General features: G+C 37.5%; 4 protein-coding genes and 1 non-coding gene across 11 annotated transcripts; 3 read left to right on the top strand and 2 right to left on the bottom strand.

Moving 5' to 3' along the window:
• The first annotated feature begins 37,016 nt into the window (after positions 1 to 37,016).
• dpp6a (dipeptidyl-peptidase 6a) lies at positions 37,017 to 472,395 on the top strand. Of its 5 annotated transcripts, XM_051882657.1 has the most exons (27): positions 37,017 to 37,340; positions 37,720 to 37,785; positions 348,342 to 348,456; positions 360,421 to 360,519; positions 389,907 to 390,001; positions 393,777 to 393,851; positions 400,763 to 400,815; positions 401,446 to 401,527; positions 418,817 to 418,937; positions 438,135 to 438,289; positions 438,369 to 438,466; positions 440,136 to 440,259; positions 440,648 to 440,686; positions 441,249 to 441,356; positions 444,636 to 444,727; positions 446,634 to 446,681; positions 446,789 to 446,907; positions 449,959 to 450,006; positions 454,074 to 454,172; positions 454,270 to 454,339; positions 458,595 to 458,789; positions 459,020 to 459,074; positions 460,944 to 461,043; positions 464,434 to 464,492; positions 464,576 to 464,648; positions 464,732 to 464,805; positions 470,091 to 472,395. In XM_051882657.1, the coding sequence occupies exons 2-27, from the start codon at positions 37,729 to 37,731 to the stop codon at positions 470,238 to 470,240; spliced, it is 2,403 nt and encodes an 800-aa protein (XP_051738617.1). In that variant the 5' UTR covers positions 37,017 to 37,340; positions 37,720 to 37,728; the 3' UTR covers positions 470,241 to 472,395. The 5 variants fall into 5 exon arrangements, with proteins under 5 accessions (XP_051738617.1, XP_051738619.1, XP_051738618.1 ...); XM_051882659.1 differs by lacking the exons at positions 37,017 to 37,340; positions 37,720 to 37,785 and adding an exon at positions 75,307 to 75,733; XM_051882658.1 differs by lacking the exons at positions 37,017 to 37,340; positions 37,720 to 37,785 and adding an exon at positions 145,052 to 145,250.
• Positions 265,951 to 266,023, bottom strand: trnaf-gaa (transfer RNA phenylalanine (anticodon GAA)). Its single transcript has one exon. It is a non-coding gene; the product is annotated as a tRNA-Phe (tRNA).
• A 1,062-nt stretch (positions 472,396 to 473,457) lies between the features above and the next one.
• LOC127506304 (threonine synthase-like 1) lies at positions 473,458 to 478,457 on the bottom strand. 2 transcript variants are annotated; one of them, XM_051882661.1, is made up of 2 exons: positions 478,335 to 478,457; positions 473,458 to 476,014 (listed from the first exon to the last, which is right to left on the bottom strand). In XM_051882661.1, the coding sequence occupies exon 2, from the start codon at positions 475,988 to 475,990 to the stop codon at positions 473,801 to 473,803; it is 2,190 nt and encodes a 729-aa protein (XP_051738621.1). In that variant the 5' UTR covers positions 475,991 to 476,014; positions 478,335 to 478,457; the 3' UTR covers positions 473,458 to 473,800. The 2 variants fall into 2 exon arrangements, with proteins under 2 accessions (XP_051738621.1, XP_051738622.1); XM_051882662.1 differs by lacking the exon at positions 478,335 to 478,457 and adding an exon at positions 478,165 to 478,317.
• A 203-nt stretch (positions 478,458 to 478,660) lies between these two features.
• Positions 478,661 to 480,957, top strand: enkur (enkurin, TRPC channel interacting protein). The gene is made up of 5 exons (XM_051882664.1): positions 478,661 to 478,880; positions 479,366 to 479,511; positions 479,673 to 479,905; positions 480,022 to 480,168; positions 480,604 to 480,957. Exons 1-5 carry the CDS (start codon positions 478,801 to 478,803, stop codon positions 480,775 to 480,777), a joined length of 780 nt encoding a protein of 259 aa, XP_051738624.1. The 5' UTR covers positions 478,661 to 478,800; the 3' UTR covers positions 480,778 to 480,957.
• Positions 480,958 to 488,516: 7,559 nt separating this feature from the next.
• prtfdc1a (phosphoribosyl transferase domain containing 1a) lies at positions 488,517 to 505,099 on the top strand. Of its 2 annotated transcripts, XM_051882665.1 has the most exons (9): positions 488,517 to 488,630; positions 488,800 to 488,906; positions 489,874 to 490,057; positions 493,673 to 493,738; positions 499,068 to 499,085; positions 500,522 to 500,604; positions 501,450 to 501,496; positions 501,634 to 501,710; positions 502,710 to 505,099. In XM_051882665.1, the coding sequence occupies exons 1-9, from the start codon at positions 488,583 to 488,585 to the stop codon at positions 502,755 to 502,757; spliced, it is 678 nt and encodes a 225-aa protein (XP_051738625.1). In that variant the 5' UTR covers positions 488,517 to 488,582; the 3' UTR covers positions 502,758 to 505,099. The 2 variants fall into 2 exon arrangements, with proteins under 2 accessions (XP_051738625.1, XP_051738626.1); XM_051882666.1 differs by lacking the exon at positions 499,068 to 499,085.
• Positions 505,100 to 511,303: the final 6,204 nt, after the last annotated feature.

Here is a 511,303-nt window from a genome sequence, read left to right on the forward strand (position 1 = left end):
AATTTAGAGCATACACAATGCAAGGTTAATGATTTTCTTAATTAGCAAAGCCTTTAAGCACTGTCTCAATCATGCTGTCCCATCCACCTAAATTATATTTGGGTGGATGGGACAAATAAAAACAAATTGAAAATAGAAACATGATATTAACAAATGTTTTACTGATTTTGTTGCAGTATGCATCATATTCATGTTTCCATCAAAGATTTGTGCAATATATTAGATATGATAGTTTTATGACCTTATTATGAAAACTAGCTTAAGCTAATGTTGTTTTCCTCACCTCATGCATAGAGTGCAGCAGTCATGACGTCAGTACCTGGAAGACTAATTCGCCAGTGATTCCCTCGAGATTTTCCCATGGGGTTTTATAATGGGGTTTTCAATTTATGAGTAAAGTAAGGTCTGTGCTAAACATAAGTTGGCGATAATTGGATTTTTGTTCTACAGCGTAAATTACACACCCATATCGAAAATGTGAGTTTTGAAGCTGTTATATTTATTTTATTTTCATTTTAGTATATTGGAGTATATTGACTGGAAAGTGACAGAGCAGGCAAGTGCACACCTCTTCATCGAGTATGGTGACTAGACTGACAGCAGACAGGTGAGTAGGATCCTTCAGACCAGGGATAGGCAACATTGGTCCTGGAGTGCCACTGTTCTGCAGAGTTTAGATCCAACCATAATCAAACACACCTGAACAAGCTAATCAATGTCTTCAGGATTACTTCACAATGGTAAGCTTGTAATAATGATTTTTAATTTGTGTGGTTCTGGTAGTTTTCCACGGAAAATACGAGTTTGCCTTTGCGTCATTATATCACGTCTGTATACATAAAGGAGAAGTCCCAGATGCTGCAGGTGGCGATCATTTGTAACCTCTTTTAACAGCAGCTGGAATAATTAAACTTGTCATTTTGATGGTGGATTGTAATCAATAAAGGTAAAAACAACCATCATCATTGACAACTGGTGAATCACCAGTAGTAAAAAGCAAAAGACTTCAGACTGCAGAGTGGCTACAGCAAAAAAGGGAATGTGAACGGGCCCGTGCAAAAACAAAAATAAATATCGGCAGGGCTTTTGAAAGGTGGCATCGAACGGGTTTAAAACCGACGCAGAGATTGCTTTTTTCTGCTGGACAGGTAAGACATTTTAATGGTTCATTGGAAAGATAATGCTAATTAAATAACGCTAATACACACTAAATACATGTAGTCACACAATGTTGATGTTGTTAACTTTAACAATGAGAACAAACTATAACAACAATAATAATTTGCATAGTTTGACATGATATGAGCTAACTTTGCGATCGTTAGATTTAATCACCATTGGCAGATTTATTGTAAAACTCTTCTTTTTTTTTCAGTTGGTCAGAACAAAAGTGGCAGACATGTTACTTACTTGTTCTGATGACATTTTCTGGTGAAACTTATTATTTTGGACATACTTCCAAAACGTAGTATCTGTAATTCCGAAGTACAGTGAATATCCACACTGGTGCCGTGACTCACAGCCTACACATACTCCTCAAAACATTAGGTTCATCCGTGCAGAGGAGCCGTGACGATGCACAGCCCATGTAAAGTTGATAATTCCGCAAATAACTGCTATTGCAGGTTTCAAACAGAGATGGTGACAAAGATGCAAAACTAACGGACTGTAGCTTTAACCTTAAGTTCTTTCTGTTCAGTGTCCGGTATCATCTACATTAACGTGGTTGTATTATTTATTCTCCTGCTATCGCCTGAGTGTTCCTTGTTTATTGCTTTGGTTCCTTGCTTGGAGGACCACACAAGGGACTTTTTAGATCTGGCATGCCTCACTCACTATCCAAGGCACATCTTCCAGTGAACAGTCCCAAAGAGGATTTTGCCACATTTGTGGAGTGGGTGCACCCAGCAAAGGACATCACCAGCCCCACTCTGGACCCAGAGTCCAGCCAGCAATCACCCCGCTGCACGGACATGACACCAGAGCCCACCGCAGATGGAGAGCTAGAGCCTGCCATGATGACAGAGTAATTGTGTAATATGAGGGCATGGAAATCCCTGCCCACTTTCCCACCATTGAGGGTGTGTTGCAGCTGGCTTTTGCTAATTTTTTATGATGATTTGAAAGAGGATATTTCTCTGATTCTCCTGTCCCTGCTGGTTCTGCCTAGCTCAAAGTCTCCTGTGTCCCCGCTGGTTCTGCCCAGCTCGAAGTCTCCTGTGTCTCCAGAGTTTCGACCCAGCCTCTGGTCCACTCCAGTCTGTTCCTATGAGAGAAATTCCTGAGTCTGTTGGCATGAGGGAAATTCATGAGTCTGTTCCTGTGAGAGAAATTCCTGAGTCTGTTCCTGTGAGAGAAGTTCTCCAGTCCGTTCATATCTGCCCTGGTGGGATCGAAGAGGTGGTCCTTACCCTTTATGTGGCTGCTGCTATGTGTGTGTAGGCTACACACACATCCGCTCCAGCCCCTGAGCCCAGTCCAGTGAAGGCTGCAGCCCCTGACCAGAGTCCAGTGATGGCTCCAGCCCCTGACCAGGGTCCAGAGAGGACACTAGCCCCTGACCAGAGTCCAGAGAGGACTCCAGCCCCTGACCAGAGCCCATTCAAGAGTCTGCTCCAGCCCAAGAGCCAGCTCCAGTCCATAGCCCCATAGCTCCTCCCAAGAATATTTTGGGGGAGGTCAAGTCAAGTCACCTTCATTTATATAGTGCATTTTGCAATGCAGATTGTGTCAAAGCAGCTTTACAGTGATAACTGGTAAATAATTTTGGCTGCACAGCAGCTCTTTAAGAAAATGATGTCATTGTCCAGCTTAAGTAAATTCAGTATTGATTCATTCCGTTGTAAGAATCAATAGTTATTAATTGAGTTAATTTATCTATGTCAGCACTGGAGTAAACAGTGATGTCATCATCCAGCTCAGTTCAGTTCGCATACAAGGGTGTCGATGCAGGCAGATCAAAAAATTGTTGAATATCAAATGTCAAGTGTCCCCAACTAAGCAAGCCAAAGGCGACGGCGGCAAGGAACCTAAACTCCAACAGGTGACATCAGGTGGCAAACAGGTGTTAAAATGGAGAAAAAAACCTTGGGACAAACCAGGCTCAGTCAGGGAGGCAGTTCTCCTCTGGCCAACAGCGAACAGTGCATGATTATGATTCAGGCAGCTTTCATAAGTCCGATTTGGATTGCAACAGTCAAAGTATTTATTCCAGTTCCATCTAGTTGAGGATTGTATTCATCACGCTGGTATTGGACGGTTTGTTGAGGATCTGTGCCACTGGCTGTCGTGTCGATGAGGCCTTCAAAGGGGATGATCTAGTTGACACAATCTCCCCTGACACTTCAGGGCTGCGTTGTCGTTGTGTCTAGGTGCAGGTCCTCGATCTCGCCTGGATACGGCCCAGATCCGGCTGACTACGGTAAACCTCGGGATAAACAGAGAGACTAATATTAGCGTAGATGCCATTCTTCTTCTGATGTAACGAGTACATCTGGTGTTATAGGAAGTGTTATCAACTGGCCTGAATTCTGAGATCGCAATAGACGTGAAGGACTATAATGCGTTAAGAGCTCGCTCAGGTACTGGGGGGGCTAAACCATATAGTGCTTTGTAAGTAATTAGCAAGATTTTAAAATCTATATGATGTTTAACAGGGAGCCAATGTAGTGTTGACAGAACTGGGCTAATATGGTCATACTTCCTGGTTCTAGTACGAACTCTAGCTGCTGCATTTTGTACGAGCTGTAGTTTGCTTATCAGGCGAGCAGGGCAACCACCTAGTAGAGTGTTACAGTAATCTAGCCTTGAGGTCATGAACGCATGAACTAACTGTTCTGCATTTGTCATTGAGAGCATATGTCGTAGTTTAGATATATATTTAAGATGGAAGAATGTGATTTTACAAATGCTAGAAATGTGGCTTTCAAATGAAAGATTGGTATCAAAGAGCACACCCAGGTTCCTAACTGACGATGAAGATTTAACAGAGCAGCCATCAAGTGTTAGACAGTATTCTAGGTTATTATGTGCTGAAGTTTTTGGTTCAATAATTAGAATCTCTGTTTTTTCTGAATTTAGTAGTAGGAAATTACTGGCCATCCAATTTTTTATATCAGCTATGCATACCGTTAATTTTGTGAATTGGTAAGTTTCGTCAGGGCGCGAAGAAATATAGAGCTGAGTATCATCAGCGTAACAGTGAAAACTAACGCCATGCTTCCTAATGATATCTCCCAAGGGTAGCATGTACAGAGTGAAAAGCAACAGTCCTAGTACTGACCCTTGCGGCACTCCATATTGAACTTGTGATCGATATGACATCTCTTCGTGCTATATGGTGCTATATGTCCATGGCCATCACCATGGTGGATTTGACTCTACGCTCGGCCATGGAGGCCAATCCGCCATGGTCCCCTGAGCTACCTGCACTGCCATTGGCCCCTGAACTGCCTGCACCGCCATGGCTTCCTGAACTTTCGCCGCCACTGCCCTGGAAGCTTTCTGTTCTGCTAAGCCACATCCTCGTCAGCCTCCAAGGCACCCACCCCTGTGAATGTAATACGGCGCGAGGGGTACTGTCACGTTTTGAGTCTGTTTCTAGGTTGGTTTTATTGTTCTGTTAATTAGTTCTGTCCCCTATCAGTTCCCCCTGGCTGTTTGTCACCATAGTTACACACTGATTTGAGTTTCAGTTCAGGTGTGTCTAGTTAATTATCTTATTAGATCCTTTGTTTGCTCTGTGTATTTAGCCCTGTGTTTTGTTCTGTTCAGTGTCTGTTATCATCATGTTAGGTTTGGTTGTTCTGTTCACGTTTTTTTGGTTTCCGAGTTATGATTAAATATATACTAAAACTGCTTGCGTTTAGATCCTGCATTCATCCTTCATTGCAACCAACCATGACAGATATTGAGTATGTGATTTTTATTAAATGTATTTTGTCTTCTTTACTATTATTCTAAAATGTGGAAAATAATAATAAATAATGATTAGGTGCCTCCAAATGTTTGATTTATAGTGTATGTGTAATTTGAGTACATAAATGATTAGCGGTACACATGCAGTGTGAGATGTTTGGCTTAAACAGAGGAGTTTTCATTTCTTCTGTCATCAGCATGTGTTTCTGCTTAAGCAGAGAAACTGCAGTGATGAGGACTATGGTCATCCATCATCTACTGGTTGTTGTATAATTTAACCCCTCCTCCACTGCATTCCCACGGTCATCCATCAGCGTTACAGTAGTGATGACACTCTGATGTGATTTCTCATCAATATCACATCCAAAAACTGCTGAACCTTTAAAACGGCTAGATAAGAGGAAGAGGATGAAAGGAAAGAAAGATGGAGGAAAGACTGGCCTAGGGGATCTTCATTGTCTGCTGTAGATCTTCCTGATGTATTCACTCTAGTGCTGTTTTACTTGCATAGGAATTATTTGTTGACTTGCATTTTTAGAGGAACAAAAAGTCAAAGTTCCATCAGAGAAATGAGATGCATGAAATACGATATGCTCTTTTTGATTAAACGAGTGACAGAGGGTGAAATTAGTTTCTCAGCACACATAGACTCACTTTCTCTCACTTTCTGTCGGTTTTAGCAGTGTTTCTCCATCGTCTTCATATTTATTTTATTACCATACACACAAACACAAATTAAAATGGTTATACTGTTAACCTGATTTTTATATCATAAAATAGCAAAATATTTCGTTAATTATGGTAGTCATATCGAAGTCATATGTTGATTTGAGTCTTTCTGAACGATTCATTAAATTGCCCCTATTATGCTATTTCAAAGGTTGCTAATTTTGTTTTGGAGGTCTCCTACAATAGGTTTACATGCATCCAAGGTCAAAAAACACTAAAATTTTCTCATAATATACATTGCACATCACCTCATTTCTCATTGAGTCTGAAAATGGTTCATTTACCATATCTGAATTTCAGCTCTGAAGGCTTCCTCAGTCCTGATCCTTTGGAAGTGCATGCAAAGTGGATTCACAGAGCCAGCATCTTCTCAATATGTCGACAACACAAACCAAACTCTACCAGGCCTCAGCTACAACAGTGTTTGAGGGCGGGTCAAACTAGATGTAGTTTGTGGGCAGCCATTTAAGACCACAGGATTGCATTATGCAAATCTGTTACACTGTTACGTACTACGTAGATATGCAACAGGAAGTGAGACTAGTATTGCTGACAACTCGTTTCAGCAATTCAGAATCGATTATTTCGGTCCCACTTTATACAACCCGAATTCCGGAAATGTTGGGACATTTTTTAAATTTGAATAAAATAAAAACTAAATGGCTTTCAAATCACATGAGCCAATATTTTATTCACAATAGAACATAGATAACATAAATGTTTAAATTGAGAAATTTTACAATTTTATGCACAAAATGAGCTCATTTCAAATTTGATGCCTGCTACAGGTCTCAAAATAGTTGGGACGGGTGTTTACCCTGGTGTAGCATCTCCTCTTCTTTTCAAAACAGTGTGAAGATGTCTGGGCATCGAGGTAATGAGTTTCTGGAGTTTTGGTGCTGATATTTGGTCCCATTCTTGCCTGATATAGGTTTCCAGCTGCTGAAAAGTCGTCTTTGACATATTTTTCTTTATAGGTGAAAGATCTGAACTGCAGGAAGGCCAATTCAGCACCCAGATTAACTTTAACTTCTCCCAGCTGAATCTTTTCAAAATTTCTTGCTTTTTCAGCCATTTGTTGTCCCTGTGCCACCTGTAGCAGGCATCAAATTTAAAATGAGCTCATTTAGTGGATAAAAGTGTAAAATTTCTCCGTTTAAACATTTGTTATGTTATCTATGTTCTATTGTTAATAGAATTTTGGCTCATGTGATTTGAAAGTATTTTAGTTTTCATTTTATACAAATTTAAAAAATGTCCCAACATTTCCAGAATTCTAGTTTTATTAGGTGTCTTCAATTTGTTTATATTAGGTGTCTTTGTACTAACATTTAAATGAATAATTTGATACAATGCACTTATATACATACATGTTTTTACATTGTACTTATATTATTATAATTATGTACATGTAATTACAGCTATAATTACACTGTTGACCCTTTTCTTCCCTTTTAATCCGCCCTTAAACCTACCCATACCATTAACCTGTCCCTAACCTTACCTGTATCCCACCTCAGTAGTAGCAAAAGTGTTTTGTAATACAACATCAACAAAATAAGTACATAGTAGTTGAAGACACCTAACAAAGTGTGACTATTCTTTCTTTTAGGACACAATAACTTTATTTGTCATGCACTTTAATCCTTAAAACTTTGCAGACCTTATAAATTCACAAACAGCTATATTACACAAAGCATGAAAGGTAATATTCGAAAAATAGGGGCACTTTAAGAGATGCAGGTCAAACAAGTAATCTGTTTTTGAATCGGTCAGCACCGATTGTGCAGGTTTTTTGGCGGTGTACAGGAAATTTTTAAATAAATAATGTAAATGTAAAGTACATGAATTAAGCTCAAAAAGCCATGAAAATTGTTTTCTTATTTTTTTTTAAAGTTCTGTCAACACCTCATTTTTGACAATTATGTTTAACAATCACAAGCAAGCATAGAAATAATGTGTTGTGTGTTTAAATATGTTTATGTAAAAAAAAATAAAAAAAAAATAAAAAATACATATCACAAGGGGCATTTCAAAGAGCAGTCTAATAAGATAACAATGTTGGGCTTGTGGTTCTGGAAAAATCTTTTAGAATATCTCAGCTATTTTTAAATGTAATTTATGCAAGTGGGCTGAAATGCTATGGCTCATCACAGAGAAGGAAGTTTTCAAATAAGCTCTTCTGTCACAGAGTGCCATTTCCAGCGCTTATGAAGTGTGCAGCGCTCTCTGATTTATTTTTAGGACATGCAGGGACTATGAAGGAAGGACTTAGTTTCGGGTACTTTTCAAAATATAATAATAATGAATCTCAATGCATCTCAATATTGCAAAAGCAACTAAAACTGAGGGAAGGAAATGCCAGAGGGTTAATATAATGCTTTCATAAGGGCCTGGTGAATCATCAGAATACTTATTTTGTACTTTATGCTTCTGATGAAGAAGAAAAAATGTCTTCAATATCAACTTATGAAGACAAGTTTAAAAAAGTTTGAAGGTTATTTAGGCCTCATGTTGAATATTCATTCAGGTGAGGTGAGGTGATGTTGGCTTTGCTAGGAGGTTGCTTTGGTGTGGTTGCTAGGCAGTTGCTAAACTGTTCTGTGTGGTTGCTAGGTTGGTTAACACTTTATTTTGATAGTCCACTTTAGACACTAACTATAAGTAACTTTGCATCTACATATTAACTACCAGTCAGAGTATTAGTAGACTGTCTGCTTAATATCTGCTAACAGATTTATTATGATGGTCCACCAACAGACATTCTACTGACTATTAGTAACTTTGCAAGTTCAACTTATTTGACTATAACTCCAACCCTCTACTAATACTCTTGAGAGTTAGTTGACATGTAGTTGCAAAGTTACTTATAGTTAGTAGTATAGTTAGTCAAAGTTGACTATCGAAATAGAGTGTAACCTTGGGTTGTTATTATCGTTAATGAAAATCGATCAATTATTAATCTGTTGTGTGTTCATTTAGGTAGTACTAAAAACTACAACTAAAATAAAAACAAAATAAACTGAAACTAGAAAGCTCTGAAAAATTGGTATTATAGTCATAAGACAGTGAAGGACTTCTGAAGTTGGTAGATGCTTGTTAAGCTATTGATAATAGTCACAGTCATCCATTTTTCATATTAAAAAGTTCATAAAGCAAAACACATATTGCATATATATATATATATATATATATATATATATATATATATATATGTAAAGTGTAAAAAGTATGTTTTCAACACTAGTCTCCACTTTAAGTTATTGGATGTGGAGGATATTGCAATAACAGTTCCAAGGTTTCATGAATTAAAGTTAATTTTCCTTGTGCTTCTGAAGCACAGACATGTCATTTACACTGATGCAACTTTAATATCCTCCCTGAAAGTTAATGCTGAATCAGTATGGAAATATCTCGGCCTTGCTGGACAGAACATAGTAGATCTGAATGAATCTTTCGTCTTAGAGTCTCATCCCTGAGTAATGGAGTGTGAAAAAAACTGATTGTGACGCAGGTTGGAAGTAATGCAATATTAACTGTTTAATATTGGTAAGCGATTGGGATCACTATATCCATCTGGCCCCTGGGAAAGAAATGTTGGGGAGTCCAACGGTCATGTGAATTTCACCCTGACAGTGTACTAATCTAAAATGATATCAACTACCGCAGATACCCTCCACCACAGCGCCGATTTCTATGCATTTCAAATGACTTTCCATTGTCAGACATCAGTAGCCGTTTAAGGATTTGTGTGCAAGTTGGAAAACTGTTGGCTCCTCCAACCAATCCATTAATGTTGTAAATTAATTCTTTCGTTTTTTTTAATTTGGTCATGTTTCCCTTGGTTTACTTCCACTCTGTCTCTGCACTGTAAATCTTCTTCATGTAAATGAATGAGAAAAATAAATATATATCCATGCTATAGTCCAATCACAAAGTTCTTTGGCGTAGGCACCATCCTTAGTCCAGGTCTTGACGTATGCTGGTAGGTCCTGCCTTGAAGATGAATGAACATATATAAGCAATAGGCTTTTTTAGAAAGGAAAATTTAAAAGATAAAATTAGGAAGAATTTTAAAAGTGAGAAGAATTAGGGAGAATATGTGAATTATGAATAATCAACTTCTATTTTGTGAATATTACGTAAACATGTACTCAATAAAAAAAGTAACTAGTCTAATTATGAGTATTTTAAAATGTAATATAACTTTAACTTTAACTTTAGGAATCTAATTACATATAATATATGTAATATATGTAATAATGAGAAACAGGTGCAAATATTAAGTAACCATAGAAATAAATGAGGACATAATCCTAAGAAGCCCAAGATGGAGCCGCTGGCTCGTGGGACCAAGACGAAGACGGGGGCTCAGCAGACCGGGGCGACAATGGAGGGAGTGAGGAAGGTGGGGAAGCTGGAGGGGTGGGAGGGAAGGAGGAGCCCGGTGGAAGTGGTGGCCCGAAGGGGTGTAAGGTCGAGGCACAGCCAGAGACCCGGAAGTCCATGGCGGAGGCAGAGCGACGACTGAATGAGGCTGAGCCGGAGGGATGAGGGAGTCTGGAAGAGTCCTAGGGCTGACGGAACACAGTGAAGCCGAGGGAGAGCAGAGCTGGGGCAGATCTTATGGGCTGACAAGCCGAGGTGAATCTGTAACACTGTGCTGGGGGTCAGGAAGCCAGAGGCGGAGCTGGAGAGTTGCATAGAGTTAGCAGCGGGGACAGAGCTGGATGACATCAGCGGAAGAGATGGAACCAGGCAGTCGGGTGGGAACATTGGAGGAGGAAGGTCTCTCTGGACGGGACCGGTGGAGAAGGTGTAGATTCGAGGATGGGGACTCAGAAGGGAACTGGATCCGTGGACCACAGGTCTTCAGTGTGGCATAATGTATCCATGTGGCAGGCTCTCGCTCTGGGTCTGTAGCATACGCGGATCTGACGGCCTCGCAGACAGTGAAAGGGGAACCGCTGTTTAGGAGTACCCACTAGAGGTCTGCATTCCCGCGGGACCCGATAAAATTTCTTGCTGCGCGGGATTACATTTTGAATGAAAGGCGGATTGCGGTCGCTAACTATAGTGTACATTAGGTGGGAGCGGGCGGTCTGACAATAACCGGTCGCTCCAGAGATGCTTTGACATCAGCGCATCTGTGCTTGAACTTGAAGTGAACAAAACTTTCTGCAATGGTGGCGTTCACACAGTCCCCAGTTCCCTGTCCTGAGAAAACTGGCAAGATATGTTCTTTGCATTAGAGGTCTGCGCGAGTGCACCTTCAGAGAACATTCAACCTTTGTGATCGGATTTTGGAGGAGAGACATGGTCGTCAGTCAGCGTCATTCTGTTCTTGCATGGATGTTAAAAAATATTTCATTTTGCTGTATAGCTAGTAAGCCAACAGTTTTCATTTATATGTATTTTTGGCTTAGCCTATAGTTTTGAGGGACATGTTGTAGGCTATTTAATTTAGCCTATTTTTCTCTGTGATATTTAGCCTATTATTCTTTGTGACATTTTTTAGGTTGTTGACAGCATCATAAGAAAAAATAAAAATCTTGTATATGCTTTGCAACATTTTATATTTGTTATCCCCAATCACTCTCTTTCTTTAGGGGAAGTTTAAATGCGAGATTCTGGAAACAATCTAAATTTAGCGGGACCTGTTGGGTCGGGAAGAAAATCACTATATGCGGATAGCTGGTGAACACAGAGTGAATTTTAGGCGGGAGCGGGTGCGTGCGGAATAGAACCTTGCGGGAGCGGGGCGAAGTAGTAGTGGGTAGTACCCACCCCAAACATTCCACCAAACACCCTTGCTCGAAAGTCCATATTTTGTTGGTTGGATCTTCTGTAACAGTAGTCCGCACGTACAAAGATGAAGAAGATACAAATAGACAGTCTTTATTAATGATACGAAATACTCAGGGATCACAGGAACAACATATGATAAACACTAACATAAATCATAAATGAGAAACAACAAGGGACTGAACATAACAGGGAGTATAAATACAAGGCAAGCATAATGAAAGACAGGTGCAAATATTAAGTAACCATAGAAACAATTGAGGGTATAATAAGTAACCCAGGAAACTGAAACTAAACAGAGCAGAGAAACTAAAGGAACTAAAGGAAACAAAACAGAGTATCAAAATAAGAGTCCATAACCATGACAATAGGCAGTATTATGCTGATTTCTTCCACACCAGTGGACATCAGTAATTTTTACCTGATTTGACCCTTAAAAATTACTTTCATTGACGTAAAAATATAGTAAGACTATTTCAGTAGTCAGCATTAAATGTTCACAACACATTTTACTTCCGCAGTGTTTTTCCAGGCGAAATGAGATATGCAGCGATAAAAAATTGTATGCAAATACCTTTTGTATGCAAAACTGAAGTAGAATAGTAAAGCAAAGCATGTTTCATGTTCTTAACTTCTCCTTATTTCACTGAAAAATCTTTTTCAGGTCTTCAGAGTCAGCCCAGGTCTGCTCGCACAGCAGGAAGTCCAGAGTGAACGCTAACAGTGGTGGATGCTGGAAAAAGCCAATCCAGTCTGGGAGCCTCTGTGTCAGCGTGAACTCTGCTTTTCCCTGTTCCTTAGTGATGGAGGCAGCCGTGATCGTACTCTCTATGGAGAATTCTGATTAATGCTCCGTTTGTGTTTGTATGCCACGAGCAGCCAGTGGGGAGGGATGGGAGTCTTTCAACGAATGCAAATGGAGGTCTATTCTTGAAAATGCACTGCCCACCAGAGAGTTGTGTTTTGGTTATGGGCATGATTTGATGTTTTTGCCCATATGCATTAATGCATTAAATGAGATTAAAATTCACAACGGAACAGTTACATAATCATGCATGACTATATTTTAGTGTAGTGTTCCTTGCATTAAAGAAATATTAATAAATTGCAACTGCCTTCATTAAAGGATAAAAGGATTAAAAGATTTCAGGTTAAATAAAATATGTGTAATATTGAAGTGTTGTGGTTATACTTGCAAAACAAATCACCCCATAGACTCTCATTGTAAGTGTGTTACTGTACATGTGATTTTATTTTATGAAATTAGTCTTCTGCTGTAATTCGACAACATTTGTGCCAGTTTAACAGAGGTGAAGTTGTATTTAACCTGGAATATTTTTTTTAAAGACCTTCTGTGTAACCTTAAGATCTGTAAACAGAGGAGCATTGCGATCAGTAATATGACATCGAAGTTTGTGTCTTAAAGTCGACAATTAATCATGTTCACAATCCTGTATATTTCCACAATCTGATGAATCAGGGTATGATATCATGATTTTATTTTATCTATCGGGAAAATTCCCCCAGAATTACATCCACCTATGAATTGTTCATAATAAGACAAGGAATGTGATGGATGGATGGATGGATAGGCTATGTTCAAAATGGCATACTATCATACTACTCCTACTATTTCTGCAGTATCCAATGTGTATAATGTGCGTAGTATGCAGTGAGTAGTATACCTACTATATGACCTACTATATTTGCCAGCATCTGCTAAATACAACTCAAGAACACCAAAATCAGTTTGGAAGCTGTGTTCATGAATGGCATACCATACAATTCCTACTTTCAGTATGCAATGTGTATGCTGTGAATAGTATTTAAATTTTCGGTAACACTTTAGAATACTGATCCTACACAGCAACAAATGAGTAACACATTATTAACACTCTAGTAACTACTATTAACTAACAAGAAACTCTGATTAATGAATTAGTAAGTAATAGTGCTCAGTTGAAGGTAGTAGTTCACTATTAGCTAATCAGTAACTACTGTTTTTTCATACCTCCCAGAGAACTACTAAGAACTACTATATACAGGTTCATAATTAACATTAATGATGCATAATGTATAATTAATTCTAAAGTAAAGGTCATGGTAACACACTAGTAATGACTTAGTATTACCAAATCCTTCAGAAGGAATTACTAATTATTCGAATCAGTATTCTAAAGTAAAAAGTACAAAAACCTCAAAAGTTTACAACGACTCCAGTTTTACTAGAGAGTTATCATGTTTCACACTTTAGAATACTGATCCAAATAATTAGTAATTCCTTCTGAAGGATTTGGTAATACTTCAGTCATTACTAGTGGGTTACCATGACCTTTGCTTTAGAATTAATTATACAGTATGCATTATTCACATTAATTATTAACCTGTATATAGTAGTTCTTAGTAGTTCTCTGGGAGGTATGAATAAACAGTAGTTACTGATTAGTTAATAGTGAACTACCATCTTCAACTGAGCACTATTACTTACTAATTCATTAATCAGAGTTTCTTGTTAGTTAATAGTAGTTACTAGAGTGTTAATAATGCATTACTCATTTGTTCCTGTGTATTTATTCATTAATGAAGGATCAGTATTCTAAAGTGTTACCAAGTTTTCTGTATGCATGGAATTCCCGGATTACCTACATTTGCTGAAATCTAATGTATGTATCTGAGGACACTGCAAGGCATACTGTTTTCCGCAACACGCTTCACGTGACGCTTTATCTTCGTGAAGAGTGCGGCATGAGTGAACTGGAGGTGGGGAATAATTATAAATGTAACACTTTTATAAGTACACATATACATGTTACTGTAAAGTACAAACTAGATGTGTTTCCGAAAAAAAAAAAAAAAAAAAAAATCATTGATGCAAACAGAGTTCAATGTTTCAATGGAGCTCTAAAAAGAAAATAGTGTCATTGTTCAGTTGAAGTCCGTTTAGTGTTGATTCAGATCCGTTCAGTAACTGTAAAGTACATCTGTTATGAAATGAGTTCAATTCAGCTATAAAGCATTGTTGTTTAGAAGTATGATCAATTGAACCCTTTGTAAATTAACAAGAGCCTTAGACTACTAAGAACATTTAGACCATTATGTTCAATATAAACAAATCTTTCTCATTTTTGCGTTCTCGCATTTTTGCGAGTTAACCAGAGACAATAGTGTCCCAAAATAAGCAATAGTTATTTACCAAGTGTATCCATAGTGTAATGATGGGTCGGCAGAGCGGAGATCCATTTGCAAGCTTTATTAAGAACAGTATTTACACAGGTAGACAGGGGCAAAGGCAGGAACATAAACAAGGACAGGCAATGGTCGAGGCAGGCGGCAGACAAACAGTATCGGGTCACAGGCAGAGATCAGGGCAGGCGGCAAACAAACACAGTCCAGTACACAGGCAAGGTTCAGGGCAGGCAGCAGAGAATCACAAAGAAAAAACAATCCAAACGGAAACCAGGAAACAGTCCACAAGAAAACGCTTAGAAATGATCACCACGGCAAATCAAGACTTCGCAAAGGGTGTGTGTGTGTGTGTGTCTTAAATAGTCCAGGTAATGATCTGCAGGTGTGTGTGGCAATTGGTGATTGGTGCATGTGATTGGAAGGGAGGATTATGGGAAGTGGAGTCCAGGAACTGACAGGAACAGACAGTGATCGTGACACATAGTAATTCATTTGCAGCGTGATGTGCTCATGGCCATAAGTTTAGGAGCGCAGATATTGGCTTGAAACAGACCCATATTAGCATATCAAAAACTTTTTATGCTGACAAAATATAGCCTATTTACCTAATGTGTGGGGCATAATCTACCATAAATCCTAAGATAATTATTTGTGATGTTTTGGGAAACCCAGCTATAATTAGTTATTTGGTAACACTTTATTTTACAGTGCCATAGTTACACGTTACTACTGTACATGTACTTACTATAGTAATAACAGTAAATTATGCATAATTACAAGTAACTAACCCTAAACCAAACCCTAACCCTAACTGTAACTCTATAGTAAGTAGTTAATTAATAGTACTCAGTACTTATTTGAGTAATTATAATGTAACTACGGCACTGTAAAATAAAGTGTAAGCAGTTATTTTTACCTGTGCGTAACTGAAGTATTTTCTAAAAAGTGGTTCTTGTAAGGAGCTATATTGTTACCTGAAGCCTCTAACCTAATGTAGTGATTCAAACATGTTACCACATTAAGGACATTTTTATGTTGACATTTTTTCAGTGTACTTTTTTTTCTTTTCTTTTTTTTTGCCAAGCAAAATAAAATCTAATCAACTGATTTTATGTGAAAAACATTATTTAATTTCACTGAATCAACTTGACTTTACACCAACAAACAGAATTTTTACGGGTTAGATCAAGATTGTTGGTGAGGACAGTCAAAAAGTAGGACATTTTAACTCAGGTTTGCACATAAAAAAAGAATGGTTAGCGCATTTATTTATACGGTAACAACCTGGACAGGTGTGCTAAAATTAATGTTTAATGTTTGTCATGTGACAACACTGTAGCATACTACTCTGAAACATTATTTGTTGCATATTGTATACTATTTCACACACTATTCTTAAAAAAATAATAAAATAAAAAATAAAAATAGTAGGCAGTATGCACTGATGCACTGTATACTGGGCAGTAAGTAAGTGTGCAATTCCAAACACATCCATAGATAGAAAAGTCTTCAATGCTGAAAAAGTGTCTGGATCCAGGAGAACTTAAAGAGCAAAATGGTCCTGCAGAGCTCCTCTGTGGTTCAAGAGAGAGCTGTTCCATTGCAGCAGCAGGTCTCAACAGCCATTGCAATGAGTAAAGTGCAGGGCAGGCTTTCTACAATACATCAAAGCCTTTAAAAGAGACTGATTGATTAAAAGAGAGAGTGGGTGGCACTCCTCTCCAGAGCTTTCTGAAAATGGGCTTTCAGCTGAGATGTACTCCATAGCACCACAGATAAATATTTGTCTTTATGAAGGTATTGGAGGAAATGCACATTTCATTGGCTTGTCTTCTTATAATAAGGGTTTTATGACAAGACTCTCTGGAATACTTGATCCCAAGCATTCTGTGGTTAATGACAGCTCAGCTGTATAACTGACCGTTATCCTGGACATGTGATATCCCTTATAACTTTTTTTGTATGTTTTCCATATCACTCCAAATTCTCTTTCTTGAGACAAAATAATCTTAACTCATATCAGAATTTAATTGGATGGATGGATGGATGGATGGATGGATGGAAGGTGATACCCCTTATAACTATTTTTATATGTTTTCCATATCACTCCAAAGTCTCTTTCTTGAGACAAAATAATCTTAACTCATATCAGAATTGGATGGATGGATGGATGGATGGATTGATGGATTGATTGATTGATTGATTGATTGATTGATTGTACAGCCATTGGGGTCCTGGTCACCCTGATTAAATTTGCAAAAATTACCATATAGATATAACTCACATACAGATCAAAATAGAGATATCAAGCAAATTACAACAGCAAAACTAGATAGAAAGTGACTTTGAATGTGGCATGGTTGTTGGTGCCAAATGAGCTGGTCTGAGTATTTCAGAAACAGCTGATAAACAGGGGTTTTCATGCACAGCCATCTCTAGGGTTTAGAGAGAATGGTCTGAAAAAGAGAAAATATCCAGTGAGGCTACAATTCGCACAAGCTCACAAAATTGGACAATAGAAGATTGAAAAACATTGCCTTGTCTGATGAGTCTCAATTTCTGTTGCGGCATTCAGATGGTAGGATCAGAATTTGGCTTAAACAACATGAAAGCTTCAATCCATCCTGCCTTGTATCAACGATTCAGGCTGCTGGAGGCAGTGTAATGGTGTGGGAGATATTTTCTTGGCACACTTTGATCCCCTTAGTACCAATTGAGCATCATTTAAGTGTGAGTATTGTTGCTGACCATGTCCATTACTTTATGACCACAGTGTACCCATCTTCTAACTTCCAGCTGGATGTCACAAAGCTCATATCATCTCAAACTGGTTTCTTGAACATGACAATAAGTTCACTATACTCTAATGGCCTCAGCAGTCACCAGATCTCAATCCAATAGAGCACCTTTGGGATGTGGTGGATACTGGGTTGGATGTGCAGCCGACAAATCTGCAGCAACTGCGTGATGCTATCATGTCAATATGGACCAAAATTCATCACCAGCACCATTTTGAATCTATGCAACAAAGAATTAAGGCGATTCTGAAGGAAACAGGGGGTCCAGCCAAGTACTAGCAATGTGTACAGTACCTAACACACATACCTGTATATACTCACCGGACACACATACCTATAGTACTCACTGGTGTTAGGTACACCTCGCTAGTACCGGGTTCAGGTTGGACCCCCTTTTGTCACCAGAACTGCCTACATTTTTTTCTTGTACAAATGTATTAAAACTCTTTTAATATTTTTTTTTTATATATATATAAAAGAATCCAGTGGTGTATTTTTAGCCTTCAGAAGTTTTCATTATGTAGCGATCACAAGTGTGCTTTGAAATGCAATTATATTGAATTTCTTTTTGTTATTAAAATGAGCTACAAATGGAATTGTGCGTTCCTATGTCATGCTGAACTTTTATTGTCTGTGACTGAGCTGTGACGCGGCCACTGACGCGATCACAATGAGTCTGACTCATTTGCACATGCTCTCGTTTGTCGTCTGAAGGCTCCAATTCCACATCAAATCTTTTTCTACTGCACAGAAAAATAGGAGAAAAACTATTTCCCCTCTGCCCCCCACCCCGCCCCCATTTCTAATTTATGCCTGATTCACATTTGGATAATATTTCACCCTGCTGTGAGGACATGACAGGGGAGATATGAGATCCTTTGGTTTATATTATCAGAACAATTTCCATAAAATGAAAATTCACCCACCCCCCATAGCAAACATTATTTCCTAAGTTAAGAAGAATTTGAAGTTTGCACATAAAATGTAGAGATTCTTTCACATTACAGAAAGCAAGCAAACACATGCATTACAGAGTTTCTCATGAGGAAAGCATGTTTCTGCATCTCTCAACATGTTATGAGGAAACAGAGAGAAATACTGATTTATCAAACTGCAGTCATGTGCTTTAGATAGTAATAATTCACACAGAAATGTGCACCTGTACTATCCTGACCTGAAATTCCCCTTTGACAATCATAAATATGACAGTTGTTGCTTTGCAATCTTTGAGTTATCGGATGCCCTGTAAAACTCAATAAGTTCAGAACACTCAAAACATGTGAGGAAACCTATTATCTCAAAACATTCAAGTAAACTAACTCATTTTTTTTAAGATAGTAGAACTTACATTTTTTGTGACAAGTGGGGTGGGGCCGAGAGCCATGGAAGCGGAGCAAGGTCAGTGTGGTGCACAGTGTCTCTGATTAACAATCACGTCACCGACATCCCTTCACTCCCACAGTTCTCAGCCTCGCCCAACTCATCATAATGTTAATTACATACAGTTCATTTACATAAACATCACATTCAGATCTTAGTTAAATGTTATATAGCAAATAACACATGCTATTATAACTATCAAAGAGACTGTCATTGTATATAATCAAACAACTTACAGTATATATGGTCTTAAAAGTTTTGCAGCCCATCCTCAACCTAACCATTCTACTGTTCACCACAATGGTAACTCTACAAAACTAGCATAGCACAACATTAAACACTAACTTGTGTATCCCTATGTTAATCTTGTGCAAAAACACACAAAATAACACTTAAGGTCCCCATGAAATGAAGTTTCCCCATGAAGTTTTTTTGGCTTTTAGTATGAATATGTTAGCCTTACTCTTATCTATAAGCTAGTGTGCTAGCTTAAACAATGGCAAAATTCATATTTAGAAGATATAAACATTCAAAACTTACAGTCTCTCACTTCCGCCAATATGGATCAACAATTTTGATGACATCACACTGCACTTCAGCTTCTCATCAGATTTTCTGTCAAATCAAATGCTCTCTAGAATCTAAAGCGTCCCGCCCCCAACATTATAAGTAGAGCGGATCATATCCACGAGTTGCCGCAGACCACAAAACATATCGAACCCACTTGAATTATGCATAGAATGCTATATTTTAAAACGATATGGAGGAGATTAGGAGGAGAAACAGTTAGAGATTAGAAGAAAACTGAGGGGTCCCACTTTATATTAAGTGGCCTTTACTACTATGTACTTAAATTTAAATTAATCATTTGATACAATGCACTTATTGTGAACATACATGTTTTTACATTGTACTTATATTTTAAAAACACCTGCATGTAATTACATCTGTAATTAATTTCTGTAATTACATTTATAATTACACTGTTGACCTCTCCCTTACACCTTACCCCTACCCTTAAACCTACCCATACCACCAAAGCTTTCCCTAACCTTACCCGTATCCCACCTCAATAGCAGCAAAAGTGTTTTGCAATTCAGTATGAACCCAATAAGTACATTGTACTTATTTTTTGATGTAAGTACATAGTAGTTAAGGTCACTTAATATAAAGTGGAACCAACTGAGGTTTTAACGAGCTTAACGGCTCTGGCTGTGGTGTAATATAAACAAAACGCTATTGGCTGTTTTAAAAAAGGGGAGGAGCTGCTCAATCTGACCCTGTCTTCCTGTTTCAGTTGAAATTACGTCAACACATTGAATAATGCTTGCACGTTCCAAGGCACTTAAGTGGGCCTTTAATTTTAACATTTATTTTCCAGTCTAACACAAAGCATGCTGGGAATTAGAATTCTGCTGCAACTTAATAATATTGAGTTCAGCTTACTACAATCAAATTTTGAGTTCACACAACTTTTTTTCTGTTTAATACAATGAACTTTCATTATTATTTGAGTGAAATGAACCATTTTTTTTAATTAATTTCACTGTCCAGTTTTACAGTGTGTTATCTGTTACAACATGGATATATGTATGCAATAAGGTACTAGAGGCTATGCTGTATCATTAATAAAATAATAATAAAAAATAATAAAATAGATAATAAAATAACAATAAAAAGAAAAATAAAATCAACGCTTCTCGTCGTGCCTAACAACGCCCTTCAGCCGTGACTTATTCACAATACAGCACTAGCCTCGAGTACCTTATTGCTTTTATAAAACGGTTACCACACAATATAAATATTAAAGCCAAAAATATGTATTAATGCAACTTTCATGAAGTAAATTTTCACTAAAAGCCTTCCTTCTGCCGGAAAAAAATGAGTCCCTGAATGTGAACAGCAACAGAAGTTAAATTATAACGCCATTAGATGGCAGCAAAGACTGTCTTTATGAGTGTGTCAGTCAGTAGTGAAGACTTTTACATTGAAAAGACTGAACCGTTGTGAACACGGAACAAGACGCAACTGACAAATACTTTGACTAGCACTGTCAGTCATGGGAAAACCCCTTAACTGTTAAAGGACAAGATAATACATCAGACATTTAAACAGATTTTTTATTATGAACATAGGACTGACCTCAATCTCTTTCTCATAATAATCTTCTACATAATACAGTAAGCTTCAATGAACAATATCAATTGAAAACAAACAGTTTACGCTGCTAAGAGTGGTTGCTAAGGGTGTTGTGTAGTGATACACAGATCCGTTGGGTGAAGCGGTCATAGCTGTGTTTTATCGTGAATAAAACACAGCTATTGACCGATCAGAATCAAGCACAGGAACTAACCATTTTATAATAAGTATTTAATCTCAGATGTTGCGTTTTTCTCAATAAAAACCACAACATCTGAGATTTAAGTCTCAGTTTGCTCTCCATTTAATGGTAATGCTTTCAGGAGAAACATTTGAGATAAAAGAGAGATATTCTTTACTATGAGTGTTCGTCTTTTGTATTTTTTCTGATGGATTGTTAAATCCTCTTGTGTTTACCTGTCAAATTGTCAAAATGTTGAACTATCATTGTTATTGTCAGGTTTGTGTAACCGTGAAGCCATTAAAATCTCTCTATTTCTTTTCTCACTCTTGCTTTGTGTGTATTTGCCACACATACAGTACCTAGCGCACACAAACACACACTTTGACATGTGCCGTGGGACTAGAGGTTTCCCAGGTCTCAGCCTTACAAATGGCTGAAGATTAATTGGCATTTTAAAGGTTGCTGTGGTTTGAGACGTGCCCACACAACAGCTTGCTCAAGGAATTATCCAACATCTGTTCTTGAATCAATGAGTAAGCTCCTTATTAAGAGATGCAGGTTGAGGAGATCACCGCCCATCTGTTTGGAAGCAAGCATCTCTTTTGCACACACAGAGCCTGACTGCTTTACTTATACATATGTTACACAGCTCACTGCAAGTTCTCTCTCTCTCAAGAGTGTGTGAAACACATGATGTCTCACACAGTACTGACATGTCTGCTGAAAGCACATGGGTCTGGACTATGATCAAGTAGGCTGGGAAGCCCTCAGGCAGAAACTGTCACCAGCAACTATATCAAAGTCTCGCACAAACATGATGTACTGTATTTTTATTTGACCTTAAAGTCACCATGAAATCAAAATGGATGATTCTTGGTTTTTTTTGTTTGTTTTTTTAATAGAATATTGCAGTATTTATTATAAAATATTTATCTGTGCACATTATATATATATATATATATATTTTTTTTTTTTTTTTTCAATTCGGGCCCTTGTAAACTTTAATCAAAATAACTTTCACTGCCTCTTGCAACATCTCTTCTCTGATTCTTCTCTGATGACGCATTTTTCTGTACTATAGGGTGGGACAACTTGTCACTCATATGAGATCACAGAAATAGAGTGCAAGATTCAGGTTCAGGAAGTAAAAACTCTTCATTTTCTCCATCGGGAAACTGATTTTCACAGATAACTATGTGGTTATTAATCAATGGTATTTACTTCTGTTGAAGCCGCCATCCCATATGTGTATATACAGTACAGTATATACATACATTACATTATATATATATTTATAAAATGGTTAGTCCCTGTCTTTGATTCTGATTGGTCAATAGCTGTGTTTTATTCACGATAAAACACAGCTTTGACCGCTTCACCCAAAGGTGCTGTGTATCACTACACAACACCCTTAGCAACCATTCTTATCAACGTAAACTGTTTGTTCTCAATTGATATCATTCATTGAAGCTTATTGTATTATGTAGTAGAGTATTGCGAGAAAGAGATTGAGTGAGCGAGTTTTTTGCCTGCATGAAGATTTAGCATTTTCCTTCAGGCCAGTCCTATGTTCATAATAAAAAATCTGTTTAAATGTCCGATGTATTATCTTGTCCTTTTAACAGTCAAGGGGTTTTCCCGTGACTGACAGCGCTAGTCAAAGCATTTGTCAGTTGCGTCTTGTTCCGTGTTCACAACAATTCAGTCTTTTCAATGTAAAGACTTCGCTACTGACTGACACAATCATAAAGACAGTCTTTGCCGCAATCTAATGGCATAATAATATAACTTCTGTTGCTGTTCACCGTCAGGGACTATTTTTTGTCTAGCAGAAAGGAGGCTTTTAGTGAAAGTTTACTTCATGAAAGTTGCATTAATTTGCGTCGTGCCTAACATCGCCCTTCAGCCGTGACTTATTCACAATACAGCACAGCCTGTCGTACATTATTGCTTACATATATATATATATATAATCAACATTTTCAAATGAGTAGTTTTTTTTATTATTATTATAACTGCTCATTTAATATAAAACCAGGGCACTTGTGCTATATGTTTCTTTGCTTTGTTCAACATTATGAGCAATGTTTATGAAAAATGTAGTGCAACCACAAATCATTAAAGTTTAATTGTGTGGTATACTTGTTCATGGGGAAGAATGGGATATTGAAATAGCACTCAAATGTATGCTGCCAAAGGCATAATACCGTAACTATACCAACACTGGAACTAAGAACAATAGCTTCATATTTTTTAAATGGACTTTTCATTGACATCAGTTTTTACAGTCAGTTCTCTGAATCTGAGCATAATTGAGCCAAAGCTATCTGTTACAGGATAGATCTAAGACATCTGATTTTAGTCAGAATCAATTTAAACAAGAGTCTATACTGTGCCTTTGACTGGCGTGACTGAAACGTTGAAATCTCACTCCAAGACAGTGATCTTTGTCATTGTTTGTGCATTAATGGGTTTCAAATTAGATAATGTATTAAATCTTTGAATAAGTATTAAATCTGAGACATTTATGTTGGTGTTTTTGTTTTAGTTTACTTGTTTCTTTTATTAATAAAGTTATGTAGAACATTCTTCCCTGAACTTTAAACATTGCTAGGGTATGTTTCAATCAGCTCTCTAGTTCACAAGCTCATGAATCAGAACATCGTGTGCACAAATCTGGGCACTGGTAAGCACCCCTGGCTCACTAAACATTGGGACAGTGATTACTCAATTTCCGAAATGATTAAGGCCTTTATTAACCCCCCGGATCCGTGTGGAATACGTTTATGATGGATGGATGCACTTTCTAGAGCTTCATACTCGTTGGTCCCGTTTACTGCCATAATAAAGCTTGAATGTGTCAGGATATTTATTAATCAGATTATTAATTATTCATCAGAAAGAAGAAAGTCATATACACCTAGGATGGCTTGAGGGTGAGTAAAGCTTGGGGTAATTTTCATTTTAAAGTGAACTAATCCTTTAAAGATGTGTTCACTGCCTGTCTAGCGATGTGTTTATGCTGACATATAATTTAAAAAAAAAAAGTTTTCAAATCTTCTATCGCGTCTCATTAGATTTATTATATTTATCCTGCGTTTTATGTTTTGAGCTTCAGAAAAATGACAATTTCCGGTAAGGGACCATAGTGAGCATCAATGTAGAGACTTGCACTCCTCGGGATCCGCGGGACCCAACAGGTTGCGGGAGAATCAAATGATTTGCGGGACTCCCGCAAAATAGAAATATCTAAACATAAAAAATCTAAAAACGAATAAATTGTTATTCATATATTGCAAAAAAAAAAAAAAAAACTAATAAAAAATAAAAACGATTTACAGTCGCAAGCATATGCGAGATTCTATTTATAACTTGTGTTTGCAGTGTTGAGCAATGTAGCCAATCACAGACATATCTGTTGATTTCTGAGACGCAATGGAGACACAACACAATCAGGTGTTTATGTTAGAATCCTCTCACCACTCAAAACGCCAGGAGTTTTTATGCAGTGCTGAAATTTGCGCGCTCACAAATCCTTATAACACACGAAGTGTAAACATTATGCAAGATTCATTGTTCATATATTCATTGTGTTATAACAGAGCTTTGTGAGATCGCGATGAACTGAGATGTCAGCCTTTTAGTCATTATAAAGGGAGCGCTCTTTGCGCGCATTCTGCCATACCAACCATGCATGCATGCAGCTTACTTTTCGGTTAAAAACTGTGGTTTGTGAATGTTGATGCTTTAATAACAAATATTTTATCGGAAGCGTTTATGCTGGGATGTTGTGGTGACACATAACTTAACATTTCATGGATGTACGGACAAAAATCTATATAAGCTACTTTTATGCGGGATTTTGCGGGCGGGAGCGTGACAAAACATGAATCTCGCGGGTGGGAGTGGGACAATATAATACAGGTGCTGGTCATATAATTAGAATATCATCAAAAAGTTGATTTATTTCACTAATTCCATTCAAAAAGTGAAACTTGTATATTATATTTATTCATTACACACAGACTGATATATTTCAAATGTTTATTTCTTTTAATTTTGATGATTATAACTGACAACTAAGGAAAATCCCAAATTCAGTATCTCAGAAAATTAGAATATTACTTAAGACCAATACAAAGAAAGGATTTTTAGAAATCTTGGCCAACTGAAAAGTATGAACATGAAAAGTATGAGCATGTACAGCACTCAATACTTAGTTGGGGCTCCTTTTGCCTGAACTACTGCAGCAATGCGGCGTGGCATGGAGTCCATCAGTCTGTGGCACTGCTCAGGTATTATAAGAGCCCAGGTTGCTCTGATAGTGGCCTTCAGCTCTTCTGCATTGTTGGGTCTGGCATATCGCATCTTCCTCTTCACAATACCCCATAGATTTTCTATGGGGTTAAGGTCAGGCGAGTTTGCTGGCCAATTAAGAACAGGGATACCATGGTCCTTAAACCAGGTACTGGTAGCTTTGGCACTGTGTGCAGGTGCCAAGTCCTGTTGGAAAATGAAATCTGCATCTCCATAAAGTTGGTCAGCAGCAGGAAGCATGAAGTGCTCTAAAACTTCCTGGTATATGGCTGCATTGACCTTGGACCTCAGAAAACACAGTGGACCAACACCAGCAGATGACATGGCACCCCAAACCATCACTGACTGTGGAAACTTTACACTGGACCTCAAGCAACGTGGATTGTGTGCCTCTCCCAATCCCATGTCTTGCATACGTCTGTGCGTAGTGGTTCTTGAAGCACTGACTCCAGCTGCAGTCCACTCTTTGTGAATCTCCCCCACATTTTTGAATGGGTTTTTTTTCACAATCCTCTCCAGGGTGCGGTTATCCCTATTGCTTGTACACTTTTTTCTACCACATCTTTTCCATCCCTTTGCCTCTCTATTAATGTGCTTGGACACAGAGCTCTGTGAACAGCCAGCCTCTGTTGCAATGACCTTTTGTGTCTTGCCCTCCTTGTGCAAGGTGTCAATGGTCGTCTTTTGGACAACTGTCAAGTCAGCAGTCTTCCCCATGATTGTGTAGCCTACAGAACTAGTCTGTGTGTAATGAATGAATATAATATGCAAGTTTCACTTTTTGAATGGAATTAGTGAAATAAATCAACTTTTTGATGATATTCTAATTATATGACCAGCACCTGTATATTTTTCTGCGGGAGCGGGACTGAAAAATCCGTTCCGTGCAGGTCTCTACATCAATGCTCCCTGGTTTTTGTGGTGCATTGTGAGATTTGTAAGGGAGCGAAGTCAGCGAAAGTTCCACTTTACTGAAACAGCCATTATAATGGCCGACTCCCTGATCAGTTCCCTGGCTACTGAACTAGGGAGCTGATTAAGATGCACCCCTAGTCTTTCATTAGTTGCCATGGTCCCTAATTAGTCCTCACCTGTTCCCTGTTCTGTTGATTATCATCCTCCTGTGTATTTATGTCCTCAGTTCTCCTCAGTTCATTGTTTTGTGTTAACGTCATGTTCCCTTGTGTAGAATTCCTGTTCTGTATGTTGATTAAAGTTATATTATAGTTCTTTCTGTGTCACATCATCTTTGGATTTTACTGTCAAGCAACCCCTGACATCATTATTCACAACCATATTTTCCTAAATACGATTCACATCAATATTGTAATTTCTTTCACAACTTTGAACCAATAGCAGCCTAAAACTGTGTTATTAATTTTTCAACAGGCTGAGAAGTTTTATATGATATTATGATATTTTGAAGCAGTGTGACAAAATTTCAGCCACAGATGGAAAATGGTTCTTTGAAATGGTTGATCAGGGCAAGATCTGAAAACATTTCGATGAAAGAAGTTTAAAGTCCATATAAAACTGTGTTCACAAACACATTTTACTGTAAAATGATATTTGAGTGAAACAGGAAATTCAGTTTATCAAACAGACTTGATTGGATGTAAAAAGGGGAATAACTTTCACCAATTAGTTGTTAACAATAATTAAATAATACAATGGTTTTGAAGTCATGATGACTTTAAGGTGACCCTCTTATGTTAAACACCTGCTAAAATGGATGAAACAGATGGTCAAAGACAGAAATGGCTATTTACTGGTGCATTCCTGCAAGCTTACAGGAAGATTCAGACTAACAGATGAGAGAGACTGATAGGAATATTTGATTTTATAAATCGAATGCTCTTGATGTGGACATTGCAGCACACACTGCATTTATTGGATTTGGGAATGAGCCGCAAAAAGAACCAGGAGACCTTATAAATTAGATTATACACAATGACTATTATAATGCACAAGTATATTATCTTGTCATTGCCATGATGCAACCCAGACTCACATTTACATTCTCAATATAGGAAAGTAGTGTACAGACAAAACTCTCAGAGGACCTGCTTAACTAAAGGTTAGCAAATCAACAAACTCTCAGGGTTACTGATTCAGCACTTTCGGGAAAACTCTCACAATTTATATTCACCAGCTTAATTCTACACATGAATGCCAAAAAGTCCATTGAGTGGGATTTGTTTTGCGTTCCCCTGTAAATCTTTCATAAGCTACTCTGCATCGTTTCATTCTGGTGGTAATATTTAGCATCGGGTGTTGTTGGGAGTAAGTGTGTAGGGTTGAGTAATAGAAAAGCAAATGGTGTTCAACTGAAATGAATTGTTTAATCAAAAGAACCAGCAAAGCATGTGAAGTATCTTACATGAGAGTTTCTTAACCAATGAGACTTGTGCATGTGCTCAAAAACTGGTTCCAAACAATGAGGCTGTGGGAAAAATTAGATGTTAGATTATGATATACACTATAATCTGTTGTACTGTACTAATTGAACTAAGTCATCTAACAGAAAAGTCATTTTAGAGGTGGAGCAAGTACTTTTTGGTGAAAGATGGCAAAAAAACTTTTCTCCCTTTGGAATAACATTCAACATAATTAAATAATAGGGTGGTTTTGATTTCCTGTTTACTTTAAGGCGACCCTCTTATGTTAAACACCTTCTAAAATGTATAATGTATAGATGGTCAAAGATTACTGATTCAAGTAATTATGCAAAGTAAGGGTCAATGGTTTGTTAATGTAAGTAATGAAAGTATATACAGTATATATGGTGTATATATATCCAGTGTTACAAGTAATGTGAGTTACGTAATCAGATTACTTTTTTCTAGTAACATGTAAAGTAACACATTACTTTTAAATTTACAACACACTATTTATAGTTTCTTTTTCAAATAAGTAACGCAAGTTAATGGTTATTGATGGTTATTGTAGATTTACTCATCTCACTTGCACAAAAACAGATTCAGTATTCCTCAAAATGAATAAAAACAGTGCCATGCAAACGCATTATGCAAACCTGCAATAATTACCGTTAAAATATATTAAATAATTCAAATATACTTTATGTATTTAATATCACTTTATTAACCAGTGTTTTTGCTGTCGATCTTACAAACCGAATTCTGGAAAAGTTGGGATGTTTTTTTAATTTGAATAAAATGAAAACTAAAAGACTTTCAAATCACATGAGCCAATGTTTTATTCACAATAGAACATAGATAACATAACAAATGTTTAAACTGAGATATTTTACACTTTTACCACTAAATGAGCTCATTTCAAATTTGATGCCTGCTACAGGTCTCAAAAAATTTGGCATGGGGGCAACAAATGGCTGAAAAAGCAAGAAATTTTGAAAAGATTCAGCTGGGAGAACATCTAGCAACTAATTAAGTTAATTGATATCAGGTCTGTAACATGATTAGCTATAAAAGGGATGTCTTAGAGAGGCAGAGTCTCTCAGAAGTAAAGATGGGCAGAGGCTTTCCAATCTGTGAAAGAGTGTGTAAAAAGATTGTGGAATACTTTAAAAACAATGTTCTTCAATGTCAAATTGCAAATCTCATCATCTACAGTGCATAACATCATCAAAAGATTCAGAGACCTAGAGAAATCTCTGTGCGTAAGGGACAAGGCTGAAGACCTTTATTGGATGCCCATGGTTTTCAGGCCCTCAGATGACACTGCATCACTCATCGGCATGATTGTGTCAATGACATTACTAAATGGGCCCAGGAATACTTCCAGAAACCACTGTCGGTAAACACAATCTGGCGTGCCATCTGCAGATGCCAACTAAAGCTCTATCATGCAAAAAGCAAGCCATATGTGAACATTGTCATCAGGCTCATTTAAAATGGACTGTTTCAAAGTGGAAAAGTGTTCTAGGGTCAGACGAGTCCAAATTTGACATTCTTGTTAGAAATCACAGAGGCCGTGTCCTCCGGGCTAAAGAGGAGGGAGACCTTCCAGCGTGTTATTAGCGTTCAGTTCAAAAGCCAGCATCTCTGATAGTATGGGGGTGCATAAGTTGATACGGTATGGGCAGCTTGCATGTTTTGGAAGGCACTATGAATGCTGAAAGGTATATAAAGGTTTCCAGATGACGTCTATTTCAGGGAAGGCCTTGTGTATTACAGCAGGACAATGCAAAACCGCATACTGCAGCTTCAACTGCATGGCTTTGTTGTAGAAGAGTCCGGGTGCTGAATTGGCCTGCCTGCAGTCCAGATCTTTCACCTATAGAGAACATTTGGCGCATCATTAAACGAAAAATACGTCAAAGACGACCACAAACTCTTCAGCAGCTGGAAACCTATATCAGGCAAGAATGGGACCAAGAATGGACTTCATTCAGAGAGAGACGACAGATTGCACATCATTTTAGTTTTCTTTATTTTGCAAAAAGCACAACATTTTATTTTTACTGTACACAAATAAAATAAGAAATTTCACAGTTTTGAATGATGTATAACTCTTATTTGTATGTCCAAAATTGACGGAGTATTTTGAGCCTCTTTCGCACTGGTAAGAACAAAAACCAAAGTGGTATTGCCAGCGCGACCGCCGACCCCTGAGAGTTAAAAAACACTCAAGCAAGTCCAGCCCAGGTGAGAAAAAGTAACACAAAGTAACGTAACAGATTACTTTCCAAAAAAAGTAACTAACACATTACTTTTTTTAGGGACTAACGCAATATTGTAATGCATTACTTTTAAAAGTAACTTTCCAAAACATAGTCTTTTATTCCCTTTTGTGACGTATATCCGAGTGAACAGCTTTTTGAACAATAAAAAATGTAGGGCGGGACTTGATTTTGTCCATCGGGAATTGTTTGGATAGTTCAATCATTGTGGTTTGCTATTGCTGTGATCCCAGTGACAGGTTGTCCCACCCTCACACTAGTAAACACATCATCAGAGAAGAGAAGAGATGTAAATGCAAGAGGGAGGGTAAGATATTTGGATTAAAGATTATGAGGGCACATAAATAAAATAATAATGATGTGCACAGACAAATATTTTATAATAAATACCATAAAAAATAAGAATGGTTGATTCTGATTTCATGGTAACTTTAAGGGCCAGATTTACTAAACGGGGCAAATTAGAGTGAGAGCACAATTCCACAAATGCGCCGATGGCAGTGTCCGATGGCAATTTATTGCGGACGCGCAAAGAACACAGACGCAATCAAATCATTTACATAATGGCTAACGCAATCTACCAAGAGCAGTGCAAATTAGCGTTGGGTCGCAAATAACATATTTGGCAAACGATATGTTGGGATAATGTCTTCCTCTGGCATTCCAAAGAAATTATTATATTTTCCCCTTCTACCACATGTTCTCTGTTCTCTGCAGTGTCTCCTCCTAGCATGTCGCAAAATGGGTTAAGACATGCTATTTTTGGACATTAAATAACGGTGCAAATACCAGTAAATTGACTAGCGCAAACATTAGTAAATCATGTTGCGTGATTCACTTAAATACTCTCCTCCCATAAATTTTGCATCTGAAAGGGAAACTCCTATAAATGCATATGCAATAAGGTCACCCGCAAAAACAACTCAGTCCACGCCTTTTCAGCGCTAATTTTGCACTGCGTGTCTTTAGAAAATCCCGACAGTAGTTTTTTAACGCAAAAAGAGGGTTTGCACAGGTGCAAGCTGTTAGTAAATCTGGCCCTTAATTTAGAAGTGTTTTCCAAATGTCATATTTTGAAACTAAAATACAAGACAAAACAATTAGAGTACACATTCAACAGACATGCCTCAAATAATTTTCATCCATCATATTTTATTGACAATAATCCTATATAAAACTCAAGATTCTTAATACCTCAATCTTATGAGTTATATAGAAAATGTCAGATTCAACTCACCCAGGTATTCTTAGCAAAGGAAGATTGATAGCAGTTTTGTAGTTTTGCCATTTTTCATGGCTTAGCACATCATACCTGTCACGATATCACCATCAGTTATCTAAGATGGACAGGCTCACCATGTTTGGTCCTTAAATTTAGCAGAACAGAGTGAGAGCCAAACACTTCCTGCTCTGTGATTAGGGGATAGATTTACCCTGCAGTTTGATTAATCTGTTCCTCTCTGCACCTGCTGATGGTACACTAAACTCCACACACACACACACAAACATCATAAGCCCTGGGATCGATATGGCTTTAGAAGTCACACTGAACTGTAGATGATAGAATTCTATGCTAAGCCCTGAGAATCGCGATGCCAAAGTACAAAGAATACATTTTTCGAAGCTAGTCTTATGGTATTCCTTTTGAACTTTTGAAGTTGCTTAGCTAGATGTTTCAAATATTGTCAATGTTTCTAAAGGCTCTGGTATTCTGTTAATTGTCTCCAACAAAATCAAACTTAGGCTGTGTTCAAAATCGCCCCCTATACCCTCATTCATTATTCCCTACATTAATCCACTAATATAGTCCGCTTGAAGGAGTAAATGAAAACGAGTGAGTAAATTCGGACACTGAGTGTGCCGAAAAGGATGCTGCTTTTGCATAGTTTGTGCTCCAGTAGTAATGAAAACATTTATCTTGAACTCTGTCATGGAAACTGGCATGTATAAACCTTATTAAACAATTTAATCAATTAAAAATGAATTTATACCTGTATGATGTTATGCTGTAGCCACATTGGACCAGCGGTTTGGAAAATAGATGGATGGATGATTCAGCTGCGGGCGCCATCTTCTGGTGAGACGCGGGAATTCATTCAGCATGATCCTCGTAGTGCATTACGGGTATTCACAAGCCGTTGAGTGTATATCAGTTGAATGAGTGCACTCGATAACATCCACTATGATTTCAGACACCATTGGCTGTACCCCTCATATAGTGCCCTATTTAAAGGGTTAGTTCACCCAAGAATGAAAATTCTGTCATTAATTACTCACCCTCATGTCGTTCCACACCCGTAAGACCTTCGTTCATCTTCAGAACACAAATTAAGGTATTTTTGATGAAATCTGAGAGCTCTCTGACTCCTCCATAGACAGCAATTTAATGACAGAATTTTCATTTTTGGGTGAACTAACCCTTTAAGGGTATAGGGGGGCGATTTCGGACACATGTGACATATTTTCAGATTAAACAGAAACTTGAAGATAAAACATACACTCTAAAAAATGCTGGGTTAAAAACAACCCAAGTCAGGTTAAAAATGGACAAACCCATAGATAGGTTGTGTTAAATGTGTAATGATGGGTCGAATGCGTGAGGATCCATTTGCAGCTTTGTTGCGATAAACACCAAAGCAGACAGGGGCAAAGGCAGAGACACAAACAGGGACAGGCAATGGTCGAGGCAGGCGGCAGACAAGCAGAGTAAAGTCACAGGCAATGGTCAGGGCAGGCGGCAAGCAAACACAGTCCAAATAACAGGCAAGGATCAGGGCAGGCGGCAAACAAACACAGTCCAATAAACAGTCCAATGGCAACAGAAATACAATCCACAAGAAAACGCTCAGAAGTGATCACCGGGGCAAATCAAGACTTCGCAAAGGGTGTGTGTGTGTGTCTTAAATAGTCCAGGTAATGATCTGCAGGTGTGTGTGGCAATTGGTGATTGGTGCATGTGATTGGAAGGGAGGATTATGGGAAGTGGAGTCCAGGAACTGACAGGAACAGACAGTGATCGTGACATAACGCCCCCCTTCCGGAAGGCGCGTCCTCGCGGCGTAAATGGCACAGATAGGGAGGGGGGGTGGGTACATTGGAGACCTGTTGGCAGACGGGAACGGGGTCTCCAATGCAGGTCCAGGAACTCGGGCAGCCACGGGGGGTCAGGTGCCACGGGCAGCCACGGCGGGTCAGGTGCCACGGGCAGCCACGGCGGGTCAGGTGCCACGGGCAGCCACGGCGGGTCAGGTGCCACGGGCAGCCACGGTGGGTCAGGTAGCTTGGGCGCCCACGGCAGGTCAGGGTCCGTAGCCGGCCACAGCAGTTCACAGGCGGTTGAAGACCGTGGGCGTGTAAGGTCCCCACCCGCAAGCTCAAGCAATTCGGAGGCCGCTGATGATCGCGGCCGTGCAGGGTCCCCACCCACAAGCTTCCCACCCTCAGGTATATGGCCCCCCCCAAAAAAGTTCTTGGGGAATTCAACGGAGGCCGTGGCGGTTTCGTGGGTAAGGATCTCGGGTGGCGCCGGCAGGGCGAGGAGCTCGGGTGGCGCCGGCAGGGCGAGGAGCTCGGGTGGCGCCGGCAGGGCGAGGAGCTCGGGTGGCGCCGGCAGGGCGAGGAGCTCGGCGCCGGCCTCCGTGGCCGTATCAGGAAGAGCGGATTGCTCTGGGACGGCAGCGGGCTGCTCTGGGACGGCAGCGGGCTGCTCTGGGACGGCCTCCGGGCCTACAGTGGGCTCTGGGAAGGCCTCCGGGCCTTGAGGGCTGGAGGAAGCCTTCTTCCTCCTCCTCCTCCGTTTGCATAGTTGAGGCGGTGGCTCTGTGCCTACCTCCTCGGTGGGCGCTGCAGCGGGCTCACGGGGTGGAGCGGACTCACTGGCTGGGACGACCCCTATGTTCCCAGACACTGGCGGGGCGGCCATCTTGCCCGTGGGTACTGGCAAAGCGGCCATCTTGTCCATAGCATCCCGAGAGTTTGAGTGCGTGGCAACCGGCGAGCTTGAGTGCGTGGCAACCGGCGAGCTTGAGTGCGTGGCAACCGGCGAGCTTGAGTGCGTGGCAACCGGCGAGCTTGAGTGCGTGGCAACCGGCGAGCTTGAGTGCGTGGCAACCGGCGAGCTTGAGTGCGTGGCAACCGGCGAGCTTGAGGGCGTGGCAACCGGCGAGCTTGAGGGCGTGGCAACCGGCGAGCTTGAGGGCGTGGCAACCGGCGAGCTTGAGTGTGGAGCGGCCGGCGGAGGCTTAGGAATGCCAGCCGCTCGTACTGAAGTCAGCGCTGGATCAGCCACACTGGAACGCAACCCACACCGCTCCCAAACAGATCCAGAGACGTGATGTAATTCTAGAGGATCAACGGAGACTTGACTTGGCTCTGGAAGATCAGCGGAGACATGATGTGATGATGGTGTGGCCGCCATTTTGTGCATGCTCTCTTTAGAGGCAGCCATTACATGGGGGGACGAGGTGTCGCGTTCCTCCGCGACACCCACAGTAAAAAGTGAACCAACAGTAAGCAGGGCAAAGTCCAGAAATTCCACGAACGACCCTCGGGGACCATTAATAAGTAAGTAGTCCTTCAATGGTTCGTTTAATCCATAGCCAAAGAAGTCAATGAGGGCACAGTCAGGCAGGTCAGATAAATAGGCAATGTCTAAAAACTTCTGAATGTGGTCCTCGAGTGTACAATTACCTTGCTGAAGGCGGACGAGACGTATTGCTGGGTCCATGCTAAGGCTGGAAGCGCTCGTAGAAGCTGCTGGATCGTTTGATGGCGAAGTCTTCTGTAATGATGGGTCGAATGCGTGAGGATCCATTTGCAGCTTTGTTGCGATAAACACCAAAGCAGACAGGGGCAAAGGCAGAGACACAAACAGGGACAGGCAATGGTCGAGGCAGGCGGCAGACAAGCAGAGTAAAGTCACAGGCAATGGTCAGGGCAGGCGGCAAGCAAACACAGTCCAAATAACAGGCAAGGATCAGGGCAGGCGGCAAACAAACACAGTCCAATAAACAGTCCAATGGCAACAGAAATACAATCCACAAGAAAACGCTCAGAAGTGATCACCGGGGCAAATCAAGACTTCGCAAAGGGTGTGTGTGTGTGTGTGTCTTAAATAGTCCAGGTAATGATCTGCAGGTGTGTGTGGCAATTGGTGATTGGTGCATGTGATTGGAAGGGAGGATTATGGGAAGTGGAGTCCAGGAACTGACAGGAACAGACAGTGATCGTGACAAAATGTTTGCCAACCTGCTGGGTAGTTTTATTTAACTCAACTATTGTTTGAAAATTACTGTATTGCTGGCTTAAAATGAACCCAAATTGTGTTGGAAATTAACATTTATTAATATGTTTAATAAATGAACATTTATTTATAAGTTTAATTAATAATAATTAAACAATAAATATTTATTAAATTCCTTATTAATAAATGTTCACCTTTTGATTATTATTGTTGCCTCTAGTAATTGTGTCTGATTTTTTTATTTCCAACCTATTTTGGGTTCATTTTAAGCCAGCCATATAGTAATTTGTAAACAATAGTTAGGTTAAATAAAACTGCCCAGCATGTTGGGCAAACATTTAACCCAACCGCTCTGTTTGCCCATTTTCAACCCAACTTGGGTTGTTTTTAACCCAGCATTTTTTAAAGTGTAGGGTAAGCTTGATGTAATCATTAGAAATTGATTGGACCATGCGTTATATATGAGAATGGAGGCAGGTGGTTTAATGGTTTGTGTTTTAATGTTGTGTGAAAAATATTTTTAGTCAAACAGTTACTATTGACTGGCTGTTGATGGACAAATATGCTTTTAAGACCTAGCTGGTGTGGTTACAGCATCTACCAGAAGGGTTAACAGGTTATAAATCTTATAAATAACTAGATGACACTTACCATACAGAACCGTCATACTCCAGTTGTGAACGCGAATCATTTCTGGTTGATCGACTACTTCAGACGTTTCATCGTCGGACTCGGGCTCGAATTGATACGGTAAAATCGATGCTATCTTTCTGTCCATACATTGTATACAATGTCTTGTGAATTGATAGCTGTCATTCAGTTATAGCAATGGGTGCGCGGTGCGCGCAGTAGACCAATCACAAAGGATTGGGCCATCTGACCAATCAGAGCAGTGTAGGCTAACGGAAAGGAGGGGTTTACAGAGATTGATTCAATGAACTGCTTCAAACGAATCATTTACCAATCTTTGGTGAACTGAGGTGGAATTAAATGTATATTATTTTTTTTTTACCTTGCATGCATGTAAACCTGTTGTAGGAGACTCCCAAAACAATATTAGGAACCTTTAAAAAAGGCATAATAGAGGCACTTTAAAAAGTCATGGGGCAGAACAAGTAATTATTTTGATGAAAGATTACATAAACTTGACCAAGATAAACTTGCTTATCAATTAGACATCTACCATCTAATACCAGTTCCAAGGCCTAAAAAAGGTCATTCGTTTGATTTTAATGAACTTATCAAAATAAATAAGTAGCCTAGTTATAAACTTAACCATCTAAACCCCTAAAATCTTGTTTTGTTTTCATGTCATTTCTCACAACTGGGAAAAACTGATCCTTTTAAACAAATCTGAAGCAGATTCCATTTTCTCATAAAGATGAATGAATCTATGGAGAATTCTGTTGCAAATCCTGATTATCCAGTGGGGTCTTGTTTTATTTTTTATTTGTTTTTACAGTCAGACAGATATTGTGTAATTTTCAATCAGAACCTTTATTGCAGCTATTAATCATATGAATCACATCAGTTGCATTCCTTTAGGATTTTGTAACTCTAAGAATATTTACATGTGCATATTCTTCAGACACACGCGTATGTAAGCGGGTTTATGCAATGTTTTAATTGGTGGTTTCCTCCTCTCAGAAGCGCACGAGGAGAGCGAGTAACTCTAGCAATCTCTCCAAGCCATGTGAAGCAAAACCTTCTGCTTCATCTCTCCTCATCTGATTATGACCACACAGTCTTCTGATTTCACTTTGACATCTAATAACTCCTTATCGGGGGATTTTTGAGGACTTAACAATTATATAAGGACAGCACGACCCGCTTTACATTTTCATTCACCTCGTTTGGCTTGTGAAAACAAAACTGATTTGGAACACTTTCTCTAGACTGTGTTTGTTTATCAGTGGGAATATCCAGGAGGAGTGTTTGAATTTAATTCCCAAAGACATTCAAAGAAGACTGAACATACAGGTAAAGTTGCTTATTATTCTAATGCGCTGTAGTTTTGGTGTCTGCACTTGAACACGACGCGTAAACAAGAACGCTTCTGTACGCTCCTACAGCTTGGATAGTTTCACATGGGACGCGTAATTGCGTTCAAAAAACGGACGCAGCTCACCATAACACAAGCTTCTCGAGACGCGTTTTTAAAACTATTTTAACTTGATGTGCCTGGTTATAAAACACTAGACGTTTAAAAAAAAAACAGCGAGACGCGTGTTTTTTTTTTTTCACCTTGTGCTTTTAAAATTTAGAGCGTTCTGGTTTTGACGCGTCGCGTCACGGTGTAGCCGCGGCGTTGGTGTGATCTTGGATGTTTGTTTATGATTTATTTCCTCTACTGTTCCAGTGATCGAAAATGAATCAAACCGCAGGAGCCACAAACACTTACAGAAGATGCTCAAAAGGAGGAAAAGTAAGTCGCGGCTTTAACTGTGCTTTCGTTTGAAAAAATATTAAAACAAATTGAAGTATGAGATACACTGAAAGCTGTATGGATTGACAGTTGAGTCTCATTTCAATATGGGAAATTGTTGAAGCTGTATCCTGGTAACTAACAAGATGTAGGTTCAAACCCAACAAGAGTTACATTGAACGTGATTTTATAGGCTAAAATTTTATTTTATAGCTAAAATAGGCTAGGTGTAGTGAGAAATCACGTGTCTATGTCATGAACAGCAAAAAACATTCGAGGGAGTGGCAGGCTACTTTTTAGCCAATCAGACACACACTCTGTCAATCATGTTTGCTGACATTAGGATATGCTATCACACTCCAGTATGTATGTTTTAATAAATAATAAAACTAATATAATAAATATAAAATATACCACCTACTCGCAACTTTCCTGCAACAATGCAAACCATGCAGCTTTAAAAGGTCAACCTGTGGGTTCGTGGATCCGCAATGTGGATCTGCAAGTTTACAAATATATATACTTGCAAAAATATTATCATAAATTTAATTTCTTTAGCTAAAATATTGCTAAAAAGTCTTTTCTTCCCCCATGCTGGTCCAAGAGTAGGCTAAATAATCTGCTGATGCCTCTATCAAAAGGAAATTAGCTGTTCTAAATGATGTGGCTTCCATTTTGTTTTCTTACAACAGTTCAAAACACAATAAAAAATAGTTTATATGATGCGTTATATTCTAGGAGTTCTGTGGCCTGTTGCACAAAGCTGGTTGCTACCCAGGGGTGCATTTCCCAAAAGTGTTGTTAGCCAACTATGGTCGCAAGTTCCGTTGAATTGTATTGGTAACGAGGGAACTTGCGACCATAGTTGGCTTCGGGAAACGCACCCCAGGTAAGTTCAAGATTAGTTTGAGCAAACTCTGGTTTTTCGGGCTTATGAAGGTGGATTGGTTTTTAGCGGGGTTCATTGCTATGTGTAACTTACGCTACACTGCTAACCTGCTCCGGAGCAAGTTTTATTCTGAGTTAGAGATCACAAACCCCAACTCGACCAATCAGCTGTGAGTAAAGTGACATGTATCTGATGCAATAAAGCCACTCCCCCTGTATCTCTCCTCCAAATTAAATCAGTTTATAGTGAAAACATTTTAGAGACAAAATTGCTCAACATTTGCTGTTAATTATTCATTATATTTATATTAAATAAATTAAAAATAATAAAATGAATAATTCATGACATATCCATATAATTAGGCCTATTACATTAATTGACAATATTAAACTTTGCTTTTAAATTAAAATAAATATAATACATGCATAATATATAAAGCATTTAAACAGATTAAGCTTACATGTATTCTTTTAGATTTTAAAGATTATCATTGAATGATGACTTTTTGTCTGTTCCTCACACAAAACTGACTTCAGAAGAATATGATGTTTGAGTCACATGGTCTACAAGTCATGTGTACTACTTTTATGATGAGTTTTCTTTTTCTTTTTAGGAGCTTGATAGCTAAAAATCTCTATGAACTATCGTTGTATGGGCAATTTCTCCCCTTTGTTCCATGGGGGGAAAACAGCATGAGTTGGGAGCAATACCAAGTTTCATTTGGGTTGAACTATTCAATTATTTGATTTATCTGAATTTCTGTAGATCACACATGTTTTAAATATATAATGCAGGACAACACATAATTTCATCCAGTACCATTCAGACACAGTGTAACCTACAGTAAATAGAGACAATATGGATGGTCTTCTAACAGGGTAAGAAGGAATTGCATATTATCATTCAAAGAGCAGACTGTAAGTGCTGTTAACAGCGGCATACAACAGTATAGAACATGCAGCACATCTGCACCTCACAGTTGTCACTCCTGCTCCTGTAATGTGCATATAGATTTTTCTCCCCCTGAAGTTTGATAGCAAATATACAAATAGAGTGTTGTATCAATGGAATGTTGCATGTACAGTATGTTTCCCCTCAGGCTATCTGAATTATCTGCTGGAGTTCCCAAAAGAGCCGCAGTGCTTTGGGAATTCAGTCTGTTCTCTTAGTATTCCCAGAACTTTACTGACAATAAATTTGGTTTGATGATGCAACTGGATGGTGAGTGATTGAAGCGAATTTTACTTTTGCTAGACATGGCTATAAATGTGGAACAATTCTCATCTTTCATTCTTTCTTATTGATTGATGCACCAACACAGATGATCGCTGTTGTAGTTAAAACAGAATTTCTGCTATGTGCGCTGCAGTGCAGAATAAGATATGTGTTTATTGATCTTGATCTTTCCTGCTCTTGACTACCCTTTCTAGTACAATCCATGCTAAACACCCTCAACCAGCACTTATTCAGTACTAGAGCTGGTCCCCCAAACAGATTTAGTATCATGAAGCTGAAATAATTTATTCAAATGGTTTATTTATTGATGCAGTATCACCAAAATTGCTTATTAATTTGCATACATGCCACTCTTGCTTTGCATATGCTCTGAAAGGTCACTGATTGAAGGAGAGTATGTGAGGTATGCACTGCTGAAAGATGCCCGTCTGATACTGAGAGAGAAACTGTCATGTTTCATTTGGATCAAATTAATAAGCGTGTTTGTGTCTGTGACATTTTCTCAGCCGATTTGATAATGACATTGGGAGTGACAGTATTCAGGTAAACATGACATCTTGGCTGAAGTCGAGATGTAATTAACAGCAAGAAAATGACTAAATTAAAGCTCCTTTTTTTGACGTTAAAATACTTTTTTTTAAATAAGCAGAGACAGCTACAAGTATAGTACTGTTAGGAACATTTTTTAAAATTCTGTGCATATATTTAACCTACACTGAGATTAAATCTTCAATTTTCTTCAGTGTGATATAAAAGACATTGGAACACCTCTCTGAGGAAAAAAAAAAAAAAAAAAGATCTGTTGCACTGAAAATCAAACAAGCAACACACAAATATTCTAAGAGTATTTGTTTATATATGTAAAGTATGTGAATCTCTGCCTTCAGTATGTGGTGTGCTGTGACCCCCTTTTGAGCAAGAAATAACAGCAACCAAACATGAATCAGTCCTGAACATTGACTTGGATGCTCCCTTCAACATTGCTTGAGCTCAATGATGTTGAGTGTTTTTCTAGAATGAACTGCTATTTAGATCCTTCCATAATATTTTTATTGGGTTTAGGTCAGGACTTTGACTTAGCCATTCCAAAACATTACATTTGTTCTGCTTTAACCATTCAGTGGTAGACATACTTGTCTTTCTGCAGGATCACCTATATTTTGTGCTTCAGAATCATTCAACATTCTCCTCTAGAAGTTTCTGGTGTAATGTAGAGTTCATAGTTCCATCAATGATGGTAAACGTCCTGGTCTAGAGGCAGCAAAGTAGCTCCAAACTATTATATTGCTACAGTTTCTATTATTGAATGCAAAGGTAGCATTTTTTTATTAAATCAAAAAGTACTATTTTGGACTTATTCTTACAAAACATTATTACTGTTTTATGATTAAATCACATAGTCTGAATAGAACAGAACAGAGGCTTCCTATTGTCCTGCCACGCACATCATTTTTGGTCATTGTTTGGTCCAAATGTATGGAATCAGTGTGAACAGTTACCCTTAAAGGGTTAGTTCACCCAAAAATGAAAATTCTTTTATGTATTACTCACCCTCCTACCGTTCCATATCCGTAAGACATTTATTTAAAAATTAAGATCTTTTTGATGAAGTCTGAGAGCTTTCTGTCCCTACATAGAGATCCAACGCAACTACTGTACCACATTTTTAAGGTCCAAAAAGGTAGGAATGACGTCATTAAAGTACTCCAGTGGTTTAACCTCAATTTAATGAAGTGATGTGAGTGCTTTGTTTGCACAAAAAATCATAATTTACCACTTTAGTTTGATCAAATATATTGATCTGCAATGCGCGTTCACGACGCGTGCGTTTTGGATAATATTATTTTGTAAATAAAATGGTAAATCATGTTTTTTTGCACAAACAAAGCACTCACGTCGCTTCATAACATTGATTTTAAGCCACTGGAGTCACATGGAGTACTTTAATGATGTCTTTTTCCTACCTTTCTGGACCTTGGAGTGATAGTTGCATTGGATCTCTATCAAGGAACAGAAGCCTCTCAGACTTCATCAAAAAGATCTTAATTTGTGTTCCGAAGATTAACGAAGGTCTTACGAATGTGGAATGACACAAGGGTGAGTAATTTTTAGGTGAACTAACCCTTTAACCAACATCTTTATCATATTTAATTTCATAATTACTTAGTGACTTGAAATATGGTTAACATGTACTGACAAGCATTCATGGTAAACTAAAATGTCACTTCTATTGCAACTTGTTGCAGTTTAGTACATTTAAAATATATTAACTTTTAATGTAATATTGAATAACAACTCATGCTTTAGTATGTTAGTAAACAAAATAAGTGTACTTCTTTTAAAGCATGACAAAAGATCATTAAAACATAATGTTTTTGAAATGTGCTTTAAAGAAAAACCAGCTTGTAATGCTGGTTGATTCAGAGATAACAGAGAGTAGGATCCAGGAAAAAAGTAAATCCAAACAAGGGGAAACATGGGCAAAAAACAAACAAACAAACAAACAAAAAAACACAAGTAAATCCAAACTAGGGGAAAGGCAGGACAAAAAACGAACTGAAAACAACACACACAATACAGGTCAACACCAGAAACTGATCAAGGGATTCACAAGGACTTAAACACAGACAGGGATGAAGGGCAAACAAGCATAACAAGAAACACCTGGGTACAATCAATGAAACAAATCAACAAAGAAAACTACAAACAGACTACAAGCTAAACAGGAAACAGGAACAAAACAGAAACACAAAACAAGAGTCCCAAGCAGGGGTTGTGACAATATGACATTGGTCCTGTCCTGTCCAAATGTGCCCTTATTGCACATTAAACCCACACTATCTCAAATACTCTTCGGAGCATATCCCATCATGCATCATGTTCAGGAACTCGCGTGACCCAAAATCACAAGATGTAGAGGACATTCCATTGTAAGGGGTGTTTACAAGACACCGTTTTGGGGGCCTAAAAACGTAAACTTTTGAAAACTGGTTCAAAGTGCAAGTTTTTGAATATGATACTTTTATCGTCTCCGTGTTAACTACGAAAACGTGAATTTGTAAAAACTGTTGTCATTCACATGCATATTACATATTCATTAGGCAAGTAGTGTTTCTTTACAAAGTGACATCGCCAACTACTGCAAAATACAGTGTTTTTAGTCGTTTTCGCAGATCCATGTGAACAGGGATCATTTTAAAAACTTTTTCCGTGTTTAGTACATTGCTGTTGTGTAAACGTACCCTAAGTTAAATTTATTAGATATTACATATTATTTGGTAGTAAAGCATGTTGCACAATTTATTGTTGCAAAGATGTGTGTATGTGTATGTGTATTTTGTACAACATTTGCAACTGCTTTTCATCACTTAATTGGAAGAACCACAATTATTAAATTGTGTCTTCTGTTACATAGGGACCACTGAACAGACATTTAGAAGTTTATTTTAAAATGCAAAGTATTAAAAAATATAAATCTCTGTAAACACTTGCATTTTTACAACACTATAAGTGTGTCCCATTGGGTAATCAAAAGTTCTACACACACACTTGTGGTCTTCACGCCCACTTGAACACTTGGGCCAAATACAGGAAATATGTTATGTAAGTAGACAAGTGCAAAGACGGCAAGTGTGGGTATTTGGACAGGCCCATTATTATGAAATGCACTTTTTAAAAGTGTACTTAAAGGGATGGTTCACCCAAAAATTTAAATTCTGTCATCATTTACTCACCCCCCGGTTGTTCCAAACCTGTATACATTTCTTTGTTTCTGTTGAACACAAAGGAAGATATTTTGAAGAATGTGGGAAACTGAACAGTTCTGGGGCACCATTGACTTCCAAGTAATACGCACTAGCTACTCAATAAAATTGTGGCAACAGATTACAAGTAATATTATTAATTAAATTCAACATATAAGAATTGAGTTAGAATTAATCAAATTAATTCCTTAAAAGTCAACCATTTAAAATGTGTAAAATTAGCAAATACCATTACAAAAACCACAAACTGACATAAAAGCAAAGAGTCAAACTGCCAAACTAAATAAAACACTGACATTTTCACAAACATTTTCAATAAAATCAACATCTAAACCTCTGTTAATTCTTGTGTTTCTCTTTCCTTCAGTGATTCTACTTGTTATCATCAGGTGTCTTCAATGTTGGCAATAAAAAAAATAGAGTTCTTAATTCATCTTTGACGTCCGTCTGTTATTCAGATATTTTTAATTTTTACTTAAATTTTGCTCGTTTTAAATGGTTGACATTTAAGGAATTAATTTGATTAATTCTAACTCAATTCTATTTGTTGAATTTAATTAATAAAATTGCTTGTAATCTGTTGCCAAAATTTTGCGGAATAGATATAGCGTATTACTTTTTACAGTGTAAATTATGACATAATTTTCATTTTTGGGTGAACTATCCCTTTAAGTGTGTTAAGAAACATGTATTGTGTGTACATGTATTCTTTTTAAGTACACTTTATACAAAAGTATCATTCATTTATTTAATTTTACATTATATGCAAGCACATTTTATAATTTTAAGATTTGAAGTACACTACAAGTGCACATTCAATTCACACGTTTTCACAAGAATAGATTTTTTTTTTTATTATTGAAATTGAATTTTTTATTATTGAGATATTGAATATTCTTGCAGAAATGCAGAATTACTGTACATATCAACCACATTGCTCTCTGATTCAGTTTTTCTACATAAATTAAAATTTTTGAAAAATGAGCTGTAGTAGATGCATGGATTTTTGCTAATGATTCAGTTTGAAAAAGAAAAATGGCATGTGTTTTGATGGATATGCTTATTGAATGCTTTTGTAAAGCAATTAAAAAGATCCTCTGCTGACAGACGCTGCTGTTTAGCCGACTGTATGATGAGTTTTGAATATGTGCAGTAGGTAGTGATTTAGCTGAGTGAATGATTGAATGTTGTTATTTTGTAGGCCTTACAGTTGCTCACATTCATAGTCTTTTAACAGCCTAAAATCAAGTTCTTGACGACTTCTACCTGACGCCTAAGGTCTAGAGGACTGTTTATGTCTGTAACTGCCGTGACCGTTGTGTTTATTGGTTGATGGCAGCCTTGGTCACTGTTCCTCACAGTGTAATGAGGTATATGTAAGGACAACACCATCAGTTTTGTCCCTAAGGTAGGACACACATCATGGTATTATTATCTTTATGACAAAGTGTGACAATGACAGGAACACAGAGGTGTGAAGGGAAACCTGCATTATCTCTGAAGCCTTTGAGGATTCAGTGTATCATGTGGACAGATGTGGAGAGTGTCACATTGTGTGGGTTTTGTGTCCTCTCAACTGAGGCTCAAGAGGAGTTTGACGAATTGTTCAGTAGGAAACATGTCATGACACTATGCTGGAGCAGAGAGCATCTTTACAAAGGAGACGCAGGATTAATGAGAGAATATTCGACAGACACATGAACCAGTAACCACCTTGTTTGTCCGCAGAAAACAACAGGATTTATTTATCCTCTGGGTAGGAGCCTGAAAAATGATCGTAATTTTAACGGTAAAAGACTGTAAAAATGTTATGCATATTTAATGTAATTTTACAGTAAAATACTTTTAAATTGACAGTTTTTGAAAGTGAAAAAGAACGTCATTGTATAATTTACAATGAAAAAAGGTAAACTGACATTCTTAATTCCCTCGTGACTTCATATTTGATGTATTTTTGTTGAAATAGCTTTTTTTCTCTGTTTCTTCTTATTTTTTTTTTCTAATCAGTTAAGTGCATTATGATTTTATGTTACATCTAATGTTGTTAAATTAATGTTTATTGCATTTTTTAGTGTTATGTGTTACCATGATGGTGTTTAGTGTTTGTGTGAATGACACTGTGTGCACCTCCTATATTAGTATTTACTTTCTCAGCTTGTGGAAAAGCTGCCTGTGATGAGCTTTGATTCATCATGTGACTTTCTCATCATCACCTGTTTTTGGTGGTTATCAGTGTATTACAAAGGTTTATATTTCAGGTGTATATATATGTGTGGGTGTGTGTGTATATATATATATATATATCTCACAGAAGTGAGTACAGCCCTCGCATTTTTGTAAATATTTTATTATATCTTTTCATGCGACAACACTGAAGAAATGGCCCAATAAGCCATTTTCTCTCCCCGGTGTCATGTGACTCGTTAGTGTTACAAGGTCTCAGGTGTGAATGGGGAGCAGGTGTGTTAAATTTGGTGTTATCGCTCTCACTCTCTCATACTGGTCACTGGAAGTTCAACATGGCACCTCATGGCAAAGAACTCTCTGAGGATCTGAAAAAAAGGATTGTTGCTCTACATAAAGATGGCGTAGGCTATAAGAAGTTTGCCAAGACCCTGAAACTGAGCTGCAGCACAGTGGCCAAGACCATACAGTGGTTTAACAGGACAGGTTCCAGGCCTCGCCATGGTTGACCAAAGAAGTTGAGTGCACGTGTTCAGCGTCATATCCCGAGGTTGTGTTTGGGAAGTAGACTTATGAGTGCTGCCAGCATTGCTGCAGAGGTTGAAGGGGTGGGGGGGGGGGTCAGCCTCTCTGTGCTCAGACCATACGCCACACACCACATCACATTGATCTGCATGGCTGTCGTCCCAGAAGGAAGCCTCTTCTAAAGATGATGCACAAGAAAGCCCGCAAACAGTTTGCTGAAGACAAGCAGACTAAGGACATGGATTACTGGAACCATGTCCTGTGGTCTGATGAGACCAAGATAAACTTATTTGGTTCAGATGGTGTCAAGCGTGTGTGGCAGCAACCAGGTGAGGAGTACAAAGACAAGTGTGTCTTTCCTACAGTCAAGCATGGTGGTAGGAGTGTCATGGTCTGGGGCTGCATGAGTGCTGCCGTCACAGGGGAGCTACAGTTCATTGAGGGAACCATGAATGCCAACACGTACTGTGACATACTGAAGCAGAGCATGATCCCCTTCCTTCGGAGACTGGGCCGCAGGGCAGTATTCCAACATGATAACGACCCCAAACACACCTCCAAGACGACCACTGTCTTGCTAAAGAATGTCTATTGAGCATCTGTGGGGCATCCTCAAATGGAAGGTGGAGGAGCGCAAGGTCTCTAACATCCACCAGCTCCGTGATGTCGCCATGGAGGAGTGGAAGAGGACTCTAGTGGTAACCTGTGAAGCTCTGGTGAACTCCATGCCCAAGAGGGTTAAGGCAGTGCTGGAAAATAATGGTGGCCACACAAAATATTGACACTTTGGGCCAAATTTGGACATTTTCACTTAGGGGTGTACTCACTTTTGTGGCCAGCGGTTTAGACATTAATGGCTGTGTGTTGTTATTTTGAGGGGACAGCAAATTTACACTGTTATACAAGCTGTACACTCAGTAATTTACATTGTAGCAAAGTGTCATTTCTTCAGTGTTGTCACATGAAAAGATATAATAAAATATTTACAGTATCTCACTTTTGTGAGATACTGTGTGTGTGTGTGTGTGTGTGTGTGTGTGTGTGTATTTATAAAAGTCTCATAATTCTGACTATTCTCAAAACTGTGACAAAAACTCGGAATTATAAGAAAAAAGTCAGAATTGTGAAAGATAAATTTGCAATTAAAAAAGGTAATTGCAACTTCTTATCTTACAATTCTGACTTTTTTCCCCTCACAATTGCAAGTTTATTTTTCACAGTTGTGACTTCTTTTCACAGCGTGACTTTGGCAGTTTGATACAGGCTCCGAACCACTGATTCAAAACAAAAGATTCGTAAAACTTTGACGCTTCATGAAGCAGTGTTTTAAAATCACCCATCACTAGATATTGTTGAATAGAGTCATTATTTTGTTTTTTTTGGTGCACAAAAAGTATTCTTGTCTATGAAACATCTCTTCAGTAGGAAGAAAGCTAATTAACCCATGGGCAAAATAACAAGTGTGGTTTTCATTCTTTTTTCTTCTTATTATTTTCCTTTTTTCACTTTTTTTTATGATTTTGTAAAAATACAAAAACATAGTTTGGGAAAAATAGTTTGCATTACCTGGAAAGAAAGTTTGTTTATCTGCCTTACTATCAAATGTGCTATTCTGCAATAGCACATTTGTGAAAAATAACTGTGAAAAATAAACTCAACATTAAGGTTGAACCGCTGTAGTCGTAGTGTGAATAAAGGTCTTATGGGTGTGGAACGATACGAGGATGAGTAATAAATGACAAAATTTTCATTTTTGGGTGAACTAATTTGTCAACACTATCGTTAGGTTTAGGGTGTGTTTTAAAGGCAAACATGAGATAAAAACGCATTGGCTGAAGCAACCGTGCCATTTTATATTGCTTCTACAAGTCTTTCTCTTTTATCGTGACTTTTATCGAGACTCAATCACAATGCTGTACCAGATGAGCTACTGAGAAAGTTTATTACGCCAGAAAAGGCATAGGGCTACACAAGGAGCTGGTTATGTGATGGACACGTCAAAATTTAGACTATCAGTTTACAAATCATGCGCTATGGTAAAAGTAATTTGAGGTCATGGTATTGTGCAAGGAACCACGCAAAAATAAGCCTTTGTTAATAAATAATCTGCCCTCAGTCTGGACAATATATGGTCTATCACTCATGGGTCAACCTTTGATCTCATGGACATGGATACATGTGAGTTACGTTTGGGTCAGGACCATTGGCTAACCCATGAGGTTTGCTTGGTTTAGTAAAGCAGGAAGAAGAAATTTCTTTGGTGCCTGTGTGTGAAAGAGGCACAGTTTTTATACTCTGTTTGCATTAAGGTCTGGATCAATTTATTGAGGTCATTTTTCATGCTTTTTTTCAGTAGTGCAGGGATTCATGAAACCTGGAAATAACAGGGAATATTATCTGTGGAAAAGTCATTGAAAAAAATATCATAGAAAAGCCATGGAATGGATTTATTTCATAAATAGTTTTTTCCCCACTTGATTCTATTTATATTCTAAAATATTTCATCAGTCAAAAATTGCTATTTGTGAGTACACTAAATTTATTTTCAAAATCTTGATCCAGGAAATGACTGGAAAAGTTGTGGAAACTCGTTGGTCAAAATGTGTGAAACTTGATACTTTTTGTGAATAATGTACAAAATCTATGAAACATCTCTTCAGTAGGAAGAAAGCTAATTAACCCATGGGCAAGGCAAAATAACATAGTGTTCCTCAGTGTGGTTTTCATTCTTTTTTTTCTTATTATTTTCCTTTTTTTCCTTTTTTTATGATTTTGTAAAAATACAAAAACATAGTTTGGGAAAAATAGTTTGCGTTACCTGGAAAGAAAGTTTGCTTATCTGCCTTACTATCAAATGTGCTATTCTGCACTTTGGTTGATAGTAGCTTGTAAGATTTTGTCTTTTTTCCCCTGCTGGCAAGCTGTAACAGCAGTTAACCACTAGAGGTCCCTATTGTAATACATTCATATAGGGAAAGGTTTGGTACTGTACATTTGGGACATGGTTTTGCAGCATATGCTGATTTTGCTTATCAGATGTGACAGTTTAATAAGAAAACGGTTGTGAGTGTATGCCATCAATTGAGCCCGATGTACATAAAAATGCAGATAAAGAGCTGTAGATGCTTATTTGATTATGTGCAGGCAGAATTACAGCAGTTCACTGAAGTAAACCATTGTACATGACTGTGCATATATTGAGCTATATAGCTAAGCTTGACTTTAAATAGGGCTGAGGAGGAACATGTTTAGCGTTAGAGGAAAGGACATGCATCCCAACAAATAAGCATAACAGGAGTGGATATAGGAGAGGGTATCTTTGCTGTTGTACTGTGCTCACTAGTTGGTGTATGTCTAGACAGTTTCCTTTGAAAGTAAGACCAAGAACAAACAACACCCGCTGTTATGAGGAAGAAGTGGCCCCAAGTGCTCTCCAAACTTTTCCAAAACTTTTAAAACAAGCACTATAGAACACCTGCTTGAAGGAAATCTGAGTCTCCCATGACTTTCCCAACATCTGCTAAATGATTGCGGTTGTAAACCTGAGTGGTTCCTACTTTACTCTCCCTGGAAAGACAGTCATTTTCATTTCTACCTGGAGGCAAGTTCACACAAGAGTTGTATATTCACCATGAGGCTATGTCATAGTTTCCTGATTACATTCAGAGATTGGAAGCATCAGAATGCTTCACTGCTTTCAGGATAAACATATGGAAGTGGTGGCTAGTACAAGAGTTTGTTGTTTTTACAGAGTAAAGGTGTAATATTTATAATTGAATGATACTTCAACTCGTGGCATATTCAGAGGCTTTTCAAATTCAGAGATTTATGATTTTAGGCAATAAAACAGGCAAAAATCTCTATCAAAACTACTTTCCTTGAAAAAGGGAGACCAGAATATTGTAGACTAGGGTTGAATTTTAGGAATTCTTGAATTCACAGACAGGGCTTAGATTAAGCCACGCTTAGGCATTATTTCAATTAGGACATTTAAGAAGCTTTTAGAAACGTGCCTTAGAAAAAAAAAAAAAAAAAAAAAAAAAAAAAAAACATTACTGGTGTGTATCTTGAGACAGTTTTAAAGGGTTAGTTCACTCAAAAATGAAAATTCTGTCATTAATTACTCACCCTCATGTTACTCCAAACCCGTAAGACCTTCGTCCATCTTTGGAACACAAATTAAGATATTTTTGAAATCCGTGAGCTATCTGGCCTCCAATAGACTGCAACCCAACAACCAATTTCAAGGCCCTGAAAGGTAGTAAAGACATAGTTAAACATATTGCAGGGCTTCCAAGTTTACTCACCCTGCTGTCGTTCTAAACCCGTAAGACCTTTGTTCATGTTCGGAACACAAATTAAGATATTTTTGATGAAATCCAAGAGGTTTTTTTTTTTTTTTTACCCCCAATAGAAAGCAACGTAATTACCATTATTCAAGATCCAGGAAAGTAGTAAAGACATTGTTAAAATAATCAACGTGACTACTGTGGTTCAACCTTAATGTTATGAAGCGATGAAAATACTTTTTGTATGCAAAAACAAAACAAAAAGAAATTCAACAATTTCTTCTCTGCCCTGTCAGACTCTTAAGCAGTTTACGCAGTGAACGCAGTTCAGCGCTTCCATGTTTACGTCTGAACGCCGGCTCAGTATTGACCTTCATCTTTAGAGTTAAAGACGAAGGTCTTACGAGTTTGGAACGACATAAAGGTGACTACTTAATAACAGAAATTAATTTTTGGGGTGTACTAACTCTTTAAGGTTGGACCACTATAGTCACATGGACTATTTTAATGATGTCTTTACTACCTTTCTGGGCCTTGAAAGTGGTAATCGTGTTGCAGTCTATCAGAGGCCAGATAGCTCATGGATGAACGAAGGTCTTACGGGTTTGACATAAGGGTGAGTAATTAATGACAGAAATTTCATTTTTGGGTGAGCTAACCCTTTAAGATATGTCAGTGCTTTCAGTTAAAACAGCTCAAACATGCATTTTAGTCTGGGACTAGGCTTAAGCCTTGTCTGTGAAACTGGGGGTTAGTAACTGAAAGCAATCACCTATTAACCATCCAGAACACCCTAGCAACCATATAGCAACACACTGGCATTGTGACAGTGAATTAGTAAATGCAAATAACATTTGCATTTCCTTCAATTCCTCCTCTAATGCTTTGACAGTCACGTGGGTTTTTGTATGGCGCTGTCCATGGTGCTGCTGAGTCCTAGTGCTGAAGAACTGGACAGTTCCTGACCTAAATGACACCGGCAATTTCCTTTGGTGTATACTGACACCTGGTATAAGTGAAACAGCTCGCTAAATAGACTGTGTAAAACAGAATTTAAATGCTGTTTGTGAGAAAGGCTGATTTGCATTTCTCCATACAAAGAAATCTGTTTTTACCCTGTCAGTGTAAGAGTTATGTTTAGTTCTGAGTTCATTGTGTTTTGGTTTGATTCTGCCCTGTTCCTGTTCCCTACCATTTGTACGTTGACCTAATTTCCCAGTGTGTACCTGTTAGGCACTAATTAAGTTCACCTTTTGTTCATTTAGTCTCCTCATTTACCCCCATGTGTACCCTTGTGTCTTTTCATTGTTCTATGTTGTTTTTATTTACGTAGTTTTGTTGCTCCCTATGATCTCCTGTGTAATCCATTGTAGATTATTGGATTAAAGACTATTCTTTGTTTGAGTTCTTCGTCATGCGCTTTAGTAATACAGCCACTCGTGAAAATCAGAGATGGAAGGCTTTTACCAGGTTTTTACCCTGACTAAATTATACCTAGATTTTTGTATTTTTCTATAGAAAATGTTAGTTGTGCTATGCTATTTGCCTTGCTAATGTATCCTGAGTGGTTGTAGCCATTTTGCTATGCAGTTGCCAGAATGTTTTGAGTACTTTTGAGTGGTTGAGAGCCCACCTTTAAGTCTCTATTATGATATTCATGTCTCTGGATATGGCTCAAGTCCCTCCTTCAAAGTAAGTCTATGGGATTTCTGCACCCAATATATTTTTGAGAATCTTATATCTAGTTTCTTTGAAAAGTAATGCATCACACAACCTCAAAAAGCTGTATGGTTTGAGGAATTATTCAGTCTGTAGCAAAAATAGTGCAGAATGTTTGTTCATATCAATGGCCATATGAGCAATAGTAATAGTGCCTCTCCGTAAACAGACAGAACCCAAACACTGAGTGCAATGAAAGAGTTTATTTATTCCGTAGAGAACACAAATCACAATAGTCCTGGAGGATGATGAATAAATCCAAATAACAGATGATAGTTTTAAAGAGTTAGTTCACCCAAAAATGAAAATTATTCCATGACTTACTCACCCTCAACAATCCTAGGTGTATATAGTCTCAGCCTCAGACGTCATGCCCACGGACTGTTGGCTGAATGTCTGATGAATATGGCACACTTAAACACTTCAGGATTTTCAAAGTCGTCATCTGGTTGGTGGAATTCTACAGGATGTCCGGAGACGTGTGTGTCGCATTCTTTAATGGTCCACCTGGAAACAAATGCCTTGACTCCACACCCCCTCGTGGAATAAGAACGCCGTTGTGTTTACAGCTGGGACAATGAGCTCTTACCGGGATCAACTAAACGCTAGATTTTCAAAAGTATGTGAAGTTCGTGGCTCCACTATTGCAGTAAACTTGCATAACGTTCTTGAATTAATAATTTATTAGAAACATGCCGGTCTGTTATTGTAGGGACGTCGACTTTACATTTTCACGTCCTTAAACATGACGCAAAACAAAACGAACTGTGATTGGTTGCATTACATGTCAGTCAAACGTCCTCTTGGGCGATCCTTGGCCAATGAAAGCTGCAATAGAGTCCAGACCTTCTGCCGTCAGGCTGAAGCTCTGGCTACACAAGACTAAGGTGTATATCTTCTTTCAGACGAACGCAATCTGAGATATATTTAAGAATATCCTGGCTCTTCCAAGCTTTATAATGGCAATGAATGCGGGGCCTGATTTTGAAGCAAAAAAAAAGTGCATCCATCCATCATAAAAGTACTCCACATGGTTAATAAAGGCCTTCTGAAGCAAAGCGATGGGTTTTTGTAAAAAACAAACAAAAACAAAACATATTTAAAACATTATCTATAATAACTAGCTTCCAGCAGACAAAACATCTTTCACAAATTAGAAGTCTAAAATGAGAAATTTTAAAGAGAAATGTCGGAGGATTTTGATAGAAGAGAAGATGAGCTTGAGTTTGTTGCACAGCCCTATTTGTTTAGATCGCAAGAGATCTAAGCTTACATCGCGTCAGTGGTGACTCTTGTGGCTCAAGTCGACTTGAGCAGTATGCGTACGATCGTCTGCCTGAGGCTAGTTATTTTAGATTATAAAGTTTTATATATGGATATTTTTCTTTTTTTTTTATTTTTATTTAAAAACCCATCGCTTCTCTTCAGAAGGCCTTCATTTACCCCCCAGAGCCTTCATTTATCCCCCATCATACTTTTACGATGGATGGATGCACTTTTTTTGGCTTCAAAATTGGGCCCCCTATTCACTATCATTATATACGTAGCTTGGAAGAGCCAAGATAGGTTTAAATATATCTCTGATTGTATTCGTCTGAAAGAAGAAAGTCATATACACCTAGGATGGCTTGAGAGTGAGTAAATCATGGGGTACTTTCCATTTTTGGGTAAACTATCCCTTTAAGGCACTCACACACTATGACATAATTGGACCGATTTTGGGCCCAAATCTTTCACAATCCTAGGTAAAGTCCAGATTATCTGGATGGTTCTACAGATAGTTTGATCAGATTTCCCTGTGGTGTGATGTGTGTTAAGAGTGATTGAATCTGCTCGGAAGAACGTCTGGACTGCACCAACCTCAAATCAGAAATCCTGTTTTGTGGAGGAACCCACAGAGGACAAACGCGCACACGCTATAGATTGTCACATGGAACGAAACGATACACAGTCAGAAAGCGAGCTAAAGGAAGATGGAAGCATAACATGACTTCATCCAAACCTTTTTCTTTCTTTTTTTTTTTTCCCCACCCATTTCTGTAAAAAAGCAGTCCAAACACTATTACAGTTGTGGTCAGAATTATTGGCACCCTTGATAAATATGATCAAAGATGACTATAAAAATAAATCTGCATTGTTTATCCTTTTGATCTTTAATTAATAAAATTAGAAAAAATCTAACCTTTCATTGAAGGAAAAGAATTGAAAGTGGGGGGAAAATCACATTATGAAATAAACACTTTGGCCACAATTATTGGCACCCTTTTATTCAATACTTTTTGCAACCTCCTTTTGCCAAGATAACAGCTCTGAGTTTTCTCCTACAATGCCTGATGAGTTTGGAGAACACCTGACATGAGATCAGAGACCATTCCTTCATACAGAACCTCTCCAGATCCTTCAGATTCCCAGCTCTATGTTGGTGCTTCATCTTTTCAGTTCACTCCACTCATTTTCTTTAGGGTTCAGGTCAAGGGACTGGGATGGCCATGGCAGAAGCTTCATTTTGTGCTCAGTGACACATTTTTTTGTGTTGGTTTTGATGTTTCCTTTGGATCATTGTCCTGATGGAAGATCCAACCACGGCCCATTATAGAATTTCTAGCAGAAGCGGTCAGGTTTTGATTTTTTATCTGTTGGTATTTGATAGAATCCATGATACCAAGTATCTGAACAAGATGTCCAGGACCTCCAGCAGAAAAATAGGCCCACAACATTAAATGATAATGATAATTAAATAATGCAGGTTTAATTTTGTCTCTCTATTTTGGGATATGATGAAAACATTGCTATTCACTGATATACATGCATCATCATCCTCATTATTATTTTTATTATTCAAATACATAGTAATTAGAAAAGTTCTGTAATCAGTAAAAGAAGCAATATTGGACTTTCTGTATTTTTTTAAAGGTTAATTTTGTCATTTAAAAAAAAAAAAAAAAAAAAAGAGGAAAAATCTATTCTAATCTAATTTATTTTTAATCTTTTTGATTGTACACAACTAATCTACTAACCTCAATTGAAAGTAGGGACTTGACCCAGGCTCAGAGGTGATGGTAGTCACGCTGTGTTTTGCATTGAAGTGTATCCCATAATTACAGTGGCAAGATTAGCCAACTGCGCAGCAATGAGCTCATTCAAACGTGCCAGCTATCGAGCGTTAATTCATTACTCAGTCTGCTCCAATCTATAGTTATCACTGGAGGTTCCATAGCACAACTTATTGAAATAAGCATTGATTTGAGAGAGCAGTCTGCGGTGGGGTGGAGTACTTAATTTATTGTTTGCAATGTGCCTAATTATTGCTTTTGAAGTGTTTTCATACTCATTAACTAAGTCTTTTATTTAATGGCTGGAGAGGGGAAACCACATCATCAACCTAATGCAATGCTCAGTAAAGCTGTCTGACTCATGCCTTGATAAAATATTAGCTGAATATATTTTAGTAAAAGCTGGAAGTTTTAAAATTTAGCTTTCCCTTAAACTTATAAAAAAACAAAACACTTTTTTTTTACTACCACAAACCTTAGTAAATCATTCATGTTGCATGATATATTTAACAATTCTCCTCCTATACATTTTGCGTCTGAAAGGCAAACTCCTACAAATGCATATGCTATAAGGTCCGCCACAAAAATAACTGCGTCCATGCCTTTTCATTGCTAATTTTTCACTGCATGCTTTTATTAATCCTGACAGTACTTTTTCAATGCCAAAAAAAGGGTTGGTGTAAACATGAGCAAAATCTGTGTGGGGAACCTTTTTTTTTGCCTTCAAGTGAAATGATTCGTATTGAAATGACTGAAACTTCACAGAGCAATGGTAAATGTGACTGACCCTTAAGAATGAGTTTATCAAAGTCTGGAAAGCACTGAGTCACATACACGGATAACTTAGGGAATTAGACCTTGAGTAGAGACACAGCAAGATACAGAGAAGACCATTTATAATTCACAAGCTCAGACACTTAATTAGTGAAGCATCTTTCTGCATGTCAACTAACACTTTGTTCTAACCAGACGTGACCTGATGAAGCGACAAGCGATAAAAGCTATCTTTTCCGTGTAAGTCTGAGTTTTTGCCCTTATCAGGCACAACCATGATGAGGAACAGGACATTTTGTCATATGGTTTCTATTTCTACCCAAATGCATTTGGAATGCTGGTAAAACAATTGCTATAAATTATAATACAATAAAATATTGAAATATGTATAGGCAGAACACCTGGCAGGTTTTGAATGGCTGCTAAAGGAAAAATGTTTTTTTTTCTTTACATTTTATACATTTAAATGATACTTAATAGTTCCTGCTCAAGAATTTGCAATAAAAGTCATGCATATGTGAAATGTATTAATTTTCTTTTCATTTTCAGTTTAGAAAATGTGCAACTGTAATACCCTCATAGAGCAAATTAACATATTTTTTTACATTTAAATATCTGTCAAGCCCTGAACAGTTCAAATAAATGCAAATGAATGAACCATTCCCCAGTATCATATCATATATGCATTAGAATCAAATGTTCATGGAATGATATAACTACAGTATTAATAGTCTCAATCAGTATTCTAAATTACTTGATGAGATTATAATTAAAAGGCAGCGGCTATTTGCACAATTAGATGCTATTTACACTAAGTGAAAATAGCTGTAGATGCTATTTACACTGAGTGAAAATATAAATATATTCTATTTAGACTAAGTGATAATAGCATTTTCTTAGCAATATGCTATTTACACTAGGTGAAAATAGCAATAGATTCTATTTACACTAAGTGGCAATAGCAGCATTTTCTTTAAACCATGTAAAAGTATCAGTTCTTTGCAATAAGAGTAAATGGTAATTACATGCTATATATACTTTATATTGGCAGACGCTATTTGCACCTCAGTATTTTTGTACATTAACAGGATGCAATAATATCAGTGTAAATGATTATATTTATTAAAAAAAATATATATTATGGATGCTGCCTTACTGGGAGAATAAAAACCCTCCCTGCACCTTCCCCTAACCCTACCCAATAAACACTTTTAATATTATTAAACACGCATTCGCAGTTTTTTTTTTCCACTTTTAGAAGATTATTTTCATTTTTATTGAAAATAAATGCAAGCTCGGCAAAAGGCGGATTCGAACTTGCGTCGATTGTTAAAATCCAGGTCTGCAAGCCTTACTCGCTACTGCTGCACCATTGAAGACATTGAATTCCTCTCTTCTTTTTTAAAACTTGAGTGGCCCAACCAGACATACCAGACCAAGTACCCATGGTTTTTAAGTGAAATGTTCAGTAAGCAAAAGCAATCTATTCAAACTTCACCATATTTTGAAAAATGTTTGTTGATTTTATCCATACAATGAAAGTCACAGTGATTGTCATCTTTGAAAATTTCTTCTTTTATGTTGCTCTGAAGAAGAAAAAAAGTTATGGCTATGGCTATATTTGGCTATTTAGGAGGATATTGGATTAGGCCAGGCCCAGGCCTGATCCAATATTGAGTTCACTGTCTCTGGCTTTGACTCAGACAGAGGAAGGCAGCTTTTAATTACTAGATGTTGTTGTGTCACACACCAGCTCACTGCCATCACCACAGGCTGACAAACACGACTGATTGAGGCCTCAAACCCAGCTGCATAAACTCTGCTTAATAAATTCCTGCCCGACGTTACTCCACCTCTGCCTCATATTAATAGTGATTAGTGACACTTTTGTAAGCTAATGCGGATCGCTGCTGGGGAGAGAGGGTGATGGAGGTGATACTTATTCAAGGGAAAGAGCAGAGAGGAGCAGATGAGAAGCATCGCTGCTGTGGTGGACTGCCGCTGGGACGATGTTGTCGTAAAACCACTAGACGGACGATGTGATTTATTGTGTGTGTGCATTGCTGGCTGCAGATTGTGCTGCAACAGCAGTTCTGTGAACTATTTGATCAGCTGCTGTGGTTTAGCTCCAGCCCTACTGTAATAAAGCATAAAACAGGTGCTCTGGCCAAATGAGCAAAATCACTCTTCAATGAGCATAAATAGAAAACACTCTATCTGTCTGTCTTCCCAGTCGTCTGTGTCTGTCTCTCTATCAACTTTCTAACCCATCTATTTGTTTTTCTGTCTGCCCATTAACCTGTCTCTATCTGTCTTTCTGTCTGTCAGTCTGTGAATCTATGTCTGTCTGTCTATCAACTGCCTGTCTGCCCATTAACCCATCTCTATCAATCTGTCTGTCTGTCCGTCCATTAACCCATCTCTATCTATCTGTCTGTCCATCCGTCCATTAACCCATTTCTATCTATCTGTCTGTCCGTCTGTCCATTAACCTGATATCTGTCTGTCTGTCAGTCCATGAATCTATGTCTGTCTCTCTTTCAACTGTCTGTCTGCCCATCAACCTGTCTCTATCTGTCTGTCTTTCTGATAGATAGATCTGATGTCTGTCTGTCTGTCGTCCATCCGTCAGCCCATCTCTGTCTGTCTGTCTGCCCATCCGTCCATCAGCTCATCTCTATTTATCTGTTTGTCTGTCCGTCTATCCGTCCATTAACCCATCTCTATCTATCTATCTATCTATCTATCTATCCATATCTGTCTCTCTATCAACTGTCTCTCTATCTGTCTGTCCTTCTGTCTGTCTATCCATCTGTCAACCCATCTCTATCTATCTGTCTGTCCATCCGTCCATCCATCCATTAACCCATCTCTATCTTTCTGTCTTTGTCCATTCGTCTGTCCATCCATCATCTCTATCTTTCTATATATCTGTCCATTCATCCAATTCTGTCTCTCTATCAACTGTCTGTCTGCCCATTAACGCATTTATCTATCTGTCTGTCTGCCCATTAACCTGTCTCTATCTGTCTGTCTGTCCGTCAACTCATCTCTATATTTAAGGTTTGTAACGTTAGTTTGTACCTCGGTTTAGTTTGTTAGTTTGTACCTCGGTTCTGAAGTCATGGTTCGGTTCGGTACAGCAGTGTGAGAAAACAAAACAAATTTTTCTCTTTTTTTATTAAACAATGTTTAACTAAACAAACTGTCTCTCTGTCTTTAAATGTATTTAATTATAATTAAAATTTTCTTAAGGATAAAAAAAATCTATCTCTGCTAATGCTGTAAACTATTAGGGAGCCCTTACTTGAACATTACTATAATAAAGGTTACAATTTACAACAGAGCCCAAATTATTAAATTTCATTTTTTTTTTTTTTTTTTCAGATATAATCATCAACACTCAAATAATAATAAAAATGTATGTATTGTAAACATGTAAATTACACATAGGGCAGTTTTTGCATTAACTTCTGTTTCTCCAATTCCGTTGTTGAAATATAATCATTTACACAGTGGCTGTCATAATCTGTTTTCATGACTGATTTATTTAGGCCTGACATTAACTAACAGGTTAAGTATAATATAAATAATAATATATAGGCTAATATAGTGCATATATTTAGCGAAACAGTTCATTTCTCTAGCAAACTAACAAGCTGTTGACACTGAATGGTTTTTCTGAGGTAAATGTAATACTACGTGACATTGTTTACAAACTGTTTTACTGACATCTTTCAGCGGTCGAAACACTGATTGAGCGAATACACGAGATATGATACATTTCAGTAAGTTGTACTGTATCTTTCAACATACCTTCATGTTCATTCTGTAGTAGTGAAGAGGAAGGGATGATCACGTTCACTCGCGCTCTGCGCTGCCGTTTGAACTGAGGCGCCTATACAGCGATCTGTCGTGCCACATCAAAAAGCATCAAAACGGCATTTATTGTTTGAATTTTGTGATAAAATGGACAGAATTTGAAAGATGGCACTTTGTTTCTTAACAAAACACAGAGCTTATTGCGATTGGAGTGTGGATCGCCTGTGACTTTATTCGTCGTCTAACTTCATGAACCGAGCCGTGACGTCCGTACCGTGACGGTTCGGGACGAATACATGTACCGTTACACCCCTAATATCTTTCTGTCTGTCTGTCCATCTGTCTGTCCATCCATCCATTAACCCATATCCATCTATTAACCCATATCCATCTATCTGTCTGTCCATCCATCCATTAACCCATCTCTGTCTATCTATTTGTCTGTCCATCCGTCCATTAACACATCTCTGTCTGTCCATCCGTCCATTAACCCATCTCTATCTATCTGTCTTTGTCCATTCGTCCATCCATCCATGTCTGTCTCTCTATCAACTGTCTGTCTGCCCATTAACGCATTTATCTGTCTGTCTGTCTGTCTGCCCTTTAACCTGTCTCTTTCCATCTGTCCTTCTGTCTGTCCGTCCATCAACCCATCTATCTATCTATCTATCTATCTATCTATCTATCTATCTATCTATCTATCTATCTATCTATCTATCTGTCTGTCTGTCTGTCTGTCTGTCTGTCTTTCTGTCAACTCTGTCTGCCCATTAACCCATCTGTCTGTCTGCCCATTAACCTGTCTCCATCTGTCTGTCTGTCCATCCATTAACCCATCTCTATCTGTCTGTCCGTCCATCTGTCCATCCATTAAACCATTAACCTATCTATCTATCTATCTATCTATCTGTCTGTCTGTCTGTCTGTCAATCATCTACTGTATCTATCTTTCTGTCTGTCTTTTTTTTTTCAGTCGGTGTAACCATCCATCCATCCATCCATCCATCCATCTTTTCACTTGTCAATGTTTGTGGTTTTAATTTGATTTCGTAGTGTTTTCAATGTGAAGGTGATTGACAGCAGGAGTGTTATGAGTCATACAGATCTCTCTGCCCTCTGAGTAAACGGCCGTCTCCACTAAACGCCAAGGTCATGACAGTCTGTCTGCCAGTGATTTCACACACTCTCAAGTTGACTCCAGCTCGAGGAGAGGAACTCACTGCTGTGCTACAAGTCACATTTAGAAGGACAAACACATTTTTCAACTTAAAGACTATTACCATTACCATTAAAATGCTTACAGGGGTTTGCCAAATCCTGAAGCACTCATGTTTACATGGAGTACATACTCTATATACTAAATTCATTTCATACTCTGTGAAACTATTGCTCTGTATCTAACAAATGTAGACACAAATATATGCTAATGAAGAAGCCAGTAATTATATAATCAAAATATAATGTATCCTATCCAATATTTGTCCTTCTTGATGTAATTTTGCTTTTTTTTCCTTTTTTTTTTTTTAAGTTTTCTTTTGGTTCAAAACAACTAGGTACAACCTTATTATCTAATTAGTCTAAAAACCATTTTTAATCAAGTCTTTAATCATCTTGTCTTTTGATTTTTGGAAAAAAAAAACAAAAAAAAGATCAAAGATATATTTTTCTGTTTCTCTGATCCTTCTTTGTGGAAAGTAAAAGCTGACCTGGATTTGAAGTGACTGATAAACAAGAGGTAAGGCTTAGAAAAGCTCCCATCTACTAATAAATATAGCCAGTCATATACCCATCTGTTCCAGGAAGTGCTCAAAGTGAAACTGTTAACCATTTAAATACATTCACACAGCACAGAAGCCAGCCTAAACAGGCACACTGAAAGCATTATGCCTCAGTAACAACCCCTTTGACCTATGCACAGTAGGAATATCAGATGTATTCGACAAATTCTCCTTAAATATTTGGACAGTACATTCACACAGTACAGTCCCCTGGTCTCACCTCAAATATCATTCCCCAAGTGTCCTCGGCTTAGTATTTGGAATAGGAATCCTTTCATTGAAATGCACAGTGTTGCATCTTCCTATAACAGCAGCTGAGTGTTTTATTGACTATTTGAAAATGACTGGCAAATAACCCGCTGTGCGGGCCGAGACAGCCCACATGGCCATGGCCGTTAAAAGAAATGATTTGTTGAGTATGAACCACACTTAAACCTCACTCATGTCGTACAAGAGTGCAAATGAGCAGTCGTTTGGATGTGACAGGGAATACCACGCGCTGGATCATAAAAAAGGTTTTATAGGTGTAGAATCGTCCCAATCAGACTATTTTAAATCACTCACTGACATTCCTACATTGAATGATTGCCCCAAGGAACATTTGTGTGGTTACAAAAGCACAAACAGCTATAAACTAATGGGTCATGGTGCCATTTTCTAGAAGAGAATTTAAACTTTGTGGTCAACAAATATACAGTAGTCAACATTTGAAGTGGATCAAAACCTTTCATCAAAGTTGTCCTAAAACTTTCTTCTTAGAACAGCTTAGTTCTTAGGACAATTTTGATGAACTTTTTTGATCCAATTTTAAATGGACTTGGTCTTTATTGATGTTTTGTTAATTTGCATTGAATTTCTACTGATTTTACAGCATCCCAATAAAATATATGCATGTCATAAACTGCTGCTGCTGCTGCTGAAAAAAAATCACGTTTCATGGGGTGAAAGTACTTTTCTAACCAATCAAAGATAACATTTCTTCTGATGTTTTGGGGTTGAATGTTACAGGGTTGAAGGTCAGTGTGTCACATAATGTAAAATTACTGTTTTATCTAGCAAATATCATTACATGGCATTATTTAAAGTTACTCTTATGCTTTATTCTAAAACAAACAAACAAGAAAACAAAAGAAAAAATTGAAGCTGAACTACTGAGTTTTACAGTGGTAGTATATAACATCATGAATGTCAGTTATCTTCAGTTAGTTTCGATTTCATGGACTTTCAGTTTGTTTTCATTTGTCACGTGTCTTCTTTTTATTGGGTTTCTCACATGCTAGCATTCCAGATAAACTGATTATATAACACATTCTTAATTATAAAATAAGTAAGTAATTAAATAAATAATGTAGAAAAGAGTCTTCTCTGGTGATTTTAAATGTCATACTAGAGCAGGTGTTAGACCTTACAGAGTTAGATGTCAATGCCTTGATTTAGTCACAACTAGTGAAGAATTTAATAAAACACAAAGAGAGCTTTGTCATCTGGAGAATAATGAGACAGGTGTTCGCTCCAGAGCAATTGACACTCTATCAAAAGTGAAGAGGCATTTTATCTATGTCACCACAGATCTTGGGGGTTTGCAGCATAAAGGCTGCTCTATATGTAATTTTATTCATTGATCAGTCTATGCCAGTGAAATCGTCTAACTTCTCTGGCTATACCTGTAAATGTCTTCTATTTGTGTTTCAGTTAGAAATATACAGTGGCCCCAAACAATACTTGGACCATAACATTTGGTAAAAATATTTTAAAGACTGATAGCACAAGCACATGTTTCATTTATTTATTTAGTTTTGAAATAAAACAAATATATATATATATAGTTACACATTGTGGTTAGTCATATGGCATGTATTGCTCAAATAATTGGAAAAAAAAAATGCTAATCCTACACTTTTTTTTTTCTTTTTTTTTCCTTCGAAGAAATTATTTTTGGAGGATGTTTTATAAGAAAATATACAATTTGAGTCTTTATTAAAAAAAAATCATGTTTAATTCAACATGTTACTTGTTGATTCTTTCTAATTATTTGCGAAATTTACTAGCAATTTCTGAATGAAAATTGTTTCTACACTATTTTTTTTATTTTTTATTTTTTTATTTTATTTTTTCCCCCCAGAGTAATAGTAATGATAATGGTAAATTTCAAACCTTATGCTTCTGGGAATCACACACCAGCCAAGCAGCTGCCTTAAGCCCAAAATATACCTCGGCTGCCCAAGTTCCGCACAACGTAATTTTCATCATCAGGAGTGGACAGGAGTGGACATCCTCACATGCTGTCAGAGTGCAGCCCAATATTTGTGTCTGCGCGGTGCGCAAACTACAATGCATGTGTAACTCCTCCGGCTCTTTTATAGCTGGCCTCCTTTACACTCAACCCCCTTAAATCTAACTCCAATCCAGGTCACGGCACCAACGTAACCCCTCCAGTTCTACTAGAACCACTCAGAGCGGGATTCAAACCGCCGTTTCCAGATTGGGAGGCGGAAACGCTAACAAGGGCACTAAAGACCGAAGGCTCTAGTGTCAGTTGCTAGCGCACCTCTTGAGGCCAGGGGAGTGAGGTTTACCTGCACAGCTCTTTACTAGCTGGCCTCTGTTAGACTTATCCCCCTAAACCTCACTCCAATCCGGGTCACGGCACCAATGTAACCCCTCCAGTTCTACTAGCACCAATCCAAGTGGGATTCAAACCGGCGTTTCCAGCATGGGAGGCGGGTGTGCTAACAAGGACACTAAAGACCACAGCCTCTAGTGTCAGTCACTAGCGCACCTCTTGAGGACAGGGGAGTGAGGTTTACCTCCACAGCTCTTTACTAGCTGGCATCTGTTACACTCACCCCCCCTAAACCTCACTCCCACATGCACAAGGTGAATATTGAGACAGAAGAGTCCACTAGGTGGCAATACACAGTTGTGATATGCAGTAGTCGAAGAAGAGTGCGGAAAGAGCGATACAAACCAACACTATGTTCCAAGAACAGTAAACAAAGCAGCATATCATTCTCCATCGTTTTTGTTTTGGTTCTTCTTCTAAACTTTGCATTCAATGGTGAATCCATTCATACTTCTATCCGAGTGAATGTCCTGTATATGACACGACACAGTGCTGATATGTGTTGAGCTCATCTATCCTCGGTCATCCGTTGTAGAGTATACTTTGAAAGCTGTGCGGACAGGACTGTGCATGAGACTGAGCGGAATGCAAAAAATAAAGTATACCCAGACGTTTAGAGATGAAAGGGAATGCTAATGGTTTTTCCAGGTATTATAAACCCTCTTGGTCTGAATTTGAGTGGATTTTATTTGAACTTGATTTCATACGTCCAATAAAAATCACCTTGAAACCAGTTGCCTTGAAGTCATTGCAAAAACAGCTTAGAAAAGCAGAATTAGTTCTGTGCTCTAGCAGCATTTGTTTTTTTCACTTTAGATGTGGAGTCTTTCTTCAACTTCTTGCTGTTTGGTTTGTCTTAGAAAGCCTTTTTAAACAGTCCACTTCACCCTCGACACCTACAGCTGGATGCTTAATTATTTACGAGACCTTTGAAATAAGTATGGCGGTTGGATAAGCATTGGTAAAGGTGGCGATAATTTGCATTCGCAAAGCACTGTCCTTGAGATTACACGAATTGATTGATGCTCTTTTCAGTCGCCCCAGAAACCACCTTGAGGATCAGTTATGAGCTGTATATCTTCCCAGTAACAGCCCATAAAGCATATTCTTTTCTGCACTACATCTTTCAGGTGGGGATGTGAGGTTTAATTCTAGACCAGCTGTCTGGATCGGTAATGAGAGAATGTCATGTTAATAGAATATCTGAAGGCAGGCAATATCCCGTCTGCATGGTCTTTCTTAACTCCTTCCTCACCATTGATAAGATTTTCAATTATGGCAAAACGCTTCCCCTGCCATTGACTTTATTCCAGCAATCCATGTTTTTACTGTTACGCATCTTCTGAAAGAGTACAGCATCTCCTGATCCAAAAACAAGGGAAGAAAAAAATCTGCGTAAACCAGAAGGAGCGGATAGTTTTTACATGTAATTAAGCTAACATGATCACCAAACATTCAGCTGCACACCTTAGCGAGAAAAATGTAGAGGTGAGGAAGAAGAGATGTATGACTGTGCAACTTTTGGGGGTTGACGGACTCAGTCTGCTCAATCTATGTCTTGATAATCAGTCACAATCCAATCCAGACCAGAGTCTTTGACAAATTTTGTTTGTTTGTTTATTTCTGGACCACAAGAATTATATTTAGTGACTTATATTTTAGACACCATAAATGTCTATTTTTGCCATTTCGCCAATCAATTAATAGTTTGATACAATGCACTTATTGTGTACATACATATTTATTAATTGTACTTTTTATTTTTGTTAAAAATACCTTCATGTAATTACAGCTGTAATTAATTTCTGTAATTACATCTATAATCACACTGTTGACCCTTCCCTTACATTTAAACCTAACCATACTACCAAACTTGTCCCTAAACTTACCAGTATCCCTCCTCAATAGCAGCAAAAGTGTTTTACAATACAATATGAACACAATAAGTACACTGTACTTATGTTTTGATGTAAGTACATAGTAGTTAAGGACACCTAATCTGAAGTGTGACCATATTTTTATATTTAAAGCATTAATCTCATATAATTTATTTGTTATTAGTTGTAATTGAAATGTATGTACATTCATACTACCTTTGAGCTGCATTAAAGGGTTAGTTCACCCAAAAAATGAAAATTCTGTCATTAGTTACTCACCCTCATGTCATTCCACACCCGTAAGACCTACGTTCATCTTCAGAACACAAAATAAGATATTTATGATATCTTAGCTTCGAAGCTTTACGAATCTTTTGTTTCGAATCAGTGATTTGGAGCACGTATCAAACTGCCAAAGTCATGTGAACCAACGAAATTTCAAAACACTTATGACATAACAAAGCCTCGTTTACTGACATCACGTGACTTTGGCACCACTGATTCGAAACAAAAGATTTGTTAAACTTCGAAGCTTCATGAAGCAGTGTTTTGAAATCGCCCATCACTAGATATTGTTGAATAAAGTCGTTAGTTTGTTTTTTTTTGGCGCACAAAAAGTATTCTCGTCGCTTCATAACATTTAAGGTTGAACCACTGTAGTCACATGAACTGTTTTAAATATAACTTTAGTATCTTTCTAAGTGTTTGAAAGTGTAAATTATCTTGCTTTCAATGCAGACCTCACTGAGCCATCGGATTTAATCATAAATATCTTAATTTGTGTTCTGAAGATGAACGAAGGTCTTATGGGTGTGGAACCACATGAGGGTAAGTAATTAATGACAGAATTTTCATTTTTGGGTGAACTAACCCTTTAAACACTGTGTTAATACATCTAATGGCACTTCAGATGCAGCTTCTGTTCCTTGTGTACCTGGTGCTTGCTGTTACAGATTTAATTTGATTGGTAACAACCCTATAGTGTCTTATTTTTCTAACTGAATTTATTGATTAAATTTAAGAAACATAAAATATAATGCACTGACCACATTTAAATTAGGTTAGGAAATCAACTAAAAACTTATGTAATTTTCTGTGGATCTGTATAAACAAGTAAAAAAAGTGCTAGTAAAAACAAAAAAAATCAGATTACTCAAGCTGGTCCCCTACAAGCTTTGAGACATTTCAAACACTGGATACACAGAGGCTTTCTTTTGTAACAGTAGGAGCCTTATCTAGTTTAAGCTAATGTTAGATGTAAGCCAGAGGTCTTCAACCCTGCTCCTGGGGACCCACTGTCCTGCAGAGTTTAGCTCCAAATTTAATCAAATGCATCTGAACCAGCTCTTCAGGATGATAGGCTATGTCCAAATTCGCCTCTTAACCCTCATTCTCTATTACCTACATTAGTCTACTAATATAGTTCACTTAAAGGGTTAGTTCACCCAAAAATGAAAATTCTGTCATTAATTACTCACGCTCATGTCGTTCCACATCTGTAAGACCTTCATCTTCGTAACACAAATTAAGATATTTTTGATGAAATCCGAGAGCTCTCTGACTCCTCAATAGACAGCAGTTTAACCACCACTTTCATGGGCTCCTGCATCAGCATCACATGTACGCGTCGTGCTGCTCACATGAACAGTGTCTGCCAATTCTGGTGTTCTGACATTGAACCTGGAAGTGCTGGACGTAAAAACTGTAAGAGAATGACACAGAAGAGAAGATATTGTTGAATGAAGTCGTTATTTTTTTGTTTTTGTTTTTGTTTTGTTCTCGTCGCTTCATAAAATTTGAACCACTGCAGTCACGTCAACTATTTTAACAATGTTTTTATTACCTTTCTGGAACTTGAAAGTGGTGGTTAAATTGCTGTCTGTTGAGGAGTCAGAGAACTCTTGGATTTCAACAAAAATATTTTAATTTGTGTTCCAAAGATGAACGAAGGTCTTACAGGTGTGGAACCGTTAGAGTACGCATCCTCCCAGAAGGCCCATCCTTGCTCCAGAAGAGATAAGGGAGGGAAGGTGGTGGGGCTTTGGAGGTGGATGAGGTGGACAAGGACCAGGCGAAGGAGGTGGACAAGGAGAAGGCAGATGGGCAGGCAGCAGAGACCAAGAAGGAGTAGATGGAGGTAGCAGCCATGGAGGAGATGATGGGAGGAGTGGCCAGGTGGTGTTGGCCCAGAGCACAGCCAGGTCGACAGTCGATGGATGGAGGAGCCATGATGGAGACTTGGCATACGACAACTTGGGAAAGAACGACAGAGATGACATCGTTGTCAGAGGAGTCCTAGGCGCAGGCGGAGAGCCAATAGGTCCTAGCGACACCGATGGCACTGGAGACCTAGGTGGAGTCGTGGCGACGAGCGCCCAAGGCAAAAAGAGAGTGCTCGAGGACTGAGTGGAGCCAGTGCGACTGAGGACCAAGGTGGAGCCAGACGGAAGGCGTTTAGCAGCTGGGGGATCCACCTGCTTGGGCGAAGCTGGTGACTGTAAGACCTGAGGCTTGTCCACACAGCAAGGTGTTAGGGGAGAAGATGAGGGGCTGAAAGGAACCAGCTGAAACGTGGCTGAATGATTGGAATCTTGCAATGGAGGTGGCAGAGGGAGGCTGGGTGGGATCAGCAGTCATAAAACAGTCTCTAGGCTGGGTAAAACCAGCAGTGATGACACAGTCTCAATATAAGGTGATAAAACAGTCTTTAGGCTGGGCAGGACCAGCGGTGATGAAGATACTGATGATTCAGGGCGAGGTATGGTGGGAAGCAATATCTCGGTGTCCCAATTGATCAGTCAGTCCTCAGTGTCAAGCTCCACCAAGACTCCCGCTGGCACGGATGTTGCCGGCTCACACCCCTGGTCAGACTCACAGTTGGGCTTTGGCTTCAGGGCGATCGTTGGCGCTGTACTCCACACAGGCTCTTTTGTCACAGCAGGACAGAAGCTCTCCGTCTCCAGGGGGCTCTGGCGTCGTCTCTGTGGTGCAGTGTTACCATTAACGAGAACCGACAACAGAAGACTGAAACTCGGGCATATATATATACTAGGAGAAAACAAAGAGAACTAATAGGCAACAGCTCAAAACAATGACTAATCAAATTAGTAACCATGGTGACAAATTAATGAGCTAATTCAGGCAGGGAGACAGTGAAAACAGAAAACAAATTAAAGACTTTTTTTACTTGTTTGATTAGGTACCAGTATTTTCTTGCATGCCTAATATAAGTCACAAGAACACTACTATTCAAACGTTTGGGGTCATTAAGATTTTTTAATATTTCTTATGCACAGCAAGACTGCATTTTATTTGATCAGCCATTACTGTTGTCTTCAGCCTTTACATGATCCTTCAGAAATCATTCTAATATGCTGATTTGATGCTTAGGAAAACATTATCAGTGTTGAAAGAGTTAACTGTCAACCATTGACTTTTGATCAATTCGACAAGTTCTTGCTGAATAAGTATTCATTTCTTTCCAAAAAAAAAAAAAAAACCCCCTACAATAGTGTATTTCAATATGATTTACCAGTGTCAGATTTTTTGGAGATTATAAAAAGCTTGACATTGACCTAAAATTTCCCTGTATGCAGCCTTTGAGGTTACAGAGTTTGGGACTGTGTGTTCTTGTGTTGCCATCAGCGAGTCAGCATTTTCATGACATAATGGCATAGCATTTAAGGCTTAGGTGATTGTCTCAAAAAGCTAAATAAATAAATGAACTGTGTCCACAATTGAGCAGGTTTTAGCACATATGGCAGTATGCAGGTTGCACACTTCCAATGAGGAATGCGTCAGCCAAGAAAATGCCATTGAAATGAATAAAATCTGATAACATTCTCTAGGCATTATCCTTGGTGAGTTTAACTTGAAACCAGTTTAACATTGAAACACAAATGCTGTTTTATGAGCTTTCCAACTGCTGCATCTTTCCTCATCAAGCGTGCAGCACCTGACGACCTCCCCTGCCATCCGTTCTGACTCCGCTCTGGGGTGGGCAACTTTTCTGGAACATTTCCTTAAGTTCTTCTCTCCTGTCAGCCTGGCCCAGAGGTAGAAAAACATCTGCTCTGAAAGTTCACCTCATCATTCATCTCCCCAGCAAAGCAGGTTAAAATGATGGATTTAATATGCGTTTATGGCATATGTCTGCTGTTCCCAGGAAACTCTTCCATTAATATTCAGATATGCAGAGCTCTTTGCTTTCAAAAGAACAGGCTGTGTCTTAAAAGACTGGTAATTGCTTAAGACTTATTCGTTCTTTCTCTCATTAAATCATAAATAGTGCATGGACTTTGAGTAGTTTCACAGAATAATTATTAGTTTCACAGTTTCACAGAATAGTGTTTAACTCTTCATGTTTTGTCTTGATTACAGTTCAGTTTTAAAGAGATAAGGGTTTTTTGTCATGGCAAAATATGATTGGTTTTATCAAAAACCCGGCGCAATGCGATCATTTTCACCTCCAGTGCCCACTTTGTTTAAATAGCAAATGCACTCACACCCATCTGTTCGCCCATAGGCGTCCTGGTCTGAAAAAGAGGTGTGTTCAGGCGCATTGTTGGCGTGTTGCTATTTTGAGACATTTGAAAACGACTGCGCCATTGACCAACAAAAAACTGGTCTAAAGTCAATGGCGTTAAGTCATTTTTTGTAATTTAAAGCTGCATTTCGTAACTTTTTTTTTGGTTAAAAATGATCCAAAATAAATTTTTGAGCAAGTACATAACCAGCCAGTGTTCAAAACTATATCCTTACCTTAGCTTGATTCACAACGGTAAGCTTGTAATAATGTTTTATAATACGAGCGGTACTGGTGGGTTTCCGCAGGAAATTTGAGCATGCAGCCGTTCGTCTTTGCATCATGACATCACGTTTGTAAACAGAAAGGAAGGAGTCCCAGCTAGTAGCTATATCATGTGATATCATTTTGATGGCGGATTGTAATGCAGAAAGATCCAAATGACAGTCATCAGTGACAACTGGAGATTCACCTGTAGTCAAAAGCAAAAGACGTCGGACTGCGGAGTGGCTACAGAATTTGAAATCTACAGGTAACGCTAATACACACATAGTCACACAATGCTGATGTTGTTAACGTTAACAATTTGAGAACAAAGTATAACAGTAATAATAATTTGAAAGGTTTGGCATTATCCAAGCTAAGTGATCGTTAGATTTAATCACCATTGGCAGCACGATTTATTGTAGGCCTAATGCTTTTTTCCTCAGTTGGTCAGAACAAAAGTGGCAGACATGTTACTTACTTGTTCAGATGACATTTTCCGGTTGAAAATTCTTATTTTGGTCATACTTCCAAGACGTAGAATCTGTGTTTCCGAAGTACAGTATCCACACCGATGTGGTGACTGACACCAAACATTAGATTTATCCGCACAGAAACGTGCCGATGCACAACACATGTAGCGATAATAATTCCGCATATAACTGCAATTGCAGGTTTCAAACAGAGATGGCGACAAAGAGGCAAAACTTCCGGACTGCAGCTTTAAAGGGTCGCGTTAGTAATATGAGCCTAATAGGCTGGTACACAACGTGTATACACACACAGGGACGTGCAGAAGCACACAAACATTGACTAATTATTTGACCAATCACATGTATTTAAACTGACTCGTCAGGTTGAGGGTGTCTATATTCTGCCATGTAAATGACACTCTGGTTGGATTATTGCACGTTACGCCCAAAACACACCCACGACTCATTAAGAGACTAGGTACAGCCCTTTTCGCCAACCATTTTTTCCGTTGTTAAACTAGCAAAAGTGGATTCAGACACGCCCTAAGTGCACCTGCGTCATGCGCTTGGATCATTAAAACAGGACCCAATATGTTCAAATAAGATTAACAAAGCACTCATTAGAAAATCACTCGTGGACCGCATATTTGAGCACTGTGATGTCACATTTGTTCTATACATATGGGCACAATTCTTGTGCACCTGTCTACATTAACTAAAGTAATTATTTCTACGTCTGACAGGGCACGACACGGAAGGTCAGCGCTACTGACTCTTCTAAATTACCCCGGCTCCACTTACAAAGTACTCCTGAAGAACCCCGCAAGAAGTTACACATCAGCTGGTTAATCAACAGTGCAGAGACAACCATCAATTCTGAGCGCTCATATGACTAGAATCCTAATGTTGACTGCTCAGAAGCCGAAGTGCTGTATCTTTATGCGCATCACAGGTGTGAATTGAGTAATCTGAGGAAATATTTCATTAATGGAAACACCTGGAGTTGAAAAAACAATGGTGTTACTTGCCTTAATTTTAGTGAATAATGACTTTAAAAATGGTGCCTTGATAAAGTCTGTAAATGGATGCGTTGCTTTTAATCAGATGTTTTGTGCTACATACATTATACCTTAAACTGTACAGCTTGTTGAGGAGAGGCGTGCTATTACTTTTTCTAAGCAATAACTTACAATTTTCACTTAGGGGACAATAAAACTGGCTTTTTTTTTTTTTTTTTTAATTATGACCAATACATTTGAAATATGATGTGAATTACATCAAAAGTCTACTGCTTTGAACCAAACCAAGAAAGAGGAGAATTCATTTGAATGTGGCTTTTAATTGGAAACAAATGATGGACATAATTCAATGAATATACCATTATCCTACTGACCACAATAATCATATAGAAATAGATTCAACATACTTTATTGCAGAAGAAACCTTAATATTACTAGTCAACTTTTCCTTGTCAGCATGAAATTTAGTGAAACATTCAAAAAATATGCCATTAATTCATTGTCCTTTTCCTTGTTTTTTCCCCCACCATGTAGCGAACTCTATTTTGTGTATGCAGACATAATTAATGTCCTTGAGGGAGTCATTCCACAATGTTGCCATATATTGATTGTGTCCCTCAATTCTTAAATTAGCATAATAGCCTTGTTAACGACAGTTTATTTATTCAGGGTAGTATGTCCTCCAAGCTGTTTTTCCCTTATATTTTGTTTTATAGCTCCTTATGTTCAGTCTGCAATTCATTGCCGTACACTAATACAAATGGCCAATGGCTCATTTTCATACAGTACGTGTCTGCTCGCCCTACAAGGAATGTTAATTATTTGTTTCCTTTTAAATTCATATTTATACAGCTGTGTTTAAAATGGAACTTGAAAGTACTGCACATTTTAGATGTCTCCTGAATCTAACACACCTGACTCAACTGTTTGAAAACTGGTTATTTTTGCAATTCAATATGGTGTTGCTAGTGGCCCAGAAATTACAAACTTCAGCTTTACAGGTTGTTTTTTTTTTGAGTAGGTGGCCCAGTTTCTGACCCAGCACAGCTGACTATGCAGTCTGGTGGATGGACTGGAAAAACTCTTACTTATTAGTAGTAATAAATTTTGCTGGAGCAATTGACTGTAACCAGCTTAAAGTCTGTTTGTGGTGGGAACATTTGCTTTGCTTAGAAAGTTGCCCATCCTCTGTAAAGACTACAGTGTTAGATGGCCAGAAGGGAAACTGACCTGAAGTTAACACTTAAACAAGCCTGATTTTATACATTTTGTCTAACTGCAGTTTATAATAATGCAAGTAGCCTATACGTTGAATTCTTAGCATTGCCGTGAAAAGAACTATAGTGGGCATTAGTATAAACTATAACCGTCTACTATTGGTTTTCCTTTCAGGTCATCTACTGCCATTGCACACAGAGCAATAGTTTGAAGAGAATCTCACTGAGGAAGTTTGTTAAGGTTGATGTGTAATACCAGAATAATGACATGTTAATAACACAGACATTTGAATGTAACCAATTGGAGATCAGCAATAACCATGACTATTTGGGCAATTAACATTAGTGGTAGTCTCTCTAGTCATTTTCAAAATCTACCAATAGCCTTATTAAAATATTTAAATATTCTCTGTTTTATTATTATTTTGTGCATCTCAATTTGTATTACTGTATTATTGTCAACATATTGGCTTCCATCTTCCATCTCTTTTTTTTTTTTTTTCTTTTTTTTTTTCTTCATATAAATATATACAATCTGGCAATTTTTTATATGAATTTGTACATCTCATTTGTGTGTTTTTGTACATTTTTCTCACACCTCTCTGAGGGTTTAGGCAACACACTCTCATAGCAATTCATAACTATTTTATATTTTGGCTAATTGGTGGCAAATTTGTATGAATTTGTATGATCAGATTTTGTTAGTTTTTGTACAATCTCCTCATGTCTCACGGTTAGGTTTAGGGGTTGGGTTTAGATGCTTACGTATTTTTTTTTTTTCCTGTACAAACCACATTGTACAGTTTCATACAAAATCACCACCTCATAAAATTGTTTTCTTTGGGTTGGTTTAGGAGTGAACCTCCAAGGTGACATTTTACTTACAAGTAATACATCAAGTCACAAATTCATATAACGTCGTCAGCTTGTACAACACTTATAAATTCTCATGAGATCGGGTTGAAATATATATATATATAATATATATACACAGTGTGTGTATATGTATGTGTATATAAATGCAACAGATTTTATTTGATCTTAAAAGATTTGGCAACACCACAGTGGCCACTTTGGGTCATCTAACAGAGACTTTCATTAGATGCCTGCTGGGGTTGTGGACAGGGATATTGGAAATAGAGATGCTTGTGAACACTGTGATTTTATCTTTTCATGGTTGACAGAAAAAAAAAAAAAAAAAAAAAAAAAAACCTGTTTAAATAGTTTTGACCCGAATAAAGCTTGAATGAGACTTTACGGCAACTTTTATGACGCTTATTTTGTCCATTTGAGAGCTTAGACCAGCTTAAACCACTGTGGACCAGCACAGCCATATTATTTACCAAATAAAAATGCTGGTCAACCAGAATAATCTGCTTACAAGCAATAGCAGCAATAGCCTGCAGGTCATTTCAACAGATATACAGTATTTAAACAAGATCCTCAGATTCAGATTCGATTAATAATTCATAATATGCAACGGAATAACACAAAGACATTTCAACGACCTCAACAGTAAAGTTGAAGCAATAGAGCCCGTAACAGGCGCGAGGGCTGTTCCTCTCACAGCAGCGGGATTGTCATGTGCAGCTTCACTCTCACTCGCGTCGAGTTCACGGAGAGCGATAGAAACCATCACCCGCTCATCCTTCTCTGAAACGACCAAACAGCCGTCCTGAGCCACAGTGGAGTCTTTCTGAGAACTAACGTCCGCTGGTTGTGTCTAAAACAGCCGACGGTGAATGACTGTAGAGGCAGTTTAGTCTCGGAGCGCTCAACAGGGTGCTGAGAAAGAAGAACCGGACCGGGCGGAACCAGCCGAGACACCGACACTGACACACACATCCATCACACCGAAGAAACCAAATGAAGGAGAAGAATTTAATCGAAACTGCCAAAATGCAGGGAAACATGATGGTAAGCGGAACATATTTATTACCAGACGTGTGCGTTTCAGAGCCTACTGAAAGTGACTTTCTGTGAATAACAGATTTGTTGTTTGGCGTTGTTTGTTTTTTTTCCCTCACGCGCAAACGCAAGAACAGTGTTTACTTTACAAAAAAGTACCGTGGGACCTATTCCCATGATATACTATGATTGATGATAGGCTAATGACTAGCATATTAATACCATGTGGTATTCCAAGGTGCTTCAAAGAATACCATCGTATTACTATGATTACAATCAATCAATCAATCAATCAATCAATAAAAACATGACACTGCCATTGTTAAAACAGGATAGCCTATTACTATAGTACTGAGTCAAATAAACTTGAAATTGACGTGATACATGTTCAAATAATAATAAAACTAATAACATATTACCTGAAGAAAAAGAAAAAAGAAAAAAAAAGGATGTGGTAGCTACATATTAAAATAAAATCCAAATGTTATTATGGTAGGCTATCATGTCAAAACATGCTATTGGTAACTTAGTAGTACCATAGTGCAGTGACAAAATTGGCATGTAGCCATTATATATATATAATATAAACCAGTTAAACATGACACCATGTACTTTATGTCAAGAAAAACATGATATTGCCTTACTACGCAATAGTTAGTGCTGTTTCTAATATATATTTCTTATATAGGTGTCCTGTGTATCAAACCCATTACAGTGGTATTGCTGGTGCTCCTATTGAGCTGCAGGAACTTATATTTATAATATATATCAGTTTTGTATGTTTCTATGTTATTCTTTATAATAATAGCGATTGATTCTGCAGCCAGGTAAGAAATGATTGAAAACTTTAGGATATACATTTAAACACATTTCAAGTCAAGTGAAGCAGTACACGTGGGATCTTATTTATGTTAGGGCTTTAGCCTGCATTAAACGCAGAGGTGACCTTTAGTGTCCGGGGTTCAGATGAGAAAGAATTCATTAAAATTTGATCTCACCTAAAGCACAGTGGGATATTGGGATATTACAGCTCCAGGCTCGATGTGTCAGTGACCTGCAAAGACTGAGGTCCAGACACAAACCTCGGTCCGTCAGGCTTCATTCAGTTGAAACTTAGACTGATCTGATACCAAAGACTGAAAATAACTTAACACAGCAATGAATCAGACCAGAGAAATAGAAGTATTTGCCCTCTTTAAAATGAAGGAAAAAAAAAAAAAAAAAGATTTACAGAATGTACTCTGAAAGTGCCTGAACTTGAGTCTTTCATTATATTACAACAAACAAACAGGACTTTAAAACGAATATAAAAGATAGCCTGCTATGGGCTAAAATAAATACTTTTTGGTGTAATGTTTGTAAGCTTACTGAGAAATGCTGTTTTTATTATTGTAAAACACAAAATGGTAAAGAGTGTCCTCCACTGAGACGTACACTAATACACTTTTACCACTAGATGCACAATTCTACCCTTCATGTAGGAACAAGATCCTTGTCCAGCAAACCATGAGAAATGTCAGTTTGAGCCATGTACCTATCTGACAACCTGTCTGCTTTTGTTATCCTCATGAGTTCGAGGTGGTTGAATTTCTCAAGCTTACACTGTGTGTTCTTAGACAAAGACCCTCAGCTTGATTTAAAGAGATGTCCTGATCAGTGGTGATGGATAAAGATACAAACCTTCCTTACTGACCTCAACTGTTTTTCACAGATTGATTGTTTGATCACAACTTTGAGTAGTAGATTTTAATGCATTTGCTGTTGAAATGGGAAGTTAATTACATATACTAAGAATTTTTTGAATAAATGTGCGAGGAATAAATATATATAAAGTTGCTCTCTTTAAAAATAGCATTTGTAGTTTAGATTCTATTCCTAGACTGAAGGACTGTCTACTCTAGAGTATATATAAAGTTAACGGATGAGTTCTTTTTTGTTTTGTGGATTCATTTTGTCTGATATTTTTGAGCACTCATGTTGAAATCATGTCTGATGTTTTTGAGTTAGTGTTGTCATGATGTAAGTTTTTCTGCACATGAGCAAAGTAATATGTAAATTGCATACTGCATGTGCCATCAAAGCAACTGCCATTGAGATGAATGTGAATGCTAATGGATTGGTATAGTACCTTCTTGGTGTAAAGCACAGAAAAAAAATATGATTTCAAACATGAATTCATAGGGTTTGGGAGTCCAATATTCCCTTAAGAGTCAAGAGTGCTTTTGTGATCATATTTCCACTGGTCGTTTGTCTTTGGAGTCCGATTTTCCTCATATAGAACAAACTTGGTGGTAATGCAGCACTTTGCTTTGATTACTGTAATTGAAGCATTGCAGTGGCCTCTTATGGGAACTTTGGTTACTTAGTGGCAAATGAGGAGAAAATGGAGGCATATTGGCATAATTATATAGAAGAGAAACACTTGTTTTACAACTATATGCCTGCTCCAGGATTGATTGAACATTAACCAGCGTGACTGGAGCTGGATATGTGACATGTCTGCGTCAGTCAAAGTCACACATAAATATAATGAGAAGAACATACAGCATTGTCTGTCTACAAGCCCAGATAAAGCGGCATGTTCACGCTGGTAAATGCAGGCTTGCAAGCGGCTGGGCTCCACGGAGCGGTTTATTTGATTGGGGTTGGCCCGCTGGACGAGTGCAGCGCACAACCAGGGAAAGAGGTCCGTGATTTATAGTGACCTTTAAGTGGGCCGTCGTTTCTCAAATCTGGATCTGGCATCCGCAGCGTTTCATTATGCCTGCTGGAATCCATCATCTGTAATGTTTTTCTCAATGCAATGCTGCATGCAATTTAAAGAGGTACATGTGCACGTAAATATCAAGTTATTTTCCACGGCCATCAGACTTTCATGCATGAACACACAGTCATTTACTGTCAGAGAGATTTTTGTCCTTTCTAACATTCTTAGACAGTAATAAAAGTCATATTTTGAGCCCTTACTCAGTTTCGTACTAGTAGCATCACGAAGCTTTTTCATCATTCTCATTCCAATCAAAATACACATTATTGCAGCAGGCTACATGAGCCAACTCAAAAATATATGTTTATGAAGTAAAATTCATTATTTAGTTTTAGTTTAGTAATGAATTAAACAGTAACTTAATACACTCTAAAAAAAAATGCCGGGTTAAAAACAACCCAAGTTGGGTTGAAAATGGACAAACTCAGCAATTGGGTTGTTTTAACCCAGCGAATAGGTTAAATGTTTGTCCAACCTGCTGGGTAGTTTTATACCCAGCTATTGATTAAAAAATTACTGTACTGTTTGCCTAAAATGAACCCAAAATATGTTGGAAATGAACATTTATTAATATGTTTAATAAATGAACATTTATTAATAAGTTTAATGAATAATAATTATATAAACTGCTTATTATTAAATGTTCACCTATCGATTATTATTGTTGCCTCTAGTAATTATGTCTGATTTTTAATTTCCAAACAATTTTGGGTTCATTTTTATCCAGCCATATAGCAATTTTTAAACAATGTGGCGCCAGGCGCAATGCAATTGTTTTTTGCTAGTTTCAGCCCAACGCCGTTATCATTTTCACATCCTGCGCCACGTTGTTTAAATAGCAAATGCATTTGCGCCCATGGGCGTGCTGGTCTGAAAATGAGGTGTGTTCAGGTGCATTGTTGGCGTGTTGCTATTTTGAGGCAACTGAAATAGACTGCGCCATTGACCAACTGAAACCTGGTCTAAAGTCAATGGCGCAATATTTTTTTTTTGTTATCTAAAGAGGTGGGTGCACAACACACGTACACTCTGCTTATTACACACACAGGGACACGCAGCACACAAACATGCCAAATATTAAAAATAAAAGGATTACAGTGTAAAAGATTATTATTGTGTGCATAAAGATAAAAATGCTTTGGTGGAATCCGGCTTGTCCCTTAGATGGTCTGCTCGTGCACGAGGTTAAAGCGTGCGAGTAGACCATCTAAGGGACAAGCCGGATTCCACCAAAGCATTTTTATTGTTGCCTCTAGTAATTATGTCTGATTTTTAATTTTGGGTTCATTTTTATCTAGCCATATAGCAATTTCTAAACAATGTGGCGCCAGGCGCGATGCAATTGTTTTTTGCTAGTTTCATCACTACACCATCTGTTTCCTCGCTAGAGAAGCGTTCAGTTTTTCCGCTTGCAAATTCCGCCATGTAAATAGTGAATGTGCAATGCCGTGAGCGCAACTGGCTTTTTAAAGGAAATGGGAGATGAGACTCTGATTGGTTTATTGCACGTTACGCCCAAAACACACCCATTACACGTTAAGAGAATAGAGCCACCTTTTTAGACCATGCGCTGGTCGCGCCAACCATTTTTCCCGTCATTAAACTGGCAAAAGTGGATTCGGACACACCCTAAGTGCACTTGCGTCGTGCGCTTTAGACCATGTGCTTAGATTGTTAAAATAGGGCCCAAAGGCATCAAAGTTTGGGTTTCGCAAAGCCGGCCAGAAACACAGAATGTGAGTGGAACTCAGTCAGTATGTCACTCCAGGTTTTCCATTTACCACTCTGCACTCAATAGTGAGAAATCCTGCTCTAAGCATTCCTGAAGCAAGTGAAAACACTAATATTTTTTTCAAAAATCTGCTCCTTGCTCCAGGCAAAATCACACAGCTCCATTGCCTGCTCCACTTTCACTCTTCACCATTCACATGCTATGGTCTGTAACATTGCAAACACTGACAGATTATAAAAAATGGTGCACATTAATTTAAATAAGAAATTTTCCACCAGAATTACTTCCTCCGCCTCGGAATCAACTTTTAATTTCAACTGACATCATCATGACAGTGTGGCCGTGGAAAATATAGCCAAACATGTTTGAAGCACCGGTCTGTTGAGACCATCACTTCAAACAAGATTAGCAAACAGAGTTGGTGAGGTACATATTTGGACGTTTATCTCCCTAAAACCTGTTCCCATCCACAAATGTAACTAATTTCACAGAAATGATTCTTGTACCAGAGACAAGAAAGCATTTGCTATAAAAGCAAATGCAAATTTCAACAGTCTCATAACCAAATTTCATATGCTGAAAGTTATGTTGAGAGATATTATGCTGCCTGCTATTGCACACCATGAAGGTACATGTATCTTTGCATACTTTGCCAGCTTTACTTAATTTGAATATGAAGGGAAACTGAGATTAAAGCATTAAGTTTTTGGGGCAGTCTAGCTGGAGAAAGCATATACAGGAATAGTTGGCTGAAAGTTAAAAGGAAGTGGTCCTTTTAACATTAATTGCTCAGATGTAGCTCTTTCATAGCTCAGGAGATCTAATTGAGTTTCCAGCAGCGTTTCATTTGAATATCAACTTTGTCTCAGATGTTTCTCTTAAAAATAGGAATTAGAATAATCAATTATTATAGAGCTGAATACAATTAATTTGGATAGCATAACTTGATGAAAAATGCTGTTCATGCTGAGATCTCTTACGTTTGATTGATTGATCTGAAAAGCATTGCTGTCTAGGAGTAACAACTGAGATATCATTTGTGATTTTATATTTCCTGCAAATGCGTATTGTTTCAATGATTCTAAAACTCTAAAGCTAATCTTTAAAGTTGTATCATCACCTGTCATAAAGAAAATATATTTTTCATCAACACACATTGTTCTAAAAAACATGACTTTTTAAAGTGTTTTCCTTGTTTTTCATGTATAAAGCTGACTGAGGAAGATGTTTTTTCTCTGTGTGGTGTCTTTGCTCTCCTGCTTGAGCTATTCGGATTGGATGGATGTTGTGCCATGTATAGAATCCTGCTCTTATAAAGGAATTTCTTTCCCCATGCCGCCCATTTCTGTCTGTTCCAATGCGCTCTGGTCCAAAGCCATCCATCACCACTCACCAAGACAACTGTGGGCCAGTCTGCAAGCAAAATAATGAGTTTACAATAGATGAATATTTCATCATGCCTTTTGCCTCACCCTGTGCCTTTATGTTCACACACAGATTAGATGAGCTGATACTAGTAATACATTATAATTGATTCAAATGGCTTGAGGCTTTGCTAAAATGAATTCTTCATGCCATTTGGTATTTAGTGGTAATGCATACTAGTTTATCTAAACATCTGTAATGGATGCCACTGAAAATGATAATGCAATTTTAGGTTGTAGTCCTTTTTCACAACATCTGGTGTGAGGTAAGAAAATACACAATAGTTTATTAAAAGTTAGTTAAAAGTTAATCAAACAACTCAAAACAAGATTATCCAGAATAAGCTGAAGAAGGATCAAGTTATTTTAAGTTATGGCATATAAAAGATCAGCATTAATGAATGAATCAGTGAATCATGTTTGAAGACATTATTAAATCACTATACATACATGTGACTGCACATACAGTATATTATGTATGCTGTATATTAATGCATTGCTATAGTGATTTTCCATTTCTAATGTGTGATGTTAAAGACACAGAAATTTCCTCAGTATTCTGTCTATTTTATTCTAGTCTAGTAGCATTCAAAAATAACCATTATACGAGTCTGCTATTTTATGTAATTTTCATTTTTTTTCTATTATTTACTTTTATTAGGTTTGCTTACCCGGTCAAAAAGGAAGCCTATATAGTAAAGCTAATTTGGCAGGAAGCTATTAGGGTGTGTGACGACATAATAAGTACACAGGGAAATAGAAATCTTGTCAAGGAAATGCTCACTAGTGTGTGTTAGGTTTGGCGGCATACAATCTGTGCAATGGCTGAAATTTGTCAAGTGATAGACATTTAGCTATATTTATTTATTACACACGAGAACAATAAAGAAACGTGAGGTGATGCAGAAATACAAACCAGGATGATGAAGAATTTGTTATGGCTTGTACTTATGAAAAAGAAGTACACTTCATACTAATGTAATTTCTATCATGACAATTCTCTTAAGATTTTTAGCATGGTAATGGATATGACAATGTTAATGTATTTAGTCTTGGTGGAATAGATCTGCTAAACTGCTGCTGCTGTTGATCATTGCTGTGTTGTAGATTATTGCTGCTGCTGCAGCAGAGCAAGTACAGGAACTTGCCACTGCCAATACATATGCTAATATGCTGCTGTGAGTATGTAAGTCATACTGCTGCTGCACAAATAGCATATGAAGAGTTTGGTTCCAAAATGCGTTAAACGCCTTTTTTTTTTTTTTTTTTTTTTTTTTTTTTTTTAAATGAGTTCTTGCCAAAATTAGTATTGTATCTGGTCGGTATTGAAAAGTAAATTTTTAATTTGCGGTGAGGAAGAAACGTAAGCCATCGAAATCTAATCATTTACATTAGGAGATTAAGCATCTAAACATCTGATAGAAAAAAAAACAAACAAAAAGAAAAAACATAACATGATTGCTATTTGAATGTTTGCAGTATAGCGATGCCCCTGGGTAGTTGCAGTCAATTCCAATGTACTCGGCAAATGTGTTGTTTTTATTTTAACCATGCGGTGGCGCCAGATACTCTTTAATCGGTAATGACAAATGGAGACATAATTAATTTATAGCATTAACAAGATGACCCGTTGAATTCATTTGGGAGCGATGACTGAATGTATTTTTAGTCCAGTGTCTATATAAGATTAGTATTTACCAAGTTCAGAGGCTGTCATATATGTGGATCAACTTACTTTGTTGTGTATTTTCAACAATTTCAATATGAAAAATAACTTTTATATTGATTCAATGGATTAATTGCATTTTGGGAAAAAACATGTCATGGATTTATTGCATTTTGGGGAAAAAAATAATCATTTTTTATAATAAATCTTTGAAAATCAAAATCTGGATTTGAATTTTTAATATTATTGTAACCTAAAGATGCTATGTGAAAGTTTGAAACAGAAAATAGTGGTTTTCATCTTGCCACTTTCTTGGTAAAGAAAACACATTTTTACTCAAATTAATCAAAATGAATTTATAGCGTTTTGGAACCAAACTCTTAATATATAACTACCCATAACATATCTATACAAGTGGAGCTGGGGAAGGTGGAGGGTTTCAGAGAAATTCTGCAAACTGCTATAGTGCATGGTAACCAGTCATTTAAGTGTTGTGAGCAACGAGCTCATTGGCTGCAGATGCGACATGAACCAATCAGCTTGTGCTAAGTAGTAGGGCTGGGACAATACTATTGATGCATCGCGATTCGTGGATCGTTTCTGATGCTTTTCAGATGCATCGCAAATCGATTCTGAGCTTAGTTCTTAACAGCAGATGAATCATACAAGGTGCCATTATTTATCACTCAAAAAAAAGCATATCTTAAACCAGACGTTAATTTGCGCTGCTCTTGGTAGATTGTGTTGGTCATTATGGAAATGACCCGGCTGCGTCTGTGTTCATTAATTTACACATCATCAGTAGATCATGCACATAACTTTCCACTCCCATCAGTGCTTTTTTAGAATTGTGCTCTCACGCTAATTTGCCCTGTTTAGTAAATCTGGCCCAATAAGGGTTAGTTCACCCAAAAATGAAAACTGTCATTAATTATTCACCCTCATAGCGTTCCACACCCGTAAGACCTTCGTTCATCTGCGGAACAAAAATTAAGATAATTTTGATAAATTCCGATGGCTCAGTGAGGCCTCCATTGACAGCAAGATAATTTAGTACCTTTCTGGGCATTGAAAATGTAAAGTACTACTGTTATGAAGCGATGAGAATACTTTTTTGTGCGCCAAAAAAACCCCAAAATAATGACTTTATTCAACAATATCTAATGATGGGCAATTTCAAAACACTGCTCATGAAGCTTCGAAGCTTTACGAATCTTTTGTTTCGAATCACTGAAACACTGAAACAGTGACACAGTGACACTTTTAGTGGTCACTTGCACGTGTTGATCTGAAATAACCTTGACAACTATTCAGACAAGCATTGACAAATTATATGTGGTTTTGCCAAACAAGGAAGTGTGTGGAGGAGTGGATAGTGTTCTCGACTGGGTTCAAATCCTGGTCAGAACAATGTTTTGCTATAAAACTCATGCAAATAAACACCTTATACAAACCCATTGCAAATGTTTTATTGAAAGTAAAATCTATGAATCATATAAGATTGTATATCAAGCGTATGTATAAAATACCACCTTTTATCAATTGTCAGGGCTTGTTTTGTCTGTTCCATGGATGGCTCAGCTAAACAGGCCAATAAGAGACTATTAACTACTATTATTCTTTTTAATTATAGGCCTACTAATGTCTAATAAAAACATGTACAAATGTATGAAAATGATCAGAGATCAGGTAAAATCTATAGACTTGAATCATGGGTTCACACAGAGATCATTGCCTCCCCAGTGGTGGACCATTGAAATTTCGAAACGTTTCGAAACACTTATGACATAACAAAGCCTTGTTTACTGAAATCACGTGACTTTGGCAGTTTGATACACGCTCCGAACCACTGATTCGAAACAAAAATTCGTAAAGCTTTCAAGCTTCATGAAGGAGTGTTTTGAAATCTCATTGCTAGATATTTGTCCAAAGATGAACAAAGATCTTACGGTGTGGAATGACATGAGGGTGAGTAATTAATGATAACAATAGCCACTTTTCCACTGTCGGGCCAGTGCGAGCCAGGGCTTTCAGCGGGCCAGGTTAGGCTAATAGCCCCGGACTTGTAACACCGAGCCCAAAATCACGCAGCATTTCCACCGTCGGGCCAGAAGCTCCGCAGCGCTTCACTGAAACCCGTCCGTAACACGCCTCTCTGGAACAACGTCACACAAAGCTGTCATTTCACAAACAAATGGAAGTTTTATCAGAAAAATTATCAGAAAGAAATCACAAACCAGCGAGATCGTAAAGTGAACATGATAAAAGCAGGCGTTTGTTGGCATTTTGTTGTTTACTTAAAGATTTAAAAACCCAAGCATCGATGTTTTACCAAACAAATTGATCATAATGAATTAATTTGTGTCAAGATTAAACATTAGTCACAGAAATAAAGTGGTATTTACTGTTATTTCACATCATTCTTTGTAAATGTGATGTAAACATGCTGTCCCATGACTACAAATAGTGAAACAGAAACAGACATGACTGAATAAGTGAGTGTGTCCTCTTTCTTTAAATTTCTACAAATTTTCCACTAAAAATACAACCTGAGGAGCTTTAGCACTCTCTCCAGTGACAGTCCCAACAGTTATATTTTCAGTCTGAGAAACAGAGGAATCCCAAAAAACTGGAGTTGCTTTATTTTGTAAAATATGCAGAGCTAAATATGGATATCAGACAGTCCATTAAGAGATGAGACGTGCTGACAGATAAAATAAATACATGATTGTGATAGCCTACATATATGATTTGTCTGATTTCTTCAAGCCGTCGTATTTACCATGTTTACTATGGTAATACCGCGCATAGTCTTGGTGATCAGAATCCACATCGGATCACAAACAGAAGTTATTTCAAACATTTGCTGCTGTCTGAAAGTGAGTTTTGAGCTAAAATGTTTTTAAAAGTCTTTAATGCTGATGTTAGCTGGTAACCTACATGTAATCATCCATCTCCACACACAGATTAACTCCGCCTTTGTTCGTAACCACTCCCTCAAGCCCGAGCTGGCTCGCTCTGGACCAAGGTATTCGGCGGGCCGAAAAACCCTGGCCGTTGGCCCCGAGGAAGCCCCGACGAGGCACGATCAGCCCTGGAAGTGACAGTGGAAACGCGACTGGCCCTGGCACGCACTAGCACGCCCGCTTTAGGCCCGACAGTGGAAACGCGGCTAATGTGTACTTTAGTGTGTTAAGCAACATAGTCATGGAAATGTACTCTAAGTATGGTCTTTTATTTAATTAATATTACGTAATTAATATTAAGTACAGTATTTTTTAAATATACTTTAAAGAATTGAAGTACACTACATGTGCACAATAAATACAATTATTCACAGTTCTTTTTTTCACAAGGGTGTGGCTAGTTTGAGTTATTCCTATACTGTAGGAAACCCTACCAAGCCTTCATCCTTTAATTCAAGTATATTTGTTTCCCCATTTTGGGGTGTTGCATTAACACAGAAAGTGAAGGGGGTAGAGTCCAGCTGCATGATGAAGAAATTGCCTTTGCGAGTAGCATTAATGAAGATTTCCCTCTGCTATGCTCATTAGGAATCTGCTGTCATAAGCTCCCCTCTACCACTCACTCATACCATTGAGTGTAATTTTGTTTCATGGTCTGGCCTATGCCTATTGAATGATAAAGCCAGAGGTGCTTATTGTGTGTAATCTCCACGGCACAATGCAGGAGCCACCAGATCAGGCTGTACATCTCAGTCAGTAGGGACGGATGGTGAGTGACAGCAGAGTAAAATGCTAAATGTGCCAATGAGATGTGGGTATTGAGTGAGATGTGCAGGAGAGAGACCCCACACACTCTGAAACTAAAGCGTTGTTGTTGGATAAGGCTTTTTGCCACCAAATATTTTGCAGTAATGACCGACTGACTGTACAATATTCTACTTATTACGTTTACTTAACACATAAATAAATATATGGACATGAATTGACATTGATTTGAATTAAAATTTTATGTGCGAAGATAGAGAGTGCATAAGTGAGCGTGTAGTGATACGAGAGACATGAAATAACGAACAAGTGTACAGTTCAGCAGTCATTATATGACCACAGAATACTGTGATTGACTTACAGCATCACAGTCAAGTATTGCATGCAACTGTGTAATAAGAAAAAAATAACATTCCAACACGCTCCATCACATTGACAATAACATGCTACGCATTGTCACACTAACCATTCTTTATGTCCCTCTGTTACTGGCAGCTGGCACTGGTATTTTCCTCATTAACCTTCAACTGGCATTCAAATAATGCCTTTGCAAGCCAAAAACCTTGATCACGGATATCACTGTTCATCTTCCTAATCAGCATTTGAGATGCTAGAGCACTATGGGATCTTTGGTATTTATCCTCCTCCTCCTTGTTTCTGACTTCATTGTCTTTTGCTTTGTGTTAATTAAAACTACGTCCTTCGGAAAGTTAATTTACTTGATTTGAACTTTTTGCAACTATTGCTGATTCAAACTAACTGCAAAGAACTTCTTGAAACATGCTTTCACATTGCTGACGGTTTGCACAATTGCAGAATTTCTGAAGTGTATTGTGATGCTCACTAATGTGATGACACTTTCTCCTGAATCAACACGTCAGCCTGTCATCTCTTTCTCTCTCTCTCCGTCTTTTGGTCTCTGCATAGGCGTCTTAGTAGAAAGAAGTGTGGAGTTAAAAGCAAAACCACTGTGCCATTCCTCTTCTTTAACTTTCCATCTCTCTCTATGTCACACACACACACACACACGTGCACACGCTTTTCAGCCAGCAGATTCACACCATTTTTCATACACACCATTTTGTCTCTGAGTGAGGGAAGTTCTGGGAAAGTCTCTCTGTGATGTATAACTCTTTTAATGGAACTCTTCATTTGTGTCTCCCCCAGAGCTAGGTATTGTGGATAGTCATACTGAGGAAAACCATTTTCAAGCTTTTAACTGTTTTTTTTTTTTTTTTTTTTTTTTTGAGAGAGAGAGAGCTGTAAGAGTTAAGGCAAGGAGAAATCAAAATTGACCCTCTTTACTTTCTTAGTACATGTTCTGTGTCATATTGTGATTCATGGGAGCAAATTATTTAAAAGAAAAAATGTTTGTCGTTGCAATCTTTGATCATATATCTGATAACTTTTTCCTCTCATTTTTCAACCCCTCCTCTCTAACCACCTGACTCCATTCTGGTATGCACTGATTTGTTCATTATCCAATCAATTCCCATTGCACAAAGTCAGGTCCTGTTCTACATTTTTCTCATTAAAAAATATTGTTGAACTTTGAAATGCTTTCTGAAGTATAGCAAAGTGTTTCATGTTGATTTGAAATGTGTTTTATTAGCGCTGTGACTAGCATGTCCTAAAGGAAATAGCAGTGCTTGCAAGGCAGCCAAAGAACGTTGTTTAGGTAGTTTAGGTTTTATCCTCTATAAAAGAAATGTTGCATCAGAGCCACCTGTCATGAGAAAGTCAACACACAACACAATTCAAGTGTTATATATATATATATATATATATATATATATTAATTTATACATAATAAAACGTTTACTTTTTAAAAAAATAATAATGAATATCAAGCTTTTAAAGGGTAAGTTCTCCCAAAAATGAAAATTCTGTCATTAATTACTCACCCTCATGTCGTTCCACACCTGTAAGACCTTCGTTCATCTTATCTGACTCCTCCATAGACAGCAATTTAACCACCAATTTCAAGATCCAGAAAGGTACTAAAGACATTGTTAAAACAGTCGACGTGGTTCAGTGGTTCAACCTTAATTTTATGAAGCAATGAGAATCCTTTTTGTGTGCAAAAAAAAAAACAAAAATATTCAACAATATCCTCTCTCCTGTGTCATTGTCTTATGCTCAAAAATATCTTAATTTGTGTTCCAAAGATGAACAAAGGTCTTGCGGGTGTGGAACAACATGAGGGTTATTAATAAATGGCAGAATTTTTCATTTTTGGGTAAACTAACCCTTTAATGTTGTTTATATGTCTATGTGGTGTTTTAATATGCTCTAAAGGGGTCATAAACTACGTTGTTTTATTGTTTTATAATGTTTCCTGTGGTGCACTTATAATGTTACAATTTTTACATTTTTCCTACCCTGATTTTAGACCTCTTATTTGAACATTCTGCTTTAAGGGGTGTTGTCTGCTGTGAGACTTCAGTGTAGATGCCCACTGCTGTGATTGGCTAACATCTTTGCATATAAAATAGCACTTAAAAAAACACTTTAGTATAGGGAACACATATAAACTATTAACTACGACTTTCCCCTCAATAAACTCCTAATTTACTGCTTATTAATAGTTAGTTAGGTAGTTGTTAAGTTTAGGTATTGGGTAGGATTAAGAATATAAAATAAGGTCATGCAGAATAAGGCATTAATATGTGCTTAATAAGTACTAATAAATAGCCAATATTCTATCAATATGCATGCTAATAAGCAACTAGTTAAAAGACCCTAAAATAAAGTGTTACCGAAATAGCTAAGTATTACTCTCTCGAAAACTTTTACCACATTTTTACTTTTACTGCTCTCAGGGTTAACTAATCATGAAAAGTGTTGATTATAGGATTACATTTAGATCTATGGGATTATATTTAGATTGTGGCATGAAAGATTGCAGTGATGAACATTGTAGCCGATCACAGATATGTTGTTGAGCGCATGAAAGTAGTGATCTTATCATTGCAACTCAGATTCTGCACAACAAATGTTTTCATCATAACTAACAGTGCAAACGCAATGTAACTAAGAGATTTGTTGAATAAAATGTGAGTTTTGGCACGAATCCTGGACTCAGTCACTGAAAAACTTGCGCCGTTTGATTGACAGCTCCAGCACGCGCTGTTTGATTGACAGCTCCAGCGATTGTAAAGGGAGCGTTCTTTGATCACTTTCTATATATAATTTAATCACAGTTTAAATAACAGATTATTTTCATCTTACTAAGAGAAACAATGTGAAGTTTACCGTTTTGTCACTGGTTTGATTTACTGACACATAGACAAAGAACATCTGACCGTACATGAATCATTACATATCAGATCAGGCATTAGAATTAAGTTTCCCCTCAGTAGTAATCATGTTCCGGGGGCAGGAAAAACGGGAACTGCAAAGAGCCCTTTCACTTTCCCAATCAAAGGGCCAGGCAAACCCCCAGCTTTCTGATGTCACAAACTACCTTGTAACCTATCACGTCAGCTAGTGGATCTCTGAACTGGTGTACGTGAGTGGAGATGGGGCTAATTTGCATATTCATAGAACCACGTATACTAAATGAGGCAAGGATGTAGAGTTACGTTCAAGCTATGTTAAGGCATGACATTTTTTTTCAAGGTTAAAACGTTTAAATATGTCATTTTGGTGATCAAAGATGAGTTTTAAGGGATAAAATTATTGACTACAGGGGGACTTTAAGATGTATGCACTGAAAGCACTTGTATGTAAGGCAAAAGTTTTATTACATTTTTCTTTTTTGGCTCATTACATTTAAATTTTTCTTGAACATCGTATAAATATTTTTTAAAACCATATGAAACCAACATTTTTAAGAACATAAAGTATCACGTTTTTTAAACTACAAAGATTTTTCTTTATCTTAGACACTCTTATTTGTCATTGACCCTAATCATTTTTCAGTATGCAAATTATTTTGTCAGAGTGAATATTTAACTCACTAGAGATTTTTCAAACTTTAATTCTTAAAAAGCTCACCAACTGCTCAAATGATCTACAAAACAACATTTAAATGGGGTCTGTATGGTAAGCACTTTAAGCTGAATTAATTCAGGAAAACTGTGGAGAAAAAAAAATGAGAAGAATTGGAGGAGAAATTTCAATACAGCACTGCCTTGCAAGCACTAAAATAACAGGATTTCAGCAATAACATTAAACATTAACAGACCATACAACATGACTATTTTGTTTGCATATGTTTGTCTCTATAAGGCCTCACTCTTTCAGGATAAAATTTTAATGAGATCTTGCATGGCGGTCAGACAGAAAATTAAATAACACCTGTTAGACCCTGAACAGAATATTCCCCGGCCATTATGAGAGCGCTTTATCATGGGAGCACTCACTACATCTAAATTAACTTATAAATGCATGGCAGTGCCTTGCATTTCAGCCACGCTGCCATTTAGTGTCTGTTGTTGCTTAAGGAATTCACTCAAGAGGCTTAAAAGATAATGGGAATGAAAATTAGGCCCTTGTTGAGGGTCGCATACACAAGATTGATGTCCTGGCTTTGAAGTCCAGTCCCATAAAGGTTCCCTGGGGTGTGTTTCATCCATGTTCAGAGCATGGTCAGGGACTGAACTTATAACTTGGCCATGAAACAAAATGACCGTTTAACAAAAATGGTCTTTGAGGACTGGGCTCAAAATGCTCTAAAAGTATTGCTGAAACATTGGGACAATTAGTCTTGAAGAAAAAAAAACAGGCTCAATTTCTTTTCTATCAGTCTCACTGGCCGGATGCAAAAAAAAATATATATATAAATAAATAAATAAATAAATAAATAAATAAAATAAAATCCAAATTTAAAGGATTTTTAATTCATGCCAAACTGAAAATTTTGTCATCGTTCTCGCCTTCATGCCATTTCAAACATATGCTTTTGTTCCACAACACATGATATTTCCTTTTAATGAGACATTTTCTTTATTACAATCATCGAACGGTTTTAGTAAAAAAAATAAAAAAAATAAAAAAAAATAGTAAAGTGTTACCTAGTATTAACATTAATTACATTCTCAACATAGAAGAGGTGTATTCAAGTCATTGTATGTATAAAGTGCATTTTTATGTATTTTAAAATAATAAATTACTAGATTCTGAAGAAAAAAAAAAAAAGAAGGTAAATTTGATTCTAAATGCTGCTCCACGTGAACTCAGTCTTTATAGTATTGGGTTTGTCTGGGTTACCAATACCGTTCATTTGGTAAAGCATATAAAGTCTGATGTGCTTTGTGTTTCATAGCGTTTGTGTTGCACTGTTGTCATATACATGCATGGAGCATGTCTCTCTGCATATGTTGTGCATTCGGGTCACTTATAATGTTCATCTGGGAATGCAATTTGTGCCATTTCATCATATTTGTAAGGTAAATAATTTATAAACCTATGCCAACATAGGAAAATGCATCAATATGTTTCTAAACATGCTAACTGTTCATCGCAGTTTCAAAATAAGTTTAAACCCTCGCTCTGCGTTTGCATGTTTTGATGTCCTTATATTCTTGTTCAAGAAATTACAGTGGCTGTAACATCATAAAGAAGTGGCCCAATATTAAATATTGAGTGGACATTTGAATGAAATGTTGGCCAGTATTAAACAAGGATGTGATCATCAGGTTTGCCAGGTTTTCACAACAAAACCTGCCCAGTTGCTGCTAAAAACTAGCCCGAGGGGACCCCTCCTGAAACGCGAATTTTACGCGTTCGATGGGTAAAATCAATGTTTTTGGCAGGCTTCCCCTGGTAAAATTCGCATTCCAGGGACTAAATATCATGTTATTTGGGGTCACTTCACCCCGTGGATATGATAAACAACCGTTTATCATATCCGCGGGAAAACCGCAGACTTGGCAACACTTACTGTAAACCCTAACGCTCAAAATAAGTAATTGGTTTGAGTAGGACAAACTTAAATTAAACAAATTAGTTCAGTCAAATTAACTTTTTAATGAGTATTTAGAACTTTCTTTGTCTTTCAAGTTCACAGAACTGATATATTTTAAGTAAACTGAACTGTTTCATTGTTTTGAGTTTTATGAACTTATTTCTTTTAATTTAGACGAACTTAAGTTTAACTGAAACTGGGCTGGGATCTCTATTTCCCAGCATGCTTTGCCCATGGCACATTTGAAAGGGAGAATAAATGTTAAAATTAAGTGTTATAATTTTTTTTGTGCAAGATTAATGTTAAGTGGGAGATTTAGTAGTGATTAATGTTTTGTATTGCTAAGAGTTTCTGTTAATGTGGGTTTTTGGAGAGTTACCATCATGGTGATGAGTGGTGCATGTGGCTTGGTTTGAGAGCAAGAATGTTAAATGCTTTATATTGTACTCATTCAACAAGTGCTATACCATGCTATTGTTAACATGTTAACAAATTAGCAAGTTAGCATTTTTTGAATTAGTTTGTTTTGCTAACTTATTCGGGTTTACGGTGCTGTTGATCATGCTGTAAAGAGTAACAACAACAATCACCAAGCTGTTGGTGCCCTCTGCAGGCATTCGTTATAATACATAGTGGACATAAGTTGATTGTTTATATTATGTATATTACATTATGTATCTTAGCAGTGTTGTTCAATAAAACCATATGATTACTTGCTTTTGATACTTTATTTGAACCAATTATTATTGTCTCATTGTTATTATATGTATTTTAAGTCATTTTAAAGGCTGTTGTGGCTTAGGTCTATTTTCATTACCAAAAAAAAAAAATCAGACTAATCCGATTAATTGCCAAAATAATCGATCGCTTACTCAATTATCAAAATAATCGGTAGTAAAAGTCCTAGTTTGGAATGTCATGTGGGTGAGTAAATAATGACAGAATTGTCAATGTTGGGTGAACTATTTTAATGCATCTCACTGAAACCAAGTATAGTCAATGGAGAGATGGGACTAAATGATCGCAGAGGGCGCATTATGGATCAGTGGCGAGAGGTGAGACGGGTCCTCTCTGCCGAAGCATTCAGTTGTTTCATATTCATCTGTATGATTGAAGCCTGAATGTGTGCTACATTTCAATTGGCATCGGGCCCCCTCCAGAGTGCTGGAGATATCTAATGCCTTGCCAATCATATGCACATAATAAGGAGAGGAGGGTGAAGGTGAGAGTCATGACTTCCAAATGTCTTCTGTTCTGTTTGTCAGACTCGTCAGGCATGCAATATCTCAACCACCGCCCGAGCGAGCTCAGGTATTGACCTTAAAACACTTTCAAAGGGTTTTATTTGAAAGAAATCTTTGTAAAAGCCATAGAGGGGTGACAGTGACTGTTTATGCATGCTTTGACTGATTGATATCGAAAGCATCTCTGTTTGAAGTCTGCTTTGGCGAGGGATCTGAGCACAGGAAGTGTGTACGGAAGAGCACAGGCCATATTGGGCCCTAGCATGGCGTCTGCGAGCGGCCGCGCTCACCTAAAGTGCTGGGTGCACATGGAGCCACTGATGCTTGCTTAATGGCAGGCTGTGGCGTCTCGCTCTGCCTTTCCAAATCCAACCGTTTGGGCAGATGCTCCTTGGCAGTCGATGAGCCTCTGGCACACACCTATTAATTAGGTTTCCTCAAACAGGAAGCAGGTTTTGGGAGAGGAGATGGGTACGTCTCCGTTCCAACTCGTCTTGTCTGAGATGCTCTGAAGTGACAGTCTCTCAGAAGAACTTTTGGCACTCAGAGTTTCATGGGAAATGGCAGTGTTGGAGAGTGCACAAAGCTGGCACTTCACAAGTGGGAGTGGATTTAGAAAGGCACCAAATGTTCTTCTGTAGTGGCTTTGTTGTTTGTGATGGAGACTTATTTTTCTGTTGTACAGTGACTGAGCTGCAAAGGAATGGCATGTTTGTTCGGTTCATATGTTACCTACGTGGTGACATATTTTAGGCCACTGCAGACTTGAGTTCTAAATTTGGTTTGCGTAAAAGCTGTTTTCTGAACACCTAGGAGTCGCATCTGCATGAAAACGCAGTTGCAAGTACATATAGTGGTACATACTGTACGTTTGAGATTGAGTCAAGCAATTAAACCAAGTCTACCAACAGCCTCACCCTATGTATACAATCCTACAGTACATATAAAGACTCAGATTGCTTACAGTTGCTTTGGATTACATGGCAGATGACCTTATAAAATCTTTGTGACTTTGTGCAGTTGCCACTAGTGACTTTATTGTTGTCTAGTAGTCCCAAAAAACTGATGGGGACAATGAATAGAATGGTGTGTGCTGCAGATTTGCCTTTAGATAAGTTTAAATGTTGCAATCCATTGTCGGGCGTAGTCTCGCATTCCCAAACCTTTTATTATCAGCATAACATTTTGTCCAGCTTCTTCTAGCCAAAACACAAGACCTTAGACAGGAAGGGACCATCTCAGTCAGGGATTAGTCATTTTAATGTCAAATAAGAAATAATAATAAAACAAAACAAAAATAAATAAATAATAACATTAGCAAATAGCTTAGTGAAAAAAAAAAAAAAACGATTTATCACGATTAAACCACGTGATTTGGCAAAGACTGCAATTATTTTATGCGCAGCTTGTCAGAGCTTTACGGCTCTGTGATCCGTAGTAAATGCTTCTTCATCTGAAAGCCAGAGGGCGCTCTTGCAAAGAAACTCCAATAATGCCCTGTTGCAGAAGAAGATAACACGCGTCATATCGCTGTAGCTGAATAAACAGAAGATTGAAACACTTTGATTAAACATGACTAATAAACACATGACTGCCTTATTCTGTGCAAGAAGCCACATCATCTCCCAGAATGATGCTCAGCTGTCGTTATGAAGTGAGTTTGGAGTAAAAACATGTTATTAAATGTTGTCCTTTGTTGGACAAGATGTTAAATGCTTCTGATGTCTGGAAAAATGTTTGACGTGTGTTGCTATTTCAAATGTACATTATAAGCGACTCAAACTCGCAGCGCTTTCAGATGGATTAGCATTTGGCGCCATACTTCATTGACAAGCTGCGCATAAAAAAATAATCGCAGCCTTTGCGATTTCATAATCGCACTAAGAATCGCGTTTAGGCGATAATCACGTTTAAGTTCAATGTTATTTTTTGTATCATGCATTAAATCGTGCAGCCCTAATACTAGTACTCTAATAGTTTGTAGCAAAAAGATCTGCTTATAATGCCATACAGATTAAATGTTTTATAGATAGTATTTTAGTTATTTCTTTTGGTTTAATACAATGACGATTATTTAAATTTTCATTTAGCATATTATTTAATTTTACAAAATGTTGTCCTTATGTCTAACCCATACATTTTTCTCATATAGTATTAATAGGGTTTTAACATGACAAATATAAAGTTGCCTTTATTTTTTAGGAAGGGCTATCATATTTAAAAAAAAAAAAAAAAAAAAGGAAGAAGAAGAAAAAAAATGTTGGTCTAAGTTATCAGCCTCTGTTTAAAGGGATAGATCACCCCAAAATTAAAATTATCCCATGATTTATTCACCCTCAAGCCACCCTCGTTCTTTCAGACGAACGCAAGCAGAGATATATTTAAAAAATATCCAAGCTTTATAATGGTAGTGAATGGCGCTCACGATTTTGAAGCCCCAAAAAAGTGCTTCCGTCCATCATAAAAGTATTCCACACGGCTCCAGGGGGTTAATAAAGGCCTTCTGAAGTAAAGCGATGGGTTTTTGTGAGAAAAATATCAGTGTTTACAACTTTATAAACTATAATAACTAGCTTTCGGCAAACATCCGTAAGAAAAGTTGACGCGACATATGACGTAGGACGTAGGAGTAGGTGAGAGTAGACGCTTCTCGCGGTTCAAACAAATAGGCCTGGGCAACATACTCAAGCCGGTGTTTTGCTTTGCTCTATCCTCTGCGCTTCCACTTTCGTCAATACATCATGCGTCACGTCAGAGTTACACTTATGCCGACTTGCATACGGATGTTTGCTGGAAGCTAGTTATTATAGTTTATAAAGTTGTAAATATGGATATTTTTCTGACAAAAACCCATTGCTTCGCTTCAGAAGGCCTTTATTAACCCCCTGGAGCGTGGATTACTTTTATGATGGATAGATGCACTTTTTTGGGCTTCAAAATTGTGACCCTGGACCACAAAACCAGTCGTAAGTCGCACGGGTATATTTGTAGCAATAGCCAACAATACATTGTATGGGTCAGAATTATCGATTTTTCTTTTATGCCAAAAATCATTAGGATATTAAGTAAAGATCATGTTCCATGAAGATATTTTGTAAATTTTCAACCGTAAATATATCTAAAATGTATTTTTGTAAGTAATATGCGTTCCTAAGGACTCCCGTTTGCGTGTCTCGCTTTAAGAGCCAATAGTAACTGAAACCAAGTAGGTAGCACAATAATTCTTTTTGCATACAAAATCAGAGACTTTACACATTCTGATCATGCCTCCAACATGCTCCTGTTGCATTGTTTTCACCCTGTAATGAGTCTGCACAAATTGAGTTTACAGCAATAACTGTAAACAAATATCTAGAGTTTTCAAATACGTGGAGTTTTAGCTCATAACTTCATGAAAATTGCACCGATCATAGATCATGGCACATCACCATTTACAGCAGATTCTAACGATTAAAATGAGCCCAAAAACATAATCCATTGTGTCGATCATGAGATATTACTCACAAAATGATGTAACATATTTGGCTAAAAATATGTCTCTCGTCCTTCCGGGATCCAATGTGTTATCCAATGTTCCCGGAACTGTCCATGCTTATTTTCCAATGTGGAATAACACAAAATAGGTATCATTTTAAAGCTTAGAAACTTGGCTTTTTAATGCATCTAACCATTTTGATCAACTCTTAAAGACTGCTGAGTAGTCCCTATAAACCGGAGTGTACCATCTGCCGGCGCCACCTAGCAACAAAAACATTAATAATCATATTTTTCAAACCTACTGCCTTGAATAGATGTCAAAATAGGTGTCATTTGAAAGCTCAGAGTCTGAACTTCACAATGCATGTAGCCAATTCGATTAACTCCTAAGTAGCGCTGAGTTATTTGCTGATAAATAGAACTTTTTTTTTCATAATTTAACTAAAAAGAAATATGTAGATTTCAAGTGGCATTTTTACTCATAACTTCATGAAACATGCACAGATCGTAGAAAATGGCATTATTTAAAGCAGATTCTCATGATTAAAATGAGTCCAAAATCAACATAATCCATTGTGTCGATCACAAAATATTCCTCATGGAAGAACTATTTAAAAAATGCCCATTAGGGGACGTCAAGAGCTAAACAAAAAGGCCACCTTGATTCCAAATGCTGTAACTTTTGATTAGTTTATGCTATCACCACAAAATTTGATCCAGATACAGCTCATATGTAGTAGAGCTTCATCAAAAAAGAATTTTCCTCATATCTTATTTCCTTCAAGAATTATTGCATGTCAAATAAGAAATATATGTAAAATTATAATAAAAATTACATATATTTGTTTGTTTTTATCAGCAGTTTCTCAGCATGAGAAAGTCCAATTGTAATGTAATTTATATTTTCTAAAAAATTTAAAAAGTGTTCTATCAACCAATACCTACCTTTTGACTCTCCTTGCTAGAGTTTTGGAGTTATGAGTCTTTACTTTTGTGTTTGTCATTCAGAAAAAACAAAAAAAACAAAAAAACAACAACAACTCTAAAAATGCCTTCAGGACTTTAAAGGCGATTTTCTCAATATTTAGATTTTCAAATAGTTGTATCTCGACCAATATCTTTGTCAATATCTTTGTCCTATCCTAACAAACCATACATCAATGGAAAGCTTAGTTATTCAGCTTTCATATGATGTATAAATCTCAATTTCAAAAAATTGACCCTTAAGACTGGTTTTGTGGTCCAGGGACACAATTGTGAGCGCAATTCACTACAATTATAAAGCTTGAAAGAGCCAGGATATTTTTTTAATATAACTCAGATAGTGTTCGTCTGAAAGAATATAGTCATATACACATAGGGTGAGTAAATCATGGGATAATTTTCATTTTTGACTATCTCTTTAAGTAAATAAATGGATTTGTTTTGTTTACTCAACAAAACTCTTCAAATCCAGCAATTAGTTTTTGCACCTCATCCTCCACAAATTGTTTCCTGGCAGTATAAAAACCTGTGCTCACTGAACACTCAAGATTGCACAGAAAACAAAGTAGCGAGTCAGATAGTGAGTCAGATTTGAGCTGGCCATGTCAGCCGAATCTTGCCAGATCTTGCAGTCTGTTAGTTTTCCACATCTGAACATCAAGGACACTGTTGCAATTTCAGATCTCTCTATTTTTCTAAAATGTGTAACATCTGCCTCTGTATAAAATACTTCTCATCCCAGTATTTCATAGATCACTTATTTAGCACTTGAGATGCGATGAAGCCCTTCAGATTGATAGATATGTTCACTGTTAAAAGACCTTGACTGTAGCCTGCGGGTAAAGACATATCCAACCCCAGAGTCTTCTGAAAGGTCAACGCGGCATTTAATCAAACATCAGACTGCTGAGGCCAAGCTGTCAGAGGTACGTGACCTTCTGCTCTCCCCACTTTTAAAGATCAGCTTTAACCTGCTAAAATGCTGCCACATCACCCGGTCCGTCCTGCTTTTCCCTGAGCAAGATCACTCACCTCGCTGCCTCTTTGCTCTTGGTCTTCGCCCACTGTCTGCATTTCCTTCAAGTGTGCTTGTGATCTTTGTCTAGCTCTCGCCTTTGTTTGCTGACAGATGCTATTATAGCACATACCGTTCACCTCACATGGACATTTTTTTTAGCAAACTTCTGTTCAGCTTTCAATTATTTTGTGCTCACTGGCAGGAAATCCAGTCATCTTTTAGTTCTAAACCAAAATGACACATTGCCATTAGGGCTAATAGAGTTTGATGTGGCTCATTAGCTCTTCATAGGCTATTGCGTATAGTGGCTCTATTTTTCGATGGCAAATTGGATGCGAGGATGATCTCTTGCTAATGGTTATTTCTAATGCAGAGCTAATGTGGTTGTCCAAGCCCCTCCCATGAATCCAAATGAAACGGTTGTTAAGGAGGAGGACATTGTATAGTAAAATGTCTAGTATCAAACACTGGTGCTACTTGGCATTGGTTTGCAATTTCAAAGCTTTTAGCTTTTGCACAGCCATTGCTGATGCTGTCTGATCTGTTTATTTGCAGTTTTACAGAGCTTCATAACCCTGACTGGTTTGGCAAGTTGTTTCTATAAAGCAGTTTTCTCAACCTTTGTCCTAGAAAATATTCAAAGGCCCCTCATATATAGACTAGATTATATAATTCTTATACAGTACATCTTCTGTAATGACAAATTTATGGCCATACTGTGCTAATTGTTCCCTTGTTTTAGTTAAATTGTGGCCACGTTGTACTGATTTAACAAGGGAACAAAGCAGTACAACATGGTAATGATTTAACTAAAATGAGGGAATAAATACTGAATTATAATGTTTACAAATGTTTCATTTTATTTAACTGTATTATCATTATTTGTGAATGTAATAATAAATAATGATTTATACACCACAACTTATTTGTGTGTGTGTGTATGTGTGTGTGTTCTTGTATACATGGTTTATGAGGACATAAATGTGTATAACGACATGGGTATTACAACGTAAACATGGTTTATGAGGACACTTCCTGTGTCCTCGTAAACCAAATGGCTTAAAAAAAACATACTAAACAGTGTTTTTTTGAAATTCAAAAAATGCAGATAGTTTCTTGTGATGGGTAGGTTTAGGGGTAGGGGTAGTGTAGGTGGATAGAATATACAGTATAAAAACCTGAGTAATTAATGACAGAATTTTCATTTTTGGTTGAACTAACCTTTTAACCTAAAGTTTTATTTATTCATTTATTTACTTTTTTGATAAACCATTATATATAATCAGAAAAAAAAAAGAAACTAAATTAAGCCAAGCCAAGCCAAACCGAACGGCCCATCAGGTCTTAGTAATCACATAACAAAACCACGCATCGGCAACTTAAGACTGGGAAATTGTCAAATGTGCACTTGTCACAAGTAATACAAACAAGTGTTTGTCTGCTTACTGTCCTGTGCTCAAGTCCAGAACAAAATTATTGGCCTCTGTTGCAGACATTAACAGCTTCTTCTCTCCATTCGGAAGTATGATACGCAACTTGGCCGGGTAGAGAAGAGCAGGCTTGAAGCCCCGTTGATAGAGTTCGGACATGGCACCTTTAAATTCTGCGCGCAACTTCAGAACATCAGGGCAGTAGTCCTCATAAATGCGAAATTTGTGACCTTGGTGTACGAGTGGTTTTTCGCCTGGTTTGGGTGCCAGGCTCCAATGAGCTCTATCCAGTTCAGGAGGCGAAGAAAGAACCTGAGATCCCAGAACGTTGAAGAGGAGCTGGGGAAAAAAACACAGAATGACACGGACCTTCAATAGACACACTAATCGGATATTCTGGCATCTGCTCCGCCCTTCAAAGTCAGCGACTTTAGTCTTCAGCCATTCATTATCTCTCTGTAGTGATGAACATAAAGACTCAACTTCAGTAGCGTTGTATTCTAAAGAGTCCACCTTTTGAGCAAGGTCTGAGACTGTGGATTGTATGTTATCCAACTTGGTTGCTAACGTTTCAACTGACAATCTAAAATCCGCAGCAAGAGAAGCTTTAAGTTCCTCGTGTAATAGGCTAATTTCGGCTAGCGTAATGTTAGCTGCGGGTTGAGGAGAAACTTTTCGGTCTTTATCAGTCTGTTTACTTTTCCCCTTTGACAACCCGAGCGTTTTGTGAGGTCACTGGTCAATAAGAAATCAGGTGCAGGCTAAAAATATTGTAAATTGCAAGGCTTTTGTAATGTCTTGTTTTGGGTGTTATGGTTCATGTTCTTGTTTTCATGTTCATGGTTCATGTCTTTTATTTTGTAGTTTGATTCATGTTGCTTGTTTGTGCCATGCTTCCCTTTGGTCCTCATGTTCTCCCTTAGTCACCGTGTCATGTTCTCATTGGTTGTTTATGGTCAGGTGATTTATGAGTTCTGTTTGTCATTGGTTCCCTTGTTCATTGTGTCTCTTGCCCATTGGCTGCTTTTGTCATGTGTTCCCTAAGTTCATGTATTTAAGCCCTCATGTTACCATTGTTCTCTTGTCTAGCTTTGATAATGTAACCCTGCTGTTGGTGAGTGTCTGTATTTAGTCAAGAAATGTCAAGCCACGTCATGTCAAGCCACGTCAAGCCATGTCTTTTTGTTTTTTGTTCACAGGGCCGGAGTGGGACTCATTTTCAGCCCTGGAGTTTCATGCCTTAGACCGGCCCACTTTAATTCCCGACTGACTATATTAAAATAATGTAATTAAAACCTCAGTATATAAGTCTGCAAATTGTGCGCTGTTCTCTACAGCTTTGTAATTAATTATATTTTTCAAAAATATTATTTCCAATTCAGTGCAAAAATGCTAAAATTTGATATAGTCATTTTTATTGTTATAATAATGATTTTATAACATGAACCATTGATTAATTCTTTAGCCATCTGGTGACTGTAGTTAAAAGTTCATGTTATTTTAATTTTTTTTAAAGTGTTTGCTTTCCAGTAGATGGCAGCAATCGTCCACTAAACCCAGGCACATTTTTCATGTCTATCACTTTGAATGAAATTGAGAAATGTAGATCTTTTTTAAAGTGGCTTTAACATAAAAAATTGTCCTATTTTATATAAATGTATATACTTACTATATACAATTATTACAAATTGAGGCAAATAAATAACAAAAAAAATACCATAAATCCCCCAAAACTGCACAACTTTACAGTAAAAATATTAAAGCGAGCGATATCACATTTGTTTTTAAAAAAAAGTTACATTATGTTACAAAATCACATTTTACTGTCTGGTTATGTAAGCTAGTTGGACAGAAAAATGAATATTGTTGCCCAATATGGAGCATATTAGCAAGAAACATTGCATAACATAAGTGATAGGCCCTATATTTTATTATTTGCCTACTATTACGATATGAGAAATAGCTGCATACATGCCTTTATCTTTTGCATGTTTCCCCTCTTCCTTTTTATTTATTTAGGCTACCTAAATCAGCCTCCGGTGGCTTAGACCATTTTTCTTACCATCATTTAGTGTTGATTTAGAACTTGTCCCGCTCCCCTCCCGCTCTCCCTACAGACGTCACCTCTTCCCTTCTTCTCGTTTACTTTTGAGTGAGAGTTCTTCTCCGGGCGCACACTCCGAGTCCCTCCCGACCTGGTTAATTGACCCACACGGTGGCATGATATCATTGACGTTATGTGCAAATGAGCGGTAAAAACCTGAGCGCGCATTTGTTTTTTTTTCTTGCGCGGGTGCCCCGTGCTGCCCCTGGCAAGATGCCGCCCTGGGCCATTGTCCATGTTGCCCATGCATAAATCCGCCTTTGACTGGTTTTAAGGAAAAAGGTACTCAGCTTAGTACATTTTCGCCGCGTCGCCAGTTTCTAGAGAATCCATATTTCAACACAGTGCCATGACAACACCGGCCCTCGTGGCCAAAAAAACAGACCAGCCCACCGGGAATTCTCCCGGTGCTCCCAATTAGCCAATCCGGGCCTGTTTGTTCATGTTTTGGATCCTATTAAAACTGCACTTGGGTTCTCACAATGCTCGCCTTCAGTGGAATCTGTTACAGAAAGCTAGACCACAATATGGACCCAGCAGTTTTACCACCTGGAGTTTGTCTCCTCATGCTACGTCAAGGCAGTCGCTCCTTAGAGGATCATACACGAGACTTCTTGGACCTCGCTCATCAAACTACTAAATAAAAGACATGAACCATGAACATGAAACATGAACATGAAAACAAGAACATGAACCATAACACCCAAAACATTACAGCTTTAAGGGTTAAAAATAAAAAAAAAGTTCAAGCGCCATTACCAGAACTCCTTTATTTACTTTTTTGAATGATAAACCATTTAAGCAATCTTGCAGACCCTTTGGAAATGTGCTGAGGCCCTCAGTGTGTCCTGACCTCCTGGTTGAAAACCACTGGTAATGTAATAATGCCATTTCTCTGATATTTGCCAGCATCATTTCATAGTTCTTAACACTGTTTCACTCCCTCCCTCTTAATGAGCTGATATGCCATATATGCATTTCTGCCTCAAGTTGCTTTTTCAGCTCTGAAGTTATGATTGAAAAAGTGTGTAAAAGTGCAGAGATGGCAATAAAATGATTGCATTTTCTGCAGTCTGTCACACAGTGCTTATTGAGTGTTCAGAAAACAGCAACAAATACGGAATGCTGACTGCATTAGCCGCAGCGGCTGGTATACAAAACAGGTCTTCATCCTAATGACAGAACAACTAATGTTTTTCTAAAAAATGCAGGGTTTGCAGTGAATAGCTGACTATACCGGCAACTAAGGAAGTGCCGATTAGTCATGATTCACATGATTGCCCTTGTTCTATACAGTACATGGCGTGACGCTGCATGCCATTTGTTTTGAATTGTAGTCTGTAATAGACAAATATACTGGGAAGTTCACTAATGTGAGAATAAAGCTAACTCTGGGCCCTTTTTGTTCACAAACCATGTTTGTAAGTAAACCGTGCTTCATGCACTGTGGACATCTGAGATGGTCAAAATGTATGTGCCCTAAACTTGGGGCCATGTGTGGCAGTGATGGCACAGCATGGATGACAGCAAACAACATGAGGGCTGATTGTTGGTGGGAGGTATGTGGCCCAGATCAGTCCATTAATCATGTGACCCAAATCAGGCTTGTGACCATGGGCTACATTTGAAATTGATGAATAGATTTTTTAAAGGATTCCAAAATTATTTCTTGTTAGCAAACATACTGAGAATAATTGATAAGTAAATGCATAATTGAATAACAGATTAATTGAGCGCAGTTCAAGGCAGTTGACTGATTTACTTAATTTGAAATTATAACTTTTCATTCAAAGATCATTCATAATTTTAAACAAGACTGCACTTTAAAATGTTAAAATGATTAAACTTTCTGTAATTATTTAACCATTAATCGTCATGCAATATTTATTTAGTTTGCTTTGGGACATATAAGGACATTTATGAATATGCTGTGGCTCAAAAAATGACCATAAAATACACCACAAACACACCATAAAATTATCATTAAAGTATTTAATTTGTGCGCTGTAATCCATATCTTCGGAATCCATGTTATTGCTTTCTGTGAGAAACAGTCTCATATATTTAAACTTTTATTTACTACTTTGGACTACTTTGGTACTGCTTTATAACATGTTTGAATAAATTGTTATTACGCTTGTCTGTTATACGTTTTTCTTTATACTGTATATATAGTGCCTATAGAAAATCATCATAGCCCTTTGATATAGTTACTTTATTTGTCGTACAGCCTGAAATCAAAACCCATTCCAAAAAAAAAAAAAAACTTTTCCAGCTTTATTTGAAAATGTTGCCTCACAAAAAAAGAAAAGAAAAAAGGCAACAGTTCTGAAAATTAATAATAATAATAATAATAATAAACAAACAAACAAAAGAAACTAGAATAACAGTGTTGGAAAAGTCATAACCCTGATTTAATAAGCCATCAATCTTTTTGGATATGTCTGTAGCTTTGCACACCAAGATTGGGGAATATTTTTCCATTCTTCCGTGCAGAATTGCTCAAGTTCAGTCAAATTCCATGGTGAGTGGCAATGGACTGCTCTCTTCAAGTCCATCCACAGATTTTCTATAGGATATAAGTCAGAATTCACCCCCACAACATAATGCTGCCACCACCATGCTTCGCAGTTGGTATGGTGTGTTTTGGGTGGTGTGCTGTGTTTGCTTTTTGCCAAACATAGCGCTTGGAGTTCAAAAAGGTCAATTTTGGTCTCATCAGAACATAGCACCCTTTGCTAAGTCTTCCAGATGTGTTTTTGCATAGCGCAAACAAGAATGAATGTGGCACTTTTTCAGAAAAGGCTTCTTACTTGCCACCCTGCCATACAAGATAGTTGTCACATGCACAGACCGACCAGTCCCAGCTATAAAGCCTTGTAAGTCCTTCAAAGTTGCCTTTGGCCTCTAGCCTCTCTGATCAATGTCCTCCTGGCTCGGTCATCCAGTTTGGACGGACGGCCTGATCTAGGCAATGTGTTGGTCGTGCCATATGCTTTCCACTTAATGATGATCTGAACAGTACTCAGAGGGATAGCTAAAGCCTTCAAAATGTTTTTGTATCCTTCTCCTAACTTGTGCCTTTCTACAGCTTTATCCCTTTTGAAAGCACTTTCCCAACCATGGTAAAGTGCTTTCTTCGCAGTGAATTCTTCGCAGTACCATGCACTACTAACAGTGAAATCTTCAAGAAACTGCTGGTTTTATTCTGAAGTAATCAAAACCACTACAATCGATGTCAGGTGGGGTATTTAGTCTGGTGTTTGTTCTGGAAGTTGATTGGTTGCACCTGAGCAAATGATATACTCTAAGGGGCTGATCACTTTACCAAACCAGGTATTTCACTAATTAATACTAATTTTTAATAATCCTCCAGAATGTTATTTTCACTTTGATGATGAGGCTTATAATGTGTACATACAGTTAAAAAAAGTTAGACTTCAATGTGACTTTTGAAGCTTCAGGACAGGAACTCACCATTGACTTTTATTGGATTAAGCAGAATATATACCTGAATCATAACTGACAGGATGCTTGGGATCTTCTGTGTCACTGTTCCCTCTTTTCTTTTTGAAAATTCTGAGAAGCTGGGTTGAGCAATGATCAAACAGACCCATACATTTAAACACCAAAGGGATTGTTGTAATTCTTTTGAATTCCACAGATCTAATTGTTTAAAAAGAACAAATCAGGTTGGTTGCTGATAAATTTGTGACAGTCCTAACAATATTATCATACACCAACACTTACAGTATTTCTTTACTAGCACATTTTTGATATTTTTGATATATTTTTACTAGTGGGTGCAGGACACTATAGTTAATTTATGTAAGTGAGGATAGCAAAATAAAATAAACTGTGACATATTATACCCAAAAATTCTTCATACAGTAAAATTGATAAAAATTTGGAACCAAAATTTATTCAGACACTTTGACCTGACCATGTTTTGCTTAAGTGTAATCTGATAATTAAGATTATTTTTTTCTCAGTTTAACTCTGAGATCTTGTCATATTTTATTACCATTTTAAACTATAGTGAATAAACTGTATTAATGAATGAAATGTTCAAGGTGTCTGAATAAATTTTGGTTTGACTGTACATCATAATTACAAATGAACATAAACCTGAATTACATCTAAAAGACTTTAATTCATAATTTGGAATTACATACAACAACTATCCAAATAATTAATCACAGCTGACATTACATCACACAGACTTACCTCTTGCTCAGTAAAGATGTAGCAAGGTCTTTGACTAGCAACTCATCCTTGTCAATCCTGTGCATTTGTAAGGTGTCTACGATAATTCTGTAAGAGAAAGGGAAAGAAGCATCGCTCAGTAAATAATGTCCAACAACAACTTGTCGTGCCTGGGACATGGTAGTGATTCTCCAGCTTTAATAGCAAGGAAGCAAATTGATGCTCTACGAACTTCGGGAAGTTCTTTGAAACCTCTCCTGTATGTACTATTGGAATCCTCCTCTAACATAAGTGTATCCGGTTCTTTGTTTGAAAGAATGTCATCAGATATTCTTTGTACCTCTTGTGTTTTCACTGTTCCCTTGTTAAAATGTGATGTAATGTCAGCTGTGATTTAAATATTTGGATAGTTGTTGTATGTAATTCCAAATTCCTTCACTAGAATTTTGCTGTTTAGGTTGCCGCTCACTGATATGTGATCTGCATAAGTGGGACTGCAGCGCATTCCAGGTTTTAAAAGTGCATGGACTGTAAGAACATGCACATGGACGTGTGTCTGCGGCAATAGTGTCCATGTACCAACCTGAAGTGTCTTAAAAGCTCTGCACAGCCACATGCAGGGCTCCAAAAGCAGGATCCAAAAGCTTGATGTTGATTTACTAACACAGAAAAGGAGTCTAAGCAGATTACCACATTCAGTTGATTCATGTCTTCCACCCACTGAATTGCTAAGAAAATTGTGGTCATCTCTGCTGTGTAAACAGATAAATTATTTGTTTTACTTTTACTTATTGTATATTTCAATTTAGGAAGGACTACTCCTGAAACTGTTCGTCCAGAATGTGAATTTTTTGAGCCATATATATTAGTAAACAATGATTATATTTCAGGTCAATACTGCCATCTCCTTTGAAACACATCTTTTAGTTTATCTAGAATTACGTTTTTCAACTGAAGATCAAATGAAGTATTGGGATATAACCATCATGGTATAATAGGCATAGCTAGTGTTGGACAAACTTCCATATCAATAATTCCCATTCCTGTTATTGTTGATCTAATCAGAGCACAATATACTCTCCAAAGAGATTGTCGGCTAGCTCCCCTGTCTGTTCCAGCCAGAAACTTTAATATATTAATACCCGTCTTGCATTTGTCAATTTTTTTTTTTGAATATGGATGCCAAATGTCAATTTTGAATGCATCTACAATCCCAAGTGTCTTACCACAGATTGCTGCTATAACATCTGATTACAGATTTTTAATTTAAATTTTAGTTATTTGTCTCTTTTTTTGAGAAGCATATATCACCTTTGTTTTAGACACTTCAAATCTAAATCCCCAGCAATTTGCCCATTTTCCTCCTTAATCTATAGCCTCTTGGATTTTCCTTTCTACATAACTAACATTTCTTCCTCTCTTCCATAGCGCGCCATCATCTGCGTATATTGATTTTCCATATTGATCTCAGGTTGTACTTTAGAAAAAAACATCACTCATCATTATATTAAAAAGAATAGGGCTTGAAACACTTCCTTGTGGCACTCCATTATCTGTTAAATACAGCGCATCCGGAAAGTATTTACAGCGCTTCACTTTTTCCACATTTTATGTTACAGCCTTATTCCAAAAGGGATTAAATTTTTTTCCTCAAAATTCTACAAACAATACCCCATAATGACAACATGAGAGAAGTTTCTTTGAAATCTTTGCAAATTTATTAAAAATAAAAAACGAAAATATCACATGTACATAAGTATTCACAGCCTTTGCCATGACACTCAAAATTGAGCTCAGGTGCATCCTGTTTCCACTGTTCATCCTTGAGATGTTTCTACAACTTGACTGGAGTCACATGTGGTAAATTCAGTTGATTGGACATGATTTGGAAAGGCACACACCTGTCTATATAAGGTCCCACAGTTAACAGTGCATGTCAGAGCACAAACCAAGCCATGAAGTCCAAGGAATTGTCTGTAGACCTCCGAGACAGGATTCTATTGAGGCACAGATCTGGGGAAAGGTACAGAAACATTTCTGCAGCATTAAAGGTCCCAATGAGTACAGTGGCGTCCATCATCCGTAAATGGAAGAAGTTTGGAACCACCAGGACTCTTCTTAGAGCGGCCCGCCCCGCCAAACTGAACAATTGGGGGTGAAGGGCCTTAGTCAGGGAGGTGACCAAGAACCCAATGGTCACTCTGACAGAGCTCCAGCGTTTCTCTGTGGAGAGAGGAGAACCTTCCAGAAGAATAACCATCTCTGCAGCACTCCACCAATCAGGCCTGTATGGTAGAGTGGCCCGATGGAAGCCACTCCTCGGTAAAAGGCACATGACAGGCCGCCTGGAGGACTCTCGGACCATGAGAAACAAAGTTCTCTGGTCTGATGAAACAAAGATTGAACTCTTTGGCCTTAATAGTAAGCGTCATGTCTGGAGGAAACCAGGCACTGCTCATCACCTGGTCAATACCATCCTTACAGTGAAGCATGATGGTGGCAGCATCATGCTGTGGGGATGTTTTCAGCGGCAGGAACTGGGAGACTAGTCAGGATCGAGGGAAAGAGGAATGCAGCAATGTACAGAGACATCCTTGATGAAAACCTGCGCCAGAGCGCTCTGGACCTCAGACTGGGGTGAAGGTTCATCTTCCAACAGGACAATGACCCTAAGCACACAGGCAAGATAACAAAGGAGTGGCTAGGGGACAACTCTGTGAATGTCCTTGAGTGGCCCAGCCAGAGCCCAGACTTGAACCCAATTGAACATCTCTGGTGAGATCTGAAAATGGCTGTGCACCAACGCTCCCCATCCAACCTGTTGGAGCTTGAGAGGTCCTGCAAAGAAGAATGGGAGAAACTCCCCAAAAATAGGTGTTCCAAACTTGTGGCATCATACTCAAAAAGACTTGAGGCTGTAATTGGTGCCAAAGGTGCTTCAACAAAGTATTGAGCAAAGGCTGTGAATACTTATGTACATGTGATTTTATTTCGTTTTTTTATTTTTTTATAAATTATAAAAGATTTCAAACCAACTTCTTTCACGTTGTCATTATCGGGTATTGTTTGAAGAATTTTGAGGAAAATATGGAATTTAATCCCTTTTGGAATAGGGCTGTAACATAACAAAATGTGGAAAAAGTGAAGCGCTGTGAATACTTTCCGGATGCACTGTAAATTTTTGAATATGACTCTCCCACCCTAACTTGTTTTGTCCTATCCATTATTAAACTCTTAATCCAGTTATATAATCTCCCTTTTATTCCAGTTTCATCCAGTTCAATTCATAATCCTTCCCTCCACATCATATTGTATGGCCTTCTCTACATCTAAAAACACTCCAACTAATACTACTTTGTTCACTCGCGCTTTTCTTATATCGTTCTCAAGACGTATTGAATCTATTGTGCTACGACCCTTCCTAAATGCATTTTGGTATGGATTTAAAAGCCCTTTACTTTTCAGCACGTATATCAGATGAGTCATTACCATCCTTTCCATTAATTTACACAGGTTTGATGTCAGGGCGGGACTGGAACACAATTTCAGGCCGGGAAATCTCACACTTATCCAGGCCATCCCATTCACCCACAACAAATTATGGAACCACGGACAACCCTATTATTGTATAGCCATCAAATAAAAAAGGTTTAAATCCTTAGGCTGGGACAGTGCAAAATACTTAAAGGTTCTCTCTTGAACTGCACATTCACTTCCATTTTCCTTCTCTTAATTTTCCCTGATATCTCTCTGTCTCTCCCTTGTGTGTGTATACTTTTTTTTTGCTATTTTTCTTGTACCTGTCACTTCGTCATCAGCAGGTTTACTTTTATGAAAAAACTGTCACTACATTGTTGCAAAACAACCACATCATTGTAATTTGTTCGCACATAATCTAAATGTATTTTAGTCATTAGGACAATGTGTTGTTGTTGTTATTGTTGTTGTTTTATCTTAACCCTTTCAAGCGTGAGTTTAAAATATTCTAGCTGACCCCCCAGAGTGAGTTTTTTTAAGGCGACCGTTATTTTAGAACGTTTGCCCTTATTGTTTCCATGCTGGTCACGTAACATACCTCAGCCACAATAACACTGTATGACAGATGTATCGCTATTATTTTGTTTTTCCTTTTTTATTTAAAATATTCACAAACTTGATTACCATGTCATCAACTATCTGATATTCCGATTCTCAAATATGTGCGAGTGTGTTTTGTTGTTTAAAAACCTTTATAAACGATCTTTATCTTGATCTATAACACAAGATGGGCGCCGCCATCTTAGTTTGCCCTGCAGTTCCTGTCAGACAGATTTACAGCACGTGAATTCATCAGTTTCTCCAGACATACATACAAGTAAATGGCCCACTATATGTGTCTGATATGAATAAACGTCAGCAAATTATATTTGAATGGATTGTTATTGCTGCTTCCACTGATGTCTGACATCATACAACTCTAAATGTATTGTTTTACTGGTGCTTATGTGTATTTAAATGTCTGAAACGTAAAAAAACAAAAAACAAAAAAAAAACAGTATGTGGCTGAAAACACTGCATATTTGTGATATATGACAGGCGCTGAGCACGTCCATCTCGCAGCCAAAGCGCGAAAGCACAGTTTGAATCTGGCAGTTATGTGACATCAAGATTTAACAAAACTATATTTCACACAAATACTTCTAAGGCAGGCCCAGAACTGTCAGCAATTACATCGTCTCCAGCGCCCTGAACTGAAGAAGGGACCAGAAGACGGGTGCTTTTTGAGGGTGGTCCAGCCTCGGCGGGACATAACCCTTTCCATGAGGCATCAGGACTGCTTTGTCTGTACGGGATCCAGCTTTAGCTTGAGGCGCTTGGGTTTTGGAAATGGATAACATTTTGCTGGCTGGAGGCATGGCTTGACTTTGGCTGGGACTGGACAGGCACTGAGGCTGGCCTGGGTCACACTGTTCAGTCAGCTGGGCCATCTTGGAGCGACTGGAGGCAGTGGACGAGCTGGTTCTTCTAGGCAGGAAATGACGGATAGCCTGCGATGACTTCTGTGCTGCGATGTAGCGCTGCACAAAGCCATCCACCGCAGAGCTGAACAGACCTGGCGGTGAGACGGAAGTCAAGAAGAGCCGTTCTGTCAGCGTCTTTGATCTCTGTAAGATTGAGCCATAAGTGGCACTCTAGCACTAGGCTGGCCATAAGTGGCACTAGGCTGGCCATAGCTCTGCCAATGGCTTGGGCGGTGGCTTTAGTAGCACGCTTAGCCAGGTCTGTTGCACTGCACAGCTCTTTGAATTTAGCTGGGTTGGGTCCAGACTCGTCCATGTCATGGAGATGTTTAAGAAGTTGAGAGGACTTGCAAAAGCTCTATCCATTCTAGGCCACGCGTCATCGAAGGGGCGGAGTAATCACCGGAGTTCGCCCTCTCGGAGGCAGCCAGAGACATAGAGTCTAACCTGTCGTCAGAACTGCCAAACGAGACCATGCCACTTGTGGCAGATGAGAAGCATTGAGCTGAAGTCCAGAAGAGCCGTATCAGCGTGGGTGCGGCCCAAGCACGAGACGCACTCAGTGTGCTCGTCTAGAGCGGGCAGGGAAGTCCTGCACGAGATGCATTTGCGGTGCGACATTTGCTACAATGTCGCTGGAAATTTGCTCTTTAAATTTGCTCTTAAATTTGCTCTTTTAGTAGTCGCCGGATGGAGGAGAGGAGACCGCTGGATCAGCTTGTTTGCTAAAGTGTTGTCGTTCCGCTGCAAGGCTCGTTCAACAGTGAGAAGAGCTAGTAGATGCTTCAGCCTTGTTCGGAGCAGTGAGATGATCTTCGCACTGAAGGAGAAAGATTTGAATAGTGCCGTTTCTGCGTGACTTTATGGTGTTTCAGCCCATTCTGGTGGGCTGAAACGCCATTTGTCTGTGCAACTGCGTTCACAGATGTGAACCAATCAGGCTTCAGAATTCCGAGAAAACAGGAGTTTTTCCCATAAGCGTCAGCTAAAAACACAAAATTAGAGTGAAAAAACACAATTAGAGTGAACCGTATCGAAAGAGAACTCCGTGTTTCCAGGTGGTTGGCAACTTTCTTTTTTTCCATACCTTGTTAAAAAGACTTGAAATGACATTCAATTAAGCATCTAAAAGATTTTTAACCATTTCATACAAATTTCATCCTTCCCTGGGGATGTACTGTATGTCTCACACTCAATACAGCCTGTTTAAGTTCATGCATTGAAAACTGAACATTAATTGTTCCTCCATTTATGTCTTTTTTGGCTAATACGTTTGGGTATTTCCTCAAATGCTGTTCTCGATATCTCCTCATCTCATTGGAAATATTTTCATTGCTATGTACTTTAACAAAAGACTACTAAACCAGGAATATTATTACACCTCTGGATCCCCCCCATCTTCCTAATCATTCCCCATACTTCTGAGTTACTTATTCTCAACTATTTAATCACAAAATTATCTCAAATGACTTCTTTTTGCTGTTCTAACCAATTTTCTTAACTTTAGCTCTTTTGTACAAAATAAAATCATCAAATGAATGTCTTCCTTACTTTCCTTAATAATCTATTTCTGACTCTAATAGCCATTCTACAATCTTCTGTCCACCATGGGTACTGCTTTCTTTTTTTCTATTCTCTTTGCTTTTTTCCTATCACTTCCACAGTTTTACACATAATTCCACTGATTTTGCAATTAAGCTTATCTACTTGTTCTGTTGACCCACTTAACTCCTTAAATCTTTTTTCACATATCTCTTTGAATGTATTCCAATCTGCTGATTTAAATTTCCATCTTGGAATTCTATTAATACTTACTGATGTTACCTCTAATCCAATTTTATTAATAATGGGGATGCTTTTGTCCTCCAGTTGCACAGTGAATTTTCTGTCATTTGATTCCCACAAAATGGCGCCGATCTAAAAGAGAGCTCAAGGATGAGCGTTGAACATTCTTTCCATTTGCGCATGTGCAAATATAGCACCTGTTGACCAAATTGCAGTACTGCAGAAGCAACACAACTGCATTTCATTCATTTAACTTAAGTGAGCTGTGTAAATTTAAAATATTACTTTTTCTAATTTTATCAACACAACTGTTTTAATTTTAATGCACAAACATAGCTACATTATTTAGTTACATAACTACATCATATAGTTACATTCTTTTGAACAACAACAGACATATTTCTTTTTTTTCTTTTTTTTTGAGTGTATATGGCCAGTTATGGCCCATATGTGGCCTTTGTCTTTAATCCAGATCTGGTTCACTGAGGGTCATAATTTATTGCTGTATGTGGGCCGAGGAAAAACTGATTGTGTGAGTTAACCTCAACCAGAGGAGGACCTTTGGCAACATCTTTTTATTATAAGTCATGTGGTACAAAAAACATCCAGAACCAAACATGAAGAGAGACAGAGAGAGAAAGAGAGGAAACAATATCTTTATCATGTTCATGTGTCAAAGTCAATAAGTATCTTAATACTTAATTTAATGGCATTAAATTAAAATGGTAAAATTGTGAACTTGAAATGCGTTTTAAATAAGATATCTTGAGGTATCTTGGACACTTTTTTTTTTTTTTTTTTGTCATTGACACAGTAACAGCTTAATGTGTTTTTAAATTTGAGAAAACTTGTTTGCTGACAGTATGTTTTATTATTATTTTTTTGCTCTGCTCTCTAGTGTTTTAGGTCCTGTGTGGACTGTGTCAGATAATGCTGAGTTGGAAACATTTTCATTGACATTTTGCTAGTTTTCCAGAGGTCTAAATGAATACAAATATGCACATGTAACATTTAGTTATCAAAGGCACTGGATTTTGTAATGGACTTTCTTAACTCCTTATCAATGACCTGCTTGCTCTTTCTTCTGTACTACTGACAGACAAGACATTTAATTAGGGATGGAACAAGCATTCTCATATAGTGTCCTATAGCCTTTATCACACACCCAGAAAAAAGCACTTTGGCTCTTGTTGAAGGAAATACACTCAATGGCCACTTAGTTAGGTACACTTGCTTCTTAAAGAAAATATATAATCAACCAATTATGTAGCAGCAACTCAAAGTACAAAAAAACGACATGTTCAAGAGGTTCAGTTATTCAAATCAAACATCAGAATGTGGAAGAAGTGACCTGAGGTGTAGTTCACACAGCACATAAATTTGATTCATTTTATAAGTAATGAAATCACATCTGTTTGTTCAGACAGTGTAGTCAATATCTGTTGTATTTACAACAATTACCATAGTAATGACTGACACATCAACACGATGCCAAGAGACTCTTAACATACAACAAATGATTACAAAAAATCTTGCCCATATCCATCTCAATAGTGCAGATGGCATAAACACAATAGATATTACTTTATTTATGCATTATATGCTGTTGCTTGAAACTGCTCACTGATTAGTTATTTACTGTATGAATAACTGTCAAATGTGAGTTTGAATGAGTGAATTTATTCGAGAAACTGATGCCCTCTATGTATTGTTATATACATGTCTTGTCTCCAATGATGGAACAATCTAAATACAAAACTTTGGGTCTAAGCATATGGATGTGGTTTAGATGGGTTTTTTCGCTGTTCATACTAGAAACAAGTAAATGGATTTTATAGTGACTTTGTGGCTGTTGGAGTTAGTCAGATATGACTGAATGGCGAAAAGTATTTTGTTAGCTTCAGTGCTGTGAGGAGGTCAGATGAGAATTTGCAGATTGGTTTAAGCTGACAGAAAGGCAAACAAATCAAACCTTAAAGTGGATGAGTTACAGCAGAAGACGACAAAGAAGCTCCACTTTTGTCAGTTGAGAACAGGAAACTGATGCTACCATGGGGATGGGCTCAACAAAACTGAACCAAAAAAAAAAAAAAAGAAAAAAAAAAACATGTTGCGTTCAGCCGGAGTTTTCGTTGAATTAAATTTGAATATAACTGCAAGCATCATTGACTGGCCCAAGCACTACGGTGCCATGGCCACTTGTGAGAATGTATAGTGGGAACATATATTTAAGTGCGTCAGTGGTCTCAAACTCAATTCCTTGAGGGCCACAGCTCTGCACAGTTTAGCTCCAACCAGCTCCAAATCACACCTGTTTGGAAGTTTCTAGTAATCCTGAAGACCTTGATTAGCTGGATTTATTTCAGAGTCTGTTGTATATGCAACACTTCCTGCTGCCATCTGTTAACACTATGAAAAATAATGTGGAGAGTGTTAATTTATATGATACTATAATAAATCAGGAAACTGGATGAGTAAAATAAACCATGGTGGGCGCATGAGTTGACATTCTCCTGATTTGTGCTTATAGGTGAAAGTCCAATAATTCTGATGAAACGATAAAAGAAATTTTGTGATTATCAGATTAACCATTATACACAATGATTAAAATATGTGCTGGCAAAATGAGTCGCAATGAGCAAATTTTCAAAAATTAGTTATTGTTATTTTCACATTCTATCACATTGACACTCTATTAAAAAACCTTCAAAATGATATATGATTTGTTGGAATCCGACAAAAAATGACTGAGCTACACCTGTTTGAAGTCGCTAGAGTCAGCAAAGTCAATTTTGAGAAAAATCGAGTTAAAGTTTTCTGAAGGTTCCAAAACAAAATCACCTAGCAATCAAACCTTAAAATCCCTGGTAATACCACAAAATTTGCCACAAACCAAGTCAAAACCCATATCTATAAGAATACATATATATATATATATATATATATATATATATATATATATATATATATATAAAACAACTTTGTTTGATTCCACGATTGTCTGATTAACAAATGTAAAAGTCGTACATGGATTATAAATAGTGTGACATTATATTGTGGAAGCAGCAAAATAACTAGATATAGAATTTTGTATGGCAATATGACAATTATATTAAACATTTGTGTGCTTACTCATTCATTCACTGGCTCTGCAGTTGTTCTGGTGTTCTGATTCATTGCTAATTGGTTTCTGTGCAGTTGCTAGGGTGTCCTTGGTTGCTAGGTGGTTGTATAGTGGCCCAAGTCAAAAAAGTCCAGGTCAAGTCTGTTCTGTTCTCTAGATATGGTCTACCTTAATAATGGTCAAAATGAAGCTCTTTGTTTTGTGATTTTCTTGATTAAGGCATTATTTACTTACAATGAGATACACTATAAAAGAAGAAAGAGGTTGGAAACCTTATCTCCAATCAAACAGTGTGAAATAAGCTGTAAGAAGATCTTAACTGCAGATCTTTTACATTATCACACTCAGAAAAACAGATATCGGTCGGATCAGCAGGGTTACACATGTGAAAATGAAACACCTTTTCTACAGCGGATCACTGCCAGTGGACGGGGGTGTTGAAATATAATAACAACAGGTTATGTTTTACATGGGCACCTGCACAGAGTCAAGTAAACACAGCTGAGCTGTTTGCGTCTGTGGGGGTCGGGGCCACTGTCGCCCCTGTGTGTGCGTGTCTGATAGGCGTAATGGCAGCTGTTTATGAACACTGCCCACGTCCGGATGGATGAGGCTGTAACTGAAGTGGGCTTTTATCCAGGAGGATGTCTCTCCAAATACCCCATCTCAGCCCCAGCCATGTGTGCCACGAGAGACAGTCATTTCGCTCTGTCGTTCTGTGAGCTCAGGGGAGTGAGACTGGCCTGGAGGATCCAATCAGTGCAGAAAAACATTTGGCGTCTCAGTCCGTAGGGAAAGCTGCTCTGCATGAATGCCGCTCCTCGCTGTTCCTCTCATGTCCATGTCTATTTGTTACAGAGGAGATGAGCTTAGAGTTTTACTGCTGTTTTACAGTTTTGGTTCATGTGGTCACTGAGCCTTTACATCACTGGCTCCAATGTGGTGGGTCGTAACCCAAAAAATGCGTTGCAGATCTGTTCTGATGCTGAATGCAAATAATCAACTGCCACTAACCAGATAATCATGCATAGTTAGGATATAGAGAAAACACAATATTTTTTTGTTGTTGACATCAAAGGGTGTGTGTCCAATCAAACTCTACAGTATTTTGGTGGAAATCCATGTGCAAGTTGGTAGAAATTAGTCAAATTAGGCAGATACCATCATGGATATTGAGTGAAATTCAACCCAGACTATATTAAATACAGATTTGCAGTGAGTATAAACATGGTTTGTGCCAACCACAATGTGTGGTTAATATCTGAGAGCAGTACAATTCAAGAGGAATTTAGAAACCAAACACTTCCACTTTAAAATAGCCGGTTGAGGTTTTCAAAAGAAAGCAACGACATCTGAACACATCAGAACAAATCATCAGTATACAGTTAATGGCTTCACTGAGCGGTTACTGAACCAGCATCTCACAAACATATTGCTTTCAGTGATATCGGTCTCAGAATGAAGCAAGCTTTGTGTACATAAAGTTTGTGAAACATAAATCACAAAATTCATTTAAATCATCATAAATAAATCCTTGCTGCAAAAACAGCAATCTGTAGGAAACACCGACATACATACTGACACACATTTCAGTTGCAACATTAAATAAATCTATTGATTTTAGGATTTTTTGTTTACATTTGCCTAATAAACAATTTTAGTACAGTTTATCTAAGGAATAATTGATGACGGGCCATTGAATTATAAGAAAAATAACGCACACCCGAGGTGGTGATGCACAGTTACACCTCGGGTGTGCATTATTTTTCAATAATTCAATGGCACGGAGTCAATTATTCCACTTATACTACGGTTGCCGAACCTCAAAACATTGTTCAGATGTTGCACTTCAAGACATTTGTCAGGTTTTTGCCCTTAAAATGCTCTTGTGTGTAGGACTAATTTCTTACGCATCTCATTGCTAATTCCAAACCATCATTTTAGAGCTAGTAACGGAAGCTTGAGCCATTGATAGCAGACTATTTATTAATGCAGTTAGAAAGAGAAATTAAGTGTATGCGATTAGCTGAGACTGCATCTCTAGCCGTTATTTCCTCGCTTATGAGAAATGTCATGTAGCTTTTAAGTTGTTAAACTATTTTACTGATTACATCGTCAAAGCAGCGCTGACCACACGTTTCTGTGCGAGTGTGTGTCCGTACTGTAGGCCTATGTGTGTGTGTTTGAGTGGGAGACTAAGAGGGAGAAAGAGGTAGCCTATGTGCTTTTCATACATAATAAAACGTAATTTAGTGGCAAAAAACATGGAATTAATTTGTTGTTTTTATCCTATTTTTTTTACGATATTTATTTGACTGGTCAGTGTCGTTGTGGGTTTTGGTTCTTTTGCTGTTGTAGGCTGTGAGGACCTTTGAAGTAATAAGTTGTTTGCACACAACGTCATTGCTGCACGCGAAATGCGGCTGGAGGGCAAGGAGTGATTTTTCTATATAGGAATCCTATCACAAACTCAAAATTCCTATGTTTTGCGTCATTTATGATTGCTCAAATCTATCAAACCGAGAAAACACAATGAGCTTTTATCGTTTACGTAACTTATATAGTTTTTTAACTTTAAAAGTTGTCACCTTTTATAGCGTTTTGCGTCTGCTGATACTGAAATGAATATGGATACCTGCTTACCTTTTTTGTTTTTGACTTGGTTAAATATTCATATTCTTCATGGTATCGTTTGCAGGGAAGAGAAGATATTTTATCCCATTGCATGATCATTTGGTGTTTTCACTGAAGTTTTGTAGAATTCCGTTTACAATGTTGATCTGGTTACCGTGAAAACAGTGTCACGCGCTGCTGCTTCAGCCATCATGAGGTAGAAAATGTCCAAATAAAAAAAAGTGTTCAACAAGCTGACAGAAGTCGATCCATTTCTTTGTTGGAAGGGTGTAAATGTAACTGTACTTTTAAAGTTTTCTTTGTAAATATTCACTTTCCCATATGACCACGGAGGAGAATCGGAGGGGCATTCAGTGGACAGACACCCCTTTTTACAGTCTATGACAGACACCGACAACAAATGACAACCAAAATCAAACCCATAGAAGCTTGTGAACAGTTTTGAAGTGGCTGTGTACAAGTTATACTCATTCACAAGCCAAGTGAGAGTCATACTTGTTAATGTAATGTTAATTATTAAACCAAAATACAACACTTTCAAAAACACTCAAATATGTGATTATTTTATTGAGTGATTGGGAGTGGGTTCAATCAGTGACATTATTAGATTTGCAATAGAGAATGCGAATCTGACATCACGCCGCATTGAGTTCTGGGTAACTTCTTTGTTTATCCGCCATACTGACAGGATTGCGCAGCCTTTCCGTTATTGAGTTTAGTGCAGTAATTTGTTTTCTGTCATGATTGTGAAAAATGTCACCATTGTATGTCATTAATACTGCATCGATAATGGCGATAGTAACTCAGATCATCGTTCTGAGAGAGAACTGGACAATGAAAAACGTTTTTTCGCCTTTTCTACGTGTAAAAACACCAAGGGAAGCAGGTCGAGGAGCTGACGAAAAGACGCTGGATGGCAAATATTTTGGTAATGGCACTGATTAAACCCACTGCTTATGACTCAATAAAAGAATCACATTGCTAAGTGTTTTTGAAAGTTTTGATTGTGTTTGGTTTAATAATTAACATTATTACCTTTTGCGAGTCTGACTCTCACTCCGCTCGTGAATTAGCAGAACATTCAAATGCTTAACAAGAAAAACGCTTCACGTGGCTTAAAGACAAACACAAAATTCTGTGCATATCTATTAAAGCATACTGTGTGGAGATGCCAAAAATCAAAACCCAACCAAAATCAAAACCCTAGGAGCTTGTGAAGAGTTTAGTAGTGGTTTCCTGCAAGAGGACATTTTAAAACGCTGACTTAGTGTACTATGACAGTGCTATTAAAAGATGTGCAGATGAGCCCAAAATATGAACGCAACACGTTTACATGTTAAGCGGTTTCCTCTCCTGTAAAGAAAACGCTTAATGCACTGAGACTGTGATATTAAAGAGACCAAATTCTGTACATAGTTTACTAATAAAGCACATATGTGCAGAAAAACGGATGAGACCAAAATATAAACTTTCAGTATCACTTAAAATGCCTAAGCCATTTTAAGCATTTTCTTCATAACGGTTTTATAAAGGGAAGAAATTGCTTAATGTGTAATTAAACGCGCTGCGTTCATATTCTGGGCTCATCTGCACATCTTTTAATAGCACTGTCTCAGTACACTAAGTCAGCGTTTTAAAATGTCCTCTTGCAGGGAACCACTACTAAACTCTTCACAAGCTCCTAGGGTTTTGATTTTGGTTGTCATTTTGTTGAAATAAATATAAAAATACAGTGTTTGTGTCAGTCTGTCCGCTGAATGTGACCCATAATCTCCGATTCTCCTCCTCTGTGATCGTGGAAAAGGAATATTTACAATAACAACAGTTGTAGGCCTACTCAATATGCTCGTTTAAGCATCATTTAAACGTTTCCAACAAATAAATGAATCTACTTCTCTCAGCGTGTTGAACACATAGATTTATTTGGATATCCATATATGGCTGAAGCAGCAGCGAGCGTCCAGAGTGCGACACGGTAAACAGATCAACATTATAAATGTAAATTCTACAAAACTTCAGTGGAAAAAATAAAAAATAAAATTATCATGTGATGCGATAAAATAGCTTCTATTTCCTGCAAATGATACCATTAAAAATGTGAATGTTCCACTTAATGGCAGAAACCAAACAAAAGGTAAGCAAGTATCCGTAATAATTTCAGTGCAAGTATGCGACGCGGCATGATGTCAGTTCGCATTCTCTATACGGCGTCTCCCCGTCACCACCTCAACCTGCTTCCCTTAGTGTGTTTTTACAGGTAGAAACGGCGAAAATTGTATTACACCGTCCAGTTTTTTCCCTGAATGATGACGTGAGCTCCTGTTGCAATTCTCGATTCAGCATAAATGACCTACAATGGTGACATTTTTCACAATCACAACAGAAAATCAAAATACTGCCCTTAACGTCACTAACAGAAAGGCAGCGCGATATAAACAAACCCAGACTAGAACTGAACGCGGCGTGATGGCAGCTTCACATTCTCTATATCTACCTCCTCGATGGCAGTCAAGTCTTTCAATTCAGTAGAAAAATCGCTCCTCTTCATAACATAAGGTTCACGTCCAAAATATGTTGTGATTTTCTGTTTATATCTTTCTAAACCAGCACAGTACGGACTTTTCTCCATCTCTTCCATTCTAATTTTCACTGCTTGCCCTCCACGTTAATTTCGTGTGTCACCAGAACCACGTGATTGCAAACAACCTATTGAAATCATTTGGCGAAGTGATATAGAACTGTAATGCAATCAAGACCTGCCTGGAACTACTTTAGCTGGGCATTTCCCTAAAAATAATTGCTCAGCTTAGAACGTTCGTCAACCAATCAGATTAAAGCATTCAACAGCCGCCTAGTATAAGTCCATTTTAAAATCACAGTCTAAATTAGTAAGACCATTTCAGGCAATACCTTGGATATAAAGTGAGCTGATAGAAATGTGTGGCAATCTACAACACTCAAAACAGAATCTTTTATATCTGACTCTGCTGGGTTTTCTAATGAATCTTGACACAACTATTATAATTAAAAAGCACACTAACTATACAGTTTTTATAGAAAATGTGAGTGGCATTTGCCTACAAAACCTGCTGCTACGATGCCAGTGTGTAGTAGGTGGATGCCAGGGCATTGTAATTCTTTTGCTAAAGTGCTTTGAGTGGCTTTTAGCACGCTAGGTGGCTGCTAGGTTTTTCATGGTGATTACTTATACTGGTCTATTATTCAGTTATTCAGTGGCCTCTCATTTTCTCATTTGTACGTTTGTTATTTTTTTCCTTAAGGCAAGTGATACCGGGCAGGCACCGCTTACAGATGCTGATTCACAAACCCTCTGCTAGTGACAGGAGTGTCTATAGAGAGGCGTTACTTTGGCTTTAATAAGCACACATCACATACAGTATGTCAGTCAATGCTTTGAAGGGCAAGAGGACATGCTGTAAAATACATACAGTATTAAAGCATAGCTCCCCTAAAAATGAAAATTCAGTCAGATAAATACAGTGTGCTTTTCTCCTAAAGGCCAATTCACACCGCACAGACAGACGTTGGCCGTTGGATTTAGAATTTTATGAAAAATAACTGTCATATTCACACTGCCTCAACAGCACCGACAAATTTTGAGTCAGAATGTCTTTACATGTCATTTTTCGCCTGAAAAGAGGGCGTACAAAACGAAAGAGGTTGTGGGTGAAGCTGCGGTTGCTGCGACAAGAAAGACGGGGTGTGTACTTGAATTTATGCTGAGAACTGCATTTGATCTGGACAAACTGTTTCATTAAAAAGATTAAATACTCCAGCTTCGATATTTGTTCACTGTTTATGATGAAATTCGGTTGCAGTGACAGTAATTTCTAAATTTATGTCAGGAGTGCAAAATAATCAATTGGCAACTTATGATATTTTGAAATGCATTCATATTCAGTCATGTCAGCTGTGGTTTATTTGTGTTCACACAGCTGCACTGAACAGCATCCGTAAGGGCTTTTAGTCCAAAAGTGCGCATACTTGGTGAAATATTGATATATTTACAGAAGCTAGTTTAATATTTATTACGTATAGACAGAATCATCATTTCTATTCATTATCCACTGATTTATGCGATCTGATGACCATTGGCGGCTTTCTGCAGATCTGCACTGTTTATGTCACTTCCCAGAGAAATGAAGCATGAAGCTAATAAACACACAATTATGATAGTGTATGATTTTGTATGTGATTTTCATGAGGCTTGGGGTATTTTCATACCAATAAAGAATGTTTACATTAGAATGTGTTGTTGGCGTTTGTTGGAAAATCATACCACACTGCTCAGACATTCCAAGACCCGACAAACACCGACTGAACATGTTCAGTCGGGTGAAAACAAACTCCAACCAATGCCAACAGATGCCGACAGAGGTAACAGACTGATCCAACAAACTCCGACGGATGTGTTTTTTGGCATTTGTTGGCATTTGCCTGAGCAGTGTTAATTGGCCTTAAAGGGATAGTTCACCCAAAAATGAAAATTATTCCATGATTTACTCACCCTCAAGCCATCATAGGTGTATATGACTATATCTTTCAGACGAACACAATCGGAGATATATTTAAAAATATATACAACGCGTAGTACATCATGTCATTGTGTAGAAAGTCATGGCATTGTCTACTACGTTGCGGAAGTTAACGCTTTTTGGATGTATGTCAAATGCGTATGGCTGTTGCACCGGAAGCTTGTTATTTTACTTTATAAAGTTTTAAATAAGGATACTTGTCTTACACAAATGCATCAATTCACTTCAGAAGGCCTTTATTAACCCCCTGGAGTTGTATGGATTTTTTTTTTTTTTTTTTTTTTTTTATGGATGGATGCATTTTTTTTTTTCTTCAGAATTTGGGCTCCCATTCACAACCATTATAAACCTTGGAGAACTAAGGATATTTTTAAATATATCTCAGATTGTGTTAATCTAAAAGAAGATAGTCACATACACCTAGGATGGCTTGAGTAAGCAATAAGGTACGAGAGGCTGTGCTGTATCGTGAATAAGTCACGGCTGAAGGGCGTTGTTAGGCACGACACGAAGCGGAGTGCCTGCAACCCCTTCAGCATTGACTTATTCACGATACAGCACTAGCCTCGCGTACCTTATTGCTTTTATAAAACGGTTACCACACAATATAAATATTAAAGCCAAAAATATGTATCATGCAAATTTTATGAAGTAAACATTCATTAAAAGCCTTCCTTCCGCCGGAAAAAATAGTCCCTGACCGTGCACAGCAACAGAAGTTACATTATTACGCCATTAGATGGTGGCCAAGACTGTCTTTATGAGTATGTCAGTCAGTAGCGAAGACTTTTATATTGAAAAGACTGAATTGTTGTGAACACGGAACAAGACCCAGCTGACAAATGCTTAGACTAGTGCTGTCAGTCATGGGAAAACCCCTTAACTGTTAAAAGGACAAGATAATACATTGGACATTTAAACAGATTTTTTATTATGAACATAGGACTGACCTTAAGGAAAATGCTGAAATCTGAATTCAGGTAATAAACTCGCTCAATCGATCTCTTTCTCACAATACTCTTCTAGTTCTACATAATACAATATCAGCTGAGAACAAACAGTTTACGTTGCTAAGAGTGGTTGGGTGAAGCGGTCATAGCCGTATTTTATCGTGAATAAAACACAGCTATTGACCAATCAGAATCAAGGACAGGAACTAACCGTTTTATAAGGGTGAGTAAATCATTTTCATTTTTGGGTGAAATATCCCTTTAAAAGAAAAGGTTATATATATATAGAACCTTAAAGCGTTATGTTGGGCGCCTTTATATATAGAACCTTTTATGGGTTCCGATCATAACTTTATGGAATGGATTGTGTTTTAATTTTGTTTTAATTAATTTGAATTACAAAATTTAAATTCTATACATACTTCATAACTAGAAAAAAATTAAATAACCCATTAAACATAAAAGAATTATGCAATCATCAAGACATTTCTCCTTATATAGAACCTTTTTAGAATAAGGGTTGTTTAAAATTGAGTCAGGAACACTAGTATTCTATATAGAAACCTGTTGAACCTTTTTTTTCTAAGAGTGAAAAAGAGATATTTAGCGGAATGCAACATTACCAAGCTGCTCTTTTCTTTACAGTGAAAACTAATAATAACAAACCAGGCTGTTCCTGTGCTGGGTGATTAGGTGTACATCACAGGTTAGTGGATGGTTAATTGTCAAACTCACATGGTTGTGACTATCCTCTTGATACACTTTAGTTAATTAGGTTCCTGGAAAGGACATGAACAACTAAATTATGACTATTTCCAGTGAAAGAACCTGGTAGAACAGTATATGTGGGACACAGAAAAATAAAATGCTAAAAAATATGACACTTTAACACATCTATATCAGTGTAAGGTGGGTGCAGTAATCAATAAAATTCATACATCATTATTTATTAGCCTGTAAACTCCGCAACATGAGCCATTTAGCTCCTTCCACATGAGCTGAGGTCTGTATTTAAAATTTTTATTTCATTCATTATTTATTATTTATAAACCTTCCACGTCTTTTGACAGGCTTATGGAAGTGTGGAGGAGCGTGTTCCTACGTTTAGTTTTTTTTCATGAAATACTTTGATAAATAAACAGCAGAGGACAATCATTCATTTATATGCAAATAAGGGACCTATTTGATATCAAGCCAAAGAGAGATAAACATTATTATGCTCTAGTATGAGTGTGTTGTTTTACACACACACCCATGGACGTTCAGTAAATGGATACTTAAGACATGTCAATCATGCGCTGTAAACCTCAGACACATCAGACCTGTTTGGTCACGTGAGACTCAATGTTTCTTTTTTCATATCTATTTTCATTCTTGTTTCTCCTGATACTCTGATGCAGTCCTATTAATAACACACACAATAAAATATCAGAGTCAAGCGGCATCAGACGTACTTTTATTATGAGGAATGGGCCAATTTGGCACAGAAAGCTTGTGGGTGTTCAAAACACACACATCACTTATCCAAATAGTTCAGTCGCTCGCTGAATGTCAAGTTATTAAACACCACAAATCTGTACACACACTCATTTGCTGCTGCAGTATGAAATTAGAAAAAGTTGAACATTATTTTTTTTTGCATAATCGAAAGTCTGAGACAACGCATGTCTGATATTTGTGTTTAAATGGTGTCTATATGCAAGTGCACTCCTAAGTAGGTTGTCCAACATAGCAATAATCAATACCAGTTACATTTCACATACCCATTCTTAATATCAATACAATACCACAGCAAAAATTAAAATGCATTCAAACACACTTCTTTTATTTAAAGTGTATATTAAAAGAAATATATGCGTAATAAAAAATAAATATTACTATATTAAATAGGGATGTTGACGATTAATCAACGATCAATTAATTGTCGATAATACATTTAATCGATAAAACTTATCGATCGTCGATTAAGCATGTTCATGCGCATGCGTACTGCTCAACCGTGAAACGTGTAAAGCAGACACGAGGAAAAATGAAGCAAGCGCGCCGGAGTTACGTTTGAGACCATTTTACAGCTAGAATTACACCTTCATCATGACTATAAGATTGCATTTGCAGGCTTTTGTTTTGTGCAAATGTAAGTTGTAATATTGTGTTTATTTAGTGCAGGCCTATCTTTCTGATTTATCTCATATAGGATGCATTTGGTTAAGAATTAATGCGGTAGTAAAGTGTGCCGGTGATGAGCTTCAGCTTCAGCGCATGCAGCTCAAACAGCAATGCACAACTAATAATGACTATGACTGGGACTGTCATTACATAACATAATAAAGAGAACAATAGTGTAATAAAACATTGTGAATTATTTGGGTTTAACTTAGTTGCCGTTTAGTTGTTTCATCACGTTGCTCCAGGAAGAGTGTCCACAAGATGACATTCTTAATAGCACGTAACTAGGTAGTTCACTTGTACGTTTGCGTCATTTTGTGCAGATATAATTTGTAATATTATGCTTATTTTGTATATATCTGATTTATCTCATATAGGATGCATTTCTTTTGTGTTGAATAACACGCTAGCAAATGCTCCAGTTTACCAGTGCTCATTCAGCGCTTCAGCGCGCGGCTCAGACAACAATGCATGTCTAATAATAACTATGATTGGGACCGTCATATTACTTAACATTAATGAGAACACTATTTTAATAAATAGTTGTGAATTCATTGGGTTTAGTTGCTGTTTTCAGCACGGTGTTCCAGGAAGAGTGCGTCCACAACAGGAGTAGACATTCTGACAAGCACGCATCTGAGGCGGCATTGGTGACACATTGTATTAGTCGTTATATTTGATTAATAAATAAGTAATTTAATAAATGATCAATTACATCAACTCATTTTACAACCCTAATAGCCCTTTATTTAGATTAAAAACCCTTCTCATTCATTTGGTGATGAACTTGGCGTTTTGAGCAGCATTTGCACACCCTGTCATGCTGTTGACTATATGCCACTGCGGTAGACGTATATTGCAGTATTAAGGCTAACGATTAATCGATTAATTGATTGTTAATTTAAATAACGATTGATCATGGGAATTTGTGTGAATTGACATCTCTAATATTAAATATTAAAGGAGACCTATAATGCATCTTTTACAAGATGTAATATAAGTCTCTGGTGTCCCCAGAATGTGTCTGTGAAGCTCAAAATACTCCAAATATCATTTATTATTGCTTGTCAAATTTGCCCCTATTTAGGTGTAACCAAAAACACGCCGATTTTGTGTGTATCCCTTTAAATGCAAATGAGCTGCTGCTCCTGGCCCCCTTTCTGAAGAGGGTGGAGCTTTAACAGCTTGCGCTTCGGATGCTCAACAACAACAAAGCTGGAGAATCTCACACAGCGAAAATGACGATTTTTACTAATGGTGTTCAGTCTTACATTGTTTAAACTGGAGTCAGACACTGATGGAGAGACTGAGGAAGAAGTTACAACTTTTAGAATGCAACTGGATGTTTCTGAATGGTTATAAATTTATGTAGTTGCTGTAGAGTTGATTCAACTCATTGACTATGCCGTCATGTTAATCTTTTGTGCAAAAATCCTGGAAAGAAGCTTGATGTAGGCCCTAACAGCCATTTGTTGTAGTCATAAAAAAGTGATTTCTGTAAAAGAAAATATCTCCTTTTGCATTGAACTTTGAGTGTTGCTACTTTGCAGATGTTATTTATGCTCAAACAGCAACATTACACACTGACTAAAGTTAAAAAAGTGAAATCATAATCAAGGATCCTTTTCAGAAAATAGCTTGCATGTACTGTAGCTTTCAAGTATTTCTCAATAAAGTAAACATTGTTTCATGTTCTCAAATAATTATTCAAGTAAGCAGTCCGTACTAAAATATAGAACAAAGAAACAAACGATACTAATGAAGTAAACAATGCCTGATGTTTTTCAGGTATCAAAAGTTTCAGGGAAAATCTGATTATTATGAAATACAATTTTTGTGGCAAGAACTTTTTTTTTTTTCTTTTTTGTTCAAACTGTTGCTTTTGCTATTTTTTTCACGTGCGAGAGAAACAAGAAAGGGTGGCATATGCAAAGTAGGGATGCACCGATCCGGTACTCATATCGGTTATCAGCTCCGATACTGCCATTTTTGCCGGATCGGGTATCGGCCGGATGGGACCGATCCAAATGTCACAGTTCCCCTCTGTCCCGGACTCCAACTCCCATCATCCTACCTGTCTCACACCTGCACGCACTTCCAAAGCAACACACTATCATCATGGATTCCCCGCACCTGGACAACCTCATTATCTCTCCCTTTAAATGGACTCACTTCCCTGCACTTTTTGTCTGTTCATTTGTTTGCTTTATGTTTGGTTGTACCGTTCCTTGTGTGATTAAATCCCTTTTTCAGTTGAAATCCGTTCAGTTTGAATCGTCCTTGCAACAACCGACTGTGACACCGATATTGTGCGTGTAGCCTACTGTTGTGTTATTGTTAAGACCCACAAAAGGCACAAAAACATTAAAAAGCACCATAAAGTTTCCGTGCACTATATTCCAAGCGTTCTGAAGCCATTCTATAGTTTAATTTGAGGTACAGACAAATATTTAAGTCGTTAAATTAAAGTTCACGTAAATGCCTCCCTCCGCTGCGGCTGTCAGACATTCTCAATTCAGCATTCAAACGGTTACGACAGTCAACACAATGAAACTCTATCCAAGATGATTCAATGTTTCTATTATTATACTTCATCTGTAGACAAAGATACCGAACAATACGCATCAATATATCTTCACTTTGTGCTTTGAACTTATCAATGCTGCGCGCTGTGACTCCATGATGCTTCAAGCGCATCATTCTGCACACGGGATGTGCATAAGCGCTTTGTGCCGCTCTGAATGGGAGCTGTTCATATTATAATACTTTTGCGCAATGAAAGATTGTTAATAGCATTTTTTGTTCTGTCCTATATATCATATGTTGCTACCTCATTAAAAAAAAAAACCGTCTTTTAAAAAAAAAATTAAATTTGCCTTTAAATTTGCTGCCATATTAGAAGTGCACTATTTTCATAGGGTGAAAAAATAACTGCTTTACATGAAAATGTAATCTATAAAATCATTGTACATAACAGATCGTCGAATCTTGTTGAAAAGGTCTCAGGTAGATCACATATCTTTATTCAGAGCAGGTGGTCTCGAACAATCCCAAACACCACATAAGACAATACGTAGACATGTGTCAGGGAATGAACACAGACAGAGGATCCAAGTGCAAGAATAACAATATTTATTGACAGGAAAAATGCTGTACAATAACTTCACTCCAAGGGTCAGTCGAGGCAGAGGCTGTGGCGTGCAGAGTGGCGAGGCACTGGGTGGCGCAGGGCTACAGCGGGTATCAGAGAACAAGGATAATCCAACCCAGAAAACAGGGCACCCGACGAAAGTCCAGAATCCAAAAACCAGGAAGAAACACACAGAGAACACGACACCGGGAACAGCCTGCAACGAACTGACAAAGACACATAAAGACATGCACAATATATAACAACCACTAACAAGACACGGCTGGCAACAGATCGCAATCAGACCATAATGGGAAACGCCCACACAATCATTCACTCACACCCAACACACACACACACACACACACACACACACACACACACACACACAACAACACACGAGGGTGAGTAAGTGAATCCATGAACCGTGACAGTACCCCCTCTCCTATGAGCGCCTCCTGGCGCTCCCAGGAGAGCCTACCTGTTGATAGTAATCATCAATAAGAGAGTGATCCAGGATGTCCCTGGCAGGAACCCAACTCCTCTCCTCCGGACCGTAACCCTCCCAGTCCACCAAGTACTGGAATCCGCGTCCCCTTCGCCTAGCGTCCAAAATACGACGAACCGAATAAACGGGTTCCCCATCTACGAGACGCGGCGGGGGGGGAACCGGAACCGGCGGATTAATGTTAGCATGAAAAACAGGTTTGATTTTAGATACGTGGAATACGGGGTGAATTCTACGGTACGCTGGGGGGAATTTGAGGCGGACTGTCACCGGACTAAGAATCTTGGTGACAGTAAACGGGCCAATGAATTTAGGTGCCAACTTATTACATACGGAGCGGAGCGGAATGTTCCTGGAAGAAAGCCACACTTTTTGTCCGACGACGTATACGGGAGGCTTCAGCCGGTGGCGATCGGCCTGGGCCTTGGTGCGCGCTCCCACCTGAATAAGAGTCTCTCGGGCTCTTCTCCACGTGTGACGACACCTCTGGACGAAGGCGTGAGCGGAGGGGACCGCGACTTCGGATTCCAGACTAGGAAAGATAGGTGGCTGGTAACCTAGACTACACTGGAAAGGCGACAGGCCCGTAGCCGACACTGGTAACGAGTTGTGCGCGTACTCCACCCAAGGAAGCTGCTGACTCCAGGATGAAGGATTCTGAGCTACCCGACATCGCAACGTTCTCCCCAAATCCTGGTTGGCTCTCTCAGCTTGCCCGTTACTCTGGGGATGGAACCCAGATGACAAACTAACAGTCGCTCCCAGTAATCTGCAAAACTCCTTCCAGAATCTGGAGGTAAACTGGGATCCCCTGTCAGAAACCACGTCTACCGGGAGGCCATGAATACGAAAGACGTGATTAATGACAGTAACCGCTGTCTTCTTGGCAGAGGGTAATTTGGGCAAGGGGATGAAATGTGCCGCCTTCGAGAACCGGTCCACTACGGTCAAAATCACCGTATTGCCCTGTGAAGGAGGGAGGCCTGTTACGAAATCTAGCGCTATGTGGGACCAGGGTCTTGAAGGGACAGACAGCGGTTGAAGAAGCCCATCTGGGGAACGATTAGAAATCTTACCACGAGCGCAGACAGAGCAAGCCAAAACAAAATTGCGAACATCGCGAGCCATGCAGGGCCACCAGAATCGTTGCTTAACCAAAAACATGGTACGACTAACCCCTGGATGACAAGCCAGATTGGAATCATGGCCCCATCGGATAACGTCTGGACGTAACCTCTTAGGTACAAATAATCGACTCGGTGGGCACCCGGGCGGAGGCGTTACCCCTTCTAAGGCCGTGTGGACCTTCGACTCGACCTCCCATGTGAGTGAAGAGACAATGAGTCTCTCAGGTAAAATACACTCGGGAGTGGACGGGCGCTCGGAACGATCAAAAATACGAGATAAAGCATCGGGCTTGATGTTCTTAGACCCGGGACGATATGATAGAGAAAAATCGAAACGACCGAAAAACAGAGCCCACCGAGCCTGCCTAGAGTTTAGTCTTTTAGCGGATCTGATGTATTCTAAATTCTTATGATCGGTCCAGACGATGAAAGGTACCCCCGACCCCTCCAACCAGTGACGCCATTCTTCCAAAGCTAATTTGACCGCCAGCAGCTCCCTGTTACCAATGTCGTAATTCCGTTCGGCGGCGGATAAGCGATGAGAAAAAAACGCGCAAGGATGCATCTTATCGTCCGTGGCGGCGCGCTGGGAAAGAACTGCCCCTACCCCCACCTCTGAAGCATCAACCTCCACCACAAACTGACGTGAAGGATCAGGGGCGACAAGAATGGGAGCCGAAACAAAGCGGCTCTTCAGATTGGAAAATGCAGCCTCAGCTGTATTAGACCACCTGAACGCCGTTGCGGTGGAGGTTAAGGCGGTCAGAGGAGCGGCTAGTTGGCTGAAGTTGCGAATAAAACGCCGGTAAAAATTGGCGAATCCCAAAAACCTCTGCAGGGCCTTACGGGAATCTGGGATTGGCCAATCCACCACAGCCTTAACCTTGTCAGGATCCATGCGCACCCCCTCAGACGACACGATATACCCTAAAAATGGAACTGACTGTGCATGAAAAACGCACTTCTCCGCCTTGACAAAAAGCCCATTCTCTAGCAGCCTCTGGAGCACTCGTCTGACGTGTTGCACATGTTCCTGGAGAGAAGAAGAAAATATCAATATGTCGTCCAGGTAGACATAAATGAACTGATCGATCATGTCTCTCAACACGTCATTAACGAGTGCTTGAAACACGGCGGGCGAGTTGGAAAGGCCGAACGGCATAACCAAGTATTCAAAGTGCCCTCTAGGGGTGTTAAATGCCGTCTTCCACTCATCCCCCTCCCTAATGCGAACCAAATGATAAGCGTTGCGCAGGTCCAATTTCGTGAAAAGAGACGCGCCCTGCAGCCGTTCAAAGGCAGAAGACATCAACGGCAAAGGATAAGTATTCTTTACCGTGATGTTGTTCAGTCCTCTGTAATCAATGCACGGCCGCAGCGACCCGTCCTTCTTACCCACGAAAAAAAAACCCGCCCCCGCGGGAGACGAGGAAGGGCGGATGATCCCAGCTGCCAGAGAATCAGAAATGTATTTCTCCATGACCTCCCTTTCAGGATTAGAAAGTGAATATAACTTGCCTTTAGGCGGAGAAGACCCTGGTACTAAGTCTATGGCACAGTCGTAGGGACGATGCGGAGGAAGAGAAGCAGCCCGGGACTTACTGAACACTTCCTTCAGGTCAAGGTACTCCTCTGGCACGTTTGACAGATTCACCGACGACTCCTGTAACACAGAACGAGACACAGAAGAACAGGCAGACAACAAACAAGACGCATGACACTGGTTGCTCCATTCTGCCACGGACCCCTGACCCCACTCGATCCTGGGCTTGTGTTTGAGCAACCACGGATGACCCAAGACGACCGGATGAGTAGTAGATCTAGAAATAAAAAATGGCAACTGTTCAGTGTGATTACCGGAAGTGATGACGGTTAAGGGCTCCGTGGCGTGTGTGATGGTGGGTAGCTTCTGTCCATTAAGGGCGATGACAGTTATGGCATGTTCCAAAGGGTGAATGGGTATGTGCAAACGCGTGACCAGATCATAGTCCATGATGCTGCCCTCCGCCCCCGAGTCGACCAGAGCCTGGCAGGTGTGATGCCCCGATACCCACTGTAGTCTCACCGGGAGGAGTGTCGCAGATGAGGATTTATCCAAGGAAAGACCACCCGACAATAACCTCGGTACTACTGTCGGGCTCTGCCTTTTACGGGACACTCCCTAAGAAAATGCCCCGCCCCTCCACAGTACAAACACAGTCCCATCTCTCTCCGGTGTAATCTCTCCTCCCGGGAGAGCCGAGCTCTACCCACCTGCATGGGTTCAGGATCGAACGGGGGACCGACCGTGTTAACTCCGCTGGCACCGCTCTCCTCCATTTCCTCGAAGCGCGCTACGGGCCTCTTACGCGCCGCGCGTTCTTGCAAGCGAGCGTCCACCCGCAGCGCGAGCTCAATGAGACCGTCGAGACTGGTGGGTAGATCCAGCTGGTAAATCTCCTGCTGAACACGGTCGGCCAACCCATGCAGGAACATATCCCACTGCGCCTCCTCGTTCCACTTGCATTCCGCTGCCAGGGTGCGGAATTTGATGGCGTAATCAGACACTGGTTGGATTCCCTGCCGCAGATCCGCGAGTTTGCGCGCGGCCTCCCGTCCCGCCACCGAACGGTCGAAGACCCGTCTCATCTCCTGCGACAGGGTGTGGAATGAGGAGCAGCACTGATGTTTGTTCTCCCACACCGCTGTTCCCCACAACGCTGCGCGTCCCGTCAGAAGCGTCATGACCAACGCGACTTTAGATTCCTCAGAAGAAAACGTGTTAGGTTGCAAAGAGAAATAAATAGAGCACTTCGTTAGAAAGGCTCTACAAACATCTGGTTCTCCAGCATACCTCTCTGGTGCAGGAATACGCGGCTCTTGTTGACTGCTGACGTTGGCGGATGGGTGGGGAACAGACGGTGGAGCTGGCGCAGTGGGAGATGAAAGATGTTGAACCTGGGTAGATAACTCAGCCACCTGCGCCACCAACGCCTGAACGGCACGAGCAGTGGCCACCACTTGCTCGTCCTGATGATCCATCCGTTGAGCACTCCTGCTCAAATACTCCTGAAGATCCGACGACCTTGCTGGATCCATAAGTGGTCAGTTCGTTCTGTCAGGGAATGAACACAGACAGAGGATCCAAGTGCAAGAATAACAATATTTATTGACAGGAAAAATGCTGTACAATAACTTCACTCCAAGGGTCAGTCGAGGCAGAGGCTGTGGCGTGCAGAGTGGCGAGGCACTGGGTGGCGCAGGGCTACAGCGGGTATCAGAGAACAAGGATAATCCAACCCAGAAAACAGGGCACCCGACGAAAGTCCAGAATCCAAAAACCAGGAAGAAACACACAGAGAACACGACACCGGGAACAGCCTGCAACGAACTGACAAAGACACATAAAGACATGCACAATATATAACAACCACTAACAAGACACGGCTGGCAACAGATCGCAATCAGACCATAATGGGAAACGCCCACACAATCATTCACTCACACCCAACACACACACACACACACACACACACACACACACACACACAACAACACACGAGGGTGAGTAAGTGAATCCATGAACCGTGACAACATGACATGATACTTTATTAACAAAGTTCGGAAGGAGTACCTTCAAATAATCAATGTAATTAGCACGAGAGGAGGTGTATATATAGACAACTTACCTCTATTCCACAACAGTTTTCCAGTATCCCTCCACCACCCCAACTCCTTACTCTTAACTATTTCCTATCCCAACCAGGGAAGGGAGGAGTACTCTGGGTTCAGGCCAGATTTCAAGGAGCCCTCCCCTCGGACAGCCAGCCAAATATGCATACTTTTTACTATGTCTGATTATATGTAAGGGTGTACTTGTGAAATGCTGTTTGGCTAAAGCTATAGGACTTCCGGGATCCAAACATGCAGCGATTATGATGCAATGTTTTCCAACGTCATTTAAAAATGGTTCAACCAAAAGTTAAACAGTGGATGTAATTGGATAACTGGACTAACCAGCTGACCAATTTCATTGCACAGCATCTCAAATGTTGGTTGATCATTCTGAAATACCTGAGCCAAAGTCTGTCATCAAAATGATTTGGTTTAATTCCCTCCCAGAAGCATCTCATATGACTGCATTCACTAGGCATCTGAATGCAAGATAACATGACAGCGTGTATTGTGTTCTGTCTGCGTGCTCTGAGATGCAAGTCATTTATGATGTAGGAAAAAAGAGCCAACTTCCATTTTTATTACAGATATTTTCCCAGGAAGTGACGATTTTGTTCTCTCAAACACATGGGATGGAAATGGTGCAAAATGTTTTATGGGATAATCCAATTTTGTGCATAAGTTAAATTCACAGCTTTGAATGGAAGCATTGTAATCGATGAATATGATTTCCTTTGGTGCAAATAAAGCCTGTTTTCACATAAGTGTCACATGACCCTCCGTCCAGAGACACGATAACACAGAGCAGATCATATGCACACAAGTCCAAGACCATGAAAATATGGTATTGAATTTTGTCACGTCTCATCTGGTCTTGAATACTACAATTAGATAGGCCTACCTGAAAATCTCTTTATTTCAGTTGTGTCTTTGTTCTGTTGTATTTGTCTTTTGTTTGTAATTTTTAATTAAAAAAAAACGAGAACACCTTATTTTAGGGTCTTCTAACTAGTTGCTTATTAGCATGCATATTAATAGAATGTTGGCTATTTATTAGTACTTATTAAGCACATATTAATGCCTTATTCTGCATGACCTTATTCTACATTCTTAATCCTACCCAATACCTAAACTTAACAACTACCTTACTAACTATTAATAAGCAGTAAATTAAGAGTTTATTGAGGGAAAAGTCATAGTTAATGGTTTATATGTGTTCCCTATACTAAAGTGTTAGCAATAAAACAATATAATTAACTATATTGTGATAAGTAATTGCAGAGCAATGAACTAACCGGTTGATTCTTTATGTGGGTGACCCTCTGAGATATTGATTCTGAATTGGACTTACATAAAGTGAATACAGTTTATAAAACACGGCCTAACAGCAGGATCAGGTATTTAGGGAAACATTTCAAATACAATGCGATCACATACCATATGAAAAAATTAAATTACTAGTGGTCAGCCCATACCCTGGCAAAGGTGAAAGGCATAAGTAAGTACTTAAGTGGTAATATTATATTATCCAAAAAAAAAACAAAAAAAAAAATAGAGTAGCGATACTTCTGGCATCCCTACTTCTGAAAGTTGACAAAAGCTTTTAACAGATATGCACATTTAAGCATATTTTGCCCTCAATGTCTAAAAAAACCAATGTATGAAACAGGCTGTGAAAAGGGAAACGTTCAGAAGAATGTTCTCCAATTGTGAGTGGGAGTTTTCATTTTGTTTTTTGTGCTATAATGACTAGCGATCCAGTCATGCAATTTGTTAATATTTAATATGTTATTTTGAGCACTCATTGCAACTGTTATCAGTGGGTGAAGGCAAAGCATACAGACTCACACTCTGATCTATTACTTTTTCACAGCTGTACCAGCTCACTATTCATTTCAGTAAAATCACTACCAAAACTGCAAAGAAATGTCACAGTCTCTTGATATACAACCACGCTTTTGGTTTATTAAAATATAAAAAGTTATATCAGGAAAATTGGAAAAGAGAATCTTTATTTATTTTAAGTTGCGGTAGTCTTTTCTTCTCTGGTTGTCCCGCCCTCACGCCGAAATACGCGTCATAAGAGAAAAGAGATGTCGCTGCAAGAGGGAAGGGAAGTTATTTTGATTAAAGATAATGAGGGAACATGCATTTTAATAAAATAATGATGTGCACAGATAAATCATTTATAATAAATACTTCAACGTTTCATAAAAAAAATAAGAATGGTCAAATTTGATTTCATTTTATTTTTAACCTTTATAAACTTACAGTATACCATGATGACAGATAGTGGCAGAAGTTGGAATTAAGTTATGAAACTAAATGTTGCGTGTTCATTTGATTTACTTGAATGGGTCAGCAAGAAGTATTGCTCCCTTCAATCACTGACTAACGAGTTAATGACTCGTTATATGTTGAAAAATGGCCAGTCAGTATGCTATTAAAATTGTAATTTAAATGATTTTTGGACATGTCTAATATTGGTTACATTTCTGCTCAGACATGCAAATAAGCAAATACTCTTCTACTGTTCTCCTCAACAATGTCACAGGCTAATAATTTATTAAAACAATAAAAGATCGTTTTAAATTATTTGTGCATAATCTAATTAATATTCATGAGCATAACTTATTTCATGACAACACATTTAAAATGTACGTCTGTTTCCCTTCATGAAAAATGAACGAAACATAAAATTCTGTCAAGAATGATAATGCCATTCCCACCAATTATAAAAATCATCAGCTGTATTCAGCCATATGTGCTGTAGTCTATAAAGTAGTTGTAATGAAACATAAAACTTTTGTGTGTTCATTTAATAAAAAAAATAAAAAAAAGACAGACAGCAAATCCACAGACGCTCGATGAAATAAACACAAACAAACAAACACAATTTGCATGAATTTCAGCCCGCTCTGTTTCCATCACTGAGATGGTTCTGGTCTGTGTCGAGTACTCTGAACTGATGTGGAGTGACGGATACGCAGTCATTTTATCTTGCTTGAGGCAAATCTCAGCTAGATGACAGCGCTATTGCAGGCCTCTGGGAGCCTGCTCATTTTTTAATTCATCCCTCCTTCATGAAGTGGGGAATTGGGGAGGCATTGTTCAATAATGAAATAAACTCATCATGGGGGACTCTTGAATTGTCTCGTTTTGGAGGCAGCATCCTCAGCTGCAAGCACCCCTCATTGCTACATCAGTTGCTTTTGATTCAGTTGTTTTTTTTATTACATTTATGAAAAGCAAACCATGCGTGATAAAAAAAATGACTTTTATTTTTTAGAGAGGCGTCATGGGGAATATTTAGAATGGCATATTACATACCAGTTTTGAAACAGTAAAATGCAGGGTGCATACTGTGCACATGGAGTACCTGCATTTACCACAACTATAGTTGAGATACAGTTGCTAAGGTGTTCTGTGGGGTTGCTATGGTGTTTCTATGTGGCTGCTAGGATGTTTGAGTTGGTTTGTAAGTGATTGTCAAAAGAAACCAACTCTCTGTAATAGTCTGGTGTCTAGAAATGGCTCAGGCTCAGGTCCCTCCTTCAATGTCAATGGACTTTTTCTGCATATATTATCGCTCACCAGTTGAAAAACGTAAGTCAAATCACTGTGAAAAGTAACAACACATCTCTCCTTTACAAAATTTAACTCCATTCTTGCAGAGCCAGTATCCTGCTGAGCTTAGTTAATCCTAACCAGGGCTTGACATCAACCTTTTTGCTCACCAGCCACCAGGGCTAGTGGTTTTTCAAAGTTAATAGCCACAGCATTTTCACTGGCCACAATTTGGACAACAATACCATGGAGAAAAACTGCCATATAGATATTTTTAATATTATCTCATAATTTCGAAAGCAGGTATATTAGGCTGCTGTCACTTTAAAACCTGATGCACGGATCCATTATACTGTTACACATGCATTTTCTTTCTCAACTGTTCACATTCACTTAAAACATAACTAGACTGGCATTTTGACATTATTTTGTGTGTATTTGACTGTTTAAGTGCTATAAGCAGTGAAAATAAACTAAATTTAGTACTGAAAGGCGGCTTTATGTGTGCGTACTTTGGGTATGAGCACAAAAGCTGCAGGAATGAGTAAAATTATGTGCAATATGTGCAATCCTACGCCAAAATTCAAGTCCTGTAACAGCAACAATATTCATCTGGAACAAATGAAATAAGTGAGGGGAGGCGGGTTTATGTGTCAACTTGCTGTCAGAGAGATGAGAGAGCGAGAAAGTGCAGCTGGTATCATGTATGTATTCTGTGAAAAATTAGTATTGGAAGCGTTTCAGATATGTCGGTATTGATATGTATCGAAATATTTTTGACAACACTGCATCGCAACTGCTGAAATCCACCCGCATTTGGTGGGTTGGCGGGTGTTAATGTCAAGCCCTGATCCTAACCAAACACACCCAAACAATCTTACCAAGGTGTTCAGAATTACAGACAGGTTGGTTAAATTAGCTCACAAAACTTTTGCAATCTCTCACAAAAGCATTGTTTTCTTCTTCTCACTCTCAAAACCATTGGAATATAGTTTTTCTCTCCCACCTCATATTTTCCCTCTCACCTCATACTTACTTAACCTGTTTACTGTCACCCTCCTTTTTGAGCATAGATCTGAACTTAAATGGTTGCAATTCTTGAATGCTTTGAAAAACAGTCCTAAGGTCTCTTTTTAAAGAAGGCACTCAGCATCAAAAAATAAATGTGTACAAAATGTCATAGAATGTTCACTGTAAAGCAAATGTACTGAAATAAACATTATTTTTTGTATACAAAATGTACATTTTACAAAATAATTTGGACTCTTGTTGCTAGAAAATCATGTCTAAACAAATTTGAAGCTGATATCACAAAAATTGTGCCCACTAAAAGGTTTTAAAGTACCATTTCCATTGAACGCAATGTTCAATTACAAAACGGTCTTCACAGGATGAATTTTGGGTGTTTAAGCTTTCAAGTGATAGGCCAATTTAATTTTTGATTACTAAAATATGTGATGGGAATAAAAGAGACTGGCAGTTAACAGGCTATCTCATTATTTCATCAGACTGCCAAACACATTTGTACACAAATGTGGATTGCAAGTACAAATTTGAATATTTCTAAAATAATAATTTGACACCATGCAAGGTAATAAGACCATATAGCATAGTATTGTTTGATACTTTTATTGTTCCACGCTGCATACTGCTTGACATATTTTTAAAATTGAAAAGGCATTATGCAGCATATATAGTGTGTAATAGGCTGTACGCTTTACTGCATGCCAATGTATGCTGCAATGATTTATCATTGCTTCTTCATGTCAGGTTTGAGCGGATAGGTAATTGTTTGCAAGACTCTGGCTTGTGTGTGTGTTTGGCAGTGAAAAATGCTTGCTCTGCACCTATGTCAGATGGACCTGCTGGGAGTTTGCAGTGTGAACGTGTGCACTAGCCCTTCTGATGGATCCATAACCTCAGCTCATGTCCCTCAGCATCATAATTGATTTATGACTAACCAATCTTATGTTCACCTAAGACAAATCTAGATATGAGGGAAATGAATGTTCCCTTAGAGGTTCCCATGAGAAAAATTTTATTAGAGGAGACTTAATTGAGTTTTCAGTTATGTTTCATTATACGTAGTATCAAAGATGTTTCTCATAAAATTCCTTCGGTCAAATAAAAATAGACTCAAATACAATATGCATTTGTTGACTTTAAGTTTGAACTTGAGAATTTGATTAGAAACACTCCATATTGTTTTATAACAAGTGCATATTCAGAGCTCTGAAGGTTTGATTTCATATTTGAGCATTATTGACTGTCAATATTGTGAAGTCCCATGAAATCTCTCTTCAGGCTCTATCCTGAAGCTCATGTCTTGAGCAGCACCTCTCCGTGTCTTCTGAGGGAGTGCTGCATGTTGTTTTAAAGTGATTCTGACAGCGACAGACACTTCTCATTGTGTCAGACTTCAGTTTTTCGAAAAACGTTCCCTTCGACCAGGTTTTGTTCTGCCATGGTACTGGAACTCTGGATCACTACACTTGTCAGCTGAACAGCTTTGAGGAAACAAATCATTGGATATGTCTTTGACACTTTGGCTGTACATAAATAAACCAGTGTTGCATTGGATTGCACCAGTGCCATTTAGTGGAGCAGGTATGGTACTCTAGACATGCCACATAAAGATCCCAGCCTCACAACGACTGAACAGATTGATTCCATGTTAGTGGAACAGATGGAAATACATCAGCAACTTGCACCCTCAAGCAGTATTGGGAGGGGATTGAGGCAAGTGCTTCACTACTTTACAGTGCTAGAAAGTTCCTGATTGCCTGGTGTGTTTTTGTTTGGATGTTGCAGGATCCTACAGCTTCTACATTGCAGTATACCCTTAAGTCCCTTTTAAGGAAAGTCAGTTCACTTGCTGAACATATTTGCAATGCCTCCGGCATCTATTTCCGGCATGCAAGACCAGCTCCTATCTACTTGACCTGAAGTCTCAAACTGCTTGCCAAACTCATATTTCATTAACATATTTTAAATCAGCAATAAAGCTTCACATGAAGCTATAATCCCAAGCATGAGTCTTAAGACACTAATTGTTTCTATAGGAACCGGAGCTTCTAACAGGCACTACAGTGATGCCATGACTTTACAAATTGGCGATTGGCTCTTTGGCAGAACTTGTTCTGCCATATTGCACATTGCCATTTTTCCCATTCCAAGTAATATGAGTGAACCATCTTGGTATATATTGGTATATATACAGTCTTTGGTACAGCCAAACCACTGGGCCATCAAAATAACCTGTGAAGCGGTGAGTCAACATGAAACGGCATTTGCAACCCATTTTACATCTGTAATGTGACAGATTTTCTGAGGGATACAGAATAATTAATATTAAACAATTTGAAACATCGCCAACACAAACTTTTGAGGAGAATCTTCACATGTACTAAATAGTGTGGGGCGATACCAAAGTCCCTTTAAAGGGTTAGTTCACCCAAAAATGAAAATTCTGTCATTAATTACTCACTCTTATGTCATTCCACACCCGTAAGACCTTCGTTCATCTTCGGAACACAAATTAAGATATTTTTGATAAAATCTGATGGCTCAGTGATGCCTCCATTAACAGCAAGATAATTAACACTTTCAAATTCCCAGAAAGGTACTACAGACATATTTAAAACAGTTCATGTGACTACAATGGCATTATAAAGCAACGAGAATACTTTGTGTGCAAAAAACTCAACAAAATAATGACTTTATTCAACAATATCTAGTGATGGGCAATTTCAAAACACTAATTCATGAAGCTTTGAAGCTTTATGAACCTTTTGTTTCAAATCAGTGGTTCGGAGCATGTATCAAACTGCCAAAGTCACATGATTTCAGTAAACGAGGCTTAGTTACATCATAAATGTTTCGAAACGTTTTGAAATTTCAGTGGTTCACGTGACTTTGGCAGTTTGATACACGCTGAGTAATTAATGACAGAATTTTCATTTTTGGGTGAACTAACCCTTTAAGGCAAGTCATTTCACTCGGCGGCCATCTTTGAAATGCCTCTCAGATGGCTATTTCAGTCATGCAAGTACAGCTCCTAACTCTTTGAATGGGGAAACCTCAAAGCCAATGCGCATGTGCAATCATAAGCGTGTGTCTTACACATGTCTACATCAGACAAAAGCAAGTAGAACCCATTATAATCAGTGATTCTGTCTACACTGGATGTGGCGCAGCATGGTGCAACTGATGCTCCATTCTATTTCTCATGTACTTTCAAGCACTTCTGACATGAAGAACAATTGTATTTACAATGGTTGCTTTGTAACGTCTGTCACATCCGGTGTAGACATGGTGTTAGAACATTGACTGTTTTTAAAGCAACCGGAGCTTCTAAAGGCAGCTGGAGTGATGTGATGACTTTATTGATTGGCTTTTTATTTAGAAGGCGGGACTTATTTTGCCATATTATGCGTTGCACTTTCTCCCATTCATAGTCATATGAGTGCACCGTTGTTGGTGATGCATTGAATATCAATATGTTTGTGATGTTTTTGTTTCTGATATAACATTATCATGACTATGAATATGAAAATATCAGAGAATAAATATGAAAATAGTCAGAGATCCTTTAAAATCTCTGATTTAAACATAAGCAGTGAAAACATCTTTAGAGTTGGAGCGTTTGATTCATTTCTGTGAATCCGTTCAGACCATCAGTGATTCTTTTGCATCATCACTCAACAATGTTCACAGGTGTCTCATACATTTTTCATATATTACAATTTTACATTTGTTACTATGTGTTGTTTTATTGGTGTATATAAATGACAATCATTAAGTATTCTTTCATGTAATGAAAAACATTTAATGAAAACGCTTTGAATATTAACTATTTGTTGTACTGCATTTTATGTCGTACATTTTGGTCACATCCTTTTTTAGAACAAATACATAAATATCAAGAACATCATCAGTATCTCTGGAAAATATAGAGATACATTTTTAGCTATACTGTCCAGCCCTAATCCCAATAGTAAATAATAAAATGTTTAAATGCCTATTTCTCTGTTGATACCAATAGCCTACACCCAGGTGATGTCAGTCGAAAGTTATTTTAGAGGTGGAGCAAGATGAAAGATTACAAAGACAAACATTTTTCTTTGAAATAACATGACACTAATAAATTTTGCTCAGTAAGAACTTTATCTTGTATTATTGTAGGAAAGTAAAAAAAAAAAAATCAGTTTTGATTTCATTTTGATGTTGCACTCCAGCCATGAAGAGGCATGTTCAGTGAGTGGATGGGGGTGGGTGGGAAAGAAGGGGGAGATGGAGTCAAAAAGAGCGAGACGGGACCGAGAGGGAGCGAGAAAGCATGAGAAGGAGAGCGAGACAGCCACAGAGTATGAAACTGGGATAGATAGACTGTCTTCTTGTTGTGCCACTAGCCGATTGATTTGTTGGAGAGTGTCTTGTGGTGAGCTGGCGTGGGGTCCCGAGTCAGAGTCACATATAGAACCCCTCCCTCCGTACCCCAGCAGACTTCCTGAAGACTTGAAGAGAAAGATAGAGAGACAGCAGCAGGAGACGGGCAGAGGCACGGGCATCTCAATCATGTCTGTCTTAATTGCCACCCAACAGATCGATACGGCTGCCTCTTCTAACATGGTAAGAAACTTTCAGTGATGGGCTGTGCTGTGTTACCTCTCCAGAGAGACCAATTCTTTACCAAGGGCTTTATATCTTATTAGGATTTCAGAAGACATCCGGTGACAATGAATACATAATTTAATACTGAAGTCTGAGGGGAATCGTACTGTTATTGCTGTACACAAGGTTATTATGAGATCTGCCCCCCAAACAGAATATCACTTGTCGAGCCGCTGAATTGCCAAAGCTTGTAAAATATATGGCATGCTCATCTGTTGCTCTCAGTGATTTTGGACAGAAAAGCTCTCTTCCTGTTAATGGAAGCATCCTGGAGTAGTAAAGAGTGTATTTGTTGGTGTGTGTGTGTTATTTGCAGCGCTTTGTGATGCTTGTCTCAGAATGAATGTGTTCCAGATGAGGTTTTTTAAATCACAAAAAAGTAATACATTTTCAAATGAAATGAAATGAAATGAAATTTAAATGAAATTATATGAATGTAGCGTGACAAGCTCCTATTAAGCAGAATTAATGTTGGGTTTGGGTCACTCAGCATGTGGTGAATGAGAGAGTTATGCTGACATGGCAGTATAATTGAGTATTTGCGAGTCAATATCAATATACAAAGGAGTTAATGTAATTGTTTCTGAATCTTATGTAAATATCATATACAGTCAAACCAAAATTTATTTAGACACCTTGAACATTTCATTCATTAATACAGTTTTTTCACTATAGTTTAAAAAATTGGTAATAAAATATGACACAGTCTCAGAGTTAAACTGTGTCAGAAAAAATTAATCTTAATTATGTCAGATAACACATGGTCAGGTCAAAATGTCTGATAATTTTTGGTTCCAAATTTGTAGCAATTTTACTGGTAGTCCACTGTATGAAGAATTTTTGGGTATAATATGTCACAGTTTACTTTATTTTGCTATCCTCACTTATAAATGAACTATAATGTCCTGCAGCCACTAATAAAATATATCAAAAATGTCTGAATAATTTTTGGATTGACTGTATGCCTTTATCTTTTTTTTCTTTTAGTGTAAAGTTGGAAACTATAGGAGGTCATTCTTTAGGTACTCTAGGACTTTGAATTGAGGAGATGAGGTGTAAATGTTTTATTTCTGGGCACGAACATATTGATGTGGCAGCTTTGATATAAAGTATTGAATTTCCCATCAAACCTGTGCTGTGTAGGAAACATCAGTCCTTTTGCTTGAGACGTTTCATTTGCCAGCTAATGCCGCCTATTTCAGCCCATCTCTCACCTGTACTCTCTCAATGGAGTCATTCTTCTTTATGAAAGATGATCAGGGGTCTCAGAAAGTTTTCAACATCAATCCCAACCTCCAAATATTAGTTATGTTACTCTTTTTCTTTCTTTCTTTCTTTCTTTCTTTCTTTCTTTCTTTCTTTCTTTCTTCAGATTAGGTCTACAGTCTTTATTTTCTGTGAATTCAGACTAATAGAACATCCTTCAACGTCTTGTAAAATCCTTAGAGTATAAGAAGAAAAATTGTATGCATGTTTCATCAGTGGAAAATGACAGGTGGTGTCAAATACAGTGTCAGAGATGAGAGAAAAAGACTGAGATCTTTTCGGAAGGCATTTGTCTTTAGGGAAGATTCCTCTGCCCTTCAAGTCATTATTCTGCTCAGAGAAATCAATATTGACTTGTAGCTTGTTGCTGTCCTGTCACTAACTGAACCTTTACCTCTCAGCAGACTGAATATGAAATGAAAAAAATGAAAATAGCTGTTCAGAGAAATGAATTATGCTGAATTAAACGCATTGATCTTTCCTTGTTCTCTTACTAAACGTTATGGATAAATAAAAAAAAATCGCCTTCAAGTCAAAGGCATATGGAATAAGGTCGCCACTGCAGCAAATTAAAATGAAGTGGTACGGTCCCACATATGGGATTTAGAACCTTCAGTGACGTCACATAACTGCCAGATTCAAACTGTGCTTTCGCGCTTTGGCTGTGAGACGGAAGTGCTCAGCATTTTTCATATATCATAACTATGCAGTGTTAATGTTCTATGTTTAAATACACATAAGCACCAGTAAAACAATACATTTAGAGTTTGTAAAATACACACTAATGTCAGACATCAGTGGAAGCAGCAATAACAATCCATTCAAATATAATTTGCCGACGTTTATTCATATCAGACACACATAGTGGGCCTAAGTAACTATAAAGTTTATTCTATTATTCTTCCAATTCACCAGCCACTTACTTGCATGTATTTTGGGAGAAACTGATGAATTTACGTGCTGTAAATCCATCTGACAGGACTCTGCAAGCTGCAGCGCAAACTAAGATGGCGGCGCCCATCTCACGTTATAGATCAAGATAAATATCATTTATAATATTAATAATATAATATTTTAAACGACTAAACACACATATTTACACATATTTGAGCATTGAAATATCAGATAGTTGATGACATGGTAAGCAAGTTTGTGAAAATTTTAAATAAAAAAAGACAAGCATGACAAGTTACATGACAAGCATGACACATCGCCATGGAAACATTAAAGGCAAACGTTCTAAAATAACGGTCAGCTAGAATATTTTAAACTCATGCGTGAAAGGGTTAACTGCATATGTGAATATTATGTAGATCTATTGTTTACATCAAATTAATGCTTTATTCATCAGTCCAGTCTGTCCATTTAAAGGTGCGGTAAGTCGATTTTAAAAAACACTGTCGGGCCGACACCAACAACAAACATGTAACCAATCAGCATTAGGGGTCGTATGACGGTTGAGGAGAGAGAACGAGCAAGAGGGAGATTTAAAAAAAAAAAAAAAAAAAACCTGCAGAAAAAGAGATGATGAGACACAATACAAAAGAGCTCAAAGAATATCACTGGAATGAAGGTTTATGACTGGGCAAGATCTTTAGGACCCGCGTTAATATTAGAAAAGCTTTCCAGTGCTGGAGAGAGCTAAGTGGGAATGCCTGAAAACAGACCAGAGGCTGCTTTGATTCCGCTTCACATGTGAGTAACACTGGGTTTAGGTGTCATGATTGTCTGGAGGTGCTGTGCTGTTGGCGACTAATAATGAACACTTGTTTGTATTTACTCTTGTGTACTGTATGTTCATATTTTTGTGCTTCCTTGTGGTTCGTTCATCACCTGCGCTTTATTTTTCATGAAGCATTTTGTTGCGCGTCAGCTGTGATAAACAGACATCCACTCGCATTGCGTGTGTAACAGTGGCCAGATAGTGAGAGTTGTGCAGGTAAACTACTGCACACTGATGACCGCTAGAGAATGTGGTGTTTAGCGTCATTGTTAGTGCACTCGCCTCGCCTGCCAGGAGTGTTTGGGCCAGGGTTCGAGACCGACTGGGAGCAGGGTGGTTAGGATTGGAGAGTGAGTTTTGGAGGCAGAGCAGTGAAGAGAGGGGATGGGTTTGTTTGGGTTGATTTCCAATATCAACAATGTCCAACAGCATTTTTTAAAATCTACTTACCGCACCTTTAAAGGTTTGTAACCATAAACATCTGCGTTTAGCTTAAAAGAGCATCTTCGATGACAGTATTCTATAAAAATGAAAACCATCTGTTTTTGCATTCTGATTCTAACATCCAAAGGTACAATACAACCTTTTTTTCCCTTATTCTGTGGATCTCACCCCTTTTCTTTCATTTGTTACCACTGTTTTTTTTAGCACCATAATGTACACGCAACTGTAGTGATGTAACTGTGATGTCTACTCTCAAATGGTCTATTCTCTTAACAGTGCATTATGGGATTGCGTTTTCTCCAAAAGATGCATGCAAAGAACATTTGAGCACTTGAGAGAACTTGATAAGTTGTAAGCTGCCCACCTAGAGAGTATAGAATACAATGTATTGGTACCATATTGGTGATAGGCTGGCTTTTTTTCTGATATCAGTCGATAACACCCTCTCTTAGCAATTTATAAATATTTTACAATTTGGAGAATTGGTGTTGAATTAGTATGATTTCATTCATATGCCCCACTGAGGTTTAGGTTTAAGGGTTAAGTTAGACTTTCATGCTTTAGTTTTATTATAAGTTTTAATACATATAAGAAGCATATGAATGAAATTGTGTGAATTTACTAGAAAATTGCGAACTCATAAAATAGTTATATTTTCTCGAGATCGGGTTGGTCAATATGTGAGTTCATAGACCTTTCACTGCCTTCTTTCTCTCTGTGGCATCTCTTGTTTTGTCCATATTCCTCTTTCATGTGGAGGTCCAAATAATAACGGTGAACTTTGCTGTGTCCAGTATGGCTGGCAGCTCTAGAAACTCAAGTAATAAAGGAGTTTGGCAGAAGCCTGACTGATGTGTCGAGTCCTGCAGCAGTGAAGTGCTGCAAACAAACACTCATATATACAGCGATGATAGATATCACAACACACACAGCTCTGTTATTTTACACTCTTTTTCTTTTACTAACAAGAAAGTACCAAAAACTAGTCACTTGTTTTATATTTTTTTATTACTATGATAATACAATGATTTTAAGTAATAATAATAATTATTATTATTATCCGTCCATCCGTCCATCCATCCATCCATCCATCATATTATTGGAATATGTACCTGGAAATTACCATGACATCAATGTTTTTCTTTCTTTCTTTCTTTCTTTCTTTCTTTCTTTCTTTCTTTCTTTCTTTCTTTCTGTGTTTACATGGGACTGTATCTCATGTGTTTCTAATAGGATTGTGTTTCCATTTGCCCTACATACTGGCTGCATGTTTGAGAGTCCCATTCTACGTGACAAATACAGAACATATTTTTTTTTCTGACTGTTGTTTTTCCTGCTCGATCAGAGGGAAGGGGTTGGGTGCATGGAGCTGTCACTCAGCGCTGGTGTCTTTCTCTGACAGGCTGGAACAGAGGGGTGGAGAGGTGGATGAGAATAACAGGGCCTATTAATTTCACCGTTTGGGTTTTAGACAAACACAGTCAAGCTCCAGCAGCCTCAATCTCTCCCTGTCATTCAGTCGGGCCTCCATCGGAGCCATAATACACACACTCACACACACTAAGACAGGGAAGTATAATGGTATATACACCGTTATACTGCTACACCATTAAAACAGCGATATATTTGTGTGGTTATCAGTGGGTAGGACTGCTTTATGTTATTTATGACTGAGAAACAAAGTAAAATAAAGAAAAGTAGAGTGAAATATGTCTCAGACAAATCAATATGTGGAAGAATGTGTTATTAATGTTATTTAAGTCCCTCTGTGGTGAAAATCAAGTTTTTTAATGTTGTTTATATCTCTATGTGGTGTTTTAATATGCTTTAAGACAAACCATGTGCAAATTCATATGTCAGCACACAAGTATTTTCTCCTTAAAGGGATAGTTCACCCAAAAATGAAAATTTGACGTTTATCTGCTTACCCCCAGGGCATCCAAGATGTAGGTGACTTTGTTTCTTCAGTATAACACAAATGATGATTTTTAACTCCAACCGTTGCAGTCTGTCAGTCGTATAATGCATGGCAATGGTAACAAAATCTATGAGAGTAAAAAAAAAACATGCACAGACAAATCCAAATTAAACCCTGCGGCTTGTGAAGACGCATTGATGTCCTAAGACACGAAACGATCGGTTTGTGCGAGAAACTGAACAGTATTTATATAATGTTTTACCTCTAATACACCACTATGTCTAACTTCCTTGAGTGCGCGCATGGCATCCGATGCGTGAGGTGTGTACGCGCTCTGGCGTTGTTTACGCAAGCGCCAGAAGTGATCTCTCACGCGTATACGTCACTCATTTAATGGGTGTTTTGATATCCAGCCGAAGAGCAATCAACCATAACTTCAGGCGAGCAGGCTCAGAAGTTGGGAATACGTGGAAACGTAATCTTTTAGTTTTAAGTCGATTTAAACAATCCGGATAAGTGCAAGTAAGTACCATTTTGATTAGCCGTCGTACCTACAATGTTTGTGCACTGTGTAAACAATGAGTGACGTATACGTGCGAGAGATCACTTCCGGCGCTTGCGTAAACTACGCCAGAGCGCGTACACACCTCACGCACCGGATGCCGTGCGCGCACTCAAGGCAGTTGGACATAGTGGTGTATTAGAGGTAAAAAATGATATAAATACTGTTCGGTTTCTCGCACAAACCGATCGTTCCGTGTCTTAGGACATCAATGTGTTGTCACGAGCCGCAGGGTTTAATTTGGATTTGACTGTGCATGTTTTTTTTTTTACTCTCATAGGTTTTGTTACCATTGCCATGCATTATACAACTGACAGACTGCAACGGTTGGAGTTAAAAATCATCATTTTTGTCCTACTGAAGAAACAAAGTCACCTACATCTTGGATGCCCTGGGGGTAAGCAGATAAACATAAAATTTTCATTGTAACCAATCACGTCAACGTGTCGGTGGGCTTTAGCGTATCATTAACAGCGAACAAGCAGGGGAGTCTCGAGAGAAGCCGGGTTATCCCGGTATATTTTTCTGTTGATATAAAAAATCATGTAGATTTAGCAATATGGCGGGTGTATGATGTATATTACAAAGTTATGATGAACTATATGCCTTTCTCCTCTGACGTTCTGAGTTGTTCAAAGCATTTGTAAGGATACTGATTGTTAGAAGAGGGCTGGAGTGTCTGACTCTGACATGGCGAATGGGAACATGGTTTGTGTAACATTATCAACACATTATTAGCAGTTTGACAACATGGTCAAGCAAAAGGCTAATCATATTAATTACCGTTATGTGTCCAATGTTGTAAAGAACAATACCATTGTGCTGCGTTTACCTCAGTAAGTTGACCGAGTGGATCTCTGAGCTGGCGTGAGCGAGTGGAGGCAGGGCTAATTTCCATAATCAGTGATCTGTGTATATTAAATGAGGCAAGGGTGTAGAGTTACATTCAAGCTATTTTAAGGCATAACGATTTTTTTTTCACAGGAAAAAATGATTAAATATGTAATTTTGGTGATCAAAGATGAGTTTTAAGGGATAAAATTGTGTAAATTATATAAATTAATATTGACTACAGGGGGACTTTAAGTGGTGGTTCTATCAATCCAGGCTCATTGGAAAAACGTGCCTGTGTCTTTCTACAAAATTAAATACCATTGCCTCTTGCACATCTCGTGACAATTTTGAAGTGATATGTCCAGTAAGTGGTGTTAAAATCATGTTTAATTTTATCTGAAACAGATGAACTTAAAATCTGGCCGTGATTTTTTTTACGCCAAGCCCCCCCAAACATACTTTGCAGACATTCTTTACAACTTAAAAGTACTTACTCTGCTAGTAATACAGTAACTTGAACAAATAAGCACAAGTCAACCTGCCATACCAAACAAGACCACAGGGAGATACCAAAGGACTGAATTTAAATACTATGCAGATCCATTCAAAATTATTAAACACATATAACCACTGATCCTCTCAAACTTCCCCAAAACATGCTTGTTCGGTGAGCATCCATTATAAAACACTCATAGTACATTAATTTTGACAACTACGCCATATATTGAACTGTGTTCATGCAGAAATATGATGTTATATTGATCAGTGAGTCGAGAGCGCACATGCGGTTTGTTTGCTCATAATAACGGACTCGCGCATGCCTTATGAATGACTCCTGTATGTCACTGTAATCGTCTTTACCTTCATTACAATCGTCATCCATCAAAACCTTTTTAGCAACACTGGTTTTCTTTTTCCAACTGAGAGAGTTTGCGTTTTGAGCCACCGTTCAGTCTGTATTTCACAGCAGCATGATGAGAAACGGTCTAGGCTGAACCAAAACAATCACAGAATACGTACGAGAGAGGTGGGTGCCTTGTTTTAAATGTATTTTTTAATTAATTTAATTTCGCTTTTTTTAATGTAATGTATTAATAATCAAATTAATGAATTATATTAATATATTTAAATTCATTTTAAGTTATCTCGCAGGCCCACCTGGAGGATCACTGAGGACCCCTAGTGGGCCGCGGCCCACAGGTTGAAAACCACTGCTACAAGTCATTGAGTTTCACAGGACTCATACCTTACTGTTCTACATTTCAATTCAGATGTGATACTGAGCAAGTTTACTACATCAGAAAAGGCATGCATATGAGGCTGGTTGTGTTATGCAAAGTCAAAATGTATTAGTTTTTTATTCAGGCACTATGGTGAAAGTGTTTTGAGATCATAACATAGTATTATATATAATATATAGTCTTTATTCATTAATAATCTGCCCCTGTAATCATAATTTGTGTGTAAAGGAATAGAAGTTGTTGGTGTTTTACAGCTATTAGTGTTGTGGAAACTGCTGTTAATTTTATGTACATATACATTTCATAATTAGTCTTACTACTACAGTTTAATTTGTAAAGTTCTTAATTCACTAAAATATCTAACAATAGTCAGTAGCATACGCACTCTATAAACCATTCTCTGTTGAATCTCTAGAAAATGGTTACTTATAACATCATAATTGTAAACTACAGTGCTCTACCTCACATTGCTCACATACTTTGGAACCTATACGCAACAAACACAAAGCAAAATGATACAGGCAGTGAAACGTCACAGTGCTCTTGCACTTTATATCAGCACTCTCTGAACTGTATTGAAAGGACAGGAAAAAGCTATATAAAATGACCATACCGTGGTATTTCCCTTTGGTTGTATCACTCCAACTCCTAGTCATAATAGTTCAGAATATCGTGAAGAAGAGTGAGGCAGCCATCTGCTACAAGCCAACACTGTCTTCTTCACCTCAGCTGGATTATAGAGAGGATTGTCTGGGCTAATTCAGTTTGTTCCTTTGTTGTGAAGTACAGAAATGTGAAATATCCAGGTAATGGCCATATTGATCTTGCACATATGAAGGCTGCGGTATATCAAAGCATTGTGGCTGAGGAATGTGATATAAAGGAATAAATTCTTGTGATCTCTCCCGCTCTCCAGCCATGAGAATCCATTCTGTCTCTCTTCACTCTTCAGTACAGGCCCTTCATCAACAAGGTCAAGCATCTCTTCCTTCCTCTGTTGCTGTTCTTCACATTCAACATCAATGATGTATTGACACATCCACAGTTGCCCTCAAGACTCTTACAAAGAATGTTAATTTAACACATTTTTTTTTAATTCTGAAAATGAAAATTCTGACACCATTTGCTCACCCTCATTTTATTCCAAACCAGCATGACAGGGCAGAGGTCTAACAGATTGCCCAAACTGTTCATTTGAGGACTGGGACTGTCGAGCTGCAAAATCAATCTATCTATCAATCAATCAATCAATCAATCTATCTATCTATCTATCTATCTATCTATCTATCTATCTATCTAGGCTGCCCCCTAATATTCTACGAGAAGAGGCTTAGTCGACCAATTAAATTGTTTAAATTAAATTGTATTAGTTGCAGGAAAAAATATCCACAAGAAGTGCTGAAGTCACGTATCGTTCGCAGATGGTCTATGTGGTAATTACACTACATCGGGCATGGCATCCAAATGCTCGCCTTTCATTCATCAACCTCAAATATGGCTTATCATCTCAAACATGTAAGTAGTAGCAACTTTACATGGCTGCTCGCTTTAACACTAAAAATGTGGGCTATTCAAGTGTTTTTGTGTAGTGTGAAAGCTGAATAGTAGCGCACTAACAGCATGACAGCTAACATGGAGGCGCCGGTGCGATCACTTGCGCTTAAAATACTCAGTCATTTTTGGACATACAGATACGAGTAATACATCTTTTGAATCTGTAAAGAGTCTACTTTTATTTGTGTGCACTCACAATAACAACTAAACATTGTGCTTGTGTAAAATAGTGAAAGCAAACAAGGTGCGCTTTCTGCCATGTCTCTCTGTGAACTTGAACGCGGCAAAAAAAAGAAAGAACCGAAACTCCATGTAAACCTCACAGACGTGTAAAATATATCTATAGAAAGCAAAATGTCTACTTTTAAATGAACCAATTCAAATGGAAAACAAATATTCCCAGGCTATGTAATCCGTATGAAACGTGCATATAGGCACATCCACTATTGTGGAGATCACGAGTCAGCATTGTCGACTTCATCACCGCAGCCGAAAATACAGAAAACACTAGTTTATCAATTAATTATTAAAATGTTAAAGCAGTCTCCTTGCTGTTTTTCCACGAAGCATTCACAATCATTACTTCTCTCGGTGCGCTGTGGCAAGCTTTATGTGTGCGCTTGAATGCTGATTAGGCTTTGTAGGTATAGCAAGGTTAGTAGATGTGGGAAAAAAGAGGCGGAAACCGGCGAACGTTTAACAACTTTAATATATAAAATAAACAAATACAAAATGAAAGTAAAATGGCGGCAGTCCCTCACAGACGACTGCCGCACACACAAACATAATGAAAGGCCTGGTCCTCTCTCGTCCTTCACTGTCATCGCTCCCCCTTTTATGCTTCCGGAGTTCCTCCGTGAAAGATACGAGACCGGTGCTGTGCGCAGCTGACACTCATTATCACTCAAGCCACCGGCCTCGCGCCGTTCCCCCACGACTCTCGTCCCGCCCTGCTTGTCACAGCATTAAAGGCTCTTTATTATGATCTATCTATCTATCTATCTATCTATCTATCTGTCTGTCTGTCTGTCTGTCTGTCTGTCTCTCCATCTGTCTGTCTCTCCATCTGTCTGTCTGTCATCTGTCTGACTAATGCTCTCATGCTCTCTAATTCTTCCCAATGTGTATTCAGTTCAGGTATTTGTTCTTTGACATCAGTACTCTGAAACCCTATACAGTACACATCTCAGCCACAGTGACTGGATACAGTCCAGAAAAAAGTTAGTGTATGCTGCTCACAGCCAGAGAGCATCCGTCATATTAGGAGGGCAACTTTAATGCCTATTACGCTGAGGAGAACTGTCTGATATGGATGATGAATCCAACCAGAACGGGCAGATCAAGCTGGGTGGTGAGATGGAGATGATTGGCCCTCAAAACAAGGAGTAAAACAGCCACTGACTATCTTGTTTTTCTCGACCACCTCATTTATAAAGCTTAAGCACAGACTTTTGGAGACAGCTGAAGGAAAGTGGTATTAGAGGATTGTAAGGATATAAAGTTTGCTAGCAAATTAAGGGCACATTATATATCCACTAGATGACAGTGTTGATTCATTTTTTAGTAATCGTTTTAAAAGTATAGTTGGATGCTTAAAAAGGCCTGTCATTGCATTAGATAGCATCTGCACTCTAATGCTGCTATATTATCTTTTCTGAGGCTTTTTTTGTACAATGACTTATAATCATTTTTATTTTTTTTCCATACTATGGAAGTCAATGGGGTCCATCAACTGTTTGGTTACCCATATTCTTCAAAATATATTTTTGTGTTCAGCAGAAGAAAGAAATTTACACAGGTTTGGAACAACAATTCGAGGGTGAGTAAATGATGACAGAATTTTTATTTGATCTTTTATTTGATCTATCCCTTTAACTTCGAAATGATCCACTCAAGGAGTTTAATATAACAATGTACTAAAAACAGAAAAGTTTTTCCTTTGTGTTTTTCGCGTACACATGACAACGTTGCCAAAACGATCTCCGTTCACATTGATGATCTCAACTGTGTATTTTGCATGCCAGGCCAGTAGTTGGCGATGTCACTTTGTAAAGAAACACTACACGGCTATAGACTGAACATGTAATACACATGCGCATGACAACACCATCTTCACAAATCTGCGGTTTTATATTTTATGGTATCGTTTTCAAAGTTTGCAGTTTCAAGCCCCCAAAATGTCATTGTTGTGTAAAGAAACAGCCAAAACAGTTAAAAAATGTCCCTTTTTAGTTGAAAACAGTGTAACAGGCAAAAATAATCCATTTCACTCTTTACAAACCCTGCAAATAAACCGTCACAGGTAAACATAACGTATTGGCTTTCCTACATGTCAATTTTTTGGTTTAAAATTAATTTGTTGTTTGTGTCTTATTGTTTCTGTGTTTCTTATTGGAAGTTAGGCTTTCACACCGCTGTTCCTATTATAACCTGCTACTGTTTTGGGCCGGTTAAAGGTTTTTAACACGTTCACAAATGCATACTTCATCCCTGCAGGTGTTTCTGAGTGATGCATCATTTAAGGAGCTCTTGCATATGCAAATCTCTTAGAGACTGATTATGTTTGATGGAGCAGATGTCCTTACTCCTCTTACAGACCGCCTGGGGTCGTGTGTGTATGTGGGTCTGGCAGGTACCTCTCAGCCCTGTACACTGCAGATTGGTACATTGTGTTGTAAAGAAAGGGGCATTTGTTCAGTGTATAATTACATCTCACAGCAAAATGAATACAAAATCATTTTCACACGCACAACTGTCATTCATTTTCAAATTATTGCAATTTACTGTAAAAAAAACAAAAAAAGTCAATCAAAAATGATCATGTTTTTTTGGACATTGTACCATAGTAGTGGCTTCTCTAACAAGAAAAAAATGGACTTGATTGTGTCCATCGGGAATTGATTGGATGGTTGTGGTTTGCTATTGCTGTGATCTTATGTGAGAGACAGGCTGTCCCGCTCTTGCACCGAAAAACACATCAGGATTATAACTGTGTCGTGGTACACTTTGTAAAAGTAGTTGAACCGACTACTGCACTAAAATAATTGATTCATTTTCATATCAGATGTTTTTAATTCCTAACTTCCCTTTATGTGCTTGTGAGACATTTTCGTCTTTTCTGCTTTCAAGCATTTGTTTTAACCTAATGAAGCACCCAAAAATCTGAACACACCTGCTCATTCTGTATAATTAAGTCATCTACTTAAAACAGTATTAAAAATAAAATACAGAAAAATGGTTTTGTAATGAAATTCATGTATAGTCACAATTTACATTTGTCTAATAAAAATAAATTCCAAATAAAAGTTTCTGTAACACTTTTTTTTAACATTAGTTATCTACATTATTCAGCATGAGATAATAATGAACAATACTACTTTCACTGTAAAAAAGAATTGTGGGTAAGTAAGTTACCTGGTTGCCTTACAATTTTGAGTTCATTAAAATTAAAAATTTGAGTTAATACAATGAAGGCGATTGGTTTAATCAACAGAAACTCAAAATATTGTTATTTGAAGTCTGAACCACATTAATTACTGACGTTGATTTGACAAAAGAAAAAATGGTATGATAAATCATGAAAATATTTTTTTACAGTGTACAGAATTTATTAAACTTAGCTCTTGTTAATATCAACATTTACTAATACATTTCTAACATTAGTTAATCCACTGTGAACTAACATGAACATTTTATTAACTAACAAAGATTAATAATGCTGTAAAAGTACATTGCTTGTTAGTTCATGTTAGTTAATGCATTAACTAATGCAACTTTATTGTAGTGTTACCAAAGTTCATGTGTGGACATTTCAAATTCTTTTTTATTTGTCAAATATATTTAACATGACATGTTTTCCCCCTATTTTATGAGAACTGATTATAGACAAAATGAATTAACTGAAGTTACATTACTGTTTGTTTGTTTGTTTGTTTGTTTGTTTGTTCGTTTGGGGTCTCAGAGACCCTATAGAAAACATGAATACATGAATTAGAAGTGACATTACTAGAAAGGAAATCATTCTTATATCTGTATGTGCATGTCTAGTTTGTGATACAACAGAGGGTTAAAGCTTGAACAAAATCTGCCTGCTGGTTTTAATTTGGACAGTGGCGCAGATTAAAATAGCTGGAAGGAAAATACAAGGTTCATTTTTAAATGACTATTATTACTTTACACACATCATTGGGGCCTCAGTAACGTCAGTCTCAATGGAATATGAGGGTGAAGTCTTTAGATCAAGAGGTTTAAAGATCACAAGAAACATACATTTAAGTTTGACTTGTACTGTAGGTGTCTAGTTTTGTAAGTGATTCTGCTGAGGTTTCTCTGGCCACTTGGAGGCACTCTAGTATTTCCTGTGATCAGTGTAAAAGGACGGAATTAAACAGTAAAGATGGATATACAATTGCAGAAAGTCACTCTTTAGTGGTATGACGGCATTGTTTCTGACTCATACATGGTAATTCTTTATTTTTTTCTCTCTCACTCTGATTTATTAATAATCTCTATCAGCACTACTCACATTATGAGAAATCATCTTGAATAAGGTCACTGGCTCTTTACGCTCAGTCCTTGTTTTTGGCTTAGAGATATTTGTCCCCATCTTCTGTAGTTTTTGAGGTTGCATAAACTCAGTGGGTGGATGAACTTGAACAAAGGGAATGGACTTACTCAAGTCTTCTTGTGAACTGTTCATCCCATCACCTCGGATCTTACTCTGTGAATTTAAACCTTATTGATCTGCTTGTTTGACTTTTTTCCCCTTGGATCTTCATCGGCTCTGACTGTGTGTTGAGTGCGAGGGCTTAAAAGATCATTTTGTCGACATCAGCGTTCCTATAGCACACAGTGCACTTTGATAAGAGCATATCTTGTGATATTTCCTAATGGCTTTGCTGTACCAATGATTTTCTAGGAAGATAAGCGCCACTGGGCAGACAGAAGGTGGGAAGACCTCACACCGGTCCGACTCACACTAGGTCTAACACTCTCCAGGTGCCAAAGGATTTAAGTAGCTTTGATACAACCGTTACTCACAAATGGTAGCTTTTTAGGAACAGCATTGTTATATATAATTCGAAGCTAATTGACTGATGTAAGTGACACCAAACTGTCACAACACATACATCTCATAACAACTTTTACCTTCAGAAGTTTATGAAGATACTTGAAGATTTTTTTTGTAATCCAGAACTCCATGTGGTAACACATATCAATGTCACAGACAGAGAAAGAAAAAAAAATATTAGAAAGAAAAATTACAATGTGTCTTGACATTTTTCCCAAAGTAAAAGTGAAAGTAATAATCTTAATAGTTACTTGAGTAAGAGTAAAAAAGTATCCAATGAAAAAACTACTCAAGTAGCTAGTTACTAGTTACTTTGTAATACATTATATATATATATATATATATATATATATATATATATATATATATACAACAGTACAATAGCATGGAATAAACTACGCATTTGTATGCAGTATTGCATTAAAATAAAGTAACGAGAGGAACGTCGCCCAACATAGCGAAGTAAAAGTACAGATTTTTCATTAGAAATGTACTCAAGTTAAAGTAAAAGTACCCACATTTAAATCTACTCTAAAAAGTACAAATTTTCCAAAAAAATACTCAAGTAAATGTAACGAAGTAAATGTACTTTGTTACTACCCAAAAAAAAATTATAATAATAATAATTGAACCTTGGACTTCTTGCTTCATTCTGAGCCTGTGATAATACTTTACAAGAATTCTTATTCTTATGTCAATAATAAGTAGGTGTAACCACTCCTGTTCAAACCGCCCTCTCTAAGTGGGACTCAAACCCGGGTCCGCTGCCATAGGAGTCGGGTGCTCTAACAAGGAGGCTAAAGACTGCAGTCTCTAGTGTCAGTCGCTAGAGCACCTCTTGAGATCAGGGGAGTGAGGTTTACACGCACAGCTCTTATTGGCCTATGTCTGTTACATCACATATAACTAAAATATATTAGTCAGAACATTTGTAACTACATTTTTACATGTTCTGAAGAAAATGCTAAAGTTAGGGGTTGGTAAAATTCTCTTACGCTCACCAAGGCTGCATTTATTGATCAAAAATATGGTAAAGATAGTAATATTGAGAATATTTCCTAAGATTTAAGAGAACTGTTATAAATATATATATATATATATATATATATACACTATATTGCCAAAAGTATTGGGACACCCCTCCAAATCATTGGATTCAGGTGTTCCAATCACTTCCATGACCACAGGTGTATAAAATCAAGCACCTAGGCATGCAGACTGCTTCTACAAACATTTGTGAAAGAATGGGTCGCTCTCAGGAACTCAATTCAAGCGTGGTACTGTGATAGGTTGCCACCTGTGCAATAAGTCCATTCGTGAAATTTCCTCACTACTAAATATTCCACGGTCAACTGTTAGTGGTATCATAAAGTGGAAGCAATTGGGAAGAACAGCAACTCAGCCATGAAGTGGTAGACCACATAAAATCACAGAACGGGGTCAGCGCATGCTGAGGCGCACAGTGCGCAGAAGTCGCCAACTTTCTGCAGAGTCAATAGCTACAGACTGGCCTTCAGATTAGCGTAGAGAGGATTATGGTGTGGGGTTGTTTTTCAGGGGTTGGGCTTGGCCCCTTAGTTCCAGTGAAAGGAACTCTTAATGCTTCAGCATACCAAGACATTTTGGACAATTTCATGATCCCAACATTGTGGGAACAGTTTGGGGATGGCCCCTTCCTGTTCCAACATGACTGCGCACCATTGCACAAAGCAAGGTCCGTAAATACATGAATGAGTGAGTTTGGTGTGGAGGAACTTGACTGGCCTGCACAGAGTCCTGACCTCAACCCGATAGAACACCTTTGGGATGAATTAGAGCGGAGACTACGAGCCAGGCCTTCTCGCCAACATCACTGCCTGACTTCACAAATGCGCTTCTAGAAGAATGGTCAAAAATTCCCATAAACACACTCCTATACCTTGTGGAAAGCCTTCCCTGAAGAGTTGAGGCTGTTAAAGCTGCAAAGGGTGGGCCAACTCCATATTAAACCCTATTTAAGAATGGGATGTCATTAAAGTTCATATGCACGTAAAGGCAGGCGTCCCAAAACTTTTGGCAATATAGTGTGTGTATGTGTGTATATATATATATATATATATATATATATATATATATATATACTGTTTTCAGTATATTTTAAAATGTAATTTATTTTTGTGATAGCAAAGCTGATTTTTCATCAGTGTCAGATCATCCTTCTGAAATCATTCTGATATGCTCATTTGCTGCTCAATAAACATTTCTTATTATCAATGTTAAAAACAGTTGTGCTGCTGCTTATTTTTGTGGAAATTGTGATACCTTTTTTACAGATTATGTGATGAATAGTCTATTATCAAAAATAGTCTATTGTCATTATCAAGTCTATAATATCCTAGACTGCTCAACCAGCTGCATTATTTGATGTTTCTTTCATATCTAAAGTTAGACACTAAATATTAGTTAAATATTAGGGTTAGAAGTACTACTCATAAAGATGCCCCACAAAGGAAAACTACTCAATAACTACGTAATCACAATTTTTGGCAAAATTGAGTTTTGAATGACACTGCGTCTCTTAGACTTAGGTCTGCTGTAATAGAGAGGTTTGGCTCCAATTCAGAGAAAACTACTCTGAAAATTGATAAAGTGTTATATAATGTTATATAATATAATAATGTTTGTTTTTCATTTATTTCATGAAAATGTTGCATTTTCTGTGTCCTGTTGCAGTCTGAATTCGTTTCAATTCCAACATAATTTGCCAACTCAAATCTCAACACAGATCTGCCGTAATCACGTTAAATTATTGTAACTTTGCAGGAAGGCTATGCCCTCTTGGCTTTTAATGACAGCCTCTCTTTTAGCCTGTTAAAAGTTTTAATGCATTTTGTGATGTGTTTGGCTCTAAGCCATTGACCATGATTGCAGTCCTACTTGAGAAACAGTCAGTGTCACCAGCAGTTGCCATCCAATCATTTCTATTCATTAGTGAGGAGTGCAGTGAAATGCTAAAGCTACTGTAATTACCACTGCTTGATTTCACAGTTTTGTGTATCTCTTTACATGCTCCAGATGGCATCCTAAATAGTCTGTACAAGTTCCTGTGTCCTATAACAGTGTGTCCCAACCAGGGCTACATAAAACCCCAATGGAAATGTAAGGAGGCTTTGATTTTGCGTTGTTAAAAAAAAAGTGTTTATTTTTTCAAAAGAAAGATTTGAGTTAAGAGGAACACATTTTTGGTTTGACAATGAAGCAGTATTTGAACCTTGATGGAACTGTGGGGGAACATAAGGCAAAACCAGTTGGAAAACACAGAACTATACTAATAAAGAGCCTGTAGTGATTAAGTTTCTAGTTGCTATTATTAGAAGACAATTTCCTGTGGGATTGTTTTCAGGAGTACAATTCTCTTCTAAAAATAGCCAAAGGTGCAACATATGTGTCACTTGGAACGCCAGCTTCACAGTTGAGACCTTTTGTTGTCCCAGATTTTTCTCATGTGTTTGTGGCTGAACATCCTTGCTGAAAAATGCTGCTGGTTTTCTGGTTTCCACTGGTCAGGCATATCTGGGGTACGTTTCCCATACAACGACATACCTTGCTGCTTAACCACCGTAGTACGATGCATCATTGGAGAAACTAAATAGCTAGTCACGACTGTTTCCCGAAAACTTAGTAACTTTGTTGCACATCTATTGTTCAAACCACTTTGGTTCAATAATATAGTTAATGACGTCACAAAGGTGGTGGAGTAATGACGTCAACTAATTAATCCGTTCTAGATCGAATGTCAGATTAATGTTATAAATAAATAACATGGCATCTGAAGACTACTTCGCTATTTTTGTTCTCCGTTGTTTTGCTTTATTTCCAGATGTTTCATTCAATTGCACGTTCCCTACATCAGAGCATGTACGCACATGCGCCCTCTTCAAAAACAGCGCTTGAATTCCCTTGACAAACTAAAAGATGTACAATGGAATTAGTATATATTTGAAATGAAAGGTATAGAATGTACTGCATGTTGCTTGCTTATTTTGATCAAGAGCATGATCTATGTAAGTGTCATACTAACACGAAACTATGCTTCTAACCACAGGTCGAGAGCTGTAGTTGTGACCACACAAGTTTGCGATGCTGTTTTGCGAATGTTCATTGGAACAATGGTTTTTAAGAAACAAAGAATCGTTGAAATATGCTGGTATTCAGTGTTGGGGACTCTGTAAGTAACTAGTAACTAATTGTGTTACCTAGTTACTTTTTATGGAAAGTAATGTGTTACGTTACTTTTGCGATACTTTTTCTCACCTGGGCTGGGCTTGCTTATTTGTTTTTAATTGCAAAAATGGTTCTATTTTTGGCAAATGTAAAGGCCCTTTTGCACCAAAAGTGAAATGAAAAAGAAAATGCTAATTCATGCCTGTACAGTAGAGGGCGCAGCTCAAACAAACCTTTCAGCTGTGCTGCCATTCTGAATCGCAGAAGAATAGGGAAAAGAAAGTTAAACATTCTTACTTAGTTCACTTTAAAATGAAAATTTACCCCAAGCTTTACTCACCCTCAAGCCATCCTACAGTAGGTGTATATGACTTTCTTCTTTCTGATGAACATAATCGGAGTTATATTAATAAATATCCTGATGCATCCAAGCTTTATAATGGCAGTGAGCGGGACCAATGAGTATGAAGCTCAAGAAAGTGCAAAATAAAGTAAAATATCTAGCTTCCGCCAGACCGCCTTCCATATTCAACTTACGAAAAAAGCATAACTGACGTACTTTTTGTACGTTGAATATGGAAGACAGTGTGGCGGAAGCTAAATATTTTACTTTATAACTTGTTAAATACGGATATTTTTCTTACACAAAAGCATTGCTTCACTTCAGAAGACCTTTATTAACCCCCCGGAGCCGTGTGGAGTACATTTATGATGGATGGATGCACTTTCTTGAGCTTCATACTCGTTGGTCCCATTCACTGTCATTATAAAGCTCGGATGCGTCAGAATATTTATTAATCCTTGAATGCATTCCTCGGGTCTTTATCGACCCGAGACGTCATTCACTACCCTCCTCCTCATTCATTTTTCAAAGTTAGACATCAACCTTCTTAGTATTCCTCAATCAATTCATTTTAAAGAATATAACAAGAAAAAAATCATAAAATGATAAAAGAATGCCTATTTTCCTATTCATTATTATTATTTTTTTTTTGTAAAAATTGAATAGGGTCGCTAACGACCCGAGGTGTGTATCAGTGTACGTATTTTTTTTTTTCTGCGCAACAATAATTGAATCTTTGATGACGGAATAAGCGCAATTCACCTTTATTCCACAAGGTGGCAATGTCTGATACACAATGATGAAGTGACGTTTCATTCAGACAGAAAACGAAAGAATAGGCAAAACTTGAAATGCCTCAGTGATTTACTGCAGAAGAAGTACTGAATGCAATCAAATATGAGTGTCACTGTCACTCGATGATGGATCTGGTGAAGCTTCTGTAATGGTTATTCTAATATTAGGGGAGTTTTATATTATCACGACAGGTGGAGATCCATCTGTGTTAGATATAGTTCCGGGATGCTAAAGACCCGAATATGTAATAATGATTGCCGAAACATTCATGCATTTAAGGGTTAATATAACTCAGATTGTGTTCATCAGAAAGAAGAAAGTCATATACACAGAGGATGGTTTGAGGCTGAGTAAAGCTTTGGGTCATTTTCATTTTAAAGCGAATTAATCCTTTTAGCCATAAAAACAAAAAAAATAAACACAAATGTGATGTTTATCATTTTTGCTTATTAGCGTCGTTGAACTGGATCATTGAAGGTCAGCAGCAAGACATTGCTTAATAAAGTGAGATTAAATACATAAAGTATATTTGTGTATTTTAATTATTGCTGCTTTGCGTAATATTATGAGTTTGCATATGCATTTTTTTATTCATTTTGAGGAATACTAAATCTGTTTTTGTGCACACAACGCCTCTACACATACTCCTGATTTCTTTCAACATGAGGACAGGAGATATGTCAGCTAATAAATAAGAAAACAAAGTAACTTGTGTTACTTATTTGAAAAAGTAAATTTGAAAGTAATGCATTATTTTACTAGTTACTTGAAAAAGTAATCTGATTACGTAACTTGTAACGCATTACCCCCAACACTGCTGGTATTAATGAATCTTGCGGCCATATGATGCTTTTGGGAAATGCATCCCTGGTTTGGTGGCTAAAACACTGGCCCATTCTGTGAGATCTGCCAAACCAACTAAAACCAGCAGAGCAAACCGTCAAATTGAACAGCATTCATATTTTACGGTGTAGTTATCATAACAGTGAGTGCTTCTTTCACTTGTCAAGCAATCTCCCTGTCCTAGTTGGCATATTTTACAATCATAATTAATGTGGTGTGTCACAACATGCTTTTATGAAGTCAGTGTTTTCAAGGTGCTGTCCGTGGTGCTGAATCACACGGCCTATTCTGTGATCCGGAGCTGTCCATGGTGCTGCAGCAGAGCATTTTAGAAATATTTGAGTGCAGCATTTAATTTGCTGTATTCTCTCAAAAGATTTCACACTTTAGAGATTTGGGAGCTAATTGCCTGTGGTTTAGAAAGTGTTGAGTTGGATTTGACTTTTAATTAACCTGTCTAAATAATGTAAAACTATTCTTTTTTTCTTTTTTTTCTTTTTTGTCTTTTGCAATTAGCAATTATGTTTCTTTCTTTATTTTGTGTTGATGGTCCCTTGCCAGAAAAGCTGCCACACTAATTACTATATGTTATTAATTATTTATTTTAAAAATATTGCAATAGGCTAGACATGGAAATTAGATGATCCCATCTATTACATTTTTTGTCTTCATGAAATGTATTGTTATAAATAAATGAAATTGTTGTAATTGTGGCACAGTGGTTAGCACACATACTCATGCCAAACTGTAGTACTCAGGTTTGAGTCCGGCCTGCAACATCAGCTAGTCCTACTACTAACAACCCCAAACAAACAAACAAACAAACAAACATGTATGTCTGTCTCTTAGTAAGATGGATTGCAGCATGTTGGATTGCAGTAAATCTTTCAGTTGAATGTGGGATTCCAAGTGTGTTTCTCAATGCCATGCCTATAATTGAATAACCTGACCTTAATTACTCATTCTAACCCTACTGCCTTAGAAAGCTGGCATTTAAAGCAAGCACGTTTGTGAAAATAACTCGGAAACCTATTGAATCTCTCCGCATTGAGCAGAACGCCTTTAATATTTACCTGATTTCTGTTTGCGTCCCCTCACCTTTCACCGGCCTCAGCGAGGACAAGGACTCCATCCTCTAAAGCACTGCCTTTCTTAACGTCAACACCCCTTTGATACGTGACTGAAAATGTCCAACCGAGGCTAATGGAAGTCTATTGATTTAGGCTATTGGCCGCGAGTGGCTTACGTGGTGGAATTAGCGTGGATGTAAAAAAAAAAAAAAAAAAAAAATGCAATGCATTTAAAACGATTAATTATGTCCTTATGCGACTTGAGCTGCAGCTTTTGTTGTGCAAAAATCCCATTTTGTCAATACAGCATACGATGGCTTTGGCGCCTTAATCCCAAACGCTTCTAAATCTCGGCATGAAGAGATTTTTGATTAAAATCTCATCAAACTTTCCTCTGCGAGAAACCGTACACGGTTAAACACACACACCTGAGGCGCTGAATGCAGATGAGGTGTGTTTGGATGTGTTTATGCGCCGCTGTCATCTTCACGTCTTTATTCTCTTGTCCCATGTGGTTACGACTGCAGATTTACAACATGTCAAATACATTTGGAGAAGCTGTGATTTCACACTGTCACTTTAACCTGATACTGTTGATGAAGATTCTTTTTAGTTTAGGATGTTGTCAGGTCTCTCTCCAGATCTCTAGAAAATAGGACTGCACCAGTCTAGTTTTCTGCTAAACTCCATTGGGACTTAATTTCCAAGCAAGGCAATTACAGTAGCAGAATTATAACAAAGGATGAAGATACAAGCAGAATGCAGCAAGTGTAAACCTGTTAAGGGTGTTTGCAAGTGTCACAAATACTATTTGAACTAACCATTATCTTAAGTCAGTGTGTAACTCATTTTAACTACACTGTGAAACTCAAATACATTCAAAACATTCGAGGAAACATATTACCTCAAAACATTTAAGTTAACTAACCCATTTTTTAAGTTAGTAGAACTTAAAATTTGTGACAAGTGGGGCAGGGCCGAGAGCGGAAAGAGGAAGCAGAGCAAGGCCAGTGTGGTGCACAGTGTCTCTCATTAACAATCATGTCTCCGGCATCCCTTCACTCCCACAGTTCTCAGCCTCGGCCAACTCATCATAATGTTAATTACATACAGTTCATTTACATAAACATCACATTCAGATCTTGGTTAAATGTTAGATAGCAAATAACACATGCTATTATAACAATCAAAGAGACTTTCATTATAAACTTGCATGTATATAATCAAACAACAGTATATGTGGTCTTAAAACTTTTGCAGCCCATCCTCAACCTAACCCCAGGCTCTACACCAATGGTAACCCTACAAAACTAACATAACAGAACCCCCTGTAAATCCCAACATAACACAACATTAAACACTAACTTATGTCTCCCTATGTTAATCTTGTGCAAAAACACAAAATAACACTTAATTTCAACATTTATATTCCTTATACAGTCCGACACAAAGCATCCTGGGAATTAGAAATCTATTGCAACTCAATCATATTAAGTTCAGCTTGCTACAATGAAATTTTGAGTTCACGCAACTTTTTTCTATTAAGTACAATTATTATTATTTGAGTAAAATGAACTAATTTCATTTAATTAATTTAACTATTCGGTTTTACAGTGTACTGACATGAAAGATTCGCTCAAATTGTGTAAAGTTTTTAAAAATTTAACTTGATGGATGTTAAAACAGGCAAAAGATCCAACATTGGAAAAATGTACCGCTACCTACATTTCCAAAAACATACCTATACATATACTATTCATTACATTTTCCTTTTAACACAAATTATAATTACAGGGCCAGATTATCAATTAATAAGCATTATTTTTATGCAGTTCCTTGCACAATACTATGTTATGACCTCAAAACACTTTTACCACAGTGCATGATTTGTAAAATAACAAATTTCTTCTAACGCCAGGGGTCTCCAAACCTGCTCCTGTAGGGCCACTGTCCTGCAGAGTTTAGCTCCAACTTGCCTCAACATGCCTGCCAGGAAGTTTCTAGTATATGACCTTGATTAGCTGGTTCAGGTGGGTTTAATTGGAGCTAAACTCTGTGGACACCCGTGCCTTATGCATCACATAACCTGATGTACTAAACTTGATGTGGATCGTACAAACACAAGAACTCAAAATGGCAACGTCGCATCATCAAATGCATTTTATCCCACATTTACTTTTGTTAACACTATCGGTTACATTTAGGGTAGGGTTTAGTGTAGTTGGTACGTTATTTTCAAATGTGATAGAGCATTAAGTGCCTTTTAGTGCCACTCACCGGACATTTCATTTCTGAACTGCCGCGATAGGTAAAGAAAGGTCCAGTACCACTTTAGAATACTGTTCCATCATTAATGAATAACTACACAGGAACAAATGAGTAAAATAATATTAACACTCTAGCAACTACTATTAACTAACAAGAAATTCTAATTAATGAATTAGTAAGTAATAGTGCTTAGTTGAATGCAGTAGTTCACTATTAGCTTATCAAAAACTACTATTTTTTTTCATACCTCCCAGGGGACTAATAATAATATAATATAATAATATATAATTAATTCTAAAGTGAAGATCATGGTAACCCACTAATGACTCAAGCATTACCAAATTCTTTAATACTGATCAAAAAAATAAAAAATAAAATAAATAAATAAATAGTAATTCCTTATGAAGGATTTGGTAATACCTGAGTAATTACTAGTGTGTTACCATGATCTTCACTTTAGAATACTGATCCAAATGACCAGTAATTCCTTTAGAAGGATGTAGTAACACTTGAGTCATTACTATCCAATACTTCACATAAACCTCAAAAGCTTACAATGATTGCAGTCATTACTAGAGTTATCATGTTTTTCACTTTAATACTGATCCAAATAAGGATTTGGTAATATGTGAGTCATTACTAGTGGGTTTACCATGATCTTCACTTTAGAATTAATTGTACATTTTGCATTATTCACATTTATTATGAACCTGTAGTAGTTCTTACTAGTTCTTCGGGAACAAATAGTAGTTACTGATTAGCTAATAGTGAACTAGCACTATTACTTACTAACTCATTAATCAGAGTTTTTTGTTATAGTAGTTACTAGAATGTTAATAGTCCGTTACTTATTTGTTCAAAGATGGAACAGTATTCTAAAGTGTTAACAAAAGGTCTTTCTCAAAGCTGGAGTGAGTGCATTTCTTTTAATATTTATATTCAGATGAATGAAAATGCAAAGCAGCAATAAAAATGCTAAACAGTCAATGAGTCAGATTTTATGAATGTATGTGTTGATGTTTTTAGGGTTCAGACACTTTAGTGTTGGATGAGAGGGATCATTCTTCTGTCAGGTTGGGTAAAGCCTCATGGGCGGCACGCTGCGCCGGTCACAGCAGTTTAGGCTGTCCTCACAGATTGTATCACTCAAAGGGTCTTTGTCATGTTTTTCTTCCTTTAGGCTTTATATCTGAACATCAGATTTCATCAGTCAGCTTAATGTTTTTGCACATGGAAAGTGGAATTGTGAGAAAGATTTTACTGGATATCACAACTGACTATCACAAATACACAGGTATTTCCATAAAAGATGTAATTGATTATTCGAAAATTAAAATGTAAGTAAAATAAATAAAATTTTTATTGTTTTATGCAGCTTTGCATTCTGCCCATCACCCTTACTGAAAATGATTTGTGACCTGCAAGTAACATTTACTGAGCAGCTTTTCAAGCCTTCAGGGTATCTCATGTCTGATTTTGCCTAGGGCTTGTACAAGTCAGAATATGACATGCTCAAAAAATGACACTGGTCTGGTCTTGAGTCAAACATGCCCAAAACATCCATACAGCTGCCAACCCAACATTGCAAAGGCCATGGTAACACTTTATAATAACTGCATGCTATGAATCATTAGTTAAAACAAAACAAAAATAACGACTTTAATCAACAATTTTTCCTCTTCCCTGTCAGTCGCCTACACAGTTGACGCAGTGAACGCTGTGCAGAGCTTCCGTGTTTACAGTGCATCCTAACGCCGGCATACAAAAAGTATTCTCGCTGCTTCATAACATTAAGGTTGAACCACTGTAGTCACGTTGCCTATTTTAATCATGTCTTTACTACTTATCTGGACCTTGAATGTGGTAATTTTGTTGCTTTCTATGGGAGATAAAAACCTCTTGGGTTTCATCAAAAATATCTTAATTTGTGTTTCGAAGATGAACGGAGATCTTGCGGGTTTGGAACGACATGAGGGTAATTAATGACAGAATTTTAATTTTTGGGTGAACTAACCCTTTAATGTCTATTAATGCTTTATAAATGATGAATTAACTATTTACTAATACTTCACTAATGCTTCATAGCATGCAGATATTATGATGTTACCGGTAACTTTCCCATGTCGGTCAGTATGGGGTGACTAGACATGTGATATTAGTGTTTTTGACAAGCTAATCTTCAATCTTCATGTGTTAAAGGTGCATAGTTTGTGCTTTTAAAGGGGTGGTTCATTGCGATTTCATTTTTTTAACTTTAGTTAGTGTGTAATGTTGCTGCTTGAGCATAAACAGTATCTGCAAAGTTACAGCGCTGAAAGTTCAATGCAAACGGAGATATTGTCTTTTAAAGTTATGGCAGTTTATTGCCTATACAAAAACAACTGGTTTGGACTACAACGAGCTTCTTCCGGGGTTGGTGACATCATAAACCCTGCAATTAACATAAACCCTGCCCACAGGAACACGCAACAAATTGAGTAAGGCCATGTCGCACGGCATTATGGAAGCGGAAGAGCTGTCTACACCGGACGCGCGCGGTGCGGCGCGACACGTCAAAAGATAATAGAAGCCATTATAATCAGTGATATTGTCTACACTGGATGCAGCGTGGAAGACAGCTTCCAGAATCTACATGAGTTCAATGCTGGATTTGCACCAAGGCTATTACTGAAAGATGAAGCAGTTCCCACTTTAAAAGCAGAATCTGCTGTTTATGGGCCCCTAACTGTAAGTACGTTTTATTGTTTGTACATGTCTTTTAAATGTATTATGTTGTTATTTTTAGTCGCATCGAGGATGTAAACAAAGACCAACGCGTTTTTGCTTCGCTAGCCAGTTAGCTAAATTCTATTGCATACTTCTCCAATAAACGCCAACAAACACCAACAAACAAACAGTTGTTCATGCTATAAATTAAACGATACCTTTACAAAAATGCTACTAGTCATGTATTCAGCTACAGTAAAGTTTTAATCAGGATAAAACCGTATATAGAAAGCTAACAAACAGCAGTGACATTTACAAGTGACAGCATATCTAAACACTTTGACACAAGTACAAAAGGAAATACTTACCATTCATAAACGTCCTTTAAAAACCGTGCTTGCAGAGGTTCTGCTTGACCCTCTTCATCATTACTGCTATCTGGGTCTGATTCGGGCTCAATTTGATACGGCAATATAGACGCCATTATTTACATTTCCACCAAAGCACATGTAACAACTAATGGTAAGGGGCGTGGCGTTTCCGGACGCTTCAGCGAATCACAATACACTGGGCCAGCTAACCAATCTGAGCCCATTGCGTATTTCGGAGGGAGCGGTATCATAGAACCAGGAAGTCATACCAGCCGTTCAATTGACAATGGAAACGGGTGTACAATAAAGGTAAAATATATGAAAAAATATATTTTTTTAAACAAAGCATTAAGACATGTTAAACTGCGCCCCATAAACACAATCAAGCCTTAAAAAAAACACTGAACCACCCCTTTAAGATGCTAGCAGCTCAAATTCAGTCAAAAAAATTACATCTGTCTCACTAATGAGGACATTAAAATTCATCCTGGGTAAAATACTGCAGACTAGGGTCAGTGTTAAACTCAGAGCTAAATGTAATGTCAACATTAGCCTTAGGGGAAACTGAATTATGCCTTTCTGACAGCGGATTTATTTGCTCTCTCACAGTTCTTTTTTGGCACTTAATTCAGAAAGAGTTTTCAAACTTTTTGCCACAGACTCACAAACATGTGACATATCTGCTTTTGCAAGTGCATTTGCAAAAAAGTTTTTCTAATGATTCAGTATGACCAACCCAGAAATGAACATCACCCAGCTTGTCTTTCGACAAAAAGATAATAGGTTATTATTGCAGAAAATAAGCTCTGTGGCCAACAAAAGTTTATGAGTCTTAAACATTTGTTCATCAAGGTAATCTTCACAAAACACAACTTTTATCACTTTTGAAGCCTAATTACAAGTAAAAATTTAAAGTTCAACATGACCATCATTAAGCTTCTGTCAACTCTTTCAGTCTTTATGTAAAATATACAAGTTGGAAAATTTGAGTTAGAATAGTTTGCAACTGTATAAACAGCTAACTAAAATAACTGTTACGAGGCTATAAAAGCAACTTAGTGAATAGATGAGTAGATGTTTGGTGTGATGATGTTTAATGTTCCCCGTAACCTCTAGTCCCATTTGGCCACTTGTTAGCAACTGCCTTTTTCAAGACAAGTTAAAGCTAAAAACATCACAAGGGTGTATTACTAATGTATTTCATGTTGTAGAATAAAACATGAAAATATCTTGAGCTTGTGTTCACCACAGACCTTTTTCAGGCATTTAACCAAAAACCCCATTAAAAAAAAAAAAAAAAAAAAAAAAATCTAACTCGTTTCTGGGTTTTAGGACTCATTCCTGCAGCTCAATACATCTTTTTGTCTCTTAAATTTTCCCACAGACTCCATAGAACCGTCTCATTGCCCCAGAGGGGTCCCCAGTTTGAAAACCTCTACTCTAGAGGAATTAAACTGGTTAAACTGGATTGCGGGTACTTAGTGAATAAGACACAGAACTGAAATGCTGTGCACAAAAGTGTCCCAGCCATTTCAACAATTTGACCCATGGGGTTCTTTCAGAGGCCCTGGCTTCTGACTGGTCTAACCTCCAGAGGCGTCGGTAAACCACAGCGTGAATGTTCCTGTAAGTTCTGAGCACAACCAGGTCTGAGTTCTTACATTCATGAGGGTTGGAGAGAAATCACAGCACTAATGCAGGAGATGAATAGAATAATAGAGACATTAGGATGCTGGCAGGGCTGGTGGAGAGAGGCAGGCCCTGTGGAGCAGCTGTTGTGTCGTGGGATGGGTGATTTGGAGCCAGAGTGAGATGTTGCAAATAAACGCAAATGAACGACAGCTGGCACAGCTCTGGGTTTTGTTTGCCAATAAAGACAGAATTAGACAGGAGTTGCCCAGGCAATGGATCACTGTTCAAACGCCGTTGGACACAAAATCGGAAATTTCTACCTTTACGATAGCAGATATAGTTACAAGTCATGAATGATGCTATAACTGTCAAGCACAACTGACATAAATGAATAGGTAAAGATATGAAGCCATACAATGATTAAACACCAAAGCTGTTTTTAGTGTGATCAACACAGGGCATGTGCAAAATTACATATTTTAAAAAAGCAACTAGACAGTGGATTGCCTGAATGACTAGTCAGTCTTATGGAAGCCTTGTAAAGTTGGTTTAGGGTCACATCCACTAGATCCCAATTATTTTTAGTGAGGTATGGGCGCTAAACACAGCGCTTCAGTAGAGTAACTGACAGATATTCACCAAATAATTAGACTAAAATAACTGGGAGCAAAGTCAGTAACGCTAATGCTACATCTAGAGTCATCACTAGTAAAAACTAATGGACGGTTTTTAAGATGTGTCAGCATTGATAACATTGAACCATGAAGTGTGTGATGGCTAAGGCCACACTTACCAAATAAATAGGCTACTCTATTTTAATTGTTCTAGTTTTCTCCTTATTTTGTTTCTTTATGAGAAATTGATTTCATTTTGTTTGAGAGATTAATTGTTTTTCTGCTTGTTTATATATTTCTATGTATTTATTTTTGTTTCTTTAACAATTTACCCAAAATATTGTGTTAGAGGTGCATGTTGTCTTTATTAATAGAGGGACGACATTTCATTACTAGAGGGCACGCTAGCGATTGAATAAACCACAACTAGACAGATATGGGTTTAACATTCTTTACTTATTTATTGATTTAATTGTTTGAATAACTGTGTATCTTACCCGTGGTTCCGCCTGGATCTGTGACTGCAGCATGGAACAAAGGCCTGTTATTAAAACATTTCCTGAGGTCCTTTATATCCTTTGCTAGGAATTATATGAAATGTAGTTTTTGGGTAACATATGGGTTTGGATTGTTTGTTCATTTAAATGTGTTTTTGTAAAGTTCATGTTTATTTATTTTCATCATTGCTTTATCGTGAATGTAATTTCATATGTTTATGGAGTTTATTTGTTTATATTATTTATTTATTTTTCTTTTAGGTTTGATTTATTGAATTGAGATCCCCTATAATTATAAAATGGTTTAGTCTGTTTTGTTAAAAGGGTTGAACCTTCAGTGGCTGAGTTAGTTCTGGTGAGGGATCCCTGGAGGAACATCTGAGGCCCAGAACTCAGTGTGCTGATGGTTCAGTTATTATAGTTTTCCTTTTTTTTTCTTTTGTTTTCTTCCCCTTTCTTTCTGCACCTGTGTGACCAATACATGAGTGTTGCAGTCAATAAAAAGAAAATTTTAAAGCTTCTATGAATGCTTCCTGAAAATGTTATGGAAGAACCCTTACAATGTGCTATTATAATTTAGCAAATGTTGCATTTTATGAGGTCTTCCATTTTGCTTCCTCATGTTCTCCCATGCATTGTGCTTTGGAAAGGGTTTAGTGTGCTATACACACACACACATATACATTGAAACCAAAAATTATTTTTTGTTAATTTATTATTATTTTTTGTTAATGTTTTGACATTTTTGATAATTTTATATATTTTAACTTGTGGGTGCAGGACACTATAGTTCATTTGTGTAAGTGAGGATAGCAAAATAAAGTAAACTGTGAAATATTTTACCCAAAAATTCTTCATACAGTGGACTACCAGTACAATTGATAAAAATTTGAAACCAAAATTTATAAAAAATTATTCACTTTGACCTGACCATGTTTTGCTTAAGTGTTATATGACATAATTAAGATTATTTTTTCTGACACAGTTTAACTCTGAGATCGTGTCATATTTTATTACCATTTTTTTTAAGTGAATAAACTATATATATATATATATATATATATATATATATATAAAATATATAATAACTATATATATATATATATATATATATATATAAAATATATAACTATATATATATATATATATATATATATATATATATCTAAAATTTTCTTCCATTATTAGTGTTAGCATTGTTAGCAGTGTTATTTAATTTTGTCAAAAATGTTTTACTTAAAATTGTTTAGTTAAAAAAAAAAATAGTTAAAATTGTCCTCTTTACCAATTTTAGTACCATAACATTTTTTTTTTTTTTTATTAAATTAGTTAATTATTATTGATATTTTATTTTATTTTATTTTATTTTACACCTAAAGTGTGACTGTACACTTCATTTATCACATATGGACAGATTTTACGGGCAGGCATCCTGACTAGTGTGCTTGACCTAGACAAACAGTTTGTATTTTATTGCCGAAAGGGTCTCTCTTGCACCATAACCCTTTGTAGTGATGAAGCAGCATAGGAATTTAGTCAGTTGACTTGAATTATGCTGTGAATTATTCAGTCAGTGGGGCAGGGAGCCGCTATATGCTTTATTCATCTGCAGCATATAAAGTTTAGGTAAATCAGCTTCTCATATAAAAACCTCACACGTCTTTGCTTTTAACCCGGCTCAGGCCTGCAGATGCTGAGCGTCGGAGCAGAAAGTCCTTTTCTACGCGGTGCACTGTTTTTCATGGCTGGAGCTCAATAAATGTTAGACAGACAGTTACATTACACATGTCACCGTTCAGCAGATTTGAGTCAGCGGCTCTAGATGAGTTGTGTCATACATTGTTAGGCTCTTTGGTACAGGTGGTGAGGTACTAAACTGATATAAAAAATTAAATTATGAAAGATGAAAAAGAGAAACAACATTTATGGGGTGATGTTTGTTTTGTTTTATCTTCTTTCTTTTTTCAGTGTTAAAACAATTTGTCACTGTACCTGAATTTTTATAGCACAAGCATTACAAACATTAAAACATTACTGAATACTGAACTTTACTGAATTAAAACATTAAAACATTACTGAATACATTACTGAACATTAATACATACTGAAAACATTAATATATATATATATATATATATATATATATATATATATATATATATATTTAATTATTAACATTAAATATTAATATAAATACCAACAAACTAAATTAAAAAAGTGGCATGCAGCTTTCACATATTTGACACTCAAGTAAAAATTGCTTTACCAAGCAATTATTCAAGTAAACAATCAACCAATTAAAAGCAGTGAATGATTTGTTCCATGTTATTGTAATAATAATATCGACAACATAATAGACAGCATCTGATATTTTGACGCACATGTTTACATTCACTTAAAATACACATTTAAAATAATTTTTTATCCAGAAAAAAAAAAAAAAAAAACTTATTTAATATTGAAACTGATATTGATTTCTACCTTTAAAAATTTTAGATATTGTGCTTAATGACAGTTTGTTTTAAATTAATAATGAAATTTGACGTTTCTATTTTAAGAATAAATTGTGTTTTTTATTTGTTGCTAAAAATAAACATGTACTTTTCTCCCTTTTCAAGACTGTGGTGATATTTTATATAAGAATGCCAGTGTTTCTTCTTTGTAGATGCTTGATACATTTTTCTGTGGTGTGGTGAAATGTATAACTATGTAGAAGTTTCTTATGATTGTACCCTGTATGCAAAGATACTGGTTGTTCACAACCAGTTTCATTGAGCCTTCATATAAAGCACTAATCGTCGTATGCTGCAACACTTAATAATATTTGTTCAAATTCATATTACAGCTTACATTACAGCCTACAGCCTGATAATATTTTTTTTGTTGTTGTTTGTTTGTTTGTTTGTTTGTTTGTTTGTTTTTTTGTTTTTTTATTTGTTTTGTGCCTAAGTTGAGGACTGAGGAAAGAGAACTTTTTAAATGGCTGCTTTTTTTCTTTTTAATACTCTTCAGAAAAAATTGAAATTGCAAGCAATAGTTGTAAACACTTGGGGCCAGGTTTACTAACAGCTTGCACAACCCTCTTTTAGCATTAAAAAACTACTGTTGGGATTTACTAAAGAAACGCAGTGCAAAATTAGCACTGAAAAGGTGTGGACTTATGCGACTGACCTTATTGCATATGCATTTGTAGGAGTTTCCCTTTCAGACGCAAAATTTATGGGAGGAGAGTATTTAAATGAATCACGCAATGTGATTCACTAATGTTTGAGCTAGTCAATTTACTGGTATTTGCGCCATTATTTAACGCCCCAAAAAAAACATGTCTTAACCCATTTTGCGACATGGCTGTGTCGACTCGCACCTGATGAGCATCAGCTTTGCTTATTTGCGACCCAACACTAATTTGCACTGCTCTTGGTAGACTGCGTTGGTCATTATGGAAATGATTTGACTGCGTCTGTGTTCTTTCATTTGCACATCAGCAGTAGATCACACGCAACTTGCCACTCTAATCGACGCATTTGTGGAATTGCGCTCTCACGCTAATTTGCCCCGTTTTGTAAATCTGGCCCCTGGTGACTGCATTAGCAGTATCACTTTAGCCTGTCCTGCCATTGCTGTACTGTCATTGCACTAACAAAAAATACATTAGTAATATCATGTTTCTTTGGGATTCTATGGGACAGTACTGAATGTATATGAACATTCAGTAGTTTTTATATGGCACTTCCAATGTAATTCAAAGTAATAGCATGGTAATAACATAGTAATAACAGCTAATAACTCATTGTGCAAGGTACCCCACAGTCCTTTTTGTAGGAGTACACAAAAAAAAAGTGCCTTATCCACCTTAGAAACAAAGTATTGCTTCATGCAAATTGAGGCAGTTAAGTTTGTGCCTTACACCTAAAATATGTTTACTCATACTGCATTTGTACTGGGACCATAATGTTAGAATATAATGGGTGAGTGACACCTGACTTGGCTTATTAGAGGATTTAGAGTTTAGCAGACGGCTTTAAGGATTCAATTTGGGTCTCATTGACTTCTGACAGCAGCACAAACAGATGGCAGACGTTAATAACTTCATCTTTCTCTAAAACAGATTCATCACCGTCTGGGTTCACCGTTACCACACTCACTGTTGCGAGATACAACTCCACCTCCTGCACAGCATGCATCCGTCCTCTGATCTCTAATCCCCTCTAAGTTGTGCACATGCGCAGGTGCGCACTTCTGATGTCATTTCTGTGCATGTCAAAAAATAAACCTCACAGCAGAAGTCAGACTCAAAAATGTGAGATTTGCTGAATCCTATATGAATGGAGCACTTCAACTGGAGTCTATCTACATTTCCATTGATTTTCAGTATAGATTTTCTTATCTAGCAAAATGTGATGAATAGCATAAAAATATTTTTTTTCTGGCTCATTTTCTTTGTACAGAATGGTACAGTGAATACTACACAGGTATGGTAGGTGGGATTTCTGTTCAGGTGGCTGAAGGTTCTGACCGATATGTTTTGGTCAGCTTAAACAAAAAGTAGAGAGAACAATACATGTCTCTCTCTTTCTATTTCCCTCTACGGCACTGTGAGAGACAGTGTGGCATTTACTTTAAAGCCAAAGTGCTTATTTAGTAATAATTTATGATGCTTTTTGGTATTGTAAAGCTTCAACAGCCACATTTGTGGACGAAGTGCATTTTGTATTCGTCTCTTGGCTATGAGACTGTGTTTTGTAAGACATAAAAGCAGTTTGGAAGAAGGTACGAGTAATCTTTTTAGATTAATTTGTTGTTGTTTTTTCTGATGTTGTTTCAAATGACCTATTTTCATGGCTTTGAGGGGACTATAGAGAGACCCCCTTAGGGAGATGTGTGAAAGCTAAAGTCTTAGGTTCTTGTTTTTTGTGTTTTTCTCGCTGTCGGTTTGACGATTTACCTACTCTTAGGGATGGGCAAAATGGTCCATTAGTCGTCATTTTTTTTAACAGGGGTACTTTATAGGGGATGAATTTAGAAAAGCAACTTCTCAGAGAGGATTTTAGCACCATGTTTTAGTGTTCAGTATCTCAGCACATTAAAACCCTCTCAGAGAAGTTGTCTCTAAATTCATAATACAGCACCACTTATATAACATATTCTTCATCTTCAACAAAATTAAAATTACTTTCTGTTACAGATGTTTTAGTCATTATATCTCCTTGTCTCACAGCTTTTTTAGTGGTTCACCGAGTCAAATTAAAAACATATCAACTTTTATAAATTCATCTTGAGGCCTTTTGTTTGGTTTCATTTCATTGCACTCCACTAGTGCAGCTGCTGCACCCGGTGCGCTTTCCAAAAGAGGGCGGAGCTTTAACAGCTCGCGCTTCGGTTGCTCAACAACAACAAAGCTGGAGAATCTCACGCAGCCAAAATGACGATTGTCAGTAACGGTGTTCAGTCTTACATTGTTCAGACATTTTTCGGAGAGACTCAGGAAGAAGTTACAACTTTTAGAATGGTTAGTGGATAAATTTATGTAGTTCCTGTGCAGTTGATTCAACTCATCGACCAGCATGTGTCATCATGTTAATCTTTTGTGCAAATCCAGGGCTGAATTGACCCTCGTTTGTGGAGCAGTCTTGTGTAAAATGACAGCATGGTAACAACACTCTACTACAACAACTCTTCCTCTTCACTAAAGCAGCCCAACATGGCCGCACCCCCCCGTTGCGTGTTCCCGGGGGCAGGGTTTATGTTTTAGGGTTAGTGATGTCAATAACCCGGGAAGAAGTTCGTTGTAGTCCCTACCAGCAAATTCTTTAAAAGAAAATATTTCCCTTTGCATTGAACTTTGAGCGTCGTAACTTTGCAGATGTTGTTTATGCTCAAACAGCACACTAACTAAAGTTTAAAAAAAAGTGAAATCATAATCAACCACCCCTTTAAGATTCCTAGAGATCTATTGCTTATCTAATCCTTCAGACAACCCATCAATTATATTTAAAATATGTAGTTTTGCACTTCCCTAGTTGCCCTGCTCAGATCTCTTCAAGGTGTCTTTCACATCACTCATGACCTTGTTTAATGTCTTCAGTGTTTTTACATGTACTCTACAAATCAAGAACATTGCTTTGAGCTGTAGTGACAGCTGGAAGCCTCAGTGTCCTGTAATATATGGATATGAAAGCTAATCATCTTGACAAATCAATGAAAGCAGTGCACCTCAAAAGAGCCTTTGAAATCTTTAGAGTTGATGTGAGTTTCTTAGAAAAGTGTCTTTGCTGTCATTCAAGTTCAAGCACTTATCCGTCAGATACAACATTGACTAGTCTGATTATGTGTCCTGTGTTCTTCTTCTGAGGTGATTCTGAGCTCCGTCTGGTGTAGTTCTCTAAGTGAACCACTAGAGACTGTACTGCTCCAGCTACAGGAACAAGCATCAGGCTTAAACTGAAGAGTTGTTGAGGAGAGGGGTGCTATTAAGATTGTACTTGATTTTATGCTTTGACGGATAATAGACAGACTAAAATATCCTATAATCTGCTATTTATAATGTTACTACTTTCTATAACACACCCTGACAGTGATCTCAGTGAGGACCGCTGAGACTCGTTTAATTGTCTCTACTATGACTAATGTGCAAAAATACTATGTAAATGTGAATATACAGTATAAAACTAATAATAAAATGAATTGTCTTTGTAACAGTTGTATGTTAATAGCGTTGGTAGGTATTGAAATATAATTTGTGAGTGCTGGTTGTCAATAGAGGTCATCTCTTATTGAAGCAGACAAGCCAGTCATTTAAAAAAAATGTAAAATGTTATACAGCCACAATATGCTGCAGCTTTCCCTCCAAACACATGCCCTTATTTGTTCTCTCATAAATCAGATTTGGACAGGTGGTGTTGGGCTTTTTTCCTCTGCACCACTCTAAAGCTCTCTCACCATCTGGGATCACCGTAGTGTTCTTTGGTGGTGTTTCTAAAGAAAAATAAATAAATTCAGGCAGGAATGCAGCAAACACTAAACTCACTTTAAATCTAACCTTCCTTCTCAAACTTTGCTTGCTGGCTACTGAAATGCCTGGTGGTTCTCAATTCTTTTAGCATCCCCCTGTGTCTGGACCCTCCTGGTGGGCTGCATACAAGCAAGGGGCATATAATAGCTGTTGGCTCATGGAAACCCAGGTTTGTGCCTGTCTTTGGTCATATCTCAGTCCCACTCCTCTTTCTTAACCTATACTTCCTTCTCTGCAATCTTTTTGCTATACTTATAAGAAAAAGGAGAATGATGGCATTGTTTATTTGCATATGTTGTTAGCATTTTTTAGCACTCGATTTACTAAGTAATGAGCATGGTCACAAAATTTCCACAGGGAATTTTACCCTATTCCAAGATATTCATCTTACTACCATTAGCCATGCTGCAATGATGAATAATAATAATATATACAAATACACCTGTTTAATAAACCTTTATTTAACCACCAATTTTCAGTGGACAGGAAATGGAAAAGAAAAAACTGTTATTTTTTATTTTTTTTTAAATAATTAAAGTCCCCCTGTGGTGAAAATCTACTTTTTTAATGTTGTTCATATGTCTATGTGGTGTTCTTAATATGCTTTAAGACAAACCATGTGCAAATTCATATGTCAACACTATTGCTGAGTATTTTCTCTTTAAAATGACGGTGATCTAAAGACAGTTTTAAAAATCACAGTTTGAAATCGCCGTTGTTTCTGACGTCAAATCACGTCAAAATCACGTTAACGTACCGCCGGGCTTTAGCATGTCATTAACTATTACCGCTCTGAAGCAGAGTAGTCTCGAGAAGCCAGGTTATCCCGGAATATTTTTCTGTTGATATGAAAAATCGAGTCGATTTAGCAATAAAGCAGGTATATGATGTATATTACGATGACATGATGAACTTTTTTTCCACAGACGCTCGGAGCTGTTCAAAGAGTTTCTAAGAATACTGATTTTTAGAAGCAGACTGAGATGGCGAACAGGAATATGGTTTGTGTAACATTAGCAGCACATTATTAGCTGTTTGATAACGTAATCAACCGAAAGGCTAATCATATTAATTACCATTATGTGTCAGACGATGTAAAAAGCGATACCATTGTCAACGTTTACCTCAGTAAGTTGACCGAGTGGATCTCTGAACTCGTGTGTGAGAGTGGAGGTGGGGCTAATTAGCATATTCATAGATCCACGTATACTAAATGAAGGGTGTAGTTACATTCAAGCTATTTTAAGGCAAGAAGAATATTTTTATTTATTTATTTATTTATTTATTTTTCACAGGAAAAAAAACATTTAAATATGCCATTTTGGCATATCACACACTCATGTTAATCTTGAGTACCTATAGAGTAGTAGTGCATCCTTCATATCTCCAAAAAGTCTTTAGTTTTATCATATTTATAAAAGATACATACGCTGTACCGAGTATTTCTGAAAACAGCCGAGCGCCTGGAGGCGTGCCGTGTGAGCGGAGCTAAAGAGTTACGAGCACGCGCAGCTTTTGCATAGCGATCGTCTGCAAGCTATCAATGGTCAGCTAAACAAATGTATTTAAGCACACACAATACACCATCGCATTATCCCTATAATGAATATAGCGTATAGTGAATGATGAATACTGAATTTATGAATTCACTACATTCGTATTGTTTACATTATATGCACTTAGGTGCCTATTGCCAACAAAACAGACATTTGAAGCAGTTTTACTCACCACCTGTGGTTCAGACTCATGACCGGGATCATTATCGCTTTTTTGGCACAGAAATACTCTGTCATACGTCCAACTCGTGTTTTGAAACTTTGGCCATGTTTAGCATAAGAATCCAACTCTTTAACAGTGTTATTAAGTCAGAATACATGAAATAGCCCTTTAAAGACAGTATTGGTTATGACTCAATGACAAATGCTAGACTAAGACACTCTTCTCGATTCCTCAAATACATAAACATTAGCCTTTATATATACCGTGTTTCTTGAGTAAAGAAAACACTGTGTAAAACAGTTCTTTATTTACGCTTGCTTTGCAAACAAGCAGAGACGGTCCAAACTGTTGCTGCGTCTGTCTTAGCAACATAAACATATGTTTGTTCTCAGTTGATTTTGTTATTTGAAGCTTAATGCATTATGTAGAAGAGTATTGGTGAGAGAGATATCGAGTGTTACCTGCATTCAAATTTAGCATTTTCCTTCAGGTCAGTCCTAGGTTCATAATAAAAAAATCTGTTTGAATGTCTGCTGCGATCTTGTCCTTTTAACATTTAATGGGTTTTCCCGTGTCCTGCTGACACTGACAGCGCTAGTGAAAGCATTTGTCATTTGCGTCTTGTTCTGTGTTCACAAGAAGTTTCAATATAAAAGTCTTTACGACTGAGTGACTCACTCATAAAGACAATCTTTGCCGCCATCTAATGGCATAGTAATGTAACTCCTGTTGCTGTTCACGGTCAGGGACTATTTTTTTCCAGCGGAAGGAAGGCTTTTAATAATTTTACTTCATGAAAGTTACATTGATACATATTTTTTTGGCTTTAATATTTGTATTGTGTGGTTACCGTTTTATAAAAGCAATAAGTCCTGCGAAACCACGGTTTACAGTGAATTTATAACCGCTAAGGGCCGTTGTTAGGCACAACGCGGAGCGGAACGGCTTCTTGGGGCTTATTGCTTTAATTTATTCCTGTGATGGCAAAGCTGAATTTTCAGCATCATTACCCCAGTCTTCAGTGTCACATGATCCTTCAGAAATCATTCTAATTTGCTGCTCAAGAAACATTTTTATCATTACCAGTGTTGAAAATGGTCATACTGCTTAATATTTTTTTGTGGAAACAAGATACATTGATTCATGATACATGAGCTCCAGCCATCTGAGGTGCAGCAGATGATGTGGCAGTGCTATCCAGTGCCTGTCACAGCCACATCGGTAGAGACAGAGGTGATAAACAGATATAACAGAGGCGCTCTTAGAGCCTCTGGACACACTGCTGCAGTATAGTGACCTGCTGCTGGTGTCTGATGTGTCATAAAGCATCAAGCTTTAGACAGATCATGACCGCAGATGCAGGGGCTAGTAATTGATCATCTTCCCTGTTTGCCACTGTCCAGTGACACTGCAGTGAACGGTGCGAAACAAACCCACACGTACACATGCACAGAGCTGCGGTCTAATTGGACAGGTTCCTCTAACTCAAACAGAATAATCTTGCCAGATTCACCTGCGCAGCTGCATTTTTCAGCTCTAATTGGGCTCACAGTCTTCATCAGGGCATGTGCTCTCTTCTCCATCCAACAGTATTTTTTCTGTTGTTCACTTTGACTTCGCTCTCCTTTGTCCTTTCTTGTTTTCCCATCCCCCCCACCTTCTCTCTCTGCAGAAAAATATCCTTTTGTCCTGTTCAAACAACTTAGAGTTTTCCTTCCCCATTTTTTTCTACTCAATGGTCAGCCAGACTTTATGCCTCCTAATGTCTCCATTTCTCTCTGTCAGTGTTGCTGTAATCCTCCCAGAATAACTCGGAAAGGAAAGAACGTCCTTGGAAAGTCAGTGGCCCCAGTGCAGATGTAGGTGCTCAGTTTAAAACAATGTGGAGAGAAAAGTCTGGAACAATGGATAAGAGTGTAATAGCCCACACAGGTGCTTTTTAAATGAGAATTCACCTGTTGTGCTTCAAAACAAAGACCAGCATATATTACCTCTGTCAGGTTGTGATTTTATCAGGGTTGAGAGCTCATTAAAACAATCACAGAAGCATGTTTGATATGCACAGTTGAAGCTCTGACTTTAACTTTGTGAAAAACAGAGGTTTCAGCCCTACTGAAAGAAAGATAAACCAGCCTAAGGTGGTTCACTGGTTTCTGCTTGTTAGAATTAATTGAACTAGTCAAACTAAACCAGCCTGGGGTTCTGATTTTAGAGAAATTTTAAGCAGTTTTTTTTTAGCTGGTCAGCCTGGGAGACCAGCTTAAGATAGATAAGACCAGCAATGCAGCCGAAGTATGGGGTCAGTCTCTCATGCATCCCAAGGCTGGATATACTTGATGAAAAATACATTAAAACAGTAATATTGTAAAATTATTATTATTATTATGATTTAAAATAACTGTTTTCCATTTGAATACATTTTCAAATGTAATTTATTCTTGTGATGGCAAAGCTGAATTTTCAGCATCATTGCTCCAGTCTTCAGTGTCACATGATCCTTCAGAAATCATTCTAACATGCTGATTTAATGCTCAAGAAACATTTCTTATTATCTTTGTTGAAAACAGCTGTGCTTCTTAATATTTTTGTAGAAATGGTAACACGTTTTTCTTCAGGATTCTTTGACAAGCAAAAAGTTTAAAAGAGCAGCATCATTGCTATATATATATATATATATATAATTATTATTATTACTATTATTTTTTTGTAATGTAGTTTATGTACCTGTATAAGTATAAATATATATATATATATATATATATATATATATATATATATACAGTGGGTACGGAAAGTATTCAGACCCCCTTAAATTTTTCACTCTTTGTTATATTGCAGCCATTTGCTAAAATCATTTAAGTTCATTTTTTTTCCTCATTAATGTACACACAGCACCCCATATTGACAGAAAAACACAGAATTGTTGACATTTTTGCAGATTTATTAAAAAAGAAAAACTGAAATATCACATGGTCCTAAGTTTTCAGACCCTTTGCTCAGTATTTAGTAGAAGCACCCTTTTGATCTAATACAGCCATGAGTCTTTTTGGGAAAGATGCAACATGTTTTTCACACCTGGATTTGGGGATCCTCTGCCATTCCTCCTTGCAGATCCTCTCCAGTTCTGTCAGGTTGGATGGTAAACGTTGGTGGACAGCCATTTTTAGGTCTCTCCAGAGATGCTCAATTGGGTTTAAGTCAGGGCTCTGGCTGGGCCATTCAAGAACAATCACGGAGTTGTTGTGAAGCCACTCCTTCGTTATTTTAGCTGTGTGCTTAGGGTCATTGTCTTGTTGAAAGGTAAACCTTCGGCCCAGTCTGAGGTCCTGAGCACTCTGGAGAAGGTTTTCATCCAGGATATCCCTGTACTTGGCCGCATTCATCTTTCCCTCGATTGCAACCAGTCGTCCTGTCCCTGCAGCTGAAAAACACCCCCACAGCATGATGCTGCCACCACCATGCTTCACTGTTGGGACTGTATTGGACAGGTGATGAGCAGTGCCTGGTTTTCTCCACACATACCACTTAGAATTAAGGCCAAAAAGTTCTATCTTGGTCTCATCAGACCAGAGAATCTTATTTCTCACCATCTTGGAGTCCTCCATGCGGGCTTTCATGTGTCTTGCACTGAGGAAAGGCTTCCGTCGGGCCATTCTGCCATAAAGCCCCGACTGGTGGAGGGCTGCAGTGATGGTTGACTTTCTACAACTTTCTCCCATCTCCCGACTGCATCTCTGGAGCTCAGCCACAGTGATCTTTGGGTTCTTCTTTACCTCTCTCACCAAGGCTCTTCTCCCCCAATAGCTCAGATTGGCTGGATGGCCAGCTCTAGGAAGGGTTCTGGTCATCCCAAACGTCTTCCATTTAAGGATTATGGAGGCCACTGTGCTCTTAGGAACCTTAAGTGCAGCAGAAATTTTTTTGTAACCTTGGCCAGATCTGTGCCTTGCCACAATTCTGTCTCTGAGCTCTTCAGGCAGTTCCTTTGACCTCATGATTCTCATTTGCTCTGACATGCACTGTGAGCTGTAAGGTCTTATATAGACAGGTGTGTGGCTTTCTTAATCAAGTCCAATCAGTATAATCAAACACAGCTGGACTCAAATGAAGGTGTAGAACCATCTCAAGGATGATCAGAAGAAATGGACAGCACCTGAGTTAAATATATGAGTGTCACAGCAAAGGGTCTGAATACTTAGGACCATGTGATATTTCAGTTTTTCTTTTTTAATAAATCTGCAAAAATGTCAACAATTCTGTGTTTTTCTGTCAATATGGGGTGCTGTGTGTACATTAATGAGGAAAAAAAAATGAACTTAAATGATTTTAGCAAATGGCTGCAATATAACAAAGAGTGAAAAATTTAAGGGGGTCTGAATACTTTCCGTACCCACTGTATATATATTAGTATGCCACACATTTTAAGCTTGAATATGAACAATGTTTTAATTTTTATTATGGTATTTTGCTCTACAATTTTGACTAAAATTGTCAAAAAATTGTTTACCAAAAGCCCACAAAAAATAATTAGGCCTATATGTGTGTCTGTAGTCCAGCAACATTGGGTAAATATTTCCTGTTTTCAAAATTTTAATGACAATAACATTGACAATTGAAAATGAAAGCTGGCATGGTGCACATGTGAATCATATTAATACATGCCATTTTCTTCATATTAATTTCCTTATGCATTTCATAGAGACAGTCCTCAGTAGACACTATTAAGACTAGGGTTGGGTATCGTTTTAAATTTAACGATTCCGATTCCGGTTCTGCTTATCGAATCCGGTTCTTATCGATTCCCGATTCCAATATTTTTTTATGGAGAGAAAAAAAGAGCAAATACTTCAAGAATAATGTTTTTACCTTTTATTCTTGCCACATTTAGGCTATAACCAGTAGGCTGTAATTGTTTTTGTACCTGAGTGTGAGACACTGCTATTGCTAAGCTGTATCTAGTGCATTAGGACTCGCGGCTGGGTTAGAGTTCACAGTTCGGTATTTCAAATGTAGGCACGTTATTTCAAATGTTCGTTATTTCAAATGTTTCCAGACGCGCCTATATGCTTTTCAGAATGCCTCAAGCGCAGGTCATGTGACTAGAACCAACCGATCAGCTTCGGCCTTTCCGTAACAACATCAAAAGCTCACCCGGGTTTTATTTCTCATCTCCATAAATATATCTAGTAAAGCTAATGCAAGGGCTTTCACACTGGGCTCGTTTGCCGCGGTCCGAACCTGGGCGCGATTGATCCCGGTGCCCTCCGCAGCGTTGGTCTGGTTTCACGCTCAAATTGATTCTGTCGAACCCTGGACCATTTGCGTTCATCTTACGTCATCACAGACGTGCAAGGCACATGACAGAAAACAGAACGCGGGTCAATAAATTGTGTTTTTTTATCAATGTGGTGCTATTATGTGCAGCAGAGTAAACAACGCTTGTGTTTACTGTATGTGCGCCGCTGTTTTCCGCTGTTTGCAAGCAGCCTGAGGAGACAGCCATTCATTTGCCACTCTGATTGCACTCGCAAAGCACGAATACACTGTAGGCTCACTCCTGCTCGAATCCAAGGTAAATCATCAACACTATCATCTCTTACATGTGTTTTATTTAAGTAAATACGTTACAATCGGCGAAAACGCATGCGCAGGTTACTTTACTTCCTGAACAAGTGCGCACCTGAGTCCGTGTTGCTTTCATATTCACACAAACCGCGGCACAGTTCGAGTGTAACTGAACTCAGACCACCTCCTTCAGGTAGTCTCGGGTTCGGTACCCCGGTGCGCACCCAGGTTCGCATGACAGCTTTCACATTAGCGATTTTTCATGCGAACCGCGCCCCGTTTCGAACTAAACTGCCAATGTGAAAGCCCCCTTAATGACTGAGGATCACATCCTACAAAACTTTCAAGTCTTTCCAAACACAACAAACAGCAACATACGCCTAGTTTCAGTGAGATGTGTGGCAAATGAAAACGGAAACTAGCGTTGACTTGTCCAGTCTGCAAATGGTGGGAAAATCTGTATAGAAGTCATAGTGTATTCCAGCATTTAGTAGATCAACTCTCTATATATTTTTTGTGACTATAAGTGTACACATTTTTTACACACTATACACACAAAGCTTCATTAAACCTCAGGTTGTGTTCAGGTCATTTTGACCCAGATAGGATATTCTTTTTCCCAAAAATGCTAGTTAAAAACTAAAACTTATAAGTTAAAGACTAAAACTTGCTGACTTTACTCACCCAGGGTGTGTGTATATATAATATAAAAATCCCACCTTTTTACACTTTTCAAAAATGACCAGCCTACAAAAAATTGCTTATAAATCTCTCATTACTCTATATTATCACCAAATAGTGTATTCAATCTTTTTGTCAACTTGCTTTCTTTAAATTACGACAGGTTTTGTATGGAACCGATTGATCGTAGGCCTCCTTTATCTGAACTTATGCACCCCAATATTATGCATTATTTGTGGGTAATTTTGGCAATATTGAATTAAATTTGAAAAAAAATATTCTGCACAATTTTTCACACTAGTGTGCTTTAATTTGGAAGTTTGTTTTGAAATGTGTTGATCTTGTACAAAATGGCAGAAAGTCACACAGTTGGTGTTCCTGGTCAAAAATTTAATCTTTTTGTCAACTTTCAATTTGGTATTTGTTTTTTAAAATGACTGATTGTAGGCCTCATTGACCTGAGCTTATATTTGTCAAAAATGACCATCCATTGGAAATGAATGGGGGAGATTGAAAATAAGAGAAACATTTAGTGTTCAGGAGCATGTTCATCGTGTTAATGTTCACATATTTACACGTGCGCTTGCAGAGATAAAGGCCTCTGACCTGTTCATGTGTGGATATATACACACTTGTGCTACCGCGCGCACACCCACACCCACACCCACACCTACACCTACAACCCACACCCACACACACGTTCATGTACACAAACAAGCCATTTTGTGTATTACAGGCTTTCTTTTTCACAGAGATCAACTTTATCCTCAGTTCAATGAGGATCAGATTAATGAGGCCTACGATCAATCTGTTTCAAAAATAAATGCAAAACCTGTCCTAATCGAAAGAAAACAAGTTAACAAAAAATGGAATCCAATATTTGGAGATAATATAGCAAAACAAGATTTATAAGGGTTTTTTTTTTATAGACTGACCTTTTTTTGACCAGGAACACCTCAAGTGTAGCTTTGTTTCATTTTGTACAAATTAAAAGCATTTTAAAAAAAACTTCCTAGTTAAACATTAAAGCACACTAGTGTGATAAACAGTGCAGTTTTTTTTCCATATTTTGTTGAATATTGACAAATTTATCAACAAATAATGTTTTTTATCATTCAAAAACTGAGCTGCATAAGCTCAGATCAATGAGGACTATGATTAATCAGTTCTAAAAAGAAATACAAAACCTGTCCTAATTAAAAGAAAACAAGTTGACAAAAAAGATGGAATCCAATATTTGGTCATAATATATCATAAGAAATACAAAACCTGTCCTAATTGAAAGAAAACAAGTTGACAAAAAAGATTGAATCCAATATTTGGTCATAATATAGCATAAGGAGTGATTTACAAGCAATTTTTAAAAGGGTCTTAAAGGATTAGTTCACTTTCAAATAAAATGTTCCTGATAATTTACTCACCCCCATGTCATCTAAGATGTCCATGTCCTTCTTTCTTCAGTCGAAAAGAAATTAAGGTGATGATTGCCTTCCAAGTGGTTCCACCAAAACCGCACTTTCGTAAAAAAGCTTACTCTGTATGTCCTACACGTTCCCTATTCTACTTACGGAAAAAACTGGCGAACTGGAACTGGCACTGCGTTCGTTCCGTAAGTTGAATAGGGAAGGCGTAGGACATACAGAGTAAGCTTTTTGAAGAATACGAAAGTGCGGTTTTGGTGGAACCACTTGGAAGGCGATCATTTGTTTATATAAAGCATATACAGTTACATTTTTTTTTCAAAAATGACCAATTGTTTTGCTAGATAAGACCCTTATTCCTCGTCTGGTATCGTTTAAAGCTCTTTGAAGCTGCACTGAAACTGTAATTTTGACCTTCAACAGTGGAGTCCATTGAAGTCTACTATAAGAAGAATGTTTTCATCAAAAACCTTAATTTCTTTTCGACTGTAGAAAGAAGGACATGGACATCTTGGATGACATGGGGGTGAGTAAATTATCAGGAAAATTTTAATTGAAAGTGAACTAATCCTTTAAGGTGATGACACACACGGCAACTTTTTGAGCAATGTTGCCGGGCAATGTTGCCGTCAACGGGCAACCTGTTGAGACACAGGGCAACTAATTATGACAACAGACAGTTGGCAGCAACCAATCAGAGAGGAGCAAATCTATTGCCAACCCAATAAATACTTTATTATTAAGCACTTCTTAGGCACTTTACTTTCAACTTTTCAAATATTTTCTTCATTTTTATTAAATATAAATGCCTTTTTGATCTGATTTGTGATAGGGAAAAAGGAGAAGAGCGAGTTTGGCAAAAGGTGGATTCGAACGCAGGTCGATCGCATCAAAAGCTACTTTCACGTAACATACACCCTACGGCCTACGCCACTACAGATGTTAAACAGGCTGCATCTTTTTAGTATTTAACTGAAAACATTCGATGGCTAAATTACAGCCTACAAAAATTAAATTGGACACCTGTTGGTATTTTTAGCACTAAAAGAGGTAAATTCCCTGTTTTGGCACATGACAACTTACCAGCGTAAAAAGATATAAGTTCACACTCCTTTTCTTCGCCCCACTGCCGCTGAGAGGCCGCCATCTTGTTTGAATTTTTTCTGAAATCTCCAAGCAAGTCACTTGTTCAGCTGCTAGCATTCTGATTGGAGGATCTCAAAAAATTGCCCACGACCTTTCTAAAGTATCTAGATAGAAATTTGCTGCTCATTCTCAGTGGGAAAGTGCCCAAGCAACATTGCCCAGCAACATTGCTCAAAAAGTTGCCCCGTGTATCATCAACTTTAGTGTTTATACTGTCACATGAGTTTACATGTTTACTTCAGTGATAATCATAAACATTGGATTATAAGGTCATGATTTGTTGAGTGCAGTGAGAGTTAAAGCAAAGGCCAAAGACAATAAAGTGACTCTTAATGAATCATCCAATGTCTGGACAATTGAAGTGGTTCCAGTATGTTGTTTCATAAGCTCAAAGCCACACGGCGTTCAGTGGTGAAACCTGAGGAGATGTTTTGAATAAAAGGACCGCTTTTTCCCTCAACATCTTTTCCATTCTTTTTTCCCTTTCCCTTTTTCATTGCTCTTTGACCCAGCACATCAGAGAACATTGTTGGCTCTGTGAAGCAAAACATTACTGTTCATTGCTGTCCTGTCCGTTTGCACTTCAAGACTCAGGTCAGGACACAACAAGCTTTATATTTCTCAGTTTGAGACAGATCTTAACAGCATCTTAACTTCTGTGTGGACTAATGGAAGATCTCTCAAGTGATCCTTTGTTCTTTTGCTTACTCCATCTGTTCTTCTCATCCCCTTTTCTATTGTATTTTTCTCAATTTTTTTTTTTCTTTTCTCCATTACAAAGCCTGGCTTTCTATTTATTGTTGTTCGGTTTTTCAGGAGCAGGGTTGACTGCTGTGCTGGCTGTTTGTGTTGTGTCAATGTTTTCCGCTCTGAAGGCTTTACCCTGACGTATGACAGCCAAACATTATTGCTTTTGCAGAGTTCACTGACATCTGTATATCTTGAATAATGTCTGTGAAAATGAAATGATGAGATATATCTATGCAGTGGAGAGAATTTAGGCGGGCCGTGGGGAGATCATATTTGTCTGCTATATGCCATGACAGGCTTATTTCTGAGATATTAAATTGCAAAGCTGCTCGCATTCTAGCCGAGATGAAAGCCGTAGCTTTGATTCTTTCTGTTGTGTGAACAAAAGCAATATATAGTTTTGCAAAACTGCTCACCTGCCAGAGCAGCGCAAAGTTAAATGCACGTGCAGAAAAAGCATGCAGTGGAGCAAGAGAAAACAGCAGGAAATCTATTTAAGGGCTTTTATGAAATTTACACCAAGGGAGGATTCATTTGTTGAGAATGATTTACGAACTGCTAATAGCACTGATTTCATACGATTCACTACAGGAATTAAGTGATTCGTGTAATAGCACAAACAAGTTTAAGGCTTCTTACAGTTTACATGGAGCAGTTTTGCTCTCTGCACGGAAATGCACCGAGGCGATGGCGATAAAATGGTGAGAAGTTTGAGTTTTCCTAACAGGAACTCGAAGCTCTTACACACAAGAGGTCTCATTCATGAAACATGAGCAGAACAAATGCTGTGTAAATCATTTGTAAAACCATTCATATGTAAATTATCACGATGAATTCAATGCTACAATTTTCAAAAGAATGGTTTTATGAACAAATTACACAAAATAGCAATGCATTATGGGATTGCGTTAAACTTAGGATACATTTTGTATCATGTTACATTAAATTCAGTGCTACACTTTACATCAGAATTGTTTTATGGATCTAAAAAATATAATAAATCTGAAAATGTACCATTTGAATGTAAGATGTTTATGAAAGAAATCTGTTATGCTGCTCACCAAGTCTGCATTTTTATCCAAAATACAGTAAAAACAGTTATATAGTGAAATAGTATTACAATTTAAAATAACTGTCTATTTTAATATATGTTAAACTGTACTTTATATTCATGTGGTTGCAAAGCTGTGTTTTCAGCACCCATTACTTCAGTGTCACATGACCCTTCAGAACTCTTTGTAATATGCTGATTTGCTGCTCAGAAACATTTCTTATTATAATCAAACAGCTGGTGTTAGGTTTTCATTCTGTTTTATGGACTTTTAGTATATATATTGTAAAGGCAGGAACACACCAAGCCGACGCCGACGGACTAGTGGCGACGAAAGCGGACTGTGGGGTTGGCTCACGTCGGCAGCGTCTGGCAGTGGTGGATGAAGTACACAAATCAAGTACTTGAGTAAAAGTACAGATACGTGTTATAAAATATTACTCAAGTGCAAGTATTTAGTGCTCCTTTTCAATTTTACTTGAGTGAAAGTACAAAAGTACTTGATTTTTTATGTACTTAAGTAAAAAAGTACTAATTGATTAATGTTTATTTTGTAGTTTTATATAGGCCACTTATATAATTTAATTTTATATTATGTATTTTATATAATCCTATTGCTCAAAATAATTGTTAAATATACAAAACATAAAGGGCTAAATACAAAACATTTTAAGAAATTGCTACAGCAGAGGGGAAGATGAGCGTGCATGCGTTATTTTAATTTGTGTTAAAGTTGCACGATTCTGGATAAAATGAGAATTAAGATTTTTTTTGTTTCTTTCAAATAGAAATCATGATTCTCCCATGATTCTGAACAGACAACTAAACAAAATTGCGTATAATTATTTACTAGAGGACAAAATATTAATTGCTGCAGTATAAAAATATTTAATTAATTAATTATTTTAAAAAAAAAATGGGTTTGAATGAATGATTTAATGACTCACTCAACTACTTCACTTGTTTCATTACTGGATGAATCAATGTTTTTGAACAAATCTTTTGAATGAATCATTCAATGTCAAATACATTTTACGTCATTTTGGCGCCTCCTAGTGCCGTAACGATGTAATCGATACAACCGTTATTTGAAGCGGCAAGTTAGTTTTAAAATGTAATTTGATCTGATTGAATCGAGATCGAGATCTGTAGACGTGGACGTGTCGCATTAAAGCATTTCAGTGGGTTTAAACAGATCATCCTTTACAGCAGATTTAGTTCAAAAACAACTGACAGGTGTGACCTAAATATGATTTTCACTTACAACAATTCATCCTAAAATTCAACATTAGTGGGCTGACTTACTTTTCACCATCAGTCGCGCGCGCACTCTGAGGATCCCCCAGTTCTTGGCTAATTTTCAGTCAGACAGTGAAATTCATTCACTGGAGAGTCGCTCTGAACGGATCATTGAATCAGTGATTTGTTGACTCTCGAACAGCTGCAATACGATCAATCCAATTCGCGAATGAATTGTTGATGTGATTTGTGAACCGATTTAACAGGATGATTGAAAAGAATCAGTTTGTGCACGAATCGGACACCGCTTTTGCGTCTCTGAGCATGTGACGATTTCTTCATTTTAAAATAAAGCGTAACGATATGTTTTATGAAATGTAGTGGAGTAAAAAGTACGATCTTATGCTTTGGAATGTGGTGAAGTAAAAGTAAAAGTTGCTCAAAATAAAAATACTCAAGTAAAGTACAGATACTTGAAAAAATGTACTTAAGTACAGTAACGAATTAAAAATACTTTGTTACTGTCCACCACTGGCGTCTGGGTCCAAAGTTGCACTGACACACCAAACCAACACTCGACAGCCGACAGCCAAGTAGCATGTCTGTTCTGCGCCTGCGTAAGATGAAATGCCTTTCCGTACCAGCAGGTGGCAGTAGCTGAACAGCCAACATCAGATGGCCCGACGGACCAACGAGCTCCAACGCCGATGTTGAATCGGCCAAAAAAAAGCAGACGAGGACCAACTACACTCAACGGTGCGGAACACACTGAGAAAACTTAGTCGGCCGACGAACAAAAACTGCCCGACAGCCGACCGTCGGCTTGGTGTGTTCCAGCCTTTACAGGCCATAGTTCTGTTACTATGAATCATAGTAGGTTGTAGTACTACTGCTGTCCTCTAGAGGCTCTAAGCTGCTCTCCTCCTCTAGCTTAAAACAGGTGAAGTAGTAGAGGAAGAGGATATTGTTTTTAATATGCTTTAAGACAAACCATGTGCAAATTCATAAGTTAACGTGAGTAGAGGCGGGGCTAATTTGCATATTCATAGAATACTGGTGAATATTTAGTATACTAAATGAGGTAAGGGTGTAGAATTACAATAAAGCTATTTTAAGACATGAAGAATTCTTTTTTCAAGGAAAAAAGGTTTAAATATGTCATTTTGGTGATCAAAGATGACTTTTAAGGGATAAAATGATTGACTGCAGGGAGACTTTAATATTTTTGTTGGAAAGGTGATAATTTTTTTACAGGATTCTTTGATGAATAAAATTCAAAAGAACAGTATTTATTTGAAATATGAATCTTTTGTAACATTATTTTTCAGTTTAATGTATCCTTGCTGAATAAAAGTTTCAAAAAGAAAAACATTTCTGACCCCAAACTTTTGAACGGTTCCTTGAAAATGCAAATAAAGTTCATTATTTTAATAGAACTCTGTTTAACACCATATTTCTGTGGGCAAAAAAAAAAAAATGTCACAATGTTACAATGTGTTCTAGCCAGGCAAGACGTAATAAGATTCCAAGCGACAAGCAATGTGTCTATTTGCACCGAACATGAAAATGGGTGTGACGCAACACATTCACAAAATACAGCCAATTAGAACAGTTCCCTCTGTCCGCAATGCACAGCAGCTGCAGAACGCTTGTATTTTCATGACATCCATGATCCTTCACCAGATTTTATGGTTTTCCTTGTGGAATTTTGGGGGGTTTGACACATAATATAAGTTTCTCATCATTCATGTTTGTCATTTAAAGGAGGTGGTATGTCAGTCTAATGAGATTTTAGTTTAGATGGCCTACCCTGCACAATGTCGCAGAAATAGAAACAAAATGACTTACAAAATGTAGTACAGCTCGTCAAATTTGTGTCTGCTTAGGACACGGTGTAAATTGCACATGTTATAATGAGCCTCATTTGCATAAAAGGAGGTGTCTTTTCTAAAAGGAAATGACAATGTGTTAAATACACATGGGACAGCACTATACCAGTAAACAGGATTTTGCACCAAAATATTGTTCGCTAACATTGCACACCTGTAATACTAGCTGCTCTTGTAATTAAAGTGAAAGACTTTGACCCCTGCGGTACATTGCTGTATTTATTTACAAGCCAGATTGTTTAAGTTTGCAGTGCTTACGCAGGGTTTCTTGTGTTTACTATGTTAATGAAGCTTGTTCAGTCAATCACCCTCGGCCTCTCGGAAATTACAGTGTGCTTTTGCATCAGCAGGACAAGTCAAGGAATTTTCACTCATATCACCTCGAAATGACATGTTTACACTCTGAGCATTGAGGAGTATAAAATCCATCCACTCAGCCCTAGAGAACTGGATTGTGTGTTAAGGAAAGTGTAATCTGACAGGCACCCTGGGACCTGCGTTGCCGGCGTGCATGAGCGTCAAGTTTTGTAAATGAGGAATACATATTCCCAGCTCACCATGACCCTTCTCTCCTCAGCATGCCGTTGACAGGGTGTCAGATGCTACCGCCAGGGTGTTAGACGCTAACGCTTGCGTCAGCACTGTTTCTACATCAGGGATCAGGAAGGTTAGAGAGTGTAAATCTGGGCATAGAGTTAAAGCACATAGACTGTATTTGTCCTCTTCACCTCTGACCTGACAGCTGGGTAAATAAAGACAGACAAGACATTAATGATACTACAGATACTGTGCTTACAGTGCACACAGCAGCTTAGACATGTCACTCCGATGTCCTTCCAGGAAATAACCCTACTGATCTCTCTCCAACATCTCTCAGTGTTTTCTGATTGTGTGAGTGGGTAGTACAAGTGGACATGCTGGCTCTGCTACAAACTGTTCTGAGCTGCTTTACTGTCTACAGTCTGGCAGCTATAGTAACTTGCTTCTAATGTGGTAAAAAGGTGTCAGTACATGGTACACTGATGGTGTCACGGTCATGTTTAGTTTCTAGTCTTGGTCTTCATTGTCTTTTTTGCCCAAGTTCTAGTTCTTTCATTAGTTGTCATGCTCCCAAATTAGTCCTCACCTGTTCCCTCTTTCGTTAATCATCATCCTCTGTGTATTTAAAGCGTTAGTTCACCCAAAAATGAAAATTCTGTCATTAATTACTCACCCTCATGTCGTTCCACACCCGTAAGACCTTCTTTCATCTTTGGAACACAAATTAAGATATTTTTGATAAAATCTGATGGCTCAGTGATCAAACTGCCAAAGTTACGTGATTTCAGTAAACAAGGCTTCGTTACACCATAAGTGTTTAGAAACGTTTCAAAATTTCAGTTTGATACAGGCTCCGAACCACTGATTCGAAACGAAAAATTCATAAAGCTTCGAAGCTTAATGAAGCAGTGTTTTGAAATTGCCCATCACTAGATATTGTTGAATAAAGTAGTTATTTTGTTTTCTTGGTGCACAAAAAGTATTCTCGTCGCTTCATAACGTTAAGGTTGAACCACTGTAGTCACATTAACTGTTTTAAATATGTCTTAAGTACCTTTTTGGGCATTTGAAAGTGTTAATTGTCTTGCTGTCAATGGAGGCCTCACTGAGCCATCGGATTTTATCAAAAATATCTTAATTTGTTATTAATTTGTAAAGGTCTTACGGTTGTGGACCGACATGAGGGTGAGTAATAAATGCCAGAATTTTCATTCTTGGGTGAACTAACCCTTTAAGCCTTCTGTCTTCCTCTTCCTTTTGTCTTGTGCTATGCTGCATTCACACCATGACGTAATTAACGTAAATGAAGCTCTGTATGCTTTCAAATCACTTTCTTGGTACTTGGACGTCATACACTGATTGGTCTGCCACTTCAAGTCGAACGCACCTTAAATTTGCAGTGGTCAGGTGATACAGCAGCCATGTGGCCATTCTCGTTCATTCTGCGCCACGCATCATCTTTGGATTTTTAATACAAGCAACCCCTGACATACTGAGTCAAATAGAAATACCATGGCACCATGAGCACCGTCTTTGATTTTTCAGCAGCTATTGTATGTATATGAAGCAACTAGACATTGGCTGAAAAAAAAAAAATGACAGTAAATTATGACTACAAGCAACAAGAAACAAGTATCTACATGTTGTTAATTAATATTACTCAGTAATTATTTGTGTATTATCTGTCTTTGTTACTCTGTAATTATACTGTAATTAAGTACTGAGTAATATTAAGTAACTACATGTACTTAGTATAGGGTTAGGATTAGGGTTTGGTTTGGTTTAGGGTTAGTTGCATGTAATTATGCATAATTTATAGTTATTATGGTTGTACTGTATTTTACAGTACGTGAACTTACAGTGTACTTGCCTAAGAAAGTACTGGGTAATATAAGGTAACTACATGGGTTAAGGTTAAGTTTAGGGGTAGGTTCAGGGTTATTACCTAGTTATTACCCAGTTATTACAATTACTATAAGTAAATAGTATGTACATGGGGAACAGGACTGTAAAATAAAGTGATACTGTTATTACTACAGTAATTACATGTAACATATGTAACTATGACACTGTAAAATAAAGTGTTACCAAATAGTTTAACCAAAAACAGATGCATTTTTGGATTGCTTGTTGAGTTGAGTTACCCCAAAAACGATTCCATTGGCTGAAATGCGTACTGATTAAAAATCCTACAAAATAAGTTGGTGATGTGTGTTGCTTGAACTTTAAATGCAATGCAATTTGCTTAGGATAAAATCGTCTCAATGTATAAATGTAACATTTTTATAAGCTAACCGTTCTGCATACTAGCTTAACATACTGCTAACAGTTAACCTGCTAACTTATGTCTGCCACAAACATTCAGTTATTTGTTTTATCTGCATTATATATGTATTGCAGATACAAGCAGCTACTCCCTGGGGTCCTAGAGGTAACAATCAGGGTAGACCAAATTGTTCATGACAGTGACTTTAGCATCGTAACCAAAATGGAACCTTTTAAGAAAGTGGTAGAATTGAATAACAATGCCCACAAAAATACTGGGCAAGATAGTTCATATGAATTAGATTGAACTATTTTCTTTATATTTCTAGTACTGAGTAAATACATTTTAAAATGTCCTTGATTGCTTCCACCGTCTTGAATGAAATTTTTCACTGAGCTAATAGCAGTGAGTTTATAGAACTGGCTTGACCGTAAAGGATGAATTTTGTTACCAGCTTTCATGTCAGGAGTACTTCTTCCACAATTATTATATTGTTATTGTTACATTCTCTGGAAGGAAGGACCCAAAAGCAGAAAAATGTGTTACTGCAACACAAATATAAAGCAATGCAAGCCACTGGGCTTCGAACAAACTCTGAGTAATAGGCAGAAGGAAAGTCAAACAGGCCAAAATTCAGATCAATCCATAAACAAATAATATTCAGTCGTGAGGCGAGAGTTGAGGTATCAGAGAAATCCAAGCCCAAGGTCAAGATCAGGCTGATAGTCATAATGGTAAGCCAGTCCATGCAGGCAAGCAGTGTACTGAGGGAGAATCCAGACTCCACAACCAGAACCGGGTCAGATGGTCAAAACCAGGAGAGCTGTCCAAGACCGGTGAGTTCTGGGGGTCAAAAAGGCAACCGCAACACAACTGGGCAGAAGAGGAAAACATAAGCAAAAGAAAATCAAAACAAACAGGGATCCCAAACTTAACAAAACAACCGCAAAAGAGGCTGGAAACACAAACACACTGGCAGAGAACAGAGGGAAACAAAAGATATATATATATAGCAAAGAAATCAAGAGACAAAGAGAAACAGGTGAGCGATAACAAGCGGCCATGCTGATTGCAGAGTGCGATCAGCTGAGCGTAGTCACACGTGGAAGAGACAGAAACAAAGCAACAAAAGGAGCGATCAAGCCCGAGTGCTGACAGTTGACAGTATGTGATTACCATATTCATGTACCATGATATGTTGATCCAAAGTGTTCAAGAAAATACCATGGTGTTATATATGATTCATATCCAAAAATTATGGTGGTACCATGGTATTCTGGTATGCATGGTACCTTTTTAGTGCCTAAAATTTTCTTAAAATGTAGCTAGCCCACTAGGGTCTGAAACCGAGCTGTTCTCTGGCCACCTTTTCCATTCTCAACGATCTAGTCCTTTAAATTGAACACTGAAATTTAGCTTTCACAGATTTTTTTAACTGTCGTTTGCATATTTTTGGATCACAACCCACCAGTTGAGTAGCACTGATTTATTTCGCCATGTGTTTGGTCTCCACAGTGCAGGTCTCTGTTGGGGATTGTTCTTGTTGTATTTGATCCATTATCAGGTGTTTCAGTGTTGTGGCACTCTCAGCGGGCCACTCTCAGGCTTACTGTCTCATCTGGGGTCTTCACACCTCAAATGACTCAAGGATCCATATGAGACTCTGCAGATTAAAAATGGAGTCTGTAGGTCTGATTAATTCACCGTGTCTCTTCAAGCGATGCGGTCATTGTAGATGCCACTCTATTTGGCCCATCCAGTTTACATAGGTGAATAATAATCAAGTGCTTTTCAGTCCCTGAAATAAAACAACTCCCACGTCTAGGGCTGAATCACGCCCGCAGGTGTTACTCATGGTTCTGGAGAGGATGTTTAGAGCGTTTATGATGAACAGATAAAAGCTGAAGTGCTGGAGCGGGGGAGGTTAATGCTAATTCAATCGGCTACATGGGTCTTTGTGATTAGCTGCTAGTAAGGGTCTCCTGAGTAGGCTTTGTTCTGAATGTGTGTGATGTGCCTGCCGTCACTTAACCTCGCCCTCAAGAGCCCAGCAGGCCAGGGCTAGAGTGGAGACTGAAAGCCCTCATTGTCAAATCTCTAGAAAGCAATGGAGAGGAAACACCGTTGGGCTTGATAACATTAGGAATGATACATTCTGACATAGAGCAAAAGAGTGTTGGTGAGTTTAACCTGAGGGTCATAGTGCAGTTTCATCTTTTTTTAAATAGATTGAGTGGCAGAGTTAGAGGCATACATAGTGAGAACAAGAAAGAAACAGATTTGAGCTGTGAACCAAGATTTGATTCTTCTCCTCCAGACCAAATGTTAATGGTGTTACCTGGATGATCCACGGTTGTTTGTTTGTTTCATGCTGGTTTTTCATGAGTCCCTTCTTGTTCGTCCTGAACAGTTAAACTGCCTAACGTTCTTCAGAAAAATCCTCCAGGTCCTGGAAATTTTTTGGTTTTCCAGCATCTTCGACACACATTATTAAAAGATTAGTTCACTTTAACCCTTTCATGTATGGTGTCCACATTTGTGGACGGTTAATTTAACTCCATTTAGGGTTCATTTATCATGGTAATTTTCTCTGAACCTCTTGAGGGCAGTGTCAGTAGATTGACAGCAATATTCTAACAGTGGCTACTATCTTGCATTCCAAATATTCATTGCTTGATGACATCATTAATCCAAGATGGCTGACAGTGATAGCCATGTGCTAAATGCCCCAGGCATATCTGTGAAAAACCTTTATACAAGGAGGTCAATTGAGGTAAAAAAAAAAAAAAAAAAAAATTAGAATGTACAGTAAAGTATGAGGAATATGTTAGTATTTTATAAACTAAAATTTAGAGTAAAATGTAGTTTTTATACACCAAAAACCAACTGTCCACGTATGTGGGCGTCATGGAACAGTGGAGTCAGATTGCATAAAGTCTGATTTCTGTAACCTGCTAGTATATCTATCCTATTTTTTCAAAGATGTTATGAATTGTCTTATATTGCAATAAAACAGACATTTAACAAATATATCAACATAAATAAAAAAAATAAATAAAAAAATACATATTACGGCATTAAATGGCAACTTTACACATACATATAGAGACAAATTTGCATTTTGCCTTCCAAACAGGGACAGCATAGATCAAGGACTCAGTACAGATATAATATATAATATAATAAGTTGTTACAAACAGCAGTGAATGTTTTCCAAGATTTGTCCATATTGCTACTAGGTTTCCGCATATATGTAACTACCATTATAGTTCCTACAATATGTGTTTTATTGTTATTATATTGTAATATTATTGTTTTTAGTAACTGAGCTGATATACATAGTATAACATGCCATTAAAAAAACACAATATTCCATATTATCAGTTGTGGCTTTATGTCCCATTTTACTCCTTTAATGCATGATGTCCACATACGTGGACAGTTGAATAATTTTTAAATAAAACTGAATTTTGTAAAAATTAAAATGGATTTCAATTTTGGCATCATATTAAAGTAATAAAAGGAATCTTAAAAAAATCTAGATGATTTATTCCATAATTCATGCATGAAAGGGTTAAAATTAAAATTGCCTCAAGATTTACTCACCCTCAAGCCATCCTAGGTGGATATGACTTTCTTCTTTCAGATGAACACAATCTGAGTTATATTAATAAATATCCTGATGCGTTCAAGCTTTATAATGGCAGTGAACGGGACCAACGAGTATGAAGCTCAAGAAAGTGCTTCCATCCATCATAAACGTACTCCACACGGCTTTGGGGAGTTAATAAAAGCCTTCTGAAGCGAAGCGATGCATTTGTGTAAGAAAAATATCCATATTTAACAAGTTATAAAGTAAAATATCTAGCTTCCGCCAGATATATATATATATATATTATATACAGTCAAACCAAAAATTATTCAAACATTTTTTATATTTTTTTATATATTTTTACTAGTGGGTGCAGGACAATATAGTTCATAGCAAAATAAAGTAAACTGTGACATATTATACCCAAAAATTCTTCATACAATGGACTACCAGTAAAATTGCTAAAAATTTGGAACCAAAAATTATTCAGACACTTTGACCTGACCATGTTTTGCTTAAGTGTTATCTGACATAATTAAAATTATTTTTTTCTGACACAGAAATATATATATATATATATATATATATACACACACACACTATATTGCCAAAAGTTTTGGGACGCCTGCCTTTACGTGCATATGAACTTTAATGACATCTCATTCTTAAATAGGGTTTAATATGGAGTTGGCCCGCTCTAATTCATCCCAAAGGTGTTCTATCGGGTTGAGGTGAGGACTCTGTGCAGGCCAGTCAAGTTCCTCCACACCAAACCCACTCATCCATGTATTTATGGACCTTGCACCAAACTTTACACTTGGCACAATGCGGTCAGGCAAGTACCGTTCTCCTGGCAACCGCTAAACCCAGACTCGTCCATCGGATTGCCAGACAGAGAAGCGTGATTCATCACTCCAGAGAACACGTCTCCACTGCTCTAGAGTCCAGTGGCGGCGTGCTTTACACCACTGCATCCGACGCTTTGCATTGCACTTGGTGATGTAAGGCTTGGATGTAGCTGCTCGGCCATGGAAACCCATTCCATGAAGCTCTCTACACACTGTTCTTGAGCTAATCTGAAGGCCACACGAAGTTTGGAGGTCTGTAGCTATTGACTCTGCAGAAAGTTGTTATGATAAGTTGATAAGTTGTTATGAAGAAACTTTGTTATGATACCACTAACAGTTGACCGTGGAATATTTAGTAGTGAGGAAATTTCACAAATAGACTTATTGCACATGTGGCAACCTATCACGGTACTACGCTTGAATTCACTGAGCTCCTGAGAGCGACCCATTCTTTCACAAATGTTTGTAGAAGCAGTCTGCATGCCTAGGTGCTTGATTTTATACAGCTTTGGCTATGGAAGTGATTGGAACACCTGAATTCAATGATTTGGAGGGGTGTCCAAATGTCCATAGTGCATTTACAAAGGCAACTGGTGCTATAGAGTTCCAAAAGTGGCGCCACAAAGTGATCCATATGAATTCTGATCTATATTCCAATTGTTCTGCCATATAATAGGTCTCAGATCTCATTTAATTGAGGTATGGCCTTCCAAGATGCATCCACTAGGTTTGATGTCAATGAAGAGACATGACCATTGCCATCAAATCATCTTATTTGGCTTAATCACGGGTGCAATTGAGATTTGATAGCTACAGTGGAAGGTGACGATTACAGCAAATAACTATGCTGCTGTTTGTCGAAGGCACTATACTTGAGGAAAATTATTTATCAGTTGTGGTTCATTTGCAATTTATGCTAGATTGCTTACCAATTGTGAATCGGACTCAAGTCCACATTCTTTGCTCCCCAGACCACTGTTTTCAAGCTGACATGCAGTTTATTGGTGCTTTGACATCAGACTGCTAAGTCTGCCATTAAATCTCTGATGTGAAAACATTATTAAATATTGCACGCTTGTACGTGTGTGTGTGTGTGTGTGTGTGTGTATACACTCTCTGCTCTATAACCTCTTTAGCTTCTATCTCTTGTGCTCTTGCATTTGCTCTTTAAATGAGATATTGAGTGCCACTGGAGGCCTATGCTAATCTCAGCACCTAGGCTCACATTTCTGCTGTGATTGTAATCTCTAATCACATTAGCCAACATGCTAAACTCATTAAAGTGATAACCCACTTTAGGGCGATGACCCCGGTAAGAAACTATTATGTTTATAGGAAGGAGAGCACTTACAACCGGAGATCTTGTATCCGTTGTCTTGTTCCATCCTCGCTACTTTTCTGCCAGACTAGACGGCTGCTCCGTCTGCCCTTCCATTAGAGTGTAATGGGATCTCCTGCTCAGATGGGCAGAATTCTTATTGTTTATGAGTGGATAAGGGGGTTCTGGGAGCCGTATAAAGCATTCTAGCTGTACGCAGTCCATATATTCTGTGCAAGTCCTCTAGCCTTCAAAATGATTTTTGATCATGTGTCTTCTACAAGGCTAGTATCGCTCCCGCGCAAACGGTCCAGGGTAGAGACGGCCAAAAAGTTCTGGAAGGTAACTGCTGTTTTATTCCTGTCTTTAGTTTGAGCGTGTCAGTCGAAGTGATTCGATTCAGGGACTAAACATGCTGAATTACTGCTTGTCTGTTCATGCGCCGTTCTTGGGTTGTTTAACAGCTTGTTGGTTAAATGTGGTTAATCAGGCTAATTGTTTACAGCAGTGAATGCAGGAGGTTAATCACAGCAGATGTTATGTCGTAGTGATGCAAATGTAAAGCCTGTAGCTATTACCAACCACAACCTCTGCTTCATTCATTTGTAAATGCCTATTTGTATTTATAGCAATGATTGTACCCTTGTGCAATCATTGTGCTACTGAAGATATTTCAGTTCAAATAAGCTTGAATAGAGGCCTTTTTGTGCAATTCAAACTTATAAAATAACTTGCTATATATAAAATTGAGATGCAGAATAAGCTTCTTAAGGGAATCAAAAAATTTGTTCTTTTTTTACTTCTGTTCACTCTCCATTCACATTGTTGTTTTTGGAAACACAATTTAGACTGACCAGCATTTATTGTCAAAATATTAAGCTTGCAGGCCGCCCACCACATTGACTGGTAGATAAGCAAAATTACTTGCACACTAGAGATCACTCTGTGTTTGATGGATGTGTAAGATCTGTTTTAATGGTATGGAAAGAGACAGGTTTGAAATCAAATCTGATTGAAGATAGAAATGGATTTCAGACGGAACAACTGGATCTGCCTTTGTGAAAATTTTAATTGGTCCACCAGTTCCTGGGTCTTTGAATTTTTGTTCTACATTTTGTGATGAACCATTCCTTTTGAAATCAAGGTCAATAATGTGACACTTTTTTTTTTTTTTGTCAGAACCTATTAATTTTTTCAAAAATACAATAAAAATGCAATTCGCACTGTACATACAACCACTAGTAAACATGTCCATAAACTCTTTCCCCACCATTGATTGAATTTTCCATCATTTATGACACAAAGCTTCCCCACTATTGATTTAATTTTCCAGCAATCTATTAGGGCTGGGTGTTGACACAATTTTCACGATTCGATTTCTATTCACATGCTTGCGATTTGATTCCGATTTTGATTCGATTCGATTCGATATCGATTATTTTTGATGTATATCAGTTACAGTACATGGCAAATTTTCTAGAGGAAAAAAAAATCTCTCAAATAATGCTGTAAACTACACATGGGAATCAGTTAGTACTACATTACTATAATATTGAAGGGTAAAATTTTACTTAATTATGTACAAACACTTAAATTACACTCAATGATGTTTTTTTTTATAATAAATAAAGTTTAGAATTACATAATCATATTTCTACTCCACTTCGTTTTTTTTTTTTTTAAATATAAACATTTAAATTGTGGTTGTCATAACTGATTTATTCAAACATGCATTAAATATTGAATAGCATTAAAAATTATAACGAATATGTAACGGTGCATATATTTATCAGAATGCTCCTCTCTAGAGTTCATTTTTCTAGCTTACTAATTAGTTTATGGTCACTGAATATGTTTTTCTGAGGTAAATGTGACGTTACATGACATTGTTTATAAGCTGTTTTATTGATATCTTTCCGCGGTTTGAACACTGATTGAGTGATTTCATGTGACATGATAGGGATTTCGGTAAGTTGTACTGTATCTTTTAACATACCTTTAGATGTTCATTCATGTTTATTTTGCGCTGTAACTGTAGTAAAGCAGAGGAGAGGATCAGTTTACATGCGCTCCGTGCTGCCGCTTCTCTTTAACTGAGGTGTTACAACGATCTGTCATGCCACATTTAACAGCGCCAAAACGGTATTTATTTTTTGATTTTCATGATAAGATGAACGTGATTTGAAATCTGAGACTTTACTTCATATCAAAAGTAACAAAGCACAAAGATTATTGTGATTTATTGGATGGGAGATGCGCTATATGTTCTGTTCATTCATCAACTGAAAGCAGACTAGGCTTGGGATTCTTGGGATTTAAGAATCGATATTGGTTCGTAAAAATAAGAATCGATTAAAATCGAGAAATCTATATTTTTTTACCCAGCCCTACAATATGCTTTCACTGTTATATGGTATGGGGCGCATCTTCTGAAAGAGTACAGAATCTCCTGATCAAAACGGAGGCAAAGAAGAAGCAGAAACAAGCGATCAAAACTGCCTAATGTTACTGAATGAAATGTCGAACCAATGAAGAGGTGAAGGACTGCAAGCTTTGGGGCTGTTGATGGACTCGATGTACTCCATCAATGCTTTGACCATTGTTCTGAGTCCGATCCGAAAAATAGTCTTTAACAAAAATGCGAATTTCTCAGCTTTTTGTTCAAAATGTTGCTTTTTTACATGAAACCTACCCATATTCAAGTGTTGAGAAAAAAGAATGCATGAAGCTAGATTTACCAGGGGTCGTACAACTGTCCAGAAAAAAGCCTCACTAAAAGAATGAGTAGTATTAAATGCTTCTTAAAATTCCTAAGAATATATGAATACAAATATTTCAATTTTAAAAACTTGACACTTGTGTTTTAATTTATTTGTCATTGATCCATCAATGTATTCAAAGCATTTTCTGATGTAAGCGCTGCAAGCATGAAATCTTTTAACCAACAGTGGTGCTTGTATTTTGCAACAGAATTCAAGCTTAAGAAAAAGCCAGATCTCTCAGACTCTTACTCTGAATTAACCATGACCCCATCTTAGTCTCTTATCTCTTGGATGGAAACGATACAAGATTGCTCTGTCCTCCTTCCTTATAATCTCTCCTGGCCTCCTGACTCGGCTCCAGTAATGTCTCTTTTTGTCCCGCTGTCCCTCTCTCAATGTATTGCTAGCCTAACCTCACAAGTGTAGCGATCAGACCCTATAATCATATAACTCAGTTGTTAAGGTCATAAACGTCCCGTCCCTTAATGGTCTTTTTCTTTTTCACGCACATCTATCCATGATAGGAACTGTCCCTTCAGCAGCACGCCCTTGATTTTTTACCTCTATAGTCATTTTGACCTCATAATGTGAGAGGAAATTAGATTTGAAGTCATTTGAAGTCCTTTGAAAAAGTTCCAAAGGCTCCAGGTTGAAATAACCTTCAAAAAATGTGATTCACTGGGTTATTCGTGCGTCTGGCCCGCAGGGATCTGGATCTGGATTTTTGATATTGCCAATGAAACCAATGAATTAGGCTAGAATTCCCACAGGGCTCATTACAAAATCCAACTGTGGATACTCAATTAGCCACATTAGGAAGTTCAGCTGGAATACAGAGCCTGAATAGATTTATACATAAAGGATTTCTTCTAGAAGCTTTATGTAAAAGTTAAGGCGCATGACTCATGGATTCAACACACCTTAAACATTCCATGCATTGATTTGACCTCCACATGAAGCATTGCAAACCAGTTCCACAAAAGAGCGATTATATGAGGTTGCTAGGAAGCCAGCGAAAGTGACAGAAAAGGCATTTATAATATTGCAAAAGATTACTATTTCAAATAAATGATTTTTTTTTTTCAACACCAAACAACAATAGCTAACTTTCTATTCACTTTAATTTGATGGTCCACTTTAGACATTCTACTAACTGTAAGTAACTTTGCAACTACATGTCTAACTCTCATTAAAGTATTAGTAGACTGTCTGCTTAATATGTGCTAACACTTTATTTTGATGGTCCTTTTCAACTTATTCTACTAACCCGAACCCTAACCTAACCAGCCTACTAACAGTCTACTAATACTCTAATGAGAGTTAGCTGACATGTAGTTGCAAAGTTACTTATAGTTAGTAGAGTGTCTAAAGTGGACCATCGAAATAAAGTGTAACTTCATGGGACACTGAAGACTGGAGTAATGGCCTCTGAAAATTCAAACAGTTATTTTAAATTGTAATATAATAAAATTTCATAATTTACTTACAGATATCTAAATGCGGATATTCCATAGACTTCTATTGTTTTTATATGCAGCTAGTTGTAAGTATAAACAGCTTACCCTAAACCAGAAATATGTTTTAAAAAAAAACAAAAAACTAAAACATTATTTTTATGCCATTTTTTCCAAATGCAGACGTGCCTAAAAGGAGGTTTTGTCAGGTTTAGTTCTCAAATTTGTCCCACAAATTGGGTTATGTGGGTTCACTTGTTGGGGACTTTCCATAGACATAATTATTTTTATACTGGGCAAACTGTATATTCTTACCCCTAAACCTACCCACCACAGAAAACTTTCAGCAATTTTACATTTTCAAAAAACATCACTTAGTATAATTTATAAGCTGTTTTCCTCATGGAAACTAAAAAATGTCCCCATGAGGACAAGGATTTTGGATATTGCCATCTTTGTAGGATATACCTGAACCACACATACAAACACACACAGAGAGAGAGAGACACTTGTACTTTATAGGTGTGTAAAGATGCAATCCTCTGCTGGTGCTCTCATGAACATTTCTATGAATGATGTTTCACTTATGGGTGATAATTCTCTCATTGTCTACGATGATTAAATATCACCATACAGAGACTACAAGTGACTTTAATTTTCTTAAACACCCTATCTGAATCGAATAAATGGCCTATAAGGAGGTTCTTTCTCCATTTGACATGTGAATGAACGGCAAGAATGCATTAAAGGTATTCGGTTTTCAGAAGGAAAGGTGTCATTTAAGCGGCCCCTAAAGTAATAATTAACAATTTTTACAACGAAAGTGATTCAAAAACCAAAATCAAAAACCAACTTTAGCTCAATAAGAATTTTCCTATTGTCACTGTGAAGCTGCTTTGAAACAATATGTATTGTGAAAAGCGCTATATAAATGACTTGACTTGTATGTGTATGTATTAGCATTATTGCTGTCAATCAATTGTCAAAAAATTAACAAATTAAAGTGTTAGTCCACCCAAAAATGAAAATTCTGTCATTAATTACTCACCCTCATGTCGTTCCACACCTGTAAGACCTTCGTTCATCTTCGGAACACAAAAGATATTTTTGATAAAATCCGCTGAGTGAGGCCTTCATTGACAGCAAGATAATTAACACCTTCAAATGCCCAGAAAGGTACTAAAGAATTTAAATATTTAAAACGGTTTATGTGACTACAGTGGTTCAACCTTAATATTATAAAGCGACGAGAATACTTTTTGTGCGGCAAAAAAAAAGATAATGACTTTATTCAACAACATCTAGTGATGGGCGATTTCAAAACACTGCTTCATGAAGCTTAGAAGCTTTACGAATCTTTTGTTTTCAAATCAGTGGTTTGGAGCGCATATCAAACTGCTCCATGATTTCAGTAAACGAAGCTTTGTTACGTCATAAGTCTTACGAAACATTTCGAAATGTCAATAGTTAACGTGACTTTGGCAGTTTGATACACGCTCCGAACCACTGATTCGAAACAAAAAATTCATAAAGCTTCGAAGCTTCATGAAACAGTGTTTAAAATAACAATAAAGTCATTATTTTGTTGTTTTGACACACAAAAAGTATTTTTGTCACTTCATAACATTAAGGTTGAACCACTGTAGTCACATGAACAGTTTTAAATATAACTTTAGTACTTTTCTGGGCATTTGAAAGTGTTATTTATCTTGCTGTCAATGGAGGCCTCACTGAGCCATCGTATTTTATCAAAAATATCTTAATTTGTGTTCTGAAGATGAACGAAGGTCTTACGGGTGTGGAACAACATGAGGGTGAGTAATTAATGACAGAATTTTCATTTTTGGGTGAACTAACCCTTTAAATGAATTTTTTTCTGTAAGTAATCATGATTAATCGCACCTAATAACAAACTATCCAAATGCAAGCCAAAGGATGTGGGGAAGGATGTTAGCATAGCTCAAAAAAAAAAAAAAAAAGTGTTACGTTGTGTTATTTTTAACACATCAATCAGAAAATATTAATCGCAAAAAATAAATATTTATTTTTCCCAGCCCTAATTAGATTGTCGCCACTGACCACGTAAAATGATACATCTGTACACACTGTAAAAAAAAAAATTTTCTAAGTGGTAAATAAAACAAACATAATTGGAGTACATGTCTTTCTACTTCAAAATTTCACATTTAATACAATGTGTTACATGCTGTTTCACTGTAAATTTAATAGAAATTTTTGAGTGAAAACTGTTTCAAAGCCTTTTTTTTTCGTCTCAGTGTAGTCATTGGCTCAAATTTTGATATGTCAGTGACAAATGCGGTTAATATTGGAATGGTTTGAACTTGAGCAAAACCGCTGTAGTGCTATAGCGTGATGCTTCGCTTTATAGTGTCCAGTGCATTGGGGAACACTGACTCAGGTCACATCCATCTTGTTCAAGCAAAGTTCTTCAGCAACTCTCACTATAGACTAATGCATGCCAGGGGACTCTTCCAGTGTCCCTTTGCCACCTCACATATCCCTGCTGACTCTTCCTCCAGCCATCTGTTGTCATCTTTCTTGTTCGCTCATCATGTGGCTTTGCTCGCTTTGGTCTGCAAAAGACATTCCTTTTTTAGGGAGATGTTTGTGTCTACTGATTACCTGGTTTTCGTCCAGCGTTGTAGATAAAACTGGAAAAGACGTGTGGTTGCTGTGGAAACAGTATTCTCACATAATTTAGGGAGCTGTCAGCTTGGGTGTTTTCCATATGTGACACACGGAGCTGTCAGTCAAAAGAGATGCAGTGTGTGTGTGTATGTGTGTTTGTGTGTGTGTGTCTGTGTGTGTGTTTAAGATAAGAAGTAATGGGCACTGCATGTGTCGAATGCGAATTGTTTTTGACCTCATTTGTGGCAGGGCAGCAGCAGATGTTTCTGCTTGTGAACAACACTAAATATCCCCTACCTGGATGACCAGAATGGCTTTGTCAGACAGGCCATGACGCCTCTCATCAATCCATGCTGTACGGAAGCCCAGGACATGACCCTGACACCTGAACTGGTTAAAGACTTAATGTTTAGTCAGTAAAGACTTTTTTTTTTTTTTAGTTCAATTTAGCCCAATCTTATAATGAAAACAATGCTGTAGCTACATTATCCCATGCGCAACAAAAACGTCTCTTACTTTTTTTCTTTAGAGGAATCTATAAAGTATTTAAACCAAGGTCTTTAATAAAGAAATGCATTATCATCCCTATTCTTCTCACTGGCTGCTTGGCTCAGAACTCAGAAGTAGATAAGCTGAAGGCTGCCATCTTTGCTTAATGTTCCAAAAACATTTTTTTTTTTTTTAAGCTGATCTTTGAGCTGTAAATGCCATGTGACTGATTGCTATATTAGACGGGAATAATTCTATTTCACATAGTTAAGACTGAGCCCTCAAAACAAATCTGTAACTGGTAAAACATCACAAATAATAATATTTTGGGGATTCTTAAGATTTTATTTTGTTAGTATACACAGATAATTTTGAATGGCCATCATAATATTGTAGTTATGGCATCTACAAGCAGGGGCAAACTGCTAAAGCTAACCAGCCAAACATTTGTATGATGAAGAATACAGAAGTAGCTAAAACTACAATATTGTTTGACATTCTTAATGGTAGTACTGTATACAGATCATAAGAATTATAAGAATTATGTAAATAATTCTGAGTTTGATTCTGATTCAAATGAGTTCTGGTTTCCTAAAGGTGCAGTAAGCAATTTCAGAGAAACGATGTTGATATTTGAAATCACCAAAACAAACACGCCCCTATCTTAAAGGATCACACTTATATCTCGATAGCTCCGCCCCCAAATTCTCGAACATGCTATGCAACATAGCCCCACCCCCACCCCCAATGAGTGTACACGCCCCTTAATGCTGATTGGCTACAGGTGTGTTTTGGTCTCAGTCTGATCCACTTTCAACTGCGTTTCTCAGAAATTGCTTACTGCACCTTTAACTATTCCAATGAATAGTCTTTTAGCACTTTCCCCCAACAATTCCTAACCTTGGGACTCTGTGAACTACATCCCTTTACATCTCCACAAATACTGCAACTTCCACATTACCGTAAAAGGGATAGTTCTCCCAAAAATGAAAATTCTGTTATCATTTATTCAAGTCGTTCCAAACCCATAACATCTTTAAAACACAAATGAATATATTTTAATAAAACCTTAGAGATTTCTTTCCCTCCACTGAAAGTCAATTTCACCAAAACTTTGATGTTTCAAAAAGTTAATGAAGACATCATACAAGTATGATAGAGCACATCAAACATGATAAACGAGACACACGAGAAGGTCAAGCAAGCACAGTTGAGTCTCTTGAGTGTCTCTTCAGAAGACTTAAATTTACCCACTCAGTTTATGTGGATTAATTTTATAATGCTTCACTATTTTTTTTTTTTTTTTTTGAATTGTGAACATTTTGGTTGAATGGTATGATTAATATGATTAAAAATATATTCATTTGTTTTGAAAATGAACGAAAGTCTTATGGGTTTGGAATGACATGCACTCTAATAAAAAAAAGTTGGGTTAAATATGGACAAACCCAGCGATTGGGTGGTTTTGACCCAGCAGTTGGGTTAAATGTTTGACCCAACCTGCTGGGTAGTTTTATTTAACTCATCTATTGTTTAAAAATTACTATATTGCTCGCTTAAAATGAACCCAAAATAGGTTGGAAGTTAACATTTATTAATATGTTTAATAAATGAACAATTAATTAGTTTATTAAATAATAATTAAATAAATATGTTCACCTTTTGATTACCACTGTTGCCTCTAGTAATTGTGTCTGATTTTCAATTTCCAACCTATATTGGGTTCATTTTAAACCAGCCATATAGTAATTTTAATCAGTAGTTGAGTTAAAGGGTTAGTTCACCCAAAAATAAAAAATAAAAATCTGTCAATAATTACTCACCCTCATGTCGTTCTACACCCGTAAGACCTTTGTTCATCTTTGGAACACAGATTAAGATATTTTTGATGAAATCCGATGGCTCAGTGAGGCCTCTATTGAGAGCAAAGCCCCCGAACTTCTCAAGATCCATAAAGGTACTACAGACATATTTAAAACAGTTCATGTGAGTTCAGTGGTTCTACCTTAATTTTATAAAGCGACAAGAATACTTTTTGTGCGCCAAAAAAAACAAAATAATGACTTTTCAACAATATCTAGTGATGGCCGGTTTCAAAACACTGCTTTGAATCTTTTGTTTCATATCAGCGGTTCGAAGCGCCAAAGTCAGCAGTTCGGCAGTTTGACACGAGATCCGAACCGCTGATTCGTAACAAAAGATTCGAAGCAGTGTTTTGAAATCGGCCATCACTAGATATTGTTGAAAAGTTGTTATTTTTGTGTTATTTTGTGTATATGTTTTTAGTACCTTTATGGATCTTGAGAAGTTCGGGGGCTTTGCTCTCAATACAGGCCTCACAGAGCCATTGACTTTCATCAAAAATATCTTAATTTGTGTTCCGAAGATGAATGAAGGTCTTACGGGTGTAGAACGACATGAGGGTGAGTAATTAATGATGTTATTTTCATTTTTCGGTGAACTAACCCGTTAAATAAAACTACCCAGCAGGTTGTTTGAACATTTAACCCAAATGCTGGGCCAAAACAACCCAATTGCTGGGTTTGTCCATATTTAACCCAGCTTGGGTTGTTTTTAAAAGGATAGTTTACCCAAAAAATGAAAATTCTGTCATCATTTACTCACCCTCAGGTTGTTCTAAACCTGTATACATTTCTTTGTTCTGTTGAACACAAAGGAAGATATTTTGAAGAATGTGGGAAATTGAACAGTTCTGGGGTACCACTGACTTCCATAGTATTTTTATTTTTTTTCCCCTACTATGGAAGTCAGTGGTACCCCAAAGCGGCCTGGTTACAAACTTTCTTCAAAATATCTTCCTTTGTGTTCAGCAGAACAAATAAATTTATACAGGTTTGGAACAGCTTGAGGGTAAGTAAATGATGACAGAATTTTCATTTTTGGGTGAACTATCCCTTTAACCCAACGTTTTTTAGAGTGTGAGGGTGAGTAAATGATTTTTGGGTGAAGTCAGGTACAGTGCAGGTATTTTGATGGTAACGCTACTATGAAATGTACATTTGGAATGTACAATGGAATGCGAAAAGCCACAACCAGCAAAGACATGCAATGTAACGGATTTTAGAATTATACACAATGCAAGCAAGAACAACATTTTGAAAGCAGCGTGACATTTCCTTGTGAAACTGTGTAGTTCTAAAACACTTAAATCTTAGACTGAATCAGAAGATGACACCTTTGATTCAACTGCTCTTTGCAATGGCCGCTCACCCATATTCATCAGTAGCCCGTTCTGTCAGCGTTTTCTAGCCTAGTCACTTAAACTGTCAAACTGAGTGAAACGGCAACAACCCATGCCGCCCTAATACTCATTGCAGGGTGGCTGCATCTAACCTGTGCATTACAGACCCACGCATATTCGTTTGACTCGCATTCAAGCACTTTGGTGAGTAATGACTCCGCCGTGACTTTTTCCATTTTCTTTCTCCCATCTTGCTGTTTCTTGATGTGTAAATTCAGTGCGGTGACCACTGATCCCTTGACTGAAGACAGCTGTTCTATATCTTTTCTCTCTGCTTCAGATAATGTGTTTCATGCATGGTCGGCCACTGTAATTGTCGGTAGTTGTGGCAGTCTGTTTTTTTGTTTCGTTTTTTTCACACCTCCTGTAACGTTGATATTACAGTTGCCTTTCTCTCGTTCTCTTCCTTTCTGCCAGCACAGGTCTCTTCTTTTCTTCTCTTCCTGCCTTTCCATCTGCTTTTTTCCCCTTCTTTTTGTTTGTCAAAAGCCTTTTGTAAAAGCTACCTCTTCTCTCCAAAGAGCGCTCTCTCGATAAAGGAAATCGTGCCTGATGAAGGCATTGTGCTGTGAGAGTCTAATGCCCGTTTGGTTTTCAGGCCTGGAAGGAGGGGTTGGTGGTGGACAAAAGGATGTCGTCTAAACGAGATTTTGTCACCTGTGCAGAGCCCTATTACAGAATGTCCCCCAAAGCCTTAACACCTCTGATAACTCTCAGTGTAGGTCCAGGAGAACCGTCACCACACTTGGTTAATGTGGCCACTCAGTGGAAAGGCTGATGGGTTTATTCTTGGAAATCAATCCCTCAACCGCTTCAGAGTTTCAGATGGGATCACTGTGTTTTAATATATTTTCAAGAGGAAAAATGGCTTTTCTTTTTTCTCCCCCACCATTTTATGTTCTAGCTTGATGCTATTTTCATTTATTTTTTCTTCAAAAAGTGTTCTTTGGAAATCAAACCCATAAGCAAGATAATTGCAAATATGATTTCAGAACTACAGCATAGGGGAAGATTTTGCAACTAAGAACTTGATTTTTGGTCTGTTTGACACCTACAGTTATCATACAACTTCAAAAGATATATTTAAAGGCACAATATGTAAGATTTTTGCAGTAAAATATCCAAAAACCACTAGGCCAGTGTTATATATTTTGTTCAGTTGAGTACTTACAATATCCCAAATGTTTCCAATTATTTGTAAATCATGAGAAAATCGCTATTTTAACCAAGGATACGGTACGTGTGCGGGAGTCGCATGTCAATGGCGGTGTATCCGCGTTACCCTCGGTTTCCGGTTTTATTTTGTAGAAACCATGGAAACACCAAAGACGCTTTAATATATTACATGTTTTATTAGAAAAGGGAACAACTGTTTGGTTACATTTATAGACAGAAAATGAATTACTGTTATATAGCTCAACACGTTTAGTCTTATTGTTTAAATCTAGTTTTCTTGATTTTCCGAGAGTACCATGCTTTACCATGCCTCAGAGAAAAACACTATTTTGTCAAGTAATACAGCATTTTCTCCATTATACAGTATGTTTTAAAATTAATTACATTCCATTTATCAACACAAGCCACCCAGCATTTATTAATATGATATTCTAAAATCGATTTAGCTTACTGCAGTGTGCAACAAGTGTCTCACAGCAGCCGCTGAGCGAACGCACAGAGTAACGTTATAACAGCATTTTCAGCATAGTGAAATGTATCTAATATGATAAACAGCACTGTGTTACCTCATACGATTGACCGGAAGAAGCGGAAGCGGTGACTGTGGCATAATAAAAATTCCGCTGCTCGTGAGGTGTGTGTCGCGCTCGTCTCTCATTATCAATCGCTCCAGCAGCCTCGTTCAGCTCCAACATCACTCGGCCCTGCGCTACTTCATACTACAGTAATGTTAATAATCTCATCCATGAACATGATTTCTGCCCTATTCTTTTCCACCAGCTGTGAGGTGAAGACGACATTTCCCAAGATTCCGCGTTCAAACTCTGCGTCATCAAGCTATGAGATATGGGTCAGTGACTATAAAGTGTTCGCGATAAAGAAATTACACCAAAAATGTTAACTATAGTAGTCCATATGAATGCACAATAACGTTCAGTTTATTGTGAGAAGCTTGACGCATGGCCATGGAATATAATAATATTATATATTATATAATAATAAGGTGATACATTCTAAAAAAATTGTCATTTTAAGAAAGACAAAATACTTCTAAAGAAGTAGCAATACATGTTTAAAGGTGCAATATGTAGAATTTTCTGTCCGCTAAAGGTCGCTAGAGGCCTATTCAAAACAAAGGTGTAGCTTGATGACGCCAAGTTTGAGCACAGAATCTTGGGACATGTGGTCTTCACCTCACAGCCAGTGGAAAATAATCGGGATAGGACTCATGTTCATGAATGTGATTATTAATGTTACTGTAGTATGAAGCAGAGCAGGACCGAGTGTTGTGGGAGCTGAATGAGGCCGCTGGAGTGATTGTCAGTGAGAGACGAATGCAACACACGCCGCGAGCAGCGTAACTTTTATTATGCCACAGTCGCCGGCGCTGCTTCCGCTTTTCCAGTCATGAGTATGAGGTAACACAGCTCTGTTTATCATATTAGATACATTTGAGTGTGTTCAAAATGATGTTATAACGTTACTCTGTGCATTCGCTCGGAGGCTGCTGTGAGACAACTGTTGCACACTGCAGTAAGCTGGATCGATTTTAGAATATCACATTAAACGCTGGATGGCTTGTGTTGATAAATGGCATGCAATTCATTTTAAAATGTATTGTATGATGGAGAAAATTCTGTATTACTGTTACTAAAAAAATAAAGCTGCATCTGATTATGCTATGTTAGCTACTCCACAAAATAGTTTTTTTTCTGAGGCATGGTAAAGCATGGTACTCGCAAAAAAAAATAAAGAAAATTAGATTTAAGCAATAAGATTAAACGTGTTTTGATTTTTTTTTTTTTTTTTTTTTAACAATATCAGTTTTCTGTCTATAAATATGTGACAACAGTTGTTCCCTTGTCTATTAAAACATGTAATATATTAAAGCATCTTTGGTGTTTCCATGGTTTCTACAAAATAAAACCGGAAAACCGAGGCTAACGCGGGTATGATGCAATTGACAGGCGACTCCTCACACGTCCCGGAGCCTTGGTTAAAATTGCAATTTTCTCACGATTTACAAATAGTTGGAAACATTTGGGATATTGTAAGTACTCAAGTCAACAAAATATATAACACTGGCCTAGTGGTTTTTAGATATTTTACTGCAAAATTCTTACATATTGCACTGAGTGTTGATTCAAATAATAAGTAAAATATGTTCATCAGGAGTGGATTAGATTTGCAATTTTAAGAAAACACTCCTTAAAAGTTAAATCATATCTGTAAATCCCAATGGTTAAATGCTGTATGTTATGTTTCCTTGAAAGGAAGGACCCAAAAGCAGAAAAATGCTCAACACAAAAAAATATAAAACAGTGCAAGCCGCTGGGCTCCGAACCAACTCTCAGAAGAGAAAAACGTAAGCGAAAGAAAAACTAAATAAAACAAACAGGGATCCCAAATGTAACAAAATAACAGCAAAGGAGGCTGGAAATACAAAACACACTGGCAGAGAACAGAGGGAAACAAAGGGTATTTATAGCACAGAAATCAAGAGACAAAGAAAAACAGATGAGCGATAACAAGTGCGCTGAGTGCGATCAGCTGAGTGCAGTCGCACGTGGAAGAGACAGAAACAAAACAAGAGAAAAGAAAGCAAACGGAGCGAGTCCCAATTCCTGACAGTATGGCCTCTCCATTTTACATGTAATTATAATCTAGTGCAGAATAGGCAATGTTGGTCCTGGAGTGCAGCTGTCCTGCAGAGTTTAGCTTCAACTCTAATCAAACACCTGAACAAGCTAATTAATGTCTTCAGGATTACTAAGGCTACAGGCAGGTTTTTTTCAGGATTGGAGCTAAACTCTGTAGGACAGCGGCACTCCAGGACTGATGTTGCCTATCACTGATCTAGTGGTTGGTTTGTGTGTGCAAACCCCCCACCCCCAACCACTATCCAAAAAAATCTTGACCAAATATATGACCCTGGACCACAAAACCAGTCATGAGGGTCAATTTTTTTTAAATTGAGATTTTTACATCATCTGAAAGCTGAATAAATAAGCTTTCCATTGATGTATGGTTTGTTAGGACAGGACAATATTTGGCCGGGATATTTGACTATTTGAAAATCTGGAATCTGAGGGTGCAAAAACAAACAAAAAAAAAAACATTGAGAAAATGGCCTTCAAAGTTGTCCAAATGAAGTCCTTAGCAATGCATATCCACTCACAAAAATAATTTTTTGATATATTTATAGTAGGAAATTTACAAAATATCTTCATGGAACATGATCTTTACTTAATATCCTAATGATTTTTGGCATAAAAGAAAAATCGATAATTTTGACCCATACAATGTATTGTTGGCTATTGCTACAAATATACCTGTGCTACTTATGACTGGTTTTGTGGTCCAGGGTCACATATGTTACTTCCTTAAACATATAAACATGGTAGGCTTTTTTTAGAATGAAAAATTTAAAAGATAGAAAAGATTAATTGGAGAAAATCAATAAATTATAAACAATTTACTGCCACTGTATGAATAATATGTAATCAATAAAAAAGTAACTGTAATCTGATGATCATTTTAAAACATAATATAATCTAATTACAAGCACTTTTTAGAACCTGATTACATAATCCAGTTGCTGGTAGCTCTTTCAAATACTGGCACAATAGTCTCACAATAGTGTGTGGTTATGCCAACAATAGTCAAGAAATTAACTAAAAATGTTTGTAGATTTCAGTTCATCTAAAATGAATAAGCACTGATTATAAGTCTGGTAAAAAAAAAAAAAAAAAAGCAGAATATTCAATTCTGATGTGGATATCTCATTTACGCACTTATAAGTGACACACAAAAGCCATTAACTTCACAATCTCTATGCAAAACTTTTCCATGAATTGCAGCATAATACCTAATTAAAAAAAAAAAAAGACCTGAGTGTGTATCAGTTATGTATACTCTCCTCTTTTTTTTTTTTTTACTGGAGCTAGCGATTTTGGAAAGTTCTTGTTACTTTTGCATAGATTGTGGACCAATGGTCCTTGGTAATGATGGGAAGGCCGATTAATTTTCATGAATCTGCACTTTCAAATAATTTGATTAAAAAAAAAAAAAACCTTACAAACATTAAAGGTCAGTAGGTATCTGAAGCTGAGACAACATCACACAGTTGTCCATTTTTGTTACTCTCAGACTTTTTGTTTATCCAAGATTGAATATAACATACCAAATCCACTGAAAATTTAATACATTCTACACTGTTGCTCAGGTAATAAAACTTTCTATGAAAAATAATGTGCTCTCATATCAAGATAGCCACTCCATCACAGCACAGCTCTAGGAAAGAGGCCAGCTCAACCCTGATCCATACAAACAAAAGAGACTCAATACAACACCAGAGCACTTCAGTCAAAACATCCTGATACTTTCTGAAACAACACCACGGTCTGGTCAAGGAATATACAAGTGTGACAAATATGAATCCAACAAATGTTTCTTCTCAAATGTTCTCATCTATTCAAGGTCTAAAGCTCTATGCATACAATAAAACACTTTTGCAAAGACATGACAACACAAAACTTCAGAGGCAGATGCTTCAGAGAAATATGCAGAAGTGTCCAACATTGATTAGTTTCCCTCCATACAGGAGCTATACCACCCCTCTTGTTTTTGTTCAGTCAAGTGAAATGATGATGCTTTAAAACGCTGGTCCGCACCTCTCCAAAAAGAGCGAGATGGATTTGGAGGATATTGTTTGTATCAGTATCCACACAAGAGAAAATTGAACGAAACATCTAAGATGCTCAGAGATGGAGAGGTCTCTAAATCCTTTCACTATCTGAATGTAGACAATCTTTTATACTCCTTTAGTTCACAATAAAACCTGACCTACAACAACATTAAGAGCTATGAAGCAATGTGAGTGACCATGTGTAAAACTCAAGGGCAACAAAGATTGATCTGAATAGTTTTCCTATTGTTGTTTTGCAGTGGTTAAAGGGACAGTTCACTAAAAAAATGAAAAATTCTGTCATCACTCACTCTTAAGCCATTATACACTGATTTATAAATGATCAAATATAAAATAGTTCCAGACACACTTGTTTGCTCTATCAACTAGTTATTATGTCTTTAATGGCTAAAGTTTGCATTAGAGGTAATGAATGTTAAACTCTATATCTCCTCAGCCATTTGCATGGTATTGCTTATAGCAGTTTGGAATTATACTTTAAAAATATTGTTGCAGTGTTTTGCTAGTATGTAACATTAAAAATATATACTTTTTTTCAACTGTTTGTATTTCTGTTTTTTTTTTTTTTACAGGAATTATAACATTATAGCAATGCAAGCTGCATCTTTATAAAAACATTCATGGAACCATATGATGGACTAATTAATACTTATAAATCAGTGTATAATGAATTATGAACATGCAATTATAAAAATAATATAACTGTTCTTATAATGTGGTATAGGTTTTAATAAGTCTTTATAAATATGTTTATAATGTAGTAATACTTGCTTATAAATAAGTATAAATAGAGCTATAATTCACCATTGACCATTGACTTTCATTGTAAAAAAAAAAAAAAAAAAAAAAAAAAAGTAATTAATTAAAGAGTGCTGCTATATACATGTGTACAGAGTGTTTTTAAATGCATAGCTATGTGGTTGTTTGGTTATATACCGCCTTCCGTATTCAATGTACGAAGAAAGTGTAAAACTTTTGCAGATCAAAAAGCTTACGTTACATCCTACGCCTTCCCTATTCAACTTACGGAAAAAGTGTAACTGACGCGATGCCAGTTTACACTTTTTTCGTAACTTAAATATGGAAGGCGGTCTGGCGGAAGCTAGATATTTTACTTCATAACTTGTTAAATATGGATTTTTTTTTTTTTTTTACACAAACGCATTGCTTCGCCTCAGAAGGCCTTTATTAACCCCCCGGAGCCGTGTAGAGTACACGTTTTTGATGGATGGATGTGGATGGAAGCATTTTTTTCAGCTCATACTCGTGACCCCTGTTCACTTCCATTATAAAGCTTGGGGTAATTTTCATTTGAAAGTGAACTAATCCGTTAATACTCCATCACGTTTGATAACGTACACACTAAACCCTAAACCTACCCTATAGTGTTAACAAAAGCAAATGTGACATAAATATGCAATCGTAACCATGGCATTTTAGCTTGTTTTTGAGCTCTTGTCTTTGAGCTCTTTTATCGTGACTTGTCTTTCACGGGATTCGTACCCATCGCAAGTACAATTCTGTACCAGCTGAGCTACTGAGCAAGCTTATTACTTCAGTAAAACTGAACATATGGGTTAAGTGATCCAAACTCCAAAATGTATTCGTTTACAAATCATGCACTAAAAAATCATGCAGCAAAAAGTGTTTTGAGGTCATAACATAATTGTGCAAGGAGACATAAAAACAAGTCTTTATTAATCCATAATCTGCCCCTGTAATCATAATTGTGAGTGAAAACGATTAAAAGTGCTTGCTGTTTTACTTCCTCTGGTGTTCATTTCTGGTAGAAACTGCAGTGATATGTACATATTGGTACGTATTTTGTGTTTTGCAAAAATGTTGACATACGTTTTTCAGTGGTTTTATCATGTTTCCATGCAGTTGCTTGGATATTCTGGGTAAGTTAAGGTGTTCAGAGTGGTTGTAATATGTTATTATGCAGTTGCTGTGGTGTTCTGTGGAGGTTACTATCTGGTTACTAAGGTGTTTGGACTGCTTTTAAATGGATTATGTGGATGTTATGGTGTTCTGGGTGGTTGAAAGGTATTTTCAGTGGTTTAAACCATGTTGCTACGGAGTGGTTTATAGTGCAGTTGCAAGGTTTTTGGAGTGGAGAGGATGTTCTGGGTAGTTACTACAACACTGCTCTGTGTTCAGAGCAGTTTGTACAGCGTTGTTATGCTATGGGTGGATGAAAGGGTATTCTTAAAGCTTTTCAGCATGTTGATTTGTGATTGTTAGGGTGTCCTGGGCAGTTGCCAGGGCAGTGCTAAAGTGTTCGGAGTGTCAGTTGCTAGGTTTTTCTGCCATTTATCAATCTATCATGCAGTTGTTTGGTTGTTCTGGGTAGTGGTGCACTGGTGCACCAATTTGGGTTGTTTTCAAACCAAAGGCTGGGTAATTATAGGACAGAACACATGTTGGGTTAATTTTACCAAGCAAATTGGGTTGTTTATTTAACCCAGCAATGGGTTGATTCATTTTTACTATAATACTATCTTATTTTGTCTTTTATTTCATACATCAATTAATGTTTACGGATTAACTTAAATCCTCTGAACATTTTTTAAATACTCCACACAACCACTGGTTTGCATGATACTTCCTTTATTTTCTATCATATTTTATAGTATAGCATATTTTATATCATTTTTTGCCTACATTTAAGCTCGTTTAACAAATATTATAAGTAAAAATTAAACATTTAGAAGTAATTTAAGTGTAATCGGCCAGTCTCTGTTGTGCTGTTTCCACCGTAGCGCCGCTGGATCTCGTGTCGAGGACACGTGTTCAGACTGCCGCCATGCGTTTCACTTGTAGCCGAAAAATTCCATAACCTGTCCATAAATAATCAGTGTACAATTCTGAGAACATATTTTAACATCCTAAGTATTTATATTCTGTATCTTTTTTAATAAATTCATGAAGTCTTATGCAAAGCATCAGGCGTTTTGCGAAAAGACCGATGCAACACTTGTATAGGTGACTTACATCGCGCCCCTGTATGTTGCTTTGCATAAAAATTAAATGATAAACAGAACAATAACGAATTTGTAGATAAAATAAAACATACACAAACCTGCATTTTACCGAAGACATGCACCAATTTGACAGAGCTGCACTGCTCTCTCCTGAAGAGGTCGCAAAAAGCTCAATTAATAACTGGGTTGTTACGTCTGACCCAGGAGCTGGGTAACACAAAAACTACTCAAACACTGGAAAAATAACCCAAAACAATGACCCAAAAGGCTCAACCCAGGACTTAAAAAATAACCCAAGATTTTTTAGAGTGTGGCTACGCATTTGTTAGGGTGTTCTTGGTAGTTGCTAGGTTTCACCACAAATGATAATATATGAGACAACAATAACATGGCAACATGACCTCTGTGTACATCACTCATATAGAAACGCTGGTTAAATGTAATACCTGATTGGCAAACACAAGAACAGCTGGCTTTGTTCCTGCTGTCACAGGTATGCAGATTTTCAAACGGACAGATCTTCCCCATATCACTGATGGGCATCATGTAAAAGCTAAACAACAGAGCAGTGTGTCTGTTATCATCAAAGAAAAGCCTGTGCCTGGCACAGCTGTTTATCAGCAGCATATCATTTCCTCTTCCTCAAACAGCCATGAAGCGCTTATCGTCACTTCTACCTCATCAACAGCTCTGCACAGCTGTCTGTCTAGCGGTAATTCTATTCTTATCGGCTGCCGAGTCAACGCCTCAACGTGTCTGCCTCTGACCCTAGCTCACCTCACCTCGCTCCCCACTGCGCACAGGCCAAGCGTGGACACTCGTTCACATGCACAATACAAACCACTTCCTTTGAGGACACTGAAGGACACTGCTTTTAAAAAGCAGAATCTTTCAAGAGAGAATTCATGAGTTTTGCTACAAAACTCTGATTCGGTATTCCACAGAGCAATGCGCTTGACTTGACCTCCTATTTTCAGTATGACCCGCAAGTAATTTCAGCTGTGATTTTTAACTCCTCGCATAACATTTTATATGACCGGACTGCCAAAGGTCAAGACATTTTTAGTCAAATTTGGAATAAAAACATAAAGTATTTTTATTTTATGAGATGATGATAACTGGTTGCCACTCAATATATCACTGCATTTTGACATGCTTTTTTAAAATGCTAGATAGTATTTACAGTGTATACTGCTCAGTATGCACTACGCTAGTATTCCACTCTGAACACAGACGTAGAGAATATCCTTCCACAGCATAATTTGCAGTGGGGATTGGTGGGAGATCTCCTCACCACTAATGAGATAAAAGCTTATGTCAGGGATGTACAGAGGAATAAATCCATGCCATCAGTGGCAGAAAGCAACAGCACCCATATTCTCTACCGCACAACTCTCAGACATGTGTGCCAACTTCCTTTTGCTTTTCCATTGCTTGCTATACATTCACAAAACAAAATGTAAGCCTAGCAAATATGTTCCCACTGCTGACATAGCCTATACCCATTGATGTTAAAGCTGCAGTGAGTTCGTGAAAATGTTTTTATTTCAGTTCACCTAATTAATATTAATGAACTAAGCCATTATATCATGTCACAAATAGCCCCACTTCTAAAAGGAAATTCTGAAATTCTTGAAAAGAAAATCATTTACTCATACTTTGTTGTTCTAAACCTGTATGGCTTTCTCCAGTGGGAGGCCAAAGGTATCCAAGACTGTTTGGTTGCAACATTCTGCAAAATATCCTTGTGTTCCACAACAGAAAGAAAGTCATACAGGTTTGGATTGACATGAGGTTGAGTAAATGGCTTCCGTGCAGATTCTGTGTGGGCCTTGTTATAAGTAGCATTGGGTTTGGAATAGCCGTCAGTGTAGTGTCATGTTAAAAGTCTTGTTCAGTAGCTATGCTGCCCATGTTGGGTCACAGTTCCATAAAGAGACATCTAGAAACACTAATGTGCTATTTGAGCTCTTCTCAAAGACAGAGCCCTTTGTCTTCTGGGTTATTACTACATAAATATTTGATTAAAACATAAAAGGCCTCTCTGGCAAATTAGCCTGTACTCAAAGGTTTCAGCGCAATGAGCAGAGATTGCATTCGCTACAATGAGAAGGAAAACAAGGCAGAACTGCCACCGCAATTATGTAGCGGGTTGGAATTACATTTCAAATAAATAAAACATCAGAGTTTCACTCTACGTCTCAATCCCAGTATCTTCAAATACTGTGCATCTCAGCACACTGAAATAAATAACTCATTTGCTATAGTAATCAGTTATTTACAGTTCTGCTTTTGAAGGATTCACTTGCACAATTAAACCCTTCATAGAGAAACATGCTGAGTGTTAAAGAGATCTTATGTATTATGGGTCTATCATCATCTGTTCATTGCATAAGCTAAATATGGATACATATTTAGTATGAAGAGTAAACATCAGGGTTGGAGCTAAACTCTGCAGGACAGTGGACCTCCAGGACTGGATTTTAAGAACCCTGCTCTAAGTATATAAAATATATAAAATAAAATAAAAATCCCATTGACTGTCTCAATACTGAAGTAGAACCACATGGAGTTGGCAAAAAAAAAAAAAGAAGCCCTAAACCCACTGCCTTGACCCGACTGCATATACCTACTACAGTACACGGATCCATTCAGAATTACTAAACAAAACAACATACACATGGCAGATAAAAAAACAATAAAAAAAAACATGTACAGTGTACAGAATGTGCTGAAATATGTCTGTGCATAAATACAATGTGTGATCAGTGCGTCAACAACGTGCATACATGGTTACGGTTTGCTTGCACATTAATATAATGGACTCACGAGTGCTTACTTACTGTATGACTACTGTATGTCACCACAATCGGCTTTACCTTGATTGTAATCCGCATTCCATCAAAACTTTACTAGCGAGACACTGGTTTGCTTTATCCAGCCGAGAAACATAGTTTGCGTATCATCTGACCATAGAGCAGTGGGATGTTTTGACATTCCGTTCAGTCTGTATTATTTTGCGTTATTTGCATTAAATTATTTTAACACGTTAAGGATTTTTAATGTGTTAAGGCAGGAACACACCGAGCCAATGCAGACGAACTAGTGGCGACGAAAGGTTGGCTCACGTCGGCAGCGTCTGGGTCCAAAGTTGCCCTGACACACCAAACCGACAATCGACAGCCGACGGCCAAGTAGCACGTCCGTTCTGCGCCTGCATAAGATGAAATGCCTTTCCGTACCAGCAGGTGGCAGTAGCTGAACAGCCAATGAATGATCAGATGGCCCGACGGCCCGACGAGCTCCGACGCCGATTCAACATGTCAAATCGGCCAAAAAAAAGCCGACGAGGACCAACTTCTGCGGAACACACTGAGAAAACTTAGTCGGCCGACCGTCGGCTTGGTGTGTTCCAGCCCTAATTTTAAGTTAATAAGTTAATAATTAAGTCAATTATTTAACAACACATTTACATGTTTGCAGTTCTCTGATGTCAGTTAATGCTCACATAGTCACATTTTCTTGTGTTTTATTTGTGTTAAAGTGTTTTATTTTGATTGTTTTTATATTCAAATGTTTAAAAAATGTAAATTTTTATTATTTAATTAATTATTTGCTTTATCAGCTTACAAACCCCCTAAAGTGTCTTCACGAACCCCAGTTCATGAAACCCAGGCGTAATGTGATGTTTATTGCACTTCATGTTGTTGATAACAAAAATGGATTATTTTTTCTTTCTCGTTATATTTTTATATAAATATGGTACAAGATTATCCCATTCAAATCAATGTGATAAATTAGTTAGGTCAAAAGTATCTAAAAGTAATTTAAAAGTAATCAAAAGTAGTCAGATTATATTATCTGAAATATATTGTAATCAATTACATTACTAATTACAATTCTCATCATGTAATTTACTACAGTTTGTTAGTAATCTACATAGCACTGAGAGCTACCACTTGATGTAGCTTGCTGCTTAACTACCATAGTACAATGCATTGTTGGAGAAATGAACTAGCTAGTCACGGCTGTTTTCAAAACCATAGTAACTTTGTTGCATATCCATTGTGCGAATCATGTTGTCTATTTATAGTAAGTCCACATATTGTACTAACAAGTACTGGTCACGTTTGCTGTGGTCCAAATCCAAGTACGATTGTTCCTGGTGCCCCCTGCCGCGTTGGTCTGGTTTCACACACACTTGATTCAATTAAACCCCATTGCATTTGCGTTCAACTTATGTTATCACAAATGTGGATATTGCATGACTGTAAATAGAATGTAGGTCAATATATTGTTTTTTTTTTTTCAGTAATTTTGCTATTATGCACAGCAGAGTGAATGACACTTGTGTCGCATGAAGGCGGCTTTCTGCTGCTTGCAAACGGACTCTTCTGAAAAGACAGCTGACTGCGAGCCATTCATTTGTCACTCTGATTGCACTCACTCTGCACGATTACACTGCACACTAACTCTCGCTCATAGCCAATCTCCACTGTCATCTCCTACATGTGTTTTGTTGAGCTAATGATGTTATCATAAAATGCATGTACAGTTTACTTTACTTCCTAAACAAGTGCGGATCCGAGTTCGAGTTGCTTTCACATTCACGCAAATCGTGCTACAGTTTCATTGCAACCAAAATCTTCCCACCTCCTACAGGTAGTTTTCAGTTTGGTACAGCAGTGCACTCCATGTCCAGCTTTCACATTACCAATTTTTCTAGCTAAGCTGCCATTGTGAACGCCCCTATGCTTCTAACCACAGTTCGAGAGCTTTAGTTTGAATGTTTTTTGGTTTCAGGAAAGACAGAATCATTGAATTATGTTGCTAACGACTGAAGTTGTGACCATATTTGGCTAAAGATGTTTTGGGGAAAAAAAATTACCCCTGGCTAGTTGGTCTACATGATGGTTAGATGGTTCCTATTTATCTAAATGAATGGTTCTTGGTCTGAATGAGCTATAGAGTGGACCAACTTTATGGTCCATTCCCAAAACTCTGGCTCTGTTAACTCTATAAATCTAGTGATAAAGCTTCAAGTAAAACCTTTCAATAGTCAACGTTCTTTGGCTTTTAGGATGTTGTTTCAACTTCATTTTCTTGTTCATGCTTTTATTACCTCAAGACTTACTGCAACTCCCTCTATGCAGGGATCAGTCAGCGACAATTATCTCGTTTGCAGCTTGTACAGAATGCCGCGGCTTCTGACTGGTACCAGAAAAAGGGACCACATTACTCCAGTGTTATCCTCTCTTCATTGGTTGCCTGTTCAGTGTAGGATTGATTTTAAGATTTTATTAATGGATTTTAAAGCTCTTCACAACATGTCTCCTATTTATATCAGTAATCTTTTAGGATTTTATACATTGGTAAGGACGTTGAGATCATCAGATCAACTGCTGTTGGCACTCGTTCAATGAAGAAGTCAAAGGGTGATCGAGCTTTTACAGTAGTTGCTCCTAAATTGTGGAACAGTCTTCCACTCTATATTCGGCAGGGTCCATCTATAGAAGTTTTTAGGTCTCAGTTAAAAACATATCTTTTTAACCTAGCTTTTGAAGGAAGAGGACCCTGAGTAATTGTCTTTGGTGTGTAGTCACGATAATGTAATTGGGTATTCGTTAATTTATGGTATTTTTTGCTATATTGTTTTTTATCTTTTATATTTTACTTTTATACACTCCTCTTTTGAAATGTCTGTGAAGTACTTTGGGCAACAAAGTTGTTTTAAAATGTGCTATATAAATTAAAGTTGAAGTTGGAAATATGCTTAGTTCCCTGTTGGGAAATTGCTGATGTAAATGAATCACCAGATGAACCACTGTGAATTGCTAATTAGAAAAATCTGTATGAATATTGCTTACTGACAAGTGTGTTGACTCCTGCATTACATATCTGAGCAGTAACATATATCCCTCACCTGCAATTTAATGCAGACACCCTAATTAAAGCAACTGTACAGACAGAGCACTGCATGAACTAGGAGATGAAAGACTAAGGACCAGACTGAATTTCATCCCATCAGAGTGTCATGCTGTCTCATACATCCACTTTAATTGCAGAGAGGGTAATTTTCTTGATTGCTGCCTTGCAGATGTTTAATGGTCGTTTCATAATTACATGAGTCGGAAGTTGTCATCTCAGGAACAATCAGGAACATTCTTTCTCTGTGTGCTTTTGAGGCTCAAACAACGCTGCTTTAATTGGCGTTCTTTTTTAGTTCCAGACAGAAAATGAGCAGTGTTTTTGTTCTGTGGATTTAAATGAATATGATATTACTGAGACAGATGACACGTATTACGAGTGAACCCATACCTCATTTTCATCACTTGCAGCTTCAGGCCTGAAATTCTATGCAAGTATGTGAATGCAAACATTTCTAGCTACACAAGCTCAATTTCATGCGTTGCTGCATACCGAAAAGTGTCAGGACACAATTTACTATGCAACATTGTGGTCTCTTTGCAAGAATTGCTGCAAGTGCTGATATCCCTGCTGAAAATCCAGCATTGGTGGTCACCAGCATAAGGTATTTTTTGCATGCTGGGAACTGCTTGGGATGCTGGTTTGCTGGTTCCCAGCATGGGTAGCGGGTGTGCTGGTGGACCAGCATAAGGTATGTTTTGCATGCTGGGACCAGCTTGGTGTGCTGGTGGACCAGCATATTTTGTCTTTTGAGTGCTGGTATGATCCCAGCAAGACCACAGCAAAACTTGTGTATGTGTTATGTCACGTTTCTTAGGGTGTGTTCGTAGTTAAAGACCAAGACCATTTTTAAATTTAATTGAATTAATTATTTAATAAAGAAAAATGCATGTTGCTGGTTACATGTTTACTGGTACACAGTTAAATCCTCAGTGTTAAACAAACACTGCTCAGTTGTCATATGGTCTCAAACTGTAATTGAGTAAAAGTAACACTGAAGCAATGTTGCAGTTAGTGAAATACAGTAGATTCAATCTACAAGTGACGAACACCTGCAGTTAACAAGCAGAATCACTGAAGATAAGAGGAACAACAAGAACAGGAATATGATAAGAGATGAGCGGAACACAACAACTACAACTGACTTACAACCACAAAGCCTTAGATGAATTCAACTGCAAATAAAATCAACATCTCCCCAGAGGGTGATTAAACAACTCCAAAAACAGCATTACCATATTCACTTATTATAAACCAATTTGGCTTTTTTTCTGTTATATGGTACATGTACAAAAGTCTGATCGCCATTATGGTGATTAGTGTTCCATTTGGTTGGGCTGGGCTCTCGGCCATTTACTTTGGTTGAATTCATTTTCTTTCAGCAGTCAGTTAAAGTGCATGTCATCATTATTGTCAACAATATTTTATGCTGCTAACTGCACTGACATACCTTTTACTATGTGTATTTTTTGGAAGAAGTGACTGACAGCTGGATTTTAACACATGTGAGTTCCCAAATAAGTATGAAAGTCTTTAAAAACATCAACTTTCAGTTTTGAACTCATTAACTTCATTGACTTCATTATCAAGTTGTTATTAACTGTCCCATTGAAAGACCTCTTCTCATAACCCCTGTTATTGAACAAACTGCTTATGATTATTCTTTTATTAGGCATTTTCTTGGTTTTCTTATGTCTAAATGTTTTTGTTTTGCAATGTACACAAGCTCTTTTTAACTGATTTGTATACAGATCAGGAGACCACTCCTTTCATGCTTTGAAACGTTTTACCAGTTTATCAGAAACATTGATTAATAATGTAATCATAACTAAAACATTTAAAAATGTCAGTTCTACTTTCAGCAGAGGGAGCAAAAGAAATTACAATGTTATAATCATATAATTCAATAAATGTTTTAACCATATATAGTTACATCATTAATATGTTAAATATGTAAATATGCAAGCAAAAACAATGCTTGTCCCTAAAAACACTGCTTGCATACAGACAGCTGGTTTACCCACACTCAACCTTGCAAGGCCATGCTGGTGAACCAGCTTTACCAGCTACGTTTTGCTTGAGAACAGCATGAATATGCTGGTCCATGAGCTAAACTAGAACTATTCCAGCATAAACCAGCCTGGACCAGCACTAACCAGCATAAATCAGCCTGGACCAGCATGGAACCCATGCTGGTTTATGCTGTATTTTTCAGCATGGATAGTGGGTTTTAGCCAAGAAGGTCTACCTGAAGAAAAGCTATCCATTAGCATTCCTGTTCATCTCAATTGCAGTTGGTCTGCTGGCGTCGGACCCCTAGAATGTATCTAGCCAGAATACACAGCTACATTTGAAAAGTCCAGATTAAGACTTTTCACACTTGAAATATTTAACCCTGGGTCATTTTAAACCAGGGTAAACGGAATCCTGGGTTATCTTGTTTCTAGTCTCGCGTAGCCAGACCTTCAGACTGATGGCAGAAGGTCTGGACTGTATCGCAGCTTTCATTGGCCAAGGACCGCCCGAGAGTGCGTTTGACTGACATGTAACACAACCAATCACAGTTCGTTTTGTTCCGCGTCATGTTTAGGGGCGTGAAAATGTAAAGTCAGCGTCCCTGCAATAACAGACCGGCGTGCATCTATAAATTTTTAATTCAAGAACATTGTGCAAGTTTACAGCAACAATGGAGCCACAAACTTCACATACTTTTAAAAATCCAGTTTTCAGTTGATCCTGGTAAGTGCTTGTAAACACGATCGTATTCTTGTTCCACGAGGAGGTTTAGCATGACAGCATTTGTTTCCAGGCGGACCGTTAAAGAACGTGACACACGTGTCTCCCGGACATCCTGTAGAATTCAACCAACCAGATGACAACTTTTAAACTGCTAGTGTTTTCAGATAAGTGTGCCATACGCATCAGACGTTCAGCCAACGGCCCGTGGGCGTGACGTCTGAGGCTGAGACTATCTTTTTTCATGTTTCACACTGCTCATACCGGGGTTAACCATTATTCCTGGGTATTCATAATCTGACATTTCACACTGTATATTTGTAAACCCTGGGTTAACGTTATTATTTGCATATTTGTGGTGTCAGTGGTATTGATTGGACAAACACAGCACACAACCTGTTTACATAAAGACTCCAGCATTGCCCATCCTCATATTATATATTGCCCTTTACTATCAAGTTTTTCCTTAATGGACTTTTTGGACTATCAAGGTACAAATAAAAAAATAAAAAAAAGTACCACCAGGGGCTAACTGGACCATGCTAACATATCATAAGCTAACCACTCAGCGTACTAGCTTAGCACACTGCTAGATGATTAGCCTGCTAGATTAGCCTGCACCCTATGCAAATGTTTCATTATATGTTTTTATACATGTTTTTGTTTGACATTGAAAGGTAACTCTATCTTTCCAAAGTTTGTCACCACAAAAGTATCACAAAAACAACAAAAAAGTATGAACATTAGACACAGGATTGCATGTTGGCCAGGCATTTCCGTCTGTTTATGTAGGTGAGTAGATTATATTTGTGGCCTTATCTACATCCACCACACTCTGCTGTGTGTGTGTGTGAAGTGTAATTGTGTTCTGGGGTAGGTGACTGTATCAAAACTGATCCGCTTCACAAATTGCAACATATTCAATCCCACTGGAAGAGTTACCGACAGATTTAATATTCAGTGTGTTATGTGTTCATTTGGATTTAAGACAAACAGCAGTGGCTCATGTTGGCTTTGCCCTACGGGACTGATTTGCTGTAATTTGCAGTGTGTAGAATTGCACTGACGAGTAGAGATGAAGAACTCTGTTGCCACAGGCCTGTCATGTACACAGCTGTCTTAAGCTGATAGTGGTGGTTTGTTGATTACTTAGTAATGTTTCTCAGTACTGTATGTGCACACTCATAAAGATTAATAAAATGCTGATACCATTGGGTTTCCATTGACTAATTTCACCATGTAGCATGGATAGAAGTTGTGTGTAGCGTTAATGCACTGAATGAAAGCGTTAAAGCTGACATAAAATTAATCATTTACTTTGTGTATACACTGTCCTGGTCTTATTATGAATGATTCCTTTCATTAAAAACCTTTATTCAAAATGTAATAACTTTGAAACGACTTTCCTTTTTGGCTGAAGTCATCTGTTACATGTACTGTGTCCTGTGATCTAGTTTTTCCCCAGTCTGTCTGATTAGTTCATTTGATACACCTGTGTCTTGTTAATTATCCCATCACCTTGTTTAGCTCCCTTTGTTAGTCACATGTATATATACCCTGTGTTCTCCTTCACTCCTTGTCTGTTCTCGTTTATGTCTACACTTGTGTATGCTGTCTTTGCCCTGTTTGGAATCTCCTGTGTTTTCATTAAAGTATTGTTATTATCGTCATCTCCGTCAACGTTGTACTTGGTACTACAGCATCTGTAACATCATCAAGCCCTCTTATTTTTCAATCCCTTCCTTTTAACCCTGCCATCCTCAATAGCCTGTTAACTTTGATACAATAGCAGGGCAAAAGCATTTCAATGCTTTTCTCATTTCTAATCTCTAATTTCTGATTAACTTCTAATTAGAAATTAGAAATGTTTCTAATTGCATTGCATTTTTATTTAAATGAATTTCCAGTCTATATTTTTCATTAATTAATGTAATTTTACTCCATCTGCCATGACTTTTTCCCCCACTGAACTCATTGAAATGCATTCTGCTATTGTCTTTTCCAATACATCCAAAGCTACCTTAATTTGGCCTAACAAGGCATCTGATAATTTAAGTAACCTAATATGGCTGCCAACCTTTTGGGATAGTCTTTGTATCAGAAGTGTGCCGATGTTCAATAAAAAAAAAAATGTTAGGTGAGAATATCAAGGTGTGGTTTCATTGGATTGGAATTGATTGAATCGTGAAAAGCTGGGTTTTCCATAACAGAATAGAACCTGACCTGAATGTGGGTGCGGTGGACCACTCCCCTCCTACAACATCAGTAGCACCCATTGGTTTAGGGCTGTCCAATCCTTGTTCATACCATACCTGCCTGGAAGTAATCCTGAACACCTTGATTAGTGGGTTGAAGTGTGTTTAATTGGCGTTGGAGCTAAACTCTGAAAGATTGTCCCCTCCAGGAGCAGGATTGGACACCCCTGAATTAGTTGATGATACCCGATTGTGATGGCATCAGCCAAAGAACACAGCAGGTTATATATCACTGCTTGAAAATTCTCAATAAGACCAAGAACTTTTATTAAGAAAGTAAATAGAGTCTTGATTTCATATTGACTTTAAAATGTTGTCTAGGCAGCTCAGTAGGGGTTGGATTAGAGCTTATGTGTGTTTGTGAGAGGTTAGGATGTGTGGTGGTCACTGCCATTTCAAATCGTCTACATTTAAAGGCTTTAACACTTCTTGTCTGCCAGCATAAATATTCATTGCAGGGCATATTAACTACAAAATCAAATAAATTATCTGGCCAGGTATGTTCCATGCCAGCCGAGCATCTTCTGCGGTCAGTGGCTCCCTCTAAGAAGTTCGCAAAGGTCAAGTGTTTGTGTGTCTGGCCGGGCGCCCATGCTCTCGCGGAGCCCAGGGACCGGACAGCTCAATGCAATCAGACCGCTGTTCCATTAGCTTCACCCGGCTCTCCGCCCTCCCTGCTGCGGGACACGGCAGGCCATTTCACAGCTAAATCAGACAGCTGTACAGCAATTACCATCAGCACAAATTTACCTGCACACACATCTCTCTCCCCAAATCTACCGCCTGTCTCGTCCCACTCGCCTCGCACTTACCTCCCTCTCGCTCATTTTTATCTCATATCCATTCTGTCTCTCTCTCTGCTCTATTTTCCCTCTCAGCTACCTGCCTCGGCCTGCAATTACGCTGCAAACTTGATTCGCGGGAAGTGCTGTCTGTAAGGGCTTGGCAATGAGTTAAGTGCACTTTGTAGAGGGTTTTGTTTTTGTCTGGTTGTTTGAGGTGTTCATCATTGGGCATGACGTATTAGTCAGCTATTATTGGGCAGACGGTCAATTTGGCACAGTGAATTGGTGGGCTGAAATAGTCGCATGCACCAGTTTCTGGAGACTGCGGCAGGACATTGAGAAGCAAAGAAAGCCTCATTCCCATCCTCCGTGGTTTTGGCCTCATTTTTACAGTTGTTAGTGGCATTAAATCGGAGCTCAATTAAAAACTCCTACTCTCACAGTTTCTGATAAAGGGCGAACGGAAGAGCTAGATTTGAATTGCAGAAGTGTGTTCTTTTGATTTGTCTTTGTGAATTCCGCCTGCTTATCCCACTGCTTATCTCAAACCATACGAGACGAAGACTTTTAATGAGTTATTTTATTACGTTCTCTTCAGAGTCTTTCCCCACTGGCAATCTCACCTTTTAATATCCCGGCTTCTCTGCGTACAAAAGAATATACCAAGGCAGAAGCTTATCTGGAATTTAAAATGCATGTATGATAATATGGGGGTTGAAGCTCCTCTCCGGCACTTTTCGAAGACTTTAGTGGGGTTGGGCGGTAGGAGGTGACAGTAAGATGTTGTGTTATTAAATATATTCTGAAAGTACCTTCTATCTACTTAATTGCTTCAAATATTCTGAAAGGATCCTGCTTTGTTTTCATGCTTTCAGCTTGTAAAGTTGATCCCATGCTGCAGAGAGAGGTCACTTGTTACCTTGCTCTGTTAATTAACATTCAAATTTTTACTTAAACAGATTTAGGCTGCAATGTGGATTAAACTGATTTAAAGAACAATCAAAATCACATCAAAATGTGCTTACTACCATGGAGGTGTATAGGGCAAGGCATCACATTGGAATAAACATTAAAATACATTATTTCAAATGTATAGCTCAGAACTTAAACATTATGGGCCCTGTCATATACCTGGCGCAATGCAACGCCAGGCATGACGCAAGTGTTTTTTGCTAGTTTCAGCCCGATGCAGTTATCATTTTCACGTCCAGCGCCACGTTGTTATATATAGCAAATGCACTCGCTCCCATCTGTTCGCTGATGTGGGTGCTGATCTGAAAACCATGTGTGTTCTGGTGCATTGTTGGCGTGTTACTATTTTGAGGCAATTGAAAACGACTGCGCCATTGACCAACAAAAAACTAGGCTGCATCCGAAAACCTGTGCAGCTGACTTGTTGCCTCACTACCTTATCAGGCAATGACTTGTAAGGCAGCGTTTGTGCACTAGGCACCTCATGAAACTGATTTCGGACAGACTTCTGAGGCAGCTCAGCTTAACAGCTTAATGATCTACAGCAAAATAGCGCAAGCTTTGGTGAGAACTAAACATAACTTCAGAAGTTATGAACCTAGAACAAAATGTTCATTCGCCTAGTTCTTCTAAAAGGGCCATTTATACTTCTAGAACTTTATGTGCAGTAAGTACAAATAGAGATTTCTTTTTTTTTTTTTGCATGAAATGTAAATAGACACTCTGGAACTGTACAGCGTAAATAACATTTATTTTACAGGGCAATTCATCTAGGTGCATAATTGGTTCATTTGCCTTTTAGACTTCCATTGTAAGTGCATTGCAATAGCATAATATTGCAGTAATTTAGGTTTTTTTTTTTTTTTTTTTCTTTTTCTTTTTTTTTTTACCACAGAAAAGTAATATCTGTGGTAATCAAAAGCAATCACGGCTATATTAAGCTTGGAACGTATCTATATCTATACAGCAACAAACCTTTAACAAGGTATCAGTCATGTTTTGAGGTTTTATTTGGAATATTCAGAGTTTGACTTCTCAGTTGAATGTGAACTGAAGGGAATTGAGTCCAGGACATGTTTGAACAGATGCCAACAGAGTGACTGGCTCTTTCCTGCTTGTATATGTGTGTTTGATGCATTGGTAATGGTGGCCTCCAGAACCTCGCTGCAGCCAGTGGACTGTAGCGCTCACCTCTCGCATGCTTGTTAGAGCTGATGGTGTGAGTTATTGGTGTACTGCTGAACTGACAGCTATTTTCTTGCCTGTTCCTGCTGGGCTGACCCATTTTCCTTGCCACATGCTTGCTTCATCGTCCTCTGATGATATTTTATTGTTTTCCATACTCCCCTCACTGACTTTGTGCAGTCAGTCACCTTTTGTGTTTTCAGTTCTCTGTTTCTGGTGTGTCTGCATTCTGAATTACCATTCTCAAACTCAGAAGTTCTAGTTCAGATTGAGGGGGATTTTGGGGGACAGATTCTGAATGTATCAAAATCCCTTTCACTAGTTATTATCAAAAGTTCAAATCAGTTTTTTTTTTTTTTCTCCATACAGTGGAAAAGCATGGCAATCACTGGCTGACAAATTCAGTTGCAATTTTTCTTGATTAATTTTCTTGGTAGATTTAAAGTCAGGTGCCCTGGCACAATAAGATTTGCTACACCTGCTGATTCCGCAGAGCAAGTATGAGGACTTCTTCCAAGACACGCTGCTGATAAATTGAATAAATTGTACCTAAAAAGATAAAATATAAGGGAGCATCATTTTGACACAAGTCCTCCTATGATGCAGTAGTGTCAAACTGGATTGCATCTTCAGTGTCATCCATTAGCTGTTTATGTAACTTCATTTTAGGCTTCTGTTCATTCACATTCAGAAATGTGTAGCAGGAGGAGTGTAAACTTATGGTGTGTGTTTGAAGTTAAGGCCAAGAATGCTTCATACTGTACACACTCCAGCAGAACAAGAGAGAGGAATTACAGACAGATTCAGTATGACAGAAGGGAAGACAGAAAACTCTCTGCTGAAGTAATGTTATCTCCAGCTGGTGCTCAGCTCATCACAACTGAGCATAAAGGCATAAACTCACACATTTACATCAGTGCTTTGGGGACATGATAATATGAAACAAAAGTCATAAGGCATTTGTTTTATTTGTGTTTCAAGCAAACAATCCCATACTGAAACCAGCAAATGAAAAGGTTTTAAGGAATTAACAACATTGTATTAAACATTAGTGAGAATTTACAAAATTTATTGTGACATTTAGTGTGAATTTGTAATCCTGGCTCTAGACGCTTTCTTTTCATTGTAATTTTACAGTACTAGTTGTACACTCAAAGAATTTACTGCACTCAAAGAATTTACTGGATCTTCCTATACTTATTTTGTGAAACTGGCCATGAAAGTCATTCAGTAAAAAAGTGCTGTAGAATTAAAATGATTAGCTGTGTTTGTATAGTACACAGGTTGTATTTCTACAGATGGCACCCAGCATGAATTGCAGCATAAATAAATTACATGATGCTTTTTTATGTCACTTGTGGATTATGTCTGTGCTGTTTTTGTTTGTTGTCACTTTTAGCAGCTTGTTTTTTTTTTTTTTAAAGTTCAGGGTATATGTTTTTATCTAAAAAATTATTTGTCAGTTGTCACCATTGTTGAGGTTTGTATGCCTTTTACAGTGCATCATTAAATGGTGCCGCACATTATTTAAATGCAATCATTTGCTGAAGAGCACATTTGGTTTTCTTTTAGGTTTTGTTTACACCTGGTATTGTGATGCATTTTGGTCGATCGGATCACAAGCAGACAAGGCAGACACATTCCCGTTTACACCTGGTGTTTTAATCTGTTTATTTTGTCCGCTTTCAACCACTTCTGTCCTGATTTCTTTGAGAGGGTGGGTAAATATGGGCTTTTTCATATATTTCAATCTAATGGACAAAATACGCTTGCGCAATTTACATATGAATTCAGAGAGCAACAGCTTTTTTTTTCAGCGACAAGACCATGCCGAACGCGTTAAATGCGTGTTAGAAATCAGGAATGGTAAGAGAACATTGAGCTTAGTACATTTTTCATCTTCAAACCAAACTTTGGTCTTCAGCCAACAAAGATTAAAACCATCTGACTAGAATTCTAGAATATTCGACCACATAAACATTTACACTATGAAAGTAATCTTGTCAAATGCTCGACCTCTGGAAGTGGTCAAATATGGACAAGCTCAAAAGATTTTAGACCTTGTTTACCCCTGTATTTAGCGTTGTCCACTTGTGATCCGATCCAAAATGCATCTTAGGTTAAAAATGCATCTAATACATATAGGCCTACTACAGTAACCACACCTCAAGACATTGTTCAGATGTTGTATTTCAAGACATTTGTCATGTTTTAGTCCGTAAAAGGCTCTTTTTTTTGTAGGACTAATTTTTTACGCATTCCAAAACGTCATTTTAGAGCTAGTAATGGAGACTTGAGCCACTGATAGAAGACTAATGCAGTTATTAATGCAGTTATGAGAGAGAGAGAGAGAGAGAGAGAGAGAGAGAGAGAGAGATTAAGTGCGTCTTTAAGTGTTGATTACCTGAGTCTACCAATAGCGAAACTGTAAGTTTATCTGTTTCAAAAACAACGCTGTTAGTACCTTGCTAGTGAGAAATGTCATGTAGCTTTTAAGTTGCTAAACTATTTCACTGATAACATCGTCAGAGCAGTGCTGACAAGTTGACAACACATTTCTGTGTGAGTGTGTCTGTACTGTATGTTATGCGTTTGAGTGTAGAAAAGGAGTATGAAAACATAATTGTCTGGGGAAAAAACATGGAAATAATTTGTTGTTTTTATCCTATTGCTTGCTATATTTATTTGCTTGGTCAGTGTCATTGTGGGTTTTGGTTCTTTTGCGGTTGTAGGCTGTAAGGACTTTTGAAATAATTGAAATCATTTGGCGAAGTGATATGGACATGTAATGCGTTCAAGACCTGCCTGGATGTATGTCCTATAGAATCTATAGATTCAAGCATTCCACAGCTTTGTGCATATATTGTCTTGTTTGCTGTATACTTTTATAAGCCTCTCTTGTTAAATGTCAACTGCACATGCTCTTTGCTTAAATCTTTTCTGACTCTGCAAAACAGATTCCAATCTGCTTTCCTGTTCCAGACAAACACAGATACAAAATGTCATGTTGAGATTTGCAAATGGCAACAGAATGAAAGACTAAAAAGAAAACCAAATGTGCTACCCCAGCAAATAATTGCAATTAAATAATGCACAGCTCCGTTTTTTTTAATACACTGTAAGATATTGCCAGAGTTTGCCTTGTATAACTGACCTCAAAATCATGAAGTTGCGCTAGAAAAGTGTTTGATTGTGATATGTTTTCCAAATTGTCTCATTAAAAGTTTTGTAAAATATTACTTTAAATTTCATACTCATTTGTTTACCTTCACAAATAAGTTAATGTATTATTAGGATATTATCCACAACCTTACATAAAGTACTTTTAGTTTTAGTTTTACATACAGAAATAAAACACCCAAAATGATCAGGCCCTGGCTTGCGTCCCAACAAATCACTCCTGCGGATCTACAGCCACCTTGAAGACCTCTCTGCAGCCTCTGTAGAAGCCTTAATGGCTTTGAGTTTTGCAGCCCCAGTAATGTCCAGCTTAGTTAGGACTTTGCAGAGTCAGGGGCCATGCAGCAAACCCTATGCACCCAACTTCAATGTGCCAGCCTCACCTCTGACACTACTCCACCAGCTCCTGATATTTGGATCCTATTCTCTCATTAGCCTCTTCCATTTCGTCCTCCCAAAGAACTGTCAGTTCTATCAGGAGCACCTGCTTGGACTAAGACAATCACAGCACCATGTCTGGGCTCAACATAGTTGCCATGATGTAATCCGGGAACTTAAGCTGCCTCCACAAGTCGACTCGCAGATCCCAATCTGATGCAGAACTGAGCAGCCCTGATGCTGGTTTGGGCTGTGACTTTAACTGCTCACTTGCATTTACAAAGATGATGTTCTTCTGGCTGCTGGTCTTCTTATTGTTGTTCACAGCTTTTGTGATAGCCTCTGCAACTGCCTTCAGCACCTGGTCATGTCGCCAGCAGTAGCGTCCCTCACCCAGTGCTACTGGACAGCTGCTCAGTAAGTGCTCGAGAGACCCTCTTCTGTGGCACATAAAACATGCTGAAGAGTTGTTCTTTCCCCAAATGTGGAAATTTGTTGGGGTTGGAAGGACATTGTGCACAGCCTGGACCATAAACTCAATTCACTGTGGTTCTGCCTGCCAGATCTCAGAACAAGTGATCTTCCTCTTCAGCGTTCCCTCCCATCTTGTCCAAGCAACTTGTTGCCACATGCTTACTACCTTGTTAATCTGTTCCTCCTCTACACCTGCCCGGCTGTGTTATGGCTCCCAACTCTGTCCACACTCTTGCCACAGTACCCACCAATACCCTGTGCCTAAGTCAGGACTCTGTCCTCTCTAAACCTTCCTGACCTCTACACTTCCTGTCTGGCTAATGCCACCCTAGGGGCTATGGAGTCCCGATAAAGTCTTGCCTCTTTTGTATGAGACACCCTGAACTCTTCATCAGTGCTGCTAATCAGGAGCTGGAGTTTGTTGCTCCTTCCATACAATACTGCACTAATTAGGCTACATGGCAAGTCCAGCCATCTGCGGAGGTACGTGCTGATCTTCCTCTCCAGAGTTTCTACTGTTGACAGGGTTACTTCGTATACCAGAAAGGGCCAGAGGACTTGAGGCAAAATCCCATGCTGGTAAATACAAGCCTTAAACCTGCCAGGTAGCCAAGATTTGTCAACTGATGTGACAAAATCCGAAACTCCTTGGTGGTAGCCTGAATTGCAGTAGCATCACTGAAACTACACTCAAAGACCTTTCCTAGTCTCTTAACTGGTTTCTCAGTATTAGTTGGAATTGCAATACCATCCAAAAAGAAGCGAAACTTAGCCACAACTTTACCCTTTCTTCAACATCATGGCCCAGCATTTAGTAGGTTTGAATCTCATCCTTGCTCAGGCTATGAGCGTTTCCAATCTTAATGAGATCATCCATTAAGTCTCTGATGGGTGGCTGCCGAATGGCAGACTTGGATAGAGGACTTCTGCACTCCCTGTTGACTGCCTTAAACAACATATTCATGGCAAGGGCAAAGAAAATAACTGAGAGGGTACACCCAGTTGTAATCCCCTTCTCCAGTCGATGCCAGTCTGTTGTTATTTTCCCAGAGGTTGACTCTAAGCCTGAAGTTCTCATAGTAATTCAGGATAAGGCTCTTGATCTTGCAAGGCACATGGTGTCAGTCCAACGTAGCCTCAACCAGCTTATGGGGTATAGAACCATAGGCTTTGGCAAGATCAAGCCAAAGCACAACAAGGGCCCCCTTCCCTTCACATACCTCCCTTATCAACTGAGTGAATCCTGTGTGTTCCAGACTCCCTGCCATACCAGGGATGCCTCCTTTCTGAACTGAGGTGTCAATGTAGGCGTTCTTCAGGAGGAAAAATCTTCCCCTCCACACTGAGAAGAGAGATGGGTCTAAACTGCTATAGCTTGGTTGAATTCCCTTCCTTGGATATCCAGACTCCCTCTGCCTGCCTCCACTGGTCTGCTACAGTGCCCTTTCTCCAGATACCTTGTAAAATCATACATACAGAGAATTTTGATGATCTCTGGGCAGCATTTGTACACATTGAAGGTACACCACTTGGCCCTAGATAGTGAGGGAATGGTATCTCTGGCAGGGTTCTGAAAGGCCTAAGCTCTTGCTCTCTATCTGGGTCACTCAAGGTATTGTGCAAGAAGTGGTCTACCTTTTCCTTTGAATAGGCCAGATGACCACAAAGGCTGCTTTGTGAATTTAAATAAATTTGACACAAAGCGCTTCACTTCCTGGCTCTCTCTTCCTTTTCTCTTGTGTCATTCTGCTCTACAAAGGGTCAACAGCTTTTTCCTGATGGTATTACGAAGCTCTACAAGGGTGGTTTCTCCTCCTCAGTAGCTGCTTTGAACTGTTTAGTCAGTACATGAAGCTCATGCCTCAGCTGGTGGATCTTATCTGCCCTTCGATTCATAGTGTATTTCGCTCTGCTGGTCTTAACCACTTCAACTCTGAACCTCTCTGTCGCATACCTGACAATAATAGTAGTCATTGTTTGAAGTCGTCAATTTTCATCTCCCTTTGTTGTTGCGCTGATGATTTTAGCAACATCCTCATCAAACTGGAGCGACTCTTTATGCTGATTAGCTGGAGGCCACATGATCCTGTGCTGTTGAACTACTTTCTTGGAAGCTGGGGTGCTTTAAGGTGCATAAAGGTACTGGGTTCGGTGGGCTTACTCCAGGCCAGGCTCTTCTCTTGTCTCACCAAAAGTAACTTAAGCGCACTGCACTGCACCCTCCTGCGGCAAGCATTTCACTCATGCCTGATGAATCTTGAGGCCACACTTTGCAGACCATGCTGCATATGCATCTTCCTATTGTCGTTGTCGATAATCTGTTTTCTGCAGTTATCATCATTAGGTCTGTCCTCTCAGGCTCCCCTGGGGGTTTATCTCTGTGGATCGATCTGTAGCTTAATTTGGGCTGCTCTTTACAGAAGAAGCAGGTTGGGCTGCTACCCCTTCCTGCCCCATTTGCTGTCTTTCCAAGCTGTCGACTGACTCTCCAGTTGTCACCGACCTATTCTCGGTTGTCACCAGTCTATTCCTGAGTGTCACTGGCTAAGCCAGTCTAAGTGATTAAAGATACATCCTAAGATGCACTGGGACACATCTTCAGTGATGTTCCTATATGAATGAATGAATGAATGAATGAATGAAAAGTTGCACAAACACAAATGGAAGTTTGAAAATATACTTTGCTAATTCACTATTCAATTAACAATATGAACCAATATTTTAAGATGTCAAGACTCATGTCTTGTTTGCTACCCACTGAGAGGTACAAAGATCTTAAATGATATTAAGACGATGATGGGTGAGAAGCTTGACATGCACCAAATTTGTAAAATGGTATGAAAGCTCAATGTCTATAGCTAAATGACTGATACAGTGGTTTGGCACATATACAGTTGAGCTCAAAAGTTTACATACCCCTTGCAGAATCTAAAAAAATGTGAATCATCTTAACAAAATAAGAAGGATCATGAAAATTGCATGTTATTTTTTATTTAGTACTGTCCTGAATAAACTATTTCACAGAACAGTTGTTTACATAAAGTCCACAAGACAAAAAATTGCTGAATTTATAAAAATGACCCTGTTCAAAAGTTTACATACCCTTGATTCTTAATATTGTGTGGTTACCCTGATAATCCACGACTGTTTTTTTTGTTTTGTGATGGTTGTTCATGAGTCCCTTATTTGTTCTAAGCATTTAAACTGAGCTCTGTTCTTCACAAAAATCCTTTGGTTCTTTTGCATATTTGAACCCTTTTCAGCAGTGACTGTATGATTCTGAGATCCATCTTTTCACACTGAGGACAACTGAGGGACTCAAACACAAGTATTAAACAAGGTTCAAACATTCACTGATGCTCAAGAAGGAAACACGAAGCATTAACAGTCGGGGATGTAAACTTTTTGAATTGGATGAACAGAATAAATTGTACTTTTTTTGTCTTCTGGGAAACATGTAAGTATCTTTTGTAGTTTCCAAAGGGCAGAACTAAATGAAAAAATATGTTCTTTAAACAAAATAAAAAAAAAAACTTGCACATCAACTTCTTGTTCAAAAGTTTTCACCCCTGACTCTTAACGCATCGTGTTTCCTTCTGGAGCATCAGTGAATGTTTGCAGCTTTTGTAATAGTTTTGTCTGAGTCCCTCAGTTGTCCTCAGTGTGAAAAGATGGATCTCAAAATCATATAGTCACTGCTGGAAAGGGTTCAAATATGCAGAAGATGCTGGAAATCTGAAGAATCTGCAGGACCTCTGAACAACCATCACAAAACAAAAAAACAGTCGTAGATCATCCAGGTAATGACACACAGTATTAAAAATCAAGGGTATGTAAACTTTTGAATGGGGTCATTTTTATAAAAGTCTTGTGGACTTTATGTAAACAACTGTTATGTGAAATAGTTTATTAAGGACAGTACTAAATAAAAAATAACATGCAATTTTCATGATCCTTCTTATTTTGTTAAAATGATTAACTGTTTGCAGATTCTGCAAGGGGTATGTAAACTTTTGAGCTCAACTGTAGATATCTAATTTACTGGCAAAAATAGTCACCTACCTTTAAACATTAACTGGCAATGAGAAGGGCTTTGCTTTCTACATTGAGGGAAGAGATTAGCACTGCTGTAATAATAAGCTCATTTGTGTTCTTCCTCGCCTCTGAGCAGGAATAACAGGCTGGCATGTTGAATGAAGACAGCAGAACTAATCGCGTTTGATGGCTCGGCTGGCAAAGGAGGATAATGAGTGTTTGTGCATGGACACAAATAAGGTGTCCTCCTGTCTCTGATCATATGCTTTTCTCTGATCTAAGTAATTCCCTCTCTCTCTCTCTCTCTCTCTCTCTCTCTCTCTCTCTCTCTCTATCTATCTCTATCTATCTATCTATCTATCATCTAATCTGTCTGTCTGTCAATCTGTCCCTGTCTGTGCAATGCAACAATGGATCTCATTCACTAATAATTTTGTGTATTGTACGTATGCACAGTACAACTTTTTATGAAAAATGTCTACCTAACTCACAATTCATTTACACACATGAATTTGTTCTTAACCTTGTTGAAATGTTATTGAATTTGAAGTATTCTAAATTATGTCAGGGGCATTTCCTCCGAAGAGGCAAGGGAGGTAGTGCCTCCTCAATAAAAAATAGGATGAGAAAATAATCCAATCCAATTGTACAAATTATTGTACATTGATAAATGTGGTGGCTAAAAACAATCGTCATTTGAATATCACAACCCTAAAAATTCATGGTTTAGAAGCCTTGCCCCTAGACTTTATGACATGGAGAAACGTAAACCAGCCAAGAAGAGGAAGTAATCTCATTAAAGAGAAATTTATCTTACTTCAAAAAACACCCGTTAATCTCGTAAACAATTACATTAATTTATATGTATATTAAATACCCGTAAATAAAATGAAACATTTACAAACATTATAAACACATATAGCCTAGGCTATTTTCCCCTCACTCCATCCTCATGTCCTGTTGTTTATGCTACTATTTGCGAATGTAAAGCGAATGTAAAACATTTGTGGTAATGGGTCACAGACGCCCATCTATTAATTAATTTAATTTATTTTTAATATGACATTTCAGTCTTAATGGTTAGTGATCGACTGATAAGCTTCGGTTGTCAGTCAGGAAAATAATCTAAATGAGCAAAATGCTCTCATTACAGTTCTTCACCAGATTTACTATGCTGCACACAAGTTCACACTAACTCAAAAACTTGCGTACACAAGCTGAGACCTGACGTGAAATTTGATTGTAGGCACCGCTCATGTCCATATTTATAAATGCCAAGCTTTGCATGGAAACAACCAGTTTTCTGTTGTACGTTCATTTCATAAATGAGGCCCAGGATCTGCCACAGTATAAACAGCATTTAACTGTTTGCATTTAATTTGTGTAGAAATGTGTTTTAATGCATATTTTATGCACTGAAAAAAAAAAAACAAATCTGGTTATTACATTGGCTAATGTTTTGTTATACCTAGTTTTATCAAGATATTGACATGTTTTCTTCTGAGCTCAGGGTGTTTGTGATGATGTTAAATGGACCCTAAACTACAACCAGCTAAACCAGAAGTGAAATGCACAATATGCTCACAGACAAATGCTTTCTCTCACTCAGAGCACGCGCTGGTGCATATGCACTTAGTTGTCATGACAACAATTCTTTAATGACTATCCCGAGTAGGGGAGAAATCATATCAAGTCTTATTTCTTTTCATGGAGTGACTGATTTGAATGGAGAGATGGTCACTTGTTGTGGTTTCATTAGCTGGGGTCTTTCAGAATGCTCATTATGGGGGGACTAATTACTAGCAGGCGAGTGACTCTAGTGTGATGCTGAAACCTGCCAAACAGCTGTACCTTAAACAAATACATGTATGTGTTCAATTTAACACTTCAATCTGAAATATATATACTCACAGACAAGTACAACTACAAATACACACAAATTAGGAGTCCATGAATTCTTGGCAATTCATATCAATGCTATAGGAGGTCTGCCAATTATTGTTTTAATCTTAAACTAATTTCAAATATGCTTGAAACAAAAACCCACTATAAAAAAGTTAAAAATCTAAATTCCAGCCAAATGATATATGTCATAAATTGAAAATGTACAGTAATATGACTGATTATTACCCAGCCCTGCATCAGAGGAAATCTGATTTGCTAAAAAAAAATTTGGAGGGAAAAATAAATAAATAAATAAATAAATAAATAAAACATTTCAGTCACATACAGTTTTTTTTTCTTTTTCTTTTTTCACAAAATAAGGACGAATGTTTTTCAAATTATATGTATTAGCTTCAATGCACTAAAAGCAGTAAAATGTCAAAAGTTTCGGTTGACAAAAACTAGTATTCAAAATGTATAATTAACAGTCTGCAAAGGAGTGGAAAAATATGTTCAAATACTTCATTTAATGTCAAGTCAAGTCACCTTTATTTATATAACGCTTTTTACAATGCAGATTGTGTCAAAGCAGCTTTACAGTGATAACTGGTATATAATTTTGGCTGCACAGCAGCTCTTAAAGAAAATGGTGTCATTGTCCATCTTAAGTAAATTCAGTATTGATTCATTCGGTTGTAAGAATTAATAGTTATTAATTTAGTTAATTTATCTGTATTAGTTCAGTTCGCATACAATGGTGTCAATGCAGGCAGATCAAAACACTGTTGAATATCAAATGTCAAGTGTCCCCAACTAAGCAAGCCAAAGGGCGACAGCGGCAAGGAACCCAAACTCCAACAGGTGACATCAGGTGGCAGGTGACAGGTGTTAAAATGGAGGAAAAAAACCTTGGGAGAAACCAGGCTCAGTCAGGGGGCCAGTTCTCCTCTGGCCAACAGCGAACAGTGCTTTATTATGATTCAGGCAGCTGTCATAAGTCCGATTAGGATCGCAACAGTCAAAGTATTTATTCCAGTTCCATCCAGTTGAGGATCGTATTCATCACGCCGGTATGGACGGTTTGTTGAGGATCTGTGCCACTGGCTGTCGTGTCGATGAGGGCTTCACAGTGGATGATCTAGTTGACTCAATCTCTGCTGACACTTCAGGGCTGCGTTGTGGTCGTGTCAAGGCGCAGGTCCTCGATCTCACCTGGATACGGCCCGGATCGGGCTGACTACGGTAAACCTCGGGATAAACAGAGAGACTAATATTAGCCATTCTTCTTCTGATGTAACGAGTACATCTGGTGTTATAGGAAGTGTTCCCGGTTCCGACTGACCTAATTTATGCAGCCTAACAATCCTTTAACGGATTTGAAAACATAAATTGATAACGTGTTATGTGTATGCCAGGTTAAAGAGATGCGTTTTTAGTCTAGATTTAAACTGACAGAGTGTGTCTGCTTCCCGAACAATCCTAGGAAGATTGTTCCAGAGTTTAGGTGCCAAATAGGAGAGGGATCTACCGCCTGCGGTTGATTTTGATATTTTAGGTATTATCAACTATTTTGAGATCGCAATAGATGTGAAGGACTATGACGCTTTAAGAGCTCGCTCAGGTACTGGGGAGCTAACCAATTAGTGCTTTTTATGTAATTAGCAAGATTTTAAAATCTGTACGATGTTTAACAGGAAGCCAATGCATTGTTGAATGTCAAATAACTTTACATAAACACAAGTTTGTAAATAAACTTTTTTTTTTTTTTTTTTTTTTTTAATAAAATCTGTATTTTCTGTCACTGTTTGGATGTAGTAAATCACCTACAGATGTAGCAGAAAATATCTGTGTCAATTCTAACCTTGAAATCAGAATTAGGCATAAATGTCATACATGTGAAAACGTGAGAATTGAACAAATAATTCTAACCTGGCTCAGAGAAAGATAGGAATCATGTCTTTGTGGTAGCTGATGCCAATCCAGTTCCAATCTAAAGTATGAAATACAAATCAAATTTGAAAATTATTACGGTAGTAAGTAAGTATTTGATTTCATTCAGCATATGATGTAGGCCTGAGTTATAATGGCTTTGAACAGTAAGCATAAAAACAAAATATGCAAATACATGAATTTAGTACTGTACAAATTTAGTCACTGCTCCATTTCTCTATCCAACAATGGGTCTGTGGCCTGAGAAAGGTTGGGAAACCCTGTCTTAACACAGTCTCTTTCCTGATTGTGTGTGTGCGTAACACTGCTGCTTTCATAGGAACTCCCATTCGGCAGATTTCACGGCTTGGCGCTCACAGGACTGATATGCCCATTTGCCCGGTATTTGCTGCAGCGCTGCTGTGCTGGAGTGTGAAGCAGTGTTTGCACCGTGACGGATCAGCCCCAACACACACACGCATAAACAATGTGGCTTTTTTGTGCGTAAATGCACCTGGAAAACTGATGCATATGCAAAAATAAATTTCTAAACTGTCTGTCTATGATAAATGGAGGGTAGTGATGGTTCTGCTTGTGGTGGATAAAGCTTGGTTGGACTGTGAGATCATTTTGCAGCTTAATGTGATGGATAAAAAACCCAAAACAACAACAAAAACATCTCTGGATAAATTAGGCTGCTGGTGTGTCACTGATGCACAGGCCAAGATAGAATATGCAGGTCCTTCTTGCATTTTCTGTGCTGGTTTTTTTGCATTTTGTGAGCCGTGAATGACAGGGGAAAATAAATTAAATCAATCAATCAATCAATCCAAATTGACTACTTGTTTGTCTGACCTGTGGAAGATGGAGCAAAGTGCTCAATAGCTCATCAAATTAGCAAAAATATTTAAAAAATAAACATGAAAGCGATAGATGGTGTGTAGAACAGTGTTGTTTTAGTATCATTGATATACTACTATAGTTTTAGTTAATATTTTGACTTTCAGACTTTATTTTACATTCTTTTTATTCTGTTTTTACGTTAACTTTAAAGTTTTAGTCATTGTGTTTTGTTTGTCTTATGTATTAGTTTTCCTTTAAAAAAAAAAAAAAAAAAAAATAGTTTTTTGTTAATTAGTTTTAGTTTAATTTAGTTTTAGTTATTTTATTAAAATAAGTTAAAAGTTTTAGAAGTTAAAATAATTGAAAATGAGATGTTTTTTCTTGGCAACTAGCTGAAATAAAATAAGTTTATGGTTTTTATATATTTTATTTTATTTCAGTTAACAATTATTTTGTTTCTGGTAACAAGTTTTTTTTGTAACACTACTATAAGTAACACAAATAACTACAAATAACACAGCTATTGACCAATCAGAATCAAGGACAGGAACTAACCGTTTTATAAGTAAGCAATAAGGTACTCGAGGCTGTGCTGTATCATGAATAAGTCACAGCTGAAGAGTGTTGTTAGCAACCCCTTCAGCCGTGACTTATTTTATAAAACGGTTACCCCACAATACAAATATTAAAGCCAAAAAATATGCATCAATGCAACTTTCATGAAGAAAAATCACTAAAAGCCTTCCTTCCGCCGGAAAAGTCCCTGACTGTAAACAGCAACAGAAGTTACAATATTATGCCATTAGATTGCGGCAAAGACTTTCTTTATGAGTGTGTCAGTCAGTAGCGAAGACTTTTATATTGAAAAAGACTGAATTACTGTGAACACGGAACAAGACACAACTGACAAATGCTTTGACTAGCACTGTCAGTCACGGGAAACCTGTTAAAAGGACAAGATATTGCAGCGGACATTTAAACAGATGTTTTATTATGAACATAGGACTGACCTGAAGGAAAATGCTAAATCTGAATCCAGATAATAAACTCGCTTACTCGATCTCTTTCTCACAATACTCTTCTACATAATACAGTAAGCTTCAATGAACAATATCAATTAAGAACAAACAGTTTACGTTGCTAAGAGTGGTTGCTAAGGGTGTTGTGAAGTGATACACAAAACCGTTGGGTGAAGCCGTGTTTTATCGTGAATAAAACACAGCTATTGAACAATCAGAATCAAGGACAGGAACTAACCGTTTTATAAGTTCTCATTTTTTAACATTAGTTAATGCATTAACTAACATGAACCAACAATGAGTAATATATTTTTACAGAGTTTATTAACCTTTGTTAATGTTAATAAAAATATTCATGTCCATGTTAGATCGCAGTGCATTAACTAATGTTAACAGATAAAATTTTTGATCTTGAAAAATGTATTAGTAAATGATTTACATTATTGATTAACTGTAGAATGCTGTAGAAGTACTGTTCACTGTTAGTTCATGTTACCTAATGTAGTCAACTAATGTTAAAGGGATAGCTCAACCAAAAATGAAAATTATCCCATGATTTACTCATTATCAAGCCATCCTAGCTGTATATGATTTTCTTTCAGACGTACACAATCGAAGTTATATTAAAAAATATCCTGTCTCTTCCAAGTTTTAATGGTAGTGAATGGGGCTCGAGATTTCGAAGCCCAAAAAAGCTCCAGAGGTTAATAAAGGCCATCTGCGACATGAAGTGACAGGTTTTTGTGAGAAAAATATCCATATTTAAAACTTTATAAACTATAATAACTGGCTTCCTGCAACAGCCGTGCGCGAGTCTAGTTCCGGCGGAAGCCCTGATCATGGGATAATTTTCATTTTTGGGTGAACTGTCCCTTTAACAAACGAAAACTTTTTGTAAAGTGTTACCTTTTTTTTGTTTTAGTTAACGATAATAATTTTGGTGTAGAACTTTATGAATGCCAGATGTTACAATTATACAGAAATTTGTGGCACTTCCTGCAAAGCTTTTTAGACACAGGATAAAATATTGTATGGATACAGCTGTTGCAGTTAAAGTTTGTTTTCCTCCAGTGAAAAATAAAGCAGTGACAATGAGCACTGCTGATGTTCTTTACATCCTCACAATACAACCCCAGCTGGAGCCTTATAGGAGGAGAGAGCTGTTTATCTCTTCTGATTCTAACACTGCAGGGCTGCATTCATTTCTGTGCAAGCAACTCATTCTGTTTGTTGTGTGGTTTTAATGGCTTTAAAAGGGAACGGTGCTGCGCTTTTCTGTGTAGTGACCAGCTGAAGCGATCAGGTCTGTGTTTCTGAGTCAGTGCACAGAGCTCTGGTCTCTTGGGTAATCTTGGTGCCGGTGGTTTGCTGAGCTGAAGACTTTGACATTAGAGCTAATGTAACAGTGAGCGATTGCTTTGGCACCTCGAAGCGGTGTGGAGCTTTTTGTAAGACCAGTGAGAAATATGATTTGGAAAGCCATTTTAAACTTCATTTTCCCCACAGACGTGTGTGTCAGTAAACACCCTACCTCCACTTTGTCTTCGTAAAAAACTGAGTGAATAAAGGGATATTCACACTATGACTGGGCGATATACCTCACTTTTATATTGAGCTTGATTATTTTTCAGAAATGGCTTTTCATTTCAAGCAAACAGCTTGATCACCTACAAAATAATTAAGCAATATCACATAAGCAAAGTGTTGTTCTGGATGTGAGCACAGCTGTGATTCATCCACAGGCTGAGTGCCACAGGTAATCACTGTTATGCACATTGTTGTGAATGTGATTTGACTTTTATACAGTTTAATAAGTCAGAAGTTAGTTTTTCTCAATCGCTTTGGCTCAATTCTGTAATGAGATTGTTTTTCTTAAAGGGGAATTATAATGCCCATTTTTCACATATTTTACAGTGATGCAGCACCTCTCATCCCAGTCTGTTTGTAGCGCTCTGTTTAGTTCCTGTCTCTATGAAGCCCCTCCTTCAGAAAAGTGCAATGTGCTCTTATTGGTCAGCTGGACCAGTGTATTGTGACCGTTTCTAATGTGTTTCGGAAATATCACACTGCTTCCCATAAACAGTGTTAAAGGATTAGTTCACTATCAAAGGAAAATTACCCCAAGCTTTACTCACCCTCAAGCCATCCTAGGTGTATATGACTTTCTTCTTTCTAATGAACACAATCAGAGTTATATTAATAAATATCCTGACGCATCTGAGCTTTATAATGGCCGTGAACTGGACCAACGAGCATGTGCTGAAGAAAGCGCTCCCATCCACATCCACCCAAAGAAGAAAGTGTAAACTGGCGTCGCGTCAGTTAGGCTTTTTCTGTAAGTTGAATAGGGAAGGCGTAGGACGTAGTGTAAGCTTGAATGTGGAAGGCAGTCTGGCGGAAGCTAGATATTTTACTTCATAACTTCTTAAATATGTTTTTTTTTTTTTTTTTTTTTAACACAAAGGCATCACTTCAGAAGGACTTTATTAACAATAAAATTATTTAAATCATGAATATTGTGATGTGTATATTCCCGTAAGAAAACTCAAGTCTACAATCAAAGTGTTTTAGGGAGTTCAAAAACAGTGCTTACTGATATAGAGAATAACTGCCTTTGGGGTGTCTTTGTAACATTGCAGACCTTTTTCATACTTAAAAAGCAACATTACACACTAAAGAAAGTTGAAAACGTAAAAAATAATATGACCCCGTAATGACCCATGTAATATGACCCCTGAAAAATGAGTTTCCTCTTTACACCAGATTTGAATTTCTTATTTGGGTCAATGACGTGACGCGTCATTTTTTTGTCCAAAGGCCTTAATAATAAAAAACAAAGCTATGACATCCAAAGTATGTAAGATTGTACAACTAGATCTCTTTTATTGAATCCAAAAGGTTTAATTATATTTTGCTTCATATAAAGGTATTTTAAAGATTTTGAAGTGTCAAAAGGGTCATTCGTTTTAACCGTCCAAAGGCCAATACAGTCATTTGTGATTAAAATATCTTAAAATGTAATAAATGTATATATTTTTTTTTTATTCTGGCATGATTTTATAACATCATATATCAACATAGTGCAAAATGGTATTAAAATTATGTGTAGAAGTCATTGCTTTGTTATGAGAAAGAATGTCCGAAAAAATGAATTTCATTGATGTCATTTGGAGTAACCAATATAAAGGGACCATTTTGGATCAAGTCATGCTTTCAATATCATGTGACAGGATGTGACGTCATTCAGACACCTGAGAAGGACCACATGGTCATGAAGAAAAAATTAACTCTTTTTGAAACTATTTGAAAAATTTTAAACTATTTGAAAAATTCATGTTTTCACTCATACGCATGTCACAAAACATCAGGTCATTCGGTACAACCAGTATAAAACATGGAAAATGTTGTTAATATTTTAAAAACTTATACTAAATATAAAATGTTTTATTGTCCTTTTGCTAGCTAGCTATCAAACTAATTTGCTAGCTAGCTAGATATCAGCCTGTTAGCGTTGTTTGAAAATATTGTCATTCGGTATAACGAAAGGTGTCATTCGATAAAACCGAAATTTTGGTTAAACCGAATGACTTTTTTGGTGACAAATTTTGTCCATCTTGTAAAAAATGACTAAAGGAGTGTGACTAACATAATCTCATGGTTAACACTTAATAAAACTTCAAAATTAATTATATCTCCATTATGTGTTTTTTTTTTACACTTTTAAAAACCTTATTTGTCAATGACCCATTTATTTAAGCAAACTGGACATGTTTTGGCAGATACATACAAAAGAGTACAATTGTCAGTTTTGTAGCGAATCAGTACAGGTATTTAATTAATTTATGGGTGAAATATATGAATATAATAAATCATAAAGCTTTATGATTAATTATAATACATATACCGACCCGAGAGGGAATTATACATATATTGTGAATTAATTACAACGAATTATAATCAATCACATATATGATTAGTTCTGGTTTGATAATAATTTAGAGAAACTATTAGTTTGTCCAGCAAACCGTTAGCTCCTCATAGCCGATTATAAAAGGAAGGTTTTTCTCTGGCCACGAGAAAGACTTCCTATTCTAGCATCAATGCGTAAAGCAAGGATACTGGATCGAAACGTTAAAGTGACCTGGGTTTGTTGCATGAGCAAAAAAAACAATCGAGCATGAATATAATGTATTTAATATATGAAACTACGGATACAGAGGCTATACTACTAAACATACACGAACAATACACATATATAGAAAGCGAAAGTAAAGTCAAGAAAACAGAGGTGATCAAAGGAATGGCAACTTACTAACAGTTAAAACCTTTGAGAGCCAGCAAGGAAACTCAGCTTACACATCGAGCTTAGAACGCTTTGGAAAGAATGGTTCTATACTTGCATAGGTTCAGGTGCTGTGGTCGTTTCGTGTTTCTGCAGGAGTTTCGGTGCGTGCGGCTGAAGCGATTGGTCCTTTTCCGAGAAGGTTTTCTTCGGCGGGATTTTCAAACAAGGGTTTAACTTAAGAGTAAGATAACCGGAAAAGAAAGAAAAAGAGTCCGTCTCCTAGGCAATGAAGAGTGAAGACTTAGGGCGACGGATGAAGAGGGTTTGACAAAGAAACTTGTTGCCAAAAGATGGTCGTCCCGAAGAGAGGGGGCGCGTGATGGAAGCGCGGTCGCCGAGACGTCCGGGAGAGACGTGTGTTAAATGGCGAGAGACAATCGAGAGACAATGAGAGATGCGTGTCATTGTGTTTTAAGGACAACAGGCCAGAACGCCTCCTGGGATACATCAGCCAATGATGAGGGTGCGATTTTGGCGGGCAAACTCTTTCTTTGTCTCCATTTATGACCTAATTTGCATGGTTTACGAAGTGTCCGATCTGAGTACATTTTCTTCAAAGTACCATTAAAAATAGAAGAATGCATTTTACAGTCATGTGACATACATTTTCAATTAGAGCATAACGAAAGCTTTACAATGAGACCAAACTTGTCAGATGGCAAAGACATAAAAGGTGAGATACAGTTTATACTTGAGTTTTATCGTTTAGAAGAAAACTAATACAACTACAGTCGTAGCTAAGCTTATATACTAGGGATAAATACATGCACCTTTAAATACAGCGACGGGTACATATTGGCACAGTCATATTTGGAGGATAAATGTACATTCACAATCTCCATGCGTGTTTGTGAGTGTCTGTATGTGTGTGTGTATTGGGGTTGTGGCCAGTGTCTGTGACCATATGTCCTTTAGTCCCACCAGGGTGACTCTTTGAAGTCTCTGGGGCTGGATGAGAATGGGTTCTGTTTTTCTTTACTGGGGTAACAAAGGTGCCAATAGGGCAATTGGTCCCGGACTTGCCGGAGCCGATTCGTGATTTACATGCACAGTTCAGGAGGCTAAAAGCATTCTGAAGATTCTAACTTGACGGGCAGATCCAATTTTGAACAGACACTACAGTTTGCACAGTAGCTAAATGCACATGGCTTGCTGAGCAAAAGTGATGAGTTGATTCTCAATGAAATAAAATGATCCATTTGATTATCAAAATCTGTCAGACATACATGTATATTCCATAAATGTACATACGATATAGAATATTTTTGATGTCTACTAAATTGGCAAATGCCCTGCTATAGTAATGAAACTGGAATCACAATCTTACCAATCAAGACTGTAAACATATATGGAGCCTGAAAGTCATTGTGTAGCAATTTTCTGTTAACTATTTAGGAGTTAACATGTAAGAAATGTGTAAAAAATGGACATGCAAATATGAATATTCTGTTTACATGTAACACACTGCTACAGAAATAAATGTACTGTATACAGACAAATATACATATTCTTTTTTTCTGTGTATTACAGTATTGTCTTTGCACTGTAAACTTTTACCTACTGTTGAAATGTACATCTAAAAAGCTCAGTGTGATACACACTAGCATTCAGCTAGACAAAACTTGCGTTCTTGTTTAGTATAGTAAGCATTCAGTGTCAATAAAAAAAGTAGAATAAAAAATTAATTTGTATAAGAAAGATTTCCAGGGTTGACTGCCATGGTGAAATGCAAAGTTCTGTCATGAAACTCTAGATGGTGCAGGCTAATAGGTCCTTAACTCAACCTGCTTGTAATCACATCATTCTCTATAGGGCACAGCTGATCTATTCCTGCTGCTCAACCTTCAAAAATTTTGTTAGCATTTGCCTTAGCAGTGCTAAGAAACCCTCCACCTTCCCCAGCTCCACCTGTATAGATCTGCTACAAGTAATTCATCTACGCTATATTGTACAGCAGCAGCATGTCTTACTTGCTCACAGCAGTGTGTCGTGTATGTATTGACAGCAAGTCCTGTACTTGCTCTGAAGCAGCAGCAGAAATAACCAACTGCATCAGCAGCATAGTAGATCTATTCCGCCAAGACCAAATATTGTCATCACCCATTACCATGCCAAACACTTTGGGAGTTGTCATGACAGAAATATCTATACATTTTGACCAGTATGGCTCACACAATGACAAATTAACTTTTTGGTGCCACTGGCCAATTTACGTAGGCTACACAATAAATGGGGTTTGAATAATGAACTTAATGTTTCTGGTGAGTTACAATTTTTATTTAATTTTTTTGGCAGAAATGCAATAGATTTGTGATGTCCTAACAGTTTTGACGATTGCACTTATAGTTTAAAGAATGAGCCAAAGCAATTGAGAAAAACTGTAATATTGAGTAACGTAATTTTTAGTCACAATATTGTTGTCAAATTGGACAGATAGTGAAACTAAAGCATAACAGTAAACAATGTAACCTGCTGAAAATGTCACTGAAAAATCCCCTCAATTAAATGCGCAGACTGACAGTCTGTCTGCAACTGCCAAACACAGACAAGCAGAGTGAAACAAAGAGTGAAAAGTCCCAGTGCTGTTTGACTGTTCTATCAGCTTTCTTGGAATGCTGCTCAGTCAATCAAATCCAAGAACTAGAACTAACTGTTGTATAATAGCCCTTCACATTTGAGCTTAAGACAGTATCATTCTAAAACCATAGGTAAATGTATTAGGTTATTTTATCTCATGTTTCACTCTGTTCATACTTTATTTTGAGTAATTATTCATGGGTATTTAGGTTTCAAGATTTTAACCATACATTTGTAAACCCTGGGTTAATGTTCTTATTTGCATATTTTATGAGGTCAGTGACATCGATTGGATGGACACAGCAGAATCATTTCACTTTTTGCACTGCAATTTGGTATTAGCACAGCAAAAGTGTTACAGGGTTAAAACTGATGCTACAGAACTCTAAAAATTACAAGTGTAAAATACTTAATGTATGGTTAAGCACAATGTGTACATCTTACACAGCAGACACACTGACAGACATTTACTGATATATCAAATTCCATAGGGAAAAACTTCAAGAGTTCTTGACCTGTTTGAGAATCGTATGACCTGTTTGACAGAAACTCTATAGACTGGATCAAGGTTTTGAGGCTTGTCCTGAATAAATTTAGCTTTATTTCTAACTTTTGCTTTGTTCTTTGACTTTATGAGGCGCTGAGGATGACAGTTAACTGTGAGGAAGAGGAATCCTTAGACTTTGAAATCAACAGCAGATTTGCCTTTATCTGGAAAGCTCTGGGGTGTTTGGTGGATTTATGGGTAGGATTTCGAAAGGCTAGATCTTTAAAAATCTCAATTAAAATCTTACGTTTAAGAGCCAACAAAGGAATGACAGTACTATCTAAGCTCAAAGCCTGGATTACCACTCAGTCTGCTGCTCTTCAGTAGCTGCAAAGAAGAAAAAAGGCCAAAAGTTTCTCTGTTTAAACTATTGCAGGATTTCACCCTTAGCAGCCTTTCAGTTTGGAAGTTCTCTTAAAAGAGATAACAATTATAGCTAGAAGTGATTTTCCCGAGGGTGTAATGTAATTGCCTGTTTGGCCATGGCCTTACTGTTGTTTCACGGCCTCTTACTTGATGAAAGTCCCAGTGAACATACGCAATGAAGAGAGCTGGCTTTCAATCTCCTGAAATATGAGTTCATGCTAGACTGTGTAGCTGGGGGAATTAATCAGGGTTCAGTCAAAACGCTTTCACACGTTTAGTGAACTTAACTTTACCCAACCCTCCCTGTTCTTTAATTGAATCTCGCAGTTTCTGGTGCATGTTCTCCCTTTGCTTAAAGTGCTGATTCAAATCCGGCACAGAATAAGGCAGCAAGCTTGAAAAGTTGACACCCTTGTTAAAGTTCACCTAAAAATGGAAATTTAGTCTTCAGTTAAAGGGTTAGTTCACCCAAAAATGAAAATAATGTCATTTATTACTCACCCTCATGTCGTTCCACACCCTTAAGCCCTTCATTCATCTTCGGAACACAAATTAAGATATTTTTGATTAAATCCGATGGCTCAGTGAGGCCTGCGTTCAAAGCAATGACATTTTCTTTCTCGAGATCCATAAAGGTACTAAAAACATATTTAAAACAGTCCATGCGAGTTCAGTAGTTCTACCTCATTATTATAAAGCGACGAGAATAGTTTTGTGCTCCAAAAAAGTCAGAGTCACGTGATTTCAGCAGTTTAGCTGTTTGATAGGAGATCCGAGTCACTGATTCGATTCATAAAGCTCCGAAGCAGTGTTTTGAAATTGGCCCATCACTATATTGTTGAAAAGTCATTATTTTGTTTTTTTGGCGCACAAAAATATTCTCGTTGCTTTATAATATTAAGGTAGAACCACTGAACTCGCATGAACTGTTTTAAATATGTTTTTAGTACCTTTATGGATCTCGAGAGAGGAAATGTCATTGCTTTGAATGCAGGCCTCACTGAGCCATCGGATTTAATCAAAAATATCTTAATTTGTGTTCCGAAGATGAATGAAGGTCTTACGGGTGTGGAACGACATGAGGGTGAATAATAAATGACATTATTTTCATTTTTGGGTGAACTAACCCTTTAATCCTGTATGCTATGTTTTTTCTGTGAAACAAAAAAAAAGTTTAGAGTCCCCCCACAGTCAATAATTTTATCACTTAAAACTCATCTTTGATCATCAAAATGACATTTAAACATTTTTTCCCTGTGACAATTCATGCCTTAAAATAGCTTGAATGTAACTCTACACCCTTGCATTCATTTAGTATACGTGGATCTATGAATATGCAAATTAGTCCCCGCCTCCAGTCAAGCACACCAGCTCAGACTACCTGATCCACTCGGTCAACTGTAGTAAACTCTGCACATTGGCAAGTGCAAATATTGGTTTTATATATATATATATATATATATATATATATATATATATAAATTATTAAAAAGAGGAAGAGCGAATTATACAGGCAGGCCCGGTTCTACGGGGGTGCTTGAAGTTGCTTAAACAAAAGCAAGAGCACCCTCAGTTGATATTGTAATAATATCATATTGACATAACAGATTTGGTAAACGCTCCAGTGCGTATTTGTGTTTGCGCTCTGTGGCCTGTTGCACAAAGCCGGTTTCGGTTTCTACCCAGGTAAGTTCAAGATTAGTTTGAGTAAACTCGGGCTTATGAAGGTGGATTGGTTTTTAGCGGGTTTCATTGCTATGGTAACTTACGCTATATGGCTACCCTGTTCCGGAGCAGGTTTTATTCTGGGTTAGAGATCGCAAACCCAAACTGGACCAATCAGCTGTGAGTAAAGTATATCTGATGCAATAAAGCCACTCCCCCTGTATCTCTCGCTCCAATTATAGCAGTTTATAGTGAAAACATTTTAGAGACAAAATTGCTCATCTTTTGCTGCTAATTATTTATTATATTTATATTATATGAATTATGTATAATTCATATAATAGTATATTCATATAATTATTATATTACTTGACAATTAATATTTAACTTTGCTGTTAAATTGATGTAAATATAATACATGCATCGATATATAAAGCTTTTAAACAAATTAAGCTCATGTGTATTAATTTGAGCTCTTTGTGAATCTAATATAAATTATTATATTATAAATTATTAGGCATATTTCTTTGATTCACATGCATTGATATAGTCAGATATTTTCTTTCAGCTGCCTTCTCAAACTTTCACTGCAGCAGTGATTATTCCTGCCTTGTAAATGCATTTAATTTCATGATATTTTTCATAACGATCTCTTAATCTTCAGAAGAGAAGTGAATTGCGTGGCTCTCTCGCGAGAAGTGAATCAAACGGACGCTCTGTTCCGTGTGATTGGCTGTTTGCCGCACGTATCACACTTTCAGGTGCACGCGCTTCAGAGTTAATCGCAAACTCTGGATTAAACCTGAGTTGACAGAGAAAGTTTATACCGAGCGTTTTGCAACTGATCTTAACCAATTTGGATTTATCTGGATTTGTCAACTCTAAACCTACTCTGAAACTCAGAGTTTGTTCAACTAGCTTCATGCAACAGGCCACTGGAAAACGTCAAATGTTTCTACTGCATGTTTTTGCAGCGGTGAGCAATGTAGCCAATCACAGACATGTTTGTTAATCTCTTGAACGTAGTGACCAATCAGGGGTGTTTGATTTAGTCAGAATCCATTCACCGGTCAAAACTGTTTTTGTTTAGTGCTGAGTTCTGCACGCTCACGAATCATTTCTTGTGTGTAGTGTGTAGAGTAGGCACAATGTAAATAAGAGATTCATTGTGCAGTGTAGACAACTTCACTGATTATAACGGAACTTTGTGAGAATGCAAAATGATCTTTTTAGTGATTATAAAGGAAGCAGTCTTTGTATTCTTTCTAGGCTATATATAATCCATTCAGGATTTGAATAAAAGTGAACACATAACGGTAATTGATATGATTAGCCTTTGGCTTGACCATGTTATCAAACAGCTAATGTGTTGCTAATGTTACACAAACCATGTTCCTGTTTGCCATATCGGAGTCAGACAGCTGCCTTCTAAAAATCAGCATATCCTAAGAAATAATGATAGGAAAAGCACCGCCCTGCATCGGCCATTGATGGGATTGGTTGCAAGTTTGTGACATTAAGAAGAGGGGCTGGTTTCACACCGCATTTTTGAGACTGTCTTTGGTACACTGCAGGTTTAAGGGGAAAATACTCAGCAATGGTGTTGGCTGATTACTGATATGCTCATGATTTGTCTTAAAGCATATTAAAAACAAAACACAGATGTAAAAACAACATTAAAAACTTGATTTTCACCACAGGGGGTGAAACACTTTAAGTGTTTTTGTTTGTGTTTTGTTTTTTCCTTATAAAATGAGTTTATATGCCTGTCAAGCTTCAAAAAAGAATTATAGTAATAATAGAATATTACTTAATAGAAAAATTATTAATTTAATAATAAAGTAGTTCATATGAAGCTATATTCAAGACTTCTGAACCCATTGGGCAATTGATGTTGATAAGATATTAAATTGACATCAAAACATTGACGTCAAAAAACAGTGGCCTGTTGCACAAAGCCGGTTTCAGTTTCTACCCAGGTAAGTTCAAGATTAGTTTGAGCGAACTCTGTTTTTTCGGGCTTATGAAGGTGGATTGGTTTTTAGCGGAGTTTGTTGCTATGGTAACTGATGCTACACGGCTAACCTGCTTCGGAGCAGGTTCTATTCTGAGTTGGAGATCACAAACCCAAACTCGACCAATAAGCTGTGAGTAAAGTGACGTATCTGATGCAATAAAGCCACTCCTCCTGTATCTCTCGCTCCAAATTAAATCAGTTTATAGTGAAAACATTTTAGAGACAAAATTTCTCAACATTTGCTGTTAATTATTCATTATATTTATATTAAATAAATTTAAATTATGAATAATTCATGACATATTCATATAATTAGGCAGATTATATTAATTGACAATATTAAACTTTGCTTTTAAATTAAAATAAATATAATACATGCATAATATATAAAGCTTTTAAACAGATTAAGCTTACATGTATTCTTTTGAGCTCTTTGTGAAACTATATTAATTATTTGGTCTATTTGTTTGATTCACATGCATTGATATAGTCAGATATTTTCTTTCAGCTGCCTTTCCAAACTTTCACTGCAGCAGCAGTGTTTATTCCTGCTTTGTAAATGTGTTTTATTTCATATTTTTCATAACGATCTCTTAATCTTCAGAAGCAACATGAATTGCGCAGCTCTCTCGCGAGAAGTGAATCAAACTGACGTTCTCCTTATTCCGTGTGATTGGCTGTTTGCCGCACGTGTCAGACTTTCAGGTGCACGTGCTTTGCAAACTCTGGATTAAACCTGAGTTGACAGAGAAAGTTTATACCGAGCGTTGTGCAACAGCCTGAACTTGATCTATCTGGATTTATCTGGATTTGTCAACTGCAAACCTACTCTGAAACTCAGAGTTTGTTCAACTAGCTTCATGCAACAGGCCACAGGTAAAAAATGCAAATCAAACTGACATCAACAACTTGACTGCCATTTGACATCCACACACTGATGTCCTATTCTCAACCAAAATAACAAGACAAAAGTAATAAAATGCTGAGAGGATTGAAACATCTTGAGTCTGGAGCTTTAGACCATTTGGCTATTCTTACATACAAACACTTATATGCTTCATCTGCCAAAACCCAGGATTGAACCAGAGACCTTTAGATGTTCAGTCTAATGCTTTCCCAACTGAGCTATTTTGGCCATATGATTTTGACCTTGATGTATCACACAAATTTGACAATAATTAAGTGGCAATTGTAGCTGTAACCCTGTAAATATACGACATGTCACTGTATATAAATGTGGTATTACAATTATATTGTAATTACAGCAAATTTATTGTAATTGTACAGTATTATGGTATCACTATAAATAAAAAAAAATATGGATAATATACAATACATTATGTGGGGTACAGCAAAAATACTGTTTGTCATTTTTTAAAATTGTAATAATGGATTACAGTTCAAAGTAGTAAATCAGCAAATCAGTATAATTTTTGTTAAATGGAATAATCACTCCACTGCTTCCATTTCAGCAGGGGTAATTTAAATAAAATTAGGAAACAGTCTTAAGTAGTTATTTTTTTAACTATTGAAATTAAAGTCCACCCACAGCAGTTTGTTACAGTTGGGCACATGCACAAATCCAGTGGATACACGTGGTTTAAAAGGAGATGTGTAAAATGGATGCAATTCAAGGCCTCAGCTAAGAAATCAAGCTGACAACACACACAAAACATACTAATCATTGATGTCAATGTGATGTCAATATGACATCAGTTTGACGTCTTAAACATGAGATTGATTTGATGTCAATTGAACGTCAAACATACTGGCCTACATATACATTAAACCAATTTCAGTGTGGGAATAACTTCCTATTTTCACCCAATTACCACTGGAAGAAACTGCTGTCCAAACTGAATTTAAAATGATGTTTTACAGCATTGATCACGTCTGGACTAATATTTGATGTCAAATTGATATCGAGGTGCCCGCTGGGAAGTCATATGATAGCTTTTCTGAGAAACAGACTAAGGTCATTATTCAGTGAAAATCAAGTGAAAAACCTCAAAGCTCTTAAATGTCATTCTCCTTTTCATATTTTCAGACTTGTACAAGAACATACAAGAATCATGCTTGGCATTAACCTCAATCTTGGCACTATGCTATTTTTATGCTATCTGAACTAGAACACAAATGAGATTTAATAACAGAAAGGAAGATTTTCTCTTATGTCAGGTGAATCCCTTATGAATTTACGCACTTGCTCTCTTCAAAAATGTCGCTGATGGTTGACATGCTAAAATATATTGATTGAAATGTGATATATATAATATAATGTATTGCATGTTAGCTTGCTTATTGTGCCCAAGATCATGATAGTCCATGTCATACTAACAAGAAACTATGCTTTTAACCACAGGCAAGAGTTTGCTATGCTGTTTGGGAATGTTCATTGGAACTATGGTACCAGGGAAACAAAGAATCCTTGAACTATGTTAGTAACAACAGAACTTGTGACTAGGGGTGTGCAGCGGAGCCAATATCTGTATCTGTATTTGTAACAATCTCAAAATTATTTGTATCTGTAGTCAGATAAAACCGGAAGTGGACGGGGCTTTACCCAGAAGTTTGTACAATTACTTGAGAAGACCGTTATGTCTATGGTATTACAGCCTATATATCTGTTTTCTTCGTAGATATCACTAAAATATGCCTTGTATAACTGAAAAAAAAATATATATATATTTAAGATTATAACATTTATTTTAATATCTTCTAACTGTCTGAGCCGATAGTCTCGGTGGAAGTGCTTCTAGATGTAGATGTACATGCAGTTGTGCTTCGGATGTCACAGGTTCAAATCCCAGCTCGGGGACCTTTTGTGATCCGATAAATAAAGAGGCTATTTTAATATATTCTAAATAAAACAGTAAGGGTTCCTACGCAGTTCGGAAAAGTATGGAAATTGATGTAGACTAAGTCATTTTCAGGCCTGGAAAGTATGGAAAAGGCAACAGGAACGCGGCTACTTGATTTGCGTTCAGTTCATTTTTTACACTCATTCACTTCACACACTCATTGCGTAGTGATTTTAGAGGTTTGTGTATAATATTGTGCTTTCCCTGCATGCTCACCGGTTCCTATATGCAGTTTGGAAATGTATGAAATTTGATTTATGTAATTTCCAGGTCTGGAAAAGTGTGGGAAAAAGCAAACGTAGTGATTTTAGATGTTTATGTGTCGCACTATGATCCCCTGGCTCACCTGTTAGGGGCCTTTCACATAGAACGCGCCTTTGCGTCTAAAAACGCTAGACGCAGCACTCAGGAATGGTTTTAAAAAAAGCGCAGCATAGAACGCGAGGGTCTCGAGGCGCGCTTTTGAGACGTGATGCAATAACGACAATAACGGAAATAATAGAAATAGGCAAACAGCAGAATTGATAGATACGAGTTTTGACGTGGAAAAAAAGAAAATAAGATAATAATGAGCGCCTTCATCGCCATGTTGCCATGAAATAAAACAGTTGTCATGCCAACTTGCTACTGTAAACAGAAGCTGGCAACGCTTGCCCCGCCTCCGAGTTCTTCTGATTGGTCCACTGTTTTGGAACTGACATTGATGAGCTGCGCTGCGTGTAAAAGTTAAAATTCTTTTAACTTGACATGGCGTCTTAAAAATGCGGCGCTCATGTGCGAGGCGCTGCAAAAGACGCGAGACACGAGCGTAAAGGTCATGCATGTCCGTCAAGCGCGTGTTTACATAGAAAAACAGAGGCAAAGTAGCGCATTGGAATAGAAAAACGCGTTCTGTGTGAACGGCCCCTATATCCAGCAAACACGATGAGTGACTGTTTCAGTCTCATGCTACGATTACGCCTGTCGTTTACACTACGCCAGCGTTTTTTGAACCCTGAAAACGGAGACTTTCGAAAAAACGTTGCAGACCCCGTTTTAGTTTGAAAACGCAGAGGATGCGTTTCAGTATAAACAAAGTCCCTTTAAGACAAGTCATTTCACTCGGCGGCCATCTTTGAAACGCCTCTCTGGCATGCAAGTGCAGCTCCGATCTCTTTGAATGGGGAACCATCAAATTCTCCAAAACTGTTTGCCAAGCTTTTGATTAAATTTCATATTTGAAATCGCCAATGAAATCTGACAACAACTGTCTCATAAATTTTGTTTCTAAACGCTTGAATCATGACAAAAAACAGTATTTGTCAGGCTGGATCAAGCTAATGCGCATACGCAGTCCTAAATGCGCGTCTCTTGTGCCTCATTTCAGAGGCCCGCGTCTGACTGTTTCTATAGGAACCGGAGATTCTAACGGCCATCGCAATGACTTTACCAATCGGAGATTGGCTCTTATTTAGAAGGCGGGACTTATTCCGCCATATTGCTCGTTGCACTTTCTCCCATTCAAAACAATACGAGTGACACGTCTTGTGTTATTCTATAGTCTTTGGTATAAATGGACCAAAACAGAGACTTGGGCATGGCTGCTCACGTTCGCTCTGCGTATCCTTGATGACCGTGTAAACAATAACATTGAGACTGAACTGCAATTTTTGCTGGCTTTGTTGTAATTTTTAGCAGCCATTGTGCAGTTAAACGCTGCATTTTTTTAAATACTGCAGCTGCCTACATGCACAAGAGGCAACAATGTTTACAATGCGCATGCCCAGTGTGCATAAACAGTCATGTGACGTGTTTTCAGCCGTGTAGTGTAGACGGAGATCGTTTCTGAAACGCTGTGAAAACGCCAGTGTAGATGAGGATCGTTTTCATTTTAAAACGCTCTTTTAAAACAAAAACGCACTAGTGTAAACGGGCCTCAGCCAAATATTATTCGGCAGAATTATTTGTTATCCGTTATTCATTTTGAATCCATTATCCGTGCCTTTCCAAATAAGGTATTTGGCTTCGGGCACAACCCTACTTGTGACCATAGTTGCCTGTTTTGGGAAATGCACACCTAATAGTTAAAAATGGCTTTTAATAGCTCGTCCACTGTAGTGGACATGCATCAAAGGGTTAATTAAAACTGTACGAACCACTGAAGTTGGCACTGGAGTCTAGTAATTAGGCTAGGGAATACTTTCATCCTGTCTGCCTTTGTCAGCCAGTTCATCTGTAATGCTCTGCAAAATGTGTATTTAAAGACCTGCCAACCAAGGTCATCTATCATTTTCTGAATAGTTATTTGTCAGTATTACCAATAAGGCTGTGTATACACTGCCCGGGCCCTACCGCAGCATAATAACATCTATTATGTGGCTAGCAGAGTGGCTGTATCCTTCAGCAAGTGCATGCTGCTGGCAACTGTGACCAAAACGAATGCCATTAGCTTGGAGGTGATTGATTTGCTGAGAAGAGATCTTTCATTTCACCCATCACAGAGTTGATGAAAAATAAGAGTTGATTTGAAGGACAAGTAGTAGAGCAGAACTTGGATGGCAAAATCATTGAATTTTGGCACAGTGAATGTGAGCTCATGGAGGGGGTTGATCAGCCTGCTCAGCTTCACACGCTGCAAGCCACTCATCTCAAATGACAAAATTATGTGTCCTTTTCCTCTTGAGCTACATTTGAATAACATATGTTAAGAGGGACAGTGTGTTGACATTGAACTCTCTGCTATTGAACTCAAAATACGTGTCGAGTACCGGGCCCTTCTTAATGCTGATGGACGGGCCGTTGAGTTTGTGTTCCTCAGCATGCGGTTGGGCACATATGGGCTTCTCTCTTGTCTTTTGCCGGCAGGGGATAATGATAAAGCGCCTTGCGCGTATTAATTAAGAGATGGCACCGAATGGCACTGCCGTTTCCCTCCATGTTTCTGAACACAGAGCTCCACGCTTTAAGAACATGAGCAAATCCACATCGTGAGTTTTGGTTTTGGAATCACGTGACCCCTGATGAACAGATGCCTTTGGGTATTCCAGAATAATTTGCCTGCATGGTGAAAAGAACACACTTTGCCTTGCCCTTAATTAACAGAGAAGGCAAAGCATGTTCAAGAAGCAGAACAGCAGAGACCTTGAGGAGAAATAAAAAGAGAATTAATTAACATTTAGAATGGCAAACAAAATTAGTTAGACGTGAAACATTTGACTGAACAGTCTTTATCCCTAAAAAATTGACCGTATTAGTTTTATCAAGAATGGGAAATTAAACAAGGCATTTGAACATGTGTCTCTTGTATGACTAGCTCATAATCAACAGAATATTAAGAAATATTAATATTCAGGAATCATAAGTGACATTATGGTATTCTTGCTTTTGGTTAAATGGTCATATTTCTGCATTCAGGTTTCCCACATTTTATGACCAACTTACACAACTTTTCCTGTCATTAGTAATTGCAGGATGTGGATATTAAAGGATTAGTCCACTTTCAAATAAACTTTTATAGTTTATAAAATAAACTATAATAAACGTTCGCCTTCTAAGTGCCTCCGCCAAAACCTTATTTCTGTATTCTTCAAAAAGCTTACGCTGTATGTCCTACGCCTTCCCTATTCAATTTACGGAACGAACGCAGCGCCAGTTCAATTTTTTCCGTAAGTAGAATAGGGAAGGTGTAGGACAGCGTAAGCATTTTGGAGAATGCGGAAATGCGGTTTTGGCGGAGGCACTTAGAAGGCGAACGTTTGTTTATATAAAACATATACAGTTGTATTTTTTTCGAAAATGACCGACCGTTTCACTAGATAAGACCCTTATTCCTCGTCTGGTATCGTTTAAAGCCCTTTGAAGCTGCACTGAAACTGTAATTTTGACCTTCAACCGTTTGGAGGCCATTGAAGTCCACTATAAGGAGAATAATCCTGGAATGTTTTCATCAAAAACCTTAATTTCTTTTCGACTGAAGAAAGAAAGACATGAACATCTTGGATGACATGGGGGTGAGTAAATTATCAGCAAATTTTCATTCAGAAGCGAACTAATCCTTTAAAGTATTATTTACATTCAGACCGGTTGTCTAATAAATCATTCAGACTGATTTGTGAACCAGTGATTCATAATAAAACTCACTCATAATAACCTTGTTGAACAGTTTAATTTAGCCTAAAATGGTTTGCTTTTCTTTTTTTCCTCCTTTTTTTTTATCCTAGTCAGGTTTATCAGTTGGCTGGTTTTAAAAGGGTTTCAAGGTTTTGAATAAAGACTAAGACCAACAAACCATTGACATATTTTACCTTAGATCATAACCAGAAATAATTTAATAATAATATCTGTGATATTTTCCAGGCTCCTCCAAGTGGGTTGACCTTGTTGAAAGCTCTAGTGGAGCTCTATTCTTTATCTTCTTTCAAAGCTACATTGAAATTATACCTTGTCAAGCTACTCGTAATTTAAAGACAGATATGCTTACATTTACTCTAAATAGCTAAAATTTAGAATAAAGCATGTCTGTATAATAAGACATACCGATGATGAGCTAAATGATTTGCTTCAAAAAAAAAAAAAAAAAAAAGAATGCCATAGGGAATATTGAATCTATTTGTGATCTGTTAATTTACAAGAACCATCCAAACATATCAATTCAATAGAATGAATTGGACTTTCCAAAGATACATATGTCCATTTAGGACAGACATGACATGCTAGAACAGGGCTGTACATTAACCTTTTCTTGTCTTTTTTCTTTTTTCCAGAGGTTGAAAGTTTACACAGGCCACACAACTGCAGCACACGTAGCCTATAAAACATTCAAGTAGTGCAGTTCATTACTTAAATAGGCATGTGACTGACAAACTACATTAATGTTCCATACAGGGCACACAAAATACAAATCTTAACAAGAAATGTTTTAAGACAAACATTTTCTTTGTGTGCCAAAAATGGCAGACAGCAGGAACATAACACCTCTTGCTTAACTTTAATTCAGTTTTGTTTATATAGCCCGATATCACTAATCACAATCCAAACAACTTCCATCCGTTTTTGGTTTAGCACTCCTATAAATCATTAGAAAAGTCTAAAGTTTTATTATAAAATATGAAATTATTATGAAAAAAAATCTGTGATGGTAATTTTTTACATTTTGTCAGGAAATCTTATGCTTCCACTGAGAGAAAAAACTCCTGTTCACTTCTCTCTACACTGTACAGACACTGTATATCCTGACCGTATAAAGCACGGTCCGCGTGGTCACAAAAATTGGACTGCACACGGATGGAGTGTGCGGATGTCTGCGGACCCTGAGTCCCTATAAAACTTCTCAGAAATGCTCTTAAGAATAGTCTTAATTTTTGACTTACAGTGGGTACGGAAAGTATTCAGACCCCCTTCAATTTTTCACTCTTTGTTATATTGCAGCCATTTGCTAAATCATTTGTTCATTTTTTTTCCTCATTAATATACACACAGCACCCCATACTGACAGAAAAACACAGAATTGTTGACATTTTTGCAGATTTATTAAAAAAGAAAAACTGAAATATCACATGGTCCTAAGTATTCAGACCCTTTGCTCAGTATTTAGTAGAAGCACCCTTTTGATCTAATACAGCCATGAGTCTTTTTGGGAAAGATGCAACAAGTTTTTCACACCTGGATTTGGGGATCCTCTGCCATTCCTCCTTGCAGATCCTCTCCAGTTCTGTCAGGTTGGATGGTGAACGTTGGTGAACAGCCATTTTTAGGTCTCTCCAGAGATGCTCAATTGGGTTTAAGTCAGGGCTCTGGCTGGGCCATTCAAGAACAGTCACGGAGTTGTTGTGAAGCCACTCCTTCGTTATTTTAGCTGTGTGCTTAGGGTCATTGTCTTGTTGGAAGGTAAACCTTCGGCCCAGTCTGAGGTCCTGAGCACTCTGGAGAATGTTTTCGTCCAGGACATCCCTGTACTTGGCCGCATTCATCTTTCCCTCGATTGCAACCAGTCGTCCTGTCCCTGCAGCTGAAAAACACCCCCACAGCATGATGCTGCCACCACCATGCTTCACTGTTGGGACTGTATTGGACAGGTGATGAGCAGTGCCTGGTTTTCTCCACACATACCGCTTAGAATTAAGGCCAAAAAGTTCTATCTTGGTCTCATCCGACCAGAGAATCTTATTTCTCACCATCTTTAGCAAACTCCATGCGGGCTTTCATGTGTCTTGCACTGAGGAGAGGCTTCCGTCGGGCCACTCTGCCATAAAGCCCCGACTGGTGGAGGGCTGCAGTGATGGTTGACTTTCTACAACTTTCTCCCATCTCCCGACTGCATCTCTGGAGCTCAGCCACAGTGATCTTTGGGTTCTTCTTTACCTCTCTTACCAAGGCTCTTCTCCCCCGATAGCTCAGTTTGGCCGGACGGCCGGCTCTAGGAAGGGTTCTGGCGTCCCAAACGTCTTCCATTTAAGGATTATGGAGGCCGCTGTGCACTTAGGAACCTTAAGTGCAGCAGAATTTTTTTTGTAACCGTGGCCAGATCTGTGCCTTGCCACAATTCTGTCTCTGAGCTCTTGAGGCAGTTTCTTTGACCTCATGATTCTCATTTGCTCTGACATGCACTGTGAGCTGTAAGGTCTCATATAGACAGGTGTGTGGCTTTCCTAATCAAGTCCAATCAGTATAATCAAACACAGCTGGACTCAAATGAAGGTGTAGAACCATCTCAAGGATGATCAGAAGAAATGGACAGCACCTGAGTTAAATAAATGAGTGTCACAGCAAAGGGTCTGAATACTTAGGACCATGTGATATTTCAGTTTTTCTTTTTTAATAAATCTGCAAAAATGTCAACAATTCTGTGTTTTTCTGTCAATATGGGGTGCTGTGTGTACATTAATGAGGAAAAAAAATGAACTTAAATGATTTTAGCAAATGGCTGCAATATAACAAAGAGTGAAAAATTGAAGGGGGTCTGAATACTTTCCGTACCCACTGTAAGTGTCAAAAAATTCTTAGTAAAGAGTAGGACTTTTCTAAGAGTAGGAGACTTTTATAAAGAAGCTAAAAGCAACTTTTAGTAAAGTATAAGACTGATTCTTAAGTGCTGACACAAGTCGTACTTAAGTGTTGTGAACTAAGGACTACAGTGATGTCAACTCAAAATGGCTGTACTCAACCTCTGAATCAGCCAATAGCGAGTCTGCAAGGGTGAAGTCACAGCAGCATGACACCAATCATTTAATGTTATTATAAAAAAAAATCATTGAAAAAGACACTGAAAAGTTTTAATATTTTAATTTATTTTTAAAAATAGCTTTTCAATGTGCAAAATTATCACAAATTAGTATTGACGGTGTGGAATCTTTTTCTATTGATACATGTCTCCTCATTTACAGTTAGAGCAATGATGTGAACATGAGTTCCATCAATGGCTCCAACAACTTCAGGGAAGCCCACAGTCAACATAAAAGTGGCTTGCTTTTGCCACATGGTTTGATGGTCAGTTGGAAAGTCAATGAAGTGCTGTAGAGTAGTGGCCAAATGTGATGTCCAGCCATATGAAAATTGACATCTTCAACCTTAATTCAGATATTTTTAAAAATGTGTTAAAAGATGTAAGCATATCGTGTAGCTGTGCTTGGAGTCAATTGTTTCATGTGTGATAATGAAATGAAATTTCTAATTATTTCAAATTATTTTTGGCTAGGCTGTCATGCAAAGTAATTACGAACACATGCAAAAACAAGAGAGAACCAATGAAATATTAAAAACTGATTATGTTGTAGTCAATGTCATATTTTAAAACATTTAAATAATATAAACATAAAAATAAAAATATTTTCATATTTTGATGGTTTAAGCAAAATTGTAGGGTCATTTAAAAAAAAAAAAAAAACTTTGCACATCAATTTTGGCCACTATGTTTATTGTGGTAAGTTTACACAATACTAAAGAGCTCAAAAGAATATCACTGCAATGAAGGTTTATGACTGTGCAAGCGCTTTAGGACCGCGTTTTTATTAGAAAAGCTTTCCAGCGCTGGAGAGAGCTAAGCAGGAAGGCCTGAAAACAGATGCAGAGGCTGCTTTGATTCCTTATCATGTGAGTAACACTGGGTTTTGATTGTCTGGAGCTGCTGTTCTGTTGGCGATTAACAAGAAACTCTTGTTTGTATTTACTCTTGTGTACTGTAAAATAATTGTTTGTGCTTTCTTGTTGTTAGTTCATCATCTGCGCTTTATTTTTCGTGAAGCATTTTGTTGCGCGTCAGCTGTGATAAACAGACATGCACTCTCGTATTGCATGTGTAACAGCGGCCAAATAGTGAGAGTTGTGCAGTTAAACTACTGCACACTGACGCTCGCTAGAGCATGAGGTGTTTAGCGTCATTGTTAATGCACTCGCCTCACATGCCAGCAGCGTTCGAGGAACCTTTATGAATCATACTTATTCTTAAGTCTAAGAATAAGAGTAAAATTACGTCATTCTTAGAATTTTGACACACTTAAGACTAAAATTTTACTCTGAGCGGCGTTATACATACGGGCCCTGAACGAGGAAAACTATATCCGGGCCTTAAAGTCCAAAGTATACTTCGGCCATCCGCATTCCACTCCGTCTCGATCCTTTCAAAGTATAGGCCTACTCCTTTGGCCATGAACACGGAAAGACGCGTTCGGCGCCTGTGCACTATCTAGTGGATTTTGTTTTCAAGCGTTCAAGTCACTCGCATATGCACTGTTGTATACGACCGTCCGCGAGGTCTCAAAAAATGGGATGCACGCAGACGGGGTTTGCGGACGTCTGCGGACCCTCCTGGTGATGAAAATTACGTCATGCGGGAAGGTGCGCGGGTGAGGATGGCCGAAGTTTACTTTGGGCTTTAAGGCATCATTCATTTTAAGATATCATTCATTTACCGCGTTCCGCTCTGTCTCGCGCACAGTTGAGTGCGCGAGCCTTCCTTTGACCATGAGACGCGGAAAGACGTGTTCGGCGTATGTGCACTATCTAGTGGATTTTGCGGATCTAGCGGATGTGGAAGGCTGCGGAAAATACTTCATGTGGATGGTGTGCGGACACTAAGTATACTTTGGGCTTTAGCCTAGGACTTGAGACTAGCATGGGATTTTCTCACTCAAATCATTGCCTGCTGCTGTTACTGATTGCTTTTAGATGGAAAAGCTGCCTATAACTGCTGGTCTAGAATCAGTTTTCTCTGTAACAATAGCATATTGGTGAAACGTATTTGGAAAACGAATCAGTGCATATCTACAGGTGCTGGTCATATAATTAGAATATCATCAAACCAGGCGAGACGCTTCTGTTGTTCAAGAGTGGCTTGATACAAGGAATGCGACAGCTGAAACCCATGTCTTGCATACGTCTGTGCGTAGTGGTTCTTGAAGCACTGACTCCAGCTGCAGTCCACTCTTTGTGAATCTCCCCCACATTTTTGAATGGGTTTTGTTTCACAATCCTCTCCAGGGTGCGGTTATCCCTATTGCTTATACACTTTTTTTCTACCACATCTTTTCCTTCCCTTCGCCTCTCTATTAATGTGCTTGGACACAGAGCTCTGTGAACAGCCAGCCTCTTTTGCAATGACCTTTTGTGTCTTGCCCTCCTTGTGCAAGGTGTCAATGGTCGTCTTTTGGACAACTGTCAAGTCAGCAGTCTTCCCCATGATTGTGTAGCCTACAGAACTAGACTGAGAGACCATTTAAAGGCCTTTGCAGGTGTTTTGAGTTAATTAGCTGATTAGAGTGTGGCACCAGGTGTCTTTAATATTGAACCTTTTCACAATATTCTAATTTTCTGAGATACTGAATTTGGGATTTTCCTTAGTTGTCAGTTATAATCATCAAAATTAAAAGAAATAAACATTTGAAATATATCAGTCTGTGTGTAATGAATGAATATAATATACAAGTTTCACGTTTTGAATGGAATTAGTGAAATAAATCAACTTTTTGATGATATTCTAATTATATGACCAGCACCTGTATGTGCGCTCTGGAGAGCGTCAAATGTATCTATTTACGTGTTTTTTTTTTTTTTTTTTTGCAGCTTTGAATAACGTAGCCAATCACAGACATTTCTGTTGATTGAACGCGATGGCCGTTAAGAATCCACTCAGCCTACCGCTCAAAACGCCGAGTTTTTGTGCTAATTCGCTCGCAAATCCTATCATTATAACAAACAAAGTGTAGGCATTGTGTAATCAAGAGATTCATTATGCAGACAGCTTCGTGGATTAATAACGGAACATCGTGATAACACGATTAACTAAAGGTGACAGCTTTTTAGTGGCAAGGAAGCGCTCTTTGCGCACTTTCTGCCATGCCAAATCACGTATATATTTCTGTAATATAATGACTGTCATATACGAACACGAACTTTTCATAATGCACAAAACACACGTAGCCTACGCACATACTTGCCACCTTTTCGTTTGCTCGCCTCAGAAGGTGAAAAGACGGTAGCCGCGCGCGTGTGTGCGCCTGGTGCACAGAGGCGGGGGTGAAAAAGGCGGCAAGCGAGTGAAGGAGGATGAGAAGAGCTCGTGTGCTCGCAGTCGACCGGTCTCGGTAACCAGGCTGTGATCGGTGTTCTCCGTGTCCCTTTTTACTCTGCTTCTCTCTCTCTCTCTTTCTGAGTGTAATTTAGCAACAGTGGCGCACCGATCCTACGAAGAACGACTCTAAAGATCAAATCGTCTCACTGGGATTTTGCTGCATTTCTACCGTTCCCCTTCAGCATCTTCTCTCTGTGTAACCGTCAGCAGTCTCGTCACAAACTGAATGCCTCTTGCTGTCTGTGGTAATTTGTTATCATGACCACAGCAAAGGAGTCAAATATATCGACCAAAGCAGCTCAACCGCAAGATCAGGTACTGAAGTGATTTATTTTTTACTGGACGGAGATATACTATATTAATTTCAAGAGGTAAATTGCTTTAGTTAAACGTGAGGTGATTTGTAAAACTAACAGAAAGTAACAGTTCAATCTCTTAAATTGTTTTAAATGTGTTATGAACACACCAGAAGTATTGGCAGAAGATTTTCGACCATTTGATCTTCAAGGAGAACGTAGCTTTCTTTACCCAGTGATGACTAACTAGCCTGCCGGTTTAAAGTTATTAGCTTCTCCAGTCAGCTGGAAATTTATACATGCATATAGTAAGTCTGATAAGCTGTTCATTCTGGTTTACACGTTCCATGTAATTGGAAAATAATCTATATTATTTGCATGAAAGTCAAAAGATTGTTAAAGTAATCGAAAATTTATCTCCTGACATTACCAAGATAACTGATAAAGGCTTGTAGTCAACAAGACTATTAATTAAATGTCCTTTTATCATATTATATTGTCAGATTTTTTTTTTTTTATTGCCAGAATTTTTTTTTCCACATTATTATGAATTTTTATGCTGCGTATCTCTTGACCGTCTCCTGTCAGAAAAACAGAACTTGTTCTCATAGTAATAAAAATAATGACCAAATAATATATCTGATGATAATCACCTGAGAACATATTTTATAACAGCTTAAATCACATCACTTCTCTCTCTTTTCAAAATATTACCTTGACTAACCCAACAGTGCACGACTGTGCTTGATTTCGAGAGAGAAAGAGTGGAAGCCGGTACAGAAACAGCCACAGGCAATACTGACAGGAACAAAGTGCAGTGCAGGTAAAGCTGTGTGAAAGGTGGGAGCCCCGCTAGAGACAGCAGAGAGAGGGCAGGTGAACATGTCAAGGGCAGGCAAACTCTGACTATAGGAACAGTAGATCTTCTTTTCTTCCACTGTTTTTTAAAGGCAATAATCACCCAAAGAGTAAAGTTGAGATTTCCATCTACCGTACATGTATACCATTTATAAATGCACATAATACTATATAAATCTGTAATGAGGGACTTTCCTACTATCTGAGCAATTCAAGCTTGAAGTATACCCTTCATATAACTACTTTTTAAGTTGACACAGTGTCTTAAAACCCATGCCACTAAATGCTGATAAAACAGGCAAAAGTGTGAATCTGTATGTGTACCTACACCAACAATTAGAAAATAGTGCAGGGTGAATACAAGAATATGTCCTGTTTGCCATAAGTCTGACTTGTAAAGATTGACTAACTCGATTGTAAAATGGATAACTGTGTACTGGAGGCCTGTGATCGACTTACGTTCAATGATTCAAAAGTAAATCAAACAATATTTTGACTTCTACAGCTTTTTTAGTTCTACTTGTCTGCCACAATATTGTGCGTCTTTCATTTCTTCATCTTCATTTGGGGGTCTTTCTCAGCAAATATTGATATGTGACTAAACTGATTAGTTGACATTTAATTAATTCAGAATACAGAATTGATTGATTGCCATAATGCAATGCAAAACAAATCTGTTTTTTATGCTGCCATATTTTTTTTTAATTGTGTTTGGAGTTCAGTTTAATGGAGAAGGAATAGTATTCTTAAGAGAAAGGGAGAAAGCTTGTGTTTTTTTAACAGTGGAGCTGAGGTGAAAGGGAGTGATGCAGCAGCAAAATCTTTAACCATTCATCAATGATGCCTTTGAGCATGCTCACATACAGACCTCAACATGCTGACACAGTCATATATTTTTTTCTTGAACTGTTTCCTTTGTATGTTACAACAAGATTTCAGTGTCAAGCAATTTGTCTGTCCACAGTGAATGCAAAAATGTGCTGTCACAAAACATAGCCAATCAGGGGCACGTTTCCCGTAGAGCAACGTAACTCGCTGCTTAACCACTATAGTATGATGTGTCATTGGAGAAATTAACTAGCTGGTCACACTAGCAACTTTTTCGCACATCCATTAGGACTGCACGATTAATCGAAATTAACCCGAAATTGCGCTTAAACCGATTTGGCTTAGTGCGATTATGAAATCGCAAAGGCTGTAAATCAGTAGATCAGTAGTAAATGCTGCTCCATCTGAAAGCACTCCGAGTTTGAGTCGCTTATAACTTGCATTTGAAAAAGCAACACGTGTTTAACATCTTTACAAACATGAGAAGCATTTATGAACCTCTTGTCCAACAAAAGACAACATTTAATAACATGTTTTTACTCCAAACTCACTTCATAAGGTCAATCGAGTGTTTGAAATAACATCCTTCTGTGAGATGATGTGGCTTCTTACACAGAATAAGGCACACAAATCATTTCACAGTATTCTATACAGTGATGAAGGCTATGTCGATTAGCATTGCATTATAAATAGGGCTGTTCTTGACTAAAGATTTTCCTGGTAGACTAGTAGTCGTTCATTTCAAGCGATTAGTCGAATAATTGCATGTTTATTAATAAACCATATAAATCATAATAATGAGCCTTTTCATGCCTACATAGCCTAATCAGCGCACCGGTATAAGTAATGATTATGAATGCATCGGGGGAAAACAGCAAGGAGATTGCTTTAACATTTTAATAATTATTTGATAAACTAGTGTCGATGTTGACTCGTCATTTCCACAGTAGTGGATGTGCCTATATGCACGTTTCATACGCATTACATAACCGAAGAATATTTGTTTTCCATTTTAATTGGTTAATTTAAAAGTAGACTTTTTGCTTTCTGTAGATATATTTTACATGTCTGTGAGGCAAGTTTACATGGACTTTCGGTTCTTTTCTTTTTCTTTTTTGGTGCGCTCAAGTTCACAGATAGAGACAGCAGAAAGCGCACCCTGTTTGCTTTCATTATTTTACAAAAGCACAACATTTTGTTGTTATTGTGAGTGCACACAAATAAAAGTACAGATTCAAAAGGTGTATTACTCTTATCTGCATGACCAAAAATTACGGAGCATTTTAAGCACAACTGATCGCACCGGTGCCTCGATGTTAGAGGTCATGCAGTAAGCGCGCTATATTCAGCTTTCACACTCCACACAAACACTTGAATAGCCCACATTTTTCTAGATTAACATTAAAGTGAACGGCCATGTAAAGTTGCTACTAATTACATGTTTCATGTTTGAGGTCAATGAATGAAAGGCAAGCGTTTGGATGTCTTGCCCGATTACTGTAATTACCACATAGATCAGCTGCTAACGATACGTGACTTCGCCACTTCCTTTGGATTTTCTTACCTGCGGGTAAGCGACTAATAAAATTTCGGTCGATTAAGCCGTCGACTAAGGGTTGGTCGACTATTAGGGGGGCAGCCCCATTTATAAATATACTTTATTATCATGAAAATACCTGAGAAAGCTTGAAGAACTCGGATAAACCATATATTGTCGTAGTTGTGTTTATTAGTCATGTTTAATCAAAGTGTTTCAATCTTCTGATTATTCAGCTACAGCGATAGTGTCCCATAGGGATTTCCTGGAAGGACATGCGTTATCTTCTGTGGGCATATTTGGAGTTTCTGCACAAGAGCGCCCTCTGGTTTTCAGATGGAGTGTATTTACTACTGATCACAGAGTCATGCTTCACTGACAAGCTGCGCATAAAAACTGCAGCGTTTGCCAAATCACATTCGGTTTAATTTCAAATAATCGTGCAGCCCTAACATCTGTCATTCAAAGCATGTTGGTTCAACAATATAGACGTCCTGCTAATTAATGTCAGATTATTATAAATAATTAACACTGTATTTGAGGACTACTTTGCTAATTTTAATTCTTTGTTGTTTTGCCAGCATTTGATTCAAATGCTCTTACGGGGTTCTCCCGTGTGCTAGAGCACATTCACACATGTGCACTCTACAAAACCAGCACTTTCATTCTCTTAACATTCAGATGTAGAATGAAATTTGTTAATTTATGGAATGAAAGAAATTGTATTGCATGTTAGCCTGCTTATTTTGCTGAGCATGATCTATTTAAAGTCCACATGTCATGTGCTTTTAACCACAGATTGAGAGCTGTAGTCCCAAACACACAACTTTGCAGTGTTGTTTGTGAGTGTTCGTTGGAATTATGGTTTCAGGAAACACAAATTGTTGAACTATGTTGCACAGCAGGATGACCCCCTGACCTGCTTGTGCTGTGTGCGAGTGACCATTTATTTCCTTAAATTCATAAACCCGTAATATCACCATCACTCACAAGACAAATGCCAGCTGCCAGTGGGCGGTGGTGCAAATGGTAGGACAAAATAAGATTACAATAGTGCATCACTTTGAGGTGAGAGGCAGATTTTTCTAAATCTCAGCAAAATGTCTTATGAGTTTAAATGAGCATACAGCTGAATGGTTCTGGTGTCCAGAATTGATGGGTTTAAGTTAGTGGAGGAGATGCCTCTGTTTTATATCAATTGCAAAAACAAATGTACAGTAGGTGTAGGTGCAATTAATAATGGCTAACAGTGCTTTTGGGAAACACACCCTAGAACTGTTTTTGTGCTCTTATGCAATGCACTGTAGAATATAAAGTAGAGAACAGAACGTTCATGATTTAGGTAATGCTTATCTTTTATGGTTTTAGTTTAAGCGATTTGTCATATAATGCATGATTCCAAACTTTAACGTTGAATCTCCTCTTGTTTATGTTGGATTTGTTTGCAGATAAAGGAGCATTACATTGGTCCAATGCATTTTTATGTGGACCAGGCTACCTGAGGCATTGCAGCAAAATAGAAACCAGTACCCACAAAATGTGCTGCTTGTGAAGTTGTGGCTGGTTAGGACAAAAACATGAACAAACATGAAAGAGATATCTTTTATCACTTTTACTAAGGCCATGCAGCATCAGAAAATATCCACTAATGGCAGACCACACTATATTATTATTATCGTGATGATGAAGTATAATAGATATAGATATAATAGATATTTTGTATACATATGAACATACATACTCAAACACATGAATTTATACGCCACATGCTTGTCTTTTGCCAAAAGATGGATCCAATTATCAAGTGATGTTTGGCACATGATCACACTGATGTATAGTAGGGGTGCAACGGTTCAGATTACTCACAGTCCGGTTTGTATCACGGTTTTAGGCTCACGGTTTCGGTATGGTTCGGTATGTGCTATGTTCAGGTAAAAAATTACTACTGTCAAATAAAAATAAAGAAAATAACAAATAATCAAATAGCACAAATAAATACAGTAAAGCAAAGATACAAATAAATAAAGCTTTTCAGGTTTTCAAGGAATCCAGTTTTCAGGTGCAGAAATTGAATAAAGTAGCTAATATGTAAAACAACATTGCATGTAATCTTCACTGTATATATTAAATAAAGATCAATCATTATTAATTATTACGTTACTATTCAGTCATAAGCAATGAGTGATTTCCTTGTCTTTTGTTGTTTGATTTACATTAAAAACACATTCAGACAGCAGGAATGCAAGGGCTGCTGTCTCTTTAAGACATAATACACGGATCAGTACACTGATACTGAACACATGTGTTCTTTCTCGAGTGTATAAGTTCACTTAAGACATAACCGACTATGCTTGCTAGGATACTCTCCAAGACGGGCATGTTGACATAATTTCGTGTAAATTTGTCCGTTCAAGCACGAGACTTGAAAACGACCTCAATATTTGCGCGCTGTACACGCGCTTTCGCGTGCACGCTTCGGATGAGTGCACAAATCTTCTCACAGCACGCGTGTAAGTTCTCTTTCGCGCTTTGCACTCAAAGGTTTAAATTGGCAAGGCTTAAATGAGTTTAGTTTAAACGCAGATAGCAACGTGTGCAGTTCAGGTCTCACCTGCGCTCGCGCGCTATCAACACCTGGGTGATGACGGTGTAAATGACTGGTCATATAGAGCATACGACACTCGCGTTGAACAAAGTTTATGGGAAGCCAGAATGCGTATCTATCGACAGAAATATACATTAGCCTATTATTTATTTTCTACAAACCATATTATAGATGCGTATGTGTCGTCAGATATGAGATGAACCGCGGTGCAAGTGCGCGCCGAACCGAGTGTGCAGAACGGTACGGTTCGATTTTTTTACCGAGAACCGTTTCACCCCTAATGTATAGGCTGCACTCCTTGCACTGCTGCAGAGCAAGGCAGTTTCAGCCTATAATCACACACACAGAAACACATATACTCACTGGTGCACTGATCCGACAGCTCACATGCACACACACAGCAGGACAAGCCCCTGACCCGCTTGTGCCGTGTGTGAGTGACCATTTATTTCCTATAATTTATAAACCCTCAAAATCACCATCACTCATAAGACAAATGCCAGCTGCCAGTGGGCGGTGGTGCAAATGGTAGGACAAAATAAGATTATAATAGTGCGTCACTTTGAGGTGACAGGCGGATTTTTCTAAATCTCAGCAAAATGTCTGTTTATGAGTTTTTATGAGCATACAGCCGAGTGGTGATGGCGTCCAGAAGTGATGAGTTTAAGCCAGTCTTTGTTTTATATCAGTTGCAAAAACAAATGTCTGTGTACAAACCATTTTTGCTTTGTTCCGTGCAGTGTGTAGAATTTCCATGCAGTGTGTTTTGGGTAGGATTAAGGGATGTAGAATAAGGTCATGCAGAATAAGGCATTAATATGTGCTTTATAAATAACCAATATACTAGTAATATCTATGCTAATAAACTACTAGTTAAAAGTGAGAAATGAATCCTAAAATAAAGCGTTACCAGACATCTATACACACTGGTAACATTTTAACTTAATTTGTAAAGATTCCGTAAAAGCGTATTTATCATTAGATGTTATCATTTGTTTTCACATAATTTATTTAATAGTCGTACAAATATGAATTAGACAAACGTGTGTGTGATTGTTCTGATCAGGGCTCCGAACCGGTTCAAGGAATGAAAACAAGCACCAGAAACTAACAAAATTTTGACAGGAACATAACCAGAAACGGAAACGAAATCAAAGTTAATCATTATGAACATAAACGCTTATTTGAAATGGCCATTAACCGGTTAATGGCCGGTTAACGTTATTTTATCATTCTGTTTAATATTTTAATTTGGCAGTCAACCAATCATGAATTCAAATAGTATGGCTTATGCAAATGTGACGTTGACGCATCCAACGTTAGTGATCATAGGTAAGTCACGCTGGCATTAGTTTTTCTAAGGATATGTCACCAACTGGCAGGTAATATGCAATATATAGGCCCCTGAGTGAAATATATTTAAATAATTACAAAACAAAAGAAAAAAATGTGATGAATTTCGGTTCAGTGTGACACGCTCCAAAGTTCATGGGAAGGAAACCGAGATGGCAGAAAGCAGCATCCTGTTTGTTTTCTTTATTTTACAAAAGCTTTACAGTTTTGAATGATGTCTTGCTTCTATCTGTATTACCATAAATTACGAGTAACAGTTTCCTCTCTTAAAAAAAAAAAAAAAAAAAAAAAATCCAGTGATCACGCCGGCGCCTCAACATATTCTAGCATTGATAACTTAACATCGCAGCCGGTTCATTATCAAAATAAAATACAGTCAACCAAACATATAGAAAGTTTCACTGCTCAGTTTAAATAATCCGTAATACAATCTTTGCTGTTCAGCATGACCACTGCCTCACTGTGCTGTTACCTGTGAAGGATGATGTTCTGCGTCGATAATGTAAATGAAGTACAAAGCCTAATTTACATAGGCTAATAAATAAAAATTTAGCATCCAAATACATTGCGAATATGGAAACATTTGGATTCGTGCCAAATGAGACAGGTAGGCTTCAGTTTCACTTTAAATTAATTTGTTTTGCCTTGACGTTTATATGGCCTGAACACTGTTAACTTTAGAGGATTTGTGGAGTGAGGGGAAGTAAAATAGCCTATAGTTTTATAGTGTTTATAATGTTTGTAAACATTTTGCTTTATTTAGCGGTATTTTCGATTATTTCTGAATGTAATAATAAAATGCGATGTATACAAGATCTTTTTTCCTCTCAAAAATGCAAGTAGCGTGTTTATTTTTAACCATGCAGCAAAAATTTTAAAATATCTTGAAAAAAATACTTTAATTTCTTTAAACTGTTAACAGTTTTTTCTTTCGTTTATTACATTTAAAATCTCGTTATAAAAGATGATGTTGCATTATTATTAAAGTACTATTATTATTAAAAAAAAAAAAAAGTTATTAACTGGTATTTTTGTGCATCTCATCTCTCTCTCCGCTATCACAACTGCCACGCAGACTGTTCTCTCTCACGATCTAAATTGCAGGGCACTGTTCTCATGATATTATCCCCCAAATCCTATTTGAAGCTGTAGAATATTATTTATAACCTTTAATTTCACTCCCTACACCTGCATGGCTAAAATGAAGCAGAAGTGTAAAAAAGCTAAATGTGCCATCACATTTACCCTTGTTCAGCAAATTTTAGTGGACAAAACATTTCACAAATTTCACAACAGGTTCAAGTTTTACCGCATTGACCAAGGCTACGTTCAGATTGCAGGCAAAAGTCGCCCAGATCATATTTTTTTTTTGCTCATATATGACTCGGATTTGTTTTTTCATAACAGTGTGAACAGCAAAAAACAACATGGAATCTAATCATTTTAATTCTGATTTGAGCCACTTCCATAGATGGTCCTAATCAAATACAGGTCCAATGTTTTGCAGTGCGACCTCAATCTGAACAGTCATATCAGAATTTATGTGACTTTTACGTAACTTTAGATCAATATTCGTCACGATTCTGCGCTGATGGGAGTCACTCCAAAGATTTTACATACCGGTAGCCTAGTTCTTTGGTCACTCGGCGAATATATGGAAGACGTCAGCGAAGTTAGTCAGTGTAGGGTCGGTGAGCTGCTATACTCATAAGTATTATTGTGACAGCTCTATACAAGTAAAACTTGAGGAAAAACTGCACAAGAAAAATGTTGCTCTCTTTCCCTTATGTACTCAATCTGTGGTCTCTAACCTTGACTGATCACAAAAACCAATTGCATCTTGAAGACACAAGTACTTTAAGACTTCTATATCACTTTCACGTCATCACCGATGTGATTATTAAAAGAAAACGGCATTAACAGCAGCAGCTGTTCAGTCTCGCACATGCTGATCCTCCACTCCCTTCTCAGCTCTCCCTCACAGTGTGTTCTGGTCATAAACCACAAATAAAAGAGGAACTAATGTTACCGACATCCAACCAAATAAAAAGGCAGGGAATGTAGTTTTGAATATCATAATTATATATACAATAGTTGGTCTCACTTTATATTAGGTGTCTACTATATACTCACATTTATATTAATCATTTGATACAATGCACTTATTGTGTACATATAGGCCTACATGTTACATTGTACTTGTAATTTAAAAGAAATACCTGCATTTAATTACATGTAATTAATTTCTGTAATTACACTCTAAAAAATGCTGGGTTGTTTCAGCCCATGCCTGGGTCAAATATGGACAAACCCAACCGTTGGTTTAAATTTTTTAAATTAAAATTTTAAACCCAACAGTTGGGTTTGTCCATATTTGACCCAAACATGGGCTGAAACAGCCATGCATTTTTTAGAGTGTACATGTATAATTACACTGTTGACCATTCCTTTACCCCTTAACCAAACCTTAAACCTACCCATACCATCAAACCTGTCCCTAACCTTCCGACCTTAATAGTAGCCTGTATAGTAGTTGATGTAAGGATAGCTAATATAAAGTGTGACCCAATATTTATATATTGCAATGAATACAATAAAAAATAATTAAATTACAAATATATTAACATTACAAATAATAATTGCATTAAACAATGACAATTAAGTTTATTTACACTGGAATATATAATATCAATTTGACATTAAGCCCTGTTTGATATTTCCTCATAGGCCTAAATTATATACTGTATCCAAATATGGAAAATTTCCATTTTATATTTGTTTTCTTTTTTTTTTCTTTTCTTTTTTTTTTTTTGATTAACAGTCACCATAAGCAGAGAGCTTGCATATAACTGAACATGACAGAGCTCCTCATTTAAAACAAAACAAAACAAAACAAAAAACATTGGTATTAGTTGTAAAAATCTTGACTAGCGCCTCCCTAGCAATTAATATGGCATGCCGCCTCAATTGTACTGGCTGCTAAAATGTCACCAGAATGTTTTGAATGTGTGTTTAAATAATGGCAATCAACAGGCTGTTTAGTTATACAGGAGCTGTGGATTCATTTAGATGGCATTTATTTCAAAATGCCAGCTTTCCTCAAGGGCGTAATTGGATAATTGGATTTCATAAAACCAAGAGAGTGCAACTTTGCATAACAGACCTCTGTTTATGTTTGCAGATATTTTTTTCAATCCTATATTTTATTAGGGTCTACTTGGGGTGTGGATGTGGGGCTAGAATATCTTCATGCTTGTAATGTTATACTTTGGACTTTCTTGCTGTAAACTGGGGTATCTGATGTAAAAGAACATTTATTTATGACTCAGGGTTTCTTGCAAGCTTTGTTGCTGTCTGGCTGTTCTGTAACGAACAGAAGGAGCAGACAGTGGGACGTGTGTTTGGCAGGGTGTGTGTGCCCTCTCTCCTGGGGCAGCTCCTAGCCTTTAGAGTGAGGCTCAGTATTAGAGCCCATATGTTGACTCAAGACAGATCCACTATCCCTCAGAGAGGAGATATATGTACACAAACTTTCTTTATCTGTCACTCATAGATGCATTTAGGCCTATATAGTCTCTCTCATAGGTGCATATGGGTTTAATACAAGCTTAGCTCTATTGGCAGCATCTGTGACATTGTTTATTAGCAATTTGTTCAAAAAGTAATGCACTTACAATGAAACTGTTATTTTGGTATGATTTATATACTTTTATATATATATATATATATATATATATATTTTTTTTTTTTTTTTCAGTTTTCATTTTAATTTTATTTTAAGTTTTAGTAATTTTGTTTTATGCTTTTGTCATTTTCATTAGGTTTTTTTAACCTTTTTAAAATATTGAAATATTTCGATTTAACTTTAATTTTGTTTTAGTTTTAGTCATTTTAGAACTTCAGCTTCAACTTATGTATTTCATTTAATTGCCATGACAATATTTCTTTTTTTTTTTTACGGTTTTTTTTTTTTAGTTTTTTATCAGATGCATTGTGTTTTATGACTAATTTTGAAAAGTAAAGATCATTGAAATGTTTCTTTTTTTTTTTTTTAAGAAGGGCATTTAACCTTTAACCTGAACCCCCGCTTTTGAAAAAATCTCAAGAATTGGTATACCCAAACTAAAACTGATACAGTTCATGAACCCTTTGCGCTAAAAGTATAAGTATGATCAGACACTTTGCGGTTTACTGTAAAGTTAAAATTAAATATTGTCATAATCAAAAAAATATTTATAAAAAGTTTTGTAAAGTTATTAGAAATTTATTTTTATGAAATATCTTTATGAAAATAAAATTGAAGTTGGCCTTGTTGCAATTTAGAAATGCACTGCAGCTAAATCCACATGCCTGACCATGTTATGTTTCAAATCTGAAAATGAGTCTAAAACTCTTGAGTTTTATTAAATGCTTTTCAATATCATGTCATGTGATTTTATTTTGAGAAGACTCTAAAATGCTAACTGATGTTTATTGCCATCTTCTAAGCAACCATTCAGTGTATTGTCTCTATTGTTTAGTGGTGCAAACAGCCCTATTAAGTTTCAGTCTCTTCTAAACACATTCACAGCTCTCCGGCCTGGTTATGGCTCTAGTTATTCTTTTCTTTTGTCTCTATTATAATTACTAACAACTTTCCATTCACACAGATCTAATCCCTCATTTCTTTCATCAAACTTCTCACTTCACCTTCTTTGAAACTGTATCAAATCCCTTTCTTGAAAAAAGAAACATTTCAGTGAGCTTTACATTTCAAAATGTTCATAATAATAACAGCTAGGGAGCAGGTGCTTCTTAAGGCTAGCTAGCATGTAGCTTAGCACACCATCAATACATGACAATTTATGAGATTAAAACCAAGTTTTTGCTCCAAACTTACTTTATATCACATGTCGAGTGTTTTAAATAACCTTCTGTGATCTGATGTGGCTTCAGATAAAAAAAAAAAAATAGACAGAAAATATATTCTTTTATAGTATTCTGCACAATGATAAAAGCTATGTTGATTAGCATTGCATTATAAATATAATCTATTATTATGAAAATAACAAACATGATATGAAGAACACAGATAAAAAATATATCGTTGGAATTGTGTTTATTGTCTTCAAAAGTGTCTATCTCTGGAAAAGTAGCGATCTCTGGAAGCCTCTGTTATTTCCTGGAATGTCACATGATATACCTTTTCATTACTAGTGATATTTGTGGACTAAATGTGCACAGACCGCCCTCAGGCTGCCAGTATGAATTGAAAACACAGTACATCAGAGTATCCAGCGCTCAGAATGATTACATCTGCACATTTTGGGAAAAATTGAATAAATATTACTCCTCTGTATAAAAATTTGACATAAACATATGATAATCCATCAGTGTTGTTCTGTCAAGCGTGTTCATGACGATCTTACAGATCTATTTCAAAGAAAAGGTATCGATTCCGTTTTTCATATTCATAACTCCTGACACATATTAACAAATTATGGTCATTATAAGATTCTGAGAATAAAACAGAGGTTAAAATTGAAGTTGAGTCTTAGATCTTTTTAATGACGTATAGTTTGTCAAGGTAATTACATTACATCTAACAGTAAATTTGAGCTAATTTAAACAAAGAATGCTTCAGTGCATCGACGGCCTTGTGAAGGTTAACAGGTTAAGGTCAAAGAAGGTGAAGTGAGAAGTTTGATTAAAGAAAAGAGGATTTAAAACAGGGTGAACAGAAAGTCATCAGTAAATATAATAAAGAAAAATGAATAATAATTAGAGCCGTATCCTGGCCTGAGAGGTGTGAATGTATGCATGGGAGACTGAAACTGAATGGGGCAGTTTGCACCACAAAACAATAGAGACAATACACTGAATTGATACTTAAAAGATGTGAATGAATATCAGTTGGCATTTTAGAGTTTTCTCTAAATAAAATCACATGACATGTTCTTAAAAAATACTTCACAAATCTCAGAGTTTTAAAATAAAATATCTCAGAGTTATTTGAAATAAAACATGAACAGGCCTATGGTTTTAGCTGCTTTGAATTTATAGACTGCAAAAAGGCCAATTTTATTTATTTATTTTCATAAAGCCCTTTCAAAAACACTATTTTGTCAAGTAGCTAACATAGCATAATCAGATGCAGCTTTATTTTTAGTAACAGTAATACAGCATTTTCTCCATCATACAATACGTTTTAAAATTAATTGCATGCCATTTATCAACACAAGCCATCCAGCATTTAATATGATATTCTAAAATCGATCTAGCTTACTGCAGTGTGCAACAAGTGTCTCACAGCAGCCGCCGAGTGAACGCACAGAGAAACATTATAACATTTTCAACACACTCAAATGTATCTAATATGATAAACAGAGCTGTGTTACCTCATACTCATGACCGGAAAAGCGGAAGCGGCGCCGGCGACTGTGGCATAATAAAAGTTACGCTGCTCGTGGCGTGTGTTGCGCAATCGCTCCAGCGGCCTCGTTCAGCTCTTGCAACACTCGGTCCTGCTCTGCTTCATACTACAGTAACAGTAATAATCGCATCTATGAACATGATTTTTCCCGAGTCCTATCCCAATTGTTTTCCACCAGCTGTGATGTGAAGACCACATGTCCCAAGATTCCGCACTCAAACTTGGCATCATCAAGCTACGCCTTTGTTTTGAATAGGCCTCTAGCGGATAGAAAATCTTACATAATGCACCTTTAAGACAATAATTAATTCTGACTTTAAACAAAACTGCCAAGTGTCTGCTTGCAAATCAGATCACACTTATGCTTGTAGTGCAAAGGCTTCATGAACTGTATCTATTTTAATGTGAGTATGCAATTTCTTCATTTTTTTTCCCAAAAAGCAGAGGCAGGCTAACAGGTTAACACCTTTTGCATATATGGTGGGTGAACCAACTCCAAGGTAAGGCTAGGGAGATGTGTTCCTCTTTAAAAACATATTTAAATAGATTTCACATTTAAGTAGATTTCACTACACATCCCAGCATAAACGCTCCCCCAAAAATGATTTGTGATGTTAACAAACCACTGTTAATTTGAACAGAAAACAAGCATACTGTATGCAGGATTTAGCATGGCAGAAAGCATGCAAAGAACATTCCATTTATAATGACTAAAAAGCTATCACTTATCTTAGTTCATCACATTCTCACAAAGTACTGTTATAAAAAAAATTAAGCTGACTGCACAATGAACCTCTTATTTACATAATTGTTTGTTATAGTCCTTATGCAGCCTTGCCCCTTTTCAGCACTGTGCTCATTGTGTTCTGTTTTCCAGTTTGTATTTCCACAGCATGACAGTAAGATCTTGTGGATTTATGAATGAACCATTCGTTTTAAAATCTTCCCAGTCTACTGACATTTAAGTTGCTCATGACAACTTTCGCTAACTCTACAGTAAGTAAATCCACTTCACCAGCTAATTAATATTCAACAGTGATGCCATAGAAATATACAGAGATAAAAAACAAAAAAAAAAATCAGACAAAAAAGAGGGGAAAAAAAAAAAAACGGAAGTTTAAACACAAAATTCTAAAGATGGCTATACACTTGTTTCTCTACTGCATAACAGAACTCCAATCACCGCTCAAAATGCCAGAGTTTTTGTTCATTGCTAACTTAAACACCTCTGATTGGCCATTGCATTGAAGAAATCAACAGATATGTTTGTGATTGGCAACATTTCTGAACACTGCAAAAATATGTTTTAAATAGAAACCTTTGACACCCTCCAGAGTGCAAACAAAGATACGCACTGGACCATTTGCCAAATCTGTTTCGCCAATATGCTATTATTACAGAAAAAAACGAATCCTAGACCAGCAGTAATGGGCAGCTTTTTTCTCTAAAAGCAATCAGAATCAGGCAATGATTTGAGAGAGAAAATTTCATGCTTGTCTCAAGTTCATGGCCAGAAGAAGGCTAAGCCTTGCCCAGCCTTACACACGATCCGCCTATGACCTTTTGGCAGTTCATTTGGCAGCCCTGTGATTTCACAAATGAATTTTTTAAAAGTATAAATTTCATTCAATCTGAGATAATATGAGGTCATATAACTGCACACATTTGTTTAATATAGTTTTAGATGAAGTGTGACACATTGCAGGCCACTTCATCAACAACCGAGAAGTGCTTTAGCAAATAGACTAGCTGTATATTTCTGTTTAAACCCTACTGATTTTTCTCCTAGACCTCTGCTCAAAGTGCCTTTTTGTGTGTTTTTCTAACTGAATGTCTAATCAACAGAATGTCACAGATGTCGTTTACTGAATATTAACTTATTGATGCTGAACCTGGACTATTCCTTTAAAATGATTGGATTTACGATTCCTTTGTGCATGTGTAACACAAAGCTTCTTCAGATTCATTTTCCTGTACGTTCATGGCCTCAGCAAAACAGCTCTGAAATGGCACAGATGGAGATAATTAAGGCTTTCGAGGGACATTTGGTGGAAATTATCAGGATTTTTTTTCTTTGCAGTGTCCACAGATCAACGATAAGAGAGGACTGTATAGCACACACTGTTTTGAGGGAATGTTTGTCCCTGCCGCAGTTATGATCAAAAGAGCCTTTGAATTCTACACCTTGATGAGACAATAGATTGGAATCTGGCCATCAGTGCAATGCATCATGGGGATTGCCCTCTGCCCAACAGCAGTTACTTTTTTACCAGACAGGCAATGCTGGTGGCAAAGCTTAGATGAGATGATAACTGGATTCTTCTCTTTCTGCCTCTCTCATCCTCATCTTCTTCATGTCTTTGTTGGCTGCCAAATCAGATGGCAGTGTTCTTACATTTCTATTAGTAATGTGTGTGTGTGTGTGTGTGTGTGTATGGAGAGAAGTCTCAGATTTGTGGACAGAGGAGAGTGTTTTATTGGAAGGGTGAGCGCATTTTTGCTCACACACATCATAGTATCATGACAGCAGTTTATTTTTTTTTTTTTTTTGAGGAGCTTAAGAAAGAAACTATTTGATTCTCTTACTATTTTTTTATTTTTTTTTATTTTTTTGACATCTTATGATTATTTTATTAGTGACTTTAACAAACCTTTTACATGATCTAATGCTTAACAGGTGTTTGTACATAAACAATTAAATATTTACTAATTGAATTAACAAAACTGATTCATATTTTCGTTAAGGATGGGTTGAGGATCAGGCAGACTCGGCTGTATTTGCATTTTCTGCGCTGGTCTTGGGGGGAAATATGTGGAATGGGTTTAAACGTGGTAAAAAGTGTTAAATGGAGCTGAGAGTGTTAGACACTTATTACTAGCTGAATGCATTATTAAATTAGCCTGAATATTTAAGACATGAACAGTCAAGGGGCATAGGATGTATATAAATTTGTGATTGGACATTCCAATTCTGTGAACTTTCTGCAAATTTCTGCTGCCACCGATTCTGTGTGAGCCTGGAAATGGGTCACGATGGTTGGCTGGTTTTAACATAATTTCAGTGGTAAAAGACCACTAATTGCTAATTGGTTAACTGTAAATTACAGTGAAAAACTGTAATAAATCTAACAGGACATTTCATGTAATTTTACAGTAAAATACTGTTGATTTGTTTTTGGAAGTGAAAAACAACAAGTCATCTTATAATTTACTGTGGAAAAAAATGTAAATTGACATTCTTAGAATTCTATGTGTTACATTTTTTTTTTTTTTTTTAACTCCCCACCAAAACAAAACATATTTTAGATACAAAACATATTTTAGCATTTAAGTAGGTTGGTATATTAACATTATCATTTAATGAAATATACATATTTTTGCTGTAAATTTAAGTTAAATTTGTTAAACCTAAAGTGGTATTACCATATTTTTACTATTAAGTTCTGGCAACCACAGTTACCTTTTTTTTTTTTTTTTTTTTTTCCAGCAGTGCAGACTTGTGTTTTCCAGTCCTTGTTCTCTGCATCTTGGTCTGGTTGTTGAGTGTCCTGGTGGGAGTGTTGCTTTGAAAGATGGTGTAACATGTTAAAAGTAGGACAACTTTTAAAAACATGACCCCTGAATTCTGTTTCAGTCTATTGTACTCCTTCTTTTTAAAGCTACTTACTAACATCTATAAAGTTTAAAGCTGCAGTCGGTAACTTTTTTGGGTTAAAAAACGGTCCAAAATAAATTTTTTAGCAAGTACATATCCAGCCAGTGTTCAAAACTATCTCCTTACCTTAGCCCAATTCACAGCGTTAAGCTTGTAATAATGTTTTCTAATCCGGGTGGTACTGGTGGGTTTCCGCGGGAAATTCGTGCATGCAGCCGTTCGTCTTTGCGTCATTACATCACGTCTGTTTACATAAAGAACGAGTCCCAGCTAGTAGGCTAAATCACATGTGAGGATGGCGGATCATTTATAGCCTTTTCAGCAGCTGGGATAATTAAACTATCATTTTGATGGCGGATTGTAATCCAGAAAGGTCCAAATGACTGGAGATTCACCCATAGTCAAAAGCAAAAGAAATTGAAATCTACAGGTAGCGCTAATACACACTAAATACACATAGTCATGCAATGCTGATGTTGTTAAAATTAACAATTTGAGAACAAAGTATAACAATAACAACAATTAGCAATTTTGATGTGATTTAAGCTAAGCGATTGTTAGATTTAATCACCATTGGCAGCATGATCTATTGTAAAGGTTTTTTTCTCAGTTAATCAGAACAAAAGTGGCAGACATGTTCCTTACTTGATCAGATGACATTTTCTGGTGAAAATTCTTATTTTGGTCATACTTCCAAGACGTGGAATCTGTGATTCCGAAGTACATTATCCACACCGGTGCGGTGACTGATTTATACGCGCTGACAGGGCTCTACGCTAACATTTTTCTTTAGGAGCACTTGTGCTCCTAATAAAAAAAATTTAGGAGCACAGTCAAAAATTTAGGAGCACTTTCTGATCAATACCAGACACTAACTTTCCTATTACAGGGTGATATTTGCCCCTTTAAATTAATTTCCACAGGCATTTTTACCATTATAAGAGCAATTTTTTTTTTCGAATCTTATTAAATGTATGCATCATACTTTGTCAATTTCTTAAATTAAACTAGAAAATTTGTTTTTAAATGTTAAACAATAAATTCAGTTAGAACAATAAGACCCAATCAGGCTGTTACCTATCAAAATAAATCATCAAAAAATCCATCTTTGCACTGCAGAAGTGGCACAGAAGCTCCATCTGAAGTGGTTTTTAGACACATTGACATAGACTGCTTAATGCAGCTCATTGGTAAATAATGTTGTATGAATGTTTTTAAATATAATTTTGAATTTAGAAATATGTAAAAAATTTAACTTTAAAAGTTTGATATTTTAAGTAAAAACAGTCTATGTAAAGTGTAAATATGAAAATAAATTTATTACATTTACCACCAGTAGGTGGCGGTAAATCTTAATGTGCGAGTCATTCATTCAGTTGTTCAAAATGCAGATTCATTCAGTAATCACCGCTGCTTGGAGATGTGCAACAGCTCTGGTGTGGCTTTGTTTGAAACTATTTTCACGAAATAGAGCAAAAACAGACATTATTGTGTCTAATGTTAAATCACTTAATATCAACTTGTTTATTGGCCTTCAATAAGTTTAGTAAGTATCACATTTGCAATCATGCCAATACTCGGAGAAACAGGAGTCTACTCGTGTGATATTACTTAACTTAGGCTACATATTAGGCTTGCTGCGATCGACTGTGTTACAGTGTTCAGCCGTAACACCAGTTATATCACTTGCCCACCGTGATCGCGGCACCGCCCCCACCGTCGTTTAGATTTTTTATAGTAATGAAAATAATTTAGTTAGAGAACAGATTGGTTAAAAACTGAATGCGTCTGCTCAATTCAGTGAGAGTTGAACGAGAGTTGGCAGCAGGAGTCAGATTTCACCTCACTTCGGCCATTTCGCCTCACTTCTCTGAATGACTATGGATGAAGATTTGGTTGCAAAGCGAAATGTAATAGCATATTTTAGCGAGTTTGTCACTGTACTCTTTTTTTGTTGTGTTTTTCATTAAGAATAATAATGAACCCACCCACCATTCAAGCAATTGCCGCTTCCGAATTGCCGCTACTTTAAAAGCGAAAGTAAAATGTTTTTATTGATTTTTGGTGGCATTTTTGCTCTCAAGCCCCTGTTATTTTCCGACCTTGCTTATGATAATCCAAATGTATTTCCAGTTAATTTGGCTGAAACATCAGCAGCATGAGACGGTCTCGTTTCACCTTGTAAACAAATCTTTGGAGTGTAGTCCATCGCGCACTTGCTCTGCTGACTGAAGCAGCTTCTTTGAATGAAAGCATGTAAAGCAGCCCATTGCCGTGCGAAACATAACTCTTGTTCAGTGTAGATGCATTTTAGGAGGTGTACTTTTTGTTCCGATTGTACTATAGTTCTGTTCATGAGAATTGATCGGGTCACTCGCACCAGTGCACCTAAATATTTTTTCACACTCACACGCAGTTATTTTCAGGCGCAAATGCGAGCGAAATGCTTTTTGAAGAATACGAAAGTGCGGTTTTGGCGGAACCACTTGGAAGGCGATCATTTGTTTATATAAAGCATATACATTTACATTTTTTTTCGAAAATGACCGATCGTTTCGCTAGATAAGACCCTTATTCCTCGTCTGGTATCATTTAAAGCTCTTTGAAGCTGCACTGAAACTGTCATTTTGACCTTCAACAGTGGAGTCCATTGAAGTCCACTATAAGGAGAATAATCCCGGAATGTTTTCATCAAAAACCTTAATTTCTTTTCAACTGAAGAAAGAAAGACATGAACATCTTGGATGACATGGGGGTGAGTAAATTATCAGGAAAATTTTATTTGAAAGTGAACTAATCCTTTAAGATGATAATTCTGCAAATAACTGCAATTGCAAGTTTCAAACAGAGATGGTGACAAAGAGGCAAAACGTACAGACTGCAGCTATAAAAACAAGACCATTCCTAATATTCATATGCATTTATATTTGAATGATCAAGGACTGGTGATCTGTTAAGAATTACATAATTGAATAATAACAAATGGTGATTAATGACTTGTTAATTATTGGTGGTGATTATTATGGCATCTTTTCAAAGCATTTTTCTTAGATATTTTGTTTTTCGCTAAGCTGATAGAAAGTGTTCATGCTCAGATTCAGGTCAGAGAAACTAGTGAACCACTGTTGTTGTGATCATTTATTAACAGTATTTGTCTAAAAGAATTATTTTGAGACTATTTTTTGAGACAGAAGTTTAAAAAGTTCACATATTTATGGTCCCTTAGCTGTATTTTTTTACTCTTTGAAAATGATTATAGAAAGTGTTATTTTTTCCTGTAAATAAATGTGGCGCATCAATCAAGTTTGATGCTGAAGGGATACTGTCTATTCATTCATGCTAATTGCCAATCCATTACACAAAGATTAAAATTTGAGCGAAAAAGAGAAAATATGTTATTAAATATGAACCTTGGAGAGAGAATGAATGGTGGGAGGAGAGTGCAGAACCTCTTAGATATGATTCTGTCACCTTATGAATTCTGTTTGCTCACACATGCTTCTTTGATTACATTTGTGTCTGTGGGTATTAATCACTGTGGTATGTGATGCTCAAAGCAACTTGATGTATTAATATACTGTAGAATTTGATGGGTGTGCGTGCGCAGGTGTGCATAATGGCTTTGAACATGACTTATCCTATCGAATTTTACAGCTGGAACTATCCGCTTAATAATATTCACTCTGCAGTGAGAGATATAATTGTATAACTGGAATGAAATTGGGATCCATGGCTTCAAAATATGTAGTTGATGTCGATGCTGTAGAAAGGTATTCAAAAAGATTTTTCCACCATTGATATAATACAAGAGCAATTTTACGGTAATATTTTCCTCAGCAGACTAGGAGGAAATGAACAAAATGAGAACTATTGATCTTATTCTCTTTATAATGGGGGAAATATATGTAGCAATCCCACACTTTAAGCACTGAATAAGTCATTGTATCCATTTTGTAATACTCAAAAGGCCCTTTCTGTGTTCCCATCAGATTCTTCTAAGAGTGGTTGTTTGTAGCAGATTTCATGATACAGGTAAATGACAGCATGGTGTCATTGGGCCCTGTATAAATAAGAATCATGCCCTTGCTAGTGCTTTGTATTGAACAGAGTGAGTGTCTTCTGATCAATGTCATCTTTACATACACTATCAACTCTTATTTAACCACAGTGCCATGACTGAGTTCTATCTCATAGAGGAGCATCAGATGTAAAATAAATTCATTGGTCAAATAGGAAGCTTTGGTATGTTCACAGAAATTGCTGAGATTTATGGCCACTGCAGTTGTTCATGCACCCATATCTATCATGTATTTGTACTGATTTTGCAGCAGATGCCAAATTAAGCAGAATTGTAATCATTTTCATCAAACTGCATAAATAACGTGCAAGTAAACATTGCTGTTTGTTATGGAAAAAATATGTCTTCATGTAATGGAAAACAAGGTAGTGTAAAAGTGTAAAAATAGTATTTATTTTTAACTAGATTTTTACCATTAATCTTTAACATTCTGAAATAAATAAATAAATATCCTATTAGACCATTTCAGAGCAAATTCATAAATATCAAGATATGAATTGAATATCAAAAGGCTGAAACTTAATGAGATTTAATATTTTGCCTAAATCACCCAGCCATGTGGTACTTCCTTCAACCAACACAAGTGAGAGTCTATGGCACCAATAATTCTAAGGAGATCCCAAGTGATCATGGCAAAAGCTGAAGATGATAATAAACTTATTTTTCTCTTTTCTGTCAGTAAGCTTTCACTCTCCTGCTGTCAGTTTCCTGTCTGTGAAGTTGAGCCCATTGGCTGGTCATATCTACAGCCTTTGCCTTGAATCCACATCAAACCGCATCTTGGCAGGCAGCATTTGGCTTTGCAAGACTGTCAAACCTCCCACTGCCTCCAAATCAACTAAAAATGCAACTAAAAATCACTCTTCAAGTTCAGAAATACAGTAACCGGTGTGTTTAGACTCTTTCTTAACTAAGTTAAGTAAAATTAACAAAGTGAATAAGGACAAACTTTTTGATTTCACACACAACAATGTAAGGCAATTTATCTAAATTTTAGAATGCGTCACTGCACTAACATTAGCACAGCTGTTAGTGTATATCCCAATTTTTGAACACCAAAAACCCAAGGGCCAGATTTACTAACAGCTTGCACCAGCTCAAACCCTCTTTTGGCATTAAGAGGATAGTTGAAAAATGAAGATTCTGTCATCATTTACTCACCCTCAATTTGTTCCAAACCCGTATACATTTCTTTGTCCTGCTGTACACAAAGGAAGATATTTGGAAGAATCTTTGTAACCAAGCAGATCTCGCCCCCCATTGACTACCGTCCTACTATAGACTATTACTATTATTATTCACATACTACTATTCACACAGTGAAAAATTTGTGCTGAAAAGGTGTGGACAGTTATTTTTTTATTTGTAGGAGTTTTCCTTTCAGACGCAAAATTTATGGGAGGAGAGTATTTAAAATTATCTGAGTGAATGTAAAATAGTTGCTAACAGAGTTTCATGTTAACTTTAAACAAATGTGTTTTGATTGTGTTGTGTCATGCAGCTGTTGCTTTCATTGCAGACAGACAAATGACTTGAAGCTGGAAACTTGACACTGGTTATAGTGTAAGTTGTTTAGAACAAAAAGCATATGAGCCATAGCCCAGCAATCAAACAGTGTAAATGTCGTTTGAAATGCCATGCTTTCTTGCTGTCGCAGTGTGCATTTGGTTGCTTCATTATGACTAATAATGACTCTAATTGAGCTCAGTCGGTCTCCTTGCTGCTGGCCGGAGGGGTCGCCCCTCTTTTTCACTTTCCTATAATTTCCCTGGCTACACAGTAATGAACTCTTGAGTTTGTAATCTGGTTTTCAAGCTCCTCAGGCTGATGTCAGATGCAGGTGAATTAGGGGAATGGAGATTAAAAATGGCTCTTTTCTATACTCTAGGCAGTCACATTTATAATCATGCTGCTTTTTATTTCATATTCAGCGACAGTCTGTAAAGAAGAACCATAATGGGTGTGTAAAATTTTGGTCTGACAGATCAGTCTCGCTAGAATTATGATTGAGCTTGTAGCTATATAGTTTGGTTGTAGTCCAAGACTAAAATGTTTCTTCAAAGCCAATAAGTGCCTATGGACGACTTACACACCATTGAAGAGCCAATATTTATTTTTGCTCAGAGAGGCTTAGAAACACAGCTTTGTCAATAAGTAAATTCAGGTTTTTTGTTTTTTTTTTCTAAAAGAAACATGGAATATTTCCCATTACTAAGTTCTTTATACTCACACAAACAATACAAGCGTTTAAAGCAGTTTTTCCTGAAAGTGGGAGGGATGTGGGTGAAAATTATGTACTTATGTTTTTTCTCTCAGCTAAATCGGTTCTTCGAGGTGTGAAACTTGGAATTATAGGAGAACAGTAGTGGTGTGTTTGGATAGACGACAGCTGGCTGACTGTTGAGCAATGTTCTGGCAAGATTTTGTCTGTACATGGCATAAAAATATAGACTGACAATTTATAGCCTTATACACTATGGGAAACTATGTTCACAATAGCACATTCTGCTTGAATGTCTTTGTGATAGACCAATTTATTTGGCTGACCATTTAAATGGATAATATTCAGTTCATTTAAAGGGGTCGTGAATTGAGAAATCAACTTTTTCCTTGAGCTTTTGATAAATTAGAGGTCATCGTACTATAAGAATAGCGGGTAAGTTTCAGAACTGAAAACTTCCTTGTTAGTCCAATAAAAGCTTTTATTTACACCAGGCCCAGCAAACGAATGATCCTGGAATATGATCATAGATAGGTGAAACACTGCCTCCGCAGTAAAAATCAATGCCTACTTCATCATTGCAACGTTAGCCCCGCCCACTGGCGTGTTAATGAGATGAGGAGAGAAGAGAGATACAGGACTAAAAATAACATTACCTTTCAAAGGATCCTTATGCTAGGAATATGGTTATTTATTTTCAACAATGTGAATGTCTCAGCTGAGCTTTATTTATTTGTATTCGCTATTTCACTGTGGATTCTTTGATCAATTGCATTTCAGTGAAGGCTTTGCAAACAGACTTTTATGGACTCGACAGTAATGCAACAACATGTAAGTAACTGTGTTATTTCTAATGCCTGATCTAAAATGTAATGTTTCATGTACAGTCAGATGTTCTTTGTCTATGTGTCAGTAAATCAAACAACTGACTAAATGGTCAACTTCACCTTGTTTCTCTTAGTAAGATGAAAATAATCTGTTATTTAAATGGTGATTAAATGATATATAGAAAGCAATCAAAGAATGCTCTCTTTAGAATCGCTGGAGCTGTCAATCAAACAAAACTCCTGTTTTATTCAACAAATCTCTTAGTTACATCGCGTTTGCACTGTTAGTTACGATGAAAGCATTTATTAGTGTGCAGAAATTGAGCTGCAATGAAGAGATCACTGCTTTCATGCGCTCAACAACATGTCTGTGATCGGCTGTTGATCATTGCAATATTTCATGCCACATCTATAATGCCATAGATCTAAATGGAATGCAGCACTTTTCACGATTAGTTAACCTTGTGAGCTGTAATAGTAAAAATGTGCTAAAAGAGAGTAATACTTGGCTATTTTAAATGGAAAGATGTTAGCCAATCACAGCAGTGGGCGTTTACACTGAAGTCTCACAGCATACACGCCTCTTAAAACAGAGTGTTCAAATAAGAGGGCTAAAATCAGGGTAGGAAAAATGTTTTTTATTTCTAAAATTTTTGATGTAAAACAATGCAGTTTATGACCCCTTTAGGATTGTTTTATTGGCATATATCATGGTCATTCTGGATTCAGTCACTTACAAATGTCTAAAAAATCTTAAAAATGTTTGAATGCTTCAAAATATCAAAGTACTCTACGTGGGTTTTATTTTAAAGAAAGTTTGCAGGGTCAAACCTTTCAAATAAAGCATTTCACAAAAGATGTTTGATAGGTTTGAAATGCTAAAACATAGTAGATGTATACTTTTTTGAAGCCACTGCCTGTCTCTTTCATGGCGTATTGAGCTCATTCGGCAGACTAATAGGAGATCTCACTGTCACACCTCTCCCCAGACAGCATTAAGGGTGAAAAATATCACGACTAGCGAGCGGCAGTTTGCTCTTGGCTTTGACTAGCATGCCACATCTGAGTCTTGAATAGGGAGAATTTAAAAAGCCCAAAAATGCATATTCAATGACAGACTTCAAACACCACACCGCTATCTGTGAGTCAGAGAGGGTCACAGTCACACGTCGGTTTATAAAGCTCTTTTGGAAGTTCTTGAATTAGATATGATACATTATGATTTTCATATCCAGTGAAGGTTGCAGTGTCACCTATAACAGTATCTCCTCCCTTGAGGACACCAACAAGGTTCAAATAAGGTTCAGACTACACTACAGAGCTGTGATTAGTGTTATCACAGAATTTTTTGTCTGTGCCTTTTCAACGAAAGGAAGTTGTTACACTGATTAAAAATGTACCTCGTGCTTTCCTGAACTGCCACTTGTGAACACATTTCACGTGAGGGAGTGAGTATTTTTCCATATTTTCTGACTTGTTGTGCCTTTGTTTTGAAATGCTTTTAGACCAGAATAAAGGATGAATTGAGGTGATAGTGGAAGAAAGTATGTTTTATCTTTCTGTTCAATTATTGAACAGAAAGATAAGTGTACATGGTTTTGGGAGATGAGTCTTAGGATGTTGACTGGGTGCTAAAAGCATCTCAGTTCCTCTCAGGTCCTGTGCTACGTGAGTGTGAAAGAGAAAGACGAGAGAAAGATTTTTTTTTTTTTTTTTTTCATTTTATTTGTACAGATTTTCTATAGTGTCATATAATCATTTTGTATAGATTATATGTAAAGTATTGGTAACACTTTATTTTACAGTCCTGTATTACATGTTAAAAAATTTGGGGTCAGTGAGATTTCTTTTCTTTATTTCTTTTTTAATTAATACTTTTATTCAGCAAGGACACACTGTCCCAAGTGACTGTAAATACATTTTTATAAAATTACAATACATTTTTATTTCAAATAAATGCAATTCTTTTAAACTTTCTATTCATCAAAGAGTCCTGAAAAAAAAAAAAAAAATGCACCAGGGTCGTCTCTGAGCACCAAATCAGCATTAGAATGATTTCTGAAGGATTATGTGACACTGAAGACTGGAATAATGGCTGCTGAAAATTATGTTTTGCCATCACAGGAATAAAATACTTTTAGAAAACAGTTATTTTAATAATATTTTACCATATTAACACTTAATTTTGATGGTCCACCTTTGACATTCTACTATAAGTAACTTTGCAACCACATGTCAAGTAAGTCTTGGTAGAGTATTAGTAGATGTTTTACTTAATATCTGCTAACACTTTGTTTTCATGGTCCCCCAATAGACATTTTACTGTCTATAAGTAACTTTGCAACTACGTGTCAATTATTCTACTCTCCTGAACCCTAACACCTAACCCTAACCTAATAGTCTACTAACAGTCTATTAATACTTTACTGAAAGTTAGTTGTCATGTAGTTGCAAAGTTACTTATGGTTAGTAGAATGGTTATGGTTAGTCTAAAGTGGTACATCGAAAAAAAGTGTGTAACCATAACTGTTTTTACTATATTTTTGATCAAATAAATGCAGACTTCTTTCAAAAACATTAACAAAACAAATCTTACTGACCTCAGTGTTTACATACTGTGAAATACATTTAATATGTGAATAAAATATTATACAAACAAATGATCTGCTCTAAATTAGTATTCGTTGAGGATAAATACTTTATTGGAAACAGCTGCACACTAATTAGTATAAGCAATAATAGTTAACATCTATTAATTCCAAGGACTGACATTGGACAAATGGAAATATCTCTATAATTTTTTTTTTTTTTTTTTTTTGAATGTTGGCCATCCTGTGCGGAGAGATAAAAAAGAGCCAAAGTAGATGAAGCCGAAGCTGAATATTATTTAAGCTACATGGCTGGGACAGAAGCCCCCTAAAGCCATTTCATTCTCCCTGGTTTAAATTCTAAACGGCTTAGTCTAAATGGCCGTTTGATTACATACACGTGCACTCAGGTGAACCACCCACCACCACCACCATCATCTATCCTTAATCCACTACATACTGTAGCTTCAGTGCAATACTTCAGTGACCATATATACAGCAAAGCACACATTTCCTGTGCAAACACGGTGACTAAACATCCAAGCTCTCAATAGGAAGTTCTCTCGCTCTGCCACCCTCCCTTTTATTTTTTCATCTTTCTCTCTTTGCACAAACTGATTCAATACTGGGAAGAATATAGCAGCCCGTCAAATCTAAAGAGGGTCAGCTCATATCTGCCCGTTATTCTTATGTCAGATAATAGTGTGAGGCCTCTAACAGGAGCCTCTATAAAGCCTCTAATAGAGCAATTATTCTCAGACAAAAGGTCACCTCAGCCATGACGACAGGCTGGAAATCAATAAACCCCCAATTATGACTACATAACCAGGCTGGGGAATTAGATGGCATGGCCTATATTTGGCTGTAACTGATCAAGGTTGCATTAGAAGATCGGATTTGGAGACACTCCCTATTCCCTCTGTGTATTTTTAATGAGGGGTTGCTTACTTAGGGATGAATAAAAATGAATAAACGACTCTCTGTTCTCCAGCACATCACTCCCTTGATAGCCACCACCCCATAGCCAACCCATTGTTGAGCGATTGGAAATCGAGCATGTTTTTTATTGAGGCGAGGTTGCTTATGAAGTGTCTGACTTTATGGACGTGGTGAGGATTATACTTGGAGCTGGATCGATTGTTGTGCTTGCCATTGAGATCAAATAAGCCAACCCTTAGGTGGGTGTTAAAGTTGCTATGGCAGAACTAAAGTCATAATGTGCCAGGGGTATATCTCATGAGCAAAACGTTGACTTCTACCTTTCTCTCTGCACTCTCTCTCACTTTTCCCCTCATTCACGCATTCTAGCCAGCTCACGTGCCATTGGCTGCACTGCAGGTCATTGCGATAAGTGCTGCCCTGCGTCGTCTCAGCAGGTGTAATGTGCTGAGCACCAGCCGCTGGTGATTACTGATAATTTACACTTACACCAGAAAGTGCCATTTGTGAACTGCACAAAAAAAAGCTCCAGTTGTTATTCAATGACACCCATTATAAAGGCGTGTGATACCCTTGTATGTGGACACATCCTCAAGGCGTCTGCAAGGTCTAATGCACTTGTTCCACTAGATCAAGGTTGCCATAGCCATGGTACAAATGATTTCTTGCAAGTTTTATTAAACTGAAACTAGTCACTGCATGAAGACGTTGCTGCTAGGCCACATTTTGAGACCAGACCATTCAGTCCCTTCTCAGGTGCCCCTTCAAGACAATGATACAGTCCATCCTACATTGGACAGGCAAAAAATATGCAATGGGGCTGCTTGACTATGACAAATCATAATCACGATTATTGTGGTCAATATTGATAATTCACAATTATTTAACATTATTACGAGTGGGCAATATGACCAAAACCTTATGAATAGCGATATATATTAATATATTTTGCTGGAAAAAAAAAAAAAAAAAGTTTCTATGACATCAGAAATTTAGATACTATTGAAACTTTGTACCAATTTCTATAACAGATCAGAATGCTATAGGCTAACTAATTTAAGTTAAAATGTCCCCAAACAATTATTGAAGCCTACTACAGAAATGGAATAATCAATTATAAAATAATACACAGCATAGCCTTCAGTGTTTGAATTAAACTTGCTTTGATTCTTATTAAAGCTACAAAAGTCTTTCAGGCAAGAGCAGTGAGTGATTTTCTCATTTTCTTTTGTTGTTTGATTAGTATTAAGGACACAGATGGCAGCAGGTTTATAAGGCTGGTGTAACTTGAAGACATAATGCACAGATCTAATATACTGACACACATCCGATTTTCTCCCATGTTTACATTCACTTAAGATATAACCTACCTGCTTACATGAATACTCACTGATTTTTTGTGTGTATTTGAATGTTTAGGTGTGCATGCCAATCTCAAAGTATACTTTATACTTCCATGATCTTCTTCATCTCAAAACGTGTCTATACTGAAAGCCATTGAACAGTGCAAGTTCTCATTCCCGCTTTTAATAACTCTTCTTAATATCAAACACGTTCCGCAGTTGACAGCATTTAACGAAAGTCACGTTACTTGATTTTACTGATTTTCATGTTAAGTTTGAGCTTTCAAGGAGAACTAAAAGCACATCTCTGAAAAGGAAAGAAATGGAATGCGGCACAGTTTTATCTGGATTATCGTGTTTTCATAATCGTTGGAAGCCAAAATCGAAACTAAAATTTGATTAATTACACAGCCCTAATATGTAGTTCAGTACTAAATCAGTATTACAGAAATGTAATAAATGAGCAGGTGGTTGACTCTGCAGTTGGTAAAATCGATGACTGCATTACAGTCTTTTTTAGGGAGATTTGTCTTTTTTCAGCACCTCTACAGAGAGACGACATATGGCATATGCTTTCACTGAGCTGTGTAAAGCTTTGGCCTGTTGACGTCTCTAGCTGCTTATGAAACAGCATTCCATCAAGTCTTTTATTACTCCCGGGATTCACTCGGATGGAGTTTTGATTTTGCAGTGCATAAATCCCGAAGGTTAAAAACCAAGCATGCATCGTTTGCAGTAATGACTAGGTAAGGGAACTTTAGCCCAGACGGTTTGCTCCATTACCTGGTCCTTTATAGTGGCTGGAAAAGCATTTCAGATTCAGATGTTGCTTTTTAAATTCTTGTTACATCTCTCTTAAAGGCTTTTCACACTTTGCTTAACTCTAGATTAATGTCTTTAATCCCAGGTTACAGCCAATTAAAACTCTGGACTAAGCAATGTTTTATACTTGTAATTTTGAAAAGGATGTTGGCTTTTGTGTCAAAACAATACACTAGAATAATATTGTAAGTTGATTAGCGACAGACATCCAGTCCTAAACTAAACAATACTTACCTCATTCATGTGCTTTGTAGTGTCAAGAGAAAGTGTCATTTATTAGCGAATTACTCAAGTATGAAACATGGCACAAGATAACTCAGGATTTATGGGCTTATTATGCTGCAATATTGAGGAATAAATGTACAAATTAAATAAATAAATGTAAATTACACTGATACTAGTTAGTTTTAGAGAGTGGTCAAAACCATAGTTAATTCCCTTACCTGTCCAAAAAAAAAAAAAAAAAAAAAAAAACTTGGGCATCAGTACTTGGGCATTTTCTTCATCAACATCATCATCAAATCTTTCCATTTTGTTTATGCCATAAAAAGTTTATGCTTGTTTTTCATCTTTGGCAGTCTGTTTTGTCTTCTGGCTTGAGAACCTTTATGCTGCTTTGGCTGTACAGATACCAATTCACCCATTGTCTCCACTAGTAAAGCGTAATAATGTGTCAAATTCACAATCAACTCTACACTACTAGCTTATCTACAGAGGCGGCAGCCAATGAGCATAAGGATTCTCTTCGACATTTAGTGAAACACAGCAGGTCATGTCATTTCAACATGGTTAATACATTAATTGATAGGGCAACCTGCACCATACATGACAAAACACATTTTTAATTGAAATTACTATTATTTATGAGTACAGTCTAGTGTGAGTGTACACCAGTTAGATGACTCTTCACAAAAACACAGTTTATTTCTTAATTTGTAAAACTTTTTTTTTTTTTTTTAAATTTAGTACCATATTACTGACTACTACACCTATTACATTGGTAACAATCCCAATTGCAGAAAAAAATAACATTACAATGTCCAGAAATCAATTTAAATAGTACATTGAGTTTAATTTATTGACATAGAACTCATGTTTAATGTGATAGTTTTCTCTACTATAATACCATATATTGTTAGTCCCGACATTCTTCACGTCAGTGAATAAATGCATACATTCGCATGGAATGCTTGTGTGTCTTAATGTTCTGGTGTTAGAACTTTTGTTAAGCATGTCAGAGGTTTTGGGTTGTAATCTACACTCTTAAAGTTGTTGTTGTTGTTTTTTTTTTGTTTTTTTTCTCATTAAAACCAGATATGTTCATCAGTAATTGTATTTTGTGCAGTTGTATTTTGTGCAATTGTACATTTTGTTTTGTGATTTCACCGGAACGAATAGTCTCCGCAACAACGTTAAGCGATAGATTGAAGCACTCGTCTGTGTGATGTGCACGAGCGCCAAGAGAACACTGTTGCCTTCCGCCACTGATAACAGCGGCAACGAACGCTCAGCATGATTTCAAAAACAACACATTCTAGCGCCAGATCACCTCTTATTTAACAAACGAACAAAGTAAATGCTCTACGACATGTCCCACCCGTCCTACCCACAGATTATGCCTATGCATACAGCTGATGCTTAGTGAATTCAAGACAATTAAAAATGACAACAATAGGGACAGTAATCCAAACATGTTAGCTTATTAAGATACTGGCAGGCTTAACTTAGTATAATTTAACTCATGTTAGGTTATTTTTATTTTTGATAAATGGCAACTGGCCCAGTCTTCTGTGCAGAAACGACTCCAAGCAATTTCCTTTTGAAAAGTTGTCAAACGTCACAGGGTGTCTTGCCCTCTGTTGCCATTTGAAGCTCCATCCAAGAGCCCATAAGCTGACATTTTTGAAATCACATAAAAGGAACCGCGGTGTGCGAAGACTGCAGAGGAGCAGACTGGGAAAATAATGTTTGTCATTGTAACATTTCCCTGATCCTCCCATGGCCCTTTGCTTTTATCCCTCTGCTCCGTCATTGATGAATAAGGGTCAGAGGAGTTGTGTGAGTTTGAAGGGGACCTTAATCCAATATTCATCTGGACGTTTGCCACAACCCAATCAGCCACAGCATATACCGACATTGAGAGAGAGGAAGTGAACTACACAGAGACTTCTTTGATGGCCTTTCAGGTAATGAAGTTGAAAGCGCTCGGCCAACTGTTCTCAGCGTGACTGTGCCGCACACCTGCTGGAGCTGAACCATAACATAGTTACTTCTCAGTGTGTTCGCACTACATAGCTGAAATGTTATCTGCTGTTGTAATCTTGCTCGCAAGTCACCCTGGCTGAATAACTTCCAAATACTATTACTGCCTTCTCAAAACACATTAATCAATGTAAAATTAACTGCAAGCGAGGGGAAAATCACATTACCGCCGCCTGTGTGGCTGTCATCCCTACAGACGCTGACAGGCAGACGGTCAGATAAGAGAGACGGGGACCGCTAGATGAGGATGTAATGGATACAATATCCAAAGTAATTTCTCGCTATTTTGTGTCCTTTCTCTAATAGCGTTGTACAGTACGCTGTCTAAATATCACCATCATACCTCTGCCTAGTGTTCACCGACGACACATCCCTCCTATATAAAGCAGACGATTGCCTCGGGCAGATATTGCCTCTGTGAAATCAGAATAATTGATTGATGTGCCGCCAGACATTAAATTGGATGGCAATCTAGCATTCATTCTCAGCCTCCGCTCTCAGTTTAATGTGAATTACTCATACAAATTAAAGAGTAGAAGTATTTTTTTTTTGAGGGAAGACATGGTGCGAAAAGCATTTCTGTCCAGTTTGGATGGTTTCGCCCAGTGGCTCACATTATTAGGATATCAGCAGCGGCACACTGAGCACTCAAATGGATCAAATAGCCAATCTCATCTCTGCAATATCCAAACTCTCTCTTTTAGATTTAGGCCTTCATCTACTTAAATGCATAGTTCTCCCTCTCTCACCAAAAATATTATCACAATCTTTTTTTCATTTTTATTTTCATATCATTCAGTATCAATATTTATCACGATATTCATTTCATAAGATTAATACCATCACTGTTGGGTGGTAACCTTGTATCTCTAAAAATTGGACTTTTCAGGAAATGATTAAAAACACTGTATTTTTTAAAAAATAATTAAACACTGCGCTGTCAAAGTTGGTATTGTAGCTTTATTTGTGGTCAGACTCTTGCATGTGTCATATTATTAACTTTTTTACCAAAATCAAGCTCAAATGGAGTTACGAGGTTTTTGATCAATGAATTTTGGAGAATTTCAGACATACATGTTTTGTCTGTCATTAGAACACCTGCATCTTTGGTAGTAAGTGCATCGCATTATGTTTTCATCAACTTAAAGGTTATAAAATTAATTGCAGCTATGTGAGCACTCAGTTTATTCTGTCATTTGGCCAAATCCCATTTTATTAAAAACAAAGTGCTTTGCACATGCTATTTAAGACAGTACTGGCTGTGAGTTGATGACAAATGCTAGACTAAGGCACACTATTCCACTCCTCAAATATATAAAACATTAGCCTTTATATATACAGTGTTTCTTGAGTAAAGAAAATGCTGTACTTATTCAAAGAACCAGATCTTTATTACCCTTGCATTGCAAATAAGCAGACTGAGTCCAAACTGCATGCAGCTTTTCATTTTCGGGGTGGTGTTATGAGGTTTTACTGACAGTTTGAGGATCCAAAGGAGTTACAAGGTTTAGACACAGGTTCTTTTTAATACTTTTCATTGCTTAGATATTTGCAAAACCCTCAGAGAGGCGTAAAGGGCAGAGATGGAAACTCGAGTCTGCGACTTGGCAAAAATAAACGACTTGCGACTTGACTTGGACTCATGAACTACTAACTCGAGACTTGACTTGGACTCGTGAACTACTACCCGAGACTTGACTCGGACTTGAAGACAGAGACTTGTGAAAAATACTTCTTTTGGCGTGACATTCCCGATTACGTTCTCTATTTACTACCCCACATGATGACATGAAACACCACATTTTACTATCCATTCATTCCCAAATATGTGCTGCAGCAGCGAATATCACAAATCATATCTAAACACACCAAGCCATCGAGCGCGTGACGCATCTGAAGGCACGCGAATTCATCACCCATTAGAAAACCTGTTGAATTAGCAACAAATAATAACAATATAGCCAAGCCTTACCTTGCAATAAATTTGTCATTTCATTTGAAAATCAATCAATTAATCCGAAGGGAAGCTGCGGTGTTGCACAGATGCAGAGGCTTGCTTGTGGTCCATTTTCAAGAAGTACATGTCCTTTTCATTTTTTATTATTTATTTTTGCCAAAGTATTTGATAATGCATATAATATTCAGATTTACCATGTTAAATTGTATTTGGATTGAACGAGCACTTCCATGCGCATTTTATGACCCTGTCCGTATGACTAATTTCCACAGATCGGTTTGTTAAGTCACAGTGCGTTATTATATCACCTTATCACAAACGAGACACACAGATGGAAATGTTGTTCGTTGTTTTGTTTACTGTAACGCTTGTCTATACATAGGTTTAGACTTCACTTGGACCCCTAAAGACTTGAGACTTGACTTGACTTGACTTGGACCTCAAAGACTTGAGACTTGACTTGGACTTGACCGCAGGGACTTGTGAACATGTCTGGTAAAGGGTAATTACTTATGAAAAAAAGACAGACGAAAAATATATATATGCAAGGTTTCCTTCCGACAGTGACGATAGGGATGAACATTCATTAGGCATGTTTGTTAGACCTTGAGAATGAATGTAAGCATATTCATTTACAAGTAAACTCCACAGAATAAGATACCTTTCAATTTAGAGCCCCATGAAATCAGTTTTGGTTGCACTTTATTTAAAGGTGCCCTTGTTACAATGTAATTATACATTTATTTACATTTAAGTACTAAGTAATATTAATTATTAACATGTACTTACTATAGGGTTAGGGTAATGAATAGGGCTTGGTTTAAGGTTAGTTGCATGTTGCATAATTATGCATAATTTACAGTTATTACTACAGTAAGTACATGTAACATTCATTTATTTTTTTCAGTTTATTTATTTGATACAAATGTGTCATCAATCTTTTAAAATGTAATCAAATGAAAATAAACGCTTAATTTACAACAAAACATTACATATAACTGGACGGATGGATGGAATAATATCTTAGTTGTATGATATTCCTTAAAAAAACAGTAATAACAACTTTACTTTGAGTAGTGCGTTTTACTATTCAATAGTGATGTATTTCTGTCATAATTTCTTCAAGATAAACCAATGTTTATTTTGGTGTTTGTTGTGATTACCTTCAGTGAGTTTCAGTGTGTATTTAGCTTTTCTCAAATGAAACAGTGAAATGCTAATGAGGTGAATTCTGTGAGAGTGAAACTCTAGGAGATGTGAAATATCATAATAAAGCGAGACGGCAGATGCAGAAAACACCATGACGAAACTGCTCCACTCATTCACACAGAGACACACAGAACTTGAAGACTTATTAGTGACACACTTTTGTGTTTCGTGTTTGCATTTTAACACATGGTCATTATCACTGTCGCTTTCGCGTCCCCGATTCCACTTATTTTTCATCTTGTTTCCATAGCTTTGTTCATAGCTTTGTGTTGTTTTTGGTGGATGGAAATTGGCATGTATTTTGACATACAAGCCAAAAACTACAGACTGAATGGTGTAACGTGTACGTTTAGTTTCTGTTTGCCTATGTTCTCTGTCATTAGTTCACTATTTTCTTCCCCTAGTTACTGATTTCATTCACCTGCTGTTCAATTATTTAAGCCCTGAGTTTTCCTAGTTCTTTGTCTTGTATGGTTTATGGTAGCGTGGTGGTGTTTTTCCAGTGTTCTCCTGAGTGTTTGTCATTAAATATTGTTCTAGTTCATTCTCTTCATCGGACCTGAGAACTGGCTGTTGTCACATTTATTTCTGCTGTGTGATAGGCTGTTAGATTTATCCAGATTGTATAAAAATGTCCAGGGCTAATCATAATTATCAACATCATTATCATGTTGCTGCTGTTCATCTAGCGCGGGCACTTCTGGTGAAAATAACTGCATCTTTACTGACTAAACTAGTTAAGTAGCTTTGTGGATGCACCAGTATCCATAACAGGGAAAGACTGATATGTCTACTGATACATCTTGAGAGCACGGTGGCAAATGGCTGACAAATTGCTGTTATGTAATATAATTTAATTATAGCAAATGATACATACACAAATTCCTGAAATGAACACTTGCTGTATTTTAAAATGTGTCTGTTTGAGTACTTTGTCACAGGCTGATATACAGAGTCTCTATGAGAGTTAAGAATAAACACTCTCTCCAACACAATTTCTAAATCCAAACTCCTAATCGTTTTGCTGGAAATAAATTATTCCTTTTTTTCTTTTTTTGGTGGAGGTGGGGGGATTCTCTATAGTGAGGAGGAATGGTTGGATAAGCAGCTCTGAGAGAGAGAAGCTTAGTGAGATATTTGGTGAGCATCACTCTCCACTGAATGTGTAATTGTGTTCGTGCAGGTCTATTTTTGTGGCTTTAATGAGATGGTGTTTTCGCGTCATGCTGCTGGGACCCATGTCAGCAGACTCTTATTTGGAAACCTTGTCAGCAAGTGTTTTTCACACATACTCACTTCTCGCTCGCGCTCTCTCTCTCTCTCCACTCACACAACATGTGATTTCTTGCTTCTCAGTAGTGGTCTAACCCATTGTAGAGTAACTAACTAAAAGAAGTGACTAAATAAAGTGCATGTTTCAGTAGCATGACAGTCACTTTTTTTTTAATAATGTTGCTTTTTCAGGAACAAGCTGCTACTAGCAAAAAGCAATAAATAAATATGTGGCCTGTGCTGGCAAAATGAGTCGCAATGATCAAATTTTCAAAAAGGAGTTATTGTTATTCTTACATTCTCTATTAAAAAAACCTTCAAAATGATGTATGATTTGTTGGAATCAAACAAAAGAAAAAAAAGCTACACTTTGAAGTCAGCAAAGTCAATTTTGAGAAAAATCGAGTTAACGTTTTCTAAAGATTAAAAAACTAAATCATCTAGCAACCATAATGTAAAATCCCTGGTAATACCACCAAATTTGCCACAAACCAAGTCAAAGCCCATATCTATAGGAAATAATATATATTCAACTTTTTTTTCTCCATGATTCCACAATTGTTTGATTAACATTAATGAAACGGACAGCCTATTTATTAAGACCTACTGTATCACACAAATCTAATATAATGTTGCACTTCAGATGTTTTTCCCCAACAGTTAACAAAATGCTCACTTAAAACGTAACAGATAATGTTTGCGTGAATACTCGTCAAGACAGAGTTACTGTAATTCTGTGTATATTTGTATATCGGGATCGCGCACACAAAGATGCCTCAGCGCACAATCTCAAAATACAAATACACACAGAATTACAGTTTCAGATCTGTCAGTCAGCACGAGTAAGATTGTTTTGTTTACATCAGCATGAGTTTGAAAATCATATTTCATTGGTTCACACTCGTGCCATCGAGAATTCGCTATGAATATTCACAAAGGTGGAATGCTGCACTTTAAAACGATACCAAACTTGTGCTGAGGGAAGCGGCAGTTGTCCAGAAGCGCGCAGAAAAAATTTCATTTTTCATGGTCAAAGGAAAGGTACTCCTCTCAGAAAACGTAAAAATAAAGATACTTTTAGATGTTTAATTGCTATTTGGAGCATTGGGATCGCTAAATGAGGGCTTAATGAACTAATTTTTGTGAAAACCTCAATTTCGACCAAAATCGACATTTTTCACTTATTTTGCCTGTAGCTCGAAATTAGCCTGTCCGCATTCCGACTCATTTTGCCAGCACGGGTCACACATATATATTTTTATTGTGCCCCTCTGGCCACCCTATTAAAAATTTACTGGAAGCGCCACTGCACATCTCTTTCTTTTCTTTCATTTATGTGTTTATTGGTAGCTAAGGTGGGAGAGGGATGTAGTGGTGTGTTTTGTGGAAATCCAGCTGATTTCCCATACTGCCTCTGATAACCTTTAGCTGTGCAGGTCTCTGTGTCTCGCTGAGATGACAGCATCGCTTCAGGGACGAAACAAGGGCTGCCTGCAAAGCCACGGCTTATTTCTAATCAAAGAGAAAGACACAAGCCTTACAGCAAAGCCCAAAAGGATGCTTTCTTTTCCGTTTCTGTGCGTGTTGTGTATCTGCACGTGTGTTTGAGAAGACAAAGGCCTTAAGGTTTTGTCCTAAATTCCACTTCTAACGCTCTGAAAGCTGCAAGTTTCTCTTTCTCCGTCTTCTGGCCAGAGCTCATTAGCTATCTTCTTCCTGTCTTATCCGTCATGTGTGCAGGCCTACCTCTCCCTCCATCACAGCGGTACGCAGCCACCACTCACCCAACCCAGCTCCGTATAAATACCAACCCAAGTCGACACATTTTCCACAGCGTACATTTTTCTTTTCTCTGCAATTGTCTGAAAATAAGCAGCAGGATTGCGTCTCTGTGCTCAGTGAATACTTTCTTTTTTTTCTTTTCCCGCAGCTCACTAAATCCTCATAAAGTGGGTTCAACCTTTACGTGTGTCAGAGAAACCGACCGAACGGAGATTTGTAGATGGTGGGTAGATTCTCACAGCGGCCGTCTGTCATCAGCAGGCCTGTTTTTAGAGGAGACTCCATCAGCCGCCCCTTCTTGGGCTGTGCCGTTACTGTGACTAATGCCTCCTAGCGCTTCTGTGACTCACACACCCATTTTTAAGGCTTTGTTTATTTATGTTTGCCTCAATCTCACACTCAGTTTCATTCTCTCCCGTGCTTCCAATCATCCCGTCTGTTGGTATGCAGCTTGGCTGATTTTGAAATTACTTTCTTGAACCAAAAATCAACAGTCAGTATGTGTATGGAGTGTTTTGTTGTTTGATTTGGTTTTGTTTCAGTTGTTTCTTAGTTTAAGTTTGGCTAAACAATAGGGATGCACAATAATGGATTTTTGCCAATATTCGATATGACAGTACTTTTTGACTGATTTTGGCCAAGAGCCGATGGCAAAAAACGTATCTATTTTTCCTTCATTTGGAAACAACAGTCTTTCCTCTGCAGGGATGAATTAAATTAATTATTTTTCATTTCAGTTAGTTTTGAGCAGAAACTTTAGGGATGAATTCAAGTTGATTGGGACACTTTTTCCAAGTCATCTCAATGGCAATCACCCTGAATTGACCCTATTTTTTCATTTGGCTTCTTCATACTCAGTCTGAGGTCTCCTCACCACTTGTTAAAACTAAATAAACATTAATAAAGTTCTTTTTTTTTAAATGTTAAAGGAAGCTGCCTTTAGCCTCAGATAGATATTCTAAAATTCTTTAAAGCTCCTTAGATTCAAATTATTTTCACCATCCATTTGAAAACATGTTACACATAAAAAACTCCTCAAAAGTGTCATGTTTGCGATATCTATGTCATGTAGGCCATTTAAGGATTAGTTCACTTCTGAATGAAAATTTCCTGATAATTTACTCAACCCCATGTCATCCAAGATGTTTGTCTTTCTTTCTTCAGTCGAAAAGAAATGAAGGTTAACATTCCAGGATTTTTCTCCATATAGTGGACTTCAATGGGGTTCACCGGGTTGAAGGTCCAAATTGAGGTTTCATTGCAGCTTCAAATGGCTCTACGCGATCCCAGACGAGGAATAAGGGTCTTATCTAGAGAAACGAAAAGGTAAAACAACAATATCGGACGATTTTGAAGTTGGAGGAGAAAATTAGATGAAGTTTTTCGCCCCACCGCGGTACTTCCGCCTACATCACGCGTGACCTTTTAAATGTGGCTGGGATCACGTAGAGCCCTTTGAACCTGCACTGAAACTGCAATTTGGACCTTCAACTCATTATACCCTAGTGAAGTCCACTATGTGGAGAAGAATCAAGGAATGTTTTTCTCAAAAACCTTAATTTCTTTTCGACTGAAGAAAGAAAGACATGAACATCTTGGATGAAACTGGAGTGAGTAAATTATCAGGAAATTTTCATTCAGAAGTGAACTAATCGGTCCCACTTTATATTAGGTGGCCTTAACTACTATGTACTTACGTCAAAAAATAAGTACAATGTACTTATTGGGTTCATATTGAATTGCGAAACACTTTTGCTGCTATTGAGGTGGGATACGGGTAAGGTTAGGGAAAGCTTTGGTGGTATGGGTAGGTTTAAGGGTAGGGGTAAGGTGTAAGGGATGGGACAACAGTGTAATTATATATGTAATTACAGAAATTAATTACAGATGTAATTACATGCAGGTGTTTTTAAAATATACAATGTAAGTACAATGTAAAAGTACAATGTAAAACATGTATGTACACAATAAGTGCACTGTATCAAATGATTAATTTAAATGTAAGTACATAGTAGTTAAGGCCACTTAATATAAAGTGGGACCAACTAATCCTTTAAATGTTCAGTTTTTTCTTTTTTTCCAGCATTGTGTAGGCAATCAGCACTATGATTGACATTAGGGCTGCAACAAACGATTATTTTGATAATCGATTAATCTACCGATTATTGGAACGATTAATCGACTAATCATCGATTATTACACTGATTAATCAGTATGCTTTGTTCGATTATTCCACTAGCATTCAGTTAAAATACTGAGTTATACTTTAACTAATAATTAAAACAAGGAAATCATTTCAGCTTTTGAATGTGTATTTTTAATGAATTTGTTAAAAATACTGTTGAAATGACTGGTATTGTGTTTTTATTAAGTCTGGGAATTGTAATAACTTTTTAATAAGAGTAAAAATATGAATTTGTAATATTGTGCAAACATTTTTGAAAAATGCCCATCTTTAGATTTCTTCTTTTTGTTCTTTTTACTAACTATCGAGTTTATGGTCATTGAATGGCTTTCCTGAGGTAAATGTAAAATTTTTTTGACATCTTTCTACGTCTTTCTGCGGTTGAAAGTGATTACATTAGAGATGGATTCATTTCAGTAAATTGTACTGTATCTTTCAACATACTTTTTAATATTCATTCATTCATTCATTCATATGAGATCAAAAGACTATTCGACAACAAAAATATTTGTCGACAATTTTTTAATGGTTTCAGCCCTAATTGACATGACCAATGAAATCTTTAGAATCAGCTTCAAGGGAGGGGTTTGCACATAGCTGGTTTGGGGGAAAAAACACACGTTGAGATGAGTTCAAACAAGCTGCTAACAGGTATGACTCTTCAGTTATTCTGTACACTAATATCTGTAACCATAGAGCGTTTCACTCACATTTGATGTTTGCTAACTGTAAAATGTATTTAGGAGCATGAGTGTGCACACTACTTAAATATCTTAAATGGTATAACAAATCTCTTATCATTTTAAGAGGTTTTCAATTGTTTTGTTATGGGAGAACAGCGATATAGCCTAATATGGTTATTAAACTTAAAAAGGTGATTGTTTAATTAAATAAATAACACTGATGAGAAGCGCATGATGGAATGAGCGAAGGAGACATGCTGAATGAAAATGCACATTCACTCTCTGACAGCAGATGGTGTGATGGAACAGCAGAAATGTAAATGGTGAAATGAAGCTAATGCATGTTAGATATTTTTACATCTAATTTTATTGGGGCTTACTCAGCTTAATATTTCACAAAGTTTTTGAGTTGTGTTTATGAGGAAAATTGAGTTGGCATGTTGAAGACATGTAAAGTCTATTTGGTCAAACACAAATTATATGAGTTCAAAATACTTAGAAGTCTGATGCAAATTTTTTTGAGTAAAACCAAGGTGATGTTTTTTTTACAGTGTACATTATTAAAATCAAAAATTGTAACTGCTAATGTTAATGGACTTGAGCTAACATGAACTAACAATGAACAGTTGTATTCTTGTTAATTAACGTTAACAAAGAATAATAACTACTGTATCAAGCTATTGTTCATTGATAGTTCATGTTAGCCTACTTAATGCATTAACCAACGTTAACTAATGGGACCTTCTTGTAAAGTGTTACCTATTGTTCTTTTGCACTTTAATCTCTTTGAAACATTTGTTTGCTTGTTTTTGTGTGTGTATTGTTTTATTGTATATTTAAATGTTCAGAGTTCAAAAAAAGTTATTAAACCTGTTTGGAAGACAACAATTAAATTGAACCTAATTCAATATGTGATACCATTCCACTTAAAAGTTTGTGAACCCCTTGCAGAATCTGTGAAAATGTGAAAAATTTTAACAAAATAAAAGAGATAATACAAAATGCATGTTATTTTTTTATTTAGTACTGTCCTGATTAAGATATTTTACATAAAAGATGTTTACATATAATTCACAAGACGAAAAAATAGCTGAATTTATTAAAATTACCCCATTCAAAAGCTTGTGAACCATTGATTCCTAATACTGTGTGTGGTTACCTGGATGATCTACGACTGTTTTTTTTGTTTTGTGATGGTTGTTCATGAGTCCCTTGTTTGTTCTGAGCAGTTAAACTGAGCTCTGTTCTTCAGAAAAATCCTCCAGGTCCTGCAGATTCTTCAGATTTCAAGCATTTTTTGCATATTTGAACCCTTTCCAGCAGTGACTGTATGATTTTGAGATCCATCTTTTCACACTGAGGACAATTGAGGGACTCAAACACAACTATTAAAAAAGGTTCAAACATTCACTAATGCTCCAGAAGGAAACACGATGCATTAAGAGCCGGGGGGTGAAAACTTTTTGAATTTGAAGATCAAGGTAAATTGTACTTAATTTGTCTCCGGGAAACATGTAGGTATCTTCTGTTGCTTCCAAAGGGCAGTACTAAATGAAGAAAATTGATATTTAAACAAAATAAGAAAAATTTGGACATCTTCATCCTGTTCAAAAGTTTTCACCCCTGACTCTTAATGCATCGTGTTTCCTTCTGGAGCATCAGTGAATGTTTGAACCTTTTTTAAAAGTTGTGTTTTAGTCCCTCAGTTGTCCTCAGTGTGAAAAGATGGATCTCAAAGTCATACAGTCACTGCTGGAAAGTGTTCAAATATGCAAAAAATGCTTGAAATCTGAAGAATCTGCAGGACCAGGAGGATTTTTCTGAAGAACAGTGCTCAGTTTAACTGCTCAGAGCAAACAAGGGACTCATGAACAACCATCACAAAAAAAACCAAAAAAAAAAACAGTCGTAGATCATTCAGGTAATGACACACAGTATTAGGAATCAATGGTTCACAAACTTTTGAACGGGGTCATTTTAATAAATTCAGCTATTTTTTGTCTTGTGAATTATATGTAAACATCTTTTATGTAAAATATCTTAATCAGGACAGTACTAAATAAAAAATAACATGGATTTTGTATTATCTCTTTTATTTTGTTAAAATTTTTCACATTTTCACAGATTCTGCAAGGGTTTCACAAACTTTCAAGTGGCACTGTAGGCTACCATGATAAAAGCTTCAGCAATTATCATTAAATGAAAATTTGATACCGTCACATGCCTATATATTAAAGTAGGACTATAAATAATTACATAATTAAAAACAGTTTGAAGCAGAAATATTTAAAAACCTTGTGTACTTTTTGTATTCTCCTTATAATGTCTCTTTATATTCCCTTATTAAGCTAAGACACATTTAAAAAATTTGCATTGCACCCCTAAAGTTTTTAACACGCTCCTTACATTTTCAACTTATGAGCACATGTGGCTCCTTGGAAAAAAAAAAAAAAAAAAAAGTAAGCATCAAGCCCTGAGAGACAGGCAACAATAGTTAATATCAAGAATTTTGGCAATTCCTGTTTCCATTCACTTAAATTTGCTATTTTCTTTTCTCTAACAATTGTAACTTTATTTATCCTAATTGCTATTTTTTTATCTCACAATGTTATTTTTTATTGTGATGTTGTTTCTTGTAATTGCCACTTTGTTTCTCACAGTTCCAACTTTATATCTTATAATATGACTTATCTCGCAACTGCAACTTTATTTTTGTGTAGTTATGACTTTATATCTCACAAGTATGGCTTAATTTATTAATTTAAACTTTATTTCTCTTGACATATTTTATTTTAACTCTGAGGAACGGGCTCCAATATGGCACAGTTAATAGCAGTAAAGAAATAAATACAAGTAGAAAAAAATTGACAGCAAAACTGTGAAACATGCACGTGTGTCCAGTTGAGGTCATAAGTTTTCCTTACCTTGCAGAACCATATTTATCACTCCAAACAGGACTGACATGACTAGAAGCTGTATTCTCCTGCTGTGTAGACTCTGGGGTCTTTATGTTGAATGATTTGTTGATGCTTGTTGATTCTGATTTCATAATGTGCATTAGCGAGCAGTGTGGGGTTATCCTGAGAGCATACATCACATGATTAATGCATATAAAGTAGTTACATGATAAATGAGTTTGACCCCAGCCTGGTTGCCATGGAAAAGCAAACTAAATGAACCCAAATTGATACATGGAATGGAGAAAAGTTGCTTTTGCACTTAAGATGCTTTTATTCTCTCCCTTCAAGAGCAGAACAGCAACAAGATTGCTTTCAAAGACGAGATCTTGAAATTTATCACGGCCCTGAGCATCATCCCAAGAAATTGCAGGGGATCGATACAACATCATAAGAGCCATGGTCCCTCACTGCTATTTGGAGCCTTGCTCTAAGTTGTTTGTTTCTTGTGTCTGAGTGGTTTTATGGGGTATTTTAATAAAAGACTAAAAGAGCTATTGTTAAATTATAACGCTTGAAAACATTTCCTCGGCAAGGTCACCATGCCTCAGTTAGGCACTATTACAGCATTTACAACCTCTGCATGTGTATAATAAGGCTCTAACAAGTATTCAAATAATAGCTCAACAAAAACTGACAAATTCATCATAATTTATGTTGTTCCAAACTTCTGGGGAACACAAAAGTAGATGATTTCAGTCGAATCCCCTTACAAATCTATCATCTGGCTTCAGAAGACTGTACAAGTTGTATGGACCACTTTTTGATATGTATATGGTCCTTTTTGTCCTTTTCTGAAGGATTTTCACAATCCCTATTCACTTTCATTGCATGTAAAACATTCTGCTTAAGTCATATGGGTTTAGAATGGCAGAGTCAGTAAATAATGACAATTCTTTTATTTTTAAATGAACTATTAACTTGCTAAACCTGGTAAAAGCCTTTGCAATTATTGCCACCTTGGCTTCTAAACTGCAGTCTCTGACCTTTTCAATAGTGGGCCATGTTGCGTGAATTGTATTGTTTCCATGGAAGCCATTTATTTCTCATAGGCCCTGACAAGCATGCAGTTGGGAATGAAGAAAGATAGATAACAACAACAGAAAAGTGACTTTTCAATTCTTAATGTTTCTTGGAAGTTAAGCGGAATAGAAATAGCACGCTGATGTTTGATTTACACCTCAGCTGACTTTGTAGAAAGTTTTCTTCATTGGCCTTCATGAATATTCACCTGGTTGAGCCTAGACATTAAAACATTGCTGTTTAAACCATCTGGACTGCTGACCAGACATGTTTATCAGCACTACTAACAGAATACAATGGTATGTGAATATGGAAATCATACAGTACTATGGGATATGCCAAAATTTCATATCATGATACTACCACAGTACTTTTCTGAGGTGTAAGAGCCTTATTTAGTACCTCACAGGCTGCACGGTGGCCAGGTTCGTTTATTTGAGAAGGTCGGGCACAGACTACACAAGGTGTTTCTCTCTTGTTGCAAGCGTGATGAAATAAACTGAAATGTTACCCACTATCCCGCTTGATTTCACTGTACACTCAGGTCTCTGACTCAAGATTTCTGCCAACAATCCTTGCGCACATTGGCTGCTGCCACTGTAAATACGCTAGTAGCTTAATGATGTTTGGCAATGGGGAAAAACAGAATTAAATAAAATTAAAATTTGGTGACAGAAAATCATGAGCAGTGACGCCAAAGTTAGTTATTTTTGTGTTAGACAGGTAAGGGAATTGATTATTATGAAGACCGCTCTCTAACCACTTTAGTATGAGTGTAATTTACATCTTTTTACAACACTTAGAGAGGATCTTGGTGATCCATGTCGATAGTTGGGAGTGCAGCATCTATCCATATTATTATTTAAGATACACTATACAGTTGCAAGAAAAAAGTATGTGAACCACTTGCAGAATCTGTGAAAATGTTAATAATTTTAACAAAGTAAGGGAGATAATACAAAATGCATGTTATTTTTTATTTAGTACTGTCCTGAGTAAGATATTTTACATAAAAGATGTTTACATATAATCCATAAGACAAAAAAATAGCTGAATTTATTAAAATGACCCAGTTCAAAAGTTTGTGAACCATTGATTCTTAATACTGGATGATCTACGACTGTTTTTTTTTTTTGTTGTGTGATGGTTGTCCCTTATTTATTCTGAACAGTTAAACTGAGCTCTGTTCTTCAGAAAAAATCTCCAGGTCCCAAAAATTCTTCAGTTTTCCACCATCTTTTGCATATTTGAACCCTTTATAACAATGACTCAATGATTTTGAGATTTTGAAAACTAGTGAAAACCTGAAAAGCACGGTTTATTTTATTTGAATCTTTGCTCTACTGTATTTATGTGCTTGTAGTTTGATTATTTGTTTTTATTTTCTTTATTTTTATTTGACAGTCCTTTTGCCCCTGAACATAGCACATACCGAACAATACCGAAACTGTGACCCTAAAACCATAATAAATACCGAACCGTAAGTAATTTGAACCGTTACACCCCTAGTAAATAATAACTGTACATAATAAATATGTATTACCGGCCCCCAGTAATTATTCTAGAAATAAATTAATTCAACAAAGGTAATCTCTTTTGCTACATATTTTTGATGGTTCAAATGTATACTCTACATGTTTTACCATTTATGAACTATCATTTACTATATGTTGTTTATGTGACTAATGTTCCCTACCATCACCATTCATGTCTATGCAACCAATAAATAAATTACTACGAGAGCACAAAATTTCATTGAGAGAACAAATTTCTTCATTGATGTAGTCACTTAATTTTGCTTTCAAAATGCACCAGATTTATGCATTTAAATGTAAAATGTCCAAATTTTCTTCCGGGGCACATGCCCCTGGACCCCCCCAGAAAGGCCGATGTCCACCCACCACAGTCTCACTACATTCTGTGGGAAACACTGATATATGTATGTATGTATGTATCCAGTGAATGCACCTTCAACTCAAGTTATTTAATCATTTCTGAGGTGATTCAGTCAATGTGATCTATTGTCATGCTTGCGGATGGCAAAACATGTTTTAGTAAGAAAGCTTGCCAGAGCTAGCAACAGTAACAAAGGGGGCTTCACTTAGTGAAGGGTCAGTTCTTCCATTCTTCCCATGTGTAATAAATAATAAATGTGTGTATGTGTGTGTGTATGTGGACGTCAGAAGGTCACCCTGTCACTGACATGTTATTTACCCTATTTCAGACAGAGTTCAAGCTACTGTAGTCTCTCTTCTCTATTGATGCAGAAACAATTCCTAGGTTTAGTCAATCCATGCAGAATAAAAGTATGCCAGGGATGATTTAGTGTGTGTGTCATGAACAGATTCTTTTCTGCTTATTTTCCTTTGCTTTTTCATCTTTTGAGAACAGACTGTTTAGATGTGGTTTATTTATTTATTTTTATTTATTTATTTATTTATTTTTTGCTTCTGTCGTAGATGCAGAACATGTTGGTTTAGCAGTAAAATCCTACTCGATTTCACATTAGCTGGAAAGCACTGGAGACATGGCTGGAATATTAAGAAAAGCATGAGTGAGAATTTGCAGATTAGTCCCTTATCCAGCTCAGAGAAACATGAGCATGCACACGGTCTGCAAATTAGATCTCTATATCAAGTGCCATGTCTAAATCTGGAACCGCTCTTCAAACCGCTTGTTCTATGTAGGGTTGCAGGCAGGGAAACACTTTGAACGGATGGCCGGCCCATCACAGGAGTCGCACATACAGACACACACATACTCATACCCACACCTATGCGCAATTTACAGTCTCAAATTCACCTATTTGGTGGAGAAAAAAACCAAAGCATCCAATGGAAACCCATGCAGACATAGGAAGAACATGCAGATTCCACACAGAAAGGCCTCCTGGCTCAGCTGGGACTCAAACTGGGGACCTTCTTGCTGTGAGAAGACATCATGCTACGCATAGTCCAAAATATGTGACACTGAATTCAAAAGACCTGCTGAATACAGCAGCCACATCCATCAACTTAGCATGACACTTAGCATGACCATCCATCCATCTTCCAATATACTTGCACACGGAGGAAACCCAGACCAGCACAAGAAGAACATGCAAACTCCATACAGAACAGCTTCCTGGCTCAGCTGTGACTTGAACCAGGGACCCTCTTGCTGTGAAGCAACAGTGCTACTCACTGAGCCACCCATCATTTTTTTTTTTCTGCTCATTATCATGCCGTTCCAGTTGCTAAACTGTTGGTTAGCAGCATCACTCCACGAAAAGAAAGATCTGGCTTACAGTGAGCTGCCGACTGCAACATCAGTAGGGTCTCACAAAGTTCTTCATCAGCTCTAGAATCTTACAAACACACTACTTATACCACCTCCATGTAACACTTCATCAATTTATCACCCGTAAAAAGATCAGATACCACTGTTTTCTTGATCTCTCAGTCTGGGCTAATGGTTTTCATTTGTACTTCAAGGCTTTTTATTTGAGTGTAGGACATTCACTTTTACCTAAGCACTGTGTTTCTAGTGGCTAGAGATAAAATTATTTCATAAGTGTTTGACTGTGTGAATTGTAAACATAAAATTAACTTTGTCATATGGTCTGTTTTCATGTTGCATTTTCATCTTTTTGGAGCTTGATGGCAGTGTTCTATTATTCAAGTCCGGGAGCATTTGGACTTGGTCGAACTCAAAACCGAACCCATCTTGAACACTGCGGACAATTTTTGTGTTATGTGCCAACTCTTGCATACGATCCGTTCTGTGCTATTGAGTCTCACTGAAGCTTCTTCAGCAATCTTCTGGTCTCAGTCTTGACTCTTACTCAACCTACTCAGGTGACAGCCAGACCAGGTGAAAAAAAAAAAAAAGGTACATTTCTATAATGTACTTAGTGCTCTATTTTCACGCACTAATTTTGTACTTAATATACTAAAAATTCTTCTTTAGTACTTCTTAAGATAATCTTAAGAACATCTAAGTTTACTCAACTGAGCTATTTTGTGACACCATAAAATATGAATTAAAATGTGCTTTTAATATACTATCTCTGTATTTAAAAAAATGTATTTAGATACCACTTACCCATAGTGGTAGCCCATAGTGTACTACAAGTGGTAACTAATTATAGAAATGTACTTTTTTTTTTCACCTGGGTGGAAGAATCAAATGAGCTGGTCTTGACTACAACACTGGTTGACAGACTCTCTAGACATTGTATGTATTCATTGTATTGAATTTTCTGCCTAATTACTCTATTTGCGTTCCATGGAAGAAAGAAAGCCATACAGGAACGGCATGAGGATGAGAAAATAATTACAAAATTATCTTTTACACTTGCTATTCTTTTGACACCTCCATGCATTATTCTTTGATCTAGACGCCCCTGCATTTCAGTAGATGTCTTTCTAAAATTACTCACTGTCTATAATGTGCATCACAGGTTCAGTAGTTTCCTGCTAGAGGTAGTGGACTGGCTGGGCTGCAGGCGGAATGTTCTCTCAGACCTCTGCTGTGATCTCTTTGCCCCGAGGCTCAACATTTGGTTGTCACCCGAAGCACCCAGCTGTAGCCTGCGGCTCTATGGTGGTCTTTCAGTTGAGCATTGAAGCTCTGTAACCCTACAGGGCCTTGTAAGGACTGCAGGGCTTGGCCTCATGACTTATTCACAAAGACACATATTAGGACATGTTGCTACTTTGTCCTGGACCTGCAAAGCCTAACATATCTTATTCTGCAGTTACATATGCTGTCCTGACAATATCAGCTTTCTCTTTATGAAACATGAAGCAGTTATGACACATTCACTATGAGGAAATTCATCATTATTTTTTGGTAAAAAAGTACCCTGTCTAGACTGGACATGGACCCATTATAATCAGCGGTACTGTCTACACTGCAACAAGTGTCCAGAAGTAAACGAATGACCCATTCTATTTCCAGTGTACTACAGGTACTGTACGTGCACTTGTGTTACTTCCAACAAGACAAATGAATTTGGAACAATCGTAGTATGGGAAGTATGTTTAGATGGATGCTTTGGACTGTTTTTGTCCTTTTCTCTGATAATCAGGGATCATCATGCCCTCAACATCCTGATGTTATTTCGATCATTCCTCTTTTTCTGCAGCTTTATATTGATTCTTTGTTGGGAATCAATCTGTGTTGTTTATTCCATTCTCTGGGACTCTTACCTAGATGAAACCCACCACCTCTTACTCATGCTCACAGCATTACTTTTGTCTGCCTAAATGACCAGTTCATTGACCCTAAAGCTCAGGTGATTCTCCTTATCATGACCATGATTGCAGATCATAGGGAACTAAGGTTCAGCACCACACCTCCAGTTCTCTCTACTCTTAGTGATGGGTAGAGATGAATGATAAGATATGTTAGATTGAACACTAGAAATGTCTTGTCCACTCCTGGGTCTCAGTTGGCTGGAAAAAAGTGAGAAGGGCTTGATGAACTGGCTCCCTGCTGTGCATTGATCAATAATGGCGTGTAACACAGGCGTTGCTCAGCTCGTTTATGTTCAATACTCACTGACGAGGTGGCTGCGCTGCAGGTAATGAGCCTCACTTATGGATTGTCACATTCTCCCCAATCGAACAGAAAGCCTTCATTTCAAAGCCTTGGTCCATTGAAGAACATGACTTTATTGCAATTTACACCATCAACAACAACCGGTAACAGAGATAGAGTGTTGACCAGAGTGGTACAAAAGCAGGCAGCTGTGGTTAATCTCTGTATTAGCAAAGTGATCTCATGAGAGTTAGCATGTATTTGTATGTAAAGTGTGGTTCTACCACACATACAATTACTTGCGTTTGTATAGACACTGAAACATACAGATTTACTAACAGCGTGCGCCAGCGCAAACCCTCTTTTGGTGTTAAAAAACTACTGTCGGGATTTACTAAAGACACGCAGTGCAAAATTAGCACTGAAAAGGTGTGGACTGGGTTGTTTTTTGCGGCTGACCTTATTGCATATGCATTTGTAGGAGTTTCCCTTTGGGATGCAAAATTTATTAGAGGAGAGTACCACGATTTACTAATGTTTGCGCTCGTCAATTTACTGGTATTTGCACCATTATTTAACGCCTAAAAAAAGCATGTCTTAACCCATTTTGCGACATGGCTGCAATTGTTGCTGCTAGGAGGAGACATCGCAGAGAACAGAGAGCGCGTGGTAGAAGGGAGAAAATATTTTCCACTCATATTAAATTCTTTGGAATGCCAGAGGAAGACGTTATCCCTATATTACATGTAACAAGTTGCGCCTGTGTCGACACGCACCTGATGAACATCAGCTCTGCTTATTTGTGACCCAACGCTAATTTGACCAACACAATTGTAGATTGTGTTGATCATTATGCAAATGATTTGACTGCGTCTGTGTACTTTAATTTGCGCGTCATTTGTAGAATTGCGCTCTCACGCTAATTTGCCCCGTTTAGTAAATCTGGCCCTATATGCTATTCTGTTCAGTGCAATCTCGTGTCAAAGAATTATGTTAAACAAGAATACACTTTAAAAACTTGATCATTTAAAAACATTTTTGTAATTGTTATAAATAACAAGCATTATATTGTAAATAACCATCACCTCATTTATTATTTATTTAGTTTGCCGTGGGACACCAAAGGCATTTTTTTAATATACTCTGAATCAAACAATTACTTTGGGCCCTCTAATCTAAGCACATGGTCTAAAGCGCACGGCGCAAGTGCACTTAGGGCTTGTCTGAATCCACTTTTGCCAAAAATGGTCAGCATGGTCTAAAAGGGTTGTCCCTATTCTCTTAATGAGTAATAGGTGTGTTTTGGGTGTAACGTGCAACCAATCTCCCATTCCCTTTAAAAGCCAGTTGCGCTCGCACCATGGCGAATTTACTTTTTACATGCCCGAATTTGCAAGCTGAAAAACTGAACACTTCTTTAGTGAGAAAACATCTGCTTGTGCACAAGGTTAAAGCGTGCAAGCAGACCATCTATGGGAAAAGGCAGATTCCACCAAAGCATTTTTATCTTTATGCACACAATAATAATCTTTTACATTGTAATCCTTTTATTTTTAATATTTGGCATGTTTGTTTGCCCTGTGTGTGTGTATTAAGCAGAGTGTACGTGTGTTGTGCACCTGCATATAGGCACATATTATTAAAGCGCTCTTTAAATAACAAAACAAATATTGCGTCACTCACTTTAGATCAGATTTCAGATGGATTCATAAAAAGATTCATAATGCTCTGAAGCCTAATGAAGCAGTGTTTTGAAATCGGCCATCACTATACAAGTCGATATTTTGTTTTTTTGGCACACCAAAAATATTCTCATCGCTTTATAATATTAATATTGAACCACTGTACTCACATGAACTGATTTAAATATGTTTTTAGTACGTTAATGGATCTTGAGAGAGGAAATGTCATTGCTGGCTGTGCAGGCCTTACTGAGCCATCTGATTTCAACAAAAATATCTTAATTTGTGTTCCGAAGATGAACGAAGGTGTGTGGAATGGCATGAGGGTGAGTAATAAATGACATTATTTTCATTTTTGGGTGAACTAACCCTTTAATATTAAATTTAAAATTTGCCGCCACAAGAACCTTTACAATAAAGTTTTATGGCAGTGATATCAAATGCTCATTGGCTTTCTCCTGCTTTGACATGGATTGTGACATGTAATGTTTCAGGTGAAGTGTGCATTTAAATGAAATATGCGCACCTTCACGGAGTATATGGGAATAAGATTTTCAGTGATTAACAACTTAAATTGTCCTCTGTATCAAATAAAACTATTATATACTGCCAGAGGGGACTGTGAATGTGACACAATCTTCATTGGTCTACTTTGGTACTGCCTTTTACACATTTTTTCAATAAATTAATTATTGTGATTACACTTGCCTGTTTGATACATTCTTTACTAAATGTATTTTTAAAAAATGGTTAGTTTTAGAGGTAGGAGTAGGATTAGTAGCTCAAAAATATCCATTTAATGGTTACTAAAATGGTCATTACACATTTTTCTGCCCATATTTTGTTGTTATACTCTATTAAAGTAGTTATATTTAGGTATAAGAGTAGGGTTAAGGAATCTAAAATATAGTTACACTAGGTAGCTTGTGATAACCAACCTTAAATAGCACACAACATATTTACAATTGGGCTCAATATCAGAATCAGGCTGAGAGGTTTGTTGATACAGTGGTACTAAACTGAACTCATGCTGTGTTTGACTGTTTTAAATTGTGTCTTTCATATTATGTCTCATCATAGGGTTTCCCCTGTGCACCTTTAATCTACCTTTTAGACCAGCTCCACCATGTCCTGCCTTTCACCCCTTTAACGTCATTTGAGAATCATAAAACAGTCCTTCATCTGGCTAAAAGAGAAAGATGGGGCGAGCACTTAGACCACTGGGTTGAAAATCCCTTTCCTCACTTTTGAGATGTCATAAAGCATGGATTCCTTCTTAAATGGCAAATAAAAATAAAGCTGGGGTCTTATTCTCCTGTTAAAAGGAATACATTTATATTATTTGAATCAGACGCCGCAGTGATTTTTAGCAAATGGCTCCTGATGCCCTCCCAGGCTCCTCCATTGGGTATTGCCAGGCAATTGCAACCTGCCAGACATCTCAGAACAATGCTTTGAGAGCTAAAAGAGCACAGCAGGAATGTATTTAGAGCTGTGCAGACTAGGGAATTGGGGGCTTCTTCACTCCTCCTCTTTTTCCTTCTTTCTCTTTCTTTTTCTTACTCGTTCTCTGATGCCGGTCGATGATGAATTCCAAATCAGCCTCTGTGAAGTGTGAAATTTCAGTATTATGTCTCACGTACATGGATGATCGAAGCTTGTTTTGTCTGATGCAAGCAACAGCCAGTGGAAAAACCCATTGTTCTCACATACAGATGGACTATCATCTTCCATGTAAATATCACTCATCACATAAATCTGTCCTTCGGGAATGTTTTTAATGGCTCCATAAAACCAAAGAGCTCATGTTAAATAATCGAATCCTTAGTATACTGATGCTAAGGGTATGTAACAGTTCACTATATTTGTAAATCTGATTTGAGCCTGCTATCCACATTTTTTTTTAACATAAGAGTGGGCGTGGCCATTTGTAGCTTGAATGTTTAAAGCTTCCGGTGACAGTCGCTTCCAGTTATTTTACCTATACCAAAACAGTATGCTGCTTTATATTGCAAACTGTTATTTATCATCGCATTAGGGGTTTAAGCGCGTAGTGCTAAAACCCTATTGTAATTGTTGAAATTTCCAAGGATCAGCATTCTCCCCTAAAAGTGATCAGGCAGACCAAACTGTAAATCGTAGAGACTTGAAACTTTGAGAGCTGGTAGTACTCACACTGTCTACAATGTCATTCGATCGGCCTGATGGGGGCGCTATGGCGGTCAAAAGTACGAAATGGCTCCTAAACCGTTAGGCATAGGCTTTTGGATTTTTGGATTTTTTTGAATAGCCTTCTTTTGCAAACCTGTCCTAGGTTTTTGACCTGATCAGAACCAAACCAGTGCAGCGAGATTCTCTGGAGTCTGATTGTGTATAGTCATAAAAAAAAGGTTGAAATTCCTATTCACGGTCCCTAAGGGCCGCCAAAACGTTCAAAGTGGGTGAAGAAAAGGGCTATAACTCATGAACGGAATGAGATATTTTCACCAAATTCAGCATGCCTATGTAAGAGCTCATTCTGTGGTCATGTTAAAAAGAATGCGGTGACTGGCTACTTGGTGGCGCTATAACAGGTAAAAAACATGAAAATAGCTATAACTATAACCGTTAGTTCGATCAGCTTGAAAATTGGCATTAAGTGCCATAACTGTCCATGAGGATATTGACGCATCTCAAAAAACATGTTATTTGGCGAACTAGTCCTAGGTTTTTGGCTCAACCTCGATAACTGTTAAAAAGCTTTATAAAGCATAAATTTACTATGGTAAATTGCCTGTATTGGCTGTAAATGATCTTTTCCATCTATGATCGAGATGGTTACAGGCTTGCTAATTAAAACATTATATATTTTTTAGGGCTGGACCAGAATATTTGAATATTCGTTTGGTAGGTTGGTATTCGATTTTCAATTTTGGGATTCGAATATTCATTTTTGGGGTTTTTTTTGCACATCTGTCATACCCCTCGGAAAACGGTTCTCATTCGTGCTTGAATATGTTTACACTACAAAATATGGCAAAATACAATACTCTTTTTTACAATTATCTTATATAGCCTAGCCGTTTTTAATATGGATAGTTTAAGAAACCCAACCTTGTTATACTTAATAAATATAAATTGTCTTCTTAGCCCTCTAATGTGTTCCCTGCAACTGGAGTATTCTCTGTGTGAAGCGCACAACTGCATGAGCTCGTATTTTGGGTTAAGCTGCGTGGCTTTGACATTGTGGAAAACAGAATAGAAACAAAATGTAATAGCGTTTTTACCCGTTATTATCAGTCTAAATGAATCTACCGCGAAATATAGGAGCTTGTTAAAACTCAAACCTGAGATTTTACTGGGACGGCGTGTTCTTTATTTATTACCGTTCGGTCATTTATTTTTTGTTCATCTTTTATTTAAATAGCCTACCTGTTACTGTGTCAGTAATTACTGTGCTGCACATTTCTGATTTGGGAGCGATTTGTTTGTCAGAAAAATGTTAGGCTACCTTTTTAAAAGTTTTGCTCTTAACAGACCTGTGTTTTATATCACTAGTGCAGTGTCCGTTCTCATAGCATATAAGCCCTGCCCACGTGAGGCACGCCGCTTCCAACTCACGCTGTTCTGTAGTTTATTAAAAGTTTATTATTTCTGAACGTGTTCTCGACATAATCAAAATGCAAACAGGCAGACACAGAGATTCCTGCTGTAACGCGTTGTGTACGGAGCAAATAGGGATAACGTTAGCTCACTTAGCTTGAGTTATTGATACCACACACAGACTTAACAGAGGCGATTGACATTTAACAACTGGCGTTTTATTCCCCATGAAACACGTGTAACTGTCCGTCACAAATGTTATGCCGTCCACGGTGTTACTTAATAAAGAAAATAACTTTAAATGAGCAACAAAAAAAAAAAAAACAGAAATAACCCGCATACATGCGGTGCTCGAGTCGTTCGACACAATTCAACCGGGAGCGTGCAGCTCTTAAAGGGGCCACACCATATTTCTACTCGTTACACATGCCTTTATTAGAGAGAAGAATATCTTCAGCCTCCTCCCACCGAAGCTTCGAATATTCGGTGCTGATTACTCCCGAGCTTCGAAGCTCAAAAAATGGTATTCGGATCAGCCCTAATATTTTTACACGTGCTTAAAGGCCTTAAAGCAGTTGAACCCTGATAATAGCTGCTCACAGCTATATTTTTAATTTATTTTCATTATCATAAACACGCTGGTTTGTAACGCAAATAGTTTTTCCATTTGTTGTTCTTCTAGTTATTTACCTATGCGGCTAATGAATTGGAAGTCTCGCACATTCAAAGAAATTTAAAAATGTCTTACTTCCGCATTGACAAATAAGGTGGATACCTGAGGACTGAAAATCATTTCCCACCTTTCTATCATATTACATTTACATATTTGACAGATACTTTTATCCAAAGCAACTTACATTGCATTCAAAGTATACCTCTTTTCAGTTCACGCATTCCCTGAATCAAACCCATGACATTTGTGTTGCTAACTCCCTGCTCGACTTGAGCTACGAGAACACTTTAAATACTGCAAATGATTTTATTAATAGACAGAAAGTTCTCTTGAATGTTCTTCTTAATGTAATAGAGTCAGCAGAGTCTCACTCAAGTAATCTCCTATACTTGGAGATTTCCCATCACTCAGAATGTCTTACCAGTGATTATGCTGTGACTTAGTGTTGACACAGGCAGATAAAGAAGCCTGATACTGCAGTACTATCAAAGTCATTTGTCTTTCAGAGCAGGTAACCACAGGAAGTGTTAGACTCAGAGTTAGTCCTGCTGATGAGAAGCTTCCAAGCGGAGTAAAGGTAAGGGGACATTGGCAGTCTCGCATTTACGCCTTCCTCTCACTCAGTGTGAGGGAAATACACTTACCACTGTGCTGAGCCCTCTGCTCTTATGGAAGCAGATACTGAAGAGCTTTTGTGCACATTAAAGATACAAGTGCTCAGCAGGTGTCATGCTTCAGGAGTGATAATATTCTACTTGCCAATGTATTATTGCTCCGTGCCGTGCCATGTGTTTGTGTAACATATGACACATTAACTGTTTCAATGAAAGGGCTCAGGGACTCTACTTTCTTTTATTTTGACATTTTACAAACTTCACTGACATTTCAACATTGTTGAAGCAAGCCTTATTAATCAGATAATTCCAGCTATAATTACATTGTTGAAGCAAGCCTTATTAATCTGATAATTCCAGCTATAATTACAGCCATGTTCAAAGTATACTGAACACACACCTGTAACCACAATTCAGTTGAATTCTTATGAATGTACAAAGTTGCTTTGATAGATTTGTGGCTTGGCAACATTCTACAGTTAGGTCAATGGACTCTTTCAGTAGTTCTTTAGCTAGTGTTAGCATTGTTGTTCTTCAAGTACTTTACATACCGATACCACAATGGTGTTAAACGTTGCACTGCCATCTGTTGACTTCAATCAGCAAGCTTGTCTCAAGTTTTACGTATATTACACTGATATTAGTTTTAGAGAGCACAATAATTAACTCCGTTACACAAAAGATGCAACTTTAGCATCACAACTTATCTTGTTTATGCCATACAGATGTTTCCGCTCCTTTAAATCTTTGTGAGTTTTTCTGTCTTCTGTCTATTGACCTTTTCTGCTTCTTTGGCCATACAGGTACTGATTTTCCTGTTTTCTCCACTGCCTATGCACTATAATAAATGTGGTTCATTGTCTAATTTTTGCTCTTTGAATCACCAAAACGCACAAGGCCACTAGCATATCAGAGGCGGCAGCTTGAGGATTGAGCATGAGGATTCTCTCCGTTCAGCATGTGTTACGTCATTTTAACATGGCGAAATATATTGTGGGGGTCGACCTGCACCTAAATAAAACTTTTTTTTTTTCTTTTGAAGAACTATTATGAGTAGCAGTTTTCATCTCCTATGAGTGTATACCATTAAGACTCTTCACAAAACCCCAATTTGTTTCTTAATGCTTAAAACTCTTTATATTAGCTCTGAGTACTGACTACTGCACCTTTAATAATAAGTTAAATTATTTATGAACATTATCTTTTTTTTAATCATACTACTGCTGCTGTTGCTTTGCGTCATATTGTCATATTGTAATACTTCTGTTCTGACTATCAGCATAAACTCTGATTCACATTGCAACTATTGTGCAAGACCTGCCTGCATATACAGGAACAAGCCTGACCTACAGTACTACAGTTCACTTTTTCTGTGTGACATTTAGGTTACAATTTGAAATTATATACAGTAGGGCTGCCCAATATTGAAAAAAACAACAACAACAACATTGCAGTATTTTTCTGCAATATATATTGCGATATGAAATAAATTTACCAGATTACTTGAATAGCTCTATTCTGAAAGAATTAATAATTCTACTTTATACTACTTTATGCTACTTTATATTTTTCAGGCCGGTATTCAGGTACAGAAAATGAATAATCAATAACACTGTATAGTCTTCACTGCATAAACTGAATATAATTAATCTGTTAAGTGATTTTCTCTTTGTATTTTGTTGTTTGTTAACATTCATGATACAGAAAGCAGCAAGAATATTAGCCTGCTGTCACTTTAATACCGAAAGCGTGGATCCAATATAATGATACACATCAGTTTTATTTTTTTTGTGTTACCTAAGCCATACACAACTGTGTTTTACAAGGATACTCGCAGAGATGGACATTTTGACAATTTTGCGTGTATTTGTCCGTTCAAGGACAAATAGACGTGAAAGTGAACGAAATTCTGTGTTCACATGCGTTTGCGCGGCTCTGTGTGTGCGCACAGAAAACAGCGCGCACAACTGACTGGACCTAAAACACGTGCAAATGATGAACTTTTGTTCTGTGATGGTTACACTTTGCAGTTAATCCGAGAAAAACGTGCATGTCAACCGGTGGTGCCTTGGCTGAACGATTTAGCGATCCCTATACTAGACATCGCACTTCCTGCGATGTGACTGTCACAGATGCGCACATTGTGATATCGATGCTAAAACGATACATCATGCAGCCCTAATATAGTATAATCTGTAATATGCAGATGAGATTGTGTATCTCATGTATTTGCCATAAATGTTTCAGACAAAAATATCTTTCAAAGATTGAATAAAATGAACTTCTCAATCTTTGGCATCCCATCTTTTAGGCCTTCATTGGAAGCGCTTATTGTTGCAGCCTGGGAACTTGTAAATGGGACTTTGTTTCCCAGCAGACTGATTTAAAAACTTGATTTGCCTGATTGAAACCTGATTTTCAGAAATTGAGAGATAAGCTAATCAGCAGTGCATTATCTGAAAGCATTGTTAGCCAGTGGTTGCAAGTTCTGTTGTTACCAACATAGTTCAATAATTTGGCGTTTCCCAAAAACAGCGTTCCAATGAGCATTCATAAATAGCATTACAAACTTGTGTTGTTAGAACTACAGCTCTCGGCTTGTGGTTAAAGCAAAATTTCTTGTTACTTTGACGTGTACTTACATAGATCATGTTAATGGGCACAATAAGCAAGCTAACATTCAGTACATTATATATATTTTATCCCTATTTAAATATATAGATTTCAGTAAATATATAATTAAGCATGTCAACAATCAGCATTGTTTTTGAAAACCCAGGAGCATGACGTAAGGGGAACCCATGATGACTCAAACATCAAATTAAACAAAACGACTAGGAACAAAAACAGTGAAGTAGTCCTCAGATGCCATGTTCATTACAGCAACATTTCAGACAAATTACAACCCGAATTCTGGAAAAGTTTTTTTTTAAATTTGAATAAAAATGAAAACTAAAAGACTTTCAAATCACATGAGCCAATTTTTTTTTTTTTTTTTTTTTTTTACAGTAGAACATAGATAACATAACATGTTTAAATGGAGAAATTTTTACAATTTTATGCACAAAATTAGCTAATTTCAAATTTGATGCCTGCTACAGGTCTCAAAATAGTTGGGACGGGGGCATTGTTTACCATGGTGTAGCATCTTCTCTTCTTTTCAAAACAGTTTGAAGACGTCTAGGCATCGAGGTAATGAGTTTCTGGAGTTTTGGTGTTGGAATTTGGTCCCATTCTTGCCTGATATAGGTTTCCAGCTGCTGAAGAGTTTGTGGTCATCTTTGACGTATTTTTCGCTTAATGATGCACCAAATGTTCTCTATAGGTGAAAGATCTGGACTGCAGGCAGGCCAATTCAGCACCCGGACTCTTCTACAACAAAGCCATGCAGTTGAAGCTGCAATATGCGGTTTTGCATTGTCCTGCTGTGATACACAATGCCTTCCCTGTAATAGACGTCGTCTGTAAACCTTTATATACCTTTCAGCATTCATAGTGCCTTCCAAAACATGCAAGCTGCCCATACTGTATGCACTTATGCACCCCTATACCATCAGAGATGCTGGCTTTTGAACTGAAAGCTGATAACACGCTGGAAGGTCTCCCCCCTCCTTAGGCCGGAGGACACAGCGCCCGTGATTTCCAACAAGAATGTCAAATTTGGACTCGTCTGACCATAGAACACTTTTCCACTTTGAAACAGTCCATTTTAAATGAGCCTTGGCCCACAGGACACAACGGCGCTTCTGGACCATGTTCACATATGGCTTCCTTTTTGCATGATAGAGCTTTAGTTGGCATCTTCAGATGGCACGGTGAATTTGTTTACCGACAGTGGTTTCTGGAAGTATTCCTGGGCCCATTTAGTAATGTCATTGACACGATCATGCCGATGAGTGATGCAGTGTTATCTGAGGGCCCGAAGACCATGGGCATCCAATAAAGGTCTTCAGCCTTGTCCCTTACGCACAGAGATTTATCCAGTTTCTCTGAATCTTTTGGTGATGTTATGCACTGTAGATGATGAGATTTGCTAAGCCTTTGCAATTTGATGTTGAGGAACATTGTTTTCCACAATCTTTTTACACACTCTTTCACAGATTGGAGAGCCTCTACTCATCTTTACTTCTGAGAGACTCTGCCTCTCTAAGACATCCCTTTTATAGCTAATTATGTTACAGACCTGATATCAATTAACTTAATTAGTTGCTAGATGTTCTCCCAGCTGAATCTTTTCAAAATTTCTTGCTTTTTCAGCCTTTTCTTGTCCCCGTGCCAACTTTTTTGAGACCTGTAGCAGGCATCAAATTTGAAATGAGCTCATTTAGTGGATAAAAGTGTAAAATTTCTCAGTTTAAACATTTGTTATGTTATCTATGTTCTATTGTGAATAAAATATTGGCTCATGTGATTTTAAAGTCTTTTAGTTTTCATTTCATTCAAATTTAAAAAACGTCCCAACTTTTCCGGAATTCGGGTTGTACATTGTGGAGAAAGCTGCTGACTGAATGAACTGCATGTATATGAGAGTAAAGTGTACATCAATTAAAGGATTAGTTCACTTTAAAATGAAAATTACCCCAAGCTATACTCGTCATCAAGCCATCCTAGGTATATATGACTTTCTTCTTTCTGATTAACACAATCGGAGTTATATTAATAAATATCCTGACACATCCAAGCTTTATAATGGCAGTGAACTGGACCAATGAGTATGAAGCTCAAGAAAGTGCATCCACCCATCATAAATGTACTCCACACAGCTCCGGGGGTTAAAAAAAAGGCCTTCTGAAGCGAAGCGATGCGTTTGTGTAAGAAAAATATCCATATTTAACAAGTAAAATATCTAGCTTCTGCCAGACTGCCTACCGTATTTAACTTACGAAGAAAGTGTAGTGCCTCTCGCATTTCAAAACGCTTACGCTAGGTCCTACACCTTCTGTATTCAAATTACGTTCACTGCCATTATAAAGCTCGGGTGCATCAGGATATTTATTAATATATCTCCGATTGTGTTAATCAGAAGCAAGAAAGTCATATACACCTAGGATGGCTTGAGGGTGAGTAAAGCTTGGGGTAATTTTCATTTTAAAGTGAACTAATCCTTTAAATGCCTAATGTTAATGCGATTAAAAAGGTTTACAGATTTCTGTTATTTGTGTAAATTAACTATAATAATATGACATTAATTGGGTTCTTGAATCTGCATGTGATGTCATTAACGGCAGTCCTATATTTTTTAATTGAATTGGTTCAAACGGCAGAGGTACGACCATGTTACTATGGTTTCGGGAAACAGTCTTGACTACCTAGTTTGTACAACAATGCATTCTACTAGGGTGGTTAAGCAGTGTTACATCGTTGTACAGGAAACTCACTCCAGACTGGAGCATGCTGTTTTGAGAAAACTCTTGCCATTTTTGTCTGCAATATGCAACAGGTGCTCCATGAACAGCCTGTGGGCAGTTTATGGACGTCTCAGTCTAAGAGTTTTTGAAAACTGTCTGCATATTTGAAATACAGGTTTTCAACATTGAAATAACCAGTCAAGAAAGATGCCAAAACATATCAGGTAAATGTTGACCTACGATATAACAAAAAGTGGATGACTCTGGAGGTCACATCAGACAATAGAGATTAGCAATGCAAATGCCCTCTATTTAACACACTTCTCCTTACTCTGCTCTGAATCTCAATGAAAGCAAATGATAGCTCACTATTGATTCAAGCATGCTAAGTGGACTTGTAAATATTTTTTTTTGTTCACTGCGTGCCACCAATAAGTGAACAATTTGAATATTTTACATTCAAGTCTTTATTCCTGTGTTTTTATGCAGGGTGTCTTCAAGCCCTTGTACTAACGATAATGTCAAGGTATTGTCACGTTTTATGCACCAGCTCCATATGTTTATTTATAGATGCAAATCTTTTGCATTCATTTTCACCAGCTGTTTAGAAAATAGAACTCAAGCATTGGCAGAGCGGTGCAGTAATGTGCAATTCAGGACGCACATATCTGTAAAGTACACACAGAGGTGTAATTGATTAGCTCTATATGTCAAAGACAGAAAAGTAGCTTGTACATTCACCTCACATCCTCCCTCCTGTCTGTCTGTTCCCATTGTTTTTCTGAGCTGCACTCAGGCTGTAGTGTGTCTTTTCAAGTGTGTTTTTTTTTTTTTTTTTCGTTGGCTTTGTAAGCTGTAGTCTCCTCCAATCAGTGAATGAAAGCTGGAGTACTGCGTTCTCTCTGTTGTTATCAACAGATCTGTATTCATTTCACACCTGCCAAAACACTTTCTCTCTTTTTTTTATTTATTTCTTTTCTGTATCCTTTCTCTTTGTGCACACAACATGGCAGTAGATTATTTTCTGGATGCGTGTGTTTTTGTGTTGTACATATGAAAGCACGCTATAGTTAGCGGTCAGCGTGGGTTTGTTGTATTGTTTTGAGTTGCTGGTAAAAATATATAAAAAAATATGATGATGGTGTTCTGGACGGCAGCCATTATAAAGTATAATAGCTCTCCTGGTAGGAAAGTGTTGCGGTGGTTTAATGGAGGCAGAGGGCTTGTCATAAACAGGTGTATGGTTTGTTCACTAAGCAGCTGCTGTAATGGCATGGCCATTATGGTAATGGCCCAGGATGGATGTCATAGATCTGGGTTGTCCCTCGCCTGTGTGTTTGTCTTGTGAGAGGCCAGGTGTGGGCCATTACTGGACTGTATTACAGGACATTGCTGCAGGTAAAGTCAGAACAAGGCTTCTTTGGGCCGAATTCAGCAGAAAGTGTGCTCTATTTTGCAGTTTTTTTTTTTTTTTTTTTTTCTGAAACAGCCCACAGAAATATTTTATTATCATTTTAATATATTTTAAAATGTAATTGATTCCTTTGATGACAAGGCAGAATTTTCAGCAGCCATTGCTTCAGTCTTCAGTGTCACATGATCCTTCAGAAATCATTATGCTTGGTGCTCAAGAAACATTTCTTAATGTTATCAATGTTGAAGACAGTTGTGCTGCTTAATATTTTAAGTTAAATCCAGTGAATCAGTTTAATCAGTTAAAGTAAATCATTCCAGCACTTTTAGCATCTTCCTCTACCATACCAGCTTGTCTCTGTAAGCATTCAAAAATGGCACACTTCACCTCAGTTAGTCACCTTCACTTATTATTATTAGGGCTGTCAAGCAATTAAAAATTTTAATCTAAATTAATTGCATGATGTGGCGATTAATTGATCTAATAATTGCTAATTAATCATCCATCAAATTTGGCTGAGAAATTACCCCCAAAAGATAATTTAAAGTCATTATTGTGTAAAGCATCAAATAGACATTTGACAAAAAGTAGCTTAAGAAAGAAATATTTAATTTGATTCAGCATAGAATTTAAGAGTAAATGATGACTGAATTTTCATTTTTCTTCAATGTTTTTTTTTTTTTTAATAATATGGAAATATATGAAATTATTTTTTAATGAAATTATATGAATTGGTTCACCCAATTCATTCCAAACGTGAATTCAGAAATGAAATGCTGCTGTGTTGCTCAGAGACAGTTCTGCTTTGTCTTTATATTTTCGTTGTCAAAATTGAGCAAAACAGACGATATTTTGTCTAAAATAACAAAATATTAACTTCTTATTTATTGAACTATTGTATAAAATCAGTATTACTTTTGAACTCTGGGCAGAAAAACGTGTGATATTGCACTTCTTACTTGTGTGATAGCTTTTTTTCCCCCTATATCTTGAATTTTAGGGACATTCAACTGCATTCTATAGGCTTCATTGTGCAGTGAGTTGTTTCCCTGCATCATAATCATCATCAATCAACTAAATTAAATGTCAGATGACCTAAGTAGGTCTGGGGCGGGGCAAGTTTTTAATATCTAATTTTTTCCGTAATTAATTAATCTAATTAACGCGTTAAATTGACATCCCTAATTATTATTATTTATTTATTTTGAACCAGTGAAGATACAGATTACCATTGTATATTTAATGTGTAATCCATTTTATATTCGTCGGAACTGGTTTAAGCATTGTTTATAAGGCAGCTGATAGCTCTAACCAATTAAACATTCTAAGGGGCCGTTCACACAGAACACATTTTTCCATTCCACTGCACTACTTTTCCATTGATTTTCAATGTAAACATTTGATAGACGGATGTCTTTAACCATTGCGCTCACGTCTTGTGTCTTTTCCAGCGTCTCGCGCATGACTCGGCATTCTAAAGTTCAAAGAATCAAGTTCAAAGAAGTTCAACTTTTAAAAAATGCATCTATAGACTTTGTGCTTTTTTTATATATATTTCACTGACCTGCGTCTCACATTTTAACAGCAAAAACACATTCAGTGTGAACCAGCCTTAAGAAAAGTGTAAAAGTGTCAATATACTCTTGGGCAAAAAAATGGGCCAATGTAAAAATGGCAAAATATTTAGTGTTCTTTTAATGGTTAACCATTTGAATCACAAATCACTGGTCATGAAGTTAGCAAGAATTGCACAAATATTGTAGATAAAGTAACTTAGCACAGAATAGCCTTCCCCTTGGTTTTCTTTAAATGTTTAAGCTGTGTGGGTAAACTTGCAGACAGCTTTTTACAGAACAGTCAGTGTTGTTCCACTCAATATTGATGGCTTCAAAGGGTAGTTGAAAAATGTCTCCCAGTTAGTTTGAGTTTAATGTGAGATCAAATATTCACTAGGGTTAAAATCTGGACTCTGACCAGGCCAAAACATGAGCCTGATGGACTTGTTCTCAAGCCACTTCTTGGTCTTTGCAATTTGGGCAGGAGCATTGTCTTGTTGAAAAATTCTGATTCCTCTTTAGATAACAGCTTTACAATTGTAAGAAGCAAGCTATTCTGCTATATTCTCCTGTACTCCAAAGCATTAATTGACTTTTTCACAGTGAAGTAGCTCACCAATGCGAGCAGCTAAAAAGGCTCCCCACACAATGACATATTTTCCTCCATGCTTCACTGTGGTAGAGATGCATTTATTATTATATTTCTCAGCCGATTTCCAAAGACAATGCTCTGGAGCATCACCGTGCAACTCATATTTCATTGTGATTCATCACTCCACACACAACTTCCCCTATTCTGCCAAAAACTGTGGATTTTTGTGGTTAAGACAATTAAAAGCTTAATGTTTATCCATTTTGGGCTTGCCCCATTTTTTGTAAATCAAACATCCCAGATGTTGTTAGAACTGTTAATAATGTGTTCTCTCATATTTATTGTGCAAAGATTCCCGCAGATTTCTAAATCTGGTTTACTTAGTCAAGTATTATCATACACTCTAAAAAATGCTGGGTTAAAAAACAACACAAGGTGGGTTGAAAATGGACAAACCCAGCAGTTGGGTTGTTTTAACCCAGCGGTTGGCTTAAATGTTTGCCCAATCTGCTGGGTAGTTTTTTAGTTTTTTTTTTAACTCAACTATTGTTTAAAAATTACTGTATTGCTTGCTTAAAGGGTTAGTTCACCCATAAATAAAAATAATTATTAGTAATAATATTATAGTAATAATAATTTATTACTCACCCTCATGTCGTTCTACACCCGTAAGACCTTCGTTCATCTTCGGAAGACAAATTAAGATATTTTTGATGAAATCCGATGGATTCGAATCAGTGGTTCGGATCGCGAGTCAAACTGCTGAAATCACGTGACTTTGGCGCTCCGAACCGCTGATTCGAAACAAAAGATGCGAAAAAGTGTTCTGAAATCCCCCATCACTAGATATGGTTGAAAAGTCGTTATTTTGGGGGGTTTTTGGCACACAAAAAGTATTCTTTTCGATTTATAATATAAATCAATAGAGGCCTTACTGAGCCATGGGAATTCTTTAAAAATATCTTAATTTGTGTTCCAAAGATCAGCGAAGGTCTTACGGGTGTGGAACGACATGAGGGTGAGTAATAAATGACATAATTTTCATTTTTGTGTGAACTAACCCTTTAAAATGAACCCAAAATATGTTTGAAATAATTCTAGCATGAGCAGCTGTGATGTAGATTACATAATCTACATCACAGCTACAACACGGCCTATTGATGTAATTCATTAAATATGTTACTTTCCCTATGATTTTGGGTGCTATTTTAGATACAGATTGTGGTGTCATTTATCGGTTGACTCAATATTATCAACAGAAAAAGCAAACAAAACAAAAATAATCAACCCATACTTGGCCTAAGATTTTGGCATGCACTTGCCATTTTGGTGCTTTTGTGTGCACATTTATTCATTAATCAAACTAATTTCTAATAAATTCTCTTAATGTGTCTCATTATCATTAAGAAGCAGAGCATAATGGGTAAAATACCTAGCTGTTATTGTCATTCAGATAGCATATGTGGGATAGGGCAGGTTAAAAGACGCCGTTGGTGGTTTGTCCTGTAATGCTTTGTCTCTATTCACACGAAGCTCAGTGGCTCTGTCTGCATACCAGAGAGGAAGAGTCTGTCTGTGTGACCCTAGAGAGGAAGAGAGAAACAGAGAGAGAGAGAGTAAGGGACTTTAATGAGTCCTTGTAATGGGTGTCCCAGTAAACAGGCTCTGGCTACTGTTATCTGCAGGCTAATGATGTCTGCCGCGCTATTCAATTAGGACAGGAACAAGGTCACTAACAGCTCAGGCCTGAAAGAGTTTAATGCCGCCCTCGCTACTAGACTTCCACTTCATTAGTCTGAGTTGAGTCCAATAAAAACGTCAGCCGCTAGAACACAGGCCACAGCCGCATGCTACTTTCAACTCTATTTGCATGCATTCTGCTTTAAAGTTCAAATGCTTTGTGTCTACTGACTGTCTGCTTGTTGTGATACTTATGTTTTGGCTGCATCTGTATGAGCGGGTATGTTCTCTGCTTCTTTAATCAACAAACGGTTTTGATTTATTGAGTTTATTGTCTGTCATTCACACTTGATTCATCACCAGTTTGAAATAGCTCCTCTTATGCTCAAATTTGTTTTCGTGTGGAGGAACATCTATTAATTTATCAAATTTGTCTCAGTTTGAACTACTGCCAAATATTTAACAAGAAAATTTGCTCTGTTTTAGGCTTAACATCAATTAATTAATCCCAGATTTGGGGGGGGGAAAAAATGCTTTGCTTTGCTCCACATAGTTCTTACACACAACACATGAACCAAATACAAATGATGTATGCGTTTTTTTTAGCCTTTGGAAATTAAAACGCCCTCAAGCTTTTCAGAACTTAATACATTATTTAAACAATAAATCTTCTGTTGCTAGAATGTTTGAGGTCAGTATGATTTTGTATTTTTTTTTTTCTGTAAGAAATTAATACTTTTATTTAGCTAGGATGCATTAAATTAATCAAAAGTATATATATGTGTATGTGTGTATATACATATATATATATATATATATATTAGTGTGTGTGTGTGTGTGTGTGTGTAAGCAATAAGATACGAGAGGCTGTGCTGTATCATGAATAAGTCACGGCTTAAGGGCATTGTTAGGCACGACGCGATACAGCACTAGCCCCGAGTACCTTATTGCTTTTATAAAACGGTTACCACACAATACAATACACAATACAAAGCCAAAAATATGTATCAATACAACTTTCGTGAAGTTAAGTTTCTCTAAAAGCCTTCCTTCCGCCGGAAAAAATAGTCCCTGATCGTGAACAGCAACAGAAGTTACATTATTACGCCATTAGATGGCGGCAAAGACTGTCTTTATGAGTGTGTCAGTCAGTAGCGAAGACTTTTACATTGAAAAGACTGAATTGTTGTGAACACGGAACAAGACGAAACTGACAAATGCTTTAACTAGCGCTGTCAGTCATGGGAAAAACCCCTTAACTGTTAAAAGCACAAGATAATACATCGGACATTTAAATAGATTTTTTATTATGAACATAGGACTGACCTGAAGGAAAATGCTAAATCTGAATGCAGGTAATAAACTCCCTCAATCGATTTCTTTCACAAAATACTCTTCCACATAATACAGTAAGCTTCAATGAACAATATCAACTGAGAACATACAGTTTACGTTGCTAAGATTTTCTTTCAAAAACATTAAAAAATCTTACCAACCCCAAACTTTTGAACAATAGTGTATGTCACACTAAATGACACTGTTTTTGTACAGAGATGATGGCAGAATTTGTTTTAGGCCAACAGCAGTTTCCCAGGAGGTGCTGCTCACTGACACACCACTGTCCTTGACTAACCTCCCATTTGCATTCATCGACTCACATGCTTTCCTTCTCTTTGTCCGTCTCTTTCTGTAGGAGCTGGTGGGAAGTAACCCTCCACAGAGGAACTGGAAGGGAATAGCGATTGCACTGCTTGTTATTCTGGTCATCTGCTCTCTGATCGTCACCTCTGTCATTCTGCTGACTCCAGGTAAGCAGCCTGGGAGCAAAGGGCCCGGGGCCATGAGCCTCTAGGCCACCGTACACACACACACACACACACACACACACACACATAATGCTGTTAACAAACCAGAATGTTTCAAGTGTCTACATACAGGTGCACAATCCCATTAGAGACGTAGCCTCTCATGTTACTCAATCCTGCCAGAACACCTTGAATGTTTTCCAAAACATATTGGCTTGTACTTGGAAGTTTCATTTGGGACATGTTTTCACATATGTAACACGACCATGCAAACAAAATAAACACTTAGAAGGTTCTGGACACATTCAATGCGGCTAAACAGCACAAATGTAAAGTATATAGTTGAGGGCTTCAGACTGCAACTAAATTGGTTGCAAACAGTGTTGGGCTCGTTACTCAAAAAATTTGCTTTATTAGGCTACTCATTACTCGTTACTCCTTTCAAAAGTAATATTATTACTTCCTGGCAACAGTAATTCGTTACACTACTACTCCCCAAAGAAGTGGTAATTGCGTATCCTTAAAATTCTGACTTCACATGTGCGCCTCTTTGTAAATGTTTTTATATTTAAATTATTTAGTTTGTATTTGTATTTCTTTAGACAGAATCATAATTTCTATTCATTTTCCACTGAATTGCACAATCTGGTGAGCATATTAGCTTCCACTGCTGTCTCCCTGTGTTTTCACTCACTGTTATGACTCAGAGGAAGATCATTTGCTGCATATATGGCACTCATATTAGGTGTTCATAACCCTCTCTGGGTTACGTAGAAACGTTTCTACACATTTAACAAGAGGTTAATAAACATACAATTATGACAGCATATAATTTGTATGTGATTTTCATGTGATTTGGGCTATTTTTATAAATAAATTATGTTTACAAGAGAAATGCTAAGCAGGTGTAGCTTTTAGCTTATTCTAAAAATGCTACAGACAACATATTTCTGCCTCATCATATGACCAAAATCCACATTAGATTGCAATCGAAAGTTATTACAAACACTCAATGGTGGTTCACAGTGAGTTTTGAGTAAAAGTGTAGTATTAATATCATACATTTTCATGTGTAGCTTGATGCTAATTGTAGCTATAGTTCACTTGTTACCCTGATACGATTATATGTCTTGATGTATAGTATGTTGTCAAAAGAATTCACGTAAGGTTGTAAGAAAATGTTTTTTTTTTATTTTCTAGAAAGGTTTTTGATAATAGATGGGTGTGATGTATGTCAAGACTGGATGGGTAAGCCAGGTAATGCCACAACTTACATTTGACAGTGGTGTTTCCATGCTCCAAGATAGCTTGTACAGTAGTCAACATTTGAAGTGGATCGAAACCTTTCTTCAAAGTTGTCCTAAAACCTTCTTCTTAGGACAACTTAGTTCTTAGGACAACTTTGATGAACTTTTTTGATCCACTTTGATCCAATGTTGACTACTGTAGATTGCTGCCTAGGTGAGATCCCGTGCTCACGCTAGTCGTGAAGATTACAAAAATAAATCTAGGAATGATTTGAAAGATTTCACTCATGACAAGAGTAAGGAATGCTGACTGACAAGACAGTGGCAGAGGATTAAAGTATTTGTTTTGTGTAAAGAAAGGGAAAGCACTGATACATGTTCTTGTAAAATGTGCGGTCAGTACCGCCGTGCGAATGCGAAAGGGAAAGCAAAAAGCGAGCATGCTTTCAAAAGCTATTTCAAAGTTATGTGGTCAATGAACTGAAACACTTCTGCACAACCATCTTCACTGAGTGATTCTGCAATTTCATCACTTAAATAGTCATTTGGCTACTAAATGTTGCATATTTTAGGAGACCGTGGTACCCGCATTGAGTCAAATGCAGATTATGCATCTGAATGAAAACAGATCATTACAGTATGGTATTTCAGAGGTGCCTTGTTTTGTTGTAAAATCATGTGTGTGTTTGTGTTTATTTATTTGTTTGTTTATTTATTTGTGCTAAGAATTGAGTGTTCTCAATTTTGGTCTCTTTATTTTACAGTGCCCTTGTGGCAGTGCAATTACACAAGTACTGAGTAATATTAGTAACAGCATATTAGGTTATCTGCATAATTTACTGTTGTTGTTATTATAGTACACACATTTAACAAGGACACTATAAAATAAAGTGTTATTTTTGATCCATAGACAAAAATCAGCTAGTTAGGTTGTATTTTTCTTCTCTGCCATTTGAAATAGTACTAAAAGAAACATCCAAACTCTATAGAACGGGATTAAGCTCTCAGCAGTGGAAGAAGTACCATATGTAACTGCAGTTTATACATGGCCAGTGAAGCCTGTTACTGGGCAATATAAATCTCAGCATTCCCTTGCTTTCTGAGAGCCATTAAAATCTCCCAGCCGTGCTTTAATTAGTGTGCTGTGAATGCTGGTTTGCTGGTTAGTTCTGTGTTGTTTCATACATTTACCTATTTCACTAATAATAAGCTCAGTGAAAAATATTTAAATGGGAGGCACAGATTGAGATGAGGCACTGCTTGATTTGCTTTTGAGTGTGTGTGTGTGTGTGTGTGTGTTTTTGTGACATATCAGGACTCAAATTTGTATAATGACATGGGTATGACATAGGTATTACAAGGAGAGGGTGACTTATGAGGACATTACCCCATGTACCCATTTTTCAAAAGGCTTATAAATCATACAGAATGAGTTTTTTTTTTAAAAAGTAAAAATGTGCACAGTTTCCTGTGATGGGTAGGTTTAGGTGTAGGGGTAGTGTAGGGGGATAGAAAATATGGTTTGTACAGTATAAAAACCGTTACGCCCATAGAATGTCCCCACAATTCACAAAAACAAACCTTTTCTGTCCGTTTGGAAACCTTGTCTACAGTCTTTTGCTTCATGTCTGTGCTCTATCTAAACTAGAGCAGGGGACGGTTCAGGCAGTCAGGCTAATAGAGCAGAGAGAATGAGCGCAGGCAGTAGAGACCGAGCAGGTGGCATCTCTAGTTTGAGTCCTGACGCCACTCCAAAACTGCAGGATAGGACATAGGACAGGTCTCAAAGATCTCTACAGATTCCTGCCTGTAAACCAGGTCACTTATATAACTGCACCTGATTTATCCAAGGCATATTGCAAATAATCCTGTTCTTGACGTCAACATGACACCATTTGCAACCCATTTTACTTGCACAATGTGACATTTCAGAGTGAAACATGATGCTAAAACATGTAGAGTGGGATTTTATGTACAAGTACTTGATTGGATCATGAGAAGTGGTCTCTAAATTATGGTGATTTGATGGGGAGAGGTTAAAAAAATTAGGGAATGGTGACTTTTGCTGAAAAAATATATGCTGCAGAGGTGAAATTTTTTTAATTTAGATTAAAAATACTTTTTTTTTTCTTTTTTTTTTTTAATTAATGTGCATGATAAATCATTTAGAAGACCAGGAAACATTAAAGGGTTAATTCACCCAAAAATGAAAATTCTGTCATTAATTACTCACCCTCATGTCGTTCCACACCTGTAAGACCTTTGTTCATCTTTGGAACACAAATTAAGATATTTTTGATGAAATCCGATGCCTCAGTGAGGCCTCAACTGACAGAAAGATAATTAACACTTTCAGATGCCCAGAAAGCTACTAAAGACAAATTTTAAAACAGTTCTTGTGACTACAGTGGTTCAACCTTAATGTTATGAAGCGACGATAATACGTTTTGTGCGCCAAAAAAAACAAAGTAATGACTTTATTCAACAATATCTAGGTGATGTGCGATTTCAAAATACTGCTTCATGAAGCTTCGAATCTTTACAAATCTTTTGTTTCGAATCAGCGGTTCAGAGCATGAGTTATTTCAGTAAATGAGGCTTTGTTACATCATAAGTGTTTCAAAGTTTCAATGGTTCATGTGACTTTGGCAGTTTGATACACGCTCCGAACCACTGATTCGAAACAAAAGATTTGTAAAGCTTCAAAGCTTCATGAAGCAGTGTTTTGAAATCGCTCATCACTAGATATTGTTAAATAAAGTTGTTTGTTTTTTGGTTTTTTGTTTTTTGGCGCACAAAAAGTATTATTGTCGCTTCATAACATTAAGGTTGAACCACTGTAGTCACATGAACTGTTCTTTAGTACTTTTTTGGGCGTTTGAAAGTGTAAATTAACTTGCTCTCTATGGACAAGACATACCTCTCGGATTTCATCAAAAATATCTTAATTTGTGTTCCGAAGATGAATGAAGGTCTTACGGGTGTGGAACGATGTGAGGGTGAGTAATTAATGAAAGAATTTTCAGTTTTGTGCAAACTTACACTTTAATAAAGCAGTAAATATGGTCATTTATGATATATATTTTGGCAAGGATTCCTGTTTTGTACACATCTGACATGATGTTTGAGGTAAACTTGTCGAGAAAGATATTTTGTCAGGGGACATTTTTATTTAAATATGAATAAATATATAAATATTTCTATTTATAATATATAATATTTTTGTTATATAATTATTTATTTATTAGATTTATGTTGTCGGGAAATCTATAACCTCCTACAATTTACAGAACCTTTTTTTCTAAAGATAATTTCAACTTTAAAAACATTGTCCATCTTTCGAGTCCCAGGAGGAGGTCATAGTAATAGAGCTCCTGTCAGTTCATCCTCCTCCCCTCTGCCCCGCTGATGAACAGTTCAGTGTTATCCACACTGCCAGATACAAAATGCTCCTGACACCCCACCACACTCCATCAATGATGTTACTCTGGATTTCCTCTTGCCCAAGTGTTTTTTCTCAATCTCTGCTCTTGTCTCGCTGTGACACGTCCTCTCTTTCATGTAATGGATAGGTTGATATGATGGAGCTCGATCAGTGCTTTGACTGGAAAACTGGGTCAGGTCTTCTTTTATCACAGCTTTATTATTATGTTTTTAGAGGAAACATTTCTCACTGTTGGCTGACGCTTGACTGACACGAATGACAGCTAATTGGACGTGTCAAAGGCGCTCATCTCTCTGAGGGTTTGTGATGGAAACTCCTTTTTTTCCGGGAGGGACTACATTTTCGCACAAATCTCTGAGGAACCGTTGCGCTCTGTGGCACCATAGCGGGGGGTCTGTCAGATAACCTTCCCAGAGTTATTTTCGCCTCTCTGTCCTGTTGTTACAGAAATTGCACTTTCCTTGTGTGTAGAGATCAGCCAAGTCACCTTCCGACTCTCCAGGAATTTTTCAGTGCGATTGCCAGAGGAATTTTTCACCAAAAAAAAATCTTTTAAACGCCTTTTAAATATTTTGCTGATATCTAAGCTGACAGCAGTGAATTGGGTCAGTTACACCAGCCTCTCTCATGAATACTAACAATGTCAGAGTACATAGACAATCCTGTGTGCACGTCTTTTTAAGCACAAGATTCAATGAAAACATTGTCAATGCATCAAAAATACAGATGCCCTTTAATAATGTTTCTCCCTCAGCATTCAAGTTGCATTTTCACATCAGCAAATGATGAAAATAACACTCTCTTCTTCTGCTCCACATCAATGAAGCAGCATATATTAAGAAAAATAATGAATCATACACTGAACCGGAAGGTCTTCATTTCCTTTTAATCGTTTCATTAACTTTGGGCCGAAGGGCTGACAAGTAAGATCCACATGTCTGTCAAACAAAGAGCAGTGCATATGAAATCAGCAGTGTTAGCCCTACAGTCTTACAGATAACACTGATCTTCTTAACCAACAAAAGTTCCTTTCATTCAGCCATTCTGACTTTGAAGTGGAGATCATCTTCCATTTCTGCAGCTTATGAAAGCTCTTGCTGCTTTTTAATTAATGCCTGTGATTGTCCTCATTTTCTTATTTGTTCAGTTACATGGTCCTTATTTTCACCATTTTCTTGGCAGTGGATTTCTAGAAGAGGTTCTTCACCACTCTAATATTATGCAAAACATTTATACAGAAATTTTCACATACTAACACCCCTTACACAGTAAGCCAAAATCTCCCCAGATGCATGATATGTGCAAAATAGCATACTGCACACTAGAGATGCACCGATCCGATATTCGGTATCAGTATTGGCTCCAATACTGCAATTTTTGCCAGATTGGGTATCAGTCAGACAGATCGATCCAAAAGTGATACTGTGCATATTTATGTTTGTTACCGTTAAGCTCTACAAAATGCATTATAAAGTACCATAAATGTTTTTGTGCACTAAATTCCAAGTCTTCCGAAGCCAAATTTCACTGAAACTCTTCCTCCGCTGTGGCTGTCAGTCATTCTCCATTCAGCATTGTAAAGCTCCCTCCGAGATGATTAATTATTCCCATAATTATACTTGATCTATAGATAAAAGGTCTATGAATTTGCAAAAAAAAGAGATAATTTTCAGTTCACTCTTGAAGCGGAACTTCGACACTGCGTCTTGGTGTTGACACTATGGGGAACGTCATCAGCGTGACCGGTGTCTGAAGCATGTGTAACCTTACGCCAATACTCATTGGCAGATGACAGTCCATGACGTCACAAGCGAAGTGCCCATTAGTATGAAAGGGCACCTGTATTACACATCATCAGCTTTTTTTGTCTTCAGGAGCCATTTTGTTTGTAGAGCGCGAAATAGGGGACAATATGGAATATGGATAAATCAAGCAGCAATTGCTTTAGAAAGGAGTTTATTGCTGTTTCTAAATGATGTGATATTCGCTACCGGGTGTCTGTTAAATCACTGGAGTAGAGAGGACTTTGAATTTGCATCATTACTATTTGTATAATAAGAATACAAACAATAATTTGTTAAAGATTGATCATCAGTTCCAAAAAAAAAACAGAGGTATAAATATTCTTATATAACTTAACTGAGCTTTGTTTTTTGTTTGTTTTTTTGTTTTGTTTTTTTGGGGGGATAGGGGTTGCGTGATTATCCTGCTCTTTAAAGTGCAATATACTCAGTCTGCATCCCAGTTTGCACTATCCATAATATATAGCTGATGTGACTAGTATGATTGCCTTCAAAATCATAGTGTGAATGGTAAATGAATGTGAATGGTTTCTTTATTCCTATACACTGGAGCACTTGACTGCTCTTCTGCAACAATAAAGTCCTTTTACTGAGTTTTGTGCTCTAAATGGATTCTTATGGCAGTGTACTTCGTAGATGTTGTGTTTGCAGTGATGAATATTTATCTAGCTGCAATGGTGGGCAGCTCAGCTTTAACAGTGCACAGTCCAGGCACGCTGCAGATTCTCTATAGCAGGCAGCCAGGCGGAGAACTTCCAGCTGGGCTCATTTCTCCTTTTTGCACCATGCAAGAAAATCAGCCCTCAGCTGTCAGCTCTAACAGAGACGCACCAGCGGGGCATAAGACTTGAATATGCGTCCAAGACATTTCTTTTGTTGTCACTCTTTGAAACTCACTTGACTGAACTCATTGACATGGTTTATTATGTGTTGTTTGCCTAATAGATGACTGTTTATGTAATGTGTCGGTTTATAAGTTTTTTTTTTCTGCTCACGTTTAAATGTTTCCTAGTATCAGCCTCAGGCGACTTTCCCACAGACCGCTCATGGACTGCCTGATGCATATTGCACGCAAAAAAAGGTGACTCCTACCAGATTGCCTGGCTTTTATGCAATTTCTTATGCAGTTTTTATTAGCCCACCAGGAAACAAAATAAATTAAATTTTTATAAATTTAAGGTTTTTTTTTTGTCTTTTATTAAATAGGGCAGTGTATAAATTGCAGGGAGAGAGAGCTGGTCCAGTTCATTCACATAGTCGTGCAAGGGTCATTTCTATGATATAATTTTCAGTACCCTTACAAAGTGGAACTCTGATGCTGCATCTTGTTGTTGACACTATGGGAAACGCCATCAGCATGACCGGTGTCTGAGGCATGTGTAACCTCACGCCAATATTCAATGGCAAGTGGAGTGCCCGTGAATATGAAAGGGCACTTATATTACACGTCATCAGCTTTTTTTTTTTTAATCAAATTTTTATTGATGTTTTGTCATCTTCATAACATACAAAATGACGTTTGACAAACAATCAGCCGCACAACAATATGTAAAAATCAAAACAACAGCAAAAATGCGTGCCATGGACAATTCGAGATACACCACATCTATAAAAGTGAGCACCTAATGTTGCTTATTTAGAGAATGTGGAGGCTTCCATCTCATTGCCATTATTTTCTTGGCAGCTGTCAAGCCAGCTAAAAACACTCGCTTCTGAATTTTGTTAAGTTGGATATCAGAAAGATAATTTAAAATAAAAACAGATGGAGACAGAGGGACTGAAACATTTAATATAGTGGACACATTTTCTTTAACCGTATTCCAAAAATGAGCAACCCCCGGGCATTCCCAAATCAAGTGATAAAAGGTACCAATTTCCCCTGTATGGTATAGTATGCAATTAGGGTCAGGTTTGAGCGTTGCGAGTCTAAGTGGAGTCATAAGTATTACATATAAGGTTGCATACAGTATAAATAAATATAAACTTATTCACTTTTTTAAAAAAGAAACAATAATAATAAAATATTATGCCAAATGATGCATAAAGTTTTCAAGAAATTGATTCTTTTAATTGTTTTTTTTTCTTCATTATGCGATCAGCACAGCTATATCACCCTGACATTTTCGACTCTATCCTATATTGAACTATTAAAAAACATCAAAATTTAAGACATTTAAAATAAAACAAGCTTATCACAGAAGATATATGTTCTATTCGTAATGAATTTTAATAGCATTTTTAATATATTTTTTGAACAGAACCCAACAAAAAAAGCAGTGTGCCTGTATTAAAAAAGGGTGCCTGTATTACAAATCATAAACTTTTTTGTCTGAAGAAGACGTGCAGCCAAGCCTGAGGCATGGCAATGAGATGCAGAATCTCGTTCCCCTTCTCAGGGAACCACGGTGCATACGCGTCCTGAGACATTCCCTTTCGAAGTGGAATTTCGACACTGCATCTTGGTGTTGACACTATGTGGAACCAATACCCACTATGTCATGCTGAAGGGTTGTCTACCTCACTAAGTTGAGTATGCACAAACATAGTAGACATAGCACTAAATAGCCGCGTTTCCACTGTCGGGCCAAAAGCAGGCATGCTAGTGCGTGCCAGGGCCAGTTGCATTTCCACTTCTGGGGCTTGATCGAGCCTCGTCGGGGCTTCCTCTGGGCCAACGGGGAGGATTTTTTGGCCCCTCGAATACCTTGGTCCAAAGCGGGCCAACTCAAGCTTCAGGGAGTGGTTACGAAAAAGGCGGAGTTTATCGGAGTCTGGAAACGGCAGCGCCGCGGATGATTTCATATACCAGCTAACATCAGCATTAAAGACTTTTGAAATCATTTTAACTCAAAACTCACTTTCAGACAGCAGCGAGTGTTTGAAATAACTTCTGTTTGTGTTCCGTTGTGGCTCACCGTATCACCATGTAAGGCAGAAATATTTACATGTGATGCAAAAGACTATGCGCGCTAACCATAGTAAATACGACCGCTGGAAGAAATCAGACAAATCATATAGGCTATCACAATCGTGTATTTATTTTATTTGTCAGTATTTTATTTGTCTCTTAAGCCAGGGACACACTTAACGATTGTAAAGCCGATTATGAATGTAATTTGATACTTACGACTGATCATACCCAAATGCGCTGAGTCAGAGCCGAGTCAAAGTCAACAAACCGTCTTTGTGTGTTGAGCTGAAAATGTAGAAATTATCGTTCTGTCTATATGTGATGTAAACATACTGTCCTGTGACTACAAATAAAAACAGACACAACTGAATAAATAAATGTGTCCTCTTTCTTTTGTGAAATAATGTGCAATCTTGACACAAATTAATTCATTATGATCAATGTATCACTTTTTATTGTAAAACTGTAGTAAAACATCAATGCTTTGGTTTTAAATCTTTAAGTAAACAACAAAAATGCCAACAAACGCCGCTTTTATAATGTTCGTTTTGCGATCTTGCTAGTCTTCAGTGATTTCTTTCTGATTAGTTTTCTGATGAAACTTCCATTTGTTGGTGGAATGATGGGTCTGTGTGACGTTATTCCAGAGAGGCGTGTTACGGGCGGGTTATAGTGAAGCGCTGCGGAGCTTCTGGCCCGATGGTGGAAACGCAGCATGATTTTGGGCTTGGTGCTACAGGTCTGAGGCTATAAGCCCAGCCCGGCCCATTGAAAGCCCTGGCTCGCACTGGCCCGACAGTGGAAAAGCAGCTATTGAGCTAGAGTCAAATGTGCGTCAACTCCAGGTGACCTGCAATAATTGTATTGTGAGCACACTACTTGCGAGTAGTGTGTTCACTCTGAAAATTTGTAATCTGCAATTTTGGACACTTCATACACTCAACTCACTCAACTCACAGCTTTAATTAAAAGTAAATCAAATTAATAGACTAGATGGTGGACTACATAGTGCATAGTGTATAGTATGTCATTTGGGACACAACTTTAGTCTCCAAAGATTGATAGGTTTATGGCTTCAAATCAATGTTGGGACTATGAGGCTCCCATGGCCATAGAAAATCTGGAAATATCTGTGATTTGTGATTTAAATTGTGATTTCCAGGTCTTAAAAAGTTATGTGAATTTCTATACTGAATACATTTCTAATAGTTATCCTCAACCCTAAAATAATTTGTCTAGAATGTTTTTTTGTTTTGTTTTTTTGGTCTCATAAAATGATGTTTTATAATAATTAACAATTGGAAAAGTCATGGATATTCATTGGTCATGTGGGAAACCTGTTGCAAACACAGAAGCAAATAAATGAGACATGCCCATGCTCTTGGCCTCCTATTTGGACAGCTGCAGAATAAGCTGCAAAGCGAACCAGTCTATAGTCCACATGCAAGACTAAACTTAGTAAGACTAAATGCTTCCTAAGTTGGTTTCAGACAGTATCTCTGAGGCTTTCTGATGTTTGCTCTTCTGCAGTCTTCCTATTTAGGATGTATAATACTGCTCATCCTGACAGCAAAATGGTACAAATCAGATATTGCCTTTTCTGCATCTTCCAATGCATATGAAATGAGTCATATGCTAGACAGAAGCACTCTGTGATCATATCTGATGTGCAGAATTATGACTAAATAAATCAGGTTAGTGCTGGCATCAGCTGTAAATGCACAAAGCCCATTTTAATAATGAAACATTCAATTGGTCTAAAGCAAAGCCTGGAGGGACGCCTGATTGTGTTTACTTCCATGTACTCTCTTTTATCCCCCTCCTCTGCGGCGCTGGAGAATTGCACCCAGCCCACACGCAAACCTGCACACGAACACGAGTCAAAGTGACAGCGTAATATTAGTCGGAGCGAGATGAAGTGCGCGAGTTGATAGATTCTTCCCCGCTTTCTCTGTCAAACACACTGAATACATTCTGGTGTTCATTCTCACCTTATGGGGCTGTCATTTAATGCAAAGCTCTGCTGGCGCATTCCTTCTCAATGCGTGTGATTTAAAATGCTTTTCCATTGCGCTGCATGTTCGGTCTCTCTAGGTATTGATGTGGCAGTGAGTTGGTGCACTCGTGCCGTGTGCTGAACAAATGAGAGGTAATGTCAAACAGAGGTGGCCTGATGGAGGCGATCTTTGGGCCCTGAGCGCAGCAGTACGGCCGAGATAATGAACCAAGGCGCTGCTGGAGGCTGGAACAGTCAGAACTTTCCAGCATTGCGTTAAGAGAGCACTGTGGTTTTCACATCAAGCCCAGGAGCTGCAGTTGCCATTACTGAAGAGACTATCACTTCTTTTAGAGGAAAAATCACCAGGCTGCCCTCTAAGAAGAGCCTGTCAGCCAATTCAGCCCAATGCAGATACAGTTTGCCTCCAGTGAACCTGAAAAACTGAGAGTTTTTGACATGCACTGAGCAGGAGATAGTGGAGGCGTGAAGATTGTGAGTTGCACCAAATAAACTTGGAGGTCTTGGTGCTAAAAGTCTTTTCTGTTTTATTTTTCTCCCTATAGGTGAGGACGATAGCCTGGCCTTTAAGGGAAAAGTGACAGTGGAAGAAATCTTCAAGAAAGACTTCAAAGTTCACGACCCGAACGCTAAGTGGATCAGCAGTAAGTGCTCTCATCAGCAGACATTTGATTTCCTCTAGCACCGTTCTTCCATTAGCTGTCCAGTATCTAATACGATTGCAGAGATTATCTGAGCATTGAGTCACAAACGTACTATAATTCTCATTGTGCACATAATCAATTCAGAGAGGCAGCAGAATACAGGGTTGTGCATTACTAATTTCCTCTTCGAGATAAAATGAAAGTATTGATTCCACTTTTTTATGGTCATGAATTTCAAGCATTTGAGAATCAAAATCTTACTGACCCAAATAAAATCCCGAAGATCAAATAAAGAGGCTTCCAATTTTAACTGTCTCTGCAAAAAGCATCTGAAAATATAGTAACATCTTGTCTGCATGTGGATTTTATGTAACTACTTTATAACAAGTCACTGGAATTAGTTTTTAAGAAAGCATAAGCGTACTTTTCAGACAAAACATTCTAAAAAATAGGTTCAAAATGATAGATAGTGTTGCGATATAAGACAAAAAGTATTGTGACTCTTTGTGGTTGTGAAATATTAATGGTTCAATCATCGACAAGGACACTTGTAATTAATTCCAATTAAATTAAACACACTACAGTTAAAATTATAATAAAGTTCTTTACATGTGCTTTAATATGTTAGTCAACACATCAAAATTAGTGTACTAAGATGACAAAGACTTAAAATGTATAACTGAATATTACAAAGTGCACTTTAAAAGTGTACTCAAGTGTGTTAAAAATGTACTTTAAGTAATCGTAAAGGCACAATATGTAAGATTTTTGGATTAAAATATCCAAAAATCACTAGAACAATGTTATATATTTTGTTGACTTGTGTACTTATGTTTCCAAGAATGTTTAAATCCAGAGAAATAAGCTATTTTAATCAGGACACTGAGCATGTCCGTGCGTCGTCTATCAATGACATCAGACCCACGTTACCCTCGGTTTCCGGTTTTATTTTGTCGAAACCATAGAAACACCAAAGACGCTTTAATTTATTTTGTGTTTTATTAGACAGGTGAGCAACTGTTTGGATTGATACATTCATCGACAGAAAACAAATCATGTTATATAGCTCAACACAGTCAGTCTTTTTGTTTAAATCTCGTTTTCTTGATTTTCAAGTGAGTACCATGTTTTACAAAGCTAAATATCGACCTAGCTTACTGCAGTGTGCAACAAGTGTCGACAACAAGCCGCCGAGCAAACACAGAGTACACAGCAAAATCCCCAGAGTTAAATCAGCTCTGCTCAGAGTACATATGGTCCCTCTCTATATAGTGTTAAAGTAACACTGAAGCAGAGTTAAAGTTAATGAGATAATTAAGTGACTAATTAAGTGATGATTGAGCATTAGTGATGAACACCTTCTGTTAACAAGCAGAATCACTGAAGAGAAATGCAAGAACTACTGACTTCCAGCCACAGCTTAAGATGAACTCAACTGAAGATAAGACATTAAATCTCTCAAGATCTGATTAAACAACTCCACAAACAGCATATTATCTCATTAACTTTAACTCTCCTTCAGTGTTATTTTAACTATGTGGAGAGGAACCATATGTTCTCTGATCAGAGTTGATTTAACTCTGGGGATTTTGCTGTGAGTAGCACTATAACAACTTTTAGCTCACAATGATAAAACAGCGCTGCATTACCCCACATATGCTTGACCGGAAGAAGCAGAAGCGCTCGTCTGCGGCATAATAAAAGTTCAGCTGCTCTCAAGATGTGTGTTGTGCTTGTCTCTCATTAGCAATCGCTTCAGAGGCCTCATTTCTGCTCGCACTGCACTCGGCCCTGCTCTGCTTCATACTACAGTAACGTCAATAATCTCATCCATGAACATGATTTCTGCCCCATCCCGATTCTTTTCCACCGGCTGTAGATATGAAGACAACACCTCCCATGATTCCGTGAAATATTGTGTACATATTGTGCCTTTAAGTGGACTTTTATGTTTAATAATATTATATTATATGCAAGTATTTTTTTTTATTTTTTTTTTATAAATATACTTTTAAGGTTTGAAGCACACTACAAGTGCACATTCAATGCAATTAAGCACACTTCTATTTCACAAGGGAAAAATCAACAAAACACCAGTTGATTAAAAGTCTTTGCAAAAAAGGCTCAGAAAAGTAAAGTAATGTGAAAATTTTCAGAAGCATTTCAAGCTCAGATGACCTGCTTTGATATTTTATATCTAATGAAATAACCACTCAGTCTTTTTGTAAGTTGGCCTGAAGGATTCCAAATAGTTTTTGGGGCAACTCTACAATTCTGAATTAAGTCAGAATGAGGGTGATTAAATCTTTGCAGACATGTGTCTGAATTGTGATGTCTATTCTGCATACAAACGGATAGTTTAATGTAAAAAGAGAGGCGTTTATCAGCGGGTAGATTAATCAAGCAGTCTGATTTGGTTTGAGCTTCATTGAGCTGTCTCCTCTAATCAGTTGCTTTGGGCAATGCAGATATGGAAGCGTATCCATGCTCAAACCTCAGAAAGCTCTAGTCTTAGCCACAAACTGTTCAGAGACATTCAAATCCATATTGCACGCAAAATAATAATTTTTTAAATAATTTATTATTAAAGGGGCTATATGTAGAATTTAGAAACCCTTGTTATTAGTGACACTGGTGGCCATTAAGTGAACTGCAGTCAGCTACTTATTGCTCGTATTTGCACTTGTTTACACGTAATGTACAAGAGACTGAACGTGATTCAAGGTCCCAATATAGTCACAGTGAAGTTCTTTTTCATTCCCACTCTGCTGAGAGCGATGTTTGATGGATATGTGCTGTGTGCATTCTTCTCAATAAAATACACAACAAAACTGACAGTTAATCAACAGTTAATGACATCCAATTAATAAATGAGTGTAAGACCCCCCCCGCAACACACACACAAACAATTTTTTATTTATTTTTTTAATAATTCAATTCACTTGAATGTACGACAAACTGAAAAAAAGTCCAGTCACTGTTTCCATTTTAATGCAACTTTAATAGGGTAGTTAAAAATGTTTGTCATTTGCTGACTAAAAGCACCAAGTTTACATTCCAAGCCTTCTGAAGTCGTACAGTAGCTTTGTGTGAGAAACAGACCGAAATTTACATTGTTATTCACTCAAAATCTTGCTGTTTGGAAAGACATGAGGGTAAAGGATGATCATCATGTTCAAGCATTACTTAAAAAACTGAGGCTGCAACATAGTCATGCTAAGTGAGATGACCAAAACAGCAGTTATATCTATCTATCTATATCTAAGTCAACAAAAGCTATGTATCTCAGTTCTCATCTTGTGGCATATTTAAACCAGAGTGATGATCATTTCTTTCATTATAATTTTGTTCATGTTCCTGCATTGCAGCTATATGGAGGCATCAGCAGACCCTCATCACTCTCACACAGGAACATTAACTCAGCGCTCACAGTCATTCATCTCATCTGGCTTTGATTCATAACATAACAAAGCGCAGTTCACCGCCTAGCAAGCGGGTGGAGTAATTTAGCTGGAAATTATGGCACAATGTCTATGCTCTCGTATTGATTGATGTGCTGCCCATTTTTCACACCATCATTTTAGCTCGTTATCGTTCACGTCAGTCCAGCAAAGGTAAACAGATCTGTCGGAAGGGAATAAATTGAAAGGTAATGAGGAACCTCTGCCTCTTCCTGTTTGTTTCAATAATGAGTTTTAAAATTGCAAATATTGTTCTTTCTCGTTTTCATTTTATATGTATTAAAGGCACAGTATGTAAGTTTCACTGCTAGAGGTCGTTTATTCAAAAAATAACAAAGACGTAGCTTGATGACACCGTGAATGAGTGTGGAATCATGGGAGTTGTCCAGACGATGGAAAGCAATCCAACGGGACACAAGCAGAAATCATGTTCATGGATGAGCTAATATATTAAAGCTTCGTTAACATTACTGTGGTATGAAGCAGAGCGGGCTGAGAGCCTGCACTGTAAAAAATTATTTTCATGATTTGTTATCACAACGTTTTTTTCTTTTTTCAAATCAACTTCAATAATGTGGTTCTGATAACATAATATTTTGAGTTTCTGTTGATTAAACCAATCCCCTTTGTTGTATTAACTTAAATTTTTAATTTCAATGAACTCAAAATTTGAAGGCAACCAGGTAACTTACTTTTTTAAGTTAAACCATAAGTTTTTTGTTTTTTTTTACACTGTGGGATATTTTACATTGCTGTCTTTATTATGCTTATATGCCACAATCAGCCGCTGCCGCTACTTTCGTTTTGTTGTTTGTTTATTTTACAATTAAAGTTACAATTAACTTCCACCTCCTTCCCCGAACTTGAACTTTGTAAAAGTTAAATTTGATCATTTAAATTTACATTATTTTATTTCATTCTAATGAAATAGCCACAAATGTAGAATTACTACTCATACAGGTCACTTTATTTGATTTAAAATTGTGGGGTAATGCAGCACTGTTTTACTTGGTCAAAAAATCATACTAAAATGCATTTGAGAGTGTTGAAAGTTTAGGACTATTAAGTCCTTTAAGTATTAAGTATTTGGTGCTGTGATGAACAACATTGCGAATACAAAAAACTGAAAGGCTGTTTGAAGTGTTTAAAATACTGTTCAGTAGCACAGCTGCTTTGTTTACGGGGTTTCCGGTGTAACCGCTGCATTTCTGCTGTTTCATCAGCGGCCTCTGCTGTCAGAGAGTGAACGTGCACTTTCATTCAGCGCGTCTCCTTCACTCGTTCCGCCATGTGCTTTGCGTGCACGTTGGGCTTGTTTACATCTGAGTGCGCGTGTCCCTTTGACGCAGCATACAGCAGTGTTGTGCATTTTATACGGATGATAGGGAAAGTATTCTTAAAAATGCATTATCAAAATGTGAATAATTCGTAACAAAAAATTATTCATGGTATTTTGTAGTGCCTGCGATAACAATATCATGCATATTCATTATCGTGATATATCATATTACCTAATATCGGCACATGTCTAGTGCGTTCACTCGGTGGATGGTATTAGACACTTGTTGGACACTGCAGTAAGCTAGATCGATAATAGAATATCACATTAATAAAAGCTGTATGACTTGTGCTGCTAAATGGTATGCAATTAATTTTAAAATATATTGTATGGTGGATAAATGCTGTTACTACAAATAAAGCTCTTTCTGATTATGCTGTTAGCCACTTGACAAAATAGTGTCTCTGAGGCATGATACAAACATGTTATCCAAACAGTACATAATATATTAAAGCGTCTTTGGTGTTTCCATGGTTTTTACGAAAACGGAAATCAAGGGTAATGCAGAAATGACATCTTTGACAGACAACACAGTAACACAGGCCACTAACACTGGTTAAAATAGCTGATTTATCTGGATTGTTGATAAAAATTTAGAATAATGTAAGTATATAAGTCAATAAAATGTATAATTGTTAGTGGTTTTTGGATTTTGTGCCTTTAAAAGTTTGTTTCATTTGTTTTTCAAATCATTTTGGGTATTGTGTTACCAATACGTAACATATAAATAAATAGATTTTTGGAAGCAAAGAGTAAAATAATATGGAAGTTTAATCAGCAAAGCTGTCACACTGCTGAAAACAGTGTGACATCTACACAAGGGTTTAGTCATTGAATGCAGACTGTTTTGAGGGGACAAACACTTCAAAATAACACTTTAAATTCAAAAAACACCTGCGGCACCGTTCTAGAAGAGAAAGAGTCTCAGCCAGATGATGAAGTGAAAGAAGCTTAACACGTTCCCCTGCATAAAAAGTAAACGTATTGTATTAACTGGTATAGTATTCCTATATATAATATATTTAAAATATGTATGCGTATATATATATATATATATATGTGTGTGTGTCCTTGGATTAATGTTATAAAGAGAAGCTTGAACATTTTTTCAAGAATAGGAAATGTGGAATATGAAATGGTTTGTCACTTTTTTAATTTGATTACACTGCTCCCCTGTGACTCACCTTCACTAAATTCATAAATGTATGTAAAGACTTTGGCCCTGCCACAGCCAATTAGAGAAAGGAAAGAGCACTGCTCTGGTCATCATTGGCTGATTATTTGATCTTCGTTAAAGTGTCAGAAGCACTTAGTCGGGCTGATTCGCAGAAAACGGGGCCCTTAGTTCCTGTCTGGAACATTAGATATTACTTGATTTTCAAGGACAGGCCAGAAATTGAATTTTTCAATATCAAGTTGGTCCAGAATTTGTTTTCCCTTTTTATTTTTTTTCCCCAAAGAAGTTTCTACAACTCATCAATCAAAGTCAGAACGTCACAGCTGATGCAGCTCATTCTGAATTAATCTATAAATGAATCAATGATACAGGTAATTTATTTACAAAGGCAAAGCCTTTCTCTCCCTCGGGCTTCTCCGTCCATCGACCACTTGCTTCCATCACAGAAATCTAGTGCTTTCAGAACCACTCTAGTAGTAAAGCTCTGACAAATGAAAAACAAATTTAACACTCGGATTTCTTCATTGCCTTGAAGGGAACATGGGCTATTATGAAGAAACAGGATCACATCCAATCCAGAAATAAAAACCGTTTTCTCTCTGAAACGGTTAGTTCACACAAAAATGAAAATTCTGTCATCGTTTACTCACCATCATGTCGTTCCAAAAACCCACTTACTTTTGTTAATCTTTAGAATGCAAATTAAAATATATTTTTAATATTCTTTCATCATTTTTTGTCCATCTATTGAAAATCAATGGGAGGTAATCAATGGAAGCTCAAACATACAGTACATGCTTGATGCACAAGAACAAACCTCACTGGTTATTGCATGTCAATTAAACTGCTAACAGTGATTGTAAATTAATTGTCTAAATTATTACATTATTAGCTAACTGCATTCTCTAAATTGTAATGTTGACATGCATTCTCTGTAAAGCTGCTTTGAAACGATATGTATCGTGAAAAGCGCTATACAAATAAATGTGAATTGAATTGAAGCAAGCACATTTGAGATTCCATTGATCATATTTAGTGTGCTTTATTCATGTGCATTGATCAATGTTTATATGTCAATATAACCCTAAAATAAATCTGTTTATCATATAAAGTGATCATTTCTCTAATGACTAAAGACTGCGCAATTCATATGGATTTCTTTTGAGACGTCTTTAGGAACTTTGTGAAGCATGTACATTACTTATACTTTAAATATATGGACAAAATGATGAGTGAATAATAAAAGTATCTTCATTTGTGTTCCAAAGATGAATGAAAGTCTTATGGGTTTGGAATGACATAAGGGTAAATGATGACCAAATTTTCATTTTTGGTTAAACTAACCCTTTAAGATCTGTCTCGAATCATCTTTGCCGTCATGAATCATCTTGCAGTAAGTGACTGTCATTCAGCGTTCCTCATCTCCCTGTTTTGTCCTCTGTCTGGCTTTGGCTGTAATAGACTCTCTCATTTTGATTCTGTCTGCCTGCCCCCATTATGATTGGACTAAAGCAGCTATATAATTGCATAATTAGTGGAGCCCATTGATCTGCCTCTCTAGCTAGGAGTCTAAATCAAACAGATACATAATCGACATTACTCAACACTCGCAACGAGGAATTAAACTGAGCTAATGCCTGCTGTGGCCTAAACCATCTGGTTCCATTTTAATGGCCCACCCCTGTGTCCTTAGTCTAAGCAGTCGCGCGAAGCCTGGCATACGCTGAGCGTGTACACAGAGATTCGCTGAATGCTGTTGAGCAAACAAAAGTATGATTTGTGGAGTAAAAGTCTCTTAACCTTGATGGAAGTCATCAACTTGCTCCATATGATGGCTGAATGGCTGAATTTGCAAGCGGAAAAACTGAATGTTTCTCTAGCAAGGAAACGGACCATCTACGGGACAAGCCGGATTCCACCAAAGAATTTTCATCTTGATGCACACAGTAATAATCTTTTACATTGTAATCATTTTATTTTTAATATTTGGCATGTTTGTGTGCTGCTGCGCATTCCTGTGTGTATAATAAGCAGAGTGTACATGCGTTGTGCACCCACCTATAGGAACATATTACTAACGCGCCGTTTAAATAACAAAAAATAATAATAATAATATTGCGCCATCGACTTTAGACCAGGTTTCAGATGGTCAATGGCGCAGTCTATTACAGTTGCCTCAAAATAGCAACACGTCAACAATGCATCTGAACACACCTCATTTTCAGACCAGCACGCCCATGGGAGCACAAATGGGCGCAAATGCATTTGCTATTTAAACAACGTGATGCAGGACATGAAAATGATAACTGCGTCAGGCTGAAACTAGCAAAAAGTTCTTGCGTCGCGCCTGGCGCCGCATTGCGCCAAGTGTATGATAGGGCCCATACAGTATTTACAACATAAACTTAATATTACAACTTACAACTGCCAAAAAAAAAGTGATACAAGTGCACAACTTGAACTAAAGTTATATCCCAAATGACACGCTATACACTGTTATTTTACTCTATACAGGTGTTATTTGAGTAAAATAGACTAAAATAATGAATATGGCATGATATTCATTATTTTTTATGTCATGCCATATTCATATCCCAGCATATAGACAGGGTGTAAGAGAAACAGATAGATAGACAAAGAAAATAAGAGGTGATGTGGTGTTAGATGTAGGGTAATATTCATATGAAGTGTGCGATGCATCTGTCAACATGTATTTTCATAATAAATCTCTTGTTCTCTTTGTTCGGTGTGTGTGGGAGGTGACCTCTGCTCTCAGTCAGCTCTTAATTAGATTAGCCCTCACACCTTCTGTTTCAGCCATTCAGTTGATGCATACATCAATAAACGTGTCTTTTTTTTTTTTTTTTTTTTTGTTACGCTTCCATGCAACAATTACCCTGCTTCGAAAGACAAGCTAAAAGATCAATTCAGCAAGCACCTGCCTAATATTTGTACAGCAGAGTGATTGACTTGTAAAACATGGAGTTTCACATTGTATTGGCTGCATGAGAATTATAGGGGCTGTTAATTGTATTAGCACACAGAGGTTGAGAAAAAAGCTCTGATCAAATATCCATGAGGTTTATGTATCTTGTGAATCACGGCTGAGTAACTTGAAGACTAAAAGGAAAATGTGTGTGTGTGGTCCTGGTATGTCCCCACAAAGATAGTAATACCAGTAATGTTTGACCTTGTGGGGACTTTTTTTTTTTTTTTTTTTTTTTTTGGCTCCCATAGGAAAACAGCTTATAAATCATACAAAATATCTATGGAATGTCCCCAAAAAACATGAAAACCCAGTGTGTGTGTGTGTGTGTGTGTGTGTGTGTGTGTTGGTGTGTGTATGTGTGTGTGCTTGTTTATATGATTTATGAGGACCCAAATTTGTATAATGACATAGGTATTACACTGGTATTACAACATGAATGTGGTTTATGAGGACATTTCCTGAGTCCTCGTAATTCAGATGGATTAAACAAAAAACAAAAAAAAAACATACTAATAATGTTTTATTGAAAATGTAAAATTGCAGAACGTTTTTTTGTGATGGGAAGGTTTAGAGGTAGGGTTAGTGTGGGGCAGGGGTTTTCAACCTGTGGGGCGTGCCCCCCTAGGGGCGCAAACACCTGTTAAGGGGGGCGCAAGAACCTGTTAATTCAGAGGCTTAAGTGAAACAGCTGTGAATGTAAGATAGCAAATCTTTAGTCATCCACTAGAGGGGGCAATCTGATTACTGCCGCAGCTAATCAGGCAATCTACATATTCTTGTTGGCTACGGTTAGAGCAGAGTTGGTGCAATCAAGTTCGAGCAAAATAACTAAAAATAAAATGGACCGGTGGCTTGTGAAACGTAAGAATTCCAGTGATGGTAAAACGGGTGAACCCTCAGACAAAAAAGAAGAGTGCCCAACTGAACCCGGACAACTTGACCAAAGTGATGGCAAACCCTCCACGTCAACGGGGCTTTCCACGCAGAGGGGTTTCATTGCAAAAACCAAAGGCCTGGGTGCATCAAAATGACGGAAGTATGACGATCAGTACATAAAATACTTATTCATGTATCACGCTTAATAACAAACCACGTCCACAGTGTGTTGTATGTCAGGGCTCTCAAGTCTCACGCATTCACCGTGAGACACACGCATTTCAACCATTTCACTCGCTCACACGCCACACCTTGTATTTCTCACGCTGAGAAGTAAGGGATAACTTGTCCCTCTATATACAATTAATGGAGGAGGCTATTATACATTGCGCGTTGAACTATTATAAGCACCAAGTTCCCGTACGAATGGAACGGACCGATTATCTGCGCAACATGACCGAAGCCCAGTTTATTTAATTGTGCATGCATGGCACGCGAATGGCTGTATACTCTGCGCGCGTTCACCAGTGCGCTCCAAAAGTGTGATAAGATTTGTGCGAGCCGTTCCTATCGCAACGCTGAGAAAACATCATCCTGCACCAACATAAAATAGAAAGACCTCCTTTACTAGAATTTACCTATTGTATTTATTGTGATAAATTGACTAACTTGTAGAATTTATAATAGATTATCTGTTAAGGGAATAGATTTTTCACCAAAGATTTATATTACAACTGCGGCATACTGTGCTATAGTTACTATGTGTATAGGCTGCTTTTACCTGTAATTATATCCTTATTGTAACAAATTCTATAAATATATTACAAGACAATTACAAGAACTATAGTTTTTTAAAAGGCCAAATACAAGTTAGAATTAAGACAAGAGCACAATTGATTTTCCCCATGTGTAAAATGTGTTCTGCTAATAATTACAGATATTAGGAAAAACCTAGCAGATGACAGGAAATTAACATTTTCAATATAAGAACCGTTTAAGTAATGTAATAATAAATAGTAATAGTAATAAAATTCTGTCAAAATGCTTAAGATTTTAGATGCTTAAATATAAAATACATGCAGCTATGTTAACCAACTTTGTATGTGGATGTAACCACAAAAAAGACCATTTTGCTAAAATAAACAAATAAGTGCACAAATAAATCTCATGAGGGAGCATGCCCTGTGACCCCGCTAAACCCCCCAATGTTCAAACCAAAACTACACCCAACCCCTTCATTTTTTTTAGCATTTTGATTTTACAATTCCTAGATGAAATCACTTGCCTTTGATCAAAAATAGTGAGAGCTGATATTGGGGAATATAGCCAAATTCATGCTAAATTATTATTGATGCAGTCAAAAACTCTCCCAACTGCTTTAGCTTAGTTTGGCTATCTGAAACTAAGGAAAGTACTAGAGATGTATTTCATTATTTTATTTCAAATTCTACTGTATTAATACTCTTTTCAGCAATGTTAAGACTACATCTCTTAAAGCAGAGCTCTCTGGCTATCATTTCATTAATATTTAATTTACTGGCAATGCATACATTAATCATTGCATTTATCTGTTTCAAAGATGTCAGAGAAAAAGCAAAAGAGTATTATTTCATTCTGGGCACCAAAGGGTCAGCCCCCTAAAAAGGTTGCTAGATCAGAGGAGGAGACAGGTGGAAGAGGTGGAGGCAGAGACGGTGGAGAAGATAGTAAGAGTGACAGTTGGGGAGAAAGTAGAAGAGACCATAGAGGAGACAGTGGACAAGACAGGGAAGAAGAAGAAAGCATTAAGCGGAGCAGCCACCAGGTGTACTTTAAAAAGTGAGTGGTCAACCAAATGGCCATTCATTACCATAGGCACCAGCAGCTCCTACAACTGGTGCTCTGTTTGCAGACAGGAGAACTCAGGTGTGAACAGGCATATAAAACATAAAGGTCATCAGGCCAAAGAACAGGCACTTCAGTCAACAAGCAGCATAATTTCTATTTGTGCTGGTCAATTATGAACAACACTGTAGGTAAAATTAAACTGCTAGCAAAAACTTGAGAGAATGTGGTGGGGCAGAGGGGCCGCTGCTGCAAATATTTGAGTGGCTCCTCCCCTAACAGATGTACTCTCACTCCAAACTTTTAATAAAACTTGAGAGCTCTGGTATGTTCTGAGGTCCTTGCAAATTAGTTTGAAACCTGTGAAACTAATACGCCACTTACAAACCAAACACCCAAAGTTTAAAGATAAACCGGTTGACTTTTTTCGCCATTATGAATCAGGATTAACCAATCAAATGAGGTGACGTATTTAGTTGCCAAGGCCAAAAAGCCTCATACAATTGCAGAGAGCCTCATTCGTCGAGCAGCAATGGCTATCTGTAGAAATATGTGTGGAGATAAGTTTGCCAGTGTCTTTGAACAAATTCCAAATTCCATCAGACAACATTATGAGCTGTATCACTGAGATGGCAACCAACATCAAATGTCAACTAATTGAGAGAATAAGGGATGAAAATTGTTTTCATTGCAATCAGATGAGTCGACAAACATCTCAGACTCTTCCCAATTACTTGTATTTGTCCACTACTGTCATGAGAGAAAATTGCTGGAGGATCTGTTATTTTGCTCAGCAATGGAAAAAAACATGCACAGGAAGAGATATTTTTTTTTTAAAAAAACTCAGTGGTAAACTGGATGAACTTGATCTTTGTTGGGACAGATGTGTTGGTGTGTGCACAGGCGGAGCGGGATCCATGTTAGGGAAAAATAAAGGGCCCGCTGCTTTGGTCCGTGAAGTAGCTCTGCATGTTCGTTTCACCCACTGTATGATTCACAGGGAGGTCCTTGCAGCAAAAACTCTTCCTGCAGAGTTGAACACAGTGCTTCAAACAGCAACAAAAGTTGTAAATTTCATCAAGACTCGCCCCATAAAATCAAGACTGTTTGGCCTGTTGTGCAAAGAAATGGGGTCAGAATATGAATCATTACTTTTGCACACAGAGGTAAGGTGGCTGTCCAGAGGGAAAGTGCTGCAGCGGATATTTTCATTGCGTGAAGAACTAAGACTTTTTCTGCTTTTGTGATTTTTTTTTTTTTTTTTTGCTGGCACGAAAAATTTTGTTAGAGGTCGCACTGGTGCCACCAACTGATAAGAGCTGCCATTTCTGTTGCATATGAAAAACAGCAAATGAAACGAAAGCGAAACGAAACCGTGCTTCTTGTTTGAGCTGCGCAGCGCAGACAGTTTATAAGCTCAGACCAATTTTAGACAGCACAGCGCGAGCTCAGAACAGATTTACAGGTTTATCTCGATCACTTAACACCGTTACTTCATAGCACTGGGAGATCCAGTGACAGAGCTTTTGAATTCGCCACAGTAGTTATAACATCATTGCGAGATCTAATGAGAAGCACTCAAAATCGGTGCAGAATTGTTATAAACCATAGATATAAGATCAAACAGAGCTGACGTGGAAACAAGGAGAAACATTGTGTCATGAACGAACAAATTATAGAATGCTTTTCAGTCCACAAATCACCAACATTTACCATGGATTTATTGTTAATGCTAACTGTAATCACGATAATGTGGCAGAAATAGTCAAATGTTTTTACGTTAATCATTTCAGGGTTCGTACAACCTTCTGAGAGTGAAATTCAAGCACTTTTTACAAGGACTTTCAAGTGCTTCACACTTTTTCCAGCACTTCAAAGCTGTAAATATTATCCCATTTAAATGGTATTTTTAATGTATTAACCAAAAATAAAAATAAATAAATAAATAAAAATGTTCCCATAAAATGTTCCAAGTTTTTACACTGTTACTGTTGTTAGTAAAATTTAGAAAAACTCAGTTCTTTACTGTCAAATGTGCATTTCCAAGAAATAATATTATTAGTTACTGCATGATATTATCAGTTACTGCACTTATTAATGCAAAATAATAGTAATTTTATGATTAAATTACTTCTATGTTAAAAAATCCCCCCAGAGCTACCAGATCAGGTGCTGGTGCCACTATCTGAAGAACTTAGTGGCACCAGTGCTACTGATCTCAAATGTTAGCCTGGAGCCCTCAGGCAATAATTCTTTTTTAAACAAACTTTTCTAGTTTGACATAATCTCCTCATGGGTCCCATTTACTCAAACACTGGCCTTCCTGTAGGCTTTGCAAGTGTCTATGTGGATGATCTTGTATATCTGACCAGTGTGTGTACAGTATGAGTTTTCAGCTTTATGATGGACAGCCATGGCTGTATAATAAAGCATCATGTCCTTTAATGTGGCTGCTCGGGGCACGCTTTCCTCTGACTAGCCGGCTCGCTCTCTGGGTTCCGACAGCAGGTGGTGAAAAATGAGCCACACGGTCGACCTTGATCAGCATTGCTGATAACTATAAATCACAGAGAAAACAGCCATTCAAGGCAGGCAGGAGGCTTTGGTGGTTCTGTTATATTACAGCCTGTCTGCTTTGGAGAAGGGAGGGTAACTTGGCAGGCCTTCCCTAAGGATACGCGGCTCAGATCAGGATATGTGAAGTGACATTGGTGCAATTCAAGAGGCTGAAGATGTGATTTACACTGAATCAGTTATGCATGTTGTAATGCCTAAGTGAGGTCAGATGTTGTAGTCAGTTTGTATTTAAACTTCAGACATCAATAAAAAATAAATAAATAATTTTTACGTTTTTATTTTTAAATTGAATAAATTTCAGTAGGCAAAAACAAGATTTAACTAAATCTAAATTAAGTGTTACAGCAGACTTCATCTATCCGCATCCAACTGCAGTAACTGAAAGCCCACTGTCCATTACTTTCCCTATGCAAATAGTCCTCATGACGCTCTTGTAATGATGAACCGGACCAGTGAAGCACTGTGTCCAGACCAGACCCAAAATTATGTGTTTAAAGCTTGTTTTCCAGTGAGGATTAGACTTTGAAATCCATTAAAAATCAGTGGAACAGGTATCTATAAGTCATGCATCAAATGACATGATATACTGTACAATGCTAAAATGCTGAATTAAGAGTAACATTTTATTTGTATATATTATTTGGATGCACTTTATTTTTGTTGTTGTTACAGTGTAATTTTACATTTAAACACTGAGTAATATTAATTAGCTATGAACTTACTATAGGGTTAGGGTAGGATTAGGGTTTTGTTTAGCAATAATATATAGTTATTACTATAGTACATATTATAGTATTATTTGTTTATGCACATGTTGGATTTTTGAGGAAACTTTTGGGGAAATATATTTCTGCTATATTTCTATTTTAATCAAGACATATTATTAATCATATTTTAGTCCTTCGTTTAAGCTGATGCAGCATTTATTTAATAATGTTAATTTATATATACATATACACACAACCCGAATTCCAGAAAAGGGGGTGACGTTTTTTAAATTTGAATAAAATGAAAACTAAAAGACTTTCAAATCACACGAGCCAATATTTTATTCACAATAGAACATAGATAATATAACAAATGTTTAAACTGAGAAATTTTACAATTTTATGCACAAAATGAGCTCATTTCAAATTTGATGCCTGCTACAGGTCTCAAAATAGTCGGGACAGGGGCATGTTTACCATGGTGTAGCATCTCCTCCTTTTTTCCAAACAGTTTGAAGACATGTGGGCATCGAGGTTATGAGTTTCTGGAGTTTTGGTGTTGGAATTTGGTCCCATTCTTGCCTGATAAAGGTTTCCAGCTGCTGAGTTTGTGGTCGTCTTTAACGTATTTTTCATTTAATGTTGCTCTAAAACCTTTATATAACTTTCAGCATTCATAGTGCCCTCCAAAACATGCAAGCGGCCCATACCGTATGCACGTATGCACCCCCATACCATCAGAGATGCTGGCTTTTGAACTGAACGCTGATAACACGCTGGAAGGTCTCCTTCCTCTTTAGCCCGGAGGACACAGTGTCCGTGATTTCCAACAAGAATGTCAAATTTGGACTCCGCTGTCCATAGAACACTTTTCCACTTTGAAACAGTCCATTTTAAATGAGCCTTGGCCCACAGGACACGACGGCCCTTCTGGACCATGTTCACATATGGCTTCCTTTTTGCATGATAGAGCTTTAGTTGGCATCTGCAGATGGCACGGTGGATTGTGTTTACTGACAGTGGTTTCTGGAAGTATTCCTGGGCCCATTTAGTAATGTCTTTGAGGGCCCGAAGACCACAGGCATCCAATAAAGGTCTTCGGCCTTGTCCCTTATGCGCAGAGATTTCTCCAGTTTCTCTGAATCTTTTGATGATGCTATGCACTGTAGATGATGAGATTTGCAAAGCCTTTGCAATTTGACATTGAGGAACATTGTTTTTAAAGTATTCCACTTTTACACACTCTTTCACGGATTGGAGAGCCTCTGCCCATCTTTACTACTGAGAGACTCTGCCTCTCTAAGACATCCCTTTTATAGCTAATCATGTTACAGACGTGATATCAATTAACTTAATTAGTTGCTAGATGTTCTCCCAGCTAAATCTTTTCAACATTTCTTGCTTTTTCAGCCATTTGTTGCCCCCATGCCAACTTTTTCGAGACCTGTAGCAGGCATCATATTTGATATATATATATATATATATATATATATATATATATATAAACCTACATATTTGACAAAGGGCTTTTGGTAACACTTTATTTTAGAGACTTTGTTACATGTAACTACTGTATTAATAACTATTAATTATGCATTATTACATGCAATTAACCCTAAACCAAACCCTAATCATAACCCTAATCATATAGGAAGTACATTTTATTACCTAGTGCTTAAATGTATAATTACACTGTAAAGACACTTTAAAATAAAGTGTATTTTTTATATTAATATTATTTAAGGGACAGGAAACAGAGAGAGAGAGACAGAAATAATATCATTGTACTGAATACCAAATGCAAATAGCACATATTGATTAATACTACCGTAGTTTTACTATGGTATATGTCCAAAAAGCCATGAAAATGCAGTACTTTCAGATTCAGTGAATTGAACGACATTAATCCCAGTTCTGTATGTTGTGACACCAGGATCAGTGGATCACCTTTAAATTGAAAACATTTGAATAATTTACAATTGCATTTCTTTTTATAGCTGTCCTCAGCCAGGGGGCAGCTGAGGTTTAAGGTGGATTTACAGCACAGCAAATGTCCTTTCTTCTGCGGCTCACTCTGTTTCTCCAGCCGTAGCAGACACCTCTGCCCCTGTGTGCAGCAAATTACCTGTACAAGAAGAAGAAATCAATTTAATCAGGAGCGATTAAGCAGGAGCTGGAGTCGAAAGAAAAAGTTGCACTTGTTACATAATCACCAGATTTTCATTCTCTGCTCAGCGTGAAGCGACTTTTAGCACAGCATAGTCTGTAAGAGCTCAGATGCATTCTAAATGCCTGCCTTTATTTGTGCTAGAAAACATCCTACTGAGTTTTCAATATTTGCTTACGAAAAATGCTGGGGTATGCAAAGTCAGCACAACCTTCGGCAAGCAGTCATTTTTCTACAGAAGCGCTGTCAGTAGAATGTTGAACATGGGTCCAGCTTGATTCATTTCAGGGGTCTGAGAATGGTTTGCAGATATTTTGTTACATTACTCATGTGAATGGTCCAAAAGTACACTGCTAAACCAATAAACCAAACTGCAAAAGTGAAGTGAAGTGTGGCCAAGTGTGGTGTCCCATACTCTGAATTTGTGCTCTGCATATCACCCATCCAAGTACACACACAGCAGTGAGTATTGAACACACACACACCCAGAGCAGTTGGCAGCCATTTTTTGCTGCAGCACCCGGGGAGTGGTTGGGGGTTAGTTGCCTTGCTCAAGGGCACCTCAGTTGTGGGTAATGAGAGTGGAAGAGTTCATTCACTCCCCCCACCTACATTTCCTGACGGTACTGAGACTCAAACCCACGACCTTCAGGTTACAAGTCAGAGTCTAATTAATAGTATAAATAACATCATATTCTAGTTATCTGGTTTCCCCAATAAAGAAGTAAATAGATAAAAATGTGTGAAATGGAAAGTGTGAGATGTGTTCACATCTAAAATGGTGAGTTATTTTTTTATCTCGGGTGGTGTGTTATTTTGACCTGCTGAATAGAGTACACATGTCCTTAGAGGTTATAATCAATCCCATACCTCCATTATTTATGGAATCAACAGCCTTCAGTAGCTCTGGTGTTCTCCTGTTTTCTGAGAATGAAAAATACTCAGTTGAAGTTACTGAGAAAGAGAGCGAGGAAAATAAATAATGTACTTTAATTCAGAGAAGTTTGTGTGTTGTGATGGGCATGTATAGAGGCAGAGGAGGAAATCAACAATCAAGCTGAAAGGTGAACATGCTTCACCATCTCTGTAAAATCTCACTCTTGTTTCTCTGTGTAGTGACATCTCAGAGCAAGGATGCTGTCACTTCTACATTGCAGCTAAATACTTATCTCTTCTGATTTGTTTAAACACAGTGACAGATGCTGATTTATTAGGCTGCTGTCACTTTAAAGGGTTAATTCACCCAAAAATGAAAATTATCCCATGATTTATTCACCCTCAAGCCATCCTAGGTGTATATGTATATCTTCTTTCAGACGAACACAATCAGAGATATATTTAAAAAATATCCTTAGTCCTCCAAGGTTTATAATGGTTGGGAATGGGCCGCGTTTTGAAGTAAAAAATAGGTAACATTTTACAGTAAGGTTCATTAGTTAACATTAGATAATGTATTAACTAACATGAACTAACCATGAGCAATACATTTGTAACTGTATGTTACAATACAATTACAAATGTTAGTTAATAAAAATACAGCTGTTCATAGTTTGTTCATGTTAGTTCACAGTACATTAACTAATGTTAACAAATAGAAAAAAAAATTTCTCATGAAAAAAATAGTGAAGACCACTGATGTAATGTAACGCTAGCCAAAGATGCCAGGAAAAAACGGAAACTGCGTTAATTGCGTTAAATATTTTGGTAACACTTTACAATAAGGTTCATTTATTAACATTACCACAAGCAATACATTTGTTACTGTATTTGTTGACCTTTGTTAACTTTAGTTAATAAAAATCCAGCTGTTCATAGGTTGTTCATGTTCATGTTCAGTGTGCTAAGAAACTTAAAAGTCATGAAAGTGTACTCTTTAAGTATACTTAAGCAGCATTTTATTTCATTGACATTAAATTATCTGCAAGTACAGTTTTTTTTTTATATATATATATATATATATATATATATATATTTTTTATTTTTTTTTTTTTTAAATATATATACTTTTAAGATTTGAAGGTCACTACAAGTGCTCAATCGATACAATTAAGTTAACTCCTAGTGTGTTAATTAGTTAAAATTTATGTGTTTATTTAAAATGTATGTGGGCTTACAGAAGTTGACATCCATGTTTCTTGTTTACAGCTGTGAGATCCCAAAGCACTGGTTATCATTATCTCAACCATCACTAGTTTAGAGCCATAGGGCTGACTTCTTTCTTTTGCACTCACAGAATGATAACTTCCACAAATAAATGCGGTTGTCACTCCTGAAACTTTATAGCATGTACACAGCCAACATGTATCGGGCAGACAGAAAGAAATAAAGTCCTGCTGCCAAGTGGAGATATACGGGAAGAGTCAGATCAGAGACAGAACCTTGTCTTGGAACAAATTGAGACAGAAAGGACTGACAAAGAAAGAGCAGGGTAAAGAGGAATGAAAGGAATCATGCTTAGGGGCGTGTAAGAGAGGACAGGAGGGGCAACAAAACAAAAAAGAAAGTCAAGGTGAGTGAGTTAGTGAGTTATGCCCTGAAGAACAAAGTAGCAGAGTGAAGGTGAGCGCTATGTTTGAGTGAGTGACCCAGGGCTCCACTGCAGAAAGTGCTGTGTGCCAGTTCCTACTGCTCGCCTCCATCAAAAACAGAGAGCACAGGAGAGAAGTTGGGTTAGCAGAGGCCAGGAGATTCTGAGATCACAATTTTTACTGACAGGAAAGCGGTGAAGAGAAAGTTCCTCATAGCAAAAACAGACCTGAGGAAACAAAGAGCATATGAAATGACATATGAAATACTAAACCACCCACCTAGACAACAAGTTTATGTGATGGCTGTTCCACACCGCAGGCACCAATATAATGCAGCCTTATTAGTTTCCTTATTGTTCCCCAAAAATTAGGGCAGTGTTGCTTGTATCTTTTTATATATAAGGCAAAATCAGAAAAAGATCCATGAAAAGTTTCATCCAAGTTGACAGACGGAGTCGAAGAAAATATCAGTTTGAACTAGATTTGCATTCCCCAAAGGAAATACAAGTGTTTGCAAGGCAGCAAAATAATAATGTTAAAGGTTTAGGTGAGTTTGGGCTTTAGTCTTTGCTCTATGTAAAGAAGTCAGCTGTTGCAGCAATATAGTTGTAAGCAAGAAATGACCAGTAACAATTCAGTATGCAAACAAATGCAAGAAAAAAGGCCATATTCAATATGCAAATACTGCATTGACTTCATCACTATAGTTTAAGGATGGAATACACTACACTTTTAAAAATAAAGGTTCCAAAAAGGGGTTTTCGTGGCGTTGCCATAAATGAATCATTTTCAGTTTCCCAAAGAACCTTTTATTGAACAGTTTTTTTTTTCTTAGTGTGAAGAACATTTTAAAACTTGAAGAACCATTTTTTCCACTATAAAGATCATTTTTGTTCCATGGATGTTGATGAAAGTTTGGTTAATGTCCAATGAAGAACTTTTGTTCCCTTTCAAGGGAACTCACGCTGCGTCAAGCGCTTTGGGAACGCCTCTGCGTGAATGCGTCGTGAAGCACATGTGAAATCTGTCCAATGGCGTGACGGAACGTCATAGGCGGGTGACGTCATGACCAGGAAACTATAAAGCACACCCGAACCAAACAGAGTTAGCTTCTGTGTCTTCAGTAAGCGCTTTCTGTGAAACTGTCTGTCTTATTTGTTGTTGTTTGTCTCTCACGTTATTCAAGCACACATATCTAAGACACTATTATGGCGACACAAGTGCAGCAATTCAGGCCGTGTGCGTCTCCTTGTCCTCGCTACATTCCGACGGGAGATGCACACAAGCTTTGTGTTGTTTGCTTGGGAGTGGAGCATGCCCAGTCAGCTCTCGAGGGAGCTGGCTGTGTGCATTGCGAGCAGATGTCTATGAAGACGCTCCGCTCCCGCCGGGCGCTTTTCGAGGAAAGCGGTTCGGCTCGCGCTCCCCGCGGCTCGGGTCCCGCTGCTGCCGAGGCACAGCGAAGGCTCGCATCGTGGGGTTCGCAAATGGATCTTGCAGAGGGGTTAGAGACGGGCCCCGCCCTTTCTCTGCCTTTACCTGCAGGATCCAGCGCTTCATTTCAGGAGCTAGAAGCACGCTCTGCGGTTTCTTCTGCCCCTGGTGAAGCGCCGATGTTGCAGTGCTCTAGTTCTGAGGAATTAGACTTTGTCAGCATCGATCAGTGTGATGAGTCGCCACCACACTCACAAGCATATGAGGAGCTAGTGGAGGTTGTTACTAGAGCGGTGGCCAGATTAAACATAAGCTGGCCGACCGAGAAACAGGAAGCCCGTCAGGCTAGTTTATTAGACGAGCGCTTTCTCCCTTCTCGCGCACAACCTCCACGCCGGGGCTTGCCTTTTTTTCCCGACCTCCACACCGAGGTGTCGAGGTCGTGGAACAGACCCGCGTCCTTCCGGGTCTATAGTCCGCAAACATCTAATTATAGTAACATCTTAGGACTAAAAAGGCATGGTTATGGGGAGATGCCTCGGGTGGAAGAGACGCTTGCGAGCTATCTCTCCCCCGAGTCGGCAGCCTCCCTCAAAGCCCCGAAGTTACCCACTAAGCCCTTACGTACATCTTCTGCTTTAGTGGGTAAGGCGTACTCGCCAGCAGGTCAGGCGGCGGCATGTTTACACACTATGGCCGTCCTTCAAGCCTATCAAGCCGACCTGCTTAAAGACCTTGATGAGGGTGAGGAAGTCAGTCGCGAGGCATTCTCTGAGCTAAGGAAAGCTACAGATCTCTCTCTCCGTGCCACCAAGGAGACCGCCAGATCTATTGGGCGGTCTATGGCAGCCCTGGTGGCCACGGAGAGACACCTTTGGCTCAACCTCTTTTCTGCTTGATTCTCCGATCACGCCGCCTGGCCTCTTCGGCGACTCAGTCAACACAGTCGTCGAGAGGTTCCAGGAAGCTAAGAAACAGGCGGCGGCTTTCTCTAAATTTCTTCCCCGCCGATCTCAGGTCTCTGGGGCTGCTAGTCATAAGGAGCAGTCCCAGCCGAGTACAAGCTCCTCTCACAGGGCGCAACAAAAAGTGAGCGTTGCTTCCCGCGCCCCCCGCAGAAGGACTGGGGGTTGGGGCAGCGCTCACAACCGAAGCCATCCAAAGGAAAGGCGGATCTTAGGACCGTTATTATCCAGCGGAGGGCTTCGGGAAAGAAGTCCTGACGCCAGTGGTGTCAGGCTTCTGAGGGCAGTCCCCTCCGAGGCGGGTCGGTGTCCACCTCAGTACACGGTGCCCTCAGGGGGCCGTTCTGCCAACCCTGCCACCTCGCGTGTAGGAGGGACCAAAAGTGGCCAGTTCAGTTGCTCCCTGCCGGTTCGCCGCTTCAGGGCACCGGGCTGGTCACCCATCTAACACCAGAGGTCAGTCTCGAGAGACTGATTCCCTTAGTAGATTCATTGGCAGCGTGGAAACTTCTGTCAAACGTATCTCAATGGGTGCTGCGCACAGTAGAATTTGGGTACAGAATTCAGTTCGGGTTGCGACCGCCCAGGTTCAACGGGGTATTGTTCACCGAGGTGAGCCCCGAGCAGGCTCTGGTTATGGAACAGGAAGTACAGACTCTCTTGCGAAAAGAAGCCATAGAAAGGGTTCCTTCTCCCAGCAGGGAGTCAGGGTTTTACAGCCGGTACTTTATAGTTCCAAAGAAGGATGGAGGGTTGCGTCCCATTCTAGATCTGCGCCTATTAAATCGCTCTGTAAAGAAGCTCAAGTTCAGAATGCTAACTCTGAAACAGATCGTGTCACAAATCAAATTCGAGGATTGGTTTGTCACGATAGATCTGAAAGACGCATACTTTCATATATCCATCCTTCCTCAACACAGGAAGTTCCTGAGGTTCGCTTTCGGGGGCGAAGCGTATCAATATCGGGTTCTTCCTTTCGGCCTAGCTTTATCTCCCCGCACCTTCACAAAATGCGTGGATGCTCTGGCTCCTCTGCGACTCCAGGGCATCCGCGTGTTGAATTACATAGACGACTGGTTGATTCTAGCGCAATCAGAAGAGTTGGTGGTTCAGCATCGAGATGCTGTTCTCGCCCATATGAAGCGTCTGGGGTTACGGCTAAACGCAAAGAAGAGTGTGCTTTCTCCAGCTCAGAGAACCTCTTTTCTAGGCGTAGTTTGGGATTCAGTGTCAATGCAAGCTTGTCTGTTGCCAGCTCGCATAGAGGCCGTTCTCGCAGCCATAAACAAGCTGAAGCTAGGTCAGTCACTCACTGTGAAACAGTTTCAGAGACTGTTAGGTCTGATGGCAGCTGCGTCCAACGTGATACCTTTTGGCCTGCTGTACATGAGACCTTTGCAGTGGTGGCTCAAAACCAGGGGGTTTTCCCCGAGGGGAAATCCGTTTCGCATGATCAAGGTCACGCGGCGATGCCTTCGTGCTTGTGTCATGTGGAAGAAACCCTGGTTTCTTTCCCAAGGCCCGGTGTTGGGGGCTCCTTGTCGTCGCTTAATGCTAACGACGGATGCGTCCCTCACCGGTTGGGGGGCGATCATGAGTGGTCGCTCGACTCAGGGTCTGTGGAGGGGTCATTATTTTTCCTGGCACATAAACCAGTTGGAGATGATGGCTGTGTTCCTGGCACTCAAACACTTCCTCCCAGATCTCAGGGGCCATCATGTGTTGGTCCGCACTGACAACACAGCGGTGGTCTCATATATAAACCATCAGGGTCTGCGGTCGCACCCCTTATGCAAGTTCCTTATGCAGATCCTCCTGTGGGCCCAAGGGAGGTTGCTGTCAGTCAGGGCAGTTTACATCCCAGGGCGTCTGAATCAGGAAGCAGACATCCTGTCGAGGCAGGGGCCGAGGCCCGGGGAGTGGAGACTCCACCCCGAGGTGGTGGAGCTCCTTTGGGAGCGCTTCGGGAAAGCGGATGTGGACTTGTTTGCGTCTCTGGAAACGACCCAATGTCCTCTATATTTCTCCCTCTCATATCCAGCCCCCCTGGGGTTGGACGCTATGGTGCAGACGTGGCCTAGGCTGCGTCTGTACGCCTTTCCCCTGATTGCTCTGCTTCCGGGAGTTTTGGAGAGAGTGCGCCAGGACGGGGTCCAGTTGCTCCTAGTAGCCCCGTTTTGGCCGGGCCAAGTATGGTTCTCGGACCTTATGTCCCTCCACGACGGCTCTCCTCTGGAGATTCCGGTCAGGAGGGACCTACTCTCGCAGGCGGGGGGCTCAATTCTTCACCCCCGCCCGGAGTTGTGGAAGTTGTGGGCGTGGCCTCTGAGGGGGCACAGCTCTTAGATTCCGGTCTCTCTACTGAGGTAGTGGAGACTATGCTCCATTCCAGAGCTCCCTCCATGAGGAAGCTGTATTCCTTGAAATGGAATGTTTTCTCTTCTTGGTGTAGAGAACGTAATGTTGATCCTGTTAACTGCCCAGTCGGTACAGTTCTGGAGTTTCTTCAAGAAAAAATTTCTTCTGGTTTATCTCCTTCGACGCTAAAGGTCTACGTGGCGGCCGTTGCGGCTTACCATGTTCCTTTGGAGGGTGCTTCTCTGGGCAGACACCCATGGGTTACTCGCTTCCTCCATGGTACTCTGAGGCTGAGGCCTGCGGCACGTCAGAGAGTCCCCACTTGGGACTTGGCTATAGTGTTGGAGGGCCTGTCTACTGCTCCTTTCGAGCCTATTGAAGAGGTTCATGTTAAATTCCTCACTCTAAAGACTCTTTTCCTCCTCGCTATCTCTTCGTTAAAGAGAATTGGTGACCTACAAGCCCTTTCGGTCTCTCCCTCTTGCTTGGACTTTGCGCCAGGCATGGTAAAAGCCTTCCTCTTTCCTCGGGAAGGTTATGTCCCTAAGGTCCCCACTAATGTGGCGGGCCCTGTTATGTTGCAGGCCTTTTTCCCTCCTCCATTTCTGTATCCGGACCAGGAAAAACTTAATTTGCTGTGCCCTGTTCGGGCTTTGGATGCTTATGTCCACAGAGCTGCCCTGTGGCGTAAGACGGATCAGTTGTTTGTCTATTTCGGGGCCCCATGTAAGGGGCACCCCGCATCTAAGCAAACCTTGAGCAAGTGGGTAGTTGAGGCTATCTCACTTGCGTATGAGTCTGCCGGTCTTCCTTCTCCTCTTAAGGTCCGTGCTCACTCTACAGGGAGTATGGTGGCCTCTTTGGTCCTGTTGTCTGGAGTGTCCCTCCAAGAAGTTTGTGATGCGGCGGGGTGGTCCTCGCCGCACACTTTTGTTAGGTTTTATAACCTATATGTGGCCTCTACCCCGGGGTCAAGGGTGCTGGTGTCTTAGTGTGCGCTGAACAGTTTCACACAGACAGGCACTCGGTCTTATGGCGGCGTGGGTATCTCGTTCCCAAAGCGCTTGACGCAGCGCGAGTTCCCTTGAAAGGGAACGTCTCAGGTTACGTATGTAACCATGGTTCCCTGAGAGGGAATGAGACGCTGCGTCCCGTTGCCATACTCCCTGCATGCCTGTATCGACTTACTTCGACTTTCAGAAGCTAACTCTGTTTGGTACGGGTGTGCTTTATAGTTTCCTGGTCATAACGTCACCCACCTATGACGTGTTCCGACACGCCATTGGACAGATTTCACATGTGCTTCACGACGCATTCACGCAGAGGCGTTCCCAAAGTGCTTGACGCAGCGTCTCGTTCCCTCTCAGGGAACCATGGTTACATACGTAACCTGAGACGTTTTTAAGAGTATATATATATATGTGTGACCCGTGCTATCAAAATGAGTCGGAATGCGGACAGGCTAATTTCGAGCCACAGGCAACACAAGTGAAAAATATCAATTTTGGTTGAAATTAAGGTTTTTACAAAAATGAGTTCATTAAGCCCTTGTCTAGTGATCCCAATGCTCCAAATAGCAATTAAACATCTAAAACTATATTTATTTGTACGTTTTTGAGAGGAGCACCTTTCCTTTGACCATAATGCTGTTTTTCTCATAAAAAAAATTAATTGAGAAAACTTGAGAAAACTTAAAAGTTTAAGGCAACCAGCTGCCGTAGATTTTTGAGTTTTCTCAACTTTTTGTTGTATAACGAGTTAAATTTACAACAAGTTGAGAAAACTCAAAAATCTCCTGCAGCTGGTTGCCTTAAACTTTTAAGTTTTCTCAGTTTTTGATTTTTTACAGACTGGCGCTTCCCCTCAGCACAAGTTTGGTATCGTTTTAAAGCACAGCATTCCAACTTTGTGAATATTCATAGCGAATTCTCGATGGTATGAGTCTGAACCAATGAACGTTTGGTTAACTGCTGAGGGAAAACATCTGATGTGTAACATAGTAGATCTGTGCAGTACAGAAGGTCTTAATATATAGGCTGTCTGTTTCATTAATGTTAATCAAACAATTGTGGAATCATGGAAAAAATGTTGAAAATACTAATTTTTTTCCTATATATATTGGTTTTGACTTGGCTGTGCCAAATATCGTGGTATTGCCGGGGTTTTTAAGGTTTGATTGCTAGGTGATTTGTTTTAGAACCCTCAGAAAACTTTAACTGGATTTTTCTCAAAATTGACTTTGCTGACTCTATCAACTTCAAACAGCTTTAGCTCAGTCATTTAGCAACTCATACATCATTTTCAAGTTTTTTTTTTAATAGAGAATGTGAGAATAACAACTCATTTTTGAAAATTTGCTCATTGCGACTCATTTTGCCTGGACATATGATTTGCAGTTTGGATGAGTTGACGCTAGTTGTCGAAAGTCAAAGGCAGTCTGCAGATTTTGGATAGTTTTCAGTGTAGTGTATGATTGTTACGGCTGGTGTGGTAAACAGTTTGCAAGAACAGGAAAATACTTGAGGAAGTCTGTAGATCGCTAGAGATACAGACACAGGAGTGCAGGAGAAATGGATAAACCACATCAACCTAAATGTAAACAACACAGAACCATGAACTAAGGAAACTAAGGGCTTAAATACACACAGAGTAATCAATGGAAATTAGAACAGGTGTGAAACTAATGAGTAACTAAGGAAACACTAGCAAACAGAACTCAGGCAAACCAGAAAAGGGAACAGAATGAAAACAAAACCAAAACAGAATGAAACTGTTACAGTGATAGGCACAGAATCCAATTTTTTTGTTCAGGCTATGATTCCATCCAGTCAAAGGATATCAAACATGTTTGATATTTTGAGCCAATTTTAGAACACATATCTCGTTGTAATGTGTACAGGGCATACTGACAGTCTACCCACCCAAGACAGTGTCTAAATGCACTTTCTTGGCTCTTTTGACAACATCTGCTGCAGTTAGCTCTTGTACATACGTGTTTGTTTTTATCTGTTATGCATCTCCTAGCAGCGACATGCATGTTTTTGTATGAGTTTGTTGTGTTTGGAATTACTTGAATATCTGTGTGTGATCTTCAGTCGTTTAGTGTACAGTATGCTGCCCAATTTTTCTCTGTAACCAAGTCAGCAAGCGTATATGCCTAGTGTTTTATGGTCTGTTTACATTTTAAAAGATGTATAGTGTATTCCAGTCTTTAGATTCTACCAATGTTTCTTGTTAAAAATGCAACATATATATAAAACAAAAACTATAGAATAACACAAGACGCGTCACTCATATTGTTTTAAATGGGAGAAAGTGCAACGTGCAATATGGCGGAATAAGTCCCGCCTTCTAAATAAGAGCCAATCGCCGATTGGTAAAGTCATCGCATCACTGCAGCGGCCGTTAGAAGCTCCGGTTCCTATAGAAACAATCAAACTCACGCCTCCGAAATGAGACACAAGAGACGCACACTTAGGACTGCGCATGGGCATTAGCTTGATCCAGCCTGAAAAATACAGTTTTTTGTCATGATTCGAGCATTTAGAAACAAAATTTATGAGACTGTTGTTGTCAGATTTCATTGGTGATTTCAAATATGAAATTTAATCGAAAGCTTGGCAAACTGCTTTGGAGAATTTGATGGTTCCCCATTCAAAGAGGTAGGAGCTGCACTTGCATGCCTGAGAGGCGTTTCAAAGATGGCCGCCGAGTGAAATGACTTAAAGGGACTTTAATATAAAAGTGGCAAACGTGAGATGAATATTTGTCAAAATCACTTCAGACCCCAACCTTACCCAACTTGAGTAACAGTAATTGTGGTATTATAAAAAAAAAATTAAAAAAAAAGTCCATTTTGGAAATGAGAAAATCTGATATAGTTTTATTACAACCCCTGCCCTGTAAACATTTTATAAATAAAGTACATAAGAAGCATTTTTATAACGGAGAGGACTGGTGAGTTAGCAACAGGGACTGAGAGTTAAAAGTCTGGGATGAGCTTAGAGGAGTTCCGGAGAATGAGTGATGTGTGGAGAAGTGTGTTTAGAGCGCACCTGTCTGAATGTGTGATGGATAGAGTGTGAGAGATGAATGAGAGCAGAGGGGAAGGGGACGCATGATGAGGTTCTGATCTGAAAGGCACGTCCCGACATTAGGTCAGAGGAAAAGTGAGAAAGGATGGAATTTGTCAAACAGACAAATGATTGTTCTGGCATCTTATCAGCTCGCCAGTCAATTTCAGGCGTGGAAATACCAGAGCGAAGGGCACCTTTTTCCCAACAATCACCATAAAATGAGCAAATTTAACATTCAGAGGATTATAACATCCATTAAATGAAAAAAAACGCCATTATTATTCATCATGCAGCGCATTAAACAACTCATGTTTTATGTCCATCCCAGATTATTTACTTCATATTCATTCCATTTCGAACATATCTACAGCATAAAAAAAAGAAAAGTATTAATTGCGTTCCATGTGACCGCAGCAATCTGACCCATTAGAACTACTGCGCTTTCAATGCCTTCCACTTTAGCTATAATGTGATTGTGATGGTAATTGTGTCACCTCTTATCACCGATTAGTTATGCAAGCAAGATAAAAAAAAAGCCTTTGCGTACCAGTCCCCTAATCCGCAATTAAATCCGGCAATGGGGCTGTTTGCTCACTTTGCGTTCTTCTCACTGAGGGCTGTGTGCTACATTCCAGACCTCTCAAAGAGCTTTTGGCTGATGTCCTTGCCAAAGTCATCGTCACATGTGGAAAACCAAAAATGAAAAGTTTTATCATTCCTTTTCAACTATCAGCCCCCCTGGTACAGCCAGAGAGCGTTGAGGGGCACATTCATGACTAGATTATTGACAGAGCGCAAGTGAGAGACAGTCTAAAGCAACCTGATTAGAACTGTCAGGGCTCACGACTAACTAATTTCTCCTTGACTTTCTATCACACTAACCCTCATCCTCTTATCCTCTCCCTTTAGGCAATGAGCTTCTGTATCGTACCCGTGAAGGTGATGTGGTCCGCTTTAACATGGAGACCAACGAAAGCACAATCCTGGTGACAAACAGGAAGTTTGTAAGTTTCTATACACCTTGTACTCCACCTCTTTCTTCAACCTAAAATTGTAAAACCCTTTAAAGACATTAAAATCAAAGCTGTGTTTAACTGCTTAATAAATGTTACTGCTCTTATTGTTCATGATTTACCAGTTAAGGTGACTCCAAAAAGTCACACTTAAAAATGGCAGAATGTGATTGCATTACATTAAAAAACATCAAAAACAGATGTGTAATTACATATATATTAGTTTACCATATATGTATTGTATATTTGTATATTATATTAGTATCGTTATACATATATTATATACTAGAATCTAGATACCATAAATTATTTTCAGCACATTCAACAGTGCACTACATTGCACAGGGGACATGATATGGAATTTCTTCAATATTTTAATATGTTCCTTAAGGTACACTTATAATATTAATAAAGTTTTTTGTTTGTTGCTCTTCTTCGGCTGTTTCTGATGCTCTTCGTAGCTTTCCGTAGGCTGTTTCCTCTGATGTAACAGATTCGCCTCTCAAAATATCTCTTTTCTTTTCCAGACACTTTGAATAACTTTTAAATTAACTTAAATTGCACTTAAAGGGGACCTATTGTACCCCTTTTCACAGGATCTCTGGTCTCAAGTCTCTGGTGTCCCCAGAATGTGTCTGTGAAGTTTCAGCTCAAAATACCCCACAAATCATTTATTATAGCTTGTCAAATTTGCCCCTATTTGGGGGTGAGCAAAAACATGCTGTTTTTGTGTGTGTCCCTTTAAATGCAAATGAGCTGCTGCTCCCTGCCTGCTTTCCAAAAGAGGGCGGAGCTTTAACAGCTTGCACTTCAGTTGCTCAACAACAACAAAGCTAGAGAATCTCACGCAGCCAAAATGAGGATTGTCAGTAACGGTGTTCAGCCTTACAATGGCTATGTTTACATGCACCCAAATAATCCATTTGTAATCGGATTGACGGCTCAATCGGATTGAAAAACATTCATGTAAACACCTTAATCAATCCGATTGAGCTTGATCCGAATGAAATTTCGATCGGATTGGAAGGGGTGGTTTATTCCTTTTCTAATCCGATCCAACAGCAAAAAATGACCATGTAAACGCTTGAATCCGACTACTTTCTCAGTCGTATTCAAAAGTCCCTGGGGCACATGCGCAGTGCAATGCTGACACGCATTATGCAGTGCGCAAGTTCCCGTTCACGTCTTTAGTTGTAAAGATGTATGCCAACAGGCAGTGGCGTATGTATCCCTTCGTCATAATATTGGAAATCTGTCCATTTAAAACAAGAAGGGGAGCCAATGGATATCAGACAAGAAGCAACGTGCAAACTTTGCGCAAGAGTTATGCCTGTGAAAAAGTCTCAACCTCGGAGCTGTCTGACGCTGCATTAACAGAGCATATTCTCTCAGAGACGAATTTCAACATAAAATGCTGATAACGGTATATAACTGTCTAAATTTATTCCATTATTTCTCTTGTGGCTATACATATAGGCCAGTGAAACAAATGAGAATAATAGTGTTTCGTGTTAAACAGGTTAAAGTCGGTGCTGCGTTTAATTTTCACTGATGACAATATTATAGCCTACACTCTTAATAATTTTAATTATAGGCCTATAATTCATTGTATAAGACCTAAAAAAAAAAAAAAAAAGTTTATATCATTTTTAAAGATAGCTAATAGCCTAATCTTATATTATCCTCAGAGCACGTCAGTTATGCGGTGATGCGCTATGAAATTATTGTGGGGCAAATTTATTATAATATTAATTTAATAATAAAAGAAAGAAGCCTAACCTAATAGTAATAATAATAGACTAGAAGAATGTAAAAGGCCTACATTAATTGGAAATACCAAATCCTCTTAATATTGCCAAGATTTGATGCTTTTGACAATATCTCTGGCTATCGTCGATACATGATCATCGTCTGTTGACGCAACCTGGGTTACCGCAAGTGTGATTGATATGACATTACACATGCAGAGCGCATGCGCAAAAGTTTTAATTGGAATGTATATAAAACACATATAAATGGATATTTGAATCAGATTACAATGTTTAGAGTACATGTAAACAGATCTGCAATCGGATTCAATTCATTCGGATTGACGAAAATTGGTGCATGTAAAGGTAGCCATTGTTCAAACCGGAGTCAGACACTGATGGAGAGACTCAGGACGTTTCTGAATGGTTAGTGGATAAATTTGTGTAGCTGCTGTGGAGTTGATTCAACTCATCGACTAACATGTGCCATCATGTTAATCTATTGTGCAAATCCAGTGTTGAATTGACCCTCGTTTGTGAAGCAGTCCAGCGTAAAATGACGGCATGGTAACTCTACTATAACAACTCTTCCTCTTCTCTAAAGCAGCCCAACATGGCCTCACCACCTTTGTTGCGTGTTCTCGTGGGTAAGGTTTGTGTAAATTTTGGGGTTTGTGATGTCACCAACCCAGAAAGAAGCTTGTTGTAGTCCCTACCAGCTGTTGAAGTCCTTAAATAAATTAGTTTAGAATGAGGAGGACGTTTTAAGCTATGAAACTTTCTGAAAGTTTTAATGGTACAAAGACCTCTTATATGTCAAAAGATCAAGGCAAATTTGATTTCTCATGTCATGACCCCTTTAACCATATTTCAAAGACAATAGGAAGACAAAGGAAGATATTTGGAAGAATGTTTGTAACCAAGCAGATCTCACCCCCCAATGACTAGCATACAATTTTTTGTTTTTTTTCCTACTATGGTAGTCAATGATAGTCGAGATCTGCTTGGTTACAAACATTCTTCCAAATATCTTCATTTGTGTTCAGCAGAACAAAGAAATTTATACAGGTTTGGAACAACTTAAGGATGAGTAAATGATGATAGAATTTTCATTTTTGGGTGAACTATCCCTTTAAGTTCTACTTAAGTGGGTCAAAAAGCACTCTAAAGTTCAGCTAATTGTATTTAATATAAACTTAAACTCACACATTTTCTTTTAATCACACAATTAACAGTGTCAAAAAATATTCACACCTCAGTTCACACCTAAGTATATTCTTTTACAATATATTATTATTGTAATAAGTACTCTTTTCAACAGTATGCTTAAAGTGCAGACCTACATCTTTTTCACAAAGGGTTTCATTTCATATCGAGTTGGTTGCCCCAATTATAGAACACATTTGCTCGTCCAATACATTTCTGTAACCCTGACTGACTGCGAACAGCATGTTTACAATGGTTTCAGTAACTGAAATTTTTCCTTTTCCATAAGGATCTGAAAGTGCATCAAAAAAACAAACAAAAAAATATATTCCAATCAGATACTACAGATACAATCAACTCCCACCTATATTATTTCCTCATGAATATGTCTCATTATGAAAGATAAATGCATTGTGAATGTCTCATTGTGTCTTCAGCAGATGCATGCAGAGTCATGCATCAGCTCGCTACATGCTCCGCAGTTTAAATTACTCCACCGTGTCATACAACAGATCATTGTGTTGACACTTCTGTTGTTTTTAATAGAGCTGAAAGTGTCCATCATTAGAGCAATGTTCTGTGTAGCTCATTAACAGCCTCAGATCGTTAAAGTGGGGCTGGCAGGAAGCAAAACAGTGGAGGCAAGGACAAAGAACATGATGTTTGTTCAGAATCAAAGAGTGGCAGCTCTGATTAATGCCACGCTCTCCCTATGTCTGCATGATGCGATCTATCACAGTCATTTAAGGAATAGGGAAATGAAACTGTGCTTGCTAAAAGTCTCATGTACCTTTTCTCTGTTCTCTTTCCAGGAAATGTACAAAGCCAGCAAATATGAGGTTTCCCCAGATATGAAACTCGTTCTGCTGGCATACAACGTGCAGCCGGTGAGGCCTGTGTTTATTTGGGTGTTGTTATGTGTGTGTTGAGATGAAAGTAATCAGGTCACCATGTGAAAGGGCCGTCACACTCCACCGCCTCACCAGAACCAAATACACCCTGCTGGAGTGATAGAAACCGAACACACACACACACACACACACACACGCACACACGAGAGAGAGAAGGACAGAGTCTGTTTTCACACTTGGTTTGACTGGTTGGTCCGAACTCAACTTCAGTTCCACCCTCATTTCCCTCTCTTTTCACATTATATTTTACAGTGTGGCTCCGAACCACAGGGGTGTTTACATGGTTGTGGGAATTAGCCACAGGTGTTGCTAGCTAGGTAACAATTCAAAAGGAGACGCACCAAAAATCAGAGTTCCCGGAAATAACGGAATTTTAGTGAAGTGTCATTTCCAGAAGTTAATAAAGGAAATTTTAGTTATGTTCAGTTTACAATTTAAGGATTTCATCAGTTTACAAATTACTCTTTTATTAAGCATAAATGATCTTTAACCAATTAGATGGAAAAATCATAGTTGAAAGGAAATGTACTCAGGAATGCATTATATTATACACAGTTCACAGTTCACAAATCAGTTCAGTTTCATAAATTTGGTCAAATTGTCTTTTATAGTGTTTATAGTTTTTCATCTTTAAAACTAACTGTACATTTTATTTGTATTTTCTAAAAATTGTTTTATTTTTATTATTATTATTACTTTTCATAGCAGTTTACTTTCATAAATTTGGTCAAATTTTCTTTTATAGTTTTGCATCTTTTTAAACTGTACATCTAATTTGAATATTTTAAAATAAAATAAGTTATGTTTAATTATTTTAATTATATTCAATTGTAATACTAATATTAACATTACTTTCATTTGTATTAATGTTCATTTTATTAAACATTTCATTTAGATATTTTCTGTTTTTTTTTTTACTAGATCATGGGTTAACAACACCGTCTTTTATAGTTTTGCATGTTTAAAACTACATTTTATTTTAATATTTTAAAATAAAATAAAATATTGCATTTTAATCATTTTAGTATTACATTTTATTAATAGTATTCATAATAATTTAATCATTATTATTAGGGATGCACCGATATGAAAATGTTGTCCGATACCGTTAACCGATATTTCTTTATATTTAAAAGCCGATAATCAATATATTGGCCGATAAATATAAATCAAAATTTTTATATGCAACCCACAACAACAGCTCATTTCAAATTTGATGCCTGCTACAGGTCTCAAAAAAGTTGGCATGGGGGCAACAAATGGCTGAAAAAGCAAGAAATTTTGAAAAGATTCAGCTGGGAGAACATCTAGCAACTGATTAAGTTAATTGATATCAGGTCTATAACATGATTAGCTATAAAAGGGATGTCATAGAGAGGCAGAGTCTCTCAGAAGTAAAGATGCGCAGAGCTGTGAAAGAGTGCGTAAAAAGATTGTGGAATAGTTTAAAAACAATGTTCCTAAACATCAAATTGCAAAGGCTTTGCAAATCTCATCATCTACAGTGCATAACATCATCAAAAGATTCAGAGAAACTGGAGAAATCTCTGTGCGTAAGGGACAAGGCCGAAGACCTTTATTGGATGCCCATGGTTTTCAGGCCCTCAGACGTCACTGCATCACTCATCGGCATGATTGTGTCAATGACATTATTAAATGGAATACTTCCAGAAACCACTGTCGGTAAACACAATCCACCGTGCCATCTGCAGATGCCAACTAAAACTCTATCATGCAAAAAGAAAGCCATATGTGAACATGGTCCAGAAGCACTGTTGTGTCCTGTGGGCCAAGGCTCATTTAAATTGGACTGTTTTAAAGTGGAAAAGTGTTCTATGGACAGACGAGTCCAAATTTGACATTCTTGTTGGAAATAACGGACGCCGTGTCCTCCGGGCTAAAGAGGAGGGAGACCTTCCAGCGTGTGAATCAGCGTTCAGTTCAAAAGCCAGCATCTGTGATGGTATGGGGGTGCATAAGTGCATACGGTATGGGCCGCTTGCATGTTTTGGAGGGCATTATGAATGCTGAAATGTATATACAGGTTTTAGGCCTTCACAGTGGATGGTCTAGTTGACTCAATCTCTGGTGACACTTCAGGGCTGCGTTGTGGTCGTGTCAAGGCGCAGGTCCTCGATCTCACCTGGATACGGCCCGGATCTGGCTGACTACGGTAAACCTCGGGATAAACAGAGAGACTAATATTAGCGTAGATGCCATTCTTCTTCAGATGTAATGAGTACATCTGGTGTTATAGGAAGTACAACAGCATGGCTTAGTCGTAGAAGAGTCCGGGTGTTGAATTGGCCTGCCTGCGGTCCAGATCTTTCACCCATAGAAAAAAATACGACAAAGACGACCACAAACTCTTCAGCAGCTGGAAACCTATATTAGGCAAGAATGGGACCAAATTTCAACACCAGAACTCCAGAAACCTATAACCTCGATGCCCAGACGTCTTCACACTGTTTTGAAAAGAAGAGGAGATGCTACACCATGGTAAACATGCCCACGTCCCAACTATTTTGAGACCTGTAGCAGGCATCAAATTTGAAATGAGCTCATTTTGTGCATACAATTGCAAAATTTCTCAATTTAAACATTTGTTATGTCTATGTTCTATTGTGAATAAAATATTGGCTCGTGTGATTTGAAAGTCTTTTAGTTTTCATTTTATTAAAAAAAAAACATCCCAACATTTCCAGAATTCGGGTTGTAATTTTTGAGAGCCTGATAACAAAAACAGTCTCACCATTAAAATCTATGTCCCAAGCACACAATTATAATGTTCTCATTATAATATTATGTAGTCTATATGACAGACTTGCACTGTACTTAACTGTATTTTCTTTTTGAAGTGATTTCAATCATATTTCAAACAATTCAAAACCATAATGGAGGACAGTGTGCATCTGAAGTGTCTCAGCTGAAGGAAATAATCCATTATTTATCAGCATTAAAATATCTGACAAATTTTCTTATCGGGCCGATAACGATAACATTAAAAATTAACATATATCAGCCGATACCAATATGGTGGCTGATATATCGTGCATCCCTAATTATTATTATTAATTTTTTTTTTTTTTGCTATTTTATTTACCATGTTACTATTTTCCAATTTTTTTTAAATATATATATATATATATATGTTTATCTGAAATATTTTAGTTTCAGTTATCATTATTGTAGTTTTCAGTAACCATGTGCACTTTAACTGAATTTACACTTTTCTTTAAAATTGTGTTCTGCTGTGTGCTTCCATAGACTTTGATGATTTTGTTTTGTTTTTGTGTATGCCCGTCTGGAATTTTCTGGAGTCTCACCACATTCATTTTCCACACACATACTGTACATTATCCAGGTCAAAGATGTTACTGAATGTCTTTTCATTTCGGATCATTCCTGCCATTTATTTTGTGTAACTCTTTATTATTATTATTTATTTAAAATATTTTAAATTAATAGTTTGTTTTAGTTTGTTTGATAGTAATCCTGCTCCAAACCTCAGTATTCAAGCTAAAGGCCCTGATATATTCACGACAAAGTTCTTTTTCGTTCTCCCCTTAGGGTAAAGTTCAAAATACGTAACGTGACCAGTGATATACCGTTAGCAAACATCCGATGCTACCCACACTGCTGAGAGCGACGTTTAGACGAATATGTAAATATGTGCTACGTGCTTTCCTTTCAATAACAAAATTAATACGCAACATAAATGACAGCAGTGAGAAAACAGCAGTTAAGAAAGCATCTGATCATAGTGATGTGGATATATCTGCGCCAGCTCTGCAATTCAGCACTCCAGTAAAGTCATGTCATGTTTATTTTTTATAGCACGTTATACAATAGATTGTTTAAAAGCAAGCAGCTTTACAGTATTAAACATGAAAAAGAAAAAAACCAGTGTCAGCTGCATTTCCATTACCCTTCAAATTGCGCAAATTGAAATTGTGAATTGAAAATACGGCCAATGGAAACACGTCAATTTCACAAAAACTCCCATATATCACAAAAAAGTTTTTACACTCTCGTGAGGTGGTTTTTCAGGCAATTCAAAAAAGGAATATTTCGCAAAACTGCAATGGAAACAGTTTTTTTCACATTTACAGGTCACCTGACGTACGTAAAAGTCAATCATTCTTTAAAGATGGCGCGGTATATGTTTGGACAGAAGACGAGACAGGTTCTTTATTAAACTCTTAAAAGACAAAATAATTATGGGAATACTGGATTCTTAACAACAAAGAAATGCTACAATTTATCAAGACCTTGAAGCAGATAGGAGGGAGAAACACCCAGAAACACCTCATCTGTGGCCGCTCCCAATTATAAGGGGCTTTCTTTTTCATTATTGCTTGGATAACACACCTACGTCTTCTTCGATTTAAAATAATGGCTAATGCAGTGGCTGCAATATACTTAAACCTACTAACATCTGTTGCCCTGATTTTTGGAATGACTTATTGCAAGAGGGAAAAAAGTTTTAGTAGCATAACATTGGTTAATGGAAATACTGTCATTTCGCAATAGTTTTTTTATCGAAATTTAGAAAATATCACAAATGTTTTGCACAAATCTGTAACGGAAACCGGGCTAGTGTCTCTTTCAAATAGAATTACAACTTCTATAAAGCGGCTCTCCAGTGTGTTCATGTTTTTACTGGTTGACGTCTGCCCTTGACAGACTGAACAGCAGAGTCTCAGAGCCACCCCTATGTATTACATCATCACCAAGGACCAATGGTAGTTTGAAGGTGTTTTTTCAGCCAGAGCAAACTTCGTTTTGGCCTGATTTTTATCAAAATGGCATCCCACAGTTTGTTCTTCAATTTCGCTTGAAGTATATCTGGGTCTTAAGATTCCTTGCTGCACACCTAAATTCAGGAAACATCTTCCACAACAAACCAGACTGCTTTTATGCAGACTTGGTTCTGCACCTAGAGTTTTAGTGTGAAAACAAATGTTGAAAGCACAAACACTGAAGGTCTGAGCAGCAGGTGATGAGTTAGTTTGATCAGGGCAGCTATCATACATAGCTGAAGAGACAGAGAAGAAGGTGTTATCATTGCTGGGACAGTGACACTAGAGCACTTCACACACATGACAAGAAAGAGTGAGCTAAAGGAAAGAGTGTGAGCGCTGCCTCTAGTTTGTTATTCAGTGCCCGTCTCAACATCACCTTGATGGATGACAACCTCGTCCCCCAGCTGTCATTGCCTACGCACACATACACACACACACACATACATACACATTCATAACGCCCCTCATTCTCAAACTCTGTCATGGTGCTGCTTGCCCTTCACAAAGAAGCTCTCCATCTCTCTGCATCTGTAAGACAGAGGGTGGTGGTGAGTACAGGTGTTGAATGTTAATCTTTGACAGTATTAACAGCTCTGCTACAGCACACGTGTCAAGCTCATGTCAGCTGTGAGCATATGCTGCGGTCAGCCCTCTGGCTCACGGACAGCTGTCGACACTGTCCTCAGAGTGAAACAACAGCGCTCCTGCCTTCTTTAACAACGATGGATTAGCATTTTATTAAATTAGTTCTGCCTCTGAAATCTGATTGGATGAGCTACATTTGAAGCACCTGTGACCACACATAAGTTGAATTCTTTATGAATGCACCGAAATGCAGCCTACAGAGAGGATAATTTATTGTTTTGTGGAAGAGTTATTTAGTTATTTAGTGTCAGAAATGTCAAAGAATGTCAAATGAACTATTTCTCCATAACCCTGCTCTAAATGATGATTCCTTGTTGCACACTTAAGTTCAGGAAGCATCTTCTACATTTTGTGAAAGAGTTGTTTACTAATGGTGTTTATTATTATTATTATTATTATTATTATTATTATTATTGTTGTTTATGTATTTATTTATTTGGTTTAAAGCTTAAAAATAATTTAAACATCTAACCTTTGGATTTGTTGGTTGAAAAAAAAAAAAAATATATATATATATATATATATATATATATATATTGAATATATAATTAAATTTATAATTAATTATAATAATTATTGGGGGCTGTATTATTACATTCTGCAACCTGAACTAACCCTGTAATTTCATAAAATAGTAGTATTGTTTAAATATTATACAATATTATTGTTTTTATAAATATAATATTTTATAATATTTTTTATAGTTTTTATAATATATTGTTTTTTATAAATTATATATATATATATATATATATATATATATATATATACACATACATAAATTGGGTTATATTAATAATTTATGATATTGGTTTATTATTATATATCTAATATAATTATGTAATATATAATAATATAATATTATTAAGAAACAATAATAAAACACTTAATAAGGTTTTCAAGAATTTCATTATTTTAATAAAGCCTTTTTTCTTCATTATAATATCAGGACAGGTGCAACCTGACATTTTTGATTACAGAAACTAATCAAAAAAAAAAAAAAGAAGAAGAAAAAACATTTTTTTTTTTTTTTTTTTTTAATTGATAGATCCAGTGATTTGTGCCAGTGAGTTTTGCACAGGAAAACCATATTCATATTGTCTACTGAAAATGTGAATTTTATTTTTGTACTGTAATTCCAATAATTGTATTATTTATCAAACTTTTTGGTGTCTTTTACATTTACCATAGCTGATGCTCTTGTTTTAAATGCAAAAAGGCTTTCAGTGTGGTGTGTTACTGTAATTTTACTATGGCAAAAAATCTGTCCTCTTAACGTTTTGGCTAAAATCACCCTTTAACTGTGTTAAAATATAATGCGTAACCTCTGAAATGTTATTGCTACTAGAGCTTTGTTGACGCTTTTAGTGCAAGTAACTGCTGTTCTCCAACAATTTAATTTCTCTCTGTTTGTCTTTGTGTTGTTCAAACTCTCAGGTTTACGAGCACTCCTTCACTGCGGACTACATCATTTGCAGCCTGGAAACTCCGTAAGTTGCTGAGCTCATATAACAGTCGCATTCGTTTACAGAGTCCATTTGTCACTGATTATACAACTGAGGAAAAACATCGATGCAGCATTTTGTTTTTTACGTCACTTGTTGAAGCCATTCAGATGACTCAATCTTTCTGTACAGCTACCCTGTGGTCATACCAACACATCTGTCCTGTGATTAGCACAGAGACATACAGCTCATGTCACCTGTAATTTTTGGGCCTGCAGTGCACAACACCTTTATAAACGGCAGCAGAATAAAGCATCTATATTTATGAGCTCTGTCAGATGGAACAGATGCTGACACAGCGCTGGGCCGCTGCTCCGGCCGGATTTAACAGCGCACGGGGATATACTATCACTGTTAGATTTCCTGCTGCAGGAATTCCCTCATGGTGCTTTATTCACCGTGCTGTTGTGTTGGGCTGTGTAGTACACCGCGACGAAATCAATATCTGTTGGCACACGCTCCACTGCACCACATAGAGGAAGTGTTCAGCTCTCTGAAGACATGAATGTTTGACTGATTGCCTGTCAGTTTGTCTGGGTCAGGATGGTCAACTAGTCCACTTGTCATCCCTCAACCAACTAGTCGATTAGTAATGTCTTTGCTTCTCTTTCACAGGGAAACGTGGATCCTGAACCCTCCAGAAGTGCGAAACGCTCACCTGCAGTATGCAGGATGGGGACCGCGAGGCCAGCAGCTGGTAAAGATGACATTTCCCACACTGTAAAAACAAATTTACAGTAAAAACTGCCAGAACTTTACCATAAAAAAATATAGTAGCAAAATGTTAGGTTTTACAGATTTAACTTAAATTTAAAGTTATTATCCTTAACTAAACCTAAAACTACTAAAAGCATTTTTGTTTTTGTTAATTGAAATAAAGCTGAATTAAAATAAAATATAAATATGACATGAAAACGAAAATGAGAAATGTTGCCTTCGCAACTAACTGAAATAAGTGTTATTTAGTAGTTAATACATAGTTCTGGCATGAAATTCTAGATGGCACAGGCTGATAGGTCTAACTCATTTTGGTAGCGATCATGTCATTATCTACATAGCACAGCTGATTGGTTGTTGTTGCATCAGCGGCCAATGAGCTGCGGCTCAACATTCAACAAATACCGGAAGTGTTTGCTGTTAGCAGTCTGCAGCGTGCTCCACCTTCCCCAGCTCCACCTGTATAGATCTGCTACGGGGGTTAATTCATGTATGTTACATATGCAGCAGCATGTCTGACATGCTCACAGCAATGTCTGTGAATGTATTGGCAGTAGCATGTCTCGGTACTTGCTCTGCAGCAGCAGCAGCATTGCAGATCTATTCCGCCAAGAACAAATACATTAACATATTCAGTCTCTCGAGAGTTGTCATGACAGAATAATGATAATTAAGTGTTAATAAAGTTGAAGCACTAAAATTACTAACTGGAAATAAATAAAAACTAAAAATAAAATAATATTAATAATATTAAACTGAATATATTTAACCTGAATAATAAATAATAATTAAAATAATAATAAAAATTACACAAGCAAATAAAAAATATTAAAAATTAAACTAAAATTAAAATGAAAAGTGAAAATGTTATAATATAATTCAAAATATTAATGAAAACTATAATAATATATAAGTAATACTAAAAAAAAAAAAAAAAAAACATATATTCCATTAAAGGTGCAATTTGTAAGAATTTTGCAGTAAAATATCTAAGAACCACAAGGCCAGTGTTATATATTTTGTTCACTTGAGTACTTACAATATTCCAAATGTTTGCAACTAGTTGTAAATCATGAGAAAATTGCAATTTTAACCAAGGCTCCCGGACGTGAGAGGAGTCGCCTGTCAATTGCGTCATACCCACGTTACCCTCGGTTTCCGGGTTTATTTTGTAGAAATATATATATTTAATATAATATATTACATTACTTTAATATATTACATTTTAATAGACAAGGGAACAACTGTTTTGATATATTTATAGACAGAAACTAATTATTGTTATATAGCTCAACACGTTTAGTCTTATTGTTTAAATCTAATTTTCTTGATTTTTTTTTGCGAGTACCATGCTTTACCATGCCTCAGAGAAAAACACTATTTTGTCAAGTAGCTAACATAGCATAATCAGATGCAGCTTTATTTTTAGTAACAGTAATACAGCATTTTCTCCATCATACAATATGCAGTGTGTAACAAGTGTCTCACAGCAGCCGCCGAGTGAACGCACAGAGTAACGTTCTAACATTTTCAACACACTCAGATGTATCTAATATGATAAACAGAGCTGTGTTACCTCATACTCATGACCGGAAAAGCGGAAGCAGCGCCGGCGACTGTGGCATAGCGGCATAGGCTCGTGGCGTGTTGTGCAATTGCTCCAGTTAAGTTAAGTTGCGATACTGAATAGGACCACATGGAGATGCCAAAAAAACCTAAACCAACTGCCTTGACCTGCATATATACTAAAGTACACAGTAACATACACAGGACAAATCCGAACATTATCCTGAATGTGTGCGAAAACAATGTGAATGTACTAAAATATGTCTGTGCATAAATATAATGTGCGATCAGTGCGTCGAGAGCGCTCATACATGATTTGTTTGCGCATCAATATAACAGACTCACGCGTGCTTAATGTACGACTCCTGTACATCACTGCAATCGTCTTTACTTTGATGGCAATCCTCATCCATCAAAACTTTCATAGCAAGAAGCTGGTTTGCTTTATCCAGCCGAGAAACATAGTTTTCATATCATCTGGCCATACAGCGGAGAGATGTTTCGACGTTCCGTTCAAGACAGGTACAGCGTGATGCGTTAAATGCGTTAAATTATTTTAACGCGTTAAGGATTTTGAATTAATTGCATTAACGTTGACAGCCCTAATATATATATATATGTTGTGTGGTTTAGACACAAAATGTATTTTTTGTTACCGTTGTTGTCAGATTTTATTGGTGATTTCAAATATGAAATTTAATCATAAGCTTGTTGAACAGCTTTGGAGAATTTGATGTTTCCCCATTCAAAAAGATAGGAGCTGTACTTGCATGACTGAAACAGCTACCCAAGAGGTGTTTCAAAGATGGCCGCTGAAAGAAATTACTTGCCTTAAAGGGACTTTGCTGAATAGGTTAACGGCATTTTTCAGGCTAGGCCAGCCAATGTGCATGTGCAGTCCTAAGCGTGTCTCAGAACATTGACTCTTTTTATAGCAGTTTCCGAAGCTTCTAAAGGCCGCTGCAGTGACACAATCACTTTACCAATTAGTGATTGGCTCTTTTATTTAGAAGGCTTGCTGCACTTTCTCCCATTCATAATAATATCATATTTGTATATCTAAATCCTTTGGTATAAGTAGTACAAGTGCCAACTCAGTTTGAAATACGACTGACAGGCAGCTGCAGTCGAGCGCATGCAAATTTGGATATGTGCTCTGAGAAGAATGGCTACGCCTCATGGTAATGCACCTGCCCTTGTAAACATTCAGATGTACTTCTTGGGTAATTTCTTGTCTTGGCGAGGTATTGGTGTAAACACACTCGGTTAGTCTTCAGTGAGAGTAAACATGCAGTATGAAAACAAATCAGATTTATGTCAAAATATCAGATCTGTGCACTGTGTACATGCAGCATGATAGGCCTGTCAATTATGGCGAGAAAATTAATCAAACAACAATATTGATCAAACAGACAAAATCACTCACACCCAAAACAGTTGTGGCAAAATGGATTCAAAATTTTAAATGTTTAAAGAACTAAAGCACTGTAAAAATCTAGTTAAAAATAATCAATGAATGTTTTCCACAATGTTTCTAACAAAATCAAGAGAGAATAATATGTAGTCATTTTCATTTACATGCACCATTAGAACAATAAATAACAATACACGGTAAATGCACCAACATATACACTACTTTTCAAAGGTTTGTGTTTGAATTAGTTACTTTGATTGCAAAGCTGAATTTTCAGCATCATTACTCCAGTCTTCAGTGTCACATGATCCTTCAGAAATCATTCTAATATACTGATTGCTGCTCAAGAAATGAAACATTCCAGAAATTTCAACAATAAAAGTGAAATTGAATTGAATTTAATTTCATATTATTATCAATGTTAGGCTGCTTAGTTTTTTTGCCTAGACACTTTTGCTGCTTAGACACCAAGATATGAAAAACAACAGCATTTATTTGGAACAGAAATCTTTTGTAACATTACTTTTGATCAGTTTAATGCATCCTTGCTGAATAAAAGTATTAATTTGTAAAAATTGTACTGACCACAAACACAAAAAAGATGTATAAGGGGCCGTTCACATATCACGTCTAAAAACGCGTGGAAAGCGCGGCCGCACTGCTTTCTCCTTCTTTCCAAAGCGCTTGCACTCCCGTGCCGTCTGACGTTGCTATGCCACCATGAACTGCGCTCTCCACTAGTACGAGGAAGTTTCATCAAAGGATAAATTGATTTCTAGCCCTTGCATTAGCTCTACTACAGGGTATCCGGGGGCATTAAAAAGCATTAAAAGTCATTAAATGGATTTAGCGAAAATTAAGGCCTTAAATGGCATTAAAAAGCATTAAATTTTTTAGATTTTTTTGAAGAAAAATAGTACCACCAGTTTATTTTGAATATAGCCTTAATAATTAATAACTGATTTGCTGTCACAAAATATGTACATACACACACGGAACCAGTTTGGTAATTGCCTCCAGCCGGTGCAAAATTGCCGTAACGCCGTTTTTGATAGCGGTTTACCGGCTTGGACCTGGAGACGGAAGGCTGCATCAGTGTTGCCAACTTAGCGACTTTTTTCCAAGAAAGCGCATTGTGACAAATATAGCGACTTGTTGAAACCTTATCTAGCTTCCGAGACCCCCGGTACTGTGGTACGAGTGAAAGATCTTGCTTTCCTGCCGCAGGCGCACCTCTCTCTGCGTCTGCTGTTCAATAGCGAGAGGAGCAGCGCATTCAGTTGAGGATGTGCGCTCTGTCAGAGAACAAATAAAATAGATACTATTGCTTCTAACCTGAGTGATCATTTTACATGTACATATAGCCACAATCACAGCAAATGTCTTTATCTTATGTGTATGGTGATTTTGTCAGACAACGTCTCGATTACAAATCAGGATTATAACATGTCAGAGCTCGACACTAACGCTTATTCATTAGTCCGGGATAAGTGGATTTTTTGAGGGGGCAAGTGAAAGAGAATTTTACTTGCCAGTCGGACAAGGAGCCTGATTAAATCGTCAATAAAAAAAAACTCCAAAAACTTGGGAATCACCAAAACGCAAGAATGACAGATTTGATTAGTGTAAGTGGCGATCGTTAGTGAATAATAATAGGCTGTATAATGGACTGATGGTTACAAGGTTGCTTGCATTTTAAACGAATCGGTTGAGTCAAAGATTCAATCCCTGCATCCCAATATGCATACTATCCACCCTATCCTCCCTAAATAGTATTGAGTATTACTAATGTCACATACTATTTAGGATGGATAGAATGCACATTGAGACGCAGGCAATGACTCATTCATAAACAACTGCCTCATTCTTGAATGAATCAGCCATTGGAATGAATCGTTTGAATGAATGACTCAATGACTCACTTATTAAGACGGTTACTTGCCGCCACCTACTGGTGGTTTAGTTTCATTTTTAAAAGTATCGCTTTCTCCCCCAACATTTCTTATTTGAATTTTCAAAAAATATTTAAAACTATCCCATTATTTAATGCAGTTGTAATTTTTTATTTTTTATTTTAAATGATTTAATTTGATTGGTAACAGCCCTTAGTGTCTTATTCTAATTTAATTTATTGAACAAATTTAAGAATTTAAAAATAAAAGATGAATCATACATTTTACATGAATCATACAGGATTGGGTGGGGGGAAATTGCCCCTTGTGAAGGTAAAAAAAAAAAAAAATGCCCTCAGTGTAAATATCACAAATATGCAGATTTATATATGTCAAAGCTGGAATATTCTGAAAGGATAAATTTATATTTACACCAAAAAAAAATAAAAAATCCTCTTTTTTCCAGACAAGCAACTCAGACAAGTGAATGACCGATTTACAAGCACATGACAAGGCTTAATGTCGAGCCCTGTATGTAGTCTTAATGGGCCGCATTTCAGTCACCATTTAATATTGTTTGACAACAAAACAGAAAAATATATAGATGAAACAATTTTATTGGGAATTTGGCTGTATTAAAATACATTATGTGAGCACAAAGAGGTAGCAGCAGAGAAGCAAACAAATGTAAAGGGCTGACAATGCGAATGCAACTTAATGACATAATGAATATTCTAATTGCTGTATGACGTCATCTATTGACATTTAGCGACGTATATATGGCATTAAAAATGTTAAAAATTGGCATTAAAAAGGCATTAAAAAGCATTAAATTAGATTTGATGAAACCTGTAGAAACCCTGTACTACTAGATAGATTTATGGAGGTGAGATATAAAAACCACCCTGTACAGCTATGATCAGCTGTTCGGCTGAGCTTTCAATGTTTTGTTACGGAAAGGGCGAACCTGCGGTGCGCTTGCGGCATTCTGAAAAGTTGAGAATTTTTCATCTGGATGCACCCGGAAAACGCACCGCATGCGCATCGCAACCGCATTGCTTCCATTATGAGCTCGCCTGCCGCGTGCCTACATTTGAAATAACGAATTTGAGCACCCAAAAGACACGATATGTGAATGGCCCCTAATAGCGCCTCCTACTGTACAACAGTGAAAATGCAGAAAGCCAGAAAATTCCATCAATGGCGGGGAAAGAGTTAAAAAAATATAAAGAGTTTGGTTCCAAAACGCGATAAACGCCATTTTAAAAAATAAAAAAAAAATGTAGTTTCCGCCAAAATCAGTATTGTATCTGGTTGGTATTGAAAAGTCAGTTATTAATTTTGCACAAAATGTGATTTCCGTCGTGTTATTCTGTCATGTTTTCTCCCCTTCTTTCCAAAACGCGACAAACGCCAGTCTCTCTTCTCTGCAGAATGCGATATATCCACTCAACCAATCACAGCGCACCATTCCACGCACTGTAAACAGTAATGGCGGCGCTCTGAATACACCCGGCATCCTAGTTTTCCTTATCTGCTTTGTACTTTGTGATCAACAAAAACAAAAAATGAATAATTTTGACGGCATTGATGAACCTGTGGTGGTTTCTGCGGTGGGGAAGAAATGTAAGTCATCGAAATGTAATCATTTACGTGAGGAGATTAAGAAGATGAGGCACTCGAGTCGGGAGGAGGAAAAATGCCGGCTGTTGCTTGTTCCACAACAGCATCAAACTTCTGTCACGGTCCCCAAAACTGAATCATGAACAGTTTTTAAAAGCCGTTTTTTAATACTAATGTACTCGGCAAATGTGTTTATTTTAACCGTGCGGTGGCGCCAGATACTCTTTAATCGGTAATGACAAACGGAGACATAATTCATTTATAACATTAACAAGATGACTCGTTGAATTCATTTTGGGAGCGACGACTGAATGTAATTTTAGTCAAATTCCTGTATATAAGATTAGTATTGACAAAGTTCAGAGGCTGTCATATGTGTGAATCAGCTTACTTTGTTGTGTATTTTCAATATGAAAAATAACTTTTATATTGATAGATTAATTGCATTTTGAAAAAAACATGTCATGGATTTATTGCATTTTGGGGAAAAAATAATCTGTTTTTATAATAAACCTTTGAAAATCAAAATCTGGATTTGAATGTTTAATGTTTTTATAACTAAAAGATGCTATGTGAAAGTTTGAAACAGAAAATAGTGGTTTTCATCTTGCCACTTTCTTGGTAAAGAAAACACATTTTTACTCAAATTAATCAAAATGGATTTATAGCATTTTGGAACCAAACTCTTCATATGTATACCGATTTGAACTGTACTGCTGAAAGAGTGGTATCAATATATCATTTATAAAATGTTTGTATTGACTTGGTACCAGTTTAAGTACTGTTAGGCTACTTTTGATTTACTATAGTGGTGCCAATTTAAAGAGGCAATGGTCTCTTGCTACACATTCTCACTGAAGGCTAAGTCCCCCTGAGGATAAAATCCTAGAACCACCCCTGGTGACAACCCCAATCTGCAGCTACTTCTATCACATTAGATCCCTGAAAAGGGGCAAAATCCAACAGCAGAAGTGAATCACAAGACTACCTCCTCCTCTCTCCCTCTGTTCCTGGAAATAATCTCAGTGGTTTATAGCACACACAGACACACAAAAGACTCTGACTGAATTTATGATTCCACATGTAGGAGAGCTCACCAGCTCGACTCATCTCAGAGACTTTATGAGTGTGTGATACTAAATAATTAGGACATCCTGTCATTCAGTGCTGTGTCCTAGATGTGTGAATGCCAAACATGGCATTACACATTTCAACATGCATATTTAAACATACGGAGCATAAATCTCTCACCTCAAACACAAACCATATTCTGTATGTGAAGGCTCATGTTTTGAGAATCTCAACTTTTTATTTTTCAGTATAGATGACCTGTCAGTTCAGAACACCTTGAAGAGAAATTAAGTCAGAAAAATTCAGCTCATCATATATTCATGGGCTGCACATTTTCATTGACCTGGCAGAAGAATTTTTCTGATTTCTTCAGTTGTGTTTGCTCTGTTTTTTATTGTCAATATCTGAAAGCCATTTCTTTCCATTTGATGGAGAAATATTTCATGGAGGAAATGGAAATGTGTTTGAATCACAGATGTTTATGGAGATTGCTTGCTTTTATAATATTCCCACTGCATCCCTGTTATTATTTTTAAAGTTACCATGAGACTTTCACACTCTCATACAGCTCCACTTTATAGTGTTTTGGAGCCAACATTAAAACCAACATTGTATTTCAAGCCGTCTATATATTTCTATAGCCGTCTATTGCTCCATTATGCTTACATTTTATGCAGTGTGTAATGCAAAAGGTCTGCAAAGTTTTAAAGATCAGTGTATGACAAATAAAGTTATTGTCTCCTAAAAGAAAGAATCGATTCTGAACTGCTGAAACGAGTCATCAGCAATTTCAGTCTCACTTCCTGTGACAAACCTATGTAACAAATTTGCATAATGCCAGCCTACGGTCTTAATTGGCTGCCCGCGAACAGCGTCTACTTTAAACAACCCTCAAACACTGTAGTTGTAGCTGAGACTGGAAGAGTTCAGTTTGTCTTGTCGTTGTGTCGAGAAGGCGCTGTGAATTCACTTTGCATGCACTTCCAAAACATGTTATTGTTTTCGTTGCTTTTGATACATATAACCTTAATAAATAAGGTTATGACACCAAAAGCTACTAGATTAACTTACAGAAATTGTAAGAGAGTTTGCTCTGCGTCATCCATTAAAATGATTGACAAGTTCGCTTCATGAGCATGTTGTGGCTTGTTTAGTACCTACTGACACACGCAAACATGATATCTTATGATATCTTTTGGTTCGTTGGTCCGTTGGGTCAGATTTCTTTCACACCACAAGCGAACCGCCCCAGAGTTCGTTTGCAATTGGGCCAAGACCACCTCGTTTAGGCGATCTTGGAGCGATTGTTTTGGTGCGGGTCCAAGCGCGATTGCCGTGTTCACATATGCCTAAACGAAATGAGCCAAGGGAGAAAATGCACCAGGTTCCGAAACAAACGCTCAGGTGTGAAAACACCCTAAAATGTAAGTCACTTAATATAAACTGCTTGTTTATTAAACTGTACGTTGTATAAAATCAATATATCATTTGTAATCATGCTAATATTTAGAGAAAAATGGCGCTCGTCATGTAATATTGGTTAACTATATAAATATAAAAGACATTTTGAATTCTGGAGGCATTCTAAATGCATTTTGATAGACTAAGGGGCCAATTAACACGACACCGTTTTCACCTAAAAACATAAAACTTTTAATGCGTTTTGGGGCTATCATTTACAAGACAACGGCGTTTTAGATGCCTGAAAACGCAAACTTTTGAAAAAGGGTTACAAAATGCAAGTTTTTAAAAAATGGCCTCCGTGTAAACAACAAAAACATGAATCTGTGGAAACGATGACGTCATGCACATGCATATTACATGCTCAGTCTATAGTGTTTCATCGCCATCTAATGGCCTGGCAGCAGATTACAGCGTTTTTAGTCATTTTCGCGGATCCGTGTGAATGGGGATCGCTTTGACAATGGTGTTGTATGTACGCAGAAAACTCAAAGGAAAAACTTCTCTGTTTTAAGCATATCGTTGTTGTGTAAACATACCCTAAGGCCCCGTTTACACTAGTGCGTTTTTGTTTTAAAACAGCTTTTTTAAATGAAGACGATCCTCATCTACACTGGCGTTTCCACAGCGTTTCAGAAATGATCTCTGAAAACGCATGTCACATGACTGTTCATGCACAAGTGTAAACAGTTGCCTCTTGCGCATGTAGGCAGCTGCAGTATTAAAAAATGCAAGAGTTTAACTGCACAGTGGCTGCTAAAAATGACAACAAAGCCAGCAAAGATTGCAGTTCAGTCTCCATGTTATTATTTACACGGTCATCAAGGATACGCAGAGTGAACGTGGGTAGCCATGTCATCGTTTTCAAAAGTCTCAGTTTATGCTGAAATGCAGCCCCAGTGTTTTCAAACTAAAATGGGGTCAGCAGCATTTTCGAAAGTCTCCGTTTTTGAGGTTCGAAAACACCGGCATAGTGTTATGTCGTTTACAGGCATAACCCTAGCAAAACTTATGCATTTTAAAACGAAAACTCACTAGTGTAAACGGGGCTTAAAAACGGGGTCTGCAGCGTTTTCAAAAACGCTAGGGTAGTGTAAACGACAGGTGTAACCATAGCAAACTTAAGCGTTTTAAAACAAAATGGGGTCTGTAAATGGGGCCTAAATCACACAGTAAAAGCGTACACTCTAAATATGCACACGCACTAGTCTTACCTACTAGGCTATGTCACGTAGAGTATGTGTGCACTCAATTGGTGTGTTTTTGTTTGTTTATTGTAAAGTGAGGGACATACTTGATAATGTCAGATCGTTAAATCAACAATTACAATATCATAGATGATATATAACACACACCCTACAGCACTGGTCCGATCGGGCAAGTGACAGTTCTGTGTACTGTCCCAAGCGTTGTTCACACTGGCCCCGGGCGGCCTGGCCATTGGGCAGTCCTTATTGTTGAGCCCTGTGTGGTAAAGGTGTTTCATTTCCGACATGCCATAAGGTAGACCAATCACAACTAGGTCATCTGACCAATCAGAGCAGAGTAGGCTCGTCGAACAAACTGTTTTCAAATGAGGTGTTGTGCAAGTTAATGTTTTTTGACCTTGGATGCATGCAAACCTATTGTAGGAGACCTCCAAAACAAAATTATGACCCTTTAAAATACCATAATAGGTGCACTTTAAATGGTGTTGAAATGTACAATCATGATTTTATGTTCAACTGTTTAAAGGAAAACGGATCTATATAAAGCGACTATTTACTCTGGAGCTGCTGAGGGATCACATACCTGTTAGCACGTGCTGGTAGATGCAACAACTACCAACACAAGCTTATGGCAACTCATAACTATTTTATGTTTTGGCGAATTGGTGGCTAATTTGTATGAGTTTGATATTATTTGTACGTTTTCACACGATCTACCCCAGTGACAGCTATGTTTAGGGGTGGGGTTAGCGGTGGACAAGTTTTGTTTTGTTGTTGTTGTTTTCTAAAAATCATACGTTTTCATACGATTCACATTGTACGAATTCATACAAAATTCCCAACTTGTAAAATAGTTACATTTCCCTGTGAGATCAGGTTGTAACTAGATCATCTCATGTTTTCTATTGACAGACATTAAAAATTAGCCATGCATACTGATCCTATGCCATCTGAGGAACTGCCATTGGGATAATTAGAAATGCTAATGGATAGATCCTGTTTTCCATGTCCACTTAAAGCATTAAAATGTCGAAATATTTTAAATTCACTTTTCAAAACAAATATACAGTACAAAACAAAATTCTTGAATGCCTTGATGCTTCTGTTTGAAGTGGCTGTTATCAAATGTCACTGTTACGCTTACTACTTAACAGTTTTAAACTGAGTACTTCTTAAGGAAATAATATACTGTAAAGAATATACTTAAGCACAAATTAAATGTAATGTTTAACACTTGATTGCATTTAAATGAAAGTGTATTATAGTTTAAATTGATCTTAAATGCAATTAGCTGATGTTTAGAGTACTTTTTGACCCACTTAAGTAGGACTTAAGTACATCTTTATATGTCATTTCATAATTACTTCTACTATATTGTCTTTTAACAATGGTTTAAGTGAACTTCTGAATGTACGGACAAGCACATGGTAAACTAAAATACTTTAAAGGATCAGTCCACTTTCAAATAAAAATTTCCTGATAATTTACTCACCCCCATGTCATCCAAGATGTCCATGCCCTTCTTTCTTCAGTCCAAAAGAAATTAAGGTTTTTGATGAAAACGTTCCAGGATTATTCTCCTTATAGTGGACTTCAATTGGCCCCAAACGGCTGAGGGTCAAAATTACAGTTTCAGTGCAGCTTCAAAGGGCTTTAAACAATACCAGACGAGGAATAAGGGTCTTATCTAGCGAAACGATCGGCCATTTTCTAAAAAAAAAAAAAAAATTATATACGTTTTAACCATAGACACTCATCTTGAACTAGCTCTCTTCTTCTTCTCCTCTATTAGAATTCCGGCAGTGTAGACGCTGCTAAATGTATTTCTGCCCTCCACAGGTCAAAGTTTGAACTAAATTGTCATATACAATATGCTAGTGCAAGTATATAACAATTAGTTCAAACTTTGACCTAAATGATTTCATCAAAAACCTTAATTTCTTTTCGACTGAAGAAAGAAGGACATGGACAAATTGGATGGCATGGGGGTGAGTAAATTATTTGGAATTTTTTTATTTGAAAGTGGACTAATCCTTTAATTTCTATTGAATCTTTTATGTCATGTATTTAAATATATTCGTAATTACACATCTGTAATGATGAAGTTGCAGTTTAGTACACACACACACTTAAGATTTGAAATACATTACAAGCACACATTCAATACAATTAAGCATGCATGAAACTCAGAAATCCCCTTTTGACACATATTTGGTTTTAAATTGTTTAAATTTGCATTGAAAAGTCTTAAATTTCATTCCTGTATGCAGATACTCTGATTTTTCTTTGTTTACTGTTCCTCAAACTTGCCTGAATAAATCATTATATGTCATCCAGTGCTGTCTGAAGTGGCTGTGATGTGTTTAAGAGAGATTACAAATCAATGCTTCTCCTGAGCTAGTCCACTGTCAGTAGTCTTTCTGATATGTTATCAACACCCCTCACATTCAGTGCAGTACACGAACTCCCAGTAAAAAATCACATAAAAACAGCATCAAGATGTGCATGATGAAATTGGACCACAAGGACTCTGTTTCCATTGATTTAAGTTGGGTCAGCTTGCAACAGTATGTATTTTTGCAAACATGATAGAAAAAAAATGAATTCATAACACGTAAAAATTTTATAGGACATAGACCCCTTTCTACAGCCAACAGTGGGTTTACAAGCACCCACACATACCGATGGCAATGTAATAAATTCAAGAGTATTGACCTGGTCCAGGTGCCAGATTTTCCTAGCCACTCTAGCAATTTTCTCTTCTTAAAATAAATTTAATAAGGTATAAAGCATTGCTAGAAGGCATTAAATGTCTATGGTTATTGTTAATTGGCATTAGAGGTCAGATAACATTAACCCTAAATAAATGTCTTTAATTAGGGTTTTGAGTGTTGTGGAACAGCTTCTCAAATCTTTCTTTGTAGTGTATTTGTAGTTGCAGTCCCAAAATACCACATGTGATTGATGCAAAATGAAACCCACTGAAATAAACTAAACTTAATATATGATATATATTTGTATCATTAAGGGGATAAATGAATGAATTGACTGCAGTACTGGAACCACTAACTGATATTTTGGCCATAACATTAGCGAAAAGATCTAAATTCTTAATGAAGTTTCACCTGGAAGCACAACAAGAAAATTAGCTTTAATTACAGTATGCGATGAAGGTCAAAGTAAATGAGAAGCACTAGGGGAAAAAATACAATACTGCAATCACAGTCATTCCTATCTGGGAATATAGATTTCTCATAGGACTGTTGGGTTAGATGAAAAACACTGGGCAATTTGCTCTTTAATTTTTACAGAGGTTGTGCAAGCTAAACACTGACATGTTCGATTCAGGCAACACTGAAAAAGTATGTCTGAAACACAAATTTACCTGACCTTTTCGGGGGAAAACTATTCCTGTTTGAATAATTTAGTGTGAAGAGAATAAATAAATAAATAATAGTAAATAAATTAAATTATTGCTATAAGTCCAAGTAAAATGAGCTTTCATTCAGATCATTATTAATTTATTTAGATTTTCCATCAATTTTAATTTGGTTAAAATACATTGAATCATTTTTAAATGTTGTCAACGTTTAAAAACTCTACATTCATTAAAATCATTCTAGCTGCTGGTCCAAAATTTTAAACATGTTTGAATGCTCTTCGTTTTGGTCTGCTCAAGGAGTGTTCTCTTCTGGAAGGTTTTCCTTTTAAAATGTCAAAATGTCCTGTTATCTTCCCTCAGGACCTTTTTCTGTGATCTTAAGCATGGAGTGTGTTTCTTTTCATTTCTGAGTGCAGAGGTTATTTTAAAGATGGTGCTTTGGAGGTCGTTTCATAAATTGAGCCACTAGGTGATTCTTCTGAATGCTCTAGGGATGATCTTAGCTTGGATACTGACACTTCAAAAAAAAAAAGAAAAAAAAAAAAGAAGCATTTTGTGTAAAGGCCTGCGAGTTACATGAAAAGACACAATTGAATCTGCATGAGCTCTCTGTCAAACTGTAGTATGAATGCATACAGTAATTTCCAGAAATAAAAACCTCCCCTGTCCAAAAAATACCATTTATTGAGATTAAAATGCAAAAACGACTCAAAAACTTTGTGAAAATGCCTGTTGGGTTATCAAAAACTTGGCCTGCCAACTTGAAAGCAAGATTAAATACGATTAGTCACAAAAAGCAGGAGTACTCACATTTAAAGTGCCCCTATTATGGATTTTTGAAAATTACCTTTCACATAGCTCTAAGTGAATGAAAACATCCTGCAAAGTTTTAAATCTGAAAGTGCACCTTATATTAAGTTATTGTCTCTCAAAAGTAAGAGTCGACTCTGAATCAATTAAACGAGTCGTTTGTAAAACGAATCTTAAGCCGTTTTGTTGTGACGTCACAACAAAACATTAGCATATTGCCCGCCCACTTATTGCGTGCAGACGGCAAGGAAAACTTGAAACCCGAACCTTGTGCTGTGTGTTCCCGTCATTTTACTGATGACTGCTTCTTCAACCTAAATGCGTTCAACGAGGGATTCGCAGGCCGGTTGTTATTGAAGGATGGGTCAGTACCCAGTTTATTTGGACCATCTTCTTCCTCCTCCGAATCACAACCTGTAAGTATGATTAATAATTGTTGCCACGTTTGACAGACTGACTGTTTTGTAGGAAGGAATGTAATTATAATTCTCACAGAGAAAATAATTTAAATTACTTAAGTTTTTAAGTAAACAAAGATATAAAACTGCCCCCAAACAAAAAGACTCACCTGTTCTGATGTGCAATCCAACTGAAACAGCACAAGTCTATGGCTGTTTCTTAGTCTATGGCATTTCTGTCCCAAATGGCACACTTCATGTGCACTTTCGGTCTTGTGGACTTGCAATGTCCCCTGCGTGCGCGTGTCCGTTAAGTCCACAAGACCGTAGGGTGTCCCATTCATCATTTAAGCTTAAAGAAGGGTGCTCGTGAGCGCCCCCGTTGCGGCTGCTATGCGCCCTCGATGCGCACTTCTGCTGAGACCGCAAGACTGTGAGCTACGCAGAGGACTTTACCCGGCAGTCAAAGCGGCATTACGTCGTGAAAGTGCGGACTCAGAGGAAGACCGTGAGGATTTAGGGTGCCATTTGGGACAGGGCCAATATGCGTTCTTCAGCGATCTTGCGTCCTTGTGTCCTCGCTCTATGTCATCATCAACCGTCGAAGTTCAATTCCAATACTCAAGAATGCAAGAACAGAGGACACATGAAAGTACCCGGATGTGTTCTTGATATCGAGGATGCATCGAATGCAGACTTAAGAGAATCTAACCATTAAAAGTCCCAGAAGACGCTGCGGGCGGTCGACGAACGGAAGCCTGCGAGCTTTAAAGTTCTCGTTCTCACTTATGAGATTCCCGCTACAAGCTCGCAAATACGTGACGGCTCGTCAAGGTAAACATTTGTCCGTTTGTTTTGCTTAATTTTAATAAAGTGATAACCTGAAGAAAGCCTGCAGTATTTTTATTGACATATAAAAAAATAATCTTAACATTGACAAAGCATAGGTAACACAGGCTACTCATTTCCATAAATACACGCGGTAAAATAAACAGATTAAATTATATGAAAACAATGTCTATAGTAATATGATAGAAGTCTTTTAATAGGTTATGACATTTGTTTGTGATGTTATGTTGCATTTATTGTGCATTAGCCGCTACTTATTATATGCTGGAACTGTCAGTTGAGCAACAAGATCACAGCACAGATCCGAGTTCGTTCTTTCAAGGTCGCCTGGCAAGACCGGACACCACGAGAACGCAAGTCCATTCTCTGCATTCTAGGAACTGAGAAACAGCCTATATGTCCTCTAAGTAAAAAAAAACAAAAACTTCTAGACAAATATGTAATTAGCAAGGACTAAAATCCAGTGTCTAACATCCACACGGTTCTGAGTTTCAGTTCAATGGCCTGAGTAGAGTAACGTTACTGGACTGAAACCCTTATACGGTTCAGTCCAAACATGTCAGTGACGTCTCCGCGTCCAAATTCTGAGCCAGAATCACCACATTCTCTGTAGCATGCACAATACATATTTAGTTGTGTGTGTTTTGTACGTTCCGCGCAGCTTGTAGATCTCCGGCTAACCAGCTAACAGCAATATGTGTTCGCTCGCAATTGTCTAGAAATGTGTCAAATGTTTTTCGTTGTTATTACTTGGGAGTTATGTGCGTTGGTGTACAACTGCAGTGCTTTATCAATACGTTTCTGCATTGGGCTAACGCATATACCATGACTGTTTGTGTGTTTACCACCGAGCTGTGGGCTAGGTTCGCTAACATAAACACAAAACAACTTATTTCCTCTCTGAGTCTTTATTTTTAGAACAGAGCGAAGCACCATCATTATTATAATAGTCGTTGAGCAAATAAGGTAAAAATAAATGCATATTATAAGACAATTAAAGTGTTTTTTTGACCTTGAATGCTTTTAAACCTGTTGTTGGGGACTTCCAAAACAAAAATAGGAACCTTTCAAATGCCATAATAGGGACACTTTAAATATACAAAGGTTCACCAAACCTGTCGCCCTGTGGGTCCTTGCAAAGAATCCTGATGTCAGAACAACATTTTGAACAGGATACATGATTATTTCAGTCTGGTCTCAACAGATTGAATGACACACTTAATAATAATAATAATAATAATAATAATAATAATAAAGACACTGAATTTGCAGTTAACAACTATATTTGACACAACAGCAAACCTGCAGCCTGTGTGTGAGCAAAAAAAAGAACTGTTAAATTTCTTAAAGGCACATCAACAACAACAGCAAAAGAAAAAGAAAAAAAAAAACCCTTAGATTGTTTCTAAGGGTCAGAGAGAGGGTAAACTTACCAACATTATAAATGGACCTCAGGGGGAAAAATGTGATAATAAAAACTGTAACCCCTTTAAAGTTCTCCATGCACACTGTAAATGTCATCACCAGTAAAACCCTCTTGGCTTATCCATCAAATTTTAATTGCAGTGTGTTTGTGTTTCTGTCCATTTCTCTAGATTTTTATATTTGAGAATAACATCTACTACCGGGCCACTGTGGAGAACAGATCCATCCGTCTTGTTTCTACTGGGAAAGAGGGTGTGATTTTCAACGGCCTAAGCGACTGGCTCTATGAAGGTATGAAAGATTTGTATAAAACATGTACATATGTTTTTATGCCTTGCAAAACTAAAAGTGATTCTCTAGATGAGGTTTTGTCAGGACAAGTACTGGTCTGACCAAACCATCAGAAAAATCCTTATTATTGAGCCTTGACAACTAAGGTGAATTTAGCCTCTTTGGTGGTTACAACTACAAAGCCCAACCTAAGATTGGTTTGGTTTTGATATTGGGAGACAGGCTATTGTATGTAGCCTAATTTGCGTACATCAGGGAGCTTGCGTTTTCGAATTCGCAATAGCACATACTTTGTGTATAGGGAGTAGTGGTGCTGAGTGTGCATTCTACAAGATAAGACATTTAGCAGATGCTTTTAGGCTCTGTTGTGCAACGAATCCCCTGCCATGGTCTTGTCAGTCATCTCGCTTTACTCTCGTCACATGATCAGTGAACTGTGATTCCTGCTGCACTTTGTGAGACTCGTGCTGGATGAGCAGAGCAGACATTTACAATAGTTTACAATTGAAGCGACCATTATCCAACTGAATTAAATAGTTTTTATTTCTATAAAAAAAGGCGAAATGACAATGTAAATGTAATGTGGAGGCAATGTAATGTAAATGTAGTGGTGGCATATTCTATGCTAATTTCACCCTCACGCTCCATCAAGGCAATATAGCGAGACAGCTTTTCACTCGACGAGATATCTCGTCACATTTTAATATCCACTAAAACACCCCTCCATCATGGAGGGTGGCAGCAGGCCCTGGCCTCCGGTGAACAGTGGTGACTCCTCTGTCCCCTCATGGATGTCAGCGAGCTTCTCCGCCCCCTGATCCATTGCTCTAACACCAATGCTTTGAGCAGACATTGTCAGTCACCAGTCCCCCGTGCTGCCCAACCTCTTCGTCACTGCTATTCTTTTCAGCAGTGAGGGCTCTTGACAGTGTGTTCCTCCCAGGTTTCGGCACCAATGTCGCAAAGTTCAAGTTCAGGGAAGAAGGAAGCGGTAACCGCCAAACTGTCGACGTAAAGCATAATCACCAAATAAACAGAAACAACAAAAGCTGCAGTGGTCTTTCCCAGGCCTGGTCCTCTCTCGCCCTTCAGTTTTCTGTGCATTGTCAAATAATCAAAGAAAGAACAATCAATAGCCCAGAATCTCCCAGAATGCACCACCACCTTTGACAGGACTCTGTGGTTGTGGATTTTCTCCACGTGTGATGTGAGTCTCCCATTTAAACTTTAATCTGAGCTCATATTGCAGTGACTGGCCCTTGCCATGAGCTTATGAGGCGTGGAAGATCACAAAATTGACACTTATTATTTATTGAAAGGGTTGAATGTATTAAAGAGAGCAAAGACTCATCCCAGCCTATTTCTGATGCTCCTAGACTCAATCTCTCTGCTTCGGTTTACAGTATGTATGCTTTATCTCTCTATTATTTATCTAACATATTTGTATTCTTTATTTTTTACATATTAATTTTGCAGGACATGCATTCATTAAAACATATAGTTTTAACTTATTCTGATTGGATGTGACGTCATTTGAATTCTACATTAATGTAGTTAAAGTTGCTTGGCAACAGCCTACAGGTACCCCTTTTCCACCGACACAGTTCCAGTGCCAGTTCTTGGCCTGTGTCTGTTCTTGAACCATTCCATGCATTACCACTCCAGAAAAGAGGGTTCTGGGCCAGAAAGACTGGTTCAACCCTAAAAACTTGCTGGTCTCGAATGGATCCAGGGAGCCGGGGGAGGAGAAAAGCTGTCACTGTCTGTGGCAGTCTCTTTGAGCAGTGTAATAATGTTGCACTACACTGCTCTTTAGATCTATATCCACTATATTGCCAAAAGTTTTGGGACATCTGCCTTTACAACTTTAATGATATCCCATTCTTAATTTGTAGGGTTTAATATGGAGTTGGCCCACCCTTTGCAGCTATTACAGCTTCAACTCTAGGAATTTTTGACCATTCTTCTAGAAACGCATTTGTGAGGTCAGGCAATGATGTTGGACAAGAAGGCCTGGCTGTCAGTCTCCGCTCTAATTCATCCCAAAGGTGTTCTATCAGGTTGAGGTCAGGACTCTGTGCAGGCCAGTCAAGTTCCTCCACACCAGACTCACTCATCCATGTCTTTATGGACCTTGCTTTGTGCACTGGTGCGCAGTCATGTTGGAACAGGAAGGGGCCATCCCCAAACTGTTCCCACAAAGTTGGGAGCATGAAATTGTCCAAAATGTCTTGGTATGCTGAAGCATTAAGAGTTCCTTTCACTGGAACTAAGGAGCCAAGCCCAACCCCTGAAAAACAACCCCACACCATAATCCCTCCTCCACCAAACTTTACACTTGGCACAATGCAGTCAGGCAAGTACCGTTCTCCTGGCAAACGCCAAACCCAGACTAGTCCATCGGATTGCCGGACAGAGAAGGATGATTTGTCACTCCAGAGAACACGTCTCCACTGCTCTAGAGTCCAGTGGTGGCGTGCTTTACACCACTGCATCAGACGCTTTGCACTGCACTTGGTGATGTAAGGCTTGGATGCAGCTGCTTGGCCATGGAAACCCATTCCATGAAGCTCTCTACGCACTGTTCTTGAGCTAATCTGAAGGCCACACGAAGTTTGGAGGTCTGTAGCTATTGACTCTGCAGAAAGTTGGTGACTTCTGCGCACATACGCTGACCCTGCTCTGTGTTTTTACATGGCCTACCACTTCATGGCTGAGTTGCTGTTCTTCCCAATTGCTTCCACTTTGTTATAATACCACTAACAGTTGACCGTGGAATATTTAGTAGTGAGGAAATTTCACGAATGGACTTATTGCACAGGTGGCAACCCAAAACGTACCACGCTTGAATTCACTGAGCTCCTGAGAGTGACCCATTCTTTCACAAATGTTTGTAGAAGCAGTCTGCATGTCTGTTGGTTGAAGTTTACATTTGCCCCATGGATGCCTCTCTGTCCTTAACTTCCTGTCCATGGGTTTATGGTCAGTCATTGTTTATGTGAATGGTTTACAGCAATTGAGTTCATCCGCAGATCGTCTGAATGATTAATGAATCCTCAACCTTTGGTGCAGTCTGAGGCTGTTCAATATAAATTTGGAGTCTGTTCTGAGTGTTGAGGAGAACAGGTGGCTGCGCATTCATTAGAGATGAAGTTTATGCCTGCTGGACCCTTCTACATATGGAGTTCTCTGATGTGCTTAGGAAAAGGTTAATGTATGTTAATTCAGATTACCCATGCCAACCCAAAAAAGCTAAAACAACCAATATCCATCATTACAAGAGCAGTTTAATTCCTCCAGCTGTATGGAGTTGCATTAAAGTTGAACGATCCACAGTGTTCATTTACTTAATGTGATTTGAAAGTGGCTGAAAGTTATTATGAGGAAAGTGTTCTAATCAACCTCACCCCTACACAATCTCCTCTCTGTAATTTGGAGATCAAGAATGTAGATTGTTGCATTGTTGTGAGTAAGTATGCTTTCTTAGAGTAGTTCATCACTTTGCCGAGAGGATATTAATTACCTCAATCAGTCTGCATAATCAATGCTGAGTTTTAATTACCCCTGGATAATCAGTGAACCGCATGTAGTTCTTGCCGTGGCAGACCACGTCTGCTCTAATGAAGATCATGAAATGAACCCTGCAAGAAACTCACAGTAAGGCAAACTTCATGCAGTCTTGCGATATTCCTTTCTGCATGTTTGCAAGATCATAGGATGTCCAATTTGCCATTTTATGATTCAGAAGGGTGCCCAGAATGATTCAGAAGGGTCCACTTTGTAACTGCTATCCTTTTTGCAGACTTCATTAATGAAAGTGTAAATAAGCCTGCTTCTTATTTTATAGAGAAATATAAAAATGGCAGAAAACATTAGGGGTCTATTCAAATGTTTAGTTCTTGACTTACTTGGGATCATAAATTTGTGGTCCCACTTTATATCAAGTGTCTATGTACCAACATTTAAATTAATCATTTGGTACAATTCACTTATTTTGTACATACATGTTTACAAAAAAATGTTTAAGTACATTGTACATATACATTTTTTATCACACCTAATATAAAGTGTGACCCAAATCCCTTGATCCGTTTTAGTTTTGATATTGTTAGCAATATCACATTATAAAAGTATTAGTACAATAGGAAATAAACAAGCAAACAGTTCAGTCAAAAGTACAAAAGCAGTGCTAGTTATAGTATAGGATTTTAGTTAAATAAAAATATAAAGTTATGAAACTTAACTTTGCCCCTAACCAAATTGATTTGCTCTGGAACAAGTAATAGATTAATAAGACCAAAGAATGCCCGTTCAATATACCCAAAATTAATTATACCTCATGTTTAAACACTATCTACATAAGAGCCAGTGGCAAATTCCCAAAGTACTGGCCAAAGTGAAGCTGTTCTCGGTGGGTACATGAGCGCTGAACGGCCGCTTGACGGCCTGGAGCTCACATCTCTGAAAACATCTAAACAAATTGTCAAATAGGCGCTATGTTTATGTATAAGTCACATATTTGAGGTCTAAATAACTACATTCCATGACACAACAACAGTAGAATTTGTAAAATGATGATGGGTTTGCTCATCTGCCATGACACTCTCTGTAATGCTGCAAGCAGAGTGATACAAACGGTAAAACGGTTCCCGTGGTGATACTGGCAAAATATTGCATGTCTGGAAAAGGCTCTTAGCCAATCAGAATCAAGAACCAGAATGAACTGTTATATAAATCAAACATGTGTCACAGGTGTGGCAGGTATGAGGAGAGGTGAGGATCTTTTAGCAGACAGTCTTTATTCCATGAACACACAAACACTAAGATAATTCAAACAAGGAGCCGATAGCAATTATCCAAACATGATGACATAGAGAAGACAGGAGACGCAACAGCTTTACACTGATGTGTAAAGACAGCAACCGACAAACTGAAACACAAGGGTATAAATGCACTTGGTAACAAGAGGCTAACAAGAAACGGGTAAAGGTGATTAGTCGTCATGGTAACTAACCAGGGAAATTATGGAGACAAAGGGAAACAGTAGCAAACCAAAGCCACTTGAAGGCAAGCCTACAAGGTTAGCAAAAAAAAAAAAAAAAAAGTGCCTGCTAATGCTGTGGCACGCAGTGAATTAGACCAGAGGCTGTTTTTTTTTTTTTTTTTTTTTTAAATGGATGTCAATGGAGGAGAAGCTTCGCTATGCTGAATAAACTGCTTTTATGGGAAAATGGCTTATCATTTAAAGGGGTGGTATAATGCCACTTTTACAAGATGTAAAATAAGTCTCTGATGTCCCCAGAGTGTGTATGTGAAGTTTTAGCTCAAAATACCCTACAGATCATTTTTTATAGCATGTTAAATTTGTCACTTTTTGAAGGTGAGCAAAAACACTCCGTTTTTGTGTCCCTTTAAATGCAAATGAGCTGCTGCTCTCAAAAAGGGCGGAGTTTCAGGAGCTCGTGTTAGAACTTAGCAGCGCCTCACATTACCTCACGCAGACTCACTGAAAATGTCAGAAACTGTTCAGCCTTTTATGTTCAAAATGGAGTCGGACAATGATGGAGAGACTCAAGAAGAAGTGACAACATGTAGAATGCAACAGGACGCTTCTGAAAGGTTAGTTGATGAATTTATGTAGCTGATGTGGAGTTAACTATCTTAAAGTCATTGATTACCATATTCTGTCATGATAATCTATAAATCGCTTGTGTGGGAACTGTTGTAAGATCCTACAGAGCCAGAGAATATATGCTGCATGAAGATAGAACAGGTATAGTTTAGGTTAAGAGTACTGCAGATGGTTATAACTTTTATGACATGCTATTGCATTTGTGTTACGTACTGTAATGTAGTAACATTGCCTCACACCCTTTGTTGCGTGTTCCCGGGGGCAGGGTTTATGTAAATTTTAGGGTTAGTGATGTCACCAACCTAGGAAGAGGCTCGTTGTAGTCCCTACCAGCCATTTGTTGTAGTCCTTAAACAGAGAATTCTTTAAAAGACAATATCTCCTTTGCAGATTTGCAGATATGCTCAAGCAGCAACATTACACACTAACTAAAGTTCAAAAAAGTGAAGTCGCAATGAACCACACCTTTAATGAATCGACAACCCATCAGCTAATCTTCAGTATGTTAGCTTATAAACATTCATTTTCATTAAGAAAAGTCACAGACAATTTTGTGACAGGTATGATTCAGTTGACAGCACTTCTCATTCATTTCTATGGTATCCGCAAACAGTGATTGACTATCGTACTCTTAACGAAATTTGAACGAAATTCAGTGACATCAAGGCTGTAATGTGATTGGTTATCAAGGCACACATGATCCAAGTTAGCCGTTACGCTTTTCCTAATGGTATAGCCACGGACCCTCGTATCTCCTAATTATAAGACCATCTCTGAACAAACACACAGGAGGGAACATGATGTTTTTTAAACAAATCTTCTGTATTTGAAAGGATGGATTTTGTAAGTATCTGCAGCTAGTGCACAACATTGAAAATTTATAAAAACGGTTGCCAACCACACAAAATGAAAACAAATGATTTAATCATCTTTTTGTATTTATAATCCAGTATTTAAATTGATTTTCTTAAGTGGGTTTTGAACGAGCTGCTTCAATGGCAACATGAAGTCCCTAATAAGCCCATTGAGCTAAGAACACAATGAACCTTTCCATAAACTTATTTTTGTCAGTTTGACAAAACGTGTATTTAGATGATTCGACCTCCATTTAATATTCACCTTACTGAAGAAGTTTTCAGATATCTGTCAGAAACATGTAAACGTTAGGATTTAGGTGGGCTTAATAGGGTCACTTTCCCTAATGATGTGATTTTTAAGCACTGAATCTGGCAGTGCTGACAGATTTTGAAATGCTTATGACAGACCTCCCTACACCTCACAGCGATATGCTGCCACCCAGCACTTTTCGTCGTCCATTTACATGAAATTCAGCAGTCTTCGACTTTTTGACGCTCTCACCACTTGCTCTGCACTACTGTCAATCCCACAATCCCGTATACAAGCCTGCTATTCAGCTCCCATGGAGAATTAATTGAAAATGCTGCTCACTCTAAGGCAGTGGACATGTTTGTTAACCCTAGAATGCATGAAAGGGGTCAAATTGAATACATTTTTGTAAATAATATTTTTTTCTTGAATGTTTACAGATTACATAAAAATCTATTGTGACTTTTTTTGCTCCGAGCCAAGAATTTTCCTCAGATATCAAACTTTGAATAAGCATATATCACTAGGTGAAAAACAGTATGTGAAATGAGTAGTATGTCTGAATTCAGAGTATTCAAAAAACAGTAGGCAAAAAAAGCACCTACTACTTCTGCCATGATTCCGAAGTTCACATCCAATGGACACTTTACTATTCATAGATAATGAGAGAGGAGTTGTGAATGTCAGGGAAACGACACAACTCACTCTATAGCTCACAACAATGCCAACATGGAAGCGGATGTAGTACATTCAGGCTGCATTCATACACACATTGATGCTTTATGATACTTTATTCATACTGCTCATTCATATTTAGACAGTATGTGGTTTCAGATGCAGTATATATGAGTAGAGAAAGGCTACAGGAAAGGGCAGGCCCAAACAAAGGAAGAGGTGCAAACTCTGCCCAAAAGTTACACTTAAAAAGGTGGGTAACACTTTAGTATAGGGGACACATATAAACTATTAACTACGACTTTTCCCTCAATAAACTCCTAATTTACTGCTTATTAATAGTTAGTAAAGTAGTTAAGTTTAGGTATTGGGTAGAGTTAAGAATGTAGAATAAGGTCATGCAGAATAAGGCATTAAAATGTGCTTAATAAGTACTAATAAATAGCCAATATTCTAGTAATATGCATGCTAATAAGCAACTAGTTGAAAGACCCTAAAATAAAGTGTTACCAAAAGGTGCAAATGTTATTTGAAATTTTCTCTGTCTGAAAAAAAATCATTTTCGCATGGTCTGTAAGAAATGTGGGGAGTGAAGGTTCAGACTAGAATATACTTTACAGTAGAACTAAATTAGTTTAAGAGTTTGTTTAGAAAGAGTACAACTGCATTTTAAAAATAATAAATTTAATCTTTTGCCATAAATATATACAAGGAAAGTGGACAAATAAGCATGTTTGATATATTAAAATATTTGTGTATCATCAATTATGTTAATTAATTAATAGGACACCTACTGTATGTTTTTTGGGGCGGGGGGGAAAGCATTCATTCCAATACAGGTCATTTTGACCGCCTTATGCATTTGTGTAGTAGTGTTTTTTTGGTTCATGCATTCTATGGTTAAGAAAGCCAAACTTTCTGACCACATCAATGGTTTCGCTCTCAACCGCTGGCGGTGTTTCATTTGGCTGTCCTCATATGACCATGTGTTTTGGATGGAACAGCCTGCGATGCTTATAGCTGAAATAAAGTGATTTTTATTAATGATTAATGTACTTTAAGATCATCTCTTTTGTCATCTGACTTGCATCCCATTCAGTAATCTCAGGGGCTGGTTTTGAGGATATGCAGCTTCTTGTTTTTCTGATAACTAGTTTCATCGGTTACCCATGTACCCCGCCATCCCCAGATCATTAATCTGATTAAAGCGTGTGTGTGTTTTGTGTGCAGTCACATCCTGAAGTGTCATTACAGCGTTTTAGACTGCAATCTCTTACTAAGGCTCTCTACTGCCCCCTGCTGAAGTGAGCTACTAAACTGACTTATATTGTTTGCAGTGAGAAAGGAAACTGTAATTTCTGTTTCCATGAGTTTCGGTGTTTCATATACATCTATTTTCTTAATAACATGTACCTGTCTTAATACTTTTTATTTAGCAATGTTAAACACATTAAATTGGTCAGAAGAGGAAGCAAAGACATTTATGATGTTACAAACGATTTCTATTTCAAATGAACGCTGTTGTTTTGAAAATCTGTTCATCAAAGAGTCCTAAAAAAAATACTGAGCAGCTCTGTTTTCATTATTACACATATCACAAGGGAGCATAGTCACATAGTTTTAGGAGTCCACAAAAATGACCAGTCCTCTGACAACACCCTCCAATTTGCGACTGGGAGACATAACACTATTCTGATGCTCTATCAGTATTCTGCACAAAAGAAGTCTTGATGCTGTTCTTGTGTTAAAACTGAGCATGAGTTCACACTGACAGCGTAAGTGCTCCTGTTCGACAGCAACAGCAGGAGTGCTTTGTATTTCTGACATGTGACACAGTTGGAAAAAAATAGTGCAATTTTTTATTTCTTTGATAACTACTATAAATTATTAAATGGTTTTATTTAATTTTCATCAAGAGAAGCACATTTACAGTGAAATGGTTATTTATTAATACACAAAACAGAAGCTTAACCTCACAGCACATATAAATTGTCTAAATTCAGTCAGGTTTACTGAATAGAAAGTGTTTTTTCTTTTTTCAAACAACAGGTGAGTAATTCAGTCCATAATGAGAATCAAACCCATGACTTTGGCATTGTTAAAGTCACCATGAAATCAAAAGTGGAATATTTGATTTATAACTGACATCTCTTCTCTTCTCTGATGATGTTTAATGGCGCGAGGGCGGGGCAACCTGTCACTCACATGAGATCACAACTATAGCAAACCATCCAATCAATTCCCAATGGACAATATCAAGTCTCACCCTACATTTTTTCTTGTTCAGTTGGATATATGTAATAGGGGGTAAAAAAAAACTATGACAACTTTCATTTCATGCCAACTTTAATACCATTCTGAGTTAGTCTTTATTGTTAAACAAAAATTAAACAAAATATATATATATATATATATATATATATATATATATATATATATATATATTAGGGGTGTAACAATACATCAATATAATGTCTAACAATATTTATAGAGGCACCTTTGCTTTAGCACTTTCCACATTTTCACACAATGACAGTCTATGCTTTATCGCCAACGCGTGCATTCTGGTTTAAACTATATTTTAGAGCTTGTGAAAGACGCTCGGGACAGTAGATGGAACTGTCACTGTCCCGATCGAGCCAGTGCTGAATCTTCACGAAAGTTTAAAAATTTTGGAAGTTTTAAAGCCTTGCAAAAAGCAGCGCACGCACATCTCAAACAGTGTCTGTTAGTTAGATCACAACACTGGAGAACAGATCGCTATGAATCGTTCTTCACACACACAGTAACTGAAATTAAAACTGTTAAAAGAAAATGTATATATATATATATATATATACACATACATATATTGTTAATTGAAATAAATCTGAAATAAAATATAAATATTAGATGAAACACTTATAGTTAGAAATGTTGCTCTGGCAACTAACTAAAATAAAATATATTTGTACTAAAATTACTAAAACTAAAATTACAATAAATTAGAAAATAAAACAGAAAATATTCAAATTAAAAACTAATTAAAACGACACAAAGCTCATAAAATTACTAACATTTTAACTCAAATGAAAATGAAATATGAAAATATAAAAATAACAGCTAATTCAAAATATTAATAGAATAGTATATAAATAATACTAAAATATCACTGTTTTGAGGTACAGGAATGCCCATTTTGTTTTGTTTTGTTTTTGCAAGGGTCCCCTGAGAAACACATCTACTGTAATTGGTGTCAGGGGGGCATGACCCTAAACCAACATAATTGGTATATAACCATAAAATGCTTCCTTTACAGTGATCATTGATTGGTAAATTAATTGTTAGAAACCTACCTACTAGTTTCGATTATGCACATCCATTTTTGGCAGGATGCAAGTTGTTATGTAGTGGAAGAACACTGTTAAAACTGCTGTAGTAACATGCAGTAGTGTTCGTAATGACAAATGGCTTTAGTTGAGTGATTGTGTTAGCATGTGCTAGCGGAGCTGATCAGACCTCTACAGACCTTCACCCTCATTGAATTATCTTCTCAATGAACTCCAGCTAATTAAGTTGCTAATGGTTTGTTAGAAGCCTGTTATTACCCTGATGAATCCAGTGAAGGTGATGAACAATGGTAAAGTCATGTTTGTTAGGGCTTATTTGAATTTAAATGAGAATCTTAGAAATGTGCTGTTTGTTTGATCTCTCATTGGTGCAGTATGATCAATGTGAAGCAGAAATGGCAGGTGATGGCAGATAAGGACTCTAAAAAGGACATGTTATAACACATGTTCTCTATTTGTAGATTGCCTGAGTATATTCGGGCAAGCAAATGTGAGAACTTAGACACAACTAAAGTGTGTGTCAGTGGTAGCAGCTTTAAAGGTGTCCTATTATGCTTTTTGTAATGTTGCTGTTTGAGCATAAGGCGGAGCATAAGTCCACTCCAAAGGGAGATATTGCCTTTAAAAGAAAACAAGAACTTTTCAAGAACTACAACAAACTTGGGACTACAACACGCTTCTTCTGGATCTTGTGAAGTCACAATGTAAATTAATTAAATAATCCCACCTACGCTAAAAAAAGGGGACGAGGGCTGGTTGAGCTGCGCTAGAGAAGACAAAGAAGAACTGCTTTAATAGTGTGTTGTTGCCATGTCAAAGAGATGCTGTTTTTTCCACCCCAGTTCCAAAACCCCTTTGTTTGGCCTTCCTAAGGCAGACGAACTTAGAAAATGGTGGTTAACACTGTTCCTGAACATTATAACCCCAACGTTTATCTGTGTGCTGCACATTTTATGGAGGACAGCTTCCAGAACCTAAGAGAGTACAATGCCGGCTACGCACAAAATCTTCTTCTGAAAGACAGAACAGTTCCCACTTACATTTTATTATTTGTTGTTGTGTTTTCTGTTAACAGCTCCAATTATAAGTTTTATGTTGTTGCTACGATGCAAACAAAGGGCAAAGCTGTTTGGCTCCGCTAGCCTGCTAGCTAACATTACAGTGTTGATGTAGTGTTTAGCTATGGGGCTCTCGCTTTTGTAAGACTGTTCACCGATCCTTAGGAACTTACCACTTACAACTTAAAATCAGTGCTTGCAAAGGTTCTGCACGATCCTCTTGTTCGTAAACATTCTCTTGTTAATACCTGAGCAGATAAAACTTGTGGTTATGGTAATGGGCGTGACATTTTCTGAACACGCTTTAAGCGGTTCACCACTGGGCCAGCTAAGCAATCAGAGCAGATTTCGTATTTCGGAAGGAGGGGATTAATCGAAACAAGAACTCAACAGCATTTGAGACAGACTAGGAAGAGAGGTGCTGAATTGATGAAAATTATTTTCCCTTTAAAGGGGTCCTTTTCACTTTTTTAACTTTAGTTAGCATGTAATGTTGCTGTTTGAACATAAACAACATCTGCAAAGTTACGGCGCTCAAAGTTCAATGCAAAGGGAGATATTTTCTTTTACAGAAATCACTTTTTAAGGACTAAAACAAACGGCTGGTAGGGACTACAACGAGCTTCTTCCCAGGTTGGTGACATCACAAACCACAAAATTTACATAAACCCTGCCCACGAGAACACACAACAAAGGGGGTGAGGCCATGTTGGGCTGCTTTAGAGAAGAGGAAGAGTTGTTGTAGTAGAGTGTTGTTGCCATGTCGTCATTTTACGCAGGACTGCTTCACAAACAAGGGTCAATTCAACGCTGGATTTGCAAAAAAGATTAACATGATGGCACATGCTAGTCGATGAGTTGAATCAACTTCACAGCAACTACATAAATGTATCCACTAACCATTTAGAAATGTCCAGTTTCATTCTAAAAGTTGTAACTTCTTCCTGAGTCTCTCCATCAGTGTCCGACTACGGTTTGAACAATGTAAGGCTAAGCACTGTTACTGACAATCCTCATTTTGGCTGCGTGAGATTCTCCAGCTTTGTTGTTGTTGAGCAACCGAAGCGTGAGCTGTTAAAGCTCCGCCCTCTTCTGGAAAGGGGGCCGGGAGCAGGAGCTTATTTGGATTTAAAGGGACACACACAAAAACGGTCTGTTTTTGCTCACACCCAAATAGGGGTAAATTTGATAAGCTATAATAAATGATCTGTGGGGTATTTTGAGCTGAACAAACAAACCGAATTAGAAATGCAGGACTGAATGTAATTGTTAAATAACCATTTAACAAGTGATAATAATAATAATAATAATAATAATAATGTAATAATGTATCATTACTGCTTAGCTAAAACATGGAAAAGGGCTGGGCGATATGGACAAAAAATCATATCTCTATTTTTGGGCTGTATGGCGATGTATAATCTGAGTATTTTGTACATTTTTCAATTTGATTATTATTTTTTTTTAAATCTGTATTTAATTAAAAAAAAAAATTATTTCACATCCTGCCCAATATTGTCCTACAAACAATGTTCATATTGAAGGCTATGAAAACAAACATGTGAATGTAACCGTGTAGTCTGTGTAATATTATGTGGAAAAAAGGAGTCAAATCACATTAGGCCTACATTCTAACATTGTAACACTACAATCTAAAAACAAAATAATGCTTTTTAAAGCAGAAGTTAAATTCACTAATCTAAAAATGAAAATAAATAAAAAACAAAAGTGCCGACTAATTATTAGGCTATTTTGTTACCCTACAATAGTCACTTTACAGTTACTGCTATCATAAAAAACACTTAGCCTAGTTGTAGGTTTGAAATTCTACATATGGCACATTTATGTTCGCCAACAACAACAAATATTCAACAACAAATATTTCAGCAAAATGTATATTTTGTCAGAATTATTGCGCTCCTATATTCTATTGCGCTCCGTCTGTTTGGGGCACATGCGCATGGCGGTGCTCATTCACGGAAGTTTGTGCTTGCATAAGGCTCCTCCACTCCTGACAGCAAAATGGAAATATTTGCTTGACTTTCTAACATTTACAGATATGGAGAATATGTCTGTGAAATGTAAGTTTTGCACTGAGGAAATTATTGTATGTCACTTCAGCTTAAAGATTATTAATAGAGATATGTTTGTTCCCAACAATCGCTGCACGAGTTAAGGTTATGTACTGTATGATGACGAAAGCACGTTAGTGCTAGCCCTCCCGGAACCCATAGAGATTTCATTGCAGTCCCTGCAGTTCGAAAAAAAATTATTTGAATAGAAGTCTATGAGAGCACTTTGGGCGATTCTCGGCCGTAGTGAAATCACCCAAAAAGAGGCGGTACTCCACAGAATATGACTTGATGCTGATTGCACTATAGCCAGATCAGAGGCTACAGTCTTAGAGCAGTGACAGCTAGCGTAGCACTGTGGTTGAATGTGATTGAAAAAAATCCGTCCCTTTCACACTTTGGTGGTGCGTTGCCGTATCACCCTAATGAAGAAACTGCCCCTGGTTCTGTCCCTGTTTTGCCTGCCTGTGTTCTCTGTATAGTTTCCTTGGTTGTTAATTAGTTCCACACACCTGTTTCTGTTCAGCTGATTACCCTCCCTGTGTATTTAAGCCCTTGGTTGTGTCTCATTTCATTTAATTTCGAAGGCTGCATCCTCCAGAGTACGCATCCTGTGAATGATGCGGTATACAGAGAGTCCTTAACCAGAATTAAACGAGACGTTCTTCGTAGGACACAGCGGCAGGAAACAGGAAGTATCACGTTGCCATGCCAACACGTTCATGGCAGCATCGTTGCGCGCTCACAACAGTTAAAGGGTTAGTTCACCCAAAAATGAAAATTCTGTCATTTATTACTCACGCTCATGCCGTTCCAGACCTGTAAGACCTTCGTTAATCTTCGGAACGCAAATTGAGATATTTTTGTTTAAATCCGATGGCTCCGTGAGGCTTACATAGGGAGCAATGACATTTCCTCTCTCAAGATCCATAAAGGTACTAAAAACATATTTAAATCAGTTTATGTGAGTACAGTGGTTCAATATTAATATTATAAAGCGACGAGAATATTTTTGGTGCGCCAAAAAAACAAAATAACAAATTATTTAGTGATGGCCAATTTCAAAACACTGCTTCAGGAAGCTTCGGAGCATTATGAATCAGCGTGTCGAATCCGCAGTTCGGAGCGCCAAAGTCATGTGATTTCAGCAGTTTGGGGGTTTGACATGCGATGCGAATCATGATTCAACACGCTGATTCATTACGCTCCGAATCTTCCTGAAACAGTGTTTTGAAATCGGCCATCACTAAATAAGTCGTTATTTTGTTTTGTTTTTGGCGCACCAAAAATATAGAGATTAACCAAAACTAATCAATTACTTTTTATGGAAGCCTGTCTGCCACAGAATTAAAAAAAACTCATAATTCGTTTTTTTTTTATTTTTTTTTTTTTATTGCAATTCCGTATTTATATCTTGTGATTTGGATTTTACATCTTGCAATTTTGAGATATAAGCTCAAAAATGAACTTGAAATGAAGTCAGAACTGTGTGTTATAAATTTGCAACTCTGAGAAAGCCTGAATTGTGTTATGAATTATGTAATTTTGGAAGAAAAGAAAAATTGTCAGAATTGTGAGATGTTAACTCACAATTTGCAACAAAGAGTTGCAAATTATAAGCTTGGAATTGCAAGAAAAAAAAAATTGCAAGATATAAACTTGTAATGTAAAAAAAAAAAAAAAACAGTCACATCTGTGTGTAAAAATTGTGATGGAAAGTTTCACAATGCATTGCGGAATTGCCATGAATCATATGTGTAATACTGCTTAGCTTTTGGCCCTATTTGGAACAGCCTGTACACAAGGGCATGTTAAATGTTTACTGGGTTTTGTTGGTTTTTAGAATGAAGAAAAGATTATGGAAATGCTCAGTCTGAACAGTAAAGTTTCTGCTCATTCAGCTACAGCTGTGTCCTCTGATTAAAGAAGGACAAGTGTAAGAGGACTGTGTGTGTGCTAGACACAACTTTACTGTCCTCCAGCTCTCAAAACACACACTCCTGTTTCAGCCGTCATTCAGCTCTGCCATTAAACCTCCCTGTGTGAGCAATCAACAGCCCAACAAGCTTCCTGGCGCTCTACTGAGAGTGTGAGTGTGTGTTCGGCAGAATAAAGGGCACAGAGAGACACACAGAAAACAGGAATGAGAGAGAGATGTGTTTGTTGGGTTTCTGACATCTTATGTCTAATGAGAGTCGTTTTTGCTGTTTTGTACAGAGATGTCTGCGGCAGGCTTGCTTTGGTTCATCCACGGGTCAGCATCTCTTTAATGATCAGATTCATTGTGAAGTTCCCATGATACTCACAAGCACTTCCTCTAAAACATCCGCATCATGCTCTGTAGGCATTAAAATATGTTATTGCAACTCTAAACTAATGCAGCTATTGTCCTCAGTAGCATTAAAGGACTAGTTCACCCAAAAATGTCAATCGAAATGTTCAAGATTTAATTTTCAAAGCTATTGTATAGGGACCCAGAAGACTTAAAACACACAGGATTGTGGGATATCATTGACATTAAAGCATACATCTATGCTGCGTTCAAAGGCCAACAAAATGGAGGCATCTCATTAGACAGGATGATAAGGAAAAATGGATCCGGATGTGCTGTGAGGATGATTCTTACCTCTGAGCAGCCTTCTTACTGACTTGAAAGGCAACATTTTTTACGGTTTTGGAATGAGCCAACATTAAAGCACACAGATGAAATGAGCAGAGGAGAGTCTTGTGTCTCAAACATACAGTACATTATATAATATTAAAACAAATGTAGTATTTCCCAAATGTCTGATACAAATGAAAGTAGTTTGGAAATCCACAACTTATACCAACACTGCATAAAAGGATGTCATGTACAAAGAGTGCTGTTAACCTTTAAAATTTGTACACTGTATTCATGCAATTGTACATGAATTTATAATGAAAATCAGGTTTACTTCCAGGGTTAGTTCACCCAAGAATAGAAATTCTGTCATTAATTACTCACCCTCATGTCGTTCCACATCCGTAAGACCTTTGTTCATCTTCGGAACACAAATTAAGATATTTTTCATAAAATCCGATGGCTCGGTGAGGCCTGCATTTCCAGCCCAGAAAGCTACTGAAGACATATTTAAAACAGTTCATGTGGTTCAACCTTAATGTTATGAAGCGACGAGAATACTTTTCGTGCACCAAAAAAACAAAATAACGACTTCTGAGCAATATCTAGTGATGGCCGATTTCAAAACACTGCTTCATGAAGCTTCGAAGCTTTACAAATCTTTTGTTTCAAATTAAGCCGGGAACACACTTAACGATTGTAAGGCCGATTATGAATGTAATTTGATACTTACGACTGATCATGCCCAAACGCACTGAGTTAGAGCCAGTTGCGTTCAGCCAATGTTTACAGTCGGCGTTTAAATTCCAAGTGTAAGTATTTAAATCTGCTTCAGATGAAGGAAACAGTCTTTGTGTGTTAAGCTCAGTCTTAGAATGTTTTAACTATTCGTTAAGTGTGTCCCCGGCTTTAGTGGTTCGGAGCGTGTATCAAACTGCCAAAGTCACGCCCCCCAGTGGTGAACCATTGAAATTTCAAAACACTTATGACGTAACGAAGCCTCATTTACTGAAATCACGTGACTTTGGCAGTTTGATACGTGCTCCGAACCACTGATTCGAAACAAAAGATTCGTAAAGCTTTGAAGCTTCATGAAGCAGTGTTTTGAAATCACCCATCACTAGATATTGTTGAATAAAGTCGTTATTTTTTTTAATTTTTTTTTTTGGCCCACAAAAAGTATTCTTGTCGCTTCATAACATTAAGGTTGAACCACTGTAGTCACATGAACTGTTTTAAATATGTCTTCAGTAGCTTTCTGGGCTGGAAATGCAGGCCTCACCGAGCCATCGGATTTTATGAAAAATATCTTAATTTGTGTTCTGAAGATGAACGAAGGTCTTACGGGTGTGGAACGACATGAGGGCAAGTAATTAATTACATAATTTTCATTTTTGGGTGAACTAACCCTTTTAGATTCAAAATCAGATTTACATCAAAACCCAAAAGCTCATTTAATTCAAAACATTTCCATATAGAAAACAATGTTGTTCAAAACTGCAAATTCTAAATTATTAATATTATTGTATTATTAATAAACATTATTTTATATTAATAACATTAATATATTAATAAATATTATTTTATATTAATGTTTTTGAAAGCAGTATCTTATGCAAGCATTTATTTAAACAAAAATAAAGTATAAAATATTGTGAAATATTACAATTCAAAATAACTGTTTTCTATTTTAAACTAATTTAAAATGTAATTTATTCCTGTGATGACAAAGCTGAATTTTTAGCATCATTACTCCAGTCTTCAGTGTCACATGATCCTTCAGAAATCATTCTAATATGCTGATTTGGAGCTTAAGAAACATATTATTATTATTATTATTATTAATAATAATAATAATAATAATAATAATAATTTTATATAGTATTACATTATCATTACTATCAATATTGAAAACAGTTGTGCTTAATATCTACGGAAACTATGATATAGTCTTTGATGAACAGAAAGTTCAAAAGAGCAGCATTATTTGAAATATAAATCTTTTGTAACAATGTAAATGTTTTACTGTCACTTTTAATGTATTTAATGCATCCTTGCTGAATAAAAGTATACATTTCTGTAAAAAAAAAAATCATTAATATTCTAATTCATTTATTCAAAATAAAATTGAAAACAAAAATGGAAATATAAAAACAGGCTAACTATAAATAACTGTCAAATTCCTCAGATGTCAACATAAGCTCTCTGAACAGATTTGTTCACTCACTCTCTCTGTAGGTGATGAAGTGAGCACAACTGTGCTGAACATGCGACTTCCTGCCCATTCGAGCACAGGAAGAGGGGTCAGACCCTATTTCCGCAGCCTTTGGTGAAGTCCAGAAATTGCTTTTTTCCTTGAGATTGTAGAAGAGAAGGGGCACTTGATGGAGAGGGCTGACACACTCTCTCTCTCCGGCCCCGCTGAGATTACAGTCCGCCCCGTGATTTATGGGCCAGAACCTTCCTGGCTGCCTCTGTGTAAGGGAAGCAAAGATTCATATAGAAACAGGTGGTTACGGAGAAATGCTCTTAACCGCGCCAGGTGCATCGACTGTATCCGAATAAAGATGGGAAATCTGTGTGTGTGTGTGTGTGTGTGTGGAATGAGACCTGAGAGACGCTGTGTCATGGATGATTACTCTTTACTATTCCTGCAATTATTCGAGTGATTGAACCACAGTGAAATATGACTGAGAGAAACTCCTGAATCTTTCTTGTGCAGCGGAGATCTTTAGTTCCCACATCGCACACTGGTGGTCTCCGGATGGGGCCAGGCTGGCATACGCGACCATTAACGACACACTGGTGCCCAAAATGGAGATCCCCATGTTCACTGGCTCTGTCTACCCTACGGCGAGACAATACCATTACCCTAAGGTAAAGACTGTGCATGAGTGTAAACATGAGGATAGTGGTGAAGATGATAATGAGTTATGCTTGAACGTTTTTCTTCCAGGCAGGGGAGGAAAACCCCGTCATTTCTCTGTATGTGGTGAATCTCAATGGCCCACTGCACACTATTGAGATGAGAAGACCTGAGGACCAAAGAATAGGGTGGGCGGACTGCTTGTGCACTCATTTATGTTCCAAATGCTTATTATGGGGAAATTTACAGTAGAATGTGTTAAATACACAGCCTATAGAGGAACATGTTGTTAGAAAAAAAATTCTGTCACAAAATGCTCTCATTGTCTCGAAACTTTGGCATTCCGTGGAAAACCTTTGCTTTCAGTAGCAAAACGTTTATGATGGAAAAAATATGAGGTAGGAGGAAAAACTACATTTCAATGCAATACTTTTGTGAGAGAACGCAAAAGATTTGCGAGTAAACAAAATTTCACATAGATAATAACTACTTAATAACTACTATTAATTGTGTATTTAATCATTTATAAGTGTTATATAGTTGTTCATGAATGCTGGAAGTGAAAAACGCCTTATATTCAGGTGTGCATAATTGTTAGGCAGGTTTTCTTTTACAGATAAAATGAAAAAAAAAAGAATTTATCTTCCAGAGTCTGGCAGCAAGTTTTGGAAGATCATTTTTAGGATAGGAGATGGACTAAAAATTATTTCCCACACCTTACTGCCAGATTCTGGAAGATAAATTCTTCAAACAGTGGTACAAGAGAATGTGGTGCTTGTCCTTCAAGAGTCACTCTCAATCTGTCTGTCTGTAAAGCCTATAAAAAAAACAGTATTCATGTATTTTACAACACTTCAGCTTGTGATTCTTATTTAGTGGGGGGCATTTTTTAGGATTCTTTAACTAACCTAAGTCTCTAAAATCCTGACACCTTGCACTTCTGGAGACTAAAGGGTTCCTGATGGTTTCACACTTAATTCTTCAGCTTAATTCTTAATTCTTTTGCAGTTAACTTGTCTTTTCTTCTCCATCTGTTTTTGTCTGACACTGCTGACCCAATGAGTGTTTTGCTGTCCAATGGTCATGCTTTAACTTTGCAATTTCTAGTATTGCATTAGTATTACATCCTTCTCATGAGCGTTTAATAATTTTTTACTTTTCAGTCTGAGTTAAATCTCTTTTTTGGCTCATTTTATCTGTAAAAGAAAATATTGCCAATAGTTATGCACACCTGAATATAAGGTGTTTTTCACTTCCAGCCTTCCTTAACAATTATATATCATTCATAAATATATCATTCATATATATTAGATGGATGCGATTAATATATTAGTTATATGCGATTAATCGCGATTATTCGATTTGACAGCACTAATAAATTCACTTGTAGCTGAATTTTAATGTCAACTGAATTGATTGTCACCTTAAGGCACAATTATTAAAAATGGATATTTTGAGTCTTGCTAAAGATTAATATGTAAATAATAAATATACTGTATTTATAATATAAGTATTATAATTAATTATTGTTTAACAATACTTAGTGTTTTTAAATATAAACTTCAAGAGAGCATTAGATGATGGCAAAGGTAATCCAAATTTAGAAATGGAGGAAATGAGCAAAAAATATCAGCCTGTAACCAATATGGTACTCATATATGATACATTCTGAGCTGAGAGTATCATCAAATTAACCATAATATTCAATAAATATACACCCAAGGGGTGAGAATATAGCGGTGAACGATGGGCATTTGAATTCTGCGAAAACCTTTTGAAAGATTCGGTCCAGGTCAGTGATTGGATATAGTCTTTCTGCCAGAAGACATTGCTGATTATTTCTTGTGTATATTACAGCGAATACTATGTGACTATGGTGAAGTGGGCCACAAGTACCAAACTGGCTGTAAACTGGTTGAACCGAGCCCAGAATATTTCCATCCTGACCCTCTGTGTGGCTACAACGGGTGTCTGCACCAAGGTATGCCTGGGTTTTTGAAGTATTTTCCAAAGTTCAATGTAAAGTCCAATTTACACATTACAAGGAATGTGAAAATCTGCAGTACAATGAAGCGACCATTTCACAAGCGTAGGTTGATTTTTTTTTATTATTATTTTTTTTTTAACCAACAACTTGCATTCACATGAACAGCGACCTCCTTTAATCGCAGGAGGTCACCAGGTCACTGTATTGTCGATTGCTAGTAAGAGTTCTTACTCAACTGCGGTATTATTTTGTTTCATTAAGAAAAAAAAATGATCACAGTTTTCATTGAATTGGACTGAATGAGCCAGAAACTAGATTCTGCACTCTTGTAATATTTCACTGCAATCTTGCCATGTGATTTGTTTGTTTTGTTTTGTTTCAGAAACATGAGGATGAAAGTGAGGGCTGGCTGCACAGACAGGTGAGCATTAACTTCCTCCGCCTAGACAAGGGCAAAAAAATGATGGGATGTGCCATGTCAGTGTTTGTCAACGATAACAGCTTTGAATAGTCAGGAACGTTTGATGTTGTTTGTCTTATCATATTCCCCACAGTATCGTGCTTGAGCTGATATTGTTTTTTCCTGATTAGTTTTTCATGTCTGTTTTTTACCAGAGGGAGAAAGTGGCCGCATGAAATGTTTTGCAATAACATGAATAAAAGATCGTGTGGCTCCTGCAGAAATAGGCCTGAGGGCTCAGACGCACTATTACATATGCACTGCATGATCATAATAATTCACATTCTAATATATGTTGTTACAGTTTTAATATTTTTGGTGTTGCTTGGAGAAATACGACCGCTTTGTGCTGCGGACGCATTCTCTAGTGCTCCTGCAGGTATTATAATTCAGTAATTATGAAACTCCACAGAGCAAACCAAATGACGAAACACTACCATGGGAGGAGAACATCACCTTGATGACAGTAATAATGGTGCTGGTGTGACGGTAATGATAATTTAGAGTTACATTTCTCCAACAGAATGAAGAGCCGCTGTTCTCTAAAGACGGTCTGAAGCTGTTCTTCACCAGAGCAATCCCACAGGGAGGACGAGGGAAGTTCTTCCACATCTCCATGTCCATCTCACAGGTACAAACTTCAGCAACGTGTGTTAAAGCAAGCTTTTCAAACTTTATCTTTATACTGTATCCAGTGTAGACAGCTTCAGTTATTATAATGGGTTCTATTTGCTTTTGACGCAAAGCGACGCTCGCATCCGGTGTAGGCAAGTGTCAGCGATGTTAATCGACTGAACGCCAGTGGGCGGGGCTTATGGTGCGATGATGTAAAACTATTTGTCAGTATCATGCTCTGGAGGCAGGAATATGCAAATGTATTTGCCTGTGACATCACAAATCCTTCAATATCCAAACAAGTTGTTTTTGGAGCTTGATTAAATAAATGCTTTGTTCATAATGAGGAGGACATTTTAAGCTCTGAAACTTGCAGGATGTTTTACTGTTTTTCTCAATTGCTAAGAGACTAAACCTCATTCACTGAACCAAATTCTAAAATGCCTAAAACTATTTGTTGAATAAATCACTCTTTCTGCAAAACAATAAACAAGTTCAGGCACTTAGACACCATTTGCTAATGTCATGCACTCTTTTTGCAAAACACTAAACACATTCTCGCTCACTAAACACTGATTCTTGAGATAAGGAACAAGACATGTCCTATACCCAAAAGCCCTATTTACATTAAAAATAAACAAATACATCAAAATAAAAATACTTAAAAAGTTACATCTAAAGGAAATCTGGATACTCAGGACATTCATTGCTTTTATTTTTAAATAATTTTGTTAGTATTATTTTAAATACATGCTCTATACTTGGAAAATACATGTAATTTAACCTGTCCTCAGCATGAGGTCACAATGTAAAATTACCAAACAAAGTGTTTAAAAATGCAACAACTTCAAAAATACACATTTAAATTGAAAGGCAGAGATCTGTAATATATCAAACAATACAAAAAGTAAGTCTTGATTTATATTTTCCATAAAAAATGCCTATAAAAGTTGTGTCCTCACTTTGTGTCAACTCCGTCAGAATTTTTTATAATTCTGAATAAATCAGGCAATGTCATGGTCATCTTCAACTTTGAGGACACCTTTCCTTTTTCCTGCTCATTGTGGATCTCACAGTATGACACACAGTCCTGGAAGTTTTATAATTTTTTATATATATATATTTTTTTTTATATTTTATACAAACAATGTTGAAGTCTCTGCGGTCACAGCTTTAACATGTCAACTCCGTCATCCCGGTGTAATAGTTTCTGTAAATAGTTGTGGGATAAATCTTGGCATTTTTTATGTTTATTAAGGCAGCTACAACTGAGAAAGAAAACAAAATTTCTCTGCTGTACAACATTTTTGTCAACTCCGTCAGATGTAAACTCCATCAGGTTTTATGTCTGATGGTTGACAAGTGCTCTCAAAAAGTCTGTATAATGTGATTTAATGTCTTTTTTTGCATATGGGAAATTCTTCTAATGTTGTTTCATGATTCTGTTTACATAAATTGTATATTTGGCCCCAGCTGGACCTTTGTCAACAGTATTGGTCAACTCCATCAGTATTTATCAACTTTATATATGTTTAATATTAAAAAGGAGGGTAGAGAATTAATGAATTTAGGAACTGGATTGTTCATAATAACCCTAACTCAAGAAAAAAAAAAAATAGAGAATTTACTTTTTCACTTGGCTCCTTTACTGTGAACACCATTATTACAAAATTGAAGATGTTACACTGTTGTTGGATGGATCAAATTAAAATAGCATGCTTTTTAATGCATCTGACGGAGTTGACACAAATTCTGAAGTGAATAAATGTGTATTTTTAGAAAAAAAACATGTTCAGAAAAACCTGTTTCCTTACATGGTTCATTAGCAGAGACCTTTGTCTACAAATATATCAGTTTAAAAATAATGTATTATTAAACAATAAAAACTAACTTCTAAAACATGTTTTGTCCCTTATCTCAAGAATCGGTGTAAAACACATTTTGCATTGATATGCACTTGTGTTGCAAAACAGATGTACAAAATATAAGCCAGCTCAGAGTGCACAGGTGGCAAAGAGAACTGAATATTGATACCAACATAGATGGAAACAATCTGAGTGTAATGAAGCTGGACTCAGGCAGGGATCCATATGCAAAGCTTTATTAAAGTGAGCGTGGTTGTACAGGCAGGGTCAAACGGGAACAAACAGGAACAGCAAGGGACAGGCAGAATCGTAGTCAGGTTACAGGCAATGGTCAGGACAGGCAGATAACACTCACAGGTTGGGAAACAATATACAGTCCAAAGGCAGGCAGCAGGGAATCGTAAACGGTAAACAGACAGGAACGGTAACAGGCAGACAGGCAGACAGGTAGACAGGTAGACAGGTAGACAGGTAGACAGGTAGACAGGATAATAACGCTCAGTAATGTACACTAGGTGAAACAAAACTTCGCAATGAGGTGGTGTGTGAGTGAGTCTTAAATAGTCCAGATAATAGGCTACAGGTGTATGTGGCAAATGATGATTGGTGTGGAATGTGTGCATGTGACTGGTAGGGAGGATTATGGGAATTAGAGTCCAAGAACAGACGGTGATCATGACACTGAGAGTGAGAGAAGGAAGAGTATGTGTAAGAGGTGGTGGGACGAGGAGGAAGAGGATGATGACGAGAAAGCACACCAGAGGGTTTTTTCCTGTGCCTACCGACATTATATTCACCTAACTTAGATGCGATTACTATACTTTTTTACGTAATTGCAAATTGTTTAGGCTACTGTATACAGTATACATTTTTCTCTAACTAGATGCTCTGGATGCTGTGTTCTCCTTTTTATGTAGTGTCTAATGAATGATCTGTAGTGTTTATATATTGACAGGCTGTGTGTAAGCTTTGTTTGATTTTGAGTACTGGTGAAATGGTTTTGAGCCGATTGTTTGGTTTTGCCAGAAGAGTTGGGTTTTGTGAATGTAGTCTGAAGATTTGGTTTTGTGTTTAACGTTGTGAGAAAATAGGTGAAGGTTTCAAGAAATGTGTCTTTTATAGCAATTGTGAAAAACTGTAATGGTACAAAGACCTCTTATATGTCAAAAGATCAAGGCAAATTTGATTTCTCATGTCATGACCCCTTTAAGTTTCTTCATTTTCTCAAGGCAGTTGGTTTTGTGATATTTTTGAGCCAACTGATCACGTTTTTACAGTCAACAGCATTTAATTGATTAATTGCTTAATTTCTTCAGACATGTTCTGTGTCTCTATTTTTAATGACAGCACATTAATAATATTTTATTATTCACAATCCTGAGTTCCATTCAGTATGACTGATGTCTGTTTAATTTGTTTTCTTCATGAAGCCCAACAGCAGCACAGATACTCTGCAGTCCATCACATCAGGAGACTGGGACGTCACGCAGGTTCTGGCATATGATGAGGAAAGCCAGTTAATGTGAGCGAATCCACCAACACCACAAACTGAACATCAATGATTCATTAGTCATTAAGAATGGAATTCTTTAAGTACCCTGGACTACCGTGTATATATTATGGGATATATGGTAATCGTTAAGTACCATGGTATATAAGATATATAAGTATCTACCCTTGTGAAAAAGACGTGCACTTAATTGTATTGGATGTACAAATATAAAGGCCACTTAATTGTACTTAAAAAGAGAACACTTTCATGACTATGTTTCTTAAACACACTTGAATACATTTTAAAAAGTGCACTTTGTAACAATATCAAATTAAAAGTTTTACAGTACATTTTAAATCATTATGTTTTAATAATCTTTTGCCATGCTTTTAAGAAGTACACTTGCATGCGTTGACTAACATAGTAAAGCACATGTAAAGTACTTGAATATAATTTTAACTGTAGTGTGTTATTCAATATTACATTTAAAGTTAAAGGGGACCTATTATGCCCCATTTTTACAAGATGTAAGTCTCTGGTGTCCTCAGAGTGTGGAGTTTCAAGAACTCATGCTTCTGCATACCGGCAACAACAAAACAGGACAATCTCATGCACCAAAAATGTCAGAAAGGGCATTCATGTGCAATTTTTAACTAGGAAACTCTTGTTTATGATAATTCTGATAGCAGGTGAGGGCAGTATCAGTTCTGGATATGAAGTTTGAGCATGAAGTGTTGGTATTGACCCATCTTTCAGAATCAACCTCTGTGAAAATCCAGCGTTGAACAGACCCTCGTATGTGAAGCAGTCCGGCGTAAAATGAATAGCACAAATGTACAAGACTTCTACAAGACAAATGTACTTTCTTGGGGACATATCATTCAAAAATGAAATTTAACCACGGTTTTCTCAGTGCCAGGAGTCTATCGGGACATCCCAAAACACAACATTTGTAATGTCTCTTTGGCGCAGACATTGTAAAACTCCAGCTGCTACAGCGAGGATACAGAAATGGCAGACTCTGTGCTTCTCACTCAGTGCTGTTTCTATACTAATAGGGCAGATCGTCACTGGTTGTGGGCGTGGCTTCTCCCTACAATGACGTCATCGTAGATCTTTAATATATTTTAAATGTTACAAATGTGTAATTAGAAATATATTTAAATACATGACAAACGAGTTTCTATGGAGCCCCGAAAGGGACATGGTGGTGGAAAAAAATATGAGATGTGAGGAAAAAATATATTTCAAAACTTTGCATTCCCCCGAGAAACTTTGCGTTTACATTACATTTATTCATTTAGTAGATGCTTTTATCTAAAGTGACTTACAAATGAGGAATACAAGTGATTAATCATAAAGTGACAGTAAACACTAGAAGTACAGCTTATACAAAGTTTCAGACAACGTTTAGAGCAGTAAAACCTTGCTCGCGAAGAAGTTTGCTTGCAAAAAACTCAAAAGTTTTGCAAACGAATGCAAAAAACGAATGCAAACACAAAACTGCCATCTTATATTTTTTTCCATCACCATGTCCCTTTAGGGGCTCCGTAAGTTTCAGTAGAAATTATATTTTAGAAAATATATTTTAGTTTACTACAAATGCTTTTCAGTAAATTCGGCAGTACACTTTGACCATATTTCAAAGACAATAGAAGTAATTATGAAATAACATCAAATTCGACTAAAGTGGGTCAAAAAGCGCTATAAAGTTCAGCTAATTGTATTTAACATAAATTTAAACTGTAATACATTTTATTTATTTGCAATAACATGCAATTATCATTTTACAATATTATTTTAAAATATATTATTTCCATGATAAGTACTGTTTTTAATGGTATGCAAAAGTGTACTTTTTCACAAGCGTATAGCTTCTTTGTATAGATAGTGTTATATGGACTATGTTGTGATATTGTATTTTTTGTTTGAACAGATATTTCCTCAGTACTGAGGATGACCCTAAAAGAAGACATCTCTACAGGTACATACGGCACATATATATTCAATTCTTGTGCCTTGTGACATTTGGTTTATTCTGTCTCAGGCTAGTTCTCGCTGACAGTGTTAATGTGTCTATGGTTGTTCCAGTGCAGACACAGTGGGCACCTTCAACCGCCGCTGTCTGTCATGTGATTTTATTGGCAACTGCGGGTATGTCAGTGGCATCTTCAGTCCCAGCATGGACTACTTCCTGCTCAACTGTAAAGGTAGACATCTCTTCATTTTTCTTTTGATCTCTCTTTCTCTCACTTTTTTAATACAAAAGTATGTTAATGCTATTTCCTCGCCATTTTTCTGAAATGTGCTACACAGTATAAATGCAACTAAGATGACATATATGAACATATATGCCATGTATAGTAGTAATTAGTATTGTAAATAATAGGGTTTAAGTTTTTTATTAAAAACTTTGAAATCCTTGGTTTGGCTGGTTACGATAAAAATGACTTAACTGAGTCTCTGCCCTCACCATAACCCTGACACATTTTCAGTTCAACATTTGTGAGGTGGCATTGTGGTGAATGTCGATTTACCTTGATGAACCTTTACTGCTATTTGTTCTGACAAGCTTTATGCGTCCGTGATGAGTTCAATGTTACAGAAGTGGAAATAAAGAACAGGATGGAGAAGGTGAGAGTGGACTCATTGTCAGAAAGCACTGTGTTATTGTTCAGCTGTGAAGTTTCCATTGTGCAAAGTGCATCGATTATTTGGAAAGCTTGTATCTACAGCAGCTAATTTGTTCTGAAGGCAGTCTGGAAGGCTTGAATGCTGCCGTGGTCGTGACAGAACTCCTTGAGGAATGACATGTTTATGATCAGTGCTGTTGTGGCACTCATAAAATCTTCATCGCATATGCTCATTAACAAAAGCTTTTATGCACCTTTTTCAGTTTAGGGACAGCAGTCTTTCAAATAAACTTTAAAGTACTTGGATAAAGTATTGTTGAGCGTGTGCTAACATGTACAGCTGAAGCATAAGGTCTGACTTAATACATAACAATCATGTACCTTTGACTATTGTTATTAGTTTTTATTCCCTTTTGTGTTTTGGTTTTTGGTTACACTTTATTTCGATGGTCCAGTTTAGACTAACTATAAGTAACTTTGCAACTGCAAGTCAACTAACTCTCAAAGACCTGGTTTCACAGACAGGGCTTAGAGTAAGCCAAGATTAGGGCTCAATTAGAACATTTAAGTAGCTTTAGTAAACAATCCTTAGATTAAAACATTACTGGTGTGCATCTTGAGATATTTTAAGATATGTCAGGGCAAGCTGCTTTCAGTTAAAACAACTCAAACATGCATTTTAGTCTGGGACTAGGCTTAAGCTTTGTCCTTGAAACCCGGGGATAGAGTATTAGTAGACTGTTAGGTTAGGGTTAGGTGTTAGGGTTTGGGCTAGTAGAATAAGTTGACATGTAGATGCAAAGTTACTTATAGTCACTAGAATGTCTGTTGGGGGACCATCAAAATAAAGTGTTAGCCAATATTAAGCAGACAATACTCTAATGAGAATTAGTTGACATATAGTTGTCAACTTAAGTTACTTATCCCAAATTGATCTTTGGGAGCAACAGTGGCAGTGTGTCGAGTTTTGTTTATTTTTTTTAAACTGCATGATAACCCAAGCTAGATTTTGTACATGAAAATGTGGATCAAAAGTCAAAAGTCAGATCGTGCATTGAGAAAAATTATACTTTGGACCAATTTTGAAAAATTATAATTTGTTACAGTCAAATTTATTAGTTTTTCTCAAATTATATTGATAGTTTGGTTCAAAGCTTACATTTGCTTTTACATTTTGGATGAAGTGAAGTGACACGTGAAGTGAAGTGACACGTGAAGGCCAAGTATGGTAACCCATACTCGGAATTTGTCCTCTGCATTTAACCCATCCAAGTTAGTGCACACACATTAGGAGCAGAGTAGTGAGTAGTGAACACACACACACACTGCAAACCGTGATACACACACACTGCAAACCGTGATACACACCCGGAGCAGTGGGCAGCCTTTATGCTGTGGCGCCCAGGGAGCGATTGGGGGTTCGGTGCCTTGCTCAAGAGCACCTCAGTCATTTCCTGCCAGTGCTGGAATCGAACCAGCAACCTTTGGGTTACCAGTTGGACTCACTAACCATGTGTATTTATTATTAATACCATATATCATAAATTAATCAATATGTTTTCTTTAGACACACACCAAAATGTTAATGTATTAAATGTTACTTTTGGGGGGGGGGGGGGTTTTACCATAAACAAAATTAACTATAATTTGAAAGTAGTAAATTTACTTAAGATAAATCTAAAAACATTTTTAGTCTTTAACTTGTTTTTACTATATAAATATGGGAATATTCTCTTTGAAAGACCTTAATGTTTATTGTGATTTATTTTTTAGAATATGCATGATCTTTTCTGTTTCTGATCTAGTATGTGTTCTGCAAATCAAGCAGAAATAATATTTAAACAAAACTGTTTCATTTATTTTCTATGGGGAGTGTTATTTGCCAAACTGAACAAAACAGGTATATATCAAAAACCATGATTTTCGATTAGACCAATATAAATATGCGTATTAAATAAATTACACTTTTTCACTTTTCAAGTGTAACTGTACAACTTTCCTTAACAAGAAAGTACAAATTATTCAGGATGTGTTACATGCTGAAGTTTTATACTTTAGGGGTTAGGGTTTGTTCAAATAAACCCATTGATAATAATTTCAAAATGCTCATCAAAATTCAATGTATTAAATGTATTTGAGCCAGTTGCTTCAAAAAATGTGATGCTAGTATACTGTATGAAATAAAATATTTTGAAAAACTTTTATTTAGCTAGTTACCAAGGCAACCTTTCGCTTCCATTTCGTTTAAGTTAAAGTACTAAAATAACTAAAACTAAATAAGCAACAAAAAAAAAAAAACTAAAACTTATTAACAATATAGACATTTTTTTTTTTAAAGACCAAATAAAATGACAAATATACAACACAAAATTATTAAAACTTTAAGTAAAATTAAAATGACAACAAAAATAAAATCTAATTCAAAATATGAACAAAACCTATAATGCTATCTCATTGAAACGAAACTAACACTGGTCACAACACAATAGCTACAGCACCCTGCTGGATAATTACTGATTTACAAACAAAAATCACAAGCATACTTGTACAAAGCATTTGTTCAAACTATAAAAAGCAATGAATGTCTTGTGTTATTATTTATCGATGCTTGTGTTTGTGTGTTGTCAGGGCCTGAAGTTCCGTATGTGGCCGTTTACAGCACCCATGACAGACAGAGTGAGTATCCTGCAGCCTTCCTCCTGTCTGTCTCGTGTGTGTGTGTGTGTGTGTGTGTGTGTGTGTGTGAGTGTGTTTGAGTTCTGGATGATCTGCAGGGTCATACTCCTGTCATTTGACTGCTTATCTATCACTGAGCAACGTGCACACACACTCAAACACAGGCCACACCATAGAGATTTGTGAGTGTCGTCGCAATTTTTTTTTTTTTTTTAAATGGGACCTATTATGCCCTTTTTTAGGGCCCGAGCACCGATGGTGTGAGAAACTCATGAAACTTTGCACACGTGTCAGAAGTGGTGAAAATTTACGTCTGATATGGGTTTCAGAATTAGGTGTGCCAAAATGACTCGATAGCACCACCTACAAAATTTCAATTAAGCACCCTTCGCGCTACGTTTCACGTACAGGTATAAAATTCAGTATACACATGTAACAGCCCAATACCTACAAAAAACTCCCGGGGTGCAAAATCTGTAAACCCAACAAGAAGTGAGATATTTTGAGTTTTCCCTGCAAAATTTTTGCAGTTTTTGCCATTTCCAGATGTTGTACTTTAACGAACTCCTCCTAGAGCTTTAATCAGATCAACGTCATATTTGGTCAGTCTAATTTGAAGGCCTTTGCGACGTTAAATTGTGAAGATCTAGAGTTTTCGCTGAAGGGTGTGTCTGCACAGTCATCATGTTTTCAGGCCATTTCAAGTTTGATTTTGATGTGACATAACAGTGATATCTACTGTAAGTCACTGAGGTGTTTACTTACTTTTTTATTAGTCTTCCCATTAACGTCGTCATTGTCTTCATTCAGGCCAATTTGAGAATGCACACGAAAACAAGAGGCGGGAATTATCGCACAAACCAATTGTATCCAATCATAACCAGTCGCAATGGAGGTACTGCCTCCTCTCAAGCAACTTTCTCCCATTCATTCTCAGTTACCCCCCACTAAACCCACCGCACACTTTGGGGGATCTGTTTAAAGTCAATGGGCTCAGGGGAGGCAAGCTTCCCGCTGTAACTTTACCTGCGTTGTTGCTGTTGGACTGTATTACTTTATAAAAAAAAAACTATTGACTTTTACACTTTTTAATGTCACATTTTGTAATATTTGTGTTGTTTTATTTTTTGTACTATTGATTATTTTACTCATCCAGTTTTTTTTTTTTTTTTTTTTTTTTTGTGGAGACACAGCCTCCCTTGCCTCCTCGGAGGAAACGCCTCTTGTGTACGTGCTCTAGTACATAAGAACAAGGCTTGGTTCATAATTTACAACAAAAAATCTAGCATTAGATCTCAAACAGGTGAATTTAAAGAAGTTATTACTCCACCACCTGTGTGACATCATTAACTAACATGGTTGAACGGCAAATTTGCGACAATATAGTTTTGGGACACAGTCTTGACTAGATGATTTCTTCAATGATACATCATAACATACGTAGTAGTTGCGCAGCGAGTTACGCCATTGTACATGAAACGCACACCTGATTGAGTTCCGTTTCTACAAAGCTCCTTCTCCAAAAGCCCAGAGCGCTCTGATTGGCCAGCTGACGTAGTGCGCTGCGAGTTTCAGCTTTCAAGGCTTCTAAGGCAATTGTAAACACAAACAGTTAATAATATCATCGTCTTACCAAATCAGCTTGATTCAGATTCTGAAAATGCAGATAATCAAGCAGATCGATCGGATTCAGAACCAACATTGGAATGCCACAACATGGCGACAACACTACAATTTGCTAAAGCCTCACCTTCCTGTCTTTGTGTCTTCAGGCGGGCATCATGCTAACATTCCACATTGTCATGTAAAGAAGTTTGTGGAAGTAATATCTGGACTTCGATCGAGGCATTTTAAGCAGTGGGAGACTATTGATGGATCTGAGCAGACAGCTCTCAATGTTTTGATGGTGCCTGGGGGGCTCAATGTTTACACTTTTGGGGAAGATAAATCCATGAATGTCATCCTAATAGTAGTCAATGAACAATAAACTGGGTTAAGAGAATCTCACATACTTCACCTTGAATCACTCAAAAGAAGAGTAAGAAGTTCAGGAAGATACTCTCATTACCAACCTCTGCACAGCCAGACTCACACACACACACTCATCTCATTGCGTTATATACCCACAGCATGTCAATTAATGAGCAGAGTTCCTCCCAGGCTTACTATAGGCCACAATGTGATTGAGTCTCCCTACACACGCCTGCGCTGGCACACTGAGAGCACTCACAGATTATTGGATTATTGCCAGACACGCCATGCCTTCCATAAACTGTGACCTCTCTGTGTAAGAGGCTGGTAATTGTGTTATGTATATAATATCCTGTAAGCCCACCGATATCACAATGAGCGTGTGATTCGGTGTGACGGTCCATCACAGAAGTCATTTCACAGAGCTCACATCTGTGTCTGTGTGTGTGGAATGTTTATGAACGCTGTTTGTTTGTAAGTTAATCTAAAGTTCCTGCCATGTCATTTTGAATTTTTTCCCATCCATCCCCTTCTCTGCTGTGTTCTTTCAGTAAATGTTAAATGTGACACCAAGGTCAAATTCAGAGGACTTACACAGAACTCATATGGATCCTTCTCCATGTCGACATACAAATCATTGCGGTTTTTCAAATGTGCGGCTATGTGAAAAGCATTGGTGCAATGGGAGCAAGTGTGCTTTGTTGGGCTTATGTCTGAGCAGACGCTGATAAGCCTGTCTTAAAATGAAACCCTGAATCGCAATGTGCTCTTAATTGTTAAGTGCACTTCCAAGACTCTATCGCTGCTGCTCAGAATGGATGGTCTCTGTGTTTACAGCAGCACACATGATATCTGCTCAATTTAGTCCTTCTCTATCAGGAAAGCCAGCTGCTCATGGCCTCTCACAACCTCTGAACATCTATAACTGTTAATCCTGCAACTGTTTCTCCCAGAAACTCCCTGTTATGTCCCAGAGCAATTAGCTGCTCATTTCTGCGTGTTTGAGGAGGTTTTATGCTTGCATATACTTAGAGATAAACAATGAATTTTGCCTTGATTGGTTTAAAAGCTCTTAAAAGAATAGTTCTATATAAAATTACATTTACTCAATAATGCAATAATTATATAATGCATTCGACACAAGTATATGTTTCTATAAGGTTTTTCTGTAAGGAGATGTTTAGCAGAATGTACACACTGCTCTTTCTTATTAAGACATATATTAACCTGGGATATCCCAAAAAAGATTAAAAACAAAACACCATAAAAGTGTCCATACAACTTTAGTTGAGTATATTATAGTCATATTTAATTTTCAATACAAGTTAAGCTAAATTGAAAACAATCATAGATTAATTTTTATGAATTTTTACTTGTCTCTCTTTTTCTTAAAAATCGAGATTACAGTGAGCCACATACAATGGAAGTAAATGAGGCCAATTTTTGGAGGATTTAAAAGCATGAATGTGAAGATTATCTTCTGTTAAAACTTGTTATTATTTGAGCTATTATTTGTCATTTTTACAGTCATTTTAAGATTTTAGGTGTTAGGTTGTCTTGGCAACAAAGTTGTAATTGGCTATAACGTTGCACAGAAAAAGTTTTACTCTAAAATCATGTTAACACTTGCATTGAATACAGCCTGTTGCAATTCTATTGTAACAGTGAGTATTTTAATTTTTAAAAATTGGCCCCATTTACTTCCATTGCAAGTGCCTTAATGCAAGCAACATTTGTGCTTTTTTAAAGAAAAGAAGAGAAATCCAAATTTATTTGTGATAATACTATAATTTTTGTCAGTTGAACTTAGCATGTATTGAGCCTGAAATATTCCTTAAGAGTAACAAACCAAAATTTAAGTCATTATTTACAGAAAATCTCATATCTAATTTGCTTATATATAGACATGGGTCATATGAGTGATACCAAATGTTGGTTATTGCAAAGTGTGAAATAAGTTTTAAGAGTTATGATGGAGGGCAAGATTTTGGAGTGTGAGTAGCATGAACATTTAGCTAAATAACTTATATTAGATAGATTGTTCCTTTAAGGAATTGTTTTTAATCATGAAATGATTGGTTTCTTTCTTCCTGCAGAGGTGCATGACATCGAGTTGAATCTAAACTTGAATAGAACGGTGAACTCGCTGCAGATGCCGAGAGTGGAATACAGGGAGATAAACATAGAGGATTACAGTATGTTAACCAAAACCTGTTAAAATGCTGGTGTGTAAATGCTCCAAAAGGATTTAAGATGTCTCTGATTAAGAATGTCTCTGATTGTCATACACAGGTCTCAGCATGCAGATCCTGAAACCTGCAGGCTTCATAGACACCTCACATTACCCACTTCTGCTCCTCATGTGAGTAAATGACAATTTTATGCAACATTTCTTTATAGGCCCTAAGCTTTTCTTCACAACAACAAACAAACTTGATGTTATATGTAAAACGTGTGTCAGTGTCCCAACAGTTTGTCTGAACTTCCCCATGAACTTCCATCTGGGTCGAATCCCTAATTTAAAAAAAAGTCACAATTTGCTCTTGGATGTTATCATTTCCCCTGAGTCCCACTTATAATGTTGGTCAAGGTTTCTTGTACCTAAAACCTAATTTAGTTATTAATTTACCCAGTTTTCCACATTGCTGAGAGATTTCTCTATGTAAATTACCTCTTTTACGACTGGCTAAAAAATAGTGACCAATATAAATGCCAATATTTGCCTATTTTAAGACATGAACTGTACCCGATTGGTTGGTTGGTAAAGAGAAATGGTCAGTCCACCGAATGTCAGTTCCAAATTCTTCTAACAGCCTTGTCCATTTTTTAAATTATTTTTGGAGTAAATATTAATAAATAAATTAATAGATAAAAATGTAATAATAATGAAATAAATAATAAAATTAAATAATATTCAAATAAGTTTTTGTGGAATCAAAAAGAGTAATCAACAGAACTAAGAATAGGTGAGGAACTAATGAATAACCATAGAAACGAACTAGCAAACAGAACCCAGGCAAGTCAGAACCAAGTGTGCCACACGAGTCCTGAAAAGTGAAGCCAAAGCATCTCGATCGCCCCCAGGTGGCTGGAAGCAGTATAGGTCATAAACCCGCCCTCTCCATGAAATGTATTGGGATGTGAGACAAACTAAAGTAACAAATTACACTTTAAACATTTTTTTTTTTTTTCCCAAAGACGGTTTCTGTCATTTTAGGCAGTTTTTATCATGCTGGTGTTAGTTCAAGTGTTTGTTCTTTAAATAAGTTTGGTTTTAGTTAGTTATTTGATGCTGTAAACAGGGGTGTGATTTCATGATTGACAGCTGAGATTGATAGCTTCTCTGAGTGAAGTAGTCACTAAGACTTTTTTCTGGATCTTCGCGAGGAGATTGGAGCTTTAACTTTAATTTCTACATTTCCATAACTGTTTATTTCACACCGACATAAAAAGTTGTTCTGAGTGTGGGTGGGACCTTGATATCGCGGCTCCACTTCGTGCTCACTACGGCGCAGACTCGAGCTCCAAGTTCACTATGCGCAGACTCGAGGCTCAAGATGTCAGCGCCATATTGACACACTGACGGTTTCAGTTACTACAATGGAAGAGAGTGAAGGTGTGTCGTCCATCTTTTTTTTACAGTCTATGGTCAGAGCAGGGAAAAGAATGAAAACAAAACCAAAACAGACCAAAACAGAACTAGAATGTAACATAAACTCCCCCCTTCCAGAAGGCAGATCCTCGCGCTGTAACGAGTCAAACTGAGGAGGGAGGAGGCTTTGAAGGAGGACAATGAGCTGGCAAAGGGCAGGACAAAGGAGTAGATGATGGCAGGAGAAACCAGTTCAGTGATGACGTGGGAGGAGCCATGGTGGAGACTTGCCAAGTGGAACCAGGTGGATGACAGAATGAGATGGAGCTGATGGAGATGGAGATTGTACAACACCGTAGGTCCAGGAGGTCAAGGCGGAGACATGGTGATGAGAGCCGGAAAGAAGGCAGAGCCTGACGGAGCTGAAAAGGTGGAGGGAAAAAGTGCAGCTGAATGCCCGAAAGTTTGTGATGCAAGCAGAGCAATGGCTGAACAAGGCAGAGCCGGAGGGACGAGGGAGCTTGGTGGAGCTGTGAGGAGAATGGTCCCAGGTAGAGCAGAGGGAGAGAGGAGCCAAGGCTTAGCTGACAGGTCACAAGGTGAAGTGATGGGCTCAGCAGCCCAAGGCAGAGACAGGGGATCCACTTGCCAGGGCAGAGCGTGAGACTGGAAGACTTGAGGCAGATCTGTGCCGCAGGTTGGAGCCAACAGAGGAGGAGCCGAGGGACTGAAGGGAGCCAGCAGAGGTGGGGCCGAAGGACTGGCTGGCTTAAGCAGAGGAGGCAGGAGACTTGGAGCCGGGCAGGACCAGCGGGGGCACTAGACACTTGGAGCTGGGCGGAACCAGCGAAGAAGAGAGACTCAGGGGAATATCCTCTTTCATTTCCTCATAATAATTCCCTATAGGCCAGGTATAGCTCACCATCAGTGGCAGAAGTGTGGGCAGGGCTTCGCTCTATGCCCTCGTACTCCACTAGCACACCCACTGGGATGGACAATGTTGCCAGCTCACGCACCTGGTCAGACTTTCCGTTGGGCTCCAGGGCGATAATAGGCTCAGGCTTTGTCTCTGGCGCTGGCATCGCAGCAGGCTCGGGCTCTGTGTCTGCAGTGGAATCTGGCATAGGCTCCATGCAGGGTGTGGGAGGTGGCTGGCTGGGCTGGTGATGTCCTCCTCAGCAGGGCAGATGGTGAATGCTGATCTGTTGTTCAAAACGGTGTGAGTGGGTGAGGCACGCCAGGTCTAAAAAGTCCTTTGTGTGGTCCGAAGAACAGAGAAAACTAAGGGCTTAAATACACAAAGAGCTGAGACAGAGCTAAGAACAGGTGAGGAACTTATGAACAACCATGGAAACTAACTAACAAACAGAACTCAGGCAAATCAGAACAGGGAAAAGAATGAAAACAAAACCAAGACAGAACTAGAATGTATCAGTTATGTTATGTACAGTATTTATATATATTATAAAATTAAATTTATCTGCATCTGAATCGGCCAAAAAATCAATAATGGTTAACCACTAGCGTGAAACGAATAACAACTTCATGCCAAATAGGTGTCATTAATATGTAAATAGAGGAAGTCAAATGTTAATGTGCTCATTATTAAGACAATTTCTAACTACGGCATTTTTCCAATTAAGTTTAAATAAATGGTTTGGGGAGGAAGCTGTAAATCCTGAACTTTAGAATTTGCCTGTAGTTCAGTGACGTCTATTATATCAAAGAGCAAATCCTCTTTCCCATGATATGAGCCCTTTGAAGTGTGTGCTGCAGGTCATCCTATTAACACACAAACAGCAGTTCCTCTCCTGCTCTGTGTTACTGCGCTGAGCTTCAGGTCTCATCAAGAGTAAGAGTGTAACTCTGAAATGGACTTGAGTCAGTGCTATTAATCTTGTCTTTTCAGCCGTACACTTTCAGCCACTGTAATTACACCACAAATGAGTTCACCTGCAGCCTGCCTTCAATTAACCCACCCCACCACACACATCATGCATACCGCAGCAGACAGTCACCTGTGCTCTCTAGAGAGCCGCCAATGCAGTGTATATTGTGTTAGGACTATAGTGAATATAGTGACTGTGTCTCAAAACCCAGTGAGCTGCCTACCTATCTTTGTGAAAAAGAAGTACACTTTAGTATTTAGTATAAAATAGTATTTATTACGGAATTATTACACTTTAAAATAAACAAGTGCAAAGTGAAAGTAATGTCTCCTGACCCTTCAGTTTTAATGTAAATGTGTTATTGTCACAGAGACTTCACTGTAAAAAGTAATACGCTATATCTACTCTGCAAAATTTTGGCAACAGATTAAGAAGCAATTTTATTAAATAAATTCAACAAATAGAACTGAGTTAGAATTAATCAAATTAATTTCTTAAATGTCAACCATTTAAACGAGTAAACTTTAAGTACAATTTAAACAAATTATCTGAATAACAGACGGCTGTCAAAGATGAATTAAGAACTCTTTATTTTTTATTGCCAACATTAAAGACACCTGATGATAACAAGCAGAATCACTAAGGAGAAACACAAGAATTAACAGAGGTTTAGATGTTGATGTTGATTTTATTGAAAATATTTGGCAGTTTGGCAGTTTGACTCTTTGCTTTTTATGTCAGTTTGTGGTTTTTGTAATGGTATTTGCTAATTTTACACATTTTAAATGGTTGACTTTTAAGGAATTAATTTGATTAATCTAACTCAATTCTTATATGTTGAATTTAATTAATAATATTGCTTGTAATCTGTTGCCACAATTTTATTGCGTAGCTAGAGCATTTTACTTTTTACAGTGTTGAGTGAGATCCAAGCACAGCCTTATTGGACAATCCAAAAATCATAGTAAAAGGGCAGGCAAAGGGTCAAAACACATGTAAAACCATATTTTCGCTTTTATGTACTGGAACATGCCAGAACATGGCTATCATTGCCAGAAATGTTTTCTAGGTAGGCAGCTTACTAAATGCTTCTTTTCCTAATAAAAATGGTTTGTCTTTTTTTCTGTCTCGCTCAGAGATGGGACTCCAGGCAGTCAGTCGGTCTCAGAGCAGTTCCAAGTTGACTGGGCATCAGTGCTGGTCAGCAGTTTTGGGGTGGTTGCAGTGCGCTTTGACGGTCGCGGAAGTGGCTTCCAGGGGACTAACTTACTCCATAAGGTGCAGCGCAGGCTGGGAATGTTCGAGGAGAAAGACCAGCTGGATGTCCTCAGGTAGTTGAGCAGCCATCTGCGCCCAACACACAGTGAACATCCATCAATGCCATCACACAGCTGCACAAACGTGCTGCATCTCCTTAACTGCACGGCAGATCTACAGACATCTACATTTATACCACAATCTGACTTAAAAACTCCATGATATGATTGACACTGACTATTTAGCATGTGAGAAGGTCCAACATGTGTCAGACCATTTAACATTTTGTCTTTGTGTCTGGCAGTATTATGATGCAGGAGCCATACATTGACAAGACTAGAATTGGAGCTTTTGGGCAGGTAAATACATACTGCATTTTACTGTTATTATCTGTCCAGACAGGAAACCCTGTCACATGTATACACAGACATTTATTTGACTCTTTCATATGCACATGCATACAGAAAGTACATTAGTACCCTAGCAAACTTCTTCGCTGTCTCCTAAGGCTGCATTCTAACTGAAATTTCCTATTTACACTTGTCACTTAATGTGGTTTTACTGATCAGATAGCTATCCAATTTGTTAAAACTGTTTCATTTACACTTGGCCACATAAATGCCACATCTCTGGTGGGCCGTATCTCTGGCGATGCGTATTGCAGTAGCGCTGTTACATCTGGCTATGCTCTGATTTTATCATTTTGGAACGAGTAAAATTTACATATGTGGCTTCAACAACCAGATGCATTTATGCTTGGTCAGTTTCTTTAGAATGCATCTCAAAACATCTCCTGAAGTGGTTTGAGTGATTGTATTTAAATCCATCTCGAAAGCATTTCGGAGGGCAAACACACAAACACTGTGAACACACACCCAGAGCAGTGGGCAGCCATTTTTGCTGTGCAGTCCAGGTTAGGTGCCTTGCTCATAGAGCACCTCAGTTGTGGGTAATGAGAGTGGAAGAAAGTGCTGTTCATTCAATTTCCCACCTACATTTCCTGCCAGTACTGAGACTTGAACCCGCAACCTTTGGGTTACAAGTCCAACTCTCTAACCATTTACACCTGTCCCATTTACAACAGCCTTCACATCAAGAACACACCTATGACAACTTAAATATCTACGTAGGCAGCTCACTAGGGCTCTGTTTACACCTGGTATTAAGATGCGTTTTGGGCAATCAGATCACAAGTAGATGAGGGAGACACATTCCTGTTTACATATGGTATTTTAATCCGTTTCTTTTGTCCACTTTCAACCACTTCTGTCCTGATTTCTTCAAGGGGAGGGTCTATGGGTGGGTAAATGTATGGCTTTTTTCAGATCTTTTGATCTAATGGACAAAATAAGCTTGTGCAATTTACATATGAATGTGCCCGGTGACAACGGAAAAACATACAGAGAGCAGTAGCTTTAGTTTCTGCTCTGATAGCCACAAGTCCACGCCAAACGCGGTGCGTGTGTGTTAGAAATCAAGAATGGTGAGAGAACATTGTGCTTGGTACATTTTTCGTCTTCAAACCAAACTTGGGTCTCCAGCCAACAAAGTTTAAATGCCTCCTGGCTAGAGCACTTCCCATAATGTTTATGCATTAGATCAGTAGGCGGAGAGTAGGTCGTCTTTTGTGGCTGTTCGACCACATGAGCGTTTACACTATGAAAGAAATCCGGTCGAATGTGTTTTCGACTACCTCTGGAAGTGGTCAAAAGTGGACAAGCTTAAAACGTTTTAGACCCCGTTTACACCTGTATTTTACCGTCGTCCACTTGTGATCTGACTGACCAAAACGCATTTTAATACCAGGTGTAAACAGGTTTTGGAACAGAGCTACAATTCTGTGACCATTGAGGGTTCACTTAAAAGTGTGATTCATCCAACAGCAGTTGTGATGATGAGAGAGTCTACACAGCCTGTCTGACTTTCGGCATGTCACATAAACTCTTCCTCTCTCACTAACTTCAGTCCTCAAGAAGAGCAGAACAAATTGGTTTCATGCAGTAAGAAGAACTTAATTGAGACCATCTACATTTCTGGCTACATGTTCGTTTTTGCTCATGCCTATTTCTTACCTTGAAAGATTGTCATTTTTCACAGGATTAATTAATGCATGTTCAAAGGCTGAATTTCTTCCTCACTTTAATGAGCACAGATCATATCAGAAACTTCTGTAACTAGTAATGAGAGTGCTATCTCAGAGGTCTTGAGTTGAGTGTCTTGTGTTTCAGGTGTATGGAGGTTACATCACCAGCCTTCTGCTCAGCTCTGAGGACTCTATGCTCAAGTGTGCTGCAGTGCTCTCACCCATCACAGACTTTGCACTATATGGTAGGGTTTGTTTATGTGTGTGTGTCTTAAGACGGGTATTCAATCTTGCTCCTGGAAGACTACTTTCCTGCAGAGTTTAGCTTCAACACACCTGCCTAGGAGTTTCGAGTGATCCTGAAGACCTTGATTAGCTGGTTCAGGTGTGTTTAATTAAGGCTAGAGCTAAATGCTCCGTTCACGCCATGTTGTAATTACCGTAATTTCAAGATGACAACACATGACGTTCTACTCGGACATGTTCACGTCCTTGGACTGGGAATTATACGTATCTTATGGCAACACTATGAACACCTAAATGAATCTGCAGTGGTCAGATGGTACAGCAGTCACATAGTACAAGTAGGAGTGCTCAGAAAATTTCCAGCTTACAAGCTGTAATTACAAGCTCTACAAGGAAGTAAATGCTTTTTACAAGTTTAAATCATGTAATTACGGTAATTACAACACGGCATGAATGCATCAAAACTCTCCTGGAAAGTGGCCCTTCAAGAACAGGATTGGACACTCCTGTATTAAGACATAAGGGGCATAACAAAATGGAACAGGTCTCAAGACTTGTTTTTAACATCCATTTTATCTGCAATGAACAGCAGTTAACAGTAGGTAGCTGTTGAGTACTTTTAGCTTCTGTTTTCAAAACTGAAAAAAAAAAAAAAATGCCTTAACTCTAGCATATTGCTTGCAAGGCCGTAACAATGTTTTGGACAATGGGGGATTTTTTTTTTTTTTTTTTTTTAATGATCTTTTTATTTAAAGGAATTAAACAACTAAAAGATTTAAATGGACTAATGGGAATAAAGAAAACAAAAGAAGAACGGTAAAAGAAAATATAAACCCTTTTTGAACTTTTTGCAAATAAGAGTTTTATTTTAAAATACGTATATGAATAAGAGTGAATGTGGACATATGTTGAAAACACAAAACAGCAAAATGTTTCTTGTCTCATCACATTCAGATAAGTATTATGTGATTTATGTAATTCATAACTATGTAAGCTTGTTTCCGCCACGGAATAAAAAAAAGTGTAAAAGATAATTGCGACTAATCTTACAATTCTGACTCTTTCTCACAATTGCGAGTTTATATCTCGCAATTCCGACTTTTTTTCTTGCAATTGCGAGTTTATATCTCGCAATTCCGACTTTTTGTTCTCGCAATTGTGAGTTTATATCTCAATCTGGACTTTTTCTCGCAATAGCAAGTTTATTTCGCAGTTCTGACTTTTTTCCCGCAATTGCAAATTTATCTCACAATTGACTTTTTTCTCGCAATTGCAAGTTTATCTCTCTCAATTCTGAATGTTTTTCTCGCAATTGTGAGTTTATATCTTGCAATTCTGAATGTTTTTCTCACAATTGCGAGTTTTTATCTTGCAATTCTGACTTTTTTCCCCGCAATTGCGAGTTTATATCTCACAATTCTGACTGTTTTTCTCGCAATTGCAAGTTTATATCTTGCAATTCTGACTAAAATCCAATTCTAAGGAAAAAAGACTGACATTTTTTCTCAGAATTGCTAGTTTATATTTTGCAATTCTGACTTTATAACTTGCTATTGTGTGTACAGTGTATCATGCAATTCTAATGGTGCGTTCACACCAGACGCGAATGAAGCATTAAGCGCAAGTGATTTACATGTTAAGTCAATGCAAAGACGCGAATAGACATCCTGCGGTGCGATTCACGCGAATGAGGTGGCGCGAATAGAGCGTTTCGGGCGTTTGACGCACGTAACGCGTGATTCGCGCGAATCGCGTGAGTTGAAAAATCTGAACTTTGGCGAAAATTCGCGCCGCGTTAACCAATCAGGAGCTTGCTCTAGTAGTGACGACGTAGCGTGAGGAGGCAGAAATCCGAAACAACATGGAGGACAAAATCATCCTCGCTGTACGATACATCTTTGTACTTTTTTAGAAACAGGAATAAAAAGGATTTTGCTTGGAAGAAAGTGAGTGAGGAGGTCGGACAATCTGGTAAGTTGTAAAAAACGCTCTTTGCTCAATTTGAGCTACACATATTGAGACTACAAGCTAGCTAAAGCCGGCAAATTGAGCTTATTCACCGTATTTTACAACTGCTTTCCCGCTGACGAGTTGATGTGTTTATTTAGAGGAAGTGTGCAGAAACGAGACGAGCCGCCTGGCAGAAGCCCCTCTCATGACGCGAATTCGCGCCTGTTGTGAAGTGAATTTCACGCGTGAATGAAGCGAGTAAACTCAAAATGTTCAAGCGTCCAACTACGTGCGAATAGCGCGATTTATTCGTGCAAGTCGCGTCTGGTGTGAACGCCCCATAAGGAAAAAGTCAGAATTGCGAAATAAAAAGTCGCAATTACCTTTTTTATCTTACCTCACACTCTTTCACAATTATTGAATGAACTGAAGCGTCACGCTAGAAATCAAGTTCCATATATGTGAACAGCAAAGCCCATTTTCTTTGATTTGATTGGCCATCTCAATCATTTTGACATTGATGAGTGCTGTGGGCAGGCCAGCCTAAAACTAGTAACTTTTAAAACTTTTTATAATCATTTGATAATAGTACTACAATTCTGCAGAGATCTGTTTGGGTCCATCTGAACCTCAAATGTAGATATGAATATCTTAGTAAGCACATGCACATTCTGAAGACATCTAGGATTTGATATTATTGTGTGTGAAAGTCTTAAACAGATTCACATGCATTCTAAATCAAAACATCTGCTGAATGTCTTTTTAACATCCAGCAGGAAGCATTTTACAAATGTATCTCAGATGATAAAATAACGTAAAAAAATGTAGTCTGCTAAAATAGATGTATATGTGTAATATCAGGAATGGGAAAAATCATTAAAATGCTTGTCCCACCCTTAGCTTCTTCTGATTGGTATGTTGTTGTAAAACTAGCATTAATGCACTATTTTTTACTTGATGCAATAACTTGAAAATGGTGCAAGATGCTGAAAAAACATTGAGATGTGATGTAAGATGTCACCAACAACTACACCAACAATTAAAAAAAAAAAATAGTCCAGGTGCAAAAATACACCCTGTTGAAACGCCTCCTAAGGAGGAGTGTCCAATTCATCATCCATTCCTGCAGCTTCCTGTCTGTGCGTGTCAGTGGTCCCATCAGTATTCTGAGAGCAGGGCCTGTAGGAGGACTGAAGCACTCCAAGAACTCCAGAGGAACAGAGGGATGAAAAATGAAGCATGTGTGTGTTCATCATAAACAATACCTCACATCTCACAGCGGCAACAGCACAGAAATCTGCTCATAAGTCACCAGGCGCATCAGCGCGTATTGTGAAATGGCTGTGCAGTGATTTTTATCAAAGGAAATGCTCGGAAATGAACTCTGCCAGTGACAAATGTCACTGTTGACTGTTACTGTTCTTATTTCCTGCTTTCAGCTTCAGCTTTCTCAGAGAGATATCTGGGCCCTCCCAAGCCAGATCGGAGAGCATACGAGGTACATTTTCTTGAATTATAATCAGTATTTTGTATTCACCAGTACTGACAACACTTATAGTGTGCTCTTTAATATTTCCACAGATGGCCAATCTTGCATACAGAGCGTCCCAGTTCATCGATAAAAAGTTTTTAATCATTCATCCAACAGCAGATGGTACATTTTCTTTTCCACTTCTTACAATGTCTTTGTAAGAGATAGAATACTGTCAACTGACATGCATTTCATTTACCTTTTAGAAAAAGTTCATTTTCAACACACAGCCAAATTCATCTCCAGGCTAATCAGCGAGAGAGCAAATTACACTCTGCAGGTAAGAGTCATTGTGCAGCTTTACTTAGTTTCTAAGTTCTTACTTCAGTTGGGATATTAAGTTCACACCAGGGTATATGCATATGTATGCGTATACTGAATTTTCAGATACAATTTCAGCTGGCTGTGTTGAAATATTTGAACTTTTGCAACCACCCGACCAGATGAGGGCAAAGTGAAAATTCCCAATATTCTTCAAACACTATTTCTGTAAAATGAGCATTGTTATGAATAATTAATGTCAGGAATAATTATTTTATAATTATTTACAGTGATTAGCCCTAGAAAACCTTGTATGTTTTTTTTCCATTCATTTTCAACACAGGGTTTTCAAAATATTCTGGGAACATTTTAAAGGTTTAATTATTTAAAGGGTTAGTTCACCCAAAAATGAAAATAATGTCATTTATTACTCACCCTAATGCCGTTCCACACCCGTAAGACCTTCGTTCATCTTCAGAACACAAATTAAAATATTTTTGTTGAAATCCGATGACTCGGTGAGGCCTCCATAGCCAACAATGACATTTCCTCTCTCAAGATCCATTAATGTACTAAAAACATATTTAAATCAGTTCATGTGAGTACAGTGGTTCAATATTAATATTATAAAGCGACGAGAATATTTTTGGTGCGCCGAAAAAACAAAATAACAACTTATTTAGTGATGGCCGATTTCAAAACACTGCTTCAGGAAGCTTCGGAGCATAATGAATCAGAGTATCGAATCATGATTCGGATCGCGTGTCAAACCGCCAAACTGCTGAAATCACGTGACTTTGGTACTCCGAACCGCTGATTCGACACACTGATTCATTACGCTCCGAAGCTTCCTGAAGCAGTGTTTTGAAATCGGCCATCACTATATAGGTCGCTATTTTGTTCGTTTTTTTGGCGCACCAAAAATATTCTCGTCGCTTAATAATATTAATATTGAACCACTGTACTTACATAAACTGATATAAATATGTTTTTAGTACCTTTATGGATCTTGAGAGAGGAAATGTCATTGCTCCCTATGCAGGCCTCACGGAGCCATCAGATTTCAACAAAAATATCTCATTTTGCGTTCCGAAGATTTATGAAGGTCTTACGGGTGTGGAACGCCATGAGGGTGAGTAATAAATGACAGAATTTTCATTTTTGGGTGAACTAACCCTTTAACAATAGTTAATAATATGAACTAGTAATGAACAATACTTCAGCATTTATTAATCTTGAGAGTCAATGGTTATTTCAACATTTACTAATGTAACATTTTTAAAATTTAAAATTATATTTGTTAACATTTGTTAATGCACTGTGATCTAACATAAACAAATAATGAACAATATATTTTTACTAACGTTAACAGTGTTGTCAAAAGTACCGACTTGGTACCTGAAATTTTAAAAACGTGACACTTTTAGCACTGTTCAGCGGATTCGTAAACACCTCTGATTGGCCATTGTGTTCACATGCTAAACATATATGTCTGTGATTGACTACAATGATCAACGCACGGGAGCATTTGAAAGCACACGGAAGTGTTTGATTTTGAAAGCAGGAACGTTTGAAAGCAGGCATCTATCAGCGGACTGGTCCTCTGATAGACGCCTGCTTTCAAACGCTCCCTTAGGCGCTTGGTGAAGAGTGTAATTAATGTCTATTTACAATGTTTTTGAAGCGTTGATCATTGTAGCCAATCACAGACATATCTGATGAGCACATGAACACAATGACCAATCAGAGGTGTTTATGAATCGGCTCAACAGTGTCACATTTTTAAAATTTCAGTACCAACTTGGTAACGAAGTCAGTACTTTTGACAACACTAAACGTTAATGAAGATTAATAACTGCTTTAAAAATATTTTGATCATTGTTAGTTCACATTAGCTAACTAATCAACTAATGTTAACAAATGAGACCTTATTGTAAAGAATGCTTTATGCTTCTAGTTCTATTTTAAATTAACCAAACCAACCAGCTCTGAGAATAAAAGCAAAAAAAGTGTATGAAAAGACAAGGTTGTCATCCGATAAAGTACTGTGAATGATGTAATCAAAAACAATAATTATAATTATAGAAGTATAAAAAAAAAATATTCAGTGTATTTTTGCAAATCATCAGTCAGTCAGTCAAATCAAATCACTCACAGTGCTTTATGGGAGTTTGTGGCTCAGCGACTTCTCTAATTGGTGGATTTCTCTTCAGGATTATGGGTATTGTAGTTCTTGACTGGAAATTCAGCAATTAAACGCTTGTGGTTTGTACAGAAGCCTATAATCAACAACATCCTCAGAGCCGATGACAGGACTGTCATGAAAGATTTATACATTATTGTTAAAAATCAATTTCTCTGTGGAATAAATGAATGGGGTTTTCACTTCTGGAAGCCAACTGTACGCTGCATCATTTGTGGTGATGTTCGCCAAAGGTGTGTGAGGTCTGGGGTGACTGGATACTGAGCCCTGTGATCATCCAGCACTGCTGCCAGCAGAGGGATTAGACACACTCAATGCATGCAGCTCATTTAAACAGATTATACAGGCCACTCTCATGAGCCACGCGCTAACATGCTGAATAATCCCATTATATTCCCACACTAGGAGATTTCCTCTTTGCTTTCTGCTCCCTAATAGATTTGCTATTAATTGCTGGCTGGTGAATGACTGCGGAATTAATTAGGGCAGATATTCATCAGGACGTGTGTGATTGTCACTGTGTCAAGCTGTTCTTCTCAATTTATGATCTATTAGGTAGTGACAGGGCCGCCACACACACTCGCAATAAAGTTTGTATTATCTCAGTAGAAGTTTCTGGATGCTGCTAGTTGTGAAATTTGGTTTGAATGTTTGGTTTAAACCCATGGTTCAGTATGCATTTGTACCACAGTTGATCTCATGTGGTAACACTTTAGAATACTGTTTGAATAACTACACAGGAAAAAATGAGTAATGCATTATTAACACTCTAGTAACTACTATTAACTAAAAAGAAACTCTGATTAATGAATTAGTAAGTAATACTGCATAGTCAGATGTGGTAGTTCACTATTAGCTTATCAAGAAGTAGTATTTTTTCATACCTCCCAGAGGACTACGAAGAACTACAGGTTCACAATTAATGTGAATAATGCATAATATATAATTAATTCTAGAGTGAAGATCATGGTAACCCACTAGTAATGACTCACATATTACCAAATCCAAAGTTTTTGGATAGTAATTCCTTCCGATGGATTTGGTAACACTTGAGTCATTACTATTGGGTTACCATGATCTTCACTTTAGAATACTGATCCAAATAATTAGTATTTCTTTTAGAAGGATGTAGTAACATTTGAGTCATTCCTATCCAAAACTTTACAAAAACCTCAAAAGCTTATAATGACATCAGTCGTTATTAGAAAGTTATCATGCTTTTAACTTTAGAAATACTGATCCAAATCATTAGTAATTCAGTAACATGGTAACACTTTATTTTAGGGTCTTTTAACTAGTTGCTTATTAGCATGCATATTACTAGAATATTGGCTGTTTATTAGTACTTATTAAGCACATATTAATGCCTTATTCTGCTTGACCTTATTCTACATTCTTAATCCTAACCAATACCTAAACTTAACAACTAACTTACTAACTATTAATAAGCAGTAAATTAGGAGTTTATTGAGGGAAAAGTCGTAGTTAATAGTGAATATGTGTTCCCTATACTAAAGTGTTACCAGTAACACTTTACAATAAGGTTAGTTAACATTAGTTAACTACATTAGTTAACATAAACTAATAATGAACAGAACTTCTACAGCATTTATTAATCTTTGCTAATGTTAATTTCAACATTTACTAATACATTATTAAAATCTTGTTAACATTAGTTAACTAACATGAACAAACAATGAACAACTGTATTTTCATTAACTAACGTTAATGAAGATTAGTAAATACAGTAACAAATGTATTGCTCATGGTTAGTTCATGTTAGTTAATACATTAATTAATGTTTAACTAATGAAACTTATTGTAAAGTGTTACCAGTGATTCCTTCTATAGGATTTGGTAATACTTGAGTAATTACTAGTGGGTTACCTTGACCTTCGCTTTAGAATTAATTATACATTTTGCATTAGTCACATTATTTATGAAACTGTAGTTACTGATTAGCTAATAGTGAACTACCACATTCAACTGAACGCTATTACTTATTAATTTATTAATCAGAGTTTTGTATTAGTTAATAGTAGTAACTAGAATGTTAATATTGTGTTACTCATTTGTTCCTGTGTGGTTATTCATTAATGATGGAATAGTATTCTAAAGTGTTACCAAGATGGTTATTGGGAGATATAGAGTAACAACTGATATTTTATTGCATTTTATGCAAGTAGTCTGCTATACTGTTAATATATCTCATTGATTTAGATTATAAGATATCAAGCTTTTCCACTGCATGGTACGGCTCGGTATGGAATGGTACGGCTTGCTTAAATAGTACCACCTTGGTTGAGGATTCAAGTGAGCCGATCCTAAAATGTGACATGTAAACACTGCTGATTAGTCAGAGAGAATCATCACTACCAGCGTCATTGGATTTGAAACACGTAACACCAAACCTGCTAGATTTAAATAGTCGGTAACAGCCACAGCAGTATCATTTGTTTGCACAACTTTTTTAAATGACTTGCTTTAAACGACATTCGCACACACACAAAATGGCTGTATCGTGGTCAATAGACAAGGTGCTGACGTTCCTCTCATTGGTAGCCAAGAAGCGGATTCACAGCATTAGAGGTGGCGCAACTATAACGATCAGTCTACCCATCCACTTTGAAACGGTACTAAACTGCAGTGGAAAAGCAAAACGAAAGTAAAGTGAGCGGAGCCGTGCCGAATCGTACCACGCAGTGGAAATGCACCAATACTGTATGAACCATAAAAGCTTGATGGATTGTATCTAAAGGTTTAATAAACTGTTCCATTAAAAAAAGGGTTTTCTGACTAACATGTCATATGTCAGGCTTTACAGGGTTAAAGAGTAGCAAAAATCAAAGGCAAGGGTGAAAAACATTTCCAAGACCTTCGTATAAAAAAGCCTTCATATAATCTGTTAGTTTTAATAGAAAACAACCACTGAGATCTCTGGAACTATCCTGAAATAAATGCACAAAGACTCTTCTCACAAACACTAAATAAAACTCTAAAGAGAAACTGACTTGTGTTCACGCCAAAAGATGCGGTGTGAAAGTGGTATTCAGAGTTTTGTGATATTGAGCTCATTACCTTGTCATTGTGTCCTTTGTTAGATCTACCCAGACGAAGGACACTTCATTCACAACGAGGGGACGCGGCAGCACCTCAGTCAGTCGCTGGTCAACTTCTTCGAGGAGTGTTTCCGGCTCCCGGACCAAGTGTTCGAGGAGGCGCTAGAGGAGGAAAGCGAAGAGGAGGGTTAGTCCACCCGTTCCGTGATGTCCAAGCACAAAGCCAGCTCCTTTTGCCACATAATATGCAACCCATAAATTCAAACCCTCCAGTTTTCAGTTCCCTCCCAGTGTAGCATGCCGACTCTGAGACCGCCCTGCCTCGTGTTCCTGCCTCAGCTCCCCTCCAGGTGCTCCTCACTATCCATCAACCCTCAACAGACCGCGGCCGTGCGGCGCGGCGTGGCATCTGGCTGGCGCCACATCGTCTCGCTCTCCCTGGCAGGCCAGTTATGAGCTTCTGAAGGTGTTGGGAGTCTCTGGTCTGTACATCATGTTGACAGATGAGACGCTGGGATATTAACTGACTTCCAAGCACGTTGGCCTTTGAATCCCAGAGAGCTGTGCAAACAGCAAGACTTGAGGGGTCATTCAGTGTTTGATTCAAATAGATATTTGGTGTTTTGGGCAAAAGGGGGTTGTTGTAGGGAGAACATTTCATTTGTGGTTCAAAAGATCTTCTCATGTCCAATTGTGCTCATGTCTGGTGTTGCAGTGTAAAGTCGCACATGAAAAACATTCACTTGGATATCGATAAAACTTGTTTTCAGTGTTCAAGCGTGTCCGAGTCTTGGAAATCTTGTAGCCTCAAGTGTGTATTTAGATGGTGTTTATTCATTGCAGAAACTTCATCAAGCAGAAGGGGAGCAAAAACGATTCTCATTAATCTCACAGACCGTGACAGTTGTACGAGACTGTTGATCCCACTTCTCAGCGTGTGTTTCCTTGAAGTGATGGTCTGTCAGTGCTGGAGAAAGCACTCTATGTTGATTTAGTCACTGTGCCTTATTACGGGGGCGAACAATCCTGTTCGAAGAGCCTCCTTGTGAATATCACCAGTCATTCAAGGCTTACGTTTGATTGACTAAAATCTTGTATCTAAAACGCTCGCATCACGAAATCCATTATCGACTGTACGATAACTGTTATATTTATTTGCGCATGTGTGAGCCAGTGTTGTTTTACCGTCAACAAAACAAACTCGCTCGCATCCTGCTAATAGCGGTTTTCCATCCACTTTAAGAATCGAGTAATGGAGCATGAAATTAAAATGTATGATTTCAACATTACCTCAGTATTAAACTAAAGCCCCTCTGAGGGTTTACAGACACTTTGTAGAACATTTGTTAATTCATGGCCAAAACAAATCTGTACATAAAAAGTATATTAAGTAGGGTAGGAAACACTTTTGTGTTAAAGGGATAGTTCACTCAAAAATGAAAATTCTGACATTGACTCGAACCTCATGTTGTTCCAAACCTGTATGACTTTCTTTCTTCAGTAGAACACAAGTGATGTTTAGCAGAATGCTCATGCTATCCTTTCAATACAATGGAGTTGAATGGAAACAAGCCTTCAGTGTTTCATAGAGCAGGTCATACAGGTTTGCAATAAGGGTTGAGTAAATGACGACAGAATATCCGTCCCTTTAACGCTTATGAATTACAGTATTGTGCAAATGTTTCACATTACAGCAGTAGCCAACTCGCTTTAGTTGGCATTTATATTATTTAAGTCACGTATGGTATGTTTATATGTTTTGCACAGTACTGTATATGAACAGTTATCGGTTGTAACTTTTGCCTATAAAAGCTCTTGAGGATAAACTGTTTTATTTTGTGTGGATGAAATGTTCATGTTTAATCTTGATACATTCATAGTGCATGTCGAAAAACCATTTGCAACTCAAAAGCTATTTTTTAAAAATGGTCAAATTATCTGCATAGTATTTTTGACGGCTTGAATGTTCCAACTTGCATTTCATTTCCGGTAGTTTTGTGAGTGAGATCTCAGTCTTGTCTGCTTGATGTATAAATGTTACTCAAATATCATTTAAGTCTCTGAATATCTGAGTGTTTCTTGTACATAAAGCATTTGAAGGTATTTTGTTCTCCTGTGTCGAGCAGAGCGGCGGAGGTCACGGTTACTATGAACTGAAATGCGCAATGAAAAAAAGTCACATGGGACCAAGAGTATGATGGGATTGCTGTTTCAGCAAGAACAGTCATATTGTGGCACCTCTCTGAATACAAACTATTTTATCATCACCTTTGTTATGATTTGTTTTCCTCACTTGGAGAAAAGAGGATGAATACGTAAGTAACCAAAATAAACTGAAAGCCTTCAATGTTGATGTCCCGCTTTCTTGTGAATTAAGTGAATGAGTGTATTTACACGCATGACCTTAAGACCTCTAAGGTTATGTAAATAAGCATCTTAGAAGGTGTTTTTTTTTTAAATCTGGGAAATGTCATAAACGGTTTAAATAAAACCCGATCAGCAGATCTACATTTTTGCCTGTGCTCGATTCAGTGTTGCATATAAACACCTTTATTGCTGGATCTGTCAGCTTATTCAATGTGAATGTTTTGATGTTAAAGGGTTAGTTCACCCAAAAATACAAATTCTGTCATTATTTACTAGACCTGTATAACTTTCTTCTGCAGAATATAAAAAAAGATATTTTCCATAACTGTTTTGGGTTCCATTTACTTCCACAGTATGGAGGGGGAAAAAAAACACTGCTACATTTCTCAAAATATCTCTTTTTGTATTTGACAGAAGAAAGAAAGTCATACATGTCTGGAACAACATGCGGTTGAGTAAATTATGTAAACTATCCCTTCAAGAGGGAAACACTTTTTTTGTTTTGTCGATTTATTTATTTGTATTTCAACCCTTAAAGGGATAGTTCACCCAAAGAATGAAAATATAATGCAAGTCAATGGCTACTGTCACTTTAAGACTAAAAAATATATATATATATTTACAGGCAAAACAAAATGAATACCCGTGGCTCCTGACGATTCATTGAGGTCTTATGATGCAAAATGGTCGGTCTGTGCAAGAAAACGTACATTATTTACAGCATTATTACCTGTTCAGTTTCTTGCACAGCCCGATCATTTCGCTTCATAAGACCTCAATGAATTGTCAAGAGCCAGTGGTATTCATTTTGCTTTGCCTGTATATGTTTTTTGGACTCTCAAAGTGATGGTAGCCGTTATATGAATCACCAAGGACCATGATTTCAGCTAAAAATCTTCTTTACTGTTCTACTGGGAAAAAAACGACACCTACATCTTGGATGGGCTGAGGGTGAGTAAATTAACAGCACATTTTCAATTTGGGGTGAACTATTCCTTTAAAGCAATAAGCTATACGCGGCAACAACAACATGATAAAAAAATAATGATCAATAAATAATATTTATTAATAATACTCAAAGAATTATTCCACCAAGTAATATTTCATTATGTAACTGTTAACTGTTGGCAAGCAATTTAGCAACTCTGTATAAAACAGGCTTTTATTATGAAGTTAACATTTTGTTATATAAACACTAAATTAATAAAACATCTGAGAGACTGGGATAAAGTACAATTATGGTTAGTTTATGGACTTAAGTAACATGAAAAGCAATTAATCCCATTGCATTAATGTCACCTTGTGTTCAGATTTGTTAAACCATAATGCTTGGGGTTTCTTGACAGACATCGCCATCAAGTGGACATTTTCAGGTATTGCAGGTCTCACTGTACTCTCAGAAATGAGTCTTGTATCATAGTTTCTACTTCATCTGTGAGTTTATTATAGTCAGCCTGACATACTTTATGTGGATGATGTCCGTCATTTCTCATGCACTTCAGCAGAGCGTCATGCATCTGCTCTCTGCCTCCAATGGTGCAGAGTTTATCCAACTGCTCAACAGGATCCTCTGGGATATTTTGACACTGTAGGGCTTTTAAGACAGCCGGAGCAAACTTCCCGTGGTGTGCAGTGGAGCATATCACAAGCGGGCAGGTTTTGTCATGTATACGATCGGCGACTACTTTACCAACCGCTGTGTGAGTGTCCATTATGTAGCCTGTTTTTGCGTACACCTCTCGTATGGCCCTCAAACAGTCATCTTCTGAGCACCAACCAGCTTGAACTTCCAGATTTATATTCTGCAGTAAAGTCTCTGACACTTTAAAGAACTGGTCTCTTTCTAGATTTAAAAACAAATCTCTGATGAGACTTCCATCCCCACCGGAGGCATGATGGATGAACCTCTCAAGGTTGGAAGACTTCAGGATATCAATGGCAGGAGAGTTTGAAACCAGCAGCTTCCTGTTGCGGAGATCATACTTGCCGCTAGTGATGAAGTCCGATATGATGCAGTTATGATTGGACGCACAGATCACCTTTCGTATGGGGATTCCCATTTGTTTGGCATACAGGGCTGACATAGCATTGCCAAAGTTTCCGGTAGGGATGCACACGTCTATGGGGTCTCCAAACTTCAATGTGCCATTTCTAATCAAGTCCATGTATGCCGAGCAGTGATAGACAACCTGAGGAAGCAGTCGAGCCCAGTTTATCGAGTTTGCGGTGCTGAGAACTGTGGCATATTCCACAGCTAAATGTCCAATCAAGCTTGAGTCCCCAAACATTTGTTTAATGCTCCTCTGGCAGAAGTCAAAGTCGGACAGGACGCTGATGGACTTGGCATTGCCCTCTTGAAATCCTGTCATCTGTAGCTTCTGAATCTCACTCACTCCATTCTCAGGGAAAAACACAAGCACGCCGATCCTCTCCTGGTCACTGTCTTTAAGATTTCTAAAGCCGTTCAGCACCGCACTTCCGGTATCTCCAGATGTGGCCACTAAAATCAGGTAGTTGCACATCTGCGGCAGGCAGTGGGCGAACAGCTGAGGCATTAACTGCAGTGCCAGGTCTTTAAAAGAGGCAGTGGGGCCATGAAAGAGTTCTAGAAGATACTGATGATCAGTGAGGTGCTTTATAGGCACAACCGATTGATTGGCGAAGTTCTGGCCGTAAGCGCGACACACCATTGCGCTCAAGTCTACAGGGGACACGTCCATAGGATGGATACAGTTTTCCAGTATGGCCACAGCTCTTGTGGCATATGGCATGCTGGATATCCTCAACCATTCAGAAGGTTCCAGTTTGGGGAAACCTTTTTTTGGTACATAAAGCCCTCCATCTGGTGCAAGACCCTCTATGACGACATCACTGAAGAACTTGGGCTCACTTGACATTTGGCTCCTTGTTGAAACAAACATCTCTGATTCTGAATCCTCATATCTGACCAGAGTCCTCAGGACTTTATCAGCCACGTCCTCCACAGAGTCTCCTGTCCCACAAAGGACTCTCGCATCTAGCCACTTCTCATAAAACTGCTTCCTGTACTGTAATATCTCTCTCATAGAAACACCAGCATCCTGACCCACAATCCTGTTCACCTTCATTCGAGAGAGTCTCTGCATGATATCTTCTGTGTCCACATCCAGGTACATGACCAGTCCGGAGCGCTTCAGATGCCGCATGGTGTCCGAATGCAGTGGATTGGAGCCGGTCAGTGAGATGACACTTCCTGTGGCAGTGAATCTGCACACCGCTTTACCTTCTTCTTCAATAAAACCATCTCCACCGATTTCAGAGAGCTTGTCTGCCACACTCATTCCCCATGTTCTTTCAAGAACATCGTCATCTATATCAATGACAGGCATACCTAGTCTGTGTCCCACAATCCGCCCTACGCAGGTCTTCCCTGCCCCAGGAGGACCCATCAGGAGAATGTTTCTTCCATGCGGTTTAGAGATTTGATTTGATAGCCGTGCTGTAGTGAAGTATGAAGAACCAAATGGGGCAAATAGCAGGTGGGTCCTCAGCTTTCCCACTTTAGCCAACAGTTGGCCGAAATTTGCAGGGATCATCTTGGGGAAAAAAGATCATATAATCTAGGAAGCAGAAATATATTACAGAATTAAAATCATGTCAGTAGATATAACAGTAAAATTATAGAGCATTTGCTAAAATACAAAATGTACAAACATATTACTTTTACCCATGGTTTCACAGACGAGGCTTAGGGTTTTGATCATTTTTCATTTTTGGGTTAGTTCACCCAAATATAAAAATTCTGCCATTAATTACCCTCATGTCGTGACACACCCGTAAGACCTTCGTTCATATGATCTTCGGAACACAAATTAAAATATTTTTGATGAAATCCGAGAGGTATCTGACGCGTCCATAGACAGCAATTTAACTATCACTTTCAAGGTCCAGAAAGGTACTAAAGACATCGATAAAATGGTCCACATGACTGCAGTGTTTCAACCTTAATTTTATGAAGCGATGAGAACACTTTTTGTGTGCAAAAACAAAACAAAAATAATGACTTTATTCAACAATATCTTCTCTTCTTTCATTCTCATATGCTGTTTGTGTTCAGTGCTTCCAGGTTTTACATCAGAACACCAGTTAGTATTGGCTGACGCTGCTCATGTGAGCAGCACAACGCATGCGTATGATGCTGACACAGGAGCTGGCCAATAATGAGTCGGCGTTCTGACGTAGAACCAGGAAGCGCTGAACTACGTTCACTGCGTCAACTGTGTACGAGACTGACAGGGTAGAGAAGAAATTGTTGAATAAAGTCATTATTTTTGTTTTGTTTTTGCACACAAAAAGTATTCTCGTCGCTTCATTAGGTTGACCCACTGTAGTCACATTGATCATTTTAATGTTTTTAGTACCTTTCTGAAAGTGGTGGTTAAACTGCTGTCTATGGATGAGTCACATACCTCTCGGATTTCATCAAAAATATCTTAATCTTAATTTTCATAAAAAATCTTAATTCGAAGATGAACGAAGGTCTTATGGGTGTGGAACGACATGAGGGTAAGTAATTAATGACAGAATTTTCATTTTTGGGTGAAGTAACCCTTTAAGCTAGTCCAGACTAAAATGCTGAAAGCAACTTACACTGACATATCTTAAAATATGTCAGTGCCATTGTTTTGTCTCAGGATGCACATCAGTAATGTTTTTTTTTTTTTTTTTTTTTAAAGCATGTTTATTAAAGCTACTTAAATGCCCTAATTGAACTAAGGCCTAATCCTGGCATAGTCTAAAGCCCTGTCTGTGAAACCGACCCTTATTGTGTTGACTCAATTTATGTAATGATTTGTTTTAATAGTCTGCTGTGTAGCTCGCCTCAGTGTGAACTCGGCAGAAGCGTGCATAGAGGCGGTGCTTGTGAGCACCCTTTAAGGGCCTTAAAGTCTTTGAAATGGAAGTATCGACAGATCTTTTCTTCCACATTGAGAGGTACATCTGAGTGTAACAAATTATTGAAAAGGAAAAAAAAAAAAAAAAAAAAAGTGTGGCAGGGGACTTGGTTCCACTTATTGAATTTTGAAATGTGGGCCTTGCAGAAATGGGGCTATAATCGAACTAAATGTTTGATTGGAGAGTCTGGCATGCCATACATCGCCAGAGAGTCTAACGTTTCACTGCAAGATCAAATTATATTTTTATTACAAAAAATTAACATATGCATGAATGAACAATAAGAAACATGCATTTAGAAAATAGGATGAATTTTCATTTCCTACGACTTTATGCACTGATGTGGTGTGCAATTTAAATCTATTTAGTCATGAGTTCACATAACAGATTTTAGCAATCAAAGAAAAAGAATGTTTTTATGTTTTCATTATTTGGTTGTCCAACAGTTCGTTTATTATGCTTCAATAGAGGCCACAAAACGACTTGCAAAAAGGTGCTATAAAGTGCAGTGCAATATGTTTTCGAGATCAACTCTTCATCAGTGCCATATGATTTTGGATACACGTGTGCGGATCTTTTTTCAACTTTTTTTTTTGGGTGGATTTACGCACCCAGCAAGATTTGTGACGTTAGACTGTATACATTTTGCGCTACGCCACTTTCTTCATCATTATTTGGCTGGACTCAAACATGAAACGAGTGCAACATGAAAAAGTGATTTAGTTTTTATCAATTTCAAGTAAATATGGGATTTTAATGAAGACTATGTATGGCAATTATATAACCGGAATATATTTTCAAAAATGACATTTACCTTAAAATGCAGAGAAAAATAACTACAGACTGTACTGTCTATCTGGCAGTCTGTCTCTCCGCAGAACATTACAATTGCAAGTTAATGTTTTCTGATAGGAGTACATGATTACATATAATAGATTTACACACATATATGGCAATATGTTGAGTATAAAAAGTAAGGTTTACCTATAGTACAGCGTTTATCTTACTAATAGCCTATAGTAATCTCACTTTCACGTGTGTATATAGCGTGTACCACCATGTAAACAAACCGCATCAGTACGGCAACAGCAAAAGGACATTTTCCGTTTACTTTCTGAGAATTCATCATACGGCTCTCATTAGTACCGTCACTTTCAAATGATAATACTAAAATCAAATCTTTAGCATGTGTGATAAAGTTTTGTTTGTAAGGTTTGTTAGAGTTATACATTTAAGCAACTTAAACAACTGAAACTATGAATCTTTTGTGACTAATGCGGGAGAAAATAAAACAAGGGGAAACTGTTTAATGTTGCTTGGCAGTGGTTGTCATAGTGACGTTTGTTAAACAACACCGATTCTGTCGGCCATTACGCTCATAAAACAGTCTGCAAACAGCGGGAGTTTTTCTCTTTGTTTCCTGTCATTTTTGTCTCTATCATCAGACATCATGAGCGACACCATCTATCCTCCAGAGAGCATCTATAACCTTATTCCCAGAGAGGAAGAAAAAGCCATGAAAGCGCCCAGGTAGAGTTTCAGACTGCTTTAAGATAAAATACCGCAATAAGATGATATTATGGAGTGTTCTTTCTTTCTTTCTATCTATCTATCTATCTATCTACATTGTAACATGTAATGACACATTTTTTCATTGATACCCACCAGGTCTCATTACCATAATGTGTTATACAATTATTAAAACTAATATATTTAAATGGTAAGGTGTTTGTACCAGAATTTGTTCTACTTGCTTTAACTCCCTTTTAATGAGAATGTAATGTGAATCTTCATTATGTATTAAACAAACCTATATGTAAAAAAAACTGTTGTCGGTATACAGAGAAAGAATTAGTAGGACATCTACTTAATTGAACTTGATGTCAAAATGTGAAATATTTTTAAACATGTATTTACAATTAAAAAAAAAAAAAAAATTAAAAATCCTATTGATTTTGGGATGAAAGACCTAGACATATTTTGTGAGATTCATCCATTAATATCTTAATTTTCAGGTACATGTCAAAGTTCAGAGAGCAGGTGAAGCTGGAGAAAGTGGTGAACAAATCCCCCAATAAAACTCTGGGACCAGCAAAAGTGGACGTACCGTTGCCAACAAACTATCTACTGAAACACTCCAAGGAACCTAAACTCCCTGAGAGTACATGTCCTGCATTTGCTGTTTAAGAAATTTTAAGCATTCACTATATAATATTGACCTTTTAAATACAGATAAATATATTTTCATTACGATCATAATATGCCAATTTCATGTGCAGACCACTAAAGCTTTGCTTGGTTCATTTATTTGTACCGTTTCAGAGAAACCATTTAAATATGAAGATGATGAGCTACGTAGTAAACCACCAGTACCTGCAAGAACAGAGAAGCCGCTCATGGGTCTCCACACCAACAAGAACTTTATTAAGACCAATGCTGTTGAGAACATCATGGCAGTCCCAAAGAAAGTGCTGCCAGCGTATGCTGATACCAAGAAGGGGGACAAACAACCGCTGGAGAACTCTGGTCTCATCCCCAAATTCATTAAGAAGAAGGTGAGAAGAGTGATGTGGTGTTGAGTTCCATGTTTCAGTTGCTATTGTATTTCATGCATACTTGCTGCAAAAATAGTAAGAAAAGCCTCAGGCATGTGTTGTATGCATGTTCTCAGGACTATGGTCAAACTCCAGAGTACCTGCTCCAACGCAGAGAGGAAGTCAAGAAAGCTCAAGAGGAATATGATAACTATGTCAAGGAGCGTATGAGAGAGGGAGCCATGAAACAACTCTTGGGTGAAGAACGACAAAATATCCTACAGGTAAACAAATACAAATGTACTCTGAATGAAACAATCTCTAATTATTTATAGCCTGTGTTCTGATGAAAGGCACGTACGATGTCTTCATCGAGAGCTTTGCGCTGCTGAACTTGCAGCATTAATCTCCTGATGATCAATTGCTTGTGTTTGTACTGTAGTTGTTCCTCAGTTTTTCAGCTGTGTTGGATAAAATCATCTGCTGTATGAGTAAATATAAACAAATTAACATGACCTTTTTTATACATTAAGATTTTAAGCACAAATGTAAATGAATTTATAAGGGAAAGCATATATATTAATGTCTGATGATTAAAAATGGTGGACACCATTGTGTCCTTGCTAAATAAAACTTGATCCCAGAATGGTAGTGGATAATAATTATAAAATGTCTTTTTTATTAAAAGATATGTCTGATGACTTGATGACTTTTGGCAGGCTCTGAAGAAGAACTGGGATGACCTTCATCATCAGTACCAGGGCCTCTCTGTTGTCACAGACACAGCTCCCAAAAAATACAGGAAGGAGCGTCTGGAGCAGGAAATGAAGCAGCTGGAGAGAGATATTGACCTGATTGAGCGACACAAAACCATCTACATCACTAATAATTGAGCGTGATGTTAGCTAGTGGCCCTAAGTTCAGCAAATATCCAAGAACAACATTAGAAATATTTGAAACTGCCACAGTGTCTTTGCTCGTCCTCTTCTATGGTACTTGAAGGTTAGTTTGAAAGGCTTCAGTAAAGTTTTACAGCAATACATCTAAGTACAATAAAGATAATTTTAGATGAACTGACTGGTCTCTGAGCAATTTCATCCCTTTAAAGTCAACATGAATTGAAAATAATCCCTGTTTACTTTCTTAACATACTGTACATGTATCTGGTTCATGATTAATCAGTGAGCATTAGAGCTGCACGATTCTGGATAAAATGAGAATCACGATTTTTGGTTTCAAATAGAGACCTCGATTCTGAATATACAACCAAACAAAATAACATGTAATTTACTAGAAGTTCTGACAAAATATGTCGCCACCTAGTGGAATTAGATGTAATTGATACAACCGTTATTTGACGTGCCAAGTTCGTAGTGATGGGAAGTTCGGTTCTTTTCCGCGAACCGGTTCTTTCGGACAGTTCGATTCAATAAACCGGTTGAAAAAACCGGTTCACCGGTTCTTTTACGCTCCGACGTAATGACGTCGTCTATCGCGGGCCGGGATGAAAAAACACTTAACACATTCAAATATATAAAGTCAGTAATCATAACATCAGTCAACTAAAACATCAGATTATAATCTGAAACGTTTCTTACCATTTAATTTTGCATCTAAAGCATCCATATACAGGTAGTGATGTGCAAACGAAGTTTTACAGTTATAAAGTTAATAAATTAGTCTTCATCAGCGCAGAAACCATGATCCCCTTACATTACGATTTATTTGTAATTACATAAACTTACGTTTCGCCAGATTGGCCCCTCATTCGAGTCCTCTCATAGCATCAGTTGTCCTAGTTAACCGGTGCTATGACAGTCATTACTGTTCAGTAGCTTCAGATCACACGCTGAATCACGCATGCGCAGTATCATCAGCTCATCGATTCTCAAATCGGACACGTCCGAAAGAAGCGGTTCTCGGTTGTGTACTGGTGATCCGAAAACCGTTGCAACCGATTCTACTCGAGAACGAGATTGAGATTCGAGAACCGCGAGTCGCTTGTTTGCTCGCTGTAGTTTGATTACGTCATTTTTTATCTTTATATCACCTTGTTTAGAAATTAAATAAGCTGTCCATGGATTATTTATGAAACAAATAAATGTTTAGTTTGATAGTTTTACAAACAATTAATTGTTTCCAATCTTTAGTAGTAATTTTGTAGAACTATTTCTGAACATTATAATTGATCTGTGTACAAAATATTATGTTAATGTTGGTATGTAGTTTATTATGTACAGTATTTTGTATGTTATTAATCAGTTATGGTGTATTTGGAAAAGCACAATAAATTTTTTGTATTTTGAATTAAGTCATAAATATTTCCAGTATGTTTATGTTATCGCACTTTCCGATGTTCAACAAAACTTGAGTAATGTACTTTTCGTTCTCTTGAAAAATTACACGCATGCGCAGTATCATCAGCTCATCGGTTCTCAAATCGGACATGTCCGAAAGAAGCGGTTCTCGGTTGTGTACTGGTGATCCGAAAACCGTTGCAACCGATTCTTGACTCGAGAACGAGAACGGTGACAGGCCGTGTACGTTCGTTCGTGTACGCCGCGCATGCTCACTCAGCTGCTCGTGCTCGTGCTCATCATCATTTCTCTCTTTACAGCAGGTTAAGTCAGTGTAGCCTACTGTTGGAGTAACTGAATAACTCCGGGATGTTGGTTTATTTCGAGAGGTAGTGTCAGGCACGTCAAAAAGTGAGTAACTTTAGTAATTTGTGGATTAGTGTTTGCTTACTGGAGATGCGAACTGTTTGGAACGATTCAGACCGATTTGGTGAACTGGTTCGACCGGTTCACTGAAAAGAACCGGTTAAAAAGAACGATTCGTTCGTGAACCGGACATCACTACAAGTTCGTTTCAAAAGGTAGTTTGCTCTATTTTGATCGCTATCGTATACATCGGTGTTTAAATACTAACTTAAAACTTATATCTCAGTGAGCATTATTCCAAAAAATTATATTTTAATATTTCATCAAAACTATGCTCACAAAGGCTGCATTAATTTTACCAAAATACAGTAAAAACAGTAATATTGTGAAAGATTATTATATTATTTAAAGCTGTCCTATTATGCCCCTTTTCACAAGATGTAATATAAGTCTCTGGTGTCCACAGAATGTGTCTGTGAGGTTTCAGCTCAAAATACCTCACAGATCATTTATTATTGCTTGTCAAATTTGCCCCCTATTTGGGTGTGAGCAAAAACACACCATTTTTGTGTGTCCCTTTAAATGCAAATGAGCTGCTGCTCCTGGCCGCTTTCCAGAAGAATGCAGAGCTTTAACAGCACGTGCTTCGATACTGAACAACAACAAAGCTGGAGAATCTCACGCAGACAAAATGATGGTTGTCAGTAGCAGTGTTCAGCCTTACATTGTTCAAACCGGAGTCGGACATTGATGGAGAGACTCAGGAAGAAGTTACAACTTTTAGAATGCAACTGGATGTTTCTGGATGGTTAGTGAATAAATTTATGTAGTTAGTCTTACGTAAGAGTTGGGGATGTAAGACTTGATTTTCCTGCTAAGACAAAAGCTGAGATCAAGTGCCATGCAATAAAGCAATAAAACCCATCTGGAGAAAAGATTTCAAAGAAATAGCATAGGACAACGCCTTGCCCAAACATCCTCATACATCTATGCAACCCCCACCCCACACACACACCCTCCTTCCTTTCCCCCTGACTCAAGTCACTGAAAGTTCTCCAAGAAGGCATGTTCTATGTACAATGTATCTTATGTATCTATTGTTTTTTTCCTTTCATGTTTGGTATCATTTTAAATGTCTCAGTGCGATTGGTAAAATGGTCTCAGTTTCACAGCAGTCACTGGTATTATGAGGAAGATTGAAAACTAAGGAGATTTCTGTCCTCCTTTTGGGTGGTATCTCTTCAAGATATCTGGTAACCCACTCCTCTCCCCCCAAAACAGGTGTTGGTGTAGTAAATATTTACAATTCTTTTGTTCTGGTCTAGGTATTTAAGGGAAAGTGCAAAGCAGTCATGGGGGATCTTCTGTAGCCAGAAAACCCCATGCAGAGATGGGTGAATGTCTGAAGACACTCACACATCACTGTGTGTATATGCATTTCTTACTCTTAGAGTCATCTTTGAGCAATTGATGTTATGCATTTATTATTTCTGAATTGGCTTCTAATTGTCTAACTATGTAATTGGCATGATACATTTTTACCTGACAAATAAAATGTTATATTTGATTTACTCTGGATTCTTCTGAAATCATTATGACCAGTAGATTATTGGAGTCCATATTTCCGCAAATCTGCGTCAGGATAGGTTCAAACTAAAGGCTCAATGAAAGGAGCATGTTGCACATCATGTGAGACCTTTGGATTTCTGTCTGTCGCTGACTTAGCAAGTTGCAGTATCGTGACTAAGAAAACTGTTTTTGTATGAATAAGCATGTGGCGGTTCGACTCAAATGCATTAGTAAACTCTGCACCCTCTGACTAAGAATCAGAAACTGACGAATTTGTGTCGTGAGATCTGCACAAACCCGGTGCGTGTGACTCTAAGTGATATGGGTCTGTAATCAGGGGCGTCGTAAGTGGGGGGAAAGGGTGACAGAGTGCATAGGGCCCTGGCCTGTGAGGGGCCCTTAACAATCCTGAAATTATTATTATTATTTTACAATTGTGCGCGTACACTACGTCTGCGCTATTTCTCTGTTCGCTCGTTTGACAAGCTTTGGCACACATCTGTGTAGGCACCTCCCACGAGCACAACATGCAAGCAATTTGCGTGATTTGATTGGTTGTCTAAGAACATTGCAAAGCGCTAAATGGCTGTGAGGGAGAGCGGACGCACCGGACTCCAGAGTGTGGTGATCTTCGAATTGCGCCGCCGCCGCCGCCGTTCAAGCTAAGATCAGGCAAAAAGTAAACAGTAAGGGAAAACAATTCCTCATAAATTTCTTTCCAAAGAGACCAAGTGAGAACATATATAGTTCGAGCAAGGCGACGGCGACCTATATGCCGCTTATGTTGTGTAAAGATGCTTGCTAAACGGGAGTCTGCATTTTCCTACATAATGAGAAACATATTGTTTCTAAGCCGGTAATAAACGCACTTATTGTACTCTAAAACCGAAGTAACACAAAAAGTGAGTGACAAATCTTTAGAGATAAACTGTAAATATGGAAAACAGTATGTAAATGATGTTTATGTGGATCTTGCATTAAAATATTAATATGAGCAAACTTGGTCATATAATTTTAAGATAGCATGATGATTATAAACTAAAAAAAAATGTATATCAAAAACTATTAAAAACATTAAACACAAAATTAATCACAAGATCCAGGCAGCTATTGTTTACATACAAATCCAACACACTTTTAACATTTTACAGAAATGACAAAAATTATTTAAAAATATATAAAAATTGGCCATCTCAGTAACAGTCATGAAATATTTAAGTAATATCACAAGTGCCATTATTTCTACCATGTATACTATTCAACAGCTATTCTTAAACTATACACATATATATTATACACATATGATAGCATAAATATCAGACTAATATATGGCTCAAGGTAATCAATCCTGTGTTCATCATGCTTGTAGAGGTAGGCTACCTATACTGTTAAATAGTTTATAATGTTTATAATAGTTTGTAATGAAAGATTATAATGTTTTGTAATACAAGGCACAATGTCTGTTAATAAAACACAATTCCAATTAAATATTGTTAAACTGTCATTTTTATGTCTAATATTGCTGGGGTGCTCTATTTACATATTTCACAATTCAAACACAAATATGAGTGTTACATGATATATAGTAGGGGAAACCGGGGGCAAATGTTCAATTCAATTCACATTTATTTGTATAGCGCTTTTCACAATACATATCGTTTCAAAGCAGCTTTACAGAGAATGCATGTCAACATTACAATTTGGAGAATGCAGTTAGCTAATAATGTAATAATTTAGGCAATTAACATACAATCACTGTTAGCAATTTAATTGAAGGTAGAAGCAAAGAGCTCCTGGAAAAATGAATTACATATTAACAATAATTAGGATATATAGAAATTTGCGAATGTGCGTGTTGATCCAGATGTTGCATCTTCTGAAGTCCTCGCAGGAGTTGGCGCTGTCTCTTCAAAAGTGTTGGTCATCTGAGGTCTTCTTAAGAGGCTGGATCCAAACTGAAACTGATGTACTCTCTAGTCACCTAAAAAAACGGAAAAGCAAATGGAGAATAATTAGCATAGCTGCTGTTCATAACATTAAGCAAAGATAGTCATGTGCAATTGATCTGATATGAGATGCATTATGTGAATGCTTGGCTAAAGAGATGTGTCTTTAATCTAGATTTAAACTGGGAGATTGAGTCTGAGCCCTGAACATTATCAGGAAGGCTATTCCAGAGTTTAGGAGCCAAATGTGAAAACGCTCTCCCTCCTTTAGAGGACTTAGCTATCCTAGGTACAACCAGAAGTCCAGAGTTTTGTGATCTTAAAGAGCGTGAAGGATTGTAGGGCGATAAAAGATCGGTTAAGTACACAGGAGCTAAACCATTTAGAGCCTTATAGGTCATTAGCAGTACTTTATAATCGATACGGAACTTAATAGGTAACCAGTGTAGAGATGATAAAATTGGTGTTATATGATCATATTTTCTTGACCTGGTAAGAACTCTAGCAGCTGCATTTTGTACTAATTGTAGCTTGTTTATTGAGGAAGCAGGGCAACCAGCTATGTAACGGGGCAATTGTAACATCTCAAATGCTTTGTGGAGATCCCTCTCTGCATGCCAAAGGACAAGCTTCTAAATCATACTTGGTAAAGTTTTTCTACAAAGACTCATTTTTGAGGTATAAAAGTAATTTACAGTATTTTCCTCATACTGTCTTAACCATTAATGTCTATGAAATTAAGTCTGTCTTGTTTTGATGACCATTCTGTTGTCTAACATTTGATATCTTTATCAAACATTAACTTTGTTCTTTCTAGCTGCATTACAGTTGCCCCAGACACCATCAAAATAGATTGATAGATTCCAATAATTTAAGAAAAATGTTTTTGCCTCTCAATCTGGGGATCCATTTTACTGAGTAGGCCCTGTACACTCTGTTCACAGCATGCCTAGGTTCAGACCAAGGAAAACAGCAAGGGGAGTTAATTAATTGTTCTGGATAATATGTATGTAATGGATATTGAATAGTTTTAACTACATCTATATTCTCTGGAGATTATTGTGGTCATTGGTATTTATATGAAGGTATTACATGTGCTGTTACAATTACCCCCGCATGTGGGGGCAGATGTAACATTTGACTTCAAATGTTTCAATCAATATTGTGACTCTAACATTGCTTGTAAAAACATTTGGTGACTGTTAACAAGTAGAACACAGATACAAGTTACTGACATAAAAATTGTATCCAAATATGTATCCAAAAAGTTTTTGAGTAATGACGAGATAACCAAAATTTGTTACAATTGCCCCCGGTCTCCCCCTACAACTGTCAGTAAGTGCTATGTGTATAGTTGTAAACTTTTATTTTAAAAAGTGTGAAGTAATATAAAATATTGTAAAATAAATAGCATGAATCATGGGATGCTGGTAAAGGGGCCCCCACATGTCTTTGTGTATGGCCCAAGAATCGGTGCTACGCCTCTGTCTGTAATGAACGAATAATTGAAAGTACGGGATACCCAGAATAATCAAATGTTTAATTAATACATGACCAACGATTAATTCCTTAATTAGAAACATGATCTAAGAGTAATAATCATTTGAAATTGGAGTCAGATTAAACGAGCAGTTAAAGTAAAATTGAAACTAAATTCTAAAAATTGAGTGAACTTCACAGGGGCGCTAAAAAGACATACACGCGTTAAACCTTCACCCAGGCTGTCGGATTCCATTCATTGGACCGATGGGGGGTTCCTTACAGGGAAAATCTGGAACTGTGCGTTTGGAGAGAATGTTTATGGGGATTATAAAAAAGGAGTGAGTGGATTTTTACCATCATAGGCTGGTTGTTTACACACACTGTGGACACACATCTGTGTTCAAACAACTTATAAAAGTGAATTTTGCATAATAGGTCCCCTTTAAAATAACTGTTTTCTATTTTAATATAGTTTAGATTTTAATTTATTTCATGTCAAAGCTGAATTCTGAAGTCTTCAGTGTCACATGATCCCTCAGAAATCATTTGAATATGCGGATTCAGTGCTCAAAAAACATATCTTCTTATTATCAATTGTAAAAGGGGATCCAGGGAAGCAGGAGGAAACAAAATCATTTTGAAACTAGTCATTGTTATTCTATATTTTACAAACATTATAACACTTGCTGACAGTTATTTGTTAATATTATCTGTGTCCAAATTCAGAGAAGCAATAAGTAAGTCTATCGTGAATGAGATTCTGTTGTGCTGAATGTATCTGTTCTCCAGTTATGAGCAACATGACTTGAGTTAAACATCTAATGTGACTCATGTGAAAGAACAAAACACCATTCATAAAAGCCATTAGAAATATTTTTAACAAAACTGTTGATATCCACGTCTAAGGAGAGTATTGCCATCTTTTGATAATGAAAACATGTTAAACACATCCCACTGTGTTTAGTGATGTAAAGTGGGTGGGTGCACAAACATCTCGTCCTCTCTCAGGAAGCATCAGTTTAATGCACTTTCGCACATATGACCACTGACATGGCAGCTGACCAGAGAAAAGAACCAGGCGTTGTGGTAAATATGCCTGGATTTTATTCATTACAACTGCAACTGAAATGACAAGACAGCTTGATCATTTTGCATTCTTAAGTCTTTTTTTTTTCTTTTTGCATTTTGTCATTTCTACTTACAGTAAACCTTACTATGAACCGTTTTATATTCTATTCTTTGATTGCTGATATAGATTAAAGACGGATGGTCAGGTTACAGTTTGGAGCTGTTTAATTATCCTGAGCATTACCAGGGTGATCTGGAGTGTGTGTACATCCCTAATGGAGTCATTATGAACAGGTAAACACACTCTACTGGACACGGATCATTTGTAGTAAATAAAAAAACTATATGGGAGAGATTATGAAAAAGGGTAAAATTGAATTCACTCTCACGCTCCATTACTTTATCTCTTATTTCACACAAATATAGTTTTACAGTTATTCCCTGAAAAACTGGTAAATTTCTCACAGGTTGTTTACACATTGTTCAGGAAACCTGATGGAATTTGCAGTTGTTTCATTAGGATCAGTTTTGTCTCACTTTACAATAAGGTCTCATTTGCTAACATTAGTTAATGCATTATGTAACATTAACTAACAATGAGCAATATATTTTTAAAGAATTTATTAATCTTTGTTAATGTTAGTAAAAATCTAATTGTTCATTTGTTCATGTTAGTTCACAGTGTTCTTATTAGCAAGTTAGTTCTTTATTAGTTAGTTCTTTATTAACAAGTGTTAACAAACAAAATTGTATTAGTAATTTGACATATTAGTAACAAATGTATTAGTAATTTTCAATTCAATAAGATGAATACATGCTGTAGAAGTATTGTTCATTGTTAGTTCATGTTAACTAATATACAGTAGTTAACTAATGTTGACAAATGAAACCTTTTTGTAAGTGCTACCAGTTTTTCTCATAAAATAGAAAATAGAAACAAATAGTTGTCATACAGTAAGAGTACAGAGCTATAAAATTAATGTGAAAACTTTTCTGACTAAATGCTGTTAAATATCTGGGTTTAACTCTAGATTGGAGTAAATGAATATGAATATGTAGAAACAGGCAATATACAGAATTTCATTTGTATTATTGTTTAGTCTTGTGCTTTCTGAGCTCCACAATCACATTCCAAAGAAATTTGGGTTGATCTACAACTTTGCACATTAACTTCATGTGACCCTTAAATCTAATTTATGGAATCACATGACCTCCTCACACACACACAGTTCCTGACATTGTGATCTAATGTGATTTGTAGGATTGAGTGTCTGGCCAGAGACATCCTTGAAGACATCGGGCATCATGACTTGATGGTTCTGTGTGTTCTGAAGGGAGGATACAAGTTCTGTTCTGACCTGGTGGAGTCGATCAAAGCTCAGAGTCGCAGCGCCAACAGAAGACTGACCACCAGAGTAGAGTTCATCCGTTTTAAGAGCTATCTGGTGAGGAGAAACAGAAATCATATGCATAATAGCCATAACTATTTCTGTTTGATAGCAGAGTGTGCTATAATGTTTCTCGGTGAAACTTGATGTGGTGTTCTAATGTTGATTTGACGTGACACATGCAGCTCATATTAAGGGTTAGTTCACCCAAAAATGAAAATTGTCATTAATTACTCACCCGCATCTTCTGAATACAAATGAAGATATTTTTAATGAAATCGGAGCAATTTTTTTCCCTCCATAGACAGCTACGCAACTACCACTTTGACGCTTCAAAAGTTCATAAAGAGATCATAAAACTAATACCATATGAATTGAGAGGTTAAGTCTACATTTTCTGAAAAGACTCGATCGCTTTATATGATGAACAGATTGAATTTAGGCTTTTATTCACATTTAAGTCTTATGGAAAGTCTTACGGATTTGGAACGGCATGAGGGTGAGTAAATGATGACAGAATTTTCATTTTTGGGTGAACTAACCTTTCAAGCCTGAATAATACATGAATCCTAGTGTATGCATACAGCCGAACATATAGACTTTCAAAGCATTATATAACCATATATAACTGTCCCTTCCTGGACCTTAAAGCACACCTTTACTGATCAGCAGGTTCAATATGGTTATGGGTAGGAGTAAGTGTAGGGGAGGGCTTTATAGGGACAAAGACAAGTAAGGTCCTAATAAGGCAACATTTATTTATGATTTTAACAAATATAAACATACAAACTTAATATGTGATTGCATACTGTTTTACAATGTACTACAATACACCGAGGTGCTATTTGAGTAGAGTATAAAGAGCATCTAACACTAATTACACATTTAACTATTATACAATTAGTGCAAAGAAAATATTGCTATTTGCACTTAGTGTAGCCTAAATAGCATCTGGTTCAAATAGCCTCTGCCCTTATTTTTTGTAAATGCTTTGTAAATGAGTTCGTGGCAGTCATCATCTGTAATCAGCAGAGGGCGCTCTAATACCGTGCACATGTTATTCAGAAAGCATGTTCTCAGAATAGCATATTTCCATGATACTCTATTTCTGCTGTATGCAATACTGTCTGTATATTGTGCACAGTATGAATACATTGCCTGAATACCTGGATGATGTACAATGCATCTACAATTGCCAAACTGTACAGTAGACCTATACCACAGAGCTGGGACCAATTATTTATTTGTGTGTGTGTGTGTGTGTGTGTGTGTGTGTGTGTGTGTGTGTGTGTGTGTGGAAGAATCTGTATTATTAAGTAATATCAGACACAATATCAGAGATTTAACGTCACCTTCTTGACTCATTATTTGATCAGACTGACAAAAATGTCCACACAATGACATTTTTCTACCACGATAGAGACATCCAAATGTACTGCTACAGTAAATATGTATACATATTAGGGCTTTTCACACTGTGCTTAACCCCGGGTTATCGTCGTTCTAAACACCGCTTTTAACCCCGTGTAAAGGAGCGTTTCACACTTGTAATTTAGATGCGAGGTTAGCACCACTTTTTACCCGGGGTTATGAAACCTTTTCGCATTGCGGTGCCAAACTTGTACAGTGTGAAGCGATGCGGTGTTAGAATGTTACAACTAGATGCTTAGCAACCGACAACCAATCGCGTGCCTTATTCACGTACTTTGGGCAGTCACGGAAACATGTAAACAGTCGTTTCTGCATATGATAGGAAAAATATCAAACGGCAATGGAAAACGCGACAATTGAAGTGAAGAAGAAACCGTCATTCTTACCTTTATAGTTCGAAAAGTTCACTCAGAAAAAAAGCTTTATATTACAGTCAGCAATGCGTAATACGAGGACGCGCAATGAGCCTCAAACAGGTCACGTGCTGCGTTTGTCCAGTCAGTGACACTGACACCGCAAATATGCAGATAAGGAATTTAACCCGGGGTCTAGGAATGTGCTGTGTGAAACGGTAGCTTATGAAAACCCAGGATTAACTGTCAAACCCGGGTATAGTATGAGCAGTGTGAAACGTGAATAAAGATAACCCAGGAATCCGTTTACCGGGGGTTTAGAATGACCCAGCCAGAGTTAACTATTTCAAGTGTGAAAAGCCCTATTAGGGTTAAACCCGGGTTATCGTCATTCTAAACACCTAACCTGGGTAAAGGAACATTTCACACTTTAGAAACAGGGTTAGCACCGCTTTTTACCCAGGGTTAACCACTTTTGCGGTGCTAACTCCAGAGCCATTGGAAGGCAAGCCTGCAACCTTTAGCCAAAAAAGCGTAACGGCTAATGCTAACGCTCCGCTCCCGGCGGTACACCAGAGGCTGTTTTTTGAATAGATGTCAATGGATGAGAGGCTTCACTATGCTGATTAAACAGGTTTTGTGGGGAAATAGCTAATCATTTAATTAATGGACAGCCTGTTCGCTAATCTTCAGCATGTTTTACACTAAACAATACTTTCGTTGGGAACTATATGTAGATTTTAGCTTGATAAAAATGTATTTTTTAAGAGAAGGCAGACTATGGAATGTTGCGACTGATGTCACTGCCATTACACGATAGGCTGAGAGGTGCCGCACGTGATTATGTTAGCCGTTACGCGTTCTCCAATGGTAAGAGATACAGACCCTCTTATCTCCCTATAATAATATGATCTCTGTTAACTCCGCATTGCAGTGCCAAACTTGTACAGTGTGAAACGATGCAGTGTTCGAATGTTACAGATAGACGCTTAGCAACAGACAACTCATCGCTTAGGCTACGCATTTTTACCTACTTTGGACAGTCACGGAAACACTGCGCATTGTATAAAAAAAGTAAATTCAGTGTTTGAGAGGAAAATCTCAAATGCTGACAGAAAACGCGACAATTTGAGTGAAGAAGAGAATTCTTACCTTTTTAGCCCGAGGAGTCCATTCAGTATAAACTTGATAGTACAGTCAGCAATACGAGGATGCGCAAAGCTAGAGCTATGTAAACAAGTCACGTGCTGCCTTTATCCAATCAATGACACTGACACCGCAAATATGCAAATAAGAACGTTAACCCAGGGTTTAGGAATGTACAATGTGAAACGTCAGCTTATGAATGCCCAGGATTAATAGTTAACCCCTAGTAAATTATGAGCTGTTTGAAATGTGAAAGGAAGATAACTCAGGATTCTGTTTACCCGGGGTTTAGAATGACTCAGGGTGAACTATTTCAAGTGTGAAAATCACTTTTATCACAATATTTGTTTATTTGTAATTGAAATACACAGAGATAATCCACTCAGTAAAGGTCAAGTTGTTCTGTCATGGCTGGGTGGGTCTTCATAGTCTGTGTTTTGCTGTAACTCATGGGCCCCAATGGAGCCTACAGTCCATCAGCCAGTAGGCCCGCTTCCTGTCTGAACACAACCAACCCAGAACATTCTTCTCAAGCACAGAAGAGCCACTTCACCCCTTGACAAAAGTTCAACTTGACCCTGAGAAGAGGACACATCCCAATTGTCTCAGCAAACAAAAGCAGCTTCTGTCGGGTGTACAGTATTGTGTCATGTCTAGAGACTGTAAGATCATATGTGCTGGCAGGGCCGCAGCAGGGGGCTTTTAACGTCTGTCTGTGTGTTTTGTACTCTGTCTTTTAAAGAATGACCAGTCCACTGAAGATCTGCACATTATTGGACCAGACGACCTCTCCGTGCTGAAAGGAAAGGTATTGCGCATTTTTTCATTATTAGTCATAAGAATGCATGAAAATGGGCTTTATTAGCTTATTAGTGACTGAGATACTATTTCTCATACAATAGGCCCATTTAGGCTTAGCAAGTTTAATGAGAAAGTACATACAGCTTCTAAAGCTGCCGTGTTCATATGTCTGAGTTTTTCAACAACAAACCACATCATTGTATTCAAGAGTTCTGACACAACACTGAGACATTTCTGAACTACCAGGACTTGTTTGTTGAAAGAAAAAAAAGAAAAAATGTAATGGTTTCCACAAAAATATGAAGCAGTTTTCTTTTTATAATATTTTCTTAAGGATCATATGACACTGAAGACTGGATTAATGGCTGAAATAGAGTTAAGATATGGAGATGAGAATCTGACTGGATCTTTAGGTCTGATAAATGCTATGTATACTGTTAATCATAATTTGACCATAAATATAAGAGCAGTTGCATCCTGTGCAGAACACATATTTCTAGCACAAGCATGACATCATAAAACCTGTCAAAGTGTTCAAGAACTCAAAAACATGGTTTTACAAGTGCCTTTCTTGGCCTCATCAGTCCTAAGTATTATTATCCATTATTGAGACATTCTGGTGCACAAAAGTACAAAGAGATTCCCACCTCTATCATTCTGCAAAGAGCCAGAGACTATATCCTTGATGAAAGGTGTAATATCATTCAGCCCTCCTTATTACAATTCCACAAGAATAATCATCAGGTTTGTCATTCTTTTGTTCACTCCCTTGTATAGTCAAGGTACAGAATCCAGAATTTCTTAATTACAAACCCCATTTCCAGAAAAGTTGGGATATTTTGTAAAATGCAATACAGTCAGGAATCTGTGATTTGTTAATTCTCTTTAAAGGGTTAGTTCACCTAAAAATGAAAATTCTGTCATTTTTTACTCACCCTCATGCTGTTCCACACCCGTAAGACCTTCGTTCACCTTCGGAACACAAATTAAGATATTTTTGATAAAATCCAATGGCTCAGTGAGGCCTGCATTGCCAGAAAGATAATTAACACTTTCAGATGCCAAAATAATGACTTTACTCAACAATATCTAGTGATGGCCGATATCAAAACACTGCTTCATGAAGCTTTGAAGCTTTACAAATCTTTTGTTTCAAATCAGTGGTTCGGAGCGTGTATCAAACTGCCAAAGTCACGCCCCCCAGTGGTGAACCATTGAAATTTCAAAACACTTATGCCCGTTTCACACTGCAAGCTTGAGCGGCACATGAGCGGCGCGTGAGCAGCGCGTGACCGTAACTACATCGTCACTGCAGCTACAGAGACGCGCGAGTATTCACACTGGAAGCGTTTGTACAGCGGCACAGCAGCGGCTCGAAGCTACATATAAAGTGAGCATGTCTTTACAAAGTCAGCTATAAATTTGTTTTTATAAGTTGGTCATTTATAAACTTGATAGTCTTGAAAGTTTATTAACATGGGGAGGTGTACAACATTCGCATATAAACGTAAATAAATAAATAAATAAAAAATAAATAAAAGCCTCGTGTCATCCATTGCTGCACACGAATGAGGTAAGCTTTGTGATTTACATCATCTGCCGCGTGCACATGTTTAGAAGACAGCAAACTCTGCAAAAAAAGTCAGCAAACTCGGGTTTGATATGTTAGAGCCTGTATATCTCTCTGTGTAATATTTTTGTTTGAAATTATATTTATTTTGTCCATCAAAAGTGTGCTTTCACTTTAATTGAGCGTCAGCAGCGCAGCAAAAATAGACTCGGCGCCGAAACCCCCGCTTCACTGCTGCTCACGCGACGCTCCTGCTTGACGCTCACGTGCTGCTCCTGCTGCTGGAGTGAATGCATCCGTTGGTTAACATGCACGCCAAAAAAAATATGCGCTGCTGATGCTTGCAGTGTGAAACCGCAAGCATGACGTAACGAAGCCTCATTTGCCGAAATCACGTGACTTTGGCAGTTTGATACGTGCTTCGAACCACTGATTCGAAACAAAAGATTCGTAAAGCTTCGAAGCTTCGTGAAGCAGTGTTTTGGAATCGCCCATCACTAGATATTGTTGAATAAAGTCGTTATTTTGTTTTTTGGCACACAAAAAGTGTTCTCTTCACTTCATAACATTAAGGTTGAACCACTGTAGTCACATGAACTGTTTTAAATATGTCTTTAGTAGCTTTCTGGGCATCTTAAAGTGTTAATTATCTTGCTATCAATGGAGGCCTCACTGAGCCATCGGATTTTATCAAAAATATCTTAATTTGTGTTTCAAAGATGAATGAAGGTCTTACGGGTGTGGAACGATATGAGGCTGAGTAATTAATGACAGAATTTTCATTTTTGGGTGAACTACACCTTTAATGATGTCATTCCTATCTTTCTGGACCTTGGAGTGGTAGTTGCATTGGATCTCTATGGAGAGACAGAAACCTCTCAGATTTCATCAAAAAGATCTTAATTTGTGTTCCGAAGATGAACGTAGGTCTTACAGATGTGCAACAACATGAGGGTAAGTAATAAATGACAGAATTTTCATTTTTGTGTGAACTAACCCTTTAAACTTTATTTATTTGACAAAAGCACAAAGACAATATTTCCAATGTTTTCACTGACCAACTTAAATGTATTTTGTAAATATAAAGAAATCTTGATTTTGATGGCTGCAACACACTCTAAAATACCTGGGACAGAGGCATAATAAAAATGAAAAGTTATAGAATATCAAAGTTAAACTGTTTTAAAACAGTCCACAATTATCAGGTGAGTTGGTAATTGGTCAGACTATCGTGATTGGGTTTAAAAGGAGCATCTCAGTCTTTGCCAGCAAAGATGGGTTGTGGCTTATCGCTTTGTGCCAAATTTCAAGAGATAATTTTCACACAAATCAAAAATCACATTTGTCAATGCAAAATTGCAAAGAATTTTCACCATCTACCATGCATAATATTGTGGAAAAACTTCAGGGAATCCAGAGAAACCTCAGTACGCATAGGTCAATGCAGGAAACCTCTGTTGAATGTGCCTGGCCTGCTGCTGTGTTAAATACAGCCATATAGGCTTTTGAGTACTATGAAAAACCAGTGTCACTGAACACAGTCTGCCACTGCATCAAGAACGTTTAGCCAACGTTTAGCCAAAGAAGCGTAACCTCTAATGCTAACGCCCCGCCCCCGGCGGTACGCAGAGAAGGAGACCAGAGGCATTTTTTTGAATGGATGTTAATGGATGAGAGGCTTCACTATGCTAATTAAACAGTTTTTGTGGGGAAATAGCTAATCATCTAATTAATGGACAGCCTGTTTGCTAATCTTCAGCATGTTTTATACTAAACAATACTTTCTTTGGGAACTATATGTAGATTTTAGCTTGATAAAAATGTATTTTTTCAAGAGAAGGCAGACTAGGGAATGTTGCGACTGATGTCACTGCCATTACACGACAGGCTGAGAGGTGCCGCATGTGATTAAGTTAGCCGTTACGCTTTTTCCAATGGTAAGAGATACAGACCCTCTCATCTCCCTATAATAATACGATCTCTGTCGCAACCTCACCGCTAGATGCCACTAAAATTTACACACTGCACCTTTAAGCTGGATTCTGGAGGAAAAAAGGGTGTAGAGTTCATAGTCCCAAAGATGAAAGGGACCATCCAGACTTTTATCAGCGACAAGTGCAAAAGAAAAACATCTGTCATGGTATATGGGTGCATCAGTGCAAACGACATGGGTGACTGGCATATGTGTAAAGATACCATTGACGTGGAGGCATATATTGGGATTGTACAGAGAAATACACTGAGAAATATACTGCCATCAGGATGACGTTTCATTGGAAGTCCATGGTTATTAAATCAAGACAATGTCAGGTCTCATTCTGCATGTGCTACAACAGCATGATTTCGTAGACACAGGTGGATGTGACTGACTGGCCATCAGATCTGACTCCTATTCAAAATGTATGGCCCGTCATGAAAAGGGGAATCAAACAACGATGACCACAGAGTGTTGAGCAGCTTAAGTTTTGTATTAAGCGAGATTGGGCAAAAATTTTGCTTGCAAACCTTCACCAATTAGTATCCTCAATTCCCAAACAATTAAAAAGTGTAATTAAAAGGAAAGGTGATGTGACAGTGATAAACGTGCCTCTGTCCCAACTTTTTTGGAGTGTGTTGCAGCCATCAAAATCATAATTTGTTTACAAAATTCAATTAATTTGGCCATTGAAAACATTGGAAATCTTTTCTTTATAAAGGTTAAAGAGAATTAACAAATCACAGATTCAGATTTTATTGCATTTCACAAAACATCCCAACTTTTCTGGAAATGGGGTTTGTATTACAGGTGTGTCTGATATAGAGCCATCAGGCAGCTCTATAGTGAGCAAATGACTGTTGGTTATATTCATTACCAGTAATCTGTCATCTGTCATTTCTATAGCTTGTCGAGAATTAATTTACACCACCGATTAAAAGTTTGGGGTCAGTAAGACTTCAATATCAAATAAATGTTGTTTTTTCAAATGTTCTGTTCATCAAATAATCCTGCAAATAAATAAATAAATAAAAATAACTATGGTTTCCACAAAAAATATTAAACAGCACAAATGTTTTCAACACTGACAATAAGAAATGTTTCTTGAGCAGCAAATCAGCATATTAGAATGATTTCTGAAGGATTGTGTGACACTGAAGACTGCTGTAATGATGCTGAAAATTCAGCTTTGCCATCACAAGAATAAATTACATTTTAAAATATATTCAATTATTTTACTTTAGAATAATATTTCACAATATTACTGTTTTTACTGTATTTTTGATCAAATAAAGGCAGCCTTGTTGAGAATAAGAGACTTTTTAAAAACAATCTTACCAACCCCAAACTTTTGAATGGTAGTGTATAGCAGATACGGTATATGTTCTAAGGAATTAAATGATCCATGAAGTTCTTATGATAGGAAAAAAGATTACTCAGAATAGGAATAAATTACCCAAAATAGGACTAAATTAAACTGTTAATGTGGCATTCCGCGGTTGGGCTAATCTATGATCTTTCTTTACTCATGAACTCATGAGTAGCCTTTCACAAAACCTTCCCTAAATGAAAGTATTTGCCATGTAATGAGGTGGCTGTGCTTGCATAGGATCAGATCTACTTCAAATATATCATAAAACAATCACAGAGTGTGTTTTCTATGATGATAACATCCGGATTCTCTCATTGATTCTGCTGTTTCTGGATGTTGTTTTAAATCTTTTGGATTTGCCAAATTCTAACATTCTCTCTGTTTTGTTTTTTTGTTTTTTCCTCTCACATGCCACACAGAATGTCTTGATAGTGGAGGTAAGATTGTGTTTTTCACAGTGGGTTTAGCCAAGTATGCAGACACGTTCATTTAATGTTATCACAAAACAGAAGAATTGCAAATATATTTTTAAAAGAACAGAAAAATAACAATCATGAAAAACAAAATCACGCAATAAGCTAACTGAAATGAAATGCAAGAAAGAAGCAAACAAAGTTTGTTATGATCAATTCCCATAGCACATGGTAGTCTGGGATTTGTCTGGAAAACAATATAGTAGAAAGGTATTTTCCTTTCAGATCAGATTTCACATCAGACATTTTCCAATGAAATCACCCATGTAGATCACTCCATGTGCTGCTGCATTGAATAACAGTGCTGTTGATCATTATTTCCATAACTTTGAAGGGAAGTTTTTTTTTTCTCTCTCTTTTAATGTTACTAAACTCTCATTAAAAGTCTTGTACTACCTAGACATAATTTTAGGCATCATAGCTGTACTCCAGGGGTGAAGGCTGTGCTAAACAGCAAGCACCAAATTCTATAGCAGCCTGCGAGGCAATCCCATAATACATTGCAGTGTGCTCAGTGAAAGACAGAAGACAATGTAAAGATAAATACTTAAATTTTTTCAAGTAAATGAAAATTAAATGTTCAAGTCATGGTTACGGCCTTGACGTACACTACCCTTCAAAAGTGTAAGCTTTTTTTAAAAGAAATTATAAGTTTATTCTAGCAAGGGTCAATTAAATCGAACAAAAGTGACAGTGAAGACATTTATAATGTTACAAAAGATTTCTATTTCAAATAAATCCTGAAAAAAGTATCACAGTTTCCAGAAAGAAAAAAAAAATCAGATGTTAACTTTCAACATTGATAATAATAAGAAATGTTTGAGCAGCAAATCAGCATATTAGAATTATTTCTGAAGGATCATGTGACACTGAAGACTGGAGTAATGATGCTGAAAATTAGTTATTCGTAATTAGTTATTAGTTATTAGGACCTCCATCACAAGGACGACTTGAGCAGGACATTTCTACTCATTTTTTCTATTGTAAATTAAATTATTACTATTTTAAATAGTAATAATATTTCACAATATTACTGTTTTTACTGTATTTATCATCCAATAAATGCAGCCTTGGTGAGCATAAGAGATTTTTTTTAAAAACATTAAAAAATCTTTTTTTTTTAAATGATTTGGGTATTGCATTGTTAGCTTAGTAACATACTAAAATCAAACTCTTTTGAAATCAATTGTGAGTTTTTCTTGTGTGCTTCATATGAAGAATGATATTTTTATGCCTCGCTCCATATATATTTCGGCTCAAACACCTTTGAACAAATCCACATGGAATCTGCACCTGCAAAACTCCACAGGAAGACAAAATTCGAATGACTGTAGACAGCAAGGCATGTAGCACTATATCTCCATTACAGTGAAATCTTATATGTATTCATTTCCTCACAGGCAATAGTGGATACAGGAAAGACAATGAGAGCCCTTCTACAGCACGTGGAGACATTCCAGCCCAAAATGGTTAAAGTTGCAGGGTGAGAAGGGGAACTACATTAAGGCAATCGCTATGTTTCCATCCAAAGTTGTGAATTGGAATATCGAATAAAACACTTGCGAATAAAGCACTGTTTCCATCCCATGTGTTCAAGAGAACAAAATCGTCAGGCTGCTGTCACTTTAAGACCTGATGCACAGACCCTGTTTACATTCACTTAAAACATAACTGACTGTGTTTACGTGAAAACTCGCCAAGACCGGTATTTTGACATTTTGTGTGTATTTAACTGTTTAAGCGCAATAAGCAAAAATAACTCAATTTAGTACTGAGAGGCAGCTTTATATGTGCGCACTTTGGGTATAAGCACAAAATCTGTGGGAATAAGTAAAATTATGCACAATACGTGCAATCCCACACCAAATTTCAATCCCTGCAACACCAGCAATATTCATCCGGAGCAAATGAAACGAGTGAGTGAGGGGGGGCGGGTTTGTGTGCCATGAGAGATGAGAGAAAAATGCATATTGGAACCGTTTCAGATACTTAGTTTATTATTTCAAAAGCCTTTTTAAAAGCCTACAACTGAAAAATGTATATAATACAATTCATCTTGCAAAGTGGCTAGTAGGAGTGACTGCGTTACACGCCACAGCTGAAATCCACCCGCATTTGTTGGGTGTTAATGTCAGGCCCTCGAGATATCCCAAAATTCACATAAAAATAGTTGGATGGATACATAGCTAATGTAAGAGGATTCGTGGCCTGAGATCAAATCAAGCTGTCTAAGAGGGGCAGATCTCAACATTTTCATAGTTTTGATCTAATGGAGGTTAAGGGTGTTTTGTCAGCAATGTTAATGTGTTCCTGTGTCTCTTCACTCAGGCTGCTGGTGAAGAGGGTTCCTCACGGGGCGGCAGAGCTCCCTGACTGTGAGTGCTCAAGGGTGCTCAATCACACTTCTGCCCTGCAGAAATGGGCCATAATAAATCACAATATCATACAGGGGATGGAGGGATTTTCTGAACACGGCTGTGATTCGTGTCATCTGATTTGTGTTTCTCTGCAGATGTTGGGTTTGTTATTCCCAATCGTTTTGTGGTGGGTTACGCTCTGGACTACAATGAGTACTTCAGGGACCTCAATGTAAGACCATGTCAATATTTTTAAATTCCATGACCTTTTGGAGATGTCTCAAACCCTTTTAAGACAAAATTATGGTAACACTTTACAAATAAGATTTCATTTGTTAACATAGTTAAAGGGACAAAAATGAAAATGAAAATTCTGTCATTAATTTCTCTCCCTCATGTCGTTCCAAACCTGTAAGACTTTGGTTCATCTTCAGAACACAAATTAAGATCTTTTTGATGAAATCTGAGAGCTTTCTGTCCCTCCGTAGACAGCTACGCAGCTGACACTTTGACGCTTCCAAAAGTTAATAAAGAGATCGTAAAAATAGTCCATATGAATTCAATGGTTTAGTCCAAATTTTCTGAAGAGACTCAATCGCCTTATATGATGAACAGATTGAATTTTTTTCTAATGTTAACAAAAGAGACCTTATTGTAAAGTGTTACCAAAATTGTCAATGGCAAAACATCTACTATAGATTTTTTCTATATTATTTCAGATAGTGTAGTTATGGCCTTTACCAACAGGGCCAAACTTTTGCCCCTTGGAGTAACCAGGACTAAATTCAAATGCATTAAATAAAATATAGCACAACCAATAACCTGAAATTATAGCCAGTAAATAAATAAATAAAAAAAAAAACTGGAAAAGGTTTAAAGCTGCATAAAAAGGCCTCCCCACCTCAAAGCTCATCATACAGTATTATATAAGAGATGAATCTCACCGTCATCTGAACTTACAGCATGAATGTCATCACTTAGTGAGCAGGACTTGGTGAACATCCAAATGAAATCTGGCATGCAGCACAGCATTCATCTTTCCTAGAAAACTCAAATCAGCCTCACACATCATGTGTCCAAGCCCCTCCTGAAGCTGTAAATGTGATGGAAAACATCTATCTGTCACACTGCAGACAAGCAGAAGCAAGCATTTTGCTGTGTTACTTTTACAGCTCTATTTTCTGCTTTATTTATCACTTGACTCACGTAAGCGATGTCTTCCCCTTCACAGCACATCTGCGTCATCAGTGAGACGGGGAAACAGAAATATAAAGTGTGACAAAACTGCTTTCAAGAGGAATGGACATTTATATTACCGTAACGGATGAAAAACTCATTCTGACACAAGATTACTGTGTTCTCAAATAAGAGATCTGATATCTGTAACTGACATGCTGAATTATGTTTGAAATATTATATAATGTGTTTTGCATGTATTGGGTAAAGTCACATCGCAATACTAACGTGATATGATGTGGAAAACAGACTTACTCTCTTCCAATTTATATTCTGTATCAGTGTAAGAGCCCAGCTGTTCATTGAGCCCATCCATGCCAATGAAGACATCCTATGCTTTTCCTATGTAGGGTTGTAGGGATGCAGGAGCTTATCCCAACATCACGGGCATCAAAAATATGTTAATATAAATAACAAAAATTTGGACAGTATAGCTATATACACACACAATTTTATTTTTGCATCTTTGCAAAAATGTAAAAATGTTACAGGTGATAAAAAAAAGCTTAAAACCTAACAACTGAAAAGGCAAGGAAAAATATAGATAGATAGATAGATAGATAGATCATCTATTATACTGTATATTATATCATATTTATTATATGTTAGTTCATACTTTGATATAATTTCATATGCAAGATTTCTTTTTTCTTTATTAAAAGTCAGTTTATTTCTGTTTAACTTTATTTCTCAATGTTTATAAATTCATCCACAATTCATACAGTACAACACATGTAACTGAGGTAAAAGACAGAAAGAGTTGCTAACATGTTTTAGCATGTTGCTAGCATGTTTCTGACATGATTTAACACTTTGCTAACATTTTAGCATGTTGCTGATGATAGATAGATAGATAGATAGATAGATAGATAGAATCATTAATTTAGGCTATTGTAAACATATTTATTATATGTTAGTTCAAACTTAGATATAATTTCATATGCAAGAGTCCATGTTTATTTCTGTTCAACTTTATTTCTCAATGTTCATCCAAAATTCATACAGTACAACACATGCAACTGAGGTAAAAGGAGTTTCTAACATGTTTTAGCATATTGCTAGCATGTTTAGCTGGTCACTAGCATGTTTCTAACGTGATTTAACACTTTGCTAACATGTTTCTAACATGTTTTAACACATTGCTAGCATGTTTTAGCATGTTGATAGCATGTTTCTAACATGCTTTAACACTTTGCTAGCATGTTTTAGCATTTTGCTAGCATGTTTCTGATTTAGCACTTTGCTAACATGTTTCTAACATGTTTTAACACACTGCTAGCATGTTGCTAACATGTTTCTAACATGATTTAGCACATTGCTAGCATGTTTCTGACATGATTTAACACTTTGCTAACATTTTAGCATGTTGCTGATAGATAGATAGATAGATAGATAGATAGATAGATAGATAGATAGATTAGACTAGTGTAAACATATTATATGTTAGTTCAAACTTTGATAATTTTATATGCAAGATATCCTTTTTCATAATTAAAAGTCAATGTTTATTTCTGTTCAACTTTATTTCTCAATGTTCATCCAAAATTCATACAGTACAACACATGTAACTGAGGTAAAAGAAGGCTTGAAGTCCAAAAGTCATTGAAAAGTGTAAATAAGTGGGGGGAAAAAGAAAATGGTTCAAGGATCAAAATTAATGAAAAACATTATGTTAACTGACCCCAAACCTTTGTGGTTGTTTAGGGGTTACCCAAATGAAAAGGTTGGGTGACACCAATTTAGCGCATACAGAACATACGCAGTGTATCTGGCTCTATTTCAAGGTTAATCATTTTCTTAATTAGCATTTAAGCACTGCCCCAATCCCCCAAAATCATGCTGTCCAATACACCCAAACTGTGTTAGATAGATAGATGACTTTAACTTTTTTTGTTGGGTTCCAGAAGGAAAAAAAAAATAAAAATGTGCTAAATAAAGAACATCTGAACAGCCCTGAATCAAGATGATTTATTAAAAATTTCTATTGAAACTTTGAATGGTGTAATTTTCCCAGTGTCTGGCCTGGGGTTTGACCTCTTTGTCAGCATACAACTAGACAAGACCGACATGAGGGTTTGATTTACTTTACAACCTGCTGTGGTTATCTCACATCTCAGACAAGCACTGAATGCACTGAAAATTTACTGCTAATACAGAACTCAAAGCTGATGTTCCCTGAGAATCCTGAAAAAACTCATTGCTCATCTGTTTTGGATCTGCTGTCTTACAGGCAATCCGCTTAAAAAAGTCTGGCTCTTTAATTCAAGTAATAAGTAGCAAAAAAAGGCTGCTAACACCTCCAAGGGTGTTATATAATGCAACCCAAAGCAACATTACAGTGATTCTTCTTACACATTACATTAAATCTGAAACTATTTGCACTATCCACTATCAAAAATTGACCTTTTGCCTTTCTGAGTTATTTCTGAGTCTGGTTATGATATTGTCCTACATGGTTGGTTTAAAGTGTTGAGTGAGAGCTGTTTGTGCCTCACACCGAGCTTTCCATGACTCAGTCTGGGCGCCAGCCGGATACAAATGCCAACTGCCGCCATCTGCCATCGGTTACTGCACCTCATGACTGGAGAATGCAGCGCTGCACTGGAGACACAAAACACTTTTATTTCATTAAATCAGTCAGTGGGTCATAACAATGCATGAAGATAGTGCATTATTATTTGTCTAACAAAAGATTGTGAGGCTTATTTGTGTTTGAAGATCCCATTAAATGGTCTGACGAAAACAATTTCCTGTTGTGTATTTCCAAATAGTAAGTTCACATCAATGAAGGACACAACTAATACAGCTAGATTAGTTAGTTTGCAGACTAACAAAAAGCAAATTAAAACAGAGAGTATACAATAATATTGCTAAAGGGAAAGGACTGACCAACGACCGACCGATAGAGAGAGAGAGAGAGATAGATAGATAGATAGATAGATAGATAGATAGATTTCGTAAGTTAGTTTCTAACATGTTTTATGTTTTAGCATGTTGCTAGCATGTTTCTAACATGATTTAACACTTTGCTGACATGTTTTAGCATGTTGCTGATAGATAGTTTCTAACATGTTTTATGTTTTAGCATGTTGATAGCATGTTTCTATCATGATCACATTGCTAGCATGATTAACATGTTGCTGGCGTGTTTCTAAAATGAGTTTAACACTGCTAACATGTTTTAGCATGTTGCTGATAGATAGAGTTTCTAACATGTTTGTTGTTTCTAACATGTAGCATGTTTTTAAAATGATTTAACACTTTGCTAGCATGTTGCTAACATGTTTCTAGCATGTTTAGCACATTGCTAGAATCTTCTTAACATGATTTAACACTTTGCTAACATGTTTTAGCAAGATGATAGATAGATAGATAGATAGATAGATAGATAGATAGATAGATAGATAGATAGACAGACAGACAGACAGATAAACAGACAGATACAGACCGAGAGTTTTCATCCTTTTTATTGTCTGCCAGGTGAGAATTGTCAAATTGTAAAAGTCTGATCACTTACTTTAGATAAGTAATAGCTTATGTAAAGCCACATGCTTTGTGAATTTTCAGACCTGTGTGACTCTGCCATATTCTTCTTCCTTTTTTTCTGAAACAGCATCAATTTACATTTTTGAGACTTAGTCATGCTTGATGTGGGATTAAACATGATTCCTGATGACATCTGAAAGCTCAAGTCAATAGGAGATCATGGAAGTGCAGGGCAGAGAAAATTGCTGGATGGGTACACACACAGAAACAGTACACTGGGATTGGATTGTAGTTTTTTAAAAAGGATTTAACATACAGCTTAGTGCAAAAAAAAAAAAAAAACTCAAGCACACAATGTACAATGTATCATGTTGCTGTTCTATACAATACAACCTTACAGACCTCAGTATAGGTGTTATGGGCTAAATGCCTCTCATGTAAGGGGACTAACAGAGCTCTCTTAGTTACAGATAGAGTATCCGATGTATAGCTACAGATTACAGAGGAGGAAAAACCACCTCTTGTCCCCCTGAATAAAGAGGCATTTTGGGTCTATGTGACAGAATTGACAAAGTCACTCTTTGTTGGCTTGGCCGTGACTCGCTCGCTCTTATCAAACATCAGCATTTAGGAACGGTTAACTTACCTAGCCGATAAATGCTCCACACCTCTGTGGGAACCTGGCAGACTCTCTCCCATCAGCCTAAAACAAGATCCACTGAATGACAGACAAAGAGATGGGTGAGTTTCTCATGCTGGGTCTCTGAGGTACAACATCACCAGAGGAGCATTGTAAAACATGGGACAGAGGATACGGTTTCATTTCTTAGTGGCTGGCAATGGTTTGGATTTGTCATTGACCCAAATGACTTTGAATATATTTAGTGGGTTATTGTCTCTATGTAAACTACAAAAAAAGTGAATTTGTGAAAACGGTGACGTAATACGTATGCGTATTATGTGCTCGATGCTTTCGCCATCTTAAAGGTGCAATGTGTAAAATTTGGGAGGATCTATCTATGCAATATAATATACATACAGTGCTCAGCGTAAATGAGTACACCCCCTTTGAAAAGTAAGATTTTAAACAATATCTCAATGAACACAAAAACAATTTCCAAAATGTTGACAAGACTAAGTTTAATATAACATCTGTTTAACTTATAACATGAAAGTAAGGTTAATAATATAACTTAGATTACACATTTTTCAGTTTTACTCAAATTAGGGTGATGCAAAAATGAGTACACCTCACAACAAAAATTACTACATCTAGTACTTTGTATGGTCTCCATGATTTTTAATGACAGCACCAAGTCTTCTAGGCATGGAATGAACAAGTTGGTGACATTTTGCAACATCTATCTTTTTCCATTCTTCAAGAATTACCTCTTTTAGAGACTAGATGCTGGATGGAGAGTGATGCACAACTTGTCTCTTCAGAATTCCCCATAGGTGTTCAATTGGGTTCAGATCAGGAGCCACTAAATCACTTTCACCCTGTTCTTCTTCAGAAATCCAACAGTGGCCTTAGATGTGTGTTTAGTATCATTGTCATGTTGGAAAAGTGCACGACGACCAAGGGCACGGAGCGATGGTAGCATCTTCTCTTTCAGTATAGTGCAGTACATCTGTGAATTCATGATGCCATCAATGAAATGCAGCACCCTACAGCAGCAGCACTCATGCAGCCCCACACAAGGACACTGCCACCACCATGTTTCACTGTAGGGACCATGCATTTTTTTTTTTGTATTCCTCACCTTTGCAACGCCATACAGTTTTGAAGCCATCAGTTCCAAAAACATTTATCTTGGTCTCATCACTCCAGAGTCCCAGTAGTCTTCCTCTTTGTCAGCATGGGCCCTGGCAAAAGGCGGGCTTTTTTGTGCCTGGGCTTTAGGAAAGGCTTCTTTCGTGGACGGCACCCATGCATGCCATTCCTCTGCAGTGTACGCCATATTGTGTCACAGGAAATAGTCACCCCAATTTGGCTTTCTACTTCTTTAGGTAACTGCAGTGAACTTGCATGCTGATTTTCTTCAACCCTTCTCATCAGAAGACGCTCATGTCGAGGTGTTAACTTCCGTGGACAACCTAGACGTCACTGTGAGACGGTTGCAGTTCCATCTTTTTTAAATTTTTGTACCACTTTTGCTACAGTATTCTGACTGATAAGTAAAGCTTTGCTGATCTTCTTGCAGCCTTCACCTTTCTGGTGTAAAGAAATGATTTTCTTTCTCAGGTCTTGTGACATTTCTTTTCCATGTGGTGCCATTGCTGACAGCATGAAATGGGAAGGGGTTTAACACCCTTTTATAGTCAACTGTCTGCTGGACACCTGTGTAATGAATAATTAGACTCACCTGTGGTTGAATTCTTGTTAAATTAGACATTTGTAGTCTAAAATGTAGCTTTGCTCCAGAGACTTTCAGTGGGGTGTACTCATTTTTGCATCACCCTATTTTGAGTAAACCTGAAATTTTTGTTCTCTAAGTTATATTATTAACCTTACTTTCATGTTATAAGTTAAACAGATGTTATATAAAACTTCAACATTTTGGAAATTGTTTTTGTGTTCATTGAGACATTGTTTAAAATCTTACTTTTCAAAGGGGGTCTACTCATTTACGCTGAGCATTGTAACTATGTTTTCAGTGGTGTATAAAGACCTTACATAATGAACCATTATGTTTTTATTATCTTAGAATGAGCCATTTCTATCTACATACACTGCGGGTCCCCTTACATGTTAAGTCGCCATTTTGCACCACCATGTTTCTGCAGTAGCCCTAAACGGACAAACTGCTCTACAGAGCGCGTTTCGTCACTATGTTGTTATTCTTTTAAATTGTTAATGTTTTTAGAGGCAGCTTGCATCATCACTACGTTGAATACGCACGAAGAAGTAGTACTAGTAGTAGTAATCATCATCTGGTTTATCAGAAGCAGAGACCGTTCTTTGTTAGATGTAAGAAGGAACCTCATTGCTTGACTGGCTACTCTGCTGCCTCAGACAACGACATCTGTCTTGTGTCGGCCAGACGGCCACCGTAGCTTCTCTGTGTGCTTCAGAAGGGAGGGGTGATCACAGTTGGTTGCAGTTCGCAACCTCACCACTAGATGCCGCTAAAATATACACACTGCACCTTTAATTGTTCGTATTCACCATTCTGTAAAAGAATATGTATGTGCTGTTGTATGTGCTGTTTCTATACAAAGTGACATCGCCATCTACTGGCCAACATGAATAATACAACGTTTTTCATTGCACGAATGGGGATCATTCTGACAATGCTGTTTGTAAGTGAAACTTCAAAAACGCAAAAGGAAAACTTTTCAGTTGTTAATACATCGTTGTCATGTAAACATATCCTAAATGTAAGTCCTGTTAAACTCGAAATTATCTTGTTTTGAACATGAATTATGAATTATTGTGGTGTGTTTATGATGCATATGAACATACAATGTAAATCCATCAATTTTACTCAATAAACCTGTGAAAACATCTGGCTTTAAATGCTGAACTAATACAAAATAAGAATTAATTCTGTTATTATTAGTGGTCAGCCATTAGTAATGCAACTAATCTAATTATTGCTGGTCAAGTTTCAAAGCATGGACAGATGAATACTTTCAATATTAGCAGTAAAAGTATTGATGCTGTTGTTTTATCAACTAGGATATCTAACCAAATGCTAGTAAACCTTACATTGTCTTGGTCAATGGTGCAGCAGGCCTCCGAACAATAGGAGAAAAGCTGCTCTTTGAGATTCAGCAGCCTTTTATTTCAGAATGGGTCACAAGAGTTGTCCTATTGTTCCTGATGCATTGTGGTGGAAAGAAGCAAACAAAACACTGCCCTCCATTGCCTTTGTCCTAAAGCTCCACGCTGCATCCATGCTCTCTGTCACGATAATGGAGTTTGAGAAAGGAAATGTTCTTTAAACCAAGAAAGAGCCTGTTGGAATGTTAGAAATATTGTTATAGTATTGTGAGCTGCCATTTAGGCTACATGACCAGCTTATCCCAAATGTGTACAATTTATCTTGGAAGGGGGTGTGTACAGTAAGAAAGTTTAAACAGCATGCAGAGCATAGAATATCACTAAAACAGCATTATAATTTAATTCCAGGTAAATTCAACTATTATAATGTAAGGTTTTCCGGTGTACTTGACTTGTGTCTTGTGAAAACATTCTAGCCAGTAATCCTGCCGCCACTGCTTTGAAAAACTGGATTTGTTTAATCATGATTACATAAAATGCAGAGAACTAATGTTTGGAATAAACTCTTGGAAGAGGATCTGATCGTTTTAATTAAACCCAACAGGAAAAAAAAAAAAAAAAGGATAATATGACTTTCAGGAAATGTCAATTACTTCCAAAAAAAGTTTTCAAGAGAACAAAATATTTACAGCATGATCTTGATAATATCTCTAAAATATTTAACGTTACTGCTGGCAGTAGGACATAACAAAATTGCAAATCAGGCTTTAAAAAAACAGGTTTCTGAGCCACTAGTGAATTACACAAGCACTCACAATCCGCATTAATAGTGACTGTAAGTAATTGAGCAGAGAATACATACGCATGTGCCTCTTATGTAAGAACAAATCCGGTTGGTTGAAGTCGACAAGCATATTTGAATATCGCATGCTATTGGGCAACAGGCCGGCGGGCAGTCGGAGGGGGCGGGGTTTCGGAGTGACTGAACGCCAGTCAATGTAGCAAATGTATTTGGCTTTGGGAAGTCCGAGTCTTTAAGCGAATCGGTTCATTCGAACAATTCGCGTCAATGGGCAAATTCTAAGGAACCGATTCACAGACTCATTTGAATCAACACTAAGAAGTGTTGCCAGAAGAGGTCTCCGCGAGATATTTTACGGTTTCTCTTTGAACTAAAAAAAATATTTTAGCGATATAATTGTTTAATCTATATATTTAATCTATAATCTATATTGTTTAGGCTATGAGTGCTGTGTTGTTTATGTCATCCCCTGGCAAGAAATTTACATAAGTAATGGTTAGGCTTCTGCTGTAAAATCATATTATGAATCATATACTAATACGTCTTCAAACAGTAAGAACCTTTCAAAACATCT

The sequence above is a fragment of the Ctenopharyngodon idella genome, chromosome 23 (assembly GCF_019924925.1).
Source record: "Ctenopharyngodon idella isolate HZGC_01 chromosome 23, HZGC01, whole genome shotgun sequence".
NCBI lineage: Eukaryota > Metazoa > Chordata > Actinopteri > Cypriniformes > Xenocyprididae > Ctenopharyngodon > Ctenopharyngodon idella.

Excerpts from the sequence above, each read along its gene's own strand:
- dpp6a (XM_051882657.1), top strand. The coding sequence starts at position 37,729 with ATGAATCAAACCGCAGGAGCCACAAACACTTACAGAAGATGCTCAAAA. Across the intron at positions 440,260-440,647 it reads CAACGGGTGTCTGCACCAAG|AAACATGAGGATGAAAGTGA; the intron begins GTATGCCTGGGT and ends GTTTTGTTTCAG. Across the intron at positions 440,687-441,248 it reads AGGGCTGGCTGCACAGACAG|AATGAAGAGCCGCTGTTCTC; the intron begins GTGAGCATTAAC and ends TTTCTCCAACAG.
- LOC127506304 (XM_051882661.1), bottom strand. The coding sequence starts at position 475,990 with ATGATCCCTGCAAATTTCGGCCAACTGTTGGCTAAAGTGGGAAAGCTG.
- prtfdc1a (XM_051882665.1), top strand. The coding sequence starts at position 488,583 with ATGACCACTGACATGGCAGCTGACCAGAGAAAAGAACCAGGCGTTGTG. Across the intron at positions 488,631-488,799 it reads GAAAAGAACCAGGCGTTGTG|ATTAAAGACGGATGGTCAGG; the intron begins GTAAATATGCCT and ends TTGCTGATATAG. Across the intron at positions 488,907-489,873 it reads AATGGAGTCATTATGAACAG|GATTGAGTGTCTGGCCAGAG; the intron begins GTAAACACACTC and ends TGTGATTTGTAG.
- enkur (XM_051882664.1), top strand. The coding sequence starts at position 478,801 with ATGAGCGACACCATCTATCCTCCAGAGAGCATCTATAACCTTATTCCC. Across the intron at positions 479,512-479,672 it reads GGAACCTAAACTCCCTGAGA|AGAAACCATTTAAATATGAA; the intron begins GTACATGTCCTG and ends GTACCGTTTCAG. Across the intron at positions 480,169-480,603 it reads AACGACAAAATATCCTACAG|GCTCTGAAGAAGAACTGGGA; the intron begins GTAAACAAATAC and ends GACTTTTGGCAG.